Source organism: Vicugna pacos, unplaced genomic scaffold (genome assembly GCF_048564905.1).
Source record: "Vicugna pacos unplaced genomic scaffold, VicPac4 scaffold_19, whole genome shotgun sequence".
Classification (NCBI taxonomy): domain Eukaryota; kingdom Metazoa; phylum Chordata; class Mammalia; order Artiodactyla; family Camelidae; genus Vicugna; species Vicugna pacos.
Window position 1 is genome coordinate 73,502,330 of NW_027328740.1, and position 576,716 is coordinate 74,079,045.

Genomic DNA, 576,716 nt, shown 5'->3' on the forward strand with positions numbered 1-576,716 from the left:
ATAAACTCATCTCTACTCCTTGGAAAACAACTCAAGAAAAACTCGGTTGGTTTTCCACCAGCCATGGGCAGGGGTGAGGTAAACCGTGTTATTATTTCATAAAATAATAGCAATAATAGTAATAGTCATAGTAGTAGTACTTGTAGTAATAGTAATAATAATAATAATAATAATAATAATATTAATAGAAGTCTTAAAACAGGACAGAGCACATTGGAGAGAGTCAAAAAATGCTTTCTGGCTTAAATCAAAAGTGATGACTAGTGATTCCATGGCTGCTGTATTTGCTAAGCTAATTACTCCTTTGCTCCATTACACATTTCTTTTATCTGAAAAAGAAATACAAGGAAATGGTTTAAAAAAAACTCAGAGAACAAAAATACACAAGTGAAAGAAGTTTTCCCTCATCCTCTGTTCTTTCAGCCCTCTCTGGAGATGCCTCTGTTTACTATCCTTTGGGTGCTTTTCCAGATATGCTTTGCACATTCCCACCTATGTATGTAAATTCCTTTAAAATTTTAGTTATTTTTAACTTAAAGGGGTTTAAATCCTCAAGTGGCATCTGGCCGGGTAATATAACAGAACAAATCTGACTCCATATTAGATTTGTTCCTTTGAATTTAACCCTATGCTCTGTCACCTAGGCTTCACCTTGCTTGTAAAACAATGTTGCCTAGAGCCTGAAATAAACAGGAGACCCTATTCTGAAGGCTCTGACCTTTAAGGATATTTAACACTTTTTCATTCATTAAAAGATAGCAAATTGCAGAATAGAAAATAATGTTTCTTTTGTTGGAGGTTTACAGGGATCTGACCCACGCAGATAGCTGCAAGAAGAAAGGATTCTAACAAGAAGGAATTCCTACACTAAGAAGTTTGCACTAACCAAGCACATAGGAAAGGAGCCTGAATTGTGACTTGGGGAGATGGTTTTCCAGGACATTAGTTTGCCATCTAGGTCTACAGAAACTTGCTATTCCATGCCCCAACATCTGGTCTCCCAACTTATTGGCCTGTCCTGCACTGAGGAGAATTAATTTCGACTTGGTAACACTCCTATCTACCTAGAAAGCTGGGCACTGGAGCTGAGTGTTATGGAAACAGGCCAGCCAAGACAAAAGCACCAATCGGAGTGTTGGAGTACTCAGAATTATTATGCCGGTGGGCTCAGAGGGGCTTCGGCTCCGAAGTTTTGAGTACCTCCAAGATGTGCACATGAGGTTTTAAAGGCTTAGTTACAAGTAAGGGGGGATTAGCCAATAAGGCTCAAAGAACAAAAAGCAAGGAATAAGTACACTGGAGCTTATCAATTTGTAACAGATCACATTACTGACACTTGTTGAGCTTGGAATTACGAGTTAGGTTGTTAGGCCAATAAACTGACACTAAACTTCATATTTACGAGATAGCCCAGCATAATTTAGATCAGTAAACCGACACTTATCACACTTAGATTTGTGACTTAGCTTGTTAGCCCAGCTGGACTTTTCCTTCACATGAGGACAGCTCTCCCACACCCAGGGAACTACTGTGAGCCCTTGATGTTTCCACTAGGGTGGGGTATGGTTTACCCAGGAGGGATGGGGACTATGCACCAACACTCAGGCAGTCTGCTCTGTCTGGGGCTCTGATCTTGTACCATCCCGCTCCCCGCCAGCCCAACACCTGGGACAGTGGAGCTAAGGCAGAGATCCTGCCTGCCTGTTTCCCAGCGTGTAAAAGGGGAATATGTGCTCTTCCCAAGGTAGTTCTGAGCGACAACACCTGCGGGTGCTTGGTTCTCAGAGCAACAGAAAACCCAGCTCCGCGTGGGGGCAACGGGTGTGATCTCCCTAGGGTTTCTGCAGAAGCATCGGACGGAGGGTTGGATCACGGTGGTAAAATTGAGCTGCGGGGCTTGAAGGGTAACAGAAGGGTACAGAGGCAGGTCTGGCGCCTAGGGGTGCCCCAGAGGTAAAGCTTTTTTTCTCCAACTCCTCTAAGACCCTCCCTTCTCCAGATCCCTTCCTTCTCTCTGCTCATCCTGTCCATCTGTATCCCTCCAATTTTCCCGTCCTCTCCACCCGCTCCCATCTTCTCCCTCCCTCGCTGTCCCACCTTCTCTCACAGAACCCAGAGAGGATCGCTGGCCCTCCTGCGCATGCGCAGTCAGTGCCAAGTGGTCCGCTGGTTGGGAGCTCCATATCCGAGCCGGGGATCGGGCCCAAAGGCTTCTCAACTACGTCGCCCGGTAGGCCTTTGGTTCCTGCCTGGGGTCGGGGCCTCTGACTGTGGAAGTGCAAGGTGGGGGGCTCCTGGGAAAGGGGTCAGGCGGCTGCGGGAGGGCGGTCCGCCTGTCACAGACCCCAAGGGCGCTAGTCAGCCCGTGTTCAGATGAATTGCTCAGGCCAGACCCCTCTGCCAGCGCCACCTGCCCCGGCGTCCCGGCCACAGTGTCCAGGGCCTGGTGTGCACCTGCCATCTCTCACCCAGCCGGGATCCCCTCAGTCCGCGGCTGGCGTCCCCTTCCCCTCTCCCTCCCGCTAGTCCTCTCCTCCCGGGCTTCCTCTTCTCGTCCGGCGGCCCGTCCCCGCCCCTGGGCGGGCTGTGTCCCGGGCGGGCGGGGTCTGCGGACCCGGACGGGGGCGGGCGCCTGGGACTGTGGCTGGGGCTGTCCTCCGAGCGAGGCTGCAGCCCGCGTCCCCCTCCCCGCTTTCCCTGCCCCGCGACCCCGGGGCTGCCCTGCTCTCCCTTTCCCGCTCCCTGAGGACCAGCTCTGTGGCGTGGGCGCTGCTACCTGGGCTGAAAGCTTCCGGCTCTAACGCCCAGCTTCTCCTGGTGGAGTCGGGAAAAGGGAGCGTCACTGCTAAGCGAGGTTCTGTCTCCCCCCTCCATGTTTCTGCCTCAGGTAAGTACCTTGAACACTTTCAGGTGTTATGATGGCGGTGCTTGTTGATGTCACGTGTTTTTATAGTGAGAGGGATTGCAGTGGTGAAAGCAGGGCTTGGTTCTGTTAAAAATGTGCTGAAGGCATGAGGCTGTGACATCCTCCTTCCTTCCCTCTCCCAGGGTGAAAGGAGTGATCCTCGATTTTCAAAAGATAGTTACAGTCCCTAACTAGCCCAGCCCAGCTATTGTGCGTTAACAGGAACAGCACCACCAGAGGCCTTGGAGACCCAGGGATATTGCAGTCCTAAAGTGCTCCTGGCAGAGTTTGGCTTGTTTAGGTTTTTTGTTTTTCTTAAATTGTGGGACAGACTAGTGTATAAACTGAAAAATAATTGTCAAGAAATAATTTTCATAGGACAGTTTTATTGTGATATAGTTCACAAACCATGAATTCCATCCATTAAAATGGTACAATTCAGCAGCTTTTTGCATATTCACAGTGGTGCATCCATTATTATTCCAGAACGTTTTCATCACTTCAGAAAGAGCAGTGGAAATGAATGACCTATCCACCCCTCCCAAGTGGTGGTTCTAAAGAAATTTCTTGGCTATTCCTGACCATAAATTAACTTGTTATATTCCAAGAAAAATCTGGTAGGAATTCTAACCAGAATTGAAATGAATCTGTCTATCAAAACAGGAAGAATTTATAACTTTATGGCATAAACTTCTTCTACCCATGAATATATCTGGGACCCTATCTTTTCATCTGACCAGAGCCTGGCCCATGTGAAGTCCTCACTACTTTTTGGGCTTGTGAATGATGAGATTCTATACATCGTTAGTTGCAACTGTAGCCTTTCACAGAAGAGAAAAGTAACCTCAGTGAAGCAAGTGACTCTCTGATGGTCAGAAAGAGTGACAGCCAGTGCTGGAGTGATCCAGTGGACTTGGTGTTTGCAGCTAGATTTCTCGACCACCTACAGTTAAGGGGATTAGAGAGTTCTTTTATTTTTTCTTAATGGCGTTGCATTTATTTTTACTTATTTTTTAAAATTATTTTTTATTTAAGTGTAGTCAATTTACAATGTTATTTTCAAGTGTGCAGCAGAGATTCAGTTATAAACATATGCATATGTATATATATATGTTTTAGATTGTTTTTAGTATAAATCACTACAAGAAATTGAATATAGTTCCCTGTGTTATATAGCAGGCCCTTGTCATTTATTTTATATTTACTAATTTGTATCTGTTAATCCCCCCTTTCCTGCCTGCTAAACACAGTTTGCATTCTATGTCCATGTGTCCATTACTAGGAGCACCGTTTTTCCTAGTAATATATGCTCTTTTGCTGCTTTCAGTTTCAGTAATTCCATTTTATCTGTGGGCGCTTTTCTTCTGGTGGCCTTAATGTGGTTTGCACACGTGGTAATAGAGATCTGTATTTGGGAGAACCCCAAGCCTCGTGTAGTCCCTGGTACAGAGTGCCCACTGAATTGATGCTTGAACTGGGAAAAAAGCACAGTAAATGTTGGAATTTCCACTATGGTTGAGAATTCTATAATCTCTTTTGACAAACTTAATATTGGCTGCACCCATTCTGGGTAATTTGGTGGAAATTCATGTTATGGTGGTGAAGAGACGGGGCCTTGTATGCTTCTTCTCTTTCTGTTTTCTAACACTCATTCTCCTGGGCCTTCCAGATCCTCCCCTAGAAGTGCCAGGTCTGGCTTGGTGCTGCACTGAGGCAATATTTGTTAATAAGGCCCTTTCCTCATCTCTTCTGAGCCTCCGGTTTTTTCTCTGCACAATGAGGGCTTAGACTAGATAACTACTTTTCAGTTTCTTTTAAAGCCATGTTTCCTTTGAGAAACAGAAAATGCAAATCTCTCCTCTCAAACCAACCCTTTAGATTTTGAAAAGTCCTCCAAGGAGTGACATAGCTCTTTGTGGAAAATGAATGTGATTGTGATTCCAGGTGACACAGAAAAGACTCTTCAGAGATTGATTGCAGGGAGAGGGCAGGAAAGGGGCAGTATGTCACACTTTCTAGTGTGAGCACTGGAGCAGGGGCTTGGATTTAAATACGGTGTCTGACGTGGCCTCTCTCTAATCTTGTAGAATGTGATAAACTTCTCTACCTCAGTTTCTTGATGTGTCAAGTTGGGGTGATAATATTTTAAGGCTTTTGTGAAACATTATGCACATAAGCCATTTGTGTATGGGTAGAAACAAGACCTGCTAGGGATTCAGGGATTTGTTTAAAAAAAAAAATCTTGTCCATAGCACTCTGTCTGTGTGTATTTAGTAGTTCCTGAAGGGTGAGGGTGAGTCTAAAGTCCATCGTGGGACAGGTGGCCCATGGTTCTCTGTGCCCATGAATGCCCCCTCCTCCCCAGTCCTCTTCCTCAGTCCAGGATGAAGTTCCCTAGTAGATTTACTCAGAGGTCTTGTGAAAATGGCTATTCATTTTATTGTTTCACCACGAAGGTCTGCCATCATGACCTCAGCCCTCCCCGGCCGCCACACCAACCCGGATCCCACCCCGGTCCATGTCCACTGGCCCCGCCAACGGCGCTGCCGTACGTTTACCGTCTGTGAGACGCCTCCCCAGAAAGGATGTCGGCCGCCGACTGACGCGGCCAGAACTAGTGGCCCGGCCAAGCAAGCCGCCATCCCCAGCAGCAAACACCGCCATGGTCCCGGGCAGCTGCACACTTCCGGAGCCCGCTGCCTGCCCCAGAAGCGCACGCCAGCCCGCGAGGAGCGCGGCGTCTTTATCCATGGCAACGCCGCGGGGCCCTCCCCTAGCGCTTGCGTCTGCGTCCTCCCGACGCTAGACGTGCAAGGGCAGAACTTTCGGAGCCAATGGGAGCAAGGGCGCGGCCAGGACGGGGGTGGGGGGAGGCTTATGGGGCAGCTGGGCGGGGCCGGGGCGGGCGGGGCTGCGCGGAGGTCCTCAGCTGCAGGTGGCACCGGCCGGAGGCTGGGGCAATGCTGCCAACAGTGGGCGCGGCGGCGGGGCAGCGGGGCGGGGGCACCCTCACCTGTCTGTGTGCGGGGCTCAGCCTGGGCTCCGCGGCCTCCGCTTGCACCGGAAGTGGACCCAGGCTACCTGTGGGCAAGATAGAGGACTGAGCCCAGGCAGGCACGTCTGGCCAGGTAGGGCACCTGAAGTGCAGATCCGCCAGGCCGGCTGCCGGCCTTGAATACGCGCTGCTAGGCAGTTTCCAAGAAGACGGGATCTGTCCCAAGAGGGGAGGTAGGGCAGGGTGCCAGATGCCTGGTTGGGTGCGGTCTTACAGGAGAGCCACGTTGAGAGGGTGCAGAGCAGCCCCTGTGTTGGCGGGGCTAGGAATTTGGGGTATAGGGTGGGGATGATGTGTGCCATTCCCTGTGGTCTCCCAAAGAACTCGCACCCCCAAGCAAAGGACCCTGCTCCCTCCACCCTTCACTGCATCCCCTGCCTTCCCCATCACCACCGCCCCTGCCCCCGGAGTGTCCCATGACCTCTCCCCACACCAGGCACCGTCCCTGTTACAGGTACTTATCTCCTGGTGGTTCCAGCCCAAGGGTGGGGGCTGTATCTAACCAGTTAGGATGCCTGGAGCCTTTGTATGAAGCCTCAGACTATAATGCAGGCGTGCACAGAGGCCCCTCAAACGGGATTCCCTGCATTCCCTCCCCACCACGCACCCACAGCGCAGCTGCCACACCAGGCCAAGCCTGCAGGAGGACCGCTGTTCCCTCTCCTCCTGTCCCTGATCAAGAGTGCACCGCCCACACTGCTGGGTATTTAGTGGGCCTTAGAAGAGCAGCTGGTATTTTCATGGACAAATATTTGCTCTTTTGGGAAGAGTTGAGTGCAAAGGGATGTAGGGTATGCCTTTTCTGTTGTCCTGGAACTGGTGACTAGGATGCAAACTTAAGTCAAAGCAGTTTTTAGAGAGAGCCGCAATATATCTTACCCAAAGATCACTGTTCCCCTACAAAGGCAACACCACCTGGCGGGTGGGGTCCTGGTCCCTCTTTCTGGAGGTTGGGCTTTGCACCCTCCAGCTGGGACAGAGCCCGAAACAGCTCTGAACACGCTCCAACAGGCTTTCCCAGCACAAACTGCCTTTATTTTGAATCTGGCTGAAGGAAGCAGCTGAGAAATCTGGGTAAATCTTCCTGGGTGTAACCATGCCTTTTGTGCTGAATGAAAGAGCGGCTCTCCACATGCTAACAGCTTAGAACTGAATGTGTGTCGAAGCCTTCATGCATGTAGCATGTTGGGAACAGCGTTTCATGGTGAGGGGAACTCTATAACTTACATGTGTATGGGGAAGCCCTCACTCCAACAGGGTTTTCCTGCACAAACTGCCTTTATTTCGAAATTGGCTCTTGCTGAGAAATCTTGGTAAGTGTTCTTAAGTGTAGCCATGCCCATTATGCAGGATGAAAGAGCGGCTCTACACTTTTTCACATCTCAGAAATGAATGTGTGTTGAAGCCGTCATTCATGTAGCGTGTTGGGAACACAGAATTTAGTGGTGAGAACTATGTAAATTACATGTCTATGATGAAGCACTCTCTCGAGCCGGGTATTCCAGTGCATACTGCCTTTATTTCGAAACTGGCTTCTCAGAAGCCTGTGGTCTCCACTGCAGGTCTGTCTCCAAACCCAGGGCCAGCATGGTAACTCTGCTCCCCCTGTCTATTCTGGAAGTTCTAGGTGTCCTCCATGGCCCTTCCACCATTATGTTTTTGGAAAACCCCGCAGATGGAATGGGCCTGAGAACAGGAGAGCTGGATGCCAGAAGCCACTGCCCAGTGTGAGGCTCCTGGGAGGGGCATCTCCTCTCCGTGGGCTCTGATCTAACCTCCCCTCTCCCCCACCCCCACCCCTCTCCTCCTGCATTTCCTGATTGATCCCTGGATAATGGTCCATACCAGGAATGACCTGGGAGAGGTTTTATGAGTCTTTAAGTGGAAAAAAAAAAGAAATCTTTAGACAAGTTACTGAAAGTAACTTCCAGCTTTACCGGGAAAGACCTCATTCCAATGTTTAAGGCTAGTTGACAGGGTGTCAAATTGCTTAACCACTCACATCTGAGCAAGTGCTACCTCTCTCTCCAGCTCCCCGCAGCATCCACCTGTGGCAACTTGGCCAAAAGAAGGCAAGAAAGCTCTTTCCCCTTGCCAGCACCAGCGTGGCTTTGGAGTCAGTGGAGGCTGAGAGAAAGAGCCCCGCCCTGAGGTTTGAGGGGCCTCCAGCCACAGCCAGAGGAGCGGGGGTTTTCAGAGTGGCCCAGCAGGGAAACCAGGCAAGGCCACCTGGCCCAAGTCTTCCCTGCCCAGAGAGCCCCATGAACTGCTTTGGGCCACACTCCCCGTTTGGGCCCCCTGCAAAAAGTTACCACGGGAGCCACACCTGAGAAGGCAGAAGGACAGCCCTTTAGCCTGGGGTCCCAGCAGGTGTGTCCTGTGAGACCTGTGGCCACATAAGTTACTTGTCTCTCCAGGTCACTGAAGGGACTGTGCTGGGCATCTTGGTGGTCAGGGACATGGGAACACCTCTAAACTCTGAAGAAGGACAGAGAGACTCTTCCTGGAAGCAAGGACTCCAGGGAGACACCTTGCCCAGAACTGGGGGACTGTGTCCTGAGTAGACCCCTGGGAGGCAATGTGGGGCTGTGGGGTCCTCTTCTGAGAAGGGAGCAGGTGAGTTTTCCGGGGGTGGGGTCCTGCTTTGTCCAGACATGTCCTTGTGTAAGACTCATTTACAAACACCTCCAAGTCCACCTAGGGGTGGCCCCAGAGGTGGGGGTAGAGGAGGAGAGTGAAGGGTGCAGACTTAGGGCCCCCTGAGCCACCCAGGGAGCCAAGGGTCAGTGGGAACATCTTGGGAGTCTAGTGCAGGGGTGGAGGACGAGAACTAAGAACATGCCAAGTCATGCAATAAAGTGACCCGTGACCACGAGACACAGGTGGCCGTACACCAAAAGAGGCAGATAGAAATTTAGACCCAGGATCTGAGAACCTTGAGAGGGGCTGGAGGGTCCCAGGAACCCTCAGGAACAGCTCTTCTAGGGGCACAGACATCCCAATACACACATTTCTCATGGAAGCTTTTTGGGGTGCAGAGTGAGTTACCAGGATCCTGAACTTAGTATGGAATCCCACCCCCTTGTTCATCACGGTACCTGGCAATAAATTGCTGTCATTTGTCCCTGGACATGCACAGGGGAGCTGACTGCTGTGGGGGTCACTGCAGGACTAGAATCTTCTGGTGTCTGCTCTGTGACCACAGAAACCCAGGGGGATTTCTCAACGGGAGAACCTGGAGACCATGCCTGCAAGGACCACCCTCATGGGATGGCCAAGGAGCTCGTGGTACCCAGGTCACCAAGTGACGAAGTTGTGAGGTTGCCTGGGGTATCCTGGGGGCATGTAGATTTCTGAGGTCAGCACGTGGGCCCAGCACTGCTGGATGGTCTGCACAAAGAGGGGCCTGCCCTCCTGATGATGGCTCTTAACACCTGCAGGGAAACTGCTCCCAGGGGTCCTGGAGGTCCATATTGAGAGTGTCCTGCCAGCCTTGTGGGGTCACCTTCCCCTGATGCAGAAGCAGACCTCTCTCCCTTGAGGCCCAGGGGACACCTGGCTCAGGTGCCACCTGTGTGCCCTGGACACGCAGAGCCCCAGAGCTCTGGCACAGCCTGGGGTGTGGTGGTGTCCGGGCAAGAAAGGCCCTGGGAAGGGGGTCATTCAAGGGCAGAGGCCACTCTGCAGGGATGCTGGACCTGGCAGCAATGCACTGCTTCAGTACTCCCTTGGGTTGGGTCTCCAACCTGTGGGATGGAAGGACCACTCCTTCCTGCGGTGCAGTCGGGGGAACTAGATCCATCGTCAAGGTCAGCCCTGAAAATGGAGGCTGCGCTACCTCCATTCCTGGAAAGAAAATCAGTCCCCTCCAGTCCAGGTGATTCAGAAAGTCATTCAGCAATGTTCGGGGCCTCCACTTTAGGCTTTGAATTAGAGCTGAGCGGCTTAGGAGGCCAGATCCCTGTCCGTGGCTCCAGGAGCAGGCTTTCTGCTGGGGGACAGGATCCTCACAAACACCTGTGTCTTTGTGGGACACTCCCCTCTGACAAGCTGGGAGGCAGGGTGCAGTTGTGGGAAATCGTGTTTACATGAGCAGAGGGCCACCATGTGGTGGGGGCACAGGAGACTGTGAGAATGAGTCCCACAGCCTTTCTGGAATCAAAAAACTGGCAAATGTGAAAAAGTGCATAATTTGTTTTATTGAACAGGCTGCTTATGTACGTTTGGAGGACCAGGTTCAAGGACTCAGCATCCCTCCAGGACAATAGCCTCAAGAGAAGAACAGACAGAGCAGGAGGAGATCTGGGGTTTCTCCCAGGAATGAGGTGGAACAGGGATTTCTGCAGATTTGCAAGGAGTCCCCGACCACTGAGCATGGGGTTACAGCCCCACGAGCCCCTGTCATGTTTGGCTTGGGCTCTGGTTCTGGCCTGCTCATGTATTCTTCCAGCAGAGTTCCAGAAACTCAGAGGGTGGACTTAGAGGGGCTGCGTTTGGAACCTAGTGAGGAGTTGGAGGGTCCTTTATATTGAGTCCCTTCATCCTAATCACCGTAGCTGAAGCCCAACACCCCCCAGGCCCCCATGGTTGCCGTGGAGGGAGAACAAGCCTGGCAGGCGACCTAGGGGTCCCACTACTGTGTCCTTCCCTTGTCTTCGTTCCCTTTCACCCCGGAAGGTGTGATTGTCTCGTGTCATGGTGGCCTCCACAATGTCCCTCCCAGTAATCTCTCTTCTCCATCAGGTGGGGTTCCCAACCCCGCTCAGCCTTCTCTGCATGGATGCTGAAGGACCAGGCCCACCTGAAGTTCTGAGCTCGAGCAGTAAGGTGGAAACAAAGAAACCAATGGAAAAAAGAAGCAAGTGATTGTGGCAAAGCTCCCCACCACAGAGAAGCTGCCCTGAGTGGAAGGGAGAGTGTGGGCATGCCCGTTTGTTTCCTATCTCCCAGTGCTCTTAGCTTTCTTATTGCCTACCTGCATGGTTACAACAAAATGATCTGCAAAACTGAAAATATTTACTCTCTCGCTTTTACAGAAAAGGCTGGCCAGCCTCTGGTCCGGTACCAGGCAAGAGATTGGAGTTCCTTTCCAGTTTGGAAACATCTTGGCAGGCCCAGGTTTGCAAAGGTCTTTAAGAGTAGTTACGGAGTTTTGCTTTTAAACTTTTTTACGGCTGTATATACTTGTGAGATGTGGTTGTGATGTATAATTCTGAGTCGGGATTTTCTCAAACTGTTTCTCACTTCTTATACCAGACATTCCTAAATTCCAAGTGGAACTGCATATTAAGGAAGCCATGGAATTTAGCAAAAGGATACAGATCTCATTTCCTTTTAAGCATCGATGTACCTCCATCATGGCAGTATTTGTTATGTGTTATTGATAGGGGAACTAAGTAGTAAACAGATTAATAGAAAATAGGGGATTTTAGGTACACAGGTTCATCTTTTCAACATTGTTTGTAATATTTGCAGTTTAAGATGACCATTCCTGAGAAACAGGCAGCCTCTTAGAATGAAATAGCATTTCCTCTGAACCATAATTAATTTTTATTTTGTAGACAGCAGGAAGGGTAATAACACGTCACACATTTGGGGACGTCAAAGAGAAAATGTAACTTTCTGGGAGCGCACTCCCCCGCCTCCCCCTGCCCTTTTTACTGTCCCATTCTCCCTGAAAGGCTCTTTCTTATCTTCTGCTCATGGCTCCAGTAACTCTTTCTTCCTCCTTGTTCCTCAGCTGGTAAGGTTAGTTTTCTACTTTGAACAAGCAAACAAGCCAACAGAAGAGAAATTTCACAAGCAACTCCCAGCACATCCGCTCGCCTTCTGATGTCTGTGACCTCACTCTCGGTGCCCCACCGCTTATTAAAAGTGGCATCGAAAGCCAGTTCCTCCAAAAGTCCCCGAGGCCCCATCCCTCCCATCTTCTCTGGGTTGTCACTCCCAAAACCATCCTCTCTTTCACTGCCTCATCTATTTTGTTCTCCTGCTAGTTGGCACCATCAGTATATAAACGTCCATCCTCTTAAACCAGCAGCACTCCTTGACCCTAATTCACCCCCACCAATTGCCACCCTGTGTCTTTGCAGCAAATCTTTAAGGAGTTGTTTAAACTCACTGTCTGCATCTTCTCTTGAGCCATCCCCTTTTACACCCATTCTGGCTTTTCGCCTGATCCCTCGCTCTATGGAAACTGCCCTGTCAAGGCCATCAGTGACCCCATGTTGCTAAATATAGTGGTCAATTTTGACTCCTCATCATGCTTGGCCCCTCGGCAGCATTTGACCCAGCTCTTCCATCCCTCCTACCCCGTGTTCCTGCTTCACTCAACCCCCAGCCCATCTCTCTGTCTGTTTCTGCTTTTGGCCTGCTGGCTGGTCCTTTGCCAATGTCTCCTGTTTTTTCCAAACATATACTGTGGGTGTTCCCCAGGGTGGGTTCCTGGGCCTCTCCTCTCTCTCTCTGCTATTCCTTTGGTGGAAGCAACCCAGCCTTGGAAATTGGCATGCCATCAATTTCTCGATTTCTCCAAAATTCCCTGATTTCCCCTTTCCATCTGAGCCTTTATCCCTGAGACTCACATCACATTCTTTTCCTTTCATTCATCTTGCTTTCACATTCATACATATGTTCTACTATGAAATTACTTTTCCAAATTTTGAATCAGTACATATATATCATGTAAAATGCTCAAATATGTATTATTTCCACTAAGATGCTAATTCTACCTTAGAACATTTCTGCACTTCTGTATTTATGTGAATAAAGTGAATAGTATTTCTACAAGCCTCATAGTTAAACACTGTTAGTTTGGGGCTATTATGTAACATGAAATTATGGTACATCAACATAGTCGTTTTTCATTTATTTTTATGTAACACCGAGATGAGGTTTTTGCCCTGAAGACTGGTTTTATTGAAATTTTACCTACGTTACGGACAGTCAGTTTATGTGAAAGCCCTCATTTCTCCCCTTTTTGATATATGCTCCATTTGGCTATATATAACATATAACTTGGCATGAAACAAAATTCCCAAATCATTCACATAATACAATTAATATGTTTAATTATATTTTTTAAATGTTAAAAAGAAAAAGAAAACAGATTCCTCTACCTATTAGGCACTTCTGTGGCAATATGTAACACACCCCTTAACCATGACATTGAAGAACTGAGCTGATACCAGCCCCTTTCCACCTGCTCAGCCCCACCTTTTCCCATCCCCTTTCCCATCCGGAGAGGACATCCCTCCCATTGTCCAGGCCCAGATGTTGGAACCATGTCCTTTCTCTCTCTTTCTTTTACACTCACAGACAGCAAATCCAGCTTGTTAGAAAATTCTGGATATTCTGTCTTAATTAAATACCTGCTCTCTGCTCCCCGCCCTCCTAAGAGCCACCTTCAGCCTTTCCTGGATACCAATAGCCTTCTGTTTCCATCTTTGCTTTCCTACAATCTCTCATCCACACAGAGTCAGAGGGAGCCTGTAAAAACATACATTGGGGGTGGTGGGTGTTGCTCAGTGGTAGGGCGCATGCTTAGCATGCTTGAGATCCTGGGTTCAATCACCAGCACATTCATTAAAATAAATAAATTACTTCCCCCCAAAAAACACAAACACAAAAGCATAAGTTGGACTACATCACCCCTCCCCTCAAAACTCACTAAACGGGTCACCATGTCATTAGGAGCCAAAGTCGTCACAAAGGCCTCAGGACCCGGCGTGCTCTGCCTCTCTGCCCACACTCTCCCCCTCACTCTGGGGGCCTCTGGCTCCGGCTCTTCCTTCTTCCTCCGGATCTATTCTGCTTCAAGTTCATTACTCCGTGAGATCTGCCAGGATTGCCTTATTCTCTCCTGCCTGCCTCCCACCCCACCGCCATCACCCGAGTTTGCTCATATCACTCTTTTTTAAAAATTTTTCCAAACTCTTGCTACCCCAACATGCTGCCTGTTTCCTCTGCTAAAATTCTGAGCCCCCAGTGATGGGGAGTCATGTCTATTTTGTTGACTGATAAAGCCCGAGAGCCTTGGGAACGGTCTAGTTAGGAGATTCCCGTATGTAGTAGGAGCTTATACACATTTGCTGAATGAATGTAGATGCCCTGGTCCAATCCGATGGAGCACTTCTGTGACGTGCTCAAAGAATAACTCTCCTTTCCACCTGAGAGGGGGTGACAACTTCCCTGCTGATTAAAGGCAAGAACTTTTTGCTTTATGCTGTTAACCTTAGGCGGGGAGACTGGGGGATCTTCATATATATTTTTAAATTTGGTTCACTCTGCAGTTGGTCTTTGGTCTCTGTATAATTTTGAGAAACTCTTTATAAGTGATCATTCTTTGATCAGATTGAACAGGTTCCAGGGGGAAGGACCAAGCCTGTCCCATCAGCCATCCTATGTGTCTTGTCCTGGGACCCAGTGGATGCTCAGCATGTAAGTGAACCGACAGGAGTGAGTGAAGAGATGGGAGCATCTCATTATTGTGGCGGATCTCTGTCCAATGCCTTGAGATTTGGGGAAGGGTTTACGAGTGCAGAAGGGAGAGGTCAGGTCCTCTGTGCTTTTCCTGAGTGCCCTGGCCTTACCCATTCCCCCAGCCCCCTCTGGGCAGCCAAGCCAAGGAGCTGGGCCACCAGGGGTTGTGCTGATCAATAATCCACCTTCACCCCAATTCCGGGGGTAGGTACACATGGTTGTAGACACTGGAGTCAGGTCCTTGGAGGAATTCCTCACCGAACTATGTTTTGGACCTTTTATTTTTCTCTAGAACCTCCAGCTGAAGAAGATTGTCTTAGACACATGAAAGTTGAGGACACCTTCTGTCCCCTCGCAACCCAGGTGGGCCTGGGAGTCTGCTTTTTCTATTGCCGATGGGCTCGTGTTGATTTGGGCATCCCTGTGCCTGAATTCCTGCAGTACACTCGGTGGTAAGGATGGGGGTGCCTGGCAGGGAGGGAAGCGGGTTGGGAGACTGTACAGCTGGGCTGATGTTAACCTGGGGTGAGCGGGAGCTTGCTGATGCATGGCATCTCGGGGCAGGGAACTCTCCACACTCAAGAGGGGTTCCCACTCCCGCAGGGTCCCTTTGATCAGGGTGCTGGGCTGTCAGGGGACCACAGGGGTCCCAGTGAGGATTAGGGTGCCTTCAGGCAATGGGAAGTGTGGGGTCCAGTGGCAATTGAATTAACTGTGCACCCAAACCTAGCCCCCACCTCTTTCAGCCTGTTTCCTAATCTGCAAAACTGGAATGTTATTAAACATCTCGCGGGGTCATTGATGGGCTGGGACAGACTACACAGTCAGGAGCTGGAATTCTTCTGTCCCCTGATTGTTTGCCTTCTTTCTGACTATTTGCTCTCACAAGCTCAGTCTCTCTGTCTCTCGCTCTTTCACTTCTAAGTTTCTCTCATGCTCTGGTTTCATTTGATTTCCAACCACCGCCCCTCCCCTCCGCCAAACTCCAGATGAGTGAACTTGATTTCTATGTGTCAGTTCCAAATTCCCAGGAAAGATGCTCTGTCACCCTCTGGATCTTCTGTCCAACCCATGAGTTGTGGCCAGATGAGCGAGTCCCTCTGGGACCAGCAGAGGGTCTCTGCCCAGCCCCCAGCCACCACTGTGGGAGCACATAGCTCTCCGTGGAGGAAGTACTGGCTGTGACCTTGTGTCACTAAGTGTGAATTTATGTCTTCTCTTGAACCACCTTCATCCTCCTAAACAAAGATGAAAATTAAACACTCCCGGGATTTGTGTCATGGAACACTCAGGGTGGGGGCTAATGGGGTTGGAATTTCTGCTGTATTTAAGGGGCTACAGTGAATCCCCAACGAGAGCCTGCAAAGGGAACAGCACCGGCCCCACCCGGCACTTAGGGCGCTGAGTCTGCGTGACGTTGAGCCAGGCTTCTGACCACAGCTCAGGGGTCTGGTCTGACCAGTTAGCCTTTGAAACCAACCAGCTTTGGATTCCTCAATCCCACCCTGAGGTTTTACCTGAACCATCAGCTTCTGTATCTCTGAAGACAGATGCTGAGGACCCTTCACGTAAGCCGTTCGCACAGCCCTGTTCAGGCCTTTGTGCTGCACGGTCTGCCCGGCGAGCTGACCGAGGTTGGTATTTTACTGATGTTAGAAGTAGTCTGGTTTCCCGATGTACTGTTTCACTGAACAAGCAACAGAAGCCACTTCTCGCTGATAAAAGCAGAAAAGGGACATAATGAAAAGATACTGGGAGGGTGTGTGGAGTGGCCAGGACCGGAGCCAACCCAGGAGCTGTAGGAGGTGTTAGGGAGCCCCAGGCACCAGGCTGGGAGGGGTGCTACCGGGCCCCCTGCCACCCCAGAAGGGACCCCCCTCCACCCGACCCTCCACCTCACTCACTGCAGGTTCATGTCCCGGCAGGGCCAGGTCACACTGAAGCCACCAGCACACACCTCAGTTGGGGAGCTGGCCCCGTCTGAGCTGCGGGCGTGCCTGGTGTGGGGAGAGGCCCAGTTAGAGGAAGGCAGTTCCCCTACTGTTCCGAGTTAAGGTGCAAGTCAGTGCCCATCACTCAGGAGAGCCAGGCTGGACGGACCTCATTGTGGTGACTAGGCTGTCTGAGTTCACTTATTACTTTCTACGTTTGAAGGCCCTGGAGGGAGAAAAAGTGAAGGTTCTAGTACTTATTTTGTGTTTCCCACGTACCAGGTGTGGTAAACAAGCCACTTCAGACAAGGCCCGGAGCAACCACGTAAATAGGCCACGGAGCAAGTCGTGCAGTCAGGCCTCTGTGGTCCCGAAACCCGTGTCCCCATCGGCTCCATAGTTACCAGTGGAAACTAGGGGGATTTATGGGACTGTGTGCTCCTGTGAGGGCTGGGATATGTGTGTTTAAGTCCACATCTTCAGAAACTCGGCTAGAACCACAGCCACTGATTGCACAGTGGCAGAGGAAGGGAGGATTCCAGCCTCTGGTCCAGCTCGTGTGGAGCTCAGAAGTTCTTCCTCCTGTCCTGAAAATAACACCAAATCTGAGGGAGCTGCAAACCCACTGCTCTTCTTAGATCCCAGAAGACTGAGGGGGAAAGCTGCTTCCAACCCAGAGAGGTTGCAAAGGGAACAGCGGGCAGGCTTGGAGAGTCACAGCTCCCAAGGCAGAACCTGCTTTTGAAAGAACCCTGGGGGCAGGCAGATTTAACAGGTCCCTGAGGCCAGCAGGAGGCTCAGTGTGGGGAAATCAGAGTGTGACAACTCCAGGGGGCCAGTCAGAGGGGCCCCATGCTCTTTTTCATGTATTTTACATCCAGGACCGTGTCCTGTTCTCAGAATGAAGGTCAGAGGATAACTCCTCATGCTTCCTGCCTGGAGAGGAGAAAATAACTGTATTGAAATACACCCAGAACATTCTGTTTCATTGGGGGAAGTTGTTTTTTGTTTGTTTTTTTAATGAGAAATTATTTTACCAGAGCCTAACCAACCTGGGAGAAGGGAAATCCCTTCTGTGTCACCCAAATTGGGGTGGGGGGAAAGAGACACACTTGTGGAGGTCACAGCTCAGGGCACAGGCTCAATGAGAACTAATCACAGGACTGCAGATGCCCTGCTCTGTCCCGCTCCCCCAACACCTTACCTCCATGTCAGTAGGGCCCGTGTGTAATAACAGGAATAATACTAACAGAAGTAAATGTCTCAGGAGTGTCTAGGGAAAACCCAAAGACAGCGGGGAGATGAAAACAAGGACACACAGGCTGTTTTAGCCTCTCACACCAATAGCTGTAGCAAACTACACACAGCCCAGCCCCAGTAGATAAACAGACAACCTCACAGAAGAAATTATTTATTTTGGTTCTCTTACCCAGTGCATTCCATGGTGCATCCTCGCCTAGAATTGAGTGGAAGCAAGTCCATCTCAGAAGGGACATAACTGAAGAGGGATGGCTTCCCAGACTCTGAGGGGCAGAGAGAGCACCAGCCTGGGTTAGAGAAAGGTGAGGGGTGGGGTAGGGTGTGGGCTGCCTTCTTCCCCATATAAGGAACCTTCCTGAGGCCAGCACAGTAGGAGGGAGGGCCATGGGGTGGAAGCAGCCAGACTTCATCCTGAGAACTGTTGGGATGCCTCAAAGGGACCATTCAGGTGCCCAAACTGGGCCCTGATTGAGGGAGCCAGTCGGTCTGACTCAGAGCCCAGGACTGAGGTGGGCTCACAGCAGGCCGGTATTACTTGGCCGGATCCATTTCACTTCTCCGAAGCCCTGTGTAAAACATGAAGCGTGGACGGCCTGGTGAGCACAGCTCTGCCCTCAAGACCGGTTTCAACTCCTCTCTTCCCAGAGAACAGCATCTCTGAACCCGTCCTGGGTGACCTCACAGAGATCACCCTAGTGGCCCAGGCTAGTGACCGGGAACATGTACCTTCCTGCAGGCAAACCCTGACGTCCACTGATGCATCATATACTGGCAAAGAGTGAGTCACTGTGCATTGGTCTAACAGCAGAGACTCTGCCAAAGGCCCAAGAGGTGGTGTGTGGGACATGCAGGGGTGCAGGAGTGTAAGCAGTGCAAAAGTGTAACTGGTGACAGGGGTGCAGGGGCTGTGGAGGGCGCAGGCATTTCAGGGGATGTGGGGGTGGAGGGATGCAGAATTGCAGAGAGTAGCAGGGGTGCAGAGGTGCAGGGAGTGTAGGGATGCAGGGAGGTGCTCAGAGACCTGGCCAGGATAAGAAGGCAAGTGCACATCCTTGCAGTCAGCCTGACCCCGGTAGGCTATTGCAATGCTTTTGGGCGGCGGCGGCGGCGGTGGCGGTTGGGAGGCTGCCCGGGCAAGCCGATCGATTTCTTCTCTTCCCTGCAGCCTGGCCTGGGGTGGGGCTTGGCCGCCGGAGATTCGCCAGATGTTGCACTCCAGGTAAGCTTGCTCCTGGTAGGTGGGGCGGTTAGGTCAGAAGGCAGTGGCAGCGGCAGAGGGGCGGAGCGGGTCTACCCCTGGTGAACGGGTGGAATAGCTGCCTTGTCCCGGCTGCTGGGCCTGGGAGCGGCCTCTTCTTCCCCAGGTCGCCGGACACTCCTGTCCCACTCAGCTTGCTGAGTGCGGAGTGGGGGCGGGGCCGTTAAGGTGCGGGACCCACGGGGGGAGGGAGGCTGCCGCGGGGGAGCCGATCAATTCGCTCCGCTCTCCCCAGAGGCGGAGCCAGGGGCGGCTTCTGCTGCCCTAGAGGCGGGACGCGGGTCTCCAGATGAACTTGCTCCTGGGAGGCGGCGGCGGAGGCGGCAGGGGCAGGGGATGTGTTCCAGGGAGTTGCTCCATTTCTTCTCTCCCCCACGGCCTGGCTTGGGGGCGACGTCTGCCGCCGGAGATTTGCCTCAGGTCCGACTCCAGGTGAGCTTGCTCCTGGGAGATGGGTGCGGTGCGGTCAGGGGGCTGGTAAGGTGGTGGCTGCAGGCATAGGGAGGCTGCCCCGGAGGAGACTGTGGATTAGCTCCATGTCTGCACCGCGTGGCCTGAAGGCGGCCTCTGCTGCTCCAGGTCCCGGGACACCCCTGTCCCACTTTGCCTGCTGGGGGCGGGAGGCAGGGTAGTCAGGGTGCAGGGGTGGCGGTGGTCGGGGGCCTGCAGCGGGGGAGCGGACCATTTGCTCCCATCTTCCCCGCGTCTTGTCCTGGGGGCGGTCGCTGTTGCCCTGTGTTATGAGACGCGTGTATCCTAGTCGGCCTGACCCCGGGAGTTGGACTTGGTACTTTGGGGGTGGTGGCAGCAGCGGCAGGTTTTCCCATGGAACTTGTCCATTTGCTCCCACTTCCCCCCATGGTTTGCCCTGGGGGCGGTCCCTGTTGTCCCAAGTTCGTCGGACGTCCATCTCCAGGTCAGCCTGCTCCCTAGAGGAGGCCACTGTGAGGTCATGGGCAAGAGTGGTGGCTGCTGCGGGGGTAGGGGCTGCCTTGGGGAGCTGGTGGATTGGCTCCCGTCTCCCCGATGGCCTGGTGTGGGAGTGGCCTCTCCTGCCCCAGGTCACCAGACGCACCTGTCCCACTCAGCCTGCTGGGGGAGGGGCGCCCTGGGCGGTGCCTTTAAGGTGCGGGGGTGGCGATGGCGGGGGTAGAAGACCTGCAGCGCGGAGCCTGTCAATTTGCTCTCCTCTTCCCCGTGACCAATCCTGGGGGCGTCCTCTGCTGCCCAAGAAGCCGGATGCCCGTCTCCAGGTCAGCTTGCTCCTGGGAGACGGGCCCGATGCGGTCAAGGGGCAGAGGCAGTTGCGACGGCCGGCTGCCCCGCCTAATGGGGCCACTTCTTCTCCTCTCCCCTGACCTGGCCTGGGGACGTCCTCTCTGGCGCAAGATTCGCCTGACACCCCACACCTGGTCTGATTGCTCCTGGAAGGTGGGCGCGGTGAGATCAGGAGGTGGAGAGGACAGGGGCTGCCCCTGGAGAGCTGGAGGATAAGCTCCAATCTCTCTGCAGGCCTGACGTGGGGGCGGCCTCTGCTGCCCCTCGTTCCCAGGTCACACTTCTTCGGGTCATATTTCCCCGGGGTTGCGGTAGGGTGCGGGGGCGTCGGGGTGTTGGCGGGGGTATGGAGCCTGTCACTCGGGAGCTGGGGGTTTAGCGCCCATCTTTTCCGCAGATTGGCCTGTGGGCAGCCTCTGTTGCTCCAGATCGCAAAGCAATTTCCCTGACAGCTTAGCCACCAGAGGTGGGCAGGATGGGCTGAGAGGGCTGAGGCAGCCGCCAAGGCAGCGACGGAGGGGGCTGTCCCTGGCCAGCTGGTCAATTTGTTCCCATCTCAACCTTTGCTGCCCCAGTTTCGCAGAACGCCCTTCTCCAGTTTATTCTTCTCCAGGGAGGTGGGCGCAGTGCATGCAGCCCGAGGTCTGGGCTCTCCCTTGGGAGGGGCAGAACTCTCTTGTTCTCCTTTGTCTTTATTCTTCAGCGAAGTGGTTACTGGACGCAATTCTTAATTCTGAGAAAGTGTAGCCTGTGTTATGGAAGAGCTGCTGGACAGTGAGGTTTCTGGGTGGATTTTCACATCAGCTGATGCCCCAGGCAGGCAGGAAAGCTATTACTCAGAGCTTCTTAGTCTGGGGTTGGGGATGGCCCCGCCATCCTTGCCATGCTTTTTAAAAATGTGTTACTCCCCTCTTTTTCCTAGGTGACATTTTAGGTTATTGGGTCTCAGATTGCTGGCACACTCATCCCTGTTCTCAGACATCTTTTAAACTTGGGTGAAGTGATAAGTAGGGGAAGATGATTTACTGAAAGGTAAGAATACTTAAATTCGCATTAAAGCTACATTCTGTCAATCTTTCTAAAATGATTTTCCTCTGATTCTAAATCCACGACCTAGTGAATGTTGTACTCCTGTGTAAAATCATTGATCTTCACATCACATTTGTTGAGAGGTCAACGAGATTTGTTAATTAGATTATTCCTGAAAGGAAAAGTTCAGGCTTTTCAGAATTCCTTGTCTGATGTCACCCAGGCAGTCACAGTAGAAGACAGAGCTGATATAAAAATCCCTCAGCTGCCTGAACTGCAAAGCTTCTGGGATTACTGATCCCTGAAATGCAGGTGACTCTTGATGATAATCTGGGGGATGGTTTAAATGATCAGATTCTTCCAGTCCTATAAATGGGTTCCGTGGCCCCAGCCCCGGGAGAACTGGACATAAGGGCCATATCGTGTGTGGTGGGATGGGAAGGCAAGGTGTAAGAGCTGGAATCACTGAGATTCCACACTCGCTAAACACAGACTCCAGAGCCTAATTGTTGTCAGGTTCTGTTCTGGATTTGAGAGTGTGTTCATACATGATTCTTGCCCTTCTGGAGTCACTGCCTGGGTGGAAGTAACCTTTACATAGATCTGTGGAGGATGACATTTAAGTAGATGGGCTGTTATGGTTCTCAATGTGCCCAGGCTTGCTCTTCCAGGCACTCGTGGGACTAACGCGAGTCATGTTATTCACTCATTCACTGATTTATTACCCTTGAATTGATCACTCGTCCCACAGTAAGTGAAACAAGGTAACAGGAAGCTGAGTTTTGTCCCCTCTCCTATCACTGATTGTTTTTCAGTCGGGCGCCCTGCGTATGCATTGTGAAACGGTGGTATTTCGTGCCCAATGGGGCAGCACTGTCAGTTCTGAGAATCAGGGGAGACACATGGGTAGGACAGCACCCTGACACACATGGCACCCCCCATCCCGTGAGACAGAATTGTCGATGCTCAGGTGACCCGATGTAGACTGCGGTGCTAAACCTGAGCATGTTTAGTTATCCTGGTGGCTATGAAAATACAGACTACCAGTCGCTACCTCTGGAGACTCTGAGGGTGTGCACCCCAGGATTCTGCATTTTAAGAAGCACTTTAACGAATCCTGATGAAGAGATCTGAGTGTCCCACGGAGAAACACTGGTGTGCGAGGCACCAATATTGAGGATTCTCAGGGAACGATGTCTTTTTAGGATGGTCCATGGGCCCTCACTTTAGACTTTTGCCTTGGGTTTAATTGTATGTGTTCAGAAGTGATGTCTTTCAATTCCAGTGCATGTCAGCATGCTCTGTGCAGGGATTTACTCTCAGTAGATGGCAAAAACTATGATTCTTCAGGTCACCGAGCTACACTGTGAACGATATTTTATTTTGGTTTTCTTTGTAGCAATGCAGAGTCTCCCGAGAAGAGATTTAGACTCAACAGCTTTGTGTCAGACTTTGGAAGACCGCTGCTGCCCAAGGTGTTCTCTGGCAGTGCAATGACGAATCTAGGTCCCTCTTTCACTGCTACATCAATGAAGTGGACCACTTGGACAAGGCCAAAGCTGGTATCCCTACCATAGCCCTTTACAGTGTTATTCGGCTCCAGGAAGCCATCAGATGCAGCAGGTGGCCAGAGGAGGAGCCGAACAGACTCATGAAATGTGACATCCCCAACTTTATCAACACGGACCAGAACTCTGCCTTTGTGGAAGATGATTTCCTGATTTTGTAACTACCGATTGTTCTAGAAAATAAGCCAGTTGCCCAGAACTCACACAAAGACTTGAATTGAGAAACGTGCTTTCTCAGGTATCTTTCTGAAGATGTGAAGTCTGTCTTTGTATGGAAGGAAGTCCCCTTTCACAAAACTGAATGTGTTTGTGTCTGAGAGAGGGAAATGGAGACAGAAAGACGAAGAAGCAGAAGAGAGCCCCCTCAGAAGAGATCTAGTTAAGGTGAGTTTTTGTGCCTTTAAAAAACATTTGGGGTTTTAGGGGGAACAAAGTATTTACACTGTCTTATTCTCCTCATTGGAAACCTTGGCCCCGTCGTCAGAGTCAGCGGCCTTGAACGGGGGTTGCACGCTGCGTTTCATCTGGCACTGCCACTTCCACGCTCTGCCTTTAGCACGTTGCTTTGCCTGTCAGGGTTGCCACCCTTTTAACTGTAAGGTGAGGAGTCTGGAGTAGATGATCCACCCCAGCTCTGCTGTTTTGCAAATTTCTGATTTCGTATTCGGATGAGTCTGGGATACACCCAGAGCAGTATAAACCAGGCCCTACCTCCTGCCTATTGCTGGGGCATCCCTCAGGTCTGTGCCTTCTACTCAACCCTTTACTGAGCCCAGCTTTTGTCAGGAGCCCAAGTGCCTACCGGGATGGCAGGGGACTTGTCTTTCGTGGTCACGGTGGCCAAGAATTCTATTGGTGTGCTGAAACAACTCTTCTGAGATCCTCCACCCACCCCTGCTCAAACCTAATGACAGCACTACGGTTCCTTTCCTAGGAGGAGGATCAATCCATGGTGCATTTTATGACAATCCTGTCCCCAGGGATGCACGGAAGTTTATCAGCTGAGTGAGGGGAGGTGCCTCTGTGTCCCTGTATCTCTGTCTGCTGACAGTTCGCTGCCACCGGCTACTGAACAAGAAAAGTGCTATTCACCATGTTGTGTGTTTTCCAAATGTGTAGGTGATGGTCTTGTGGCTCGTGCGTGGGCTTTGATTTGGGATGGTGAAGGGCTTATAAATACCTCATCAACATGTATTCGAGGTGGCCTGGTGCCACACAGATTTGATTCATGAAGGCATCAAGCCTGCACACTGGTTTGGAAACAACTTGGTTTTGATCATTCACACTGCGTGCATGACTCGCTGCTAATCTCTGGGTGGTTTTTTCATTTCAGATTTATTCACCCCATGTCTTGCTTAAGCTGAAAAATACATTTATTTCACCAGAATATTCTCTGATTCTTTGTTTACACACATCCAGTTTTTTTAATTCCTTTAAAAATGATTCTGTGTTTATAATGCCTCCTAATTTCTATCATCTCTATGTTGCCAGTGGCCTGAGACATGCACCAGATTTGATGCCGGAACAGTTCCACCAAAAGAAATCCCTTTGCCGTAATATCTTTTGAGGAAAATATTATTCTTTAAGGCTCTAACAGTAAATCGTAGAAGAAAGCATGGAACATTTCTTGTAGTTAATACATGTTCATGCGAAAAGAAATGATATTTTCATTAAACAATGTTGATTTTAATAACTTTTACAAATGTGAACATTATTATTCATAATTTAAGTAACCAGATAAAACCACAGTTATTTATTATGAAGATTGAAAACTATTGACATGGTCTCTTAATTAGAAGTAGCTTTATTAGAAGACTGAAGGGTATTTAAAAGATGGAAAAATACCCATGATGACACCATCATTTTTATTAACTAAATATCAAGAACTGTGCAGGGATAAGATTTAACCCTCTGCAAACTGCCAAGTTAGCATGAGGTAGTTTGTGGATGCTGCCAGAGGACAGGACACTCCCCCAGGATCAGAGACAAAGGACTCCCTGCCAGCACAGAAGGCAGCCTGTGGTTCAAGTTCATATTGGTTCCTGAGTTCCTTTCCTATTGCTGTTGTAACAAAGGACCACAGACTCAGTGGCTTAAAGCAATACACATTCATCTTCTCACTGTTCTAGGGTGCAGTAGTGCAAAGTCAATGTCAGTGGGCTAAAACCAAGGAGTGGCCAAGGCTAAGTTCCACACCTAGGCTCTTGGGAGGGATTCATCATCCTACCTTTCCCAGCTTGCAGAGGTGCTCACACTCCTTGGCCCAGGGCCCTGTGTCACTGTGACCTCTGCTGCCACTTTACATCTCTGTCTCTGACTATATAGATATAGAGGAAGAGTCTTCTACATCTGGTATGGACCCTTTTTCCTACATGGACATTGTATCCTTATTTATGTGCAGATGAAAACCCCTTCCCTCCAGGGTGCGGTGGCATCAGCTCACAAGATGACCACTCTGGGCTTTAAGTGTCCTCTTTGTATTGTCATCAGGGAACTTCTCTTTCCATAGTTAGCTCTGTGTTACTTTGTTGTTATATTTTACCCAGAATTACTGAAAGTTTTACTTAAAAGGGATCCTAATTAGCTCTGTTTACCTGTTTCCAGAGCTGAAAGCTTCAGTTCTAGAGTATCAGTTTGATTTTTCCTAAAAATACATTCCAGTGTATTTCTCTGGTGAAAGTCTCTACCCTGTTATCTATTCTCCCATCATTTCCTTATTTTCTTGAATATATTAAAAGTATTTTATAGCCTTTATTGGTAACTCTGATGCCTACATCACCTGGGGTTTGCATCCTTTGTCTAATGCTCCTTATTCTCATGTTATCTGTCATATAGTCTGGACATGTTGCATGTCTAGAAATTCTTTATTACATGGCAGACATTGCAAATGAAAAATCCATGTTATCTTCTGTGAGAGCTTTTCTACCTTCCCGTTAGGCAGACAGTGTGAGCGACTGATCATGTCACTCCAATCAGGCGCTGAGGTGGATCAGGACTAAAGTGCCTTTTTTCTTAAAACAGCTTTGAGGTATACTTGGCAAAATAATTTTCACACGTTTAAAGTGTACAGCTTAATATGTTTTGACGTAAGAATATCCCCAAGGAACCATGACCACACTCAAGACAGTGAACATACCCATCACCCACAAAGCTTCTCTCCTGACTTTTTTTGTCCCTCCCTCCCTCCCTGTCTCTTCCCCTGGGAACCATTGATCTGCTTTCTATCACAACATATTGGTTTGCATTTTCAAGATCCTTATATGAATGGATTCATGCAGTATCTACTCTATGTTGTCTGACTTCTTTCATTCAGTGTAATTATTTTGAGAATCATCTGTGTTGCTGTATTAATAGCTTATTTGTCTTATAGTAGAGTATTGTTTAGTGCTGAGTTTTTACTGAAGAGTTTATTGTGAGCAGTGTTTGTATAGACCATCATTTCTTTCTGCATTTACTTCTTGATGGATGCATGGGTTATTTACAACTTGTGCTATTATAAATAAAATAGCAGTGAATATTTGGTTATAAGTCTTTGTATGGACATATGCTTTTCCTTTCTAAAGCACCAGATGAGGAATGTCTGGATTATATGGTACATAGGTGTTTACCTTTTTAAAAGAATCTGTTAAAGACTTTTCCAAAATGGTTGTACTATTGTAAATTCCTCGTGGTGTGTATCAGTTCTGGTTGCTCTACTTCCTTGCCAGCACCTTGTAAGGTCAGTCTTTCTAACTGTATTCATTCTAGTATGTATGTGAACTAGTATCTCACTGTGGTTTTTAAAAGTATTTCTCTAATCATTAATGACACCTTTAATCAGCATCTTTTCATATGCTTATTATCCATCTGGATATCTTTACTGAAGTGTGTTTTCTGGCCTCATTCATTCAGGTGTTTGAATTATTATTGAATTTTGAGACCTCTTTATTCTGGATCAGATACAAAGAGAGACCATTATCAGATATATGATCTGCAAATAGCTTCTGTCTATGGCTTGTCTTTTCATTTGCTTAGCAGTGTTTAGAAGAGCATTGAAGAGTCTTCATGTTCATAAAGTTCACTCTATCAGTTTCTTTTTAAAATAGATGATACTTTTGGTGTCATAGCAAAGAAAAATTTGCCAAACCCAAGGCCATAAAGCTTAAGCCTATGCTTGTTCTCCTAGCTGTTTTATAGTTTTAGATTTCCTATTAAGATCTATGATCCATTTTGAGGTAAATTTTGTATATTTTGTGAGGTGTGAATCAAAGTTCATTTTTTTTTTTTGCGTATCACTATCTAATTGTTCCAGCACTACATGCTGAAAAGATCCTTTCTCCACAGCATCCTTTTTGAGAATCAATTGTCTGTATAAGTCTTGGTTTAGTTCTGAACATTCTATTGTGTTCCATTATTCTATTTTCCTGTTTTACACCAACACCCTAATTTCTGATTACTGTAGCTTTATAAAAAAAAAGTTTGAAAATCAGATAGTGCAAGTCTTCCAACATTGTTTTTCTTGTTCAAAGTTGTTTTGGATTTCTGGGATCCTTTGAATTTTTATATGAATTATAGAATAAGTTTTTAAATTCCTTACATCCTGTTCTGCCAAAATTCCACCCATGTCTTTGGCCGTCTCCAGAGCCACATTTTCTGAAGAAGTCTCTCTAGATCCCAGGTGAAAGGAATTTCCCTTTCGTCTGTGCTCAAATCACATTTGATATTATTTGATTCCATTTAATCATATTTGCCTGTATGTACTTGTCTGATCTTTCCAGCCATTTAGTAAATCTCAAAAGATTAGGACTCTTGACTTGGTTCCCTCTGTGTGCTGAGAAACTAGTTCTATGCTTTGCAGGAGTGAGCCCTGCAGTAAGAGGTATCTGCAGCACACATCTAGCTCATTGCTTGAATATTGTCAAGGAATTCTGCAGATTTAGAATTGTTTATTGATTGTTGTCTCCAAGACGGCTCAGTCTTTTTTATTTCTATTGCTACTGCTGCAGTTTCAAAGAACAATGGGCTAGTTATTTTGCAAATATCAAATCATACTCTAATTGTGTTGTCACGCAAATTATGTGCTGCTGTGTCTTAACAACCTGCTTAGTGTTCACAGGCTCCTTCACTCATGGAAAATTTGGGAGAATGTCATATCCTTAGAGATAGCAATGCTGTCTTTGGCGACCTGAGCAGCAGTATCTGAATTCACTCCTGCTATTTTTCCAGTGTCCCCTCTAGACCTCCTCCAGCCCTCCATGGGGGGCCCTGCAGTTCTGCCCTAGAAAAGCCTGTTGCTTCTCAGGAAGACTTCCCTATGAAACATAATCATGTCCTTCTTGTGGGGACATTCAGTCCAGAGACCTGAAAGCAGGGGAAAATGTTCAGCCTGCTTTTGGTAGAACCTAAATTCTTCCATACTTGTTAGAAGCAATTTCAATGAGGAAACTGTTTTGGCATCTAACAAATCAGCATAAATGACTGATGAGGAAGATCAGCTTCCCCATCCCACTCAGTCGTCATGTTGATGTGACACACACATTGGCAAACATTTTCCCCTGTGAGCAACGTAAAGTTCAAGACGTTATGAATGGCTTTTTATTTTTATTTCTTAGTCTTTCCACATTCACTGTGTCTCGTGAGATTATATGAATCCTGCTTATTTTCAGCCCAGCACTAAACTTTTTAAAAGGATCACGTGTTTAAAAGGCTAGTGGACAATTTTTTAGAAGACAGAAATCCTTAGATTTTGGTCCCAGAGTTGAATCTTGGTTAGTGGTGAATGAAAATTCCCGTTAAAATTTTAAATTCAGTGATATAAAGTCTTAAAAATAGTTAAATATTAGTCAATTTCATTAAACACTATAAGAGTTATTTACCTTTAAGCCTGTTTCTGGGGCAATTTTGCAATGATTCCCTCCCTTTATCGATTCCCTCTTTATCAGAATCCTTGAGAGGCCCCTGTCATCATTGTCAGTATCATCATCATCATCATGGAACTGATTCTTCTGGAAGATTCTAGGAAAATAAAGAGATGGACGGGATTATGTGTAGGTCAGTGTGTGCATGTACAATAAGAACAGCTGTCAGGCATTAGATGCAAGATACCCATTTCATTTAGGGGAGAATGTGGTCATGAAATCCTGATGTGGTGAATGAAGGAAGCGGTGGGAACAGGATAGTCAATGCAAAGGAGGAGGAAGTGAGTGAGTTGGAGAGCATAGATCCTTGGTTAGTTGATCAGCACATTGGTAAGAATGAGGGGAGTGTGATGGCAGAATCATGTCCCTCCCCGGCCACAGGGTAGCCACCTGTGACATGTTACTGTACATGGCAAAAGGGATGACAGATATTTTAGGATTAAAAATCTTAGAGGATTTCTGTCTCCTAAATTGTCTATTAGTTAGCCTTTAAACCCATGATACATTATTATAGATTAGTGCAGGGGCACAAATAAAAAGGATTCATATAATCTCACCAGACAAACTGAATGTAGAAAGGATAAGGAAGAAAAACAAAAAGTCACTTATAAGTGCCTTGAACCATAAATTGCTCATGAGGAAATGTTACACAAGGTGAATGTCACAGCCACATACATACTGCCTGAGTGGGATGGGACAAGGGGATCCTGAGATGAGACAATAGGGTGAGTAGTCTGGATTGTCCAGGTGGGCTGAATGTAATCACAGGGGTCCTTAAATTGGAGGATATTTCCCAGCTGAGTTTAAAATCAGAGGGCGGTGTAGCGATGGAGCAATGTTCAGAAAGGCTGCTGACCATGAAAATGGAGGAAGTTGAGGGGCACAAGCTAAGGAAGGTGGGTGACCTCTGTAAACTGGAAAAAAAAAAAGGAAACATTCTCTTCTAGACCCTCTAGAAGGAAGGAACCCTGCTGGTATCTTGAATTTATCCCAATGAGAACTGTGTTGGATCTCTGACATCCACAGCCATAAGCTGATAAGTCTGTGCTGGTTTAAGCTATTAAGCTTAATGGAATTTGTTACAGTGGTAATAGGAAAATAACATAGTGAGCGGTAGTGTAAGGGATTAAAGGTCTAGGATGGGGTGTGGAGAGAATTCTGACATTTACACCTAAAAAACAACCAGGTGAAGTGGGAAGGTGTTTTAAGGAAGTCCTACCTGGCAGGGCTGTCAAGCAGACTGGAGTGAGCGAATCCTTGGAGTTAGAGGAATCAATTAAACCTCTACAAGGAAAATAAGAAATAAAATGTAGCAGGGCTTCAGTGTTAGTAGATGTAGGAATGGAAATGGGCAGAGAGATATAAACATTATTTTGAAATTAGCTACAGGTTTGATGACTGCATGTTTGGGAGAGTTAGCCGATGTGTGGACTGAATGCATCCCCTCAAAATCCATATGTTGAAACCTCATCTCCCAGGTTGATGATATAAGGATGCGGGGCCTTTGGGAGGTGATTAGTAGGATAAAATGAGGTCATGAGAGTATTGCCCTCATGAATGGTATTAGTGTTCTTATACAGGGCCCCAAAGTGCTTGCTTCTCTCTCCTCTCTGGGCCATGAAGATAGTGGGAAGACAGCCATCTTCGAGCTGGCAATCCTCTCCCAGATACATTGACCTTGAAAGCCTCAGCCTCCAAACCATAAGGAATATGCTGGTTGTTTAAGCCACCCGACACACGGTAATTTGTTACAGAATCCCAGACTGACGAAGACAGTGGAGAATGCCACTGCGTTTGGCACTGATTGCCTGGAGAATGCTGAAACCCAGGGAAGTGGGCAGCACAGACGTTTACTCATTTAATCCTGCCAACACTGTAGGGGATAGAGTCTACATTTTCCTCGCTATTTAAAAGGTAAGGGAAAAGAGGCACAAATAATAACAATGACAATGACAACAACAACAACAACAGCAACAATAATTTGTCCAAGATTCACACAGAACTCCCTGGAGGGAGAGTGAGAATTAATACTTATGCAGGCTGGCCCCAGAGCCCCTGCTCATAACTACTAAGTCAGATCACCTTGCTTATTTAGATCAGTTTTTTTTCAACTGTGATATGAGTGTACTGTGTCCAGTAACTTATAATTTCAAAATACCTCACTGTAAGGGAAACATTAGTTGCAGGCATTACAACCCACAGAAAGCTAGACATACAAAAATAACTTGTTAGGGCAAGATAACCAAAAATGTTTTTAAATATTATACCTGCTGACCCTTTGCAATAAAGTGTTTATTTATAATTCTGTCTGGCTACAGAATAACATCATAATCCTGCATGTGGCTGGTGGCTCCCGTGTTGGACAGCAAGGGTCTAGAGAATTTAAATGACTTGCCCAGCCTTGCCCAGGAAGCTCGTGGTGGGATCAGAGCTATAGTCTGGGACTGTTCCTTCCTATCCAACAATTCCCTCATGGAAGTTTAGAAGCTTCTCCTTTGGTGCCCAGCTGTCTATCCGTACTTATGACATCTTGTCAGGTGCCACGGCCTGCTCCTGAACATCAGCCAGAACCCACTTCTGCTCTTTTTTGGCCAGGTAATACCTTCTAGCAACTTCCATTGCCTTCTTGGCATCAGTTTTTACATGGAAGGGTAGTGGCTAGAGAAGGAAATGTGTCCACATGACAGGTTTTTCATAAATAAAGTAGGAGTGGTCAAGAGAAGAAAACCTTCAGGAATACGAGTGGAAGCAGGTCATTTAATATACCAAATGCGTACTTTCAATGTATGTTTGTGTTTCCGAGTCCACGCTTGTTCTACTCGTGCATTATAGGCCAACACATCAGGAGACAAGGATTTGGGGCAAGAAATAGCGGCTTTAATTTGTAAAGCCAGCGGAGAAGATGGTAGACCAATGTCCTGGAGAACCATCATCCCAAGTCAGAATTCAGGCTCTTCTTATATTAAAAAGGGGAAGCGGGAATGCTTGGTTGTTGCAAACTTGGTGTATGAATTCTTTGTTGTTAGAATCCTTTGTTCTTGCAGCTCTTCACCTGGGTCAGATCCGTGTAAACCTCCAACAAGCAAATGTTATTTTCTATTCTGTATCTTGTTATCTTTATACGAATGGAAAAGTGATAATATCCTTCAAAGTCAGAGCCTTGAGAATAGGGTCTCCTGTATATTTCAGGATCTAGGCAACATTGTTTCACAAAAGGTGCAGAAACAGCAAGACTAAGCCTAGGAAACAGGGCACAGGTTTAAAGTCAAAGGAACAGATCTAATATGGAGTCAGATTTGTTCTTTCCTATTTCAGTAGTGCCATGGAGAAGGCACTGTGGGCAGCTTTCTGTAGGGTCCTGGAGGCTTTCTCTCTCAGCCTCTGTGCGCCTCTATTGAAAACCCGTCATCGCTATCTGGCCTGCTGGAAAACCAGTCCGCCTGTTTTGCCCTGAAGTTGTGTTCTGTTTATAACTCATCTCTACTCCTTGGAAAACAACTCAATAAAAACTCAGTTGGTTTCCCACCAGCCCTGAGCAGGGGTGAGGGATAGCATGTTATTATTTTATTAAAAAAATATATAAAAGAGTTTTAAAACAGCACTGGGCACATAGGAGAGAGACAATCAATGCTTCCTGGCTTAAATCGAAAATGATGACTCAGTGAGTCTATGGCTGCTGTATTTGCTGAGCTAGTTACTCCTTTGCTCCATTACACATTTATTTTAACTGAAAAAGAAATATATGCATATGGTTAAAAAAATTCAAACAGAGCAAAAAATACTCAAGTGAAAGAAGTTTTCCCTCATCCTCTGTTCTTACATGCCTCCCTGGAGATGCCAATGTTTACAATCCTTTGTGTGCTTTTCCAGATATGCTATGCAAGTTCCCACCAATGTATGTAAATTCCTTTAAAGTTTTACTTATTTTTAACTTTAAGGGATTTAAATCCTCAAGTGGCTTCTGCCACAGTAATAGAAAAGAAGAAATCTGACTCCATATTAGATCTGTTCCTTTGACTTTAACCCTGTGCTCTGTCTCCTAGGCTTCTTCTTGCTTGTAAAACAATGTTGCCTAGAGCCTAAAATATACAGGCGAGCCTATTCTGAAGGCTCTGACCTTTAAGGGTATTTAACACTTTTCCAATCATATAAAGATAACACGTTGCAGAATAGAAAATAACGTTTGTTTTGTTGGAGGTTTACAGGGATCTGACCCAGGGAGATAGCTGCAAGAACAAAGGATTCTAAAAACAAAGAATTCCTACACCAAGAAGTTTGCAAAAACCAAGCACATAGGAAAGCAGCCTGAATTCTGACTTGGGGAGATGGTTTTCCAGGACATTAGTTTGCCATCTAGGTCTACAGAAACTTGCTATTCCATGCCCCAACACTTGGTCTCCCAACTTACTGGCCTGTCCTGCACTGAGGAGAATGAATTTGGACTCAATAACACTTCTACCTACCTAGCAAGTTGGACACTGGGACTGAGGGCAGCTCTCCCACACACAGGGGCCTACGGTGAGCCCTTGATTATTCCCCGAGGTTGGGGTGTGGTTTACCCAGGAGGGATGGGGACTCTACACCAACACTCAGGCAGTCTGCTCCTTCTGGGGCTCTGACATTTTACCTCCCGCTCCCTGCCAGCCCAACATTTGGGACAGTGGAGCTAAGGCAGAGATCGTGCCTGCCTGTTTCCCAGCGTGTAAAAGGGGAATATGTACTCTTCCCAAGGTAGTTCTGAGAAACAACACCTGCGGGTGCTTGGTTCCCTGAGCAACAGTAAACCTAGCTCCTTGTGGGGGCAACGGGTATGATACCCGTAGGGTTTCTGCAGAGACCTTAGCTGGAGGGCTGGGCCAGGGACGTAAAATATGAGCTGTGGGCAATGACGGGTAAGAGAAGGGTGTATAGGCAGGACTGCTGCCTCCTTCGGGGTGCCACAAGAGGTAAAACGCTTTCTCCCCATCTCTGTTACTCCCCTCCCAATTCCAGATAACTGCCTTCCCTCTGCTCCTCCTGTCCATGTGTCTCCCTCCACTTTTCCCCGCCTCCCCTCCTCCTCCCCTATTCTCCCTCCCTCGGTTCCCCTTCTCTCTCAGGACCCAGAGCGGATCGCTGGCCCTCCTGCGCATGCGCAGTTGCTGCCAGCTGGACCGCGGGTTGGAAGCTCCAGCTCCGAGCCGGGGATCGGCCCCAATGGCTTCTCAGCTCTGTCGCCCTGTAGGCCTTTGGCTACTGCCTGGGGCCGGGGCCTCTGGCTGTGGAAGTGCAAGGTGAGGGGATATCGGGAAAGGGGTGAGGCGGCTGCGGGAGGGCGGTCGGCGTGTCACAGCCCCCCAGGGCGCCAGTCAGCGTGTGTTCAGCTGGATTGCTCGGGCCAGACCCCTCTGCCCGCGCCACCTGCCCCGGCGTCCCGGCCACAGCTGTCCAGGGCCAGGTGTGCCCCTGCGCCTCTTGGCCCAGCCGGGCTCCCCTCAGTCCGCGGCTGGCATCCGCTTCCCCTCTCCCGCCGGCGAGTCCTCCCCTCCCGGGCTTCCTCTCCTAGGCCGCCGACCCGTCCCCACCACTGGGCGGGCTGTGTCCCGGGCGGGCGGGGTCTGCACACCCGGACGGGGCGGGCGGCTTGGGCTGGGGCTGGGGCTGGCCTCCGAGCGGGGCTGCAGCCCGCACCCCCCCTTTCCCTCCCCCCTAGGGCTGCCCTCCTTTCCCTTTCACCCTCCCTCAGGACCAGCTCAGTGGCGTGTGTGCTGCTCCCCGGACTGAGCCTCTGGCTGTAGCGCCCAGCTTCACCTGGTGGAGTCGGGAAAAGGGAGCATCAGTGCTGAGCAAGCTTCTGTCTCCTCCCTCAGTGTTTCTGCCGCAGGTAAGTATCTTGAACACTTTCAGGTGTTATGATGGCGGTGCTTGTTGATGTCACGTGTTTTTATAGTGAGAGGGATTAACAGTGGTGAAAGCAGGGCTTGGTTCTGTTAAAAATGAGCTGAAGGCATGAAGCTGTGATATCCTCCTTCCTTCCCTCTCCAAGGGTGAAACGTGTGACAGTCAATTTTAAAAAGATAGTTACAGTCCCTAGCTAGCCCAGCCCAGCTAGTGTGTGTTAACAGGAACAGCATCACCAGAGGCCTTGGAGACCCAGGGATATTGCAGTCCTAAAGAACTCCTGGCACAGTTTGGTTTGTATTGGTTTTTTGTTTTTCTTAAATTGTGGGACAGACTAGTGGTATAAAAAGAAAAATATTTGTCAAGAAATATTTTTTCATATAACAGCGTTATTGTGATATAGTTCACACACCATGAATTCCATCCATTTAAATGGTAAAATTCAGCAGCTTTTAGCATATTCACAGTTGTGCAACCATTATTATTCCAGAACGTTTTTATCACTTCAGAAAGAGCCGTGGAAATTAATGACCTATCCACCCCTCCCCAGTGGTGGTTCTAAAGAAATTTCTTGGCTAATCTTGACCATAAATTCACTTGTTACATTCCAAGAAAAATCTGGTAGGAATTCTAATCAGAATTGCAATGAATCTGTCTATCAAAACAGGAAGAATTAACGTCTTTATGGCACAAACTTCTTCTACCCATGAATATATTCCGGACCCTATATTTTCCTCTGTCCAGAGCCTGGCCCATGGGAAGTCCTCACTACTTGTTGGGCTTGTGAATGATGAGATTCTATACATCGTTAGTTGCAGCTGTAGCCTTTCACAGAAGAGAAAAGAAACCTCAGTGAAGCAAGTGACTCTCTGATGGTCAGAAAGAGTGACAGCCATTGCTGGAGTGATCCAGTGGACTTGGTGTTTACAACCAGAATTCTCCACCACCTACAGCTAAGGGGATTAGAGTGTTCTTTTATTTTTTCTTAATGGCGTTGCTTTTATTTTTACTTATTTTTTAAATTATTTTTTATTTAAGTGTAGTCAATTTACAATGTTAGTTTCAGGTGTACAGCAGAGATTCAGTTATAAACATATGCATATGTATATACATATGTTTTAGATTGTTTTTAGTATAACTCATTACAAGAAATTGAATATAGTTCCCTGTGTTATATAGCAGGTCCTTGTCATTTATTTTATATTTACTAATTTGTATCTGTTAATCCCTCCTTTCCTGCCTGCTAAATACAGTTTGCTTTCTATGTCCATGAGTCCATTTATAGGAGCACCATTTTTCCTAGTAATATATGCTCTTTGGCTGCTTTCAGTTTCAGTAATTCCATCTTATCTGTGGGCGCTTTTCTTCTGGTTGCCTTTATGTGGTTTGCACACGTGGTAATAGAGATCTTTATTTGGGAGAACTCCAGGTCTCGTGTAGTCCCTGGTACAGAATGCCCACTGAATTGATGATTGAACTGGGAAAAAAGCACAGTAAATGCTGGAATTTCCACTATGGTTGAGAATTCCAGGTTTCAATAACCTGTTTAGACAACCTTACTATTGGCTGCACCCATACTGGGTAATTTGGTGGAAATTCATGGTATGGTGGTGTAGAGACGGGACCTTATATTCTTCTTCTCTTTCTATTTTCTAACACTCATTTTCCTGGGCCTTCCAGATCCTCCCCCAGAAGTGCCCAGGGCTGGCTTAGTGCTGCACTGAGGCAATATTTGTTAATAACGCCCTTTCCTCTTCTCCTCTGAGCCTCCGTTTCTTTCTGTGCACAATGAGCGCTTAGACTAGATAAATACTTTTCAGTTTCTTTTAAAGCCATGTTTCCTTTGAGAAACAGAAAATGCAAATATCTCCTCTCAACCCAACCCTTTAGATTTTGGTATGTCCTCCAAGGAGTGACATAGCTCTTTGTGAAAAATTGATGTGATTTTGATTGCAGGTGACACAGAAAAGACTCTTCAGAGATTTATTGCAGGGAGAGGGCAGGAAAGAGGCAGTATGTGACACTTTCTAGTGTGAGCAACGGAGCAGGGACTTGGATTTAAATACGGTGTCTGACGTGGCCTCTCTCTAATCTTGTAGAATGTGATAAACTTCTCTACCTCAGTTTCTTGATGTGTCAAGTTGGGGTGATAATATTTTAAGGCTTCTGTGAAACATTATACAAATAAGACATTTGTGTCTCGGTAGAAACAAGATCTGCTAGGGATTCAGGGATTTGTTTAAAAAAAATTCTTGTCCATAGCACTCTGTCTGTGTGTATTTAGAAGTTCCTGGAGGGTGAGGGTGAGTCTAAAGTCCATTGTGGGACAGGTGGCCCATATTTCTCCGTGTCCCAGTTTACCCCCTACTCCCCAGTCCTCTTCCTCAGTCCAGGATGAAGTTCCCTAGTAGATTTACACAGAGGTCTTGTGGAAATGGCTTTTCATTTTATTGTTTCACCAAGAAGGGCTGCCATCATGATCTCTGTGGTCAGGTTTTGAAGGGCTGCCATCATGATATCTGGTAAGAATTCTATGCAATTTGGAGTTCCAATTTAATGAAAAGAAAAAAATTACAAATAGAAAATTAGAACAAGGGTGGTGACAGGGGCTCTTTTAAGTGGACACCATTAGCTTTGTTAGCTTCAGGTGCTGTGGCCTGTTGCCACGAGGACCCATCCTCTTGCTCTGAAGTTGGAGGGACTAGTGGGCTCAGTGGGAATGTTAACTGAGTGTATCTCATGGGCTGGGCATTGTCCTATTTGTACTGTGTGTTCCTTATTTGAGACAGTGAGCTCACCTAACCTCGATAACCTCTTTAAAATATTAGACTTTTAATTTTGAGATGTAATGTAGATTCCCATGTGGCAGTAAGAGATTATATGGAGAGGGCCTATGGGCCCTTTGCCCAGTTTTCTTAATGGTTCCATCATGCAGTGTTGGGGTACAATTCATTACTGACTCACTAACAATTTGAGGTTTGTGTTATTGCCCTTATTTCTATTCACGATTAAACTGGGGCTTCGAGAAGCACGCAGGCCTGTCCAGGTCACCCACATTGTTAATGCAGAGTCGGGTGAACATGGGCTTGGGATTTCCAGGCAGTACCATTATGATGGTTTGTGGCAGGGAGCAGCATTCACTTTGCTTGTTTATTCATTCATTCAACAAACATTTATTGAGTAAACTCTGTGGGTCAGATGCTTTCATAGAGTTATCTGATTCTTCAGCAGTACTGAGAATCAGGTAATGTTTATATTTTTTAATCTGAGAAAATTAGCTCTGAGAGGTTATAACCTCCCCAAAGGAAGTATAACTCATAAAGGAGGGATAGAACATGTGTACAGTCACCTCCTTTTATGCAGGTGGTACCCTATGCATTTTACATTTTCAAACATCCGTAATCCAGATATATTCTTGTAAGGCAAGGCTTTTTTTTTAATTGAAGTATAGTCAAGTTTACAATGTTGTGTCAATTGCAAGGTGTTTTTTGACTTTTGAATTAAAAAATACTTTTTCAGGAGGGAAATTAGGTGTATTTATTTGTTTGATTTTTTAAAATGAGGTACTGGGGTTTGAACCCAGGACCTCGTACATGCTAAGCATGTGCTCCACCAATGAACAGTACCCTCTACCCCAAGGCAAGTTTTCTTATCCATTATTATGAAGCTTAGGAGTTCAAATAAATTGAATAGGAATCCAGATCTTTTGATCCTACTGTGGTCCTTCTCTTTATATTCTGCTGAAGGGGGTTGGGGAAGCATTTCCTTTGTTCATTTCTTTATTCAGCATTTTTGAGCAGTGACTTTGCATCAGGGCCTTGCTAGGTGCTTGGAAATAGAAAATAAGAAATGACCTTTCTCTGCAGAGGCAGGAAGCCTAGACCAAAAGCTGGGTAATGTGATCCGAGCTACAGTAGCCATATGCAGACTCTGAGGACAAACTGTACCCTTGGATTTGCTTTGGCTTCCCTTGTCTTCTGGCTGGTACACACCAGGTCACCGCAACCCAGATGGGCCCGTAGCACACAGCAGAGAATGTACCTCGATCTCCTCTCCCCTCTCGGCAGGGCCTGCAACATGAGCATCCCTGACTACGTGCAGTGTGCTGAGGACCACCAGACTCGTCCCGTTGTGGTCCAATCCATAGAGATCATCTCAGAGGAGAATTTCTTTTGCATCTATCAGCTACTCACCTCGGTTAGCCATATCAGCCCTTGTGGCTCCCAGTGGACACTCTGTATCCACTACAGGCACCGCTATGTGCCCGAGAATCGGTGGAGCGTCTTCCAGAAACACCCCAAGGTCGTGGGCCTTGTCACCATTACCGAATGTCTCTCTGCCAAGGCCTTCGAGAAGCTCCACATGCAGAGGAGCTGTATGGTGCATCGCTTAATGACTCTCAGCTTTTTGTCTTTGTGCAGCATGGGGAGGTAGCCGAGCAGACACGCACCGACGTTGCCTTCAATCTAAGAGTACTGCAGGGTGGTGGAGAAGAGGATCGAGGACTTCACTGAGTCACTCTTCATCTTGCTCAAGTCCAAGTGGCTGGATGGTGGCCCCAAGAATTCTGGGGACAAGATCCCCCTCCCCTGCATCCCGTTTGAGAAGGAGGACTTCATGGGACTGGACACAGACAGCAGGTAAGTTTACCTGGAAGCCAGTCCACCTTGGCTGTGTGCTGGATTGCTTCCCTACATCCAGAAAGGGATCAGCAAGGAAGAAGTCAATCTTGTAGCCAAGGGGGGAGGGAGGTGCAGCCCGCCGGTTTCCAGACATTTCAAAGTGAATCCGCCTTTATTTCAGAGAGATCCTTTTAGGGTTAGTGTGGACACTTACTCCCGCTTTACAGCCAGGAACATGGTGGGACCCCTGGAGTTGCTGTCCAATAAAGTAGCCAAAGCCACATGCTAGGAGCACTGGGGAGGAGGCTGGACTCAGCTGAGATGTACTGTAGGTCAAATGCACATCAGACGCTGAGGCTTGTCTAGTAAAAGTACATAAACTATCTCTCTACTTCCTATATTGATTACATGTCAAAATAATAGTATTTTACATACAGTAGATTAAGTAAGATCTGTTCTTAAAATCACATTCTAGTATTTGTTTTTTGTTTGTTGGTTTGTTTCTTTGTTTCAAATTTTAAACGTGGCAACTGGGAAACTTTCTTTACATGGCTCTCATTTCATTTCTGTTGGGCAGCCTGTCCTGGTACATGCTCATCCCTTTGCTTATAGATGAGATGCTGAGCCCCGAGAGGCAGAACGAGGCGCTGGTTGAGCTGCGGCTGGAGCCGCTGTCACCTGCCTCCCAGGCCCAGCACCTTTTCAGCTCAGGCCGTCTCTTCCTGCCCAACAGCCACCATGCCAAGTTAGGACATCAGAAACACCGCCAGGGACTTCCTAATGAACTCCTTATGCAGGGAAAGGCGTATCACGGTGTATGGGACAGAGCAGGGAAATGTTCATTCCCACTTTGTCCCTGTGATTAAGTCAATGGCCCCACTTTGCCTCGGAAGTACAGATGAGCTCTTCTGGGCTGCCTACCCCCCACCTTCTGCTCTGTTTCCCCGTATATCTATCATGTTTTCCCTCGGGCTGAAGAGGGTGAGATGCCTTTGCCGAGACGTGGTCCCCCTTTGCTGGGGTGAGTGAGGGAAGCTGTGTCCCCCCGGCCTACGGCCTCGGTCCTTGAGTCTGGAGAGGGCTCATGGTGGTCCCACAGGTGGCGGTCAGAAGACCTGGCATGTGCTACCGGGCCCGCTTTGGAGGTGGTGCTCTGTGATTCTTGAACTTACCTAAGATCAGATCCTACTTTCTGGTTGTTGGTAAGTTGGAGGAGAAGATGCTAGGGAATTAATAAAAAGAATGTCTAGACCAGCCCTGTGAGTGAGAAGCACAGGGGACACTAGTCCCACCTGCGAGAGCCCACCTAGCAGGCTCTGGATGAATTTTCTGTTCCTCCCCAGAAATACCTCTATGGCTTAAGGAAGAGGAGAGGCATGTCGTGGCCATGATCTGTACTTGTCCTCACAGGGCCCTGTGATCTACATGCCCGCACTCCCCATCTGCTTCTTGGAGATGAGCTGGCATGTTTAGGAGCCTGGGCACTGCTGAGGGCATAGCTCCCAGCACCGTGCTACACAGAGTCTCGCTCCGTTCACCTCATCTGTCAACTCCTGCTGAGGCCCCAGACATTAGTCAAGTAGGTGCATCAGCGAAACCTAAGCAGGGACCACCTTCTCCCCCTGGACAGACTGGTGAGTGAGCAGTGGAAGCCTGGAGCCCTGCCCCAGCCCCCACGCCAGTGCCACTTCTTTTGTCATAGGAGGCACTGGTGACATTTTTGCTCAACAAATGCTTGTCTCTGAGTCTGCAGACCCACCAGAGGATGCCAGCTTGTTTTTGCCTTTTGAAGTCTGCCCTTGGGACTTGGCGGAGTAGCCGGATGTGTACTTAGCCCACAGTGGTTCAGCGCATTAAACCTGCCTCCTTGTGGGTCTGTCTATTCTGGTACCATAAGGGCTCAGCCAGCATCTGAACGTCATTGAGATAACGCGGCCAGTGAGCTCGGGTCAAGCACATTCTCCTCCAGTCACTTTTACTCCATTGTTTCTTTTACTATTCCACAGTCATTAATTTTTTAAACAATGCTTTGGTGCAGGAGCAGAGCCTCATTCTCTCCTGCTACTCTTGGTGGAAGTGAGTAAAACGGTTCAGACTGAAATGCGACAATAATTTGTAGCTCAAAAGCTGCCTAGTCGCTTGTAGGTCGAATTTTGGTTAGGGGAGCTGAACACGTTGTGGTCCCCCGGCAGCGCCGCTCCCCTCAGGCCCCTGCTTTCCCTTGAGCAGGAGGTGAGGTTGGGCCTCACCATCCCCGCGTCCCTGGCCTCACACACTCACATAAATTCTTGTACATGCAGTCAAAATTATTTTTGTTCTTGTGTGATTCTAATTTTCTCTTGTTCCTCTTTTCCTTTTTCTTTACTCCTTTTTCACTTGTACTGCCCAGTGAGCATGTTGTTGCTTCTGAAAATGTGGGCTGTGCACACCCTGCATTGGAAATAGCCAGATTGCCCTCCGTACAGTCTCCATCGCTTTAAAAAGCAACAACTTAACAGCTGTTTTGATCCATCTATTATCTTAGTCATTTTTTATTTTCTAATTTTTTGGAATATTTGCTTTGTTAGCTCATCACCCACTGGTGTTTGATACCTGTTGAAATCCTTGCTTTTGAGGAACATGTTTGGTCCTCCTTTTATTTGATGACAAATGCGCCCTTATTAAATTTGTTTCATTGTTTTGAAGAAGTAAGATGTGAATTGATTTAGTCGGCTGCTCAGGGATTCTTTTCATGGAGTATTTAAACTTGTAAGGTCAAACTCTGCAGCATTTTGCTCGATTCCTGCTTTTACACAAACGTGCTCAGCACGCGGTTCCTGGCTGTCGCTGTGTGACGTGCGTGACGTCGCTTCCTGGCCGGCGGTCACTGGTGAGGATGTGGCCGCCACGGAGGTGACAGCTGCAGGGGACGCTGTTGGAGGAAGAGGTCACCGTTTGGTTCTTTAATTTTTTTTTTTTGCATTCAACTTCCCCGTGCCATTTACTTTACTTTGCCTTCATAAATGGGCAGAATTGGGTCTAAAATCCATGCCACTATTTTTTCCCTTTACGAGGCTGGTTTTTCTGAGTATCAGGACAACATGGCCTTCTCCTAAGTAGCTGGCTTACCTGGATCTGTTGGGCAAAGGGACTGCTAAAAGGGCCGTAGCTTCCTCTCTGCTCCAGCCAGTGGGCATTCAGAGCTGGGTCTGTGGTTTGCCTCAGCAGCCGTGCAGACCTTCCTGCCTCGGCCTTTACTTTTAACCCATGTTGGCAGTAAAGAGCTGAATCCGTTTCTGTTGCAGCTGACGCCCACCACGTGGGCCCCCTAACGTGTCGTTAGTTTGTGGTAGTCAGTCCCCAACACCCCAGTCAACAATGAAGGAAGATGATTTGTCCAACCCAGGACCTTGGATTCTCAACCCTACCCTGGTTCATCTCACCTGGTGGAATTGTTTGGCCACCACCATCATGCTGACCATGAGGCCTTGTTTCTCCTTTCATGCTCTGGTCCAAATGTGGACACTTCATTTTTCACTGAATTTGTCTCGCTTGAGACAGGCCAGAATATCTGAATGAGTCCATCACATTCTGGGTGGGGAACAGAACAGAAGTAAGTGTCGCAAGTAGATGGAGTCTAGGCTGTCCGGGTTGGCAAATGCAGGCTGGGATCTGTGATGGCTGGGCTGTACACTGGACACAGGCCTTTCCCATGGCTCCTGAGAGCCCATGAGTTGAAGTGATAACAGCCTTGCGTGGGTTCCCCCATCCTCATCTGCTCATTGGCAAGTGTGTCTGCTAATTAGGAGCTCCCCCAGACCTCGGGCCCTTCAAAGCTCAGACCATGGGAGAACCTTGAGTCCCTTCTCCTGGGCCTCCTGTGTGAGAATCCACTGCCTTCTGAGGTGACCAGCGGCAGGAGATGCCTCCCCATCCAGGGAGCACCCTACGGAGGACTGTTAGTGCACCATGCTGTGAGCTTGTGTGTTTCCGGCCATGGTCCCTACAGAACTACACTTGAGATGGGCTTATTGATGGAGATAACAGGACTGATTCCAGGGCAGGGCCTGGGGGAGGGAACAGTGGAAATTGAATGTGACCTCAGACACCTCGGTGGGTGCTGGGGCTGTTACTAAAATGGGGAGTCTGGGAGATACCTGACAGGAATGGAATTCCAGAGTAAATGGTGGACATGAGGCATTTTTAAGATGCCATTTGTCATCCAAATTAGGACTTCAAAGAGGCACTCGGGTCGATGAGCCTGGGGCTCAGGTGAAGGAGCCGGACTAGAGATACACGTTGGGAGTCGTCATTCTTAGCTGGTGTTCACAGCCTTGCATGTGAATTAGATCATCTCGAGAGCTGCAGACTGAGACTGAGGGGGGCAGGGCTGTGTCTTGGTTGGAGGAAAGCCCAGACCATACAGCTCTGGTGTGTCAGTCAGTGGCGTTTGCCATTTTCAAAGCAATGCCAGTTATCCTTAAGGGGCCAGGGGCTGGGCAGGGCCAGCCAGGAAGAAATCTGAAGGGAGGGTCGTGGCCACGTGTGCGTCTTGGGAAGGTGCAGAGGCTGCAGGGTACGGGAGGGTAGACTCCTCAGAAGCTAGAGTTGCAGTGAGGAGTGGGGAGAAGTTAGTCACAATCACCTGTGAGGGAGGGAGGGAGGCCTAGGGAGCCCCACCTTACCGGACTCGCTTTCCCATGAACAGAAGGCAGTCAGACAGAGGATCTGAGGTGAGAAGGGATGGGCACTGGGAGGGGAGCCAACCTGGAGAATGGTGCTTGCAAAATTCTGGAATAGTCTCCCTGAAAAATAGAGTTAAAAATACCCAGACTCTTAAGAACATTGTTAGTGACTTGGGAGGAGGCAGTTGTTTTTCTGGCCTCCTAAGGGTAAGGCATGTATCCAGGGATACACAGAAGATACGGGCAGTCTGTTCAGGGGGCTTGATCGTTACCGGGGGAACAGTGCAAGTTTAAAGGGGGAGAAGGGCAGCGGAGGGAAACTAGCCAGGCCCCGTGTCAGGTACCAGTCGGCCGCCCTACTTGCGTGTTTCATTCACATCCATGCCTCCCAGGTGGGCGGTGGCAGCCCCCTTTTGGGGATTGGGAAGCCTTCTCAGAGGGGTTAAAGAATTGGTCCATTTAGCGACTAGTAAATGCTGTAGCAGGATTCAAGCAGGGCCTTGTCAGAATTCAAGGGCATGTTCTCTCTACTGTTTCCAGTACTTCCCTGTTATACCTGGAATGGTGAAGTGGGTCAGTTTTGGAGCCTTTCAGAAAAAGTATGATTTAAGCGCCTCTGGACTGTTTCACAAAGCTCAGCATTCTTTGATGGTTCTGAAGCACGCAGTGATTTTCGTCCCAGAGAGGTAACGTCTAACTCCTTTGATGATGACGTGGTTGCAAATGGTGTACAGGTGCAAAACCAGACTTTGCAGCTTCTGAAGGGAAACTCTCCAGTTCTCCCTTGGTCGGCTTTCTTCCACGGGATGTAACTGTGCTGCAGCGTAGGCCTGAGCTTTCCATATGGAGTGAGAGTTTAATATCCGATGTTAGCATAAAACGGTCAGATGAAGAAAATCGAAGTTGACAATTTATTTTTGGGTTTCATTAGTCAAGATATACTATCAGTTAATGGCCCATATAGCAAATGAAATTGAGTACAGGACATTGCATTTCTTACTTTCTATTTAGAGTTCTCTTACAGAATAATGTTGCCTGCTTTGGAACATCAGCTCCACCACTCACGGCACCTATCAATGTGTTGGTGTGATTGCATTTACAGAGTGAATGTAATCTAGGCTTCCTCAGCCTCAAACACTTCAGTGCAGAATCACGGGCTGTAGCCGTCTGTTAGTCACGCAAATACTTCTAAAATTATATGATTCCAGAAAAGAAAGAAGAGAGAGAGAGAGATTGCCTTTATCAAATTTCCTTTCAGTTCTAAATGAAAACTGTTGTTGAGCAGCTCTGGTTTCCTTTGGATAAGAATATATACATTTCTTTGCATGTAACCTGGGTTTTGGGCTAGAACACCAAGTTCTTGCTGTCCACAAGCCACAAAAATAGTAGCCAAATGGCACACGTGTGAAATATTTTATACTTTTTTCTGAGAAAGTATCCTTGAATTTGGGACTTGGGCTGTGATTTCTGCTTTTTGATTCCCCCACCTATCTTGTAATCTCTCACTCCTTCCCACGTGGTTCCCAAGTGTTCGTGGTCTCAAAGGAGCGGGCAAACACCCAGTTGGTCACCATGTACTGCTGCTATAGATAGAGCCCAGACAAGACTTAAAGGACATTATCAGAGAGAACTTCCTGGAAGAAATGGGCTGTACATTCAGTTGTGAGGACAGAGTAAGAGTCAGCCAAGAGAAGGAGTCAAGAATGTGGCTCAGGTCGCAGGTGCAGCCCGGGCAGAGGCCTGGAGGCTTTTGGCGTGGGGACCCGGGGAGAGTGCCCTGTGTGGTCCAGGGTGGAGGGAGCCCCTGCTGGGGAGGACACTGGAGAGAGTCCGGGGTGTAGGGCTTTGGAAGAAGTTGAGTTTTACTAGAACTGACACAGTAGGCAGTGAAGGGTGTCAACAGAAGTGACCCTCAGGGAAGGTACTTCTGGTTTTGCTTCTGATATACTACAGACAAAAGGGTCGGGACGGGTGAGAGCAGGTATGTCTGTCCCTTTGAGATCCAACCCGTCATTCATTTATTCATAACACGTGCACTTCAGTGAGTCTAGGGGAGAGAGAGTGTAGCCACATAAATAAGCAAAATGTATTTGCTTCTTGAGAGCTTAGCGTTGTCAGTTAGCCTAGAATGTTCTAGGAAGAGAGGAACAAATTGTGGAGGTTGGAGGGAGGGAAGGCTTCCTTGGGAAACAGTCAAAATGAACCTGGAGGCAAGTGGGAAGTAGGAGCAGGTCAGGGGGCTCCTGAGGTCACTGGGGACCTATGTAATGAGATGAGGCTGGGCGAGCAGGGTCTGGGGTGGGGCTAGAACTCTACCAGGGAGCCTCTGAACTGTTTGAAGTGGGGTTGATGTAATCAAATTTGTGCTTTGGGAAGGCTGTCGTGGCTTTGTGTGTGTGTGTAGCGGGGAAGAGGTGGAGGGTGCCACCAACTGGGGGATCATTTGAAGGCCATTCACAGGCTGGGATATGGGCTTCGGGGCTACTTGGGGACGGCAGGGGCAGTGTGGATGCCGGCTTTTCTTATGGGGGACTTGTTAGCGGGGCTGCCCTAGAGGCACCTTGTGGCTGGAAGAAAACTGATGGAGGCTGCCAGGGGGACATTCCTCTTCTCTCTTTCCATGCCTAGTGTGATTATCTTAGCTCAGCCAACATTTGGAACAAAAGAGCTAATCTCCAGGGTTGCCCAGGCCTTTGTAGAGCTCCTTCGAGTGAGATCTGGTAGGATTTAGGTTTGTGTTCAGATCTGGATATTCACTTAGCTAGAAACGTCCTGTCATTTCGATTTCCATAGGGGTTTTTATTCCTGATAAAGATTGCTTTCTTGGTGAGAGGAAAATTATTACAGCTGTTGTCTTTTTCAAAAAAAATCATATGTTTTAAGAGCTTTAATATTCAAAAGAATAGGAATATATAAAATATTTAAGGAAGTCTTTGGTGTGGTTTCTTTGCTTTCTGAGCTAATGTGGACTTAGAGCCTTTGTATTACTTAATAGCACATCCTTGTCAGTATTTAAAGAGCTGTTAGTGAGCACCCCAGGCCCCACCTCTCAAAGAATCGTTAAAGTTTGCTCTGAAATAGTGAGGTCATAAACGTCTTGTTTTCAGAAATCAAAAGGTTTTAAATACGCACCATAGCTCCATTTATAAAATAATAATAAGTTCAAAATTAAGAAAATGGAGGATAATTGATTTTTTTTAAAGCCTAAACATAAACTTTCTTGTGCTAATTTTGCAACTGGAAATTTTGAAAAGAAAAATCCTACTGCAATATCATCTACGTGGTATATATATATGAGTTTCACGTTTGAAAAGTAACTGCGCAGTGGTTTTCAAAGTCAGGAGCATTCCAGCTCAAATACTGGCAGTGGTGGCTGCTGGTTTTCAATGGAAGAGCCTAAATTTGCCTTCTTAGCTTTTTTTTTTTTTTGTACTGAGAAGGTTGAGTAGTGCTTTGCCAGCAAGATTTTCGGGCAATTTGAGGGCAGCTGTCGTGTTCCAGCAGTGAGATATTTCCATGCATTTTATTTTCTGGACATCACCAGGGCACATGTGGGGTTTGTGCCTGCAGGCTGGAATGCTGCAGGACTCCCTAATCCATCACCATTATGTCCTGGTGCTGCTCCGGTCAGTGAATGATTTTCTGTGACTTGGAGGTAATGTGGTCTGATGGTGATGATCAGACGTGCAGTTAAATGCTATTAATTGAAATAAGAGTAACCTAGAAACATTGCTCTAACAATACAGGATGAGGGAGGAGGATTGGCTGAGCTGCTTGCAGTGGGATGTCTTCTCAGGTGACTCCCTCACCGTGATTCCTGCCAATATCCGCCCCAGCCCTGCACGGTAGTCCTGCCGAAGCAAGCAAGCACTTTGCTCAGAAACGCACTGAATTTCCTTGCGCCTCTGTTTGTTGGCTTTTTTTTGAAAACACATTTTGCCCTTTGCTTAAATGCCATCCATGCTAGTCACCCCTTACACTCATTCTTCTGGACCTCGTCCATACATAGCTGCTGAATGGATGAACAGAATGTAGTATCTCCATGTAGTGGAACATTATTCACACGTAAGAGTGAATAAAAAAGAAAAAAAAAAAGAGGAAAATGAAAAATGCCACCTGTTTTGGGAAGTCCACCCTGACTGTTCAACCCACACTTTTCCCTTTGAAACACAATCACTTATGCTCCACTCTACTCTTTTTGATAGTACTTACCACCTTCTAATAATCTTTAACGTTTCCAAAAAAAATAAAAAATAAAGAGATGCTGATGCCACTTCAAAATATACAAGCCTTGCTAACAGCATGTTAATTGAAAGGAAGCAGACACAAACGGCCAGATATTGTTGATTTCAGTGATCTGAAAAGCCCAGAAAAGGCACATGCAGAGGCAGAGAGCAGGTGATGGTTGGAAGGGGCTGGGTGGAGGGGGATTACGGAGTGAATGCTAGTGATAGGGGGATTCTTTTGGGCTGATGAAGTGTTCTGGAAATAGAAGGTGTTGAGGGCTGCACAACTGTGATTGTGCAGAAGACTGCTGAGCGCTGTGTCTGGGAGTGCCTGTTGTTGGGGCATCTTTATTTTGTTCACATCCTGCAATGTGAAGGGCCATCTTCTGCTGTGGTCATTCTACTCCTGTGAGTGGTGAGGGTCAGGACTTTGTAGAGTCCTGTTTCTTTTCTCCCTCTGGCTGAGTGTAGGCAAAAAAATTTAAGCCTGAGAAAGTGCTCCATCTACAGAAATGTCTTTCAGTTTTGCCTGGTGTAAAAATCTTGAGAGCTTTTAACCGTTGAGGCTAGTCTGTGGGGGTAAATAGCCTATGAAGCCTGGGTGAGCCCGGGAAGAGCCGCGCTTCCCTCCCAGACACGGGTGGGGATTTCACCCCCTTTCAGGCAGTGAAGGGCCCAGACCCGTGGGCAGACTTGACAATCGTGAATATTTACGTGTATCCGCTGCTTCATCTTGGATATTAATTTCAAGCTGAGTCAGTTTGTGACGGCAGCCTCATCCTACATCAGGAATTTATAGTATCTGCTCTTTGAGGTGAAGACCTGACAGACTTGATTATTTAACAGTCTGCTTTGAATTGATATCTCAGATTCCTTTGTCAAAAGCAAAACAGCAGAAATACAGACGTCCTTTAATTCCAATGTGGCCTGGAACGGGTTTAGTGTCTGTGCCTCAGTGGCCTTATCTGCGGGTGGGGAAGATGATAACAGTGCTTCCCTCAGAGGAGCTGGTGAGGGGAGAGTGAGAAGCACAAATGGAGGACTTACACGAGATGCTCATAAATGACCGAATTTAGTGCTCTCCGCCTGGTGAGGCCTTAGGGGTAGAGATGTCAGAACAGAGCAGTCCTAGCCGGAGCTCGATACGTGATGGTAGCTGTTATGATCAGTATCACCACTGTGGGTTATCAGGTAGTTTTAAGACTTGGTAATATGATTTCATGAATAATGTTAAAAGACTAGACATCTCAGATCCAGTTTACATAGTCCTCAAGATTTCTTCTGAGAATTGGATGGTTTCTTCCCTATCTTAAATCTGAGATGAGTCTCTAAAAATTTCCGTATTCCTCCATCCTTTTGCTTTAATTCTCTATTTCTTAAAAAACAAAGTTTTTAGATGGAGTTACTGGGGACTGAATTGAGGGCCTCATGCATGCTAAGCACATACTCTCCCAAATGAGGTATAATCTCTTCCCTGATTTTTTTTTTAAATTTACATCTTAATTTTCAGAGGTTAGAGGCCTCTAATTATTTTTCTGGAGACTTGTCCATGAACCTGTAAATCTACAATTAATGGACAAAATTTGGTTTATTAAAAAAAATTCTATAGAATATTCTACAGTCCACCCAAAAGGAAATACTCATGGACTTAAAATGTTTCTCCTTTAAGGTGATTTCTCCTGTTTGGTCGAGCTTAATTTGTTAACAGCCAACCTCATCATCATAATGACCAAACTCGCTGTGAGTGGACGCCTAACTGAGGCTAAAATGCTTTGCTCATATTTTACTTCATAGCAAGTGTTTGATTGTAGGTATCAGTGTCTCCTTTTTTGTAGCTGAGGGATTGAGAGATGGGTCAGCTTGCCCCAAATGACACGCAGCTGGCGGTGGCTAGCTCGATGCTGGAATCCAGGCTGCACAGGATGAATTCTCAATTGCTCCTCTAATCAGCTTCCCGTTGAGTGTTTTCCCGAACTCCTGTGAGCCCATAAATGACCGATTTTAGCTATCTCAGCCTGATGAGGTCTTCAAAGGAGAGACACCAGTGAGAATGAGAGGCAGAGTGGCATAAATTAAAATTGTACATTTTCACAAATGTTTTATTCTCAGGTAATGACTGTAAAGGAAATAGTTTTTTAATTTAGTGCTTTGTGAGAACTAAAAACAAAACATTTAAAATAACTATTGTGCAAGAGAGAAGTGGTCTTTGAAAGTCCAACTGTTGCTAATGATGTTACTTGTTTTTTCTAGTGGTGCTTATTTACTGAAAAATTTCCAAACACTGAATTTGTTTTATGTAGTCTTAGTATGAAAGAAAACTTTGTCAGTGAGTATTGTAAGTAAAATCCTTACTCTTTTCTTTCCTGATGATGAATATCTTAGTTGTTTACATGGCTTAAGTATATTTCGTCATTTGTGAAATTTGAGTAATATGGTTTACCTTGTCTGACTGTGAGAGCTGGACGCCTTGTATACAAAGCACCGTAGAGGTGCTTAATAAAAATGTGCTTTCACAGTGACTGATAGTTTAGAAGTATCAACTCTGAATACTAAAAAGGGTAGCTTATTTCTGATGCATATTCAATATGTGTATATATGATATACATTAATATGGCTTAAAGTAACTAGGATTGTTTTTTTTAAGTGCAGTATGAAGCTTTAATGAAATCTGTGTCATTCTAGTGAGACAGGGACTACTTAAATTGCCTTAAGCAGACGACCTTGAAGATTATTTACACAGAATGTAAGCTCAGAATTCATGTTGCCGTGTAACCATCCATCAGACATTTAATTTCTCGGGATTCTGACCAGAACCATTAAGTTTAGAAAAATCCACATTGATTATTATCAGGGAATAAGCTTCTCTCTTTTGTGACTAAAGAAAATTTTGATTTTTTTCTGCACTCTTTTCAGGTTTTAAAATTTCAAAATTTTGATTTGACATGTCACTTTTTTAATAGAGAGAATAAAGCTCATGCTGTTTTAATATGTAAATAAATGTTTTTGTATTTCAATACCCTTCTATGATTTCCTGGCTCTTTGAGAAGTATTTTGCAAGATACTTAGATTACCTACTGTTGGAAAAATACAGACGTGACTTTTATGAATATAGGCCTAGTACAGTTCTGTTGGTTTTTACTACAGTGCAAGACATGAGACCTAGGAGAGCTTTGCTGCTGATTGCCAGGAGGACAGATCTCAGGTCTCAGTCTCCCCTCGTGTAAAATGAAGTGGCTGGACTGGATTCTTTCCTCTTCTAAGATGAGCTTCCATGAGCCTATGTCTTTTGTTTATATTTAGGAGTATTAGCAATATCAGATTAAATACTGAATACCCCTCCATCCCCCCGAAGCAAAGTGCAGTATATGCTACATAAGCTTCTAGTTATCTGATTCTCGTTTCTCATCTTACAGTCAATTTTTGTGTTGCATGTTTCCCGGCAACCTGGAAGGTCTTTTTAGCCATAGGTGGCGCTGTTGCAACTTTTTACAGTCTTAATTTTTCTGTTTGTAAAATAAGGCTTAAACAATGTGATTTTATTTTGATTCCTTTGCTTAATGCTTCAGAATAGCACAACGTCCATTATGTCTTTCTACCTGGAAAATTTTTTCTGCTTATATCATAGTTTTATTCTTTTATCTCGCTGTGAACATTTCAGACTTGCTGTGCAAACAATGGCAAAATCGGGCTTTTCTTCTAGTGTTAGAAACCAGTGAGCCGGGATATTATAAAACAGCTAGAAGCTGCCTCTGGAGCACCATAAAGCTGAAAGGTGTGTTGAGTTCCCTGAGTATTGACCCCGCCGCTGTGTGTTAATTGGTGGGAGTTGATTTGGTACATATATGATGGGGTGTAGTTTCTTGACTTGGGTTTGCCTGCACGTGCTGACACTGAACCATGTGATCCTGAGTCAGCTCGTTCTGAGTTTTCCCCTCGTCTGTGAGAAGGGGACACTCATATCTGCTTTGTAGAATTGTGAGAATTAGTAATTATGTAACATGTTTACCACAGTGGGTATGTCAAGAGAGCTCATAAACTTTAGCTGCTGTTTTGTGTGCAGCCATCATTTTATAGTCTTTGGTAATTACAAAGAAACAAGAAAATAAGAAAAGCTGATTTTATGATGAAAGATATTTGAGGACGTTCCATAATTCCTACACCCATAATTTAGCATCAGCAGAGTCAGAACTGTTACACAGTCGCCCTGGACCAACGTTAAGCCACAGAAATTTTTGTTACTTCATATATGTTGGGGCCTAAGGGGAACCAATACTTATACACATGTTGTCTCCAGCAGCCAACTGAGAGATGACACAAAAGAGTAGGCAGGCGATAAATGTCTTCTTTGTTACTGATGAAGCCACGTTCTCCATGAACTTCAGGGCTGTGGATAAATGAGTGTCATGATACTGTGTCCCAGAAGTAGAGACTCACCCTGTCCCAGGTATCTCTGGGCCACAGCAAGCCTTCCCTTGAGAGAATGAGCCCCATCATGCACAGGGCTGTTCTGCAATGGAGCTGAGCATCCAGGGTGCTTCCCTAGGGTAGTCAACACTGGAGGGAAAGGAAGGGTTTCACATGCCCTGCTTGTCTCCCCGGAATCACAACTCAATCTGTTAATGTGAGGAGGGCTAGCTGTGGGCCAGGGGTCAGGGCTGTGAAGGGAGTAGCACTCTGCATGGCCCAGAGGAGTGGGGAGGAGGTATCCCTTCCATCAGTTTAAACAGGTGGTGGGATGGAACAGAAGGGTTCATCCCATGAGTTTATAAAAGGAGAAATAAGAATTTCCTTTGGGTATTAGTCTAGCCAGGAAACACAGAAGATGATTAGGAAGGAGACTTGTAAACCACTGTAATATTAATTTGACATTTGTTGAGCACCCAAAATGTGCTACATTCTTTTCTGAGCGTTTTACAGAAATGAATCCTTCAATCTTCTCAACAAGCGAGTAAGGAAGGTTTGATTGTTATCCCAGTTTCACAGTGTGGAAATTGAGGCACACAGAGGGTAAGTTGACCAAGGTCACAGAACTAGTAAGTGGCAGAGCAAGTATTTTAACCCTGGCTGTATGGTATTGTGGCTCCCAGAATGGGCTTTGGGTGTTTAGATGTATCTGCATCCCTCGATTTCTGTACGTCTGTGCATCAATTAGCCCAGAAAGGACAGGGAAAGGAGAGTTACACAGGTGCTCACAGTCGTGTCTCGGCAACTGTCCACGAAGAGTGCACCGTGATTAGAATTAATTGTTTTCCAGGCAGCAGATCTGTTGGTATAACAGAAATTTAGTCCATTGAATTCATCTAGAAATCCTTCCTGCTCTGCTTCTGTCCACACTTGCCATGTGACTGCCTGCCCGTGTTTGGGCCGTGGAGGAGAACATATACTCATGGTTGAACTCTGATATTGCAGTCTGGTTCATAGTTTCACATCTTCTGTTACATTAATAAGTTAAATTTCTGGTTTTCTTGCATCAGTGTCTCATGAGTTTGGTTAATGTGAAACCAGTCCATGGGAGCCCAGGGGTTATGATGGTATAAATTTTTAGCACGTTGTGGCACTTCTAGCCATGCAGACATGACTGGGGGATGTACGCCTTTCTCACTGATTTCTCCCAACAGCAGGGTCCTCTCACGGATGTGAGGCTGGGAGCTCTCTGAGTAGCTCAGTCAGAGGCCAAGTCCACCAATCCGAAAATGATGAAGTACCTGGAAGTGGGTTTAATAAAAGTAAAGGGCTTCCAGGTAGTCCGATGGGCTGTTCAAGAAATTTGGTGAAAAGCTGTCCACTGTCTGTGGTTTAGCTGCTTCTTTGCTATTGAAAAGTCTGGAGTAGATGAAGGGATTTTAAAAAGCAGAAAGGAGTGATTTCAGGTGGTACATCCACACCGGTGAGAAGTGATGGATGACCGCCTGTGTGAGGCACAGACAGAGTCTTACAAACTTCATAAAACAGCTTCAAATGCTCTGCCATCTGAGTGCGCTTCATATGGGGTCCAGTTCATCACTGGTCACGCTGTGAGGGCAAGTAACTGACGATGGCAGAAAGGACACGGAGGCATCAAAAAGGTCTCACTCATGTTCCCTGTTTAAAGAATGTGGCACAGTGTATTATATTTGAGCTGGTTTTTCACTGAACAGTTTTTAGTGTTTTCTGGGACTCCCCAGTGCCCCAAGGTTCCATGCAGCTGGGTGTCCCCTCATTGCAGCTCCGTCAGCGCTTGCCCTGGGCTGATGTGGTGTCACGGGAAGCAGGACGGTCAGCGTCCCCGGCTCCTCTGAGCTCCGTCTCCTCATCTGCAGAGCCTGGTTTCCCATCCGTGTCTACTTAGTAGGGTTGCTGAGAATCACACGTGATGGTTATCAGGTGTGATTTCTGGTTGTCTCTGCGATTGGCAAATAGCCAATAATTGATAGAAACTCTTGTTTTTTTTATTGTAATTGTGTCTCCTAGATTGCAGTGGTTTTTAGTCTGCATTTTTTTATAACTTTACTCATTTTTAAATATGCCCTTATTTTATTTATTTTTTTTTTGAGGTACTGGGGACTGAAGCCAGGACATTGTGCATGCTATGCAGGTGCTCTACAACTGAGTAATACCCACCCTCCTTTTCTGCACTTAAAAATAAATATTGCAATACACAAAATAGCTCTTAAACTCCATCATGGGACCTGGTCTCTGTATAGGCAAATGAACACGTATACTATTTCAATAAGAATAAATGCTGTTGAGACATAAGTTTCTGAATCTGTTAATGTGCTTAAAAACGATCATAGCTAGTGATAAACACGAGACTTAGATCAAGGACTTTTTAGGGTATGTTTTGCCATCATGGGAAATTACATTCTACCGAGAAGGCTAATTGGGTCTCTTTGATATTTGGATGGTTTAGCAGGTGATCAAGGCTTTCCAAAGCTGACAGTTTTGTATTTTAAACTAACTACAAAGTTATCTTCTAGAAGATGGAAATCCTAAGCTTGTGAATTTCCCAGTAATCCAGGGGGTATGTGTCTGTGTCTGTGTCTGTGTGAACGTTTGTGTGTGTGATTTCAGGAATGTAGAAATAAGTTCCATATAGACTTCTGATATCTTTCTCTTCCAGTTCAAGGTTTAAGCATATACTTACACAAATAAATTGATTTTCTTTTGTCATTTGGCATATTGGCGGGAATAAGAGGTTCTCATACTTGTTTCAGAAGGGTTGGGAAGCATGAGCTTAGAAAACGGGAGGAGAAAGAGGCAGAGAGACACTTCACACTTTGTGCAGTATATGAGAAACGGTAGCTTTTCTTTTCTCTTTTCTTCTAAAGCAAACTGGCTCTGAATTGTAACACACTATTACTCAGAATTGCTTTTCTAATCAGATACAAGTGCCTCAGATTTTTCAAGGCAACATGAATGATGAAATGTGTTTTAGCATTTATCTTTAAAAGTAGTTTTATTTCTCAAGTAAAAGACTATAGCCTGTTTCTTCCAGCGTCTCAAGAAATTCTCATTGATCTATGTACATGTTCTATGTGCTTATTTTCTTTTCTTTTTTTTTAAGTGCTTGTTTCATTGTGGTGTGAATCAATGTTTAAAATTTCTGGATTTTGATCTTTAGAAAATGCTGATATATCAGAACTGTTAAAAACCTGATTGTTCTTTGGTCCTTGTTTGGTGGGGCACCCTATTGATTACTCTTGTCTGTTAAAGAGAGAAATTCTTCCTCTAGCCTGCAGATCATTAAGTGTATGGTTTGCAGTATGCCTTTAAATTTCATTGAATGCATTGAACATGATTGTCCAGTGAATTTTGAGTTGACTCATAGTAATGACTTTGCTTTGATTCTGTGGCTTTTGCTCCTCTCCACAAGAGCTTGAATTCTCTGTTGCATTTTGTATACGTGTTCTTCACAGTGGAAGAAATTTTGCATTTTTTACAGAGGTGGTTTTTCCTAACACCTCTGAATGCCTTCTGTAATTGATACAACAAAAATCTGTTATTTCAATGCTTAATTATTTCATAAACTAGTTTTTGGCTTAATCAGAAACAATGACAGAGTGATAATAAAAAATAGGAAAACTTTCCTTCCTTTGAAGAATAGAAATCAGGTGGTCAGGCTCACCCATGCTTTGGGCCTGACACACTTAATCTCATGTCATTGTGTATCATGATTCGGAGATGGAGTTGCTTCAGGTTTATTGATTTTTGTTTTAACATTTGTGTTGAATTCTTTCTCCAGGCTTATGTATCCTGTTGGGTTTGTTGAAACTGTAGAAGGGAAACAAAAGCTTTTTTTGGTTTCCGGAGGCCTGAGTTGCTGATGATAAGGGTTGAGGGTGGGCTGAGGACCAGAGTGACACTCCCTCTGCTCCCAGCTGAAATTGATGAACAATGAAATCAATTAAGTGTATCGGTATTTGACCAATAGAAGTTAGCGAGCCCAAACTGGCTAGTTATGCCCAAAGAAAGTACTGAATTCACCTGCAGAATTAGGTGCTTTACCAAGAAGAAGCAGCTTAGAGCAATCAGAAAAATCAGTCCTATGATGAGATATAAAGTAAATATAATATCTTTTATTTCTGAAACTTTTCTACGTTAAGTTGTGTAGAGCTAAAATTAAGTTTCAAGCACCAGGAGTTAACAGTGTGGGTGGTTCTGTATGATCATTATTCAGGAATGTGCCTAGACTCTGCTAGAGTGGCTGAAGCTGGCAGGAAAAGACCCAGAGCCAGGATTTGTCACCTTAGGGTGTCCTCCATAATGGTTCCATGTGGGAGCCCATGATTGGGTTAACAAATTGTAACAGATCCCAGCCGCCTGTCAAATTTAAGAAGAAAACGTATGCTTAGTAACTGCTTTGCAAGCAAGTGCCTGTGCATCCTCACTCCTGTCTCCTTGCCTTAAAAAGCAGAGATAATGCTTTGCTTGCGTAGATGATGTTTTAGATAGCACTCTGCTCATCGCAAAGCAATGACCCAGGCCCACAGCTATAAAGGCTGGGCTTGTGTGCAGTTAGATACTCTATTATCCCCCAAGCAAGGACCTAGCTGGTCTGGTGGTCTGCTTTGTAATTCACATGTCTAAAGGATGTATCTTATTCCCCTCACCCCATGACTTACCTAAAGATACACTAAGCCTTTGTACTCATGGTGGATTCTACAATCTCTGTCTCATCCTTCTTTCCCCAAGTTCCTGCTTACTATCACACAACTGTTAATGACGTTTTCCTTTGATTATACACAATAAATATGGGATCATTTGAGAGGCTCGTGGAGTTGGGTCCCTACGCCCTCTCTCTTTCGTGACTTTTTCCACAGAGTCTTGAGTATTCATTCCCTGTACGTAAGACTTCTGCCAGCCAGAACCCACAGTTCCAGGTGAGAAGGATGCAGGCTTTATCTCTCCTACCCGAGGGAGAGAGAGTAGAAAATTGAGATCTGCTCTTCCGTGGTCCCTTCCTGCCCCAGGTCTGCTCCAGTTCACCTGCAGCCTTCTGGCCTCTGCTCACACTGCCTCTGTCCCAGGACTGACAGCAGCCTTTTCTTCCCTGGTAAACATTTCCTGTGCCTTTTAGAAGTTGGTCTCTTCTCTGCAATACAACCCTGGCAGATGTGATGGTGGTAAACGTGCTGGAGGGCAGTCACTTGGGGACTGCCAGGAGCCATGCTGATTCTCCTGAGTCTCTCATTCGGGGTTACAGAACTGTCGAGCAGCAGAGGAAGCCCTTTAACGTGAGGCCAGCTCAGCATTGCATCACTTTCATTTTATTTTTGAATTTTCAGTGGAGAAATTATTTGTAGCAAACTGTTCCAGATTTTTGGCTGCCTGCTTTCCTCACCACCATTTCCTTGTTGGCTCTGGTGCTTGTTGTAAGAACCAGGTTTCTTCTCTGGTTATTTCTAGCAGCTGGGCTTGCCGAATCCTTGATCTGCATTTGAAGCAGAATGCTTCTTCGTGATGTCAAGCTGATTTTCCTATTTCTGAATATTTCGTGTACACTCAACAACTCTTTCAAGTGAAATGCTCTTGTCCAATTCTGTTAACCCATATTTGCCGATCTCCTGCTTTCATGCTGAGGGCAGTTTCTTCTTCCTGTAATAAAAGTTAGCAATTTGCATTTACTATTTGAAGGTTCTGGCCCTAGGTGCTTTTGTCCTTAACAGTTTTAATACAATTCACCCATTAAAATGTGCAGCGGTTTTTACTCAAAGCCCAGAATTGTGCATCGCAGTCAATCTTAGAATATTTTCATCCCCCAACAGGAAGCCCTGTATGCACAAGCAGTCATTCCCATCTTCCTCATCCTCCCCCAGCCCCAGGCAGCCACTGTTCTCTCTCTATGGATTTGCCTGTGCTGGACATTTCATGTAAAACAAGTTATTTCATGTAAATGGAACTGTCTATTGTGACTGACTTCTTTCACACTGAGTAACTTTTTCAATGTATTTCCAGGTTGTGGCCTGGGTCAGTACTCTATGCTTTGCTATTGCTGAATTATATTCTACTGTATATCTGGGCCCTACTGTTTACCCATTCATCAGGTGATAGTCGTTTGTGTTGTGTCTGCTTTTTGTTTGTGAAGAGTAATGGCGCCGTGAATACTCCTGTAGGAATTTTTATGTGGACATTTGTTTTCAGTTCTCTTACTTGTGTGACCAGAGAGCAGAAATGCTGGGTCATTCATAAACCAAATGTTCAACTCTCTGAGGACCTGCCAGGCTGTTTTCTAAAGTGGCCACCCTGTGTTACATCCTCAAAAGCAAGGGCTGCGCGCTCCGCTTCCTCTGTGTCTTCATTAGTGCTTGTTACACATTTTTTTTTATTATAACCTATTGTAGTAAGTGTGAAGCGGTTTCTCCTAGTGGTTTTGACTTGATTTCTTTTACAGCTAATGATATTGAACATCGTTTGATTGTGCTTATTGGCCATTTGTATATTTTCTTTGAAAAATACATTTTCAGATACTTTATACACATTTTAATTGAGTTCTCTTTTTCTTGTTGAGTTGTAGGAGTTTTTTCTTTTATTTGAAGATACAAATACTTAATCAGATAAATAATTTGAAAAAATTTTCTCCTCTCAGATGTTTTTTCACCTTCTGGATGGTGTCCTTTGAAGCAAATTTTTAACATTTGATGAACTCCAATTTATCACTGTTTTCTTTGTTCCTTGAGCTTTTGGGGTAATATTTAAAATCTGAGGTATTTTATTTAAACTTTTATATAAAAAATAACTTAATTCTTAAGACTGTTCTAGGAGATGGGTGCTGTGGCTGTCCCCAGTCTATGGATAGGAGACTGAGGTGCAGAAAATTTCACTGAAATATCAGTGTCACAGCTACCCAGTGCTGTGGGATTTCAGACCCTCATGTTTGTCCCCAGCATTTGTGATCTTCACCACCATGCTCCACTACTGCCTGGAATCATTAATGAAAAAGTTTTCCTTTTTTGATTTCTTGATTGTTTGTTTTCTCATTGGGGAACTCACCTCTTCATTTTCCTTGCAGAGATCTGTGTAGGTTTATTTTAGATCTCATGTACTTATTTATTACACAGGCTCCAGCGATGATTGTGCCTAGTTGATCTAATCAATTCATACTCAAGTCTTTCCTGCTCATGACACTAAAAAGAGAGTCATGATTTACATAATGCTCAAAGAAGAATGTACTTGAGTGATTTTATTTTTCTAACCAATCAAACAAATCAAATAAAAACCCGGTGTTGGAACAGATTATAAGCCCTGCAGAATAGGGTCACTGTCTTCCTTGTGTTTCATTTGATTTGTCACAGTGTCTGGATAGTGCCTTGCTGTCCAGCAGTTTTGTGAGTATACGGTGCTCGTGAATCATTGTAAGGAAAGAATTTTGACAACAGACTGTGTTGTTCATTTCACAAGGGAAAAGATCATATAGAAATACTGCTCAGATTTATTTTAAAATTAAGCTTGGTGTTTTGAGAAGGGTTCAAGAAACCATACAAAAATCTTTTTCACTAATTTTAAATCTATCTTAGACACATTATGCATACATGGCAGAGTAACTTATCAACTAGTTTTGACAAGAGGAGTGTATTATTGATTATCTATTTTAGTTGAAATATTCTACCTGGGATAAAGTAATCAGTGCCCATAAATGAACAAATATGTTTGTATTTCTATGCAACATGGGGGCAGACTTCATATGTTTTTATATAATATATATGACTGTGTGTTTTAATCTGTCTGTCAGTGTTTTTATAGTTTTTCATCAATGTTGTAACTTTAGAATTCTTCTATGGAAATCACCCCCAATTCTAGTGCAGTTTGTACTGTGTATCCTGTCTTATGCATGGGATTCCACTGTCCCCTCACTGAGGAATTTCCTCTCCTATTGAGTTAGTAGCAGAGTTAAAGGAACTGTGATTTCTAGGCCTTTGCTCTCCATGTGTTTGCAGTTGGCTGTCAATCAAGATTTTCTCTTTCTTGAGTTTTCATTGTTCAATTAGAATTTTGGAAATAACAATTAATATGTTGCAACACTCTCCCTAGAAACTTGATGTGTTTGTGCTTTTCCGTTTCCAATTTACAAAAAATGTAAATGCACTCTTGTTTTTAAATAGTCCTTTTTCACTAGATATTTGTTTACTTCTTTATAGTCAAAATATTTTTTTCCCAATGAATGAATAGGTTTGCATGTTTTAAAAGATACCTTACTTTTTAAATTTCTTATTCTAACAGGTATATTCGTTGTACAGAATTTAGAAAATAAGGATAAACACAATTATAACTTAAAAATGGCCTCTAATCTCACCTGGAGATACAGTTGTAAGGTTTGAAATTGAGAATTACAAGTCCTCTCAAACTGTTCTTCTATTTCAAGTACGGTTTGGTTACTGAGATCCTCGAATTCCCATATGAATTGTAGCAGCAGATAGTCAGTTTCTGCAGAGGAACCCACTGGGATTGTGATCGAGTCCACGTTGAATATATGGATCGCTCTGGGGAGCACTGCCATCCCAAGAATGCTGTCATTTGATTCAGGAATGTGCGTGGTGTGTCTGTCCAGGTATTTAGGTATTCTTTAATTTTTTTCAGCATTGCATAGAGTTTACATTGGATTATTTTACTATATATTTTGCCTTTATACTGAGGACAAGTGTGCAAGGTACCGGGATCAGAAGTGTATTGGAGCTCCGCAGCTTGCTGCCACCATGGACGCTGTGCTCTTCGCCCACTGTACAATGTTGCACAAAATAGGACCTAAGTAACTCTCTCTTGAAAGAATGATTATATGATTGCTGGATGATGCTTGAGAGTCCTTGTGATGATGTCTTTTTCCCAGAATTTCCCCTCTTCTTTACTATGCCCTTTCCCTTCCTTTCCTCCAGCCTGTGTTTCAGCCTGCCTGTGGCATTGATTTTCCTTGTCTGTGGACTCTTCCTTTCACTAGTTCGTGATAATGTTACATGTGAGATGTGGAAACTTGCTAGATGTCAAGAAAGAGGAAATCCATTGCATTCTAGTTTTTTTAGAGTGTGCTATTGTATTATCGATTGAAATGAAATCAGGCTGACCCATTGAGCCATCCCCTGAGCTCTTTTTGCCTTCCTACAGGTGATACTGCTCTCGTTGCTGCATGTGCCCTTCCCCCAGACTTGGTTTTGGGGTTGAGTAAGTCACCGTCACTGGAGCCCTCTCTTTAAATGATGAAGAGAACATTTGCTCTTTCTCCCTGTTTGGGGACTTGGATGAGATGAGGCAACAGATAAAGAATGGAGCCCCACCTCATTCTGACCCCCGCTCTTTCCGTTCCTTTCTCCAGGGGAAGAGTACAATTCAAAAATATAAAGATTGTGAACTAATGAGATAGACAAGACAACCGATCATTTATTAAATACCCTTTCATGCCAGAAACAAATGTATTATACACACAAAAAGCACATAAAATACGGTAGTACTGTGGTTACAAACATGGGTCCGAGTTCGAGTCCTGGTCTGGAGTGACAAGTCCTGTGAGATGGAGAATTGGTAGGTCGGCTTAGCCTCTCTTGGACTTGTTTTCTGTCCTGCAGAGATGGGGCTCGCTAGGCGTCCCTCCCCCGTAGAGGTGCTGAGGGGTGTAAAAGACACGTGTAGGCAGACCGAGCACAGCTGCTCTTTCCTCGTAAGTGCAGGATAGCATCGCTTTTGCGGTGATGGCTTTATGACTGCACCGTGTAGACTCTCAGTGCTCCAAAGGGATGCCTTGCAGATTGGAGATGGGATTCTCACTTCTGTATATACCCAAGGATTGTGTTATTGGGCCTTGCTAATTTGACTCTATTCTTTAGAAAGTACATAATGTAGATATATTTTTCAAACATGCATGATTTTTTCTTTTATTATTTATAGTTCTACCCTCTCATCTCTTGGTGTGACTTTTCATGGAATCCAGGAAACAGTCCTAAGCAACCTGCCTCTTCACACTTCTCCGTGGTGGTTTCCTTCCCTGACTAGAAGAGGGTTTTGCATAGGTAATTTTGATTGCTCCCCTTCTCTTGGAGACTCTCTGTTTTTCTGCCCATCTCTCACCTGTCCATCTGTCCATTTCTCTACCCACTCATTCTTCTGACTTGTTTCAATAAGCATTTCAGGCAGCTTACAGAAGAACAGGTACCAAATAAACAGGTGAGAAAATGGGGCCAAGTTCATACAGTGAGGCTAGGAGTTGAGCCTGTGTGAGAGTTGCCAGCGTGAGACACACGCCTCTGCCTTGTGACTTATAAGATAGACAACATCAATGTGCCTGAAGCTCCCAGCAGACACAGGGAAACAGGGTTTGTGGGAGATGCTCATTGGCTGTGAAATAAATAAGTGGCTTAGTAGAAGCCCAGCCTTTCCAAGTACTAAGGCTTAGGAGAATATTTTAGTGTCTTCCAAAATCAGATTATTGCATCTTTTCTTTTTCAGAGTTTTATGTATAGTTGGTTTACATTCTATACCTGGAAATTTCTCCAAAACTTCTGCCCACGTGAGTCCCATGACTCGGGAATGGGGTGGTTCTGCTCATTGACGGGTGTTGGCCAGAAACGGAAAATGACAGCCTCAAAGGAGCCTGGGATTTATCAGTTATGTTTTGTCAGTGCTGTAGATTTCAGAAAATGCTTTCACCTTTTCTTTCCATCTGAGGCAGCAGCGCGCTCTCTTACCAGCATCAGGAGCTCAGGGCCACGGGATGGTGGGGGCTGACTGCACTGCCGTCAAGACAGCTGAGCTAGTCACTGCAGGTGTGGTTCTTTTACATACTGCAGTTCATGCTCTTTACTAGAATGTTTCAACAGGGAGTTAATTAACTGAGTTAATTAACATTTTATAAATATGATGCTTTGTTGAAAAGACAGTCATAGGCAGAATATAAGTTGTGATCACTTTAAAAATGGTTTCATTACTGAAATTTCAGTAGGAAAGATCCAGTTTATCTTATTTCCGCCTCTCTTTAAAAGTAACAAAGAAACAAGACAGAAAAAGCAGAGGATGATTTCTGTTCTTCCTCTCGGCTTGCAGGTGCCCTCACCTCCAGTGGCATCCATCCAGACACCAGCACTGACACTGGCCGTGCTCAGAACTGCCTCAGCCCTGAAGACACATCTGACAAATGGAAGGGGGACGCGCCCTGTTACAGCAGGTGCTCTCACTTTGTGGGTCCTTATGTAACTGCGCGGTGTTATTCAGGATCGCCCTTTCTACACTTTGTGACGCTGCTGCGGTGTCTCCTAGTTATTTGTTTCTGTAAGTACTCGTGTAATTTTCCAATGTGTGGTACTAGACATCTAAAAATGCATTTTTCAGATGAAAAATAGTGTGTATTTAATATAAATGTATGAAAAAAGGGTCAAATGGATCTATCCTGGTGCCAGTACTCAGAGATAATAATTAACACATTAACATCTATTTTCTGTTCTTTTCATCAGTGTGTATTACCTCTGTCATAAAAACCAGCGAGCAATGTGTGCCTGTATACTGTGTGGAGACCTCCATTTTCCATTCGGCTTATTACACATTTTTCTACAATATTCTATCTCCCCTGGCATGATTTTTAATGACTAGTATAGCATTCTGTCTTGTGGAGTCCTCGTCCATTTTACTTTGGACTTAAATAAACTTTTAAATTCCAAGTATACTTAACTGAAATTCTGAAAAGAGATCTGTTGTGGTACCGAAAGTCCCCTACATCCCTTCCCCTTTTTTCCTGAGAGTAAAAACTGCTGACAATGTGGAGTATATATTTCATGACCTTTATGCCTATGTCATATAAATAAACTCATACATACACGTATATGAGAAATCTATGTCTATGTGTGTGTATATATGCTTTATTGAAAAATAAGGCCATACTATATGTTTTCTGCAGCTCGGTTTATTCACTCAGGTATATATCACAGACGTCCTCTCTCTCCAGACTCACCCGGTCCTTTCAGATAGAGTAGAGGGTTTTCCTGATATGCAGGTTTGGTCTCTTGTGTAAGGACACCTTTCGTGGGAGCGTACTGTGGACAAGGCCTTGGACCACGCCGAAACACCGGAACTTTAGTGCCCACAGCTCACCGTGATTTACCGCATCATTGTCTTGATGGTGGACACTTAAGTTTTCTCCATTTTCCACTGTCAGAAAGGGTGTTTGACTGGCATACTTCTTATACAAACATTCCTGTGATCTTGTATGAGTATTATTTTCGTTAAGGTTTCTGGAAATTTAGTCCTTGGATGTGACAACTACATAAATCACAGGCTCCTTTCAAGTGAATCAAGAAATTCCTTCTCCTGTGGGGCATGAAAAGATGTAGAATAACTTATGTAACCAATTCTCTATCGCTGGATATGATTTCACTTCAGCTTTTCTTCTCACCATTGTAAACAGTGCTGTGTAAATGCTCTGATAAGTACATCTTTTTGAACTGAATTTTTCTAAATGAAACGATTCCAAAATGTGGAGTTCAGCCTGTGTGTACACACGTTTTTCAGAGTTTACATATCCATTGACATGTCATCCTCCAAAAGATCGCTCACAGTTTGTTCTCTCAAAGATGGACACTAGCTAGAATATCTTTTAAAAATATGTGCCAATATGATGAGCAAAAGTACTTTTTCATTGTTTTAATTTGCACTTGATGACCAGTGAGGTATTGAGCATTTTTCACTCATTAGCCATCTGACTTTTAAAAAGTGAATGATCTCTTTTGTCCTTTGCACACATTTAAGTGAGGCAGCTTCTTGTTGCTTTGTGACAGCTCTATGTATATTATGAACATTAACCCCTTGTCTTCATCAACATGTATCAGAGAGCTTTTCCTTGTCATATTTTGCCTTTCATTTTGTTCAGTAGGTTCATTTTTGTTGTGGCCCAAAATAATCTTAAGATTGTAAATGTCTTCTTTTTGGGTTTTATTCCTGATATTATTCTTAGAAATACTTTCTTATAATGGTATAAATTTCTTCTGTAGGTTTTTTTAATCTCTAAGATGGAGATGATGATGGTACTTGTTATAGTGAAGAGAAGTTGAATTAATATGAGCAAAGAATTATATTCGCTGTTATTAGTACTTTCTAATATTCACATCACATTCTGTAATTTTTCTTGCGGTCATTATGACTGGAATAGAATTTGTTTTTTCCAGGGGATTCTCTGATTGTCCCAAGACAATTATTGAATTCCTACTTTGCTTTTTAACTTGAAATCCCACCTGTAAAGAATACTTATGTACACTAGAGTCTCTTTTTGAGCTCATGGTTTATTTTTATCAATCTTACTTTCTTACACTAGCACTATATCTTACATATTGTAAACATTTATTTAATATCTGACAGTGCGATTTTTTGATTCTCTTTTCGATCCCAAATTTTCTTGGTTAGTATTATGACTTTATTATTCCTGAAGAATTCTAATATAATTTTTCAAGTTAAAAAAAAAAAGAAGTGCTCTCGTGGGATTTTTTAGTACTTTTGAATTATCTTTAGGAGAACGTACATTTTTACAAAACTGCTTTCCTGCATACAAAATGTTGATGTCTCTACTTTCACACCTCTTACTTTACCCCACAGTACAGTCCTGTACTTCCTCCATGTACAACATGGGCATTGTTTTTGAGTTTATTCCAGATTATTGTTGATGTTTTTGTTAATTATTTAAGTCAGAATTTTTTGCTATTGTATATTTTAACTGTTAAAACTGACACCTAGGAAGGCAGATTCGGTTTGTAAATACTCACTTTGTAACTTCTCATTTAAAATTGTAAGTATTAAGTACTTGTTACAGAATCCTTTCTTTTCTGTTTTTAAAAATTTGTTTCCAAGATTCTCAAAATGGTCATAGCAAAGTAGTATAGGTGGGGACAGAGATGGAGAGAGGTAGTGTGGCTCATGTACAAACTGTGAGCACTTTCATGGCTGTGTTTATGCTGGAAAAGCCGCTGAAGAGTCCAGGATAAAACAGGGGTGGCTTTGTATGCAGTTGAAAGCCAGCTTTCTTGCCTGGTGAAGCCTGGTGGGCGTGACAGGTAGATGATCAAGGTCGAATGGAGGTTATTGGCTGCACAGAGCGCTGTGTCTGAGAACTGGAGAATATCGCCATGGGAAATGCTTGGTGCCAGGAACAAAGCAGAGGAGCTGGGGACCCTGTGTGTTAAGGAATTTCCAGCCCTCGGAGTGGGAAGATCAGACTCTGCATTCAGATCTGAGTTTGAATTCATCCTCTTTAGTTTACTTGTCCTCTGACTTTGGTCAAGCTATATACCCTATTTCACTTCCTGTTTTCTTATCTCTCAAAATAGGAGAATTACAGCCTGCTGCCAGATTGTTTGATCAGGTTAAATATTTAGTGTCTATAAGATGCCACGTACAGTCACAAGCTCAGTGAGAAATGGGCTGTCACCTGTTCTTCTGCAACTCAGTGCTTGACAAGACATGTGGGAAAGCCAGTCCCTAATTTGTGTGTGATGCAAGTAGGAACAAAATTAATGTCTTGCCTTTCCCTAGCAGTATACTTACAGCTTTGCTTCATTTACTTCTTTCCTCCTTTCCTTTCCCCTTTCCCATCCTCCACCAAAAGATCCTGAGACTCTCTCAGAATAGTAGATTCAAATTACTTTAAAGGTTGGCTCATCCTCATGAAATGATAGTAACATAAAAAAAATCTGTGCACATCCCACAATACATTGTATTTGATTTACACACACACGTGTGCACACATACACACACACAATCAGGCTACCTTCCACTTGCAGAGGGATAAGGACCACTTTTTCTGAGTTTTCACTCACTGAGCTTGAGAACAATGTCTCTTACACAGACTTTCACCAGGCTTCGTGCATGGTGTTTTTAATTGAATTTCGGCTTTGTGGCCATAGATATAGTCTCCTAATAGAAGAGAGAAAGTGGAGACATAGACATTCCGCTGAGATATTGGTGTCATCATATTTTAGTTGGAAAGGACTTAAGACAGCATAGAGTCGTAATATTATATGGGTGAGAATCCATGATGTTGTAACTTGGACAAGAACATGGACCTTCTGCCGTCTTGTCCACAAAGGTGAAGAGGCAACTGGACAGGGGATGGTAGGGATCCTTCTTGCTTGAGTTCCATGTTCTTGCTAGTTTTCATTGCTCAGTTGCCTTTAGTTTATGTCCATGAGGCCTCTCATGGGAAGGTCACTCTGTCCTGATAGATTGAGTTTCTTATCAGCAAAAAGCTCTGGACCCACTCATATTTCCCAGAGTTTTCTGCTGACCTGCTGACACTTTATATAATTGAGACCTAAGAAACTACAGAATATAAAATCCTTATTGTTATTGTTTGCCCTCGAGTTCCATAGGAAGGGGTGCTGTCTCAGGCTGTCTAAAGCCAGATCTGAACAAAGATAGGGTGACAGGCTGTGCTGCTGGTCCTCCACAGTTGAAGGGGATTTCCAACTTAGCTTTATATTCAAGGCAGATGAGTTCAAACCTTGCCTTTACCAGTTATTATCTTTGTGAATTTGGGGAGAAACTGTACTTTTTTGTGTCCAAATTTGTTTATCTGTAAGTAAGTTCAGTATTTATTTTAAGGTTTCTGTTTTAGAATTGAATGAGCTAATACTCTCATTTATACCTAAACTAGTGATCTCATGGTTCTATGCTGGTGCCTTGGTAGTTGATTACTAAGGGACTCCGCAGTGAGATTGGGGGTGGGGGACCCTGGATAATAGAGCTTATATTCCAGGATATGCTTGTAAAAGACTGGATGTGCAGTGGATTTTTAGTAAATATCTACTCCTTTCCTAATCTGCATTGATTGTGTATATATCTTTATACTAATATATGAACAATTTTTATTGCAATTTAAATATCTTTGTAGTATTTACAATATCTAGTTATAAAAATACGTGAAATAAAAAGATTTGAATTTATTTTCTTTTCAATAAGCAAAACAAAATAAAATAGAAAAGAAAAAAGTTTTGAAGGAGTAGAAATAATTTTATTTCTGTGGAATCAATTCCTTGTAATAGGTTTTTTGTTCATGTTGTTAAAAAGCATATAAAATTGATAGGTGGTGAAATACTGGAAATGAGGAAACAGTGGAGACTTACTACCTCTAAGGCAGTCAATTTGTTACCAAGTCCAAACTCGTTCTGCTTGCTGCATGACAGGCCGATTAATCGGGAGATGAGATGTTGGAGTAAGGAAAAGAGACTTTATTTGTAAAGCTGGCAGACCCAGAAAATGGCATATTGTTATCCAGTAGAACTCTCTTCCCCAGGGCAGAATTCAGTCTCCTTTTATACTAAAAAGCGGCAGGGATGTGGCTGGTTGTTGCAAACTTCTTGCTGTATGAATTGTTTGTCCTTGAAATCCTTTGTTCCTGCAGCTGTCCATGTGGGTCAAATTATGGTGCCCCTGTAAAACCTCCAAAAAAAAAGAAAGGTTATTCACTATTTTACAACTTGCCATCTATACATAAGTGTAGAAGAGCAAATATCCTTAAAGATCAGAGCCCGGAGAATAGGCCCTCCTGGATATTTCAGGCTAAAGGCAACTTTCTTTTACAAAAGGTGCAGAGATAGCAAGTCTGAGCCTAGAAAACAAGGTACAGGATTAAAGCCAAATGAACACATCTAACATGGAGTGAAATTTGTTCTTTCTATTACAATTTCTTTTTCTCCCTCATAAATAATTTTAGTAAGAAACATGAGCAATTTTTTTATTTTTGCTTCTTAATAAAGGACTACAACTACAATTTAGTGAGCAGGGATGCTGTGCGTGCCTTGGTGTCACAGCAAACTCTTGTTGGTGGTGGTCGACCCTGCAACATGCCTGATGCCCCGTGAGTGTTGGTGAGGGTCCCCCTAACCAGGGGCTCTATTCAGGAACCACCATATGCGCGTTGACCTCTGGCACCTCTTTTTCAGCTGCAGGAAATTTTTTCAGATTCTATGATAGAAAAATCACTCCAGCTAGGGATAATCAGGGAGTAAAGGAAGAGGAAAAGGGCTTGAAGTAGAGTAGAAGAGAAAGACAGAAGCTCAGGGAGCCTGGGGGCTTGGCAGCGCTGCCTCGGGAGAGAGAGGAGCAGAGGTGTGGATGGGACCGGCTACAGAACCAGCTCCTGCAGCTTTCCCTGCACCCAAGCCACACAGCTTTTAATAGGGCCCAGGACTCTCTCCTGGCTGGATGTCACCCTGGGCAGAACCTTGAGAATCGAAGGTAAGGGGTGGGCAGCACTCACCTAGGGGGTCACTGAGGACTTTGGTCAAGTCCACATTGACTTTTCCAGTCATGTGCCTTCACCTGTTCTTTATCTCAGGATCTGAGAAGCAGGAGCAAGGAACTCAGGGAGAGATGCAGGAAGATATCTGACTGTGTTAAGAGACGACAGTCACAGTGACACTGGGAGCGAAGACACTTGCAGCAAAGTAAAATAACTTCACAACCATTGCATCAGAGCTGCATGTGTGAGAGAGCCTAAGTCTGTCTCAGAGTGCAGGGGACAAGCGGAATGGAATGGTAAAATTAACACTGACAATTGAAATTTTGTTAAATAGCCTGCTACTTTTAATTTTATCACTTCACTGTATGCAGGTGTATTTCTATGAGCATTTATAGGTTCACACAACCCCACCAGCCCCTCTTGCCCCCATGGGGGATGGGATTTCTCAAGCACAGTGCCCCTCCTGCTTGCTTGGGCCACGCTGCGGGTCCTCACCTGGGGCCGGACTGCTACAGTACACTGAGTCCCCGAGGCACGGCCTGGGATACATGACAGGAACAACTGTGCTCTTGGCTGAGGGCCTCCATTTCCCCCTGCAGTGTAAGAATGCTGGTGACTCAGTTAGAAGCATGCATCCAAGCCGTCCTTCCGTGTCATCACCATCTAGAAGCGGTGCCTGAATCTTCTGAATTTCTGCAGAATGTGGTTTACAATCACCTTGAACAAGTGAGTGTGTGTCCTCTTTCAATTGGAGGAGTTACTGCCATTTTCCTGGAACTTACTCACCACTAGTCCATCTGATTTTTCTGTGCTAGGATTCAGTATGGCCTGCTAATAACTCTGCAGTCAGATCTAGAAACCCTGATGAAGAGGATTATTTATTTTCTTTCTTTATATGATGGTATTTTACTTTCAAATTTCTGAGTTTTCAGTTCTTGGAGGAATGTTTTGGGGGTTGGAGAAACAATTTTGCTCTTACCATCTTTGTGACCTGTTGCTATATGCGTCTCACCTGTCTTCTGTCACTTGTGAGGCGGTTCTATTTTTGACCCTGTCCGGGTTGTTCATATTTTAAAACATAAAATCTGTAAAAGTACAGTCCCTTTTACTCTGAAGACATTCCACAAATACTCCTTTAATCTGGGTATGGTTTTAAGAAGACACAATAATTGGAATATATACTTGCAGGTTGCCAGTGCAAAATCCCCAAATTAATAGTCGAGCTCAACATCTAAAATCTTTCTAATCTACCATGGATTTGTATGGATAAGTGAAGTAGTTTGCTAAGAACTCAATCCTCCCAAGCTGATGCTCTGCCAGATGGTGGAGCCGAGGGACGAGGGTGTGTCCTGCCCTTACTGAGCTGACAGTTTCATGGCAAGGACCTTCACCAGGTGAAGAAATTGAAGTTTCTTCTAAGAACAGTGGGTCTGAAATGAGTCCAAAAGCGTGGGAGAGACACAATCACATTTGTCTCAAGTAGGGGAGAGTGGCTGTGGGGCCACCTGGGAGACTCATGAGTCCAGGTGGGCAGTGTTGTTGGCTTCCAATTGAGCGGTGGGACGGTCAGTGGGTAAAAGCGAACAGATTGAAGGCATGTTTAGATGGTAAAGAGGAAAGGATCAATGCTGTCTGTGAAGGTAGGATGGAGTAAGGCCCAGGTTTCTGGGTGGATTAATGAGTTAAATAATGGTCCTGCTGTGTTCTGAGGAGGGAAAGCAGCAGAGGGAGTTCTGGGGGAAAACTGATGAGTTCAGCTGTGGGTAAAGTGAAAGGCTGTTAGATGTGTGGTCTGGGAGCTCTGGTGAGAGCCAGTAGTGAGTAGGGGGCGGGGAGAGAGACTTTCAAATCATTTTGTCTTGTGAAAATACATACAAGAATGAGTAATGACACAACCCCTGTATATTCTGGATTTAAAACCCAGTAACATTTTGCTATATTGACTGCAGGGGTTCTTAATTTTTTAATAGAAATAAAATAAATAGAAACAAAATAGTGGAGTTAATGAATATCTTAGAGTTGATGTGTGTCCTTGTATGTATTTTCATACCTCATCTGTTTATAAACATAATCTACAAAAAGTTAACTTGCTTAGCATTAGAGTTAAACAGAGGGACGTGACACACTCTGTTGGTGGTTCAAGGTGATTTCTTGGGCAAATTATGTAGCCTCTCTGTGCCTTAGTTGCATCTTCTGTGACTGCCCCCATGCCCCTCATCACAGCTGATTTCCTAGACTTGAAGTTGGGAGGGAGGCTGCTGAAGGGAGTAAGAGGTGGCAACTGCTAGGGTCACTGAAGAGAGAGACAAAAACAGATTAAAGCCGAGAAACTGAGTGCTAATACCCTCAAAGGAGAAAGAATCCCTTAGTTTTTTGAGCCACTTAGCCTAAGAGAACGAAAATCATGTGGATCCAAAGCTCTTGAGCATATGAGTATTGTGGGTGGGAGGGTTTCATCAGAAAAGGGTTGAGAAAAGGCCTTTTGGTTTCCTTTTACGTTTCCAGTAAGGATGAGGCGCAGAAGAAAAACCACCCGTTTCACAGTAGAAGGTGCTGTTTTGTGCGAAACTGTCCGAAGGTTGGAAACCATTCATCAGTGGTGCTGGCAAAAGAAGAGACTTCTGGATTGGGTGGGGCACTTGCTGTGACTTCCAGGTGACCTGCTGGCTGGGGGCTGTGAGGCGGGCAGTAGGTTTGCAGTGTGACCTGGGTATAATCCCTGGCATTGAGGCTGCTGATCTGACTAGCAGAGCTGGGCAGACACCGTCCTAACGGGGCTGCTCGGGATGAGGCCTGGGACACCTGCCATGCTGAGGGCGAGAGGAGAGCTCCCCTGAGGTTGTGTCCCTGTGAAGATTAGAAACGTCCTCCTGCAGGGGAGGAAGAGCCTCTGAGCAGCGGGCCGGATGCACAGGCAAGACCAGCCTGAGCACGGAGATTTCAGGAAGCCGGAATTCATACAGGCCCGAACAGCCTTGTTCCTGAGAAACTGGAGGGAAAAGATGCTGCAAATGCAGGCTAAGTTCAGACACTATTGTGTGTCATGAGTGATAGGAAAAGACTGTTCAGGCAGCCACGAGAGAACCCTGTGGTTGTCCCAGTTGGGCGTCACACAGGAGGGAGGAGCAGAGTTATATACTTTGCCACTTATTAGCTGTGTGACTTTGAGCAATATCACCCCACTTCTCTCTATATATATCTACATCTGTAAAGAGACACAGTGACAAGCTCGTGTCATCAGAATGCTTTGTTTAGCTCTGATCCCCTTTGTCCAGTCCTGTCAGTGCTGCCCTGCAAGGTTCTGCAGCGGCTGCTCTTGCCCTGTGATGGGAGGGCATAAAAGGGCATTGTAGCACCCGAGGGCAGAAAGGGGTTGCTTTAAAAGCAGACATGTAGCGTCCTGCAGCTGCAGACCTGCAGGCAGTTTGGTTCATGGTCGTGGAGAGGACTTTGGAGGCCTTAGCGTCGTCTTAAGACTTGTTTTCCCTTGGGGACCTGATTTGCCTTTGCAGATTAATGTTGAAGATTTGGGCTTCTGGCAAAGCTGTTTTCAGAGATGGGTATATACGTAAAATATCATATAAAATAAAATGATTTATTTAACGTGTGCGACTTTGCAGCTGTTGGGAAGAGCTGTGTTGGCCTGGTCTCCACGGGGGACACCAAGGGTCAGCAGAGCGTGCGGGAGGGAAGGCAGCCTGCAGTGCTTCTGCGGGGTGTTCTCCCCAGCAGGGCGCTCTGCTGAGTTGTCTCTTCTCTGAGTTTGGTTGCCAGAGGAGCAGACAGCAAAGTAATGAGTTCTGGAGGGATTGTATAATGACAGGAAGAAATAGGAACCTGGAGATTTTCTGGACTAAAACACGCTTTTGGTTCCTGATTCAGTGTGTTCCATTACAGAATTGATGAGTTGTGTCTATTCTGGAACGTCATTGAAATAAACGTTCAGCCTAAATGTTAAGGGCTTTGATTTATTTGGCTGGAGGACTCGAGCCGGGATGACAGCCTCTCAGATCACTCTGAGGGACTGCTCCCAAGAGGTAGTGGAGGAGCTAGGATAAATAGAATCTTTACAACAAAGATCAGGTAATTGGAACAATAAAATATTGCTTGTTATCTAAAGAAAACCAGATATCTCAAGTTCAAGTATTTAGTGGTTTTCTATGTATGGTGGGAAGCAAACATTTGGGTCATTGAATTCATTCCTTTGGCAAGCACCTGGCTATCTAGGGCCAGTATCCTGTCCTTTCTTGCACTGAGTCTGCTCAGAGGGCACCACTGTGAGTGGCTGAGAGGCCGGGCTGTAGGCATGAACTCGCTGGGGGTTGGCAGCAGCCGCTGATGATTTGGATTCAGCATTCTTTGTTTACTGACATGGTTGCAGTATTTTCATGCACATTGTAGTATTTTCATTCACAGTGTTCCCCCTTGGTCCTAAATTCGACCAATATTTTGAGAGACATTTCATGACCAATTTTGTCCCACGGTGCTAGGATGGCTCATTCCTAGTTCAGGTGAAGAATCTTCTGAGTTGCCATTCAAGGTGTTAGTTTTTTTTATCAGGCCCTGTTGATACTAAAAGTTCTCTGGATCACCTGTCTTACTACTCTATTATGATCCAGGAAGTGTTTACCCATCTTTGCTCATTCCCATACCTAGAATCACACTATTATATTTATTTTATTCAGGGTTATAAATTTTATCTGTTTCTTCAAGATGTTTAGCCATCATCCATCTTGTGGGCCTAGTTACACATTGGGAAATGTAACAGACAACAATTTTATAAAATAGACAGGATATAAGTAATACAGCTAGTAACGTTAATAAAGTCACGAGTAAGAATTTAATAGTCGAGAAGTTGTATTTTTGGGTTAAAATTTTGCTTGTGTTTCTGAGTTTGATCCTATGAGAAAGTTCATATTTATGGTCAGGGTCAGGGCAGGTATTAATTGGCCAGTTGAAATCTCCCACCTTGTAAGATCAACAGTGGCCTAAACAGAACTATAAATTCTTTTTAGAATAACGTTTCTGAGGGCTATCTAGTTAGAGCCTTGGAGTAGGGAAACCCACCAAGGTAACACAGAAGTACTAGACATAGGTAATTTATCATAAACTTAACAATTGGAGTAGTTCATAATCAAAGGTTGGAGAAATTATCAAAGTAATTGGTATACAGTCCTGGTCCGGTGTCTTGGGTCAGCAGTCTAGCTCAGATGTCGTCTTCTTCTCATCCTGGTATGGAAGCTTTTTCTCCATTTGGGCATTGTTTTAAGGTGAGCAGTGCTCTATAGGCCAGTGCACTGCAGGGGCTGTTTCAGATAGGAAATGAATCCGAGACTCCGTTTCCTTCAGCTTTGGTGTGTATGGTCTAGTTAAGAGTATCTGAAAAAGGGTCTTTCCATTCAGGTTGGAGACAGTTCTTTAAGTCATGCCTGTTGCAGTATGTATAATCCCCTGGCTGCAGGTCATGGGGCATTGGAATTTTACCCAAGGATAGATTACTGAGCTTCAGAATCAAACCTAGAGTATTCTTTTCATAATTCAATTAAACTGTACAGCAGTGTGACATAACAGCAAGGAATGATCTGGGAAGTGTCTTAGTAAATATGGACCTCAATTAACAAAACTAGAATTTAATATCCACTAAAATATAATTTTTTTCTCTCTAAAGTTACCCTCAGTTTTCTCAAATATAGCCAAATCAAGATTAATTTCTTTACAAATTAAATCTGATTATTTGATCATATAGGCTTTTTAAATTGACTGTGTTGGAAGTTTTAATACGGAGTCTCAGGGTAGAATGTTAATAAGGTTTTCTAAGGCCAAGAAAGCCACGTCAAGGCTTTTCATGGATTTTTGCCTTACAGATTTAGGTAAATTCTTTTCTCTTTAAAATCCTTAAAATACCTTTATACTCCTATATCTCTTAGGAGATGATCTCCCTAATTTGTCTGATAGAGCCACTGGGGACCTAAGTATTTTTAGTCTTTTGAGGGATCAGATAGAGAGAAAAGATAACTGTTCCAAGTCTGTATACATAGTTATAATTTATCAAATTGCTGTGAACCATAACTAGCTTAAGGAGAAGAGATTCTTTATGTCTGGGAAACAGGTTAAAAGGCAGTAGTATTTCAAACAATATCAAAAATTATAACCATATTCAGCTGGTTAATCAGTCCCATGTAACTAATTCTTTTAATGAGAGTTTTCATTAGAACTTTAAAATGTCTTACCCAGTTTAGTTCAGTGCTGTAGTTTGAAATTTATTAGAAATCAGTAAATCTCCTTGAAGAGAAAGCATTTTGCAAAACCATCAGAAGAAAACAATTAACTGTCTATAAATGACAAAAGATTTAAAAGCATGGTTAAACACCGTTACACTATAATCAATAAAGAAACCTGTTCACTATACCCATAATTATCACTGGTAACATTTCAGATAAACCAGAATTTTAGGGAGTCCATATAATTTCTACAATACCTATATTAATAATATTTCTCATTCAATATAACCTTAGAAGTTTTATGATTCATTTGACAATTCCATGTTATTTAAAATGCCAAATGAAACTTTATAGTTAAAAATCTCTCTTTGGGATGTTTCAGGGGCCTTCTGTAGCATCCCAAACTTAACTGGAGATTAAAAGAATTTTAATTAATTAAATTAATTTTTATTTAATTAATTAGAATTTTATATTTGGGGAGCTTTGTGAAAGATTTCAGAACACTTGATCAGATAAACATATAGATCACTGTAATGTAGTACTAATTCATTAACAAGAAAATATGTCAAATGTAAAGGCAGAACAGATCAGCTAAGTGGTATAAGAAGTTTTACAATCTGTTACTGAAGGTGGATTAATATTTTAAGAAAATTTTTTCCTCTTAACAGAGAGAAAACCAAATCTAATCTTGTTCCAGCTAACTTCTAAGATTCATTTACGTTGCCCAATTTGATTCTAAACTTAGCCAATTCTGACCACGTACAAAACTTTCCTCAGGGTTCCTTTTCCACAAGCCTTCCACAGCTTTCTATACTTATATTAGTGTGTCCCTTATTTTGTCTTCCATTCAGAGGTAACCAGCTTCAGGAGAAAGTCACTATTTTTCATTAACAAAGTATTATTCCATTCTTACATCTTCCTTTACGCATTTATATTACTTTCCTAGGATACTGAGATCATTCCCTTACTAATAGAGACTATTTCTGTGTGACACCAACCATTTATTAATATTTCTAAACACCTTTAGTTTCACTGTAAGAGGAAGTTAAATGTTAAGTAATTCATATTTCAATCTTATTTTATCTGAAAATGGCATAGATATTTAATAAAATCTTGTCATTTAACTTAATTTAGCACAACTCTAGAATTTAAAGATATCAAACATTTAGAGATTATTTTAAGCATACATTTTAAAAATATATTTTAAATATTTACCCAAAGCTCTCATCTCATTTACATTTAATTTACTTAAAATTTTACCACAGCACATTACTGTTATTTTTTTTTTGACAAATCTGCAACAGATATAACAGGATCTTATTTGACTTTCATTAAACCTAGGTACAGTAAAGGTATTATAGTTAAGATGGATGATTTTAAAGATGTCTACATTTATTAGAACATACTTAAACTAAACAATATCAAATATTACCTTAATATTGAATATTTTCCAATTCACATGACACTGAAAGTCAATTTGTTAAGTTTTTATTTTAAAAATACTTAATTTTTAAGCTCTTATATTTTTACATCAATTAAGCAGAGCTCTTTGACTTCGAAATTTTTTTTTTTAGCAGTAGAAATATCTCACTTCTATAATCTGTATGCAGGCTTATAAACAGACAAAAGCTAGAGATCTCATAGCTTCACTTTAAAACTTACTTATATTTATAATAATAGTTGGAGTAAGCTGAATTTGCTTGCTCAAATCACTAAGGCTTACTATTTATGAAACAGATAATTAAGATTTCCTCACAAAGTCTGAAGGACCCGTCAGAGTTCTGAGTTCTAAAATGCCAAAAATTTCATGGCCTCAAGTTTTATTTCGTTGAGCTAATTAGGCTCAGTCCTAGGTCACTGTTTGTTGTATTTATATTTCTGATCTGCAAGACAAAGACACTCTCTTCCAGGTCCCCAGATAAATGCTCTGTCACCCAGACCCAATTTTATCTCCTTAATTGGCATTTTTGTATCAGTGAGAAGAGCTGTAAACAAAGAATTCCATGTTTTAAAACTAAGGTTTTCTTTATTTTGTCTTCCAAAGCTTGCATAAGACATTTATTAAGGTCTCTTTTCCTTGAGTTATAAGTTAAACCCAGGGTAAACCTATTTTTTTTTTTTAGCTACTCAAATTACTTTTTAGATTTACGTTATATTGGACGTCTCAAGTAACTATATTGGTTTCCTTTAATTTGTTCAATTAATATTTTCAGAGGGATAGACATGTGCCCAGCCTTATAATACCAAGAAGGGGAAGCGTTTTTCCACTGAAACATATCTATCCCACAACATAAGCAAAAGGTTTATATAAAGACCATCTAAATATACCAATTTCACAAACTTTTATCTCAATTTTATTAAATCTTATACCTTTAATTTTTATATTTATTAAGTTTAATCAGTAATTCTTATTTCTAGAAGGAGTGACAGAAACCTTTTTTTTGTGGGTGTACATTGTATATAATTTTATAGAAGTCTCTAGGATGCCCAAGTTTCAGCCAAAGAGCTTAGGCCCTTCTCGATTTTTAATTTCATTAATTGGTCTGTTGTCCCAATCCTTGATCAAGTATTTCAGTCTACATATAAATATATGTTAAACTGTGGTAAATAAAACGGACTTGTTTGAACTTTAATGTTGGGGGGGAGTAGGTGAACTCTTTGGCCCTTTTTTTTAACTTTACGTAGTGTAGTATCAAAACCCTGTATGTAAATCCAAAAGTGTCCATTTTATTTATCTCATTCAAAATAACCATATAAAAATATTTATCCTTTTGGGATAAGCCACTTATCTGTTTTTTTGACATTTTTACAATCCTTTTTCCAGTTATTCAACCTAATTAACATTAATTATACTAAGTTTTTATTAGCATCTCTAGAAACATTTATCAGAAAGGAAAAACAAAAATGTAGCTTTTCAAACCAGTTATATTTTTATATCTGAGTTCTTAGGTTAACCATTAGATATATTTTTCTGCATTTAAACTTTATTTTAATAGGTACCAATAAAACAGCCGTTTATAATGAGATCTCTTTAAACTTTCACCAATTAAAAAGTTTTTCCAAATTAAAAAATCCATCATATGGCCATCAATTTATATATATATAAATAAATATATATATATATATATATATATATATATATATATATATATATATATAGTGATTTTAAACCAATAAGATGAAGAGGCCCTTCCACATGAGAGTCAGGGTGTTGCCTAAATAAAATTCAAAGGTTTACTCTCCAAAAGCTTAAAGCCTTCGTGGTCCAGGCTGATGCAACAAAGTTTAAGATGGCAAAATATCTGAAAATTGGTACAATCAAAGAATTGCTTAGAATCCCAATTTATTTGCGTGGCCACCGTATGTACACAATACTTGAACTTTTGTATGGCAGAGTCCAAGGTTTCCTTTAAAAACTAAACTAAACATATATATACTTACATGCACACACTTAAAACATCCAGAGAAAGATAAAACGTTTACATTTCAAGGACACAGGAAGAGAAATCCAAGTTCCCACTAAAGGGGATTTTGTTTTTATAAGTTCAGAATGCCAAAAAATGTTTTTATCAGGCCTGGTTATTTCCAGAGTGAGTTTTTTTTTTTCTTATTCCCGATTAATGTTGTAAGTTTTGTATGTACATAAATCTGGCTGGGGTTTTACTTGGAGACTGGCAATCTGTCATTTCTTTTTCTTTTCTTTTCTGTTCTTTATTTTTTTTTTGAAAGTTCTATTCCCCATTGTAAGGTCGCCTTCTCAGAATAAATTTGCTAGTAAGATTTCCCACAGGGACAACTCTGTGGCATGAAGTCTTTGTGTCTACCACTCCTGGAAGATTCCCTGTCACCTGAGAATGCTGTTACCAGCCAGGAGGATGGTCCAAAATTTGGAGTTGAAAGTTTCCTCATAAGAGTTTTACTTTTATCCTGAAAAATTCAATGGAGGTAACCAAATTGAGGAAAACATTAGACCAGCCTCTTACCTAACCACTCAGTCCTGAACCCAGTGTCTTTCAACTTGGACCCACTCGGGATGTCTCCACTGGGTGGGTAATTCACCTCAGTTTCTTTCAACTGGAGGGCCACGTACCTGGATACACCGCCAGATAAAACTTAGGATCATCAACCAATATGTGAGATCTGAGAACCAGGAGAGACTCAGCCAAATTCATCTGGACCCCCCGAGGAGTCGGATGAGCACAAAGGGCCACTGCTGGTACCAAGGCTCTGGTTACTTGGAGAGTTCAGGTGGAGAGAAATCTGCTGTGGTGCTTCATGGTGTCCAAAACTGTTGACTGAAATAAACGTGCAGCCTAAAAGTTAAGAGTTATGTTTCATTTGGCGGGAGGACTCGAGCCAGGATGACCGTCTCTCAGAACTCTCTGAGGGACTGCTCCCAAGAGGTTGAGGCAGAGCTAGGATATATAGGAGCTTTACAACAAAGACCAGGTTGTTGGAACAATAAAAGATTACTTGTTATCTAAAGAAAGCCAGGTATCTCAAGTTCAAGAATTTAGTGATTTTGTATGAATGGGAGGAAGCAAATATTAGGACTCACTGAATTCATTTTTTAGACAAGCACCTAGCTATCTCGGGCCAGTAGCCCGTCCTTTCTTATTCTGAGTCTGCTCAGAGGGCACCATTGTGAGTTGCTGCAGTGGCTGGGCTGCAGGCCTGTCCTCGCCGGGGAGTGGCGGAAGCCTTTAATGACTTGGTATCAGTATTCTTTGTTTACTGACATGGTTGCAGTATTCTCATTCACATTGTAGTATTTTCGTTCACAGACCGAATATGGATCATCTGCAAACTTGGAAAGCAACCGAGATGGAATTACTGCAGATACCTTCTGCTTTAATAAGCCGTGTGCAAACATAAACACGGAGGAAGCATACACTTGGATTTGGAGGTGTAGGAAAGGGATCCTGCACATTGCAGGAGAACGCAATGCAGAATTCCTTAAGTCCAACTTTCTTTACTGTAGTGGTTTCTGAGAACAGTTTATGGTAATTAAACAACATTGACAAACGGTGGCACACATTGCTTTTAAGGGATGGCCGGCTGCAAACTTTTATATTGGACAGGTGGAATTCATAGGCAAGTGGTCAGGTGGATGGGAGAGAGATGGAGCCAAGGCCTGGGCCCAGATTCCGGTTTAAATTGCCATTTCTTCACCATAGGGCCTTGGAATAGAATGCATACTCTCAACCTGTTGGTGAATCTGTGAAATGGGCATGATAATATTCATTTCTTCCTGGGATTGTTGTAAGATCTAAAGAGTATTATAGCACACATGAAGCATTTAACACCCTGGCACTTAGCAGTGTTCACTGTGTGGGGCCGCCCCGCTTAGCGTGCGTCAGAGCCGTAAAGGCAGCATTTGTCTGTTGAGGATGCACTTGTAGCCCCTTGGCTAGGTTGTGAATTTGTTGATTTCCTTTAATACTTGTAACTCTGTGTGACATGGGCAGTTATTTTCATGGACAGATGAGGAATCTCAGGGTAAAGAAGACTGTGTAATTTGCCCAAGGTCAGACCATAATTTTGGGTGCAGGGGCCTCAGTTCAGCATGGGCCCCTGGGCCTTCTGCTCTCTCCGTTCAGCACCAGAGCCAGATATGGAGTTGGCTGTTTCCCTGCCCAGAATATCCGGCAGGACCCAAGACACACCTGGCCCTGTGCTGCTTGAGCAAAAACTCCGGAGGAGAGGGAGTTACAAAAGGGATAAACATAAAAACAGACGACAGCAAACTGTGATCAGCTCTGAGAAGGAAAGGAACACGTCTCGCCGTGCAGAGCTGGGAGCTTTCCCGTCTGGGCTGCTCTGGGGGTGTTCATCTCAGCTAAACAAGTTCTGCTGTTGCAGCAAGGCAGGAAGGCAGGGCGCATGTGGGCAGGTAGACAGGGCCTCATTGATCGTACTCATTCCCCATTAAGCGGCAGCTTTCACGGGCACTTACCTAGTAAACATTGGCCATAATCTTCACGCAATTTGCTTGGTAGTTTTATTGACCCCAGCTTTGAGATGAGGTCATTGAAGCTGGGGAGTTTGTTGCATGCCCGTGATTACCTTGCAAATACCCCCACTGGTCTTTCAACCTAGACTGGTGTGGCTGTCATGCCCCATCCCTGTGAATGGCATCGTGTAGCTTCTCCCAAGTGGCCCAAGTGACTGACATTGATATGCTTAATTCGTAGGAAATGGTATGTGGCAATAAGAGAAAAAGATAGTAAGAAATTGTTTGGAAAACAAGAAAAAAACCTATTCTTCCCCAGCTGGGGGAGCGTAACCTGTATCACCCACCCTAATCACTGCCTGTCACCTCCTCCCTGAGGATTCTGTGTTCAGAAGCCACTCTGAGCCTTGGGAGAACATTTTTCCTCATGACACTTTTGACTAGGACCCGCGACATCTCTGTCCCTGGTTAACACTCTCTTCAAAGCCGTTTAAATTTTTTGCAGGTTCCTCCACTCTGATGTAAGAATACCCTGTATAACTTCTTGATGCAGCTCCTTAATGAAGATCTTGTGATGGATACCTAGCCAAAACTGGGATGTATGCACATAGTGACTGCAACTTCAGCACATTGTGAGTTCATAATCAGAGGGGTGGGTGACTCAGGAAAGGCTTTTTTAAGGTAACAAGGGGAAAGTGAAAGGACGCTTGCTGTGTGAGAAAGAAACATCTCGGTCACAGCCAGCAAGACACCTGTGTTCATGATGGGGTGTGGCGAGTGCAGAGTTCTCACAAAGAAAGAAGTGATGTGATGGGAGGGAGGACAGTTGGGTAATTTATTGGGGAGGAAAAAAGTGGGCTGAACATTTCCTGGTTGAACAAGAGGATTGTGACATGACGTGCTTGTATTTTGGAGAGAAGGGTTTTGTGGGGACAGGCCTAGGAGTACGCTGTATGGCTGGGGAGTCAGCACAACAGAGAAACACAGAGAACCGGGCAGACCCCAAGGCCCAAGCTGGGGGAGAGGCTGCCCGCAAATTGGAACCCTGGAAGCTGGTTCTGTCCCTTAGCTGGGGCCTCAGACGTCACTTCACAGCCCAGTCCTGTTGATACAAGAATAAAAAACGTTGGGCATGAGAAGGGCTGTGTCCCAGGCTTTTGTTGAGCCCCTGGGATGTGCCCCACCAGATTTTGTTCTTTGACTTCATGCAGTAAAGAATTCAAGAGCAAGCCAGTGTTGAGTAAAGGTATATATATTCAGACAGATACATTGAAATGCAAGAGAAACGTCACGAGGTGTGGGGGTTTCATGCACAGATTAGAAGTAGGTACACACCCCACAGACAGAAGGTCTGTCTTCTCCAAAGAGGGACAGAGAGTGGTGACCGCGAGGTGGCGCTGTGTTGCTTGTTTTCTTGGGCTTGGTGGTTTCATATGCTAATAAGTAGAAGGACCAGCCTTAGGGCAAGGGGCTAGGATTCCCAGGGAGTTGGCCATTTCCCACCCTTTGACCTTTTGTGGCTATCATTGGGACTGCCATGGTGCCTGGGGCATGTTATTCACCAGGTTACTATTACAATGGATGTTTACTGAATCTCAAGATCTGCTAGAAGTTAAATCTCTTCATCCTGAGCCTCAAGGCCTATTGGGGGTTGAATCCTTCACCATTTTGATGTCAATTGCTGCGGCCTTCCTTGAATGGCTGTGCTCTTCCCCCTTCCATCCTGTATCACTGTGATGACACAAAGACAGCAAAGGCCGGGCCCTAACCGTGCTCCTGCATTTAACGGCAGGAGGTGTGGTGTGGGCTTATGATGACTCTGAGTGGTGAGAAGGATGTTTCAGATTTTCCCACGTGAGACATGGCGACTTACCAGCAGCCTCCCCAGATTTATCTCACGGGCATTATCGCTTGTGTTGTTATGGAAACAAAAGGCCAGCCAAGAAATAAGAATCACACAGAGGGTTGGAGTACTGAGATTTATTACGCTGGCGGGCTCAGAGGGGTTTCTTTTCCAAAGCTCTGAGCACCTCCAAGACGTGCACATGAGGTTTTATAGGGTTAATTACAAGTATGGGGCTAATACCCAATAAGGCTCAAACAACAAAAAGCAAGGAATCAGTACACTGAAGCTTATCAATTTGGAACAGATCACGTTACTGACAACTGTTGACCTTGGATTTTCGGGGTAGCTTATTAGCCCAGTACACTGACACTAAACTTCAGATTTACCAGGTAGCCCAGCAAAACTTAGATCAGGAAACCGACACTTATCACACTTTGATTTGTGACTTAGCTTGTTAGGCCAGCTGTGGTTTTCCTTCAGTGTCACTTATCTTTTGAATTTTTCTTTTTTTCTTTTTTTTAATATTTAATCCAAATTTAATATCAGGGTTCTTTGGGAAAGAAATTTCTCTTTTTCTTTTCTTTGGTGATCTTTTAGGGGGGCAGTTAATTAGATGTATTTACCTGTTAGTGGAAGCCCTGGGGCTTCAACCCAGGACCCCGTGCACGCTAAGCACACGCTCTACCACCCGCCCCATCATCTTTTCTTTTTGGTTTCGCTGCCAAGAATCCTACAGCTGAATTTCTAGTCAGCCTTAAGCCCTTCCCTGACTTCATGGAATCCATTTTTATGAGTTTACTTCCCCCTGGTTTCATTTAAGTATTGAATCTCCATTTTCTCTTCACTCTCCGTTTTGCCTTTTGTTGTTATGGTTGTTAAGCTGTGTTTAACAGAATTGTTTAAATTCTCTTTTAGCAAGAGGCTGAATGTAAATAAATATGTAAGCAAACAGCACAATTAAATGCTTTTATACATTCTGAGCTGTTTAGTAGTAACTTAAAAACCGAATTGAATATTAAAGTGATAGCATTTTAAAAATATTTTTTAATTTTTCATAAAAATATAGCTGATTTAAAATATGATATTAGTTTCAGGTGTACAATAGATGCTCCATTTATAGTTACTGTAAAACATTGTCTGTATTCCCTGTGTTGTAAGATACATCCCTCTAGCGTGTTTACATTACATGTTGCAGTTTGTATAAGAAAGTTGGGTAACGCAGAGTCTGGAACGTGGCTGTGTATGACTCAGGTTCACGCTCACCCTGCCTGTCAGAGCTCAGGCCTTCACTCCTTTCTGCAGGGGAGCGAGTGGAGGCAGCTCTCATCAGCGCTGTCACCACCCTCTGAGTGGCAGTGACAGCAGTGACTGTGTGTGGACGTGCAAATTGTTTTTCCAAGAGCTTTATATGCGTTTCTGCATTTAATAATTAAAGCCCTCCTGTGAGGAAGCGTTTTAAGTTTTTAATGCATAATACATTTTATTTTGATATTGATAGATTTCAAACCTCTGGAAAATTTACAGGAGTAGTACAATAAACGCTTAGATACAGTTCACTTTAAAGGGCACTATTTGGCTTTCTGTGTCTGGCTTATTTTAGCATAAAGTTTCAAGGTTCATCCATAATTGTAGCCTGAATCAGTACTTTATTCTTTTTGCTTGATAATATCCTTTTCCTTTGTTTTCGTTTTTGGTCTATTTAAAAATATTTTCATTGAAGTCTTGTTAGTTTATAATTTTGTGTTAGTTTCTTGTGTACAGCACAACACTTCAGCTAAATAGGAACCTACCTGTATTCATTTTCATCCTCTTTTTAAACATAAGTTACTATAAGATATTAAATATATTCTCCTGTGCTATACAGTATAAACTTGCTGTTTATTCTTTACATACTCAGTATCTGCAAATCTTGAACTCCCAGTTTATTCCTTCCCACACCCTCTCCCCACTGGTAACCATAGTTTGGTTTCTATGTCTCTGTGTCTGTTTCTGTTCTGTAGATAAGTTTATTTTTTTGTTTCTTTCTATTTTTTTTTTTTTAGAGTCCACATGTGAGCAATCTCATGTGGTATTTTCCTTTCTCTTTCTGGCTTACTTCACTTAGAATGACATTCTCCAGGTCCATTGATGTTGCTGCCAATGTCATTATTTTATTATTATTTTATGGCTGAATAGTAGTCTATTGGACAAATATGCTACAACCTCTTTATCCAGTCATCTCTCAGTGGACATTTCGGTTGCTTCCATGTCTTGATATTGTAAATAGTGCTGCTGTGTACATTGGGGTGTAGGTGTCTTTTTCAATTAGGGTTCCTTCTGGATATATGCCCAGGAGTGGGATTGCTGGGTCATCTGGGAGGTCAATTTTATGTCTTTAGAGGAACATCTATACACTTTTCCACAATGGCTCCACCAAACTGTATCCCCACCACAGTGCAGGTGTGTTCCCAATTCTCCGCAGACTTTCCAGTATTTATTGTCAGTGAACTTCTGAATGATGGCTATTCTGACTGGTGAGAGGTGATACTTGATTGCAGTTTTGATTTGCATTTCTCTGATAATGATAATGAATATTTTTTTATGTGGCTACTGGCCATTTGTACGTCTTCATTGGAGAAATGTTTCTTTAGGACTTCTGCCAATTTTTGAATTGAATTGTTTGTTTTTCTTTCTTATTAAGTGTAAAAGCTGTTTACATATTCTGGGAATTAAGCCCCTAGCAGTTTCATTTATTGTAAATATTTTCTCCCATTCCATAGGTTGGTTGTCTTTTTGTTTTGCTTACTGTTTCCATAGCTGTGCAAAAGCTTGTAAGTTTAATTAGATCCCTCTTGTATATTTTTGGTTGTTTTTCTATTGCTTGAGTAGACTGCTCTAGGAAAACATTGCTGAGATGTATGTCAGATGTTTTGCCTATGGTTGCTTCTAAGAGGTTTATAGTGTCTTGTCTACATGTTTAAGTCTTTAACACATTTTGTATTCATTTTTGTATATTCTGTGAGGGAGTAGTCTAACTTCAATGATTTACATGCAGCTGTTAAGTTTTCCCTACACCATTTGCTGAAGAGGCTGTCTTTACTCCATTGTATGTTCTCACCTCCTTTGTCAAAGTTTCAATGACCAAAAGTTTGTGGGCCTATTCTTGGTAAATGTGTTTATCCGTTCATTGATGGATGGATATTGTTAGTAACTTTTGGCTACTCTGAATGATACTGCTATGAATATTGATGTGAAATTTTTTATGAGAATATGTTTTCATTCTGTTGGCTGTACATTTGCCCCGCCATATCTGTAGTTTCCACTACATGAATCCAGATGGTTGATTGTAAAGGGACTCGAACATCCTTGGATTATGGTATCCAGGGTGTGGGGTTCCTGAAACCAACCCCCCAAGGATATTGAGAGATGACTCTATATGTAGGAGTGGAATTGCTGAGACATATAACTCTAAGCTTTTGAGGAAATACCAGACTTCTCCAAAGAAGCTGCAACATTGTTCCTTTCCCCTGGCCGCATATGAGGTTTCTCTGCCTCCTGAACGACATTTGTTATTGTCCATGTTTTGGTTATAACCATCCTAGTGGGTGTAAAATGAGATCTCATTTTGTTTTTGACTTCCCTAGTGATGCTGAGCATCTTTTCATATGATTATTGGCCATTTGTATATCTATTTAAATTCGTGGTAAATTTAAAAATTGGGTGTATTTTTTTGTATTGTTCAGTTGTAAGCATTCGTTATATATCCTGGATACTACTCTCTTATTAGATACATGCTTTGCAAAATTTTTCTTCTATTCTGCACATTGTCCTTTAACTATATTTTTTTAAACATTAAAACAATTTCTTTACAAGGGAGGTAGTTTGATGTAAAGATTTATTTTATTTTTTTGCAAAGCACGCACTCTCTGACTTGAGATACCCTTTTCCCCTGTCATTTCACTTTCTTGATGATGTCCTTTGTAAGAAAAAGGTTTTAGTTTTGATGAAGTCCAGTTTATCTGCTTTTTCCTTCTATCACTTGTGCTCTTGGTTTTGTATCTAGGAAACCAAAGCCTATCCTAGGCCCACAAAGATTTATACTGTGTCTTCTTTTAGAAAGTTTATAGGTTTAATTTTTACATTTCTGTCTGTGATCTATTTTCAATTAATTTTATTTGTTATATAAAATATGGGTGTTCAGATTCCAGATTGATTCTTTTGCCTGCAGATACCCAGCTGTCCCTGAACCATTAGTTGAATAGACTATTCTTTCAATGGAGTGTTTTTGGCCCCCTAGTGGAAAAGTGTCTGTAAATGTAAGTTTTTCCCCGTGGGTTTTTATTGTGTCTCTTAGACTTATTTATCCAAACTTATGCCAGTATCATACTGACTTAGTACTATAGCATTTTAGTACACTTTAAAGTGAGTCCTCCAACTTTACTCTTCTTTTTCAAGGTTGTTTTTGCTGTCCTGGGCCCCTTGCAGGTCCATGTGAATTTTGGGATCAGTTTTTCAATTTTGCATAGAAGTCAGCTGGAATTTTGATAGGGATTCCACTGAATATATAGTTCACTTTGAGGATTCTTAACATTTTTAATAATATTGTCAATCATTCCATGAAAATGGGATGTCTTCCATATATGTAGATCTTTTAAAATTTATTCTGGTGATACTTCAAAAAGTTCAATGTACAAATCTTGTAAATTTTTGTTAAATGTATCTCTCACTTTATTTTTAATGCTGTTGTAAATGGAAAGGCTGAATTTCTTATGGGTGGGACTATGTATCAATCTTCTTATTTGTAGAATTCCTTCACAACAAATACCCTTGGTATATATTTGCTACATAAATCTATCCACAACTATTCCCCGCCCCGTGTTATAAGAAACCAAGACCCAAGGTAAGCTACTTGAAAACACCTATGTGGAAGTGAGAAATGAGACCCTTGGGTGGGTCTTTGTGCAGATGATACTGAGAGCTTATTCTGAATGGCTTCTTCTTAATTACTTTTAAACAACCCTTTCAGTGTATTTAGTCAGATACATTAAGATTATGCCCTTTTGATGTGCGGAGTAGCTAAGACTATAATTTTCAAATAAATTCTAGTGAGAGTGTTGTACTTGAAACCTAATTTGCATCAATCTTTGAAGATTTATGTTTCAGGAGCTTTGACTAAAGAACAACTGTCTTTATTCTATAATGAGAACTAAATGCTCAAGCAACATGTAAGAGTTTGAGCAAACTGCCCCCGCCCCGTAGTGCTGGGTGGCTGCAGCTGTAACTGGAGTCAGCACTTACCTCTCCCAGTATGCTTGTGCTGATCTGCTCAAAGTGGTTCGTCCAACAGTTTGTCAGTAGTCTGTTGGACAAAGTCATAAAACATTGATTGAAGGTTGCTAGAATGCAATATATTCTTATTAATATTAAGTAAGCACATATTGAATGCTTACTGTATGATGGAATTGTCCCTCAGCCTCACATGAATATTATTTCTCTTGAAACCTCACATATTTCCTTGTTATTCTCACTTTACAGATAAGGAGACTGAGAATTAGGTCTTCTCTCTTTGGGGGGAGCTCATTATTAATGATGGGCAGTTGTAAGGAAAAAGATATTGATTCATCATGAGAAAACATTTTTGTGAGAGTCAGCAATGAAGAAGATGAACACTGAAGAAGGTGATCATTGTTCGAGTGAGACAAGCCCTGGGTTGTGCGGAGTCAGCATCCCTGTCCTAGACACGGCACGTGTAGAGCTGCGTGGTGGGTGAGGCGGCGCGGCCGTGCAGGGAAAGCGGATGCTGGGGCCTTAGGCTGTGCTCAGGCCTGGTTGGGCTTTCTCCTAAGGGGAGTGAACCATCATTGACAGATTTTAAGTAGGAGAGTGGGGTGCTCTCATAGTTCATATTTGTCTTCTAGAATGTTTGGAAACATTTAGAAGGCTTGGCAGGAGATGATGTGATGAGTCAGAGTAGGGTGGCTGCGAGGTGTAGCAGTGTCCAATTTTCAAGTGGTTTTCAGGCCCAGGCTTGTGGCTTAGTAGCCGTGTCAGTTTGAATGACGCACGCAAGGAAGTGAAACAATTTATCTAATCAATTGAAGCAGTGATGTACCCAATTCCCAGGACTATTGTGGAGATCCAGTGAGATACACTGTGCAGTGTGCAGCGTGGTCTCCAGCAGAGGGTCAGTGCTGAGTGAGTGCCAGTGAGTATCTGGTAGGTCAGTTGAGGGTAGTGGGACTCGGTGTCTGAGGATATCTGGTCCCTGAAGGAGGGGTCCATTCACATCTGTGAGTGATGGGCCTGAGTTGGGAGACGCAGGGAGACCTTACCCTCCGACCAGGGGCCCTGGTAAGGACGGCTATGGGAGGAACACCGTGAAGTCAGCTCTTTGCATGTGGAGTTGGAGCTGCCTTTGAGACAACTAACTGCAGTGTCACGAGCTTAAAGAGGAGATCTGGGCCCAGGTTGTGCATTTTCCTAAAATCTCAACTCCTAAGGACGCCGAAGTATTGATCACTGAACGTGAAGTCATACTTTAAAGGACAAACGAATAGTAGTATTATCTCTGTCATCAAAGCTCACGTCTATTTATTCATCACTCACTTTGCTAATTCGGTACTTACAGAGCTCACTTCACCGTCCTCCCGTGGGCTCAGGCTCCACAGAAAAGAGCTGGTGAGACTCCCTCTTTTCTAGAATAAGACACATTTAGCTTGTAGACTTCTGTACCTCGCCAGACTTAGGAAATTAGTTTGTTGGTTTAATTGTATTTTCTGTTGGCCATGTCCTGACAGGAGAGAAATTTTACCTCATGGTCATGTTTCAATTAGCTGTTACTGAGAATTGCTGATCTGATACATAGTGTATGTATTATATTAACTTTGTAGAGTAGTTATCATTTTTCTGTCTTTGCCCGTTAATTTGTTTGCCCCTTCAGTGTTCTATTCTTTTTGGGGCCTTATTTTTTTTTAATTAAAAAATGTCTGTTAGCAGTTAAGAAAAAAAAAGCACAGAAAAAATGCACATGAGAACTAAATTTAGAAAATGTCTAGTGTGTTTTCTGTCTCGGCAATGGAGGGTACTAGAAACTCCTGAAAACCTTCATTACACAAGTTCCTTAAAATGCTGATTGAGAAATAAAACCTTCCTTCCTCATCTTTCAAGCTGCACAACTCATTGTCAAGAAAGTGAGGGAAAATTCTCAGAAGCCAAGACAAACGAGAAAGCAGGGTTTCTGAGAGATACGTGAGCGTTAGATGCCGTGGTGTGCTGGTTGGCTCCTGAACTGATTTTCAGTTGCCTTGACAGGAGGGAGGGATGTGAGCCCCAGACCTCTCACACTAGGAGTTGGATGGGTGATCATATAATGGGCCAAGCCCATCCTGAGAATCTTGCTTTACTAAAGGGTGAAATAGGAAAAAAAAATTCCTCAAAACAAGAAAGTAAGAAAAGTCAATTTTGTTGGAAGAGGGGAAAAATAACAAATCCAAAGTAAGGATATAGTTTAAAGCTGTTCTGGCATGAGAGTGACCACAAACTCCTGGCAGAAAAGCACAGCTACTCCTTGATTGATAAGTTGTATTTTGAATGAATCAGTGAACAGCTATTCCGAAAAAGGCCTCCAGAGTCTTGTGGATCAAGATACTGGACAGCAAACACCTCTCTTCCAAGGTCTCATTCAAATAACCAGAAAGGTTTTAAAGGAAACTAACAATAATCTGAGTTGTATTTATTGACATTACTATATGCTAAGAATTCAGAGGTGACTATGGAGTTGTCTCCTATTTTATGGACCTTATTTTCTCTTTGGGGAGAAAAATGACATAGTTGGGTATCTTGGTGGAGGGAGGTGTTAGTCTGTTGCAATTAGCCAGGAGAGGAGATTAAGAAAACAGTGAAAGATCGGTGAACTTTTTAGCTGAGGACAGTCTTGTTCACTTGGCTTTTAATTGCAGGCTCAATGAGCTGTCACTGGGGGGAATAGATCTTACGGAGGATGGACTTAGCTCAGCCCTCTTTTGAATGGACAAGTGAACCTGGAAAAAGACAGTCAAATCTGTGCAGACATTAAAGTTCACTTGAACGTGCTGCATCCCTGAGCCAAAGATAGGACAAATATGCAGCAATTCTTGAGGACAGAAGAGTGGTTTTTAAGGTTCTCCAAGAATGAATCCCATGGAACCGAGATGGCCAGTTGTCAAACTGAGACTTTGTTCTTTGGACGGTGTACCCAGCAAGGGTATTGGCCTTTTATATGTTTCCATTTGTCTTTAATACATGTCTGTTGATGAGGACATGGGCACAAATGTTTGACACCTTGTCGAGGCGATTTTGGATACCTGCCTAGAAGCACGGGCACAGTTGTGGCTGCTTCATACATCTTGCAGCCCATCCCTTTCCCCGGCTCCGTGATCACGGCAGAGTGGTTCCTTGTTGACCTGTCCGTTTCCTCTGTGACATCATAACCCATGAAAAGACCGGAGCATATTAACTTGGCTTTGTTAAAGTCAAAGAAACAGATCAAATATGGAGTCAGATTTGTTCTTTCCTATTTCAGTAGTACCATGGAGATGGCAGTTTGGGCAGCTTTTTGTAGTGTCCTGGAGGCTTTCTCTCTCAGCTTCTGGGTGCCTCTATTGAAAACCCTTCATTGCTGTCTGGCCTGCTGGTAATGCACACTGCCTGTTTTGCCCTGAAGATGTGTTCTGTTTATAAACTCATCTCTACTCCTTGGAAAACAACTCAAGAAAAACTCAGTTGGTTTTCCACCAGCCATGGGCAGGGGTGAGGTAAACCGTGTTATTATTTCATAAAATAATAGTAATAATAGTAATAGTCATAGTAGTAGTACTTGTAGTAATAGTAATAGTAATAATAATAATAATAATAATAATAATAATAATAATAATATTAATAGAAGTCTTAAAACAGGACAGAGCACATTGGAGAGAGTCAAAAAATGCTTTCTGGCTTAAATCAAAAGTGATGACTAATGATTCCATGGCTGCTGTATTTGCTAAGCTAATTACTCCTTTGCTCCATTACACATTTCTTTTATCTGAAAAAGAAATACAAGGAAATGGTTTAAAAAAAACTCAGAGAACAAAAATACACAAGTGAAAGAAGTTTTCCCTCATCCTCTGTTCTTTCAGCCCTCTCTGGAGATGCCTCTGTTTACTATCCTTTGGGTGCTTTTCCAGATATGCTTTGCACATTCCCACCTATGTATGTAAATTCCTTTAAAATTTTAGTTATTTTTAACTTAAAGGGGTTTAAATCCTCAAGTGGCATCTGGCCGGGTAATATAACAGAACAAATCTGACTCCATATTAGATTTGTTCCTTTGAATTTAACCCTATGCTCTGTCACCTAGGCTTCATCTTGCTTGTAAAACAATGTTGCCTAGAGCCTGAAATAAACAGGAGACCCTATTCTGAAGGCTCTGACCTTTAAGGATATTTAACACTTTTTCATTCATTAAAAGATAGCAAATTGCAGAATAGAAAATAACGTTTCTTTTGTTGGAGGTTTACAGGGATCTGACCCACGCAGATAGCTGCAAGAAGAAAGGATTCTAACAAGAAGGAATTCCTACACTAAGAAGTTTGCACTAACCAAGCACATAGGAAAGGAGCCTGAATTGTGACTTGGGGAGATGGTTTTCCAGGACATTAGTTTGCCATCTAGGTCTACAGAAACTTGCTATTCCATGCCCCAACATCTGGTCTCCCAACTTATTGGCCTGTCCTGCACTGAGGAGAATTAATTTCGACTTGGTAACACTCCTATCTACCTAGAAAGCTGGGCACTGGAGCTGAGTGTTATGGAAACAGGCCAGCCAAGACAAAAGCACCAATCGGAGTGTTGGAGTACTCAGAATTATTATGCCGGTGGGCTCAGAGGGGCTTCGGCTCCGAAGTTTTGAGTACCTCCAAGACGTGCACATGAGGTTTTAAAGGCTTAGTTACAAGTAAGGGGGCATTAGCCAATAAGGCTCAAAGAACAAAAAGCAAGGAATAAGTACACTGGAGCTTATCAATTTGTAACAGATCACATTACTGACACTTGTTGAGCTTGGAATTACGAGTTAGGTTGTTAGGCCAATAAACTGACACTAAACTTCAGATTTACGAGATAGCCCAGCATAATTTAGATCAGTAAACTGACACTTATCACACTTAGATTTGTGACTTAGCTTGTTAGCCCAGCTGGACTTTTCCTTCACATGAGGACAGCTCTCCCACACCCAGGGAACTACTGTGAGCCCTTGATGTTTCCACTAGGGTGGGGTATGGTTTACCCAGGAGGGATGGGGACTATGCACCAACACTCAGGCAGTCTGCTCTGTCTGGGGCTCTGATCTTGTACCATCCCGCTCCCCGCCAGCCCAACACCTGGGACAGTGGAGCTAAGGCAGAGATCCTGCCTGCCTGTTTCCCAGCGTGTAAAAGGGGAATATGTGCTCTTCCCAAGGTAGTTCTGAGCGACAACACCTGCGGGTGCTTGGTTCTCAGAGCAACAGAAAACCCAGCTCCGCGTGGGGGCAACGTGTGATCTCCCTAGGGTTTCTGCAGAAGCATCGGACGGAGGGTTGGATCACGGTGGTAAAATTGAGCTGCGGGGCTTGAAGGGTAACAGAAGGGTACAGAGGCAGGTCTGCCGCCTAGGGGTGCCCCAGAGGTAAAGCTTTTATCTCCAACTCCTCTAAGACCCTCCCTTCTCCAGATCCCTTCCTTCTCTCTGCTCATCCTGTCCATCTGTATCCCTCCAATTTTCCCGTCCTCTCCACCCGCTCCCATCTTCTCCCTCCCTCGCTGTCCCACCTTCTCTCACAGAACCCAGAGAGGATCGCTGGCCCTCCTGCGCATGCGCAGTCAGTGCCAAGTGGTCCGCTGGTTGGGAGCTCCATATCCGAGCCGGGGATCGGGCCCAAAGGCTTCTCAACTACGTCGCCCGGTAGGCCTTTGGTTCCTGCCTGGGGTCGGGGCCTCTGACTGTGGAAGTGCAAGGTGGGGGGCTCCTGGGAAAGGGGTCAGGCGGCTGCGGGAGGGCGGTCCGCCTGTCACAGACCCCAAGGGCGCTAGTCAGCCCGTGTTCAGATGAATTGCTCAGGCCAGACCCCTCTGCCAGCGCCACCTGCCCCGGCGTCCCGGCCACAGTGTCCAGGGCCTGGTGTGCACCTGCCATCTCTCACCCAGCCGGGATCCCCTCAGTCCGCGGCTGGCGTCCCCTTCCCCTCTCCCTCCCGCTAGTCCTCTCCTCCCGGGCTTCCTCTTCTCGTCCGGCGGCCCGTCCCCGCCCCTGGGCGGGCTGTGTCCCGGGCGGGCGGGGTCTGCGGACCCGGACGGGGGCGGGCGCTTGGGACTGTGGCTGGGGCTGTCCTCCGAGCGAGGCTGCAGCCCGCGTCCCCCTCCCCGCTTTCCCTGCCCCGCGACCCCGGGGCTGCCCTGCTCTCCCTTTCCCGCTCCCTGAGGACCAGCTCTGTGGCGTGGGCGCTGCTACCTGGGCTGAAAGCCTCCGGCTCTAACGCCCAGCTTCTCCTGGTGGAGTCGGGAAAAGGGAGCGTCACTGCTAAGCGAGGTTCTGTCTCCCCCCTCCATGTTTCTGCCTCAGGTAAGTACCTTGAACACTTTCAGGTGTTATGATGGCGGTGCTTGTTGATGTCACGTGTTTTTATAGTGAGAGGGATTGCAGTGGTGAAAGCAGGGCTTGGTTCTGTTAAAAATGTGCTGAAGGCATGAGGCTGTGACATCCTCCTTCCTTCCCTCTCTCAGGGTGAAAGGAGTGATCCTCGATTTTCAAAAGATAGTTACAGTCCCTAACTAGCCCAGCCCAGCTATTGTGCGTTAACAGGAACAGCACCACCAGAGGCCTTGGAGACCCAGGGATATTGCAGTCCTAAAGTGCTCCTGGCAGAGTTTGGCTTGTTTAGGTTTTTTGTTTTTCTTAAATTGTGGGACAGACTAGTGTATAAACTGAAAAATAATTGTCAAGAAATAATTTTCATAGGACAGTTTTATTGTGATATAGTTCACAAACCATGAATTCCATCCATTTAAATGGTACAATTCAGCAGCTTTTTGCATATTCACAGTGGTGCATCCATTATTATTCCAGAACGTTTTCATCACTTCAGAAAGAGCAGTGGAAATGAATGACCTATCCACCCCTCCCAAGTGGTGGTTCTAAAGAAATTTCTTGGCTATTCCTGACCATAAATTAACTTGTTATATTCCAAGAAAAATCTGGTAGGAATTCTAACCAGAATTGAAATGAATCTGTCTATCAAAACAGGAAGAATTTATAACTTTATGGCATAAACTTCTTCTACCCATGAATATATCTGGGACCCTATCTTTTCATCTGACCAGAGCCTGGCCCATGTGAAGTTCTCACTACTTTTTGGGCTTGTGAATGATGAGATTCTATACATCGTTAGTTGCAACTGTAGCCTTTCACAGAAGAGAAAAGTAACCTCAGTGAAGCAAGTGACTCTCTGATGGTCAGAAAGAGTGACAGCCAGTGCTGGAGTGATCCAGTGGACTTGGTGTTTGCAGCTAGATTTCTCGACCACCTACAGTTAAGGGGATTAGAGAGTTCTTTTATTTTTTCTTAATGGCGTTGCATTTATTTTTACTTATTTTTTAAAATTATTTTTTATTTAAGTGTAGTCAATTTACAATGTTATTTTCAAGTGTGCAGCAGAGATTCAGTTATAAACATATGCATATGTATATATATATGTTTTAGATTGTTTTTAGTATAAATCACTACAAGAAATTGAATATAGTTCCCTGTGTTATATAGCAGGCCCTTGTCATTTATTTTATATTTACTAATTTGTATCTGTTAATCCCCCCTTTCCTGCCTGCTAAACACAGTTTGCATTCTATGTCCATGTGTCCATTACTAGGAGCACCGTTTTTCCTAGTAATATATGCTCTTTTGCTGCTTTCAGTTTCAGTAATTCCATCTTATCTGTGGGCGCTTTTCTTCTGGTGGCCTTAATGTGGTTTGCACACGTGGTAATAGAGATCTGTATTTGGGAGAACCCCAGGCCTCGTGTAGTCCCTGGTACAGAGTGCCCACTGAATTGATGCTTGAACTGGGAAAAAAGCACAGTAAATGTTGGAATTTCCACTATGGTTGAGAATTCTATAACCTCTTTTGACAAACTTAATATTGGCTGCACCCATTCTGGGTAATTTGGTGGAAATTCATGTTATGGTGGTGAAGAGACGGGGCCTTGTATGCTTCTTCTCTTTCTGTTTTCTAACACTCATTCTCCTGGGCCTTCCAGATCCTCCCCTAGAAGTGCCAGGTCTGGCTTGGTGCTGCACTGAGGCAATATTTGTTAATAAGGCCCTTTCCTCATCTCTTCTGAGCCTCCGGTTTTTTCTCTGCACAATGAGGGCTTAGACTAGATAACTACTTTTCAGTTTCTTTTAAAGCCATGTTTCCTTTGAGAAACAGAAAATGCAAATCTCTCCTCTCAAACCAACCCTTTAGATTTTGAAAAGTCCTCCAAGGAGTGACATAGCTCTTTGTGGAAAATGAATGTGATTGTGATTCCAGGTGACACAGAAAAGACTCTTCAGAGATTGATTGCAGGGAGAGGGCAGGAAAGGGGCAGTATGTCACACTTTCTAGTGTGAGCACTGGAGCAGGGGCTTGGATTTAAATACGGTGTCTGACGTGGCCTCTCTCTAATCTTGTAGAATGTGATAAACTTCTCTACCTCAGTTTCTTGATGTGTCAAGTTGGGGTGATAATATTTTAAGGCTTTTGTGAAACATTATGCACATAAGCCATTTGTGTATGGGTAGAAACAAGACCTGCTAGGGATTCAGGGATTTGTTTAAAAAAAAAAATCTTGTCCATAGCACTCTGTCTGTGTGTATTTAGTAGTTCCTGAAGGGTGAGGGTGAGTCTAAAGTCCATCGTGGGACAGGTGGCCCATGGTTCTCTGTGCCCCTGAATGCCCCCTCCTCCCCAGTCCTCTTCCTCAGTCCAGGATGAAGTTCCCTAGTAGATTTACTCAGAGGTCTTGTGAAAATGGCTATTCATTTTATTGTTTCACCAAGAAGGGCTGCCATCATGACCTCAGCCCTCCCCGGCCGCCACACCAACCCGGATCCCACCCCGGTCCATGTCCACTGGCCCCGCCAACGGCGCTGCCGTACGTTTACCGTCTGTGAGACGCCGCCCCAGAAAGGATGTCGGCCGCCGACTGACGCGGCCAGAACTAGTGGCCCGGCCAAGCAAGCCGCCATCCCCAGCAGCAAACACCGCCATGGCCCCGGGCAGCTGCACACTTCCGGAGCCCGCTGCCTGCCCCAGAAGCGCACGCCAGCCCGCGAGGAGCGCGGCGTCTTTATCCATGGCAACGCCGCGGGGCCCTCCCCTAGCGCTTGCGTCTGCGTCCTCCCGAGGCTAGACGTGCAAGGGCAGAACTTTCGGAGCCAATGGGAGCAAGGGCGCGGCCAGGACGGGGGTGGGGGGAGGCTTATGGGGCAGCTGGGCGGGGCCGGGGCGGGCGGGGCTGCGCGGAGGTCCTCAGCTGCAGGTGGCACCGGCCGGAGGCTGGGGCAATGCTGCCAACAGTGGGCGCGGCGGCGGGGCAGCGGGGCGGGGGCACCCTCACCTGTCTGTGTGCGGGGCTCAGCCTGGGCTCCGCGGCCTCCGCTTGCACCGGAAGTGGACCCAGGCTACCTGTGGGCAAGATAGAGGACTGAGCCCAGGCAGGCACGTCTGGCCAGGTAGGGCACCTGAAGTGCAGATCCGCCAGGCCGGCTGCCGGCCTTGAATACGCGCTGCTAGGCAGTTTCCAAGAAGACGGGATCTGTCCCAAGAGGGGAGGTAGGGCAGGGTGCCAGATGCCTGGTTGGGTGCGGTCTTACAGGAGAGCCACGTTGAGAGGGTGCAGAGCAGCCCCTGTGTTGGCGGGGCTAGGAATTTGGGGTATAGGGTGGGGATGATGTGTGCCATTCCCTGTGGTCTCCCAAAGAACTCGCACCCCCAAGCAAAGGACCCTGCTCCCTCCACCCTTCACTGCATCCCCTGCCTTCCCCAGCACCACCGCCCCTGCCCCCGGAGTGTCCCATGACCTCTCCCCACACCAGGCACCGTCCCTGTTACAGGTACTTATCTCCTGGTGGTTCCAGCCCAAGGGTGGGGGCTGTATCTAACCAGTTAGGATGCCTGGAGCCTTTGTATGAAACCTCAGACTATAATGCAGGCGTGCACAGAGGCCCCTCAAACAGGATTCCCTGCATTCCCTCCCCACCACGCACCCACAGCGCAGCTGCCACACCAGGCCAAGCCTGCAGGAGGACCGCTGTTCCCTCTCCTCCTGTCCCTGATCAAGAGTGCACCGCCCACACTGCTGGGTATTTAGTGGGCCTTAGAAGAGCAGCTGGTATTTTCATGGACAAATATTTGCTCTTTTGGGAAGAGTTGAGTGCAAAGGGATGTAGGGTATGCCTTTTCTGTTGTCCTGGAACTGGTGACTAGGATGCAAACTTAAGTCAAAGCAGTTTTTAGAGAGAGCCGCAATATATCTTACCCAAAGATCACTGTTCCCCTACAAAGGCAACACCACCTGGCGGGTGGGGTCCTGGTCCCTCTTTCTGGAGGTTGGGCTTTGCACCCTCCAGCTGGGACAGAGCCCGAAACAGCTCTGAACACGCTCCAACAGGCTTTCCCAGCACAAACTGCCTTTATTTTGAATCTGGCTGAAGGAAGCAGCTGAGAAATCTGGGTAAATCTTCCTGGGTGTAACCATGCCTTTTGTGCTGAATGAAAGAGCGGCTCTCCACATGCTAACAGCTTAGAACTGAATGTGTGTCGAAGCCTTCATGCATGTAGCATGTTGGGAACAGCGTTTCATGGTGAGGGGAACTCTATAACTTACATGTGTATGGGGAAGCCCTCACTCCAACAGGGTTTTCCTGCACAAACTGCCTTTATTTCGAAATTGGCTCTTGCTGAGAAATCTTGGTAAGTGTTCTTAAGTGTAGCCATGCCCATTATGCAGGATGAAAGAGCGGCTCTACACTTTTTCACATCTCAGAAATGAATGTGTGTTGAAGCCGTCATTCATGTAGCGTGTTGGGAACACAGAATTTAGTGGTGAGAACTATGTAAATTACATGTCTATGATGAAGCACTCTCTCGAGCCGGGTATTCCAGTGCATACTGCCTTTATTTCGAAACTGGCTTCTCAGAAGCCTGTGGTCTCCACTGCAGGTCTGTCTCCAAACCCAGGGCCAGCATGGTAACTCTGCTCCCCCTGTCTATTCTGGAAGTTCTAGGTGTCCTCCATGGCCCTTCCACCATTATGTTTTTGGAAAACCCCGCAGATGGAATGGGCCTGAGAACAGGAGAGCTGGATGCCAGAAGCCACTGCCCAGTGTGAGGCTCCTGGGAGGGGCATCTCCTCTCCGTGGGCTCTGATCTAACCTCCCCTCTCCCCCACCCCCACCCCTCTCCTCCTGCATTTCCTGATTGATCCCTGGATAATGGTCCATACCAGGAATGACCTGGGAGAGGTTTTATGAGTCTTTAAGTGGAAAAAAAAAAGAAATCTTTAGACAAGTTACTGAAAGTAACTTCCAGCTTTACCGGGAAAGACCTCATTCCAATGTTTAAGGCTAGTTGACAGGGTGTCAAATTGCTTAACCACTCACATCTGAGCAAGTGCTACCTCTCTCTCCAGCTCCCCGCAGCATCCACCTGTGGCAACTTGGCCAAAAGAAGGCAAGAAAGCTCTTTCCCCTCGCCAGCACCAGCGTGGCTTTGGAGTCAGTGGAGGCTGAGAGAAAGAGCCCCGCCCTGAGGTTTGAGGGGCCTCCAGCCACAGCCAGAGGAGCGGGGGTTTTCAGAGTGGCCCAGCAGGGAAACCAGGCAAGGCCACCTGGCCCAAGTCTTCCCTGCCCAGAGAGCCCCATGAACTGCTTTGGGCCACACTCCCCGTTTGGGCCCCCTGCAAAAAGTTACCACGGGAGCCACACCTGAGAAGGCAGAAGGACAGCCCTTTAGCCTGGGGTCCCAGCAGGTGTGTCCTGTGAGACCTGTGGCCACATAAGTTCCTTGTCTCTCCAGGTCACTGAAGGGACTGTGCTGGGCATCTTGGTGGTCAGGGACATGGGAACACCTCTAAACTCTGAAGAAGGACAGAGAGACTCTTCCTGGAAGCAAGGATTCCAGGGAGACACCTTGCCCAGAACTGGGGGACTGTGTCCTGAGCAGACCCCTGGGAGGCAATGTGGGGCTGTGGGGTCCTCTTCTGAGAAGGGAGCAGGTGAGTTTTCCGGGGGTGGGGTCCTGCTTTGTCCAGACATGTCCTTGTGTAAGACTCATTTACAAACACCTCCAAGTCCACCTAGGGGTGGCCCCAGAGGTGGGGGTAGAGGAGGAGAGTGAAGGGTGCAGACTTAGGGCCCCCTGAGCCACCCAGGGAGCCAAGGGTCAGTGGGAACATCTTGGGAGTCTAGTGCAGGGGTGGAGGACGAGCACTAAGAACATGCCAAGTCATGCAATAAAGTGACCCGTGACCACGAGACACAGGTGGCCGTACACCAAAAGAGGCAGATAGAAATTTAGACCCAGGATCTGAGAACCTTGAGAGGGGCTGGAGGGTCCCAGGAACCCTCAGGAACAGCTCTTCTAGGGGCACAGACATCCCAATACACACATTTCTCATGGAAGCTTTTTGGGGTGCAGAGTGAGTTACCAGGATCCTGAACTTAGTATGGAATCACGGTTCCTGGCAATAAATTGCTGTCATTTGTCCCTGGACATGCACAGGGGAGCTGACTGCTGTGGGGGTCACTGCAGGACTAGAATCTTCTGGTGTCTGCTCTGTGACCACAGAAACCCAGGGGGATTTCTCAACGGGAGAACCTGGAGACCATGCCTGCAAGGACCACCCTCATGGGATGGCCAAGGAGCTCGTGGTACCCAGGTCACCAAGTGACGAAGTTGTGAGGTTGCCTGGGGAATCGTGGGGGCATGTAGATTTCTGAGGTCAGCACGTGGGCCCAGCACTGCTGGATGGTCTGCACAAAGAGGGGCCTGCCCTCCTGATGATGGCTCTTAACACCTGCAGGGAAACTGCTCCCAGGGCTCCTGGAGGTCCATATTGAGAGTGTCCTGCCAGCCTTGTGGGGTCACCTTCCCCTGATGCAGAAGCAGACCTCTCTCCCTTGAGGCCCAGGGGACACCTGGCTCAGGTGCCACCTGTGTGCCCTGGACACGCAGAGCCCCAGAGCTCTGGCACAGCCTGGGGTGTGGTGGTGTCCGGGCAAGAAAGGCCCTGGGAAGGGGGTCATTCAAGGGCAGAGGCCACTCTGCAGGGATGCTGGACCTGGCAGCAATGCACTGCTTCAGTACTCCCTTGGGTTGGGTCTCCAACCTGTGGGATGGAAGGGCCACTCCTTCCTGTGTTGCAGTCGGGGGAACTAGATCCATCGTCAAGGTCAGCCCTGAAAATGGAGGCTGCGCTACCTCCATTCCTGGAAAGAAAATCAGTCCCCTCCAGTCCAGGTGATTCAGAAAGTCATTCAGCAATGTTCGGGGCCCCCACTTTAGGCTTTGAATTAGAGCTGAGCGGCTTAGGAGGCCAGATCCCTGACCGTGGCTCCAGGAGCAGGTTTTCTGCTGGGGGACAGGATCCTCACAAACACCTGTGTCTTTGTGGGACACTCCCCTCTGACAAGCTGGGAGGCAGGGTGCAGTTGTGGGAAATCGTGTTTACATGAGCAGAGGGCCACCATGTGGTGGGGGCACAGGAGACTGTGAGAATGAGTCCCACAGCCTTTCTGGAATCAAAAAACTGGCAAATGTGAAAAAGTGCATAATTTGTTTTATTGAACAGGCTGCTTATGTACGTTTGGAGGACCAGGTTCAATGACTCAGCATCCCTCCAGGACAATAGCCTCAAGAGAAGAACAGACAGAGCAGGAGGAGATCTGGGGTTTCTCCCAGGAATGAGGTGGAACAGGGATTTCTGCAGATTTGCAAGGAGTCCCCGACCACTGAGCATGGGGTTACAGCCCCACGAGACCCCTGTCATGTTTGGCTTGGGCTCTGGTTCTGGCCTGCTCATGTATTCTTCCAGCAGAGTTCCAGAAACTCAGAGGGTGGACTTAGAGGGGCTGCGTTTGGAACCTAGTGAGGAGTTGGAGGGTCCTTTATATTGAGTCCCTTCATCCTAATCACCGTAGCTGAAGCCCAACACCCCCCAGGCCCCCATGGTTGCCGTGGAGGGAGAACAAGCCTGGCAGGCGACCTAGGGGTCCCACTACTGTGTCCTTCCCTTGTCTTCGTTCCCTTTCACCCCGGAAGGTGTGATTGTCTCGTGTCATGGTGGCCTCCACAATGTCCCTCCCGGTAATCTCTCTTCTCCATCAGGTGGGGTTCCCAACCCCGCTCAGCCTTCTCTGCATGGATGCTGAAGGACCAGGCCCACCTGAAGTTCTGAGCTCGAGCAGTAAGGTGGAAACAAAGAAACCAATGGAAAAAAGAAGCAAGTGATTGTGGCAAAGCTCCCCACCACAGAGAAGCTGCCCTGAGTGGAAGGGAGAGTGTGGGCATGCCCGTTTGTTTCCTATCTCCCAGTGCTCTTAGCTTTCTTATTGCCTACCTGCATGGTTACAACAAAATGATCTGCAAAACTGAAAATATTTACTCTCTCGCTTTTACAGAAAAGGCTGGCCAGCCTCTGGTCCGGTACCAGGCAAGAGATTGGAGTTCCTTTCCAGTTTGGAAACATCTTGGCAGGCCCAGGTTTGCAAAGGTCTTTAAGAGTAGTTACGGAGTTTTGCTTTTAAACTTTTTTACGGCTGTATATACTTGTGAGATGTGGTTGTGATGTATAATTCTGAGCCGGGATTTTCTCAAACTGTTTCTCACTTCTTATACCAGACATTCCTAAATTCCAAGTGGAACTGCATATTAAGGAAGCCATGGAATTTAGCAAAAGGATACAGATCTCATTTCCTTTTAAGCATCGGTGTACCTCCATCATGGCAGTATTTGTTATGTGTTATTGATAGGGGAACTAAGTAGTAAACAGATTAATAGAAAATAGGGGATTTTAGGTACACAGGTTCATCTTTTCAACATTGTTTGTAATATTTGCAGTTTAAGATGACCATTCCTGAGAAACAGGCAGCCTCTTAGAATGAAATAGCATTTCCTCTGAACCATAATTAATTTTTATTTTGTAGACAGCAGGAAGGGTAATAACACGTCACACATTTGGGGACGTCAAAGAGAAAATGTAACTTTCTGGGAGCGCACTCCCCCGCCTCCCCCTGCCCTTTTTACTGTCCCATTCTCCCTGGAAGGCTCTTTCTTATCTTCTGCTCATGGCTCCAGTAACTCTTTCTTCCTCCTTGTTCCTCAGCTGGTAAGGTTAGTTTTCTACTTTGAACAAGCAAACAAGCCAACAGAAGAGAAATTTCACAAGCAACTCCCAGCACATCCGCTCGCCTTCTGATGTCTGTGACCTCACTCTCGGTGCCCCACCGCTTATTAAAAGTGGCATCGAAAGCCAGTTCCTCCAAAAGTCCCCGAGGCCCCATCCCTCCCATCTTCTCTGGGTTGTCACTCCCAAAACCATCCTCTCTTTCACTGCCTCATCTATTTTGTTCTCCTGCTAGTTGGCACCATCAGTATATAAACGTCCATCCTCTTAAACCAACAGCACTCCTTGACCCTAATTCACCCCCACCAATTGCCACCCTGTGTCTTTGCAGCAAATCTTTAAGGAGTTGTTTAAACTCACTGTCTGCATCTTCTCTTGAGCCATCCCCTTTTACACCCATTCTGGCTTTTCGCCTGATCCCTCGCTCTATGGAAACTGCCCTGTCAAGGCCATCAGTGACCCCATGTTGCTAAATATAGTGGTCAATTTTGACTCCTCATCATGCTTGGCCCCTCGGCAGCATTTGACCCAGCTCTTCCATCCCTCCTACCCCGTGTTCCTGCTTCACTCAACCCCCAGCCCATCTCTCTGTCTGTTTCTGCTTTTGGCCTGCTGGCTGGTCCTTTGCCAATGTCTCCTGTTTTTTCCAAACATATACTGTGGGTGTTCCCCAGGGTGGGTTCCTGGGCCTCTCCTCTCTCTCTCTGCTATTCCTTTGGTGGAAGCAACCCAGCCTTGGAAATTGGCATGCCATCAATTTCTCAATTTCTCCAAAATTCCCTGATTTCCCCTTTCCATCTGAGCCTTTATCCCTGAGACTCACATCACATTCTTTTCCTTTCATTCATCTTGCTTTCACATTCATACATATGTTCTACTATGAAATTACTTTTCCAAATTTTGAATCAGTACATATATATCATGTAAAATGCTCAAATATGTATTATTTCCACTAAGATGCTAATTCTACCTTAGAACATTTCTGCACTTCTGTATTTATGTGAATAAAGCGAATAGTATTTCTACAAGCCTCATAGTTAAACACTGTTAGTTTGGGGCTATTATGTAACATGAAATTATGGTACATCAACATAGTCGTTTTTCATTTATTTTTATGTAACACCGAGATGAGGTTTTTGCCCTGAAGACTGGTTTTATTGAAATTTTACCTACGTTACGGACAGTCAGTTTATGTGAAAGCCCTCATTTCTCCCCTTTTTGATATATGCTCCATTTGGCTATATATAACATATAACTTGGCATGAAACAAAATTCCCAAATCATTCACATAATACAATTAATATGTTTAATTATATTTTTTAAATGTTAAAAAGAAAAAGAAAACAGATTCCTCTACCTATTAGGCACTTCTGTGGCAATATGTAACACACCCCTTAACCATGACATTGAAGAACTGAGCTGATACCAGCCCCTTTCCACCTGCTCAGCCCCACCTTTTCCCATCCCCTTTCCCATCCGGAGAGGACATCCCTCCCATTGTCCAGGCCCAGATGTTGGAACCATGTCCTTTCTCTCTCTTTCTTTTACACTCACAGACAGCAAATCCAGCTTGTTAGAAAATTCTGGATATTCTGTCTTAATTAAATACCTGCTCTCTGCTCCCCGCCCTCCTAAGAGCCACCTTCAGCCTTTCCTGGATACCAATAGCCTTCTGTTTCCATCTTTGCTTTCCTACAATCTCTCATCCACACAGAGTCAGAGGGAGCCTGTAAAAACATACATTGGGGGTGGTGGGTGTTGCTCAGTGGTAGGGCGCATGCTTAGCATGCTTGAGATCCTGGGTTCAATCACCAGCACATTTCATTAAAATAAATAAATTACTTCCCCCCAAAAAACACAAACACAAAAGCATAAGTTGGACTACATCACCCCTCCCCTCAAAACTCACTAAACGGGTCACCATGTCATTAGGAGCCAAAGTCGTCACAAAGGCCTCAGGACCCGGCGTGCTCTGCCTCTCTGCCCACACTCTCCCCCTCACTCTGGGGGCCTCTGGCTCCGGCTCTTCCTTCTTCCTCCGGATCTATTCTGCTTCAAGTTCATTACTCCGTGAGATCTGCCAGGATTGCCTTATTCTCTCCTGCCTGCCTCCCACCCCACCGCCATCACCCGAGTTTGCTCATATCACTCTTTTTTAAAAATTTTTCCAAACTCTTGCTACCCCAACATGCTGCCTGTTTCCTCTGCTAAAATTCTGAGCCCCCAGTGATGGGGAGTCATGTCTATTTTGTTGACTGATAAAGCCCGAGAGCCTTGGGAACGGTCTAGTTAGGAGATTCCCGTATGTAGTAGGAGCTTATACACATTTGCTGAATGAATGTAGATGCCCTGGTCCAATCCGATGGAGCACTTCTGTGACGTGCTCAAAGAATAACTCTCCTTTCCACCTGAGAGGGGGTGACAACTTCCCTGGTGATTAAAGGCAAGAATTTTTTGCTTTATGCTGTTAACCTTAGGCGGGGAGACTGGGGGATCTTCATATATATTTTTAAATTTGGTTCACTCTGCACTTGGTCTTTGGTCTCTGTATAATTTTGAGAAACTCTTTATGAGTGATCATTCTTTGATCAGATTGAACAGGTTCCAGGGGGAAGGACCAAGCCTGTCCCATCAGCCATCCTATGTGTCTTGTCCTGGGACCCAGTGGATGCTCAGCATGTAAGTGAACCGACAGGAGTGAGTGAAGAGATGGGAGCATCTCATTATTGTGGCGGATCTCTGTCCAATGCCTTGAGATTTGGGGAAGGGTTTACGAGTGCAGAAGGGAGAGGTCAGGTCCTCTGTGCTTTTCCTGAGTGCCCTGGCCTTACCCATTCCCCCAGCCCCCTCTGGGCAGCCAAGCCAAGGAGCTGGGCCACCAGGGGTTGTGCTGATCAATAATCCACCTTCACCCCAATTCCGGGGGTAGGTACACATGGTTGTAGACACTGGAGTCAGGTCCTTGGAGGAATTCCTCACCGAACTATGTTTTGGACCTTTTATTTTTCTCTAGAACCTCCAGCTGAAGAAGATTGTCTTAGGCACATGAAAGTTGAGGACACCTTCTGTCCCCTCGCAACCCAGGTGGGCCTGGGAGTCTGCTTTTTCTATAGCCGATGGGCTCGTGTTGATTTGGGCATCCCTGTGCCTGAATTCCTGCAGTACACTCGGTGGTAAGGATGGGGGTGCCTGGCAGGGAGGGAAGCGGGTTGGGAGACTGTACAGCTGGGCTGATGTTAACCTGGGGTGAGCGGGAGCTTGCTGATGCATGGCATCTCGGGGCAGGGAACTCTCCACACTCAAGAGGGGTTCCCACTCCCGCAGGGTCCCTTTGATCAGGGTGCTGGGCTGTCAGGGGACCACAGGGGTCCCAGTGAGGATTAGGGTGCCTTCAGGCAATGGGAAGTGTGGGGTCCAGTGGCAATTGAATTAACTCTGCACCCAAACCCAGCCCCCACCTCTTTCAGCCTGTTTCCTAATCTGCAAAACTGGAATGTTATTAAACATCTCACGGGGTCATTGATGGGCTGGGACAGACTACACAGTCAGGAGCTGGAATTCTTCTGTCCCCTGATTGTTTGCCTTCTTTCTGACTATTTGCTCTCACAAGCTCAGTCTCTCTGTCTCTCGCTCTTTCACTTCTAAGTTTCTCTCATGCTCTGGTTTCATTTGATTTCCAACCACCGCCCCTCCCCTCCGCCAAACTCCAGATGAGTGAACTTGATTTCTATGTGTCAGTTCCAAATTCCCAGGAAAGATGCTCTGTCACCCTCTGGATCTGCTGTCCAACCCATGAGTTGTGGCCAGATGAGCGAGTCCCTCTGGGACCAGCAGAGGGTCTCTGCCCAGCCCCCAGCCACCACTGTGGGAGCACATAGCTCTCCATGGAGGAAGTACTGGCTGTGACCTTGTGTCACTAAGTGTGAATTTATGTCTTCTCTTGAACCACCTTCATCCTCCTAAACAAAGATGAAAATTAAACACTCCCGGGATTTGTGTCATGGAACACTCAGGGTGGGGGCTAATGGGGCTGGAATTTCTGCTGTATTTAAGGGGCTACAGTGAATCCCCAACGAGAGCCTGCAAAGGGAACAGCACCAGCCCCACCCGGCACTTAGGGCGCTGAGTCTGCGTGACGTTGAGCCAGGCTTCTGACCACAGCTCAGGGGTCTGGTCTGACCAGTTAGCCTTTGAAACCAACCAGCTTTGGATTCCTCAATCCCACCCTGAGGTTTTACCTGAACCATCAGCTTCTGTATCTCTGAAGACAGATGCTGAGGACCCTTCACGTAAGCCGTTCGCACAGCCCTGTTCAGGCCTTTGTGCTGCACGGTCTGCCCGGCGAGCTGACCGAGGTTGGTATTTTACTGATGTTAGAAGTAGTCTGGTTTCCCGATGTACTGTTTCACTGAACAAGCAACAGAAGCCACTTCTCGCTGATAAAAGCAGAAAAGGGACATAATGAAAAGATACTGGGAGGGTGTGTGGAGTGGCCAGGACCGGAGCCAACCCAGGAGCTGTAGGAGGTGTTAGGGAGCCCCAGGCACCAGGCTGGGAGGGGTGCTACCGGGCCCCCTGCCACCCCAGAAGGGACCCCCCTCCACCCGACCCTCCACCTCACTCACTGCAGGTTCATGTCCCGGCAGGGCCAGGTCACACTGAAGCCACCAGCACACACCTCAGTTGGGGAGCTGGCCCCGTCTGAGCTGCGGGCGTGCCTGGTGTGGGGAGAGGCCCAGTTAGAGGAAGGCAGTTCCCCTACTGTTCCGAGTTAAGGTGCAAGTCAGTGCCCATCACTCAGGAGAGCCAGGCTGGACGGACCTCATTGTGGTGACTAGGCTGTCTGAGTTCACTTATTACTTTCTACATTTGAAGGCCCTGGAGGGAGAAAAAGTGAAGGTTCTAGTACTTATTTTGTGTTTCCCACGTACCAGGTGTGGTAAACAAGCCACTTCAGACAAGGCCCGGAGCAACCACGTAAATAGGCCACGGAGCAAGTCGTGCAGTCAGGCCTCTGTGGTCCCGAAACCCGTGTCCCCATCGGCTCCATAGTTACCAGTGGAAACTAGGGGGATTTATGGGACTGTGTGCTCCTGTGAGGGCTGGGATATGTGTGTTTAAGTCCACATCTTCAGAAACTCGGCTAGAACCACAGCCACTGATTGCACGGTGGCAGAGGAAGGGAGGATTCCAGCCTCTGGTCCAGCTCGTGTGGAGCTCAGAAGTTCTTCCTCCTGTCCTGAAAATAACACCAAATCTGAGGGAGCTGCAAACCCACTGCTCTTCTTAGATCCCAGAAGACTGAGGGGGAAAGCTGCTTCCAACCCAGAGAGGTTGCAAAGGGAACAGCGGGCAGGCTTGGAGAGTCACAGCTCCCAAGGCAGAACCTGCTTTTGTAAGAACCCCGGGGGCAGGCAGATTTAACAGGTCCCTGAGGCCAGCAGGAGGCTCAGTGTGGGGAAATCAGAGTGTGACAACTCCAGGGGGCCAGTCAGAGGGGCCCCATGCTCTTTTTCATGTATTTTACATCCAGGACCGTGTCCTGTTCTCAGAATGAAGGTCAGAGGATAACTCCTCATGCTTCCTGCCTGGAGAGGAGAAAATAACTGTATTGAAATACACCCAGAACATTCTGTTTCATTGGGGGAAGTTGTTTTTTGTTTGTTTTTTTAATGAGAAATTATTTTACCAGAGCCTAACCAACCTGGGAGAAGGGAAATCCCTTCTGTGTCACCCAAATTGGGGTGGGGGGAAAGAGACACACTTGTGGAGGTCACAGCTCAGGGCACAGGCTCAATGAGAACTAATCACAGGACTGCAGATGCCCTGCTCTGTCCCGCTCCCCCAACACCTTACCTCCATGTCAGTAGGGCCCGTGTGTAATAACAGGAATAATACTAACAGAAGTAAATGTCTCAGGAGTGTCTAGGGAAAACCCAAAGACAGCGGGGAGATGAAAACAAGGACACACAGGCTGTTTTAGCCTCTCACACCAATAGCTGTAGCAAACTACACACAGCCCAGCCCCAGTAGATAAACAGACAACCTCACAGAAGAAATTATTTATTTTGGTTCTCTTACCCAGTGCATTCCATGGTGCATCCTCGCCTAGAATTGAGTGGAAGCAAGTCCATCTCAGAAGGGACATAACTGAAGAGGGATGGCTTCCCAGACTCTGAGGGGCAGAGAGAGCACCAGCCTGGGTTAGAGAAAGGTGAGGGGTGGGGTAGGGTGTGGGCTGCCTTCTTCCCCATATAAGGAACCTTCCTGAGGCCAGCACAGTAGGAGGGAGGGCCATGGGGTGGAAGCAGCCAGACTTCATCCTGAGAACTGTTGGGATGCCTCAAAGGGACCATTCAGGTGCCCAAACTGGGCCCTGATTGAGGGAGCCAGTCGGTCTGACTCAGAGCCCAGGACTGAGGTGGGCTCACAGCAGGCCGGTATTACTTGGCCGGATCCATTTCACTTCTCCGAAGCCCTGTGTAAAACATGAAGCGTGGACGGCCTGGTGAGCACAGCTCTGCCCTCAAGACCGGTTTCAACTCCTCTCTTCCCAGAGAACAGCATCTCTGAACCCGTCCTGGGTGACCTCACAGAGATCACCCTAGTGGCCCAGGCTAGTGACCGGGAACATGTACCTTCCTGCAGGCAAACCCTGACGTCCACTGATGCATCATATACTGGCAAAGAGTGAGTCACTGTGCATTGGTCTAACAGCAGAGACTCTGCCAAAGGCCCAAGAGGTGGTGTGTGGGACATGCAGGGGTGCAGGAGTGTAAGCAGTGCAAAAGTGTAACTGGTGACAGGGGTGCAGGGGCTGTGGAGGGCGCAGGCATTTCAGGGGATGTGGGGGTGGAGGGATGCAGAATTGCAGAGAGTAGCAGGGGTGCAGAGGTGCAGGGAGTGTAGGGATGCAGGGAGGTGCTCAGGGACCTGGCCAGGATAAGAAGGCAAGTGCACATCCTTGCAGTCAGCCTGACCCCGGTAGGCTATTGCAATGCTTTTGGGCGGCGGCGGCGGCGGTGGCGGTTGGGAGGCTGCCCTGGCAAGCCGATCGATTTCTTCTCTTCCCTGCAGCCTGGCCTGGGGTGGGGCTTGGCCGCCGGAGATTCGCCAGATGTTGCACTCCAGGTAAGCTTGCTCCTGGTAGGTGGGGCGGTTAGGTCAGAAGGCAGTGGCAGCGGCAGAGGGGCGGAGCGGGTCTACCCCTGGTGAACGGGTGGAATAGCTGCCTTGTCCCGGCTGCTGGGCCTGGGAGCGGCCTCTTCTTCCCCAGGTCGCCGGACACTCCTGTCCCACTCAGCTTGCTGAGTGCGGAGTGGGGGCGGGGCCGTTAAGGTGCGGGACCCACGGGGGGAGGGAGGCTGCCGCGGGGGAGCCGATCAATTCGCTCCGCTCTCCCCAGAGGCGGAGCCAGGGGCGGCTTCTGCTGCCCTAGAGGCGGGACGCGGGTCTCCAGATGAACTTGCTCCTGGGAGGCGGCGGCGGAGGCGGCAGGGGCAGGGGATGTGTTCCAGGGAGTTGCTCCATTTCTTCTCTCCCCCACGGCCTGGCTTGGGGGCGACGTCTGCCGCCGGAGATTTGCCTCAGGTCCGACTCCAGGTGAGCTTGCTCCTGGGAGATGGGTGCGGTGCGGTCAGGGGGCTGGTAAGGTGGTGGCTGCAGGCATAGGGAGGCTGCCCCGGAGGAGACTGTGGATTAGCTCCATGTCTGCACCGCGTGGCCTGAAGGCGGCCTCTGCTGCTCCAGGTCCCGGGACACCCCTGTCCCACTTTGCCTGCTGGGGGCGGGAGGCAGGGTAGTCAGGGTGCAGGGGTGGCGGTGGTCGGGGGCCTGCAGCGGGGGAGCGGACCATTTGCGCCCATCTTCCCCGCGTCTTGTCCTGGGGGCGGTCGCTGTTGCCCTGTGTTATGAGACGCGTGTATCCTAGTCGGCCTGACCCCGGGAGTTGGACTTGGTACTTTGGGGGTGGTGGCAGCAGCGGCAGGTTTTCCCATGGAACTTGTCCATTTGCTCCCACTTCCCCCCATGGTTTGCCCTGGGGGCGGTCCCTGTTGTCCCAAGTTCGTCGGACGTCCATCTCCAGGTCAGCCTGCTCCCTAGAGGAGGCCACTGTGAGGTCATGGGCAAGAGTGGTGGCTGCTGCGGGGGTAGGGGCTGCCTTGGGGAGCTGGTGGATTGGCTCCCGTCTCCCCGATGGCCTGGTGTGGGAGTGGCCTCTCCTGCCCCAGGTCACCAGACGCACCTGTCCCACTCAGCCTGCTGGGGGAGGGGCGCCCTGGGCGGTGCCTTTAAGGTGCGGGGGTGGCGATGGCGGGGGTAGAAGACCTGCAGCGCGGAGCCTGTCAATTTGCTCTCCTCTTCCCCGTGACCAATCCTGGGGGCGTCCTCTGCTGCCCAAGAAGCCGGATGCCCGTCTCCAGGTCAGCTTGCTCCTGGGAGACGGGCCCGATGTGGTCGAGGGGCAGAGGCAGTTGCGACGGCCGGCTGCCCCGCCTAATGGGGCCACTTCTTCTCCTCTCCCCTGACCTGGCCTGGGGACGTCCTCTCTGGCGCAAGATTCGCCTGACACCCCACACCTGGTCTGACTGCTCCTGGAAGGTGGGCGCGGTGAGATCAGGAGGTGGAGAGGACAGGGGCTGCCCCTGGAGAGCTGGAGGATAAGCTCCAATCTCTCTGCAGGCCTGACGTGGGGGCGGCCTCTGCTGCCCCTCGTTCCCAGGTCACACTTCTTCGGGTCATATTTCCCCGGGGTTGCGGTAGGGTGCGGGGGCGTCGGGGTGTTGGCGGGGGTATGGAGCCTGCCGCTCGGGAGCTGGGGGTTTAGCTCCCATCTTTTCCGCAGATTGGCCTGAGGGCAGCCTCTGTTGCTCCAGGTCGCAAAGCAATTTCTCTGACAGCTTAGCCACCGGAGGTGGGCAGGATGGGCTGAGAGGGCTGAGGCAGCCGCCAAGGCAGCGACGGAGGGGGCTGTCCCTGGCCAGCTGGTCAATTTGTTCCCATCTCAACCTTTGCTGCCGCAGTTTCGCAGAACGCCCTTCTCCAGTTTATTCTTCTCCAGGGAGGTGGGCGCAGTGCATGCAGCCCGAGGTCTGGGCTCTCCCTTGGGAGGGGCAGAACTCTCTTGTTCTCCTTTGTCTTTATTCTTCAGCGAAGTGGTTACTGGACGCAATTCTTAATTCTGAGAAAGTGTAGCCTGTGTTATGGAAGAGCTGCTGGACAGTGAGGTTTCTGGGTGGATTTTCACATCAGCTGATGCCCCAGGCAGGCAGGAAAGCTATTACTCAGAGCTTCTTAGTCTGGGGTTGGGGATGGCCCCGCCATCCTCACCATGCTTTTTAAAAATGTGTTACTCCCCTCTTTTTCCTAGGTGACATTTTAGGTTATTGGGTCTCAGATTGCTGACACACTCATCCCTGTTCTCAGACATCTTTTAAACTTGGGTGAAGTGATAAGTAGGGGAAGATGATTTACTGAAAGGTAAGAATACTTAAATTCGCATTAAAGCTACATTCTGTCAATCTTTCTAAAATGATTTTCCTCTGATTCTAAATCCACGACCTAGTGAATGTTGTACTCCTGTGTAAATTATTGATCTTCACATCACATTTGTTGAGTGGTCAACGAGATTTGTTAATTAGATTATTCCTGAAAGGAAAAGTTCAGGCTTTTCAGAATTCCTTGTCTGATGTCACCCAGGCAGTCACAGTAGAAGACAGAGCTGATATAAAAATCCCTCAGCTGCCTGAACTGCAAAGCTTCTGGGATTACTGATCCCTGAAATGCAGGTGACTCTTGATGATAATCTGGGGGATGGTTTAAATGATCAGATTCTTCCAGTCCTATAAATGGGTTCCGTGGCCCCAGCCCCGGGAGAACTGGACATAAGGGCCATATCGTGTGTGGTGGGATGGGAAGGCAAGGTGTAAGAGCTGGAATCACTGAGATTCCACACTCGCTAAACACAGACTCCAGAGCCTAATTGTTGTCAGGTTCTGTTCTGGATTTGAGAGTGTGTTCATACATGATTCTTGCCCTTCTGGAGTCACTGCCTGGGTGGAAGTAACCTTTACATAGATCTGTGTAGGATGACATTTAAGTAGATGGGCTGTTATGGTTCTCAATGTGCCCAGGCTTGTTCTTCCAGGCAATCGTGGGACTAACGCGAGTCATGTTATTCACTCATTCACTGATTTATTACCCTTGAATTGATCACTCGTCCCACAGTAAGTGAAACAAGGTAACAGGAAGCTGAGTTTTGTCCCCTCTCCTATCACTGATTGTTTTTCAGTCGGGCGCCCTGCGTATGCATTGTGAAACGGTGGTATTTCGTGCCCAATGGGGCAGCACTGTCAGTTCTGAGAATCAGGGGAGACACATGGGTAGGACAGCACCCTGACACACATGGCACCCCCCATCCCGTGAGACAGAATTGTCGATGCTCAGGTGACCCGATGTAGACTGCGGTGCTAAACCTGAGCATGTTTAGTTATCCTGGTGGCTATGAAAATACAGACTACCAGTCGCTACCTCTGGAGACTCTGAGGGTGTGCACCCCAGGATTCTGCATTTTAAGAAGCACTTTAACGAATCCTGATGAAGAGATCTGAGTGTCCCACGGAGAAACACTGGTGTGCGAGGCACCAATATTGAGGATTCTCAGGGAACGATGTCTTTTTAGGATGGTCCATGGGCCCTCACTTTAGACTTTTGCCTTGGGTTTAATTGTATGTGTTCAGAAGTGATGTCTTTCAATTCCAGTGCATGTCAGCATGCTCTGTGCAGGGATTTACTCTCAGTAGATGGCAAAAACTATGATTCTTCAGGTCACCGAGCTACACTGTGAACGATATTTTATTTTGGTTTTCTTTGTAGCAATGCAGAGTCTCCCGAGAAGAGATTTAGACTCAACAGCTTTGTGTCAGACTTTGGAAGACCGCTGCTGCCCAAGGTGTTCTCTGGCAGTGCAATGACGAATCTAGGTCCCTCTTTCACTGCTACATCAATGAAGTGGACCACTTGGACAAGGCCAAAGCTGGTATCCCTACCATAGCCCTTTACAGTGTTATTCGGCTCCAGGAAGCCATCAGATGCAGCAGGTGGCCAGAGGAGGAGCCGAACAGACTCATGAAATGTGACATCCCCAACTTTATCAACACGGACCAGAACTCTGCCTTTGTGGAAGATGATTTCCTGATTTTGTAACTACCGATTGTTCTAGAAAATAAGCCAGTTGCCCAGAACTCCCACAAAGACTTGAATTGAGAAACGTGCTTTCTCAGGTATCTTTCTGAAGATGTGAAGTCTGTCTTTGTATGGAAGGAAGTCCCCTTTCACAAAACTGAATGTGTTTGTGTCTGAGAGAGGGAAATGGAGACAGAAAGACGAAGAAGCAGAAGAGAGCCCCCTCAGAAGAGATCTAGTTAAGGTGAGTTTTTGTGCCTTTAAAAAACATTTGGGGTTTTAGGGGGAACAAAGTATTTACACTGTCTTATTCTCCTCATTGGAAACCTTGGCCCCGTCGTCAGAGTCAGCGGCCTTGAACGGGGGTTGCACGCTGCGTTTCATCTGGCACTGCCACTTCCACGCTCTGCCTTTAGCACGTTGCTTTGCCTGTCAGGGTTGCCACCCTTTTAACTGTAAGGTGAGGAGTCTGGAGTAGATGATCCACCCCAGCTCTGCTGTTTTGCAAATTTCTGATTTCGTATTCGGATGAGTCTGGGATACACCCAGAGCAGTATAAACCAGGCCCTACCTCCTGCCTATTGCTGGGGCATCCCTCAGGTCTGTGCCTTCTACTCAACCCTTTACTGAGCCCAGCTTTTGTCAGGAGCCCAAGTGCCTACCGGGATGGCAGGGGACTTGTCTTTCGTGGTCACGGTGGCCAAGAATTCTATTGGTGTGCTGAAACAACTCTTCTGAGATCCTCCACCCACCCCTGCTCAAACCTAATGACAGCACTACGGTTCCTTTCCTAGGAGGAGGATCAATCCATGGTGCATTTTATGACAATCCTGTCCCCAGGGATGCACGGAAGTTTATCAGCTGAGTGAGGGGAGGTGCCTCTGTGTCCCTGTATCTCTGTCTGCTGACAGTTCGCTGCCACCGGCTACTGAACAAGAAAAGTGCTATTCACCATGTTGTGTGTTTTCCAAATGTGTAGGTGATGGTCTTGTGGCTCGTGCGTGGGCTTTGATTTGGGATGGTGAAGGGCTTATAAATACCTCATCAACATGTATTCGAGGTGGCCTGGTGCCACACAGATTTGATTCATGAAGGCATCAAGCCTGCACACTGGTTTGGAAACAACTTGGTTTTGATCATTCACACTGCATGCATGACTCGCTGCTAATCTCTGGGTGGTTTTTTCATTTCAGATTTATTCACCCCATGTCTTGCTTAAGCTGAAAAATACATTTATTTCACCAGAATATTCTCTGATTCTTTGTTTACACACATCCAGTTTTTTTAATTCCTTTAAAAATGATTCTGTGTTTATAATGCCTCCTAATTTCTATCATCTCTATGTTGCCAGTGGCCTGAGACATGCACCAGATTTGATGCCGGAACAGTTCCACCAAAAGAAATCCCTTTGCCGTAATATCTTTTGAGGAAAATATTATTCTTTAAGGCTCTAACAGTAAATCGTAGAAGAAAGCATGGAACATTTCTTGTAGTTAATACATGTTCATGCGAAAAGAAATGATATTTTCATTAAACAATGTTGATTTTAATAACTTTTACAAATGTGAACATTATTATTCATAATTTAAGTAACCAGATAAAACCACAGTTATTTATTATGAAGATTGAAAACTATTGACATGGTCTCTTAATTAGAAGTAGCTTTATTAGAAGACTGAAGGGTATTTAAAAGATGGAAAAATACCCATGATGACACCATCATTTTTATTAACTAAATATCAAGAACTGTGCAGGGATAAGATTTAACCCTCTGCAAACTGCCAAGTTAGCATGAGGTAGTTTGTGGATGCTGCCAGAGGACAGGACACTCCCCCAGGATCAGAGACAAAGGACTCCCTGCCAGCACAGAAGGCAGCCTGTGGTTCAAGTTCATATTGGTTCCTGAGTTCCTTTCCTATTGCTGTTGTAACAAAGGACCACAGACTCAGTGGCTTAAAGCAATACACATTCATCTTCTCACTGTTCTAGGGTGCAGTAGTGCAAAGTCAATGTCAGTGGGCTAAAACCAAGGAGTGGCCAAGGCTAAGTTCCACACCTAGGCTCTTGGGAGGGATTCATCATCCTACCTTTCCCAGCTTGCAGAGGTGCTCACACTCCTTGGCCCAGGGCCCTGTGTCACTGTGACCTCTGCTGCCACTTTACATCTCTGTCTCTGACTATATAGATATAGAGGAAGAGTCTTCTACATCTGGTATGGACCCTTTTTCCTACATGGACATTGTATCCTTATTTATGTGCAGATGAAAACCCCTTCCCTCCAGGGTGCGGTGGCATCAGCTCACAAGATGACCACTCTGGGCTTTAAGTGTCCTCTTTGTATTGTCATCAGGGAACTTCTCTTTCCATAGTTAGCTCTGTGTTACTTTGTTGTTATATTTTACCCAGAATTACTGAAAGTTTTACTTAAAAGGGATCCTAATTAGCTCTGTTTACCTGTTTCCAGAGCTGAAAGCTTCAGTTCTAGAGTATCAGTTTGATTTTTCCTAAAAATACATTCCAGTATATTTCTCTGGTGAAAGTCTCTACCCTGTTATCTATTCTCCCATCATTTCCTTATTTTCTTGAATATATTAAAAGTATTTTATAGCCTTTATTGGTAACTCTGATGCCTACATCACCTGGGGTTTGCATCCTTTGTCTAATGCTCCTTATTCTCATGTTATCTGTCATATAGTCTGGACATGTTGCATGTCTAGAAATTCTTTATTACATGGCAGACATTGCAAATGAAAAATCCATGTTATCTTCTGTGAGAGCTTTTCTACCTTCCCGTTAGGCAGACAGTGTGAGCGACTGATCATGTCACTCCAATCAGGCGCTGAGGTGGATCAGGACTAAAGTGCCTTTTTTCTTAAAACAGCTTTGAGGTATACTTGGCAAAATAATTTTCACACGTTTAAAGTGTACAGCTTAATATGTTTTGACGTAAGAATATCCCCAAGGAACCATGACCACACTCAAGACAGTGAACATACCCATCACCCACAAAGCTTCTCTCCTGACTTTTTTTGTCCCTCCCTCCCTCCCTGTCTCTTCCCCTGGGAACCATTGATCTGCTTTCTATCACAACATATTGGTTTGCATTTTCAAGATCCTTATATGAATGGATTCATGCAGTATCTACTCTATGTTGTCTGACTTCTTTCATTCAGTGTAATTATTTTGAGAATCATCTGTGTTGCTGTATTAATAGCTTATTTGTCTTATAGTAGAGTATTGTTTAGTGCTGAGTTTTTACTGAAGAGTTTATTGTGAGCAGTGTTTGTATAGACCATCATTTCTTTCTGCATTTACTTCTTGATGGATGCATGGGTTATTTACAACTTGTGCTATTATAAATAAAATAGCAGTGAATATTTGGTTATAAGTCTTTGTATGGACATATGCTTTTCCTTTCTAAAGCACCAGATGAGGAATGTCTGGATTATATGGTACATAGGTGTTTACCTTTTTAAAAGAATCTGTTAAAGACTTTTCCAAAATGGTTGTACTATTGTAAATTCCTCGTGGTGTGTATCAGTTCTGGTTGCTCTACTTCCTTGCCAGCACCTTGTAAGGTCAGTCTTTCTAACTGTATTCATTCTAGTATGTATGTGAACTAGTATCTCACTGTGGTTTTTAAAAGTATTTCTCTAATCATTAATGACACCTTTAATCAGCATCTTTTCATATGCTTATTATCCATCTGGATATCTTTACTGAAGTGTGTTTTCTGGCCTCATTCATTCAGGTGTTTGAATTATTATTGAATTTTGAGACCTCTTTATTCTGGATCAGATACAAAGAGAGACCATTATCAGATATATGATCTGCAAATAGCTTCTGTCTATGGCTTGTCTTTTCATTTGCTTAGCAGTGTTTAGAAGAGCATTGAAGAGTCTTCATGTTCATAAAGTTCACTCTATCAGTTTCTTTTTAAAATAGATGATACTTTTGGTGTCATAGCAAAGAAAAATTTGCCAAACCCAAGGCCATAAAGCTTAAGCCTATGCTTGTTCTCCTAGCTGTTTTATAGTTTTAGATTTCCTATTAAGATCTATGATCCATTTTGAGGTAAATTTTGTATATTTTGTGAGGTGTGAATCAAAGTTCATTTTTTTTTTTTGCGTATCACTATCTAATTGTTCCAGCACTACATGCTGAAAAGATCCTTTCTCCACAGCATCCTTTTTGAGAATCAATTGTCTGTATAAGTCTTGGTTTAGTTCTGAACATTCTATTGTGTTCCATTATTCTATTTTCCTGTTTTACACCAACACCCTAATTTCTGATTACTGTAGCTTTATAAAAAAAAAGTTTGAAAATCAGATAGTGCAAGTCTTCCAACATTGTTTTTCTTGTTCAAAGTTGTTTTGGATTTCTGGGATCCTTTGAATTTTTATATGAATTATAGAATAAGTTTTTAAATTCCTTACATCCTGTTCTGCCAAAATTCCACCCATGTCTTTGGCCGTCTCCAGAGCCACATTTTCTGAAGAAGTCTCTCTAGATCCCAGGTGAAAGGAATTTCCCTTTCGTCTGTGCTCAAATCACATTTGATATTATTTGATTCCATTTAATCATATTTGCCTGTATGTACTTGTCTGATCTTTCCAGCCATTTAGTAAATCTCAAAAGATTAGGACTCTTGACTTGGTTCCCTCTGTGTGCTGAGAAACTAGTTCTATGCTTTGCAGGAGTGAGCCCTGCAGTAAGAGGTATCTGCAGCACACATCTAGCTCATTGCTTGAATATTGTCAAGGAATTCTGCAGATTTAGAATTGTTTATTGATTGTTGTCTCCAAGACGGCTCAGTCTTTTTTATTTCTATTGCTACTGCTGCAGTTTCAAAGAACAATGGGCTAGTTATTTTGCAAATATCAAATCATACTCTAATTGTGTTGTCACGCAAATTATGTGCTGCTGTGTCTTAACAACCTGCTTAGTGTTCACAGGCTCCTTCACTCATGGAAAATTTGGGAGAATGTCATATCCTTAGAGATAGCAATGCTGTCTTTGGCGACCTGAGCAGCAGTATCTGAATTCACTCCTGCTATTTTTCCAGTGTCCCCTCTAGACCTCCTCCAGCCCTCCATGGGGGGCCCTGCAGTTCTGCCCTAGAAAAGCCTGTTGCTTCTCAGGAAGACTTCCCTATGAAACATAATCATGTCCTTCTTGTGGGGACATTCAGTCCAGAGACCTGAAAGCAGGGGAAAATGTTCAGCCTGCTTTTGGTAGAACCTAAATTCTTCCATACTTGTTAGAAGCAATTTCAATGAGGAAACTGTTTTGGCATCTAACAAATCAGCATAAATGACTGATGAGGAAGATCAGCTTCCCCATCCCACTCAGTCGTCATGTTGATGTGACACACACATTGGCAAACATTTTCCCCTGTGAGCAACGTAAAGTTCAAGACGTTATGAATGGCTTTTTATTTTTATTTCTTAGTCTTTCCACATTCACTGTGTCTCGTGAGATTATATGAATCCTGCTTATTTTCAGCCCAGCACTAAACTTTTTAAAAGGATCACGTGTTTAAAAGGCTAGTGGACAATTTTTTAGAAGACAGAAATCCTTAGATTTTGGTCCCAGAGTTGAATCTTGGTTAGTGGTGAATGAAAATTCCCGTTAAAATTTTAAATTCAGTGATATAAAGTCTTAAAAATAGTTAAATATTAGTCAATTTCATTAAACACTATAAGAGTTATTTACCTTTAAGCCTGTTTCTGGGGCAATTTTGCAATGATTCCCTCCCTTTATCGATTCCCTCTTTATCAGAATCCTTGAGAGGCCCCTGTCATCATTGTCAGTATCATCATCATCATCATGGAACTGATTCTTCTGGAAGATTCTAGGAAAATAAAGAGATGGACGGGATTATGTGTAGGTCAGTGTGTGCATGTACAATAAGAACAGCTGTCAGGCATTAGATGCAAGATACCCATTTCATTTAGGGGAGAATGTGGTCATGAAATCCTGATGTGGTGAATGAAGGAAGCGGTGGGAACAGGATAGTCAATGCAAAGGAGGAGGAAGTGAGTGAGTTGGAGAGCATAGATCCTTGGTTAGTTGATCAGCACATTGGTAAGAATGAGGGGAGTGTGATGGCAGAATCATGTCCCTCCCCGGCCACAGGGTAGCCACCTGTGACATGTTACTGTACATGGCAAAAGGGATGACAGATATTTTAGGATTAAAAATCTTAGAGGATTTCTGTCTCCTAAATTGTCTATTAGTTAGCCTTTAAACCCATGATACATTATTATAGATTAGTGCAGGGGCACAAATAAAAAGGATTCATATAATCTCACCAGACAAACTGAATGTAGAAAGGATAAGGAAGAAAAACAAAAAGTCACTTATAAGTGCCTTGAACCATAAATTGCTCATGAGGAAATGTTACACAAGGTGAATGTCACAGCCACATACATACTGCCTGAGTGGGATGGGACAAGGGGATCCTGAGATGAGACAATAGGGTGAGTAGTCTGGATTGTCCAGGTGGGCTGAATGTAATCACAGGGGTCCTTAAATTGGAGGATATTTCCCAGCTGAGTTTAAAATCAGAGGGCGGTGTAGCGATGGAGCAATGTTCAGAAAGGCTGCTGACCATGAAAATGGAGGAAGTTGAGGGGCACAAGCTAAGGAAGGTGGGTGACCTCTGTAAACTGGAAAAAAAAAAAGGAAACATTCTCTTCTAGACCCTCTAGAAGGAAGGAACCCTGCTGGTATCTTGAATTTATCCCAATGAGAACTGTGTTGGATCTCTGACATCCACAGCCATAAGCTGATAAGTCTGTGCTGGTTTAAGCTATTAAGCTTAATGGAATTTGTTACAGTGGTAATAGGAAAATAACATAGTGAGCGGTAGTGTAAGGGATTAAAGGTCTAGGATGGGGTGTGGAGAGAATTCTGACATTTACACCTAAAAAACAACCAGGTGAAGTGGGAAGGTGTTTTAAGGAAGTCCTACCTGGCAGGGCTGTCAAGCAGACTGGAGTGAGCGAATCCTTGGAGTTAGAGGAATCAATTAAACCTCTACAAGGAAAATAAGAAATAAAATGTAGCAGGGCTTCAGTGTTAGTAGATGTAGGAATGGAAATGGGCAGAGAGATATAAACATTATTTTGAAATTAGCTACAGGTTTGATGACTGCATGTTTGGGAGAGTTAGCCGATGTGTGGACTGAATGCATCCCCTCAAAATCCATATGTCGAAACCTCATCTCCCAGGTTGATGATATAAGGATGCGGGGCCTTTGGGAGGTGATTAGTAGGATAAAATGAGGTCATGAGAGTATTGCCCTCATGAATGGTATTAGTGTTCTTATACAGGGCCCCAAAGTGCTTGCTTCTCTCTCCTCTCTGGGCCATGAAGATAGTGGGAAGACAGCCATCTTCGAGCTGGCAATCCTCTCCCAGATACATTGACCTTGAAAGCCTCAGCCTCCAAACCATAAGGAATATGCTGGTTGTTTAAGCCACCCGACACACGGTAATTTGTTACAGAATCCCAGACTGACGAAGACAGTGGAGAATGCCACTGCGTTTGGCACTGATTGCCTGGAGAATGCTGAAACCCAGGGAAGTGGGCAGCACAGACGTTTACTCATTTAATCCTGCCAACACTGTAGGGGATAGAGTCTACATTTTCCTCGCTATTTAAAAGGTAAGGGAAAAGAGGCACAAATAATAACAATGACAATGACAACAACAACAACAACAGCAACAATAATTTGTCCAAGATTCACACAGAACTCCCTGGAGGGAGAGTGAGAATTAATACTTATGCAGGCTGGCCCCAGAGCCCCTGCTCATAACTACTAAGTCAGATCACCTTGCTTATTTAGATCAGTTTTTTTTCAACTGTGATATGAGTGTACTGTGTCCAGTAACTTATAATTTCAAAATACCTCACTGTAAGGGAAACATTAGTTGCAGGCATTACAACCCACAGAAAGCTAGACATACAAAAATAACTTGTTAGGGCAAGATAACCAAAAATGTTTTTAAATATTATACCTGCTGACCCTTTGCAATAAAGTGTTTATTTATAATTCTGTCTGGCTACAGAATAACATCATAATCCTGCATGTGGCTGGTGGCTCCCGTGTTGGACAGCAAGGGTCTAGAGAATTTAAATGACTTGCCCAGCCTTGCCCAGGAAGCTCGTGGTGGGATCAGAGCTATAGTCTGGGACTGTTCCTTCCTATCCAACAATTCCCTCATGGAAGTTTAGAAGCTTCTCCTTTGGTGCCCAGCTGTCTATCCGTACTTATGACATCTTGTCAGGTGCCACGGCCTGCTCCTGAACATCAGCCAGAACCCACTTCTGCTCTTTTTTGGCCAGGTAATACCTTCTAGCAACTTCCATTGCCTTCTTGGCATCAGTTTTTACATGGAAGGGTAGTGGCTAGAGAAGGAAATGTGTCCACATGACAGGTTTTTCATAAATAAAGTAGGAGTGGTCAAGAGAAGAAAACCTTCAGGAATACGAGTGGAAGCAGGTCATTTAATATACCAAATGCGTACTTTCAATGTATGTTTGTGTTTCCGAGTCCACGCTTGTTCTACTCGTGCATTATAGGCCAACACATCAGGAGACAAGGATTTGGGGCAAGAAATAGCGGCTTTAATTTGTAAAGCCAGCGGAGAAGATGGTAGACCAATGTCCTGGAGAACCATCATCCCAAGTCAGAATTCAGGCTCTTCTTATATTAAAAAGGGGAAGCGGGAATGCTTGGTTGTTGCAAACTTGGTGTATGAATTCTTTGTTGTTAGAATCCTTTGTTCTTGCAGCTCTTCACCTGGGTCAGATCCGTGTAAACCTCCAACAAGCAAATGTTATTTTCTATTCTGTATCTTGTTATCTTTATACGAATGGAAAAGTGATAATATCCTTCAAAGTCAGAGCCTTGAGAATAGGGTCTCCTGTATATTTCAGGATCTAGGCAACATTGTTTCACAAAAGGTGCAGAAACAGCAAGACTAAGCCTAGGAAACAGGGCACAGGTTTAAAGTCAAAGGAACAGATCTAATATGGAGTCAGATTTGTTCTTTCCTATTTCAGTAGTGCCATGGAGAAGGCACTGTGGGCAGCTTTCTGTAGGGTCCTGGAGGCTTTCTCTCTCAGCCTCTGTGCGCCTCTATTGAAAACCCGTCATCGCTATCTGGCCTGCTGGAAAACCAGTCCGCCTGTTTTGCCCTGAAGTTGTGTTCTGTTTATAACTCATCTCTACTCCTTGGAAAACAACTCAATAAAAACTCAGTTGGTTTCCCACCAGCCCTGAGCAGGGGTGAGGGATAGCATGTTATTATTTTATTAAAAAAATATATAAAAGAGTTTTAAAACAGCACTGGGCACATAGGAGAGAGACAATCAATGCTTCCTGGCTTAAATCGAAAATGATGACTCAGTGAGTCTATGGCTGCTGTATTTGCTGAGCTAGTTACTCCTTTGCTCCATTACACATTTATTTTAACTGAAAAAGAAATATATGCATATGGTTAAAAAAATTCAAACAGAGCAAAAAATACTCAAGTGAAAGAAGTTTTCCCTCATCCTCTGTTCTTACATGCCTCCCTGGAGATGCCAATGTTTACAATCCTTTGTGTGCTTTTCCAGATATGCTATGCAAGTTCCCACCAATGTATGTAAATTCCTTTAAAGTTTTACTTATTTTTAACTTTAAGGGATTTAAATCCTCAAGTGGCTTCTGCCACAGTAATAGAAAAGAAGAAATCTGACTCCATATTAGATCTGTTCCTTTGACTTTAACCCTGTGCTCTGTCTCCTAGGCTTCTTCTTGCTTGTAAAACAATGTTGCCTAGAGCCTAAAATATACAGGCGAGCCTATTCTGAAGGCTCTGACCTTTAAGGGTATTTAACACTTTTCCAATCATATAAAGATAACACGTTGCAGAATAGAAAATAACGTTTGTTTTGTTGGAGGTTTACAGGGATCTGACCCAGGGAGATAGCTGCAAGAACAAAGGATTCTAACAAGAAGGAATTCCTACACCAAGAAGTTTGCAAAAACCAAGCACATAGGAAAGCAGCCTGAATTCTGACTTGGGGAGATGGTTTTCCAGGACATTAGTTTGCCATCTAGGTCTACAGAAACTTGCTATTCCATGCCCCAACACTTGGTCTCCCAACTTACTGGCCTGTCCTGCACTGAGGAGAATGAATTTGGACTCAATAACACTTCTACCTACCTAGCAAGTTGGACACTGGGACTGAGGGCAGCTCTCCCACACACAGGGGCCTACGGTGAGCCCTTGATTATTCCCCGAGGTTGGGGTGTGGTTTACCCAGGAGGGATGGGGACTCTACACCAACACTCAGGCAGTCTGCTCCTTCTGGGGCTCTGACATTTTACCTCCCGCTCCCTGCCAGCCCAACATTTGGGACAGTGGAGCTAAGGCAGAGATCGTGCCTGCCTGTTTCCCAGCGTGTAAAAGGGGAATATGTACTCTTCCCAAGGTAGTTCTGAGAAACAACACCTGCGGGTGCTTGGTTCCCTGAGCAACAGTAAACCTAGCTCCTTGTGGGGGCAACGGGTATGATACCCGTAGGGTTTCTGCAGAGACCTTAGCTGGAGGGCTGGGCCAGGGACGTAAAATATGAGCTGTGGGCAATGACGGGTAAGAGAAGGGTGTATAGGCAGGACTGCTGCCTCCTTCGGGGTGCCACAAGAGGTAAAACGCTTTCTCCCCATCTCTGTTACTCCCCTCCCAATTCCAGATAACTGCCTTCCCTCTGCTCCTCCTGTCCATGTGTCTCCCTCCACTTTTCCCCGCCTCCCCTCCTCCTCCCCTATTCTCCCTCCCTCGGTTCCCCTTCTCTCTCAGGACCCAGAGCGGATCGCTGGCCCTCCTGCGCATGCGCAGTTGCTGCCAGCTGGACCGCGGGTTGGAAGCTCCAGCTCCGAGCCGGGGATCGGCCCCAATGGCTTCTCAGCTCTGTCGCCCTGTAGGCCTTTGGCTACTGCCTGGGGCCGGGGCCTCTGGCTGTGGAAGTGCAAGGTGAGGGGATATCGGGAAAGGGGTGAGGCGGCTGCGGGAGGGCGGTCGGCGTGTCACAGCCCCCCAGGGCGCCAGTCAGCGTGTGTTCAGCTGGATTGCTCGGGCCAGACCCCTCTGCCCGCGCCACCTGCCCCGGCGTCCCGGCCACAGCTGTCCAGGGCCAGGTGTGCCCCTGCGCCTCTTGGCCCAGCCGGGCTCCCCTCAGTCCGCGGCTGGCGTCCGCTTCCCCTCTCCCGCCGGCGAGTCCTCCCCTCCCGGGCTTCCTCTCCTAGGCCGCCGACCCGTCCCCACCACTGGGCGGGCTGTGTCCCGGGCGGGCGGGGTCTGCACACCCGGACGGGGCGGGCGGCTTGGGCTGGGGCTGGGGCTGGCCTCCGAGCGGGGCTGCAGCCCGCACCCCCCCTTTCCCTCCCCCCTAGGGCTGCCCTCCTTTCCCTTTCACCCTCCCTCAGGACCAGCTCAGTGGCGTGTGTGCTGCTCCCCGGACTGAGAGCCTCTGGCTGTAGCGCCCAGCTTCACCTGGTGGAGTCGGGAAAAGGGAGCATCAGTGCTGAGCAAGCTTCTGTCTCCTCCCTCAGTGTTTCTGCCGCAGGTAAGTATCTTGAACACTTTCAGGTGTTATGATGGCGGTGCTTGTTGATGTCACGTGTTTTTATAGTGAGAGGGATTAACAGTGGTGAAAGCAGGGCTTGGTTCTGTTAAAAATGAGCTGAAGGCATGAAGCTGTGATATCCTCCTTCCTTCCCTCTCCAAGGGTGAAACGTGTGACAGTCAATTTTAAAAAGATAGTTACAGTCCCTAGCTAGCCCAGCCCAGCTAGTGTGTGTTAACAGGAACAGCATCACCAGAGGCCTTGGAGACCCAGGGATATTGCAGTCCTAAAGAACTCCTGGCACAGTTTGGTTTGTATTGGTTTTTTGTTTTTCTTAAATTGTGGGACAGACTAGTGGTATAAAAAGAAAAATATTTGTCAAGAAATATTTTTTCATATAACAGCGTTATTGTGATATAGTTCACACACCATGAATTCCATCCATTTAAATGGTAAAATTCAGCAGCTTTTAGCATATTCACAGTTGTGCAACCATTATTATTCCAGAACGTTTTTATCACTTCAGAAAGAGCCGTGGAAATTAATGACCTATCCACCCCTCCCCAGTGGTGGTTCTAAAGAAATTTCTTGGCTAATCTTGACCATAAATTCACTTGTTACATTCCAAGAAAAATCTGGTAGGAATTCTAATCAGAATTGCAATGAATCTGTCTATCAAAACAGGAAGAATTAACGTCTTTATGGCACAAACTTCTTCTACCCATGAATATATTCCGGACCCTATATTTTCCTCTGTCCAGAGCCTGGCCCATGGGAAGTCCTCACTACTTGTTGGGCTTGTGAATGATGAGATTCTATACATCGTTAGTTGCAGCTGTAGCCTTTCACAGAAGAGAAAAGAAACCTCAGTGAAGCAAGTGACTCTCTGATGGTCAGAAAGAGTGACAGCCATTGCTGGAGTGATCCAGTGGACTTGGTGTTTACAACCAGAATTCTCCACCACCTACAGCTAAGGGGATTAGAGTGTTCTTTTATTTTTTCTTAATGGCGTTGCTTTTATTTTTACTTATTTTTTAAATTATTTTTTATTTAAGTGTAGTCAATTTACAATGTTAGTTTCAGGTGTACAGCAGAGATTCAGTTATAAACATATGCATATGTATATACATATGTTTTAGATTGTTTTTAGTATAACTCATTACAAGAAATTGAATATAGTTCCCTGTGTTATATAGCAGGTCCTTGTCATTTATTTTATATTTACTAATTTGTATCTGTTAATCCCTCCTTTCCTGCCTGCTAAATACAGTTTGCTTTCTATGTCCATGAGTCCATTTATAGGAGCACCATTTTTCCTAGTAATATATGCTCTTTGGCTGCTTTCAGTTTCAGTAATTCCATCTTATCTGTGGGCGCTTTTCTTCTGGTTGCCTTTATGTGGTTTGCACACGTGGTAATAGAGATCTTTATTTGGGAGAACTCCAGGTCTCGTGTAGTCCCTGGTACAGAATGCCCACTGAATTGATGATTGAACTGGGAAAAAAGCACAGTAAATGCTGGAATTTCCACTATGGTTGAGAATTCCAGGTTTCAATAACCTGTTTAGACAACCTTACTATTGGCTGCACCCATACTGGGTAATTTGGTGGAAATTCATGGTATGGTGGTGTAGAGACGGGACCTTATATTCTTCTTCTCTTTCTATTTTCTAACACTCATTTTCCTGGGCCTTCCAGATCCTCCCCCAGAAGTGCCCAGGGCTGGCTTAGTGCTGCACTGAGGCAATATTTGTTAATAACGCCCTTTCCTCTTCTCCTCTGAGCCTCCGTTTCTTTCTGTGCACAATGAGCGCTTAGACTAGATAAATACTTTTCAGTTTCTTTTAAAGCCATGTTTCCTTTGAGAAACAGAAAATGCAAATATCTCCTCTCAACCCAACCCTTTAGATTTTGGTATGTCCTCCAAGGAGTGACAAAGCTCTTTGTGAAAAATTGATGTGATTTTGATTGCAGGTGACACAGAAAAGACTCTTCAGAGATTTATTGCAGGGAGAGGGCAGGAAAGAGGCAGTATGTGACACTTTCTAGTGTGAGCAACGGAGCAGGGACTTGGATTTAAATACGGTGTCTGACGTGGCCTCTCTCTAATCTTGTAGAATGTGATAAACTTCTCTACCTCAGTTTCTTGATGTGTCAAGTTGGGGTGATAATATTTTAAGGCTTCTGTGAAACATTATACAAATAAGACATTTGTGTCTCGGTAGAAACAAGATCTGCTAGGGATTCAGGGATTTGTTTAAAAAAAATTCTTGTCCATAGCACTCTGTCTGTGTGTATTTAGAAGTTCCTGGAGGGTGAGGGTGAGTCTAAAGTCCATTGTGGGACAGGTGGCCCATATTTCTCCGTGTCCCAGTTTACCCCCTACTCCCCAGTCCTCTTCCTCAGTCCAGGATGAAGTTCCCTAGTAGATTTACACAGAGGTCTTGTGGAAATGGCTTTTCATTTTATTGTTTCACCAAGAAGGGCTGCCATCATGATCTCTGTGGTCAGGTTTTGAAGGGCTGCCATCATGATATCTGGTAAGAATTCTATGCAATTTGGAGTTCCAATTTAATGAAAAGAAAAAAATTACAAATAGAAAATTAGAACAAGGGTGGTGACAGGGGCTCTTTTAAGTGGACACCATTAGCTTTGTTAGCTTCAGGTGCTGTGGCCTGTTGCCACGAGGACCCATCCTCTTGCTCTGAAGTTGGAGGGACTAGTGGGCTCAGTGGGAATGTTAACTGAGTGTATCTCATGGGCTGGGCATTGTCCTATTTGTACTGTGTGTTCCTTATTTGAGACAGTGAGCTCACCTAACCTCGATAACCTCTTTAAAATATTAGACTTTTAATTTTGAGATGTAATGTAGATTCCCATGTGGCAGTAAGAGATTATATGGAGAGGGCCTATGGGCCCTTTGCCCAGTTTTCTTAATGGTTCCATCATGCAGTGTTGGGGTACAATTCATTACTGACTCACTAACAATTTGAGGTTTGTGTTATTGCCCTTATTTCTATTCACGATTAAACTGGGGCTTCGAGAAGCACGCAGGCCTGTCCAGGTCACCCACATTGTTAATGCAGAGTCGGGTGAACATGGGCTTGGGATTTCCAGGCAGTACCATTATGATGGTTTGTGGCAGGGAGCAGCATTCACTTTGCTTGTTTATTCATTCATTCAACAAACATTTATTGAGTAAACTCTGTGGGTCAGATGCTTTCATAGAGTTATCTGATTCTTCAGCAGTACTGAGAATCAGGTAATGTTTATATTTTTTAATCTGAGAAAATTAGCTCTGAGAGGTTATAACCTCCCCAAAGGAAGTATAACTCATAAAGGAGGGATAGAACATGTGTACAGTCACCTCCTTTTATGCAGGTGGTACCCTATGCATTTTACATTTTCAAACATCCGTAATCCAGATATATTCTTGTAAGGCAAGGCTTTTTTTTTAATTGAAGTATAGTCAAGTTTACAATGTTGTGTCAATTGCAAGGTGTTTTTTGACTTTTGAATTAAAAAATACTTTTTCAGGAGGGAAATTAGGTGTATTTATTTGTTTGATTTTTTAAAATGAGGTACTGGGGTTTGAACCCAGGACCTCGTACATGCTAAGCATGTGCTCCACCAATGAACAGTACCCTCTACCCCAAGGCAAGTTTTCTTATCCATTATTATGAAGCTTAGGAGTTCAAATAAATTGAATAGGAATCCAGATCTTTTGATCCTACTGTGGTCCTTCTCTTTATATTCTGCTGAAGGGGGTTGGGGAAGCATTTCCTTTGTTCATTTCTTTATTCAGCATTTTTGAGCAGTGACTTTGCATCAGGGCCTTGCTAGGTGCTTGGAAATAGAAAATAAGAAATGACCTTTCTCTGCAGAGGCAGGAAGCCTAGACCAAAAGCTGGGTAATGTGATCCGAGCTACAGTAGCCATATGCAGACTCTGAGGACAAACTGTACCCTTGGATTTGCTTTGGCTTCCCTTGTCTTCTGGCTGGTACACACCAGGTCACCGCAACCCAGATGGGCCCGTAGCACACAGCAGAGAATGTACCTCGATCTCCTCTCCCCTCTCGGCAGGGCCTGCAACATGAGCATCCCTGACTACGTGCAGTGTGCTGAGGACCACCAGACTCGTCCCGTTGTGGTCCAATCCATAGAGATCATCTCAGAGGAGAATTTCTTTTGCATCTATCAGCTACTCACCTCGGTTAGCCATATCAGCCCTTGTGGCTCCCAGTGGACACTCTGTATCCACTACAGGCACCGCTATGTGCCCGAGAATCGGTGGAGCGTCTTCCAGAAACACCCCAAGGTCGTGGGCCTTGTCACCATTACCGAATGTCTCTCTGCCAAGGCCTTCGAGAAGCTCCACATGCAGAGGAGCTGTATGGTGCATCGCTTAATGACTCTCAGCTTTTTGTCTTTGTGCAGCATGGGGAGGTAGCCGAGCAGACACGCACCGACGTTGCCTTCAATCTAAGAGTACTGCAGGGTGGTGGAGAAGAGGATCGAGGACTTCACTGAGTCACTCTTCATCTTGCTCAAGTCCAAGTGGCTGGATGGTGGCCCCAAGAATTCTGGGGACAAGATCCCCCTCCCCTGCATCCCGTTTGAGAAGGAGGACTTCATGGGACTGGACACAGACAGCAGGTAAGTTTACCTGGAAGCCAGTCCACCTTGGCTGTGTGCTGGATTGCTTCCCTACATCCAGAAAGGGATCAGCAAGGAAGAAGTCAATCTTGTAGCCAAGGGGGGAGGGAGGTGCAGCCCGCCGGTTTCCAGACATTTCAAAGTGAATCCGCCTTTATTTCAGAGAGATCCTTTTAGGGTTAGTGTGGACACTTACTCCCGCTTTACAGCCAGGAACATGGTGGGACCCCTGGAGTTGCTGTCCAATAAAGTAGCCAAAGCCACATGCTAGGAGCACTGGGGAGGAGGCTGGACTCAGCTGAGATGTACTGTAGGTCAAATGCACATCAGACGCTGAGGCTTGTCTAGTAAAAGTACATAAACTATCTCTCTACTTCCTATATTGATTACATGTCAAAATAATAGTATTTTACATACAGTAGATTAAGTAAGATCTGTTCTTAAAATCACATTCTAGTATTTGTTTTTTGTTTGTTGGTTTGTTTCTTTGTTTCAAATTTTAAACGTGGCAACTGGGAAACTTTCTTTACATGGCTCTCATTTCATTTCTGTTGCGCAGCCTGTCCTGGTACATGCTCATCCCTTTGCTTATAGATGAGATGCTGAGCCCCGAGAGGCAGAACGAGGCGCTGGTTGAGCTGCGGCTGGAGCCGCTGTCACCTGCCTCCCAGGCCCAGCACCTTTTCAGCTCAGGCCGTCTCTTCCTGCCCAACAGCCACCATGCCAAGTTAGGACATCAGAAACACCGCCAGGGACTTCCTAATGAACTCCTTATGCAGGGAAAGGCGTATCACGGTGTATGGGACAGAGCAGGGAAATGTTCATTCCCACTTTGTCCCTGTGATTAAGTCAATGGCCCCACTTTGCCTCGGAAGTACAGATGAGCTCTTCTGGGCTGCCTACCCCCCACCTTCTGCTCTGTTTCCCCGTATATCTATCATGTTTTCCCTCGGGCTGAAGAGGGTGAGATGCCTTTGCCGAGACGTGGTCCCCCTTTGCTGGGGTGAGTGAGGGAAGCTGTGTCCCCCCGGCCTACGGCCTCGGTCCTTGAGTCTGGAGAGGGCTCATGGTGGTCCCACAGGTGGCGGTCAGAAGACCTGGCATGTGCTACCGGGCCCGCTTTGGAGGTGGTGCTCTGTGATTCTTGAACTTACCTAAGATCAGATCCTACTTTCTGGTTGTTGGTAAGTTGGAGGAGAAGATGCTAGGGAATTAATAAAAAGAATGTCGAGAGCAGCCCTGTGAGTGAGAAGCACAGGGGACACTAGTCCCACCTGCGAGAGCCCACCTAGCAGGCTCTGGATGAATTTTCTGTTCCTCCCCAGAAATACCTCTATGGCTTAAGGAAGAGGAGAGGCATGTCGTGGCCATGATCTGTACTTGTCCTCACAGGGCCCTGTGATCTACATGCCCGCACTCCCCATCTGCTTCTTGGAGATGAGCTGGCATGTTTAGGAGCCTGGGCACTGCTGAGGGCATAGCTCCCAGCACCGTGCTACACAGAGTCTCGCTCCGTTCACCTCATCTGTCAACTCCTGCTGAGGCCCCAGACATTAGTCAAGTAGGTGCATCAGCGAAACCTAAGCAGGGACCACCTTCTCCCCCTGGACAGACTGGTGAGTGAGCAGTGGAAGCCTGGAGCCCTGCCCCAGCCCCCACGCCAGTGCCACTTCTTTTGTCATAGGAGGCACTGGTGACATTTTTGCTCAACAAATGCTTGTCTCTGAGTCTGCAGACCCACCAGAGGATGCCAGCTTGTTTTTGCCTTTTGAAGTCTGCCCTTGGGACTTGGCGGAGTAGCCGGATGTGTACTTAGCCCACAGTGGTTCAGCGCATTAAACCTGCCTCCTTGTGGGTCTGTCTATTCTGGTACCATAAGGGCTCAGCCAGCATCTGAACGTCATTGAGATAACGCGGCCAGTGAGCTCGGGTCAAGCACATTCTCCTCCAGTCACTTTTACTCCATTGTTTCTTTTACTATTCCACAGTCATTAATTTTTTAAACAATGCTTTGGTGCAGGAGCAGAGCCTCATTCTCTCCTGCTACTCTTGGTGGAAGTGAGTAAAACGGTTCAGACTGAAATGCGACAATAATTTGTAGCTCAAAAGCTGCCTAGTCGCTTGTAGGTCGAATTTTGGTTAGGGGAGCTGAACACGTTGTGGTCCCCCGGCAGCGCCGCTCCCCTCAGGCCCCTGCTTTCCCTTGAGCAGGAGGTGAGGTTGGGCCTCACCATCCCCGCGTCCCTGGCCTCACACACTCACATAAATTCTTGTACATGCAGTCAAAATTATTTTTGTTCTTGTGTGATTCTAATTTTCTCTTGTTCCTCTTTTCCTTTTTCTTTACTCCTTTTTCACTTGTACTGCCCAGTGAGCATGTTGTTGCTTCTGAAAATGTGGGCTGTGCACACCCTGCATTGGAAATAGCCAGATTGCCCTCCGTACAGTCTCCATCGCTTTAAAAAGCAACAACTTAACAGCTGTTTTGATCCATCTATTATCTTAGTCATTTTTTATTTTCTAATTTTTTGGAATATTTGCTTTGTTAGCTCATCACCCACTGGTGTTTGATACCTGTTGAAATCCTTGCTTTTGAGGAACATGTTTGGTCCTCCTTTTATTTGATGACAAATGCGCCCTTATTAAATTTGTTTCATTGTTTTGAAGAAGTAAGATGTGAATTGATTTAGTCGGCTGCTCAGGGATTCTTTTCATGGAGTATTTAAACTTGTAAGGTCAAACTCTGCAGCATTTTGCTCGATTCCTGCTTTTACACAAACGTGCTCAGCACGCGGTTCCTGGCTGTCGCTGTGTGACGTGCGTGACGTCGCTTCCTGGCCGGCGGTCACTGGTGAGGATGTGGCCGCCACGGAGGTGACAGCTGCAGGGGACGCTGTTGGAGGAAGAGGTCACCGTTTGGTTCTTTAATTTTTTTTTTTTGCATTCAACTTCCCCGTGCCATTTACTTTACTTTGCCTTCATAAATGGGCAGAATTGGGTCTAAAATCCATGCCACTATTTTTTCCCTTTACGAGGCTGGTTTTTCTGAGTATCAGGACAACATGGCCTTCTCCTAAGTAGCTGGCTTACCTGGATCTGTTGGGCAAAGGGACTGCTAAAAGGGCCGTAGCTTCCTCTCTGCTCCAGCCAGTGGGCATTCAGAGCTGGGTCTGTGGTTTGCCTCAGCAGCCGTGCAGACCTTCCTGCCTCGGCCTTTACTTTTAACCCATGTTGGCAGTAAAGAGCTGAATCCGTTTCTGTTGCAGCTGACGCCCACCACGTGGGCCCCCTAACGTGTCGTTAGTTTGTGGTAGTCAGTCCCCAACACCCCAGTCAACAATGAAGGAAGATGATTTGTCCAACCCAGGACCTTGGATTCTCAACCCTACCCTGGTTCATCTCACCTGGTGGAATTGTTTGGCCACCACCATCATGCTGACCATGAGGCCTTGTTTCTCCTTTCATGCTCTGGTCCAAATGTGGACACTTCATTTTTCACTGAATTTGTCTCGCTTGAGACAGGCCAGAATATCTGAATGAGTCCATCACATTCTGGGTGGGGAACAGAACAGAAGTAAGTGTCGCAAGTAGATGGAGTCTAGGCTGTCCGGGTTGGCAAATGCAGGCTGGGATCTGTGATGGCTGGGCTGTACACTGGACACAGGCCTTTCCCATGGCTCCTGAGAGCCCATGAGTTGAAGTGATAACAGCCTTGCGTGGGTTCCCCCATCCTCATCTGCTCATTGGCAAGTGTGTCTGCTAATTAGGAGCTCCCCCAGACCTCGGGCCCTTCAAAGCTCAGACCATGGGAGAACCTTGAGTCCCTTCTCCTGGGCCTCCTGTGTGAGAATCCACTGCCTTCTGAGGTGACCAGCGGCAGGAGATGCCTCCCCATCCAGGGAGCACCCTACGGAGGACTGTTAGTGCACCATGCTGTGAGCTTGTGTGTTTCCGGCCATGGTCCCTACAGAACTACACTTGAGATGGGCTTATTGATGGAGATAACAGGACTGATTCCAGGGCAGGGCCTGGGGGAGGGAACAGTGGAAATTGAATGTGACCTCAGACACCTCGGTGGGTGCTGGGGCTGTTACTAAAATGGGGAGTCTGGGAGATACCTGACAGGAATGGAATTCCAGAGTAAATGGTGGACATGAGGCATTTTTAAGATGCCATTTGTCATCCAAATTAGGACTTCAAAGAGGCACTCGGGTCGATGAGCCTGGGGCTCAGGTGAAGGAGCCGGACTAGAGATACACGTTGGGAGTCGTCATTCTTAGCTGGTGTTCACAGCCTTGCATGTGAATTAGATCATCTCGAGAGCTGCAGACTGAGACTGAGGGGGGCAGGGCTGTGTCTTGGTTGGAGGAAAGCCCAGACCATACAGCTCTGGTGTGTCAGTCAGTGGCGTTTGCCATTTTCAAAGCAATGCCAGTTATCCTTAAGGGGCCAGGGGCTGGGCAGGGCCAGCCAGGAAGAAATCTGAAGGGAGGGTCGTGGCCACGTGTGCGTCTTGGGAAGGTGCAGAGGCTGCAGGGTACGGGAGGGTAGACTCCTCAGAAGCTAGAGTTGCAGTGAGGAGTGGGGAGAAGTTAGTCACAATCACCTGTGAGGGAGGGAGGGAGGCCTAGGGAGCCCCACCTTACCGGACTCGCTTTCCCATGAACAGAAGGCAGTCAGACAGAGGATCTGAGGTGAGAAGGGATGGGCACTGGGAGGGGAGCCAACCTGGAGAATGGTGCTTGCAAAATTCTGGAATAGTCTCCCTGAAAAATAGAGTTAAAAATACCCAGACTCTTAAGAACATTGTTAGTGACTTGGGAGGAGGCAGTTGTTTTTCTGGCCTCCTAAGGGTAAGGCATGTATCCAGGGATACACAGAAGATACGGGCAGTCTGTTCCGGGGGCTTGATCGTTACCGGGGGAACAGTGCAAGTTTAAAGGGGGAGAAGGGCAGCGGAGGGAAACTAGCCAGGCCCCGTGTCAGGTACCAGTCGGCCGCCCTACTTGCGTGTTGCATTCACATCCATGCCTCCCAGGTGGGCGGTGGCAGCCCCCTTTTGGGGATTGGGAAGCCTTCTCAGAGGGGTTAAAGAATTGGTCCATTTAGTGACTAGTAAATGCTGTAGCAGGATTCAAGCAGGGCCTTGTCAGAATTCAAGGGCATGTTCTCTCTACTGTTTCCAGTACTTCCCTGTTATACCTGGAATGGTGAAGTGGGTCAGTTTTGGAGCCTTTCAGAAAAAGTATGATTTAAGCGCCTCTGGACTGTTTCACAAAGCTCAGCATTCTTTGATGGTTCTGAAGCACGCAGTGATTTTCGTCCCAGAGAGGTAACGTCTAACTCCTTTGATGATGACGTGGTTGCAAATGGTGTACAGGTGCAAAACCAGACTTTGCAGCTTCTGAAGGGAAACTCTCCAGTTCTCCCTTGGTCGGCTTTCTTCCACGGGATGTAACTGTGCTGCAGCGTAGGCCTGAGCTTTCCATATGGAGTGAGAGTTTAATATCCGATGTTAGCATAAAACGGTCAGATGAAGAAAATCGAAGTTGACAATTTATTTTTGGGTTTCATTAGTCAAGATATACTATCAGTTAATGGCCCATATAGCAAATGAAATTGAGTACAGGACATTGCATTTCTTACTTTCTATTTAGAGTTCTCTTACAGAATAATGTTGCCTGCTTTGGAACATCAGCTCCACCACTCACGGCACCTATCAGTGTGTTGGTGTGATTGCATTTACAGAGTGAATGTAATCTAGGCTTCCTCAGCCTCAAACACTTCAGTGCAGAATCACGGGCTGTAGCCGTCTGTTAGTCACGCAAATACTTCTAAAATTATATGATTCCAGAAAAGAAAGAAGAGAGAGAGAGAGATTGCCTTTATCAAATTTCCTTTCAGTTCTAAATGAAAACTGTTGTTGAGCAGCTCTGGTTTCCTTTGGATAAGAATATATACATTTCTTTGCATGTAACCTGGGTTTTGGGCTAGAACACCAAGTTCTTGCTGTCCACAAGCCACAAAAATAGTAGCCAAATGGCACACGTGTGAAATATTTTATACTTTTTTCTGAGAAAGTATCCTTGAATTTGGGACTTGGGCTGTGATTTCTGCTTTTTGATTCCCCCACCTGTCTTGTAATCTCTCACTCCTTCCCACGTGGTTCCCAAGTGTTCGTGGTCTCAAAGGAGCGGGCAAACACCCAGTTGGTCACCATGTACTGCTGCTATAGATAGAGCCCAGACAAGACTTAAAGGACATTATCAGAGAGAACTTCCTGGAAGAAATGGGCTGTACATTCAGTTGTGAGGACAGAGTAAGAGTCAGCCAAGAGAAGGAGTCAAGAATGTGGCTCAGGTCGCAGGTGCAGCCCGGGCAGAGGCCTGGAGGCTTTTGGCGTGGGGACCCGGGGAGAGTGCCCTGTGTGGTCCAGGGTGGAGGGAGCCCCTGCTGGGGAGGACACTGGAGAGAGTCCGGGGTGTAGGGCTTTGGAAGAAGTTGAGTTTTACTAGAACTGACACAGTAGGCAGTGAAGGGTGTCAACAGAAGTGACCCTCAGGGAAGGTACTTCTGGTTTTGCTTCTGATATACTACAGACAAAAGGGTCGGGACGGGTGAGAGCAGGTATGTCTGTCCCTTTGAGATCCAACCCGTCATTCATTTATTCATAACACGTGCACTTCAGTGAGTCTAGGGGAGAGAGAGTGTAGCCACATAAATAAGCAAAATGTATTTGCTTCTTGAGAGCTTAGCGTTGTCAGTTAGCCTAGAATGTTCTAGGAAGAGAGGAACAAATTGTGGAGGTTGGAGGGAGGGAAGGCTTCCTTGGGAAACAGTCAAAATGAACCTGGAGGCAAGTGGGAAGTAGGAGCAGGTCAGGGGGCTCCTGAGGTCACTGGGGACCTATGTAATGAGATGAGGCTGGGCGAGCAGGGTCTGGGGTGGGGCTAGAACTCTACCAGGGAGCCTCTGAACTGTTTGAAGTGGGGTTGATGTAATCAAATTTGTGCTTTGGGAAGGCTGTCGTGGCTTTGTGTGTGTGTGTAGCGGGGAAGAGGTGGAGGGTGCCACCAACTGGGGGATCATTTGAAGGCCATTCACAGGCTGGGATATGGGCTTCGGGGCTACTTGGGGACGGCAGGGGCAGTGTGGATGCCGGCTTTTCTTATGGGGGACTTGTTAGCGGGGCTGCCCTAGAGGCACCTTGTGGCTGGAAGAAAACTGATGGAGGCTGCCAGGGGGACATTCCTCTTCTCTCTTTCCATGCCTAGTGTGATTATCTTAGCTCAGCCAACATTTGGAACAAAAGAGCTAATCTCCAGGGTTGCCCAGGCCTTTGTAGAGCTCCTTCGAGTGAGATCTGATAGGATTTAGGTTTGTGTTCAGATCTGGATGTTCACTTAGCTAGAAACGTCCTGTCATTTCGATTTCCATAGGGGTTTTTATTCCTGATAAAGATTGCTTTCTTGGTGAGAGGAAAATTATTACAGCTGTTGTCTTTTTCAAAAAAAATCATATGTTTTAAGAGCTTTAATATTCAAAAGAATAGGAATATATAAAATATTTAAGGAAGTCTTTGGTGTGGTTTCTTTGCTTTCTGAGCTAATGTGGACTTAGAGCCTTTGTATTACTTAATAGCACATCCTTGTCAGTATTTAAAGAGCTGTTAGTGAGCACCCCAGGCCCCACCTCTCAAAGAATCGTTAAAGTTTGCTCTGAAATAGTGAGGTCATAAACGTCTTGTTTTCAGAAATCAAAAGGTTTTAAATACGCACCATAGCTCCATTTATAAAATAATAATAAGTTCAAAATTAAGAAAATGGAGGATAATTGATTTTTTTTAAAGCCTAAACATAAACTTTCTTGTGCTAATTTTGCAACTGGAAATTTTGAAAAGAAAAATCCTACTGCAATATCATCTACGTGGTATATATATATGAGTTTCACGTTTGAAAAGTAACTGCGCAGTGGTTTTCAAAGTCAGGAGCATTCCAGCTCAAATACTGGCAGTGGTGGCTGCTGGTTTTCAATGGAAGAGCCTAAATTTGCCTTCTTAGCTTTTTTTTTTTTTTGTACTGAGAAGGTTGAGTAGTGCTTTGCCAGCAAGATTTTCGGGCAATTTGAGGGCAGCTGTCGTGTTCCAGCAGTGAGATATTTCCATGCATTTTATTTTCTGGACATCACCAGGGCACATGTGGGGTTTGTGCCTGCAGGCTGGAATGCTGCAGGACTCCCTAATCCATCACCATTATGTCCTGGTGCTGCTCCGGTCAGTGAATGATTTTCTGTGACTTGGAGGTAATGTGGTCTGATGGTGATGATCAGACGTGCAGTTAAATGCTATTAATTGAAATAAGAGTAACCTAGAAACATTGCTCTAACAATACAGGATGAGGGAGGAGGATTGGCTGAGCTGCTTGCAGTGGGATGTCTTCTCAGGTGACTCCCTCACCGTGATTCCTGCCAATATCCGCCCCAGCCCTGCACGGTAGTCCTGCCGAAGCAAGCAAGCACTTTGCTCAGAAACGCACTGAATTTCCTTGCGCCTCTGTTTGTTGGCTTTTTTTTGAAAACACATTTTGCCCTTTGCTTAAATGCCATCCATGCTAGTCACCCCTTACACTCATTCTTCTGGACCTCGTCCATACATAGCTGCTGAATGGATGAACAGAATGTAGTATCTCCATGTATTGGAACATTATTCACACGTAAGAGTGAATAAAAAAGAAAAAAAAAAAGAGGAAAATGAAAAATGCCACCTGTTTTGGGAAGTCCACCCTGACTGTTCAACCCACACTTTTCCCTTTGAAACACAATCACTTATGCTCCACTCTACTCTTTTTGATAGTACTTACCACCTTCTAATAATCTTTAACGTTTCCAAAAAAAATAAAAAATAAAGAGATGCTGATGCCACTTCAAAATATACAAGCCTTGCTAACAGCATGTTAATTGAAAGGAAGCAGACACAAACGGCCAGATATTGTTGATTTCAGTGATCTGAAAAGCCCAGAAAAGGCACATGCAGAGGCAGAGAGCAGGTGATGGTTGGAAGGGGCTGGGTGGAGGGGGATTACGGAGTGAATGCTAGTGATAGGGGGATTCTTTTGGGCTGATGAAGTGTTCTGGAAATAGAAGGTGTTGAGGGCTGCACAACTGTGATTGTGCAGAAGACTGCTGAGCGCTGTGTCTGGGAGTGCCTGTTGTTGGGGCATCTTTATTTTGTTCACATCCTGCAATGTGAAGGGCCATCTTCTGCTGTGGTCATTCTACTCCTGTGAGTGGTGAGGGTCAGGACTTTGTAGAGTCCTGTTTCTTTTCTCCCTCTGGCTGAGTGTAGGCAAAAAAATTTAAGCCTGAGAAAGTGCTCCATCTACAGAAATGTCTTTCAGTTTTGCCTGGTGTAAAAATCTTGAGAGCTTTTAACCGTTGAGGCTAGTCTGTGGGGGTAAATAGCCTATGAAGCCTGGGTGAGCCCGGGAAGAGCCGCGCTTCCCTCCCAGACACGGGTGGGGATTTCACCCCCTTTCAGGCAGTGAAGGGCCCAGACCCGTGGGCAGACTTGACAATCGTGAATATTTACGTGTATCCGCTGCTTCATCTTGGATATTAATTTCAAGCTGAGTCAGTTTGTGACGGCAGCCTCATCCTACATCAGGAATTTATAGTATCTGCTCTTTGAGGTGAAGACCTGACAGACTTGATTATTTAACAGTCTGCTTTGAATTGATATCTCAGATTCCTTTGTCAAAAGCAAAACAGCAGAAATACAGACGTCCTTTAATTCCAATGTGGCCTGGAACGGGTTTAGTGTCTGTGCCTCAGTGGCCTTATCTGCGGGTGGGGAAGATGATAACAGTGCTTCCCTCAGAGGAGCTGGTGAGGGGAGAGTGAGAAGCACAAATGGAGGACTTACACGAGATGCTCATAAATGACCGAATTTAGTGCTCTCCGCCTGGTGAGGCCTTAGGGGTAGAGATGTCAGAACAGAGCAGTCCTAGCCGGAGCTCGATACGTGATGGTAGCTGTTATGATCAGTATCACCACTGTGGGTTATCAGGTAGTTTTAAGACTTGGTAATATGATTTCATGAATAATGTTAAAAGACTAGACATCTCAGATCCAGTTTACATAGTCCTCAAGATTTCTTCTGAGAATTGGATGGTTTCTTCCCTATCTTAAATCTGAGATGAGTCTCTAAAAATTTCCGTATTCCTCCATCCTTTTGCTTTAATTCTCTATTTCTTAAAAAACAAAGTTTTTAGATGGAGTTACTGGGGACTGAATTGAGGGCCTCATGCATGCTAAGCACATACTCTCCCAAATGAGGTATAATCTCTTCCCTGATTTTTTTTTTTAAATTTACATCTTAATTTTCAGAGGTTAGAGGCCTCTAATTATTTTTCTGGAGACTTGTCCATGAACCTGTAAATCTACAATTAATGGACAAAATTTGGTTTATTAAAAAAAATTCTATAGAATATTCTACAGTCCACCCAAAAGGAAATACTCATGGACTTAAAATGTTTCTCCTTTAAGGTGATTTCTCCTGTTTGGTCGAGCTTAATTTGTTAACAGCCAACCTCATCATCATAATGACCAAACTCGCTGTGAGTGGACGCCTAACTGAGGCTAAAATGCTTTGCTCATATTTTACTTCATAGCAAGTGTTTGATTGTAGGTATCAGTGTCTCCTTTTTTGTAGCTGAGGGATTGAGAGATGGGTCAGCTTGCCCCAAATGACACGCAGCTGGCGGTGGCTAGCTCGATGCTGGAATCCAGGCTGCACAGGATGAATTCTCAATTGCTCCTCTAATCAGCTTCCTGTTGAGTGTTTTCCCGAACTCCTGTGAGCCCATAAATGACCGATTTTAGCTATCTCAGCCTGATGAGGTCTTCAAAGGAGAGACACCAGTGAGAATGAGAGGCAGAGTGGCATAAATTAAAATTGTACATTTTCACAAATGTTTTATTCTCAGGTAATGACTGTAAAGGAAATAGTTTTTTAATTTAGTGCTTTGTGAGAACTAAAAACAAAACATTTAAAATAACTATTGTGCAAGAGAGAAGTGGTCTTTGAAAGTCCAACTGTTGCTAATGATGTTACTTGTTTTTTCTAGTGGTGCTTATTTACTGAAAAATTTCCAAACACTGAATTTGTTTTATGTAGTCTTAGTATGAAAGAAAACTTTGTCAGTGAGTATTGTAAGTAAAATCCTTACTCTTTTCTTTCCTGATGATGAATATCTTAGTTGTTTACATGGCTTAAGTATATTTCGTCATTTGTGAAATTTGAGTAATATGGTTTACCTTGTCTGACTGTGAGAGCTGGACGCCTTGTATACAAAGCACCGTAGAGGTGCTTAATAAAAATGTGCTTTCACAGTGACTGATAGTTTAGAAGTATCAACTCTGAATACTAAAAAGGGTAGCTTATTTCTGATGCATATTCAATATGTGTATATATGATATACATTAATATGGCTTAAAGTAACTAGGATTGTTTTTTTTAAGTGCAGTATGAAGCTTTAATGAAATCTGTGTCATTCTAGTGAGACAGGGACTACTTAAATTGCCTTAAGCAGACGACCTTGAAGATTATTTACACAGAATGTAAGCTCAGAATTCATGTTGCCGTGTAACCATCCATCAGACATTTAATTTCTCGGGATTCTGACCAGAACCATTAAGTTTAGAAAAATCCACATTGATTATTATCAGGGAATAAGCTTCTCTCTTTTGTGACTAAAGAAAATTTTGATTTTTTTCTGCACTCTTTTCAGGTTTTAAAATTTCAAAATTTTGATTTGACATGTCACTTTTTTAATAGAGGTAATAAAGCTCATGCTGTTTTAATATGTAAATAAATGTTTTTGTATTTCAATACCCTTCTATGATTTCCTGGCTCTTTGAGAAGTATTTTGCAAGATACTTAGATTACCTACTGTTGGAAAAATACAGACGTGACTTTTATGAATATAGGCGTAGTACAGTTCTGTTGGTTTTTACTACAGTGCAAGACATGAGACCTAGGAGAGCTTTGCTGCTGATTGCCAGGAGGACAGATCTCAGGTCTCAGTCTCCCCTCGTGTAAAATGAAGTGGCTGGACTGGATTCTTTCCTCTTCTAAGATGAGCTTCCATGAGCCTATGTCTTTTGTTTATATTTAGGAGTATTAGCAATATCAGATTAAATACTGAATACCCCTCCATCCCCCCGAAGCAAAGTGCAGTATATGCTACATAAGCTTCTAGTTATCTGATTCTCGTTTCTCATCTTACAGTCAATTTTTGTGTTGCATGTTTCCCGGCAACCTGGAAGGTCTTTTTAGCCATAGGTGGCGCTGTTGCAACTTTTTACAGTCTTAATTTTTCTGTTTGTAAAATAAGGCTTAAACAATGTGATTTTATTTTGATTCCTTTGCTTAATGCTTCAGAATAGCACAACGTCCATTATGTCTTTCTACCTGGAAAATTTTTTCTGCTTATATCATAGTTTTATTCTTTTATCTCGCTGTGAACATTTCAGACTTGCTGTGCAAACAATGGCAAAATCGGGCTTTTCTTCTAGTGTTAGAAACCAGTGAGCCGGGATATTATAAAACAGCTAGAAGCTGCCTCTGGAGCACCATAAAGCTGAAAGGTGTGTTGAGTTCCCTGAGTATTGACCCCGCCGCTGTGTGTTAATTGGTGGGAGTTGATTTGGTACATATATGATGGGGTGTAGTTTCTTGACTTGGGTTTGCCTGCACGTGCTGACACTGAACCATGTGATCCTGAGTCAGCTCGTTCTGAGTTTTCCCCTCGTCTGTGAGAAGGGGACACTCATATCTGCTTTGTAGAATTGTGAGAATTAGTAATTATGTAACATGTTTACCACAGTGGGTATGTCAAGAGAGCTCATAAACTTTAGCTGCTGTTTTGTGTGCAGCCATCATTTTATAGTCTTTGGTAATTACAAAGAAACAAGAAAATAAGAAAAGCTGATTTTATGATGAAAGATATTTGAGGACGTTCCATAATTCCTACACCCATAATTTAGCATCAGCAGAGTCAGAACTGTTACACAGTCGCCCTGGACCAACGTTAAGCCACAGAAATTTTTGTTACTTCATATATGTTGGGGCCTAAGGGGAACCAATACTTATACACATGTTGTCTCCAGCAGCCAACTGAGAGATGACACAAAAGAGTAGGCAGGCGATAAATGTCTTCTTTGTTACTGATGAAGCCACGTTCTCCATGAACTTCAGGGCTGTGGATAAATGAGTGTCATGATACTGTGTCCCAGAAGTAGAGACTCACCCTGTCCCAGGTATCTCTGGGCCACAGCAAGCCTTCCCTTGAGAGAATGAGCCCCATCATGCACAGGGCTGTTCTGCAATGGAGCTGAGCATCCAGGGTGCTTCCCTAGGGTAGTCAACACTGGAGGGAAAGGAAGGGTTTCACATGCCCTGCTTGTCTCCCCGGAATCACAACTCAATCTGTTAATGTGAGGAGGGCTAGCTGTGGGCCAGGGGTCAGGGCTGTGAAGGGAGTAGCACTCTGCATGGCCCAGAGGAGTGGGGAGGAGGTATCCCTTCCATCAGTTTAAACAGGTGGTGGGATGGAACAGAAGGGTTCATCCCATGAGTTTATAAAAGGAGAAATAAGAATTTCCTTTGGGTATTAGTCTAGCCAGGAAACACAGAAGATGATTAGGAAGGAGACTTGTAAACCACTGTAATATTAATTTGACATTTGTTGAGCACCCAAAATGTGCTACATTCTTTTCTGAGCGTTTTACAGAAATGAATCCTTCAATCTTCTCAACAAGCGAGTAAGGAAGGTTTGATTGTTATCCCAGTTTCACAGTGTGGAAATTGAGGCACACAGAGGGTAAGTTGACCAAGGTCACAGAACTAGTAAGTGGCAGAGCAAGTATTTTAACCCTGGCTGTATGGTATTGTGGCTCCCAGAATGGGCTTTGGGTGTTTAGATGTATCTGCATCCCTCGATTTCTGTACGTCTGTGCATCAATTAGCCCAGAAAGGACAGGGAAAGGAGAGTTACACAGGTGCTCACAGTCGTGTCTCGGCAACTGTCCACGAAGAGTGCACCGTGATTAGAATTAATTGTTTTCCAGGCAGCAGATCTGTTGGTATAACAGAAATTTAGTCCATTGAATTCATCTAGAAATCCTTCCTGCTCTGCTTCTGTCCACACTTGCCATGTGACTGCCTGCCCGTGTTTGGGCCGTGGAGGAGAACATATACTCATGGTTGAACTCTGATATTGCAGTCTGGTTCATAGTTTCACATCTTCTGTTACATTAATAAGTTAAATTTCTGGTTTTCTTGCATCAGTGTCTCATGAGTTTGGTTAATGTGAAACCAGTCCATGGGAGCCCAGGGGTTATGATGGTATAAATTTTTAGCACGTTGTGGCACTTCTAGCCATGCAGACATGACTGGGGGATGTACGCCTTTCTCACTGATTTCTCCCAACAGCAGGGTCCTCTCACGGATGTGAGGCTGGGAGCTCTCTGAGTAGCTCAGTCAGAGGCCAAGTCCACCAATCCGAAAATGATGAAGTACCTGGAAGTGGGTTTAATAAAAGTAAAGGGCTTCCAGGTAGTCCGATGGGCTGTTCAAGAAATTTGGTGAAAAGCTGTCCACTGTCTGTGGTTTAGCTGCTTCTTTGCTATTGAAAAGTCTGGAGTAGATGAAGGGATTTTAAAAAGCAGAAAGGAGTGATTTCAGGTGGTACATCCACACCGGTGAGAAGTGATGGATGACCGCCTGTGTGAGGCACAGACAGAGTCTTACAAACTTCATAAAACAGCTTCAAATGCTCTGCCATCTGAGTGCGCTTCATATGGGGTCCAGTTCATCACTGGTCACGCTGTGAGGGCAAGTAACTGACGATGGCAGAAAGGACACGGAGGCATCAAAAAGGTCTCACTCATGTTCCCTGTTTAAAGAATGTGGCACAGTGTATTATATTTGAGCTGGTTTTTCACTGAACAGTTTTTAGTGTTTTCTGGGACTCCCCAGTGCCCCAAGGTTCCATGCAGCTGGGTGTCCCCTCATTGCAGCTCCGTCAGCGCTTGCCCTGGGCTGATGTGGTGTCACGGGAAGCAGGACGGTCAGCGTCCCCGGCTCCTCTGAGCTCCGTCTCCTCATCTGCAGAGCCTGGTTTCCCATCCGTGTCTACTTAGTAGGGTTGCTGAGAATCACACGTGATGGTTATCAGGTGTGATTTCTGGTTGTCTCTGCGATTGGCAAATAGCCAATAATTGATAGAAACTCTTGTTTTTTTTATTGTAATTGTGTCTCCTAGATTGCAGTGGTTTTTAGTCTGCATTTTTTTATAACTTTACTCATTTTTAAATATGCCCTTATTTTATTTATTTTTTTTTTTGAGGTACTGGGGACTGAAGCCAGGACATTGTGCATGCTATGCAGGTGCTCTACAACTGAGTAATACCCACCCTCCTTTTCTGCACTTAAAAATAAATATTGCAATACACAAAATAGCTCTTAAACTCCATCATGGGACCTGGTCTCTGTATAGGCAAATGAACACGTATACTATTTCAATAAGAATAAATGCTGTTGAGACATAAGTTTCTGAATCTGTTAATGTGCTTAAAAACGATCATAGCTAGTGATAAACACGAGACTTAGATCAAGGACTTTTTAGGGTATGTTTTGCCATCATGGGAAATTACATTCTACCGAGAAGGCTAATTGGGTCTCTTTGATATTTGGATGGTTTAGCAGGTGATCAAGGCTTTCCAAAGCTGACAGTTTTGTATTTTAAACTAACTACAAAGTTATCTTCTAGAAGATGGAAATCCTAAGCTTGTGAATTTCCCAGTAATCCAGGGGGTATGTGTCTGTGTCTGTGTCTGTGTGAACGTTTGTGTGTGTGATTTCAGGAATGTAGAAATAAGTTCCATATAGACTTCTGATATCTTTCTCTTCCAGTTCAAGGTTTAAGCATATACTTACACAAATAAATTGATTTTCTTTTGTCATTTGGCATATTGGCGGGAATAAGAGGTTCTCATACTTGTTTCAGAAGGGTTGGGAAGCATGAGCTTAGAAAACGGGAGGAGAAAGAGGCAGAGAGACACTTCACACTTTGTGCAGTATATGAGAAACGGTAGCTTTTCTTTTCTCTTTTCTTCTAAAGCAAACTGGCTCTGAATTGTAACACACTATTACTCAGAATTGCTTTTCTAATCAGATACAAGTGCCTCAGATTTTTCAAGGCAACATGAATGATGAAATGTGTTTTAGCATTTATCTTTAAAAGTAGTTTTATTTCTCAAGTAAAAGACTATAGCCTGTTTCTTCCAGCGTCTCAAGAAATTCTCATTGATCTATGTACATGTTCTATGTGCTTATTTTCTTTTCTTTTTTTTTAAGTGCTTGTTTCATTGTGGTGTGAATCAATGTTTAAAATTTCTGGATTTTGATCTTTAGAAAATGCTGATATATCAGAACTGTTAAAAACCTGATTGTTCTTTGGTCCTTGTTTGGTGGGGCACCCTATTGATTACTCTTGTCTGTTAAAGAGAGAAATTCTTCCTCTAGCCTGCAGATCATTAAGTGTATGGTTTGCAGTATGCCTTTAAATTTCATTGAATGCATTGAACATGATTGTCCAGTGAATTTTGAGTTGACTCATAGTAATGACTTTGCTTTGATTCTGTGGCTTTTGCTCCTCTCCACAAGAGCTTGAATTCTCTGTTGCATTTTGTATACGTGTTCTTCACAGTGGAAGAAATTTTGCATTTTTTACAGAGGTGGTTTTTCCTAACACCTCTGAATGCCTTCTGTAATTGATACAACAAAAATCTGTTATTTCAATGCTTAATTATTTCATAAACTAGTTTTTGGCTTAATCAGAAACAATGACAGAGTGATAATAAAAAATAGGAAAACTTTCCTTCCTTTGAAGAATAGAAATCAGGTGGTCAGGCTCACCCATGCTTTGGGCCTGACACACTTAATCTCATGTCATTGTGTATCATGATTCGGAGATGGAGTTGCTTCAGGTTTATTGATTTTTGTTTTAACATTTGTGTTGAATTCTTTCTCCAGGCTTATGTATCCTGTTGGGTTTGTTGAAACTGTAGAAGGGAAACAAAAGCTTTTTTTGGTTTCCGGAGGCCTGAGTTGCTGATGATAAGGGTTGAGGGTGGGCTGAGGACCAGAGTGACACTCCCTCTGCTCCCAGCTGAAATTGATGAACAATGAAATCAATTAAGTGTATCGGTATTTGACCAATAGAAGTTAGCGAGCCCAAACTGGCTAGTTATGCCCAAAGAAAGTACTGAATTCACCTGCAGAATTAGGTGCTTTACCAAGAAGAAGCAGCTTAGAGCAATCAGAAAAATCAGTCCTATGATGAGATATAAAGTAAATATAATATCTTTTATTTCTGAAACTTTTCTACGTTAAGTTGTGTAGAGCTAAAATTAAGTTTCAAGCACCAGGAGTTAACAGTGTGGGTGGTTCTGTATGATCATTATTCAGGAATGTGCCTAGACTCTGCTAGAGTGGCTGAAGCTGGCAGGAAAAGACCCAGAGCCAGGATTTGTCACCTTAGGGTGTCCTCCATAATGGTTCCATGTGGGAGCCCATGATTGGGTTAACAAATTGTAACAGATCCCAGCCGCCTGTCAAATTTAAGAAGAAAACGTATGCTTAGTAACTGCTTTGCAAGCAAGTGCCTGTGCATCCTCACTCCTGTCTCCTTGCCTTAAAAAGCAGAGATAATGCTTTGCTTGCGTAGATGATGTTTTAGATAGCACTCTGCTCATCGCAAAGCAATGACCCAGGCCCACAGCTATAAAGGCTGGGCTTGTGTGCAGTTAGATACTCTATTATCCCCCAAGCAAGGACCTAGCTGGTCTGGTGGTCTGCTTTGTAATTCACATGTCTAAAGGATGTATCTTATTCCCCTCACCCCATGACTTACCTAAAGATACACTAAGCCTTTGTACTCATGGTGGATTCTACAATCTCTGTCTCATCCTTCTTTCCCCAAGTTCCTGCTTACTATCACACAACTGTTAATGACGTTTTCCTTTGATTATACACAATAAATATGGGATCATTTGAGAGGCTCGTGGAGTTGGGTCCCTACGCCCTCTCTCTTTCGTGACTTTTTCCACAGAGTCTTGAGTATTCATTCCCTGTACGTAAGACTTCTGCCAGCCAGAACCCACAGTTCCAGGTGAGAAGGATGCAGGCTTTATCTCTCCTACCCGAGGGAGAGAGAGTAGAAAATTGAGATCTGCTCTTCCGTGGTCCCTTCCTGCCCCAGGTCTGCTCCAGTTCACCTGCAGCCTTCTGGCCTCTGCTCACACTGCCTCTGTCCCAGGACTGACAGCAGCCTTTTCTTCCCTGGTAAACATTTCCTGTGCCTTTTAGAAGTTGGTCTCTTCTCTGCAATACAACCCTGGCAGATGTGATGGTGGTAAACGTGCTGGAGGGCAGTCACTTGGGGACTGCCAGGAGCCATGCTGATTCTCCTGAGTCTCTCATTCGGGGTTACAGAACTGTCGAGCAGCAGAGGAAGCCCTTTAACGTGAGGCCAGCTCAGCATTGCATCACTTTCATTTTATTTTTGAATTTTCAGTGGAGAAATTATTTGTAGCAAACTGTTCCAGATTTTTGGCTGCCTGCTTTCCTCACCACCATTTCCTTGTTGGCTCTGGTGCTTGTTGTAAGAACCAGGTTTCTTCTCTGGTTATTTCTAGCAGCTGGGCTTGCCGAATCCTTGATCTGCATTTGAAGCAGAATGCTTCTTCGTGATGTCAAGCTGATTTTCCTATTTCTGAATATTTCGTGTACACTCAGCAACTCTTTCAAGTGAAATGCTCTTGTCCAATTCTGTTAACCCATATTTGCCGATCTCCTGCTTTCATGCTGAGGGCAGTTTCTTCTTCCTGTAATAAAAGTTAGCAATTTGCATTTACTATTTGAAGGTTCTGGCCCTAGGTGCTTTTGTCCTTAACAGTTTTAATACAATTCACCCATTAAAATGTGCAGCGGTTTTTACTCAAAGCCCAGAATTGTGCATCGCAGTCAATCTTAGAATATTTTCATCCCCCAACAGGAAGCCCTGTATGCACAAGCAGTCATTCCCATCTTCCTCATCCTCCCCCAGCCCCAGGCAGCCACTGTTCTCTCTCTATGGATTTGCCTGTGCTGGACATTTCATGTAAAACAAGTTATTTCATGTAAATGGAACTGTCTATTGTGACTGACTTCTTTCACACTGAGTAACTTTTTCAATGTATTTCCAGGTTGTGGCCTGGGTCAGTACTCTATGCTTTGCTATTGCTGAATTATATTCTACTGTATATCTGGGCCCTACTGTTTACCCATTCATCAGGTGATAGTCGTTTGTGTTGTGTCTGCTTTTTGTTTGTGAAGAGTAATGGCGCCGTGAATACTCCTGTAGGAATTTTTATGTGGACATTTGTTTTCAGTTCTCTTACTTGTGTGACCAGAGAGCAGAAATGCTGGGTCATTCATAAACCAAATGTTCAACTCTCTGAGGACCTGCCAGGCTGTTTTCTAAAGTGGCCACCCTGTGTTACATCCTCAAAAGCAAGGGCTGCGCGCTCCGCTTCCTCTGTGTCTTCATTAGTGCTTGTTACACATTTTTTTTTATTATAACCTATTGTAGTAAGTGTGAAGCGGTTTCTCCTAGTGGTTTTGACTTGATTTCTTTTACAGCTAATGATATTGAACATCGTTTGATTGTGCTTATTGGCCATTTGTATATTTTCTTTGAAAAATACATTTTCAGATACTTTATACACATTTTAATTGAGTTCTCTTTTTCTTGTTGAGTTGTAGGAGTTTTTTCTTTTATTTGAAGATACAAATACTTAATCAGATAAATAATTTGAAAAAATTTTCTCCTCTCAGATGTTTTTTCACCTTCTGGATGGTGTCCTTTGAAGCAAATTTTTAACATTTGATGAACTCCAATTTATCACTGTTTTCTTTGTTCCTTGAGCTTTTGGGGTAATATTTAAAATCTGAGGTATTTTATTTAAACTTTTATATAAAAAATAACTTAATTCTTAAGACTGTTCTAGGAGATGGGTGCTGTGGCTGTCCCCAGTCTATGGATAGGAGACTGAGGTGCAGAAAATTTCACTGAAATATCAGTGTCACAGCTACCCAGTGCTGTGGGATTTCAGACCCTCATGTTTGTCCCCAGCATTTGTGATCTTCACCACCACGCTCCACTACTGCCTGGAATCATTAATGAAAAAGTTTTCCTTTTTTGATTTCTTGATTGTTTGTTTTCTCATTGGGGAACTCACCTCTTCATTTTCCTTGCAGAGATCTGTGTAGGTTTATTTTAGATCTCATGTACTTATTTATTACACAGGCTCCAGCGATGATTGTGCCTAGTTGATCTAATCAATTCATACTCAAGTCTTTCCTGCTCATGACACTAAAAAGAGAGTCATGATTTACATAATGCTCAAAGAAGAATGTACTTGAGTGATTTTATTTTTCTAACCAATCAAACAAATCAAATAAAAACCCGGTGTTGGAACAGATTATAAGCCCTGCAGAATAGGGTCACTGTCTTCCTTGTGTTTCATTTGATTTGTCACAGTGTCTGGATAGTGCCTTGCTGTCCAGCAGTTTTGTGAGTATACGGTGCTCGTGAATCATTGTAAGGAAAGAATTTTGACAACAGACTGTGTTGTTCATTTCACAAGGGAAAAGATCATATAGAAATACTGCTCAGATTTATTTTAAAATTAAGCTTGGTGTTTTGAGAAGGGTTCAAGAAACCATACAAAAATCTTTTTCACTAATTTTAAATCTATCTTAGACACATTATGCATACATGGCAGAGTAACTTATCAACTAGTTTTGACAAGAGGAGTGTATTATTGATTATCTATTTTAGTTGAAATATTCTACCTGGGATAAAGTAATCAGTGCCCATAAATGAACAAATATGTTTGTATTTCTATGCAACATGGGGGCAGACTTCATATGTTTTTATATAATATATATGACTGTGTGTTTTAATCTGTCTGTCAGTGTTTTTATAGTTTTTCATCAATGTTGTAACTTTAGAATTCTTCTATGGAAATCACCCCCAATTCTAGTGCAGTTTGTACTGTGTATCCTGTCTTATGCATGGGATTCCACTGTCCCCTCACTGAGGAATTTCCTCTCCTATTGAGTTAGTAGCAGAGTTAAAGGAACTGTGATTTCTAGGCCTTTGCTCTCCATGTGTTTGCAGTTGGCTGTCAATCAAGATTTTCTCTTTCTTGAGTTTTCATTGTTCAATTAGAATTTTGGAAATAACAATTAATATGTTGCAACACTCTCCCTAGAAACTTGATGTGTTTGTGCTTTTCCGTTTCCAATTTACAAAAAATGTAAATGCACTCTTGTTTTTAAATAGTCCTTTTTCACTAGATATTTGTTTACTTCTTTATAGTCAAAATATTTTTTTCCCAATGAATGAATAGGTTTGCATGTTTTAAAAGATACCTTACTTTTTAAATTTCTTATTCTAACAGGTATATTCGTTGTACAGAATTTAGAAAATAAGGATAAACACAATTATAACTTAAAAATGGCCTCTAATCTCACCTGGAGATACAGTTGTAAGGTTTGAAATTGAGAATTACAAGTCCTCTCAAACTGTTCTTCTATTTCAAGTACGGTTTGGTTACTGAGATCCTCGAATTCCCATATGAATTGTAGCAGCAGATAGTCAGTTTCTGCAGAGGAACCCACTGGGATTGTGATCGAGTCCACGTTGAATATATGGACCGCTCTGGGGAGCACTGCCATCCCAAGAATGCTGTCATTTGATTCAGGAATGTGCGTGGTGTGTCTGTCCAGGTATTTAGGTATTCTTTAATTTTTTTCAGCATTGCATAGAGTTTACATTGGATTATTTTACTATATATTTTGCCTTTATACTGAGGACAAGTGTGCAAGGTACCGGGATCAGAAGTGTATTGGAGCTCCGCAGCTTGCTGCCACCATGGACGCTGTGCTCTTGCTTCGCCCACTGTACAATGTTGCACAAAATAGGACCTAAGTAACTCTCTCTTGAAAGAATGATTATATGATTGCTGGATGATGCTTGAGAGTCCTTGTGATGATGTCTTTTTCCCAGAATTTCCCCTCTTCTTTACTATGCCCTTTCCCTTCCTTTCCTCCAGCCTGTGTTTCAGCCTGCCTGTGGCATTGATTTTCCTTGTCTGTGGACTCTTCCTTTCACTAGTTCGTGATAATGTTACATGTGAGATGTGGAAACTTGCTAGATGTCAAGAAAGAGGAAATCCATTGCATTCTAGTTTTTTTAGAGTGTGCTATTGTATTATCGATTGAAATGAAATCAGGCTGACCCATTGAGCCATCCCCTGAGCTCTTTTTGCCTTCCTACAGGTGATACTGCTCTCGTTGCTGCATGTGCCCTTCCCCCAGACTTGGTTTTGGGGTTGAGTAAGTCACCGTCACTGGAGCCCTCTCTTTAAATGATGAAGAGAACATTTGCTCTTTCTCCCTGTTTGGGGACTTGGATGAGATGAGGCAACAGATAAAGAATGGAGCCCCACCTCATTCTGACCCCCGCTCTTTCCGTTCCTTTCTCCAGGGGAAGAGTACAATTCAAAAATATAAAGATTGTGAACTAATGAGATAGACAAGACAACCGATCATTTATTAAATACCCTTTCATGCCAGAAACAAATGTATTATACACACAAAAAGCACATAAAATACGGTAGTACTGTGGTTACAAACATGGGTCCGAGTTCGAGTCCTGGTCTGGAGTGACAAGTCCTGTGAGATGGAGAATTGGTAGGTCGGCTTAGCCTCTCTTGGACTTGTTTTCTGTCCTGCAGAGATGGGGCTCGCTAGGCGTCCCTCCCCCGTAGAGGTGCTGAGGGGTGTAAAAGACACGTGTAGGCAGACCGAGCACAGCTGCTCTTTCCTCGTAAGTGCAGGATAGCATCGCTTTTGCGGTGATGGCTTTATGACTGCACCGTGTAGACTCTCAGTGCTCCAAAGGGATGCCTTGCAGATTGGAGATGGGATTCTCACTTCTGTATATACCCAAGGATTGTGTTATTGGGCCTTGCTAATTTGACTCTATTCTTTAGAAAGTACATAATGTAGATATATTTTTCAAACATGCATGATTTTTTCTTTTATTATTTATAGTTCTACCCTCTCATCTCTTGGTGTGACTTTTCATGGAATCCAGGAAACAGTCCTAAGCAACCTGCCTCTTCACACTTCTCCGTGGTGGTTTCCTTCCCTGACTAGAAGAGGGTTTTGCATAGGTAATTTTGATTGCTCCCCTTCTCTTGGAGACTCTCTGTTTTTCTGCCCATCTCTCACCTGTCCATCTGTCCATTTCTCTACCCACTCATTCTTCTGACTTGTTTCAATAAGCATTTCAGGCAGCTTACAGAAGAACAGGTACCAAATAAACAGGTGAGAAAATGGGGCCAAGTTCATACAGTGAGGCTAGGAGTTGAGCCTGTGTGAGAGTTGCCAGCGTGAGACACACGCCTCTGCCTTGTGACTTATAAGATAGACAACATCAATGTGCCTGAAGCTCCCAGCAGACACAGGGAAACAGGGTTTGTGGGAGATGCTCATTGGCTGTGAAATAAATAAGTGGCTTAGTAGAAGCCCAGCCTTTCCAAGTACTAAGGCTTAGGAGAATATTTTAGTGTCTTCCAAAATCAGATTATTGCATCTTTTCTTTTTCAGAGTTTTATGTATAGTTGGTTTACATTCTATACCTGGAAATTTCTCCAAAACTTCTGCCCACGTGAGTCCCATGACTCGGGAATGGGGTGGTTCTGCTCATTGACGGGTGTTGGCCAGAAACGGAAAATGACAGCCTCAAAGGAGCCTGGGATTTATCAGTTATGTTTTGTCAGTGCTGTAGATTTCAGAAAATGCTTTCACCTTTTCTTTCCATCTGAGGCAGCAGCGCGCTCTCTTACCAGCATCAGGAGCTCAGGGCCACGGGATGGTGGGGGCTGACTGCACTGCCGTCAAGACAGCTGAGCTAGTCACTGCAGGTGTGGTTCTTTTACATACTGCAGTTCATGCTCTTTACTAGAATGTTTCAACAGGGAGTTAATTAACTGAGTTAATTAACATTTTATAAATATGATGCTTTGTTGAAAAGACAGTCATAGGCAGAATATAAGTTGTGATCACTTTAAAAATGGTTTCATTACTGAAATTTCAGTAGGAAAGATCCAGTTTATCTTATTTCCGCCTCTCTTTAAAAGTAACAAAGAAACAAGACAGAAAAAGCAGAGGATGATTTCTGTTCTTCCTCTCGGCTTGCAGGTGCCCTCACCTCCAGTGGCATCCATCCAGACACCAGCACTGACACTGGCCGTGCTCAGAACTGCCTCAGCCCTGAAGACACATCTGACAAATGGAAGGGGGACGCGCCCTGTTACAGCAGGTGCTCTCACTTTGTGGGTCCTTATGTAACTGCGCGGTGTTATTCAGGATCGCCCTTTCTACACTTTGTGACGCTGCTGCGGTGTCTCCTAGTTATTTGTTTCTGTAAGTACTCGTGTAATTTTCCAATGTGTGGTACTAGACATCTAAAAATGCATTTTTCAGATGAAAAATAGTGTGTATTTAATATAAATGTATGAAAAAAGGGTCAAATGGATCTATCCTGGTGCCAGTACTCAGAGATAATAATTAACACATTAACATCTATTTTCTGTTCTTTTCATCAGTGTGTATTACCTCTGTCATAAAAACCAGCGAGCAATGTGTGCCTGTATACTGTGTGGAGACCTCCATTTTCCATTCGGCTTATTACACATTTTTCTACAATATTCTATCTCCCCTGGCATGATTTTTAATGACTAGTATAGCATTCTGTCTTGTGGAGTCCTCGTCCATTTTACTTTGGACTTAAATAAACTTTTAAATTCCAAGTATACTTAACTGAAATTCTGAAAAGAGATCTGTTGTGGTACCGAAAGTCCCCTACATCCCTTCCCCTTTTTTCCTGAGAGTAAAAACTGCTGACAATGTGGAGTATATATTTCATGACCTTTATGCCTATGTCATATAAATAAACTCATACATACACGTATATGAGAAATCTATGTCTATGTGTGTGTATATATGCTTTATTGAAAAATAAGGCCATACTATATGTTTTCTGCAGCTCGGTTTATTCACTCAGGTATATATCACAGACGTCCTCTCTCTCCAGACTCACCCGGTCCTTTCAGATAGAGTAGAGGGTTTTCCTGATATGCAGGTTTGGTCTCTTGTGTAAGGACACCTTTCGTGGGAGCGTACTGTGGACAAGGCCTTGGACCACGCCGAAACACCGGAACTTTAGTGCCCACAGCTCACCGTGATTTACCGCATCATTGTCTTGATGGTGGACACTTAAGTTTTCTCCATTTTCCACTGTCAGAAAGGGTGTTTGACTGGCATACTTCTTATACAAACATTCCTGTGATCTTGTATGAGTATTATTTTCGTTAAGGTTTCTGGAAATTTAGTCCTTGGATGTGACAACTACATAAATCACAGGCTCCTTTCAAGTGAATCAAGAAATTCCTTCTCCTGTGGGGCATGAAAAGATGTAGAATAACTTATGTAACCAATTCTCTATCGCTGGATATGATTTCACTTCAGCTTTTCTTCTCACCATTGTAAACAGTGCTGTGTAAATGCTCTGATAAGTACATCTTTTTGAACTGAATTTTTCTAAATGAAACGATTCCAAAATGTGGAGTTCAGCCTGTGTGTACACACGTTTTTCAGAGTTTACATATCCATTGACATGTCATCCTCCAAAAGATCGCTCACAGTTTGTTCTCTCAAAGATGGACACTAGCTAGAATATCTTTTAAAAATATGTGCCAATATGATGAGCAAAAGTACTTTTTCATTGTTTTAATTTGCACTTGATGACCAGTGAGGTATTGAGCATTTTTCACTCATTAGCCATCTGACTTTTAAAAAGTGAATGATCTCTTTTGTCCTTTGCACACATTTAAGTGAGGCAGCTTCTTGTTGCTTTGTGACAGCTCTATGTATATTATGAACATTAACCCCTTGTCTTCATCAACATGTATCAGAGAGCTTTTCCTTGTCATATTTTGCCTTTCATTTTGTTCAGTAGGTTCATTTTTGTTGTGGCCCAAAATAATCTTAAGATTGTAAATGTCTTCTTTTTGGGTTTTATTCCTGATATTATTCTTAGAAATACTTTCTTATAATGGTATAAATTTCTTCTGTAGGTTTTTTTAATCTCTAAGATGGAGATGATGATGGTACTTGTTATAGTGAAGAGAAGTTGAATTAATATGAGCAAAGAATTATATTCGCTGTTATTAGTACTTTCTAATATTCACATCACATTCTGTAATTTTTCTTGCGGTCATTATGACTGGAATAGAATTTGTTTTTTCCAGGGGATTCTCTGATTGTCCCAAGACAATTATTGAATTCCTACTTTGCTTTTTAACTTGAAATCCCACCTGTAAAGAATACTTATGTACACTAGAGTCTCTTTTTGAGCTCATGGTTTATTTTTATCAATCTTACTTTCTTACACTAGCACTATATCTTACATATTGTAAACATTTATTTAATATCTGACAGTGCGATTTTTTGATTCTCTTTTCGATCCCAAATTTTCTTGGTTAGTATTATGACTTTATTATTCCTGAAGAATTCTAATATAATTTTTCAAGTTAAAAAAAAAAAGAAGTGCTCTCGTGGGATTTTTTAGTACTTTTGAATTATCTTTAGGAGAACGTACATTTTTACAAAACTGCTTTCCTGCATACAAAATGTTGATGTCTCTACTTTCACACCTCTTACTTTACCCCACAGTACAGTCCTGTACTTCCTCCATGTACAACATGGGCATTGTTTTTGAGTTTATTCCAGATTATTGTTGATGTTTTTGTTAATTATTTAAGTCAGAATTTTTTGCTATTGTATATTTTAACTGTTAAAACTGACACCTAGGAAGGCAGATTCGGTTTGTAAATACTCACTTTGTAACTTCTCATTTAAAATTGTAAGTATTAAGTACTTGTTACAGAATCCTTTCTTTTCTGTTTTTAAAAATTTGTTTCCAAGATTCTCAAAATGGTCATAGCAAAGTAGTATAGGTGGGGACAGAGATGGAGAGAGGTAGTGTGGCTCATGTACAAACTGTGAGCACTTTCATGGCTGTGTTTATGCTGGAAAAGCCGCTGAAGAGTCCAGGATAAAACAGGGGTGGCTTTGTATGCAGTTGAAAGCCAGCTTTCTTGCCTGGTGAAGCCTGGTGGGCGTGACAGGTAGATGATCAAGGTCGAATGGAGGTTATTGGCTGCACAGAGCGCTGTGTCTGAGAACTGGAGAATATCGCCATGGGAAATGCTTGGTGCCAGGAACAAAGCAGAGGAGCTGGGGACCCTGTGTGTTAAGGAATTTCCAGCCCTCGGAGTGGGAAGATCAGACTCTGCATTCAGATCTGAGTTTGAATTCATCCTCTTTAGTTTACTTGTCCTCTGACTTTGGTCAAGCTATATACCCTATTTCACTTCCTGTTTTCTTATCTCTCAAAATAGGAGAATTACAGCCTGCTGCCAGATTGTTTGATCAGGTTAAATATTTAGTGTCTATAAGATGCCACGTACAGTCACAAGCTCAGTGAGAAATGGGCTGTCACCTGTTCTTCTGCAACTCAGTGCTTGACAAGACATGTGGGAAAGCCAGTCCCTAATTTGTGTGTGATGCAAGTAGGAACAAAATTAATGTCTTGCCTTTCCCTAGCAGTATACTTACAGCTTTGCTTCATTTACTTCTTTCCTCCTTTCCTTTCCCCTTTCCCATCCTCCACCAAAAGATCCTGAGACTCTCTCAGAATAGTAGATTCAAATTACTTTAAAGGTTGGCTCATCCTCATGAAATGATAGTAACATAAAAAAAATCTGTGCACATCCCACAATACATTGTATTTGATTTACACACACACGTGTGCACACATACACACACACAATCAGGCTACCTTCCACTTGCAGAGGGATAAGGACCACTTTTTCTGAGTTTTCACTCACTGAGCTTGAGAACAATGTCTCTTACACAGACTTTCACCAGGCTTCGTGCATGGTGTTTTTAATTGAATTTCGGCTTTGTGGCCATAGATATAGTCTCCTAATAGAAGAGAGAAAGTGGAGACATAGACATTCCGCTGAGATATTGGTGTCATCATATTTTAGTTGGAAAGGACTTAAGACAGCATAGAGTCGTAATATTATATGGGTGAGAATCCATGATGTTGTAACTTGGACAAGAACATGGACCTTCTGCCGTCTTGTCCACAAAGGTGAAGAGGCAACTGGACAGGGGATGGTAGGGATCCTTCTTGCTTGAGTTCCATGTTCTTGCTAGTTTTCATTGCTCAGTTGCCTTTAGTTTATGTCCATGAGGCCTCTCATGGGAAGGTCACTCTGTCCTGATAGATTGAGTTTCTTATCAGCAAAAAGCTCTGGACCCACTCATATTTCCCAGAGTTTTCTGCTGACCTGCTGACACTTTATATAATTGAGACCTAAGAAACTACAGAATATAAAATCCTTATTGTTATTGTTTGCCCTCGAGTTCCATAGGAAGGGGTGCTGTCTCAGGCTGTCTAAAGCCAGATCTGAACAAAGATAGGGTGACAGGCTGTGCTGCTGGTCCTCCACAGTTGAAGGGGATTTCCAACTTAGCTTTATATTCAAGGCAGATGAGTTCAAATCTTGCCTTTACCAGTTATTATCTTTGTGAATTTGGGGAGAAACTGTACTTTTTTGTGTCCAAATTTGTTTATCTGTAAGTAAGTTCAGTATTTATTTTAAGGTTTCTGTTTTAGAATTGAATGAGCTAATACTCTCATTTATACCTAAACTAGTGATCTCATGGTTCTATGCTGGTGCCTTGGTAGTTGATTACTAAGGGACTCCGCAGTGAGATTGGGGGTGGGGGACCCTGGATAATAGAGCTTATATTCCAGGATATGCTTGTAAAAGACTGGATGTGCAGTGGATTTTTAGTAAATATCTACTCCTTTCCTAATCTGCATTGATTGTGTATATATCTTTATACTAATATATGAACAATTTTTATTGCAATTTAAATATCTTTGTAGTATTTACAATATCTAGTTATAAAAATACGTGAAATAAAAAGATTTGAATTTATTTTCTTTTCAATAAGCAAAACAAAATAAAATAGAAAAGAAAAAAGTTTTGAAGGAGTAGAAATAATTTTATTTCTGTGGAATCAATTCCTTGTAATAGGTTTTTTGTTCATGTTGTTAAAAAGCATATAAAATTGATAGGTGGTGAAATACTGGAAATGAGGAAACAGTGGAGACATACTACCTCTAAGGCAGTCAATTTGTTACCAAGTCCAAACTCGTTCTGCTTGCTGCATGACAGGCCGATTAATCGGGAGATGAGATGTTGGAGTAAGGAAAAGAGACTTTATTTGTAAAGCTGGCAGACCCAGAAAATGGCATATTGTTATCCAGTAGAACTCTCTTCCCCAGGGCAGAATTCAGTCTCCTTTTATACTAAAAAGCGGCAGGGATGTGGCTGGTTGTTGCAAACTTCTTGCTGTATGAATTGTTTGTCCTTGAAATCCTTTGTTCCTGCAGCTGTCCATGTGGGTCAAATTATGGTGCCCCTGTAAAACCTCCAAAAAAAAAGAAAGGTTATTCACTATTTTACAACTTGCCATCTATACATAAGTGTAGAAGAGCAAATATCCTTAAAGATCAGAGCCCGGAGAATAGGCCCTCCTGGATATTTCAGGCTAAAGGCAACTTTCTTTTACAAAAGGTGCAGAGATAGCAAGTCTGAGCCTAGAAAACAAGGTACAGGATTAAAGCCAAATGAACACATCTAACATGGAGTGAAATTTGTTCTTTCTATTACAATTTCTTTTTCTCCCTCATAAATAATTTTAGTAAGAAACATGAGCAATTTTTTTATTTTTGCTTCTTAATAAAGGACTACAACTACAATTTAGTGAGCAGGGATGCTGTGCGTGCCTTGGTGTCACAGCAAACTCTTGTTGGTGGTGGTCGACCCTGCAACATGCCTGATGCCCCGTGAGTGTTGGTGAGGGTCCCCCTAACCAGGGGCTCTATTCAGGAACCACCATATGCGCGTTGACCTCTGGCACCTCTTTTTCAGCTGCAGGAAATTTTTTCAGATTCTATGATAGAAAAATCACTCCAGCTAGGGATAATCAGGGAGTAAAGGAAGAGGAAAAGGGCTTGAAGTAGAGTAGAAGAGAAAGACAGAAGCTCAGGGAGCCTGGGGGCTTGGCAGCGCTGCCTCGGGAGAGAGAGGAGCAGAGGTGTGGATGGGACCGGCTACAGAACCAGCTCCTGCAGCTTTCCCTGCACCCAAGCCACACAGCTTTTAATAGGGCCCAGGACTCTCTCCTGGCTGGATGTCACCCTGGGCAGAACCTTGAGAATCGAAGGTAAGGGGTGGGCAGCACTCACCTAGGGGGTCACTGAGGACTTTGGTCAAGTCCACATTGACTTTTCCAGTCATGTGCCTTCACCTGTTCTTTATCTCAGGATCTGAGAAGCAGGAGCAAGGAACTCAGGGAGAGATGCAGGAAGATATCTGACTGTGTTAAGAGACGACAGTCACAGTGACACTGGGAGCGAAGACACTTGCAGCAAAGTAAAATAACTTCACAACCATTGCATCAGAGCTGCATGTGTGAGAGAGCCTAAGCCTGTCTCAGAGTGCAGGGGACAAGCGGAATGGAATGGTAAAATTAACACTGACAATTGAAATTTTGTTAAATAGCCTGCTACTTTTAATTTTATCACTTCACTGTATGCAGGTGTATTTCTATGAGCATTTATAGGTTCACACAACCCCACCAGCCCCTCTTGCCCCCATGGGGGATGGGATTTCTCAAGCACAGTGCCCCTCCTGCTTGCTTGGGCCACGCTGCGGGTCCTCACCTGGGGCCGGACTGCTACAGTACACTGAGTCCCCGAGGCACGGCCTGGGATACATGACAGGAACAACTGTGCTCTTGGCTGAGGGCCTCCATTTCCCCCTGCAGTGTAAGAATGCCGGTGACTCAGTTAGAAGCATGCATCCAAGCCGTCCTTCCGTGTCATCACCATCTAGAAGCGGTGCCTGAATCTTCTGAATTTCTGCAGAATGTGGTTTACAATCACCTTGAACAAGTGAGTGTGTGTCCTCTTTCAATTGGAGGAGTTACTGCCATTTTCCTGGAACTTACTCACCACTAGTCCATCTGATTTTTCTGTGCTAGGATTCAGTATGGCCTGCTAATAACTCTGCAGTCAGATCTAGAAACCCTGATGAAGAGGATTATTTATTTTCTTTCTTTATATGATGGTATTTTACTTTCAAATTTCTGAGTTTTCAGTTCTTGGAGGAATGTTTTGGGGGTTGGAGAAACAATTTTGCTCTTACCATCTTTGTGACCTGTTGCTATATGCGTCTCACCTGTCTTCTGTCACTTGTGAGGCGGTTCTATTTTTGACCCTGTCCGGGTTGTTCATATTTTAAAACATAAAATCTGTAAAAGTACAGTCCCTTTTACTCTGAAGACATTCCACAAATACTCCTTTAATCTGGGTATGGTTTTAAGAAGACACAATAATTGGAATATATACTTGCAGGTTGCCAGTGCAAAATCCCCAAATTAATAGTCGAGCTCAACATCTAAAATCTTTCTAATCTACCATGGATTTGTATGGATAAGTGAAGTAGTTTGCTAAGAACTCAATCCTCCCAAGCTGATGCTCTGCCAGATGGTGGAGCCGAGGGACGAGGGTGTGTCCTGCCCTTACTGAGCTGACAGTTTCATGGCAAGGACCTTCACCAGGTGAAGAAATTGAAGTTTCTTCTAAGAACAGTGGGTCTGAAATGAGTCCAAAAGCGTGGGAGAGACACAATCACATTTGTCTCAAGTAGGGGAGAGTGGCTGTGGGGCCACCTGGGAGACTCATGAGTCCAGGTGGGCAGTGTTGTTGGCTTCCAATTGAGCGGTGGGACGGTCAGTGGGTAAAAGCGAACAGATTGAAGGCATGTTTAGATGGTAAAGAGGAAAGGATCAATGCTGTCTGTGAAGGTAGGATGGAGTAAGGCCCAGGTTTCTGGGTGGATTAATGAGTTAAATAATGGTCCTGCTGTGTTCTGAGGAGGGAAAGCAGCAGAGGGAGTTCTGGGGGAAAACTGATGAGTTCAGCTGTGGGTAAAGTGAAAGGCTGTTAGATGTGTGGTCTGGGAGCTCTGGTGAGAGCCAGTAGTGAGTAGGGGGCGGGGAGAGAGACTTTCAAATCATTTTGTCTTGTGAAAATACATACAAGAATGAGTAATGACACAACCCCTGTATATTCTGGATTTAAAACCCAGTAACATTTTGCTATATTGACTGCAGGGGTTCTTAATTTTTTAATAGAAATAAAATAAATAGAAACAAAATAGTGGAGTTAATGAATATCTTAGAGTTGATGTGTGTCCTTGTATGTATTTTCATACCTCATCTGTTTATAAACATAATCTACAAAAAGTTAACTTGCTTAGCATTAGAGTTAAACAGAGGGACGTGACACACTCTGTTGGTGGTTCAAGGTGATTTCTTGGGCAAATTATGTAGCCTCTCTGTGCCTTAGTTGCATCTTCTGTGACTGCCCCCATGCCCCTCATCACAGCTGATTTCCTAGACTTGAAGTTGGGAGGGAGGCTGCTGAAGGGAGTAAGAGGTGGCAACTGCTAGGGTCACTGAAGAGAGAGACAAAAACAGATTAAAGCCGAGAAACTGAGTGCTAATACCCTCAAAGGAGAAAGAATCCCTTAGTTTTTTGAGCCACTTAGCCTAAGAGAACGAAAATCATGTGGATCCAAAGCTCTTGAGCATATGAGTATTGTGGGTGGGAGGGTTTCATCAGAAAAGGGTTGAGAAAAGGCCTTTTGGTTTCCTTTTACGTTTCCAGTAAGGATGAGGCGCAGAAGAAAAACCACCCGTTTCACAGTAGAAGGTGCTGTTTTGTGCGAAACTGTCCGAAGGTTGGAAACCATTCATCAGTGGTGCTGGCAAAAGAAGAGACTTCTGGATTGGGTGGGGCACTTGCTGTGACTTCCAGGTGACCTGCTGGCTGGGGGCTGTGAGGCGGGCAGTAGGTTTGCAGTGTGACCTGGGTATAATCCCTGGCATTGAGGCTGCTGATCTGACTAGCAGAGCTGGGCAGACACCGTCCTAACGGGGCTGCTCGGGATGAGGCCTGGGACACCTGCCATGCTGAGGGCGAGAGGAGAGCTCCCCTGAGGTTGTGTCCCTGTGAAGATTAGAAACGTCCTCCTGCAGGGGAGGAAGAGCCTCTGAGCAGCGGGCCGGATGCACAGGCAAGACCAGCCTGAGCACGGAGATTTCAGGAAGCCGGAATTCATACAGGCCCGAACAGCCTTGTTCCTGAGAAACTGGAGGGAAAAGATGCTGCAAATGCAGGCTAAGTTCAGACACTATTGTGTGTCATGAGTGATAGGAAAAGACTGTTCAGGCAGCCACGAGAGAACCCTGTGGTTGTCCCAGTTGGGCGTCACACAGGAGGGAGGAGCAGAGTTATATACTTTGCCACTTATTAGCTGTGTGACTTTGAGCAATATCACCCCACTTCTCTCTATATATATCTACATCTGTAAAGAGACACAGTGACAAGCTCGTGTCATCAGAATGCTTTGTTTAGCTCTGATCCCCTTTGTCCAGTCCTGTCAGTGCTGCCCTGCAAGGTTCTGCAGCGGCTGCTCTTGCCCTGTGATGGGAGGGCATAAAAGGGCATTGTAGCACCCGAGGGCAGAAAGGGGTTGCTTTAAAAGCAGACATGTAGCGTCCTGCAGCTGCAGACCTGCAGGCAGTTTGGTTCATGGTCGTGGAGAGGACTTTGGAGGCCTTAGCGTCGTCTTAAGACTTGTTTTCCCTTGGGGACCTGATTTGCCTTTGCAGATTAATGTTGAAGATTTGGGCTTCTGGCAAAGCTGTTTTCAGAGATGGGTATATACGTAAAATATCATATAAAATAAAATGATTTATTTAACGTGTGCGACTTTGCAGCTGTTGGGAAGAGCTGTGTTGGCCTGGTCTCCACGGGGGACACCAAGGGTCAGCAGAGCGTGCGGGAGGGAAGGCAGCCTGCAGTGCTTCTGCGGGGTGTTCTCCCCAGCAGGGCGCTCTGCTGAGTTGTCTCTTCTCTGAGTTTGGTTGCCAGAGGAGCAGACAGCAAAGTAATGAGTTCTGGAGGGATTGTATAATGACAGGAAGAAATAGGAACCTGGAGATTTTCTGGACTAAAACACGCTTTTGGTTCCTGATTCAGTGTGTTCCATTACAGAATTGATGAGTTGTGTCTATTCTGGAACGTCATTGAAATAAACGTTCAGCCTAAATGTTAAGGGCTTTGATTTATTTGGCTGGAGGACTCGAGCCGGGATGACAGCCTCTCAGATCACTCTGAGGGACTGCTCCCAAGAGGTAGTGGAGGAGCTAGGATAAATAGAATCTTTACAACAAAGATCAGGTAATTGGAACAATAAAATATTGCTTGTTATCTAAAGAAAACCAGATATCTCAAGTTCAAGTATTTAGTGGTTTTCTATGTATGGTGGGAAGCAAACATTTGGGTCATTGAATTCATTCCTTTGGCAAGCACCTGGCTATCTAGGGCCAGTATCCTGTCCTTTCTTGCACTGAGTCTGCTCAGAGGGCACCACTGTGAGTGGCTGAGAGGCCGGGCTGTAGGCATGAACTCGCTGGGGGTTGGCAGCAGCCGCTGATGATTTGGATTCAGCATTCTTTGTTTACTGACATGGTTGCAGTATTTTCATGCACATTGTAGTATTTTCATTCACAGTGTTCCCCCTTGGTCCTAAATTCGACCAATATTTTGAGAGACATTTCATGACCAATTTTGTCCCACGGTGCTAGGATGGCTCATTCCTAGTTCAGGTGAAGAATCTTCTGAGTTGCCATTCAAGGTGTTAGTTTTTTTTATCAGGCCCTGTTGATACTAAAAGTTCTCTGGATCACCTGTCTTACTACTCTATTATGATCCAGGAAGTGTTTACCCATCTTTGCTCATTCCCATACCTAGAATCACACTATTATATTTATTTTATTCAGGGTTATAAATTTTATCTGTTTCTTCAAGATGTTTAGCCATCATCCATCTTGTGGGCCTAGTTACACATTGGGAAATGTAACAGACAACAATTTTATAAAATAGACAGGATATAAGTAATACAGCTAGTAACGTAAATAAAGTCACGAGTAAGAATTTAATAGTCGAGAAGTTGTATTTTTGGGTTAAAATTTTGCTTGTGTTTCTGAGTTTGATCCTATGAGAAAGTTCATATTTATGGTCAGGGTCAGGGCAGGTATTAATTGGCCAGTTGAAATCTCCCACCTTGTAAGATCAACAGTGGCCTAAACAGAACTATAAATTCTTTTTAGAATAACGTTTCTGAGGGCTATCTAGTTAGAGCCTTGGAGTAGGGAAACCCACCAAGGTAACACAGAAGTACTAGACATAGGTAATTTATCATAAACTTAACAATTGGAGTAGTTCATAATCAAAGGTTGGAGAAATTATCAAAGTAATTGGTATACAGTCCTGGTCCGGTGTCTTGGGTCAGCAGTCTAGCTCAGATGTCGTCTTCTTCTCATCCTGGTATGGAAGCTTTTTCTCCATTTGGGCATTGTTTTAAGGTGAGCAGTGCTCTATAGGCCAGTGCACTGCAGGGGCTGTTTCAGATAGGAAATGAATCCGAGACTCCGTTTCCTTCAGCTTTGGTGTGTATGGTCTAGTTAAGAGTATCTGAAAAAGGGTCTTTCCATTCAGGTTGGAGACAGTTCTTTAAGTCATGCCTGTTGCAGTATGTATAATCCCCTGGCTGCAGGTCATGGGGCATTGGAATTTTACCCAAGGATAGATTACTGAGCTTCAGAATCAAACCTAGAGTATTCTTTTCATAATTCAATTAAACTGTACAGCAGTGTGACATAACAGCAAGGAATGATCTGGGAAGTGTCTTAGTAAATATGGACCTCAATTAACAAAACTAGAATTTAATATCCACTAAAATATAATTTTTTTCTCTCTAAAGTTACCCTCAGTTTTCTCAAATATAGCCAAATCAAGATTAATTTCTTTACAAATTAAATCTGATTATTTGATCATATAGGCTTTTTAAATTGACTGTGTTGGAAGTTTTAATACGGAGTCTCAGGGTAGAATGTTAATAAGGTTTTCTAAGGCCAAGAAAGCCACGTCAAGGCTTTTCATGGATTTTTGCCTTACAGATTTAGGTAAATTCTTTTCTCTTTAAAATCCTTAAAATACCTTTATACTCCTATATCTCTTAGGAGATGATCTCCCTAATTTGTCTGATAGAGCCACTGGGGACCTAAGTATTTTTAGTCTTTTGAGGGATCAGATAGAGAGAAAAGATAACTGTTCCAAGTCTGTATACATAGTTATAATTTATCAAATTGCTGTGAACCATAACTAGCTTAAGGAGAAGAGATTCTTTATGTCTGGGAAACAGGTTAAAAGGCAGTAGTATTTCAAACAATATCAAAAATTATAACCATATTCAGCTGGTTAATCAGTCCCATGTAACTAATTCTTTTAATGAGAGTTTTCATTAGAACTTTAAAATGTCTTACCCAGTTTAGTTCAGTGCTGTAGTTTGAAATTTATTAGAAATCAGTAAATCTCCTTGAAGAGAAAGCATTTTGCAAAACCATCAGAAGAAAACAATTAACTGTCTATAAATGACAAAAGATTTAAAAGCATGGTTAAACACCGTTACACTATAATCAATAAAGAAACCTGTTCACTATACCCATAATTATCACTGGTAACATTTCAGATAAACCAGAATTTTAGGGAGTCCATATAATTTCTACAATACCTATATTAATAATATTTCTCATTCAATATAACCTTAGAAGTTTTATGATTCATTTGACAATTCCATGTTATTTAAAATGCCAAATGAAACTTTATAGTTAAAAATCTCTCTTTGGGATGTTTCAGGGGCCTTCTGTAGCATCCCAAACTTAACTGGAGATTAAAAGAATTTTAATTAATTAAATTAATTTTTATTTAATTAATTAGAATTTTATATTTGGGGAGCTTTGTGAAAGATTTCAGAACACTTGATCAGATAAACATATAGATCACTGTAATGTAGTACTAATTCATTAACAAGAAAATATGTCAAATGTAAAGGCAGAACAGATCAGCTAAGTGGTATAAGAAGTTTTACAATCTGTTACTGAAGGTGGATTAATATTTTAAGAAAATTTTTTCCTCTTAACAGAGAGAAAACCAAATCTAATCTTGTTCCAGCTAACTTCTAAGATTCATTTACGTTGCCCAATTTGATTCTAAACTTAGCCAATTCTGACCACGTACAAAACTTTCCTCAGGGTTCCTTTTCCACAAGCCTTCCACAGCTTTCTATACTTATATTAGTGTGTCCCTTATTTTGTCTTCCATTCAGAGGTAACCAGCTTCAGGAGAAAGTCACTATTTTTCATTAACAAAGTATTATTCCATTCTTACATCTTCCTTTACGCATTTATATTACTTTCCTAGGATACTGAGATCATTCCCTTACTAATAGAGACTATTTCTGTGTGACACCAACCATTTATTAATATTTCTAAACACCTTTAGTTTCACTGTAAGAGGAAGTTAAATGTTAAGTAATTCATATTTCAATCTTATTTTATCTGAAAATGGCATAGATATTTAATAAAATCTTGTCATTTAACTTAATTTAGCACAACTCTAGAATTTAAAGATATCAAACATTTAGAGATTATTTTAAGCATACATTTTAAAAATATATTTTAAATATTTACCCAAAGCTCTCATCTCATTTACATTTAATTTACTTAAAATTTTACCACAGCACATTACTGTTATTTTTTTTTTGACAAATCTGCAACAGATATAACAGGATCTTATTTGACTTTCATTAAACCTAGGTACAGTAAAGGTATTATAGTTAAGATGGATGATTTTAAAGATGTCTACATTTATTAGAACATACTTAAACTAAACAATATCAAATATTACCTTAATATTGAATATTTTCCAATTCACATGACACTGAAAGTCAATTTGTTAAGTTTTTATTTTAAAAATACTTAATTTTTAAGCTCTTATATTTTTACATCAATTAAGCAGAGCTCTTTGACTTCGAAATTTTTTTTTTTAGCAGTAGAAATATCTCACTTCTATAATCTGTATGCAGGCTTATAAACAGACAAAAGCTAGAGATCTCATAGCTTCACTTTAAAACTTACTTATATTTATAATAATAGTTGGAGTAAGCTGAATTTGCTTGCTCAAATCACTAAGGCTTACTATTTATGAAACAGATAATTAAGATTTCCTCACAAAGTCTGAAGGACCCGTCAGAGTTCTGAGTTCTAAAATGCCAAAAATTTCATGGCCTCAAGTTTTATTTCGTTGAGCTAATTAGGCTCAGTCCTAGGTCACTGTTTGTTGTATTTATATTTCTGATCTGCAAGACAAAGACACTCTCTTCCAGGTCCCCAGATAAATGCTCTGTCACCCAGACCCAATTTTATCTCCTTAATTGGCATTTTTGTATCAGTGAGAAGAGCTGTAAACAAAGAATTCCATGTTTTAAAACTAAGGTTTTCTTTATTTTGTCTTCCAAAGCTTGCATAAGACATTTATTAAGGTCTCTTTTCCTTGAGTTATAAGTTAAACCCAGGGTAAACCTATTTTTTTTTTTTAGCTACTCAAATTACTTTTTAGATTTACGTTATATTGGACGTCTCAAGTAACTATATTGGTTTCCTTTAATTTGTTCAATTAATATTTTCAGAGGGATAGACATGTGCCCAGCCTTATAATACCAAGAAGGGGAAGCGTTTTTCCACTGAAACATATCTATCCCACAACATAAGCAAAAGGTTTATATAAAGACCATCTAAATATACCAATTTCACAAACTTTTATCTCAATTTTATTAAATCTTATACCTTTAATTTTTATATTTATTAAGTTTAATCAGTAATTCTTATTTCTAGAAGGAGTGACAGAAACCTTTTTTTTGTGGGTGTACATTGTATATAATTTTATAGAAGTCTCTAGGATGCCCAAGTTTCAGCCAAAGAGCTTAGGCCCTTCTCGATTTTTAATTTCATTAATTGGTCTGTTGTCCCAATCCTTGATCAAGTATTTCAGTCTACATATAAATATATGTTAAACTGTGGTAAATAAAACGGACTTGTTTGAACTTTAATGTTGGGGGGGAGTAGGTGAACTCTTTGGCCCTTTTTTTTTAACTTTACGTAGTGTAGTATCAAAACCCTGTATGTAAATCCAAAAGTGTCCATTTTATTTATCTCATTCAAAATAACCATATAAAAATATTTATCCTTTTGGGATAAGCCACTTATCTGTTTTTTTGACATTTTTACAATCCTTTTTCCAGTTATTCAACCTAATTAACATTAATTATACTAAGTTTTTATTAGCATCTCTAGAAACATTTATCAGAAAGGAAAAACAAAAATGTAGCTTTTCAAACCAGTTATATTTTTATATCTGAGTTCTTAGGTTAACCATTAGATATATTTTTCTGCATTTAAACTTTATTTTAATAGGTACCAATAAAACAGCCGTTTATAATGAGATCTCTTTAAACTTTCACCAATTAAAAAGTTTTTCCAAATTAAAAAATCCATCATATGGCCATCAATTTATATATATATAAATAAATATATATATATATATATATATATATATATAGTGATTTTAAACCAATAAGATGAAGAGGCCCTTCCACATGAGAGTCAGGGTGTTGCCTAAATAAAATTCAAAGGTTTACTCTCCAAAAGCTTAAAGCCTTCGTGGTCCAGGCTGATGCAACAAAGTTTAAGATGGCAAAATATCTGAAAATTGGTACAATCAAAGAATTGCTTAGAATCCCAATTTATTTGCGTGGCCACCGTATGTACACAATACTTGAACTTTTGTATGGCAGAGTCCAAGGTTTCCTTTAAAAACTAAACTAAACATATATATACTTACATGCACACACTTAAAACATCCAGAGAAAGATAAAACGTTTACATTTCAAGGACACAGGAAGAGAAATCCAAGTTCCCACTAAAGGGGATTTTGTTTTTATAAGTTCAGAATGCCAAAAAATGTTTTTATCAGGCCTGGTTATTTCCAGAGTGAGTTTTTTTTTTTCTTATTCCCGATTAATGTTGTAAGTTTTGTATGTACATAAATCTGGCTGGGGTTTTACTTGGAGACTGGCAATCTGTCATTTCTTTTTCTTTTCTTTTCTGTTCTTTATTTTTTTTTTGAAAGTTCTATTCCCCATTGTAAGGTCGCCTTCTCAGAATAAATTTGCTAGTAAGATTTCCCACAGGGACAACTCTGTGGCATGAAGTCTTTGTGTCTACCACTCCTGGAAGATTCCCTGTCACCTGAGAATGCTGTTACCAGCCAGGAGGATGGTCCAAAATTTGGAGTTGAAAGTTTCCTCATAAGAGTTTTACTTTTATCCTGAAAAATTCAATGGAGGTAACCAAATTGAGGAAAACATTAGACCAGCCTCTTACCTAACCACTCAGTCCTGAACCCAGTGTCTTTCAACTTGGACCCACTCGGGATGTCTCCACTGGGTGGGTAATTCACCTCAGTTTCTTTCAACTGGAGGGCCACGTACCTGGATACACCGCCAGATAAAACTTAGGATCATCAACCAATATGTGAGATCTGAGAACCAGGAGAGACTCAGCCAAATTCATCTGGACCCCCCGAGGAGTCGGATGAGCACAAAGGGCCACTGCTGGTACCAAGGCTCTGGTTACTTGGAGAGTTCAGGTGGAGAGAAATCTGCTGTGGTGCTTCATGGTGTCCAAAACTGTTGACTGAAATAAACGTGCAGCCTAAAAGTTAAGAGTTATGTTTCATTTGGCGGGAGGACTCGAGCCAGGATGACCGTCTCTCAGAACTCTCTGAGGGACTGCTCCCAAGAGGTTGAGGCAGAGCTAGGATATATAGGAGCTTTACAACAAAGACCAGGTTGTTGGAACAATAAAAGATTACTTGTTATCTAAAGAAAGCCAGGTATCTCAAGTTCAAGAATTTAGTGATTTTGTATGAATGGGAGGAAGCAAATATTAGGACTCACTGAATTCATTTTTTAGACAAGCACCTAGCTATCTCGGGCCAGTAGCCCGTCCTTTCTTATTCTGAGTCTGCTCAGAGGGCACCATTGTGAGTTGCTGCAGTGGCTGGGCTGCAGGCCTGTCCTCGCCGGGGAGTGGCGGAAGCCTTTAATGACTTGGTATCAGTATTCTTTGTTTACTGACATGGTTGCAGTATTCTCATTCACATTGTAGTATTTTCGTTCACAGACCGAATATGGATCATCTGCAAACTTGGAAAGCAACCGAGATGGAATTACTGCAGATACCTTCTGCTTTAATAAGCCGTGTGCAAACATAAACACGGAGGAAGCATACACTTGGATTTGGAGGTGTAGGAAAGGGATCCTGCACATTGCAGGAGAACGCAATGCAGAATTCCTTAAGTCCAACTTTCTTTACTGTAGTGGTTTCTGAGAACAGTTTATGGTAATTAAACAACATTGACAAACGGTGGCACACATTGCTTTTAAGGGATGGCCGGCTGCAAACTTTTATATTGGACAGGTGGAATTCATAGGCAAGTGGTCAGGTGGATGGGAGAGAGATGGAGCCAAGGCCTGGGCCCAGATTCCGGTTTAAATTGCCATTTCTTCACCATAGGGCCTTGGAATAGAATGCATACTCTCAACCTGTTGGTGAATCTGTGAAATGGGCATGATAATATTCATTTCTTCCTGGGATTGTTGTAAGATCTAAAGAGTATTATAGCACACATGAAGCATTTAACACCCTGGCACTTAGCAGTGTTCACTGTGTGGGGCCGCCCCGCTTAGCGTGCGTCAGAGCCGTAAAGGCAGCATTTGTCTGTTGAGGATGCACTTGTAGCCCCTTGGCTAGGTTGTGAATTTGTTGATTTCCTTTAATACTTGTAACTCTGTGTGACATGGGCAGTTATTTTCATGGACAGATGAGGAATCTCAGGGTAAAGAAGACTGTGTAATTTGCCCAAGGTCAGACCATAATTTTGGGTGCAGGGGCCTCAGTTCAGCATGGGCCCCTGGGCCTTCTGCTCTCTCCGTTCAGCACCAGAGCCAGATATGGAGTTGGCTGTTTCCCTGCCCAGAATATCCGGCAGGACCCAAGACACACCTGGCCCTGTGCTGCTTGAGCAAAAACTCCGGAGGAGAGGGAGTTACAAAAGGGATAAACATAAAAACAGACGACAGCAAACTGTGATCAGCTCTGAGAAGGAAAGGAACACGTCTCGCCGTGCAGAGCTGGGAGCTTTCCCGTCTGGGCTGCTCTGGGGGTGTTCATCTCAGCTAAACAAGTTCTGCTGTTGCAGCAAGGCAGGAAGGCAGGGCGCATGTGGGCAGGTAGACAGGGCCTCATTGATCGTACTCATTCCCCATTAAGCGGCAGCTTTCACGGGCACTTACCTAGTAAACATTGGCCATAATCTTCACGCAATTTGCTTGGTAGTTTTATTGACCCCAGCTTTGAGATGAGGTCATTGAAGCTGGGGAGTTTGTTGCATGCCCGTGATTACCTTGCAAATACCCCCACTGGTCTTTCAACCTAGACTGGTGTGGCTGTCATGCCCCATCCCTGTGAATGGCATCGTGTAGCTTCTCCCAAGTGGCCCAAGTGACTGACATTGATATGCTTAATTCGTAGGAAATGGTATGTGGCAATAAGAGAAAAAGATAGTAAGAAATTGTTTGGAAAACAAGAAAAAAACCTATTCTTCCCCAGCTGGGGGAGCGTAACCTGTATCACCCACCCTAATCACTGCCTGTCACCTCCTCCCTGAGGATTCTGTGTTCAGAAGCCACTCTGAGCCTTGGGAGAACATTTTTCCTCATGACACTTTTGACTAGGACCCGCGACATCTCTGTCCCTGGTTAACACTCTCTTCAAAGCCGTTTAAATTTTTTGCAGGTTCCTCCACTCTGATGTAAGAATACCCTGTATAACTTCTTGATGCAGCTCCTTAATGAAGATCTTGTGATGGATACCTAGCCAAAACTGGGATGTATGCACATAGTGACTGCAACTTCAGCACATTGTGAGTTCATAATCAGAGGGGTGGGTGACTCAGGAAAGGCTTTTTTAAGGTAACAAGGGGAAAGTGAAAGGACGCTTGCTGTGTGAGAAAGAAACATCTCGGTCACAGCCAGCAAGACACCTGTGTTCATGATGGGGTGTGGCGAGTGCAGAGTTCTCACAAAGAAAGAAGTGATGTGATGGGAGGGAGGACAGTTGGGTAATTTATTGGGGAGGAAAAAAGTGGGCTGAACATTTCCTGGTTGAACAAGAGGATTGTGACATGACGTGCTTGTATTTTGGAGAGAAGGGTTTTGTGGGGACAGGCCTAGGAGTACGCTGTATGGCTGGGGAGTCAGCACAACAGAGAAACACAGAGAACCGGGCAGACCCCAAGGCCCAAGCTGGGGGAGAGGCTGCCCGCAAATTGGAACCCTGGAAGCTGGTTCTGTCCCTTAGCTGGGGCCTCAGACGTCACTTCACAGCCCAGTCCTGTTGATACAAGAATAAAAAACGTTGGGCATGAGAAGGGCTGTGTCCCAGGCTTTTGTTGAGCCCCTGGGATGTGCCCCACCAGATTTTGTTCTTTGACTTCATGCAGTAAAGAATTCAAGAGCAAGCCAGTGTTGAGTAAAGGTATATATATTCAGACAGATACATTGAAATGCAAGAGAAACGTCACGAGGTGTGGGGGTTTCATGCACAGATTAGAAGTAGGTACACACCCCACAGACAGAAGGTCTGTCTTCTCCAAAGAGGGACAGAGAGTGGTGACCGCGAGGTGGCGCTGTGTTGCTTGTTTTCTTGGGCTTGGTGGTTTCATATGCTAATAAGTAGAAGGACCAGCCTTAGGGCAAGGGGCTAGGATTCCCAGGGAGTTGGCCATTTCCCACCCTTTGACCTTTTGTGGCTATCATTGGGACTGCCATGGTGCCTGGGGCATGTTATTCACCAGGTTACTATTACAATGGATGTTTACTGAATCTCAAGATCTGCTAGAAGTTAAATCTCTTCATCCTGAGCCTCAAGGCCTATTGGGGGTTGAATCCTTCACCATTTTGATGTCAATTGCTGCGGCCTTCCTTGAATGGCTGTGCTCTTCCCCCTTCCATCCTGTATCACTGTGATGACACAAAGACAGCAAAGGCCGGGCCCTAACCGTGCTCCTGCATTTAACGGCAGGAGGTGTGGTGTGGGCTTATGATGACTCTGAGTGGTGAGAAGGATGTTTCAGATTTTCCCACGTGAGACATGGCGACTTACCAGCAGCCTCCCCAGATTTATCTCACGGGCATTATCGCTTGTGTTGTTATGGAAACAAAAGGCCAGCCAAGAAATAAGAATCACACAGAGGGTTGGAGTACTGAGATTTATTACGCTGGCGGGCTCAGAGGGGTTTCTTTTCCAAAGCTCTGAGCACCTCCAAGACGTGCACATGAGGTTTTATAGGGTTAATTACAAGTATGGGGCTAATACCCAATAAGGCTCAAACAACAAAAAGCAAGGAATCAGTACACTGAAGCTTATCAATTTGGAACAGATCACGTTACTGACAACTGTTGACCTTGGATTTTCGGGTTAGCTTATTAGCCCAGTAAACTGACACTAAACTTCAGATTTACCAGGTAGCCCAGCAAAACTTAGATCAGGAAACCGACACTTATCACACTTTGATTTGTGACTTAGCTTGTTAGGCCAGCTGTGGTTTTCCTTCAGTGTCACTTATCTTTTGAATTTTTCTTTTTTTCTTTTTTTTAATATTTAATCCAAATTTAATATCAGGGTTCTTTGGGAAAGAAATTTCTCTTTTTCTTTTCTTTGGTGATCTTTTAGGGGGGCAGTTAATTAGATGTATTTACCTGTTAGTGGAAGCCCTGGGGCTTCAACCCAGGACCCCGTGCACGCTAAGCACACGCTCTACCACCCGCCCCATCATCTTTTCTTTTTGGTTTCGCTGCCAAGAATCCTACAGCTGAATTTCTAGTCAGCCTTAAGCCCTTCCCTGACTTCATGGAATCCATTTTTATGAGTTTACTTCCCCCTGGTTTCATTTAAGTATTGAATCTCCATTTTCTCTTCACTCTCCGTTTTGCCTTTTGTTGTTATGGTTGTTAAGCTGTGTTTAACAGAATTGTTTAAATTCTCTTTTAGCAAGAGGCTGAATGTAAATAAATATGTAAGCAAACAGCACAATTAAATGCTTTTATACATTCTGAGCTGTTTAGTAGTAACTTAAAAACCGAATTGAATATTAAAGTGATAGCATTTTAAAAATATTTTTTAATTTTTCATAAAAATATAGCTGATTTAAAATATGATATTAGTTTCAGGTGTACAATAGATGCTCCATTTATAGTTACTGTAAAACATTGTCTGTATTCCCTGTGTTGTAAGATACATCCCTCTAGCGTGTTTACATTACATGTTGCAGTTTGTATAAGAAAGTTGGGTAACGCAGAGTCTGGAACGTGGCTGTGTATGACTCAGGTTCACGCTCACCCTGCCTGTCAGAGCTCAGGCCTTCACTCCTTTCTGCAGGGGAGCGAGTGGAGGCAGCTCTCATCAGCGCTGTCACCACCCTCTGAGTGGCAGTGACAGCAGTGACTGTGTGTGGACGTGCAAATTGTTTTTCCAAGAGCTTTATATGCGTTTCTGCATTTAATAATTAAAGCCCTCCTGTGAGGAAGCGTTTTAAGTTTTTAATGCATAATACATTTTATTTTGATATTGATAGATTTCAAACCTCTGGAAAATTTACAGGAGTAGTACAATAAACGCTTAGATACAGTTCACTTTAAAGGGCACTATTTGGCTTTCTGTGTCTGGCTTATTTTAGCATAAAGTTTCAAGGTTCATCCATAATTGTAGCCTGAATCAGTACTTTATTCTTTTTGCTTGATAATATCCTTTTCCTTTGTTTTCGTTTTTGGTCTATTTAAAAATATTTTCATTGAAGTCTTGTTAGTTTATAATTTTGTGTTAGTTTCTTGTGTACAGCACAACACTTCAGCTAAATAGGAACCTACCTGTATTCATTTTCATCCTCTTTTTAAACATAAGTTACTATAAGATATTAAATATATTCTCCTGTGCTATACAGTATAAACTTGCTGTTTATTCTTTACATACTCAGTATCTGCAAATCTTGAACTCCCAGTTTATTCCTTCCCACACCCTCTCCCCACTGGTAACCATAGTTTGGTTTCTATGTCTCTGTGTCTGTTTCTGTTCTGTAGATAAGTTTATTTTTTTGTTTCTTTCTATTTTTTTTTTTTTAGAGTCCACATGTGAGCAATCTCATGTGGTATTTTCCTTTCTCTTTCTGGCTTACTTCACTTAGAATGACATTCTCCAGGTCCATTGATGTTGCTGCCAATGTCATTATTTTATTATTATTTTATGGCTGAATAGTAGTCTATTGGACAAATATGCTACAACCTCTTTATCCAGTCATCTCTCAGTGGACATTTCGGTTGCTTCCATGTCTTGATATTGTAAATAGTGCTGCTGCGTACATTGGGGTGTAGGTGTCTTTTTCAATTAGGGTTCCTTCTGGATATATGCCCAGGAGTGGGATTGCTGGGTCATCTGGGAGGTCAATTTTATGTCTTTAGAGGAACATCTATACACTTTTCCACAATGGCTCCACCAAACTGTATCCCCACCACAGTGCAGGTGTGTTCCCAATTCTCCGCAGACTTTCCAGTATTTATTGTCAGTGAACTTCTGAATGATGGCTATTCTGACTGGTGAGAGGTGATACTTGATTGCAGTTTTGATTTGCATTTCTCTGATAATGATATTGAATATTTTTTTATGTGGCTACTGGCCATTTGTACGTCTTCATTGGAGAAATGTTTCTTTAGGACTTCTGCCAATTTTTGAATTGAATTGTTTGTTTTTCTTTCTTATTAAGTGTAAAAGCTGTTTACATATTCTGGGAATTAAGCCCCTAGCAGTTTCATTTATTGTAAATATTTTCTCCCATTCCATAGGTTGGTTGTCTTTTTGTTTTGCTTACTGTTTCCATAGCTGTGCAAAAGCTTGTAAGTTTAATTAGATCCCTCTTGTATATTTTTGGTTGTTTTTCTATTGCTTGAGTAGACTGCTCTAGGAAAACATTGCTGAGATGTATGTCAGATGTTTTGCCTATGGTTGCTTCTAAGAGGTTTATAGTGTCTTGTCTACATGTTTAAGTCTTTAACACATTTTGTATTCATTTTTGTATATTCTGTGAGGGAGTAGTCTAACTTCAATGATTTACATGCAGCTGTTAAGTTTTCCCTACACCATTTGCTGAAGAGGCTGTCTTTACTCCATTGTATGTTCTCACCTCCTTTGTCAAAGTTTCAATGACCAAAAGTTTGTGGGCCTATTCTTGGTAAATGTGTTTATCCGTTCATTGATGGATGGATATTGTTAGTAACTTTTGGCTACTCTGAATGATACTGCTATGAATATTGATGTGAAATTTTTTATGAGAATATGTTTTCATTCTGTTGGCTGTACATTTGCCCCGCCATATCTGTAGTTTCCACTACATGAATCCAGATGGTTGATTGTAAAGGGACTCGAACATCCTTGGATTATGGTATCCAGGGTGTGGGGTTCCTGAAACCAACCCCCCAAGGATATTGAGAGATGACTCTATATGTAGGAGTGGAATTGCTGAGACATATAACTCTAAGCTTTTGAGGAAATACCAGACTTCTCCAAAGAAGCTGCAACATTGTTCCTTTCCCCTGGCCGCATATGAGGTTTCTCTGCCTCCTGAACGACATTTGTTATTGTCCATGTTTTGGTTATAACCATCCTAGTGGGTGTAAAATGAGATCTCATTTTGTTTTTGACTTCCCTAGTGATGCTGAGCATCTTTTCATATGATTATTGGCCATTTGTATATCTATTTAAATTCGTGGTAAATTTAAAAATTGGGTGTATTTTTTTGTATTGTTCAGTTGTAAGCATTCGTTATATATCCTGGATACTACTCTCTTATTAGATACATGCTTTGCAAAATTTTTCTTCTATTCTGCACATTGTCCTTTAACTATATTTTTTTAAACATTAAAACAATTTCTTTACAAGGGAGGTAGTTTGATGTAAAGATTTATTTTATTTTTTTGCAAAGCACGCACTCTCTGACTTGAGATACCCTTTTCCCCTGTCATTTCACTTTCTTGATGATGTCCTTTGTAAGAAAAAGGTTTTAGTTTTGATGAAGTCCAGTTTATCTGCTTTTTCCTTCTATCACTTGTGCTCTTGGTTTTGTATCTAGGAAACCAAAGCCTATCCTAGGCCCACAAAGATTTATACTGTGTCTTCTTTTAGAAAGTTTATAGGTTTAATTTTTACATTTCTGTCTGTGATCTATTTTCAATTAATTTTATTTGTTATATAAAATATGGGTGTTCAGATTCCAGATTGATTCTTTTGCCTGCAGATACCCAGCTGTCCCTGAACCATTAGTTGAATAGACTATTCTTTCAATGGAGTGTTTTTGGCCCCCTAGTGGAAAAGTGTCTGTAAATGTAAGTTTTTCCCCGTGGGTTTTTATTGTGTCTCTTAGACTTATTTATCCAAACTTATGCCAGTATCATACTGACTTAGTACTATAGCATTTTAGTACACTTTAAAGTGAGTCCTCCAACTTTACTCTTCTTTTTCAAGGTTGTTTTTGCTGTCCTGGGCCCCTTGCAGGTCCATGTGAATTTTGGGATCAGTTTTTCAATTTTGCATAGAAGTCAGCTGGAATTTTGATAGGGATTCCACTGAATATATAGTTCACTTTGAGGATTCTTAACATTTTTAATAATATTGTCAATCATTCCATGAAAATGGGATGTCTTCCATATATGTAGATCTTTTAAAATTTATTCTGGTGATACTTCAAAAAGTTCAATGTACAAATCTTGTAAATTTTTGTTAAATGTATCTCTCACTTTATTTTTAATGCTGTTGTAAATGGAAAGGCTGAATTTCTTATGGGTGGGACTATGTATCAATCTTCTTATTTGTAGAATTCCTTCACAACAAATACCCTTGGTATATATTTGCTACATAAATCTATCCACAACTATTCCCCGCCCCGTGTTATAAGAAACCAAGACCCAAGGTAAGCTACTTGAAAACACCTATGTGGAAGTGAGAAATGAGACCCTTGGGTGGGTCTTTGTGCAGATGATACTGAGAGCTTATTCTGAATGGCTTCTTCTTAATTACTTTTAAACAACCCTTTCAGTGTATTTAGTCAGATACATTAAGATTATGCCCTTTTGATGTGCGGAGTAGCTAAGACTATAATTTTCAAATAAATTCTAGTGAGAGTGTTGTACTTGAAACCTAATTTGCATCAATCTTTGAAGATTTATGTTTCAGGAGCTTTGACTAAAGAACAACTGTCTTTATTCTATAATGAGAACTAAATGCTCAAGCAACATGTAAGAGTTTGAGCAAACTGCCCCCGCCCCGTAGTGCTGGGTGGCTGCAGCTGTAACTGGAGTCAGCACTTACCTCTCCCAGTATGCTTGTGCTGATCTGCTCAAAGTGGTTCGTCCAACAGTTTGTCAGTAGTCTGTTGGACAAAGTCATAAAACATTGATTGAAGGTTGCTAGAATGCAATATATTCTTATTAATATTAAGTAAGCACATATTGAATGCTTACTGTATGATGGAATTGTCCCTCAGCCTCACATGAATATTATTTCTCTTGAAACCTCACATATTTCCTTGTTATTCTCACTTTACAGATAAGGAGACTGAGAATTAGGTCTTCTCTCTTTGGGGGGAGCTCATTATTAATGATGGGCAGTTGTAAGGAAAAAGATATTGATTCATCATGAGAAAACATTTTTGTGAGAGTCAGCAATGAAGAAGATGAACACTGAAGAAGGTGATCATTGTTCGAGTGAGACAAGCCCTGGGTTGTGCGGAGTCAGCATCCCTGTCCTAGACACGGCACGTGTAGAGCTGCGTGGTGGGTGAGGCGGCGCGGCCGTGCAGGGAAAGCGGATGCTGGGGCCTTAGGCTGTGCTCAGGCCTGGTTGGGCTTTCTCCTAAGGGGAGTGAACCATCATTGACAGATTTTAAGTAGGAGAGTGGGGTGCTCTCATAGTTCATATTTGTCTTCTAGAATGTTTGGAAACATTTAGAAGGCTTGGCAGGAGATGATGTGATGAGTCAGAGTAGGGTGGCTGCGAGGTGTAGCAGTGTCCAATTTTCAAGTGGTTTTCAGGCCCAGGCTTGTGGCTTAGTAGCCGTGTCAGTTTGAATGACGCACGCAAGGAAGTGAAACAATTTATCTAATCAATTGAAGCAGTGATGTACCCAATTCCCAGGACTATTGTGGAGATCCAGTGAGATACACTGTGCAGTGTGCAGCGTGGTCTCCAGCAGAGGGTCAGTGCTGAGTGAGTGCCAGTGAGTATCTGGTAGGTCAGTTGAGGGTAGTGGGACTCGGTGTCTGAGGATATCTGGTCCCTGAAGGAGGGGTCCATTCACATCTGTGAGTGATGGGCCTGAGTTGGGAGACGCAGGGAGACCTTACCCTCCGACCAGGGGCCCTGGTAAGGACGGCTATGGGAGGAACACCGTGAAGTCAGCTCTTTGCATGTGGAGTTGGAGCTGCCTTTGAGACAACTAACTGCAGTGTCACGAGCTTAAAGAGGAGATCTGGGCCCAGGTTGTGCATTTTCCTAAAATCTCAACTCCTAAGGACGCCGAAGTATTGATCACTGAACGTGAAGTCATACTTTAAAGGACAAACGAATAGTAGTATTATCTCTGTCATCAAAGCTCACGTCTATTTATTCATCACTCACTTTGCTAATTCGGTACTTACAGAGCTCACTTCACCGTCCTCCCGTGGGCTCAGGCTCCACAGAAAAGAGCTGGTGAGACTCCCTCTTTTCTAGAATAAGACACATTTAGCTTGTAGACTTCTGTACCTCGCCAGACTTAGGAAATTAGTTTGTTGGTTTAATTGTATTTTCTGTTGGCCATGTCCTGACAGGAGAGAAATTTTACCTCATGGTCATGTTTCAATTAGCTGTTACTGAGAATTGCTGATCTGATACATAGTGTATGTATTACATTAACTTTGTAGAGTAGTTATCATTTTTCTGTCTTTGCCCTTTAATTTTGTTTGCCCCTTCAGTGTTCTATTCTTTTTGGGGCCTTATTTTTTTTTAATTAAAAAATGTCTGTTAGCAGTTAAGAAAAAAAAAGCACAGAAAAAATGCACATGAGAACTAAATTTAGAAAATGTCTAGTGTGTTTTCTGTCTCGGCAATGGAGGGTACTAGAAACTCCTGAAAACCTTCATTACACAAGTTCCTTAAAATGCTGATTGAGAAATAAAACCTTCCTTCCTCATCTTTCAAGCTGCACAACTCATTGTCAAGAAAGTGAGGGAAAATTCTCAGAAGCCAAGACAAACGAGAAAGCAGGGTTTCTGAGAGATACGTGAGCGTTAGAAGCCGTGGTGTGCTGGTTGGCTCCTGAACTGATTTTCAGTTGCCTTGACAGGAGGGAGGGATGTGAGCCCCAGACCTCTCACACTAGGAGTTGGATGGGTGATCATATAATGGGCCAAGCCCATCCTGAGAATCTTGCTTTACTAAAGGGTGAAATAGGAAAAAAAAATTCCTCAAAACAAGAAAGTAAGAAAAGTCAATTTTGTTGGAAGAGGGGAAAAATAACAAATCCAAAGTAAGGATATAGTTTAAAGCTGTTCTGGCATGAGAGTGACCACAAACTCCTGGCAGAAAAGCACAGCTACTCCTTGATTGATAAGTTGTATTTTGAATGAATCAGTGAACAGCTATTCCGAAAAAGGCCTCCAGAGTCTTGTGGATCAAGATACTGGACAGCAAACACCTCTCTTCCAAGGTCTCATTCAAATAACCAGAAAGGTTTTAAAGGAAACTAACAATAATCTGAGTTGTATTTATTGACATTACTATATGCTAAGAATTCAGAGGTGACTATGGAGTTGTCTCCTATTTTATGGACCTTATTTTCTCTTTGGGGAGAAAAATGACATAGTTGGGTATCTTGGTGGAGGGAGGTGTTAGTCTGTTGCAATTAGCCAGGAGAGGAGATTAAGAAAACAGTGAAAGATCGGTGAACTTTTTAGCTGAGGACAGTCTTGTTCACTTGGCTTTTAATTGCAGGCTCAATGAGCTGTCACTGGGGGGAATAGATCTTACGGAGGATGGACTTAGCTCAGCCCTCTTTTGAATGGACAAGTGAACCTGGAAAAAGACAGTCAAATCTGTGCAGACATTAAAGTTCACTTGAACGTGCTGCATCCCTGAGCCAAAGATAGGACAAATATGCAGCAATTCTTGAGGACAGAAGAGTGGTTTTTAAGGTTCTCCAAGAATGAATCCCATGGAACCGAGATGGCCAGTTGTCAAACTGAGACTTTGTTCTTTGGACGGTGTACCCAGCAAGGGTATTGGCCTTTTATATGTTTCCATTTGTCTTTAATACATGTCTGTTGATGAGGACATGGGCACAAATGTTTGACACCTTGTCGAGGCGATTTTGGATACCTGCCTAGAAGCACGGGCACAGTTGTGGCTGCTTCATACATCTTGCAGCCCATCCCTTTCCCCGGCTCCGTGATCACGGCAGAGTGGTTCCTTGTTGACCTGTCCGTTTCCTCTGTGACATCATAACCCATGAAAAGACCGGAGCATATTAACTTGGCTTTGTTAAAGTCAAAGAAACAGATCAAATATGGAGTCAGATTTGTTCTTTCCTATTTCAGTAGTACCATGGAGATGGCAGTTTGGGCAGCTTTTTGTAGTGTCCTGGAGGCTTTCTCTCTCAGCTTCTGGGTGCCTCTATTGAAAACCCTTCATTGCTGTCTGGCCTGCTGGTAATGCACACTGCCTGTTTTGCCCTGAAGATGTGTTCTGTTTATAAACTCATCTCTACTCCTTGGAAAACAACTCAAGAAAAACTCAGTTGGTTTTCCACCAGCCATGGGCAGGGGTGAGGTAAACCGTGTTATTATTTCATAAAATAATAGTAATAATAGTAATAGTCATAGTAGTAGTACTTGTAGTAATAGTAATAGTAATAATAATAATAATAATAATAATAATAATAATAATAATATTAATAGAAGTCTTAAAACAGGACAGAGCACATTGGAGAGAGTCAAAAAATGCTTTCTGGCTTAAATCAAAAGTGATGACTAATGATTCCATGGCTGCTGTATTTGCTAAGCTAATTACTCCTTTGCTCCATTACACATTTCTTTTATCTGAAAAAGAAATACAAGGAAATGGTTTAAAAAAAACTCAGAGAACAAAAATACACAAGTGAAAGAAGTTTTCCCTCATCCTCTGTTCTTTCAGCCCTCTCTGGAGATGCCTCTGTTTACTATCCTTTGGGTGCTTTTCCAGATATGCTTTGCACATTCCCACCTATGTATGTAAATTCCTTTAAAATTTTAGTTATTTTTAACTTAAAGGGGTTTAAATCCTCAAGTGGCATCTGGCCGGGTAATATAACAGAACAAATCTGACTCCATATTAGATTTGTTCCTTTGAATTTAACCCTATGCTCTGTCACCTAGGCTTCATCTTGCTTGTAAAACAATGTTGCCTAGAGCCTGAAATAAACAGGAGACCCTATTCTGAAGGCTCTGACCTTTAAGGATATTTAACACTTTTTCATTCATTAAAAGATAGCAAATTGCAGAATAGAAAATAACGTTTCTTTTGTTGGAGGTTTACAGGGATCTGACCCACGCAGATAGCTGCAAGAAGAAAGGATTCTAACAAGAAGGAATTCCTACACTAAGAAGTTTGCACTAACCAAGCACATAGGAAAGGAGCCTGAATTGTGACTTGGGGAGATGGTTTTCCAGGACATTAGTTTGCCATCTAGGTCTACAGAAACTTGCTATTCCATGCCCCAACATCTGGTCTCCCAACTTATTGGCCTGTCCTGCACTGAGGAGAATTAATTTCGACTTGGTAACACTCCTATCTACCTAGAAAGCTGGGCACTGGAGCTGAGTGTTATGGAAACAGGCCAGCCAAGACAAAAGCACCAATCGGAGTGTTGGAGTACTCAGAATTATTATGCCGGTGGGCTCAGAGGGGCTTCGGCTCCGAAGTTTTGAGTACCTCCAAGACGTGCACATGAGGTTTTAAAGGCTTAGTTACAAGTAAGGGGGCATTAGCCAATAAGGCTCAAAGAACAAAAAGCAAGGAATAAGTACACTGGAGCTTATCAATTTGTAACAGATCACATTACTGACACTTGTTGAGCTTGGAATTACGAGTTAGGTTGTTAGGCCAATAAACTGACACTAAACTTCAGATTTACGAGATAGCCCAGCATAATTTAGATCAGTAAACTGACACTTATCACACTTAGATTTGTGACTTAGCTTGTTAGCCCAGCTGGACTTTTCCTTCACATGAGGACAGCTCTCCCACACCCAGGGAACTACTGTGAGCCCTTGATGTTTCCACTAGGGTGGGGTATGGTTTACCCAGGAGGGATGGGGACTATGCACCAACACTCAGGCAGTCTGCTCTGTCTGGGGCTCTGATCTTGTACCATCCCGCTCCCCGCCAGCCCAACACCTGGGACAGTGGAGCTAAGGCAGAGATCCTGCCTGCCTGTTTCCCAGCGTGTAAAAGGGGAATATGTGCTCTTCCCAAGGTAGTTCTGAGCGACAACACCTGCGGGTGCTTGGTTCTCAGAGCAACAGAAAACCCAGCTCCGCGTGGGGGCAACGTGTGATCTCCCTAGGGTTTCTGCAGAAGCATCGGACGGAGGGTTGGATCACGGTGGTAAAATTGAGCTGCGGGGCTTGAAGGGTAACAGAAGGGTACAGAGGCAGGTCTGCCGCCTAGGGGTGCCCCAGAGGTAAAGCTTTTATCTCCAACTCCTCTAAGACCCTCCCTTCTCCAGATCCCTTCCTTCTCTCTGCTCATCCTGTCCATCTGTATCCCTCCAATTTTCCCGTCCTCTCCACCCGCTCCCATCTTCTCCCTCCCTCGCTGTCCCACCTTCTCTCACAGAACCCAGAGAGGATCGCTGGCCCTCCTGCGCATGCGCAGTCAGTGCCAAGTGGTCCGCTGGTTGGGAGCTCCATATCCGAGCCGGGGATCGGGCCCAAAGGCTTCTCAACTACGTCGCCCGGTAGGCCTTTGGTTCCTGCCTGGGGTCGGGGCCTCTGACTGTGGAAGTGCAAGGTGGGGGGCTCCTGGGAAAGGGGTCAGGCGGCTGCGGGAGGGCGGTCCGCCTGTCACAGACCCCAAGGGCGCTAGTCAGCCCGTGTTCAGATGAATTGCTCAGGCCAGACCCCTCTGCCAGCGCCACCTGCCCCGGCGTCCCGGCCACAGTGTCCAGGGCCTGGTGTGCACCTGCCATCTCTCACCCAGCCGGGATCCCCTCAGTCCGCGGCTGGCGTCCCCTTCCCCTCTCCCTCCCGCTAGTCCTCTCCTCCCGGGCTTCCTCTTCTCGTCCGGCGGCCCGTCCCCGCCCCTGGGCGGGCTGTGTCCCGGGCGGGCGGGGTCTGCGGACCCGGACGGGGGCGGGCGCTTGGGACTGTGGCTGGGGCTGTCCTCCGAGCGAGGCTGCAGCCCGCGTCCCCCTCCCCGCTTTCCCTGCCCCGCGACCCCGGGGCTGCCCTGCTCTCCCTTTCCCGCTCCCTGAGGACCAGCTCTGTGGCGTGGGCGCTGCTACCTGGGCTGAAAGCCTCCGGCTCTAACGCCCAGCTTCTCCTGGTGGAGTCGGGAAAAGGGAGCGTCACTGCTAAGCGAGGTTCTGTCTCCCCCCTCCATGTTTCTGCCTCAGGTAAGTACCTTGAACACTTTCAGGTGTTATGATGGCGGTGCTTGTTGATGTCACGTGTTTTTATAGTGAGAGGGATTGCAGTGGTGAAAGCAGGGCTTGGTTCTGTTAAAAATGTGCTGAAGGCATGAGGCTGTGACATCCTCCTTCCTTCCCTCTCTCAGGGTGAAAGGAGTGATCCTCGATTTTCAAAAGATAGTTACAGTCCCTAACTAGCCCAGCCCAGCTATTGTGCGTTAACAGGAACAGCACCACCAGAGGCCTTGGAGACCCAGGGATATTGCAGTCCTAAAGTGCTCCTGGCAGAGTTTGGCTTGTTTAGGTTTTTTGTTTTTCTTAAATTGTGGGACAGACTAGTGTATAAACTGAAAAATAATTGTCAAGAAATAATTTTCATAGGACAGTTTTATTGTGATATAGTTCACAAACCATGAATTCCATCCATTTAAATGGTACAATTCAGCAGCTTTTTGCATATTCACAGTGGTGCATCCATTATTATTCCAGAACGTTTTCATCACTTCAGAAAGAGCAGTGGAAATGAATGACCTATCCACCCCTCCCAAGTGGTGGTTCTAAAGAAATTTCTTGGCTATTCCTGACCATAAATTAACTTGTTATATTCCAAGAAAAATCTGGTAGGAATTCTAACCAGAATTGAAATGAATCTGTCTATCAAAACAGGAAGAATTTATAACTTTATGGCATAAACTTCTTCTACCCATGAATATATCTGGGACCCTATCTTTTCATCTGACCAGAGCCTGGCCCATGTGAAGTTCTCACTACTTTTTGGGCTTGTGAATGATGAGATTCTATACATCGTTAGTTGCAACTGTAGCCTTTCACAGAAGAGAAAAGTAACCTCAGTGAAGCAAGTGACTCTCTGATGGTCAGAAAGAGTGACAGCCAGTGCTGGAGTGATCCAGTGGACTTGGTGTTTGCAGCTAGATTTCTCGACCACCTACAGTTAAGGGGATTAGAGAGTTCTTTTATTTTTTCTTAATGGCGTTGCATTTATTTTTACTTATTTTTTAAAATTATTTTTTATTTAAGTGTAGTCAATTTACAATGTTATTTTCAAGTGTGCAGCAGAGATTCAGTTATAAACATATGCATATGTATATATATATGTTTTAGATTGTTTTTAGTATAAATCACTACAAGAAATTGAATATAGTTCCCTGTGTTATATAGCAGGCCCTTGTCATTTATTTTATATTTACTAATTTGTATCTGTTAATCCCCCCTTTCCTGCCTGCTAAACACAGTTTGCATTCTATGTCCATGTGTCCATTACTAGGAGCACCGTTTTTCCTAGTAATATATGCTCTTTTGCTGCTTTCAGTTTCAGTAATTCCATCTTATCTGTGGGCGCTTTTCTTCTGGTGGCCTTAATGTGGTTTGCACACGTGGTAATAGAGATCTGTATTTGGGAGAACCCCAGGCCTCGTGTAGTCCCTGGTACAGAGTGCCCACTGAATTGATGCTTGAACTGGGAAAAAAGCACAGTAAATGTTGGAATTTCCACTATGGTTGAGAATTCTATAACCTCTTTTGACAAACTTAATATTGGCTGCACCCATTCTGGGTAATTTGGTGGAAATTCATGTTATGGTGGTGAAGAGACGGGGCCTTGTATGCTTCTTCTCTTTCTGTTTTCTAACACTCATTCTCCTGGGCCTTCCAGATCCTCCCCTAGAAGTGCCAGGTCTGGCTTGGTGCTGCACTGAGGCAATATTTGTTAATAAGGCCCTTTCCTCATCTCTTCTGAGCCTCCGGTTTTTTCTCTGCACAATGAGGGCTTAGACTAGATAACTACTTTTCAGTTTCTTTTAAAGCCATGTTTCCTTTGAGAAACAGAAAATGCAAATCTCTCCTCTCAAACCAACCCTTTAGATTTTGAAAAGTCCTCCAAGGAGTGACATAGCTCTTTGTGGAAAATGAATGTGATTGTGATTCCAGGTGACACAGAAAAGACTCTTCAGAGATTGATTGCAGGGAGAGGGCAGGAAAGGGGCAGTATGTCACACTTTCTAGTGTGAGCACTGGAGCAGGGGCTTGGATTTAAATATGGTGTCTGACGTGGCCTCTCTCTAATCTTGTAGAATGTGATAAACTTCTCTACCTCAGTTTCTTGATGTGTCAAGTTGGGGTGATAATATTTTAAGGCTTTTGTGAAACATTATGCACATAAGCCATTTGTGTATGGGTAGAAACAAGACCTGCTAGGGATTCAGGGATTTGTTTAAAAAAAAAAATCTTGTCCATAGCACTCTGTCTGTGTGTATTTAGTAGTTCCTGAAGGGTGAGGGTGAGTCTAAAGTCCATCGTGGGACAGGTGGCCCATGGTTCTCTGTGCCCCTGAATGCCCCCTCCTCCCCAGTCCTCTTCCTCAGTCCAGGATGAAGTTCCCTAGTAGATTTACTCAGAGGTCTTGTGAAAATGGCTATTCATTTTATTGTTTCACCAAGAAGGGCTGCCATCATGACCTCAGCCCTCCCCGGCCGCCACACCAACCCGGATCCCACCCCGGTCCATGTCCACTGGCCCCGCCAACGGCGCTGCCGTACGTTTACCGTCTGTGAGACGCCGCCCCAGAAAGGATGTCGGCCGCCGACTGACGCGGCCAGAACTAGTGGCCCGGCCAAGCAAGCCGCCATCCCCAGCAGCAAACACCGCCATGGCCCCGGGCAGCTGCACACTTCCGGAGCCCGCTGCCTGCCCCAGAAGCGCACGCCAGCCCGCGAGGAGCGCGGCGTCTTTATCCATGGCAACGCCGCGGGGCCCTCCCCTAGCGCTTGCGTCTGCGTCCTCCCGAGGCTAGACGTGCAAGGGCAGAACTTTCGGAGCCAATGGGAGCAAGGGCGCGGCCAGGACGGGGGTGGGGGGAGGCTTATGGGGCAGCTGGGCGGGGCCGGGGCGGGCGGGGCTGCGCGGAGGTCCTCAGCTGCAGGTGGCACCGGCCGGAGGCTGGGGCAATGCTGCCAACAGTGGGCGCGGCGGCGGGGCAGCGGGGCGGGGGCACCCTCACCTGTCTGTGTGCGGGGCTCAGCCTGGGCTCCGCGGCCTCCGCTTGCACCGGAAGTGGACCCAGGCTACCTGTGGGCAAGATAGAGGACTGAGCCCAGGCAGGCACGTCTGGCCAGGTAGGGCACCTGAAGTGCAGATCCGCCAGGCCGGCTGCCGGCCTTGAATACGCGCTGCTAGGCAGTTTCCAAGAAGACGGGATCTGTCCCAAGAGGGGAGGTAGGGCAGGGTGCCAGATGCCTGGTTGGGTGCGGTCTTACAGGAGAGCCACGTTGAGAGGGTGCAGAGCAGCCCCTGTGTTGGCGGGGCTAGGAATTTGGGGTATAGGGTGGGGATGATGTGTGCCATTCCCTGTGGTCTCCCAAAGAACTCGCACCCCCAAGCAAAGGACCCTGCTCCCTCCACCCTTCACTGCATCCCCTGCCTTCCCCAGCACCACCGCCCCTGCCCCCGGAGTGTCCCATGACCTCTCCCCACACCAGGCACCGTCCCTGTTACAGGTACTTATCTCCTGGTGGTTCCAGCCCAAGGGTGGGGGCTGTATCTAACCAGTTAGGATGCCTGGAGCCTTTGTATGAAACCTCAGACTATAATGCAGGCGTGCACAGAGGCCCCTCAAACAGGATTCCCTGCATTCCCTCCCCACCACGCACCCACAGCGCAGCTGCCACACCAGGCCAAGCCTGCAGGAGGACCGCTGTTCCCTCTCCTCCTGTCCCTGATCAAGAGTGCACCGCCCACACTGCTGGGTATTTAGTGGGCCTTAGAAGAGCAGCTGGTATTTTCATGGACAAATATTTGCTCTTTTGGGAAGAGTTGAGTGCAAAGGGATGTAGGGTATGCCTTTTCTGTTGTCCTGGAACTGGTGACTAGGATGCAAACTTAAGTCAAAGCAGTTTTTAGAGAGAGCCGCAATATATCTTACCCAAAGATCACTGTTCCCCTACAAAGGCAACACCACCTGGCGGGTGGGGTCCTGGTCCCTCTTTCTGGAGGTTGGGCTTTGCACCCTCCAGCTGGGACAGAGCCCGAAACAGCTCTGAACACGCTCCAACAGGCTTTCCCAGCACAAACTGCCTTTATTTTGAATCTGGCTGAAGGAAGCAGCTGAGAAATCTGGGTAAATCTTCCTGGGTGTAACCATGCCTTTTGTGCTGAATGAAAGAGCGGCTCTCCACATGCTAACAGCTTAGAACTGAATGTGTGTCGAAGCCTTCATGCATGTAGCATGTTGGGAACAGCGTTTCATGGTGAGGGGAACTCTATAACTTACATGTGTATGGGGAAGCCCTCACTCCAACAGGGTTTTCCTGCACAAACTGCCTTTATTTCGAAATTGGCTCTTGCTGAGAAATCTTGGTAAGTGTTCTTAAGTGTAGCCATGCCCATTATGCAGGATGAAAGAGCGGCTCTACACTTTTTCACATCTCAGAAATGAATGTGTGTTGAAGCCGTCATTCATGTAGCGTGTTGGGAACACAGAATTTAGTGGTGAGAACTATGTAAATTACATGTCTATGATGAAGCACTCTCTCGAGCCGGGTATTCCAGTGCATACTGCCTTTATTTCGAAACTGGCTTCTCAGAAGCCTGTGGTCTCCACTGCAGGTCTGTCTCCAAACCCAGGGCCAGCATGGTAACTCTGCTCCCCCTGTCTATTCTGGAAGTTCTAGGTGTCCTCCATGGCCCTTCCACCATTATGTTTTTGGAAAACCCCGCAGATGGAATGGGCCTGAGAACAGGAGAGCTGGATGCCAGAAGCCACTGCCCAGTGTGAGGCTCCTGGGAGGGGCATCTCCTCTCCGTGGGCTCTGATCTAACCTCCCCTCTCCCCCACCCCCACCCCTCTCCTCCTGCATTTCCTGATTGATCCCTGGATAATGGTCCATACCAGGAATGACCTGGGAGAGGTTTTATGAGTCTTTAAGTGGAAAAAAAAAAGAAATCTTTAGACAAGTTACTGAAAGTAACTTCCAGCTTTACCGGGAAAGACCTCATTCCAATGTTTAAGGCTAGTTGACAGGGTGTCAAATTGCTTAACCACTCACATCTGAGCAAGTGCTACCTCTCTCTCCAGCTCCCCGCAGCATCCACCTGTGGCAACTTGGCCAAAAGAAGGCAAGAAAGCTCTTTCCCCTCGCCAGCACCAGCGTGGCTTTGGAGTCAGTGGAGGCTGAGAGAAAGAGCCCCGCCCTGAGGTTTGAGGGGCCTCCAGCCACAGCCAGAGGAGCGGGGGTTTTCAGAGTGGCCCAGCAGGGAAACCAGGCAAGGCCACCTGGCCCAAGTCTTCCCTGCCCAGAGAGCCCCATGAACTGCTTTGGGCCACACTCCCCGTTTGGGCCCCCTGCAAAAAGTTACCACGGGAGCCACACCTGAGAAGGCAGAAGGACAGCCCTTTAGCCTGGGGTCCCAGCAGGTGTGTCCTGTGAGACCTGTGGCCACATAAGTTCCTTGTCTCTCCAGGTCACTGAAGGGACTGTGCTGGGCATCTTGGTGGTCAGGGACATGGGAACACCTCTAAACTCTGAAGAAGGACAGAGAGACTCTTCCTGGAAGCAAGGATTCCAGGGAGACACCTTGCCCAGAACTGGGGGACTGTGTCCTGAGCAGACCCCTGGGAGGCAATGTGGGGCTGTGGGGTCCTCTTCTGAGAAGGGAGCAGGTGAGTTTTCCGGGGGTGGGGTCCTGCTTTGTCCAGACATGTCCTTGTGTAAGACTCATTTACAAACACCTCCAAGTCCACCTAGGGGTGGCCCCAGAGGTGGGGGTAGAGGAGGAGAGTGAAGGGTGCAGACTTAGGGCCCCCTGAGCCACCCAGGGAGCCAAGGGTCAGTGGGAACATCTTGGGAGTCTAGTGCAGGGGTGGAGGACGAGCACTAAGAACATGCCAAGTCATGCAATAAAGTGACCCGTGACCACGAGACACAGGTGGCCGTACACCAAAAGAGGCAGATAGAAATTTAGACCCAGGATCTGAGAACCTTGAGAGGGGCTGGAGGGTCCCAGGAACCCTCAGGAACAGCTCTTCTAGGGGCACAGACATCCCAATACACACATTTCTCATGGAAGCTTTTTGGGGTGCAGAGTGAGTTACCAGGATCCTGAACTTAGTATGGAATCACGGTTCCTGGCAATAAATTGCTGTCATTTGTCCCTGGACATGCACAGGGGAGCTGACTGCTGTGGGGGTCACTGCAGGACTAGAATCTTCTGGTGTCTGCTCTGTGACCACAGAAACCCAGGGGGATTTCTCAACGGGAGAACCTGGAGACCATGCCTGCAAGGACCACCCTCATGGGATGGCCAAGGAGCTCGTGGTACCCAGGTCACCAAGTGACGAAGTTGTGAGGTTGCCTGGGGAATCGTGGGGGCATGTAGATTTCTGAGGTCAGCACGTGGGCCCAGCACTGCTGGATGGTCTGCACAAAGAGGGGCCTGCCCTCCTGATGATGGCTCTTAACACCTGCAGGGAAACTGCTCCCAGGGCTCCTGGAGGTCCATATTGAGAGTGTCCTGCCAGCCTTGTGGGGTCACCTTCCCCTGATGCAGAAGCAGACCTCTCTCCCTTGAGGCCCAGGGGACACCTGGCTCAGGTGCCACCTGTGTGCCCTGGACACGCAGAGCCCCAGAGCTCTGGCACAGCCTGGGGTGTGGTGGTGTCCGGGCAAGAAAGGCCCTGGGAAGGGGGTCATTCAAGGGCAGAGGCCACTCTGCAGGGATGCTGGACCTGGCAGCAATGCACTGCTTCAGTACTCCCTTGGGTTGGGTCTCCAACCTGTGGGATGGAAGGGCCACTCCTTCCTGTGTTGCAGTCGGGGGAACTAGATCCATCGTCAAGGTCAGCCCTGAAAATGGAGGCTGCGCTACCTCCATTCCTGGAAAGAAAATCAGTCCCCTCCAGTCCAGGTGATTCAGAAAGTCATTCAGCAATGTTCGGGGCCCCCACTTTAGGCTTTGAATTAGAGCTGAGCGGCTTAGGAGGCCAGATCCCTGACCGTGGCTCCAGGAGCAGGTTTTCTGCTGGGGGACAGGATCCTCACAAACACCTGTGTCTTTGTGGGACACTCCCCTCTGACAAGCTGGGAGGCAGGGTGCAGTTGTGGGAAATCGTGTTTACATGAGCAGAGGGCCACCATGTGGTGGGGGCACAGGAGACTGTGAGAATGAGTCCCACAGCCTTTCTGGAATCAAAAAACTGGCAAATGTGAAAAAGTGCATAATTTGTTTTATTGAACAGGCTGCTTATGTACGTTTGGAGGACCAGGTTCAATGACTCAGCATCCCTCCAGGACAATAGCCTCAAGAGAAGAACAGACAGAGCAGGAGGAGATCTGGGGTTTCTCCCAGGAATGAGGTGGAACAGGGATTTCTGCAGATTTGCAAGGAGTCCCCGACCACTGAGCATGGGGTTACAGCCCCACGAGACCCCTGTCATGTTTGGCTTGGGCTCTGGTTCTGGCCTGCTCATGTATTCTTCCAGCAGAGTTCCAGAAACTCAGAGGGTGGACTTAGAGGGGCTGCGTTTGGAACCTAGTGAGGAGTTGGAGGGTCCTTTATATTGAGTCCCTTCATCCTAATCACCGTAGCTGAAGCCCAACACCCCCCAGGCCCCCATGGTTGCCGTGGAGGGAGAACAAGCCTGGCAGGCGACCTAGGGGTCCCACTACTGTGTCCTTCCCTTGTCTTCGTTCCCTTTCACCCCGGAAGGTGTGATTGTCTCGTGTCATGGTGGCCTCCACAATGTCCCTCCCGGTAATCTCTCTTCTCCATCAGGTGGGGTTCCCAACCCCGCTCAGCCTTCTCTGCATGGATGCTGAAGGACCAGGCCCACCTGAAGTTCTGAGCTCGAGCAGTAAGGTGGAAACAAAGAAACCAATGGAAAAAAGAAGCAAGTGATTGTGGCAAAGCTCCCCACCACAGAGAAGCTGCCCTGAGTGGAAGGGAGAGTGTGGGCATGCCCGTTTGTTTCCTATCTCCCAGTGCTCTTAGCTTTCTTATTGCCTACCTGCATGGTTACAACAAAATGATCTGCAAAACTGAAAATATTTACTCTCTCGCTTTTACAGAAAAGGCTGGCCAGCCTCTGGTCCGGTACCAGGCAAGAGATTGGAGTTCCTTTCCAGTTTGGAAACATCTTGGCAGGCCCAGGTTTGCAAAGGTCTTTAAGAGTAGTTACGGAGTTTTGCTTTTAAACTTTTTTACGGCTGTATATACTTGTGAGATGTGGTTGTGATGTATAATTCTGAGCCGGGATTTTCTCAAACTGTTTCTCACTTCTTATACCAGACATTCCTAAATTCCAAGTGGAACTGCATATTAAGGAAGCCATGGAATTTAGCAAAAGGATACAGATCTCATTTCCTTTTAAGCATCGGTGTACCTCCATCATGGCAGTATTTGTTATGTGTTATTGATAGGGGAACTAAGTAGTAAACAGATTAATAGAAAATAGGGGATTTTAGGTACACAGGTTCATCTTTTCAACATTGTTTGTAATATTTGCAGTTTAAGATGACCATTCCTGAGAAACAGGCAGCCTCTTAGAATGAAATAGCATTTCCTCTGAACCATAATTAATTTTTATTTTGTAGACAGCAGGAAGGGTAATAACACGTCACACATTTGGGGACGTCAAAGAGAAAATGTAACTTTCTGGGAGCGCACTCCCCCGCCTCCCCCTGCCCTTTTTACTGTCCCATTCTCCCTGGAAGGCTCTTTCTTATCTTCTGCTCATGGCTCCAGTAACTCTTTCTTCCTCCTTGTTCCTCAGCTGGTAAGGTTAGTTTTCTACTTTGAACAAGCAAACAAGCCAACAGAAGAGAAATTTCACAAGCAACTCCCAGCACATCCGCTCGCCTTCTGATGTCTGTGACCTCACTCTCGGTGCCCCACCGCTTATTAAAAGTGGCATCGAAAGCCAGTTCCTCCAAAAGTCCCCGAGGCCCCATCCCTCCCATCTTCTCTGGGTTGTCACTCCCAAAACCATCCTCTCTTTCACTGCCTCATCTATTTTGTTCTCCTGCTAGTTGGCACCATCAGTATATAAACGTCCATCCTCTTAAACCAACAGCACTCCTTGACCCTAATTCACCCCCACCAATTGCCACCCTGTGTCTTTGCAGCAAATCTTTAAGGAGTTGTTTAAACTCACTGTCTGCATCTTCTCTTGAGCCATCCCCTTTTACACCCATTCTGGCTTTTCGCCTGATCCCTCGCTCTATGGAAACTGCCCTGTCAAGGCCATCAGTGACCCCATGTTGCTAAATATAGTGGTCAATTTTGACTCCTCATCATGCTTGGCCCCTCGGCAGCATTTGACCCAGCTCTTCCATCCCTCCTACCCCGTGTTCCTGCTTCACTCAACCCCCAGCCCATCTCTCTGTCTGTTTCTGCTTTTGGCCTGCTGGCTGGTCCTTTGCCAATGTCTCCTGTTTTTTCCAAACATATACTGTGGGTGTTCCCCAGGGTGGGTTCCTGGGCCTCTCCTCTCTCTCTCTGCTATTCCTTTGGTGGAAGCAACCCAGCCTTGGAAATTGGCATGCCATCAATTTCTCGATTTCTCCAAAATTCCCTGATTTCCCCTTTCCATCTGAGCCTTTATCCCTGAGACTCACATCACATTCTTTTCCTTTCATTCATCTTGCTTTCACATTCATACATATGTTCTACTATGAAATTACTTTTCCAAATTTTGAATCAGTACATATATATCATGTAAAATGCTCAAATATGTATTATTTCCACTAAGATGCTAATTCTACCTTAGAACATTTCTGCACTTCTGTATTTATGTGAATAAAGCGAATAGTATTTCTACAAGCCTCATAGTTAAACACTGTTAGTTTGGGGCTATTATGTAACATGAAATTATGGTACATCAACATAGTCGTTTTTCATTTATTTTTATGTAACACCGAGATGAGGTTTTTGCCCTGAAGACTGGTTTTATTGAAATTTTACCTACGTTACGGACAGTCAGTTTATGTGAAAGCCCTCATTTCTCCCCTTTTTGATATATGCTCCATTTGGCTATATATAACATATAACTTGGCATGAAACAAAATTCCCAAATCATTCACATAATACAATTAATATGTTTAATTATATTTTTTAAATGTTAAAAAGAAAAAGAAAACAGATTCCTCTACCTATTAGGCACTTCTGTGGCAATATGTAACACACCCCTTAACCATGACATTGAAGAACTGAGCTGATACCAGCCCCTTTCCACCTGCTCAGCCCCACCTTTTCCCATCCCCTTTCCCATCCGGAGAGGACATCCCTCCCATTGTCCAGGCCCAGATGTTGGAACCATGTCCTTTCTCTCTCTTTCTTTTACACTCACAGACAGCAAATCCAGCTTGTTAGAAAATTCTGGATATTCTGTCTTAATTAAATACCTGCTCTCTGCTCCCCGCCCTCCTAAGAGCCACCTTCAGCCTTTCCTGGATACCAATAGCCTTCTGTTTCCATCTTTGCTTTCCTACAATCTCTCATCCACACAGAGTCAGAGGGAGCCTGTAAAAACATACATTGGGGGTGGTGGGTGTTGCTCAGTGGTAGGGCGCATGCTTAGCATGCTTGAGATCCTGGGTTCAATCACCAGCACATTTCATTAAAATAAATAAATTACTTCCCCCCAAAAAACACAAACACAAAAGCATAAGTTGGACTACATCACCCCTCCCCTCAAAACTCACTAAACGGGTCACCATGTCATTAGGAGCCAAAGTCGTCACAAAGGCCTCAGGACCCGGCGTGCTCTGCCTCTCTGCCCACACTCTCCCCCTCACTCTGGGGGCCTCTGGCTCCGGCTCTTCCTTCTTCCTCCGGGTCTATTCTGCTTCAAGTTCATTACTCCGTGAGATCTGCCAGGATTGCCTTATTCTCTCCTGCCTGCCTCCCACCCCACCGCCATCACCCGAGTTTGCTCATATCACTCTTTTTTAAAAATTTTTCCAAACTCTTGCTACCCCAACATGCTGCCTGTTTCCTCTGCTAAAATTCTGAGCCCCCAGTGATGGGGAGTCATGTCTATTTTGTTGACTGATAAAGCCCGAGAGCCTTGGGAACGGTCTAGTTAGGAGATTCCCGTATGTAGTAGGAGCTTATACACATTTGCTGAATGAATGTAGATGCCCTGGTCCAATCCGATGGAGCACTTCTGTGACGTGCTCAAAGAATAACTCTCCTTTCCACCTGAGAGGGGGTGACAACTTCCCTGGTGATTAAAGGCAAGAATTTTTTGCTTTATGCTGTTAACCTTAGGCGGGGAGACTGGGGGATCTTCATATATATTTTTAAATTTGGTTCACTCTGCACTTGGTCTTTGGTCTCTGTATAATTTTGAGAAACTCTTTATGAGTGATCATTCTTTGATCAGATTGAACAGGTTCCAGGGGGAAGGACCAAGCCTGTCCCATCAGCCATCCTATGTGTCTTGTCCTGGGACCCAGTGGATGCTCAGCATGTAAGTGAACCGACAGGAGTGAGTGAAGAGATGGGAGCATCTCATTATTGTGGCGGATCTCTGTCCAATGCCTTGAGATTTGGGGAAGGGTTTACGAGTGCAGAAGGGAGAGGTCAGGTCCTCTGTGCTTTTCCTGAGTGCCCTGGCCTTACCCATTCCCCCAGCCCCCTCTGGGCAGCCAAGCCAAGGAGCTGGGCCACCAGGGGTTGTGCTGATCAATAATCCACCTTCACCCCAATTCCGGGGGTAGGTACACATGGTTGTAGACACTGGAGTCAGGTCCTTGGAGGAATTCCTCACCGAACTATGTTTTGGACCTTTTATTTTTCTCTAGAACCTCCAGCTGAAGAAGATTGTCTTAGACACATGAAAGTTGAGGACACCTTCTGTCCCCTCGCAACCCAGGTGGGCCTGGGAGTCTGCTTTTTCTATAGCCGATGGGCTCGTGTTGATTTGGGCATCCCTGTGCCTGAATTCCTGCAGTACACTCGGTGGTAAGGATGGGGGTGCCTGGCAGGGAGGGAAGCGGGTTGGGAGACTGTACAGCTGGGCTGATGTTAACCTGGGGTGAGCGGGAGCTTGCTGATGCATGGCATCTCGGGGCAGGGAACTCTCCACACTCAAGAGGGGTTCCCACTCCCGCAGGGTCCCTTTGATCAGGGTGCTGGGCTGTCAGGGGACCACAGGGGTCCCAGTGAGGATTAGGGTGCCTTCAGGCAATGGGAAGTGTGGGGTCCAGTGGCAATTGAATTAACTCTGCACCCAAACCCAGCCCCCACCTCTTTCAGCCTGTTTCCTAATCTGCAAAACTGGAATGTTATTAAACATCTCACGGGGTCATTGATGGGCTGGGACAGACTACACAGTCAGGAGCTGGAATTCTTCTGTCCCCTGATTGTTTGCCTTCTTTCTGACTATTTGCTCTCACAAGCTCAGTCTCTCTGTCTCTCGCTCTTTCACTTCTAAGTTTCTCTCATGCTCTGGTTTCATTTGATTTCCAACCACCGCCCCTCCCCTCCGCCAAACTCCAGATGAGTGAACTTGATTTCTATGTGTCAGTTCCAAATTCCCAGGAAAGATGCTCTGTCACCCTCTGGATCTGCTGTCCAACCCATGAGTTGTGGCCAGATGAGCGAGTCCCTCTGGGACCAGCAGAGGGTCTCTGCCCAGCCCCCAGCCACCACTGTGGGAGCACATAGCTCTCCATGGAGGAAGTACTGGCTGTGACCTTGTGTCACTAAGTGTGAATTTATGTCTTCTCTTGAACCACCTTCATCCTCCTAAACAAAGATGAAAATTAAACACTCCCGGGATTTGTGTCATGGAACACTCAGGGTGGGGGCTAATGGGGCTGGAATTTCTGCTGTATTTAAGGGGCTACAGTGAATCCCCAACGAGAGCCTGCAAAGGGAACAGCACCAGCCCCACCCGGCACTTAGGGCGCTGAGTCTGCGTGACGTTGAGCCAGGCTTCTGACCACAGCTCAGGGGTCTGGTCTGACCAGTTAGCCTTTGAAACCAACCAGCTTTGGATTCCTCAATCCCACCCTGAGGTTTTACCTGAACCATCAGCTTCTGTATCTCTGAAGACAGATGCTGAGGACCCTTCACGTAAGCCGTTCGCACAGCCCTGTTCAGGCCTTTGTGCTGCACGGTCTGCCCGGCGAGCTGACCGAGGTTGGTATTTTACTGATGTTAGAAGTAGTCTGGTTTCCCGATGTACTGTTTCACTGAACAAGCAACAGAAGCCACTTCTCGCTGATAAAAGCAGAAAAGGGACATAATGAAAAGATACTGGGAGGGTGTGTGGAGTGGCCAGGACCGGAGCCAACCCAGGAGCTGTAGGAGGTGTTAGGGAGCCCCAGGCACCAGGCTGGGAGGGGTGCTACCGGGCCCCCTGCCACCCCAGAAGGGACCCCCCTCCACCCGACCCTCCACCTCACTCACTGCAGGTTCATGTCCCGGCAGGGCCAGGTCACACTGAAGCCACCAGCACACACCTCAGTTGGGGAGCTGGCCCCGTCTGAGCTGCGGGCGTGCCTGGTGTGGGGAGAGGCCCAGTTAGAGGAAGGCAGTTCCCCTACTGTTCCGAGTTAAGGTGCAAGTCAGTGCCCATCACTCAGGAGAGCCAGGCTGGACGGACCTCATTGTGGTGACTAGGCTGTCTGAGTTCACTTATTACTTTCTACATTTGAAGGCCCTGGAGGGAGAAAAAGTGAAGGTTCTAGTACTTATTTTGTGTTTCCCACGTACCAGGTGTGGTAAACAAGCCACTTCAGACAAGGCCCGGAGCAACCACGTAAATAGGCCACGGAGCAAGTCGTGCAGTCAGGCCTCTGTGGTCCCGAAACCCGTGTCCCCATCGGCTCCATAGTTACCAGTGGAAACTAGGGGGATTTATGGGACTGTGTGCTCCTGTGAGGGCTGGGATATGTGTGTTTAAGTCCACATCTTCAGAAACTCGGCTAGAACCACAGCCACTGATTGCACGGTGGCAGAGGAAGGGAGGATTCCAGCCTCTGGTCCAGCTCGTGTGGAGCTCAGAAGTTCTTCCTCCTGTCCTGAAAATAACACCAAATCTGAGGGAGCTGCAAACCCACTGCTCTTCTTAGATCCCAGAAGACTGAGGGGGAAAGCTGCTTCCAACCCAGAGAGGTTGCAAAGGGAACAGCGGGCAGGCTTGGAGAGTCACAGCTCCCAAGGCAGAACCTGCTTTTGTAAGAACCCCGGGGGCAGGCAGATTTAACAGGTCCCTGAGGCCAGCAGGAGGCTCAGTGTGGGGAAATCAGAGTGTGACAACTCCAGGGGGCCAGTCAGAGGGGCCCCATGCTCTTTTTCATGTATTTTACATCCAGGACCGTGTCCTGTTCTCAGAATGAAGGTCAGAGGATAACTCCTCATGCTTCCTGCCTGGAGAGGAGAAAATAACTGTATTGAAATACACCCAGAACATTCTGTTTCATTGGGGGAAGTTGTTTTTTGTTTGTTTTATTAATGAGAAATTATTTTACCAGAGCCTAACCAACCTGGGAGAAGGGAAATCCCTTCTGTGTCACCCAAATTGGGGTGGGGGGAAAGAGACACACTTGTGGAGGTCACAGCTCAGGGCACAGGCTCAATGAGAACTAATCACAGGACTGCAGATGCCCTGCTCTGTCCCGCTCCCCCAACACCTTACCTCCATGTCAGTAGGGCCCGTGTGTAATAACAGGAATAATACTAACAGAAGTAAATGTCTCAGGAGTGTCTAGGGAAAACCCAAAGACAGCGGGGAGATGAAAACAAGGACACACAGGCTGTTTTAGCCTCTCACACCAATAGCTGTAGCAAACTACACACAGCCCAGCCCCAGTAGATAAACAGACAACCTCACAGAAGAAATTATTTATTTTGGTTCTCTTACCCAGTGCATTCCATGGTGCATCCTCGCCTAGAATTGAGTGGAAGCAAGTCCATCTCAGAAGGGACATAACTGAAGAGGGATGGCTTCCCAGACTCTGAGGGGCAGAGAGAGCACCAGCCTGGGTTAGAGAAAGGTGAGGGGTGGGGTAGGGTGTGGGCTGCCTTCTTCCCCATATAAGGAACCTTCCTGAGGCCAGCACAGTAGGAGGGAGGGCCATGGGGTGGAAGCAGCCAGACTTCATCCTGAGAACTGTTGGGATGCCTCAAAGGGACCATTCAGGTGCCCAAACTGGGCCCTGATTGAGGGAGCCAGTCGGTCTGACTCAGAGCCCAGGACTGAGGTGGGCTCACAGCAGGCCGGTATTACTTGGCCGGATCCATTTCACTTCTCCGAAGCCCTGTGTAAAACATGAAGCGTGGACGGCCTGGTGAGCACAGCTCTGCCCTCAAGACCGGTTTCAACTCCTCTCTTCCCAGAGAACAGCATCTCTGAACCCGTCCTGGGTGACCTCACAGAGATCACCCTAGTGGCCCAGGCTAGTGACCGGGAACATGTACCTTCCTGCAGGCAACCCCTGACGTCCACTGATGCATCATATACTGGCAAAGAGTGAGTCACTGTGCATTGGTCTAACAGCAGAGACTCTGCCAAAGGCCCAAGAGGTGGTGTGTGGGACATGCAGGGGTGCAGGAGTGTAAGCAGTGCAAAAGTGTAACTGGTGACAGGGGTGCAGGGGCTGTGGAGGGCGCAGGCATTTCAGGGGATGTGGGGGTGGAGGGATGCAGAATTGCAGAGAGTAGCAGGGGTGCAGAGGTGCAGGGAGTGTAGGGATGCAGGGAGGTGCTCAGGGACCTGGCCAGGATAAGAAGGCAAGTGCACATCCTTGCAGTCAGCCTGACCCCGGTAGGCTATTGCAATGCTTTTGGGCGGCGGCGGCGGCGGTGGCGGTTGGGAGGCTGCCCGGGCAAGCCGATCGATTTCTTCTCTTCCCTGCAGCCTGGCCTGGGGTGGGGCTTGGCCGCCGGAGATTCGCCAGATGTTGCACTCCAGGTAAGCTTGCTCCTGGGAGGTGGGGCGGTTAGGTCAGAAGGCAGTGGCAGCGGCAGAGGGGCGGAGCGGGTCTACCCCTGGTGAACGGGTGGAATAGCTGCCTTGTCCCGGCTGCTGGGCCTGGGAGCGGCCTCTTCTTCCCCAGGTCGCCGGACACTCCTGTCCCACTCAGCTTGCTGAGTGCGGAGTGGGGGCGGGGCCGTTAAGGTGCGGGACCCACGGGGGGAGGGAGGCTGCCGCGGGGGAGCCGATCAATTCGCTCCGCTCTCCCCAGAGGCGGAGCCAGGGGCGGCTTCTGCTGCCCTAGAGGCGGGACGCGGGTCTCCAGATGAACTTGCTCCTGGGAGGCGGCGGCGGAGGCGGCAGGGGCAGGGGATGTGTTCCAGGGAGTTGCTCCATTTCTTCTCTCCCCCACGGCCTGGCTTGGGGGCGACGTCTGCCGCCGGAGATTTGCCTCAGGTCCGACTCCAGGTGAGCTTGCTCCTGGGAGATGGGTGCGGTGCGGTCAGGGGGCTGGTAAGGTGGTGGCTGCAGGCATAGGGAGGCTGCCCCGGAGGAGACTGTGGATTAGCTCCATGTCTGCACCGCGTGGCCTGAAGGCGGCCTCTGCTGCTCCAGGTCCCGGGACACCCCTGTCCCACTTTGCCTGCTGGGGGCGGGAAGCAGGGTAGTCAGGGTGCAGGGGTGGCGGTGGTCGGGGGCCTGCAGCGGGGGAGCGGACCATTTGCTCCCATCTTCCCCGCGTCTTGTCCTGGGGGCGGTCGCTGTTGCCCTGTGTTATGAGACGCGTGTATCCTAGTCGGCCTGACCCCGGGAGTTGGACTTGGTACTTTGGGGGTGGTGGCAGCAGCGGCAGGTTTTCCCATGGAACTTGTCCATTTGCTCCCACTTCCCCCCATGGTTTGCCCTGGGGGCGGTCCCTGTTGTCCCAAGTTCGTCGGACGTCCATCTCCAGGTCAGCCTGCTCCCTAGAGGAGGCCACTGTGAGGTCATGGGCAAGAGTGGTGGCTGCTGCGGGGGTAGGGGCTGCCTTGGGGAGCTGGTGGATTGGCTCCCGTCTCCCCGATGGCCTGGTGTGGGAGTGGCCTCTCCTGCCCCAGGTCACCAGACGCACCTGTCCCACTCAGCCTGCTGGGGGAGGGGCGCCCTGGGCGGTGCCTTTAAGGTGCGGGGGTGGCGATGGCGGGGGTAGAAGACCTGCAGCGCGGAGCCTGTCAATTTGCTCTCCTCTTCCCCGTGACCAATCCTGGGGGCGTCCTCTGCTGCCCAAGAAGCCGGATGCCCGTCTCCAGGTCAGCTTGCTCCTGGGAGACGGGCCCGATGCGGTCAAGGGGCAGAGGCAGTTGCGACGGCCGGCTGCCCCGCCTAATGGGGCCACTTCTTCTCCTCTCCCCTGACCTGGCCTGGGGACGTCCTCTCTGGCGCAAGATTCGCCTGACACCCCACACCTGGTCTGATTGCTCCTGGAAGGTGGGCGCGGTGAGATCAGGAGGTGGAGAGGACAGGGGCTGCCCCTGGAGAGCTGGAGGATAAGCTCCAATCTCTCTGCAGGCCTGACGTGGGGGCGGCCTCTGCTGCCCCTCGTTCCCAGGTCACACTTCTTCGGGTCATATTTCCCCGGGGTTGCGGTAGGGTGCGGGGGCGTCGGGGTGTTGGCGGGGGTATGGAGCCTGTCACTCGGGAGCTGGGGGTTTAGCGCCCATCTTTTCCGCAGATTGGCCTGTGGGCAGCCTCTGTTGCTCCAGATCGCAAAGCAATTTCCCTGACAGCTTAGCCACCAGAGGTGGGCAGGATGGGCTGAGAGGGCTGAGGCAGCCGCCAAGGCAGCGACGGAGGGGGCTGTCCCTGGCCAGCTGGTCAATTTGTTCCCATCTCAACCTTTGCTGCCCCAGTTTCGCAGAACGCCCTTCTCCAGTTTATTCTTCTCCAGGGAGGTGGGCGCAGTGCATGCAGCCCGAGGTCTGGGCTCTCCCTTGGGAGGGGCAGAACTCTCTTGTTCTCCTTTGTCTTTATTCTTCAGCGAAGTGGTTACTGGACGCAATTCTTAATTCTGAGAAAGTGTAGCCTGTGTTATGGAAGAGCTGCTGGACAGTGAGGTTTCTGGGTGGATTTTCACATCAGCTGATGCCCCAGGCAGGCAGGAAAGCTATTACTCAGAGCTTCTTAGTCTGGGGTTGGGGATGGCCCCGCCATCCTTGCCATGCTTTTTAAAAATGTGTTACTCCCCTCTTTTTCCTAGGTGACATTTTAGGTTATTGGGTCTCAGATTGCTGGCACACTCATCCCTGTTCTCAGACATCTTTTAAACTTGGGTGAAGTGATAAGTAGGGGAAGATGATTTACTGAAAGGTAAGAATACTTAAATTCGCATTAAAGCTACATTCTGTCAATCTTTCTAAAATGATTTTCCTCTGATTCTAAATCCACGACCTAGTGAATGTTGTACTCCTGTGTAAAATCATTGATCTTCACATCACATTTGTTGAGAGGTCAACGAGATTTGTTAATTAGATTATTCCTGAAAGGAAAAGTTCAGGCTTTTCAGAATTCCTTGTCTGATGTCACCCAGGCAGTCACAGTAGAAGACAGAGCTGATATAAAAATCCCTCAGCTGCCTGAACTGCAAAGCTTCTGGGATTACTGATCCCTGAAATGCAGGTGACTCTTGATGATAATCTGGGGGATGGTTTAAATGATCAGATTCTTCCAGTCCTATAAATGGGTTCCGTGGCCCCAGCCCCGGGAGAACTGGACATAAGGGCCATATCGTGTGTGGTGGGATGGGAAGGCAAGGTGTAAGAGCTGGAATCACTGAGATTCCACACTCGCTAAACACAGACTCCAGAGCCTAATTGTTGTCAGGTTCTGTTCTGGATTTGAGAGTGTGTTCATACATGATTCTTGCCCTTCTGGAGTCACTGCCTGGGTGGAAGTAACCTTTACATAGATCTGTGGAGGATGACATTTAAGTAGATGGGCTGTTATGGTTCTCAATGTGCCCAGGCTTGCTCTTCCAGGCACTCGTGGGACTAACGCGAGTCATGTTATTCACTCATTCACTGATTTATTACCCTTGAATTGATCACTCGTCCCACAGTAAGTGAAACAAGGTAACAGGAAGCTGAGTTTTGTCCCCTCTCCTATCACTGATTGTTTTTCAGTCGGGCGCCCTGCGTATGCATTGTGAAACGGTGGTATTTCGTGCCCAATGGGGCAGCACTGTCAGTTCTGAGAATCAGGGGAGACACATGGGTAGGACAGCACCCTGACACACATGGCACCCCCCATCCCGTGAGACAGAATTGTCGATGCTCAGGTGACCCGATGTAGACTGCGGTGCTAAACCTGAGCATGTTTAGTTATCCTGGTGGCTATGAAAATACAGACTACCAGTCGCTACCTCTGGAGACTCTGAGGGTGTGCACCCCAGGATTCTGCATTTTAAGAAGCACTTTAACGAATCCTGATGAAGAGATCTGAGTGTCCCACGGAGAAACACTGGTGTGCGAGGCACCAATATTGAGGATTCTCAGGGAACGATGTCTTTTTAGGATGGTCCATGGGCCCTCACTTTAGACTTTTGCCTTGAGTTTAATTTTATGTGTTCAGAAGTGATGTCTTTCAATTCCAGTGCATGTCAGCATGCTCTGTGCAGGGATTTACTCTCAGTAGATGGCAAAAACTATGATTCTTCAGGTCACCGAGCTACACTGTGAACGATATTTTATTTTGGTTTTCTTTGTAGCAATGCAGAGTCTCCCGAGAAGAGATTTAGACTCAACAGCTTTGTGTCAGACTTTGGAAGACCGCTGCTGCCCAAGGTGTTCTCTGGCAGTGCAATGACGAATCTAGGTCCCTCTTTCACTGCTACATCAATGAAGTGGACCACTTGGACAAGGCCAAAGCTGGTATCCCTACCATAGCCCTTTACAGTGTTATTCGGCTCCAGGAAGCCATCAGATGCAGCAGGTGGCCAGAGGAGGAGCCGAACAGACTCATGAAATGTGACATCCCCAACTTTATCAACACGGACCAGAACTCTGCCTTTGTGGAAGATGATTTCCTGATTTTGTAACTACCGATTGTTCTAGAAAATAAGCCAGTTGCCCAGAACTCACACAAAGACTTGAATTGAGAAACGTGCTTTCTCAGGTATCTTTCTGAAGATGTGAAGTCTGTCTTTGTATGGAAGGAAGTCCCCTTTCACAAAACTGAATGTGTTTGTGTCTGAGAGAGGGAAATGGAGACAGAAAGACGAAGAAGCAGAAGAGAGCCCCCTCAGAAGAGATCTAGTTAAGGTGAGTTTTTGTGCCTTTAAAAAACATTTGGGGTTTTAGGGGGAACAAAGTATTTACACTGTCTTATTCTCCTCATTGGAAACCTTGGCCCCGTCGTCAGAGTCAGCGGCCTTGAACGGGGGTTGCACGCTGCGTTTCATCTGGCACTGCCACTTCCACGCTCTGCCTTTAGCACGTTGCTTTGCCTGTCAGGGTTGCCACCCTTTTAACTGTAAGGTGAGGAGTCTGGAGTAGATGATCCACCCCAGCTCTGCTGTTTTGCAAATTTCTGATTTCGTATTCGGATGAGTCTGGGATACACCCAGAGCAGTATAAACCAGGCCCTACCTCCTGCCTATTGCTGGGGCATCCCTCAGGTCTGTGCCTTCTACTCAACCCTTTACTGAGCCCAGCTTTTGTCAGGAGCCCAAGTGCCTACCGGGATGGCAGGGGACTTGTCTTTCGTGGTCACGGTGGCCAAGAATTCTATTGGTGTGCTGAAACAACTCTTCTGAGATCCTCCACCCACCCCTGCTCAAACCTAATGACAGCACTACGGTTCCTTTCCTAGGAGGAGGATCAATCCATGGTGCATTTTATGACAATCCTGTCCCCAGGGATGCACGGAAGTTTATCAGCTGAGTGAGGGGAGGTGCCTCTGTGTCCCTGTATCTCTGTCTGCTGACAGTTCGCTGCCACCGGCTACTGAACAAGAAAAGTGCTATTCACCATGTTGTGTGTTTTCCAAATGTGTAGGTGATGGTCTTGTGGCTCGTGCGTGGGCTTTGATTTGGGATGGTGAAGGGCTTATAAATACCTCATCAACATGTATTCGAGGTGGCCTGGTGCCACACAGATTTGATTCATGAAGGCATCAAGCCTGCACACTGGTTTGGAAACAACTTGGTTTTGATCATTCACACTGCATGCATGACTCGCTGCTAATCTCTGGGTGGTTTTTTCATTTCAGATTTATTCACCCCATGTCTTGCTTAAGCTGAAAAATACATTTATTTCACCAGAATATTCTCTGATTCTTTGTTTACACACATCCAGTTTTTTTAATTCCTTTAAAAATGATTCTGTGTTTATAATGCCTCCTAATTTCTATCATCTCTATGTTGCCAGTGGCCTGAGACATGCACCAGATTTGATGCCGGAACAGTTCCACCAAAAGAAATCCCTTTGCCGTAATATCTTTTGAGGAAAATATTATTCTTTAAGGCTCTAACAGTAAATCGTAGAAGAAAGCATGGAACATTTCTTGTAGTTAATACATGTTCATGCGAAAAGAAATGATATTTTCATTAAACAATGTTGATTTTAATAACTTTTACAAATGTGAACATTATTATTCATAATTTAAGTAACCAGATAAAACCACAGTTATTTATTATGAAGATTGAAAACTATTGACATGGTCTCTTAATTAGAAGTAGCTTTATTAGAAGACTGAAGGGTATTTAAAAGATGGAAAAATACCCATGATGACACCATCATTTTTATTAACTAAATATCAAGAACTGTGCAGGGATAAGATTTAACCCTCTGCAAACTGCCAAGTTAGCATGAGGTAGTTTGTGGATGCTGCCAGAGGACAGGACACTCCCCCAGGATCAGAGACAAAGGACTCCCTGCCAGCACAGAAGGCAGCCTGTGGTTCAAGTTCATATTGGTTCCTGAGTTCCTTTCCTATTGCTGTTGTAACAAAGGACCACAGACTCAGTGGCTTAAAGCAATACACATTCATCTTCTCACTGTTCTAGGGTGCAGTAGTGCAAAGTCAATGTCAGTGGGCTAAAACCAAGGAGTGGCCAAGGCTAAGTTCCACACCTAGGCTCTTGGGAGGGATTCATCATCCTACCTTTCCCAGCTTGCAGAGGTGCTCACACTCCTTGGCCCAGGGCCCTGTGTCACTGTGACCTCTGCTGCCACTTTACATCTCTGTCTCTGACTATATAGATATAGAGGAAGAGTCTTCTACATCTGGTATGGACCCTTTTTCCTACATGGACATTGTATCCTTATTTATGTGCAGATGAAAACCCCTTCCCTCCAGGGTGCGGTGGCATCAGCTCACAAGATGACCACTCTGGGCTTTAAGTGTCCTCTTTGTATTGTCATCAGGGAACTTCTCTTTCCATAGTTAGCTCTGTGTTACTTTGTTGTTATATTTTACCCAGAATTACTGAAAGTTTTACTTAAAAGGGATCCTAATTAGCTCTGTTTACCTGTTTCCAGAGCTGAAAGCTTCAGTTCTAGAGTATCAGTTTGATTTTTCCTAAAAATACATTCCAGTATATTTCTCTGGTGAAAGTCTCTACCCTGTTATCTATTCTCCCATCATTTCCTTATTTTCTTGAATATATTAAAAGTATTTTATAGCCTTTATTGGTAACTCTGATGCCTACATCACCTGGGGTTTGCATCCTTTGTCTAATGCTCCTTATTCTCATGTTATCTGTCATATAGTCTGGACATGTTGCATGTCTAGAAATTCTTTATTACATGGCAGACATTGCAAATGAAAAATCCATGTTATCTTCTGTGAGAGCTTTTCTACCTTCCCGTTAGGCAGACAGTGTGAGCGACTGATCATGTCACTCCAATCAGGCGCTGAGGTGGATCAGGACTAAAGTGCCTTTTTTCTTAAAACAGCTTTGAGGTATACTTGGCAAAATAATTTTCACACGTTTAAAGTGTACAGCTTAATATGTTTTGACGTAAGAATATCCCCAAGGAACCATGACCACACTCAAGACAGTGAACATACCCATCACCCACAAAGCTTCTCTCCTGACTTTTTTTGTCCCTCCCTCCCTCCCTGTCTCTTCCCCTGGGAACCATTGATCTGCTTTCTATCACAACATATTGGTTTGCATTTTCAAGATCCTTATATGAATGGATTCATGCAGTATCTACTCTATGTTGTCTGACTTCTTTCATTCAGTGTAATTATTTTGAGAATCATCTGTGTTGCTGTATTAATAGCTTATTTGTCTTATAGTAGAGTATTGTTTAGTGCTGAGTTTTTACTGAAGAGTTTATTGTGAGCAGTGTTTGTATAGACCATCATTTCTTTCTGCATTTACTTCTTGATGGATGCATGGGTTATTTACAACTTGTGCTATTATAAATAAAATAGCAGTGAATATTTGGTTATAAGTCTTTGTATGGACATATGCTTTTCCTTTCTAAAGCACCAGATGAGGAATGTCTGGATTATATGGTACATAGGTGTTTACCTTTTTAAAAGAATCTGTTAAAGACTTTTCCAAAATGGTTGTACTATTGTAAATTCCTCGTGGTGTGTATCAGTTCTGGTTGCTCTACTTCCTTGCCAGCACCTTGTAAGGTCAGTCTTTCTAACTGTATTCATTCTAGTATGTATGTGAACTAGTATCTCACTGTGGTTTTTAAAAGTATTTCTCTAATCATTAATGACACCTTTAATCAGCATCTTTTCATATGCTTATTATCCATCTGGATATCTTTACTGAAGTGTGTTTTCTGGCCTCATTCATTCAGGTGTTTGAATTATTATTGAATTTTGAGACCTCTTTATTCTGGATCAGATACAAAGAGAGACCATTATCAGATATATGATCTGCAAATAGCTTCTGTCTATGGCTTGTCTTTTCATTTGCTTAGCAGTGTTTAGAAGAGCATTGAAGAGTCTTCATGTTCATAAAGTTCACTCTATCAGTTTCTTTTTAAAATAGATGATACTTTTGGTGTCATAGCAAAGAAAAATTTGCCAAACCCAAGGCCATAAAGCTTAAGCCTATGCTTGTTCTCCTAGCTGTTTTATAGTTTTAGATTTCCTATTAAGATCTATGATCCATTTTGAGGTAAATTTTGTATATTTTGTGAGGTGTGAATCAAAGTTCATTTTTTTTTTTTGCGTATCACTATCTAATTGTTCCAGCACTACATGCTGAAAAGATCCTTTCTCCACAGCATCCTTTTTGAGAATCAATTGTCTGTATAAGTCTTGGTTTAGTTCTGAACATTCTATTGTGTTCCATTATTCTATTTTCCTGTTTTACACCAACACCCTAATTTCTGATTACTGTAGCTTTATAAAAAAAAAGTTTGAAAATCAGATAGTGCAAGTCTTCCAACATTGTTTTTCTTGTTCAAAGTTGTTTTGGATTTCTGGGATCCTTTGAATTTTTATATGAATTATAGAATAAGTTTTTAAATTCCTTACATCCTGTTCTGCCAAAATTCCACCCATGTCTTTGGCCGTCTCCAGAGCCACATTTTCTGAAGAAGTCTCTCTAGATCCCAGGTGAAAGGAATTTCCCTTTCGTCTGTGCTCAAATCACATTTGATATTATTTGATTCCATTTAATCATATTTGCCTGTATGTACTTGTCTGATCTTTCCAGCCATTTAGTAAATCTCAAAAGATTAGGACTCTTGACTTGGTTCCCTCTGTGTGCTGAGAAACTAGTTCTATGCTTTGCAGGAGTGAGCCCTGCAGTAAGAGGTATCTGCAGCACACATCTAGCTCATTGCTTGAATATTGTCAAGGAATTCTGCAGATTTAGAATTGTTTATTGATTGTTGTCTCCAAGACGGCTCAGTCTTTTTTATTTCTATTGCTACTGCTGCAGTTTCAAAGAACAATGGGCTAGTTATTTTGCAAATATCAAATCATACTCTAATTGTGTTGTCACGCAAATTATGTGCTGCTGTGTCTTAACAACCTGCTTAGTGTTCACAGGCTCCTTCACTCATGGAAAATTTGGGAGAATGTCATATCCTTAGAGATAGCAATGCTGTCTTTGGCGACCTGAGCAGCAGTATCTGAATTCACTCCTGCTATTTTTCCAGTGTCCCCTCTAGACCTCCTCCAGCCCTCCATGGGGGGCCCTGCAGTTCTGCCCTAGAAAAGCCTGTTGCTTCTCAGGAAGACTTCCCTATGAAACATAATCATGTCCTTCTTGTGGGGACATTCAGTCCAGAGACCTGAAAGCAGGGGAAAATGTTCAGCCTGCTTTTGGTAGAACCTAAATTCTTCCATACTTGTTAGAAGCAATTTCAATGAGGAAACTGTTTTGGCATCTAACAAATCAGCATAAATGACTGATGAGGAAGATCAGCTTCCCCATCCCACTCAGTCGTCATGTTGATGTGACACACACATTGGCAAACATTTTCCCCTGTGAGCAACGTAAAGTTCAAGACGTTATGAATGGCTTTTTATTTTTATTTCTTAGTCTTTCCACATTCACTGTGTCTCGTGAGATTATATGAATCCTGCTTATTTTCAGCCCAGCACTAAACTTTTTAAAAGGATCACGTGTTTAAAAGGCTAGTGGACAATTTTTTAGAAGACAGAAATCCTTAGATTTTGGTCCCAGAGTTGAATCTTGGTTAGTGGTGAATGAAAATTCCCGTTAAAATTTTAAATTCAGTGATATAAAGTCTTAAAAATAGTTAAATATTAGTCAATTTCATTAAACACTATAAGAGTTATTTACCTTTAAGCCTGTTTCTGGGGCAATTTTGCAATGATTCCCTCCCTTTATCGATTCCCTCTTTATCAGAATCCTTGAGAGGCCCCTGTCATCATTGTCAGTATCATCATTATCATCATGGAACTGATTCTTCTGGAAGATTCTAGGAAAATAAAGAGATGGACGGGATTATGTGTAGGTCAGTGTGTGCATGTACAATAAGAACAGCTGTCAGGCATTAGATGCAAGATACCCATTTCATTTAGGGGAGAATGTGGTCATGAAATCCTGATGTGGTGAATGAAGGAAGCGGTGGGAACAGGATAGTCAATGCAAAGGAGGAGGAAGTGAGTGAGTTGGAGAGCATAGATCCTTGGTTAGTTGATCAGCACATTGGTAAGAATGAGGGGAGTGTGATGGCAGAATCATGTCCCTCCCCGGCCACAGGGTAGCCACCTGTGACATGTTACTGTACATGGCAAAAGGGATGACAGATATTTTAGGATTAAAAATCTTAGAGGATTTCTGTCTCCTAAATTGTCTATTAGTTAGCCTTTAAACCCATGATACATTATTATAGATTAGTGCAGGGGCACAAATAAAAAGGATTCATATAATCTCAACAGACAAACTGAATGTAGAAAGGATAAGGAAGAAAAACAAAAAGTCACTTATAAGTGCCTTGAACCATAAATTGCTCATGAGGAAATGTTACACAAGGTGAATGTCACAGCCACATACATACTGCCTGAGTGGGATGGGACAAGGGGATCCTGAGATGAGACAATAGGGTGAGTAGTCTGGATTGTCCAGGTGGGCTGAATGTAATCACAGGGGTCCTTAAATTGGAGGATATTTCCCAGCTGAGTTTAAAATCAGAGGGAGGTGTAGCGATGGAGCAATGTTCAGAAAGGCTGCTGACCATGAAAATGGAGGAAGTTGAGGGGCACAAGCTAAGGAAGGTGGGTGACCTCTGTAAACTGGAAAAAAAAAAAGGAAACATTCTCTTCTAGACCCTCTAGAAGGAAGGAACCCTGCTGGTATCTTGAATTTATCCCAATGAGAACTGTGTTGGATCTCTGACATCCACAGCCATAAGCTGATAAGTCTGTGCTGGTTTAAGCTATTAAGCTTAATGGAATTTGTTACAGTGGTAATAGGAAAATAACATAGTGAGCGGTAGTGTAAGGGATTAAAGGTCTAGGATGGGGTGTGGAGAGAATTCTGACATTTACACCTAAAAAACAACCAGGTGAAGTGGGAAGGTGTTTTAAGGAAGTCCTACCTGGCAGGGCTGTCAAGCAGACTGGAGTGAGCGAATCCTTGGAGTTAGAGGAATCAATTAAACCTCTACAAGGAAAATAAGAAATAAAATGTAGCAGGGCTTCAGTGTTAGTAGATGTAGGAATGGAAATGGGCAGAGAGATATAAACATTATTTTGAAATTAGCTACAGGTTTGATGACTGCATGTTTGGGAGAGTTAGCCGATGTGTGGACTGAATGCATCCCCTCAAAATCCATATGTCGAAACCTCATCTCCCAGGTTGATGATATAAGGATGCGGGGCCTTTGGGAGGTGATTAGTAGGATAAAATGAGGTCATGAGAGTATTGCCCTCATGAATGGTATTAGTGTTCTTATACAGGGCCCCAAAGTGCTTGCTTCTCTCTCCTCTCTGGGCCATGAAGATAGTGGGAAGACAGCCATCTTCGAGCTGGCAATCCTCTCCCAGATACATTGACCTTGAAAGCCTCAGCCTCCAAACCATAAGGAATATGCTGGTTGTTTAAGCCACCCGACACACGGTAATTTGTTACAGAATCCCAGACTGACGAAGACAGTGGAGAATGCCACTGCGTTTGGCACTGATTGCCTGGAGAATGCTGAAACCCAGGGAAGTGGGCAGCACAGACGTTTACTCATTTAATCCTGCCAACACTGTAGGGGATAGAGTCTACATTTTCCTCGCTATTTAAAAGGTAAGGGAAAAGAGGCACAAATAATAACAATGACAATGACAACAACAACAACAACAGCAACAATAATTTGTCCAAGATTCACACAGAACTCCCTGGAGGGAGAGTGAGAATTAATACTTATGCAGGCTGGCCCCAGAGCCCCTGCTCATAACTACTAAGTCAGATCACCTTGCTTATTTAGATCAGTTTTTTTTCAACTGTGATATGAGTGTACTGTGTCCAGTAACTTATAATTTCAAAATACCTCACTGTAAGGGAAACATTAGTTGCAGGCATTACAACCCACAGAAAGCTAGACATACAAAAATAACTTGTTAGGGCAAGATAACCAATAATGTTTTTAAATATTATACCTGCTGACCCTTTGCAATAAAGTGTTTATTTATAATTCTGTCTGGCTACAGAATAACATCATAATCCTGCATGTGGCTGGTGGCTCCCGTGTTGGACAGCACGGGTCTAGAGAATTTAAATGACTTGCCCAGCCTTGCCCAGGAAGCTCGTGGTGGGATCAGAGCTATAGTCTGGGACTGTTCCTTCCTATCCAACAATTCCCTCATGGAAGTTTAGAAGCTTCTCCTTTGGTGCCCAGCTGTCTATCCGTACTTATGACATCTTGTCAGGTGCCCCGGCCTGCTCCTGAACATCAGCCAGAACCCACTTCTGCTCTTTTTTGGCCAGGTAATACCTTCTAGCAACTTCCATTGCCTTCTTGGCATCAGTTTTTACATGGAAGGGTAGTGGCTAGAGAAGGAAATGTGTCCACATGACAGGTTTTTCATAAATATAGTAGGAGTGGTCAAGAGAAGAAAACCTCAGGAATACGAGTGGAAGCAGGTCATTTAATATACCAAATGCGTACTTTCAATGTATGTTTGTGTTTCCGAGTCCACGCTTGTTCTACTCGTGCATTATAGGCCAACACATCAGGAGACAAGGATTTGGGGCAAGAAATAGCGGCTTTAATTTGTAAAGCCAGCGGAGAAGATGGTAGACCAATGTCCTGGAGAACCATCATCCCAAGTCAGAATTCAGGCTCTTCTTATATTAAAAAGGGGAAGCGGGAATGCTTGGTTGTTGCAAACTTGGTGTATGAATTCTTTGTTGTTAGAATCCTTTGTTCTTGCAGCTCTTCACCTGGGTCAGATCCGTGTAAACCTCCAACAAGCAAATGTTATTTTCTATTCTGTATCTTGTTATCTTTATACGAATGGAAAAGTGATAATATCCTTCAAAGTCAGAGCCTTGAGAATAGGGTCTCCTGTATATTTCAGGATCTAGGCAACATTGTTTCACAAAAGGTGCAGAAACAGCAAGACTAAGCCTAGGAAACAGGGCACAGGTTTAAAGTCAAAGGAACAGATCTAATATGGAGTCAGATTTGTTCTTTCCTATTTCAGTAGTGCCATGGAGAAGGCACTGTGGGCAGCTTTCTGTAGGGTCCTGGAGGCTTTCTCTCTCAGCCTCTGTGCGCCTCTATTGAAAACCCGTCATCGCTATCTGGCCTGCTGGAAAACCAGTCCGCCTGTTTTGCCCTGAAGTTGTGTTCTGTTTATAACTCATCTCTACTCCTTGGAAAACAACTCAATAAAAACTCAGTTGGTTTCCCACCAGCCCTGAGCAGGGGTGAGGGATAGCATGTTATTATTTTATTAAAAAAATATATAAAAGAGTTTTAAAACAGCACTGGGCACATAGGAGAGAGACAATCAATGCTTCCTGGCTTAAATCGAAAATGATGACTCAGTGAGTCTATGGCTGCTGTATTTGCTGAGCTAGTTACTCCTTTGCTCCATTACACATTTATTTTAACTGAAAAAGAAATATATGCATATGGTTAAAAAAATTCAAACAGAGCAAAAAATACTCAAGTGAAAGAAGTTTTCCCTCATCCTCTGTTCTTACATGCCTCCCTGGAGATGCCAATGTTTACAATCCTTTGTGTGCTTTTCCAGATATGCTATGCAAGTTCCCACCAATGTATGTAAATTCCTTTAAAGTTTTACTTATTTTTAACTTTAAGGGATTTAAATCCTCAAGTGGCTTCTGCCACAGTAATAGAAAAGAAGAAATCTGACTCCATATTAGATCTGTTCCTTTGACTTTAACCCTGTGCTCTGTCTCCTAGGCTTCTTCTTGCTTGTAAAACAATGTTGCCTAGAGCCTAAAATATACAGGCGAGCCTATTCTGAAGGCTCTGACCTTTAAGGGTATTTAACACTTTTCCAATCATATAAAGATAACACGTTGCAGAATAGAAAATAACGTTTGTTTTGTTGGAGGTTTACAGGGATCTGACCCAGGGAGATAGCTGCAAGAACAAAGGATTCTAAAAACAAAGAATTCCTACACCAAGAAGTTTGCAAAAACCAAGCACATAGGAAAGCAGCCTGAATTCTGACTTGGGGAGATGGTTTTCCAGGACATTAGTTTGCCATCTAGGTCTACAGAAACTTGCTATTCCATGCCCCAACACTTGGTCTCCCAACTTACTGGCCTGTCCTGCACTGAGGAGAATGAATTTGGACTCAATAACACTTCTACCTACCTAGCAAGTTGGACACTGGGACTGAGGGCAGCTCTCCCACACACAGGGGCCTACGGTGAGCCCTTGATTATTCCCCGAGGTTGGGGTGTGGTTTACCCAGGAGGGATGGGGACTCTACACCAACACTCAGGCAGTCTGCTCCTTCTGGGGCTCTGACATTTTACCTCCCGCTCCCTGCCAGCCCAACATTTGGGACAGTGGAGCTAAGGCAGAGATCGTGCCTGCCTGTTTCCCAGCGTGTAAAAGGGGAATATGTACTCTTCCCAAGGTAGTTCTGAGAAACAACACCTGCGGGTGCTTGGTTCCCTGAGCAACAGTAAACCTAGCTCCTTGTGGGGGCAACGGGTATGATACCCGTAGGGTTTCTGCAGAGACCTTAGCTGGAGGGCTGGGCCAGGGACGTAAAATATGAGCTGTGGGCAATGACGGGTAAGAGAAGGGTGTATAGGCAGGACTGCTGCCTCCTTCGGGGTGCCACAAGAGGTAAAACGCTTTCTCCCCATCTCTGTTACTCCCCTCCCAATTCCAGATAACTGCCTTCCCTCTGCTCCTCCTGTCCATGTGTCTCCCTCCACTTTTCCCCGCCTCCCCTCCTCCTCCCCTATTCTCCCTCCCTCGGTTCCCCTTCTCTCTCAGGACCCAGAGCGGATCGCTGGCCCTCCTGCGCATGCGCAGTTGCTGCCAGCTGGACCGCGGGTTGGAAGCTCCAGCTCCGAGCCGGGGATCGGCCCCAATGGCTTCTCAGCTCTGTCGCCCTGTAGGCCTTTGGCTACTGCCTGGGGCCGGGGCCTCTGGCTGTGGAAGTGCAAGGTGAGGGGATATCGGGAAAGGGGTGAGGCGGCTGCGGGAGGGCGGTCGGCGTGTCACAGCCCCCCAGGGCGCCAGTCAGCGTGTGTTCAGCTGGATTGCTCGGGCCAGACCCCTCTGCCCGCGCCACCTGCCCCGGCGTCCCGGCCACAGCTGTCCAGGGCCAGGTGTGCCCCTGCGCCTCTTGGCCCAGCCGGGCTCCCCTCAGTCCGCGGCTGGCGTCCGCTTCCCCTCTCCCGCCGGCGAGTCCTCCCCTCCCGGGCTTCCTCTCCTAGGCCGCCGACCCGTCCCCACCACTGGGCGGGCTGTGTCCCGGGCGGGCGGGGTCTGCACACCCGGACGGGGCGGGCGGCTTGGGCTGGGGCTGGGGCTGGCCTCCGAGCGGGGCTGCAGCCCGCACCCCCCCTTTCCCTCCCCCCTAGGGCTGCCCTCCTTTCCCTTTCACCCTCCCTCAGGACCAGCTCAGTGGCGTGTGTGCTGCTCCCCGGACTGAGAGCCTCTGGCTGTAGCGCCCAGCTTCACCTGGTGGAGTCGGGAAAAGGGAGCATCAGTGCTGAGCAAGCTTCTGTCTCCTCCCTCAGTGTTTCTGCCGCAGGTAAGTATCTTGAACACTTTCAGGTGTTATGATGGCGGTGCTTGTTGATGTCACGTGTTTTTATAGTGAGAGGGATTAACAGTGGTGAAAGCAGGGCTTGGTTCTGTTAAAAATGAGCTGAAGGCATGAAGCTGTGATATCCTCCTTCCTTCCCTCTCCAAGGGTGAAACGTGTGACAGTCAATTTTAAAAAGATAGTTACAGTCCCTAGCTAGCCCAGCCCAGCTAGTGTGTGTTAACAGGAACAGCATCACCAGAGGCCTTGGAGACCCAGGGATATTGCAGTCCTAAAGAACTCCTGGCACAGTTTGGTTTGTATTGGTTTTTTGTTTTTCTTAAATTGTGGGACAGACTAGTGGTATAAAAAGAAAAATATTTGTCAAGAAATATTTTTTCATATAACAGCGTTATTGTGATATAGTTCACACACCATGAAGTACATCCATTTAAATGGTAAAATTCAGCAGCTTTTAGCATATTCACAGTTGTGCAACCATTATTATTCCAGAACGTTTTTATCACTTCAGAAAGAGCAGTGGAAATTAATGACCTATCCACCCCTCCCCAGTGGTGGTTCTAAAGAAATTTCTTGGCTAATCTTGACCATAAATTCACTTGTTACATTCCAAGAAAAATCTGGTAGGAATTCTAATCAGAATTGCAATGAATCTGTCTATCAAAACAGGAAGAATTAACGTCTTTATGGCACAAACTTCTTCTACCCATGAATATATTTCGGACCCTATATTTTCCTCTGTCCAGAGCCTGGCCCATGGGAAGTCCTCACTACTTGTTGGGCTTGTGAATGATGAGATTCTATACATCGTTAGTTGCAGCTGTAGCCTTTCACAGAAGAGAAAAGAAACCTCAGTGAAGCAAGTGACTCTCTGATGGTCAGAAAGAGTGACAGCCATTGCTGGAGTGATCCAGTGGACTTGGTGTTTACAACCAGAATTCTCCACCACCTACAGCTAAGGGGATTAGAGTGTTCTTTTATTTTTTCTTAATGGCGTTGCTTTTATTTTTACTTATTTTTTAAATTATTTTTTATTTAAGTGTAGTCAATTTACAATGTTAGTTTCAGGTGTACAGCAGAGATTCAGTTATAAACATATGCATATGTATATACATATGTTTTAGATTGTTTTTAGTATAACTCATTACAAGAAATTGAATATAGTTCCCTGTGTTATATAGCAGGTCCTTGTCATTTATTTTATATTTACTAATTTGTATCTGTTAATCCCTCCTTTCCTGCCTGCTAAATACAGTTTGCTTTCTATGTCCATGAGTCCATTTATAGGAGCACCATTTTTCCTAGTAATATATGCTCTTTGGCTGCTTTCAGTTTCAGTAATTCCATCTTATCTGTGGGCGCTTTTCTTCTGGTTGCCTTTATGTGGTTTGCACACGTGGTAATAGAGATCTTTATTTGGGAGAACTCCAGGTCTCGTGTAGTCCCTGGTACAGAATGCCCACTGAATTGATGATTGAACTGGGAAAAAAGCACAGTAAATGCTGGAATTTCCACTATGGTTGAGAATTCCAGGTTTCAATAACCTGTTTAGACAACCTTACTATTGGCTGCACCCATACTGGGTAATTTGGTGGAAATTCATGGTATGGTGGTGTAGAGACGGGACCTTATATTCTTCTTCTCTTTCTATTTTCTAACACTCATTTTCCTGGGCCTTCCAGATCCTCCCCCAGAAGTGCCCAGGGCTGGCTTAGTGCTGCACTGAGGCAATATTTGTTAATAACGCCCTTTCCTCTTCTCCTCTGAGCCTCCGTTTCTTTCTGTGCACAATGAGCGCTTAGACTAGATAAATACTTTTCAGTTTCTTTTAAAGCCATGTTTCCTTTGAGAAACAGAAAATGCAAATATCTCCTCTCAACCCAACCCTTTAGATTTTGGTATGTCCTCCAAGGAGTGACATAGCTCTTTGTGAAAAATTGATGTGATTTTGATTGCAGGTGACACAGAAAAGACTCTTCAGAGATTTATTGCAGGGAGAGGGCAGGAAAGAGGCAGTATGTGACACTTTCTAGTGTGAGCAACGGAGCAGGGACTTGGATTTAAATACGGTGTCTGACGTGGCCTCTCTCTAATCTTGTAGAATGTGATAAACTTCTCTACCTCAGTTTCTTGATGTGTCAAGTTGGGGTGATAATATTTTAAGGCTTCTGTGAAACATTATACAAATAAGACATTTGTGTCTCGGTAGAAACAAGATCTGCTAGGGATTCAGGGATTTGTTTAAAAAAAATTCTTGTCCATAGCACTCTGTCTGTGTGTATTTAGAAGTTCCTGGAGGGTGAGGGTGAGTCTAAAGTCCATTGTGGGACAGGTGGCCCATATTTCTCCGTGTCCCAGTTTACCCCCTACTCCCCAGTCCTCTTCCTCAGTCCAGGATGAAGTTCCCTAGTAGATTTACACAGAGGTCTTGTGGAAATGGCTTTTCATTTTATTGTTTCACCAAGAAGGGCTGCCATCATGATCTCTGTGGTCAGGTTTTGAAGGGCTGCCATCATGATATCTGGTAAGAATTCTATGCAATTTGGAGTTCCAATTTAATGAAAAGAAAAAAATTACAAATAGAAAATTAGAACAAGGGTGGTGACAGGGGCTCTTTTAAGTGGACACCATTAGCTTTGTTAGCTTCAGGTGCTGTGGCCTGTTGCCACGAGGACCCATCCTCTTGCTCTGAAGTTGGAGGGACTAGTGGGCTCAGTGGGAATGTTAACTGAGTGTATCTCATGGGCTGGGCATTGTCCTATTTGTACTGTGTGTTCCTTATTTGAGACAGTGAGCTCACCTAACCTCGATAACCTCTTTAAAATATTAGACTTTTAATTTTGAGATGTAATGTAGATTCCCATGTGGCAGTAAGAGATTATATGGAGAGGGCCTATGGGCCCTTTGCCCAGTTTTCTTAATGGTTCCATCATGCAGTGTTGGGGTACAATTCATTACTGACTCACTAACAATTTGAGGTTTGTGTTATTGCCCTTATTTCTATTCACGATTAAACTGGGGCTTCGAGAAGCACGCAGGCCTGTCCAGGTCACCCACATTGTTAATGCAGAGTCGGGTGAACATGGGCTTGGGATTTCCAGGCAGTACCATTATGATGGTTTGTGGCAGGGAGCAGCATTCACTTTGCTTGTTTATTCATTCATTCAACAAACATTTATTGAGTAAACTCTGTGGGTCAGATGCTTTCATAGAGTTATCTGATTCTTCAGCAGTACTGAGAATCAGGTAATGTTTATATTTTTTAATCTGAGAAAATTAGCTCTGAGAGGTTATAACCTCCCCAAAGGAAGTATAACTCATAAAGGAGGGATAGAACATGTGTACAGTCACCTCCTTTTATGCAGGTGGTACCCTATGCATTTTACATTTTCAAACATCCGTAATCCAGATATATTCTTGTAAGGCAAGGCTTTTTTTTTAATTGAAGTATAGTCAAGTTTACAATGTTGTGTCAATTGCAAGGTGTTTTTTGACTTTTGAATTAAAAAATACTTTTTCAGGAGGGAAATTAGGTGTATTTATTTGTTTGATTTTTTAAAATGAGGTACTGGGGTTTGAACCCAGGACCTCGTACATGCTAAGCATGTGCTCCACCAATGAACAGTACCCTCTACCCCAAGGCAAGTTTTCTTATCCATTATTATGAAGCTTAGGAGTTCAAATAAATTGAATAGGAATCCAGATCTTTTGATCCTACTGTGGTCCTTCTCTTTATATTCTGCTGAAGGGGGTTGGGGAAGCATTTCCTTTGTTCATTTCTTTATTCAGCATTTTTGAGCAGTGACTTTGCATCAGGGCCTTGCTAGGTGCTTGGAAATAGAAAATAAGAAATGACCTTTCTCTGCAGAGGCAGGAAGCCTAGACCAAAAGCTGGGTAATGTGATCCGAGCTACAGTAGCCATATGCAGACTCTGAGGACAAACTGTACCCTTGGATTTGCTTTGGCTTCCCTTGTCTTCTGGCTGGTACACACCAGGTCACCGCAACCCAGATGGGCCCGTAGCACACAGCAGAGAATGTACCTCGATCTCCTCTCCCCTCTCGGCAGGGCCTGCAACATGAGCATCCCTGACTACGTGCAGTGTGCTGAGGACCACCAGACTCGTCCCGTTGTGGTCCAATCCATAGAGATCATCTCAGAGGAGAATTTCTTTTGCATCTATCAGCTACTCACCTCGGTTAGCCATATCAGCCCTTGTGGCTCCCAGTGGACACTCTGTATCCACTACAGGCACCGCTATGTGCCCGAGAATCGGTGGAGCGTCTTCCAGAAACACCCCAAGGTCGTGGGCCTTGTCACCATTACCGAATGTCTCTCTGCCAAGGCCTTCGAGAAGCTCCACATGCAGAGGAGCTGTATGGTGCATCGCTTAATGACTCTCAGCTTTTTGTCTTTGTGCAGCATGGGGAGGTAGCCGAGCAGACACGCACCGACGTTGCCTTCAATCTAAGAGTACTGCAGGGTGGTGGAGAAGAGGATCGAGGACTTCACTGAGTCACTCTTCATCTTGCTCAAGTCCAAGTGGCTGGATGGTGGCCCCAAGAATTCTGGGGACAAGATCCCCCTCCCCTGCATCCCGTTTGAGAAGGAGGACTTCATGGGACTGGACACAGACAGCAGGTAAGTTTACCTGGAAGCCAGTCCACCTTGGCTGTGTGCTGGATTGCTTCCCTACATCCAGAAAGGGATCAGCAAGGAAGAAGTCAATCTTGTAGCCAAGGGGGGAGGGAGGTGCAGCCCGCCGGTTTCCAGACATTTCAAAGTGAATCCGCCTTTATTTCAGAGAGATCCTTTTAGGGTTAGTGTGGACACTTACTCCCGCTTTACAGCCAGGAACATGGTGGGACCCCTGGAGTTGCTGTCCAATAAAGTAGCCAAAGCCACATGCTAGGAGCACTGGGGAGGAGGCTGGACTCAGCTGAGATGTACTGTAGGTCAAATGCACATCAGACGCTGAGGCTTGTCTAGTAAAAGTACATAAACTATCTCTCTACTTCCTATATTGATTACATGTCAAAATAATAGTATTTTACATACAGTAGATTAAGTAAGATCTGTTCTTAAAATCACATTCTAGTATTTGTTTTTTGTTTGTTGGTTTGTTTCTTTGTTTCAAATTTTAAACGTGGCAACTGGGAAACTTTCTTTACATGGCTCTCATTTCATTTCTGTTGCGCAGCCTGTCCTGGTACATGCTCATCCCTTTGCTTATAGATGAGATGCTGAGCCCCGAGAGGCAGAATGAGGCGCTGGTTGAGCTGCGGCTGGAGCCGCTGTCACCTGCCTCCCAGGCCCAGCACCTTTTCAGCTCAGGCCGTCTCTTCCTGCCCAACAGCCACCATGCCAAGTTAGGACATCAGAAACACCGCCAGGGACTTCCTAATGAACTCCTTATGCAGGGAAAGGCGTATCACGGTGTATGGGACAGAGCAGGGAAATGTTCATTCCCACTTTGTCCCTGTGATTAAGTCAATGGCCCCACTTTGCCTCGGAAGTACAGATGAGCTCTTCTGGGCTGCCTACCCCCCACCTTCTGCTCTGTTTCCCCGTATATCTATCATGTTTTCCCTCGGGCTGAAGAGGGTGAGATGCCTTTGCCGAGACGTGGTCCCCCTTTGCTGGGGTGAGTGAGGGAAGCTGTGTCCCCCCGGCCTACGGCCTCGGTCCTTGAGTCTGGAGAGGGCTCATGGTGGTCCCACAGGTGGCGGTCAGAAGACCTGGCATGTGCTACCGGGCCCGCTTTGGAGGTGGTGCTCTGTGATTCTTGAACTTACCTAAGATCAGATCCTACTTTCTGGTTGTTGGTAAGTTGGAGGAGAAGATGCTAGGGAATTAATAAAAAGAATGTCTAGACCAGCCCTGTGAGTGAGAAGCACAGGGGACACTAGTCCCACCTGCGAGAGCCCACCTAGCAGGCTCTGGATGAATTTTCTGTTCCTCCCCAGAAATACCTCTATGGCTTAAGGAAGAGGAGAGGCATGTCGTGGCCATGATCTGTACTTGTCCTCACAGGGCCCTGTGATCTACATGCCCGCACTCCCCATCTGCTTCTTGGAGATGAGCTGGCATGTTTAGGAGCCTGGGCACTGCTGAGGGCATAGCTCCCAGCACCGTGCTACACAGAGTCTCGCTCCGTTCACCTCATCTGTCAACTCCTGCTGAGGCCCCAGACATTAGTCAAGTAGGTGCATCAGCGAAACCTAAGCAGGGACCACCTTCTCCCCCTGGACAAACTGGTGAGTGAGCAGTGGAAGCCTGGAGCCCTGCCCCAGCCCCCACGCCAGTGCCACTTCTTTTGTCATAGGAGGCACTGGTGACATTTTTGCTCAACAAATGCTTGTCTCTGAGTCTGCAGACCCACCAGAGGATGCCAGCTTGTTTTTGCCTTTTGAAGTCTGCCCTTGGGACTTGGCGGAGTAGCCGGATGTGTACTTAGCCCACAGTGGTTCAGCGCATTAAACCTGCCTCCTTGTGGGTCTGTCTATTCTGGTACCATAAGGGCTCAGCCAGCATCTGAACGTCATTGAGATAACGCGGCCAGTGAGCTCGGGTCAAGCACATTCTCCTCCAGTCACTTTTACTCCATTGTTTCCTTTACTATTCCACAGTCATTAATTTTTTAAACAATGCTTTGGTGCAGGAGCAGAGCCTCATTCTCTCCTGCTACTCTTGGTGGAAGTGAGTAAAACGGTTCAGACTGAAATGCGACAATAATTTGTAGCTCAAAAGCTGCCTAGTCGCTTGTAGGTCGAATTTTGGTTAGGGGAGCTGAACACGTTGTGGTCCCCCGGCAGCGCCGCTCCCCTCAGGCCCCTGCTTTCCCTTGAGCAGGAGGTGAGGTTGGGCCTCACCATCCCCGCGTCCCTGGCCTCACACACTCACATAAATTCTTGTACATGCAGTCAAAATTATTTTTGTTCTTGTGTGATTCTAATTTTCTCTTGTTCCTCTTTTCCTTTTTCTTTACTCCTTTTTCACTTGTACTGCCCAGTGAGCATGTTGTTGCTTCTGAAAATGTGGGCTGTGCACACCCTGCATTGGAAATAGCCAGATTGCCCTCTGTACAGTCTCCATCGCTTTAAAAAGCAACAACTTAACAGCTGTTTTGATCCATCTATTATCTTAGTCATTTTTTATTTTCTAATTTTTTGGAATATTTGCTTTGTTAGCTCATCACCCACTGGTGTTTGATACCTGTTGAAATCCTTGCTTTTGAGGAACATGTTTGGTCCTCCTTTTATTTGATGACAAATGCGCCCTTATTAAATTTGTTTCATTGTTTTGAAGAAGTAAGATGTGAATTGATTTAGTCGGCTGCTCAGGGATTCTTTTCATGGAGTATTTAAACTTGTAAGGTCAAACTCTGCAGCATTTTGCTCGATTCCTGCTTTTACACAAACGTGCTCAGCACGCGGTTCCTGGCTGTCGCTGTGTGACGTGCGTGACGTCGCTTCCTGGCCGGCGGTCACTGGTGAGGATGTGGCCGCCACGGAGGTGACAGCTGCAGGGGACGCTGTTGGAGGAAGAGGTCACCGTTTGGTTCTTTAATTTTTTTTTTTTGCATTCAACTTCCCCGTGCCATTTACTTTACTTTGCCTTCATAAATGGGCAGAATTGGGTCTAAAATCCATGCCACTATTTTTTCCCTTTACGAGGCTGGTTTTTCTGAGTATCAGGACAACATGGCCTTCTCCTAAGTAGCTGGCTTACCTGGATCTGTTGGGCAAAGGGACTGCTAAAAGGGCCGTAGCTTCCTCTCTGCTCCAGCCAGTGGGCATTCAGAGCTGGGTCTGTGGTTTGCCTCAGCAGCCGTGCAGACCTTCCTGCCTCGGCCTTTACTTTTAACCCATGTTGGCAGTAAAGAGCTGAATCCGTTTCTGTTGCAGCTGACGCCCACCACGTGGGCCCCCTAACGTGTCGTTAGTTTGTGGTAGTCAGTCCCCAACACCCCAGTCAACAATGAAGGAAGATGATTTGTCCAACCCAGGACCTTGGATTCTCAACCCTACCCTGGTTCATCTCACCTGGTGGAATTGTTTGGCCACCACCATCATGCTGACCATGAGGCCTTGTTTCTCCTTTCATGCTCTGGTCCAAATGTGGACACTTCATTTTTCACTGAATTTGTCTCGCTTGAGACAGGCCAGAATATCTGAATGAGTCCATCACATTCTGGGTGGGGAACAGAACAGAAGTAAGTGTCGCAAGTAGATGGAGTCTAGGCTGTCCGGGTTGGCAAATGCAGGCTGGGATCTGTGATGGCTGGGCTGTACACTGGACACAGGCCTTTCCCATGGCTCCTGAGAGCCCATGAGTTGAAGTGATAACAGCCTTGCGTGGGTTCCCCCATCCTCATCTGCTCATTGGCAAGTGTGTCTGCTAATTAGGAGCTCCCCCAGACCTCGGGCCCTTCAAAGCTCAGACCATGGGAGAACCTTGAGTCCCTTCTCCTGGGCCTCCTGTGTGAGAATCCACTGCCTTCTGAGGTGACCAGCGGCAGGAGATGCCTCCCCATCCAGGGAGCACCCTACGGAGGACTGTTAGTGCACCATGCTGTGAGCTTGTGTGTTTCCGGCCATGGTCCCTACAGAACTACACTTGAGATGGGCTTATTGATGGAGATAACAGGACTGATTCCAGGGCAGGGCCTGGGGGAGGGAACAGTGGAAATTGAATGTGACCTCAGACACCTCGGTGGGTGCTGGGGCTGTTACTAAAATGGGGAGTCTGGGAGATACCTGACAGGAATGGAATTCCAGAGTAAATGGTGGACATGAGGCATTTTTAAGATGCCATTTGTCATCCAAATTAGGACTTCAAAGAGGCACTCGGGTCGATGAGCCTGGGGCTCAGGTGAAGGAGCCGGACTAGAGATACACGTTGGGAGTCGTCATTCTTAGCTGGTGTTCACAGCCTTGCATGTGAATTAGATCATCTCGAGAGCTGCAGACTGAGACTGAGGGGGGCAGGGCTGTGTCTTGGTTGGAGGAAAGCCCAGACCATACAGCTCTGGTGTGTCAGTCAGTGGCGTTTGCCATTTTCAAAGCAATGCCAGTTATCCTTAAGGGGCCAGGGGCTGGGCAGGGCCAGCCAGGAAGAAATCTGAAGGGAGGGTCGTGGCCACGTGTGCGTCTTGGGAAGGTGCAGAGGCTGCAGGGTACGGGAGGGTAGACTCCTCAGAAGCTAGAGTTGCAGTGAGGAGTGGGGAGAAGTTAGTCACAATCACCTGTGAGGGAGGGAGGGAGGCCTAGGGAGCCCCACCTTACCGGACTCGCTTTCCCATGAACAGAAGGCAGTCAGACAGAGGATCTGAGGTGAGAAGGGATGGGCACTGGGAGGGGAGCCAACCTGGAGAATGGTGCTTGCAAAATTCTGGAATAGTCTCCCTGAAAAATAGAGTTAAAAATACCCAGACTCTTAAGAACATTGTTAGTGACTTGGGAGGAGGCAGTTGTTTTTCTGGCCTCCTAAGGGTAAGGCATGTATCCAGGGATACACAGAAGATACGGGCAGTCTGTTCCGGGGGCTTGATCGTTACCGGGGGAACAGTGCAAGTTTAAAGGGGGAGAAGGGCAGTGGAGGGAAACTAGCCAGGCCCCGTGTCAGGTACCAGTCGGCCGCCCTACTTGCGTGTTTCATTCACATCCATGCCTCCCAGGTGGGCGGCGGCAGCCCCCTTTTGGGGATTGAGAAGCCTTCTCAGAGGGGTTAAAGAATTGGTCCATTTAGCGACTAGTAAATGCTGTAGCAGGATTCAAGCAGGGCCTTGTCAGAATTCAAGGGCATGTTCTCTCTACTGTTTCCAGTACTTCCCTGTTATACCTGGAATGGTGAAGTGGGTCAGTTTTGGAGCCTTTCAGAAAAAGTATGATTTAAGCGCCTCTGGACTGTTTCACAAAGCTCAGCATTCTTTGATGGTTCTGAAGCACGCAGTGATTTTCGTCCCAGAGAGGTAACGTCTAACTCCTTTGATGATGACGTGGTTGCAAATGGTGTACAGGTGCAAAACCAGACTTTGCAGCTTCTGAAGGGAAACTCTCCAGTTCTCCCTTGGTCGGCTTTCTTCCACGGGATGTAACTGTGCTGCAGCGTAGGCCTGAGCTTTCCATATGGAGTGAGAGTTTAATATCCGATGTTAGCATAAAACGGTCAGATGAAGAAAATCGAAGTTGACAATTTATTTTTGGGTTTCATTAGTCAAGATATACTATCAGTTAATGGCCCATATAGCAAATGAAATTGAGTACAGGACATTGCATTTCTTACTTTCTATTTAGAGTTCTCTTACAGAATAATGTTGCCTGCTTTGGAACATCAGCTCCACCACTCACGGCACCTATCAGTGTGTTGGTGTGATTGCATTTACAGAGTGAATGTAATCTGGGCTTCCTCAGCCCCAAACACTTCAGTGCAGAATCACGGGCTGTAGACGTCTGTTAGTCACGCAAATACTTCTAAAATTATATGATTCCAGAAAAGAAAGAAGAGAGAGAGAGAGATTGCCTTTATCAAATTTCCTTTCAGTTCTAAATGAAAACTGTTGTTGAGCAGCTCTGGTTTCCTTTGGATAAGAATATATACATTTCTTTGCTTGTAACCTGGGTTTTGGGCTAGAACACCAAGTTCTTGCTGTCCACAAGCCACAAAAATAGTAGCCAAATGGCACACGTGTGAAATATTTTATACTTTTTTCTGAGAAAGTATCCTTGAATTTGGGACTTGGGCTGTGATTTCTGCTTTTTGATTCCCCCACCTGTCTTGTAATCTCTCACTCCTTCCCACGTGGTTCCCAAGTGTTCGTGGTCTCAAAGGAGTGGGCAAACACCCAGTTGGTCACCATGTACTGCTGCTATAGATAGAGCCCAGACAAGACTTAAAGGACATTATCAGAGAGAACTTCCTGGAAGAAATGGGCTGTACATTCAGTTGTGAGGACAGAGTAAGAGTCAGCCAAGAGAAGGAGTCAAGAATGTGGCTCAGGTCGCAGGTGCAGCCCGGGCAGAGGCCTGGAGGCTTTTGGCGTGGGGACCCGGGGAGAGTGCCCTGTGCGGTCCAGGGTGGAGGGAGCCCCTGCTGGGGAGGACACTGGAGAGAGTCCGGGGTGTAGGGCTTTGGAAGAAGTTGAGTTTTACTAGAACTGACACAGTAGGCAGTGAAGGGTGTCAACAGAAGTGACCCTCAGGGAAGGTACTTCTGGTTTTGCTTCTGATATACTACAGACAAAAGGGTCGGGACGGGTGAGAGCAGGTATGTCTGTCCCTTTGAGATCCAACCCGTCATTCATTTATTCATAACACGTGCACTTCAGTGAGTCTAGGGGAGAGAGAGTGTAGCCACATAAATAAGCAAAATGTATTTGCTTCTTGAGAGCTTAGCGTTGTCAGTTAGCCTAGAATGTTCTAGGAAGAGAGGAACAAATTGTGGAGGTTGGAGGGAGGGAAGGCTTCCTTGGGAAACAGTCAAAATGAACCTGGAGGCAAGTGGGAAGTAGGAGCAGGTCAGGGGGCTCCTGAGGTCACTGGGGACCTATGTACTGAGATGAGGCTGGGCGAGCAGGGTCTGGGGTGGGGCTAGAACTCTACCAGGGAGCCTCTGAACTGTTTGAAGTGGGGTTGATGTAATCAAATTTGTGCTTTGGGAAGGCTGTCGTGGCTTTGTGTGTGTGTGTAGCGGGGAAGAGGTGGAGGGTGCCACCAACTGGGGGATCATTTGAAGGCCATTCACAGGCTGGGATATGGGCTTCGGGGCTACTTGGGGACGGCAGGGGCAGTGTGGATGCCGGCTTTTCTTATGGGGGACTTGTTAGCGGGGCTGCCCTAGAGGCACCTTGTGGCTGGAAGAAAACTGATGGAGGCTGCCAGGGGGACATTCCTCTTCTCTCTTTCCATGCCTAGTGTGATTATCTTAGCTCAGCCAACATTTGGAACAAAAGAGCTAATCTCCAGGGTTGCCCAGGCCTTTGTAGAGCTCCTTCGAGTGAGATCTGGTAGGATTTAGGTTTGTGTTCAGATCTGGATATTCACTTAGCTAGAAACGTCCTGTCATTTCGATTTCCATAGGGGTTTTTATTCCTGATAAAGATTGCTTTCTTGGTGAGAGGAAAATTATTACAGCTGTTGTCTTTTTCAAAAAAAATCATATGTTTTAAGAGCTTTAATATTCAAAAGAATAGGAATATATAAAATATTTAAGGAAGTCTTTGGTGTGGTTTCTTTGCTTTCTGAGCTAATGTGGACTTAGAGCCTTTGTATTACTTAATAGCACATCCTTGTCAGTATTTAAAGAGCTGTTAGTGAGCACCCCAGGCCCCACCTCTCAAAGAATCGTTAAAGTTTGCTCTGAAATAGTGAGGTCATAAACGTCTTGTTTTCAGAAATCAAAAGGTTTTAAATACGCACCATAGCTCCATTTATAAAATAATAATAAGTTCAAAATTAAGAAAATGGAGGATAATTGATTTTTTTTAAAGCCTAAACATAAACTTTCTTGTGCTAATTTTGCAACTGGAAATTTTGAAAAGAAAAATCCTACTGCAATATCATCTACGTGGTATATATATATGAGTTTCACGTTTGAAATGTAACTGCGCAGTGGTTTTCAAAGTCAGGAGCATTCCAGCTCAAATACTGGCAGTGGTGGCTGCTGGTTTTCAATGGAAGAGCCTAAATTTGCCTTCTTAGCTTTTTTTTTTTTTGTACTGAGAAGGTTGAGTAGTGCTTTGCCAGCATGATTTTCGGGCAATTTGAGGGCAGCTGTCGTGTTCCAGCAGTGAGATATTTCCATGCATTTTATTTTCTGGACATCACCAGGGCACATGTGGGGTTTGTGCCTGCAGGCTGGAATGCTGCAGGACTCCCTAATCCATCACCATTATGTCCTGGTGCTGCTCCGGTCAGTGAATGATTTTCTGTGACTTGGAGGTAATGTGGTCTGATGGTGATGATCAGACGTGCAGTTAAATGCTATTAATTGAAATAAGAGTAACCTAGAAACATTGCTCTAACAATACAGGATGAGGGAGGAGGATTGGCTGAGCTGCTTGCAGTGGGATGTCTTCTCAGGTGACTCCCTCACCGTGATTCCTGCCAATATCCGCCCCAGCCCTGCACGGTAGTCCTGCCGAAGCAAGCAAGCACTTTGCTCAGAAACGCACTGAATTTCCTTGCGCCTCTGTTTGTTGGCTTTTTTTTGAAAACACATTTTGCCCTTTGCTTAAATGCCATCCATGCTAGTCACCCCTTACACTCATTCTTCTGGACCTCGTCCATACATAGCTGCTGAATGGATGAACAGAATGTAGTATCTCCATGTAGTGGAACATTATTCACACGTAAGAGTGAATAAAAAAGAAAAAAAAAGAGGAAAATGAAAAATGCCACCTGTTTTGGGAAGTCCACCCTGACTGTTCAACCCACACTTTTCCCTTTGAAACACAATCACTTATGCTCCACTCTACTCTTTTTGATAGTACTTACCACCTTCTAATAATCTTTAACGTTTCCAAAAAAAATAAAAAATAAAGAGATGCTGATGCCACTTCAAAATATACAAGCCTTGCTAACAGCATGTTAATTGAAAGGAAGCAGACACAAACGGCCAGATATTGTTGATTTCAGTGATCTGAAAAGCCCAGAAAAGGCACATGCAGAGGCAGAGAGCAGGTGATGGTTGGAAGGGGCTGGGTGGAGGGGGATTACGGAGTGAATGCTAGTGATAGGGGGATTCTTTTGGGCTGATGAAGTGTTCTGGAAATAGAAGGTGTTGAGGGCTGCACAACTGTGATTGTGCAGAAGACTGCTGAGCGCTGTGTCTGGGAGTGCCTGTTGTTGGGGCATCTTTATTTTGTTCACATCCTGCAATGTGAAGGGCCATCTTCTGCTGTGGTCATTCTACTCCTGTGAGTGGTGAGGGTCAGGACTTTGTAGAGTCCTGTTTCTTTTCTCCCTCTGGCTGAGTGTAGGCAAAAAAATTTAAGCCTGAGAAAGTGCTCCATCTACAGAAATGTCTTTCAGTTTTGCCTGGTGTAAAAATCTTGAGAGCTTTTAACCGTTGAGGCTAGTCTGTGGGGGTAAATAGCCTATGAAGCCTGGGTGAGCCCGGGAAGAGCCGCGCTTCCCTCCCAGACACGGGTGGGGATTTCACCCCCTTTCAGGCAGTGAAGGGCCCAGACCCGTGGGCAGACTTGACAATCGTGAATATTTACGTGTATCCGCTGCTTCATCTTGGATATTAATTTCAAGCTGAGTCAGTTTGTGACGGCAGCCTCATCCTACATCAGGAATTTATAGTATCTGCTCTTTGAGGTGAAGACCTGACAGACTTGATTATTTAACAGTCTGCTTTGAATTGATATCTCAGATTCCTTTGTCAAAAGCAAAACAGCAGAAATACAGACGTCCTTTAATTCCAATGTGGCCTGGAACGGGTTTAGTGTCTGTGCCTCAGTGGCCTTATCTGCGGGTGGGGAAGATGATAACAGTGCTTCCCTCAGAGGAGCTGGTGAGGGGAGAGTGAGAAGCACAAATGGAGGACTTACACGAGATGCTCATAAATGACCGAATTTAGTGCTCTCCGCCTGGTGAGGCCTTAGGGGTAGAGATGTCAGAACAGAGCAGTCCTAGCCGGAGCTCGATACGTGATGGTAGCTGTTATGATCAGTATCACCACTGTGGGTTATCAGGTAGTTTTAAGACTTGGTAATATGATTTCATGAATAATGTTAAAAGACTAGACATCTCAGATCCAGTTTACATAGTCCTCAAGATTTCTTCTGAGAATTGGATGGTTTCTTCCCTATCTTAAATCTGAGATGAGTCTCTAAAAATTTCCGTATTCCTCCATCCTTTTGCTTTAATTCTCTATTTCTTAAAAAACAAAGTTTTTAGATGGAGTTACTGGGGACTGAATTGAGGGCCTCATGCATGCTAAGCACATACTCTCCCAAATGAGGTATAATCTCTTCCCTGATTTTTTTTTAAATTTACATCTTAATTTTCAGAGGTTAGAGGCCTCTAATTATTTTTCTGGAGACTTGTCCATGGACCTGTAAATCTACAATTAATGGACAAAATTTGGTTTATTAAAAAAAATTCTATAGAATATTCTACAGTCCACCCAAAAGGAAATACTCATGGACTTAAAATGTTTCTCCTTTAAGGTGATTTCTCCTGTTTGGTCGAGCTTAATTTGTTAACAGCCATCCTCATCATCATAATGACCAAACTCGCTGTGAGTGGACGCCTAACTGAGGCTAAAATGCTTTGCTCATATTTTACTTCATAGCAAGTGTTTGATTGTAGGTATCAGTGTCTCCTTTTTTGTAGCTGAGGGATTGAGAGATGGGTCAGCTTGCCCCAAATGACACGCAGCTGGCGGTGGCTAGCTCGATGCTGGAATCCAGGCTGCACAGGATGAATTCTCAATTGCTCCTCTAATCAGCTTCCCGTTGAGTGTTTTCCCGAACTCCTGTGAGCCCATAAATGACCGATTTTAGCTATCTCAGCCTGATGAGGTCTTCAAAGGAGAGACACCAGTGAGAATGAGAGGCAGAGTGGCATAAATTAAAATTGTACATTTTCACAAATGTTTTATTCTCAGGTAATGACTGTAAAGGAAATAGTTTTTTAATTTAGTGCTTTGTGAGAACTAAAAACAAAACATTTAAAATAACTATTGTGCAAGAGAGAAGTGGTCTTTGAAAGTCCAACTGTTGCTAATGATGTTACTTGTTTTTTCTAGTGGTGCTTATTTACTGAAAAATTTCCAAACACTGAATTTGTTTTATGTAGTCTTAGTATGAAAGAAAACTTTGTCAGTGAGTATTGTAAGTAAAATCCTTACTCTTTTCTTTCCTGATGATGAATATCTTAGTTGTTTACATGGCTTAAGTATATTTCGTCATTTGTGAAATTTGAGTAATATGGTTTACCTTGTCTGACTGTGAGAGCTGGACGCCTTGTATACAAAGCACCGTAGAGGTGCTTAATAAAAATGTGCTTTCACAGTGACTGATAGTTTAGAAGTATCAACTCTGAATACTAAAAAGGGTAGCTTATTTCTGATGCATATTCAATATGTGTATATATGATATACATTAATATGGCTTAAAGTAACTAGGATTGTTTTTTTTAAGTGCAGTATGAAGCTTTAATGAAATCTGTGTCATTCTAGTGAGACAGGGACTACTTAAATTGCCTTAAGCAGACGACCTTGAAGATTATTTACACAGAATGTAAGCTCAGAATTCATGTTGCCGTGTAACCATCCATCAGACATTTAATTTCTCGGGATTCTGACCAGAACCATTAAGTTTAGAAAAATCCACATTGATTATTATCAGGGAATAAGCTTCTCTCTTTTGTGACTAAAGAAAATTTTGATTTTTTTCTGCACTCTTTTCAGGTTTTAAAATTTCAAAATTTTGATTTGACATGTCACTTTTTTAATAGAGAGAATAAAGCTCATGCTGTTTTAATATGTAAATAAATGTTTTTGTATTTCAATACCCTTCTATGATTTCCTGGCTCTTTGAGAAGTATTTTGCAAGATACTTAGATTACCTACTGTTGGAAAAATACAGACGTGACTTTTATGAATATAGGCCTAGTACAGTTCTGTTGGTTTTTACTACAGTGCAAGACATGAGACCTAGGAGAGCTTTGCTGCTGATTGCCAGGAGGACAGATCTCAGGTCTCAGTCTCCCCTCGTGTAAAATGAAGTGGCTGGACTGGATTCTTTCCTCTTCTAAGATGAGCTTCCATGAGCCTATGTCTTTTGTTTATATTTAGGAGTATTAGCAATATCAGATTAAATACTGAATACCCCTCCATCCCCCCGAAGCAAAGTGCAGTATATGCTACATAAGCTTCTAGTTATCTGATTCTCGTTTCTCATCTTACAGTCAATTTTTGTGTTGCATGTTTCCCGGCAACCTGGAAGGTCTTTTTAGCCATAGGTGGCGCTGTTGCAACTTTTTACAGTCTTAATTTTTCTGTTTGTAAAATAAGGCTTAAACAATGTGATTTTATTTTGATTCCTTTGCTTAATGCTTCAGAATAGCACAACGTCCGTTATGTCTTTCTACCTGGAAAATTTTTTCTGCTTATATCATAGTTTTATTCTTTTATCTCGCTGTGAACATTTCAGACTTGCTGTGCAAACAATGGCAAAATCGGGCTTTTCTTCTAGTGTTAGAAACCAGTGAGCCGGGATATTATAAAACAGCTAGAAGCTGCCTCTGGAGCACCATAAAGCTGAAAGGTGTGTTGAGTTCCCTGAGTATTGACCCCGCCGCTGTGTGTTAATTGGTGGGAGTTGATTTGGTACATATATGATGGGGTGTAGTTTCTTGACTTGGGTTTGCCTGCACGTGCTGACACTGAACCATGTGATCCTGAGTCAGCTCGTTCTGAGTTTTCCCCTCGTCTGTGAGAAGGGGACACTCATATCTGCTTTGTAGAATTGTGAGAATTAGTAATTATGTAACATGTTTACCACAGTGGGTATGTCAAGAGAGCTCATAAACTTTAGCTGCTGTTTTGTGTGCAGCCATCATTTTATAGTCTTTGGTAATTACAAAGAAACAAGAAAATAAGAAAAGCTGATTTTATGATGAAAGATATTTGAGGACGTTCCATAATTCCTACACCCATAATTTAGCATCAGCAGAGTCAGAACTGTTACACAGTCGCCCTGGACCAACGTTAAGCCACAGAAATTTTTGTTACTTCATATATGTTGGGGCCTAAGGGGAACCAATACTTATACACATGTTGTCTCCAGCAGCCAACTGAGAGATGACACAAAAGAGTAGGCAGGCGATAAATGTCTTCTTTGTTACTGATGAAGCCACGTTCTCCATGAACTTCAGGGCTGTGGATAAATGAGTGTCATGATACTGTGTCCCAGAAGTAGAGACTCACCCTGTCCCAGGTATCTCTGGGCCACAGCAAGCCTTCCCTTGAGAGAATGAGCCCCATCATGCACAGGGCTGTTCTGCAATGGAGCTGAGCATCCAGGGTGCTTCCCTAGGGTAGTCAACACTGGAGGGAAAGGAAGGGTTTCACATGCCCTGCTTGTCTCCCCGGAATCACAACTCAATCTGTTAATGTGAGGAGGGCTAGCTGTGGGCCAGGGGTCAGGGCTGTGAAGGGAGTAGCACTCTGCATGGCCCAGAGGAGTGGGGAGGAGGTATCCCTTCCATCAGTTTAAACAGGTGGTGGGATGGAACAGAAGGGTTCATCCCATGAGTTTATAAAAGGAGAAATAAGAATTTCCTTTGGGTATTAGTCTAGCCAGGAAACACAGAAGATGATTAGGAAGGAGACTTGTAAACCACTGTAATATTAATTTGACATTTGTTGAGCACCCAAAATGTGCTACATTCTTTTCTGAGCGTTTTACAGAAATGAATCCTTCAATCTTCTCAACAAGCGAGTAAGGAAGGTTTGATTGTTATCCCAGTTTCACAGTGTGGAAATTGAGGCACACAGAGGGTAAGTTGACCAAGGTCACAGAACTAGTAAGTGGCAGAGCAAGTATTTTAACCCTGGCTGTATGGTATTGTGGCTCCCAGAATGGGCTTTGGGTGTTTAGATGTATCTGCATCCCTCGATTTCTGTACGTCTGTGCATCAATTAGCCCAGAAAGGACAGGGAAAGGAGAGTTACACAGGTGCTCACAGTCGTGTCTCGGCAACTGTCCACGAAGAGTGCACCGTGATTAGAATTAATTGTTTTCCAGGCAGCAGATCTGTTGGTATAACAGAAATTTAGTCCATTGAATTCATCTAGAAATCCTTCCTGCTCTGCTTCTGTCCACACTTGCCATGTGACTGCCTGCCCGTGTTTGGGCCGTGGAGGAGAACATATACTCATGGTTGAACTCTGATATTGCAGTCTGGTTCATAGTTTCACATCTTCTGTTACATTAATAAGTTAAATTTCTGGTTTTCTTGCATCAGTGTCTCATGAGTTTGGTTAATGTGAAACCAGTCCATGGGAGCCCAGGGGTTATGATGGTATAAATTTTTAGCACGTTGTGGCACTTCTAGCCATGCAGACATGACTGGGGGATGTACGCCTTTCTCACTGATTTCTCCCAACAGCAGGGTCCTCTCACGGATGTGAGGCTGGGAGCTCTCTGAGTAGCTCAGTCAGAGGCCAAGTCCACCAATCCGAAAATGATGAAGTACCTGGAAGTGGGTTTAATAAAAGTAAAGGGCTTCCAGGTAGTCCGATGGGCTGTTCAAGAAATTTGGTGAAAAGCTGTCCACTGTCTGTGGTTTAGCTGCTTCTTTGCTATTGAAAAGTCTGGAGTAGATGAAGGGATTTTAAAAAGCAGAAAGGAGTGATTTCAGGTGGTACATCCACACCGGTGAGAAGTGATGGATGACCGCCTGTGTGAGGCACAGACAGAGTCTTACAAACTTCATAAAACAGCTTCAAATGCTCTGCCATCTGAGTGCGCTTCATATGGGGTCCAGTTCATCACTGGTCACGCTGTGAGGGCAAGTAACTGACGATGGCAGAAAGGACACGGAGGCATCAAAAAGGTCTCACTCATGTTCCCTGTTTAAAGAATGTGGCACAGTGTATTATATTTGAGCTGGTTTTTCACTGAACAGTTTTTAGTGTTTTCTGGGACTCCCCAGTGCCCCAAGGTTCCATGCAGCTGGGTGTCCCCTCATTGCAGCTCCGTCAGCGCTTGCCCTGGGCTGATGTGGTGTCACGGGAAGCAGGACGGTCAGCGTCCCCGGCTCCTCTGAGCTCCGTCTCCTCATCTGCAGAGCCTGGTTTCCCATCTGTGTCTACTTAGTAGGGTTGCTGAGAATCACACGTGATGGTTATCAGGTGTGATTTCTGGTTGTCTCTGCGATTGGCAAATAGCCAATAATTGATAGAAACTCTTGTTTTTTTTATTGTAATTGTGTCTCCTAGATTGCAGTGGTTTTTAGTCTGCATTTTTTTATAACTTTACTCATTTTTAAATATGCCCTTATTTTATTTATTTTTTTTTGAGGTACTGGGGACTGAAGCCAGGACATTGTGCATGCTATGCAGGTGCTCTACAACTGAGTAATACCCACCCTCCTTTTCTGCACTTAAAAATAAATATTGCAATACACAAAATAGCTCTTAAACTCCATCATGGGACCTGGTCTCTGTATAGGCAAATGAACACGTATACTATTTCAATAAGAACAAATGCTGTTGAGACATAAGTTTCTGAATCTGTTAATGTGCTTAAAAACGATCATAGCTAGTGATAAACACGAGACTTAGATCCAGGACTTTTTAGGGTATGTTTTGCCATCATGGGAAATTACATTCTACCGAGAAGGCTAATTGGGTCTCTTTGATATTTGGATGGTTTAGCAGGTGATCAAGGCTTTCCAAAGCTGACAGTTTTGTATTTTAAACTAACTGCAAAGTTATCTTCTAGAAGATGGAAATCCTAAGTTTGTGAATTTCCCAGTAATCCAGGGGGTATGTGTCTGTGTCTGTGTCTGTGTGAACGTTTGTGTGTGTGATTTCAGGAATGTAGAAATAAGTTCCATATAGACTTCTGATATCTTTCTCTTCCAGTTCAAGGTTTAAGCATATACTTACACAAATAAATTGATTTTCTTTTGTCATTTGGCATATTGGCGGGAATAAGAGGTTCTCATACTTGTTTCAGAAGGGTTGGGAAGCATGAGCTTAGAAAACGGGAGGAGAAAGAGGCAGGGAGACACTTCACACTTTGTGCAGTATATGAGAAACGGTAGCTTTTCTTTTCTCTTTTCTTCTAAAGCAAACTGGCTCTGAATTGTAACACACTATTACTCAGAATTGCTTTTCTAATCAGATACAAGTGCCTCAGATTTTTCAAGGCAACATGAATGATGAAATGTGTTTTAGCATTTATCTTTAAAAGTAGTTTTATTTCTCAAGTAAAAGACTATAGCCTGTTTCTTCCAGCGTCTCAAGAAATTCTCATTGATCTATGTACATGTTCTATGTGCTTATTTTCTTTTCTTTTTTTTTAAGTGCTTGTTTCATTGTGGTGTGAATCAATGTTTAAAATTTCTGGATTTTGATCTTTAGAAAATGCTGATATATCAGAACTGTTAAAAACCTGATTGTTCTTTGGTCCTTGTTTGGTGGGGCACCCTATTGATTACTCTTGTCTGTTAAAGAGAGAAATTCTTCCTCTAGCCTGCAGATCATTAAGTGTATGGTTTGCAGTATGCCTTTAAATTTCATTGAATGCATTGAACATGATTGTCCAGTGAATTTTGAGTTGACTCATAGTAATGACTTTGCTTTGATTCTGTGGCTTTTGCTCCTCTCCACAAGAGCTTGAATTCTCTGTTGCATTTTGTATACGTGTTCTTCACAGTGGAAGAAATTTTGCATTTTTTACAGAGGTGGTTTTTCCTAACACCTCTGAATGCCTTCTGTAATTGATACAACAAAAATCTGTTATTTCAATGCTTAATTATTTCATAAACTAGTTTTTGGCTTAATCAGAAACAATGACAGAGTGATAATAAAAAATAGGAAAACTTTCCTTCCTTTGAAGAATAGAAATCAGGTGGTCAGGCTCACCCATGCTTTGGGCCTGACACACTTAATCTCATGTCATTGTGTATCATGATTCGGAGATGGAGTTGCTTCAGGTTTATTGATTTTTGTTTTAACATTTGTGTTGAATTCTTTCTCCAGGCTTATGTATCCTGTTGGGTTTGTTGAAACTGTAGAAGGGAAACAAAAGCTTTTTTTGGTTTCCGGAGGCCTGAGTTGCTGATGATAAGGGTTGAGGGTGGGCTGAGGACCAGAGTGACACTCCCTCTGCTCCCAGCTGAAATTGATGAACAATGAAATCAATTAAGTGTATCGGTATTTGACCAATAGAAGTTAGCGAGCCCAAACTGGCTAGTTATGCCCAAAGAAAGTACTGAATTCACCTGCAGAATTAGGTGCTTTACCAAGAAGAAGCAGCTTAGAGCAATCAGAAAAATCAGTCCTATGATGAGATATAAAGTAAATATAATATCTTTTATTTCTGAAACTTTTCTACGTTAAGTTGTGTAGAGCTAAAATTAAGTTTCAAGCACCAGGAGTTAACAGTGTGGGTGGTTCTGTATGATCATTATTCAGGAATGTGCCTAGACTCTGCTAGAGTGGCTGAAGCTGGCAGGAAAAGACCCAGAGCCAGGATTTGTCACCTTAGGGTGTCCTCCATAATGGTTCCATGTGGGAGCCCATGATTGGGTTAACAAATTGTAACAGATCCCAGCCGCCTGTCAAATTTAAGAAGAAAACGTATGCTTAGTAACTGCTTTGCAAGCAAGTGCCTGTGCATCCTCACTCCTGTCTCCTTGCCTTAAAAAGCAGAGATAATGCTTTGCTTGCGTAGATGATGTTTTAGATAGCACTCTGCTCATCGCAAAGCAATGACCCAGGCCCACAGCTATAAAGGCTGGGCTTGTGTGCAGTTAGATACTCTATTATCCCCCAAGCAAGGACCTAGCTGGTCTGGTGGTCTGCTTTGTAATTCACATGTCTAAAGGATGTATCTTATTCCCCTCACCCCATGACTTACCTAAAGATACACTAAGCCTTTGTACTCATGGTGGATTCTACAATCTCTGTCTCATCCTTCTTTCCCCAAGTTCCTGCTTACTATCACACAACTGTTAATGACGTTTTCCTTTGATTATACACAATAAATATGGGATCATTTGAGAGGCTCGTGGAGTTGGGTCCCTACGCCCTCTCTCTTTCGTGACTTTTTCCACAGAGTCTTGAGTATTCATTCCCTGTACGTAAGACTTCTGCCAGCCAGAACCCACAGTTCCAGGTGAGAAGGATGCAGGCTTTATCTCTCCTACCCGAGGGAGAGAGAGTAGAAAATTGAGATCTGCTCTTCCGTGGTCCCTTCCTGCCCCAGGTCTGCTCCAGTTCACCTGCAGCCTTCTGGCCTCTGCTCACACTGCCTCTGTCCCAGGACTGACAGCAGCCTTTTCTTCCCTGGTAAACATTTCCTGTGCCTTTTAGAAGTTGGTCTCTTCTCTGCAATACAACCCTGGCAGATGTGATGGTGGTAAACGTGCTGGAGGGCAGTCACTTGGGGACTGCCAGGAGCCATGCTGATTCTCCTGAGTCTCTCATTCGGGGTTACAGAACTGTCGAGCAGCAGAGGAAGCCCTTTAACGTGAGGCCAGCTCAGCATTGCATCACTTTCATTTTATTTTTGAATTTTCAGTGGAGAAATTATTTGTAGCAAACTGTTCCAGATTTTTGGCTGCCTGCTTTCCTCACCACCATTTCCTTGTTGGCTCTGGTGCTTGTTGTAAGAACCAGGTTTCTTCTCTGGTTATTTCTAGCAGCTGGGCTTGCCGAATCCTTGATCTGCCTTTGAAGCAGAATGCTTCTTCGTGATGTCAAGCTGATTTTCCTATTTCTGAATATTTCGTGTACACTCAGCAACTCTTTCAAGTGAAATGCTCTTGTCCAATTCTGTTAACCCATATTTGCCGATCTCCTGCTTTCATGCTGAGGGCAGTTTCTTCTTCCTGTAATAAAAGTTAGCAATTTGCATTTACTATTTGAAGGTTCTGGCCCTAGGTGCTTTTGTCCTTAACAGTTTTAATACAATTCACCCATTAAAATGTGCAGCGGTTTTTACTCAAAGCCCAGAATTGTGCATCGCAGTCAATCTTAGAATATTTTCATCCCCCAACAGGAAGCCCTGTATGCACAAGCAGTCATTCCCATCTTCCTCATCCTCCCCCAGCCCCAGGCAGCCATTGTTCTCTCTCTATGGATTTGCCTGTGCTGGACATTTCATGTAAAACAAGTTATTTCATGTAAATGGAACTGTCTATTGTGACTGACTTCTTTCACACTGAGTAACTTTTTCAATGTATTTCCAGGTTGTGGCCTGGGTCAGTACTCTATGCTTTGCTATTGCTGAATTATATTCTACTGTATATCTGGGCCCTACTGTTTACCCATTCATCAGGTGATAGTCGTTTGTGTTGTGTCTGCTTTTTGTTTGTGAAGAGTAATGGCGCCGTGAATACTCCTGTAGGAATTTTTATGTGGACATTTGTTTTCAGTTCTCTTACTTGTGTGACCAGAGAGCAGAAATGCTGGGTCATTCATAAACCAAATGTTCAACTCTCTGAGGACCTGCCAGGCTGTTTTCTAAAGTGGCCACCCTGTGTTACATCCTCAAAAGCAAGGGCTGCGCGCTCCGCTTCCTCTGTGTCTTCATTAGTGCTTGTTACACATTTTTTTTTATTATAACCTATTGTAGTAAGTGTGAAGCGGTTTCTCCTAGTGGTTTTGACTTGATTTCTTTTACAGCTAATGATATTGAACATCGTTTGATTGTGCTTATTGGCCATTTGTATATTTTCTTTGAAAAATACATTTTCAGATACTTTATACACATTTTAATTGAGTTCTCTTTTTCTTGTTGAGTTGTAGGAGTTTTTTCTTTTATTTGAAGATACAAATACTTAATCAGATAAATAATTTGAAAAAATTTTCTCCTCTCAGATGTTTTTTCACCTTCTGGATGGTGTCCTTTGAAGCAAATTTTTAACATTTGATGAACTCCAATTTATCACTGTTTTCTTTGTTCCTTGAGCTTTTGGGGTAATATTTAAAATCTGAGGTATTTTATTTAAACTTTTATATAAAAAATAACTTAATTCTTAAGACTGTTCTAGGAGATGGGTGCTGTGGCTGTCCCCAGTCTATGGATAGGAGACTGAGGTGCAGAAAATTTCACTGAAATATCAGTGTCACAGCTACCCAGTGCTGTGGGATTTCAGACCCTCATGTTTGTCCCCAGCATTTGTGATCTTCACCACCATGCTCCACTACTGCCTGGAATCATTAATGAAAAAGTTTTCCTTTTTTGATTTCTTGATTGTTTGTTTTCTCATTGGGGAACTCACCTCTTCATTTTCCTTGCAGAGATCTGTGTAGGTTTATTTTAGATCTCATGTACTTATTTATTACACAGGCTCCAGCGATGATTGTGCCTAGTTGATCTAATCAATTCATACTCAAGTCTTTCCTGCTCATGACACTAAAAAGAGAGTCATGATTTACATAATGCTCAAAGAAGAATGTACTTGAGTGATTTTATTTTTCTAACCAATCAAACAAATCAAATAAAAACCCGGTGTTGGAACAGATTATAAGCCCTGCAGAATAGGGTCACTGTCTTCCTTGTGTTTCATTTGATTTGTCACAGTGTCTGGATAGTGCCTTGCTGTCCAGCAGTTTTGTGAGTATACGGTGCTCGTGAATCATTGTAAGGAAAGAATTTTGACAACAGACTGTGTTGTTCATTTCACAAGGGAAAAGATCATATAGAAATACTGCTCAGATTTATTTTAAAATTAAGCTTGGTGTTTTGAGAAGGGTTCAAGAAACCATACAAAAATCTTTTTCACTAATTTTAAATCTATCTTAGACACATTATGCATACATGGCAGAGTAACTTATCAACTAGTTTTGACAAGAGGAGTGTATTATTGATTATCTATTTTAGTTGAAATATTCTACCTGGGATAAAGTAATCAGTGCCCATAAATGAACAAATATGTTTGTATTTCTATGCAACATGGGGGCAGACTTCATATGTTTTTATATAATATATATGACTGTGTGTTTTAATCTGTCTGTCAGTGTTTTTATAGTTTTTCATCAATGTTGTAACTTTAGAATTCTTCTATGGAAATCACCCCCAATTCTAGTGCAGTTTGTACTGTGTATCCTGTCTTATGCATGGGATTCCACTGTCCCCTCACTGAGGAATTTCCTCTCCTATTGAGTTAGTAGCAGAGTTAAAGGAACTGTGATTTCTAGGCCTTTGCTCTCCATGTGTTTGCAGTTGGCTGTCAATCAAGATTTTCTCTTTCTTGAGTTTTCATTGTTCAATTAGAATTTTGGAAATAGCAATTAATATGTTGCAACACTCTCCCTAGAAACTTGATGTGTTTGTGCTTTTCCGTTTCCAATTTACAAAAAATGTAAATGCACTCTTGTTTTTAAATAGTCCTTTTTCACTAGATATTTGTTTACTTCTTTATAGTCAAAATATTTTTTTCCCAATGAATGAATAGGTTTGCATGTTTTAAAAGATACCTTACTTTTTAAATTTCTTATTCTAACAGGTATATTCGTTGTACAGAATTTAGAAAATAAGGATAAACACAATTATAACTTAAAAATGGCCTCTAATCTCACCTGGAGATACAGTTGTAAGGTTTGAAATTGAGAATTACAAGTCCTCTCAAACTGTTCTTCTATTTCAAGTACGGTTTGGTTACTGAGATCCTCGAATTCCCATATGAATTGTAGCAGCAGATAGTCAGTTTCTGCAGAGGAACCCACTGGGATTGTGATCGAGTCCACGTTGAATATATGGATCGCTCTGGGGAGCACTGCCATCCCAAGAATGCTGTCATTTGATTCAGGAATGTGCGTGGTGTGTCTGTCCAGGTATTTAGGTATTCTTTAATTTTTTTCAGCATTGCATAGAGTTTACATTGGATTATTTTACTATATATTTTGCCTTTATACTGAGGACAAGTGTGCAAGGTACCGGGATCAGAAGTGTACTGGAGCTCCGCAGCTTGCTGCCACCATGGACGCTGTGCTCTTGCTTCGCCCACTGTACAATGTTGCACAAAATAGGACCTAAGTAACTCTCTCTTGAAAGAATGATTATATGATTGCTGGATGATGCTTGAGAGTCCTTGTGATGATGTCTTTTTCCCAGAATTTCCCCTCTTCTTTACTATGCCCTTTCCCTTCCTTTCCTCCAGCCTGTGTTTCAGCCTGCCTGTGGCATTGATTTTCCTTGTCTGTGGACTCTTCCTTTCACTAGTTCGTGATAATGTTACATGTGAGATGTGGAAACTTGCTAGATGTCAAGAAAGAGGAAATCCATTGCATTCTAGTTTTTTTAGAGTGTGCTATTGTATTATCGATTGAAATGAAATCAGGCTGACCCATTGAGCCATCCCCTGAGCTCTTTTTGCCTTCCTACAGGTGATACTGCTCTCGTTGCTGCATGTGCCCTTCCCCCAGACTTGGTTTTGGGGTTGAGTAAGTCACCGTCACTGGAGCCCTCTCTTTAAATGATGAAGAGAACATTTGCTCTTTCTCCCTGTTTGGGGACTTGGATGAGATGAGGCAACAGATAAAGAATGGAGCCCCACCTCATTCTGACCCCCGCTCTTTCCGTTCCTTTCTCCAGGGGAAGAGTACAATTCAAAAATATAAAGATTGTGAACTAATGAGATAGACAAGACAACCGATCATTTATTAAATACCCTTTCATGCCAGAAACAAATGTATTATACACACAAAAAGCACATAAAATACGGTAGTACTGTGGTTACAAACATGGGTCCGAGTTCGAGTCCTGGTCTGGAGTGACAAGTCCTGTGAGATGGAGAATTGGTAGGTCGGCTTAGCCTCTCTTGGACTTGTTTTCTGTCCTGCAGAGATGGGGCTCGCTAGGCGTCCCTCCCCCGTAGAGGTGCTGAGGGGTGTAAAAGACACGTGTAGGCAGACCGAGCACAGCTGCTCTTTCCTCGTAAGTGCAGGATAGCATCGCTTTTGCGGTGATGGCTTTATGACTGCACCGTGTAGACTCTCAGTGCTCCAAAGGGATGCCTTGCAGATTGGAGATGGGATTCTCACTTCTGTATATACCCAAGGATTGTGTTATTGGGCCTTGCTAATTTGACTCTATTCTTTAGAAAGTACATAATGTAGATATATTTTTCAAACATGCATGATTTTTTCTTTTATTATTTATAGTTCTACCCTCTCATCTCTTGGTGTGACTTTTCATGGAATCCAGGAAACAGTCCTAAGCAACCTGCCTCTTCACACTTCTCCGTGGTGGTTTCCTTCCCTGACTAGAAGAGGGTTTTGCATAGGTAATTTTGATTGCTCCCCTTCTCTTGGAGACTCTCTGTTTTTCTGCCCATCTCTCACCTGTCCATCTGTCCATTTCTCTACCCACTCATTCTTCTGACTTGTTTCAATAAGCATTTCAGGCAGCTTACAGAAGAACAGGTACCAAATAAACAGGTGAGAAAATGGGGCCAAGTTCATACAGTGAGGCTAGGAGTTGAGCCTGTGTGAGAGTTGCCAGCGTGAGACACACGCCTCTGCCTTGTGACTTATAAGATAGACAACATCAATGTGCCTGAAGCTCCCAGCAGACACAGGGAAACAGGGTTTGTGGGAGATGCTCATTGGCTGTGAAATAAATAAGTGGCTTAGTAGAAGCCCAGCCTTTCCAAGTACTAAGGCTTAGGAGAATATTTTAGTGTCTTCCAAAATCAGATTATTGCATCTTTTCTTTTTCAGAGTTTTATGTATAGTTGGTTTACATTCTATACCTGGAAATTTCTCCAAAACTTCTGCCCACGTGAGTCCCATGACTCGGGAATGGGGTGGTTCTGCTCATTGACGGGTGTTGGCCAGAAACGGAAAATGACAGCCTCAAAGGAGCCTGGGATTTATCAGTTATGTTTTGTCAGTGCTGTAGATTTCAGAAAATGCTTTCACCTTTTCTTTCCATCTGAGGCAGCAGCGCGCTCTCTTACCAGCATCAGGAGCTCAGGGCCACGGGATGGTGGGGGCTGACTGCACTGCCGTCAAGACAGCTGAGCTAGTCACTGCAGGTGTGGTTCTTTTACATACTGCAGTTCATGCTCTTTACTAGAATGTTTCAACAGGGAGTTAATTAACTGAGTTAATTAACATTTTATAAATATGATGCTTTGTTGAAAAGACAGTCATAGGCAGAATATAAGTTGTGATCACTTTAAAAATGGTTTCATTACTGAAATTTCAGTAGGAAAGATCCAGTTTATCTTATTTCCGCCTCTCTTTAAAAGTAACAAAGAAACAAGACAGAAAAAGCAGAGGATGATTTCTGTTCTTCCTCTCGGCTTGCAGGTGCCCTCACCTCCAGTGGCATCCATCCAGACACCAGCACTGACACTGGCCGTGCTCAGAACTGCCTCAGCCCTGAAGACACATCTGACAAATGGAAGGGGGCCGCGCCCTGTTACAGCAGGTGCTCTCACTTTGTGGGTCCTTATGTAACTGCGCGGTGTTATTCAGGATCGCCCTTTCTACACTTTGTGACGCTGCTGCGGTGTCTCCTAGTTATTTGTTTCTGTAAGTACTCGTGTAATTTTCCAATGTGTGGTACTAGACATCTAAAAATGCATTTTTCAGATGAAAAATAGTGTGTATTTAATATAAATGTATGAAAAAAGGGTCAAATGGATCTATCCTGGTGCCAGTACTCAGAGATAATAATTAACACATTAACATCTATTTTCTGTTCTTTTCATCAGTGTGTATTACCTCTGTCATAAAAACCAGCGAGCAATGTGTGCCTGTATACTGTGTGGAGACCTCCATTTTCCATTCGGCTTATTACACATTTTTCTACAATATTCTATCTCCCCTGGCATGATTTTTAATGACTAGTATAGCATTCTGTCTTGTGGAGTCCTCGTCCATTTTACTTTGGACTTAAATAAACTTTTAAATTCCAAGTATACTTAACTGAAATTCTGAAAAGAGATCTGTTGTGGTACCGAAAGTCCCCTACATCCCTTCCCCTTTTTTCCTGAGAGTAAAAACTGCTGACAATGTGGAGTATATATTTCATGACCTTTATGCCTATGTCATATAAATAAACTCATACATACACGTATATGAGAAATCTATGTCTATGTGTGTGTATATATGCTTTATTGAAAAATAAGGCCATACTATATGTTTTCTGCAGCTCGGTTTATTCACTCAGGTATATATCACAGACGTCCTCTCTCTCCAGACTCACCCGGTCCTTTCAGATAGAGTAGAGGGTTTTCCTGATATGCAGGTTTGGTCTCTTGTGTAAGGACACCTTTCGTGGGAGCGTACTGTGGACAAGGCCTTGGACCACGCCGAAACACCGGAACTTTAGTGCCCACAGCTCACCGTGATTTACCGCATCATTGTCTTGATGGTGGACACTTAAGTTTTCTCCATTTTCCACTGTCAGAAAGGGTGTTTGACTGGCATACTTCTTATACAAACATTCCTGTGATCTTGTATGAGTATTATTTTCGTTAAGGTTTCTGGAAATTTAGTCCTTGGATGTGACAACTACATAAATCACAGGCTCCTTTCAAGTGAATCAAGAAATTCCTTCTCCTGTGGGGCATGAAAAGATGTAGAATAACTTATGTAACCAATTCTCTATCGCTGGATATGATTTCACTTCAGCTTTTCTTCTCACCATTGTAAACAGTGCTGTGTAAATGCTCTGATAAGTACATCTTTTTGAACTGAATTTTTCTAAATGAAACGATTCCAAAATGTGGAGTTCAGCCTGTGTGTACACACGTTTTTCAGAGTTTACATATCCATTGACATGTCATCCTCCAAAAGATCGCTCACAGTTTGTTCTCTCAAAGATGGACACTAGCTAGAATATCTTTTAAAAATATGTGCCAATATGATGAGCAAAAGTACTTTTTCATTGTTTTAATTTGCACTTGATGACCAGTGAGGTATTGAGCATTTTTCACTCATTAGCCATCTGACTTTTAAAAAGTGAATGATCTCTTTTGTCCTTTGCACACATTTAAGTGAGGCAGCTTCTTGTTGCTTTGTGACAGCTCTATGTATATTATGAACATTAACCCCTTGTCTTCATCAACATGTATCAGAGAGCTTTTCCTTGTCATATTTTGCCTTTCATTTTGTTCAGTAGGTTCATTTTTGTTGTGGCCCAAAATAATCTTAAGATTGTAAATGTCTTCTTTTTGGGTTTTATTCCTGATATTATTCTTAGAAATACTTTCTTATAATGGTATAAATTTCTTCTGTAGGTTTTTTTAATCTCTAAGATGGAGATGATGATGGTACTTGTTATAGTGAAGAGAAGTTGAATTAATATGAGCAAAGAATTATATTCGCTGTTATTAGTACTTTCTAATATTCACATCACATTCTGTAATTTTTCTTGCGGTCATTATGACTGGAATAGAATTTGTTTTTTCCAGGGGATTCTCTGATTGTCCCAAGACAATTATTGAATTCCTACTTTGCTTTTTAACTTGAAATCCCACCTGTAAAGAATACTTATGTACACTAGAGTCTCTTTTTGAGCTCATGGTTTATTTTTATCAATCTTACTTTCTTACACTAGCACTATATCTTACATATTGTAAACATTTATTTAATATCTGACAGTGCGATTTTTTGATTCTCTTTTCGATCCCAAATTTTCTTGGTTAGTATTATGACTTTATTATTCCTGAAGAATTCTAATATAATTTTTCAAGTTAAAAAAAAAAAGAAGTGCTCTCGTGGGATTTTTTAGTACTTTTGAATTATCTTTAGGAGAACGTGCATTTTTACAAAACTGCTTTCCTGCATACAAAATGTTGATGTCTCTACTTTCACACCTCTTACTTTACCCCACAGTACAGTCCTGTACTTCCTCCATGTACAACATGGGCATTGTTTTTGAGTTTATTCCAGATTATTGTTGATGTTTTTGTTAATTATTTAAGTCAGAATTTTTTGCTATTGTATATTTTAACTGTTAAAACTGACACCTAGGAAGGCAGATTCGGTTTGTAAATACTCACTTTGTAACTTCTCATTTAAAATTGTAAGTATTAAGTACTTGTTACAGAATCCTTTCTTTTCTGTTTTTAAAAATTTGTTTCCAAGATTCTCAAAATGGTCATAGCAAAGTAGTATAGGTGGGGACAGAGATGGAGAGAGGTAGTGTGGCTCATGTACAAACTGTGAGCACTTTCATGGCTGTGTTTACGCTGGAAAAGCCGCTGAAGAGTCCAGGATAAAACAGGGGTGGCTTTGTATGCAGTTGAAAGCCAGCTTTCTTGCCTGGTGAAGCCTGGTGGGCGTGACAGGTAGATGATCAAGGTCGAATGGAGGTTATTGGCTGCACAGAGCGCTGTGTCTGAGAACTGGAGAATATCGCCATGGGAAATGCTTGGTGCCAGGAACAAAGCAGAGGAGCTGGGGACCCTGTGTGTTAAGGAATTTCCAGCCCTCGGAGTGGGAAGATCAGACTCTGCATTCAGATCTGAGTTTGAATTCATCCTCTTTAGTTTACTTGTCCTCTGACTTTGGTCAAGCTATATACCCTATTTCACTTCCTGTTTTCTTATCTCTCAAAATAGGAGAATTACAGCCTGCTGCCAGATTGTTTGATCAGGTTAAATAATTAGTGTCTATAAGATGCCACGTACAGTCACAAGCTCAGTGAGAAATGGGCTGTCACCTGTTCTTCTGCAACTCAGTGCTTGACAAGACATGTGGGAAAGCCAGTCCCTAATTTGTGTGTGATGCAAGTAGGAACAAAATTAATGTCTTGCCTTTCCCTAGCAGTATACTTACAGCTTTGCTTCATTTACTTCTTTCCTCCTTTCCTTTCCCCTTTCCCATCCTCCACCAAAAGATCCTGAGACTCTCTCAGAATAGTAGATTCAAATTACTTTAAAGGTTGGCTCATCCTCATGAAATGATAGTAACATAAAAAAAATCTGTGCACATCCCACAATACATTGTATTTGATTTACACACACACGTGTGCACACATACACACACACAATCAGGCTACCTTCCACTTGCAGAGGGATAAGGACCACTTTTTCTGAGTTTTCACTCACTGAGCTTGAGAACAATGTCTCTTACACAGACTTTCACCAGGCTTCGTGCATGGTGTTTTTAATTGAATTTCGGCTTTGTGGCCATAGATATAGTCTCCTAATAGAAGAGAGAAAGTGGAGACATAGACATTCCGCTGAGATATTGGTGTCATCATATTTTAGTTGGAAAGGACTTAAGACAGCATAGAGTCGTAATATTATATGGGTGAGAATCCATGATGTTGTAACTTGGACAAGAACATGGACCTTCTGCCATCTTGTCCACAAAGGTGAAGAGGCAACTGGGCAGGGGATGGTAGGGATCCTTCTTGCTTGAGTTCCATGTTCTTGCTAGTTTTCATTGCTCAGTTGCCTTTAGTTTATGTCCATGAGGCCTCTCATGGGAAGGTCACTCTGTCCTGATAGATTGAGTTTCTTATCAGCAAAAAGCTCTGGACCCACTCATATTTCCCAGAGTTTTCTGCTGACCTGCTGACACTTTATATAATTGAGACCTAAGAAACTACAGAATATAAAATCCTTATTGTTATTGTTTGCCCTCGAGTTCCATAGGAAGGGGTGCTGTCTCAGGCTGTCTAAAGCCAGATCTGAACAAAGATAGGGTGACAGGCTGTGCTGCTGGTCCTCCACAGTTGAAGGGGATTTCCAACTTAGCTTTATATTCAAGGCAGATGAGTTCAAATCTTGCCTTTACCAGTTATTATCTTTGTGAATTTGGGGAGAAACTGTACTTTTTTGTGTCCAAATTTGTTTATCTGTAAGTAAGTTCAGTATTTATTTTAAGGTTTCTGTTTTAGAATTGAATGAGCTAATACTCTCATTTATACCTAAACTAGTGATCTCATGGTTCTATGCTGGTGCCTTGGTAGTTGATTACTAAGGGACTCCGCAGTGAGATTGGGGGTGGGGGACCCTGGATAATAGAGCTTATATTCCAGGATATGCTTGTAAAAGACTGGATGTGCAGTGGATTTTTAGTAAATATCTACTCCTTTCCTAATCTGCATTGATTGTGTATATATCTTTATACTAATATATGAACAATTTTTATTGCAATTTAAATATCTTTGTAGTATTTACAATATCTAGTTATAAAAATACGTGAAATAAAAAGATTTGAATTTATTTTCTTTTCAATAAGCAAAACAAAATAAAATAGAAAAGAAAAAAGTTTTGAAGGAGTAGAAATAATTTTATTTCTGTGGAATCAATTCCTTGTAATAGGTTTTTTGTTCATGTTGTTAAAAAGCATATAAAATTGATAGGTGGTGAAATACTGGAAATGAGGAAACAGTGGAGACATACTACCTCTAAGGCAGTCAATTTGTTACCAAGTCCAAACTCGTTCTGCTTGCTGCATGACAGGCCGATTAATCGGGAGATGAGATGTTGGAGTAAGGAAAAGAGACTTTATTTGTAAAGCTGGCAGACCCAGAAAATGGCATATTGTTATCCAGTAGAACTCTCTTCCCCAGGGCAGAATTCAGTCTCCTTTTATACTAAAAAGCGGCAGGGATGTGGCTGGTTGTTGCAAACTTCTTGCTGTATGAATTGTTTGTCCTTGAAATCCTTTGTTCCTGCAGCTGTCCATGTGGGTCAAATTATGGTGCCCCTGTAAAACCTCCAAAAAAAAAGAAAGGTTATTCACTATTTTACAACTTGCCATCTATACATAAGTGTAGAAGAGCAAATATCCTTAAAGATCAGAGCCCGGAGAATAGGCCCTCCTGGATATTTCAGGCTAAAGGCAACTTTCTTTTACAAAAGGTGCAGAGATAGCAAGTCTGAGCCTAGAAAACAAGGTACAGGATTAAAGCCAAATGAACACATCTAACATGGAGTGAAATTTGTTCTTTCTATTACAATTTCTTTTTCTCCCTCATAAATAATTTTAGTAAGAAACATGAGCAATTTTTTTATTTTTGCTTCTTAATAAAGGACTACAACTACAATTTAGTGAGCAGGGATGCTGTGCGTGCCTTGGTGTCACAGCAAACTCTTGTTGGTGGTGGTCGACCCTGCAACATGCCTGATGCCCCGTGAGTGTTGGTGAGGGTCCCCCTAACCAGGGGCTCTATTCAGGAACCACCATATGCGCGTTGACCTCTGGCACCTCTTTTTCAGCTGCAGGAAATTTTTTCAGATTCTATGATAGAAAAATCACTCCAGCTAGGGATAATCAGGGAGTAAAGGAAGAGGAAAAGGGCTTGAAGTAGAGTAGAAGAGAAAGACAGAAGCTCAGGGAGCCTGGGGGCTTGGCAGCGCTGCCTCGGGAGAGAGAGGAGCAGAGGTGTGGATGGGACCGGTTACAGAACCAGCTCCTGCAGCTTTCCCTGCACCCAAGCCACACAGCTTTTAATAGGGCCCAGGACTCTCTCCTGGCTGGATGTCACCCTGGGCAGAACCTTGAGAATCGAAGGTAAGGGGTGGGCAGCACTCACCTAGGGGGTCACTGAGGACTTTGGTCAAGTCCACATTGACTTTTCCAGTCATGTGCCTTCACCTGTTCTTTATCTCAGGATCTGAGAAGCAGGAGCAAGGAACTCAGGGAGAGATGCAGGAAGATATCTGACTGTGTTAAGAGACGACAGTCACAGTGACACTGGGAGCGAAGACACTTGCAGCAAAGTAAAATAACTTCACAACCATTGCATCAGAGCTGCATGTGTGAGAGAGCCTAAGCCTGTCTCAGAGTGCAGGGGACAAGCGGAATGGAATGGTAAAATTAACACTGACAATTGAAATTTTGTTAAATAGCCTGCTACTTTTAATTTTATCACTTCACTGTATGCAGGTGTATTTCTATGAGCATTTATAGGTTCACACAACCCCACCAGCCCCTCTTGCCCCCATGGGGGATGGGATTTCTCAAGCACAGTGCCCCTCCTGCTTGCTTGGGCCATGCTGCGGGTCCTCACCTGGGGCCGGACTGCTAAAGTACACTGAGTCCCCGAGGCACGGCCTGGGATACATGACAGGAACAACTGTGCTCTTGGCTGAGGGCCTCCATTTCCCCCTGCAGTGTAAGAATGCCGGTGACTCAGTTAGAAGCATGCATCCAAGCCGTCCTTCCGTGTCATCACCATCTAGAAGCGGTGCCTGAATCTTCTGAATTTCTGCAGAATGTGGTTTACAATCACCTTGAACAAGTGAGTGTGTGTCCTCTTTCAAGTGGAGGAGTTACTGCCATTTTCCTGGAACTTACTCACCACTAGTCCATCTGATTTTTCTGTGCTAGGATTCAGTATGGCCTGCTAATAACTCTGCAGTCAGGTCTAGAAACCCTGATGAAGAGGATTATTTATTTTCTTTCTTTATATGATAGTATTTTACTTTCAAATTTCTGAGTTTTCAGTTCTTGGAGGAATGTTTTGGGGGTTGGAGAAACAATTTTGCTCTTACCATCTTTGTGACCTGTTGCTATATGCGTCTCACCTGTCTTCTGTCACTTGTGAGGCGGTTCTATTTTTGACCCTGTCCGGGTTGTTCATATTTTAAAACATAAAATCTGTAAAAGTACAGTCCCTTTTACTCTGAAGACATTCCACAAATACTCCTTTAATCTGGGTATGGTTTTAAGAAGACACAATAATTGGAATATATACTTGCAGGTTGCCAGTGCAAAATCCCCAAATTAATAGTCGAGCTCAACATCTAAAATCTTTCTAATCTACCATGGATTTGTATGGATAAGTGAAGTAGTTTGCTAAGAACTCAATCCTCCCAAGCTGATGCTCTGCCAGATGGTGGAGCCGAGGGACGAGGGTGTGTCCTGCCCTTACTGAGCTGACAGTTTCATGGCAAGGACCTTCACCAGGTGAAGAAATTGAAGTTTCTTCTAAGAACAGTGGGTCTGAAATGAGTCCAAAAGCGTGGGAGAGACACAATCACATTTGTCTCAAGTAGGGGAGAGTGGCTGTGGGGCCACCTGGGAGACTCATGAGTCCAGGTGGGCAGTGTTGTTGGCTTCCAATTGAGCGGTGGGACGGTCAGTGGGTAAAAGCGAACAGATTGAAGGCATGTTTAGATGGTAAAGAGGAAAGGATCAATGCTGTCTGTGAAGGTAGGATGGAGTAAGGCCCAGGTTTCTGGGTGGATTAATGAGTTAAATAATGGTCCTGCTGTGTTCTGAGGAGGGAAAGCAGCAGAGGGAGTTCTGGGGGAAAACTGATGAGTTCAGCTGTGGGTAAAGTGAAAGGCTGTTAGATGTGTGGTCTGGGAGCTCTGGTGAGAGCCAGTAGTGAGTAGGGGGCGGGGAGAGAGACTTTCAAATCATTTTGTCTTGTGAAAATACATACAAGAATGAGTAATGACACAACCCCTGTATATTCTGGATTTAAAACCCAGTAACATTTTGCTATATTGACTGCAGGGGTTCTTAATTTTTTAATAGAAATAAAATAAATAGAAACAAAATAGTGGAGTTAATGAATATCTTAGAGTTGATGTGTGTCCTTTTATGTATTTTCATACCTCATCTGTTTATAAACATAATCTACAAAAAGTTAACTTGCTTAGCATTAGAGTTAAACAGAGGGACGTGACACACTCTGTTGGTGGTTCAAGGTGATTTCTTGGGCAAATTATGTAGCCTCTCTGTGCCTTAGTTGCATCTTCTGTGACTGCCCCCATGCCCCTCATCACAGCTGATTTCCTAGACTTGAAGTTGGGAGGGAGGCTGCTGAAGGGAGTAAGAGGTGGCAACTGCTAGGGTCACTGAAGAGAGAGACAAAAACAGATTAAAGCCGAGAAACTGAGTGCTAATACCCTCAAAGGAGAAAGAATCCCTTAGTTTTTTGAGCCACTTAGCCTAAGAGAACGAAAATCATGTGGATCCAAAGCTCTTGAGCATATGAGTATTGTGGGTGGGAGGGTTTCATCAGAAAAGGGTTGAGAAAAGGCCTTTTGGTTTCCTTTTACGTTTCCAGTAAGGATGAGGCGCAGAAGAAAAACCACCCGTTTCACAGTAGAAGGTGCTGTTTTGTGCGAAACTGTCCGAAGGTTGGAAACCATTCATCAGTGGTGCTGGCAAAAGAAGAGACTTCTGGATTGGGTGGGGCACTTGCTGTGACTTCCAGGTGACCTGCTGGCTGGGGGCTGTGAGGCGGGCAGTAGGTTTGCAGTGTGACCTGGGTATAATCCCTGGCATTGAGGCTGCTGATCTGACTAGCAGAGCTGGGCAGACACCGTCCTAACGGGGCTGCTCGGGATGAGGCCTGGGACACCTGCCATGCTGAGGGCGAGAGGAGAGCTCCCCTGAGGTTGTGTCCCTGTGAAGATTAGAAACGTCCTCCTGCAGGGGAGGAAGAGCCTCTGAGCAGCGGGCCGGATGCACAGGCAAGACCAGCCTGAGCACGGAGATTTCAGGAAGCCGGAATTCATACAGGCCCGAACAGCCTTGTTCCTGAGAAACTGGAGGGAAAAGATGCTGCAAATGCAGGCTAAGTTCAGACACTATTGTGTGTCATGAGTGATAGGAAAAGACTGTTCAGGCAGCCACGAGAGAACCCTGTGGTTGTCCCAGTTGGGCGTCACACAGGAGGGAGGAGCAGAGTTATATACTTTGCCACTTATTAGCTGTGTGACTTTGAGCAATATCACCCCACTTCTCTCTCTATATATCTACATCTGTAAAGAGACACAGTGACAAGCTCGTGTCATCAGAATGCTTTGTTTAACTCTGATCCCCTTTGTCCAGTCCTGTCAGTGCTGCCCTGCAAGGTTCTGCAGCGGCTGCTCTTGCCCTGTGATGGGAGGGCATAAAAGGGCATTGTAGCACCCGAGGGCAGAAAGGGGTTGCTTTAAAAGCAGACATGTAGCGTCCTGCAGCTGCAGACCTGCAGGCAGTTTGGTTCATGGTCGTGGAGAGGACTTTGGAGGCCTTAGCGTCGTCTTAAGACTTGTTTTCCCTTGGGGACCTGATTTGCCTTTGCAGATTAATGTTGAAGATTTGGGCTTCTGGCAAAGCTGTTTTCAGAGATGGGTATATACGTAAAATATCATATAAAATAAAATGATTTATTTAACGTGTGCGACTTTGCAGCTGTTGGGAAGAGCTGTGTTGGCCTGGTCTCCACGGGGGACACCAAGGGTCAGCAGAGCGTGCGGGAGGGAAGGCAGCCTGCAGTGCTTCTGCGGGGTGTTCTCCCCAGCAGGGCGCTCTGCTGAGTTGTCTCTTCTCTGAGTTTGGTTGCCAGAGGAGCAGACAGCAAAGTAATGAGTTCTGGAGGGATTGTATAATGACAGGAAGAAATAGGAACCTGGAGATTTTCTGGACTAAAACACGCTTTTGGTTCCTGATTCAGTGTGTTCCATTACAGAATTGATGAGTTGTGTCTATTCTGGAACGTCATTGAAATAAACGTTCAGCCTAAATGTTAAGGGCTTTGATTTATTTGGCTGGAGGACTCGAGCCGGGATGACAGCCTCTCAGATCACTCTGAGGGACTGCTCCCAAGAGGTAGTGGAGGAGCTAGGATAAATAGAATCTTTACAACAAAGATCAGGTAATTGGAACAATAAAATATTGCTTGTTATCTAAAGAAAACCAGATATCTCAGGTTCAAGTATTTAGTGGTTTTCTATGTATGGTGGGAAGCAAACATTTGGGTCATTGAATTCATTCCTTTGGCAAGCACCTGGCTATCTAGGGCCAGTATCCTGTCCTTTCTTGCACTGAGTCTGCTCAGAGGGCACCACTGTGAGTGGCTGAGAGGCCGGGCTGTAGGCATGGACTCGCTGGGGGTTGGCAGCAGCCGCTGATGATTTGGATTCAGCATTCTTTGTTTACTGACATGGTTGCAGTATTTTCATGCACATTGTAGTATTTTCATTCACAGTGTTCCCCCTTGGTCCTAAATTCGACCAATATTTTGAGAGACATTTCATGACCAATTTTGTCCCACGGTGCTAGGATGGCTCATTCCTAGTTCAGGTGAAGAATCTTCTGAGTTGCCATTCAAGGTGTTAGTTTTTTTTATCAGGCCCTGTTGATACTAAAAGTTCTCTGGATCACCTGTCTTACTACTCTATTATGATCCAGGAAGTGTTTACCCATCTTTGCTCATTCCCATACCTAGAATCACACTATTATATTTATTTTATTCAGGGTTATAAATTTTATCTGTTTCTTCAAGATGTTTAGCCATCATCCATCTTGTGGGCCTAGTTACACATTGGGAAATGTAACAGACAACAATTTTATAAAATAGACAGGATATAAGTAATACAGCTAGTAACGTTAATAAAGTCACGAGTAAGAATTTAATAGTCGAGAAGTTGTATTTTTAGGTTAAAATTTTGCTTGTGTTTCTGAGTTTGATCCTATGAGAAAGTTCATATTTATGGTCAGGGTCAGAGCAGGTATTAATTGGCCAGTTGAAATCTCCCACCTTGTAAGATCAACAGTGGCCTAAACAGAACTATAAATTCTTTTTAGAATAACGTTTCTGAGGGCTATCTAGTTAGAGCCTTGTATTAGGGAAACCCACCAAGGTAACACAGAAGTACTAGACATAGGTAATTTATCATAAACTTAACAATTGGAGTAGTTCATAATCAAAGGTTGGAGAAATTATCAAAGTAATTGGTATACAGTCCTGGTCCGGTGTCTTGGGTCAGCAGTCTAGCTCAGATGTCGTCTTCTTCTCATCCTGGTATGGAAGCTTTTTCTCCATTTGGGCATTGTTTTAAGGTGAGCAGCGCTCTATAGGCCAGTGCACTGCAGGGGCTGTTTCAGATAGGAAATGAATCCGAGACTCCGTTTCCTTCAGCTTTGGTGTGTATGGTCTAGTTAAGAGTATCTGAAAAAGGGTCTTTCCATTCAGGTTGGAGACAGTTCTTTAAGTCATGCCTGTTGCAGTATGTATAATCCCCTGGCTGCAGGTCATGGGGCATTGGAATTTTACCCAAGGATAGATTACTGAGCTTCAGAATCAAACCTAGAGTATTCTTTTCATAATTCAATTAAACTGTACAGCAGTGTGACATAACAGCAAGGAATGATCTGGGAAGTGTCTTAGTAAATATGGACCTCAATTAACAAAACTAGAATTTAATATCGACTAAAATATAATTTTTTTCTCTCTAAAGTTACCCTCAGTTTTCTCAAATATAGCCAAATCAAGATTAATTTCTTTACAAATTAAATCTGATTATTTGATCATATAGGCTTTTTAAATTGACTGTGTTGGAAGTTTTAATACGGAGTCTCAGGGTAGAATGTTAATAAGGTTTTCTAAGGCCAAGAAAGCCACGTCAAGGCTTTTCATGGATTTTTGCCTTACAGATTTAGGTAAATTCTTTTCTCTTTAAAATCCTTAAAATACCTTTATACTCCTATATCTCTTAGGAGATGATCTCCCTAATTTGTCTGATAGAGCCACTGGGGACCTAAGTATTTTTAGTCTTTTGAGGGATCAGATAGAGAGAAAAGATAACTGTTCCAAGTCTGTATACATAGTTATAATTTATCAAATTGCTGTGAACCATAACTAGCTTAAGGAGAAGAGATTCTTTATGTCTGGGAAACAGGTTAAAAGGCAGTAGTATTTCAAACAATATCAAAAATTATAACCATATTCAGCTGGTTAATCAGTCCCATGTAACTAATTCTTTTAATGAGAGTTTTCATTAGAACTTTAAAATGTCTTACCCAGTTTAGTTCAGTGCTGTAGTTTGAAATTTATTAGAAATCAGTAAATCTCCTTGAAGAGAAAGCATTTTGCAAAACCATCAGAAGAAAACAATTAACTGTCTATAAATGACAAAAGATTTAAAAGCATGGTTAAACACCGTTACACTATAATCAATAAAGAAACCTGTTCACTATACCCATAATTATCACTGGTAACATTTCAGATAAACCAGAATTTTAGGGAGTCCATATAATTTCTACAATACCTATATTAATAATATTTCTCATTCAATATAACCTTAGAAGTTTTATGATTCATTTGACAATTCCATGTTATTTAAAATGCCAAATGAAACTTTATAGTTAAAAATCTCTCTTTGGGATGTTTCAGGGGCCTTCTGTAGCATCCCAAACTTAACTGGAGATTAAAAGAATTTTAATTAATTAAATTAATTTTTATTTAATTAATTAGAATTTTATATTTGGGGAGCTTTTTGAAAGATTTCAGAACACTTGATCAGATAAACATATAGATCACTGTAATGTAGTACTAATTCATTAACAAGAAAATATGTCAAATGTAAAGGCAGAACAGATCAGCTAAGTGGTATAAGAAGTTTTACAATCTGTTACTGAAGGTGGATTAATATTTTAAGAAAATTTTTTCCTCTTAACAGAGAGAAAACCAAATCTAATCTTGTTCCAGCTAACTTCTAAGATTCATTTACGTTGCCCAATTTGATTCTAAACTTAGCCAATTCTGACCACGTACAAAACTTTCCTCAGGGTTCCTTTTCCACAAGCCTTCCACAGCTTTCTATACTTATATTAGTGTGTCCCTTATTTTGTCTTCCATTCAGAGGTAACCAGCTTCAGGAGAAAGTCACTATTTTTCATTAACAAAGTATTATTCCATTCTTACATCTTCCTTTACGCATTTATATTACTTTCCTAGGATACTGAGATCATTCCCTTACTAATAGAGACTATTTCTGTGTGACACCAACCATTTATTAATATTTCTAAACACCTTTAGTTTCACTGTAAGAGGAAGTTAAATGTTAAGTAATTCATATTTCAATCTTATTTTATCTGAAAATGGCATAGATATTTAATAAAATCTTGTCATTTAACTTAATTTAGCACAACTCTAGAATTTAAAGATATCAAACATTTAGAGATTATTTTAAGCATACATTTTAAAAATATATTTTAAATATTTACCCAAAGCTCTCATCTCATTTACATTTAATTTACTTAAAATTTTACCACAGCACATTACTGTTATTTTTTTTTTGACAAATCTGCAACAGATATAACAGGATCTTATTTGACTTTCATTAAACCTAGGTACAGTAAAGGTATTATAGTTAAGATGGATGATTTTAAAGATGTCTACATTTATTAGAACATACTTAAACTAAACAATATCAAATATTACCTTAATATTGAATATTTTCCAATTCACATGACACTGAAAGTCAATTTGTTAAGTTTTTATTTTAAAAATACTTAATTTTTAAGCTCTTATATTTTTACATCAATTAAGCAGAGCTCTTTGACTTCGAAATTTTTTTTTTTAGCAGTAGAAATATCTCACTTCTATAATCTGTATGCAGGCTTATAAACAGACAAAAGCTAGAGATCTCATAGCTTCACTTTAAAACTTACTTATATTTATAATAATAGTTGGAGTAAGCTGAATTTGCTTGCTCAAATCACTAAGGCTTACTATTTATGAAACAGATAATTAAGATTTCCTCACAAAGTCTGAAGGACCCGTCAGAGTTCTGAGTTCTAAAATGCCAAAAATTTCATGGCCTCAAGTTTTATTTCGTTGAGCTAATTAGGCTCAGTCCTAGGTCACTGTTTGTTGTATTTATATTTCTGATCTGCAAGACAAAGACACTCTCTTCCAGGTCCCCAGATAAATGCTCTGTCACCCAGACCCAATTTTATCTCCTTAATTGGCATTTTTGTATCAGTGAGAAGAGCTGTAAACAAAGAATTCCATGTTTTAAAACTAAGGTTTTCTTTATTTTGTCTTCCAAAGCTTGCATAAGACATTTATTAAGGTCTCTTTTCCTTGAGTTATAAGTTAAACCCAGGGTAAACCTATTTTTTTTTTTTAGCTACTCAAATTACTTTTTAGATTTACATTATATTGGACGTCTCAAGTAACTATATTGGTTTCCTTTAATTTGTTCAATTAATATTTTCAGAGGGATAGACATGTGCCCAGCCTTATAATACCAAGAAGGGGAAGCGTTTTTCCACTGAAACATATCTATCCCACAACATAAGCAAAAGGTTTATATAAAGACCATCTAAATATACCAATTTCACAAACTTTTATCTCAATTTTATTAAATCTTATACCTTTAATTTTTATATTTATTAAGTTTAATCAATAATTCTTATTTCTAGAAGGAGTGACAGAAACCTTTTTTTTGTGGGTGTACATTGTATATAATTTTATAGAAGTCTCTAGGATGCCCAAGTTTCAGCCAAAGAGCTTAGGCACTTCTCGATTTTTAATTTCATTAATTGGTCTGTTGTCCCAATCCTTGATCAAGTATTTCAGTCTACATATAAATATATGTTAAACTGTGGTAAATAAAACGGACTTGTTTGAACTTTAATGTTGGGGGGGAGTAGGTGAACTCTTTGGCCCTTTTTTTTTAACTTTACGTAGTGTAGTATCAAAACCCTGTATGTAAATCCAAAAATGTCCATTTTATTTATCTCATTCAAAATAACCATATAAAAATATTTATCCTTTTGGGATAAGCCACTTATCTGTTTTTTTGACATTTTTACAATCCTTTTTCCAGTTATTCAACCTAATTAACATTAATTATACTAAGTTTTTATTAGTATCTCTAGAAACATTTATCAGAAAGGAAAAACAAAAATGTAGCTTTTCAAACCAGTTATATTTTTATATCTGAGTTCTTAGGTTAACCATTAGATATATTTTTCTGCATTTAAACTTTATTTTAATAGGTACCAATAAAACAGCCGTTTATAATGAGATCTCTTTAAACTTTCACCAATTAAAAAGTTTTTCCAAATTAAAAAATCCATCATATGGCCATCAATTTATATATATATAAATATATATATATATATATATATATATATATATATATATATATATATATATATATATATAGTGATTTTAAACCAATAAGATGAAGAGGCCCTTCCACATGAGAGTCGGGGTGTTGCCTAAATAAAATTCAAAGGTTTACTCTCCAAAAGCTTAAAGCCTTCGTGGTCCAGGCTGATGCAACAAAGTTTAAGATGGCAAAATATCTGAAAATTGGTACAATCAAAGAATTGCTTAGAATCCCAATTTATTTGCGTGGCCACCATATGTACACAATACTTGAACTTTTGTATGGCAGAGTCCAAGGTTTCCTTTAAAAACTAAACTAAACATATATATACTTACATGCACACACTTAAAACATCCAGAGAAAGATAAAACGTTTACATTTCAAGGACACAGGAAGAGAAATCCAAGTTCCCACTAAAGGGGATTTTGTTTTTACAAGTTCAGAATGCCAAAAAATGTTTTTATCAGGCCTGGTTATTTCCAGAGTGAGGTTTTTTTTTTCTTATTCCCGATTAATGTTGTAAGTTTTGTATGTACATAAATCTGGCTGGGGTTTTACTTGGAGACTGGCAATCTGTCATTTCTTTTTCTTTTCTTTTCTGTTCTTTATTTTTTTTTTTGAAAGTTCTATTCCCCATTGTAAGGTCGGGTTCTCAGAATAAATTTGCTAGTAAGATTTCCCAGAGGGACAACTCTGTGGCATGAAGTCTTTGTGTCTACCACTCCTGGAAGATTCCCTGTCACCCGAGAATGCTGTTACCAGCCAGGAGGATGGTCCAAAATTTGGAGTTGAAAGTTTCCTCATAAGAGTTTTACTTTTATCCTGAAAAATTCAATGGAGGTAACCAAATTGAGGAAAACATTAGACCAGCCTCTTACCTAACCACTCAGTCCTGAACCCAGTGTCTTTCAACTTGGACCCACTCGGGATGTCTCCACTGGGTGGGTAATTCACCTCAGTTTCTTTCAACTGGAGGGCCACGTACCTGGATACACCGCCAGATAAAACTTAGGATCATCAACCAATATGTGAGATCTGAGAACCAGGAGAGACTCAGCCAAATTCATCTGGACCCCCCGAGGAGTCGGATGAGCACAAAGGGCCACTGCTGGTACCAAGGCTCCGGTTACTTGGAGAGTTCAGGTGGAGAGAAATCTGCTGTGGTGCTTCATGGTGTCCAAAACTGTTGACTGAAATAAACGTGCAGCCTAAAAGTTAAGAGTTATGTTTCATTTGGCGGGAGGACTCGAGCCAGGATGACCGTCTCTCAGAACTCTCTGAGGGACTGCTCCCAAGAGGTTGAGGAAGAGCTAGGATATATAGGAGCTTTACAACAAAGACCAGGTTGTTGGAACAATAAAAGATTACTTGTTATCTAAAGAAAGCCAGGTATCTCAAGTTCAAGAATTTAGTGATTTTGTATGAATGGGAGGAAGCAAATATTAGGACTCACTGAATTCATTTTTTAGACAAGCACCTAGCTATCTCGGGCCAGTAGCCCGTCCTTTCTTATTCTGAGTCTGCTCAGAGGGCACCATTGTGAGTTGCTGCAGTGGCTGGGCTGCAAGCCTGTCCTCGCCGGGGAGTGGCGGAAGCCTTTAATGACTTGGTATCAGTATTCTTTGTTTACTGACATGGTTGCAGTATTCTCATTCACATTGTAGTATTTTCGTTCACAGACCGAATATGGATAATCTGCAAACTTGGAAAGCAACCGAGATGGAATTACTGCAGATACCTTCTGCTTTAATAAGCCGTGTGCAAACATAAACACGGAGGAAGCATACACTTGGATTTGGAGGTGTAGGAAAGGGATCCTGCACATTGCAGGAGAAAGCAATGCAGAATTCCTTAAGTCCAACTTTCTTTACTGTAGTGGTTTCTGAGAACAGTTTATGGTAATTAAACAACATTGACAAACGGTGGCACACATTGCTTTTAAGGGATGGCCGGCTGCAAACTTTTATATTGGACAGGTGGAATTCATAGGCAAGTGGTCAGGTGGATGGGAGAGAGATGGAGCCAAGGCCTGGGCCCAGATTCCGGTTTAAATTGCCATTTCTTCACCATAGGGCCTTGGAATAGAATGCATACTCTCAACCTGTTGGTGAATCTGTGAAATGGGCATGATAATATTCATTTCTTCCTGGGATTGTTGTAAGATCTAAAGAGTATTATAGCACACATGAAGCATTTAACACCCTGGCACTTAGCAGTGTTCACTGTGTGGGGCCGCCCCGCTTAGCGTGCGTCAGAGCCGTAAAGGCAGCATTTGTCTGTTGAGGATGCACTTGTAGCCCCTTGGCTAGGTTGTGAATTTGTTGATTTCCTTTAATACTTGTAACTCTGTGTGACATGGGCAGTTATTTTCATGGACAGATGAGGAATCTCAGGGTAAAGAAGACTGTGTAATTTGCCCAAGGTCAGACCATAATTTTGGGTGCAGGGGCCTCAGTTCAGCATGGGCCCCTGGGCCTTCTGCTCTCTCCGTTCAGCACCAGAGCCAGATATGGAGTTGGCTGTTTCCCTGCCCAGAATATCCGGCAGGACCCAAGACACACCTGGCCCTGTGCTGCTTGAGCAAAAACTCCGGAGGAGAGGGAGTTACAAAAGGGATAAACATAAAAACAGACGACAGCAAACTGTGATCAGCTCTGAGAAGGAAAGGAACACGTCTCGCCGTGCAGAGCTGGGAGCTTTCCCGTCTGGGCTGCTCTGGGGGTGTTCATCTCAGCTAAACAAGTTCTGCTGTTGCAGCAAGGCAGGAAGGCAGGGCGCATGTGGGCAGGTAGACAGGGCCTCATTGATCGTACTCATTCCCCATTAAGCGGCAGCTTTCACGGGCACTTACCTAGTAAACATTGGCCATAATCTTCACGCAATTTGCTTGGTAGTTTTATTGACCCCAGCTTTGAGATGAGGTCATTGAAGCTGGGGAGTTTGTTGCATGCCCGTGATTACCTTGCAAATACCCCCACTGGTCTTTCAACCTAGACTGGTGTGGCTGTCATGCCCCATCCCTGTGAATGGCATCGTGTAGCTTCTCCCAAGTGGCCCAAGTGACTGACATTGATATGCTTAATTCGTAGGAAATGGTATGTGGCAATAAGAGAAAAAGATAGTAAGAAATTGTTTGGAAAACAAGAAAAAAACCTATTCTTCCCCAGCTGGGGGAGCGTAACCTGTATCACCCACCCTAATCACTGCCTGTCACCTCCTCCCTGAGGATTCTGTGTTCAGAAGCCACTCTGAGCCTTGGGAGAACATTTTTCCTCATGACACTTTTGACTAGGACCCGCGACATCTCTGTCCCTGGTTAACACTCTCTTCAAAGCCGTTTAAATTTTTTGCAGGTTCCTCCACTCTGATGTAAGAATACCCTGTATAACTTCTTGATGCAGCTCCTTAATGAAGATCTTGTGATGGATACCTAGCCAAAACTGGGATGTATGCACATAGTTACTGCAACTTCAGCACATTGTGAGTTCATAATCAGAGGGGTGGGTGACTCAGGAAAGGCTTTTTTAAGGTAACAAGGGGAAAGTGAAAGGACGCTTGCTGTGTGAGAAAGAAACATCTCGGTCACAGCCAGCAAGACACCTGTGTTCATGATGGGGTGTGGCGAGTGCAGAGTTCTCACAAAGAAAGAAGTGATGTGATGGGAGGGAGGACAGTTGGGTAATTTATTGGGGAGGAAAAAAGTGGGCTGAACATTTCCTGGTTGAACAAGAGGATTGTGACATGACGTGCTTGTATTTTGGAGAGAAGGGTTTTGTGGGGACAGGCCTAGGAGTACGCTGTATGGCTGGGGAGTCAGCACAACAGAGAAACACAGAGAACCGGGCAGACCCCAAGGCCCAAGCTGGGGGAGAGGCTGCCCGCAAATTGGAACCCTGGAAGCTGGTTCTGTCCCTTAGCTGGGGCCTCAGACGTCACTTCACAGCCCAGTCCTGTTGATACAAGAATAAAAAACGTTGGGCATGAGAAGGGCTGTGTCCCAGGCTTTCGTTGAGCCCCTGGGATGTGCCCCACCAGATTTTGTTCTTTGACTTCATGCAGTAAAGAATTCAAGAGCAAGCCAGTGTTGAGTAAAGGTATATATATTCAGACAGATACATTGAAATGCAAGAGAAACGTCACGAGGTGTGGGGGTTTCATGCACAGATTAGAAGTAGGTACACACCCCACAGACAGAAGGTCTGTCTTCTCCAAAGAGGGACAGAGAGTGGTGACCGCGAGGTGGCGCTGTGTTGCTTGTTTTCTTGGGCTTGGTGGTTTCATATGCTAATAAGTAGAAGGACCAGCCTTAGGGCAAGGGGCTAGGATTCCCAGGGAGTTGGCCATTTCCCACCCTTTGACCTTTTGTGGCTATCATTGGGACTGCCATGGTGCCTGGGGCATGTTATTCACCAGGTTACTATTACAATGGATGTTTACTGAATCTCAAGATCTGCTAGAAGTTAAATCTCTTCATCCTGAGCCTCAAGGCCTATTGGGGGTTGAATCCTTCACCATTTTGATGTCAATTGCTGCGGCCTTCCTTGAATGGCTGTGCTCTTCCCCCTTCCATCCTGTATCACTGTGATGACACAAAGACAGCAAAGGCCGGGCCCTAACCGTGCTCCTGCATTTAACGGCAGGAGGTGTGGTGTGGGCTTATGATGACTCTGAGTGGTGAGAAGGATGTTTCAGATTTTCCCACGTGAGACATGGCGACTTACCAGCAGCCTCCCCAGATTTATCTCACGGGCATTATCGCTTGTGTTGTTATGGAAACAAAAGGCCAGCCAAGAAATAAGAATCACACAGAGGGTTGGAGTACTGAGATTTATTACGCTGGCGGGCTCAGAGGGGTTTCTTTTCCAAAGCTCTGAGCACCTCCAAGACGTGCACATGAGGTTTTATAGGGTTAATTACAAGTATGGGGCTAATACCCAATAAGGCTCAAACAACAAAAAGCAAGGAATCAGTACACTGAAGCTTATCAATTTGGAACAGATCACGTTACTGACAACTGTTGACCTTGGATTTTCGGGGTAGCTTATTAGCCCAGTAAACTGACACTAAACTTCAGATTTACCAGGTAGCCCAGCAAAACTTAGATCAGGAAACCGACACTTATCACACTTTGATTTGTGACTTAGCTTGTTAGGCCAGCTGTGGTTTTCCTTCAGTGTCACTTATCTTTTGAATTTTTCTTTTTTTCTTTTTTTTAATATTTAATCCAAATTTAATATCAGGGTTCTTTGGGAAAGAAATTTCTCTTTTTCTTTTCTTTGGTGATCTTTTAGGGGGGCAGTTAATTAGATGTATTTACCTGTTAGTGGAAGCCCTGGGGCTTCAACCCAGGACCCCGTGCACGCTAAGCACACGCTCTACCACCCGCCCCATCATCTTTTCTTTTTGGTTTCGCTGCCAAGAATCCTACAGCTGAATTTCTAGTCAGCCTTAACACTTGCCCTGACTTCATGGAATCCATTTTTATGAGTTTACTTCCCCCTGGTTTCATTTAAGTATTGAATCTCCATTTTCTCTTCACTCTCCGTTTTGCCTTTTGTTGTTATGGTTGTTAAGCTGTGTTTAACAGAATTGTTTAAATTCTCTTTTAGCAAGAGGCTGAATGTAAATAAATATGTAAGCAAACAGCACAATTAAATGCTTTTATACATTCTGAGCTGTTTAGTAGTAACTTAAAAACCGAATTGAATATTAAAGTGATAGCATTTTAAAAATATTTTTTAATTTTTCATAAAAATATAGCTGATTTAAAATATGATATTAGTTTCAGGTGTACAATAGATGCTCCATTTATAGTTACTGTAAAACATTGTCTGTATTCCCTGTGTTGTAAGATACATCCCTCTAGCGTGTTTACATTACATGTTGCAGTTTGTATAAGAAAGTTGGGTAACGCAGAGTCTGGAACGTGGCTGTGTATGACTCAGGTTCACGCTCACCCTGCCTGTCAGAGCTCAGGCCTTCACTCCTTTCTGCAGGGGAGCGAGTGGAGGCAGCTCTCATCAGCGCTGTCACCACCCTCTGAGTGGCAGTGACAGCAGTGACTGTGTGTGGACGTGCAAATTGTTTTTCCAAGAGCTTTATATGCGTTTCTGCATTTAATAATTAAAGCCCTCCTGTGAGGAAGCGTTTTAAGTTTTTAATGCATAATACATTTTATTTTGATATTGATAGATTTCAAACCTCTGGAAAATTTACAGGAGTAGTACAATAAACGCTTAGATACAGTTCACTTTAAAGGGCACTATTTGGCTTTCTGTGTCTGGCTTATTTTAGCATAAAGTTTCAAGGTTCATCCATAATTGTAGCCTGAATCAGTACTTTATTCTTTTTGCTTGATAATATCCTTTTCCTTTGTTTTCGTTTTTGGTCTATTTAAAAATATTTTCATTGAAGTCTTGTTAGTTTATAATTTTGTGTTAGTTTCTTGTGTACAGCACAACACTTCAGCTAAATAGGAACCTACCTGTATTCATTTTCATCCTCTTTTTAAACATAAGTTACTATAAGATATTAAATATATTCTCCTGTGCTATACAGTATAAACTTGCTGTTTATTCTTTACATACTCAGTATCTGCAAATCTTGAACTCCCAGTTTATTCCTTCCCACACCCTCTCCCCACTGGTAACCATAGTTTGGTTTCTATGTCTCTGTGTCTGTTTCTGTTCTGTAGATAAGTTTATTTTTTTGTTTCTTTCTATTTTTTTTTTTTTAGAGTCCACATGTGAGCAATCTCATGTGGTATTTTCCTTTCTCTTTCTGGCTTACTTCACTTAGAATGACATTCTCCAGGTCCATTGATGTTGCTGCCAATGTCATTATTTTATTATTATTTTATGGCTGAATAGTAGTCTATTGGACAAATATGCTACAACCTCTTTATCCAGTCATCTCTCAGTGGACATTTCGGTTGCTTCCATGTCTTGATATTGTAAATAGTGCTGCTGCGTACATTGGGGTGTAGGTGTCTTTTTCAATTAGGGTTCCTTCTGGATATATGCCCAGGAGTGGGATTGCTGGGTCATCTGGGAGGTCAATTTTATGTCTTTAGAGGAACATCTATACACTTTTCCACAATGGCTCCACCAAACTGTATCCCCACCACAGTGCAGGTGTGTTCCCAATTCTCCGCAGACTTTCCAGTATTTATTGTCAGTGAACTTCTGAATGATGGCTATTCTGACTGGTGAGAGGTGATACTTGATTGCAGTTTTGATTTGCATTTCTCTGATAATGATATTGAATATTTTTTTATGTGGCTACTGGCCATTTGTACGTCTTCATTGGAGAAATGTTTCTTTAGGACTTCTGCCAATTTTTGAATTGAATTGTTTGTTTTTCTTTCTTATTAAGTGTAAAAGCTGTTTACATATTCTGGGAATTAAGCCCCTAGCAGTTTCATTTATTGTAAATATTTTCTCCCATTCCATAGGTTGGTTGTCTTTTTGTTTTGCTTACTGTTTCCATAGCTGTGCAAAAGCTTGTAAGTTTAATTAGATCCCTCTTGTATATTTTTGGTTGTTTTTCTATTGCTTGAGTAGACTGCTCTAGGAAAACATTGCTGAGATGTATGTCAGATGTTTTGCCTATGGTTGCTTCTAAGAGGTTTATAGTGTCTTGTCTACATGTTTAAGTCTTTAACACATTTTGTATTCATTTTTGTATATTCTGTGAGGGAGTAGTCTAACTTCAATGATTTACATGCAGCTGTTAAGTTTTCCCTACACCATTTGCTGAAGAGGCTGTCTTTACTCCATTGTATGTTCTCACCTCCTTTGTCAAAGTTTCAATGACCAAAAGTTTGTGGGCCTATTCTTGGTAAATGTGTTTATCCGTTCATTGATGGATGGATATTGTTAGTAACTTTTGGCTACTCTGAATGATACTGCTATGAATATTGATGTGAAATTTTTTATGAGAATATGTTTTCATTCTGTTGGCTGTACATTTGCCCCGCCATATCTGTAGTTTCCACTACATGAATCCAGATGGTTGATTGTAAAGGGACTCGAACATCCTTGGATTATGGTATCCAGGGTGTGGGGTTCCTGAAACCAACCCCCCAAGGATATTGAGAGATGACTCTATATGTAGGAGTGGAATTGCTGAGACATATAACTCTAAGCTTTTGAGGAAATACCAGACTTCTCCAAAGAAGCTGCAACATTGTTCCTTTCCCCTGGCCGCATATGAGGTTTCTCTGCCTCCTGAACGACATTTGTTATTGTCCATGTTTTGGTTATAACCATCCTAGTGGGTGTAAAATGAGATCTCATTTTGTTTTTGACTTCCCTAGTGATGCTGAGCATCTTTTCATATGATTATTGGCCATTTGTATATCTATTTAAATTCGTGGTAAATTTAAAAATTGGGTGTATTTTTTTGTATTGTTCAGTTGTAAGCATTCGTTATATATCCTGGATACTACTCTCTTATTAGATACATGCTTTGCAAAATTTTTCTTCTATTCTGCACATTGTCCTTTAACTATATTTTTTTAAACATTAAAACAATTTCTTTACAAGGGAGGTAGTTTGATGTAAAGATTTATTTTATTTTTTTGCAAAGCACGCACTCTCTGACTTGAGATACCCTTTTCCCCTGTCATTTCACTTTCTTGATGATGTCCTTTGTAAGAAAAAGGTTTTAGTTTTGATGAAGTCCAGTTTATCTGCTTTTTCCTTCTATCACTTGTGCTCTTGGTTTTGTATCTAGGAAACCAAAGCCTATCCTAGGCCCACAAAGATTTATACTGTGTCTTCTTTTAGAAAGTTTATAGGTTTAATTTTTACATTTCTGTCTGTGATCTATTTTCAATTAATTTTATTTGTTATATAAAATATGGGTGTTCAGATTCCAGATTGATTCTTTTGCCTGCAGATACCCAGCTGTCCCTGAACCATTAGTTGAATAGACTATTCTTTCAATGGAGTGTTTTTGGCCCCCTAGTGGAAAAGTGTCTGTAAATGTAAGTTTTTCCCCGTGGGTTTTTATTGTGTCTCTTAGACTTATTTATCCAAACTTATGCCAGTATCATACTGACTTAGTACTATAGCATTTTAGTACACTTTAAAGTGAGTCCTCCAACTTTACTCTTCTTTTTCAAGGTTGTTTTTGCTGTCCTGGGCCCCTTGCAGGTCCATGTGAATTTTGGGATCAGTTTTTCAATTTTGCATAGAAGTCAGCTGGAATTTTGATAGGGATTCCACTGAATATATAGTTCACTTTGAGGATTCTTAACATTTTTAATAATATTGTCAATCATTCCATGAAAATGGGATGTCTTCCATATATGTAGATCTTTTAAAATTTATTCTGGTGATACTTCAAAAAGTTCAATGTACAAATCTTGTAAATTTTTGTTAAATGTATCTCTCACTTTATTTTTAATGCTGTTGTAAATGGAAAGGCTGAATTTCTTATGGGTGGGACTATGTATCAATCTTCTTATTTGTAGAATTCCTTCACAACAAATACCCTTGGTATATATTTGCTACATAAATCTATCCACAACTATTCCCCGCCCCGTGTTATAAGAAACCAAGACCCAAGGTAAGCTACTTGAAAACACCTATGTGGAAGTGAGAAATGAGACCCTTGGGTGGGTCTTTGTGCAGATGATACTGAGAGCTTATTCTGAATGGCTTCTTCTTAATTACTTTTAAACAACCCTTTCAGTGTATTTAGTCAGATACATTAAGATTATGCCCTTTTGATGTGCGGAGTAGCTAAGACTATAATTTTCAAATAAATTCTAGTGAGAGTGTTGTACTTGAAACCTAATTTGCATCAATCTTTGAAGATTTATGTTTCAGGAGCTTTGACTAAAGAACAACTGTCTTTATTCTATAATGAGAACTAAATGCTCAAGCAACATGTAAGAGTTTGAGCAAACTGCCCCTGCCCCGTAGTGCTGGGTGGCTGCAGCTGTAACTGGAGTCAGCACTTACCTCTCCCAGTATGCTTGTGCTGATCTGCTCAAAGTGGTTCGTCCAACAGTTTGTCAGTAGTCTGTTGGACAAAGTCATAAAACATTGATTGAAGGTTGCTAGAATGCAATATATTCTTATTAATATTAAGTAAGCACATATTGAATGCTTACTGTATGATGGAATTGTCCCTCAGCCTCACATGAATATTATTTCTCTTGAAACCTCACATATTTCCTTGTTATTCTCACTTTACAGATAAGGAGACTGAGAATTAGGTCTTCTCTCTTTGGGGGGAGCTCATTATTAATGATGGGCAGTTGTAAGGAAAAAGATATTGATTCATCATGAGAAAACATTTTTGTGAGAGTCAGCAATGAAGAAGATGAACACTGAAGAAGGTGATCATTGTTCGAGTGAGACAAGCCCTGGGTTGTGCGGAGTCAGCATCCCTGTCCTAGACACGGCACGTGTAGAGCTGCGTGGTGGGTGAGGCGGCGCGGCCGTGCAGGGAAAGCGGATGCTGGGGCCTTAGGCTGTGCTCAGGCCTGGTTGGGCTTTCTCCTAAGGGGAGTGAACCATCATTGACAGATTTTAAGTAGGAGAGTGGGGTGCTCTCATAGTTCATATTTGTCTTCTAGAATGTTTGGAAACATTTAGAAGGCTTGGCAGGAGATGATGTGATGAGTCAGAGTAGGGTGGCTGCGAGGTGTAGCAGTGTCCAATTTTCAAGTGGTTTTCAGGCCCAGGCTTGTGGCTTAGTAGCCGTGTCAGTTTGAATGACGCACGCAAGGAAGTGAAACAATTTATCTAATCAATTGAAGCAGTGATGTACCCAATTCCCAGGACTATTGTGGAGATCCAGTGAGATACACTTTGCAGTGTGCAGCGTGGTCTCCAGCAGAGGGTCAGTGCTGAGTGAGTGCCAGTGAGTATCTGGTAGGTCAGTTGAGGGTAGTGGGACTCGGTGTCTGAGGATATCTGGTCCCTGAAGGAGGGGTCCATTCACATCTGTGAGTGATGGGCCTGAGTTGGGAGACGCAGGGAGACCTTACCCTCCGACCAGGGGCCCTGGTAAGGACGGCTATGGGAGGAACACCGTGAAGTCAGCTCTTTGCATGTGGAGTTGGAGCTGCCTTTGAGACAACTAACTGCAGTGTCACGAGCTTAAAGAGGAGATCTGGGCCCAGGTTGTGCATTTTCCTAAAATCTCAACTCCTAAGGACGCCGAAGTATTGATCACTGAACGTGAAGTCATACTTTAAAGGACAAACGAATAGTAGTATTATCTCTGTCATCAAAGCTCACGTCTATTTATTCATCACTCACTTTGCTAATTGGGTACTTACAGAGCTCACTTCACCGTCCTCCCGTGGGCTCAGGCTCCACAGAAAAGAGCTGGTGAGACTCCCTCTTTTCTAGAATAAGACACATTTAGCTTGTAGACTTCTGTACCTCGCCAGACTTAGGAAATTAGTTTGTTGGTTTAATTGTATTTTCTGTTGGCCATGTCCTGACAGGAGAGAAATTTTACCTCATGGTCATGTTTCAATTAGCTGTTACTGAGAATTGCTGATCTGATACATAGTGTATGTATTACATTAACTTTGTAGAGTAGTTATCATTTTTCTGTCTTTGCCCTTTAATTTTGTTTGCCCCTTCAGTGTTCTATTCTTTTTGGGGCCTTATTTTTTTTTAATTAAAAAATGTCTGTTAGCAGTTAAGAAAAAAAAAGCACAGAAAAAATGCACATGAGAACTAAATTTAGAAAATGTCTAGTGTGTTTTCTGTCTCGGCAATGGAGGGTACTAGAAACTCCTGAAAACCTTCATTACACAAGTTCCTTAAAATGCTGATTGAGAAATAAAACCTTCCTTCCTCATCTTTCAAGCTGCACAACTCATTGTCAAGAAAGTGAGGGAAAATTCTCAGAAGCCAAGACAAACGAGAAAGCAGGGTTTCTGAGAGATACGTGAGCGTTAGAAGCCGTGGTGTGCTGGTTGGCTCCTGAACTGATTTTCAGTTGCCTTGACAGGAGGGAGGGATGTGAGCCCCAGGCCTCTCACACTAGGAGTTGGATGGGTGATCATATAATGGGCCAAGCCCATCCTGAGAATCTTGCTTTACTAAAGGGTGGAATAGGAAAAAAAAAATTCCTCAAGACAAGAAAGTAAGAAAAGTCAATTTTGTTGGAAGAGGGGAAAAATAACAAATCCAAAGTAAGGATATAGTTTAAAGCTGTTCTGGCATGAGAGTGACCACAAACTCCTGGCAGAAAAGCACAGCTACTCCTTGATTGATAAGTTGTGTTTTGAATGAATCAGTGAACAGCTATTCCGAAAAAGGCCTCCAGAGTCTTGTGGATCAAGATACTGGACAGCAAACACCTCTCTTCCAAAGTCTCATTCAAATAACCAGAAAGATTTTAAAGGAAAGTAACAATAATCTGAGTTGTATTTATTGACATTACTATATGCTAAGAATTCAGAGGTGACTATGGAGTTGTCTCCTCTTTTATGGACCTTATTTTCTCTTTGGGGAGAAAAATGACATAGTTGGGTATCTTGGTGGAGGGAGGTGTTAGTCTGTTGCAATTAGCCAGGAGAGGAGATTAAGAAAACAGTGAAAGATGGGTGAACTTTTTAGCTGAGGACAGTCTTGTTCACTTGGCTTTTAATTGCAGGCTCAATGAGCTGTCACTGGAGGGACTAGATCTTACGGAGGATGGACTTAGCTCAGGCCTCTTTTGAATGGACAAGTGAACCTGGAAAAAGACAGTCAAATCTGTGCAGACATTAAAGTTCACTTGAACGTGCTGCATCCCTGAGCCAAAGATAGGACAAATATGCAGCAATTCTTGAGGACAAAAGAGTGGTTTTTAAGGTTCTCCAAGAATGAATCCCATGGAACCGAGATGGCCAGTTGTCAAACTGAGACTTTGTTCTTTGGACGGTGTACCCAGCAAGGGTATTGGCCTTTTATATGTTTCCATTTGTCTTTAATACATGTCTGTTGATGAGGGCATGGGCACAAATGTTTGACACCTTGTCGAGGCGATTTTGGATACCTGCCTAGAAGCACGGGCACAGTTGCGGCTGCTTCATACATCTTGCAGCCCATCCCTTTCCCCGGCTCCGGGATCACGGCAGAGTGATTCCTTGTTGACCTGTCCGTTTCCTCTGTGACATCATAACCCATGAAAAGACCGGAGGATATTAACTTGGCTTTGTTAAATTCAAAGAAACAGATCAAATATGAAGTCAGATTTGTTCTTTCCTATTTCAGTAGTACCATGGAGACGGCAGTTTGGGCAGCTTTTTGTAGTGTCCTGGAGGCTTTCTCTCTCAGCTTCTGGGCGCCTCTGTTGAAAACACTTCATAGCTCTCTGGCCTGCTGGAAAAGCACTCTGCCTGTTTTACCCTGAAGATGTGTTCTGTTTATAAACTCATCTCTACTCCTTGGAAAACAACTCAAGAAAAACTCGGTTGGTTTTCCACCAGCCATGGGCAGGGGTGAGGTAAACCGTGTTATTATTTCATAAAATAATAGTAATAATAGTAATAGTAATATTAGTAGTAGTTGTAGTAATAGTAATAATAATAATAATAATAATAATAATAATAATATTAATAGAAGTCTTAAAACAGGACAGAGCACATTGGAGAGAGTCAAAAAATGCTTTCTGGCTTAAATCAAAAGTGATGACTAGTGATTCCATGGCTGCTGTATTTGCTAAGCTAATTACTCCTTTGCTCCATTACACATTTCTTTTATCTGAAAAAGAAATACAAGGAAATGGTTTAAAAAAAACTCAGAGAACAAAAATACACAAGTGAAAGATGTTTTCCCTCATCCTCTGTTCTTTCAGCCCTCTCTGGAGATGCCTCTGTTTACTATCCTTTCGGTGCTTTTCCAGATATGCTTTGCACATTCCCACCTATGTATGTAAATTCCTTTAAAATTTTAGTTATTTTTAACTTAAAGGGGTTTAAATCCTCAAGTGGCATCTGGCCGGGTAATATAACAGAACAAATCTGACTCCATATTAGATTTGTTCCTTTGAATTTAACCCTATGCTCTGTCACCTAGGCTTCATCTTGCTTGTAAAACAATGTTGCCTAGAGCCTGAAATAAACAGGAGACCCTATTCTGAAGGCTCTGACCTTTAAGGATATTTAACACTTTTTCATTCATTAAAAGATAGCAAATTGCAGAATAGAAAATAACGTTTCTTTTGTTGGAGGTTTACAGGGATCTGACCCACGCAGATAGCTGCAAGAAGAAAGGATTCTAACAAGAAGGAATTCCTACACTAAGAAGTTTGCACTAACCAAGCACATAGGAAAGGAGCCTGAATTGTGACTTGGGGAGATGGTTTTCCAGGACATTAGTTTGCCATCTAGGTCTACAGAAACTTGCTATTCCATGCCCCAACATCTGTTCTCCCAACTTATTGGCGTGTCCTGCACTGAGGAGAATGAATTTGGACTTGGTAACACTCCTATCTACCTAGAAAGCTGGGCACTGGAGCTGAGTGTTATGGAAACAGGCCAGCCAAGACAAAAGCACCAATCGGAGTGTTGGAGTACTCAGAATTATTATGCCGGTGGGCTCAGAGGGGCTTCGGCTCCGAAGTTTTGAGTACCTCCAAGACGTGCACATGAGGTTTTAAAGGCTTAGTTACAAGTAAGGGGGGATTAGCCAATAAGGCTCAAAGAACAAAAAGCAAGGAATAAGTACACTGGAGCTTATCAATTTGTAACAGATCACATTACTGACACTTGTTGAGCTTGGAATTACGAGTTAGGTTGTTAGGCCAATAAACTGACACTAAACTTCAGATTTACGAGATAGCCCAGCATAATTTAGATCAGTAAACTGACACTTATCACACTTAGATTTGTGACTTAGCTTGTTAGCCCAGCTGGACTTTTCCTTCACATGAGGACAGCTTTCCCACACCCAGGAAACCACTGTGAGCCCTTGATGTTTCCACTAGGGTGGGGTATGGTTTACCCAGGAGGGATGGGGACTATGCACCAACACTCAGGCAGTCTGCTCTGTCTGGGGCTCTGATCTTGTACCATCCCGCTCCCCGCCAGCCCAACACCTGGGACAGTGGAGCTAAGGCAGAGATCCTGCCTGCCTGTTTCCCAGCGTGTAAAAGGGGAATATGTGCTCTTCCCAAGGTAGTTCTGAGCGACAACACCTGCGGGTGCTTGGTTCTCAGAGCAACAGAAAACCCAGCTCCGCGTGGGGGCAACGGGTGTGATCTCCCTAGGGTTTCTGCAGAAGCATCGGACGGAGGGTTGGATCACGGTGGTAAAATTGAGCTGCGGGGCTTGAAGGGTAACAGAAGGGTACAGAGGCAGGTCTGCCGCCTAGGGGTGCCCCAGAGGTAAAGCTTTTTTTCTCCAACTCCTCTAAGACCCTCCCTTCTCCAGATCCCTTCCTTCTCTCTGCTCATCCTGTCCATCTGTATCCCTCCAATTTTCCCGTCCTCTCCACCCGCTCCCATCTTCTCCCTCCCTCGCTGTCCCACCTTCTCTCACAGAACCCAGAGAGGATCGCTGGCCCTCCTGCGCATGCGCAGTCAGTGCCAAGTGGTCCGCTGGTTGGGAGCTCCATATCCGAGCCGGGGATCGGGCCCAAAGGCTTCTCAACTACGTCGCCCGGTAGGCCTTTGGTTCCTGCCTGGGGTCGGGGCCTCTGACTGTGGAAGTGCAAGGTGGGGGGCTCCTGGGAAAGGGGTCAGGCGGCTGCGGGAGGGCGGTCCGCCTGTCACAGACCCCAAGGGCGCTAGTCAGCCCGTGTTCAGATGAATTGCTCAGGCCAGACCCCTCTGCCAGCGCCACCTGCCCCGGCGTCCCGGCCACAGTGTCCAGGGCCTGGTGTGCACCTGCCATCTCTCACCCAGCCGGGATCCCCTCAGTCCGCGGCTGGCGTCCCCTTCCCCTCTCCCTCCCGCTAGTCCTCTCCTCCCGGGCTTCCTCTTCTCGTCCGGCGGCCCGTCCCCGCCCCTGGGCGGGCTGTGTCCCGGGCGGGCGGGGTCTGCGGACCCGGACGGGGGCGGGCGCTTGGGACTGTGGCTGGGGCTGTCCTCCGAGCGAGGCTGCAGCCCGCGTCCCCCTCCCCGCTTTCCCTGCCCCGCGACCCCGGGGCTGCCCTGCTCTCCCTTTCCCGCTCCCTGAGGACCAGCTCTGTGGCGTGGGCGCTGCTACCTGGGCTGAAAGCCTCCGGCTCTAACGCCCAGCTTCTCCTGGTGGAGTCGGGAAAAGGGAGCGTCACTGCTAAGCGAGGTTCTGTCTCCCCCCTCCATGTTTCTGCCTCAGGTAAGTACCTTGAACACTTTCAGGTGTTATGATGGCGGTGCTTGTTGATGTCACGTGTTTTTATAGTGAGAGGGATTGCAGTGGTGAAAGCAGGGCTTGGTTCTGTTAAAAATGTGCTGAAGGCATGAGGCTGTGACATCCTCCTTCCTTCCCTCTCTCAGGGTGAAAGGAGTGATCCTCGATTTTCAAAAGATAGTTACAGTCCCTAACTAGCCCAGCCCAGCTATTGTGCGTTAACAGGAACAGCACCACCAGAGGCCTTGGAGACCCAGGGATATTGCAGTCCTAAAGTGCTCCTGGCAGAGTTTGGCTTGTTTAGGTTTTTTGTTTTTCTTAAATTGTGGGACAGACTAGTGTATAAACTGAAAAATAATTGTCAAGAAATAATTTTCATAGGACAGTTTTATTGTGATATAGTTCACAAACCATGAATTCCATCCATTTAAATGGTACAATTCAGCAGCTTTTTGCATATTCACAGTGGTGCATCCATTATTATTCCAGAACGTTTTCATCACTTCAGAAAGAGCAGTGGAAATGAATGACCTATCCACCCCTCCCAAGTGGTGGTTCTAAAGAAATTTCTTGGCTATTCCTGACCATAAATTAACTTGTTATATTCCAAGAAAAATCTGGTAGGAATTCTAACCAGAATTGAAATGAATCTGTCTATCAAAACAGGAAGAATTTATAACTTTATGGCATAAACTTCTTCTACCCATGAATATATCTGGGACCCTATCTTTTCATCTGACCAGAGCCTGGCCCATGTGAAGTTCTCACTACTTTTTGGGCTTGTGAATGATGAGATTCTATACATCGTTAGTTGCAACTGTAGCCTTTCACAGAAGAGAAAAGTAACCTCAGTGAAGCAAGTGACTCTCTGATGGTCAGAAAGAGTGACAGCCAGTGCTGGAGTGATCCAGTGGACTTGGTGTTTGCAGCTAGATTTCTCGACCACCTACAGTTAAGGGGATTAGAGAGTTCTTTTATTTTTTCTTAATGGCGTTGCATTTATTTTTACTTATTTTTTAAAATTATTTTTTATTTAAGTGTAGTCAATTTACAATGTTATTTTCAAGTGTGCAGCAGAGATTCAGTTATAAACATATGCATATGTATATATATATGTTTTAGATTGTTTTTAGTATAAATCACTACAAGAAATTGAATATAGTTCCCTGTGTTATATAGCAGGCCCTTGTCATTTATTTTATATTTACTAATTTGTATCTGTTAATCCCCCCTTTCCTGCCTGCTAAACACAGTTTGCATTCTATGTCCATGTGTCCATTACTAGGAGCACCGTTTTTCCTAGTAATATATGCTCTTTTGCTGCTTTCAGTTTCAGTAATTCCATCTTATCTGTGGGCGCTTTTCTTCTGGTGGCCTTAATGTGGTTTGCACACGTGGTAATAGAGATCTGTATTTGGGAGAACCCCAGGCCTCGTGTAGTCCCTGGTACAGAGTGCCCACTGAATTGATGCTTGAACTGGGAAAAAAGCACAGTAAATGTTGGAATTTCCACTATGGTTGAGAATTCTATAACCTCTTTTGACAAACTTAATATTGGCTGCACCCATTCTGGGTAATTTGGTGGAAATTCATGTTATGGTGGTGAAGAGATGGGGCCTTGTATGCTTCTTCTCTTTCTGTTTTCTAACACTCATTCTCCTGGGCCTTCCAGATCCTCCCCTAGAAGTGCCAGGTCTGGCTTGGTGCTGCACTGAGGCAATATTTGTTAATAAGGCCCTTTCCTCATCTCTTCTGAGCCTCCGGTTTTTTCTCTGCACAATGAGGGCTTAGACTAGATAACTACTTTTCAGTTTCTTTTAAAGCCATGTTTCCTTTGAGAAACAGAAAATGCAAATCTCTCCTCTCAAACCAACCCTTTAGATTTTGAAAAGTCCTCCAAGGAGTGACATAGCTCTTTGTGGAAAATGAATGTGATTGTGATTCCAGGTGACACAGAAAAGACTCTTCAGAGATTGATTGCAGGGAGAGGGCAGGAAAGGGGCAGTATGTCACACTTTCTAGTGTGAGCACTGGAGCAGGGGCTTGGATTTAAATACGGTGTCTGACGTGGCCTCTCTCTAATCTTGTAGAATGTGATAAACTTCTCTACCTCAGTTTCTTGATGTGTCAAGTTGGGGTGATAATATTTTAAGGCTTTTGTGAAACATTATGCACATAAGCCATTTGTGTATGGGTAGAAACAAGACCTGCTAGGGATTCAGGGATTTGTTTAAAAAAAAAATCTTGTCCATAGCACTCTGTCTGTGTGTATTTAGTAGTTCCTGAAGGGTGAGGGTGAGTCTAAAGTCCATCGTGGGACAGGTGGCCCATGGTTCTCTGTGCCCCTGAATGCCCCCTCCTCCCCAGTCCTCTTCCTCAGTCCAGGATGAAGTTCCCTAGTAGATTTACTCAGAGGTCTTGTGAAAATGGCTATTCATTTTATTGTTTCACCAAGAAGGGCTGCCATCATGATCTCTGTGGTCAGGTTTTGAAGGGCTGCCATCATGATATCTGGTAAGAATTCTATGGAATTGGGTGTTTCTATTTAATGAAAAGAAAAAAATTACAAATAGAAAATTAGAACAAGGATGGTCACATGGGCTCTTGGAAGTGGACACCATTAGAAGTTGGAGGGACTAGTGGGCTCAGTGGGAATGTTAACTGAGTGTATCTCATGGGCTGGGCATTGTCCTATTTGTACTGTGTGTTCCTTATTTGAGACAGTGAGCTCACCTAACCTCGAAAACCTCTTTAAAAAATTAGACTTTTTATTTTGAGATGTAATGTAGATTCCCATGTGGTAGTAAGAGATAATATGGAGAGAGCCTATGGACTCTTTGCCCAGTTTTCCTTAATGGTTCCATCTTGCAATATTGGGGTACAATTCATTACTGACTCACTAACAATTTGAGGTTTGTGTTATTGCCCTCATTTCTATCCATGATTAAATTGGGGCTTAGAGAAGCACACAGGCCTGCCCAGGTCACCCACATTGTTAGTGCAGAGTCTGGTGAACGTGGGCTTGGGATTCCCAGGAAGTATCATTATGATGGTCTTTGGCAGGGAGCAGCATTCACTTTGCTTGTTTATTCATTCATTCAAGAAACATTTATTGAGTAAATTCTGTGGGTCAGATGCTTTCTTAGGGTTATCTGATTCTTCAGCAGTACTGAGAACCAGGAAATATTTATATTTTTTAAACTGAGAAAATTAGCTCTGAGAGGTTATAACTCCCCCAAAGGAAGAATAGCTCATAAAGGGGGGATAGTACAATTGTACAGTCACCACTTTTTATGCAGGTGGTACCCTATGCATTTTACATTTGCAAACATCCGTAATCCAGATATATTCTTGCAAGGCATGGATTTTTTTTAATTGATGTATAGTCAAGTTTACAATGTTGTGTCAATTGCAAGGTGTTTTTTGACTTTTGAATTAAAAAATACTTTTTCAGGAGGGAAATTAGGTGTATTTATTTGTTTGATTTTTTAAAATGAGGTACTGGGGTTTGAACCCAGGACCTCGTACATGCTAAGCATGTGCTCCACCAATGAACAGTACCCTCTACCCCAAGGCAAGTTTTCTTATCCATTACTATGAAGCTAAGGGGTTCAAATAAATTGAATAGGAATCCAGATCTTTTGATCCTACTGTGGTCCTTCTCTTTATATTCTGCTGAAGGGGGTTGGGGAAGCATTTCCTTTGTTCATTTCTTTATTCAGCATTTTTGAGCAGTGACTTTGCATCAGGGCCTTGCTAGGTGCTTGGAAATAGAAAATAAGAAATGACCTTTCTCTGCAGAGGCAGGAAGCCTAGACCAAAAGCTGGGTAATGTGATCCGAGCTACAGTAGCCATGTGCAGACTCTGAGGACAAACTGTACCCTTGGATTTGCTTTGGCTTCCCTTGCCTTCTGTCTGGTACACACCAGGTCACCGCAACCCAGATGGGCCCATAGCACACAGCAGAGTATGTACCTCGATCTCCTCTCCTGTCTCGGCAGGGCCTGCAACATGAGCATCCCTGACTACGTGCAGTGTGCTGAGGACCACCAGACTCTTCCCGTTGTAGTCCAAACCATGGAGATCATCTCAGAGGAGAATTTCTTTTGCATCTATCAGCTACTCACCTCGGTGAGCCATATCAGCCCATGTGGCTCCCAGTGGACACTCTGTATCCACTACAGGCACCGCTATGTGCCCGAGAATGGGTGGAGCGTCTTCCAGAAACACTGCAAGGTCGTGGGCCTTGTCACCATTACCGACTGTCTCTCTGCCAAGGCCTTGGAGAAGCTCCACGTGCAGAGGAGCTGTATGGCACCTCGATAATGACTCTCAGCTCTTTGTCTTTGTACTGCATGTGGAGGAAGTCGAGCAGCCGCGCACCGACGTTGCCTTCAAATTTAGAGGACTGCAGGGTGGTGGAGAAGAGGATCGAGGACTTCACTGAGTCACTCTTCATCTTGCTCAATTCCAAGTGGCTGGATGGTGGCCCCAAGAATTCTGGGGACAAGATCCCCCTCCCCTGCATCCCGTTTGAGAAGGAGGACTTCATGGGACTGGACACAGACAGCAGGTAAGTTTACCTGGAGGCCAGTCCACCCTGGCTTTGTGCCGGATTGCTTCCCTACATCCAGAAAGGGATCAGCAAGGAAGAAGTCTGTCTTGTAGCCAAGGGGGGATGGAGATGCAGCCCGCCGGTTTCCAGACATTTCAAAGTGAATCCGCCTTTGTTTCAGAGAGATCCTTTTAGGGTTAGTGTGGACACTTACTCCCGCTTTACAGCCATGACCATGGTGGGACCCCTGGGGTTGCTGTCCAATAAAGTAGCCAAAGCCACTGATGCTAGGAGCACTGGGGAGGAGGCTGGACTGAGCTGAGATGTGCTCTAGGTCAAATGCACATCAGACACTGAGGCTTGTCTAGTAAAAGTATATAAACTATCTCTTTACTTCCTATATTGATTACATGTCAAAATGATAGTATTTTACATACAGTAGATTAAGTAAGATCTGTTCTTAAAATCAGTTTCTAGTATTTGTTTTTTGTTTGTCGGTTTGTTTCTTTGTTTACCATTTTAAACGTGGCAAATGGGAAACGTTATTTACATGGCTCTCATTTCATTTCTGTTGGGCAGCCTGTCCTGGGACAGTCTCATCCCTTTGCTTATAGATGAGATGCTGAACCCCGAGAGGCGGAACGAGGAGCTGGTTGAGCTGGGGCTGGAGCCGGTGTCTCCTGCCTCCCAGGCCCAGCACCTATTCTGCTCAGGCCCTCTCTTCTTGCCTGACAGCCTCCATGCCAAGTTAGGACATCAGAAACACCGCCGGGGACTTCCGAATGAACTCCTTATGCAGGGAAAGGCGTATCACGGTGTATGGGACAGAGCAGGGAAATGTTCATTCTCACTTTTTCCCTGTGATTAAGTCAACGGCCCCACATTGCCTCGGAAGTACAGACGAGCTCTTCTGGGCTGCCTACCCCCCCAACTTCAGCTCTGTTTCCCGGTGTATCTGTTGTGCTGTCCCTCAGGCAGAAGAGGGTGAGATGCCTTTTCCGAGACGTGGAAACCTTTGCTGGGGAGAGTGAGGGAAGCTGTGTTCCCCCGGCCTACGGCCTCTGTCCTTGAGTCTGGAGAGGGCTCATGGTGGTCCCACAGGTGACGGTCGGAGAACCTGGCACATGTTTCTGGGCCCGCTGTGAAGGAAGTGCTCTGTGACTCTTGAACTTAGCTAAGATCAGATCCTACTCTCTGGTTGTTGGTAAGTTGGAGGAGAAGATGCTAGAGAATTGATAAAAAGAATGTCTAGACCAGCCCTGTGAGTGAGAAGCACAGGGGACACGAGTCCCACCTGCGAGAGATAATGTAGCGGGCTCTGGATGAATTTTCTGTTCCTCCCAGACATACCTCTATGACTTAAGGAAGGGGAGAGGCATGCTGTAGCCATGATCTGTACTTGTCCTCTCAGGGCCCTGTGATCTACATGCCCGCACTCCCCATCTGCTTCTTAAGATGAGCTGGCATGTATAGGATCCTGGGCACTGCTGAGGGCATAGCTGCCAGCACCGTGCTACACCAAGTCTGGCTCCGTTCACCTCTCCTGTCAACACCTGCTGAGGCCCCAGGCATTAGTCAAGGTAGGTGCATCAGTGCAACATAAGCAGGGACCACTTCTCCCCCTGGACAGACTGGTGAGTGAGCAGTGGAAGCCTGGAGCCCTGCCCCAGCCCCCACGCCAGTGCCTCCTCTTTTGTCATAGGAGGCACTGGTGATATTTTTGCTCAACAAATGCTTGTCTCTGAGTCTGCAGCCCCACCAGAGAATGCCAGCTTGTTTTTGTCTTTTGAAGTCTGCCCTTGGGACTTGGCGGAGTATCCGGATGTGTAATTAGCCCACAGTGGTTGACACTGTCCCCATTGTTTACCCAGAACCTCGTGTACCAGGCATGGCTCCCAGTATCGAAATACAGCAGCGCATTAAACCTCCCTCCTTTTGGGTCTGTCTGTTCTGGTACCATAAGGGCTCAGCCAGCTTCTGAACGTCAGTGAGATAACGCGGCCAGTGAGCTCGGGTCAAGCACATTCTCCTCCAGTCACTTTTACCCCATTGTTGCTTTTAGTATTCCACAGTCATTAATTATTTAAACAATTCTTTGGTACAGGAGCAGAGCCTAATTCTCTCCTGCTACTCTTGGTGGAAGTGAGTAAAACGGTCCAGACTGAAATGCGACCACAATTTGTAGCTCAAAAGCTGCCTTGAAGCTTGTAGGTGGAATTTTGGTTAGGGGCGCTGACCACGTTGGGGTCCCCCGGCAGCGCCGCTCCCCTTAGGTCCCTGCTTTCCCTGGAGCAGGGGGTGAGGGTGGGTCTCACCATCCCCTCGTCCCTGGCCTCACACACTCACGTAAATTCTTGTACATGCTGTCAAAATCATTTTTGTTCTTGTGTGTTTCTAATTTTCTCTTGTTCCTCTTTTCCTTTTTCTTTATTCCTTTTTCATTTGTACTGCCCAGTGAGCATGTTGTTGCATCTGAAAATGTGGGCTGTGCACACCCTGCATTGGAAATAGCCAGATTGCCCTCCATACTGTCTCCATCGCTTTAAAAAGCAAAATCTTAATATCTGTCTTGATCCATGTATTATCCTAGTCATTTTGTATTTTCTAATGTTTTGGAATATTTGCTTTGTTAGCACATTACCCACTGGTGTTAGATACCTGTTAAAATCCTTGCTTTGAGGGACCTGTTTGGTCCTCCTTTTATTTGGTGACAAATGCGCCCTTATTAAATTTGTTTGATTGTTTTGAAGAAGTAAGATGCGACTTGATTTAGTCGGCTGCTCAGGGATTCTTTTCATGGAGTATTTAAACTTGTAAGCTCAAACTCTGCAGCATTTTGCTCGATTCCTGCTTTTACACAAACGTGCTCAGCACGCGGTTCTTGGCTGTCGCTGTGTGACGTGCGTGACGGCGCTTCCTGGCCAGCGGTCACTGGTGAGGAAGTGGCCGGCTCGGGGGTGACAGCTGCAGGGGACGCTGTTGGAGGAAGCGGTCACCGTTTGGTTCTTTAATTTTTTTTTTTGCATTCAACTTCCCCGTGCCATTTACTTTACTTTGCCTTCATAAAGGGGCAGAATTGGGTCTAAAATCCATGACACTATTTGTTCCCTTTACGAGGCTGGTTTTTCTGGGTATCAGGACAACATGACCTTCTCCTAAGTAGCTGGCTCACCTGGATCTGTTGGACACAGGGACAGCTAAAAGGGCCGTAGCTTCCTCTCTGCTCCAGCCAGTGGGCATTCAGAGCTGGGTCTGTGGTTTGCCTCAGCAGCCGTGCAGACCTCCCTGCCCCGGCCTTTACTTTTAACCCATGTTGGCAGTAAAGAGTTGAATCCGTTTCTGTTGCAGCTGACATCCACCACTGACAGCCGTGTCGTTAGTTTGTGGTAGTCAGTCTCCAACACCCCAGACAACCGTGAAGGAAGATGATTTGGCCGACCTAGGACCCTGGATTCTCACCCTCACCATGGTTCATCTCACCCGGTGGAAGGGTGTGGCCACCACCATCATGCTGACCATGAGGCCTTGTTTCTCCTTTCATGCTCTGGTCCAAATGTGGACACTTCATTTTTCACTGAATCTGTCTCGCTTGAGACAGGCCAGAATATCTGAATGAGTCCATCACATTCTGGGTGGGGAACAGAACAGAAGTAAGTGTCGCAAGTAGATGGAGTCTAGGCTGTCCGGGTTGGCAAATGCAGGCTGGGATCTGTGATGGCTGGGCTGTACACTGGACACAGGTCTTTCCCGTGGCTCCCGAGAGCCCAGGAGTTGGAGTGATAACAGCCTTGCGTGGGTTCCCCCATCCTCATCTGCTCACTGGCAAGTGTGTCTGCTAATTAGGAGCTCCCCCAGACCTCGGGCCCTTCAAAGCTCAGACCACGGGAAAATCTTGAGTCCCTTCTCCTGGGCCTCCTGTGTGAGAATCCAGTGCCTTCTGAGGTGACCAGCGGCAGGAGATGCCTCCCCCTCCAGGGAGCACCCTACGGTGGACTGTTAGTGAACCATGCTGTGAGCTTGTGTGTTTCCGGCCATGGTCCCTGCAAAACCACACTTGAGATCAGCTTATTGGCGAAAATAAAAGGACTGATTCCAGGGCAGGGCCGGGGGGAGGGAACAGTGGAAATTGAATGTGAGCTGAGACAACTAGGTGGGTGCTGGGGCTGTTACTAAAATGGGAAGTCTGGGAGGTACCTGCCAGGAATCGAATTCCAGAGTAAATGGTGGACATGAGGCATTTTTAAGATGCCATTTTTCATCCAAGTTAGGACTTCAAAGAGGCACTCGGCTCTATGAGACGGGCTCAGGTGAAGGAGCTGGACTAGAGATACAAGTTGGGAGTCGTCATTCTTAGCTGGTGTTCACAGCCTTGCATGTGAATTAGATCATCTCGAGAGCTGCAGACTGAGGCTGAGGGAGGGGAGGGCTGTGCCTCTGTTGGAGGTAAGCCCAGACCACGCAGCTTTGGTGTGTCAGCCAGCGGCGTTTATCATTTTCAGAGCAATCCCATTTATCCTTAAGGGGCCTGGGGGTCAGCAGGGCCAGCCAGAAAGAAATCCAAAGGGAGAGTCTTGGCCACGTGTGCATCTTAGGAAGGTGCAGAGGCTGCAGGATACGGAAGGTTAGAATCCTCAGAAGCTGGAGTTGGAGTGGGGAGAAGGTATTCACAGTCACCTGTGAGGGAGGGAGGGAGGCCTAGGGAGTCCCCACCCTACCGGACTCGCTTTCCCATGAACAGGAGGCAGTCAGACAGAGGATCTGAGGTAAGAAGGATGGGCACTGGGAGGGGAGCCAACCTGGAGAATGGTGCTTGGAAAGTTCTGGAATAGTCTCCCTGAAAAATAGAGTTAAAAATACCCAGACTCTTAAGAATATTGTTAGTGACTTGGGAGGAGGCAGTTGTTTTTCTGGCCTCCTAAGTGTAAGTCATGTATCCAGGGATACACAGAAGATACGGGCAGTCTGTTCCGGGGACTTGATCCTTACCAGGGGGATCAGTGCAAGTTTAAAGGGGCAGAAGGGCAGCGGAGCGAAACTAGCCAGGCCCCGTGTCAGGTAGCAGTCGGCCGCCCTACTTGCGTGTTTCATTCACATCCATGACTCCCAGGTGGGCGCTGACAGCCCCCTTTTGGGGATTGGGAAGCCTTCTCAGAGGGGTTAAGGAATTGGTTTGTTTAGCGGTTGATAAATGCTGTAGCAGGATTCAAGCAGAGCCTTGTCAGACTTCAAGGGCATGTTCTCTCTACTGTTTCCAGTACTTCCCTGTTATACCTGGAATGGTGAAGTGGGTCAGATTTGGAGCCTTTCAGAAAAAGTATGATTTAAGTGCCTCAGGACTGTTTCACAAAGCTCAGCGTTCTTTGATGGTTCTGAAGCATGCAGTGCTTTTCGCCCCACAGAGGTAACGTCTAACTCCATTGTCGATGATGTGGTTGCAAATGATATACAGGTGTAAAACCACACTTCGCAGTTTCTAAAGGGAAACTCTCCAATTCTCCCTTGGTCGGCTTTCTTCCACGGGGTGTAACTGTGCTGCAGCATAGGCCTGAGCTTCCGTATGGAGTGAGGATTTAATATCCGAAGTTAGCATAAAATGGTCAGATGAAGAAAACCGACATTGACAATTTATTTTTGGGTTTCATTAGTCAAGATATACTATCAGTTAATGGCCCATATAGCAAATGAAATTCAGTATAGGACATTGCATTTCTTCCTTTCTATTCAGAGTTCTCTTACCGAATAAGGTTGCCTGCTTTGGAACATCAGTTTCACCACATGGCACCTATCAGTGTGTTAGTGTGATTGCATTTACAGAGTGAATGTAATCTGGGCTTCCTCAGCCCCAAACACTTCAGTGCAGAATCACGGGCTGTAGACGTCTGTTAGTCACGCAAATACTTCTAAAATTATATGATGCCAGAAAAGAAAGAAGAGAGAGAGAGAGAGATTGCCTTTATCAAAGTTCCTTTCAGTTCTAACTGCAAACTGTTGTTGAGCAGCTCTTGTTTCCTTTGGATATGAATATATACATTTCTTTGCATGTAACCTAGGTTTTGGACTAGAACACCAAGTTCTTGCTGTCCCCAAGCCACAAAAATAGTAGCCAAATTGCACACGTGTGAAATAGTTTATACTTTTTTCTGAGAAAGTATCCTTGAATTTGGGACTTGGACTGTGATTTCTGCTTTTTGCTTCCCTCAACCGTCTTGTAATCTCTCACTCCTTCCCACGTGGTTCCCAAGTGTTCGTGGTCTCAAAGGAGCGGGCAAACACCCAGTTGGTCACCATGTACTGCTGCTATAGATAGAGACCAGACAAGACCTAAAGGACATTATCGGAGAGGAATTCCTGGAAGAAATGGGCTCTACATTCAGTTGTGAGGACAGAGTAAGAGTCAGCCAGGAGAAGGAGTCAAGAATGTGTCTCAGATCGCAGGTGCAGCCCGGGCAGAGGCCTGGAGGCTTTTGGCGTGGGCACCCGGGGAGAGTGCCCTGTGCAGTCCAGGGTGGAGGGAGCCCCTGCTGGGGAGGACACTGGAGAGAGTCCGGGATGTAGGGCTTTGGAAGAAGTTGAGTTTTACTAGAACTGACACAGTAGGCAGTGAAGGGTGTCAACAGAAGTGACCCTCAGGAAAGGTACTTCTGGTTTTGCTTCTGATATTCTACAGACCGAAGGATCGGGACGGGCGAGAGCAGGTATGTCTGTCCCTTTGAGACCCAACCGGTCATTCATTTATACATTACACGTGCACTTCTGTGAGTCTAGGGGAGAGAGCGTGTAGCCACTTTAGTAAGCAAAATGTATTTGATTCTTGAGAGCTTAGCATTGTCAGAAGTTGACTTAGCCTAGAATGTTCTAGGAAGAGAGGAACAAATTGTGGAGGTTGGAGGGAGGGAAGGCTTCCTTGGGAAACAGTCAAAATGAGACTGGAGCAAGTGGGAAGTAGGAGCAGGTCAGGGGCCCCTGTGGTCACTGGGGACCTGTGTACTTAGGTGAGGATGGGCGAGCAGGGTCTGGGGTGGGGCTAGAACTCTAACAGGGAGCCTCTAAAGGGTTTGAAGTGGGGGTTGATGTAATCAAATTTGTGATTTGGGAAGGCTGCCGTGGCTCTCTGTGTTTGTATAGCGGGGAAGAGGGGGTGGGTGCCACCAACTGGGGGATCATTAGAAGACCATTCACAGGCTGGGATATGGGCATCGGGGCTACTTGGGGATGGCAGGGGCAGTGTGGATGCCGGCTTTCCTTATTGGGGGACTTGTTAGCGGGCCGACCTAGAGGCATTTTGTGGCTGGAAGAAAACTGATGGAGGCCGCCAGGTGGATTTTCCTCTTCTCTCCTTCCCTGCCTAGTGTGATGATCTTAGCTCAGCCAACATTTGGAACAAAAGAGCTAATTTCCAGGGTTGCCCAGGACTTTGTAGAGCTCCTTCGAGTGAGATCTGATCGGATTTAGGTTTGTGTTCAGATGTGGATGTTCACTTAGCTAGAAACGTCCTGTCATTTCGATTTCCATAGGGGTTTTTTACTTCATAAAGATTGCTTTCTTGGTGAGGGGAAATTTAATACAGCTGTTGTCTTTTTCAAAAAAATCATATCATTTAAGAACTTTAATATTCAAAAGAATAGAAATATATAAAATATTTAAGGAAGTCTTTGGTGTAGTTTCTTTGCTTTCTGAGCTAATGTGGAGTTAGAGCCTTTGCATTACTTCATAGCACATCCTTGTCAGTATTTAAAGAGCTGATAGTGGGCGCCCCAGGCCCCACCTCTCAAAGAATCGTTAAAGTTTTCTCTGAAATAGTGAGGTCATAAAGGTCTTGTTTTCAGAAATCAAACGGTTTATAATACGCAGCATAGCCACATTTATAAAATAATAATTAGTTCAAAATTAAGAAAGTGGAGGATAATTGATTTTTTTAAAGCCTATACATAAACTTTCTTGTGCTAATGTTGCAAGTGGAAATTTTGAAAAGAAAAATCCTACTGCAATATCATCTACATGGAATACATATATGAGTTTTACGCTTGAAAAGTAACTGCGCAGTGGTTTTCAAAGTCAGGAGCATTCCAGCTCAGATACTGGCAGTTATGGTTGCTGGTTTTCAATGAAAGAGCCTAAATTTGCCTTCTTAGCTTTTTTATTTTTGTATTGAGAGGGTTGATTAGTGCTTTGCGAGCATGATTTTGGGGCAAATTGAGGGCAGATGTCGTGTAAAAACAGTGAGATATTTCCATGCATTTTATTTTCTGGACATCACCAGGGCACATGTGGGGTTTGTGCCTGCAGGCTGGAATGCTGCAGGACTCCCTAATCCATCACCATTATGTCCTGGAGCTGCTCAGGTCATTGAATGCTTTTCTGTTGCTTGGAGGAAAGGTGGTCTGATGGAGATGATCAGATGTGCAGTTAAAGTGCTATTACTTGAAATAAGAGTAACCTAGAAACATTGCTCTAACAATACAGGATGAGGGAGGAGAATTGTCTGAGCTACTTGCAGTGGGGAGTCTTCTCATGTTTCTCCCACACCGTGACTCCTGCCAATATCCGCCACAGTCCTGCACGGTAGTCCTGCCGAAGCAAGCAAGCACTTTGCTCAGAAACGCACTGAATTTCCTTGCGCCTCTGTTTGTTGGCTTTTTTTTGAAAGCACATTTTGCCCTTTGCTTAAATGCCATCCATGCTAGTCAACTCTTACACTCAGTTTTCTGGAACTCGTCCATAAATAGCTGCTGAATGGATGAACAGAATGTAGTATCTCCATGTAGTGGAAGATTATTCACACGTAAGAGTGAATAAAAAAGAAAAAAAAAAGAGGAAAATGAAAAAGGCCACCTGTTTTTGGAAGTCCACCCTGACTGTTCAACCCACACTTTTCCCTTTGAAACCCAATCACTTATGCTCCACTCTACTCTTTTTGATAGTGCTTACCACCTTCTAATAATCTTTAACGTTTTCAAAAAAAAAAAAAGAAAGAGATGCTGATACCACTTCAAAATATACAAGCCTTGATAACAGCTTGTTAATTGAAAGGAAGCAGACACAAACGGTCAAATATTGTTGATTTCAGTGATCTGAAATGCCCAGAAAAGGCACATGCAGAGGCAGAGAGCAGGTGATGGCTGGAAGGGGCTGGTTGGAGGGGGATTAGGGAGTGACTGCTAGTGATAGGCGGATTCTTTAGGGGTGATGAAGTGTTCTGGAAATAGAAGGTGATGGGTGCTACACAACCGTGAGTTTGCAGAAGACTGCTGAGCGCTGTGTCTGGGAGTGCCTGTTGTTGGGGCATCTTTATTTTGTTCTCATCCTGCAATGTGAAGAGCCATCTTCTGCTGTGGCTGTTCTACTCCTGTGAGTGGTGAGGGTCAGAGACTTTGCAGAGTCATGTTTCTTTTTTCCCCCTGGGTGAGTGTAGGCAAAAAAAGATTTAAGCCTAAGAAAGTGCTCCATCTGCAGAAATGTCTTTTTGTTTTGCATGGTGTAAAAACCTTGAGAGCTTTTAATCGTTGAGGCCAGTCTGTGGGAGGAAATAGCCCGTGAAGCCTGTTTGAGCCTGGGAAGCACCGTGCATCTCTCCCAGACACGGGTGGGGATTTCACCCCCGTTCAGGCAGTGAAGGGCCCAGACCCGTGAGCAGACTTGACAATCGTGAATATTTACGTGTATCCGCTGCTTCATCTTGGATATTAATTTCAAGCTGAGTCAGTTTGTGGCGGCAGCCTCATCCTACATTAGGAATTTATACTATCTGCTCTTTGAGGTGAAGACCTGACAGACTTGATTATTTAACAGTCTGCCTTGAATTGATATCTCAGATTCCTTTGTCAAAAGCAAACAGCAGAAATACAGAATTCCTTTAATGCCAATGTGACCTGGAACGAGTTTAGTCTCTGTGCCTCAGTGGCCTTATCTGTGAGTGGGAAAGATGATAACAGTGCTTCCCTCAGAGGAGCTGGTGAGGGGAGAGTCAGAAGCACAAATGGAGGACTTACAAAAGATGCTCTTGAATGACCGAATTTAGTGCTCTCAGCCTGGTGAGGCCTGAGGGGCAGAGATGTCAGAACAGAGCAGTCCTAGCCGGAGCTCGATCTGTGATGGAAGCTGTTATGATCAGTATCACCACTGTGCGTTATCAGGTAATTTTAAGACTTGGTAATATGAATTCTTGAATAATGTTAAAGGACTAGACATCTCAGATCCAGTTTACATAGTCCTCAAGATTTCTTCTGAGAAATGGATGGTTTCTTCCCCATCTTAAATCTGAGATGAGTCTCTAAAAAATTCTGTATTCCTCCATCTTTTTGCTTTAATTTTCCATTTCCTAAAAAACCATGTTTTTAAATGGAGTTAATGGGGACTGAACTGAGTGCCTCATGCATGTTAAGCACTTACTCTCCCAAATGAGGTATAATCTCCTCCGTGATTTTTGTTAAAATTTACTTTCTTAGTTTACAGAGGTAAGAGGCCTCTAATTCTTTTTCTGGAGACTTGTCCATGAACCTGTAAATCTATAATTAATGGACAAAATTTGGTTTATTAAAAAATCATTAGAATATTCTGCAATTCATCCAAAAAGAAATGCTCATTGACTTAAAATGTTTCTCCTTTAAGGGGATTTCTCCTGTTTGGTCTAGCTTAATTTGTTAACAGCCATCCTCATCATCATAATGACCAAACTCACTGTGAGTGGACACCTACCTAAGGCTAAAATGTTTTCCTCATGTTTTAATTCATAGCAGGTGTTTGATTGTAGGTATCAGTGTCTCCTTTTTTGCAGCTGAGGGATTGAGAGATGGAGCAGCTTGTCCCAATTACACGCAGCAGGCTGTGGCTAGCTCGGTGCTGGAACCCAGGCTGCACAGAATGCATTCTTAATTGCTCCTCTTATCAGCCTCCCGTTAAGTGGTTACCCGAACACCTGTGACTCCATAAACGGCCGAGTTTAGTGACCTCAGACTGATGAGGCCTTGAAAGGAGAGACACCATTGAGAAGTTGAGACAGAGTGGCAGAAATTAAAATTGTTCATTTTCACAAATTTTTAATTCTCAGGTAATTACATAAAAAGTTATTTTTTTTATTTTAGTGCTCTGTAAGCACTAAAAACAAAACATTAAAAATAATTATAGTGCAAAAGAGAAGTGAGCTCTTAAAGTCCAACCACTGCTAATGATGTTGCTTGTTTTTCTCTTGTGGCCCTTTTTGACAGAAACACTTACAAAGACTGAATTGGTTTTATGTAGTTTTAATATGGAAGAAAAGATTGTCAGTGAATATTGTAAGAAAAGTCTTTACTCTTTTCTTTCCTGTTGATGAATATGTACTTTATTTTCATGGCTTATGTACATTTCCTCATTTGTGAAATTTGAGTAATATCGTTTAATTTGTCTGACTGTGAGAGGTAGATGCCTTGTATACAAAGAACCCAAGAGGTGCTTAATAAAAGTGTGCTGTCACAATGACAGATATTTTAGAAGGATCAACTCTGAATACTAAAGAGTGTCGCTTATTTCTGATACATATTCAATATGTATTTGTATGATATATTTGAATATGGTTTAAAGTAACAAGGATTCATTTTTTTTTTTGGTGTAGTATGAAGTTTTAATGAAATCTGTATCATTCTAGTGAGACAGGGACTAGTTAAATTGCCTTAATCAGATGACCTTGAAGATTATTTACACAGAATATGTATTGTTACAAATCAGAATTTATGTTGCCGTGTAACCATCCACTCAGACATTTAAATTCGTGGGATTCTGACCAGATCCGTTAAGTTTAGTAAAATCCATATTGATCATTTTCAGGGAATAAACTCCTCTATTTTGTGATTAAAGAAAATTTTGATTTTTTTCTACATTCTTAACAGGTTTAAAATATCAAAACATTGATTTGACATGTCACTTTTTTAATAGAGAGAATAAAGCTCATGCTGTTTTATTATGTAAATAAATGTTTTTGTATGGCAACAAAATTGTATGATATCCTGGCTCTTTTAGTATTTTGCAAGATACTTAGATAACCTACTGTTGGAAAAATACAAACGTGAATTTTATGAATATAGGCCTAGTACAGATCTGTTGGTTTTTGCTACAGTGCAAGACATGAGGCATAGGAGAACTTTGCTGCTGATTGCCAGGAGGACAGATCCCATGTCTCAGTTTCCCCTCCTGTAAAATGAAGTGGCTGAACTGGATTCTTTCCTCTTCTAAGATGAGTTTCCATGAGCCTATATCTTCTGTTTATATTCAGGAGTATTAGCAATATCAGATTAAATACTGAATATCCCTCCTTTCCCCCGAATCAAAGTGCAGCATGTGCTATATAAGTTTTATTTATCTGATTCTCGTTACTGATCCTACAGGCAATTTTTGTGTTGCATCTTTCCTGGTAACCTGGAAGGTCATTTTACCCATAGGTGGCACTGTTGCACCTACTTACAGTCTTAACTTTCCTGTTTGTAAAAGGAGGCTTAAACAACGTTATTTTATTTTGATTACTTTACTTAATGCTTCAGAATAGCCCAATGTCCATTATGTCTGTCTAACTGGAAAAGTTATTCTGCTTATATCTTAGATTTATTCTGTCATCTCACTGTGAACATTTCAGACTTGCTGTGCAAACAATAGCAAAATCGGGCTTTTCTTCTAGTGTTAGAAACCAGTGAGCCGGGATTTTATAAAACAGCTAGAAGCGGCATCTGGAGGACCTTAAAGGTGAAAAGTGTATTGAGTTCCCTGAGTTTTGACCCCGCCGCTGTGTGTTAATTGGTGGTAGGAGATTTGGTACATATACGAAGGGGTGTAGTTTTTGATATGGTTTGCCTGCACGCGCTGCCACTGAGCCACTTGAGCCTGAGTCAGTTCGTTTTGAGTTTTTCCCTCGTCTGTGAGATGGGGACATTCGTATCTGATTTGTAGAATTGTGAGAATTAGAAATTATGTGCAGTGTTTACCACAGTGTGTATGTCAAGAGGGCTCTTAAACTTTAGCTGCTGTTTTGTGTGAAGCCATCATTTGAGAGTCTTTGGCAATTACTAAGAAACAGGAAAATAAGAAGAGATGGTTTTATGATGAAAGATATTTGAGGAGGTTCCATAGTTCCTATACCCATAATTTAGCATCAGCAGAGTCAGAACTGTTACACAGTCGCCCTAAACCAACGTTAAGCCACAGAATTATTTGTTACTTCATATATTTTGGGGTTTAAGGAGATCCAATACTTATACATATGTTGTCTCCAGCAGCCTACTGAGAGATGACACAAAAGAGTAGACAGGCAATAAATGTCTTCTTTGTTACTGATGAAGCCACGTTCTCCATGAACTTCAAGGCTGTGGGAAAATGCGTGTCATGATACTGTGTCCCAGAAATACAGACTCACCCTGTCCCATGTAGCTCTGGGCCACAGCGAGCCTTCCCTTGAGAAGACCTGCCCTTTCATGCACAGGGCTTTCCTGACATGGAGCTGAGCATCCCGCGTGCTTCCCAATGGTGACCAACACTGGAGTGAAAGGAAGGGTTTCACATGCCCTGCTTGTCTCCCCGGACTCACACCTCACTCTGTTAGTGTAATGAGTGCTAGCTGTGGGCCAGGGGCCAGGGGTGTGAAGGGAGAAGCACCCTCCATGGCCCAGAGGAGTGGTTAGGAGACATCCACTCCCTCAGTTTAAACAGGTGGTTGGATGGAACATAAGGGTGCTCCCCAAGAGTGTGTAAAAGGAGAAATAAGGATTTTATTTGGGACTTAGGCTAGCCAGGAAACACATAAGATGATTAGAGGGGACACTTGTAAAACAATTTGATATTAAGTTGACATTTGTTGAACACCCAAAATGTGCTACATTCTTTTCTGAGCATTTTACAGAAATGAATCCTTCAATCTTCTCAACAAGCGAGTAAGGAAGGTTTGATTGTTATCCCAGTTTTACAGTGTGGAAATTGAGGCACACAGAGGGTAATTAAGTTGGCAAAATCACAGAACTAGTAATTGGCAGAGCTGGTATTTAAACCCTGGCTGTCTGGTTTTGAGGTTCCCAGAGATGGGCTTTGGGTGTTTAGCATTATCGACATCCCTGAATCTTTATACCTCTGTGCATCAGTTAGCCTAGAAAGGACAGGGAAAGGAGTGTTACACAGGAGCTCATAGTCATTTCTTGGCCGCTGTCCACGGAGAGTGCACCGTGATTGGCGTTAATTGACTTCTGGGCAGTAGATCTGTTCGTATAATAGAAATATAGTCCATTGAATTAATCTAGAAACCCTTCCTGCTCCGTTTCTGTCCATGCTTGCCATGTGACTGCCTGCCCGTGATTGGGCCGTGGAGGAGAAAATGTACTCATGGTTGAACTCTGATATTTCAGTCTGGTTCATAGATTCACGTCTTCTGTTACATTAAAAATTTAAGTTTCTGGTTTCCTTGCATCAGTGTCTCATGAGCTTGGTTAATGTGAAACCAGTCCATGGGAGCCCAGGGATGATGACGGTATAATTTCTGAGCACGTTGAGGCACTTCTACCCGTGCAGACGTGGCTGGAGGATGTCCAGCTTCCTCACTGATTTCCCCCAACAGCATGGTCCTCTCCCACCCCTGGATGTGAGGTTGGGAGCTCTCTGAGTAGGCCAGTCAGAGGCCGAGTCCACCAATCAGAAAATGATGAAGTACCTGGAAGTGGGCTTAATAGAAGACAAGGGCTTCCAGGTTGTCAGATGGGCTGTTCGAGTCCATTTGGTGAAAAGCTGTCCACTGTCTGTGGTTGAGCTACTTCTTTGCTGTTGAAAAGTCTGGAGTAGATGAAGGGATTTTAAAAAGCAGAAAGGAGTGATTTCAGGTGGTACGTCCACACCGGTGAGAAGTGATGAATGACCGCCTTTGTGAGTCATAGACAGTCTTACAAACTTCATAAACCAGCTTTAAAAGCTCTTCCATCTGAGTGCACTTCATATGGGGTCCAGATCATCACTGGTCGCACTGTGAGGGCAAGTAACTGATAATGGCAGAAAGGACACGGAGGCATCAAAAAGGTCTCAGTCACTTTCCCTGTTTAAAGGATGCAGCACAGTGTAATATATTTTAGCTGGTTTTTCACTGAAAAGTTTTTAGTGTTTTCTGGGACTCCCCAGTGCCCCAAGGTTCCATGCAGCTGGGTGTCCCCTCAGTGCAGCTCTGTCAGCGCTTGCCCTGGGCTGACGCGGTGTCACGGGGAGCAGGACAGTCAGCGTCCCCGGCTCCTCCGAGCTCCGTCTCCTCATCCGCAGAGCCGGGTTTCTCATCCGTGTCTACTTAGTAGGGTTGCTGAGAATCACACGTGATGCTTCAGGTGTGACTTTTGGTTGTCTCTGTGATTGGCATATAGTTAATATTTGATAGAAACACTTGTTTTTTTTAGTATAATTGTAGCACCTAGATTGCAGTGGTTTTTAGTCTGCATTTTTTATAACTTTATTCTTATTTTTAAATATGCACTTATTTTTATTTATTTTTTTTGGAGGTACTGGGGACTGAAGCCAGGACATTGTGCATGCTAAGCAGGTGCTCTACAACTGAGTAATACACACCCTCCTTTTCTGCACTTGAAGGTAAATATTGCTATACACAAAATAGCTCTTAAACACCATCATGGGACCTAGTCACTGTATAGACAATTGAACACGTATACTATTTCAATAGGAATAAATGTTTTTGAGACATACATTTCTGAATCTGTTAATGTGCTTAAAAACGATCATAGGTAGTGATAAACACGAATCTTTGATCCAGTACTTCTTAGAGACTGTTTTGCCATCAAGGGAAATTACATTCTACAGAGAAGGCTAATTGGGTCTCTTTGATATTTAGATGGTTTAGCAGATGATGAAGGCTTTCAAAAGCTGACAGTTTTGTATTTTAAAGTAACTACAAAGTTACCTTCTACAAGTTGTAAGTACTAAGCTTGTGAAGTGCCCAGTAATCCAGGGGGTATGTGTCTGTGTCTGTGTCTGTGTCTGTGTGAACGTTGGTGTGTGTGATTTCAGGAAGGTAGAAAGAAATTCCATATAGACTTCTGATACCTTTCTCCTCCATTTCAAGGTGTTGGCATATATTTACACTAATAAATTGATATTCAGTTGTCATTTGGCATATTGGGAATAAGACTTTCTCATACTTGTTTCAGAAGGATTAGGGAGCATGAGCTTAGGAAATGGGAGGAGATAGAGGCAGGGAGGTTCTTTAAACTTTGTGCAGAATTAGAAACAGTAACTTTTCTCTTTTCTTCTAAAGCAAACTGGCACTGAATTGTAACATACTATTACTCAGAATTGCTTTTCTGATCAGATACATGTACCTCAGATTTTTAAATGCAACATGAATGATGAAATGTGTTTTAGCAGTTATTTTTAAAAGTAGTCTCTTTTCAAGTAAAAGGCTATAGCCTGTTCTTTCTTCTAGCGGTACAAGAAATTCTCATTGTTCTGTTGCAATGATCTATGTGCTTACTTTCTTTTTTTTTTTTTTCTTTAAGTGCTTTTTTCATTGTGGTTTGAATGAATGTTTAAAATTTCTGGATTTTGATCTTTAGAACATGCTGATTTCTCAGAACTGTTAAAAACCTGATTGTTCACTGCTCTTTGTTTGGTGGGGCACCCTATTGATTTCTGTTGTCTGTTAAAGAGTGAAATTCTTCCTCTAGCCTGCAGATCATTAAGTGAATGGTTTGCAGTGTGCCTTTAAAATTATTTGTATGCATTGAGCATGTTTGTCCAGTGAATTTTAAATTGACTCATTGTAATGACTTTGATTTGATTCTGTGTCTTTTGCTCCTCTCCACAAGAATTTGAATTGTCTGTTGCATTTTGTATACGTGTTCTTTACAGGGGAAGAAATTTTGCATTTTTTACAGAGGTGGGTTTTCCTATCCCCTCTGAATGCCTTCTAAAATTGATACAATAAAAATCAGTTATTGCAGTGCATAAATATTTCATAAATTATTTTTTGGCATAATCAGAAACAATGACCAAGAATGATAATAAAAAATACGAAAACCTTCCTTCCTTTGAAGAATAGAAATCAGGTAGTCAGGCTCCCTCATGCTTTGTGCCTGACACACTTAATCTCATGTCATTGTGTATCATGATTCGGAGATGGTATTGTTTCAGGTTTATAGATTTTTGTTTTAACATTTGTGTTGAATTCTTTCTCCAGGCTGATGTTTCCTGTTGGGTTTGTGGAAAGAGTAGAAGGGAAAAAAATACTTTGTTTTGTTTTCAGGAGGCCTGAGTTGATGGGAAAAGAGTTGAGGGTGGGCTGAGGAAAAGAGTGACACTCCCTCTCCTCCTGGTTGAAATTGATAAACAAAGAAATCAATTAAGTATATCGATATTTGACCAAAAGAAGTTAGCGAGCCCAAACTGGCTAGAAATGCACAATGGAAATTACTGAATTCAGCTTCAGAATGAGGTGCTTTACCAAGTAGAAGCAGCTTAGAGCAATCAGAAAATCAGTAATATGATGAGATATAAATGGAATATTATATCTTTTATTGCTGAAACTTTTCTACGTTAAGTTGTGTAGAGCTAAAATTAAGTTTCAATCACCAGGAGTTAAGAGAGTGAGTGGTACTGTAGGATCGTTATTCACGGATGTGCCTAGACCCTGATAGAGTGGCTGAAGATGGCAGGAAGAGACCCACATCCAGGATTTTCATCCTAGGGTGTCCTCCATAATGGTTCCATGTGGAAGCAGATGATTGGGTTAACAAATTGTAACACACCCCAGTCGCCTCTGAATTTTAAGAAGAAAAAATATGCTTTGATACTGCTTTACAAGCAAGTTCCTGTGCATCCTCACTCCAGACGCCTTGCCTTAAAAAGCAGAGACAATGCTTTACTTGTGTAGTTGAGGTTTTAGATAGCACTCTGCTGGTTGTAAAGCAAGGACCGAGACCCTCAGCTATAAACGCTGGGCTTGTGTGTTGTTAGATAATGTATTATCCCCAAAACAAGGACCTGGCTGGTCTGGTGGTCTGCTTTTTAATGAACATATCTAAAAATGTATCTTGTTCCCCTCACCCCATGACTTCCCTAAAGATACACTAATCCTTTGTACTCATTGTGTATTCTACAATCTCTGCCTCATCCTGTCTTTCCCGAATTTCCTCCTTACTATCTCACAACTGTTAACGAAGTTTTCCTTTGATTATACCCTATAAATATGGGAGCATTTGAGAGGCTTATGGAGATGGCTCCCTAATCCCTCTCGATTTCTTGACTTTTTCCACAGAGTCTTGAATAATCATTCCTTGTCAGTAAGACTTCTTCCAGCCAGAACCCACAGTTCCAGGTGAGAAGGATGCAGGCTTTATCTCTCCTACCGGAGGCAGAGACAGAAGAGAATTGAGATATGCTCCCCCGTGATCCCTTCCTGCCCCAGGTCTACTGCAGTTCACCTGCAGCCTTCTGGCCTCTGCTCAGAGGGCCTCTGTCCCAGGACTGACCTCAGCGTTTTCTTCCCTTGTCAATATTTCCTGTGCCTTTCAGAACTTGGTCTCTTCTCTGCAATTCAAACCTGGCAGATGTGATGGTGGTCAGCGTGCTGGTGGGCAGTCCTTTGGGGACCCCCAGGAGCCATGCTGATTCTCCTTAGTCTCTCAATCGGGGTTACAGAACAGTCGAGCACAGAAGGAAGCCCATTCTCGAGATGTCAACAGAGCATTTCATCACTTTCATTTTATTTTTCAATTTTTGGTGGAGAAATTATTTGTAGTGAACTGTTCCAGATATTTGCCGCCTGCTTTCCTCATCACCATTCCTTGTTGTCTCTGGTGCTAGTTTTATAAACCAGGTTTCTTCTCTGGTCATTTCTGGCAGCTGGGCTTGCCGAATCCTTGATCTGTATTTGAAACAGAATGCTTCCTCGTGATGTCAAGGTGATTTTCCTATTTCTGAATATTTCGTGTACACTCAGCAACTGTTTCAAGTGAAATGCTCTTGTCCAATTTCGGTTAACTCACATTTGCTGATCTCCTGCTTTCATGCTGAGAGCAGTTTCTTTTTCCTCTAATAAAAGTTAGCAATTTGCATTTACTATGGAAGATACTGGCCCAAGGTCCTTTTGTTCTTAAGAGTTTTAATACAATTCACCCATTAAAATGTACATCGGTTTTTACTCTATGCCCAGAATTGTGCGTCCCATTCAATCTTAGAATATTTTCATCCCCCCAACAGGAAGCCCTGTATGCATAAACAGACATTCCCATCTTCCCCATCCTCCCCCAGCCCCAAGGAGCCACTTTTCTCTCTGTGGATTTGCCTGTGCTGGACATTTCATGTAAATCGAGTCACTTCATATAAGTGGAAACGTCTATTGTGACTGACTTCTTTCACACTGAGTAACGTTTTCAATATTTGCTCATGTTGTGGCCTTAGTCACTATTCTATGCTATGCTATTGCTGAATAACATTCCACTCTATGGCTGGGCCCCACTGTTTACCCATTCATCAGGTGATACGCATTTGGGTTGTTTCTGTTTTTGGCTGTGATGAGTAATGTCGCCGTGAACACTCATGTGGTATTATTTATGTGGATATTTGTTTTCAGTTCTCTTACGTGTGTGCCCAGAGAGCAGAATTGCTGGGTAAGTCAGAAACGAAATATTCAACTCTCTGAGGCCCTGCCAGGCTGTTTTCCAAAGTGGCCACGCTGTGTTACATCCTCATCAGCAAGGGCTGCGTGCTCCGCTTCCTCTGTGTCCTCTTTAGTGCTTGTTACGCTTTTTTTTTATTATACCCTATTGTAGTGAGTGTGAAGCGGTTTCTCCTAGTGGTTTTGACTTGATTTCCCTTACAGCTAATGCTATTGAACATCATTACATTGTGTTTTATGGACATTTGTATATTTTCCTTGAAAAATACCTTTTCAGATACTTTATTAACCTTTTAATTGAGTTGCCCTTTTATTGTTGAGTTGTAGGGGTTTTTTTTCTTCATTTTGAGATACAAATTCCTTACCAGATAAGTGATTTGAAAAAATTTTCTCCTCTGTGTTGTTGTTTCACTTTCTGGATGGTGCCCTTTGAAGCAAAGTTTTAAATTTTGATGAACTGCAATTTGTCTCTGTTTTCTTTGTTTCTTGTGCTTTTGGGGTATTATTTAAACTCTGAGGTATTTTATTTAAGCTTTTATATATAAAATAACTTAATTCTTAGGACCGTTATAGGAGATGGGTGCAGTTGTTGTCCCCAGTCTATGGATAGGAGACTGAGATGCAGAAAATTTCACTGAAATATCAGTGTCACATCTACCTAGTGCTGTGGGATTTCAGACCCTCATGTTTGTCCCCAGCATTTGTGATCTTCACCACCATGCTCCACTACTGCCTGGAATCGTTAATGAAAATGACTTTCATTTTTTGATTTCTTGTTAGTTTGTTTTCTCATTGGGGACCTCATCTCCTTATTTTCCTTTCGGATATCAGTGTAGATTTATTTTAGGTCTCATGTAGGCAGAAGCATTGCTATCAGTTAACTTCTTTATTACTCACTCTCCAGTGATGATTGTTGCTAGTTGACCTAACCAAGTCATGCTTAAGTCTTTCCTGCTAATGACACTAAAAACAGTCATGACTTATAGAATGCTCAAAGAAAGTACTTGATTGATTTTATTTTGCTACCCAATCAAACCAATCAAGTAAAAACCCCAGTGTTGACACAGACTATAAGCCCTCCAGAATAGGATCACTGTCTTCCTTCTGTTTCATTTATTTGGTCACAGTGTCTGGATAGTGACTTGCTGTCCAGCAGTTTTGTGAGGATATGGTGCTCGTGAATCATTGTAAGGACAGAATTTTGACAACAGACTGTGTTGTTCATTTCACAAGGGAAAAGATAATATAGAAATACTGCTCAGATCTATTTTAAAATTAAGCTTGGAATTTTGAGAAGAATTCAAGAAACCATACAAAGCTCTTTTTCACTAATTTTAGATCTATCTTAGACACATATGGTTACATAGCAGAGTAAGTTATCAAGTACATTTGACAATAGGAGTGTAATATTGATTATTTGTTTTAGTTGAAATATTCTACCTGGGATAAAGTAATCAGTGCCCATAAATGAACAAATATGTTTGTATTTCTATGCAACATGGGAGCAGAGTTCATGTTTCTATATAATATGTATGACTGTGTGTTTTAATCTGTCTGTCAGTGTTTTTATAGTTTTTCAGCAATGTTGTAACTTCAGAATTCTTCTAACATATTCACTCCCGATACTACTGCAGTTTGTACTGTGTATCCTATCTTATGCATGGGATTCCACTGTCCCCTCAGTGAGGAATTTCCTCTCCTATTGAGCTAGTAGCAGAGTTAAAGGAACAGTGATTTCAAGGCCTTTGCTCTCCACGTGTTCGCAGTTTCCTGTCAATCACGATTTTCTCTTTCTTGTGTTTTCATTGTGCAATTAGAATTTTTGAAAATAATTATTAATATGTTTCACCAGTCTTCCTAGAAATTTGATGTGTTTGTGCTTTTCAGTTTTCAATTTATGAAAATTGTAAATGCAGACTTGTTTTTAAGTGGTCCTTTTTCACTAGATATTTGTTTACCTCTTTATAGTTAAAATAATTTTCCCCAATGAATGAATCGGTGTGCATGTTTTAAAAGATACTTTAGTTTTTATTTTTCTTATTCTAACAGGTATATTCGTTGTACAGAATTTAGAAAATAAGGATAAACACAATAATACCTTAAAAATGGCCTCTAATCTCACTTGTAGATACAGTTGTAATGTTTGAAATTGAGAATTACAAGTCCTTTCACTTTGTTCTACTCTTTCAGGTACGTTTTGGTTACTGAGACCCTCGAATTCCCATATGAATTGTAGCAGAAGCTAGTCAGTTATTGCTGAGGAGCCCGCTGGGATTGTGATCAAGACCACGTTGTATGTGTGCTTCACTCTGGGGAGCACTGCCATCCCAAGAATATTGTCATGTGATCCAGGAATTTGTGTGGTTTGTCTTTCCAGGTATTTAGGTCTTCTTTAATTTATTTCAGCAATGTGTATGGTTTACATAGTATTATTTTACTTTAATTTTTGCCTTTATACTGAGGACAATTGTGCAAGGTACCAAGATTAGAATTGTATTATAGCCCCTCAACTTGCTGCCACCATGGACGCTGTGGTCTCTCTTTGCCCTTTGTAAAATCTCGCACAAAATAGGACCTAAGTAACTCTCTCTTGAAAGAATGATTATATGATTGCTGGATGACGCTTGAGAGTCCTTGTGATGATGTCTTTTTCCCAGACTTTCCCCTCTTCTTAAATATGCCCTTTCTCTTCCTTTCCTCCAGCCTGGGTTTCAGCCTGCCTGTGGCATTGATTTTCCTTGTCTGTGGACTCTTCTTTTCACTAGTTCATGATAATGTTACATGTCGGCTGTGGAAACTTGCTAGATGTCAAGAAAGAGCAAATCCATTGCATGCTAGTATTTTTAGAGTGTGTTATTGAATTATCAATTGAAATTAAATCAGGCTGACCCATTGAGCCATCCCCTGAGCTCTTTTTGCCTTCCTACAGGTGATACTGCTCTCGTTGCTGCATGTGCCCTTCCCCCAGACTTAGTTTTGGAGTTGAGTAAATCACCATCACTGGAGCCCTCTCTTTAAAAGATGAAGAGAACATTTGCTCCTTCTCCCTGCTTGGGGACTTGGATGAGATGAGGTAACAGATAAAGAATGAAGCCCCACCTCATTCTGACCACTGCTCTTTCCGTTCATTTCTCCAGGGGAAGAGTACAATTCAAAAATATAAAGATTGTGAGCTAATGAAGTATACAAGACAACCGATCATTTATTAAATACACTTTCATGCCAGAAACAAATGTATTATACACACAAAAAGCACATAAATTACGGTAGTACTGTGGTTACAAACGTGGGCCGAGTTCGAGTCCTGCTCTGGAGTGACAAGTCCTGTGAAATGGAGAACTTGTAGGTCGGCTTAGCCTCTCCCGGACTTTTTTCTTTCCTGCAGAGACAGGGCTCGCTAGTCATCCCTCCCCCGTAGAGGTGCTGTGGGTTGTAAACGACGCGCGTGGGCAGGCCAAGCACAGGTGCTCGTTCCTCGTAAGTGCAGGATAGCACAGCTTTTGCGGTTACGGCTTTATGATCGCACCGTGTAGACCCTCAGTGCTCCGAAGGGATGTCTTGCGGATTGGAGATGGGATTCTCACTTCTGTAAATACCCAAAGTTTGTGTTATTGAGCCTTGCTGATATAAATCTATTCTTTAGAAAGTACATAATGTAGATATATTTTTCAAACATGCATGCTTTTTTTCTTTTATTATTTATACTTCTACCCTCTCATCACGTGGTGTGACTTTTGATGGAATCCAGGAAACAGTCCTAAGCCACCTGCCTCTTCACACTTCTTCGTGATGGTTTTCTTCCTTGACTAGAAGAGGGTTTTGCATAGGAAATTTTGTTTGCTCCCCTTCTCTTGGAGTCTCCCTGTTTGTCTGCCCATCTCTCACCTGTCCATCTGTCCATTTCTCTACCCACTCATTCTTCTGACTTGTTCCAAGAAGCACTTCAGGCAGCTTACAGAAGAACAGATACCAAATAAACAGGTGAGAAAATGGGGCCAAGTTCACAAATTGAGGCTCGGAGTTGAGCCTGTGTGAGAGTTGCAGGCGTGAGACACACGCCTCTGCCTTGTGACTTATAAGATAGACAGCATCAATGTTCCTGAGGCTCCCAGCACACACAGGGAAGCAGGGTTTGTGGGAGATGCTCACTGGCTGTGAAATAAATAAGTGGCTTAGGAGAAGCCCAGCCTTTCCAAATACTAAGACTTAGGAGAATATTTTGAGTGTCTTCCAAAATCTGAGTATTGCATCTTTTCTTTTTCAGAGTTTTATGTATAGTTGGTTAATATTCTATAACTGGAAATTTCTCCAAAACTGCTGCCCACGTGAGTCCCATGACTCGGGAATGGGGTGGTTCTGCTCATTGACGGGTGTTGGCCAGAAACGGAAAATGACAGCGTCCAAGGAGCCTGGGATTAAGCAGTTATGTTTTGTCAGTGCTGTAGATTTCAGAAAATGCTTTTACCGTTTCTCTCCATCTGAGGAAGCAGCGTGCTCTCTTCCCAGCATCAGGAGTTCAGGGTCTCGGGATGGTGGGGGCTGACTGCACTGCCGTAAAGACAGCTGAGCTAGTCACTGCATGTGTGGTGCTTTCACGTAGTGCATTTCATGTTTTTTAAAAGGTTTCAACATGTAGTTAATTAACTGAGTTAATTAACATTTAATAAATATGAGGCTTTTTTGAAAAGACAGTTATAGGCAGAATATAAGTTGTGAACACTTTAAAAATGGCTTCATTAGTGAAATTTCAGTAAGGAAGATTCAGTTTATCTTATTTACGCCTCTCTTTAAAAGTAACAAAGAAACAAGACAGAAAAAGCAGAGGATTACTTCTGTTCTTCCTCTCGGCTTGCAGGTGCCCTCACCTCCAGTGGCATCCATCCAGACACCAGCACTGACACTGGCCGTGCTCAGAAATGCCTCAGCCCTGAAGACACAACTGACAAATGGAAGGGAGCCGCGTCCTGTTACAGCGGGTGCTCTCACTTTGTGGGTCCTTATGTAACTGCGTGGTGTGATTCAGGATCGCCCTTTCTACACTGTGTGACGGTGCTGCGGTGTCTCCTAGTTATTTGTTTCTGTAACTACTCATGTATTTTTTCAATGTGTGGTACTAGACATCTAAAAATGCATTTTTCAGATGAAAAATAATGTGTATTTAATATAAAAGTCTGAAAAAAGAGTCAAAAGGGTCTATCCTGGTCCCAGTACTCAAAGATAATAATTAACACTTTAACATCTATTTTCTGTTCTTTTCATCAGTGTGTATCAGCTCTGTCATAAAAACCAGTGAGCACTGTGTGCCTGTTTACTGTGTGGAGACCTCCATTTTCCATTCGGCTTATTACACATTTTTCTACAATATTCTATCTCCCCTGACATGATTTTTAATGACCAGTATAGCATTCTGTTTTGTGGAGGCATCGTCCATTTTACTTTGTACTTAAGTAAACTTTTAAATTCCAAGTATACTTAATTGAAATTCTGAAAAGAGAACTGTGGTGGTACCGAAAGTCCCCTACTTCCCTTCCCTTTTTTTCCTGAGAGTAAAAGCTGCTGACAATGTGGAGTATATATTTCATGACCTTTATGCCTTTGTCATATATATATACACACATACATACACGTATATGAGAAATCTATGTATATGTGTGTGTATATATGCTTTATTGAAAAATAAGGCCATACTATATGTTTTCTGTAGCTCGGTTTATTCACTAACGTATATATCATAGACCTCCTCCCACTCCAGACTCACCCGGTCCTTTCAGATAGAGTAAAGGGGTCTCCTGATGTGCAGGTTTGGTCTCTTGTGTAACGACACCTTTCGTGGGAGAGTACTGTGGACAAGGCCTTGGACCACGCTGAAACGCTGCAACTTTAGTGCCCACAGCTCTCCGTGATTTACCGCATCATTGTCTTGATGGTGAACACTTAAGTTTTCTCCATTTTCCACTGTCAGAAAGGGTGTTTGACTGGCATCCTTCTTGTACAAACATTCCTGTGATCTTGTATGAGTATTCCTTTAGCTAAGGTTTCTGGAAATTTAGTCCTTGGATGTGACAACTTCATACATCACAGGATGCTTTCAAGTGAATCTTGAAATTCCTTCTCCTGTGGGGCATGAAAAGATGTAGAATAACTTATGTAACCAATTCTCTATCGCTGGATATGATTTCACTTCAGCATTTCTTCCCACCATTGTAAACAGTGCTGTGCAAATGTTCTGATGAGTACATCTTTTTGAACTGATTTTTTCTAAATGTAACGATTCCTAAAAGTGGAGTTCAGCCTGTGTGCACACACGTTTTTCAGAGTTTACATATCCATTGACATGTCATCCTCCAAAAGATCGCTCACAGTTTGTTGTCTCAAAGATGGACACTAGCTATAATATCTTTTAAACATATTTGCCAATATGATGAGCAAAATGATTTTCATTATTTTAGTTTGCACTTGATGACCAGTGAGGTTTTGAGCATTTTTCACTCATTAGCCATCTGACTTTTAAAAAGTGAATGATCCCTTTTGTCCTTTGCAAACATTTAAGTGGGGGAGCTTCTTGCTGCTTTGTGACAGCTCAATGTGTATTATGAACATTAACCCCTTGTCTTCATCAACATGTATCAGAGAGCTTTTACTTGTCATTTCTTGCCTTTCATTTTGTTCAGTAGGTTCATTATTGTTGTGGCCCAAAATAATCTTAAGATAGTAAATGTCTTCTTTTTGGGTTTTATTCTTAGAAATGCTTTCTTATAATGGTATAAATTTCTTCTGTAGGTTTTTTTAATCTCTAAGATGGAGATGATAATGGTACTTGTTACAGTGAGGAGAAGCTGAATTGATATGAGCAAAGAGTTGTATTTGCTCTTATTAGTACTTTCTAATATTTACATCATTTTCTGTAATTTTTCTTGTGGTCATTTTGACGGGAATAGAATTTGTTTTTTCCAGGTATTCTCTGATTGTAACAAGACAATTATTAAATTCATACTTTGCTTTTTAATTTGAAATCCCACCTGTAAAAAATACTTATGTATACTAGAGTCTCTTTTTGAGCTCATGATCTATTTCTGTCAATCTTACTTTCTTACTCTAGCACTATATCTTACATATTGTAAAAATTTATTTAATATATTACAGTGTGAATTTTTTGATTCTTTTTTCGATCCCTAAATTTCTTGGCTTGTATTATGACTTTATTATTCCTGAAGAATTCTAATATAATTTTTTCAAGTTAAAAAAAAAGATAAGTGTTGTCATGGGATTTTTTAGTAATTTTGAATTATCTTTAGGAGAACGTACATCTTTAAAACTGCTTTCCTCCATACAAAAGGTTGATGTCTCTACTTTCACACTTTTACTTTACCCCTCAGTACAGTCCTGTACTTTCTCCATGTACAACATGGGCATTGTTTTTGAGTTTATTCCAGATTATTGTTGATGTTTTTGTTAATTTTTTAAGTGAGAAATTTTTGCTATTATATTTTTTAACTGTTAAAACTGACACCTAGGAAGGCAGATTCGGTTTGTAAATACTCACTTTGTAACTTCTCATTTAAAATTGTAAGTATTAAGTACTTGTTACAGAATCCTTTCTTTTCTGTTTTTAAAAATTTGTTTCCAAGATTCTCAAAATGGTCATAGCTAAGTAGTATAGGTGGGGAGACAGATGGAGAGAGGTAGTGTGGCTCATGTACAAACTGTGAGCACTTTCATGGCTGCCTTTATGCTGGAAAAGCTGATAAACAGTCCAGCTTAAACCAGGGTGGCTTTGTATGCACTTGAAATCCAGCTTTCCTGCCTGTATGGTGAAGCCTGGTAGGCGTGGCAGGTAGATGATCAAGGTCGAATGGAGGTTATTGGCTGCACAGAGCACTGTGTCTGAGAATTGGAGACCATCGCCATGGGAAATGCTTGGTGCCAGGAACAATGCAGAGGAGCTGGGGAACCTTGTGTTAAGGATTTTCCAGCCCTGGGAGTGGGAATATCAGACTCTGCATTCAGATCTGAGTTTGAATTCATCCTCTTTAGTTTACTTGTCCTCTGACTTTTGTCAAGCTATATACCGTCTTTCACTTCCTGTTTTCTTGTCTCTCAAATTAGGAGAATTACATCCTGCTGCTAGAGTGTTTGATCAGGTTAAATAATTTGTGTCTATAAGATGTCACATACAGTCACAAGCTCAGTGAGAAATGGGCTGTCGCCTGTTCTTCTGCAGCTCTGTGCTTGACAAGACATGTGGGAAAGCCAGTCCCTAATTTGTGTGTGATGCAAGTAGGAACAAAATTAATGTCTTGCCTTTCCCTAGCAGTATTCTTACAGCTTTGCTTCATTTACTTCTTTCCTCCTTTCCTTTCCCCTTTCCCATCCTCCACCAAAAGAGCCTCTCAGAAAAATAGATTCAAATTACTTTAAAGGTTGGCTCATCCTCATGAAATGATAGTATCATAAAAAAAACTGTGCAAATCCCAGAATATATTTTATATGATTTACACACACACATGTGCGTGCAAACACACACACACACAAAATCAGTCTACCTCCCACTTACAGAGGGAGAAGGTCCACTTTTTCTGAGTTTTCATTCACAGAGAGTGAGAACAATGTCTCTTACACAGACTTTCACCAGGCTTCGTGCATGGTGTTTTTAATTGAATTTCTGTTTGTGGCCATAGATATAGTCTCCTAATAGAAGAGAGAAAGTGGAGACATAGACATTCCGCTGAGATATTGGTGTCATCATATTTTAGTTGTAAAGGACTTAAGACAGCATAGAGTCGCAACATTTTATGGGTGAGAATCCATGATGTTGTAACTTAGACAAGAACCTGGGTCTTCTGCCATCTTGTCCACGCGGGTGAAGAGGCAACTGGGCAGGGGATAGTAGGGATCCTTCCTGCTTCTCTTCCATGTTCTTGCTAGTTTTCATTTCAGCTGCCTTTAGTTTATGTCCATGAGGCCACTCATGGGAAGGTCACTCTGTCCTGATAGATTGAGTTTCTTATCAGCGAAAAGCTCTGGACCCACTCATATTTCCCAGAGTTTTCTGCTGACCTGCTGACACTTTATATAATTGAGACCTAAGAAACTACTGAATATAAAATCCTTATTGTTATCGTTTCCCCTCGAGTTCCATAGGAATGGGGTGCTGTCTCAGGCTGTCTAAAGCCAGATCTGAACAAAGATAGGGTGATGGGCTGTGCTGCTGGACCTACACAGTCGAAGGGGATTTCCACCTTAGCTTTATAATCAGGCAGATTAGTTCAAATCTTGCCTTTACCAATTATTATCTTTGTGTCTTGGGGGAGAAACTGTACTTTTTTGTGTCCAAATTTGTTTATCTGTAAATAAGTTCAGTATTTATTTTAAGGTTTCTGTTTTAGAATTGAATGAGCTAATTCATTCATTTATACCTAAAATAGCTATCGCATGGTTCTATGCTGGTGCCTTGGTAGTTGATTACTAAGGGAATCGGCAGTGAGAATGGGGGTGGGGGACCCCTGGATAATAGAGCTTATATTCCAGGATATGCTTGTAAAAGACTGGATGTGCAGTAGATTTTTAGTAAATATCTACTCCTTTCCTAATCTGCATTGATTGTTTATATATCTTTATACAAATATATTAACAGGTTTTATTGCAATTTAAATATTTTTGTAGTATTTACATTATGTAGCTATAAAAATACATGAAATAAAATGATTTGACTTTTATTTTCTTTTCAATAAGCAAAACAAAATAAAATAGAAAAGAAAAAAGTCTTGAGGGAGTAGAAATAATTTTATTTCTGTGGAATCAATTCCGTATAATAGGTCTTTGTCATGTTGTTAAACAGCATATAAAATTGATAGGTTGTGACATACTGGAAATGAGGAAACAGTGGAGACATACTACCTCTAATGCAGTCATTTTGTTACCAAGTCCAAACTCGTTCTGCTTGCTGCATGACAGGCCAATAAATGGGGAGATGAGATGTTGGAGTAAGGAATAGTGACTTCATTTGAAAATCTGGCAGACCCAGAAAATGGCATATTGATATCCAGTAGAACTCTCTTCCCGAAAGCAGAATTCAGTCTCCTTTTATACTAAAAAGCGGCGGGGATGTGGTTGGTTGTTGCAAACTTCTCGCTGTACGAATTGTTTGTCCTTGGAATCCTTTGTTCCTTCAGCTGTCCATGGTGGGTCAAATTAAGGTGCCCCCGTAAAACCTCCAAATGAAAGAAAGGTTATTATCTATTTTGCAACTTGCCATCTGTACATAAGTGTAGAAGAGCTAATATCCTTAAAGATCAGAGCCCGGAGAATAGGCTGTCCTGGATATTTCAGGCTAAAGGCAACTTTTTTTTACAAAAGGTGCAGAGATAGCAAGTCGGAGCCTAGAAAACAAGGTACAGGTTTAAAGCCAAACGAACACATCTAACATGGAGTCAAATTTGTTCTTTTCTTTTACAATTTCTTTTTCTAACTCATAAATAATTTTAGTAAGAAACATGAGAAATTTTTTTTTATTTTTGCTTCTTAATACGGATTACAACTACACTTTAGTGAGCAGGGATGCTGTGCGTGCCTTGGGGTCACAGCAAACTCTTGTTGGGGGTGGTCGACCCTGTAACATACCGGATGTCCCGTGAGTGTTGGTGAGGGTCCCCCTAACCAGGGGCTCTCTTCGGGAACCACCATATGGGCATTGACCTCTGGAGACCTCTTTTTCAGCTGCAGGAAATTTTTTCAGATTTTGTGATGGAAAAATCTCTCCAGCTGCAGATAATCAGGGAATAAAGGAAGAGGAAAAGGGCTTGAATTAGAGTAGAAGAGAAGGACAGAATATCAGGGAACGTGGGGGCTTGGCAGCGGGGCCTCGGGAGAGAGAGGAGCAGAGGTGTGGAGGGTCCCGGCTACGGAACTAGCTCCTGCACCTTTCCCCGCACCCAAGCCACACAGCTTTTAATTGGGCCCAGGACTCCCTCCTGTCTGGATGTCACCCTGGGCAGAACTTTGAGAATCGAAGCTAAGGGGTGGTCAACACTCACCTAGGGGGTCACTGAGGACTTTGCTCAAGTCCACATTGACTTTTCCAGTCATGTGCCTTCACCTGTTCTTTATCTCAGGATCTGAGAAGCAGGAGCAAGGAACTCATGGAGAGATCCAGGAAGATATCTGACTGTGTTAAGAGACGACAGTCACAGTGACACGTGGAGCGAAGACACTTGCAGTAAAGTAAAATAACTTCACAACTATTGCATCAGAGCTGCAAGTGTGAGAGAACCTAAGCCTGTCTCAGAGTGCAGGGGACAAGAGAAAAGGAATGGTAAAATTACCACTGACATTTGAAATTTTGTTAAAAAGAATGCTACTGTTAATTGTATCACTTGAATGTATGCAGGTGTTTTTCTATGAGCATTCATAGGTTCACAAAACCCCACCAGCCACTCTTGCTCCCATCTGGTGTGGGCTTTCTCAAGCACAGTGCCCTTCCTGCTTGGGTGGGCCACGCTGCTGGTCCTCGCCTGGGGCCGGACTGCTACAGGACACTGAGTCCCCGAGGCACGACCTGGGATACATGACAGGAACATCTCTGCTCTTGGCTGAGGGCCTCCGTTTCCCCCTGCAGTGTAAGAATGCCGGTGACTCAGTTAGAAGCATGCATCCAAGCCATCCTTCCGTGTCATCACCATCTAGAAGCGGTGCCTGAATATTCTGAATTTCTGCAGAATGTTGTTTGCAATCACCTTGAACAAGTGAGTGTGTGTCCTCTTTCAAGTGGAGGAATTACTGCCGTTTTCCTGGAACTTACTCACCACTAGTCCATCTGAATTTTCTGTGCTAGGATTCAGTATAGCCTGCTAATAACTCTGCAGTCAGATCTTGAACCCCTGATGAAGAGGATTATTTATTTTCTTTCCTTATATGATAGTATTTTACTTTCAAAATTCTGAGTTTTCTGTTCTTGGAGGAATTTTTTTGGGGTTTGGAGAAACAACTTTGCTCTTACCATCTTTGTGACCTGTTGCTATATGCATCTCACCTGTCTTCTGTCACTTGTGAGGCGGTTCCATTTGTGACCCTCTCCGGGTTATTCATGTTATAAAACATAAAATCTGTAAAAGTACAGAACCCTTTTACTCCGAAGACATTCCACAAATACTCCTTTAATCTGGGTGTGGTTTTAACAAGACACAAACATTAGAACATATACTTGCAGGTTGCCAGTGCAAAATCCCCAAATGAATAGTCTAGCTCAACATCTAAAATCTTTCTTATCTACCTTGGATATGTATGGATAAGTGAAGCAGTTTGCTAAGAACCCAAGACCAGGTTTAGGATACAGGCTGATGTAGCTCAGCAGGTCCTCCCAAGCTGATGCTCTGCCAGAGAGTGGGGTTGAGGGGAGAGGGCGTGCCCTGCCCTCCATGAGCTGACAGTTTCATGGCAAACACCTTCACAAGGTGAAGAAATTGGGGTTTCTTCTATGAACAGTGGGTCTGAAAAGAGCCCAAAAAGCATGGGAGTGACACAATCCCATTTGTCTCAAGTAGGGGAGAGTGGCTGTGGGGCCACTTGGGAGACTCGTGAGTCCAGGTGGGCTGTGTTGGTGGCTTCCACTTGAGCGGTAGGATAGTGGGTAAAAGCGAACAGATTGAAGGCATGTTTAGATGGTAAAAAGAAAGATTTAAAGCTGTCTGTGAAGGTAGGATGGAGTAAGGCCCAGGTTTCTGGGTGGATTAATGAGTTAAATGATGGTCCTGCTGTGCTCTGAGGAGGGAAAGCTGCAGAGGGATTTCTGGGGGAAAACTGATGAGTTCAGCTGTGGGTAAAGTGAAAGGCTGTTAGATGTGTGGTCTGGGATCTCAGGTGAGAGCCAGTAGTGAGTAGGGAGAGGGGAGAGAGACTTTCAAATAATTTTATCTTGTGAACATACATATAAGGATGAGTAATGACACACTTAACCCCTCTATATTCTGTATTTAAAACCCAGTAACATTTTGTTATATTGGTTGCAGGGGTTCTTAATTTTTTAATACAAATAAAATAAATAGAAACAAAATAGTGGAGTTAATGAATATCTTAGAGTTGATGTGTGTCCTTGTATGTATTTTGATTTCTCATCTTTATAAACATAATCTACAAAAAGTTAACTTGCTTAGAATAAGAGTTAAACACAGGGACATGACACACTCTGTTGGGGGTTGAAGGTGATATCTTTGGCAAATTATATAGCCTCTTTTTGCCTTTGTTGCATCTTCTGTGAATGCCCCCGTGCCCCTCATCACAGCTGATTTCCTAGACTAGAAGTTGGGAGGGAGGCTGCTGAAGGGAGTAAGAGGTGGCAACTGCTAGGAACAAAGAAGGCAAAGACAAAAACAGATTAAAGCCGAGAAACTGAGTCCTAATACCCTCAAAGGAAAAATAATCCCGCAGTGTTTTGAGCCACTTATCGTAAGGGAAACAAAATCACGTGGATCCAAATCTCTTGAGCATATGTATATTGTGGGTGGGAGGGTATCATCAGAAAAGGGTTGAGAAGAGGCTTTTTGGTTTCCCTTAACGTTTTCAGTAAGAATGGGGTGCAGAAGCAAAAACCACCCGCTACACAGTAGAAGGTGTTGTTTTGTGCGAAACTGACCAAAGTTTGGAAACCAGTCATCAGTGGTGCTGGGAAATGAAGAGGCTTCTGGATTGGGTGGGGCACTTGCTGTGACTTCCAGGTGACCTGCTGGCTGGGGTCTGTGAGGCGGGCAGTAGGTTTGCAGTGTGACCTGGGCATAATCCCTGGCTCTGAGGCTGCTGGTCTGACTAGCAGACCTGGGCAGATGCAGTCCTATTGGGGCATCTCGCGATGTGGCCTGGGACACCTGCCATGCTGAGGGCGAGAGGAGGGATCCCCTAAGGGGGTGTCCCTGTGAAGAGTAGAAACGTCCTCCTGCAGGGGAGGAAGAGCCTCTGAGCAGCGGGCCGGATGCACAGGCAAGAGCAGCCTGAGCACGGAGATTTCGGGGACCTGGAAGTCATAAAGTGGCCCGAACAGCCTTGTTCCTGAGAAACTGGAGGGAAAAGATGCTGCAAATGCAGGCTAATTTCAGACCCTGTGGTGGGTCATGAGTGATAGGAAAGAACTGGTCAGGCAGGCACGAAAGAACCCTGTGGTTCTCCCAGTTGGGGCGTCACACCAGAGGGAGGAGCAGAGTTATAGACTTTGTCACTTTTTATCTGTGTGACTTTGAACAATAACACCCCACCTCTCTCTATATATATCTTCATCTGTAAAGTGACAGAGTGACAACTCGTGTCATCAGAAGGCTTAGTTTAGCTCTGATCCTCATTGTCCAGTCCTGTCAGTGCTGCCCTGCAAGGTTCTGCAGTGGGTGCTCTTACCCTGAGATGGGAGGGCGTAGAAGGGCATTGTAGCACCCGAGGGCAGGAAGGGGTTGCTTTAAAAGCAGACATGTAGCCTCCTGCAGCTGCAGACCTACAGGCAGTTTGGTTTATGGTCGTGGAGAGGACTTTGGAGGTCTTAGCATCGTCTTAAGACTTGTTTTCCCTTGGGGACCTGATTTGCCTTTGCAGATTAATGTTGAAGATTTGGGCTTCTGGCAAAGCTGTTTTCAGAGATGGGTATATATGTAACATATAGTATAAAATGAAAGGTTTTATTTAATATTTGGGACTTTGTAGCTGTAGGGAACAGCTCTGTTGGCCTGGTTTCCACGGAGGACACTAGCAGTCGTCAGAGCGTGCGGGAGGGCAGGCAGCCTGCAGTGCTGCTGCAGGGGTTCTCCCCAGCAGGACGCTCTGCTGAGTTGACTCTTCTCTGAGTTTGGTTGCCAGAGGAGCAGACAGCAAAGTAATGAGTTCTGGTGGGATTGTATAATGACAGGAAGAAAGAGGGAGCCGTAGTTCTTAGGGACTACTACACTCTTTTGGTTCCTGATCCAGTGTGTCCCATTACACAATTGATGAGTTGTGTCTATTCTGGGAGTTGATTGAAATAAACGTGCAGCCTGAATATTAAGAGTTATGTTTTATTTGTCAGAAGGACTCGAGCCAGGATGACCGCCTCTCAGAACACTCTGAGGGACTGCTCGCAAGAGTAGGGGAGAAGCTAGGATTATATAGGAGCTTTACAACAAAGACCAGGTAGTCAGAACAATAAAACATTGCTTGTTATCTAAAGAAAGCCAGGTATCTCAAGTTCATGAATTTAATGCTTTTCAATATATGGGAGGAAGCCAACATTTGGGCTGACTGAATATATACTTTAGACAAGCACCTAGCTATCTAGGGCCAGTAATCTGTCCTTTCTTATTCTGAGTCTGCTCAGAGGGCACCGTTGTGAATGGCTGCAGGCCTGTCTTCACTGGGGGGTGGTGGCAGCCGCTGATGACTTGTTTTCAGCATTCTTTGTTTAGTGACATGGTTGCAATATTTTCATTCAATTTGTAGTGTTTTCATTCACAGAAAATTATGGTATTACCCTGATTATGGATAATCTGGAAGCTTGGAATGGAACCGAGATGGAATTACTGCAGGTAACTTCTACTTTAATAAGCCATGTGTAAACATGAACACGGAGGAAGCATACAAAAGGATTCGGTGGTGAATGGGAAGGGTTTCTGCACGTTACAGGAGAAGGCAAGGCAGAATTCTTCTTCTTTGTGGGCAGTTATGTGAGTCCAACTTTCCTTTCTGAAGTGCTTTCTGAGAACTGTTTATGGTAATGAACCAACATTGACAAACGGTGACACACATTGCATTTAAGAGCTGGCTGGCTTCAACTTGGGTATTGGACAGGTGGAATTCATAGGCAGTGGTCAGGTGGATGGGACAGAGATGGAGCCCAGGCCTGGGCCCATATTCAGGTTGAAATCGCCATTTACTCACCATAGCGCCTTGGACTTGAATGTAACCTCTCTTAAACTGATGGTGAGTCTGTGAAATGGGCATGATAATATTCGTTACTTCCTGGGCTTGTTGTAAGTTCTGAAGATTATTATAGCACACATGAAGCACTTAACACACTGACACTTAGCAGTGTACACTTTGTTCGACCACCACGCTTGGTGTGTGTCAGAGCCTTAAAGGCAGCATGTGTCTGTTTAGGATGCACTGGTAGCCCCTTGGCTACTTTGTGAATTTGGTGATTTCCTTTAATACTTGTAACTCTGTGTGCCATGGGCAGTTATTTTTATGGACAGATGAGGAATCTCAGGGTAAAAAAGACTGTGTAATTTGCCCAAAGTCAGACCATAATTTTGTGTGCAGGGGCCTCGGTTCAGCATGGGCTCCTGGGCCTTCTGCTCTCTCCGTTCAGCACCAGAGCCAGATGTGGGCTCGGCTGTTTCCCAGCCCAGAATATCCGGCAGGCCACAAGACACACCTGGTCCTGTGCTGCTTGAGCAAAATCTCCGGAGGAGAGGCAGTTACAAAAGGGATAAACATAAAAACAGACGACAGCAAATTGTGATCAGCTCTGAGAAGGAAAGGAACACGTCTGGCCGTGCAGAGCTGGGAGCTTTCCCATCGGGGCTGCTCTGGGGGCGCTCATCTCAGCTAAACAAGCTGTGCTGCTGCACCAAGGCGGGAAGGCAGGGCGCGTGTGGCCAGGTAGACAGGGCCTCGTTGATCGTACTCATTCCCTATTAAGTGGCAGGTGTCACAGGCACTTAACTAATAAACAGATGTTGGCCAGAATCATCACGCATTTTGCTTGGTAGTTTTATTGGCGCCAACTTTGAGAGGAGGTCATTGAAGCTGGGGAGTTTGCTGCATGCCCGTGATTACCATGGAAATACCCCCACTGGTCTTTCAACCTAGACTGGTGTGGCTGTCATGTCCCAGCCCTGTGAATGGCATCGTGCAGCTTCTCCCAAGTGGCCCAAATGACTGACATTGATATGCTTAATTCGTAGGAAATGGTATGTGGCAATAAGAGAAAAAGGTAGTAAGAAATTGGAAAACTAGAAAATAACCAATTCTTCCCCTGCTGGGGGACCGTACCCTGTGTCTCTCACCCCACTCACTGCCTGTCACCTCCTCCCTGCCGACTCCGTGTTCAGAAGCCACTCTGAGCCTTTGAAGAACATTTTGCCTCATGACACTGTTGACTAGGACCTGCGACCTCTCTGTCCCTGGTTTACTCTCTCTTCAAAGCCATTTAAATTTCTTGCAGGCTCCTCCACTCAAATGTAAGAATAGCCCCTTTAAACTTCTTGATGCAGCTCCTTAATGAAGATCTTGGGAAGGAAACCTAGCCAAAACCTGGGAGGTATTCACAGAGTGAATGTAACCTGAGCATTTTTTGACGTTCAGAATCAGAGCGGTGGGAGACACAGGAAGGCCTTTTTAAGTTAGCAAGTGGAAAGAGAAAGGACTCAGGATGTTTGAGACTGAAACATCTCGGTCCCAGCCAGCAAGGCACCTGCGTTCAGGATGGTGTGTGGGGAGTGAAGAGTTCTCAAAAAGAAAGAAGTGGTGGGATGGCAGGGAGGACATTTAGGTACTTAACTGGGGAAGGAAAAAGTTGGCTGAACAATTCATGGTTGAACAAGAGGATTGTGACATGATGTGCTTGTATTTTGGAGAGAAGGGTTTTGTGGAGCCAGGCCTAAGGAGAAATCTCTCTGACTGGGGAGTCAGCACAACAAAAAAACACACAGAACCAGGCAGACCCCATGGCCCCTGATGGGGGAGAGGCTGCCCACCAATTGGAGACCTGGAGGCTGCTTCTGTCCCTTAGCTGGGGCCTCAGACCTCACTTCACATCCCAGTCCTGTTGATACAAGAAAAAATATGTGGGGCATGAGAAGGGCTGTGTCCCAGGCTTCCGTTGAGCCCCTGGGATGTGCCCCACCAGATTTTGTTCCTTGGCTTCATGCAGTAAAGAATTCAAGAACAAGCCAGTGTTGAGTAAAGGTAGATTTATTCAGAGAGATACATTGACAGGCATGAGAAACGTCACGAAGTATGGGGGTTTGATGCTCAGATTAAAAGTAGGCACACACTCCACAGAAATAGTGTGGGCCTTCTCCGAAGAGGTAGAGAGAGGGGTTCCTGGGATGTGGCTCTGTGTTGCTCCTTTTCTTGGGCTTCGTGGTTTCATATGCTAATAAGTAGAAGGACCAGCCTTAGGGCAAGGGGCTGGGATTCCAGGGAGTTGGCCATTTTCCACCCTTTGACCTTTTGTGGCTAGCCTTGTGACGGCCATGGTGCCTGGGGCCGTGTTATTCACCATGTTACTATTACAATGGGTGTATAATGAAGCTCAGGATCTACTAGAAGTTAAATCTCTTCATCCTGAGCCTCAAGACCTATTGGGGGTTGAATTCTCCACCATTTTGATGTTAATTGCTGTGGTCTTTCTTGAATGGCTTGCTCTGCCCCCTTCCATCCTGTCTCACTGTGATGACACAGAGAGAGCAAAGGCCGGGCCCTGCGTGTGTTCCTGCATTTAACAGCGGGAGATGTGGGGTGGGCTGAGGATGACTCTGAGTGGTGAGAAATATGTTTCAGATTTTCCCACATGAGACATGGGGACCTGCTAGCAGCCATTGCAGATTTATCTCACGGGCATTATCGCTTGTGTTGTTACGGAAACAACAGGCCAGCCAAGAAATAAGCAGCACTCAGAGGGTGGGAGTACTGAGATTTATTATGCCAGCGGGCTCAGAGGGGCTTCTGTTCCCAAGCCCTGAGCACATCCAAGACGTGCACATGAGGTTTTATAGGGTTAATTACAAGTATGGGGCTTTTAGCCAATAAGGCTCGAACAACAAAAAGCAAGGAATCAGTACACTGAAGCTTACCAATTTGGAACAGATCACGTTACTGACAATTGTTGACCTTGGATTTACGAGTTAGCTTGTTAGCCCAGTAAACTGACACTGAACTTCAGATTTACGAGTTAGCCCAGCAAAACTTAGATCAGTAAACCGACACTTATCACACTTAGATTTGTGACTTAGCTTGTTAGCCCAGCTGGGGTTTTTGTTCACAGTGTCACTCATCTTTTCTATTTTCCTTTTATTTTTAAAGTATTTAATCCAAATTTAATATCAGGATTTTTTGGAAAGAAATTTCTCTTTTTCTTTTCTTTGGGGCTCTTTTGGGGGGTAGGTAATTAGGTATATTTATCTGTTAGTGGAGGCCCTGGGGCTTGAACCCAGGACCCTGTTCACACTAAGCACACGCTCTACCACCTGCCCCATCATCTTTTTCTTTTTGCTTTAGCTGCCAAGAATCTTACAGCTGAATTTCTAGTCGGCCTTTAACACTTGCCCTGACTTCATGGAATCCATTTTTATGAGTTTACCTCCCCCTGGTTTCATTTAAGTATTGAATCTCCATTTTCTCTTCACTCTCAGTTTTGCCTTTTTGTTGTTATGGTTGTTAAGCTGTGTTTAAAAAATTGTTTAATTTCTCTTTTAGCAGGAGGCTGAAGTAAATAAATATGTAAACAAACATCACACTTAAATGCTTTTATATATTCTAAGCTGTTTAGTAGTTAATTAAAAACCAAATTGAATATTAAAGGGATAACATTTTTAAATTATTTTTTAATTTTTTATAAAGACATAGCTGATTTAAAATATATGTTTCAGGTGTACAATAGATGCTCCATTTATAGTTACTGTAAAACATTGTCTGTATTCCCTGTGTTGTAAGATACATCCCTCTAGATTGTTTACATTACATGTTGCAGTTTGTATAAGAAAGTTGGGTAACGCAGAGTCTGGAACGTGGCTGTGTATGACTCAGGTTCACGCTCACCCTGCCTGTCAGAGCTCAGGCCTTCACTCCTTTCTGCAGGGGAGCGAGTGGAGGCAGCTCTCATCAGCGCTGGCACCACACTCTGAGTGGCAGTGACAGCAGTGACTGTGTGTGGACGTGAAAATTGTTGTTCCAAGAGTTTTACATGCTTTTCTGCATTTAATAATTAAAGCCCTCCTGTGAGGAAGGGTTTTAAGTTTTTAATGAATAATACATTTTATTTTGATATTGATAGACTTCAAAACTCCGGAAAATTTACAGGAGTAGTACAATAAATGCTTAGATACAGTTCACCTTAAAGGGCACTATTTGCCCTTTTGTGACGGGCTTATTTTAGCATAAATTTTCAAAGTTCATTCATATTGTAGCCTGAATCAGTACATTATTCTTTTTGTTTGATAATATCCTTTTCCTTTTTTTTCGTTTTTGGTCTATTTAAAAATATTTTCATTGAAGTCTAGTCAGTTTATAGTGTTGCATCAGTTTCTTGTGTACAGCACAAAACTTCAGTTAAATAGGAACATACCTGCATTCATTTTCATATTCTTTTTAAACATAAGTTACTATAAGTTATTAAATATATTCTCCTGTGCTATACAGTATATACTTGCTGTTTATTGTATACATACTCAGCATCTGCAAATCTTGAACTCCCAATTTATTCATTCCACACCCTCTCCCCTCTGGTAACCATAGTTTGGTTTCTATGTCTCTGTGTCTGTTTCTGTTCTGTAGATAAGTTTATCTTTTTGTTCCTTTGTTTTTGTTTTTTTTTTTGTTTTAGATTCCACATGTGAGCGATCTCATATGGTATTTTTCTTTCTCTTTCTGGCTTATTTCACTTAGAATGTCATTCTCCTGGTCCATTCATATTGCTGCAAATGGCATTATTTTATTATTATTTTATTGCTGAATAGTAGTCTATTGGACATATATACTACAACCTCTTTATCCAGTCGTCTGTCAGTGGACATTTAGGTTGTTTCCATGTCTTGATATTGTAAATAATGCTGCTGTGAACATTGGGGTGAAACTGTCTTTTTGAATTACGTTTCCTTTCGGATATATGCCCTGGAGTGGGATTGCTGTGTCATCTGGGCCCCCAAGGTTTTGTCTTTTGAGGAACCTCTATACAGTTTTCCACAATGGCTCCACCAAACTGCATTCCCACCACAGTGTAGGAGTGTTCCCAATTCTCCACAGCCTCTCCAGCATTTAGTGTCTATGAACTTCTGAATGATGGCTATTCTGACTGGTGAAAGGTGATACTTGTTTGCAGTTTTGATTTGCATTTCTCTGATAATGATATTGAGCATTTTTTCATGTGCCTATTGGCCATTTGTATGTCTTCATTGGAGAAATGTTTCTTTAGGTCTTCTGCCCATTTTTGGATTGAATTGTTTGTTTTTCTTTTTTATCAAGTGTAAAAGCTGTTTACATATTCTGGGAATTAAGCCCTTGTCACTTTCATTTAATGCAACTATTTTCTCCCACTCCATAGGTTGTCTTTTTGCTTTAATTTTTGTTTTCTTTTCTGTGCAAAAGCTTGTAAGTTTAATTAGAACCCACTTGTATATTTTTGCTTGTATTTCTATTGCTATAGTAGACTGCTCTTGGAAAATATTGTTGAGATATATGTCAGATGTTTTGCCTATGTCTTCTTCTAAGAGGTTTATAGTGTCTTGTCTACAATTTTTAGTCTTTAAGCCATTTTGAATTCATTTTTTTGTATGTTGTGAGGGGGTAGTCTAACTTCATTGATTTACATGCAGCTGTGCAGTTTTCCCTGCACCATTTGCTGAAGAGGCTGTCTTTGCTCAATTGTATGTTCTCACCTCCTTTGTCAAAGATTCAATTACCAAAAGTTTGTGGGACTATTCTTGGTAATTTTGTTTATCCATTCATTGATGGATGGATATTTTTAGTGACTTTTAGCTACTCTGAATGATACTGCTATGAATATTGATGTGCAAGTTTTTGTGAGAATACATTTCCATTCTGTTGGCTATACAGTTGGCCCACCATATCTGTAGTTTCCACTTCATGGATCCAGATGGCTGATTGCAAAGGGACTTGATCATCCTTGGATTATGGTATCCAGGGTGGGGGTTCCTGAAACCAACCCCCCGAGGACACTGAAGGATGACTCCACATGTAGGAGTGGAATTGCTCAGCCACATAACTCTAACCTTTTGAGGAAACATCGGGCTCTTCCAAAGAAGCTGCACCATTGCCCCTTTCCAACGGCTGCATATTGAGGGTATCCATTTCTCTGCCTCCTGATTGACACTTGTTATTGTCCATGTTTTGATTATAACCATCCTAGTGAGTTTAAAATGAGATCTCATTTTGATTTTGATTTCGCTAGTGATGCTGACCATCTTTTCAGATGCTTATTGGCCAATTGTGTATCTATTTAAATCCTTGGCAAATTAAAAAATTGGGTCGATTTTCTTTGTATTGTTCAGTTGTAAGCATTTGTTTTATATCCTGGATACTAGTCTCTTATTAGATATATGCTTTGCAAGATTTTTCTCCTATTCTGCAGATTGTCATTTCACTTTAATTTTTTTAAACATTAAAACAATTTCTTTATAGGGGAGGTAATTAGATTTATTCATTTTGTTTTTCTTCCTTAGCACGCACTCTATCATTTGAGCTACCCCTTTCCCCTTTCATTTCACACTCTTGATGTTGTCCTTTGTAACAAATGATTTTAATTTGATGAAGTCCATTTTATCTATTTTGTTTTATCACTTGTGCTCTTGGTATTGTATCTAGGAAGCCATAGCCTATCCTATGACCACAAAGATTCATACTATGTCTTCTTTTAGAAAGTTCATATATTTAGTTTTTATGTTTCTGTCTGTGATCCATTTTGAATTAATATTTGTTATATAAAATACGGGGTCCAGATTCCAGATTCATTCTTTTGCCTTCAGATACCCAGGTGTCTCTGCTCCATTTGTTGGATAGACTATACTTTCAATGGAGTGTTGTTGGCACATTTCTGGAAAACTGACTGTAAATGTAAGTTTCCCCCCAGGATTTTTTATTGTGTCTCATAGATTTCTGCATCCAAACTTATGACAGAAGCATAATGACTTGAGTGCTATAGATTTGCTGTAACCTTTGAGTGAGTCCTCCAAATTTGCTCTTCTTTTTCAAGATTGTTTTGGCTGACCTGGGTCCCTTGCTTTCAATATGAATTTTGGGATCAGTTTTTCAATTTTTGCAAAGAAGTCAGCTGGAATTTTGATAGGGATTCCATTAAATATGTAGATTACTTTGGGAAGTCTTAACATTTTTAACAATATTTTCTACCATTGCATGATCATGGGATGCCTTCCATATATGAAGATATTTTAAAATTTTTTTGGTGATACTTCAAAATATTCAATGTACAAATCTTGTAAACTTTTGTTAAATGTATCTCTCATTTTATTTTTTATGCAGTTGTAAATGGAACGGCTTAGCTTCATAAGGGTGGGACTATATATATCAATTTATTTATTTCTAGGATTCCTACATAGCAAATACACTAGGTTTATATTTGCTACATTGATCTATCCACAATTCTTCCCACCCCCGTGTCATAAGAAACCAAGACCCAGCTTAAGCCATCTGAACACCTATGTGGAAGTGAGAAATGAGACCTTTGGGTGGGGTTTGTGTAGATGATACTGAGATCTTATTCAGGATGGCTTCATCTTAATTTCTTTTAAACAATCCTTTCAGAGTACATAGTCAGATACATTAGGAAAATGCTGTTTTGATGTGCGGAGGAGCTAAGACTATAATTTTCAAGTAATTTCTAGTGAGAGTGTTGTACTTGAAACATAATTTGCATCAATCTTTGAAGATTTATGTTTCAGGAGCTTTGAGTAAATAATACCTGTCTTTATTCAATAACTACAACTAAATGCTCAAGCAACATGTAAGAGTTTGAGCAAACTGCTCCCGCCCCGTAGTGCTGGTTGGTTGCAGCTGTAACTGGAGTCAGCGCTTACCTCGCCCAGTACACTTGTGCTGATCTGCTCAAAACAGTTCGTCCAACAGTTTGTCGGTAGTCTTTTAGACAAAGCCATAAAGCATTGATTTAAGGTTGCTGGAATGTAATCTATTCTTATTAATTTTAAGTAAGCACATATTGAGTACTTACTGTATGTTGGGAATTGTCCCTCAGCCTCACATGAATATTACTTCTAATAAAACCTCTCATATTTCCCTGTTATTTGCACTTTACAGATAAGGAGACTGAGGATTAGGTCTTCTCTCTTTTGGGGGGAGCTCATTATCAATGATGGGAAGTTGTAAGGAAAAAGATATTGATTCATCCAGAGAAAATATTTTTCTGAGATTCAGTATTGAAGAAGGTAACCACTGAAGAGGGTGATCATTGTTTGAGTGAGACGAGCCCCGGGTTGTACGGAGTCAGCATCCCTGTCCTGGACGCTGCACGTGTAGAGCTGCGTGGTGGGTGAGGCGGCGCGGCCGCGCAGGGAAAGCAGATGCCGGGCCGTTGGGCTGTGCTCAGGCCCGGTGGGGCTTTCTCCTAAGAGCAGTGGACCGTCATTGACAGATTTTAAGTAGGCTAGTGCGATGCTCTCGTAGATCACTTTTGTCTTGTAGAATGCTTAGAAACATTTAGAAGGCTCGGCAGGAGGTGATGTGATGAGTCAGAGTAGGGTGGCTGCGAGGTGTAGCAGTGTTCAATTTTCAAGTGATTTTCAGTCCCAGGTTTGTGGCTCAGTAGCCGTGTCACTTTGGATGACACACCCAAGGAAGTGAAACAATTTATCTAATCAATAGAAGCAGTGATGTACCGAACTCCCAGGACTGCTGTGTAGATCCAGTGAGATAACGTGTGCACAGTGTGCAGCATGGTCCCCAGCACAGAGTCAGTGCTGAGGGAGTGCCAGTGAGTACCTGGTAGGACAGGTGTGGGTGGTGGATCTCGTTGACTGAGGAAATTTGCCCCTGAAGGAGGGGTCTTGTCACATCTGTGAGTGATTGGCCTGAGCTGGGAGAGGCAGGGAGACCTTGCCCCCGACCAAGGGCCCTGGGCAGGATGGCTATGGGAGGAACACCGTGAAGTTAGCTCTTTGCAGGTGGAGTTGGAGGTGCCCTTGAGACATCTAAGTGCAGTGTCACAATCACAGAAGTGGTCTGGTCCCGGGCTGTGCATTTTCCTGCTGAGATATTGATCTCTGAACGCGAAGACATACTTTACAGGACAAGTGAATAGTAGTATCATCTCTCATCAAAGCTCACATCTCTTTATTCATCACTCACTTTGCTAATTGGGTACTTACAGAACACACTTCACTGTCCTCCCCTGGGCTCAGGCTCCACAGAAAAGAGCTGGTGAGTCTCCCTCTTTTCCAGAAGAAGACACACTTAGCTGGTAGACTTCTATACCTCGCCAGACTTAGAATTTTAGGTTGTTGATTTAATTCTATTTTCTGTTGGTCATCTCCTGACAGGAGAGACGTTTTACCTCATGGTCAGGTTTCAATTAGCTGTTACTGAGAATTGCTGGTCTGATCCATAGTGTATTTATTCTATTAACTTTGTAGAGTACTTATCATTTTTCTGTCTTTGCTCTTTAATTTTGTTTGCCCCTTCAATTTTCTATCTTATTTGGGACCTTATTTTATTTTTTAATTAAAAAATGTCTATTAGCAGTTAACAAAACAAAAGCAAAGAAAAAATGCACATGATAGCTAAATTTAGAAAATATCTTGTGTGTTTTCTGTCTCAGCAATGGAGGGTTCTAGAAACTCGTGAAAAGCTTCATTACATAAGTTCCTTTAAATTCTGATTAAGAAATAAAACCTTCCTTCCTCATCTTTCAAGCTGCACAGCTAATTGTCAAGAAAGTGAGGGGAAATTCTCAGAAGCCAAGACAAACCAGAAAGCAGGGATTCTGGGAGATACGTGAGCCTTAGAAGCCCTGGGGTGCCGGTTGGCTCCTGAACTGAGTTTCAGTTGCCCTGGCAGGAGGGCAGGAGGTGAGCCTGTGGCCTCTCACACTGGGAGTTGGATGGCTGTTCTTATATAAGGCCAAACACATCCTGAGAATCCTGCTTTATAAAAGGTTGAATTAGAAAGAAAAGAATAAAAGCATTCCTCAAGGCAAGGAAGTAAGGAAAGTAAAATTTTTTGGAAGCGGGAAAAATAACATATCCAAAGTAAGGATTTAGTTTAAAGCTGTTCTGGCATGAGAGTGACCACAAACCCATGGCAGAAAATCACAGCTCCTCCCGGAAAGAGAAGGTGTGTTTTGAATGAATCAGTGGACAGCCATTCTGAAAAAGGCCTCCAGAGTCTTCTGGATCAAGATACTGGACTCAAACACCTCCCTTCCATGGTCTCATTTAAATAACCAGAAAGGTTTTAAAGGAAAGAAGCCATAATCATAGTTCTATTTATTGACATTACTTTATGCTAGGAATTCAAAGGTGACTATGGAGTTGTCTCCTCTTTTATGGACCTTACTTTCTATTTGACATAGTTGGGGAACTTGGTGGAGGGTGGTGTTAGTATGTTGCAATTAACCAGGAGAGGAGTTTAAGAAAGCAGTGAAGGGTTGGTGACATTTTTCGCTGAGGACAGTCCTGTTCAGTTGGCTTGTAATTACAGGCTCGTTGAGTTGTCACTGGAGGGAATTAATCTTAAGGAATTTGGACTTAGCTCAGGCCTCTTCAGAATGGACAAGTGAACCTGGAGAAAGACAGTCAAATCTGTGCAGACATTGAAGTTCACTTCAACATGTGGTATCCATGAGCCAAAGATAGGACTAGTAGGCAGCACTTCTTGAGGACAGAGGAGTGGTTTTTAAGGTTCTTCAAGAATGAATCCCAAGGTACCGGGATGGCCAGTTGTCAAACTGTGACTTTGCTCTTTGGACGGTGTATCCACCAAGGGTATTGGCCGTTTATAAGTTTCCATTTCTCCTTAATACATGTCAGGTTATGAGGACGTGGGCATAAACGTTTCACACCTTGTCAAGGTGACTTTGGGTACCTGCCTAGAATCATGGGCACAGTTGCGGCTGCGTCATACATCTTGCCGCACATCCCGCTCCCCGGCTCCGTGATCACGGCAGAGTGGTTCCTTATTGAGCTGTCCATCTCCTCTGTGACATCGTAACCAAACAAAAGATTGGAGAGTATTAGCTTGGCTTTTTTCTTTTCTAACATTCCCTTCAAATTATGATGACTGATAGTGGACCCAGTTACGTTTGCAGATGATTTACAAGTAGGGCTGTCAGTACAAACCTTGTAATCCCCGCTGTGTGATCTAGAGAAGAAAGTTACACTCTTTCCAAATTGTTTTGATGCACTTATGTGGGAAAATGATGTATGTTTGAATATGTATTTCCTCTCTTACTCATCATGGCTAGAGATGAATATTTGTAGACATGGAATGAGTACTCTGTATTTGAACTGTATGGTCCCCTAAATTCTCCCCAGCTTTTTAAAGTCATCACTGGAGTGCTACCTCCAGAGTGCCGCAAAGCATCCAACACTGCCTGCTCTTCGGACACTGTAAGTTTCCAAGTTGGAGAAGGCTGCTGGCTGGTGAGGCATTCTCTCGCACATCTCTGGTTGGGTGATGTGAGCTGAGAACACAAGAATTGGCAGACAGTAACTAACCACGATCACGTCCATTTCTGGAACACTCATGGAGGATTTTACACCTATGCTAGTGGAATACGTTATTTCATTTAGTTTTCCCAAAAATCATAATTAGATTTTATCACCTGTATTAAAAAGGAAACTGTCAAAGCGAGTGACGTGCAGACTTTGGACTGGAACACGGGTCTTTCTGATCCCTGTCTCTGTTCCCTCCCCGGCCTATCCTTGCAAATGACCAGGAGACTCTTCCTCTGTCTTGAGTTTCCCTCTGATGTTACCGCTCTCTTTGTTTCTAAGAGAGGAAAACAAGTCTAAACTTACTTTCCAGTTGGAAATGGAATGGAGAGTTAACGTTGGAAGCCGGGAGAATCTGTCCTGTGATGAAGTGGTCTCCGAGCCACTTCCACTGGGATGTCACATCACTGTCTGGGCCCCTTGCTCAGCCTGTGCACAGGTGACAGCGCAGTTGTGCCGAGCAGTCCTCCCGGACAGGGCAGTGGGTTGGAAATGAGTTTGGGGATTTGGTTTCATTACACAAGTTCCTGAGGGCCTTGACCTGGCACTTCGAGTGGGAGCATTCCCTGTCCCACAGACTGTGCTCTGGGCCCGTGCAGACCTGACGTGGCCTCAGCCTGAGTCTCAGGGCCCGTGGTGATGAGGAGCATTTTAGCCCAGGGTCTGCCGGAGGCTCTGAGACTACTGGGCTGTGGGACTTTGTCCAGGATGATAATAATTCCTCCCCGAGTTTCAGATTTCCTTGCCTGTGAGCCGGGGTAGTAGTTGTTTCTGAGATGATTGTAATGATTCAGTAATGGGCGCAGCGTGTGCTGACAGGTAGCTGGGTGCTTTAGGAGCAGAAGTCGCAATCACTCTGTCAGCCTCTCCCTGTGCGCTCTGTGCTTTGAGAAGTTGTGTGTTTGGTGAAAGTCCCGCCCAGACCCTAGGGTCTAGATGAACTGTTGTTCCTTTACTTTCCCTTCCTTTTCCTCTTTCCCTTCTCTGTGTCCCATGTTTAGGTAGCAGATTCCTCTATTTCAGGGAATACGGGCTTTTCTAGTAAAGGGACAGGTGGAATGCGGAGAGGTGGGGCCCAGAGGGGGTCTGGAGTGTCTGCACAGTGCTGCTTCCCTGCGTTTCTGCATCCGGTCCCATCAGTGCACTAAGTCAGCCTTCCTCTTCCTTCCTGTGTCATCGGGTCTCTGTTTTAAGGGAAAACCATTTTTATGGGTCTTTTTTCACTTACGTGTTTCATTCAGATGCTTGTTGCTTTTCTCCCTGTGCTTCAGCGTTCCGAGGAGAAAATTCAGCCGTGCAGCATCCTCTCCGAGCTCTACGAGTTGATCGGCTTCCACTGCAAGTCCACCTTCTTCAAGCGGGTGGCCCCCGTGCGGCACGCGGCCCCCGGCATCCCGGAGCCTGGCGGGAAGGCTTGCTCCCGACTCCTCCTGCAGACGCTTCCTGGCTACAGTCTGTCACTGGACTTGCAGGACTTCAGCAAATGTGTTGGAACTAAAACATTGCTTCAGCCCCATTAACCATGCCTGGTTTGGGCCCTGCTGTCCTGCCTCATCAGGGTGAATCTTGATTCATTTAGAACAGGGCTCAGCAGACTTTTCCTTTCAAGGGCTTGGGGGTAAATATTTCAGGGTCTGAAAACCTCCTGATCTCTGGTGCAGCTGCTCAGCTCTACTGTTTAGATGCCAGAACAGCCAGATAGTCCACACACCCATAGAGCTTTATTAACAGCGGTGGCTGGGGCTGGATTGGGTGTATGAACTGCAGTTTGCCCCCAAAGCCTCCTCAATATTGACACCTGCACCAGAGTGTACATTTGTGACAATGGGTGAACCTACACTGACATGTCATCATCACCCATAGCCCATAGTTGACACTAGGATTTACACATTGTGTTGTGCACTCTGTGGGTTTGGACAGATGTACAATGACATGTATCCACCATCACAGCATCATACAGAGTCGTGTGTCTTAGTGACCTTAAAATGCTCCGTGCTGCACCTCATTCATTGCTCTTTCCCCTCTAGCCTCTGGCAGCCACTGATCTTTCAGTCTCTGTGTTTTTCCCTTTCCCAGAACACCATACAGTTGGAATCAGACAGTTGCTGAAACTTCCCAGATTGGCTTCTTTCACTTGGTAATATGCATTTAAGGTTCCTCCATGTCTTTTCATTCCTTGATAACTCATTTCATTTTAGCACCAAATAATAGTCCATTTTCTGGCGGGACCACAGTTTATTTATCCATTCACCTACTAAAGAAGAGCTTAGTTGCTTCTGAATCCTGTTGAGTATGAATAAAGCTGCTATTAACATCTGTATGCAGATTTGTGTGTGAACATAAGTTTCCATTTCATCGAGTAAACACCAAGGAGCACAGTTGCCGGATCATATGTTAGAATTACGTCTAGCTCTGTAAAAAATTGCCAGACCGTCTTCCAAAGTACCTGGGCCATTTTTCATTCCCACCAACAATGCATTATAATTTCTGGTGCTCCACATCCTCACCAGCATTCGGTGCTGTCAGTGTTCTGCATTTTGGCAGTTCTGACAGGTGTGCAGTGGTATCTCGCTGTTTCAGTCTGCATCCCCTTGATGACAGGTGCTGTGGAGCATCTTTCCAAAGGCTTCTTTGGCATCCAGATTTCTTCTTTGATGAGGTGTGTGTTCAGGCATTTTGCTCATTTTTTAATCAGGTTATTCATCCTTCTTGTTGAGTGTAAAGAAATTTTGGTATATTCTGGATTTCAGCCCTTTATCAGTGTGTCCCTGCCCTTCACCTTCAGTGCCAGAGTTGTCCTTTGGGTCTCAGTGGAGTGTCAGATCTTCAAAGAGATTCCCTGTCTTCCCTCAGCCTAAATACTGTCCTTGTATTTTTCACTATCAGTGACTCATTTTGTTCTTTTTAAATAGCATTTCCCATAATTTGTAAGTATATTAAAGACAAAAGGGCAATGATTGAACACCGCCTGCCCCACCAGGCTGTGTGCCCTGTGAGAGCAGAGGCCCTGTCCCCACTCACCGTTTCCCATGACAGCACATGGCACATGTCCATGTAAAAGTGTGTAACGTGGGGCCAAACCTGATGAGCAGCTATGACGACATGTGTTGTCTACCATTTATTGAGTAGACTTTGTTTCTGATCTTAATTATTAAATCATATGAATGAAACTTGGTTGTTTTGAAAAATAAAACAACAAAGCACACCTCAATGTGATTGGTAATTTCTACTTAGATTTCTGACCCAGGAGGGGATGTTCACCATCATTTTGTGGAGGAGGTTGGGAAGGTAAAGTAAGAGAGTGAGATCAAATAAAGTAAAAATGATAACAGTCAGTTGGCTTTATTTTCACTGAAATAAAAGTTATTTTAAACCCTATCTCAGCTGTTGTCCTGTTGTTTTAAACATTTCTCATAGAATTAAATGGAAGCTCACTAAACCCTGAAAGGGAAACTGTGTGCTCAGGTCCTGAAAATTGTTTATGTCTATATCTTGAGATACAAATTTCCCTGCTGGTTACAGAAATACGAGGTGGGAACACAACAGTGCACTGCATGTGTCTGCCGGCTTCACGGGCTGCTCAGTGTCAATTTCATTTTCTTGGGTTGCAGTTTAGGACGGATTTCCATGAGAAATATTGCTCAGATCTTCCTGAATGAAGGATTGAATTTTCCACAGGAAATATTATGAAACAGAGTGACAAGGCACAAGGATTTCCCATAAAGAAATAGTTGATATAATAAACTCTCACTATGGTGAATAGTTTTAATAAAAGCAAGTTGAAAATTTTATCACTAGGTCAAATGGCACAAATCCGTCTGAAGAAAAAAGATTCAAATTTTATAGAAGAAGTGGTTAAAATCAAGTAGAAATTATGATTTCTACACTATTTGTTGTAAGAACATATACTCAGTCTTATCATAATTGCCGGTGGTAGGAAGTGGATCATTATTTATTTATTAAAAAAAATTCACAAGGTGCTATTTGCCCCATTCTTGATGCGGCAGTCCTGTGGTTAGTTAAGTTGGGACATTTAGGAAACTTAGCTAGGTTTTCGGGACATTGATTTCAGCCACTTTATATTAACTACAATCTCTTCTTTTGTGTCGGCATATGGTCCATACATAAATATGGGGAGGAACAACCTTCAACTCGGTTTTACAGTGCAAACCGCAGGAAATTGAAACCGGCACTAGGAAACAGACTGAGAAACCAGAGTAAGGGTTTCTCCTGCAACCCGTTGCCTTTGTGCTGGATGAACGAAGGTCTCTCCACATACTCAGGTCTGAGAGATAAATGAGTGTGTAGGCCGACTTACACCTAGCTTGAAGGGAACACAAAGTTTCTTTTCAGTTGCAAACCCCACTCCATACATATATATGGGGAGGTACAAGCTCCAACTCGGTTTTACAGTGAAAACGGCAGGCACTTCAAACCGGCACTAGGAAACCGACTGAGAAACCAGAGTAAGGGTTTCTCCTGCAACCCGTTCCCTTTGTGCTGGATGAACGAACGTCTCTCCACATGCTCAGTTCTGAGAGATAAGTGTGTGTGAAAGACGTCCTTCACCTAGCTTGAAGGGAACACAAAGTTTCTTTTCAGTTGCCAACTCCACTCCATACATATATATGGGGAGGTACAAGCTCCAACTCGGTTTTACAGTGAAAACGGCAGGCACTTCAAACCGGCACTAGGAAACAGACTGAGAAACCAGAGTAAGGGTTTCTCCTGCAACCCGTTCCCTTTGTGCTGGATGAACGAACGTCTCTCCACATGCTCAGTTCTGAGAGATAAGTGTGTGTGAAAGCCGTCCTTCACCTAGCTTGAAAGGAACACAAAGTTTCTTTTCAGTTGCCAACTCCACTCCATACATATATATGGGGAGGTACAAGCTCCAACTCGGTTTTACAGTGAAAACGGCAGGCACTTCAAACCGGCACTAGGAAACCGACTGAGAAACCAGAGTAAGGGTTTCTCCTGCAACCCGTTCCCTTTGTGCTGGATGAACGAACGTCTCTCCACATGCTCAGTTCTGAGAGATAAGTGTGTGTGAAAGCCGTCCTTCACCTAGCTTGAAGGGAACACAAAGTTTCTTTTCAGTTGCCAACTCCACTCCATACATATATATGGGGAGGTACAAGCTCCAACTCGGTTTTACAGTGAAAACGGCAGGCACTTCAAACCGGCACTAGGAAACAGACTGAGAAACCAGAGTAAGGGTTTCTCCTGCAACCCGTTCCCTTTGTGCTGGATGAACGAACGTCTCTCCACATGCTCAGTTCTGAGAGATAAGTGTGTGTGAAAGCCGTCCTTCACCAAGCTTGAAGGGAACACAAAGTTTCTTTTCAGTTGCCAACTCCACTCCATACATATATATGGGGAGGTACAAGCTCCAACTCGGTTTTACAGTGAAAACGGCAGGCACTTCTAACCGGCACTAGGAAACCGACTGAGAAACCAGAGTAAGGGTTTCTCCTGCAACCCGTTCCCTTTGTGCTGGATGAACGAACGTCTCTCCACATGCTCAGTTCTGAGAGATAAGTGTGTGTGAAAGCCGTCCTTCACCTAGCTTGAAGGGAACACAAAGTTTCTTTTCAGTTGCCAACTCCACTCCATACATATATATGGGGAGGTACAAGCTCCAACTCGGTTTTACACTGAAAACGGCAGACACTTCAAACCGGCACTAGGAAACAGACTGAGAAACCAGAGTAAGGGTTTCTCCTGCAACCCGTTCCCTTTGTGCTGGATGAACGAACGTCTCTCCACATGCTCAGTTCTGAGAGATAAGTGTGTGTGAAAGCCGTCCTTCACCTAGCTTGAAGAGAACACAAAGTTTCTTTTCAGTTGCCAACTCCACTCCATACATATATATTGGGAGGTACAAGCTCCAACTCGGTTTTACAGTGAAAACGGCAGGCACTTCAAACCGGCACTAGGAAACCGACTGAGAATCCAGAGTAAGGGTTTCCCCTGCAACCCGTTCCCTTTGTGCTGGATGAACGAAAGTCTCTCCACATGCTCAGTTCTGAGAGATAAGTGTGTGTGAAAGCCGTCCTTCACCTAGCTTGAAGGGAACACAAAGTTTCTTTTCAGTTGCCAACTCCACTCCATACTTATATATGGGGAGGTACAAGCTCCAACTCGGTTTTACAGTGAAAACGGCAGGCACTTCAAACCGGCACTAGGAAACAGACTGAGAAACCAGAGTAAGGGTTTCTCCTACAACCCGTTCCCTTTGTGCTGGATGAACGAACGTCTCTCCACATGCTCAGTTCTGAGAGATAAGTGTGTGTGAAAGCCGTCCTTCACCTAGCTTGAAGGGAACACAAAGTTTCTTTTCAGTTGCCAACTCCACTCCATACTTATATATGGGGAAGTACAAGCTCCAACTCGGTTTTACAGTGAAAACGGCAGGCACTTCAAACCGGCACTAGGAAACAGACTGAGAAACCAGAGTAAGGGTTTCTCCTGCAACCCGTTCCCTTTGTGCTGGATGAACGAACGTCTCTCCACATGCTCAGTTCTGAGAGATAAGTGTGTGTGAAAGCCGTCCTTCACCTAGCTTGAAGGGAACACAAAGTTTCTTTTCAGTTGCCAACTCCACTCCATACTTATATATGGGGAGGTACAAGCTCCAACTCGGTTTTACAGTGAAAACGGCAGGCACTTCAAACCGGCACTAGGAAACAGACTGAGAAACCAGAGTAAGGGTTTCTCCTGCAACCCGTTCCCTTTGTGCTGGATGAACGAACGGCTCTCCACATGCTCAGTTCTGAGAGATAAGTGTGTGTGAAAGCCGTCCTTCACCTAGCTTGAAGGGAACACAAAGTTTCTTTTCAGTTGCCAACTCCACTCCATACATATATATGGGGAGGTACAAGCTCCAACTCGGTTTTACAGTGAAAACGGCAGGCACTTCAAACCGGCACTAGGAAACAGACTGAGAAACCAGAGTAAGGGTTTCTCCTGCAACCCGTTCCCTTTGTGCTGAATGAACGAACGGCTCTCCACATGCTCAGTTCTGAGAGATAAGTGTGTGTGAAAGCCGTCCTTCACCTAGCTTGAAGGGAACACAAAGTTTCTTTTCAGTTGCCAACTCCACTCCATACATATATATGGGGAGGTACAAGCTCCAACTCGGTTTTACAGTGAAAACGGCAGGCACTTCAAACCGGCACTAGGAAACCGACTGAGAAACCAGAGTAAGGGTTTCTCCTGCAACCCATTCCCTTTGTGCTGGATGAACGAACGTCTCTCCACATGCTCAGTTCTGAGAGATAAGTGTGTGTGAAAGCCGTCCTTCACCTAGCTTGAAGGGAACACAAAGTTTCTTTTCAGTTGCCAACTCCACTCCATACTTATATATGGGGAGCTACAAGCTCCAACTCGGTTTTACAGTGAAAACGGCAGGCACTTCAAACCGGCACTAGGAAACAGACTGAGAAACCAGAGTAAGGGTTTCTCCTGCAACCCGTTCCCTTTGTGCTGGATGAACGAACGTCTCTCCACATGCTCAGTTCTGAGAGATAAGTGTGTGTGAAAGCCGTCCTTCACCTAGCTTGAAGGGAACACAAAGTTTCTTTTCAGTTGCCAACTCCACTCCATACATATATATGGGGAGGTACAAGCTCCACCTCGGTTTTACACTGAAAACGGCAGGCACTTCAAACCGGCACTAGGAAACAGACTGAGAATCCAGAGTAAGGGTTTCCCCTGCAACCCGTTCCCTTTGTGCTGGATGAACGAACGTCTCTCCACATGCTCAGTTCTGAGAGATAAGTGTGTGTGAAAGCCGTCCTTCACCTAGCTTGAAGGGAACACAAAGTTTCTTTTCAGTTGCCAACTCCACTCCATACTTATATATGGGGAGGTACAAGCCCCAACTCGGTTTTACAGTGAAAACGGCAGGCACTTCAAACCGGCACTAGGAAACAGACTGAGAAACCAGAGTAAGGGTTTCTCCTGCAACCCGTTCCCTTTGTGCTGGATGAACGAACGTCTCTCCACATGCTCAGTTCTGAGAGATAAGTGTGTGTGAAAGCCGTCCTTCACCTAGCTTGAAGGGAACACAAAGTTTCTTTTCAGTTGCCAACTCCACTCCATACTTATATATAGGGAAGTACAAGCTCCAACTCGGTTTTACAGTGAAAACGGCAGGCACTTCAAACCGGCACTAGGAAACAGACTGAGAAACCAGAGTAAGGGTTTCTCCTGCAACCCGTTCCCTTTGTGCTGGATGAACGAACGTCTCTCCACATGCTCAGTTCTGAGAGATAAGTGTGTGTGAAAGCCGTCCTTCACCTAGCTTGAAGGGAACACAAAGTTTCTTTTCAGTTGCCAACTCCACTCCATACTTATATATGGGGAGGTACAAGCTCCAACTCGGTTTTACAGTGAAAACGGCAGGCACTTCAAACCGGCACTAGGAAACAGACTGAGAAACCAGAGTAAGGGTTTCTCCTGCAACCCGTTCCCTTTGTGCTGGATGAACGAACGTCTCTCCACATGCTCAGTTCTGAGAGATAAGTGTGTGTGAAAGCCGTCCTTCACCTAGCTTGAAGGGAACACAAAGTTTCTTTTCAGTGGCCAACTCCACTCCATACATATATATGGGGAGGTACAAGCTCCAACTCGGTTTTACAGTGAAAACGGCAGGCACTTCAAACCGGCACTAGGAAACAGACTGAGAAACCAGAGTAAGGGTTTCTCCTGCAACCCGTTCCCTTTGTGCTGAATGAACGAACGGCTCTCCACATGCTCAGTTCTGAGAGATAAGTGTGTGTGAAAGCCGTCCTTCACCTAGCTTGAAGGGAACACAAAGTTTCTTTTCAGTTGCCAACTCCACTCCATACATATATATGGGGAGGTACAAGCTCCAACTCGGTTTTACAGTGAAAACGGCAGGCACTTCAAACCGGCACTAGGAAACCGACTTAGAACCAGAGTAAGGGTTTCTCCTGCAACCCGTTCCCTTTGTGCTGGATGAACGAACGTCTCTCCACATGCTCAGTTCTGAGAGATAAGTGTGTGTGAAAGCCGTCCTTCACCTAGCTTGAAGGGAACACAAAGTTTCTTTTCAGTTGCCAACACCACTCCATACATATATATGGGGAGGTACAAGCTCCAACTCGGTTTTACAGTGAAAACGGCAGGCACTTCAAACCGGCACTAGAAAAACAGACTGAGAAACCACAGTAAGGGTTTCCCCTGCAACCAGTTCCATTTGTGTTGGATGAACGAACGTCTCTCCACATGCTCAGTTCTGAGAGATAAGTGTGTGTGAAAGCTGTCCTTCACCTAGCTTGAAGGGAACACAAAGTTTCTTTTCAGTTGCCAACTCCACTCCATACATATATATGGGGAGGTACAAGCTCCAACTCGGTTTTACAGTGAAAACGGCAGGCACTTCAAACCGGCACTAGGAAACAGACTGAGAAACCAGAGTAAGGGTTTCTCCTGCAACCCGTTCCCTTTGTGCTGGATGAACGAAAGTCTCTCCACATGCTCAGTTCTGAGAGATAAGTGTGTGTGAAAGCCGTCCTTCACCTAGCTTGAAGGGAACACAAAGTTTCTTTTCAGTGGCAAAATCCACTCCATACGTATATATGGGGAGGTACAAGCTCCAACTCGGTTTTACAGTGAAAACGGCAGGCACTTCAAACCGGCACTAGGAAACAGACTGAGAAACCAGAGTAAGGGTTTCTCCTGCAACCCTTCCCTTTGTGCTGGATGAACGAACGTCTCTCCACATGCTCAGGTCTGAGAGATAAGTGTGTGTGAAAGCCGTCCTTCACCTAGCTTGAAGGGAACACAAAGTTTCTTTTCAGTTGCCAACTCCACTCCATACATATATATGGGGAGGTACAAGCTCCAACTCGGTTTTACAGTGAAAACGGCAGGCACTTCAAACCGGCACTAGGAAACCGACTGAGAAACCAGAGTAAGGGTTTCTCCTGCAACCCGTTCCCTTTGTGCTGGATGAACGAACGTCTCTCAACATGCTCATGTCTGAGAGATAAGTGTCTGTGAAAGCCGTCCTTCACCTAGCTTGAAGGGAACACAAAATTTCTTTTCAGTTGCCAACTCCACTCCATACATATATATGGGGAGGTACAAGCTCCAACTCGGTTTTACAGTGAAAACGGCAGGCACTTCAAACCGGCGCTAGGAAACAGACTGAGAAACCAGAGTAAGGGTTTCTCCTGCAACCCGTTGCCTTTGTGCTGGATGAACGAAGGTCTCTCCACATACTCAGGTCTGAGAGATAAATGAGTGTGAAAGCCGACCTTCACCTAGCTTGAAGGGAACACAAAATTTCTTTTCAGTTGCAAACCCCACTCCATATATATATATGGGGAGGTACAAGCTGCAACTCGGTTTTACAGTGAAAACGGCAGGCACTTCAAACCGGCACTAGGAAACAGACTGAGAAACCAGAGTAAGGGTTTCTCCTGCAACCCGTTCCCTTTGTGCTGGATGAACGAACGTCTCTCCACATGCTCAGTTCTGAGAGATAAGTGTGTGTGAAAGCTGTCCTTCACCTAGCTTGAAGGGAACACAAAGTTTCTTTTCAGTTGCCAACTCCACTCCATACTTATATATGGGGAGGTACAAGCTCCATCTCGGTTTTACAGTGAAAACGGCAGGCACTTCAAACCGGCACTAGGAAACAGACTGAGAAACCAGAGTAAGGGTTTCTCCTGCAACCCGTTCCCTTTGTGCTGGATGAACGAACGTCTCTCCACATGCTCAGTTCTGAGAGATAAGTGTGTGTGAAAGCCGTCCTTCACCTAGCTTGAAGGGAACACAAAGTTTCTTTTCAGTTGCCAACTCCACTCCATACTTATATATGGGGAAGTACAAGCTCCAACTCGGTTTTACAGTGAAAACGGCAGGCACTTCAAACCGGCACTAGGAAACAGACTGAGAAACCAGAGTAAGGGTTTCTCCTGCAACCCGTTCCCTTTGTGCTGGATGAACGAACGTCTCTCCACATGCTCAGTTCTGAGAGATAAGTGTGTGTGAAAGCCGTACTTCACCTAGCTTGAAGGGAACACAAAGTTTCTTTTCAGTTGCCAACTCCACTCCATACATATATATGGGGAGGTACAAGCTCCAACTCGGTTTTACAGTGAAAACGGCAGGCACTTCAAACCGGCACTAGGAAACAGACTGAGAAACCAGAGTAAGGGTTTCTCCTGCAACCCGTTCCCTTTGTGCTGGATGAACGAACGTCTCTCCACATGCTCAGTTCTGAGAGATAAGTGTGTGAAAGCCGTCCTTCACCTAGCTTGAAGGGAACACAAAGTTTCTTTTCAGTTGCCAACTCCACTCCATACTTATATATGGGGAGGTACAAGCTCCAACTCGGTTTTACAGTGAAAACGGCAGGCACTTCAAACCGGCACTAGGAAACAGACTGAGAAACCAGAGTAAGGGTTTCTCCTGCAACCCGTTCCCTTTGTGCTGGATGAACGAACGTCTCTCCACATGCTCAGTTCTGAGAGATAAGTGTGTGTGAAAGCCGTCCTTCACCTAGCTTGAAGGGAACACAAAGTTTCTTTTCAGTTGCCAACTCCACTCCATACATATATATGGGGAGGTACAAGCTCCAACTCGGTTTTACAGTGAAAACGGCAGGCACTTCAAACCGGCACTAGGAAACAGACTGAGAAAACAGAGTAAGGGTTTCTCCTGCAACCCGTTCCCTTTGTGCTGGATGAACGAACGGCTCTCCACATGCTCAGTTCTGAGAGATAAGTGTGTGTGAAAGCCGTCCTTCACCTAGCTTGAAGGGAACACAAAGTTTCTTTTCAGTTGCCAACTCCACTCCATACATATATATGGGGAGGTACAAGCTCCAACTCGGTTTTACAGTGAAAACGGCAGGCACTTCAAACCGGCACTAGGAAACCGACTGAGAATCCAGAGTAAGGGTTTCTCCTGCAACCCGTTCCCTTTGTGCTGGATGAACGAACGTCTCTCCACATGCTCAGTTCTGAGAGATAAGTGTGTGTGAAAGCCGTCCTTCACCTAGCTTGAAGGGAACACAAAGTTTCTTTTCAGTTGCCAACTCCACTCCATACATATATATGGGGAGGTACAAGCTCCAACTCGGTTTTACAGTGAAAACGGCAGGCACTTCAAACCGGCACTAGGAAACAGACTGAGAAACCAGAGTAAGGGTTTCTCCTGCAACCCGTTCCCTTTGTGCTGGATGAACGAACGTCTCTCCACATGCTCAGGTCTGAGAGATAAGTGTGTGTGAAAGCCGTCCTTCACCTAGCTTGAAGGGAACACAAAGTTTCTTTTCAGTTGCCAACTCCACTCCATACATATATATGGGGAGGTACAAGCTCCAACTCGGTTTTACAGTGAAAACGGCAGGCACTTCAAACCGGCACTAGGAAACCGACTGAGAAACCAGAGTAAGGGTTTCTCCTGCAACCCGTTCCCTTTGTGCTGGATGAACGAACGTCTCTCAACATGCTCATGTCTGAGAGATAAGTGTGTGTGAAAGCCGTCCTTCACCTAGCTTGAAGGGAACACAAAATTTCTTTTCAGTTGCCAACTCCACTCCATACATATATATGGGGAGGTACAAGCTCCAACTCGGTTTTACAGTGAAAACGGCAGGCACTTCAAACCGGCGCTAGGAAACAGACTGAGAAACCAGAGTAAGGGTTTCTCCTGCAACCCGTTGCCTTTGTGCTGGATGAACGAAGGTCTCTCCACATACTCAGGTCTGAGAGATAAGTGTGTGTGAAAGCCGTCCTTCACCTAGCTTGAAGGGAACACAAAGTTTCTTTTTAGTGGCCAAATCCACTCCATACATATATATGGGGAGGTACAAGCTCCACCTCGGTTTTACACAGAAAACGGCAGGCACTTCAAACCGGCACTAGGAAACAGACTGAGAAACCAGAGTAAGGGTTTCTCCTGCAACCCGTTCCCTTTGTGCTGGATGAACGAACGTCTCTCCACATGCTCAGTTCTGAGAGATAAGTGTGTGTGAAAGCCGTCCTTCACCAAGCTTGAAGGGAACACAAAGTTTCTTTTCAGTTGCCAACTCCAATCCATACATATATATGGGGAGGTACAAGCTCCAACTCGGTTTTACAGTGAAAACGGCAGGCACTTCTAACCGGCACTAGGAAACCGACTGAGAAACCAGAGTAAGGGTTTCTCCTGCAACCCGTTCCCTTTGTGCTGGATGAACGAACGTCTCTCCACATGCTCAGTTCTGAGAGATAAGTGTGTGTGAAAGCCGTCCTTCACCTAGCTTGAAGGGAACACAAAGTTTCTTTTCAGTTGCCAACTCCACTCCATACTTATATATGGGGAGGTACAAGCTCCAACTCGGTTTTACAGTGAAAACGGCAGGCACTTCAAACCGGCACTAGGAAACAGACTGAGAAACCAGAGTAAGGGTTTCTCCTGCAACCCGTTCCCTTTGTGCTGGATGAACGAACGTCTCTCCACATGCTCAGTTCTGAGAGATAAGTGTGTGTGAAAGCCGTCCTTCACCTAGCTTGAAGGGAACACAAAGTTTCTTTTCAGTGGCCAACTCCACTCCATACATATATATGGGGAGGTACAAGCTCCAACTCGGTTTTACAGTGAAAACGGCAGGCACTTCAAACCGGCACTAGGAAACCGACTTAGAATCCAGAGTAAGGGTTTCTCCTGCAACCCGTTCCCTTTGTGCTGGATGAACGAACGTCTCTCCACATGCTCAGTTCTGAGAGATAAGTGTGTGTGAAAGCCGTCCTTCACCTAGCTTGAAGGGAACACAAAGTTTCTTTTCAGTTGCCAACTCCACTCCATACATATATATGGGGAGGTACAAGCTCCAACTCGGTTTTACAGTGAAAACGGCAGGCACTTCAAACCGGCACTAGAAAAACAAACTGAGAAACCACAGTAAGGGTTTCCCCTGCAACCAGTTCCATTTGTGTTGGATGAACGAACGTCTCTCCACATGCTCAGTTCTGAGAGATAAGTGTGTGTGAAAGCCGTCCTTCACCTAGCTTGAAGGGAACACAAAGTTTCTTTTCAGTTGCCAACTCCACTCCATACATATATATGGGGAGGTACAAGCTCCAACTCGGTTTTACAGTGAAAACGGCAGGCACTTCAAACCGGCACTAGGAAACAGACTGAGAAACCAGAGTAAGGGTTTCTCCTGCAACCCGTTCCCTTTGTGCTGGATGAACGAACGTCTCTCCACATGCTCAGTTCTGAGAGATAAGTGTGTGTGAAAGCCGTCCTTCACCTAGCTTGAAGGGAACACAAAGTTTCTTTTCAGTTGCCAACTCCACTCCATACATATATATGGGGAGGTACAAGCTCCTACTCGGTTTTACAGTGAAAACGGCAGGCACTTCAAACCGGCACTAGGAAACCGACTGAGAAACCAGAGTAAGGGTTTCTCATGCAACCCGTTCCCTTTGTGCTGGATGAACGAACGTCTCTCCACATGCTCAGTTCTGAGAGATAAGTGTGTGTGAAAGCCGTCCTTCACCTAGCTTGAAGGGAACACAAAGTTTCTTTTCAGTTGCCAACTCCACTCCATACATATATATGGGGAGGTACAAGCTCCAACTCGGTTTTACAGTGAAAACGGCAGGCACTTCAAACCGGCACTAGAAAACAGACTGAGAAACCAGAGTAAGGGTTTCTCCTGCAACCCGTTCCCTTTGTGCTGGATGAACGAACGTCTCTCCACATGCTCAGTTCTGAGAGATAAGTGTGTGTGAAAGCCGTCCTTCACCTAGATTGAAGGGAACACAAAGTTTCTTTTCAGTTGACAACTCCACTCCATACATATATATGGGGAGGTACAAGCTCCAACTCGGTTTTACAGTTAAAACGGCAGGCACTTCAAATCGGCACTAGGAAACAGACTGAGAATCCAGAGTAAGTGTTTCTCCTGCAACCCGTTCCCTTTGTGCTGGATGAACGAACGTCTCTCCACATGCTCAGTTCTGAGAGATAAGTGTGTGTGAAAGCCGTCCTTCACCTAGCTTGAAGGGAACACAAAGTTTCTTTTTAGTGGCCAAATCCACTCCATACATATATATGGGGAGGTACAAGCTCCACCTCGGTTTTACACAGAAAACGGCAGGCACTTCAAACCGGCACTAGGAAACAGACTGAGAAACCAGAGTAAGGGTTTCTCCTGCAACCCGTTCCCTTTGTGCTGGATGAACGAACGTCTCTCCACATGCTCAGTTCTGAGAGATAAGTGTGTGTGAAAGCCGTCCTTCACCAAGCTTGAAGGGAACACAAAGTTTCTTTTCAGTTGCCAACTCCACTCCATACATATATATGGGGAGGTACAAGCTCCAACTCGGTTTTACAGTGAAAACGGCAGGCACTTCTAACCGGCACTAGGAAACCGACTGAGAAACCAGAGTAAGGGTTTCTCCTGCAACCCGTTCCCTTTGTGCTGGATGAACGAACGTCTCTCCACATGCTCAGTTCTGAGAGATAAGTGTGTGTGAAAGCCGTCCTTCACCTAGCTTGAAGGGAACACAAAGTTTCTTTTCAGTTGCCAACTCCACTCCATACATATATATGGGGAGGTACAAGCTCCACCTCGGTTTTACACTGAAAACGGCAGACACTTCAAACCGGCACTAGGAAACAGACTGAGAAACCAGAGTAAGGGTTTCTCCTGCAACCCGTTCCCTTTCTACTGGATGAACGAACGTCTCTCCACATGCTCAGTTCTGAGAGATAAGTGTGTGTGAAAGCCGTCCTTCACCTAGCTTGAAGAGAACACAAAGTTTCTTTTCAGTTGCCAACTCCACTCCATACATATATATTGGGAGGTACAAGCTCCAACTCGGTTTTACAGTGAAAACGGCAGGCACTTCAAACCGGCACTAGGAAACCGACTGAGAATCCAGAGTAAGGGTTTCCCCTGCAACCCGTTCCCTTTGTGCTGGATGAACGAACGTCTCTCCACATGCTCAGTTCTGAGAGATAAGTGTGTGTGAAAGCCGTCCTTCACCTAGCTTGAAGGGAACACAAAGTTTCTTTTCAGTTGCCAACTCCACTCCATACTTATATATGGGGAGGTACAAGCTCCAACTCGGTTTTACAGTGAAAACGGCAGGCACTTCAAACCGGCACTAGGAAACCGACTGAGAAACCAGAGTAAGGGTTTCTCCTGCAACCCGTTCCCTTTGTGCTGGATGAACGAACGTCTCTCCACATGCTCAGTTCTGAGAGATAAGTGTGTGTGAAAGCCGTCCTTCACCTAGCTTGAAGGGAACACAAAGTTTCTTTTCAGTTGCCAACTCCACTCCATACTTATATATGGGGAGGTACAAGCTCCAACTCGGTTTTACAGTGAAAACGGCAGGCACTTCAAACCGGCACTAGGAAACAGACTGAGAAACCAGAGTAAGGGTTTCTCCTGCAACCCGTTCCCTTTGTGCTGGATGAACGAACGTCTCTCCACATGCTCAGTTCTGAGAGATAAGTGTGTGTGAAAGCCGTCCTTCACCTAGCTTGAAGGGAACACAAAGTTTCTTTTCAGTTGCCAACTCCACTCCATACATATATATGGGGAGGTACAAGCTCCAACTCGGTTTTACAGTGTAAACGGCAGGCACTTCAAACCGGCACTAGGAAACAGACTGAGAAACCAGAGTAAGGGTTTCTCCTGCAACCCGTTCCCTTTGTGCTGGATGAACGAACGTCTCTCCACATGCTCAGTTCTGAGAGATAAGTGTGTGTGAAAGCCGTCCTTCACCTAGCTTGAAGGGAACACAAAGTTTCTTTTCAGTTGCCAACTCCACTCCATACATATATATGGGGAGGTACAAGCTCCAACTCGGTTTTACAGTGAAAACGGCAGGCACTTCAAACCGGCACTAGGAAACAGACTGAGAAACCAGAGTAAGGGTTTCTCCTGCAACCCGTTCCCTTTGTGCTGGATGAACGAACGTCTCTCCACATGCTCAGTTCTGAGAGATAAGTGTGTGTGAAAGCCGTCCTTCACCTAGCTTGAAGGGAACACAAAGTTTCTTTTCAGTTGCCAACTCCACTCCATACATATATATGGGGAGGTACAAGCTCCAACTCGGTTTTACAGTGAAAACGGCAGGCACTTCAAACCGGCACTAGGAAACCGACTGAGAATCCAGAGTAAGGGTTTCTCCTGCAACCCGTTCCCTTTGTGCTGGATGAACGAACGTCTCTCCACATGCTCAGTTCTGAGAGATAAGTGTGTGTGAAAGCCGTCCTTCACCTAGCTTGAAGGGAACACAAAGATTCTTTTCAGTTGCCAACTCCACTCCATACATATATATGGGGAGGTACAAGCTCCAACTCGGTTTTACAGTGAAAACGGCAGGCACTTCAAACCGGCACTAGGAAACAGACTGAGAAACCAGAGTAAGGGTTTCTCCTGCAACCCGTTCCCTTTGTGCTGGATGAACGAACGTCTCTCCACATGCTCAGGTCTGAGAGATAAGTGTGTGTGAAAGCCGTCCTTCACCTAGCTTGAAGGGAACACAAAGTTTCTTTTCAGTTGCCAACTCCACTCCATACATATATATGGGGAGGTACAAGCTCCAACTCGGTTTTACAGTGAAAACGGCAGGCACTTCAAACCGGCACTAGGAAACCGACTGAGAAACAAGAGTAAGGGTTTCTCCTGCAACCCGTTCCCTTTGTGCTGGATGAACGAACGTCTCTCAACATGCTCATGTCTGATAGATAAGTGTCTGTGAAAGCCGTCCTTCACCTAGCTTGAAGGGAACACAAAATTTCTTTTCAGTTGCCAACTCCACTCCATACATATATATGGGGAGGTACAAGCTCCAACTCGGTTTTACAGTGAAAACGGCAGGCACTTCAAACCGGCACTAGGAAACCGACTGAGAATCCAGAGTAAGGGTTTCTCCTGCAACCCGTTCCCTTTGTGCTGGATGAACGAACGTCTCTCCACATGCTCAGTTCTGAGAGATAAGTGTGTGTGAAAGCCGTCCTTCACCTAGCTTGAAGGGAACACAAAGTTTCTTTTCAGTTGCCAACTCCACTCCATACTTATATATGGGGAGGTACAAGCTCCAACTCGGTTTTACAGTGAAAACGGCAGGCACTTCAAACCGGCACTAGGAAACAGACTGAGAAACCAGAGTAAGGGTTTCTCCTGCAACCCGTTCCCTTTGTGCTGGATGAACGAACGTCTCTCCACATGCTCAGTTCTGAGAGATAAGTGTGTGTGAAAGCCGTCCTTCACCTAGCTTGAAGGGAACACAAAGTTTCTTTTCAGTTGCCTACTCCACTCCATACTTATATATAGGGAAGTACAATCTCCAACTCGGTTTTACAGTGAAAACGGCAGGCACTTCAAACCGGCACTAGGAAACAGACTGAGAAACCAGAGTAAGGGTTTCTCCTGCAACCCGTTCCCTTTGTGCTGGATGAACGAACGTCTCTCCACATGCTCAGTTCTGAGAGATAAGTGTGTGTGAAAGCCGTCCTTCACCTAGCTTGAAGGGAACACAAAGTTTCTTTTCAGTTGCCAACTCCACTCCATACTTATATATGGGGAGGTACAAGCTCCAACTCGGTTTTACAGTGAAAACGGCAGGCACTTCAAACCGGCACTAGGAAACAGACTGAGAAACCAGAGTAAGGGTTTCTCCTGCAACCCGTTCCCTTTGTGCTGGATGAACGAACGTCTCTCCACATGCTCAGTTCTGAGAGATAAGTGTGTGTGAAAGCCGTCCTTCACCTAGCTTGAAGGGAACACAAAGTTTCTTTTCAGTGGCCAACTCCACTCCATACATATATATGGGGAGGTACAAGCTCCAACTCGGTTTTACAGTGAAAACGGCAGGCACTTCAAACCGGCACTAGGAAACCGACTGAGAAACCAGAGTAAGGGTTTCTCCTGCAACCCGTTCCCTTTGTGCTGGATGAACGAACGTCTCTCCACATGCTCAGTTCTGAGAGATAAGTGTGTGTGAAAGCCGTCCTTCACCTAGCTTGAAGGGAACACAAAGTTTCTTTTCAGTTGCCAACTCCACTCCATACTTATATATGGGGAGGTACAAGCTCCAACTCGGTTTTACAGTGAAAACGGCAGGCACTTCAAACCGGCACTAGGAAACAGACTGAGAAACCAGAGTAAGGGTTTCTCCTGCAACCCGTTCCCTTTGTGCTGGATGAACGAACGTCTCTCCACATGCTCAGTTCTGAGAGATAAGTGTGTGTGAAAGCCGTCCTTCACCTAGCTTGAAGGGAACACAAAGTTTCTTTTCAGTTGCCAACTCCACTCCATACATATATATGGGGAGGTACAAGCTCCAACTCGGTTTTACAGTGTAAACGGCAGGCACTTCAAACCGGCACTAGGAAACAGACTGAGAAACCAGAGTAAGGGTTTCTCCTGCAACCCGTTCCCTTTGTGCTGGATGAACGAACGTCTCTCCACATGCTCAGTTCTGAGAGATAAGTGTGTGTGAAAGCCGTCCTTCACCTAGCTTGAAGGGAACACAAAGTTTCTTTTCAGTTGCCAACTCCACTCCATACATATATATGGGGAGGTACAAGCTCCAACTCGGTTTTACAGTGAAAACGGCAGGCACTTCAAACCGGCACTAGGAAACAGACTGAGAAACCAGAGTAAGGGTTTCTCCTGCAACCCGTTCCCTTTGTGCTGGATGAACGAACGTCTCTCCACATGCTCAGTTCTGAGAGATAAGTGTGTGTGAAAGCCGTCCTTCACCTAGCTTGAAGGGAACACAAAGTTTCTTTTCAGTTGCCAACTCCACTCCATACATATATATGGGGAGGTACAAGCTCCAACTCGGTTTTACAGTGAAAACGGCAGGCACTTCAAACCGGCACTAGGAAACCGACTGAGAATCCAGAGTAAGGGTTTCTCCTGCAACCCGTTCCCTTTGTGCTGGATGAACGAACGTCTCTCCACATGCTCAGTTCTGAGAGATAAGTGTGTGTGAAAGCCGTCCTTCACCTAGCTTGAAGGGAACACAAAGATTCTTTTCAGTTGCCAACTCCACTCCATACATATATATGGGGAGGTACAAGCTCCAACTCGGTTTTACAGTGAAAACGGCAGGCACTTCAAACCGGCACTAGGAAACAGACTGAGAAACCAGAGTAAGGGTTTCTCCTGCAACCCGTTCCCTTTGTGCTGGATGAACGAACGTCTCTCCACATGCTCAGGTCTGAGAGATAAGTGTGTGTGAAAGCCGTCCTTCACCTAGCTTGAAGGGAACACAAAGTTTCTTTTCAGTTGCCAACTCCACTCCATACATATATATGGGGAGGTACAAGCTCCAACTCGGTTTTACAGTGAAAACGGCAGGCACTTCAAACCGGCACTAGGAAACCGACTGAGAAACAAGAGTAAGGGTTTCTCCTGCAACCCGTTCCCTTTGTGCTGGATGAACGAACGTCTCTCAACATGCTCATGTCTGATAGATAAGTGTCTGTGAAAGCCGTCCTTCACCTAGCTTGAAGGGAACACAAAATTTCTTTTCAGTTGCCAACTCCACTCCATACATATATATGGGGAGGTACAAGCTCCAACTCGGTTTTACAGTGAAAACGGCAGGCACTTCAAACCGGCACTAGGAAACCGACTGAGAATCCAGAGTAAGGGTTTCTCCTGCAACCCGTTCCCTTTGTGCTGGATGAACGAACGTCTCTCCACATGCTCAGTTCTGAGAGATAAGTGTGTGTGAAAGCCGTCCTTCACCTAGCTTGAAGGGAACACAAAGTTTCTTTTCAGTTGCCAACTCCACTCCATACTTATATATGGGGAGGTACAAGCTCCAACTCGGTTTTACAGTGAAAACGGCAGGCACTTCAAACCGGCACTAGGAAACAGACTGAGAAACCAGAGTAAGGGTTTCTCCTGCAACCCGTTCCCTTTGTGCTGGATGAACGAACGTCTCTCCACATGCTCAGTTCTGAGAGATAAGTGTGTGTGAAAGCCGTCCTTCACCTAGCTTGAAGGGAACACAAAGTTTCTTTTCAGTTGCCTACTCCACTCCATACTTATATATAGGGAAGTACAATCTCCAACTCGGTTTTACAGTGAAAACGGCAGGCACTTCAAACCGGCACTAGGAAACAGACTGAGAAACCAGAGTAAGGGTTTCTCCTGCAACCCGTTCCCTTTGTGCTGGATGAACGAACGTCTCTCCACATGCTCAGTTCTGAGAGATAAGTGTGTGTGAAAGCCGTCCTTCACCTAGCTTGAAGGGAACACAAAGTTTCTTTTCAGTTGCCAACTCCACTCCATACTTATATATGGGGAGGTACAAGCTCCAACTCGGTTTTACAGTGAAAACGGCAGGCACTTCAAACCGGCACTAGGAAACAGACTGAGAAACCAGAGTAAGGGTTTCTCCTGCAACCCGTTCCCTTTGTGCTGGATGAACGAACGTCTCTCCACATGCTCAGTTCTGAGAGATAAGTGTGTGTGAAAGCCGTCCTTCACCTAGCTTGAAGGGAACACAAAGTTTCTTTTCAGTGGCCAACTCCACTCCATACATATATATGGGGAGGTACAAGCTCCAACTCGGTTTTACAGTGAAAACGGCAGGCACTTCAAACCGGCACTAGGAAACAGACTGAGAAACCAGAGTAAGGGTTTCTCCTGCAACCCGTTCCCTTTGTGCTGAATGAACGAACGGCTCTCCACATGCTCAGTTCTGAGAGATAAGTGTGTGTGAAAGCCGTCCTTCACCTAGCTTGAAGGGAACACAAAGTTTCTTTTCAGTTGCCAACTCCACTCCATACATATATATGGGGAGGTACAAGCTCCAACTCGGTTTTACAGTGAAAACGGCAGGCACTTCAAACCGGCACTAGGAAACCGACTTAGAATCCAGAGTAAGGGTTTCTCCTGCAACCCGTTCCCTTTGTGCTGGATGAACGAACGTCTCTCCACATGCTCAGTTCTGAGAGATAAGTGTGTGTGAAAGCCGTCCTTCACCTAGCTTGAAGGGAACACAAAGTTTCTTTTCAGTTGCCAACTCCACTCCATACATATATATGGGGAGGTACAAGCTCCAACTCGGTTTTACAGTGAAAACGGCAGGCACTTCAAACCGGCACTAGGAAACAGACTGAGAAACCAGAGTAAGGGTTTCTCCTGCAACCCGTTCCCTTTGTGCTGGATGAACGAACGTCTCTCCACATGCTCAGTTCTGAGAGATAAGTGTGTGTGAAAGCCGTCCTTCACCTAGCTTGAAGGGAACACAAAGTTTCTTTTCAGTTGCCAACTCCACTCCATACATATATATGGGGAGGTACAAGCTCCAACTCGGTTTTACAGTGAAAACGGCAGGCACTTCAAACCGGCACTAGGAAACCGACTGAGAATCCAGAGTAAGGGTTTCTCCTGCAACCCGTTCCCTTTGTGCTGGATGAACGAACGTCTCTCCACATGCTCAGTTCTGAGAGATAAGTGTGTGTGAAAGCCGTCCTTCACCTAGCTTGAAGGGAACACAAAGATTCTTTTCAGTTGCCAACTCCACTCCATACATATATATGGGGAGGTACAAGCTCCAACTCGGTTTTACAGTGAAAACGGCAGGCACTTCAAACCGGCACTAGGAAACAGACTGAGAAACCAGAGTAAGGGTTTCTCCTGCAACCCGTTCCCTTTGTGCTGGATGAACGAACGTCTCTCCACATGCTCAGGTCTGAGAGATAAGTGTGTGTGAAAGCCGTCCTTCACCTAGCTTGAAGGGAACACAAAGTTTCTTTTCAGTTGCCAACTCCACTCCATACATATATATGGGGAGGTACAAGCTCCAACTCGGTTTTACAGTGAAAACGGCAGGCACTTCAAACCGGCACTAGGAAACCGACTGAGAAACAAGAGTAAGGGTTTCTCCTGCAACCCGTTCCCTTTGTGCTGGATGAACGAACGTCTCTCAACATGCTCATGTCTGATAGATAAGTGTCTGTGAAAGCCGTCCTTCACCTAGCTTGAAGGGAACACAAAATTTCTTTTCAGTTGCCAACTCCACTCCATACATATATATGGGGAGGTACAAGCTCCAACTCGGTTTTACAGTGAAAACGGCAGGCACTTCAAACCGGCACTAGGAAACCGACTGAGAATCCAGAGTAAGGGTTTCTCCTGCAACCCGTTCCCTTTGTGCTGGATGAACGAACGTCTCTCCACATGCTCAGTTCTGAGAGATAAGTGTGTGTGAAAGCCGTCCTTCACCTAGCTTGAAGGGAACACAAAGTTTCTTTTCAGTTGCCAACTCCACTCCATACTTATATATGGGGAGGTACAAGCTCCAACTCGGTTTTACAGTGAAAACGGCAGGCACTTCAAACCGGCACTAGGAAACAGACTGAGAAACCAGAGTAAGGGTTTCTCCTGCAACCCGTTCCCTTTGTGCTGGATGAACGAACGTCTCTCCACATGCTCAGTTCTGAGAGATAAGTGTGTGTGAAAGCCGTCCTTCACCTAGCTTGAAGGGAACACAAAGTTTCTTTTCAGTTGCCTACTCCACTCCATACTTATATATAGGGAAGTACAATCTCCAACTCGGTTTTACAGTGAAAACGGCAGGCACTTCAAACCGGCACTAGGAAACAGACTGAGAAACCAGAGTAAGGGTTTCTCCTGCAACCCGTTCCCTTTGTGCTGGATGAACGAACGTCTCTCCACATGCTCAGTTCTGAGAGATAAGTGTGTGTGAAAGCCGTCCTTCACCTAGCTTGAAGGGAACACAAAGTTTCTTTTCAGTTGCCAACTCCACTCCATACTTATATATGGGGAGGTACAAGCTCCAACTCGGTTTTACAGTGAAAACGGCAGGCACTTCAAACCGGCACTAGGAAACAGACTGAGAAACCAGAGTAAGGGTTTCTCCTGCAACCCGTTCCCTTTGTGCTGGATGAACGAACGTCTCTCCACATGCTCAGTTCTGAGAGATAAGTGTGTGTGAAAGCCGTCCTTCACCTAGCTTGAAGGGAACACAAAGTTTCTTTTCAGTGGCCAACTCCACTCCATACATATATATGGGGAGGTACAAGCTCCAACTCGGTTTTACAGTGAAAACGGCAGGCACTTCAAACCGGCACTAGGAAACAGACTGAGAAACCAGAGTAAGGGTTTCTCCTGCAACCCGTTCCCTTTGTGCTGAATGAACGAACGGCTCTCCACATGCTCAGTTCTGAGAGATAAGTGTGTGTGAAAGCCGTCCTTCACCTAGCTTGAAGGGAACACAAAGTTTCTTTTCAGTTGCCAACTCCACTCCATACATATATATGGGGAGGTACAAGCTCCAACTCGGTTTTACAGTGAAAACGGCAGGCACTTCAAACCGGCACTAGGAAACCGACTTAGAATCCAGAGTAAGGGTTTCTCCTGCAACCCGTTCCCTTTGTGCTGGATGAACGAACGTCTCTCCACATGCTCAGTTCTGAGAGATAAGTGTGTGTGAAAGCCGTCCTTCACCTAGCTTGAAGGGAACACAAAGTTTCTTTTCAGTTGCCAACTCCACTCCATACATATATATGGGGAGGTACAAGCTCCAACTCGGTTTTACAGTGAAAACGGCAGGCACTTCCAACCGGCACTAGAAAAACAGACTGAGAAACCACAGTAAGGGTTTCCCCTGCAACCAGTTCCATTTGTGTTGGATGAACGAACGTCTCTCCACATGCTCAGTTCTGAGAGATAAGTGTGTGTGAAAGCCGTCCTTCACCTAGCTTGAAGGGAACACAAAGTTTCTTTTCAGTTGCCAACTCCACTCCATACATATATATGGGGAGGTACAAGCTCCAACTCGGTTTTACAGTGAAAACGGCAGGCACTTCAAACCGGCACTAGGAAACAGACTGAGAAACCAGAGTAAGGGTTTCTCCTGCAACCCGTTCCCTTTGTGCTGGATGAACGAAAGTCTCTCCACATGCTCAGTTCTGAGAGATAAGTGTGTGTGAAAGCCGTCCTTCACCTAGCTTGAAGGGAACACAAAGTTTCTTTTCAGTGGCCAAATCCACTCCATACATATATATGGGGAGGTACAAGCTCCAACTCTGTTTTACAGTGAAAACGGCAGGCACTTCAAACCGGCACTAGGAAACAGACTGAGAAACCAGAGTAAGGGTTTCTCCTGCAACCCTTCCCTTTGTGCTGGATGAACGAACGTCTCTCCACATGCTCAGGTCTGAGAGATAAGTGTGTGTGAAAGCCGTCCTTCACCTAGCTTGAAGGGAACACAAAGTTTCTTTTCAGTTGCCAACTCCACTCCATACATATATATGGGGAGGTACAAGCTCCAACTCGGTTTTACAGTGAAAACGGCAGGCACTTCAAACCGGCACTAGGAAACCGACTGAGAAACCAGAGTAAGGGTTTCTCCTGCAACCCGTTCCCTTTGTGCTGGATGAACGAACGTCTCTCAACATGCTCATGTATGAGAGATAAGTGTCTGTGAAAGCCGTCCTTCACCTAGCTTGAAGGGAACACAAAATTTCTTTTCAATTGCCAACTCCACTCCATACATATATATGGGGAGGTACAAGCTCCAACTCGGTTTTACAGTGAAAACGGCAGGCACTTCAAACCGGCGCTAGGAAACAGACTGAGAAACCAGAGTAAGGGTTTCTCCTGCAACCCGTTGCCTTTGTGCTGGATGAACGAAGGTCTCTCCACATACTCAGGTCTGAGAGATAAATGAGTGTGAAAGCCGACCTTCACCTAGCTTGAAGGGAACACAAAATTTCTTTTCAGTTGCAAACCCCACTCCATATATATATATGGGGAGGTACAAGCTGCAACTCGGTTTTACAGTGAAAACGGCAGGCACTTCAAACCGGCACTAGGAAACAGACTGAGAAACCAGAGTAAGGGTTTCTCCTGCAACCCGTTCCCTTTGTGCTGGATGAACGAACGTCTCTCCACATGCTCAGTTCTGAGAGATAAGTGTGTGTGAAAGCTGTCCTTCACCTAGCTTGAAGGGAACACAAAGTTTCTTTTCAGTTGCCAACTCCACTCCATACTTATATATGGGGAGGTACAAGCTCCATCTCGGTTTTACAGTGAAAACGGCAGGCACTTCAAACCGGCACTAGGAAACAGACTGAGAAACCAGAGTAAGGGTTTCTCCTGCAACCCGTTCCCTTTGTGCTGGATGAACGAACGTCTCTCCACATGCTCAGTTCTGAGAGATAAGTGTGTGTGAAAGCCGTCCTTCACCTAGCTTGAAGGGAACACAAAGTTTTTTTTCAGTTGCCAACTCCACTCCATACTTATATATGGGGAAGTACAAGCTCCAACTCGGTTTTACAGTGAAAACGGCAGGCACTTCAAACCGGCACTAGGAAACAGACTGAGAAACCAGAGTAAGGGTTTCTCCTGCAACCCGTTCCCTTTGTGCTGGATGAACGAACGTCTCTCCACATGCTCAGTTCTGAGAGATAAGTGTGTGTGAAAGCCGTCCTTCACCTAGCTTGAAGGGAACACAAAGTTTCTTTTCAGTTGCCAACTCCACTCCATACATATATATGGGGAGGTACAAGCTCCAACTCGGTTTTACAGTGAAAACGGCAGGCACTTCAAACCGGCACTAGGAAACAGACAGAGAAACCAGAGTAAGGGTTTCTCCTGCAACCCGTTCCCTTTGTGCTGGATGAACGAACGTCTCTCCACATGCTCAGTTCTGAGAGATAAGTGTGTGTGAAAGCCGTCCTTCACCTAGCTTGAAGGGAACACAAAGTTTCTTTTCAGTTGCCAACTCCACTCCATACATATATATGGGGAGGTACAAGCTCCAACTCGGTTTTACAGTGAAAACGGCAGGCACTTCAAACCGGCACTAGGAAACAGACAGAGAAACCAGAGTAAGGGTTTCTCCTGCAACCCGTTCCCATTGTGCTGGATGAACGAACGTCTCTCCACATGCTCAGTTCTGAGAGATAAGTGTGTGTGAAAGCCGTCCTTCACCTAGCTTGAAGGGAACACAAAGTTTCTTTTCAGTTGCCAACTCCACTCCATACTTATATATGGGGAGGTACAAGCTCCAACTCGGTTTTACAGTGAAAACGGCAGGCACTTCAAACCGGCACTAGGAAACAGACTGAGAAACCAGAGTAAGGGTTTCTCCTGCAACCCGTTCCCTTTGTGCTGGATGAACGAACGGCTCTCCACATGCTCAGTTCTGAGAGATAAGTGTGTGTGAAAGCCGTCCTTCACCTAGCTTGAAGGGAACACAAAGTTTCTTTTCAGTTGCCAACTCCACTCCATACATATATATGGGGAGGTACAAACTCCAACTCGGTTTTACAGTGAAAACGGCAGGCACTTCAAACCGGCACTAGGAAACAGACTGAGAAACCAGAGTAAGGGTTTCTCCTGCAACCCGTTCCCTTTGTGCTGAATGAACGAACGGCTCTCCACATGCTCAGTTCTGAGAGATAAGTGTGTGTGAAAGCCGTCCTTCACCTAGCTTGAAGGGAACACAAAGTTTCTTTTCAGTTGCCAACTCCACTCCATACATATATATGGGGAGGTACAAGCTCCAACTCGGTTTTACAGTGAAAACGGCAGGCACTTCAAACCGGCACTAGGAAACCGACTGAGAAACCAGAGTAAGGGTTTCTCCTGCAACCCGTTCCCTTTGTGCTGGATGAACGAACGTCTCTCCACATGCTCAGTTCTGAGAGATAAGTGTGTGTGAAAGCCGTCCTTCACCTAGCTTGAAGGGAACACAAAGTTTCTTTTCAGTTGCCAACTCCACTCCATACATATATATGGGGAGGTACAAACTCCAACTCGGTTTTACAGTGAAAACGGCAGGCACTTCAAACCGGCACTAGGAAACAGACTGAGAAACCAGAGTAAGGGTTTCTCCTGCAACCCGTTCCCTTTGTGCTGAATGAACGAACGGCTCTCCACATGCTCAGTTCTGAGAGATAAGTGTGTGTGAAAGCCGTCCTTCACCTAGCTTGAAGGGAACACAAAGTTTCTTTTCAGTTGCCAACTCCACTCCATACATATATATGGGGAGGTACAAGCTCCAACTCGGTTTTACAGTGTAAAAGGCAGGCACTTCAAACCGGCACTAGGAAACAGACTGAGAAACCAGAGTAAGGGTTTCTCCTGCAACCCGTTCCCTTTGTGCTGGATGAACGAACGTCTCTCCACATGCTCAGTTCTGAGAGATAAGTGTGTGTGAAAGCCGTCCTTCACCTAGCTTGAAGGGAACACAAAGTTTCTTTTCAGTTGCCAACTCCACTCCATACATATATATGGGGAGGTACAAGCTCCAACTCGGTTTTACAGTGAAAACGGCAGGCACTTCAAACCGGCACTAGGAAACAGACTGAGAAACCAGAGTAAGGGTTTCTCCTGCAACCCGTTCCCTTTGTGCTGGATGAACGAACGTCTCTCCACATGCTCAGTTCTGAGAGATAAGTGTGTGTGAAAGCCGTCCTTCACCTAGCTTGAAGGGAACACAAAGTTTCTTTTCAGTTGCCAACTCCACTCCATACATATATATGGGGAGGTACAAGCTCCAACTCGGTTTTACAGTGAAAACGGCAGGCACTTCAAACCGGCACTAGGAAACCGACTGAGAATCCAGAGTAAGGGTTTCTCCTGCAACCCGTTCCCTTTGTGCTGGATGAACGAACGTCTCTCCACATGCTCAGTTCTGAGAGATAAGTGTGTGTGAAAGCCGTCCTTCACCTAGCTTGAAGGGAACACAAAGATTCTTTTCAGTTGCCAACTCCACTCCATACATATATATGGGGAGGTACAAGCTCCAACTCGGTTTTACAGTGAAAACGGCAGGCACTTCAAACCGGCACTAGGAAACAGACTGAGAAACCAGAGTAAGGGTTTCTCCTGCAACCCGTTCCCTTTGTGCTGGATGAACGAACGTCTCTCCACATGCTCAGGTCTGAGAGATAAGTGTGTGTGAAAGCCGTCCTTCACCTAGCTTGAAGGGAACACAAAGTTTCTTTTCAGTTGCCAACTCCACTCCATACATATATATGGGGAGGTACAAGCTCCAACTCGGTTTTACAGTGAAAACGGCAGGCACTTCAAACCGGCACTAGGAAACCGACTGAGAAACAAGAGTAAGGGTTTCTCCTGCAACCCGTTCCCTTTGTGCTGGATGAACGAACGTCTCTCAACATGCTCATGTCTGAGAGATAAGTGTCTGTGAAAGCCGTCCTTCACCTAGCTTGAAGGGAACACAAAATTTCTTTTCAGTTGCCAACTCCACTCCATACATATATATGGGGAGGTACAAGCTCCAACTCGGTTTTACAGTGAAAACGGCAGGCACTTCAAACCGGCACTAGGAAACCGACTGAGAATCCAGAGTAAGGGTTTCTCCTGCAACCCGTTCCCTTTGTGCTGGATGAACGAACGTCTCTCCACATGCTCAGTTCTGAGAGATAAGTGTGTGTGAAAGCCGTCCTTCACCTAGCTTGAAGGGAACACAAAGTTTCTTTTCAGTTGCCAACTCCACTCCATACTTATATATGGGGAGGTACAAGCTCCAACTCGGTTTTACAGTGAAAACGGCAGGCACTTCAAACCGGCACTAGGAAACAGACTGAGAAACCAGAGTAAGGGTTTCTCCTGCAACCCGTTCCCTTTGTGCTGGATGAACGAACGTCTCTCCACATGCTCAGTTCTGAGAGATAAGTGTGTGTGAAAGCCGTCCTTCACCTAGCTTGAAGGGAACACAAAGTTTCTTTTCAGTTGCCTACTCCACTCCATACTTATATATAGGGAAGTACAATCTCCAACTCGGTTTTACAGTGAAAACGGCAGGAACTTCAAACCGGCACTAGGAAACAGACTGAGAAACCAGAGTAAGGGTTTCTCCTGCAACCCGTTCCCTTTGTGCTGGATGAACGAACGTCTCTCCACATGCTCAGTTCTGAGAGATAAGTGTGTGTGAAAGCCGTCCTTCACCTAGCTTGAAGGGAACACAAAGTTTCTTTTCAGTTGCCAACTCCACTCCATACTTATATATGGGGAGGTACAAGCTCCAACTCGGTTTTACAGTGAAAACGGCAGGCACTTCAAACCGGCACTAGGAAACAGACTGAGAAACCAGAGTAAGGGTTTCTCCTGCAACCCGTTCCCTTTGTGCTGGATGAACGAACGTCTCTCCACATGCTCAGTTCTGAGAGATAAGTGTGTGTGAAAGCCGTCCTTCACCTAGCTTGAAGGGAACACAAAGTTTCTTTTCAGTGGCCAACTCCACTCCATACATATATATGGGGAGGTACAAGCTCCAACTCGGTTTTACAGTGAAAACGGCAGGCACTTCAAACCGGCACTAGGAAACAGACTGAGAAACCAGAGTAAGGGTTTCTCCTGCAACCCGTTCCCTTTGTGCTGAATGAACGAACGGCTCTCCACATGCTCAGTTCTGAGAGATAAGTGTGTGTGAAAGCCGTCCTTCACCTAGCTTGAAGGGAACACAAAGTTTCTTTTCAGTTGCCAACTCCACTCCATACATATATATGGGGAGGTACAAGCTCCAACTCGGTTTTACAGTGAAAACGGCAGGCACTTCAAACCGGCACTAGGAAACCGACTTAGAATCCAGAGTAAGGGTTTCTCCTGCAACCCGTTCCCTTTGTGCTGGATGAACGAACGTGTCTCCACATGCTCAGTTCTGAGAGATAAGTGTGTGTGAAAGCCGTCCTTCACCTAGCTTGAAGGGAACACAAAGTTTCTTTTCAGTTGCCAACTCCACTCCATACATATATATGGGGAGGTACAAGCTCCAACTCGGTTTTACAGTGAAAACGGCAGGCACTTCCAACCGGCACTAGAAAAACAGACTGAGAAAACACAGTAAGGGTTTCCCCTGCAACCAGTTCCATTTGTGTTGGATGAACGAACGTCTCTCCACATGCTCAGTTCTGAGAGATAAGTGTGTGTGAAAGCCGTCCTTCACCTAGCTTGAAGGGAACACAAAGTTTCTTTTCAGTTGCCAACTCCACTCCATACATATATATGGGGAGGTACAAGCTCCAACTCGGTTTTACAGTGAAAACGGCAGGCACTTCAAACCGGCACTAGGAAACAGACTGAGAAACCAGAGTAAGGGTTTCTCCTGCAACCCGTTCCCTTTGTGCTGGATGAACGAAAGTCTCTCCACATGCTCAGTTCTGAGAGATAAGTGTGTGTGAAAGCCGTCCTTCACCTAGCTTGAAGGGAACACAAAGTTTCTTTTCAGTGGCCAAATCCACTCCATACATATATATGGGGAGGTACAAGCTCCAACTCGGTTTTACAGTGAAAACGGCAGGCACTTCAAACCGGCACTAGGAAACAGACTGAGAAACCAGAGTAAGGGTTTCTCCTGCAACCCTTCCCTTTGTGCTGGATGAACGAACGTCTCTCCACATGCTCAGGTCTGAGAGATAAGTGTGTGTGAAAGCCGTCCTTCACCTAGCTTGAAGGGAACACAAAGTTTCTTTTCAGTTGCCAACTCCACTCCATACATATATATGGGGAGGTACAAGCTCCAACTCGGTTTTACAGTGAAAACGGCAGGCACTTCAAACCGGCACTAGGAAACCGACTGAGAAACCAGAGTAAGGGTTTCTCCTGCAACCCGTTCCCTTTGTGCTGGATGAACGAACGTCTCTCAACATGCTCATGTCTGAGAGATAAGTGTCTGTGAAAGCCGTCCTTCACCTAGCTTGAAGGGAACACAAAATTTCTTTTCAATTGCCAACTCCACTCCATACATATATATGGGGAGGTACAAGCTCCAACTCGGTTTTACAGTGAAAACGGCAGGCACTTCAAACCGGCGCTAGGAAACAGACTGAGAAACCAGAGTAAGGGTTTCTCCTGCAACCCGTTGCCTTTGTGCTGGATGAACGAAGGTCTCTCCACATACTCAGGTCTGAGAGATAAATGAGTGTGAAAGCCGACCTTCACCTAGCTTGAAGGGAACACAAAATTTCTTTTCAGTTGCAAACCCCACTCCATATATATATATGGGGAGGTACAAGCTGCAACTCGGTTTTACAGTGAAAACGGCAGGCACTTCAAACCGGCACTAGGAAACAGACTGAGAAACCAGAGTAAGGGTTTCTCCTGCAACCCGTTCCCTTTGTGCTGGATGAACGAACGTCTCTCCACATGCTCAGTTCTGAGAGATAAGTGTGTGTGAAAGCTGTCCTTCACCTAGCTTGAAGGGAACACAAAGTTTCTTTTCAGTTGCCAACTCCACTCCATACTTATATATGGGGAGGTACAAGCTCCATCTCGGTTTTACAGTGAAAACGGCAGGCACTTCAAACCGGCACTAGGAAACAGACTGAGAAACCAGAGTAAGGGTTTCTCCTGCAACCCGTTCCCTTTGTGCTGGATGAACGAACGTCTCTCCACATGCTCAGTTCTGAGAGATAAGTGTGTGTGAAAGCCGTCCTTCACCTAGCTTGAAGGGAACACAAAGTTTCTTTTCAGTGGCCAACTCCACTCCATACATATATATGGGGAGGTACAAGCTCCAACTCGGTTTTACAGTGAAAACGGCAGGCACTTCAAACCGGCACTAGGAAACAGACTGAGAAACCAGAGTAAGGGTTTCTCCTGCAACCCGTTCCCTTTGTGCTGAATGAACGAACGGCTCTCCACATGCTCAGTTCTGAGAGATAAGTGTGTGTGAAAGCCGTCCTTCACCTAGCTTGAAGGGAACACAAAGTTTCTTTTCAGTTGCCAACTCCACTCCATACATATATATGGGGAGGTACAAGCTCCAACTCGGTTTTACAGTGAAAACGGCAGGCACTTCAAACCGGCACTAGGAAACCGACTTAGAATCCAGAGTAAGGGTTTCTCCTGCAACCCGTTCCCTTTGTGCTGGATGAACGAACGTGTCTCCACATGCTCAGTTCTGAGAGATAAGTGTGTGTGAAAGCCGTCCTTCACCTAGCTTGAAGGGAACACAAAGTTTCTTTTCAGTTGCCAACTCCACTCCATACATATATATGGGGAGGTACAAGCTCCAACTCGGTTTTACAGTGAAAACGGCAGGCACTTCCAACCGGCACTAGAAAAACAGACTGAGAAAACACAGTAAGGGTTTCCCCTGCAACCAGTTCCATTTGTGTTGGATGAACGAACGTCTCTCCACATGCTCAGTTCTGAGAGATAAGTGTGTGTGAAAGCCGTCCTTCACCTAGCTTGAAGGGAACACAAAGTTTCTTTTCAGTTGCCAACTCCACTCCATACATATATATGGGGAGGTACAAGCTCCAACTCGGTTTTACAGTGAAAACGGCAGGCACTTCAAACCGGCACTAGGAAACAGACTGAGAAACCAGAGTAAGGGTTTCTCCTGCAACCCGTTCCCTTTGTGCTGGATGAACGAAAGTCTCTCCACATGCTCAGTTCTGAGAGATAAGTGTGTGTGAAAGCCGTCCTTCACCTAGCTTGAAGGGAACACAAAGTTTCTTTTCAGTGGCCAAATCCACTCCATACATATATATGGGGAGGTACAAGCTCCAACTCGGTTTTACAGTGAAAACGGCAGGCACTTCAAACCGGCACTAGGAAACAGACTGAGAAACCAGAGTAAGGGTTTCTCCTGCAACCCTTCCCTTTGTGCTGGATGAACGAACGTCTCTCCACATGCTCAGGTCTGAGAGATAAGTGTGTGTGAAAGCCGTCCTTCACCTAGCTTGAAGGGAACACAAAGTTTCTTTTCAGTTGCCAACTCCACTCCATACATATATATGGGGAGGTACAAGCTCCAACTCGGTTTTACAGTGAAAACGGCAGGCACTTCAAACCGGCACTAGGAAACCGACTGAGAAACCAGAGTAAGGGTTTCTCCTGCAACCCGTTCCCTTTGTGCTGGATGAACGAACGTCTCTCAACATGCTCATGTCTGAGAGATAAGTGTCTGTGAAAGCCGTCCTTCACCTAGCTTGAAGGGAACACAAAATTTCTTTTCAATTGCCAACTCCACTCCATACATATATATGGGGAGGTACAAGCTCCAACTCGGTTTTACAGTGAAAACGGCAGGCACTTCAAACCGGCGCTAGGAAACAGACTGAGAAACCAGAGTAAGGGTTTCTCCTGCAACCCGTTGCCTTTGTGCTGGATGAACGAAGGTCTCTCCACATACTCAGGTCTGAGAGATAAATGAGTGTGAAAGCCGAACTTCACCTAGCTTGAAGGGAACACAAAATTTCTTTTCAGTTGCAAACCCCACTCCATATATATATATGGGGAGGTACAAGCTGCAACTCGGTTTTACAGTGAAAACGGCAGGCACTTCAAACCGGCACTAGGAAACAGACTGAGAAACCAGAGTAAGGGTTTCTCCTGCAACCCGTTCCCTTTGTGCTGGATGAACGAACGTCTCTCCACATGCTCAGTTCTGAGAGATAAGTGTGTGTGAAAGCTGTCCTTCACCTAGCTTGAAGGGAACACAAAGTTTCTTTTCAGTTGCCAACTCCACTCCATACTTATATATGGGGAGGTACAAGCTCCATCTCGGTTTTACAGTGAAAACGGCAGGCACTTCAAACCGGCACTAGGAAACAGACTGAGAAACCAGAGTAAGGGTTTCTCCTGCAACCCGTTCCCTTTGTGCTGGATGAACGAACGTCTCTCCACATGCTCAGTTCTGAGAGATAAGTGTGTGTGAAAGCCGTCCTTCACCTAGCTTGAAGGGAACACAAAGTTTTTTTTCAGTTGCCAACTCCACTCCATACTTATATATGGGGAAGTACAAGCTCCAACTCGGTTTTACAGTGAAAACGGCAGGCACTTCAAACCGGCACTAGGAAACAGACTGAGAAACCAGAGTAAGGGTTTCTCCTGCAACCCGTTCCCTTTGTGCTGGATGAACGAACGTCTCTCCACATGCTCAGTTCTGAGAGATAAGTGTGTGTGAAAGCCGTCCTTCACCTAGCTTGAAGGGAACACAAAGTTTCTTTTCAGTTGCCAACTCCACTCCATACATATATATGGGGAGGTACAAGCTCCAACTCGGTTTTACAGTGAAAACGGCAGGCACTTCAAACCGGCACTAGGAAACAGACAGAGAAACCAGAGTAAGGGTTTCTCCTGCAACCCGTTCCCTTTGTGCTGGATGAACGAACGTCTCTCCACATGCTCAGTTCTGAGAGATAAGTGTGTGTGAAAGCCGTCCTTCACCTAGCTTGAAGGGAACACAAAGTTTCTTTTCAGTTGCCAACTCCACTCCATACATATATATGGGGAGGTACAAGCTCCAACTCGGTTTTACAGTGAAAACGGCAGGCACTTCAAACCGGCACTAGAAAAACAGACTGAGAAACCAGAGAAAGGGTTTCTCCTGCAACCCGTTCCCTTTGTGCTGGATGAACGAACGGCTCTCCACATGCTCAGTTCTGAGAGATAAGTGTGTGTGAAAGCCGTCCTTCACCTAGCTTGAAGGGAACACAAAGTTTCTTTTCAGTTGCCAACTCCACTCCATACATATATATGGGGAGGTACAAGCTCCAACTCGGTTTTACAGTGAAAACGGCAGGCACTTCAAACCGGCACTAGGAAACCGACTGAGAATCCAAAGTAAGGGTTTCCCCTGCAACCCGTTCCCTTTGTGCTGGATGAACGAACGTCTCTCCACATGCTCAGTTCTGAGAGATAAGTGTGTGTGAAAGCCGTCCTTCACCTAGCTTGAAGGGAACACAAAGTTTCTTTTCAGTTGCCAACTCCACTCCATACATATATATGGGGAGGTACAAGCTCCAACTCGGTTTTACAGTGAAAACGGCAGGCACTTCAAACCGGCACTAGGAAACAGACTGAGAAACCAGAGTAAGGGTTTCTCCTGCAACCCTTCCCTTTGTGCTTGATGAACGAACGTCTCTCCACATGCTCAGGTCTGAGAGATAAGTGTGTGTGAAAGCCGTCCTTCACCTAGCTTGAAGGGAACACAAAGTTTCTTTTCAGTTGCCAACTCCACTCCATACATATATATGGGGAGGTACAAGCTCCAACTCGGTTTTACAGTGAAAACGGCAGGCACTTCAAACCGGCACTAGGAAACCGACTGAGAAACCAGAGTAAGGGTTTCTCCTGCAACCCGTTCCCTTTGTGCTGGATGAACGAACGTCTCTCAACATGCTCATGTCTGAGAGATAAGTGTCTGTGAAAGCCGTCCTTCACCTAGCTTGAAGGGAACACAAAATTTCTTTTCAGTTGCCAACTCCACTCCATACATATATATGGGGAGGTACAAGCTCCAACTCGGTTTTACAGTGAAAACGGCAGGCACTTCAAACCGGCGCTAGGAAACAGACTGAGAAACCAGAGTAAGTGTTTCTCCTGCAACCCGTTGCCTTTGTGCTGGATGAACGAAGGTCTCTCCACATACTCAGGTCTGAGAGATAAATGAGTGTGAAAGCCGACCTTCACCTAGCTTGAAGGGAACACAAAATTTCTTTTCAGTTGCAAACCCCACTCCATATATATATATGGGGAGGTACAAGCTCCAACTCGGTTTTACAGTGAAAACGGCAGGCACTTCAAACCGGCACTAGGAAACAGACTGAGAAACCAGAGTAAGGGTTTCTCCTGCAACCCGTTCCCTTTGTGCTGGATGAACGAACGTCTCTCCACATGCTCATTTCTGAGAGATAAGTGTGTGTGAAAGCCGTCCTTCACCTAGCTTGAAGGGAACACAAAGTTTCTTTTCAGTTGCCAACTCCACTCCATACATATATATGGGGAGGTACAAGCTCCAACTCGGTTTTACAGTGAAAACGGCAGGCACTTCAAACCGGCACTAGGAAACAGACTGAGAAACCAGAGTAAGGGTTTCTCCTGCAACCCGTTCCCTTTGTGCTGGATGAACGAACGTCTCTCCACATGCTCAGTTCTGAGAGATAAGTGTGTGTGAAAGCCGTCCTTCACCTAGCTTGAAGGGAACACAAAGTTTCTTTTCAGTTGCCAACTCCACTCCATACTTATATATGGGGAGGTACAAGCTCCAACTCGGTTTTACAGTGAAAACGGCAGGCACTTCAAACCGGCACTAGGAAACAGACTGAGAAACCAGAGTAAGGGTTTCTCCTGCAACCCGTTCCCTTTGTGCTGGATGAACGAACGACTCTCCACATGCTCAGTTCTGAGAGATAAGTGTGTGTGAAAGCCGTCCTTCACCTAGCTTGAAGGGAACACAAAGTTTCTTTTCAGTTGCCAACTCCACTCCATACATATATATGGGGAGGTACAAGCTCCAACTCGGTTTTACAGTGAAAACGGCAGGCACTTCAAACCGGCACTAGGAAACAGACTGAGAAAACAGAGTAAGGGTTTCTCCTGCAACCCGTTCCCTTTGTGCTGGATGAACGAACGTCTCTCCACATGCTCAGTTCTGAGAGATAAGTGTGTGTGAAAGCCGTCCTTCACCTAGCTTGAAGGGAACACAAAGTTTCTTTTCAGTTGCCAACTCCACTCCATACATATATATGGGGAGGTACAAGCTCCAACTCGGTTTTACAGTGAAAACGGCAGGCACTTCAAACCGGCACTAGGAAACAGACTGAGAAACCACAGTAAGGGTTTCTCCTGGAACCCGTTCCCTTTGTGCTGGATGAACGAACGTCTCTCCACATGCTCAGTTCTGAGAGATAAGTGTGTGTGAAAGCCGTCCTTCACCTAGATTGAAGGGAACACAAAGTTTCTTTTCAGTGGCCAAATCCACTCCATACATATATATGGGGAGGTACAAGCTCCAACTCGGTTTTACAGTGAAAACGGCAGGCACTTCAAACCGGCACTAGGAAACAGACTGAGAAACCAGAGTAAGGGTTTCTCCTGCAACCCGTTCCCTTTGTGCTGGATGAACGAACGTCTCTCCACATGCTCAGTTCTGAGAGATAAGTGTGTGTGAAAGCTGTCCTTCACCTAGCTTGAAGGGAACACAAAGTTTCTTTTCAGTTGCCAACTCCACTCCATACTTATATATGGGGAGGTACAAGCTCCAACTCGGTTTTACAGTGAAAACGGCAGGCACTTCAAACCGGCACTAGGAAACAGACTGAGAAACCAGAGTAAGGGTTTCTCCTGCAACCCGTTCCCTTTGTGCTGGATGAACGAACGTCTCTCCACATGCTCAGTTCTGAGAGATAAGTGTGTGTGAAAGCCGTCCTTCACCTAGCTTGAAGGGAACACAAAGTTTCTTTTCAGTTGCCAACTCCACTCCATACTTATATATGGGGAAGTACAAGCTCCAACTCGGTTTTACAGTGAAAACGGCAGGCACTTCAAACCGGCACTAGGAAACAGACTGAGAAACCAGAGTAAGGGTTTCTCCTGCAACCCGTTCCCTTTGTGCTGGATGAACGAACGTCTCTCCACATGCTCAGTTCTGAGAGATAAGTGTGTGTGAAAGCCGTCCTTCACCTAGCTTGAAGGGAACACAAAGTTTCTTTTCAGTTGCCAACTCCACTCCATACATATATATGGGGAGGTACAAGCTCCAACTCGGTTTTACAGTGAAAACGGCAGGCACTTCAAACCGGCACTAGAAAAACAGACTGAGAAACCAGAGTAAGGGTTTCTCCTGCAACCCGTTCCCTTTGTGCTGGATGAACGAACGTCTCTCCACATGCTCAGTTCTGAGAGATAAGTGTGTGTGAAAGCCGTCCTTCACCTAGCTTGAAGGGAACACAAAGTTTCTTTTCAGTTGCCAACTCCACTCCATACATATATATGGGGAGGTACAAGCTCCAACTCGGTTTTACAGTGAAAACGGCAGGCACTTCAAACCGGCACTAGGAAACAGACTGAGAAACCAGAGTAAGGGTTTCTCCTGCAACCCGTTCCCTTTGTGCTGGATGAACGAACGTCTCTCCACATGCTCAGTTCTGAGAGATAAGTGTGTGTGAAAGCCGTCCTTCACCTAGCTTGAAGGGAACACAAAGTTTCTTTTCAGTTGCCAACTCCACTCCATACTTATATATGGGGAGGTACAAGCTCCAACTCGGTTTTACAGTGAAAACGGCAGGCACTTCAAACCGGCACTAGGAAACAGACTGAGAAACCAGAGTAAGGGTTTCTCCTGCAACCCGTTCCCTTTGTGCTGGATGAACGAACGTCTCTCCACATGCTCAGTTCTGAGAGATAAGTGTGTGTGAAAGCCGTCCTTCACCTAGCTTGAAGGGAACACAAAGTTTCTTTTCAGTTGCCAACTCCACTCCATACTTATATATGGGGAGGTACAAGCTCCAACTCGGTTTTACAGTGAAAACGGCAGGCACTTCAAACCGGCACTAGGAAACAGACTGAGAAACCAGAGTAAGGGTTTCTCCTGCAACCCGTTCCCTTTGTGCTGGATGAACGAACGTCTCTCCACATGCTCAGTTCTGAGAGATAAGTGTGTGTGAAAGCCGTCCTTCACCTAGCTTGAAGGGAACACAAAGTTTCTTTTCAGTTGCCAACTCCACTCCATACATATATATGGGGAGGTACAAGCTCCAACTCGGTTTTACAGTGAAAACGGCAGGCACTTCAAACCGGCACTAGGAAACAGACTGAGAAAACAGAGTAAGGGTTTCTCCTGCAACCCGTTCCCTTTGTGCTGGATGAACGAACGGCTCTCCACATGCTCAGTTCTGAGAGATAAGTGTGTGTGAAAGCCGTCCTTCACCTAGCTTGAAGGGAACACAAAGTTTCTTTTCAGTTGCCAACTCCACTCCATACATATATATGGGGAGGTACAAGCTCCAACTCGGTTTTACAGTGAAAACGGCAGGCACTTCAAACCGGCACTAGGAAACAGACTGAGAAACCACAGTAAGGGTTTCTCCTGCAACCCGTTCCCTTTGTGCTGGATGAACGAACGTCTCTCCACATGCTCAGTTCTGAGAGATAAGTGTGTGTGAAAGCCGTCCTTCACCTAGATTGAAGGGAACACAAAGTTTCTTTTCAGTGGCCAAATCCACTCCATACATATATATGGGGAGGTACAAGCTCCAACTCGGTTTTACAGTGAAAACGGCAGGCACTTCAAACCGGCACTAGGAAACAGACTGAGAAACCAGAGTAAGGGTTTCTCCTGCAACCCGTTCCCTTTGTGCTGGATGAACGAACGTCTCTCCACATGCTCAGGTCTGAGAGATAAGTGTGTGTGAAAGCCGTCCTTCACCTAGCTTGAAGGGAACACAAAGTTTCTTTTCAGCTGCCAACTCCACTCCATACATATATATGGGGAGGTACAAGCTCCAACTCGGTTTTACAGTGAAAACGGCAGGCACTTCAAACCGGCACTAGAAAAACAGACTGAGAAACCAGAGTAAGGGTTTCTCCTGCAACCCGTTCCCTTTGTGCTGGATGAACGAACGTCTCTCCACATGCTCAGTTCTGAGAGATAAGTGTGTGTGAAAGCCGTCCTTCACCTAGCTTGAAGGGAACACAAAGTTTCTTTTCAGTTGCCAACTCCACTCCATACATATATATGGGGAGGTACAAGCTCCAACTCGGTTTTACAGTGAAAACGGCAGGCACTTCAAACCGGCACTAGGAAACAGACTGAGAAACCAGAGTAAGGGTTTCTCCTGCAACCCGTTCCCTTTGTGCTGGATGAACGAACGTCTCTCCACATGCTCAGTTCTGAGAGATAAGTGTGTGTGAAAGCCGTCCTTCACCTAGCTTGAAGGGAACACAAAGTTTCTTTTCAGTGGCCAAATTCCACTCCATACATATATATGGGGAGGTACAAGCTCCAACTCGGTTTTACAGTGAAAACGGCAGGCACTTCAAACCGGCGCTAGGAAACAGACTGAGAAACCAAAGTAAGGGTTTCTCCTGCAACCCGTTCCCTTTGTGATGGATGAATGAATGTCTCTCCACATGCTCAGGTCTGAGAGATAAGTGTGTGTGAAAGCCGTCCTTCACCTAGCTTGAAGGGAACACAAAGTTTCTTTTCAGTTGCCAACTCCACTCCATACATATATATGGGGAGGTACAAGCTCCAACTCGGTTTTACAGTGAAAACGGCAGGCACTTCAAACCGGCACTAGGAAACAGACTGAGAAACCAGAGTCAGGGTTTCTCCTGCAACCCGTTCCCTTTGTGCTGGATGAACGAACGTCTCTCCACATGCTCAGTTCTGAGAGATAAGTGTGTGTGAAAGCCGTCCTTCACCTAGCTTGAAGGGAACACAAAGTTTCTTTTCAGTTACAAATTCCACTCCATACATATATATGGGGAGGTACAAGCTCCAACTCGGTTTTACAGTGAAAACGGCAGGCACTTCAAACCGACGCTAGGAAACAGACTGAGAAACCACAGTAAGGGTTTCTCCTGCAAGCTGTTAACTTTGTGCTGGATGAACGAACGTCTCTCCACATACTCAGGTCTGAGAGATAAATGAGTGTGAAAGCCGACCTTCACCTAGCTTGAAGGGAACACAAAATTTCTTTTCAGTTGCAAACCCCACTCCATATATATATATGGGGAGGTACAAGCTGCAACACGGTTTTACAGTGAAAACGGCAGGCACTTCAAACCGGCACTAGGAAACAGACTGAGAAACCAGAGTAAGGGTTTCTCCTGCAACCCGTTCCCTTTGTGCTGGATGAACGAACGTCTCTCCACATGCTCAGTTCTGAGAGATAAGTGTGTGTGAAAGCCGTCCTTCACCTAGCTTGAAGGGAACACAAAGTTTCTTTTCAGTTGCCAACTCCACTCCATACATATATATGGGGAGGTACAAGCTCCAACTCGGTTTTACAGTGAAAACGGCAGGCACTTCAAACCGGCACTAGGAAACAGACTGAGAAAACAGAGTAAGGGTTTCTCCTGCAACCCGTTCCCTTTGTGCTGGATGAACGAACGGCTCTCCACATGCTCAGTTCTGAGAGATAAGTGTGTGTGAAAGCCGTCCTTCACCTAGCTTGAAGGGAACACAAAGTTTCTTTTCAGTTGCCAACTCCACTCCATACATATATATGGGGAGGTACAAGCTCCAACTCGGTTTTACAGTGAAAACGGCAGGCACTTCAAACCGGCACTAGGAAACAGACTGAGAAACCACAGTAAGGGTTTCTCCTGCAACCCGTTCCCTTTGTGCTGGATGAACGAACGTCTCTCCACATGCTCAGTTCTGAGAGATAAGTGTGTGTGAAAGCCGTCCTTCACCTAGATTGAAGGGAACACAAAGTTTCTTTTCAGTGGCCAAATCCACTCCATACATATATATGGGGAGGTACAAGCTCCAACTCGGTTTTACAGTGAAAACGGCAGGCACTTCAAACCGGCACTAGGAAACAGACTGAGAAACCAGAGTAAGGGTTTCTCCTGCAACCCGTTCCCTTTGTGCTGGATGAACGAACGTCTCTCCACATGCTCAGGTCTGAGAGATAAGTGTGTGTGAAAGCCGTCCTTCACCTAGCTTGAAGGGAACACAAAGTTTCTTTTCAGCTGCCAACTCCACTCCATACATATATATGGGGAGGTACAAGCTCCAACTCGGTTTTACAGTGAAAACGGCAGGCACTTCAAACCGGCACTAGAAAAACAGACTGAGAAACCACAGTAAGGGTTTCTCCTGCAACCCGTTCCCTTTGTGCTGGATGAACGAACGTCTCTCCACATGCTCAGTTCTGAGAGATAAGTGTGTGTGAAAGCCGTCCTTCACCTAGCTTGAAGGGAACACAAAGTTTCTTTTCAGTGGCCAAATTCCACTCCATACATATATATGGGGAGGTACAAGCTCCAACTCGGTTTTACAGTGAAAACGGCAGGCACTTCAAACCGGCGCTAGGAAACAGACTGAGAAACCAAAGTAAGGGTTTCTCCTGCAACCCGTTCCCTTTGTGCTGGATGAATGAATGTCTCTCCACATGCTCAGGTCTGAGAGATAAGTGTGTGTGAAAGCCGTCCTTCACCTAGCTTGAAGGGAACACAAAGTTTCTTTTCAGTTGCCAACTCCACTCCATACATAAATATGGGGAGGTACAAGCTCCAACTCGGTTTTACAGTGAAAACGGCAGGCACTTCAAACCGGTACTAGGAAACAGACTGAGAAACCAGAGTCAGGGTTTCTCCTGCAACCCGTTCCCTTTGTGCTGGATGAACGAACGTCTCTCCACATGCTCAGTTCTGAGAGATAAGTGTGTGTGAAAGCCGTCCTTCACCTAGCTTGAAGGGAACACATAGTTTCTTTTCAGTTGCAAATTCCACTCCATACATATATATGGGGAGGTACAAGCTCCAACTCGGTTTTACAGTGAAAACGGCAGGCACTTCAAACCGACGCTAGGAAACAGACTGAGAAACCACAGTAAGGGTTTCTCCTGCAAGCTGTTAACTATGTGCTGGATGAACGAACGTCTCTCCACATACTCAGGTCTGAGAGATAAGTGTGTGTGAAAGCCGTCCTTCACCTAGCTTGAAGGGAACACAAAGTTTCTTTTCAGTGGCCAACTCCACTCCATACATATATATGGGGAGGTACAAGCTCCAACTCGGTTTTACAGTGAAAACGGCAGGCACTTCAAACCGGCGCTAGGAAACAGACTGAGAAACCAGAGTAAGGGTTTCTCCTGCAACCCGTTGCCTTTGTGCTGGATGAACGAACGTCTCTCCACATACTCAGGTCTGAGAGATAAATGAGTGTGAAAGCCGACCTTCACCTAGCTTGAAGGGAACACAAAATTTCTTTTCAGTTGCAAACCCCACTCCATATATATATATGGGGAGGTACAAGCTGCAACACGGTTTTACAGTGAAAACGGCAGGCACTTCAAACCGGCACTAGGAAACAGACTGAGAAACCAGAGTAAGGGTTTCTCCTGCAACCCGTTCCCTTTGTGCTGGATGAACGAACGTCTCTCCACATGCTCAGTTCTGAGAGATAAGTGTGTGTGAAAGCTGTCCTTCACCTAGCTTGAAGGGAACACAAAGTTTCTTTTCAGTTGCCAACTCCACTCCATACTTATATATGGGGAAGTACAAGCTCCAACTCGGTTTTACAGTGAAAACGGCAGGCACTTCAAACCGGCACTAGGAAACAGACTGAGAAACCAGAGTAAGGGTTTCTCCTGCAACCCGTTCCCTTTGTGATGGATGAACGAACGTCTCTCCACATGCTCAGTTCTGAGAGATAAGTGTGTGTGAAAGCCGTCCTTCACCTAGCTTGAAGGGAACACAAAGTTTCTTTTCAGTTGCCAACTCCACTCCATACTTATATATGGGGAAGTACAAGCTCCAACTCGGTTTTACAGTGAAAACGGCAGGCACTTCAAACCGGCACTAGGAAACAGACTGAGAAAACAGAGTAAGGGTTTCTCCTGCAACCCGTTCCCTTTGTGATGGATGAACGAACGTCTCTCCACATGCTCAGTTCTGAGAGATAAGTGTGTGTGAAAGCCGTCCTTCACCTAGCTTGAAGGGAACACAAAGTTTCTTTTCAGTTGCCAACTCCACTCCATATATATATATGGGGAGGTACAAGCTCCAACTCTGTGTTACAGTGAAAACGGCAGGCACTTCAAACCGGCACTAGAAAAACAGACTGAGAAACCACAGTAAGGGTTTCTCCTGCAACCCGTTCCCTTTGTGCTGGATGAACGAACGTCTCTCCACATGCTCAGTTCTGAGAGATAAGTGTGTGTGAAAGCCGTCCTTCACCTAGCTTGAAGGGAACACAAAGTTTCTTTTCAGTTGCCAACTCCACTCCATACATATATATGGGGAGGTACAAGCTCCAACTCGGTTTTACAGTGAAAACGGCAGGCACTTCAAACCGGCACTAGGAAACAGACTGAGAAACCAGAGTAAGGGTTTCTCCTGCAACCCGTTCCCTTTGTGCTGGATGAACAAACGTCTCTCCACATGCTCAGTTCTGAGAGATAAGTGTGTGTGAAAGCCGTCCTTCACCTAGCTTGAAGGGAACACAAAGTTTCTTTTCAGTTGCCAACTCCACTCCATACTTATATATGGGGAGGTACAAGCTCCAACTCGGTTTTACAGTGAAAACGGCAGGCACTTCAAACCGGCACTAGGAAACAGACTGAGAAACCACAGTAAGGGTTTCTCCTGCAACCCGTTCCCTTTGTGCTGGATGAACGAACGTCTCTCCACATGCTCAGTTCTGAGAGATAAGTGTGTGTGAAAGCCGTCCTTCACCTAGCTTGAAGGGAACACAAAGTTTCTTTTCAGTTGCCAACTCCACTCCATACATATATATGGGGAGGTACAAGCTCCAACTCGGTTTTACAGTGAAAACGGCAGGCACTTCAAACCGGCACTAGGAAACCGACTGAGAAACCAGAGTAAGGGTTTCTCCTGCAACCCGTTCCCTTTGTGCTGGATGAACGAACGTCTCTCAACATGCTCATGTCTGATAGATAAGTGTCTGTGAAAGCCGTCCTTCACCTAGCTTGAAGGGAACACAAAGTTTCTTTTCAGTTGCCAACTCCACTCCATACATATATATGGGGAGGTACAAGCTCCAACTCGGTTTTACAGTGAAAACGGCAGGCACTTCAAACCGGCACTAGGAAACAGACTGAGAAACCAGAGTAAGGGTTTCTCCTGCAACCCGTTCCCTTTGTGCTGGATGAACGAACGTCTCTCCACATGCTCAGTTCTGAGAGATAAGTGTGTGTGAAAGCCGTCCTTCACCTAGCTTGAAGGGAACACAAAGTTTCTTTTCAGTTGCCAACTCCACTCCATATATATATATGGGGAGGTACAAGCTCCAACTCTGTGTTACAGTGAAAACGGCAGGCACTTCAAACCGGCACTAGAAAAACAGACTGAGAAACCACAGTAAGGGTTTCTCCTGCAACCCGTTCCCTTTGTGCTGGATGAACGAACGTCTCTCCACATGCTCAGTTCTGAGAGATAAGTGTGTGTGAAAGCCGTCCTTCACCTAGCTTGAAGGGAACACAAAGTTTCTTTTCAGTTGCCAACTCCACTCCATACATATATATGGGGAGGTACAAGCTCCAACTCGGTTTTACAGTGAAAACGGCAGGCACTTCAAACCGGCACTAGGAAACAGACTGAGAAACCAGAGTAAGGGTTTCTCCTGCAACCCGTTCCCTTTGTGCTGGATGAACGAACGTCTCTCCACATGCTCAGTTCTGAGAGATAAGTGTGTGTGAAAGCCGTCCTTCACCTAGCTTGAAGGGAACACAAAGTTTCTTTTCAGTTGCCAACTCCACTCCATACTTATATATGGGGAGGTACAAGCTCCAACTCGGTTTTACAGTGAAAACGGCAGGCACTTCAAACCGGCACTAGGAAACAGACTGAGAAACCACAGTAAGGGTTTCTCCTGCAACCCGTTCCCTTTGTGCTGGATGAACGAACGTCTCTCCACATGCTCAGTTCTGAGAGATAAGTGTGTGTGAAAGCCGTCCTTCACCTAGCTTGAAGGGAACACAAAGTTTCTTTTCAGTTGCCAACTCCAATCCATACATATATATGGGGAGGTACAAGCTCCAACTCGGTTTTACAGTGAAAACGGCAGGCACTTCAAACCGGCACTAGGAAACCGACTGAGAAACCAGAGTAAGGGTTTCTCCTGCAACCCGTTCCCTTTGTGCTGGATGAACGAACGTCTCTCAACATGCTCATGTCTGATAGATAAGTGTCTGTGAAAGCAGTCCTTCACCTAGCTTGAAGGGAACACAAAGTTTCTTTTCAGTTGCCAACTCCACTCCATACATATATATGGGGAGGTACAAGCTCCAACTCGGTTTTACAGTGAAAACGGCAGGCACTTCAAACCGGCACTAGGAAACAGACTGAGAAACCAGAGTAAGGGTTTCTCCTGCAACCCGTTGCCTTTGTGCTGGATGAACGAAGGTCTCTCCACATACTCAGGTCTGAGAGATAAATGAGTGTGAAAGCCGACCTTCACCTAGCTTGAAGGGAACACAAAATTTCTTTTCAGTGGCAAACCCCACTCCATATATATATATGGGGAGGTACAAGCTGCAACTCGGTGTTACAGTGAAAACGGCAGGCACTTCAAACCGGCACTAGGAAACAGACTGAGAAACCAGAGTAAGGGTTTCTCCTGCAACCCGTTCCCTTTGTGCTGGATGAACGAACGTCTCTCCACATGCTCAGTTCTGAGAGATAAGTGTGTGTGAAAGCTGTCCTTCACCTAGCTTGAAGGGAACACAAAGTTTCTTTTCAGTTGCCAACTCCACTCCATACTTATATATGGGGAGGTACAAGCTCCAACTCGGTTTTACAGTGAAAACGGCAGGCACTTCAAACCGGCAGTAGGAAACAGACTGAGAAACCAGAGTAAGGGTTTCTCCTGCAACCCGTTCCCTTTGTGCTGGATGAACGAACGTCTCTCCACATGCTCAGTTCTGAGAGATAAGTGTGTGTGAAAGCCGTCCTTCACCTAGCTTGAAGGGAACACAAAGTTTCTTTTCAGTTGCCAACTCCACTCCATACTTATATATGGGGAAGTACAAGCTCCAACTCGGTTTTACAGTGAAAACGGCAGGCACTTCAAACCGGCACTAGGAAACAGACTGAGAAACCAGAGTAAGGGTTTCTCCTGCAACCCGTTCCCTTTGTGCTGGATGAACGAACGTCTCTCCACATGCTCAGTTCTGAGAGATAAGTGTGTGTGAAAGCCGTCCTTCACCTAGCTTGAAGGGAACACAAAGTTTCTTTTCAGTTGCCAACTCCACTCCATACTTATATATGGGGAGGTACAAGCTCCAACTCGGTTTTACAGTGAAAACGGCAGGCACTTCAAACCGGCACTAGGAAACAGACTGAGAAACCAGAGTAAGGGTTTCTCCTGCAACCCGTTCCCTTTGTGCTGGATGAACGAACGTCTCTCCACATGCTCAGTTCTGAGAGATAAGTGTGTGTGAAAGCCGTCTTTCACCTAGCTTGAAGGGAACACAAAGTTTCTTTTCAGTTGCCAACTCCACTCCATACATATATATGGGGAGGTACAAGCTCCAACTCTGTTTTACAGTGAAAACGGCAGGCACTTCAAACCGGCACTAGGAAACAGACTGAGAAACCAGAGTAAGGGTTTCTCCTGCAACCCGTTCCCTTTGTGCTGGATGAACGAACGTCTCTCCACATGCTCATGTCTGAGAGATAAGTGTGTGTGAAAGCCGTCCTTCACCTAGCTTGAAGGGAACACAAAGTTTCTTTTCAGTTGCCAACTCCACTCCATACATATATATGGGGAGGTACAAGCTCCAACTCGGTTTTACAGTGAAAACGGCAGGCACTTCAAACCGGCACTAGGAAACCGACTGAGAATCCAGAGTAAGGGTTTCTCCTGCAACCCGTTCCCTTTGTGCTGGATGAACGAACGTCTCTCCACATGCTCAGTTCTGAGAGATAAGTGTGTGTGAAAGCCGTCCTTCACCTAGCTTGAAGGGAACACAAAGTTTCTTTTCAGTTGCCAACTCCACTCCATACATATATATGGGGAGGTACAAGCTCCAACTCGGTTTTACAGTGAAAACGGCAGGCACTTCAAACCGGCACTAGGAAACCGACTGAGAAACCAGAGTAAGGGTTTCTCCTGCAACCCGTTCCCTTTGTGCTAGATGAACGAACGTCTCTCCACATGCTCAGTTCTGAGAGATAAGTGTGTGTGAAAGCCGTCCTTCACCTAGCTTGAAGGGCACACAAAGTTTCTTTTCTGTGGCCAACTCCACTCCATACATATATATGGTGAGGTACAAGCTCCAACTCGGTTTTACAGTGAAAACGGCAGGCACTTCAAACCGGCACTAGGAAACAGACTGAGAAACCAGAGTAAGGGTTTCTCCTGCAACCCGTTCCCTTTGTGCTGGATGAACGAACGTCTCTCCACATGCTCAGTTCTGAGAGATAAGTGTGTGTGAAAGCCGTCCTTCACCTAGCTTGAAGGGAACACAAAGTTTCTTTTCAGTTGCCAACTCCACTCCATACTTATATATGGGGAGGTACAAGCTCCAACTCGGTTTTACAGTGAAAACGGCAGGCACTTCAAACCGGCACTAGGAAACAGACTGAGAAACCAGAGTAAGGGTTTCTCCTGCAACCCGTTCCCTTTGTGCTGGATGAACGAACGTCTCTCCACATGCTCAGTTCTGAGAGATAAGTGTGTGTGAAAGCCGTCCTTCACCTAGCTTGAAGGGAACACAAAGTTTCTTTTCAGTTGCCAACTCCACTCCATACATATATATGGGGAGGTACAAGCTCCAACTCGGTTTTACAGTGAAAACGGCAGGCACTTCATACCGGCACTAGGAAACCGACTGAGAATCCAGAGTAAGGGTTTCTCCTGCAACCCGTTCCCTTTGTGCTGGATGAACGAACGTCTCTCCACATGCTCAGTTCTGAGAGATAAGTGTGTGTGAAAGCCGTCCTTCACCTAGCTTGAAGGGAACACAAAGTTTCTTTTCAGTTGCCAACTCCACTCCATACATATATATGGGGAGGTACAAGCTCCAACTCGGTTTTACAGTGAAAACGGCAGGCACATCAAACCGGCACTAGAAAAACAGACTGAGAAACCACAAAAGGGTTTCTCCTGCAACCAGTTCCCTTTGTGCTGGATGAACGAAAGTCTCTCCACATGCTCAGTTCTGAGAGATAAGTGTGTGTGAAAGCCGTCCTTCACCTAGCTTGAAGGGAACACAAAGTTTCTTTTCAGTTGCCAACTCCACTCCATACATATATATGGGGAGGTACAAGCTCCAACTCGGTTTTACTGTGAAAACGGCAGGCAATTCAAACCGGCACTAGGAAACAGACTGAGAAACCAGAGTAAGGGTTTCTCCTGCAACCCGTTCCCTTTGTGCTGGATGAACGAACGTCTCTCCACATGCTCAGTTCTGAGAGATAAGTGTGTGTGAAAGCCGTCCTTCACCTAGCTTGAAGGGAACACAAAGTTTCTTTTCAGCTGCCAACTCCACTCCATACATATATATGGGGAGGTACAAGCTCCAACTCGGTTTTACAGTGAAAACGGCAGGCACTTCAAACCGGCACTAGAAAAACAGACTGAGAAACCACAGTAAGGGTTTCTCCTGCAACCCGTTCCCTTTGTGCTGGATGAACGAACGTCTCTCCACATGCTCAGTTCTGAGAGATAAGTGTGTGTGAAAGCCGTCCTTCACCTAGCTTGAAGGGAACACAAAGTTTCTTTTCAGTTGCCAACTCCACTCCATACATATATATGGGGAGGTACAAGCTCCAACTCGGTTTTACAGTGAAAACGGCAGGCACTTCAAACCGGCACTAGGAAACAGACTGAGAAACCAGAGTAAGGGTTTCTCCTGCAACCCGTTCCCTTTGTGCTGGATGAACGAACGTCTCTCCACATGCTCATGTCTGAGAGATAAGTGTGTGTGAAAGCCGTCCTTCACCTAGCTTGAAGGGAACACAAAGTTTCTTTTCAGTTGCCAACTCCACTCCATACATATATATGGGGAGGTACAAGCTCCAACTCGGTTTTACAGTGAAAACGGCAGGCACTTCAAACCGGCGCTAGGAAACAGACTGAGAAACCAGAGTAAGGGTTTCTCCTGCAACCCGTTGCCTTTGTGCTGGATGAACGACGGTCTCTCCACATACTCAGGTCTGAGAGATAAATGAGTGTGAAAGCCGAACTTCACCTAGCTTGAAGGGAACACAAAATTTCTTTTCAGTTACAAACACCACTCCATATATATATATGGGGAGGTACAAGCTCCAACTCGGTTTTACAGTGAAAACGGCAGGCACTTCAAACCGGCACTAGGAAACAGACTGAGAAACCAGAGTAAGGGTTTCTCCTGCAACCCGTTCCCTTTGTGCTGGATGAACGAACGTCTCTCCACATGCTCAGTTCTGAGAGATAAGTGTGTGTGAAAGCTGTCCTTCACCTAGCTTGAAGGGAACACAAAGTTTCTTTTCAGTTGCCAACTCCACTCCATACTTTTATATGGGGAGGTACAAGCCCCAACTCGGTTTTACAGTGAAAACGGCAGGCACTTCAAACCGGCACTAGGAAACAGACTGAGAAACCAGAGTAAGGGTTTCTCCTGCAACCCGTTCCCTTTGTGCTGGATGAACGAACGTCTCTCCACATGCTCAGTTCTGAGAGATAAGTGTGTGTGAAAGCCGTCCTTCACCTAGCTTGAAGGGAACACAAAGTTTCTTTTCAGTTGCCAACTCCACTCCATACTTATATATGGGGAGGTACAAGCTCCAACTCGGTTTTACAGTGAAAACGGCAGGCACTTCAAACCGGCACTAGGAAACAGACTGAGAAACCAGAGTAAGGGTTTCTCCTGCAATCCGTTCCCTTTGTGCTGGATGAACGAACGTCTCTCCACATGCTCATGTCTGAGAGATAAGTGTGTGTGAAAGCCGTCCTTCACCTAGCTTGAAGGGAACACAAAGTTTCTTTTCAGTTGCCAACTCCACTCCATACATATATATGGGGAGGTACAAGCTCCAACTCGGTTTTACAGTGAAAACGGCAGGCACTTCAAACCGGCGCTAGGAAACAGACTGAGAAACCAGAGTAAGGGTTTCTCCTGCAACCCGTTGCCTTTGTGCTGGATGAACGACGGTCTCTCCACATACTCAGGTCTGAGAGATAAATGAGTGTGAAAGCCGAACTTCACCTAGCTTGAAGGGAACACAAAATTTCTTTTCACTTACAAACACCACTCCATATATATATATGGGGAGGTACAAGCTCCAACTCGGTTTTACAGTGAAAACGGCAGGCACTTCAAACCGGCACTAGGAAACAGACTGAGAAACCAGAGTAAGGGTTTCTCCTGCAACCCGTTCCCTTTGTGCTGGATGAACGAACGTCTCTCCACATGCTCAGTTCTGAGAGATAAGTGTGTGTGAAAGCTGTCCTTCACCTAGCTTGAAGGGAACACAAAGTTTCTTTTCAGTTGCCAACTCCACTCCATACTTATATATGGGGAGGTACAAGCTCCAACTCGGTTTTACAGTGAAAACGGCAGGCACTTCAAACCGGCACTAGGAAACAGACTGAGAAACCAGAGTAAGGGTTTCTCCTGCAACCCGTTCCCTTTGTGCTGGATGAACGAACGTCTCTCCACATGCTCAGTTCTGAGAGATAAGTGTGTGTGAAAGCCGTCCTTCACCTAGCTTGAAGGGAACACAAAGTTTCTTTTCAGTTGCCAACTCCACTCCATACTTATATATGGGGAGGTACAAGCTCCAACTCGGTTTTACAGTGAAAACGGCAGGCACTTCAAACCGGCACTAGGAAACAGACTGAGAAACCAGAGTAAGGGTTTCTCCTGCAACCCGTTCTCTTTGTGCTGGATGAACGAACGTCTCTCCACATGCTCAGTTCTGAGAGATAAGTGTGTGTGAAAGCCGTCCTTCACCTAGCTTGAAGGGAACACAAAGTTTCTTTTCAGTTGCCAACTCCACTCCATACATATATATGGGGAGGTACAAGCTCCAACTCGGTTTTACAGTGAAAACGGCAGGCACTTCAAACCGGCACTAGGAAACAGACTGAGAAACCAGAGTAAGGGTTTCTCCTGCAACCCGTTCCCTTTGTGCTGGATGAACGAACGTCTCTCCACATGCTCAGTTCTGAGAGATAAGTGTGTGTGAAAGCCGTCCTTCACCTAGCTTGAAGGGAACACAAAGTTTCTTTTCAGTTGCCAACTCCACTCCATACTTATATATGGGGAGGTACAAGCTCCAACTCGGTTTTACAGTGAAAACGGCAGGCACTTCAAACCGGCACTAGGAAACAGACTGAGAAACCAGAGTAAGGGTTTCTCCTGCAACCCGTTCCCTTTGTGCTGGATGAACGAACGTCTCTCCACATGCTCAGTTCTGAGAGATAAGTGTGTGTGAAAGCCGTCCTTCACCTAGCTTGAAGGGAACACAAAGTTTCTTTTCAGTTGCCAACTCCACTCCATACATATATATGGGGAGGTACAAGCTCCAACTCGGTTTTACAGTGAAAACGGCAGGCACTTCAAACCGGCACTAGGAAACAGACTGAGAAAACAGAGTAAGGGTTTCTCCTGCAACCCGTTCCCTTTGTGCTGGATGAACGAACGTCTCTCCACATGCTCAGTTCTGAGAGATAAGTGTGTGTGAAAGCCGTCCTTCACCTAGCTTGAAGGGAACACAAAGTTTCTTTTCAGTTGCCAACTCCACTCCATACTTATATATGGGGAGGTACAAGCTCCAACTCGGTTTTACAGTGAAAACGGCAGGCACTTCAAACCGGCACTAGGAAACAGACTGAGAAACCAGAGTAAGGGTTTCTCCTGCAACCCGTTCCCTTTGTGCTGGATGAAAGAACGTCTCTCCACATGCTCAGTTCTGAGAGATAAGTGTGTGTGAAAGCCGTCCTTCACCTAGCTTGAAGGGAACACAAAGTTTCTTTTCAGTTGCCAACTCCACTCCATACATATATATGGGGAGGTACAAGCTCCAACTCGGTTTTACAGTGAAAACGGCAGGCACTTCAAACCGGCACTAGAAAAACAGACTGAGAAACCACAGTAAGGGTTTCTCCTGCAACCAGTTCCATTTGTGCTGGATGAACGAAAGTCTCTCCACATGCTCAGTTCTGAGAGATAAGTGTGTGTGAAAGCCGTCCTTCACCTAGCTTGAAGGGAACACAAAGTTTCTTTTCAGTTGCCAACTCCACTCCATACATATATATGGGGAGGTACAAGCTCCAACTCGGTTTTACTGTGAAAACGGCAGGCACTTCAAACCGGCACTAGGAAACAGACTGAGAAACCAGAGTAAGGGTTTCTCCTGCAACCCGTTCCCTTTGTGCTGGATGAACGAACGTCTCTCCACATGCTCAGTTCTGAGAGATAAGTGTGTGTGAAAGCCGTCCTTCACCTAGCTTGAAGGGAACACAAAGTTTCTTTTCAGCTGCCAACTCCACTCCATACATATATATGGGGAGGTACAAGCTCCAACTCGGTTTTACTGTGAAAACGGCAGGCACTTCAAACCGGCGCTAGGAAACAGACTGAGAAACCAGAGTAAGGGTTTCTCCTGCAACCCGTTGCCTTTGTGCTGGATGACCGACGGTCTCTCCACATACTCAGGTCTGAGAGATAAATGAGTGTGAAAGCCGACCTTCACCTAGCTTGAAGGGAACACAAAATTTCTTTTCAGTTACAAACACCACTCCATATATATATATGGGGAGGTACAAGCTCCAACTCGGTTTTACAGTGAAAACGGCAGGCACTTCAAACCGGCACTAGGAAACAGACTGAGAAACCAGAGTAAGGGTTTCTCCTGCAACCCGTTCCCTTTGTGCTGGATGAACGAACGTCTCTCCACATGCTCAGTTCTGAGAGATAAGTGTGTGTGAAAGCCGTCCTTCACCTAGCTTGAAGGGAACACAAAGTTTCTTTTCAGTTGCCAACTCCACTCCATACTTATATATGGGGAGGTACAAGCTCCAACTCGGTTTTACAGTGAAAACGGCAGGCACTTCAAACCGGCACTAGGAAACAGACTGAGAAACCAGAGTAAGGGTTTCTCCTGCAACCCGTTCCCTTTGTGCTGGATGAACGAACGTCTCTCCACATGCTCAGTTCTGAGAGATAAGTGTGTGTGAAAGCCGTCCTTCACCTAGCTTGAAGGGAACACAAAGTTTCTTTTCAGTTGCCAACTCCACTCCATACATATATATGGGGAGGTACAAGCTCCAACTCGGTTTTACAGTGAAAACGGCAGGCACTTCAAACCGGCACTAGAAAAACAGACTGAGAAACCACAGTAAGGGTTTCTCCTGCAACCAGTTCCATTTGTGCTGGATGAACGAAAGTCTCTCCACATGCTCAGTTCTGAGAGATAAGTGTATGTGAAAGCCGTCCTTCACCTAGCTTGAAGGGAACACAAAGTTTCTTTTCAGTTGCCAACTCCACTCCATACATATATATGGGGAGGTACAAGCTCCAACTCGGTTGTACTGTGAAAACGGCAGGCACTTCAAACCGGCACTAGGAAACAGACTGAGAAACCAGAGTAAGGGTTTCTCCTGCAACCCGTTCCCTTTGTGCTGGATGAACGAACGTCTCTCCACATGCTCAGTTCTGAGAGATAAGTGTGTGTGAAAGCCGTCCTTCACCTAGCTTGAAGGGAACACAAAGTTTCTTTTCAGCTGCCAACTCCACTCCATACATATATATGGGGAGGTACAAGCTCCAACTCGGTTTTACAGTGAAAACGGCAGGCACTTCAAACCGGCACTAGGAAACAGACTGAGAAACCAGAGTAAGGGTTTCTCCTGCAACCCGTTCCCTTTGTGCTGGATGAACGAACGTCTCTCCACATGCTCAGTTCTGAGAGATAAGTGTGTGTGAAAGCCGTCCTTCACCTAGCTTGAAGGGAACACAAAGTTTCTTTTCAGTTGCCAACTCCACTCCATACATATATATGGGGAGGTACAAGCTCCAACTCGGTTTTACAGTGAAAACGGCAGGCACTTCAAACCGGCACTAGGAAACAGACTGAGAAAACAGAGTAAGGGTTTCTCCTGCAACCCGTTCCCTTTGTGCTGGATGAACGAACGTCTCTCCACATGCTCAGTTCTGAGAGATAAGTGTGTGTGAAAGCCGTCCTTCACCTAGCTTGAAGGGAACACAAAGTTTCTTTTCAGTTGCCAACTCCACTCCATACTTATATATGGGGAGGTACAAGCTCCAACTCGGTTTTACAGTGAAAACGGCAGGCACTTCAAACCGGCACTAGGAAACAGACTGAGAAACCAGAGTAAGGGTTTCTCCTGCAACCCGTTCCCTTTGTGCTGTATGAACGAAAGTCTCTCCACATGCTCAGTTCTGAGAGATAAGTGTATGTGAAAGCCGTCCTTCACCTAGCTTGAAGGGAACACAAAGTTTCTTTTCAGTTGCCAACTCCACTCCATACATATATATGGGGAGGTACAAGCTCCAACTCGGTTGTACTGTGAAAACGGCAGGCACTTCAAACCGGCACTAGGAAACAGACTGAGAAACCAGAGTAAGGGTTTCTCCTGCAACCCGTTCCCTTTGTGCTGGATGAACGAACGTCTCTCCACATGCTCAGTTCTGAGAGATAAGTGTGTGTGAAAGCCGTCCTTCACCTAGCTTGAAGGGAACACAAAGTTTCTTTTCAGCTGCCAACTCCACTCAATACATATATATGGGGAGGTACAAGCTCCAACTCGGTTTTACAGTGAAACCGGCAGGCACTTCAAACCGGCACTAGGAAACAGACTGAGAAACCAGAGTAAGGGTTTCTCCTGCAACCCGTTCCCTTTGTGCTGGATGAACGAACGTCTCTCCACATGCTCAGTTCTGAGAGATAAGTGTGTGTGAAAGCCGTCCTTCACCTAGCTTGAAGGGAACACAAAGTTTCTTTTCAGTTGCCAACTCCACTCCATACATATATATGGGGAGGTACAAGCTCCAACTCGGTTTTACAGTGAAAACGGCAGGCACTTCAAACCGGCACTAGGAAACAGACTGAGAAAACAGAGTAAGGGTTTCTCCTGCAACCCGTTCCCTTTGTGCTGGATGAACGAACGTCTCTCCACATGCTCAGTTCTGAGAGATAAGTGTGTGTGAAAGCCGTCCTTCACCTAGCTTGAAGGGAACACAAAGTTTCTTTTCAGTTGCCAACTCCACTCCATACATATATATGGGGAGGTACAAGCTCCAACTCGGTTTTACAGTGAAAACGGCAGGCACTTCAAACCGGCACTAGAAAAACAGACTGAGAAACCACAGTAAGGGTTTCTCCTGCAACCAGTTCCATTTGTGCTGGATGAACGAAAGTCTCTCCACATGCTCAGTTCTGAGAGATAAGTGTGTGTGAAAGCCGTCCTTCACCTAGCTTGAAGGGAACACAAAGTTTCTTTTCAGTTGCCAACTCCACTCCATACATATATATGGGGAGGTACAAGCTCCAACTCGGTTTTACTGTGAAAACGGCAGGCACTTCAAACCGGCACTAGGAAACAGACTGAGAAACCAGAGTAAGGGTTTCTCCTGCAACCCGTTCCCTTTGTGCTGGATGAACGAACGTCTCTCCACATGCTCAGTTCTGAGAGATAAGTGTGTGTGAAAGCCGTCCTTCACCTAGCTTGAAGGGAACACAAAGTTTCTTTTCAGCTGCCAACTCCACTCCATACATATATATGGGGAGGTACAAGCTCCAACTCGGTTTTACTGTGAAAACGGCAGGCACTTCAAACCGGCGCTAGGAAACAGACTGAGAAACCAGAGTAAGGGTTTCTCCTGCAACCCGTTGCCTTTGTGCTGGATGAACGACGGTCTCTCCACATACTCAGGTCTGAGAGATAAATGAGTGTGAAAGCCGACCTTCACCTAGCTTGAAGGGAACACAAAATTTCTTTTCAGTTACAAACACCACTCCATATATATATATGGGGAGGTACAAGCTCCAACTCGGTTTTACTGTGAAAACGGCAGGCACTTCAAACCGGCACTAGGAAACAGACTGAGAAACCAGAGTAAGGGTTTCTCCTGCAACCCGTTCCCTTTGTGCTGGATGAACGAACGTCTCTCCACATGCTCAGTTCTGAGAGATAAGTGTGTGTGAAAGCCGTCCTTCACCTAGCTTGAAGGGAACACAAAGTTTCTTTTCAGTTGCCAACTCCACTCCATACTTATATATGGGGAGGTACAAGCTCCAACTCGGTTTTACAGTGAAAACGGCAGGCACTTCAAACCGGCACTAGGAAACAGACTGAGAAACCAGAGTAAGGGTTTCTCCTGCAACCCGTTCCCTTTGTGCTGGATGAACGAACGTCTCTCCACATGCTCAGTTCTGAGAGATAAGTGTGTGTGAAAGCCGTCCTTCACCTAGCTTGAAGGGAACACAAAGTTTCTTTTCAGTTGCCAACTCCACTCCATACATATATATGGGGAGGTACAAGCTCCAACTCGGTTTTACAGTGAAAACGGCAGGCACTTCAAACCGGCACTAGAAAAACAGACTGAGAAACCACAGTAAGGGTTTCTCCTGCAACCCGTTCCCTTTGTGCTGGATGAACGAACGTCTCTCCACATGCTCAGTTCTGAGAGATAAGTGTATGTGAAAGCCGTCCTTCACCTAGCTTGAAGGGAACACAAAGTTTCTTTTCAGTTGCCAACTCCACTCCATACATATATATGGGGAGGTACAAGCTCCAACTCGGTTGTACTGTGAAAACGGCAGGCACTTCAAACCGGCACTAGGAAACAGACTGAGAAACCAGAGTAAGGGTTTCTCCTGCAACCCGTTCCCTTTGTGCTGGATGAACGAACGTCTCTCCACATGCTCAGTTCTGAGAGATAAGTGTGTGTGAAAGCCGTCCTTCACCTAGCTTGAAGGGAACACAAAGTTTCTTTTCAGTTGCCAACTCCACTCCATACATATATATGGGGAGGTACAAGCTCCAACTCGGTTTTACTGTGAAAACGGCAGGCACTTCAAACCGGCACTAGGAAACAGACTGAGAAACCAGAGTAAGGGTTTCTCCTGCAACCCGTTCCCTTTGTGCTGGATGAACGAACGTCTCTCCACATGCTCAGTTCTGAGAGATAAGTGTGTGTGAAAGCCGTCCTTCACCTAGCTTGAAGGGAACACAAAGTTTCTTTTCAGCTGCCAACTCCACTCCATACATATATATGGGGAGGTACAAGCTCCAACTCGGTTTTACTGTGAAAACGGCAGGCACTTCAAACCGGCGCTAGGAAACAGACTGAGAAACCAGAGTAAGGGTTTCTCCTGCAACCCGTTGCCTTTGTGCTGGATGAACGACGGTCTCTCCACATACTCAGGTCTGAGAGATAAATGAGTGTGAAAGCCGACCTTCACCTAGCTTGAAGGGAACACAAAATTTCTTTTCAGTTACAAACACCACTCCATATATATATATGGGGAGGTACAAGCTCCAACTCGGTTTTACTGTGAAAACGGCAGGCACTTCAAACCGGCACTAGGAAACAGACTGAGAAACCAGAGTAAGGGTTTCTCCTGCAACCCGTTCCCTTTGTGCTGGATGAACGAACGTCTCTCCACATGCTCAGTTCTGAGAGATAAGTGTGTGTGAAAGCCGTCCTTCACCTAGCTTGAAGGGAACACAAAGTTTCTTTTCAGTTGCCAACTCCACTCCATACTTATATATGGGGAGGTACAAGCTCCAACTCGGTTTTACAGTGAAAACGGCAGGCACTTCAAACCGGCACTAGGAAACAGACTGAGAAACCAGAGTAAGGGTTTCTCCTGCAACCCGTTCCCTTTGTGCTGGATGAACGAACGTCTCTCCACATGCTCAGTTCTGAGAGATAAGTGTGTGTGAAAGCCGTCCTTCACCTAGCTTGAAGGGAACACAAAGTTTCTTTTCAGTTGCCAACTCCACTCCATACATATATATGGGGAGGTACAAGCTCCAACTCGGTTTTACAGTGAAAACGGCAGGCACTTCAAACCGGCACTAGAAAAACAGACTGAGAAACCACAGTAAGGGTTTCTCCTGCAACCCGTTCCCTTTGTGCTGGATGAACGAACGTCTCTCCACATGCTCAGTTCTGAGAGATAAGTGTATGTGAAAGCCGTCCTTCACCTAGCTTGAAGGGAACACAAAGTTTCTTTTCAGTTGCCAACTCCACTCCATACATATATATGGGGAGGTACAAGCTCCAACTCGGTTGTACTGTGAAAACGGCAGGCACTTCAAACCGGCACTAGGAAACAGACTGAGAAACCAGAGTAAGGGTTTCTCCTGCAACCCGTTCCCTTTGTGCTGGATGAACGAACGTCTCTCCACATGCTCAGTTCTGAGAGATAAGTGTGTGTGAAAGCCGTCCTTCACCTAGCTTGAAGGGAACACAAAGTTTCTTTTCAGCTGCCAACTCCACTCCATACATATATATTGGGAGGTACAAGCTCCAACTCGGTTTTACAGTGAAAACGGCAGGCACTTCAAACCGGCACTAGAAAAACAGACTGAGAAACCACAGTAAGGGTTTCTCCTGCAACCCGTTCCCTTTGTGCTGGATGAACGAACGTCTCTCCACATGCTCAGTTCTGAGAGATAAGTGTGTGTGAAAGCCGTCCTTCACCTAGCTTGAAGGGAACACAAAGTTTCTTTTCAGTTGCCAACTCCACTCCATACATATATATGGGGAGGTACAAGCTCCAACTCGGTTTTACAGTGAAAACGGCAGGCACTTCAAACCGGCACTAGGAAACAGACTGAGAAACCAGAGTAAGGGTTTCTCCTGCAACCCGTTCCCTTTGTGCTGGATGAACGAACGTCTCTCCACATGCTCATGTCTGAGAGATAAGTGTGTGTGAAAGCCGTCCTTCACCTAGCTTGAAGGGAACACAAAGTTTCTTTTCAGTTGCCAACTCCACTCCATACATATATATGGGGAGGTACAAGCTCCAACTCGGTTTTACAGTGAAAACGGCAGGCAGTTCAAACCGGCGCTAGGAAACAGACTGAGAAACCAGAGTAAGGGTTTCTCCTGCAACCCGTTGCCTTTGTGCTGGATGAACGACGGTCTCTCCACATACTCAGGTCTGAGAGATAAATGAGTGTGAAAGCCGACCTTCACCTAGCTTGAAGGGAACACAAAATTTCTTTTCAGTTACAAACACCACTCCATATATATATATGGGGAGGTACAAGCTCCAACTCGGTTTTACAGTGAAAACGGCAGGCACTTCAAACCGGCACTAGGAAACAGACTGAGAAACCAGAGTAAGGGTTTCTCCTGCAACCCGTTCCCTTTGTGCTGGATGAACGAACGTCTCTCCACATGCTCAGTTCTGAGAGATAAGTGTGTGTGAATGCTGTCCTTCACCTAGCTTGAAGGGAACACAAAGTTTCTTTTCAGTTGCCAACTCCACTCCATACTTATATATGGGGAGGTACAAGCTCCAACTCGGTTTTACAGTGAAAACGGCAGGCACTTCAAACCGGCACTAGGAAACAGACTGAGAAACCAGAGTAAGGGTTTCTCCTGCAACCCGTTCCCTTTGTGCTGGATGAACGAACGTCTCTCCACATGCTCAGTTCTGAGAGATAAGTGTGTGTGAAAGCCGTCCTTCACCTAGCTTGAAGGGAACACAAAGTTTCTTTTCAGTTGCCAACTCCACTCCATACATATATATGGGGAGGTACAAGCTCCAACTCGGTTTTACAGTGAAAACGGCAGGCACTTCAAACCGGCACTAGGAAACAGACTGAGAAACCAGAGTAAGGGTTTCTCCTGCAACCCGTTCCCTTTGTGCTGGATGAACGAACGTCTCTCCACATGCTCAGTTCTGAGAGATAAGTGTGTGTGAAAGCCGTCCTTCACCTAGCTTGAAGGGAACACAAAGTTTCTTTTCAGTTGCCAACTCCACTCCATACATATATATGGGGAGGTACAAGCTCCAACTCTGTTTTACAGTGAAAACGGCAGGCACTTCAAACCGGCACTAGGAAACAGACTGAGAAACCAGAGTAAGGGTATCTCCTGCAACCCGTTCCCTTTGTGCTGGATGAACGAAAGTCTCTCCACATGCTCAGTTCTGAGAGATAAGTGTGTGTGAAAGCCGTCCTTCACCTAGCTTGAAGGGAACACAAAGTTTCTTTTCAGTTGCCAACTCCACTCCATACATATATATGGGGAGGTACAAGCTCCAACTCGGTTTTACAGTGAAAACGGCAGGCACTTCAAACCGGCACTAGGAAACAGACTGAGAAACCAGAGTAAGGGTTTCTCCTGCAACCCTTCCCTTTGTGCTGGATGAACGAACGTCTCTCCACATGCTCACATCTGAGAGATAAGTGTGTGTGAAAGCCGTCCTTCACCTAGCTTGAAGGGAACACAAAGTTTCTTTTCAGTTGCAAACTCCACTCCATACATATATATGGGGAGGTACAAGCTCCAACTCGATTTTACAGTGAAAACGGCAGGCACTTCAAACCGGCACTAGGAAACCGACTGCGAAACCAGAGTAAGGGTTTCTCCTGCAACCCGTTCCTTTTGTGCTGGATGAACGAACGTCTCTCAACATGCTCATGTCTGAGAGATAAGTGTCTGTGAAAGCCGTCCTTCACCTAGCTTGAAGGGAACACAAAATTTCTTTTCAGTTGCCAACTCAACTCCATACATATATATGGGGAGGTACAAGCTCCAACTCGGTTTTACAGTGAAAACGGCAGGCACTTCAAACCGGCGCTAGGAAACAGACTGAGAAACCAGAGTAAGGGTTACTCCTGCAACCCGTTGCCTTTGTGCTGGATGAACGAAGGTCTCTCCACATACTCAGGTCTGAGAGATAAATGAGTGTGAAAGCCGACCTTCACCTAGCTTGAAGGGAACACAAAATTTCTTTTCAGTTGCAAACCCCACTCCATATATATATATGGGGAGGTACAAGCTGCAACTCGGTTTTACAGTGAAAACGGCAGGCACTTCAAACCGGCACTAGGAAACAGACTGAGAAACCAGAGTAAGGGTTTCTCCTGCAACCCGTTCCCTTTGTGCTGGATGAACGAACGTCTCTCCACATGCTCAGTTCTGAGAGATAAGTGTGTGTGAAAGCTGTCCTTCACCTAGCTTGAAGGGAACACAAAGTTTCTTTTCAGTTGCCAACTCCACTCCATACTTATATATGGGGAGGTACAAGCTCCAACTCGGTTTTACAGTGAAAAGGGCAGGCACTTCAAACCGGCACTAGGAAACAGACTGAGAAACCAGAGTAAGGGTTTCTCCTGCAACCCGTTCCCTTTGTGCTGGATGAACGAACGTCTCTCCACATGCTCAGTTCTGAGAGATAAGTGTGTGTGAAAGCCGTCCTTCACCTAGCTTGAAGGGAACACAAAGTTTCTTTTCAGTTGCCAACTCCACTCCATACTTATATATGGGGAAGTACAAGCTCCAACTCGGTTTTACAGTGAAAACGGCAGGCACTTCAAACCGGCACTAGGAAACAGACTGAGAAACCAGAGTAAGGGTTTCTCCTGCAACCCTTCCCTTTGTGCTGGATGAACGAACGTCTCTCCACATGCTCAGGTCTGAGAGATGAGTGTGTGTGAAAGCCGTCCTTCACCTAGCTTGAAGGGAACACAAAGTTTCTTTTCAGTTGCCAACTCCACTCCATACATATATATGGGGAGGTACAAGCTCCAACTCGGTTTTACAGTGAAAACGGCAGGCACTTCAAACCGGCACTAGGAAACCGACTGAGAAACCAGAGTAAGGGTTTCTCCTGCAACCCGTTCCTTTTGTGCTGGATGAACGAACGTCTCTCAACATGCTCATGTCTGAGAGATAAGTGTTTGTGAAAGCCGTCCTTCACCTAGCTTGAAGGGAACACAAAGTTTCTTTTCAGTTGCCAACTCCACTCCATACATATATATGGGGAGGTACAAGCTCCAACTCGCTTTTACAGTGAAAACGGCAGGCACTTCAAACCGGCGCTAGGAAACAGACTGAGAAACCAGAGTAATGGTTTCTCCTGCAACCCGTTGCCTTTGTGCTGGATGAACGAAAGTCTCTCCACATACTCAGGTCTGAGAGATAAATGAGTGTGAAAGCCGTCCTTCACCTAGCTTGAAGGGAACACAAAATTTCTTTTCAGTTGCAAACCCCACTCCATATATATATATGGGGAGGTACAAGCTGCAACTCGGTTTTACAGTGAAAACGGCAGGCACTTCAAACCGGCACTAAGAAACAGACTGAGAAACCAGAGTAAGGGTTTCTCCTGCAACCCGTTCCCTTTGTGCTGGATGAACGAACGTCTCTCCACATGCTCAGTTCTGAGGGATAAGTGTGTGTGAAAGCTGTCCTTCACCTAGCTTGAAGGGAACACAAAGTTTCTTTTCAGTTGCCAACTCCACTCCATACTTATATATGGGGAGGTACAAGCTCCAACTCGGTTTTACAGTGAAAACGGCAGGCACTTCAAACCGGCACTAGGAAACAGACTGAGAAACCAGAGTAAGGGTTTCTCCTGCAACCCGTTCCCTTTGTGCTGGATGAACGAACGTCTCTCCACCTGCTCAGTTCTGAGAGATAAGTGTGTGTGAAAGCCGTCCTTCACCTAGCTTGAAGGGAACACAAAGTTTCTTTTCAGTTGCCAACTCCACTCCATACTTATATATGGGGAGGTACAAGCTCCAACTCGGTTTTACAGTGAAAACGGCAGGCACTTCAAACCGGCACTAGGAAACAGACTGAGAAACCAGAGTAAGGGTTTCTCCTGCAACCCGTTCCCTTTGTGCTGGATGAACGAACGTCTCTCCACATGCTCAGTTCTGAGAGATAAGTGTGTGTGAAAGCCGTCCTTCAACTAGCTTGAAGGGAACACAAAGTTTCTTTTCAGTTGCCAACTCCACTCCATACATATATATGGGGAGGTACAAGCTCCAACTCGGTTTTACAGTGAAAACGGCAGGCACTTCAAACCGGCACTAGGAAACAGACTGAGAAAACAGAGTAAGGGTTTCTCCTGCAACCCGTTCCCTTTGTGCTGGATGAACGAACGTCTCTCCACATGCTCAGTTCTGAGAGATAAGTGTGTGTGAAAGCCGTCCTTCACCTAGCTTGAAGGGAACACAAAGTTTCTTTTCAGTTGCCAACTCCACTCCATACTTATATATGGGGAGGTACAAGCTCCAACTCGGTTTTACAGTGAAAACGGCAGGCACTTCAAACCGGCACTAGGAAACAGACTGAGAAACCAGAGTAAGGGTTTCTCCTGCAACCCGTTCCCTTTGTGCTGGATGAACGAACGTCTCTCCACATGCTCAGTTCTGAGAGATAAGTGTGTGTGAAAGCCGTCCTTCACCTAGCTTGAAGGGAACACAAAGTTTCTTTTCAGTTGCCAACTCCACTCCATACATATATATGGGGAGGTACAAGCTCCAACTCGGTTTTACAGTGAAAACGGCAGGCACTTCAAACCGGCACTAGGAAACAGACTGAGAAACCAGAGTAAGGGTTTCTCCTGCAACCCGTTCCCTTTGTGCTGGATGAACGAACGTCTCTCCACATGCTCAGTTCTGAGAGATAAGTGTGTGTGAAAGCCGTCCTTCACCTAGCTTGAAGGGAACACAAAGTTTCTTTTCAGTTGCCAACTCCACTCCATACTTATATATGTGGAGGTTCAAGCTCCAACTCGGTTTTACAGTGAAAACGGCAGGCACTTCAAACCGGCACTAGGAAACAGACTGAGAAACCAGAGTAAGGGTTTCTCCTGCAACCCGTTCCCTTTGTGCTGGATGAACGAACGTCTCTCCACATGCTCAGTTCTGAGAGATAAGTGTGTGTGAAAGCCGTCCTTCACCTAGCTTGAAGGGAACACAAAGTTTCTTTTCAGTTGCCAACTCCACTCCATACATATATATGGGGAGGTACAAGCTGCAACTCGGTTTTACAGTGAAAAACGGCAGGCACTTCAAACCGGCACTAGGAAACAGACTGAGAAACCAGAGTAAGGGTTTCTCCTGCAACCCGTTGCCTTTGTGCTGGATGAACGACGGTCTCTCCACATACTCAGGTCTGAGAGATAAATGAGTGTGAAAGCCGACCTTCACCTAGCTTGAAGGGAACACAAAATTTCTTTTCAGTTACAAACACCACTCCATATATATATATGGGGAGGTACAAGCTCCAACTCGGTTTTACAGTGAAAACGGCAGGCACTTCAAACCGGCACTAGGAAACAGACTGAGAAACCAGAGTAAGGGTTTCTCCTGCAACCCGTTCCCTTTGTGCTGGATGAACGAACGTCTCTCCACATGCTCAGTTCTGAGAGATAAGTGTGTGTGAAAGCTGTCCTTCACCTAGCTTGAAGGGAACACAAAGTTTCTTTTCAGTTGCCAACTCCACTCCATACTTATATATGGGGAGGTACAAGCTCCAACTCGGTTTTACAGTGAAAACGGCAGGCACTTCAAACCGGCACTAGGAAACAGACTGAGAAACCAGAGTAAGGGTTTCTCCTGCAACCCGTTCCCTTTGTGCTGGATGAACGAACGTCTCTCCACATGCTCAGTTCTGAGAGATAAGTGTGTGTGAAAGCCGTCCTTCACCTAGCTTGAAGGGAACACAAAGTTTCTTTTCAGTTGCCAACTCCACTCCATACTTATATATGGGGAGGTACAAGCTCCAACTCGGTTTTACAGTGAAAACGGCAGGCACTTCAAACCGGCACTAGGAAACAGACTGAGAAACCAGAGTAAGGGTTTCTCCTGCAACCCGTTCCCTTTGTGCTGGATGAACGAACGTCTCTCCACATGCTCAGTTCTGAGAGATAAGTGTGTGTGAAAGCCGTCCTTCACCTAGCTTGAAGGGAACACAAAGTTTCTTTTCAGTTGCCAACTCCACTCCATACATATATATGGGGAGGTACAAGCTCCAACTCTGTTTTACAGTGAAAACGGCAGGCACTTCAAACCGGCACTAGGAAACAGACTGAGAAACCAGAGTAAGGGTTTCTCCTGCAACCCGTTCCCTTTGTGCTGGATGAACGAACGTCTCTCCACATGCTCAGTTCTGAGAGATAAGTGTGTGTGAAAGCCGTCCTTCACCTAGCTTGAAGGGAACACAAAGTTTCTTTTCAGTTGCCAACTCCACTCCATACATATATATGGGGAGGTACAAGCTCCAACTCGGTTTTACAGTGAAAACGGCAGGCACTTCAAACCGGCACTAGAAAAACAGACTGAGAAACCACAGTAAGGGTTTCCCCTGCAACCAGTTCCATTTGTGCTGGATGAACGAACGTCTCTCCACATGCTCAGTTCTGAGAGATAAGTGTGTGTGAAAGCCGTCCTTCACCTAGCTTGAAGGGAACACAAAGTTTCTTTTCAGTTGCCAACTCCACTCCATACATATATATGGGGAGGTACAAGCTCCAACTCGGTTTTACAGTGAAAACGGCAGGCACTTCAAACCGGCACTAGGAAACAGACTGAGAAACCAGAGTAAGGGTTTCTCCTGCAACCCGTTCCCTTTGTGCTGGATGAACGAAAGTCTCTCCACATGCTCAGTTCTGAGAGATAAGTGTGTGTGAAAGCTGTCCTTCACCTAGCTTGAAGGGAACACAAAGTTTCTTTTCAGTGGCCAAATCCACTCCATACATATATATGGGGAGGTACAAGCTCCAACTCGGCTTTACAGTGAAAACGGCAGGCACTTCAAACCGGCACTGGGAAACAGACTGAGAAACCAGAGTAAGGGTTTCTCCTGCAACCCTTCCCTTTGTGCTGGATGAACGAACGTCTCTCCACATGCTCAGGTCTGAGAGATAAGTGTGTGTGAAAGCCGTCCTTCACCTAGCTTGAAGGGAACACAAAGTTTCTTTTCAGTTGCCAACTCCACTCCATACTTATATATGGGGAGGTACAAGCTCCAACTCGGTTTTACAGTGAAAACGGCAGGCACTTCAAACCGGCACTAGGAAACCGACTGAGAAACCAGAGTAAGGGTTTCTCCTGCAACCCGTTCCTTTTGTGCTGGATGAACGAACGTCTCTCAACATGCTCATGTCTGAGAGATAAGTGTCTGTGAAAGCCGTCCTTCACCTAGCTTGAAGGGAACACAAAATTTCTTTTCAGTTGCCAACTCCACTCCATACATATATATGTTGAGGTACAAGCTCCAACTCGGTTTTACAGTGAAAACGGCAGGCACTTCAAACCGGCGCTAGGAAACAGACTGAGAAACCAGAGTAAGGGTTTCTCCTGCAACCCGTTGCCTTTGTGCTGGATGAACGAAGGTCTCTCCACATACTCAGGTCTGAGAGATAAATGAGTGTGAAAGCCGACCTTCACCTAGCTTGAAGGGAACACAAAATTTCTTTTCAGTTGCAAACCCCACTCCATATATATATATGGGGAGGTACAAGCTGCAACTCGGTTTTACAGTGAAAACGGCAGGCACTTCAAACCTGCACTAGGAAACAGACTGAGAAACCAGAGTAAGGGTTTCTCCTGCAACCCGTTCCCTTTGTGCTGGATGAACGAACGTCTCTCCACATGCTCAGTTCTGAGAGATAAGTGTGTGTGAAAGCTGTCCTTCACCTAGCTTGAAGGGAACACAAAGTTTCTTTTCAGTTGCCAACTCCACTCCACACTTATATATGGGGAGGTACAAGCTCCAACTCGGTTTTACAGTGAAAACGGCAGGCACTTCAAACCGGCACTAGGAAACAGACTGAGAAACCAGAGTAAGGGTTTCTCCTGCAACCCGTTCCCTTTGTGCTGGATGAACGAACGTCTCTCCACATGCTCAGTTCTGAGAGATAAGTGTGTGTGAAAGCCGTCCTTCACCTAGCTTGAAGGGAACACAAAGTTTCTTTTCAGTTGCCAACTCCACTCCATACTTATATATGGGGAAGTACAAGCTCCAACTCGGTTTTACAGTGAAAACGGCAGGCACTTCAAACCGGCACTAGGAAACAGACTGAGAAACCAGAGTAAGGGTTTCTCCTGCAACCCGTTCCCTTTGTGCTGGATGAACGAACGTCTCTCCACATGCTCAGTTCTGAGAGATAAGTGTGTGTGAAAGCCGTCCTTCACCTAGCTTGAAGGGAAAACAAAGTTTCTTTTCAGTTGCCAACTCCACTCCATACTTATATATGGGGAGGTACAAGCTCCAACTCGGTTTTACAGTGAAAACGGCAGGCACTTCAAACCGGCACTAGGAAACCGACTGAGAAACCAGAGTAAGGGTTTCTCCTGCAACCCGTTCCCTTTGTGCTGGATGAACGAACGTCTCTCCACATGCTCAGTTCTGAGAGATAAGTGTGTGTGAAAGCCGTCCTTCACCTAGCTTGAAGGGAACACAAAGTTTCTTTTCAGTTGCCAACTCCACTCCATACATATATATGGGGAGGTACAAGCTCCAACTCGGTTTTACAGTGAAAACGGCAGGCACTTCAAACCGGCACTAGAAAAACAGACTGAGAAACCACAGTAAGGGTTTCTCCTGCAACCCGTTCCCTTTGTGCTGGATGAACGAACGTCTCTCCACATGCTCAGTTCTGAGAGATAAGTGTGTGTGAAAGCCGTCCTTCACCTAGCTTGAAGGGAACACAAAGTTTCTTTTCAGTTGCCAACTCCACTCCATACATATATATGGGGAGGTACAAGCTCCAACTCGGTTTTACAGTGAAAACGGCAGGCACTTCAAACCGGCACTAGGAAACAGACTGAGAAACCAGAGTAAGGGTTTCTCCTGCAACCCGTTCCCTTTGTGCTGGATGAACGAACGTCTCTCCACATGCTCAGTTCTGAGAGATAAGTGTGTGTGAAAGCCGTCCTTCACCTAGCTTGAAGGGAAAACAAAGTTTCTTTTCAGTTGCCAACTCCACTCCATACTTATATATGGGGAGGTACAAGCTCCAACTCGGTTTTACAGTGAAAACGGCAGGCACTTCAAACCGGCACTAGGAAACAGACTGAGAAACCAGAGTAAGGGTTTCTCCTGCAACCCGTTCCCTTTGTGCTGGATGAACGAACGTCTCTCCACATGCTCAGTTCTGAGAGATAAGTGTGTGTGAAAGCCGTCCTTCACCTAGCTTGAAGGGAACACAAAGTTTCTTTTCAGTTGCCAACTCCACACCATACATATATATGGGGAGGTACAAGCTCCAACTCGGTTTTACAGTGAAAACGGCAGGCACTTCAAACCGGCACTAGAAAAACAGACTGAGAAACCACAGTAAGGGTTTCTCCTGCAACCCGTTCCCTTTGTGCTGGATGAACGAACGTCTCTCCACATGCTCAGTTCTGAGAGATAAGTGTGTGTGAAAGCCGTCCTTCACCTAGCTTGAAGGGAACACAAAGTTTCTTTTCAGTTGCCAACTCCACTCCATACATATATATGGGGAGGTACAAGCTCCAACTCGGTTTTACAGTGAAAACGGCAGGCACTTCAAACCGGCACTAGGAAACAGACTGAGAAACCAGAGTAAGGGTTTCTCCTGCAACCCGTTCCCTTTGTGCTGGATGAACGAACGTCTCTCCACATGCTCAGTTCTGAGAGATAAGTGTGTGTGAAAGCCGTCCTTCACCTAGCTTGAAGGGAACACAAAGTTTCTTTTCAGTTGCCAACTCCACTCCATACATATATATGGGGAGGTACAAGCTCCAACTCGGTTTTACAGTGAAAACGGCAGGCACTTCAAACCGGCACTAGGAAACAGACTGAGAAACCAGAGTAAGGGTTTCTCCTGCAACCCGTTCCCTTTGTGCTGGATGAACGAACGTCTCTCCACATGCTCAGTTCTGAGAGATAAGTGTGTGTGAAAGCCGTCCTTCACCTAGCTTGAAGGGAACACAAAGTTTCTTTTCAGTTGCCAACTCCACTCCATACATATATATGGGGAGGTACAAGCTCCAACTCGGTTTTACAGTGAAAACGGCAGGCACTTCAAACCGGCACTAGGAAACCGACTGAGAATCCAGAGTAAGGGTTTCTCCTGCAACCCGTTCCCTTTGTGCTGGATGAACGAACGTCTCTCCACATGCTCAGTTCTGAGAGATAAGTGTGTGTGAAAGCCGTCCTTCACCTAGCTTGAAGGGAACACAAAGTTTCTTTTCAGTTGCCAACTCCACTCCATACATATATATGGGGAGGTACAAGCTCCAACTCGGTTTTACAGTGAAAACGGCAGGCACTTCAAACCGGCACTAGGAAACAGACTGAGAAACCAGAGTAAGGGTTTCTCCTGCAACCCGTTCCCTTTGTGCTAGATGAACGAACGTCTCTCCACATGCTCAGTTCTGAGAGATAAGTGTGTGTGAAAGCCGTCCTTCACCTAGCTTGAAGGGCACACAAAGGTTCTTTTCTGTGGCCAACTCCACTCCATACATATATATGGTGAGGTACAAGCTCCAACTCGGTTTTACAGTGAAAACGGCAGGCACTTCAAACCGGCACTAGGAAACAGACTGAGAAACCAGAGTAAGGGTTTCTCCTGCAACCCGTTCCCTTTGTGCTGGATGAACGAACGTCTCTCCACATGCTCAGTTCTGAGAGATAAGTGTGTGTGAAAGCCGTCCTTCACCTAGCTTGAAGGGAACACAAAGTTTCTTTTCAGTTGCCAACTCCACTCCATACATATATATGGGGAGGTACAAGCTCCAACTCGGTTTTACAGTGAAAACGGCAGGCACTTCAAACCGGCACTAGGAAACAGACTGAGAAATCAGAGTAAGGGTTTCTCCTGCAACCCGTTCCCTTTGTGCTGGATGAACGAACGTCTCTCCACATGCTCAGTTCTGAGAGATAAGTGTGTGTGAAAGCCGTCCTTCAACTAGCTTGAAGGGAACACAAAGTTTCTTTTCAGTTGCCAACTCCACTCCATACTTATATATGGGGAGGTACAAGCTCCAACTCGGTTTTACAGTGAAAACGGCAGGCACTTCAAACCGGCACTAGGAAACAGACTGAGAAACCAGAGTAAGGGTTTCTCCTGCAACCCGTTCCCTTTGTGCTGGATGAACGAACGTCTCTCCACATGCTCAGTTCTGAGAGATAAGTGTGTGTGAAAGCCGTCCTTCACCTAGCTTGAAGGGAACACAAAGTTTCTTTTCAGTTGCCAACTCCACTCCATACTTATATATGGGGAAGTACAAGCTCCAACTCGGTTTTACAGTGAAAACGGCAGGCACTTCAAACCGGCACTAGGAAACAGACTGAGAAACCAGAGTAAGGGTTTCTCCTGCAACCCGTTCCCTTTGTGCTGGATGAACGAACGTCTCTCCACATGCTCAGTTCTGAGAGATAAGTGTGTGTGAAAGCCGTCCTTCACCTAGCTTGAAGGGAAAACAAAGTTTCTTTTCAGTTGCCAACTCCACTCCATACTTATATATGGGGAGGTACAAGCTCCAACTCGGTTTTACAGTGAAAACGGCAGGCACTTCAAACCGGCACTAGGAAACAGACTGAGAAACCAGAGTAAGGGTTTCTCCTGCAACCCGTTCCCTTTGTGCTGGATGAACGAACGTCTCTCCACATGCTCAGTTCTGAGAGATAAGTGTGTGTGAAAGCCGTCCTTCACCTAGCTTGAAGGGAACACAAAGTTTCTTTTCAGTTGCCAACTCCACTCCATACATATATATGGGGAGGTACAAGCTCCAACTCGGTTTTACAGTGAAAACGGCAGGCACTTCAAACCGGCACTAGAAAAACAGACTGAGAAACCACAGTAAGGGTTTCTCCTGCAACCCATTCCCTTTGTGCTGGATGAACGAACGTCTCTCCACATGCTCAGTTCTGAGAGATAAGTGTGTGTGAAAGCCGTCCTTCACCTAGCTTGAAGGGAACACAAAGTTTCTTTTCAGTTGCCAACTCCACTCCATACATATATATGGGGAGGTACAAGCTCCAACTCGGTTTTACAGTGAAAACGGCAGGCACTTCAAACCGGCACTAGGAAACAGACTGAGAAACCAGAGTAAGGGTTTCTCCTGCAACCCGTTCCCTTTGTGCTGGATGAACGAACGTCTCTCCACATGCTCAGTTCTGAGAGATAAGTGTGTGTGAAAGCCGTCCTTCACCTAGCTTGAAGGGAAAACAAAGTTTCTTTTCAGTTGCCAACTCCACTCCATACTTATATATGGGGAGGTACAAGCTCCAACTCGGTTTTACAGTGAAAACGGCAGGCACTTCAAACCGGCACTAGGAAACAGACTGAGAAACCAGAGTAAGGGTTTCTCCTGCAACCCGTTCCCTTTGTGCTGGATGAACGAACGTCTCTCCACATGCTCAGTTCTGAGAGATAAGTGTGTGTGAAAGCCGTCCTTCACCTAGCTTGAAGGGAACACAAAGTTTCTTTTCAGTTGCCAACTCCACTCCATACATATATATGGGGAGGTACAAGCTCCAACTCGGTTTTACAGTGAAAACGGCAGGCACTTCAAACCGGCACTAGGAAACAGACTGAGAAACCAGAGTAAGGGTTTCTCCTGCAACCCGTTCCCTTTGTGCTGGATGAACGAACGTCTCTCCACATGCTCAGTTCTGAGAGATAAGTGTGTGTGAAAGCCGTCCTTCACCTAGCTTGAAGGGAACACAAAGTTTCTTTTCAGTTGCCAACTCCACTCCATACATATATATGGGGAGGTACAAGCTCCAACTCGGTTTTACAGTGAAAACGGCAGGCACTTCAAACCGGCACTAGGAAACCGACTGAGAATCCAGAGTAAGGGTTTCTCCTGCAACCCGTTCCCTTTGTGCTGGATGAACGAACGTCTCTCCACATGCTCAGTTCTGAGAGATAAGTGTGTGTGAAAGCCGTCCTTCACCTAGCTTGAAGGGAACACAAAGTTTCTTTTCAGTTGCCAACTCCACTCCATACATATATATGGGGAGGTACAAGCTCCAACTCGGTTTTACAGTGAAAACGGCAGGCACTTCAAACCGGCACTAGGAAACAGACTGAGAAACCAGAGTAAGGGTTTCTCCTGCAACCCGTTCCCTTTGTGCTAGATGAACGAACGTCTCTCCACATGCTCAGTTCTGAGAGATAAGTGTGTGTGAAAGCCGTCCTTCACCTAGCTTGAAGGGAACACAAAGTTTCTTTTCTGTGGCCAACTCCACTCCATACATATATATGGTGAGGTACAAGCTCCAACTCGGTTTTACAGTGAAAACGGCAGGCACTTCAAACCGGCACTAGGAAACAGACTGAGAAACCAGAGTAAGGGTTTCTCCTGCAACCCGTTCCCTTTGTGCTGGATGAACGAACGTCTCTCCACATGCTCAGTTCTGAGAGATAAGTGTGTGTGAAAGCCGTCCTTCACCTAGCTTGAAGGGAACACAAAGTTTCTTTTCAGTGGCCAACTCCACTCCATACATATATATGGGGAGGTACAAGCTCCAACTCGGTTTTACAGTGAAAACGGCAGGCACTTCAAACCGGCACTAGGAAACCGACTGAGAAACCAGAGTAAGGGTTTCCCCTGCAACCCGTTCCCTTTGTGCTGGATGAACGAACGTCTCTCCACATGCTCAGTTCTGAGAGATAAGTGTGTGTGAAAGCCGTCCTTCACCTAGCTTGAAGGGAACACAAAGTTTCTTTTCAGTTGCCAACTCCACTCCATACATATATATGGGGAGGTACAAGCTCCAACTCGGTTTTACAGTGAAAACGGCAGGCACTTCAAACCGGCACTAGGAAACAGACTGAGAAACCAGAGTAAGGGTTTCTCCTGCAACCCGTTCCCTTTGTGCTGGATGAACGAACGTCTCTCCACATGCTCAGTTCTGAGAGATAAGTTTGTGTGAAAGCCGTCCTTCAACTAGCTTGAAGGGAACACAAAGTTTCTTTTCAGTTGCCAACTCCACTCCATACTTATATATGGGGAGGTACAAGCTCCAACTCGGTTTTACAGTGAAAACGGCAGGCACTTCAAACCGGCACTAGGAAACAGACTGAGAAACCAGAGTAAGGGTTTCTCCTGCAACCCGTTCCCTTTGTGCTGGATGAACGAACGTCTCTCCACATGCTCAGTTCTGAGAGATAAGTGTGTGTGAAAGCCGTCCTTCACCTAGCTTGAAGGGAACACAAAGTTTCTTTTCAGTTGCCAACTCCACTCCATACATATATATGGGGAGGTACAAGCTCCAACTCGGTTTTACAGTGAAAACGGCAGGCACTTCAAACCGGCGCTAGGAAACAGACTGAGAAACCAGAGTAAGGGTTTCTCCTGCAACCCGTTGCCTTTGTGCTGGATGAACGAAGGTCTCTCCACATACTCAGGTCTGAGAGATACATGAGTGTGAAAGCCGACCTTCACCTAGCTTGAAGGGAACACAAAATTTCTTTTCAGTTGCAAACCCCACTCCATATATATATATGGGGAGGTACAAGCTGCAACTCGGTTTTACAGTGAAAACGGCAGGCACTTCAAACCGGCACTAGGAAACAGACTGAGAAACCAGAGTAAGGGTTTCTCCTGCAACCCGTTCCCTTTGTGCTGGATGAACGAACGTCTCTCCACATGCTCAGTTCTGAGAGATAAGTGTGTGTGAAAGCTGTCCTTCACCTAGCTTGAAGGGAACACAAAGTTTCTTTTCAGTTGCCAACTCCACTCCATACTTATATATGGGGAGGTACAAGCTCCAACTCGGTTTTACAGTGAAAACGGCAGGCACTTCAAACCGGCACTAGGAAACAGACTGAGAAACCAGAGTAAGGGTTTCTCCTGCAACCCGTTCCCTTTGTGCTGGATGAACGAACGTCTCTCCACATGCTCAGTTCTGAGAGATAAGTGTGTGTGAAAGCCGTCCTTCACCTAGCTTGAAGGGAACACAAAGTTTCTTTTCAGTTGCCAACTCCACTCCATACTTATATATGGGGAAGTACAAGCTCCAACTCGGTTTTACAGTGAAAACGGCAGGCACTTCAAACCGGCACTAGGAAACAGACTGAGAAACCAGAGTAAGGGTTTCTCCTGCAACCCTTCCCTTTGTGCTGGATGAACGAACGTCTCTCCACATGCTCAGGTCTGAGAGATAAGTGTGTGTGAAAGCCGTCCTTCACCTAGCTTGAAGGGAACACAAAGTTTCTTTTCAGTTGCCAACTCCACTCCATACATATATATGGGGAGGTACAAGCTCCAACTCGGTTTTACAGTGAAAACGGCAGGCACTTCAAACCGGCACTAGGAAACAGACTGAGAAACCAGAGTAAGGGTTTCTCCTGCAACCCGTTCCCTTTGTGCTGGATGAACGAACGTCTCTCCACATGCTCAGTTCTGAGAGATAAGTGTGTGTGAAAGCCGTCCTTCACCTAGCTTGAAGGGAACACAAAGTTTCTTTTCAGTTGCCAACTCCACTCCATACATATATATGGGGAGGTACAAGCTCCAACTCGGTTTTACAGTGAAAACGGCAGGCACTTCAAACCGGCACTAGAAAAACAGACTGAGAAACCACAGTAAGGGTTTCTCCTGCAACCCGTTCCCTTTGTGCTGGATGAACGAACGTCTCTCCACATGCTCAGTTCTGAGAGATAAGTGTGTGTGAAAGCCGTCCTTCACCTAGCTTGAAGGGAACACAAAGTTTCTTTTCAGTTGCCAACTCCACTCCATACATATATATGGGGAGGTACAAGCTCCAACTCGGTTTTACAGTGAAAACGGCAGGCACTTCAAACCGGCACTAGGAAACAGACTGAGAAACCAGAGTAAGGGTTTCTCCTGCAACCCGTTCCCTTTGTGCTGGATGAACGAACGTCTCTCCACATGCTCAGTTCTGAGAGATAAGTGTGTGTGAAAGCCGTCCTTCACCTAGCTTGAAGGGAACACAAAGTTTCTTTTCAGTTGCCAACTCCACTCCATACATATATATGGGGAGGTACAAGCTCCAACTCGGTTTTACAGTGAAAACGGCAGGCACTTCAAACCGGCACTAGAAAAACAGACTGAGAAACCACAGTAAGGGTTTCTCCTGCAACCCGTTCCCTTTGTGCTGGATGAACGAACGTCTCTCCACATGCTCAGTTCTGAGAGATAAGTGTGTGTGAAAGCCGTCCTTCACCTAGCTTGAAGGGAACACAAAGTTTCTTTTCAGTTGCCAACTCCACTCCATACATATATATGGGGAGGTACAAGCTCCAACTCGGTTTTACAGTGAAAACGGCAGGCACTTCAAACCGGCACTAGGAAACAGACTGAGAAACCAGAGTAAGGGTTTCTCCTGCAACCCGTTCCCTTTGTGCTGGATGAACGAACGTCTCTCCACATGCTCAGTTCTGAGAGATAAGTGTGTGTGAAAGCCGTCCTTCACCTAGCTTGAAGGGAACACAAAGTTTCTTTTCAGTTGCCAACTCCACTCCATACATATATATGGGGAGGTACAAGCTCCAACTCGGTTTTACAGTGAAAACGGCAGGCACTTCAAACCGGCACTAGGAAACAGACTGAGAAACCAGAGTAAGGGTTTCTCCTGCAACCCGTTCCCTTTGTGCTGGATGAACGAACGTCTCTCCACATGCTCAGTTCTGAGAGATAAGTGTGTGTGAAAGCCGTCCTTCACCTAGCTTGAAGGGAACACAAAGTTTCTTTTCAGTTGCCAACTCCACTCCATACATATATATGGGGAGGTACAAGCTCCAACTCGGTTTTACAGTGAAAACGGCAGGCACTTCAAACCGGCACTAGGAAACCGACTGAGAATCCAGAGTAAGGGTTTCTCCTGCAACCCGTTCCCTTTGTGCTGGATGAACGAACGTCTCTCCACATGCTCAGTTCTGAGAGATAAGTGTGTGTGAAAGCCGTCCTTCACCTAGCTTGAAGGGAACACAAAGTTTCTTTTCAGTTGCCAACTCCACTCCATACATATATATGGGGAGGTACAAGCTCCAACTCGGTTTTACAGTGAAAACGGCAGGCACTTCAAACCGGCACTAGGAAACAGACTGAGAAACCAGAGTAAGGGTTTCTCCTGCAACCCGTTCCCTTTGTGCTAGATGAACGAACGTCTCTCCACATGCTCAGTTCTGAGAGATAAGTGTGTGTGAAAGCCGTCCTTCACCTAGCTTGAAGGGCACACAAAGTTTCTTTTCTGTGGCCAACCCCACTCCATACATATATATGGTGAGGTACAAGCTCCAACTCGGTTTTACAGTGAAAACGGCAGGCACTTCAAACCGGCACTAGGAAACAGACTGAGAAACCAGAGTAAGGGTTTCTCCTGCAACCCGTTCCCTTTGTGCTGGATGAACGAACGTCTCTCCACATGCTCAGTTCTGAGAGATAAGTGTGTGTGAAAGCCGTCCTTCACCTAGCTTGAAGGGAACACAAAGTTTCTTTTCAGTTGCCAACTCCACTCCATACATATATATGGGGAGGTACAAGCTCCAACTCGGTTTTACAGTGAAAACGGCAGGCACTTCAAACCGGCACTAGGAAACAGACTGAGAAACCAGAGTAAGGGTTTCTCCTGCAACCCGTTCCCTTTGTGCTGGATGAACGAACGTCTCTCCACATGCTCAGTTCTGAGAGATAAGTGTGTGTGAAAGCCGTCCTTCACCTAGCTTGAAGGGAACACAAAGTTTCTTTTCAGTTGCCAACTCCACTCCATACATATATATGGGGAGGTACAAGCTCCAACTCGGTTTTACAGTGAAAACGGCAGGCACTTCAAACCGGCACTAGGAAACCGACTGAGAATCCAGAGTAAGGGTTTCTCCTGCAACCCGTTCCCTTTGTGCTGGATGAACGAACGTCTCTCCACATGCTCAGTTCTGAGAGATAAGTGTGTGTGAAAGCCGTCCTTCACCTAGCTTGAAGGGAACACAAAGTTTCTTTTCAGTTGCCAACTCCACTCCATACATATATATGGGGAGGTACAAGCTCCAACTCGGTTTTACAGTGAAAAACGCAGGCACTTCAAACCGGCACTAGGAAACAGACTGAGAAACCAGAGTAAGGGTTTCTCCTGCAACCCGTTCCCTTTGTGCTGGATGAACGAACGTCTCTCCACATGCTCAGTTCTGAGAGATAAGTGTGTGTGAAAGCCGTCCTTCACCTAGCTTGAAGGGAACACAAAGTTTCTTTTCAGTTGCCAACTCCACTCCATACATATATATGGGGAGGTACAAGCTCCAACTCGGTTTTACAGTGAAAACGGCAGGCACTTCAAACCGGCACTAGGAAACCGACTGAGAATCCAGAGTAAGGGTTTCTCCTGCAACCCGTTCCCTTTGTGCTGGATGAACGAACGTCTCTCCACATGCTCAGTTCTGAGAGATAAGTGTGTGTGAAAGCCGTCCTTCACCTAGCTTGAAGGGAACACAAAGTTTCTTTTCAGTTGCCAACTCCACTCCATACATATATATGGGGAGGTACAAGCTCCAACTCGGTTTTACAGTGAAAACGGCAGGCACTTCAAACCGGCACTAGGAAACAGACTGAGAAACCAGAGTAAGGGTTTCTCCTGCAACCCGTTCCCTTTGTGCTAGATGAACGAACGTCTCTCCACATGCTCAGTTCTGAGAGATAAGTGTGTGTGAAAGCCGTCCTTCACCTAGCTTGAAGGGCACACAAAGTTTCTTTTCTGTGGCCAACTCCACTCCATACATATATATGGTGAGGTACAAGCTCCAACTCGGTTTTACAGTGAAAACGGCAGGCACTTCAAACCGGCTCTAGGAAACAGACTGAGAAACCAGAGTAAGGGTTTCTCCTGCAACCCGTTCCCTTTGTGCTGGATGAACGAACGTCTCTCCACATGCTCAGTTCTGAGAGATAAGTGTGTGTGAAAGCCGTCCTTCACCTAGCTTGAAGGGAACACAAAGTTTCTTTTCAGTTGCCAACTCCACTCCATACATATATATGGGGAGGTACAAGCTCCAACTCGGTTTTACAGTGAAAACGGCAGGCACTTCAAACCGGCACTAGGAAACAGACTGAGAAACCAGAGTAAGGGTTTCCCCTGCAACCCGTTCCCTTTGTGCTGGATGAACGAACGTCTCTCCACATGCTCAGTTCTGAGAGATAAGTGTGTGTGAAAGCCGTCCTTCAACTAGCTTGAAGGGAACACAAAGTTTCTTTTCAGTTGCCAACTCCACTCCATACTTATATATGGGGAGGTACAAGCTCCAACTCGGTTTTACAGTGAAAACGGCAGGCACTTCAAACCGGCACTAGGAAACAGACTGAGAAACCAGAGTAAGGGTTTCTCCTGCAACCCGTTCCCTTTGTGCTGGATGAACGAACGTCTCTCCACATGCTCAGTTCTGAGAGATAAGTGTGTGTGAAAGCCGTCCTTCACCTAGCTTGAAGGGAACACAAAGTTTCTTTTCAGTTGCCAACTCCACTCCATACATATAAATGGGGAGGTAAAAGCTCCAACTCGGTTTTACAGTGAAAACGGCAGGCATTTCAAACCGGCGCTAGGAAACAGACTGAGAAACCAGAGTAAGGGTTTCTCCTGCAACCCGTTGCCTTTGTGCTGGATGAACGAATGTCTCTCCACATACTCAGGTCTGAGAGATAAATGAGTGTGAAAGCCGACCTTCACCTAGCTTGAAGGGAACACAAAATTTCTTTTCAGTTGCAAACCCCACTCCATATATATATATGGGGAGGTACAAGCTGCAACTCGGTTTTACAGTGAAAACGGCAGGCACTTCAAACCGGCACTAGGAAACAGACTGAGAAACCAGAGTAAGGGTTTCTCCTGCAACCCGTTCCCTTTGTGCTGGATGAACGAACGTCTCTCCACATGCTCAGTTCTGAGAGATAAGTGTGTGTGAAAGCCGTCCTTCACCTAGCTTGAAGGGAACACAAAGTTTCTTTTCAGTTGCCAACTCCACTCCATACATATATATGGGGAGGTACAAGCTCCAACTCGGTTTTACAGTGAAAACGGCAGGCACTTCAAACCGGCACTAGGAAACAGACTGAGAAACCAGAGTAAGGGTTTCTCCTGCAACCCGTTCCCTTTGTGCTGGATGAACGAACGTCTCTCCACATGCTCAGTTCTGAGAGATAAGTGTGTGTGAAAGCCGTCCTTCACCTAGCTTGAAGGGAACACAAAGTTTCTTTTCAGTTGCCAACTCCACTCCATACATATAAATGGGGAGGTACAAGCTCCAACTCGGTTTTACAGTGAAAACGGCAGGCACTTCAAACCGGCGCTAGGAAACAGACTGAGAAACCAGAGTAAGGGTTTCTCCTGCAACCCGTTGCCTTTGTGCTGGATGAACGAAGGTCTCTCCACATACTCAGGTCTGAGAGATAAATGAGTGTGAAAGCCGACCTTCACCTAGCTTGAAGGGAACACAAAATTTCTTTTCAGTTGCAAACCCCACTCCATATATATATATGGGGAGGTACAAGCTGCAACTCGGTTTTACAGTGAAAACGGCAGGCACTTCAAACCGGCACTAGGAAACAGACTGAGAAACCAGAGTAAGGGTTTCTCCTGCAACCCGTTCCCTTTGTGCTGGATGAACGAACGTCTCTCCACATGCTCAGTTCTGAGAGATAAGTGTGTGTGAAAGCCGTCCTTCACCTAGCTTGAAGGGCACACAAAGTTTCTTTTCTGTGGCCAACTCCACTCCATACATATATATGGTGAGGTACAAGCTCCAACTCGCTTTTACAGTGAAAACGGCAGGCACTTCAAACCGGCACTAGGAAACAGACTGAGAAACCAGAGTAAGGGTTTCTCCTGCAACCCGTTCCCTTTGTGCTGGATGAACGAACGTCTCTCCACATGCTCAGTTCTGAGAGATAAGTGTGTGTGAAAGCCGTCCTTCACCTAGCTTGAAGGGAACACAAAGTTTCTTTTCAGTTGCCAACTCCACTCCATACATATATATGGGGAGGTACAAGCTCCAACTCGGTTTTACAGTGAAAACGGCAGGCACTTCAAACCGGCACTAGGAAACAGACTGAGAAACCAGAGTAAGGGTTTCTCCTGCAACCCGTTCCCTTTGTGCTGGATGAACGAACGTCTCTCCACATGCTCAGTTCTGAGAGATAAGTGTGTGTGAAAGCCGTCCTTCACCTAGCTTGAAGGGAACACAAAGTTTCTTTTCAGTTGCCAACTCCACTCCATACATATATATGGGGAGGTACAAGCTCCAACTCGGTTTTACAGTGAAAACGGCAGGCACTTCAAACCGGCACTAGGAAACAGACTGAGAAACCAGAGTAAGGGTTTCTCCTGCAACCCGTTCCCTTTGTGCTGGATGAACGAACGTCTCTCCACATGCTCAGTTCTGAGAGATAAGTGTGTGTGAAAGCCGTCCTTCACCTAGCTTGAAGGGAACACAAAGTTTCTTTTCAGTTGCCAACTCCACTCCATACATATATATGGGGAGGTACAAGCTCCAACTCGGTTTTACAGTGAAAACGGCAGGCACTTCAAACCGGCACTAGGAAACCGACTGAGAATCCAGAGTAAGGGTTTCTCCTGCAACCCGTTCCCTTTGTGCTGGATGAACGAACGTCTCTCCACATGCTCAGTTCTGAGAGATAAGTGTGTGTGAAAGCCGTCCTTCACCTAGCTTGAAGGGAACACAAAGTTTCTTTTCAGTTGCCAACTCCAATCCATACATATATATGGGGAGGTACAAGCTCCAACTCGGTTTTACAGTGAAAACGGCAGGCACTTCAAACCGGCACTAGGAAACAGACTGAGAAACCAGAGTAAGGGTTTCTCCTGCAACCCGTTCCCTTTGTGCTAGATGAACGAACGTCTCTCCACATGCTCAGTTCTGAGAGATAAGTGTGTGTGAAAGCCGTCCTTCACCTAGCTTGAAGGGCACACAAAGTTTCTTTTCTGTGGCCAACTCCACTCCATACATATATATGGTGAGGTACAAGCTCCAACTCGGTTTTACAGTGAAAACGGCAGGCACTTCAAACCGGCTCTAGGAAACAGACTGAGAAACCAGAGTAAGGGTTTCTCCTGCAACCCGTTCCCTTTGTGCTGGATGAACGAACGTCTCTCCACATGCTCAGTTCTGAGAGATAAGTGTGTGTGAAAGCCGTCCTTCACCTAGCTTGAAGGGAACACAAAGTTTCTTTTCAGTTGCCAACTCCACTCCATACATATATATGGGGAGGTACAAGCTCCAACTCGGTTTTACAGTGAAAACGGCAGGCACTTCAAACCGACACTAGGAAACAGACTGAGAAACCAGAGTAAGGGTTTCTCCTGCAACCCGTTCCCTTTGTGCTGGATGAACGAACGTCTCTCCACATGCTCAGTTCTGAGAGATAAGTGTGTGTGAAAGCCGTCCTTCAACTAGCTTGAAGGGAACACAAAGTTTCTTTTCAGTTGCCAACTCCACTCCATACTTATATATGGGGAGGTACAAGCTCCAACTCGGTTTTACAGTGAAAACGGCAGGCACTTCAAACCGGCACTAGGAAACAGACTGAGAAACCAGAGTAAGGGTTTCTCCTGGAACCCGTTCCCTTTGTGCTGGATGAACGAACGTCTCTCCACATGCTCAGTTCTGAGAGATAAGTGTGTGTGAAAGCCGTCCTTCACCTAGCTTGAAGGGAACACAAAGTTTCTTTTCAGTTGCCAACTCCACTCCATACATATAAATGGGGAGGTACAAGCTCCAACTCGGTTTTACAGTGAAAACGGCAGGCACTTCAAACCGGCGCTAGGAAACAGACTGAGAAACCAGAGTAAGGGTTTCTCCTGCAACCCGTTGCCTTTGTGCTGGATGAACGAAGGTCTCTCCACATACTCAGGTCTGAGAGATAAATGAGTGTGAAAGCCGACCTTCACCTAGCTTGAAGGGAACACAAAATTTCTTTTCAGTTGCAAACCCCACTCCATATATATATATGGGGAGGTACAAGCTGCAACTCGGTTTTACAGTGAAAACGGCAGGCACTTCAAACCGGCACTAGGAAACAGACTGAGAAACCAGAGTAAGGGTTTCTCCTGCAACCCGTTCCCTTTGTGCTGGATGAACGAACGTCTCTCCACATGCTCAGTTCTGAGAGATAAGTGTGTGTGAAAGCCGTCCTTCACCTAGCTTGAAGGGCACACAAAGTTTCTTTTCTGTGGCCAACTCCACTCCATACATATATATGGTGAGGTACAAGCTCCAACTCGGTTTTACAGTGAAAACGGCAGGCACTTCAAACCGGCACTAGGAAACAGACTGAGAAACCAGAGTAAGGGTTTCTCCTGCAACCCGTTCCCTTTGTGCTGGATGAACGAACGTCTCTCCACATGCTCAGTTCTGAGAGATAAGTGTGTGTGAAAGCCGTCCTTCACCTAGCTTGAAGGGAACACAAAGTTTCTTTTCAGTTGCCAACTCCACTCCATACATATATATGGGGAGGTACAAGCTCCAACTCGGTTTTACAGTGAAAACGGCAGGCACTTCAAACCGGCACTAGGAAACAGACTGAGAAACCAGAGTAAGGGTTTCTCCTGCAACCCGTTCCCTTTGTGCTGGATGAACGAACGTCTCTCCACATGCTCAGTTCTGAGAGATAAGTGTGTGTGAAAGCCGTCCTTCACCTAGCTTGAAGGGAACACAAAGTTTCTTTTCAGTTGCCAACTCCACTCCATACATATAAATGGGGAGGTACAAGCTCCAACTCGGTTTTACAGTGAAAACGGCAGGCACTTCAAACCGGCGCTAGGAAACAGACTGAGAAACCAGAGTAAGGGTTTCTCCTGCAACCCGTTGCCTTTGTGCTGGATGAACGAAGGTCTCTCCACATACTCAGGTCTGAGAGATAAATGAGTGTGAAAGCCGACCTTCACCTAGCTTGAAGGGAACACAAAATTTCTTTTCAGTTGCAAACCCCACTCCATATATATATATGGGGAGGTACAAGCTGCAACTCGGTTTTACAGTGAAAACGGCAGGCACTTCAAACCGGCACTAGGAAACAGACTGAGAAACCAGAGTAAGGGTTTCTCCTGCAACCCGTTCCCTTTGTGCTGGATGAACGATCGTCTCTCCACATGCTCAGTTCTGAGAGATAAGTGTGTGTGAAAGCCGTCCTTCACCTAGCTTGAAGGGCACACAAAGTTTCTTTTCTGTGGCCAACTCCACTCCATACATATATATGGTGAGGTACAAGCTCCAACTCGGTTTTACAGTGAAAACGGCAGGCACTTCAAACCGGCACTAGGAAACAGACTGAGAAACCAGAGTAAGGGTTTCTCCTGCAACCCGTTCCCTTTGTGCTGGATGAACGAACGTCTCTCCACATGCTCAGTTCTGAGAGATAAGTGTGTGTGAAAGCCGTCCTTCACCTAGCTTGAAGGGAACACAAAGTTTCTTTTCAGTTGCCAACTCCACTCCATACATATATATGGGGAGGTACAAGCTCCAACTCGGTTTTACAGTGAAAACGGCAGGCACTTCAAACCGGCACTAGGAAACAGACTGAGAAACCAGAGTAAGGGTTTCTCCTGCAACCCGTTCCCTTTGTGCTGGATGAACGAACGTCTCTCCACATGCTCAGTTCTGAGAGATAAGTGTGTGTGAAAGCCGTCCTTCACCTAGCTTGAAGGGAACACAAAGTTTCTTTTCAGTTGCCAACTCCACTCCATACATATATATGGGGAGGTACAAGCTCCAACTCGGTTTTACAGTGAAAACGGCAGGCACTTCAAACCGGCACTAGGAAACCGACTGAGAATCCAGAGTAAGGGTTTCTCCTGCAACCCGTTCCCTTTGTGCTGGATGAACGAACGTCTCTCCACATGCTCAGTTCTGAGAGATAAGTGTGTGTGAAAGCCGTCCTTCACCTAGCTTGAAGGGAACACAAAGTTTCTTTTCAGTTGCCAACTCCACTCCATACATATATATGGGGAGGTACAAGCTCCAACTCGGTTTTACAGTGAAAACCGCAGGCACTTCAAACCGGCACTAGGAAACAGACTGAGAAACCAGAGTAAGGGTTTCTCCTGCAACCCGTTCCCTTTGTGCTGGATGAACGAACGTCTCTCCACATGCTCAGTTCTGAGAGATAAGTGTGTGTGAAAGCCGTCCTTCACCTAGCTTGAAGGGAACACAAAGTTTCTTTTCAGTTGCCAACTCCACTCCATACATATATATGGGGAGGTACAAGCTCCAACTCGGTTTTACAGTGAAAACGGCAGGCACTTCAAACCGGCACTAGGAAACCGACTGAGAATCCAGAGTAAGGGTTTCTCCTGCAACCCGTTCCCTTTGTGCTGGATGAACGAACGTCTCTCCACATGCTCAGTTCTGAGAGATAAGTGTGTGTGAAAGCCGTCCTTCACCTAGCTTGAAGGGAACACAAAGTTTCTTTTCAGTTGCCAACTCCACTCCATACATATATATGGGGAGGTACAAGCTCCAACTCGGTTTTACAGTGAAAACGGCAGGCACTTCAAACCGGCACTAGGAAACAGACTGAGAAACCAGAGTAAGGGTTTCTCCTGCAACCCGTTCCCTTTGTGCTAGATGAACGAACGTCTCTCCACATGCTCAGTTCTGAGAGATAAGTGTGTGTGAAAGCCGTCCTTCACCTAGCTTGAAGGGCACACAAAGTTTCTTTTCTGTGGCCAACTCCACTCCATACATATATATGGTGAGGTACAAGCTCCAACTCGGTTTTACAGTGAAAACGGCAGGCACTTCAAACCGGCTCTAGGAAACAGACTGAGAAACCAGAGTAAGGGTTTCTCCTGCAACCCGTTCCCTTTGTGCTGGATGAACGAACGTCTCTCCACATGCTCAGTTCTGAGAGATAAGTGTGTGTGAAAGCCGTCCTTCACCTAGCTTGAAGGGAACACAAAGTTTCTTTTCAGTGGCCAACTCCACTCCATACATATATATGGGGAGGTACAAGCTCCAACTCGGTTTTACAGTGAAAACGGCAGGCACTTCAAACCGGCACTAGGAAACAGACTGAGAAACCAGAGTAAGGGTTTCTCCTGCAACCCGTTCCCTTTGTGCTGGATGAACGAACGTCTCTCCACATGCTCAGTTCTGAGAGATAAGTGTGTGTGAAAGCCGTCCTTCAACTAGCTTGAAGGGAACACAAAGTTTCTTTTCAGTTGCCAACTCCACTCCATACTTATATATGGGGAGGTACAAGCTCCAACTCGGTTTTACAGTGAAAACGGCAGGCACTTCAAACCGGCACTAGGAAACAGACTGAGAAACCAGAGTAAGGGTTTCTCCTGCAACCCGTTCCCTTTGTGCTGGATGAACGAACGTCTCTCCACATGCTCAGTTCTGAGAGATAAGTGTGTGTGAAAGCCGTCCTTCACCTAGCTTGAAGGGAACACAAAGTTTCTTTTCAGTTGCCAACTCCACTCCATACATATATATGGGGAGGTACAAGCTCCAACTCGGTTTTACAGTGAAAACGGCAGGCACTTCAAACCGGCACTAGGAAACCGACTGAGAATCCAGAGTAAGGGTTTCTCCTGCAACCCGTTCCCTTTGTGCTGGATGAACGAACGTCTCTCCACATGCTCAGTTCTGAGAGATAAGTGTGTGTGAAAGCCGTCCTTCACCTAGCTTGAAGGGAACACAAAGTTTCTTTTCAGTTGCCAACTCCACTCCATACATATATATGGGGAGGTACAAGCTCCAACTCGGTTTTACAGTGAAAACGGCAGGCACTTCAAACCGGCACTAGGAAACAGACTGAGAAACCAGAGTAAGGGTTTCTCCTGCAACCCGTTCCCTTTGTGCTAGATGAACGAACGTCTCTCCAAATGCTCAGTTCTGAGAGATAAGTGTGTGTGAAAGCCGTCCTTCACCTAGCTTGAAGGGCACACAAAGTTTCTTTTCTGTGGCCAACTCCACTCCATACATATATATGGTGAGGTACAAGCTCCAACTCGGTTTTACAGTGAAAACGGCAGGCACTTCAAACCGGCTCTAGGAAACAGACTGAGAAACCAGAGTAAGGGTTTCTCCTGCAACCCGTTCCCTTTGTGCTGGATGAACGAACGTCTCTCCACATGCTCAGTTCTGAGAGATAAGTGTGTGTGAAAGCCGTCCTTCACCTAGCTTGAAGGGAACACAAAGTTTCTTTTCAGTGGCCAACTCCACTCCATACATATATATGGGGAGGTACAAGCTCCAACTCGGTTTTACAGTGAAAACGGCAGGCACTTCAAACCGGCACTAGGAAACAGACTGAGAAACCAGAGTAAGGGTTTCTCCTGCAACCCGTTCCCTTTGTGCTGGATGAACGAACGTCTCTCCACATGCTCAGTTCTGAGAGATAAGTGTGTGTGAAAGCCGTCCTTCAACTAGCTTGAAGGGAACACAAAGTTTCTTTTCAGTTGCCAACTCCACTCCATACTTATATATGGGGAGGTACAAGCTCCAACTCGGTTTTACAGTGAAAACGGCAGGCACTTCAAACCGGCACTAGGAAACAGACTGAGAAACCAGAGTAAGGGTTTCTCCTGCAACCCGTTCCCTTTGTGCTGGATGAACGAACGTCTCTCCACATGCTCAGTTCTGAGAGATAAGTGTGTGTGAAAGCCGTCCTTCACCTAGCTTGAAGGGAACACAAAGTTTCTTTTCAGTTGCCAACTCCACTCCATACATATATATGGGGAGGTACAAGCTCCAACTCGGTTTTACAGTGAAAACGGCAGGCACTTCAAACCGGCGCTAGGAAACAGACTGAGAAACCAGAGTAAGGGTTTCTCCTGCAACCCGTTGCCTTTGTGCTGGATGAACGAAGGTCTCTCCACATACTCAGGTCTGAGAGATAAATGAGTGTGAAAGCCGACCTTCACCTAGCTTGAAGGGAACACAAAATTTCTTTTCAGTTGCAAACCCCACTCCATATATATATATGGAGAGGTACAAGCTGCAACTCGGTTTTACAGTGAAAACGGCAGGCACTTCAAACCGGCACTAGGAAACAGACTGAGAAACCAGAGTAAGGGTTTCTCCTGCAACCCGTTCCCTTTGTGCTGGATGAACGAACGTCTCTCCACATGCTCAGTTCTGAGAGATAAGTGTGTGTGAAAGCTGTCCTTCACCTAGCTTGAAGGGAACACAAAGTTTCTTTTCAGTTGCCAACTCCACTCCATACTTATATATGGGGAGGTACAAGCTCCAACTCGGTTTTACAGTGAAAACGGCAGGCACTTCAAACCGGCACTAGGAAACAGACTGAGAAACCAGAGTAAGGGTTTCTCCTGCAACCCGTTCCCTTTGTGCTGGATGAACGAACGTCTCTCCACATGCTCAGTTCTGAGAGATAAGTGTGTGTGAAAGCCGTCCTTCACCTAGCTTGAAGGGAACACAAAGTTTCTTTTCAGTTGCCAACTCCACTCCATACTTATATATGGGGAAGTACAAGCTCCAACTCGGTTTTACAGTGAAAACGGCAGGCACTTCAAACCGGCACTAGGAAACAGACTGAGAAACCAGAGTAAGGGTTTCTCCTGCAACCCTTCCCTTTGTGCTGGATGAACGAACGTCTCTCCACATGCTCAGGTCTGAGAGATAAGTGTGTGTGAAAGCCGTCCTTCACCTAGCTTGAAGGGAACACAAAGTTTCTTTTCAGTTGTCAACTCCACTCCATACATATATATGGGGAGGTACAAGCTCCAACTCGGTTTTACAGTGAAAACGGCAGGCACTTCAAACCGGCACTAGGAAACAGACTGAGAAACCAGAGTAAGGGTTTCTCCTGCAACCCGTTCCCTTTGTGCTGGATGAACGAACGTCTCTCCACATGCTCAGTTCTGAGAGATAAGTGTGTGTGAAAGCCGTCCTTCACCTAGCTTGAAGGGAACACAAAGTTTCTTTTCAGTTGCCAACTCCACTCCATACATATATATGGGGAGGTACAAGCTCCAACTCGGTTTTACAGTGAAAACGGCAGGCACTTCAAACCGGCACTAGAAAAACAGACTGAGAAACCACAGTAAGGGTTTCTCCTGCAACCCGTTCCCTTTGTGCTGGATGAACGAACGTCTCTCCACATGCTCAGTTCTGAGAGATAAGTGTGTGTGAAAGCCGTCCTTCACCTAGCTTGAAGGGAACACAAAGTTTCTTTTCAGTTGCCAACTCCACTCCATACATATATATGGGGAGGTACAAGCTCCAACTCGGTTTTACAGTGAAAACGGCAGGCACTTCAAACCGGCACTAGGAAACAGACTGAGAAACCAGAGTAAGGGTTTCTCCTGCAACCCGTTCCCTTTGTGCTGGATGAACGAACGTCTCTCCACATGCTCAGTTCTGAGAGATAAGTGTGTGTGAAAGCCGTCCTTCACCTAGCTTGAAGGGAACACAAAGTTTCTTTTCAGTTGCCAACTCCACTCCATACATATATATGGGGAGGTACAAGCTCCAACTCGGTTTTACAGTGAAAACGGCAGGCACTTCAAACCGGCACTAGAAAAACAGACTGAGAAACCACAGTAAGGGTTTCTCCTGCAACCCGTTCCCTTTGTGCTGGATGAACGAAGGTCTCTCCACATGCTCAGTTCTGAGAGATAAGTGTGTGTGAAAGCCGTCCTTCACCTAGCTTGAAGGGAACACAAAGTTTCTTTTCAGTTGCCAACTCCACTCCATACATATATATGGGGAGGTACAAGCTCCAACTCGGTTTTACAGTGAAAACGGCAGGCACTTCAAACCGGCACTAGGAAACAGACTGAGAAACCAGAGTAAGGGTTTCTCCTGCAACCCGTTCCCTTTGAGCTGGATGAACGAACGTCTCTCCACATGCTCAGTTCTGAGAGATAAGTGTGTGTGAAAGCCGTCCTTCACCTAGCTTGAAGGGAACACAAAGTTTCTTTTCAGTTGCCAACTCCACTCCATACATATATATGGGGAGGTACAAGCTCCAACTCGGTTTTACAGTGAAAACGGCAGGCACTTCAAACCGGCACTAGGAAACAGACTGAGAAACCAGAGTAAGGGTTTCTCCTGCAACCCGTTCCCTTTGTGCTGGATGAACGAACGTCTCTCCACATGCTCAGTTCTGAGAGATAAGTGTGTGTGAAAGCCGTCCTTCACCTAGCTTGAAGGGAACACAAAGTTTCTTTTCAGTTGCCAACTCCACTCCATACATATATATGGGGAGGTACAAGCTCCAACTCGGTTTTACAGTGAAAACGGCAGGCACTTCAAACCGGCACTAGGAAACCGACTGAGAATCCAGAGTAAGGGTTTCTCCTGCAACCCGTTCCCTTTGTGCTGGATGAACGAACGTCTCTCCACATGCTCAGTTCTGAGAGATAAGTGTGTGTGAAAGCCGTCCTTCACCTAGCTTGAAGGGAACACAAAGTTTCTTTTCAGTTGCCAACTCCACTCCATACATATATATGGGGAGGTACAAGCTCCAACTCGGTTTTACAGTGAAAACGGCAGGCACTTCAAACCGGCACTAGGAAACAGACTGAGAAACCAGAGTAAGGGTTTCTCCTGCAACCCGTTCCCTTTGTGCTAGATGAACGAACGTCTCTCCACATGCTCAGTTCTGAGAGATAAGTGTGTGTGAAAGCCGTCCTTCACCTAGCTTGAAGGGCACACAAAGTTTCTTTTCTGTGGCCAACTGCACTCCATACATATATATGGTGAGGTACAAGCTCCAACTCGGTTTTACAGTAAAAACGGCAGGCACTTCAAACCGGCACTAGGAAACAGACTGAGAAACCAGAGTAAGGGTTTCTCCTGCAACCCGTTCCCTTTGTGCTGGATGAACGAACGTCTCTCCACATGCTCAGTTCTGAGAGATAAGTGTGTGTGAAAGCCGTCCTTCACCTAGCTTGAAGGGAACACAAAGTTTCTTTTCAGTTGCCAACTCCACTCCATACATATATATGGGGAGGTACAAGCTCCAACTCGGTTTTACAGTGAAAACGGCAGGCACTTCAAACCGGCACTAGGAAACAGACTGAGAAACCAGAGTAAGGGTTTCTCCTGCAACCCGTTCCCTTTGTGCTGGATGAACGAACGTCTCTCCACATGCTCAGTTCTGAGAGATAAGTGTGTGTGAAAGCCGTCCTTCACCTAGCTTGAAGGGAACACAAAGTTTCTTTTCAGTTGCCAACTCCACTCCATACATATATATGGGGAGGTACAAGCTCCAACTCGGTTTTACAGTGAAAACGGCAGGCACTTCAAACCGGCACTAGGAAACCGACTGAGAATCCAGAGTAAGGGTTTCTCCTGCAACCCGTTCCCTTTGTGCTGGATGAACGAACGTCTCTCCACATGCTCAGTTCTGAGAGATAAGTGTGTGTGAAAGCCGTCCTTCACCTAGCTTGAAGGGAACACAAAGTTTCTTTTCAGTTGCCAACTCCACTCCATACATATATATGGGGAGGTACAAGCTCCAACTCGGTTTTACAGTGAAAACGGCAGGCACTTCAAACCGGCACTAGGAAACAGACTGAGAAACCAGAGTAAGGGTTTCTCCTGCAACCCGTTCCCTTTGTGCTGGATGAACGAACGTCTCTCCACATGCTCAGTTCTGAGAGATAAGTGTGTGTGAAAGCCGTCCTTCACCTAGCTTGAAGGGAACACAAAGTTTCTTTTCAGTTGCCAACTCCACTCCATACATATATATGGGGAGGTACAAGCTCCAACTCGGTTTTACAGTGAAAACGGCAGGCACTTCAAACCGGCACTAGAAAAACAGACTGAGAAACCACAGTAAGGGTTTCTCCTGCAACCCGTTCCCTTTGTGCTGGATGAACGAAGGTCTCTCCACATGCTCAGTTCTGAGAGATAAGTGTGTGTGAAAGCCGTCCTTCACCTAGCTTGAAGGGAACACAAAGTTTCTTTTCAGTTGCCAACTCCACTCCATACATATATATGGGGAGGTACAAGCTCCAACTCGGTTTTACAGTGAAAACGGCAGGCACTTCAAACCGGCACTAGGAAACAGACTGAGAAACCAGAGTAAGGGTTTCTCCTGCAACCCGTTCCCTTTGAGCTGGATGAACGAACGTCTCTCCACATGCTCAGTTCTGAGAGATAAGTGTGTGTGAAAGCCGTCCTTCACCTAGCTTGAAGGGAACACAAAGTTTCTTTTCAGTTGCCAACTCCACTCCATACATATATATGGGGAGGTACAAGCTCCAACTCGGTTTTACAGTGAAAACGGCAGGCACTTCAAACCGGCACTAGGAAACAGACTGAGAAACCAGAGTAAGGGTTTCTCCTGCAACCCGTTCCCTTTGTGCTGGATGAACGAACGTCTCTCCACATGCTCAGTTCTGAGAGATAAGTGTGTGTGAAAGCCGTCCTTCACCTAGCTTGAAGGGAACACAAAGTTTCTTTTCAGTTGCCAACTCCACTCCATACATATATATGGGGAGGTACAAGCTCCAACTCGGTTTTACAGTGAAAACGGCAGGCACTTCAAACCGGCACTAGGAAACCGACTGAGAATCCAGAGTAAGGGTTTCTCCTGCAACCCGTTCCCTTTGTGCTGGATGAACGAACGTCTCTCCACATGCTCAGTTCTGAGAGATAAGTGTGTGTGAAAGCCGTCCTTCACCTAGCTTGAAGGGAACACAAAGTTTCTTTTCAGTTGCCAACTCCACTCCATACATATATATGGGGAGGTACAAGCTCCAACTCGGTTTTACAGTGAAAACGGCAGGCACTTCAAACCGGCACTAGGAAACAGACTGAGAAACCAGAGTAAGGGTTTCTCCTGCAACCCGTTCCCTTTGTGCTAGATGAACGAACGTCTCTCCACATGCTCAGTTCTGAGAGATAAGTGTGTGTGAAAGCCGTCCTTCACCTAGCTTGAAGGGCACACAAAGTTTCTTTTCTGTGGCCAACTGCACTCCATACATATATATGGTGAGGTACAAGCTCCAACTCGGTTTTACAGTAAAAACGGCAGGCACTTCAAACCGGCACTAGGAAACAGACTGAGAAACCAGAGTAAGGGTTTCTCCTGCAACCCGTTCCCTTTGTGCTGGATGAACGAACGTCTCTCCACATGCTCAGTTCTGAGAGATAAGTGTGTGTGAAAGCCGTCCTTCACCTAGCTTGAAGGGAACACAAAGTTTCTTTTCAGTTGCCAACTCCACTCCATACATATATATGGGGAGGTACAAGCTCCAACTCGGTTTTACAGTGAAAACGGCAGGCACTTCAAACCGGCACTAGGAAACAGACTGAGAAACCAGAGTAAGGGTTTCTCCTGCAACCCGTTCCCTTTGTGCTGGATGAACGAACGTCTCTCCACATGCTCAGTTCTGAGAGATAAGTGTGTGTGAAAGCCGTCCTTCACCTAGCTTGAAGGGAACACAAAGTTTCTTTTCAGTTGCCAACTCCACTCCATACATATATATGGGGAGGTACAAGCTCCAACTCGGTTTTACAGTGAAAACGGCAGGCACTTCAAACCGGCACTAGGAAACCGACTGAGAATCCAGAGTAAGGGTTTCTCCTGCAACCCGTTCCCTTTGTGCTGGATGAACGAACGTCTCTCCACATGCTCAGTTCTGAGAGATAAGTGTGTGTGAAAGCCGTCCTTCACCTAGCTTGAAGGGAACACAAAGTTTCTTTTCAGTTGCCAACTCCACTCCATACATATATATGGGGAGGTACAAGCTCCAACTCGGTTTTACAGTGAAAACGGCAGGCACTTCAAACCGGCGCTAGGAAACAGACTGAGAAACCAGAGTAAGGGTTTCTCCTGCAACCCGTTGCCTTTGTGCTGGATGAACGAAGGTCTCTCCACATACTCAGGTCTGAGAGATAAATGAGTGTGAAAGCCGACCTTCACCTAGCTTGAAGGGAACACAAAATTTCTTTTCAGTTGCAAACCCCACTCCATATATATATATGGGGAGGTACAAGCTGCAACTCGGTTTTACAGTGAAAACGGCAGGCACTTCAAACCGGCACTAGGAAACAGACTGAGAAACCAGAGTAAGGGTTTCTCCTGCAACCCGTTCCCTTTGTGCTGGATGAACGAACGTCTCTCCACATGCTCAGTTCTGAGAGATAAGTGTGTGTGAAAGCTGTCCTTCACCTAGCTTGAAGGGAACACAAAGTTTCTTTTCAGTTGCCAACTCCACTCCATACTTATATATGGGGAGGTACAAGCTCCAACTCGGTTTTACAGTGAAAACGGCAGGCACTTCAAACCGGCACTAGGAAACAGACTGAGAAACCAGAGTAAGGGTTTCTCCTGCAACCCGTTCCCTTTGTGCTGGATGAACGAACGTCTCTCCACATGCTCAGTTCTGAGAGATAAGTGTGTGTGAAAGCCGTCCTTCACCTAGCTTGAAGGGAACACAAAGTTTCTTTTCAGTTGCCAACTCCACTCCATACTTATATATGGGGAAGTACAAGCTCCAACTCGGTTTTACAGTGAAAACGGCAGGCACTTCAAACCGGCACTAGGAAACAGACTGAGAAACCAGAGTAAGGGTTTCTCCTGCAACCCGTTCCCTTTGTGCTGGATGAACGAACGTCTCTCCACATGCTCAGTTCTGAGAGATAAGTGTGTGTGAAAGCCGTCCTTCACCTAGCTTGAAGGGAAAACAAAGTTTCTTTTCAGTTGCCAACTCCACTCCATACTTATATATGGGGAGGTACAAGCTCCAACTCGGTTTTACAGTGAAAACGGCAGGCACTTCAAACCGGCACTAGGAAACAGACTGAGAAACCAGAGTAAGGGTTTCCCCTGCAACCCGTTCCCTTTGTGCTGGATGAACGAACGTCTCTCCACATGCTCAGTTCTGAGAGATAAGTGTGTGTGAAAGCCGTCCTTCACCTAGCTTGAAGGGAACACAAAGTTTCTTTTCAGTTGCCAACTCCACTCCATACATATATATGGGGAGGTACAAGCCCCAACTCGGTTTTACAGTGAAAACGGCAGGCACTTCAAACCGGCACTAGAAAAACAGACTGAGAAACCACAGTAAGGGTTTCTCCTGCAACCCATTCCCTTTGTGCTGGATGAACGAACGTCTCTCCACATGCTCAGTTCTGAGAGATAAGTGTGTGTGAAAGCCGTCCTTCACCTAGCTTGAAGGGAACACAAAGTTTCTTTTCAGTTGCCAACTCCACTCCATACTTATATATGGGGAGGTACCAGCTCCAACTCGGTTTTACAGTGAAAACGGCAGGCACTTCAAACCGGCACTAGGAAACAGACTGAGAAACCAGAGTAAGGGTTTCTCCTGCAACCCGTTCCCTTTGTGCTGGATGAACGAACGTCTCTCCACATGCTCAGTTCTGAGAGATAAGTGTGTGTGAAAGCCGTCCTTCACCTAGCTTGAAGGGAACACAAAGTTTCTTTTCAGTTGCCAACTCCACACCATACATATATATGGGGAGGTACAAGCTCCAACTCGGTTTTACAGTGAAAACGGCAGGCACTTCAAACCGGCACTAGAAAAACAGACTGAGAAACCACAGTAAGGGTTTCTCCTGCAACCCGTTCCCTTTGTGCTGGATGAACGAACGTCTCTCCACATGCTCAGTTCTGAGAGATAAGTGTGTGTGAAAGCCGTCCTTCACCTAGCTTGAAGGGAACACAAAGTTTCTTTTCAGTTGCCAACTCCACTCCATACATATATATGGGGAGGTAGAAGCTCCAACTCGGTTTTACAGTGAAAACGGCAGGCACTTCAAACCGGCACTAGGAAACAGACTGAGAAACCAGAGTAATGGTTTCTCCTGCAACCCGTTCCCTTTGTGCTGGATGAACGAATGTCTCTCCATATGCTCAGTTCTGAGAGATAAGTGTGTGTGAAAGCCGTCCTTCACCTAGCTTGAAGGGAACACAAAGTTTCTTTTCAGTTGCCAACTCCACTCCATACATATATATGGGGAGGTACAAGCTCCAACTCGGTTTTACAGTGAAAACGGCAGGCACTTCAAACCGGCACTAAGAAACAGACTGAGAAACCAGAGTAAGGGTTTCTCCTGCAACCCGTTCCCTTTGTGCTGGATGAACGAACGTCTCTCCACATGCTCAGTTCTGAGAGATAAGTGTGTGTGAAAGCCGTCCTTCACCTAGCTTGAAGGGAACACAAAGTTTCTTTTCAGTTGCCAACTCCACTCCATACATATATATGGGGAGGTACAAGCTCCAACTCGGTTTTACAGTGAAAACGGCAGGCACTTCAAACCGGCACTAGGAAACAGACTGAGAAACCAGAGTAAGGGTTTCTCCTGCAACCCGTTCCCTTTGTGCTGGATGAACGAACGTCTCTCCACATGCTCAGTTCTGAGAGATAAGTGTGTGTGAAAGCCGTCCATCACCTAGCTTGAAGGGAACACAAAGTTTCTTTTCAGTTGCAAACTCCACTCCATACATATATATGGGGAGGTACAAGCTCCAACTCGGTTTTACAGTGAAAACGGCAGGCACTTCAAACCGGCACTAGGAAACCGACTGAGAATCCAGAGTAAGGGTTTCTCCTGCAACCCGTTCCCTTTGTGCTGGATGAACGAACGTCTCTCCACATGCTCAGTTCTGAGAGATAAGTGTGTGTGAAAGCCGTCCTTCACCTAGCTTGAAGGGAACACAAAGTTTCTTTTCAGTTGCCAACTCCACTCCATACATATATATGGGGAGGTACAAGCTCCCACTCGGTTTTACAGTGAAAACGGCAGGCACTTCAAACCGGCACTAGGAAACAGACTGAGAAACCAGAGTAAGGGTTTCTCCTGCAACCCGTTCCCTTTGTGCTGGATGAACGAACGTCTCTCCACATGCTCAGTTCTGAGAGATAAGTGTGTGTGAAAGCCGTCCTTCAACTAGCTTGAAGGGAACACAAAGTTTCTTTTCAGTTGCCAACTCCACTCCATACTTATATATGGGGAGGTACAAGCTCCAACTCGGTTTTACAGTTAAAACGGCAGGCACTTCAAACCGGCACTAGGAAACAGACTGAGAAACCAGAGTAAGGGTTTCTCCTGCAACCCGTTCCCTTTGTGCTGGATGAACGAACGTCTCTCCACATGCTCAGTTCTGAGAGATAAGTGTGTGTGAAAGCCGTCCTTCACCTAGCTTGAAGGGAACACAAAGTTTCTTTTCAGTTGCCAACTCCACTCCATACATATATATGGGGAGGTACAAGCTCCAACTCGGTTTTACAGTGAAAACGGCAGGCACTTCAAACCGGCACTAGGAAACAGACTGAGAAAACAGAGTAAGGGTTTCTCCTGCAACCCGTTCCCTTTGTGCTGGATGAACGAACGTCTCTCCACATGCTCAGTTCTGAGAGATAAGTGTGTGTGAAAGCCGTCCTTCACCTAGCTTGAAGGGAACACAAAGTTTCTTTTCAGTTGCCAACTCCACACCATACATATATATGGGGAGGTACAAGCTCCAACTCGGTTTTACAGTGAAAACGGCAGGCACTTCAAACCGGCACTAGAAAAACAGACTGAGAAACCACAGTAAGGGTTTCTCCTGCAACCCGTTCCCTTTGTGCTGGATGAACGAACGTCTCTCCACATGCTCAGTTCTGAGAGATAAGTGTGTGTGAAAGCCGTCCTTCACCTAGCTTGAAGGGAACACAAAGTTTCTTTTCAGTTGCCAACTCCACTCCATACATATATATGGGGAGGTAGAAGCTCCAACTCGGTTTTACAGTGAAAACGGCAGGCACTTCAAACCGGCACTAGGAAACAGACTGAGAAACCAGAGTAATGGTTTCTCCTGCAACCCGTTCCCTTTGTGCTGGATGAACGAACGTCTCTCCATATGCTCAGTTCTGAGAGATAAGTGTGTGTGAAAGCCGTCCTTCACCTAGCTTGAAGGGAACACAAAGTTTCTTTTCAGTTGCCAACTCCACTCCATACATATATATGGGGAGGTACAAGCTCCAACTCGGTTTTACAGTGAAAACGGCAGGCACTTCAAACCGGCACTAGGAAACAGACTGAGAAACCAGAGTAAGGGTTTCTCCTGCAACCCGTTCCCTTTGTGCTGGATGAACGAACGTCTCTCCACATGCTCAGTTCTGAGAGATAAGTGTGTGTGAAAGCCGTCCTTCACCTAGCTTGAAGGGAACACAAAGTTTCTTTTCAGTTGCCAACTCCACTCCATAAATATATATGGGGAGGTACAAGCTCCAACTCGGTTTTACAGTGAAAACGGCAGGCACTTCAAACCGGCACTAGGAAACAGACTGAGAAACCAGAGTAAGGGTTTCTCCTGCAACCCGTTCCCTTTGTGCTGGATGAACGAACGTCTCTCCACATGCTCAGTTCTGAGAGATAAGTGTGTGTGAAAGCCGTCCTTCACCTAGCTTGAAGGGAACACAAAGTTTCTTTTCAGTTGCAAACTCCACTCCATACATATATATGGGGAGGTACAAGCTCCAACTCGGTTTTACAGTGAAAACGGCAGGCACTTCAAACCGGCACTAGGAAACCGACTGAGAATCCAGAGTAAGGGTTTCTCCTGCAACCCGTTCCCTTTGTGCTGGATGAACGAACGTCTCTCCACATGCTCAGTTCTGAGAGATAAGTGTGTGTGAAAGCCGTCCTTCACCTAGCTTGAAGGGAACACAAAGTTTCTTTTCAGTTGCCAACTCCACTCCATACATATATATGGGGAGGTACAAGCTCCAACTCGGTTTTACAGTGAAAACGGCAGGCACTTCAAACCGGCACTAGGAAACAGACTGAGAAACCAGAGTAAGGGTTTCTCCTGCAACCCGTTCCCTTTGTGCTGGATGAACGAACGTCTCTCCACATGCTCAGTTCTGAGAGATAAGTGTGTGTGAAAGCCGTCCTTCAACTAGCTTGAAGGGAACACAAAGTTTCTTTTCAGTTGCCAACTCCACTCCATACTTATATATGGGGAGGTACAAGCTCCAACTCGGTTTTACAGTTAAAACGGCAGGCACTTCAAACCGGCACTAGGAAACAGACTGAGAAACCAGAGTAAGGGTTTCTCCTGCAACCCGTTCCCTTTGTGCTGGATGAACGAACGTCTCTCCACATGCTCAGTTCTGAGAGATAAGTGTGTGTGAAAGCCGTCCTTCACCTAGCTTGAAGGGAACACAAAGTTTCTTTTCAGTTGCCAACTCCACTCCATACATATATATGGGGAGGTACAAGCTCCAACTCGGTTTTACAGTGAAAACGGCAGGCACTTCAAACCGGCACTAGGAAACAGACTGAGAAAACAGAGTAAGGGTTTCTCCTGCAACCCGTTCCCTTTGTGCTGGATGAACGAACGTCTCTCCACATGCTCAGTTCTGAGAGATAAGTGTGTGTGAAAGCCGTCCTTCACCTAGCTTGAAGGGAACACAAAGTTTCTTTTCAGTTGCCAACTCCACTCCATACATATATATGGGGAGGTACAAGCTCCAACTCGGTTTTACAGTGAAAACGGCAGGCACTTCAAACCGGCACTAGGAAACCGACTGAGAATCCAGAGTAAGGGTTTCTCCTGCAACCCGTTCCCTTTGTGCTGGATGAACGAACGTCTCTCCACATGCTCAGTTCTGAGAGATAAGTGTGTGTGAAAGCCGTCCTTCACCTAGCTTGAAGGGAACACAAAGTTTCTTTTCAGTTGCCAACTCCACTCCATACATATATATGGGGAGGTACAAGCTCCAACTCGGTTTTACAGTGAAAACGGCAGGCACTTCAAACCGGCACTAGAAAAACAGACTGAGAAACCACAGTAAGGGTTTCTCCTGCAACCAGTTCCATTTGTGCTGGATGAACGAAAGTCTCTCCACATGCTCAGTTCTGAGAGATAAGTGTGTGTGAAAGCCGTCCTTCACCTAGCTTGAAGGGAACACAAAGTTTCTTTTCAGTTGCCAACTCCACTCCATACATATATATGGGGAGGTACAAGCTCCAACTCGGTTTTACTGTGAAAACGGCAGGCACTTCAAACCGGCACTAGGAAACAGACTGAGAAACCAGAGTAAGGGTTTCTCCTGCAACCCGTTCCCTTTGTGCTGGATGAACGAACGTCTCTCCACATGCTCAGTTCTGAGAGATAAGTGTGTGTGAAAGCCGTCCTTCACCTAGCTTGAAGGGAACACAAAGTTTCTTTTCAGTTGCCAACTCCACTCCATACTTATATATGGGGAGGTACAAGCTCCAACTCGGTTTTACAGTTAAAACGGCAGGCACTTCAAACCGGCACTAGGAAACAGACTGAGAAACCAGAGTAAGGGTTTCTCCTGCAACCCGTTCCCTTTGTGCTGGATGAACGAACGTCTCTCCACATGCTCAGTTCTGAGAGATAAGTGTGTGTGAAAGCCGTCCTTCACCTAGCTTGAAGGGAACACAAAGTTTCTTTTCAGTTGCCAACTCCACTCCATACATATATATGGGGAGGTACAAGCTCCAACTCGGTTTTACAGTGAAAACGGCAGGCACTTCAAACCGGCACTAGGAAACAGACTGAGAAAACAGAGTAAGGGTTTCTCCTGCAACCCGTTCCCTTTGTGCTGGATGAACGAACGTCTCTCCACATGCTCAGTTCTGAGAGATAAGTGTGTGTGAAAGCCGTCCTTCACCTAGCTTGAAGGGAACACAAAGTTTCTTTTCAGTTGCCAACTCCACACCATACATATATATGGGGAGGTACAAGCTCCAACTCGGTTTTACAGTGAAAACGGCAGGCACTTCAAACCGGCACTAGAAAAACAGACTGAGAAACCACAGTAAGGGTTTCTCCTGCAACCCGTTCCCTTTGTGCTGGATGAACGAACGTCTCTCCACATGCTCAGTTCTGAGAGATAAGTGTGTGTGAAAGCCGTCCTTCACCTAGCTTGAAGGGAACACAAAGTTTCTTTTCAGTTGCCAACTCCACTCCATACATATATATGGGGAGGTAGAAGCTCCAACTCGGTTTTACAGTGAAAACGGCAGGCACTTCAAACCGGCACTAGGAAACAGACTGAGAAACCAGAGTAATGGTTTCTCCTGCAACCCGTTCCCTTTGTGCTGGATGAACGAACGTCTCTCCATATGCTCAGTTCTGAGAGATAAGTGTGTGTGAAAGCCGTCCTTCACCTAGCTTGAAGGGAACACAAAGTTTCTTTTCAGTTGCCAACTCCACTCCATACATATATATGGGGAGGTACAAGCTCCAACTCGGTTTTACAGTGAAAACGGCAGGCACTTCAAACCGGCACTAGGAAACAGACTGAGAAACCAGAGTAAGGGTTTCTCCTGCAACCCGTTCCCTTTGTGCTGGATGAACGAACGTCTCTCCACATGCTCAGTTCTGAGAGATAAGTGTGTGTGAAAGCCGTCCTTCACCTAGCTTGAAGGGAACACAAAGTTTCTTTTCAGTTGCCAACTCCACTCCATAAATATATATGGGGAGGTACAAGCTCCAACTCGGTTTTACAGTGAAAACGGCAGGCACTTCAAACCGGCACTAGGAAACAGACTGAGAAACCAGAGTAAGGGTTTCTCCTGCAACCCGTTCCCTTTGTGCTGGATGAACGAACGTCTCTCCACATGCTCAGTTCTGAGAGATAAGTGTGTGTGAAAGCCGTCCTTCACCTAGCTTGAAGGGAACACAAAGTTTCTTTTCAGTTTCAAACTCCACTCCATACATATATATGGGGAGGTACAAGCTCCAACTCGGTTTTACAGTGAAAACGGCAGGCACTTCAAACCGGCACTAGGAAACCGACTGAGAATCCAGAGTAAGGGTTTCTCCTGCAACCCGTTCCCTTTGTGCTGGATGAACGAACGTCTCTCCACATGCTCAGTTCTGAGAGATAAGTGTGTGTGAAAGCCGTCCTTCACCTAGCTTGAAGGGAACACAAAGTTTCTTTTCAGTTGCCAACTCCACTCCATACATATATATGGGGAGGTACAAGCTCCAACTCGGTTTTACAGTGAAAACGGCAGGCACTTCAAACCGGCACTAGGAAACAGACTGAGAAACCAGAGTAAGGGTTTCTCCTGCAACCCGTTCCCTTTGTGCTGGATGAACGAACGTCTCTCCACATGCTCAGTTCTGAGAGATAAGTGTGTGTGAAAGCCGTCCTTCAACTAGCTTGAAGGGAACACAAAGTTTCTTTTCAGTTGCCAACTCCACTCCATACTTATATATGGGGAGGTACAAGCTCCAACTCGGTTTTACAGTTAAAACGGCAGGCACTTCAAACCGGCACTAGGAAACAGACTGAGAAACCAGAGTAAGGGTTTCTCCTGCAACCCGTTCCCTTTGTGCTGGATGAACGAACGTCTCTCCACATGCTCAGTTCTGAGAGATAAGTGTGTGTGAAAGCCGTCCTTCACCTAGCTTGAAGGGAACACAAAGTTTCTTTTCAGTTGCCAACTCCACTCCATACATATATATGGGGAGGTACAAGCTCCAACTCGGTTTTACAGTGAAAACGGCAGGCACTTCAAACCGGCACTAGGAAACAGACTGAGAAAACAGAGTAAGGGTTTCTCCTGCAACCCGTTCCCTTTGTGCTGGATGAACGAACGTCTCTCCACATGCTCAGTTCTGAGAGATAAGTGTGTGTGAAAGCCGTCCTTCACCTAGCTTGAAGGGAACACAAAGTTTCTTTTCAGTTGCCAACTCCACTCCATACATATATATGGGGAGGTACAAGCTCCAACTCGGTTTTACAGTGAAAACGGCAGGCACTTCAAACCGGCACTAGGAAACCGACTGAGAATCCAGAGTAAGGGTTTCTCCTGCAACCCGTTCCCTTTGTGCTGGATGAACGAACGTCTCTCCACATGCTCAGTTCTGAGAGATAAGTGTGTGTGAAAGCCGTCCTTCACCTAGCTTGAAGGGAACACAAAGTTTCTTTTCAGTTGCCAACTCCACTCCATACATATATATGGGGAGGTACAAGCTCCAACTCGGTTTTACAGTGAAAACGGCAGGCACTTCAAACCGGCACTAGAAAAACAGACTGAGAAACCACAGTAAGGGTTTCTCCTGCAACCAGTTCCATTTGTGCTGGATGAACGAAAGTCTCTCCACATGCTCAGTTCTGAGAGATAAGTGTGTGTGAAAGCCGTCCTTCACCTAGCTTGAAGGGAACACAAAGTTTCTTTTCAGTTGCCAACTCCACTCCATACATATATATGGGGAGGTACAAGCTCCAACTCGGTTTTACTGTGAAAACGGCAGGCACTTCAAACCGGCACTAGGAAACAGACTGAGAAACCAGAGTAAGGGTTTCTCCTGCAACCCGTTCCCTTTGTGCTGGATGAACGAACGTCTCTCCACATGCTCAGTTCTGAGAGATAAGTGTGTGTGAAAGCCGTCCTTCACCTAGCTTGAAGGGAACACAAAGTTTCTTTTCAGCTGCCAACTCCACACCATACATATATATGGGGAGGTACAAGCTCCAACTCGGTTTTACAGTGAAAACGGCAGGCACTTCAAACCGGCACTAGGAAACAGACTGAGAAACCAGAGTAAGGGTTTCTCCTGCAACCCGTTCCCTTTGTGCTGGATGAACGAACGTCTCTCCACATGCTCAGTTCTGAGAGATAAGTGTGTGTGAAAGCCGTCCTTCACCTAGCTTGAAGGGAACACAAAGTTTCTTTTCAGTTGCCAACTCCACTCCATACATATATATGGGGAGGTACAAGCTCCAACTCGGTTTTACAGTGAAAACGGCAGGCACTTCAAACCGGCACTAGGAAACAGACTGAGAATCCAGAGTAAGGGTTTCTCCTGCAACCCGTTCCCTTTGTGCTGGATGAACGAACGTCTCTCCACATGCTCAGTTCTGAGAGATAAGTGTGTGTGAAAGCCGTCCTTCACCTAGCTTGAAGGGAACACAAAGTTTCTTTTCAGTTGCCAACTCCACTCCATACATATATATGGGGAGGTACAAGCTCCAACTCGGTTTTACAGTGAAAACGGCAGGCACTTCAAACCGGCACTAGGAAACAGACTGAGAAACCAGAGTAAGGGTTTCTCCTGCAACCCGTTCCCTTTGTGCTGGATGAACGAACGTCTCTCCACATGCTCAGTTCTGAGAGATAAGTGTGTGTGAAAGCCGTCCTTCAACTAGCTTGAAGGGAACACAAAGTTTCTTTTCAGTTGCCAACTCCACTCCATACTTATATATGGGGAGGTACAAGCTCCAACTCGGTTTTACAGTTAAAACGGCAGGCACTTCAAACCGGCACTAGGAAACAGACTGAGAAACCAGAGTAAGGGTTTCTCCTGCAACCCGTTCCCTTTGTGCTGGATGAACGAACGTCTCTCCACATGCTCAGTTCTGAGAGATAAGTGTGTGTGAAAGCCGTCCTTCACCTAGCTTGAAGGGAACACAAAGTTTCTTTTCAGTTGCCAACTCCACTCCATACATATATATGGGGAGGTACAAGCTCCAACTCGGTTTTACAGTGAAAACGGCAGGCACTTCAAACCGGCACTAGAAAAACAGACTGAGAAAACAGAGTAAGGGTTTCTCCTGCAACCCGTTCCCTTTGTGCTGGATGAACGAACGTCTCTCCACATGCTCAGTTCTGAGAGATAAGTGTGTGTGAAAGCCGTCCTTCACCTAGCTTGAAGGGAACACAAAGTTTCTTTTCAGTTGCCAACTCCACTCCATACATATATATGGGGAGGTACAAGCTCCAACTCGGTTTTACAGTGAAAACGGCAGGCACTTCAAACCGGCACTAGGAAACCGACTGAGAATCCAGAGTAAGGGTTTCTCCTGCAACCCGTTCCCTTTGTGCTGGATGAACGAACGTCTCTCCACATGCTCAGTTCTGAGAGATAAGTGTGTGTGAAAGCCGTCCTTCACCTAGCTTGAAGGGAACACAAAGTTTCTTTTCAGTTGCCAACTCCACTCCATACATATATATGGGGAGGTACAAGCTCCAACTCGGTTTTACAGTGAAAACGGCAGGCACTTCAAACCGGCACTAGAAAAACAGACTGAGAAACCACAGTAAGGGTTTCTCCTGCAACCAGTTCCATTTGTGCTGGATGAACGAAAGTCTCTCCACATGCTCAGTTCTGAGAGATAAGTGTGTGTGAAAGCCGTCCTTCACCTAGCTTGAAGGGAACACAAAGTTTCTTTTCAGTTGCCAACTCCACTCCATACATATATATGGGGATGTACAAGCTCCAACTCGGTTTTACTGTGAAAACGGCAGGCACTTCAAACCGGCACTAGGAAACAGACTGAGAAACCAGAGTAAGGGTTTCTCCTGCAACCCGTTCCCTTTGTGCTGGATGAACGAACGTCTCTCCACATGCTCAGTTCTGAGAGATAAGTGTGTGTGAAAGCCGTCCTTCACCTAGCTTGAAGGGAACACAAAGTTTCTTTTCAGCTGCCAACTCCACTCCATACATATATATGGGGAGGTACAAGCTCCAACTCGGTTTTACAGTGAAAACGGCAGGCACTTCAAACCGGCACTAGGAAACAGACTGAGAAACCAGAGTAAGGGTTTCTCCTGCAACCCGTTCCCTTTGTGCTGGATGAACGAACGTCTCTCCACATGCTCATGTCTGAGAGATAAGTGTGTGTGAAAGCCGTCCTTCACCTAGCTTGAAGGGAACACAAAGTTTCTTTTCAGTTGCCAACTCCACTCCATACATATATATGGGGAGGTACAAGCTCCAACTCGGTTTTACAGTGAAAACGGCAGGCACTTCAAACCGGCGCTAGGAAACAGACTGAGAAACCAGAGTAAGGGTTTCTCCTGCAACCCGTTGCCTTTGTGCTGGATGAACGACGGTCTCTCCACATACTCAGGTCTGAGAGGTAAATGAGTGTGAAAGCCGACCTTCACCTAGCTTGAAGGGAACACAAAATTTCTTTTCAGTTACAAACACCACTCCATATATATATATGGGGAGGTACAAGCTCCAACTCGGTTTTACAGTGAAAACGGCAGGCACTTCAAACCGGCACTAGGAAACAGACTGAGAAACCAGAGTAAGGGTTTCTCCTGCAACCCGTTCCCTTTGTGCTGGATGAACGAACGTCTCTCCACGTGCTCAGTTCTGAGAGATAAGTGTGTGTGAAAGCTGTCCTTCACCTAGCTTGAAGGGAACACAAAGTTTCTTTTCAGTTGCCAACTCCACTCCATACATATATATGGGGAGGTACAAGCTCCAACTCGGTTTTACAGTGAAAACGGCAGGCAATTCAAACCGGCACTAGGAAACAGACTGAGAAACCAGAGTAAGGGTTTCTCCTGCAACCCGTTCCCTTTGTGCTGGATGAACGAACGTCTCTCCACATGCTCAGTTCTGAGAGATAAGTGTGTGTGAAAGCCGTCCTTCACCTAGCTTGAAGGGAACACAAAGTTTCTTTTCAGTTGCCAACTCCACTCCATACTTATATATGGGGAGGTACAAGCTCCAACTCGGTTTTACAGTGAAAACGGCAGGCACTTCAAACCGGCACTAGGAAACAGACTGAGAAACCAGAGTAAGGGTTTCTCCTGCAACCCGTTCCCTTTGTGCTGGATGAACGAACGTCTCTCCACATGCTCAGTTCTGAGAGATAAGTGTGTGTGAAAGCCGTCCTTCACCTAGCTTGAAGGGAACACAAAGTTTCTTTTCAGTTGCCAACTCCACTCCATACATATATATGGGGAGGTACAAGCTCCAACTCGGTTTTACAGTGAAAACGGCAGGCACTTCAAACCGGCACTAGGAAACAGACTGAGAAACCAGAGTAAGGGTTTCTCCTGCAACCCGTTCCCTTTGTGCTGGATGAACGAACGTCTCTCCACATGCTCAGTTCTGAGAGATAAGTGTGTGTGAAAGCCGTCCTTCACCTAGCTTGAAGGGAACACAAAGTTTCTTTTCAGTTGCCAACTCCACTCCATACATATATATGGGGAGGTACAAGCTCCAACTCGGTTTTACAGTGAAAACGGCAGGCACTTCAAACCGGCACTAGAAAAACAGACTGAGAAACCACAGTAAGGGTTTCTCCTGCAACCCGTTCCCTTTGTGCTGGATGAACGAACGTCTCTCCACATGCTCAGTTCTGAGAGATAAGTGTGTGTGAAAGCCGTCCTTCACCTAGCTTGAAGGGAACACAAAGTTTCTTTTCAGTTGCCAACTCCACTCCATACATATATATGGGGAGGTACAAGCTCCAACTCGGTTTTACAGTGAAAACGGCAGGCACTTCAAACCGGCACTAGAAAAACAGACTGAGAAACCAGAGTAAGGGTTTCTCCTGCAACCCGTTCCCTTTGTGCTGGATGAACGAACGTCTCTCCACATGCTCAGTTCTGAGAGATAAGTGTGTGTGAAAGCCGTCCTTCACCTAGCTTGAAGGGAACACAAAGTTTCTTTTCAGTTGCCAACTCCACTCCATACATATATATGGGGAGGTACAAGCTCCAACTCAGTTTTACAGTGAAAACGGCAGGCACTTCAAACCGGCACTAGGAAACAGACTGAGAAACCAGAGTAAGGGTTTCTCCTGCAACCCGTTCCCTTTGTGCTGGATGAACGAACGTCTCTCCACATGCTCAGTTCTGAGAGATAAGTGTGTGTGAAAGCCGTCCTTCACCTAGCTTGAAGGGAACACAAAGTTTCTTTTCAGTTGCCAACTCCACTCCATACATATATATGGGGAGGTACAAGCTCCAACTCGGTTTTACAGTGAAAACGGCAGGCACTTCAAACCGGCACTAGGAAACAGACTGAGAAACCAGAGTAAGGGTTTCTCCTGCAACCCGTTCCCTTTGTGCTGGATGAACGAACGTCTCTCCACATGCTCAGTTCTGAGAGATAAGTGTGTGTGAAAGCCGTCCTTCACCTAGCTTGAAGGGAACACAAAGTTTCTTTTCAGTTGCCAACTCCACTCCATACATATATATGGGGAGGTACAAGCTCCAACTCGGTTTTACAGTGAAAACGGCAGGCACTTCAAACCGGCACTAGGAAACCGACTGAGAATCCAGAGTAAGGGTTTCTCCTGCAACCCGTTCCCTTTGTGCTGGATGAACGAACGTCTCTCCACATGCTCAGTTCTGAGAGATAAGTGTGTGTGAAAGCCGTCCTTCACCTAGCTTGAAGGGAACACAAAGTTTCTTTTCAGTTGCCAACTCCACTCCATACATATATATGGGGAGGTACAAGCTCCAACTCGGTTTTACAGTGAAAACGGCAGGCACTTCAAACCGGCACTAGGAAACAGACTGAGAAACCAGAGTAAGGGTTTCTCCTGCAACCCGTTCCCTTTGTGCTAGATGAACGAACGTCTCTCCACATGCTCAGTTCTGAGAGATAAGTGTGTGTGAAAGCCGTCCTTCACCTAGCTTGAAGGGAACACAAAGTTTCTTTTCAGTTGCCAACTCCACTCCATACATATATATGGGGAGGTACAAGCTCCAACTCGGTTTTACAGTGAAAACGGCAGGCACTTCAAACCGGCACTAGAAAAACAGACTGAGAAACCACAGTAAGGGTTTCTCCTGCAACCCGTTCCCTTTGTGCTGGATGAACGAACGTCTCTCCACATGCTCAGTTCTGAGAGATAAGTGTGTGTGAAAGCCGTCCTTCACCTAGCTTGAAGGGAACACAAAGTTTCTTTTCAGTTGCCAACTCCACTCCATACATATATATGGGGAGGTACAAGCTCCAACTCGGTTTTACAGTGAAAACGGCAGGCACTTCAAACCGGCACTAGAAAAACAGACTGAGAAACCAGAGTAAGGGTTTCTCCTGCAACCCGTTCCCTTTGTGCTGGATGAACGAACGTCTCTCCACATGCTCAGTTCTGAGAGATAAGTGTGTGTGAAAGCCGTCCTTCACCTAGCTTGAAGGGAACACAAAGTTTCTTTTCAGTTGCCAACTCCACTCCATACATATATATGGGGAGGTACAAGCTCCAACTCAGTTTTACAGTGAAAACGGCAGGCACTTCAAACCGGCACTAGGAAACAGACTGAGAAACCAGAGTAAGGGTTTCTCCTGCAACCCGTTCCCTTTGTGCTGGATGAACGAACGTCTCTCCACATGCTCAGTTCTGAGAGATAAGTGTGTGTGAAAGCCGTCCTTCACCTAGCTTGAAGGGAACACAAAGTTTCTTTTCAGTTGCCAACTCCACTCCATACATATATATGGGGAGGTACAAGCTCCAACTCGGTTTTACAGTGAAAACGGCAGGCACTTCAAACCGGCACTAGGAAACAGACTGAGAAACCAGAGTAAGGGTTTCTCCTGCAACCCGTTCCCTTTGTGCTGGATGAACGAACGTCTCTCCACATGCTCAGTTCTGAGAGATAAGTGTGTGTGAAAGCCGTCCTTCACCTAGCTTGAAGGGAACACAAAGTTTCTTTTCAGTTGCCAACTCCACTCCATACATATATATGGGGAGGTACAAGCTCCAACTCGGTTTTACAGTGAAAACGGCAGGCACTTCAAACCGGCACTAGGAAACCGACTGAGAATCCAGAGTAAGGGTTTCTCCTGCAACCCGTTCCCTTTGTGCTGGATGAACGAACGTCTCTCCACATGCTCAGTTCTGAGAGATAAGTGTGTGTGAAAGCCGTCCTTCACCTAGCTTGAAGGGAACACAAAGTTTCTTTTCAGTTGCCAACTCCACTCCATACATATATATGGGGAGGTACAAGCTCCAACTCGGTTTTACAGTGAAAACGGCAGGCACTTCAAACCGGCACTAGGAAACAGACTGAGAAACCAGAGTAAGGGTTTCTCCTGCAACCCGTTCCCTTTGTGCTAGATGAACGAACGTCTCTCCACATGCTCAGTTCTGAGAGATAAGTGTGTGTGAAAGCCGTCCTTCACCTAGCTTGAAGGGCACACAAAGTTTCTTTTCTGTGGCCAACTCCACTCCATACATATATATGGTGAGGTACAAGCTCCAACTCGGTTTTACAGTGAAAACGGCAGGCACTTCAAACCGGCACTAGGAAACAGACTGAGAAACCAGAGTAAGGGTTTCTCCTGCAACTCGTTCCCTTTGTGCTGGATGAACGAACGTCTCTCCACATGCTCAGTTCTGAGAGATAAGTGTGTGTGAAAGCCGTCCTTCACCTAGCTTGAAGGGAACACAAAGTTTCTTTTCAGTTGCCAACTCCACTCCATACATATATATGGGGAGGTACAAGCTCCAACTCGGTTTTACAGTGAAAACGGCAGGCACTTCAAACCGGCACTAGAAAAACAGACTGAGAAACCACAGTAAGGGTTTCTCCTGCAACCCGTTCCCTTTGTGCTGGATGAACGAACGTCTCTCCACATGCTCAGTTCTGAGAGATAAGTGTGTGTGAAAGCCGTCCTTCACCTAGCTTGAAGGGAACACAAAGTTTCTTTTCAGTTGCCAACTCCACTCCATACATATATATGGGGAGGTACAAGCTCCAACTCGGTTTTACAGTGAAAACGGCAGGCACTTCAAACCGGCACTAGAAAAACAGACTGAGAAACCAGAGTAAGGGTTTCTCCTGCAACCCGTTCCCTTTGTGCTGGATGAACGAACGTCTCTCCACATGCTCAGTTCTGAGAGATAAGTGTGTGTGAAAGCCGTCCTTCACCTAGCTTGAAGGGAACACAAAGTTTCTTTTCAGTTGCCAACTCCACTCCATACATATATATGGGGAGGTACAAGCTCCAACTCGGTTTTACAGTGAAAACGGCAGGCACTTCAAACCGGCACTAGGAAACAGACTGAGAAACCAGAGTAAGGGTTTCTCCTGCAACCCGTTCCCTTTGTGCTGGATGAACGAACGTCTCTCCACATGCTCAGTTCTGAGAGATAAGTGTGTGTGAAAGCCGTCCTTCACCTAGCTTGAAGGGAACACAAAGTTTCTTTTCAGTTGCCAACTCCACTCCATACATATATATGGGGAGGTACAAGCTCCAACTCGGTTTTACAGTGAAAACGGCAGGCACTTCAAACCGGCACTAGGAAACCGACTGAGAATCCAGAGTAAGGGTTTCTCCTGCAACCCGTTCCCTTTGTGCTGGATGAACGAACGTCTCTCCACATGCTCAGTTCTGAGAGATAAGTGTGTGTGAAAGCCGTCCTTCACCTAGCTTGAAGGGAACACAAAGTTTGTTTTCAGTTGCCAACTCCACTCCATACATATATATGGGGAGGTACAAGCTCCAACTCGGTTTTACAGTGAAAACGGCAGGCACTTCAAACCGGCACTAGAAAAACAGACTGAGAAACCACAGTAAGGGTTTCTCCTGCAACCCGTTCCCTTTGTGCTGGATGAACGAACGTCTCTCCACATGCTCAGTTCTGAGAGATAAGTGTGTGTGAAAGCCGTCCTTCACCTAGCTTGAAGGGAACACAAAGTTTCTTTTCAGTTGCCAACTCCACTCCATACATATATATGGGGAGGTACAAGCTCCAACTCGGTTTTACAGTGAAAACGGCAGGCACTTCAAACCGGCACTAGAAAAACAGACTGAGAAACCAGAGTAAGGGTTTCTCCTGCAACCCGTTCCCTTTGTGCTGGATGAACGAACGTCTCTCCACATGCTCAGTTCTGAGAGATAAGTGTGTGTGAAAGCCGTCCTTCACCTAGCTTGAAGGGAACACAAAGTTTCTTTTCAGTTGCCAACTCCACTCCATACATATATATGGGGAGGTACAAGCTCCAACTCAGTTTTACAGTGAAAACGGCAGGCACTTCAAACCGGCACTAGGAAACAGACTGAGAAACCAGAGTAAGGGTTTCTCCTGCAACCCGTTCCCTTTGTGCTGGATGAACGAACGTCTCTCCACATGCTCAGTTCTGAGAGATAAGTGTGTGTGAAAGCCGTCCTTCACCTAGCTTGAAGGGAACACAAAGTTTCTTTTCAGTTGCCAACTCCACTCCATACATATATATGGGGAGGTACAAGCTCCAACTCGGTTTTACAGTGAAAACGGCAGGCACTTCAAACCGGCACTAGGAAACAGACTGAGAAACCAGAGTAAGGGTTTCTCCTGCAACCCGTTCCCTTTGTGCTGGATGAACGAACGTCTCTCCACATGCTCAGTTCTGAGAGATAAGTGTGTGTGAAAGCCGTCCTTCACCTAGCTTGAAGGGAACACAAAGTTTCTTTTCAGTTGCCAACTCCACTCCATACATATATATGGGGAGGTACAAGCTCCAACTCGGTTTTACAGTGAAAACGGCAGGCACTTCAAACCGGCACTAGGAAACCGACTGAGAATCCAGAGTAAGGGTTTCTCCTGCAACCCGTTCCCTTTGTGCTGGATGAACGAACGTCTCTCCACATGCTCAGTTCTGAGAGATAAGTGTGTGTGAAAGCCGTCCTTCACCTAGCTTGAAGGGAACACAAAGTTTCTTTTCAGTTGCCAACTCCACTCCGTACATATATATGGGGAGGTACAAGCTCCAACTCGGTTTTACAGTGAAAACGGCAGGCACTTCAAACCGGCACTAGAAAAACAGACTGAGAAACCACAGTAAGGGTTTCTCCTGCAACCCGTTCCCTTTGTGCTGGATGAACGAACGTCTCTCCACATGCTCAGTTCTGAGAGATAAGTGTGTGTGAAAGCCGTCCTTCACCTAGCTTGAAGGGAACACAAAGTTTCTTTTCAGTTGCCAACTCCACTCCATACATATATATGGGGAGGTACAAGCTCCAACTCGGTTTTACAGTGAAAACGGCAGGCACTTCAAACCGGCACTAGAAAAACAGACTGAGAAACCAGAGTAAGGGTTTCTCCTGCAACCCGTTCCCTTTGTGCTGGATGAACGAACGTCTCTCCACATGCTCAGTTCTGAGAGATAAGTGTGTGTGAAAGCCGTCCTTCACCTAGCTTGAAGGGAACACAAAGTTTCTTTTCAGTTGCCAACTCCACTCCATACATATATATGGGGAGGTACAAGCTCCAACTCAGTTTTACAGTGAAAACGGCAGGCACTTCAAACCGGCACTAGGAAACAGACTGAGAAACCAGAGTAAGGGTTTCTCCTGCAACCCGTTCCCTTTGTGCTGGATGAACGAACGTCTCTCCACATGCTCAGTTCTGAGAGATAAGTGTGTGTGAAAGCCGTCCTTCACCTAGCTTGAAGGGAACACAAAGTTTCTTTTCAGTTGCCAACTCCACTCCATACATATATATGGGGAGGTACAAGCTCCAACTCGGTTTTACAGTGAAAACGGCAGGCACTTCAAACCGGCACTAGGAAACAGACTGAGAAACCAGAGTAAGGGTTTCTCCTGCAACCCGTTCCCTTTGTGCTGGATGAACGAACGTCTCTCCACATGCTCAGTTCTGAGAGATAAGTGTGTGTGAAAGCCGTCCTTCACCTAGCTTGAAGGGAACACAAAGTTTCTTTTCAGTTGCCAACTCCACTCCATACATATATATGGGGAGGTACAAGCTCCAACTCGGTTTTACAGTGAAAACGGCAGACACTTCAAACCGGCACTAGGAAACCGACTGAGAATCCAGAGTAAGGGTTTCTCCTGCAACCCGTTCCCTTTGTGCTGGATGAACGAACGTCTCTCCACATGCTCAGTTCTGAGAGATAAGTGTGTGTGAAAGCCGTCCTTCACCTAGCTTGAAGGGAACACAAAGTTTCTTTTCAGTTGCCAACTCCACTCCATACATATATATGGGGAGGTACAAGCTCCAACTCGGTTTTACAGTGAAAACGGCAGGCACTTCAAACCGGCACTAGGAAACAGACTGAGAAACCAGAGTAAGGGTTTCTCCTGCAACCCGTTCCCTTTGTGCTAGATGAACGAACGTCTCTCCACATGCTCAGTTCTGAGAGATAAGTGTGTGTGAAAGCCGTCCTTCACCTAGCTTGAAGGGCACACAAAGTTTCTTTTCTGTGGCCAACTCCACTCCATACATATATATGGTGAGGTACAAGCTCCAACTCGGTTTTACAGTGAAAACGGCAGGCACTTCAAACCGGCACTAGGAAACAGACTGAGAAACCAGAGTAAGGGTTTCTCCTGCAACTCGTTCCCTTTGTGCTGGATGAACGAACGTCTCTCCACATGCTCAGTTCTGAGAGATAAGTGTGTGTGAAAGCCGTCCTTCACCTAGCTTGAAGGGAACACAAAGTTTCTTTTCAGTTGCCAACTCCACTCCATACATATATATGGGGAGGTACAAGCTCCAACTCGGTTTTACAGTGAAAACGGCAGGCACTTCAAACCGGCACTAGGAAACAGACTGAGAAACCAGAGTAAGGGTTTCTCCTGCAACCCGTTCCCTTTGTGCTGGATGAACGAACGTCTCTCCACATGCTCAGTTCTGAGAGATAAGTGTGTGTGAAAGCCGTCCTTCACCTAGCTTGAAGGGAACACAAAGTTTCTTTTCAGTTGCCAACTCCACTCCATACATATATATGGGGAGGTACAAGCTCCATCTCGGTTTTACAGTGAAAACGGCAGGCACTTCAAACCGGCACTAGGAAACCGACTGAGAATCCAGAGTAAGGGTTTCTCCTGCAACCCGTTCCCTTTGTGCTGGATGAACGAACGTCTCTCCACATGCTCAGTTCTGAGAGATAAGTGTGTGTGAAAGCCGTCCTTCACCTAGCTTGAAGGGAACACAAAGTTTCTTTTCAGTTGCCAACTCCACTCCATACATATATATGGGGAGGTACAAGCTCCAACTCGGTTTTACAGTGAAAACGGCAGGCACTTCAAACCGGCACTAGGAAACAGACTGAGAAACCAGAGTAAGGGTTTCTCCTGCAACCCGTTCCCTTTGTGCTAGATGAACGAACGTCTCTCCACATGCTCAGTTCTGAGAGATAAGTGTTTGTGAAAGCCGTCCTTCACCTAGCTTGAAGGGCACACAAAGTTTCTTTTCTGTGGCCAACTCCACTCCATACATATATATGGTGAGGTACAAGCTCCAACTCGGTTTTACAGTGAAAACGGCAGGCACTTCAAACCGGCACTAGGAAACAGACTGAGAAACCAGAGTAAGGGTTTCTCCTGCAACCCGTTCCCTTTGTGCTGGATGAACGAACGTCTCTCCACATGCTCAGTTCTGAGAGATAAGTGTGTGTGAAAGCCGTCCTTCACCTAGCTTGAAGGGAACACAAAGTTTCTTTTCAGTTGCCAACTCCACTCCATACATATATATGGGGAGGTACAAGCTCCAACTCGGTTTTACAGTGAAAACGGCAGGCACTTCAAACCGGCACTAGAAAAACAGACTGAGAAACCACAGTAATGGTTTCTCCTGCAACCCGTTCCCTTTGTGCTGGATGAACGAACGTCTCTCCACATGCTCAGTTCTGAGAGATAAGTGTGTGTGAAAGCCGTCCTTCACCTAGCTTGAAGGGAACACAAAGTTTCTTTTCAGTTGCCAACTCCACTCCATACATATATATGGGGAGGTACAAGCTCCAACTCGGTTTTACAGTGAAAACGGCAGGCACTTCAAACCGGCACTAGGAAACAGACTGAGAAACCAGAGTAAGGGTTTCTCCTGCAACCCGTTCCCTTTGTGCTGGATGAACGAACGTCTCTCCACATGCTCAGTTCTGAGAGATAAGTGTGTGTGAAAGCCGTCCTTCACCTAGCTTGAAGGGAACACAAAGTTTCTTTTCAGTTGCCAACTCCACTCCATACATATATATGGGGAGGTACAAGCTCCAACTCGGTTTTACAGTGAAAACGGCAGGCACTTCAAACCGGCACTAGGAAACAGACTGAGAAACCAGAGTAAGGGTTTCTCCTGCAACCCGTTCCCTTTGTGCTGGATGAACGAACGTCTCTCCACATGCTCAGTTCTGAGAGATAAGTGTGTGTGAAAGCCGTCCTTCACCTAGCTTGAAGGGAACACAAAGTTTCTTTTCAGTTGCCAACTCCACTCCATACATATATATGGGGAGGTACAAGCTCCAACTCGGTTTTACAGTGAAAACGGCAGGCACTTCAAACCGGCACTAGGAAACCGACTGAGAATCCAGAGTAAGGGTTTCTCCTGCAACCCGTTCCCTTTGTGCTGGATGAACGAACGGCTCTCCACATGCTCAGTTCTGAGAGATAAGTGTGTGTGAAAGCCGTCCTTCACCTAGCTTGAAGGGAACACAAAGTTTCTTTTCAGTTGCCAACTCCACTCCATACATATATATGGGGAGGTACAAGCTCCAACTCGGTTTTACAGTGAAAACGGCAGGCACTTCAAACCGGCACTAGGAAACAGACTGAGAAACCAGAGTAAGGGTTTCTCCTGCAACCCGTTCCCTTTGTGCTAGATGAACGAACGTCTCTCCACATGCTCAGTTCTGAGAGATAAGTGTGTGTGAAAGCCGTCCTTCACCTAGCTTGAAGGGCACACAAAGTTTCTTTTCTGTGGCCAACTCCACTCCATACATATATATGGTGAGGTACAAGCTCCAACTCGGTTTTACAGTGAAAACGGCAGGCACTTCAAACCGGCACTAGGAAACAGACTGAGAAACCAGAGTAAGGGTTTCTCCTGCAACCCGTTCCCTTTGTGCTGGATGAACGAACGTCTCTCCACATGCTCAGTTCTGAGAGATAAGTGTGTGTGAAAGCCGTCCTTCACCTAGCTTGAAGGGAACACAAAGTTTCTTTTCAGTGGCCAACTCCACTCCATACATATATATGGGGAGGTACAAGCTCCAACTCGGTTTTACAGTGAAAACGGCAGGCACTTCAAACCGGCACTAGGAAACAGACTGAGAAACCAGAGTAAGGGTTTCTCCTGCAACCCGTTCCCTTTGTGCTGGATGAACGAACGTCTCTCCACATGCTCAGTTCTGAGAGATAAGTGTGTGTGAAAGCCGTCCTTCACCTAGCTTGAAGGGAACACAAAGTTTCTTTTCAGTTGCCAACTCCACTCCATACTTATATATGGGGAGGTACAAGCTCCAACTCGGTTTTACAGTGAAAACGGCAGGCACTTCAAACCGGCACTAGGGAACAGACTGAGAAACCAGAGTAAGGGTTTCTCCTGCAACCCGTTCCCTTTGTGCTGGATGAACGAACGTCTCTCCACATGCTCAGTTCTGAGAGATAAGTGTGTGTGAAAGCCGTCCTTCACCTAGCTTGAAGGGAACACAAAGTTTCTTTTCAGTTGCAAACTCCACTCCATACATATATATGGGGAGGTACAAGCTCCAACTCGGTTTTACAGTGAAAACGGCAGGCACTTCAAACCGGCACTAGAAAAACAGACTGAGAAACCACAGTAAGGGTTTCTCCTGCAACCCGTTCCCTTTGTGCTGGATGAACGAACGTCTCTCCACATGCTCAGTTCTGAGAGATAAGTGTGTGTGAAAGCCGTCCTTCACCTAGCTTGAAGGGAACACAAAGTTTCTTTTCAGTTGCCAACTCCACTCCATACATATATATGGGGAGGTACAAGCTCCAACTCGGTTTTACAGTGAAAACGGCAGGCACTTCAAACCGGCACTAGAAAAGCAGACTGAGAAACCACAGTAAGGGTTTCTCCTGCAACCAGTTCCATTTGTGCTGGATGAACGAAAGTCTCTCCACATACTCAGTTCTGAGAGATAAGTGTGTGTGAAAGCCGTCCTTCACCTAGCTTGAAGGGAACACAAAGTTTCTTTTCAGTTGCCAACTCCACTCCATACATATATATGGGGAGGTACAAGCTCCAACTCGGTTTTACTGTGAAAACGGCAGGCACTTCAAACCGGCACTAGGAAACAGACTGAGAAACCAGAGTAAGGGTTTCTCCTGCAACCCGTTCCCTTTGTGCTGGATGAACGAACGTCTCTCCACATGCTCAGTTCTGAGAGATAAGTGTGTGTGAAAGCCGTCCTTCACCTAGCTTGAAGGGAACACAAAGTTTCTTTTCAGCTGCCAACTCCACTCCATACATATATATGGGGAGGTACAAGCTCCAACTCGGTTTTACAGTGAAAACGGCAGGCACTTCAAACCGGCACTTGAAAAACAGACTGAGAAACCACAGTAAGGGTTTCTCCTGCAACCCGTTCCCTTTGTGCTGGATGAACGAACGTCTCTCCACATGCTCAGTTCTGAGAGATAAGTGTGTGTGAAAGCCGTCCTTCACCTAGCTTGAAGGGAACACAAAGTTTCTTTTCAGTTGCCAACTCCACTCCATACATATATATGGGGAGGTACAAGCTCCAACTCGGTTTTACAGTGAAAACGGCAGGCACTTCAAACCGGCACTAGGAAACAGACTGAGAAACCAGAGTAAGGGTTTCTCCTGCAACCCGTTCCCTTTGTGCTGGATGAACGAACGTCTCTCCACATGCTCATGTCTGAGAGATAAGTGTGTGTGAAAGCCGTCCTTCACCTAGCTTGAAGGGAACACAAAGTTTCTTTTCAGTTGCCAACTCCACTCCATACATATATATGGGGAGGTACAAGCTCCAACTCGGTTTTACAGTGAAAACGTCAGGCACTTCAAACCGGCGCTAGGAAACAAACTGAGAAACCAGAGTAAGGGTTTCTCCTGCAACCCGTTGCCTTTGTGCTGGATGAACGACGGTCTCTGCACATACTCAGGTCTGAGAGATAAATGAGTGTGAAAGCCGACCTTCACCTAGCTTGAAGGGAACACAAAATTTCTTTTCAGTTACAAACACCACTCCATATATATATATGGGGAGGTACAAGCTCCAACTCGGTTTTACAGTGAAAACGGCAGGCACTTCAAACCGGCACTAGGAAACAGACTGAGAAACCAGAGTAAGGGTTTCTCCTGCAACCCGTTCCCTTTGTGCTGGATGAACGAACGTCTCTCCACATGCTCAGTTCTGAGAGATAAGTGTGTGTGAAAGCTGTCCTTCACCTAGCTTGAAGGGAACACAAAGTTTCTTTTCAGTTGCCAACTCCACTCCATACTTATATATGGGGTGGTACAAGCTCCAACTCGGTTTTAAAGTGAAAACGGCAGGCACTTCAAACCGGCACTAGGAAACAGACTGAGAAACCAGAGTAAGGGTTTCTCCTGCAACCCGTTCCCTTTGTGCTGGATGAACGAACGTCTCTCCACATGCTCAGTTCTGAGAGATAAGTGTGTGTGAAAGCCGTCCTTCACCTAGCTTGAAGGGAACACAAAGTTTCTTTTCAGTTGCCAACTCCACTCCATACATATATATGGGGAGGTACAAGCTCCAACTCGGTTTTACAGTGAAAACGGCAGGCACTTCAAACCGGCACTAGGAAACAGACTGAGAAACCAGAGTAAGGGTTTCTCCTGCAACCCGTTCCCTTTGTGCTGGATGAACGAACGTCTCTCCACATGCTCAGTTCTGAGAGATAAGTGTGTGTGAAAGCCGTCCTTCACCTAGCTTGAAGGGAACACAAAGTTTCTTTTCAGTTGCCAACTCCACTCCATACATATATATGGGGAGGTACAAGCTCCAACTCGGTTTTACAGTGAAAACGGCAGGCACTTCAAACCGGCACTAGGAAACAGACTGAGAAACTAGAGTAAGGGTTTCTCCTGCAACCCTTCCCTTTGTGCTGGATGAACGAACGTCTCTCCACATGCTCAGGTCTGAGAGATAAGTGTGTGTGAATGCCGTCCTTCACCTAGCTTGAAGGGAACACAAAGTTTCTTTTCAGTTGCCAACTCCACTCCATACATATATATGGGGAGGTACAAGCTCCAACTCGGTTTTACAGTGAAAACGGCAGGCACTTCAAACCGGCACTAGGAAACCGACTGAGAAACCAGAGTAAGGGTTTCTCCTGCAACCCGTTCCTTTTGTGCTGGATGAACGAACGTCTCTCAACATGCTCATGTCTGAGAGATAAGTGTCTGTGAAAGCCGTCCTTCACCTAACTTGAAGGGAACACAAAATTTCTTTTCAGTTGCCAACTCCACTCCATACATATATATGGGGAGGTACAAGCTCCAACTCGGTTTTACAGTGAAAACGGCAGGCACTTCAAATCGGCACTAGGAAACAGACTGAGAAACCAGAGTAAGGGTTTCTCCTGCAACCCGTTCCCTTTGTGCTGGATGAACGAACGTCTCTCCACATGCTCAGTTCTGAGAGATAAGTGTGTGTGAAAGCCGTCCTTCACCTAGCTTGAAGGGAACACAAAGTTTCTTTTCAGTTGCCAACTCCACTCCATACTTATATATGGGGAGGTACAAGCTCCAACTCGGTTTTACAATGAAAACGTCAGGCACTTCAAACCGGCACTAGGAAACAGACTGAGAAACCAGAGTAAGGGTTTCTCCTGCAACCCGTTCCCTTTGTGCTGGATGAACGAACGTCTCTCCACATGCTCAGTTCTGAGAGATAAGTGTGTGTGAAAGCCGTCCTTCACCTAGCTTGAAGGGAACACAAAGTTTCTTTTCAGTTGCCAACTCCACTCCATACATATATATGGGGAGGTACAAGCTCCAACTCGGTTTTACAGTGAAAACGGCAGGCACTTCAAACCGGCACTAGGAAACCGACTGAGAATCCAGAGTAAGGGTTTCTCCTGCAACCCGTTCCCTTTGTGCTGGATGAACGAACGTCTCTCCACATGCTCAGTTCTGAGAGATAAGTGTGTGTGAAAGCCGTCCTTCACCTAGCTTGAAGGGAACACAAAGTTTCTTTTCAGTTGCCAACTCCACTCCATACATATATATGGGGAGGTACAAGCTCCAACTCGGTTTTACAGTGAAAACGGCAGGCACTTCAAACCGGCACTAGGAAACAGACTGAGAAACCAGAGTAAGGGTTTCTCCTGCAACCCGTTCCCTTTGTGCTGGATGAACGAACGTCTCTCCACATGCTCAGTTCTGAGAGATAAGTGTGTGTGAAAGCCGTCCTTCACCTAGCTTGAAGGGAACACGAAGTTTCTTTTCAGTGGCCAACCCCACTCCATACATATATATGGGGAGGTACAAGCTCCAACTCGGTTTTACAGTGAAAACGGCAGGCACTTCAAACCGGCACTAGGAAACAGACTGAGAAACCAGAGTAAGGGTTTCTCCTGCAACCCGTTCCCTTTGTGCTGGATGAACGAACGTCTCTCCACATGCTCAGTTCTGAGAGATAAGTGTGTGTGAAAGCCGTCCTTCACCTAGCTTGAAGGGAACACAAAGTTTCTTTTCAGTTGCCAACTCCACTCCATACATATATATGGGGAGGTACAAGCTCCAACTCGGTTTTACAGTGAAAACGGCAGGCACTTCAAACCGGCACTAGAAAAACAGACTGAGAAACCACAGTAAGGGTTTCTCCTGCAACCCGTTCCCTTTGTGCTGGATGAACGAACGTCTCTCCACATGCTCAGTTCTGAGAGATAAGTGTGTGTGAAAGCCGTCCTTCACCTAGCTTGAAGGGAACACAAAGTTTCTTTTCAGTTGCCAACTCCACTCCATACATATATATGGGGAGGTACAAGCTCCAACTCGGTTTTACAGTGAAAACGGCAGGCACTTCAAACCGGCACTAGGAAACAGACTGAGAAACCAGAGTAAGGGTTTCTCCTGCAACCCGTTCCCTTTGTGCTGGATGAACGAACGTCTCTCCACATGCTCAGTTCTGAGAGATAAGTGTGTGTGAAAGCCGTCCTTCACCTAGCTTGAAGGGAACACAAAGTTTCTTTTCAGTTGCCAACTCCACTCCATACATATATATGGGGAGGTACAAGCTCCAACTCGGTTTTACAGTGAAAACGGCAGGCACTTCAAACCGGCACTAGGAAACAGACTGAGAAACCAGAGTAAGGGTTTCTCCTGCAACCCGTTCCCTTTGTGCTGGATGAACGAACGTCTCTCCACATGCTCAGTTCTGAGAGATAAGTGTGTGTGAAAGCCGTCCTTCACCTAGCTTGAAGGGAACACAAAGTTTCTTTTCAGTGACCAACTCCACTCCATACATATATATGGGGAGGTACAAGCTCCAACTCGGTTTTACAGTGAAAACGGCAGGCACTTCAAACCGGCACTAGGAAACAGACTGAGAAACCAGAGTAAGGGTTTCTCCTGCAACCCGTTCCCTTTGTGCTGGATGAACGAACGTCTCTCCACATGCTCAGTTCTGAGAGATAAGTGTGTGTGAAAGCCGTCCTTCACCTAGCTTGAAGGGAACACAAAGTTTCTTTTCAGTTGCCAACTCCACTCCATACTTATATATGGGGAGGTACAAGCTCCAACTCGGTTTTACAGTGAAAACGGCAGGCACTTCAAACCGGCACTAGGAAACAGACTGAGAAACCAGAGTAAGGGTTTCTCCTGCAACCCGTTCCCTTTGTGCTGGATGAACGAACGTCTCTCCACATGCTCAGTTCTGAGAGATAAGTGTGTGTGAAAGCCGTCCTTCACCTAGCTTGAAGGGAACACAAAGTTTCTTTTCAGTTGCCAACTCCACTCCATACATATATATGGGGAGGTACAAGCTGCAACTCGGTTTTACAGTGAAAACGGCAGGCACTTCAAACCGGCACTAGGAAACAGACTGAGAAAACAGAGTAAGGGTTTCTCCTGCAACCCGTTCCCTTTGTGCTGGATGAACGAACGTCTCTCCACATGCTCAGTTCTGAGAGATAAGTGTGTGTGAAAGCCGTCCTTCACCTAGCTTGAAGGGAACACAAAGTTTCTTTTCAGTTGCAAACTCCACTCCATACATATATATGGGGAGGTACAAGCTCCAACTCGGTTTTACAGTGAAAACGGCAGGCACTTCAAACCGGCACTAGGAAACCGACTGAGAATCCAGAGTAAGGGTTTCTCCTGCAACCCGTTCCCTTTGTGCTGGATGAACGAACGTCTCTCCACATGCTCAGTTCTGAGAGATAAGTGTGTGTGAAAGCCGTCCTTCACCTAGCTTGAAGGGAACACAAAGTTTCTTTTCAGCTGCCAACTCCACTCCATACATATATATGGGGAGGTACAAGCTCCAACTCGGTTTTACAGTGAAAACGGCAGGCACTTCAAACCGGCACTTGAAAAACAGACTGAGAAACCACAGTAAGGGTTTCTCCTGCAACCCGTTCCCTTTGTGCTGGATGAACGAACGTCTCTCCACATGCTCAGTTCTGAGAGATAAGTGTGTGTGAAAGCCGTCCTTCACCTAGCTTGAAGGGAACACAAAGTTTCTTTTCAGTTGCCAACTCCACTCCATACATATATATGGGGAGGTACAAGCTCCAACTCGGTTTTACAGTGAAAACGGCAGGCACTTCAAACCGGCACTAGGAAACAGACTGAGAAACCAGAGTAAGGGTTTCTCCTGCAACCCGTTCCCTTTGTGCTGGATGAACGAACGTCTCTCCACATGCTCATGTCTGAGAGATAAGTGTGTGTGAAAGCCGTCCTTCACCTAGCTTGAAGGGAACACAAAGTTTCTTTTCAGTTGCCAACTCCACTCCATACATATATATGGGGAGGTACAAGCTCCAACTCGGTTTTACAGTGAAAACGGCAGGCACTTCAAACCGGCGCTAGGAAACAAACTGAGAAACCAGAGTAAGGGTTTCTCCTGCAACCCGTTGCATTTGTGCTGGATGAACGACGGTCTCTGCACATACTCAGGTCTGAGAGATAAATGAGTGTGAAAGCCGACCTTCACCTAGCTTGAAGGGAACACAAAATTTCTTTTCAGTTACAAACACCACTCCATATATATATATGGGGAGGTACAAGCTCCAACTCGGTTTTACAGTGAAAACGGCAGGCACTTCAAACCGGCACTAGGAAACAGACTGAGAAACCAGAGTAAGGGTTTCTCCTGCAACCCGTTCCCTTTGTGCTGGATGAACGAACGTCTCTCCACATGCTCAGTTCTGAGAGATAAGTGTGTGTGAAAGCTGTCCTTCACCTAGCTTGAAGGGAACACAAAGTTTCTTTTCAGTTGCCAACTCCACTCCATACTTATATATGGGGAGGTACAAGCTCCAACTCGGTTTTAAAGTGAAAACGGCAGGCACTTCAAACCGGCACTAGGAAACAGACTGAGAAACCAGAGTAAGGGTTTCTCCTGCAACCCGTTCCCTTTGTGCTGGATGAACGAACGTCTCTCCACATGCTCAGTTCTGAGAGATAAGTGTGTGTGAAAGCCGTCCTTCACCTAGCTTGAAGGGAACACAAAGTTTCTTTTCAGTTGCCAACTCCACTCCATACATATATATGGGGAGGTACAAGCTCCAACTCGGTTTTACAGTGAAAACGGCAGGCACTTCAAACCGGCACTAGGAAACAGACTGAGAAACCAGAGTAAGGGTTTCTCCTGCAACCCGTTCCCTTTGTGCTGGATGAACGAACGTCTCTCCACATGCTCAGTTCTGAGAGATAAGTGTGTGTGAAAGCCGTCCTTCACTTAGCTTGAAGGGAACACAAAGTTTCTTTTCAGTTGCCAACTCCACTCCATACATATATATGGGGAGGTACAAGCTCCAACTCGGTTTTACAGTGAAAACGGCAGGCACTTCAAACCGGCACTAGGAAACAGACTGAGAAACCAGAGTAAGGGTTTCTCCTGCAACCCTTCCCTTTGTGCTGGATGAACGAACGTCTCTCCACATGCTCAGGTCTGAGAGATAAGTGTGTGTGAATGCCGTCCTTCACCTAGCTTGAAGGGAACACAAAGTTTCTTTTCAGTTGCCAACTCCACTCCATACATATATATGGGGAGGTACAAGCTCCAACTCGGTTTTACAGTGAAAACGGCAGGCACTTCAAACCGGCACTAGGAAACAGACTGAGAAACCAGAGTAAGGGTTTCTCCTGCAACCCGTTCCCTTTGTGCTGGATGAACGAACGTCTCTCAACATGCTCATGTCTGAGAGATAAGTGTCTGTGAAAGCCGTCCTTCACCTAACTTGAAGGGAACACAAAATTTCTTTTCAGTTGCCAACTCCACTCCATACATATATATGGGGAGGTACAAGCTCCAACTCGGTTTTACAGTGAAAACGGCAGGCACTTCAAATCGGCACTAGGAAACAGACTGAGAAACCAGAGTAAGGGTTTCTCCTGCAACCCGTTCCCTTTGTGCTGGATGAACGAACGTCTCTCCACATGCTCAGTTCTGAGAGATAAGTGTGTGTGAAAGCCGTCCTTCACCTAGCTTGAAGGGAACACAAAGTTTCTTTTCAGTTGCCAACTCCACTCCATACTTATATATGGGGAGGTACAAGCTCCAACTCGGTTTTACAATGAAAACGTCAGGCACTTCAAACCGGCACTAGGAAACAGACTGAGAAACCAGAGTAAGGGTTTCTCCTGCAACCCGTTCCCTTTGTGCTGGATGAACGAACGTCTCTCCACATGCTCAGTTCTGAGAGATAAGTGTGTGTGAAAGCCGTCCTTCACCTAGCTTGAAGGGAACACAAAGTTTCTTTTCAGTGGCCAACTCCACTCCATACATATATATGGGGAGGTACAAGCTCCAACTCGGTTTTACAGTGAAAACGGCAGGCACTTCAAACCGGCACTAGGAAACCGACTGAGAATCCAGAGTAAGGGTTTCTCCTGCAACCCGTTCCCTTTGTGCTGGATGAACGAACGTCTCTCCACATGCTCAGTTCTGAGAGATAAGTGTGTGTGAAAGCCGTCCTTCACCTAGCTTGAAGGGAACACAAAGTTTCTTTTCAGTTGCCAACTCCACTCCATACATATATATGGGGAGGTACAAGCTCCAACTCGGTTTTACAGTGAAAACGGCAGGCACTTCAAACCGGCACTAGGAAACAGACTGAGAAACCAGAGTAAGGGTTTCTCCTGCAACCCGTTCCCTTTGTGCTGGATGAACGAACGTCTCTCCACATGCTCAGTTCTGAGAGATAAGTGTGTGTGAAAGCCGTCCTTCACCTAGCTTGAAGGGAACACGAAGTTTCTTTTCAGTGGCCAACCCCACTCCATACATATATATGGGGAGGTACAAGCTCCAACTCGGTTTTACAGTGAAAACGGCAGGCACTTCAAACCGGCACTAGGAAACAGACTGAGAAACCAGAGTAAGGGTTTCTCCTGCAACCCGTTCCCTTTGTGCTGGATGAACGAACGTCTCTCCACATGCTCAGTTCTGAGAGATAAGTGTGTGAGAAAGCCGTCCTTCACCTAGCTTGAAGGGAACACAAAGTTTCTTTTCAGTTGCCAACTCCACTCCATACATATATATGGGGAGGTACAAGCTCCAACTCGGTTTTACAGTGAAAACGGCAGGCACTTCAAACCGGCACTAGGAAACAGACTGAGAAACCAGAGTAAGGGTTTCTCCTGCAACCCGTTCCCTTTGTGCTGGATGAACGAACGTCTCTCCACATGCTCAGTTCTGAGAGATAAGTGTGTGTGAAAGCCGTCCTTCAACTAGCTTGAAGGGAACACAAAGTTTCTTTTCAGTTGCCAACTCCACTCCATACTTATATATGGGGAGGTACAAGCTCCAACTCGGTTTTACAGTGAAAACGGCAGGCACTTCAAACCGGCACTAGGAAACAGACTGAGAAACCAGAGTAAGGGTTTCTCCTGCAACCCGTTCCCTTTGTGCTGGATGAACGAACGTCTCTCCACATGCTCAGTTCTGAGAGATAAGTGTGTGTGAAAGCCGTCCTTCACCTAGCTTGAAGGGAACACAAAGTTTCTTTTCAGTTGCCAACTCCACTCCATACATATATATGGGGAGGTACAAGCTCCAACTCGGTTTTACAGTGAAAACGGCAGGCACTTCAAACCGGCACTAGGAAACAGACTGAGAAAACAGAGTAAGGGTTTCTCCTGCAACCCGTTCCCTTTGTGCTGGATGAACGAACGTCTCTCCACATGCTCAGTTCTGAGAGATAAGTGTGTGTGAAAGCCGTCCTTCACCTAGCTTGAAGGGAACACAAAGTTTCTTTTCAGTTGCCAACTCCACTCCATACATATATATGGGGAGGTACAAGCTCCAACTCGGTTTTACAGTGAAAACGGCAGGCACTTCAAACCGGCGCTAGGAAACAGACTGAGAAACCAGAGTTAGGGTTTCTCCTGCAACCCGTTGCCTTTGTGCTGGATGAACGAAGGTCTCTCCACATACTCAGGTCTGAGAGATAAATGAGTGTGAAAGCCGACCTTCACCTAGCTTGAAGGGAACACAAAATTTCTTTTCAGTTGCAAACCCCACTCCATATATATATATGGGGAGGTACAAGCTGCAACTCGGTTTTACAGTGAAAACGGCAGGCACTTCAAACCGGCACTAGGAAACAGACTGAGAAACCAGAGTAAGGGTTTCTCCTGCAACCCGTTCCCTTTGTGCTGGATGAACGAACGTCTCTCCACATGCTCAGTTCTGAGAGATAAGTGTGTGTGAAAGCTGTCCTTCACCTAGCTTGAAGGGAACACAATGTTTCTTTTCAGTTGCCAACACCACTCCATACTTATATATGGGGCGGTACAAGCTCCAACTCGGTTTTACAGTGAAAACGGCAGGCACTTCAAACCGGCACTAGGAAACAGACTGAGAAACCAGAGTAAGGGTTTCTCCTGCAACCCGTTCCCTTTGTGCTGCATGAACGAACGTCTCTCCACATGCTCAGTTCTGAGAGATAAGTGTGTGTGAAAGCCGTCCTTCACCTAGCTTGAAGGGAACACAAAGTTTCTTTTCAGTTGCCAACTCCACTCCATACTTATATATGGGGAAGTACAAGCTCCAACTCGGTTTTACAGTGAAAACGGCAGGCACTTCAAACCGGCACTAGGAAACAGACTGAGAAACCAGAGTAAGGGTTTCTCCTGCAACCCTTCCCTTTGTGCTGGATGAACGAACGTCTCTCCACATGCTCAGGTCTGAGAGATAAGTGTGTGTGAAAGCCGTCCTTCACCTAGCTTGAAGGGAACACAAAGTTTCTTTTCAGTTGCCAACTCCACTCCATACATATATATGGGGAGGTACAAGCTCCAACTCGGTTTTACAGTGAAAACGGCAGGCACTTCAAACCGGCACTAGGAAACCGACTGAGAAACCAGAGTAAGGGTTTCTCCTGCCACCCGTTCCTTTTGTGCTGGATGAACGAACGTCTCTCAACATGCTCATGTCTGAGAGATAAGTGTCTGTGAAAGCCGTCCTTCACCTAGCTTGAAGGGAACACAAAATTTCTTTTCAGTTGCCAACTCCACTCCATACATATATATGGGGAGGTACAAGCTCCAACTCGGTTTTACAGTGAAAACGGCAGGCACTTCAAACCGGCGCTAGGAAACAGACTGAGAAACCAGAGTAAGGGTTTCTCCTGCAACCCGTTGCCTTTGTGCTGGATGAACGAAGGTCTCTCCACATACTCAGGTCTGAGAGATAAATGAGTGTGAAAGCCGAACTTCACCTAGCTTGAAGGGAACACAAAATTTCTTTTCAGTTGCAAACCCCACTCCATATATATATATGGGGAGGTACAAGCTGCAACTCGGTTTTACAGTGAAAACGGCAGGCACTTCAAACCGGCACTAGGAAACAGACTGAGAAACCAGAGTAAGGGTTTCTCCTGCAACCCGTTCCCTTTGTGCTGCATGAACGAACGTCTCTCCACATGCTCAGTTCTGAGAGATAAGTGTGTGTGAAAGCTGTCCTTCACCTAGCTTGAAGGGAACACAAAGTTTCTTTTCAGTTGCCAACTCCACTCCATACTTATATATGGGGAGGTACAAGCTCCAACTCGGTTTTACAGTGAAAACGGCAGGCACTTCAAACCGGCACTAGGAAACAGACTGAGAAACCAGAGTAAGGGTTTCTCCTGCAACCCGTTCCCTTTGTGCTGGATGAACGAAAGTCTCTCCACATGCTCAGTTCTGAGAGATAAGTGTGTGTGAAAGCCGTCCTTCACCTAGCTTGAAGGGAACACAAAGTTTCTTTTCAGTTGCCAACTCCACTCCATACTTATATATGGGGAAGTACAAGCTCCAACTCGGTTTTACAGTGAAAACGGCAGGCACTTCAAACCGGCACTAGGAAACAGACTGAGAAACCAGAGTAAGGGTTTCTCCTGCAACCCGTTCCCTTTGTGCTGGATGAACGAACGTCTCTCCACATGCTCAGTTCTGAGAGATAAGTGTGTGTGAAAGCCGTCCTTCACCTAGCTTGAAGGGAACACAAAGTTTCTTTTCAGTTGCCAACTCCACTCCATACATATATATGGGGAGGTACAAGCTCCAACTCGGTTTTACAGTGAAAACGGCAGGCACTTCAAACCGGCACTAGGAAACAGACTGAGAAACCAGAGTAAGGGTTTCTCCTGCAACCCGTTCCCTTTGTGCTGGATGAACGAACGGCTCTCCACATGCTCAGTTCTGAGAGATAAGTGTGTGTGAAAGCCGTCCTTCACCTAGCTTGAAGGGAACACAAAGTTTCTTTTCCGCTGCCAACTCCACTCCATACATATATATGGGGAGGTACAAGCTCCAACTCGGTTTTACAGTGAAAACGGTAGGCACTTCAAACCGGCACTAGAAAAACAGACTGAGAAACCACTGTAAGGGTTTCTCCTGCAACCCGTTCCCTTTGTGCTGGATGAACGAACGTCTCTCCACATGCTCAGTTCTGAGAGATAAGTGTGTGTGAAAGCCGTCCTTCACCTAGCTTGAAGGGAACACAAAGTTTCTTTTCAGTTGCCAACTCCACTCCATACATATATATGGGGAGGTACAAGCTCCAACTCGGTTTTACAGTGAAAACGGCAGGCACTTCAAACCGGCACTAGGAAACAGACTGAGAAACCAGAGTAAGGGTTTCTCCTGCAACCCGTTCCCTTTGTGCTGGATGAACGAACGTCTCTCCACATGCTCAGTTCTGAGAGATAAGTGTGTGTGAAAGCCGTCCTTCACCTAGCTTGAAGGGAACACAAAGTTTCTTTTCAGTTGCCAACTCCACTCCATACATATATATGGGGAGGTACAAGCTCCAACTCGGTTTTACAGTGAAAACGGCAGGCACTTCAAACCGGCACTAGGAAACAGACTGAGAAACCAGAGTAAGGGTTTCTCCTGCAACCCGTTCCCTTTGTGCTGGATGAACGAACGTCTCTCCACATGCTCAGTTCTGAGAGATAAGTGTGTGTGAAAGCCGTCCTTCACCTAGCTTGAAGGGAACACAAAGTTTCTTTTCAGTTGCCAACTCCACTCCATACATATATATGGGGAGGTACAAGCTCCAACTCGGTTTTACAGTGAAAACGGCAGGCACTTCAAACTGGCGCTAGGAAACAGACTGAGAAACCAGAGTAAGGGTTTCTCCTGCAACCCGTTGCCTTTGTGCTGGATGAACGAATGTCTCTCCACATACTCAGGTCTGAGAGATAAATGAGTGTGAAAGCCGAACTTCACCTAGCTTGAAGGGAACACAAAATTTCTTTTCAGTTGCAAACCCCACTCCATATATATATATGGGGAGGTACAAGCTGCAACTCGGTTTTACAGTGAAAACGGCAGGCACTTCAAACCGGCACTAGGAAACAGACTGAGAAACCAGAGTAAGGGTTTCTCCTGCAACCCGTTCCCTTTGTGCTGCATGAACGAACGTCTCTCCACATGCTCAGTTCTGAGAGATAAGTGTGTGTGAAAGCTGTCCTTCACCTAGCTTGAAGGGAACACAAAGTTTCTTTTCAGTTGCCAACTCCACTCCATACTTATATATGGGGAGGTACAAGCTCCAACTCGGTTTTACAGTGAAAACGGCAGGCACTTCAAACCGGCACTAGGAAACAGACTGAGAAACCAGAGTAAGGGTTTCTCCTGCAACCCGTTCCCTTTGTGCTGGATGAACGAAAGTCTCTCCACATGCTCAGTTCTGAGAGATAAGTGTGTGTGAAAGCCGTCCTTCACCTAGCTTGAAGGGAACACAAAGTTTCTTTTCAGTTGCCAACTCCACTCCATACTTATATATGGGGAAGTACAAGCTCCAACTCGGTTTTACAGTGAAAACGGCAGGCACTTCAAACCGGCACTAGGAAACAGACTGAGAAACCAGAGTAAGGGTTTCTCCTGCAACCCGTTCCCTTTGTGCTGGATGAACGAACGTCTCTCCACATGCTCAGTTCTGAGAGATAAGTGTGTGTGAAAGCCGTCCTTCACCTAGCTTGAAGGGAACACAAAGTTTCTTTTCAGTTGCCAACTCCACTCCATACATATATATGGGGAGGTACAAGCTCCAACTCGGTTTTACAGTGAAAACGGCAGGCACTTCAAACCGGCACTAGGAAACAGACTGAGAAACCAGAGTAAGGGTTTCTCCTGCAACCCGTTCCCTTTGTGCTGGATGAACGAACGGCTCTCCACATGCTCAGTTCTGAGAGATAAGTGTGTGTGAAAGCCGTCCTTCACCTAGCTTGAAGGGAACACAAAGTTTCTTTTCAGCTGCCAACTCCACTCCATACATATATATGGGGAGGTACAAGCTCCAACTCGGTTTTACAGTGAAAACGGTAGGCACTTCAAACCGGCACTAGAAAAACAGACTGAGAAACCAGAGTAAGGGTTTCTCCTGCAACCCGTTCCCTTTGTGCTGGATGAACGAACGTCTCTCCACATGCTCAGTTCTGAGAGATAAGTGTGTGTGAAAGCCGTCCTTCACCTAGCTTGAAGGGAACACAAAGTTTCTTTTCAGTTGCCAACTCCACTCCATACATATATATGGGGAGGTACAAGCTCCAACTCGGTTTTACAGTGAAAACGGCAGGCACTTCAAACCGGCACTAGGAAACAGACTGAGAAACCAGAGTAAGGGTTTCTCCTGCAACCCGTTCCCTTTGTGCTGGATGAACGAACGTCTCTCCACATGCTCAGTTCTGAGAGATAAGTGTGTGTGAAAGCCGTCCTTCACCTAGCTTGAAGGGAACACAAAGTTTCTTTTCAGTTGCCAACTCCACTCCATACATATATATGGGGAGGTACAAGCTCCAACTCGGTTTTACAGTGAAAACGGCAGGCACTTCAAACCGGCACTAGGAAACAGACTGAGAAACCAGAGTAAGGGTTTCTCCTGCAACCCGTTCCCTTTGTGCTGGATGAACGAACGTCTCTCCACATGCTCAGTTCTGAGAGATAAGTGTGTGTGAAAGCCGTCCTTCACCTAGCTTGAAGGGAACACAAAGTTTCTTTTCAGTTGCCAACTCCACTCCATACATATATATGGGGAGGTACAAGCTCCAACTCGCTTTTACAGTGAAAACGGCAGGCACTTCAAACCGGCGCCAGGAAACAGACTGAGAAACCAGAGTAAGGGTTTCTCCTGCAACCCGTTGCCTTTGTGCTGGATGAACGAAAGTCTCTCCACATACTCAGGTCTGAGAGATAAATGAGTGTGAAAGCCGACCTTCACCTAGCTTGAAGGGAACACAAAATTTCTTTTCAGTTGCAAACCCCACTCCATATATATATATGGGGAGGTACAAGCTGCAACTCGGTTTTACAGTGAAAACGGCAGGCACTTCAAACCGGCACTAGGAAACAGACTGAGAAACCAGAGTAAGGGTTTCTCCTGCAACCCGTTCCCTTTGTGCTGGATGAACGAACGTCTCTCCACATGCTCAGTTCTGAGAGATAAGTGTGTGTGAAAGCCGTCCTTCACCTAGCTTGAAGGGAACACAAAGTTTCTTTTCAGTTGCCAACTCCACTCCATACATATATATGGGGAGGTACAAGCTCCAACTCGGTTTTACAGTGAAAACGGCAGGCACTTCAAACCGGCACTAGGAAACAGACTGAGAAACCAGAGTAAGGGTTTCTCCTGCAACCCGTTCCCTTTGTGCTGGATGAACGAACGTCTCTCCACATGCTCAGTTCTGAGAGATAAGTGTGTGTGAAAGCCGTCCTTCACCTAGCTTGAAGGGAACACAAAGTTTCTTTTCAGTTGCCAACTCCACTCCATACATATATATGGGGAGGTACAAGCTCCAACTCGGTTTTACAGTGAAAACGGCAGGCACTTCAAACTGGCGCTAGGAAACAGACTGAGAAACCAGAGTAAGGGTTTCTCCTGCAACCCGTTGCCTTTGTGCTGGATGAACGAATGTCTCTCCACATACTCAGGTCTGAGAGATAAATGAGTGTGAAAGCCGAACTTCACCTAGCTTGAAGGGAACACAAAATTTCTTTTCAGTTGCAAACCCCACTCCATATATATATATGGGGAGGTACAAGCTGCAACTCGGTTTTACAGTGAAAACGGCAGGCACTTCAAACCGGCACTAGGAAACAGACTGAGAAACCAGAGTAAGGGTTTCTCCTGCAACCCGTTCCCTTTGTGCTGCATGAACGAACGTCTCTCCACATGCTCAGTTCTGAGAGATAAGTGTGTGTGAAAGCTGTCCTTCACCTAGCTTGAAGGGAACACAAAGTTTCTTTTCAGTTGCCAACTCCACTCCATACTTATATATGGGGAGGTACAAGCTCCAACTCGGTTTTACAGTGAAAACGGCAGGCACTTCAAACCGGCACTAGGAAACAGACTGAGAAACCAGAGTAAGGGTTTCTCCTGCAACCCGTTCCCTTTGTGCTGGATGAACGAAAGTCTCTCCACATGCTCAGTTCTGAGAGATAAGTGTGTGTGAAAGCCGTCCTTCACCTAGCTTGAAGGGAACACAAAGTTTCTTTTCAGTTGCCAACTCCACTCCATACTTATATATGGGGAAGTACAAGCTCCAACTCGGTTTTACAGTGAAAACGGCAGGCACTTCAAACCGGCACTAGGAAACAGACTGAGAAACCAGAGTAAGGGTTTCTCCTGCAACCCGTTCCCTTTGTGCTGGATGAACGAACGTCTCTCCACATGCTCAGTTCTGAGAGATAAGTGTGTGTGAAAGCCGTCCTTCACCTAGCTTGAAGGGAACACAAAGTTTCTTTTCAGTTGCCAACTCCACTCCATACATATATATGGGGAGGTACAAGCTCCAACTCGGTTTTACAGTGAAAACGGCAGGCACTTCAAACCGGCACTAGGAAACAGACTGAGAAACCAGAGTAAGGGTTTCTCCTGCAACCCGTTCCCTTTGTGCTGGATGAACGAACGGCTCTCCACATGCTCAGTTCTGAGAGATAAGTGTGTGTGAAAGCCGTCCTTCACCTAGCTTGAAGGGAACACAAAGTTTCTTTTCAGCTGCCAACTCCACTCCATACATATATATGGGGAGGTACAAGCTCCAACTCGGTTTTACAGTGAAAACGGTAGGCACTTCAAACCGGCACTAGAAAAACAGACTGAGAAACCAGAGTAAGGGTTTCTCCTGCAACCCGTTCCCTTTGTGCTGGATGAACGAACGTCTCTCCACATGCTCAGTTCTGAGAGATAAGTGTGTGTGAAAGCCGTCCTTCACCTAGCTTGAAGGGAACACAAAGTTTCTTTTCAGTTGCCAACTCCACTCCATACATATATATGGGGAGGTACAAGCTCCAACTCGGTTTTACAGTGAAAACGGCAGGCACTTCAAACCGGCACTAGGAAACAGACTGAGAAACCAGAGTAAGGGTTTCTCCTGCAACCCGTTCCCTTTGTGCTGGATGAACGAACGTCTCTCCACATGCTCAGTTCTGAGAGATAAGTGTGTGTGAAAGCCGTCCTTCACCTAGCTTGAAGGGAACACAAAGTTTCTTTTCAGTTGCCAACTCCACTCCATACATATATATGGGGAGGTACAAGCTCCAACTCGGTTTTACAGTGAAAACGGCAGGCACTTCAAACCGGCACTAGGAAACAGACTGAGAAACCAGAGTAAGGGTTTCTCCTGCAACCCGTTCCCTTTGTGCTGGATGAACGAACGTCTCTCCACATGCTCAGTTCTGAGAGATAAGTGTGTGTGAAAGCCGTCCTTCACCTAGCTTGAAGGGAACACAAAGTTTCTTTTCAGTTGCCAACTCCACTCCATACATATATATGGGGAGGTACAAGCTCCAACTCGCTTTTACAGTGAAAACGGCAGGCACTTCAAACCGGCGCCAGGAAACAGACTGAGAAACCAGAGTAAGGGTTTCTCCTGCAACCCGTTGCCTTTGTGCTGGATGAACGAAAGTCTCTCCACATACTCAGGTCTGAGAGATAAATGAGTGTGAAAGCCGACCTTCACCTAGCTTGAAGGGAACACAAAATTTCTTTTCAGTTGCAAACCCCACTCCATATATATATATGGGGAGGTACAAGCTGCAACTCGGTTTTACAGTGAAAACGGCAGGCACTTCAAACCGGCACTAGGAAACAGACTGAGAAACCAGAGTAAGGGTTTCTCCTGCAACCCGTTCCCTTTGTGCTGGATGAACGAACGTCTCTCCACATGCTCAGTTCTGAGAGATAAGTGTGTGTGAAAGCTGTCCTTCACCTAGCTTGAAGGGAACACAAAGTTTCTTTTCAGTTGCCAACTCCACTCCATACTTATATATGGGGAGGTACAAGCTCCAACTCGGTTTTACAGTGAAAACGGCAGGCACTTCAAACCGGCACTAGGAAACAGACTGAGAAACCAGAGTAAGGGTTTCTCCTGCAACCCGTTCCCTTTGTGCTGGATGAACGAACGTCTCTCCACCTGCTCAGTTCTGAGAGATAAGTGTGTGTGAAAGCCGTCCTTCACCTAGCTTGAAGGGAACACAAAGTTTCTTTTCAGTTGCCAACTCCACTCCATACTTATATATGGGGAGGTACAAGCTCCAACTCGGTTTTACAGTGAAAACGGCAGGCACTTCAAACCGGCACTAGGAAACAGACTGAGAAACCAGAGTAAGGGTTTCTCCTGCAACCCGTTCCCTTTGTGCTGGATGAACGAACGTCTCTCCACATGCTCAGTTCTGAGAGATAAGTGTGTGTGAAAGCCGTCCTTCACCTAGCTTGAAGGGAACACAAAGTTTCTTTTCAGTTGCCAACTCCACTCCATACATATATATGGGGAGGTACAAGCTCCAACTCGGTTTTACAGTGAAAACGGCAGGCACTTCAAACCGGCACTAGGAAACAGACTGAGAAACCAGAGTAAGGGTTTCTCCTGCAACCCGTTCCCTTTGTGCTGGATGAACGAACGTCTCTCCACATGCTCAGTTCTGAGAGATAAGTGTGTGTGAAAGCCGTCCTTCACCTAGCTTGAAGGGAACACAAAGTTTCTTTTCAGTTGCAAACTCCACTCCATACATATATATGGGGAGGTACAAGCTCCAACTCGGTTTTACAGTGAAAACGGCAGGCACTTCAAACCGGCGCTAGGAAACAGACTGAGAAACCAGAGTAAGGGTTTCTCCTGCAACCCGTTCCCTTTGTGCTGGATGAACGAAGGTCTCTCCACATACTCAGGTCTGAGAGATAAATGAGTGTGAAATCCGAACTTCACCTAGCTTGAAGGGAACACAAAATTTCTTTTCAGTTGCAAACCCCACTCCATATATATATATGGGGAGGTACAAGCTGCAACTCGGTTTTACAGTGAAAACGGCAGGCACTTCAAACCGGCACTAGGAAACAGACTGAGAAACCAGAGTAAGGGTTTCTCCTGCAACCCGTTCCCTTTGTGCTGGATGAACGAACGTCTCTCCACATGCTCAGTTCTGAGAGATAAGTGTGTGTGAAAGCTGTCCTTCACCTAGCTTGAAGGGAACACAAAGTTTCTTTTCAGTTGCCAACTCCACTCCATACTTATATATGGGGAGGTACAAGCTCCAACTCGGTTTTACAGTGAAAACGGCAGGCACTTCAAACCGGCACTAGGAAACAGACTGAGAAACCAGAGTAAGGGTTTCTCCTGCAACCCGTTCCCTTTGTGCTGGATGAACGAACGTCTCTCCACATGCTCAGTTCTGAGAGATAAGTGTGTGTGAAAGCCGTCCTTCACCTAGCTTGAAGGGAACACAAAGTTTCTTTTCAGTTGCAAACTCCACTCCATACATATATATGGGGAGGTACAAGCTCCAACTCGGTTTTACAGTGAAAACGGCAGGCACTTCAAACCGGCGCTAGGAAACAGACTGAGAAACCAGAGTAAGGGTTTCTCCTGCAACCCGTTCCCTTTGTGCTGGATGAACGAAGGTCTCTCCACATACTCAGGTCTGAGAGATAAATGAGTGTGAAAGCCGAACTTCACCTAGCTTGAAGGGAACACAAAATTTCTTTTCAGTTGCAAACCCCACTCCATATATATATATGGGGAGGTACAAGCTGCAACTCGGTTTTACAGTGAAAACGGCAGGCACTTCAAACCGGCACTAGGAAACAGACTGAGAAACCAGAGTAAGGGTTTCTCCTGCAACCCGTTCCCTTTGTGCTGGATGAACGAACGTCTCTCCACATGCTCAGTTCTGAGAGATAAGTGTGTGTGAAAGCTGTCCTTCACCTAGCTTGAAGGGAACACAAAGTTTCTTTTCAGTTGCCAACTCCACTCCATACTTATATATGGGGAGGTACAAGCTCCAACTCGGTTTTACAGTGAAAACGGCAGGCACTTCAAACCGGCACTAGGAAACAGACTGAGAAACCAGAGTAAGGGTTTCTCCTGCAACCCGTTCCCTTTGTGCTGGATGAACGAACGTCTCTCCACATGCTCAGTTCTGAGAGATAAGTGTGTGTGAAAGCCGTCCTTCACCTAGCTTGAAGGGAACACAAAGTTTCTTTTCAGTTGCCAACTCCACTCCATACATATATATGGGGAGGTACAAGCTCCAACTCGGTTTTACAGTGAAAACGGCAGGCACTTCAAACCGGCACTAGGAAACAGACTGAGAAACCAGAGTAAGGGTTTCTCCTGCAACCCGTTCCCTTTGTGCTGGATGAACGAACGTCTCTCCACATGCTCAGTTCTGAGAGATAAGTGTGTGTGAAAGCCGTCCTTCACCTAGCTTGAAGGGAACACAAAGTTTCTTTTCAGTTGCCAACTCCACTCCATACTTATATATGGGGAGGTACAAGCTCCAACTCGGTTTTACAGTGAAAACGGCAGGCACTTCAAACCGGCACTAGGAAACAGACTGAGAAACCAGAGTAAGGGTTTCTCCTGCAACCCGTTCCCTTTGTGCTGGATGAACGAACGTCTCTCCACATGCTCAGTTCTGAGAGATAAGTGTGTGTGAAAGCCGTCCTTCACCTAGCTTGAAGGGAACACAAAGTTTCTTTTCAGTTGCCAACTCCACTCCATACATATATATGGGGAGGTACAAGCTCCAACTCGGTTTTACAATGAAAATGGCAGGCACTTCAAACCGGCACTAGGAAACAGACTGAGAAACCAGAGTAAGGGTTTCTCCTGCAACCCGTTCCCTTTGTGCTGGATGAACGAACGTCTCTCCACATGCTCAGTTCTGAGAGATAAGTGTGTGTGAAAGCCGTCCTTCACCTAGCTTGAAGGGAACACAAAGTTTCTTTTCAGTTGCCAACTCCACTCCATACATATATATGGGGAGGTACAAGCTCCAACTCGGTTTTACAGTGAAAACGGCAGGCACTTCAAACCGGCGCTAGGAAACAGACTGAGAAACCAGAGTAAGGGTTTCTCCTGCAACCCGTTGCCTTTGTGCTGGATGAACGACGGTCTCTCCACATACTCAGGTCTGAGAGATAAATGAGTGTGAAAGCCGAACTTCACCTAGCTTGAAGGGAACACAAAATTTCTTTTCAGTTACAAACACCACTCCATATATATATATGGGGAGGTACAAGCTCCAACTCGGTTTTACAGTGAAAACGGCAGGCACTTCAAACCGGCACTAGGAAACAGACTGAGAAACCAGAGGAAGGGTTTCTCCTGCAACCCGTTCCCTTTGTGCTGGATGAACGAACGTCTCTCCACATGCTCAGTTCTGAGAGATAAGTGTGTGTGAAAGCCGTCCTTCACCTAGCTTGAAGGGAACACAAAGTTTCTTTTCAGTTGCCAACTCCACTCCATACTTATATATGGGGAGGTACAAGCTCCAACTCGGTTTTACAGTGAAAACGGCAGGCACTTCAAACCGGCACTAGGAAACAGACTGAGAAACCAGAGTAAGGGTTTCTCCTGCAACCCGTTCCCTTTGTGCTGGATGAACGAACGTCTCTCCACATGCTCAGTTCTGAGAGATAAGTGTGTGTGAAAGCCGTCCTTCACCTAGCTTGAAGGGAACACAAAGTTTCTTTTCAGTTGCCAACTCCACTCCATACATATATATGGGGAGGTACAAGCTCCAACTCGGTTTTACAGTGAAAACGGCAGGCACTTCAAACCGGCACTAGGAAACAGACTGAGAAACCAGAGTAAGGGTTTCTCCTGCAACCCGTTCCCTTTGTGCTGGATGAACGAACGTCTCTCCACATGCTCAGTTCTGAGAGATAAGTGTGTGTGAAAGCCGTCCTTCACCTAGCTTGAAGGGAACACAAAGTTTCTTTTCAGTTGCCAACTCCACTCCATACTTATATATGGGGAGGTCCAAGCTCCAACTCGGTTTTACAGTGAAAACGGCAGGCACTTCAAACCGGCACTAGGAAACAGACTGAGAAACCAGAGTAAGGGTTTCTCCTGCAACCCGTTCCCTTTGTGCTGGATGAACGAACGTCTCTCCACATGCTCAGTTCTGAGAGATAAGTGTGTGTGAAAGCCGTCCTTCACCTAGCTTGAAGGGAACACAAAGTTTCTTTTCAGTTGCCAACTCCACTCCATACATATATATGGGGAGGTACAAGCTCCAACTCGGTTTTACAGTGAAAACGGCAGGCACTTCAAACCGGCACTAGGAAACAGACTGAGAAAACAGAGTAAGGGTTTCTCCTGCAACCCGTTCCCTTTGTGCTGGATGAACGAACGTCTCTCCACATGCTCAGTTCTGAGAGATAAGTGTGTGTGAAAGCCGTCCTTCACCTAGCTTGAAGGGAACACAAAGTTTCTTTTCAGTTGCCAACTCCACTCCATACTTATATATGGGGAGGTACAAGCTCCAACTCGGTTTTACAGTGAAAACGGCAGGCACTTCAAACCGGCACTAGGAAACAGACTGAGAAACCAGAGTAAGGGTTTCTCCTGCAACCCGTTCCCATTGTGCTGGATGAACGAACGTCTCTCCACATGCTCAGTTCTGAGAGATAAGTGTGTGTGAAAGCCGTCCTTCACCTAGCTTGAAGGGAACACAAAGTTTCTTTTCAGTTGCCAACTCCACTCCATACATATATATGGGGAGGTACAAGCTCCAACTCGGTTTTACAGTGAAAACGGCAGGCACTTCAAACCGGCACTAGAAAAACAGACTGAGAAACCACAGTAAGGGTTTCTCCTGCAACCAGTTCCATTTGTGCTGGATGAACGAAAGTCTCTCCACATGCTCAGTTCTGAGAGATAAGTGTGTGTGAAAGCCGTCCTTCACCTAGCTTGAAGGGAACACAAAGTTTCTTTTCAGTTGCCAACTCCACTCCATACATATATATGGGGAGGTACAAGCTCCAACTCGGTTTTACTGTGAAAACGGCAGGCACTTCAAACCGGCACTAGGAAACAGACTGAGAAACCAGAGTAAGGGTTTCTCCTGCAACCCGTTCCCTTTGTGCTGGATGAACGAACGTCTCTCCACATGCTCAGTTCTGAGAGATAAGTGTGTGTGAAAGCCGTCCTTCACCTAGCTTGAAGGGAACACAAAGTTTCTTTTCAGCTGCCAACTCCACTCCATACATATATATGGGGAGGTACAAGCTCCAACTCGGTTTTACAGTGAAAACGGCAGGCACTTCAAACCGGCACTAGAAAGACTGAGAAACCACAGTAAGGGTTTCTCCTGCAACCCGTTCCCTTTGTGCTGGATGAACGAACGTCTCTCCACATGCTCAGTTCTGAGAGATAAGTGTGTGTGAAAGCCGTCCTTCACCTAGCTTGAAGGGAACACAAAGTTTCTTTTCAGTTGCCAACTCCACTCCATACTTATATATGGGGAGGTACAAGCTCCAACTCGGTTTTACAGTGAAAACGGCAGGCACTTCAAACCGGCACTAGGAAACAGACTGAGAAACCAGAGTAAGGGTTTCTCCTGCAACCCGTTGCCTTTGTGCTGGATGAACGACGGTCTCTCCACATACTCAGGTCTGAGAGATAAATGAGTGTGAAAGCCGACCTTCACCTAGCTTGAAGGGAACACAAAATTTCTTTTCAGTTACAAACACCACTCCATATATATATATGGGGAGGTACAAGCTCCAACTCGGTTTTACAGTGAAAACGGCAGGCACTTCAAACCGGCACTAGGAAACAGACTGAGAAACCAGAGTAAGGGTTTCTCCTGCAACCCGTTCCCTTTGTGCTGGATGAACGAACGTCTCTCCACATGCTCAGCTCTGAGAGATAAGTGTGTGTGAAAGCTGTCCTTCACCTAGCTTGAAGGGAACACAAAGTTTCTTTTCAGTTGCCAACTCCACTCCATACTTATATATGGGGAGGTACAAGCTCCAACTCGGTTTTACAGTGAAAACGGCAGGCACTTCAAACCGGCACTAGGAAACAGACTGAGAAACCAGAGTAAGGGTTTCTCCTGCAACCCGTTCCCTTTGTGCTGGATGAACGAACGTCTCTCCACATGCTCAGTTCTGAGAGATAAGTGTGTGTGAAAGCCGTCCTTCACCTAGCTTGAAGGGAACACAAAGTTTCTTTTCAGTTGCCAACTCCACTCCATACTTATATATGGGGAGGTACAAGCTCCAACTCGGTTTTACAGTGAAAACGGCAGGCACTTCAAACCGGCACTAGGAAACAGACTGAGAAACCAGATTAAGGGTTTCTCCTGCAACCCGTTCCCTTTGTGCTGGATGAACGAACGTCTCTCCACATGCTCAGTTCTGAGAGATAAGTGTGTGTGAAAGCCGTCCTTCACCTAGCTTGAAGGGAACACAAAGTTTCTTTTCAGTTGCCAACTCCACTCCATACATATATATGGGGAGGTACAAGCTCCAACTCGGTTTTACAGTGAAAACGGCAGGCACTTCAAACCGGCACTAGAAAAACAGACTGAGAAACCACAGTAAGGGTTTCTCCTGCAACCAGTTCCATTTGTGCTGGATGAACGAAAGTCTCTCCACATGCTCAGTTCTGAGAGATAAGTGTGTGTGAAAGCCGTCCTTCACCTAGCTTGAAGGGAACACAAAGTTTCTTTTCAGTTGCCAACTCCACTCCATACATATATATGGGGAGGTACAAGCTCCAACTCGGTTGTACTGTGAAAACGGCAGGCACTTCAAACCGGCACTAGGAAACAGACTGAGAAACCAGAGTAAGGGTTTCTCCTGCAACCCGTTCCCTTTGTGCTGGATGAACGAACGTCTCTCCACATGCTCAGTTCTGAGAGATAAGTGTGTGTGAAAGCCGTCCTTCACCTAGCTTGAAGGGAACACAAAGTTTCTTTTCAGCTGCCAACTCCACTCCATACATATATATGGGGAGGTACAAGCTCCAACTCGGTTTTACAGTGAAAACGGCAGGCACTTCAAACCGGCACTAGAAAAACAGACTGAGAAACCACAGTAAGGGTTTCTCCTGCAACCCGTTCCCTTTGTGCTGGATGAACGAACGTCTCTCCACATGCTCAGTTCTGAGAGATAAGTGTGTGTGAAAGCCGTCCTTCACCTAGCTTGAAGGGAACACAAAGTTTCTTTTCAGTTGCCAACTCCACTCCATACATATATATGGGGAGGTACAAGCTCTAACTCGGTTTTACAGTGAAAACGGCAGGCAGTTCAAGCCAGCGCTAGGAAACAGACTGAGAAACCAGAGTAAGGGTTTCTCCTGCAACCCGTTGCCTTTGTGCTGGATGAACGACGGTCTCTCCACATACTCAGGTCTGAGAGATAAATGAGTGTGAAAGCCGACCTTCACCTAGCTTGAAGGGAACACAAAATTTCTTTTCAGTTACAAACACCACTCCATATATATATATGGGGAGGTACAAGCTCCAACTCGGTTTTACAGTGAAAACGGCAGGCACTTCAAACCGGCACTAGGAAACAGACTGAGAAACCAGAGTAAGGGTTTCTCCTGCAACCCGTTCCCTTTGTGCTGGATGAACGAACGTCTCTCCACATGCTCAGTTCTGAGAGATAAGTGTGTGTGAAAGCTGTCCTTCACCTAGCTTGAAGGGAACACAAAGTTTCTTTTCAGTTGTCAACTCCACTCCATACTTATATATGGGGAGGTACAAGCTCCAACTCGGTTTTACAGTGAAAACGGCAGGCACTTCAAACCGGCACTAGGAAACAGACTGAGAAACCAGAGTAAGGGTTTCTCCTGCAACCCGTTCCCTTTGTGCTGGATGAACGAACGTCTCTCCACATGCTCAGTTCTGAGAGATAAGTGTGTGTGAAAGCCGTCCTTCACCTAGCTTGAAGGGAACACAAAGTTTCTTTTCAGTTGCCAACTCCACTCCATACATATATATGGGGAGGTACAAGCTCCAACTCGGTTTTACAGTGAAAACGGCAGGCACTTCAAACCGGCACTAGGAAACAGACTGAGAAACCAGAGTAAGGGTTTCTCCTGCAACCCTTCCCTTTGTGCTGGATGAACGAACGTCTCTCCACATGCTCAGGTCTGAGAGATAAGTGTGTGTGAAAGCCGTCCTTCACCTAGCTTGAAGGGAACACAAAGTTTCTTTTCAGTTGCCAACTCCACTCCATACATATATATGGGGAGGTACAAGCTCCAACTCGGTTTTACAGTGAAAACGGCAGGCACTTCAAACCGGCACTAGGAAACCGACTGAGAAACCAGAGTAAGGGTTTCTCCTGCAACCCGTTCCTTTTGTACTGGATGAACGAACGTCTCTCAACATGCTCATGTCTGAGAGATAAGTGTCTGTGAAAGCCGTCCTTCACCTAGCTTGAAGGGAACACAAAATTTCTTTTCAGTTGCCAACTCCACTCCATACATATATATGGGGAGGTACAAGCTCCAACTCGCTTTTACAGTGAAAACGGCAGGCACTTCAAACCGGCGCTAGGAAACAGACTGAGAAACCAGAGTAAGGGTTTCTCCTGCAACCCGTTGCCTTTGTGCTGGATGAACGAAGGTCTCTCCACATACTCAGGTCTGAGAGATAAATGAGTGTGAAAGCCGACCTTCACCTAGCTTGAAGGGAACACAAAATTTCTTTTCAGTTGCAAACCCCACTCCATATATATATATGGGGAGGTACAAGCTGCAACTCGGTTTTACAGTGAAAACGGCAGGCACTTCAAACCGGCACTAGGAAACCGACTGAGAATCCAGAGTAAGGGTTTCTCCTGCAACCCGTTCCCTTTGTGCTGGATGAACGAAAGTCTCTCCACATGTTCAGTTCGGAGAGATAAGTGTGTGTGAAAGCTGTCCTTCACCTAGCTTGAAGGGAACACAAAGTTTCTTTTCAGTTGCCAACTCCACTCCATACTTATATATGGGGAGGTACAAGCTCCAACTCGGTTTTACAGTGAAAACGGCAGGCACTTCAAACCGGCACTAGGAAACAGACTGAGAAACCAGAGTAAGGGTTTCTCCTGCAACCCGTTCCCTTTGTGCTGGATGAACGAACGTCTCTCCACCTGCTCAGTTCTGAGAGATAAGTGTGTGTGAAAGCCGTCCTTCACCTAGCTTGAAGGGAACACAAAGTTTCTTTTCAGTTGCCAACTCCACTCCATACTTATATAAGGGGAGGTACAAGTTCCAACTCAGTTTTACAGTGAAAACGGCAGGCACTTCAAACCGGCACTAGGAAACAGACTGAGAAACCAGAGTAAGGGTTTCTCCTGCAACCCGTTCCCTTTGTGCTGGATGAACGAACGTCTCTCCACATGCTCAGTTCTGAGAGATAAGTGTGTGTGAAAGCCGTCCTTCACCTAGCTTGAAGGGAACACAAAGTTTCTTTTCAGTTGCCAACTCCACTCCATAAATATATATGGGGAGGTACAAGCTCCAACTCGGTTTTACAGTGAAAACGGCAGGCACTTCAAACCGGCACTAGGAAACAGACTGAGAAACCAGAGTAAGGGTTTCTCCTGCAACCCGTTCCCTTTGTGCTGGATGAACGAACGTCTCTCCACATGCTCAGTTCTGAGAGATAAGTGTGTGTGAAAGCCGTCCTTCACCTAGCTTGAAGGGAACACAAAGTTTCTTTTCAGTTGCCAACTCCACTCCATACTTATATATGGGGAGGTACAAGCTCCAACTCGGTTTTACAGTGAAAACGGCAGGCACTTCAAACCGGCACTAGGAAACAGACTGAGAAACCAGAGTAAGGGTTTCTCCTGCAACCCGTTCCCTTTGTGCTGGATGAACGAACGTCTCTCCACATGCTCAGTTCTGAGAGATAAGTGTGTGTGAAAGCCGTCCTTCACCTAGCTTGAAGGGAACACAAAGTTTCTTTTCAGTTGCCAACTCCACTCCATACATATATATGGGGAGGTACAAGCTCCAACTCGGTTTTACAGTGAAAACGGCAGGCACTTCAAACCGGCACTAGGAAACAGACTGAGAAAACAGAGTAAGGGTTTCTCCTGCAACCCGTTCCCTTTGTGCTGGATGAACGAACGTCTCTCCACATGCTCAGTTCTGAGAGATAAGTGTGTGTGAAAGCCGTCCTTCACCTAGCTTGAAGGGAACACAAAGTTTCTTTTCAGTTGCCAACTCCACTCCATACATATATATGGGGAGGTACAAGCTCCAACTCGGTTTTACAGTGAAAACGGCAGGCACTTCAAACAGGCACTAGGAAACCGACTGAGAATCCAGAGTAAGGGTTTCTCCTGCAACCCGTTCCCTTTGTGCTGGATGAACGAACGTCTCTCCACATGCTCAGTTCTGAGAGATAAGTGTGTGTGAAAGCCGTCCTTCACCTAGCTTGAAGGGAACACAAAGTTTCTTTTCAGTTGCCAACTCCACTCCATACATATATATGGGGAGGTACAAGCTCCAACTCGGTTTTACAGTGAAAACGGCAGGCACTTCAAACCGGCACTAGAAAAACAGACTGAGAAACCAGAGTAAGGGTTTCTCCTGCAACCCGTTCCCTTTGTGCTGGATGAACGAACGTCTCTCCACATGCTCAGTTCTGAGAGATAAGTGTGTGTGAAAGCCGTCCTTCACCTAGCTTGAAGGGAACACAAAGTTTCTTTTCAGCTGCCAACTCCACTCCATACATATATATGGGGAGGTACAAGCTCCAACTCGGTTTTACAGTGAAAACGGCAGGCACTTCAAACCGGCACTAGAAAAACAGACTGAGAAACCACAGTAAGGGTTTCTCCTGCAACCCGTTCCCTTTGTGCTGGATGAACGAACGTCTCTCCACATGCTCAGTTCTGAGAGATAAGTGTGTGTGAAAGCCGTCCTTCACCTAGCTTGAAGGGAACACAAAGTTTCTTTTCAGTTGCCAACTCCACTCCATACATATATATGGGGAGGTACAAGCTCCAACTCGGTTTTACAGTGAAAACGGCAGGCACTTCAAACCGGCACTAGGAAACAGACTGAGAAACCAGAGTAAGGGTTTCTCCTGCAACCCGTTCCCTTTGTGCTGGATGAACGAACGTCTCTCCATATGCTCAGTTCTGAGAGATAAGTGTGTGTGAAAGCCGTCCTTCACCTAGCTTGAAGGGAACACAAAGTTTCTTTTCAGTTGCCAACTCCACTCCATACATATATATGGGGAGGTACAAGCTCCAACTCGGTTTTACAGTGAAAACGGCAGGCAGTTCAAACCGGCGCTAGGAAACAGACTGAGAAACCAGAGTAAGGGTTTCTCCTGCAACCCGTTGCCTTTGTGCTGGATGAACGACGGTCTCTCCACATACTCAGGTCTGAGAGATAAATGAGTGTGAAAGCCGACCTTCACCTAGCTTGAAGGGAACACAAAATTTCTTTTCAGTTACAAACACCACTCCATATATATATATGGGGAGGTACAAGCTCCAACTCGGTTTTACAGTGAAAACGGCAGGCACTTCAAACCGGCACTAGGAAACAGACTGAGAAACCAGAGTAAGGGTTTCTCCTGCAACCCGTTCCCTTTGTGCTGGATGAACGAACGTCTCTCCACATGCTCAGTTCTGAGAGATAAGTGTGTGTGAAAGCTGTCCTTCACCTAGCTTGAAGGGAACACAAAGTTTCTTTTCAGTTGCCAACTCCACTCCATACTTATATATGGGGAGGTACAAGCTCCAACTCGGTTTTACAGTGAAAACGGCAGGCACTTCAAACCGGCACTAGGAAACAGACTGAGAAACCAGAGTAAGGGTTTCTCCTGCAACCCGTTCCCTTTGTGCTGGATGAACGAACGGCTCTCCACATGCTCAGTTCTGAGAGATAAGTGTGTGTGAAAGCCGTCCTTCACCTAGCTTGAAGGGAACACAAAGTTTCTTTTCAGTTGCCAACTCCACTCCATACATATATATGGGGAGGTACAAGCTCCAACTCGGTTTTACAGTGAAAACGGCAGGCACTTCAAACCGGCACTAGAAAAACAGACTGAGAAACCACAGTAAGGGTTTCCCCTGCAACCAGTTCCATTTGTGCTGGATGAACGAACGTCTCTCCACATGCTCAGTTCTGAGAGATAAGTGTGTGTGAAAGCCGTCCTTCACCTAGCTTGAAGGGAACACAAAGTTTCTTTTCAGTTGCCAACTCCACTCCATACATATATATGGGGAGGTACAAGCTCCAACTCGGTTTTACAGTGAAAACGGCAGGCACTTCAAACCGGCACTAGGAAACAGACTGAGAAACCAGAGTAAGGGTTTCTCCTGCAACCCGTTCCCTTTGTGCTGGATGAACGAAAGTCTCTCCACATGCTCAGTTCTGAGAGATAAGTGTGTGTGAAAGCCGTCCTTCACCTAGCTTGAAGGAAACACAAAGTTTCTTTTCAGTGGCCAAATCCACTCCATACATATATATGGGGAGGTACAAGCTCCAACTCGGTTTTACAGTGAAAACGGCAGGCACTTCAAACCGGCACTGGGAAACAGACTGAGAAACCAGAGTAAGGGTTTCTCCTGCAACCCTTCCCTTTGTGCTGGATGAACGAACGTCTCTCCACATGCTCAGTTCTGAGAGATAAGTGTGTGTGAAAGCCGTCCTTCACCTAGCTTGAAGGGAACACAAAGTTTCTTTTCAGTTGCCAACTCCACTCCATACATATATATGGGGAGGTACAAGCTCCAACTCGGTTTTACAGTGAAAACGGCAGGCACTTCAAACCGGCACTAGGAAACCGACTGAGAAACCAGAGTAAGGGTTTCTCCTGCAACCCGTTCCTTTTGTGCTGGATGAACGAACGTCTCTCAACATGCTCATGTCTGAGAGATAAGTGTCTGTGAAAGCCGTCCTTCACCTAGCTTGAAGGGAACACAAAATTTCTTTTCAGTTGCCAACTCCACTCCATACATATATATGGGGAGGTACAAGCTCCAACTCGGTTTTACAGTGAAAACTGCAGGCACTTCAAACCGGCGCTAGGAAACAGACTGAGAAACCAGAGTAAGGGTTTCTCCTCCAACCCGTTGCCTTTGTGCTGGATGAACGAAGGTCTCTCCACATACTCAGGTCTGAGAGATAAATGAGTGTGAAAGCCGACCTTCACCTAGCTTGAAGGGAACACAAAATTTCTTTTCAGTTGCAAACCCCACTCCATATATATATATGGGGAGGTACAAGCTGCAACTCGGTTTTACAGTGAAAACGGCAGGCACTTCAAACCGGCACTAGGAAACAGACTGAGAAACCAGAGTAAGGGTTTCTCCTGCAACCCGTTCCCTTTGTGCTGGATGAACGAACGTCTCTCCACATGCTCAGTTCTGAGAGATAAGTGTGTGTGAAAGCTGTCCTTCACCTAGCTTGAAGGGAACACAAAGTTTCTTTTCAGTTGCCAACTCCACTCCATACTTATATATGGGGAGGTACAAGCTCCAACTCGGTTTTACAGTGAAAACGGCAGGCACTTCAAACCGGCACTAGGAAACAGACTGAGAAACCAGAGTAAGGGTTTCTCCTGCAACCCGTTCCCTTTGTGCTGGATGAACGAACGTCTCTCCACATGCTCATGTCTGAGAGATAAGTGTGTGTGAAAGCCGTCCTTCACCTAGCTTGAAGGGAACACAAAGTTTCTTTTCAGTTGCCAACTCCACTCCATACATATATATGGGGAGGTACAAGCTCCAACTCGGTTTTACAGTGAAAACGGCAGGCAGTTCAAACCGGCGCTAGGAAACAGACTGAGAAACCAGAGTAAGGGTTTCTCCTGCAACCCGTTGCCTTTGTGCTGGATGAACGACGGTCTCTCCACATACTCAGGTCTGAGAGATAAATGAGTGTGAAAGCCGACCTTCACCTAGCTTGAAGGGAACACAAAATTTCTTTTCAGTTACAAACACCACTCCATATATATATATGGGGAGGTACAAGCTCCAACTCGGTTTTACAGTGAAAACGGCAGGCACTTCAAACCGGCACTAGGAAACAGACTGAGAAACCAGAGTAAGGGTTTCTCCTGCAACCCGTTCCCTTTGTGCTGGATGAACGAACGTCTCTCCACATGCTCAGTTCTGAGAGATAAGTGTGTGTGAAAGCTGTCCTTCACCTAGCTTGAAGGGAACACAAAGTTTCTTTTCAGTTGCCAACTCCACTCCATACTTATATATGGGGAGGTACAAGCTCCAACTCGGTTTTACAGTGAAAACGGCAGGCACTTCAAACCGGCACTAGGAAACAGACTGAGAAACCAGAGTAAGGGTTTCTCCTGCAACCCGTTCCCTTTGTGCTGGATGAGCGAACGTCTCTCCACATGCTCAGTTCTGAGAGATAAGTGTGTGTGAAAGCCGTCCTTCACCTAGCTTGAAGGGAACACAAAGTTTCTTTTCAGTTGCCAACTCCACTCCATACTTATATATGGGGAGGTACAAGCTCCAACTCGGTTTTACAGTGAAAACGGCAGGCACTTCAAACCGGCACTAGGAAACAGACTGAGAAACCAGAGTAAGGGTTTCTCCTGCAACCCGTTCCCTTTGTGCTGGATGAACGAACGTCTCTCCACATGCTCAGTTCTGAGAGATAAGTGTGTGTGAAAGCCGTCCTTCACCTAGCTTGAAGGGAACACAAAGTTTCTTTTCAGTTGCCAACTCCACTCCATACATATATATGGGGAGGTACAAGCTCCAACTCTGTTTTACAGTGAAAACGGCAGGCACTTCAAACCGGCACTAGGAAACAGACTGAGAAACCAGAGTAAGGGTTTCTCCTGCAACCCGTTCCCTTTGTGCTGGATGAACGAACGGCTCTCCACATGCTCAGTTCTGAGAGATAAGTGTGTGTGAAAGCCGTCCTTCACCTAGCTTGAAGGGAACACAAAGTTTCTTTTCAGTTGCCAACTCCACTCCATACATATATATGGGGAGGTACAAGCTCCAACTCGGTTTTACAGTGAAAACGGCAGGCACTTCAAACCGGCACTAGAAAAACAGACTGAGAAACCACAGTAAGGGTTTCCCCTGCAACCAGTTCCATTTGTGCTGGATGAACGAACGTCTCTCCACATGCTCAGTTCTGAGAGATAAGTGTGTGTGAAAGCCGTCCTTCACCTAGCTTGAAGGGAACACAAAGTTTCTTTTCAGTTGCCAACTCCACTCCATACATATATATGGGGAGGTACAAGCTCCAACTCGGTTTTACAGTGAAAACGGCAGGCACTTCAAACCGGCACTAGGAAACAGACTGAGAAACCAGAGTAAGGGTTTCTCCTGCAACCCGTTCCCTTTGTGCTGGATGAACGAAAGTCTCTCCACATGCTCAGTTCTGAGAGATAAGTGTGTGTGAAAGCCGTCCTTCACCTAGCTTGAAGGAAACACAAAGTTTCTTTTCAGTGGCCAAATCCACTCCATACATATATATGGGGAGGTACAAGCTCCAACTCGGTTTTACAGTGAAAACGGCAGGCACTTCAAACCGGCACTGGGAAACAGACTGAGAAACCAGAGTAAGGGTTTCTCCTGCAACCCTTCCCTTTGTGCTGGATGAACGAACGTCTCTCCACATGCTCAGTTCTGAGAGATAAGTGTGTGTGAAAGCCGTCCTTCAACTAGCTTGAAGGGAACACAAAGTTTCTTTTCAGTTGCCAACTCCACTCCATACATATATATGGGGAGGTACAAGCTCCAACTCGGTTTTACAGTGAAAACGGCAGGCACTTCAAACCGGCACTAGGAAACCGACTGAGAAACCAGAGTAAGGGTTTCTCCTGCAACCCGTTCCTTTTGTGCTGGATGAACGAACGTCTCTCAACATGCTCATGTCTGAGAGATAAGTGTCTGTGAAAGCCGTCCTTCACCTAGCTTGAAGGGAACACAAAATTTCTTTTCAGTTGCCAACTCCACTCCATACATATATATGGGGAGGTACAAGCTCCAACTCGGTTTTACAGTGAAAACTGCAGGCACTTCAAACCGGCGCTAGGAAACAGACTGAGAAACCAGAGTAAGGGTTTCTCCTCCAACCCGTTGCCTTTGTGCTGGATGAACGAAGGTCTCTCCACATACTCAGGTCTGAGAGATAAATGAGTGTGAAAGCCGACCTTCACCTAGCTTGAAGGGAACACAAAATTTCTTTTCAGTTGCAAACCCCACTCCATATATATATATGGGGAGGTACAAGCTGCAACTCGGTTTTACAGTGAAAACGGCAGGCACTTCAAACCGGCACTAGGAAACAGACTGAGAAACCAGAGTAAGGGTTTCTCCTGCAACCCGTTCCCTTTGTGCTGGATGAACGAACGTCTCTCCACATGCTCAGTTCTGAGAGATAAGTGTGTGTGAAAGCTGTCCTTCACCTAGCTTGAAGGGAACACAAAGTTTCTTTTCAGTTGCCAACTCCACTCCATACTTATATATGGGGAGGTACAAGCTCCAACTCGGTTTTACAGTGAAAACGGCAGGCACTTCAAACCGGCACTAGGAAACAGACTGAGAAACCAGAGTAAGGGTTTCTCCTGCAACCCTTCCCTTTGTGCTGGATGAACGAACGTCTCTCCACATGCTCAGGTCTGAGAGATAAGTGTGTGTGAAAGCCGTCCTTCACCTAGCTTGAAGGGAACACAAAGTTTCTTTTCAGTTGCCAACTCCACTCCATACATATATATGGGGAGGTACAAGCTCCAACTCGGTTTTACAGTGAAAACGGCAGGCACTTCAAACCGGCACTAGGAAACCGACTGAGAAACCAGAGTAAGGGTTTCTCCTGCAACCCGTTCCTTTTGTGCTGGATGAACGAACGTCTCTCAACATCCTCATGTCTGAGAGATAAGTGTCTGTGAAAGCCGTCCTTCACCTAGCTTGAAGGGAACACAAAATTTCTTTTCAGTTGCCAACTCCACTCCATACTTATATATGGGGAGGTACAAGCTCCAACTCGGTTTTACAGTGAAAACGGCAGGCACTTCAAACCGGCACTAGGAAACAGACTGAGAAACCAGAGTAAGGGTTTCTCCTGCAACCCTTCCCTTTGTGCTGGATGAACGAACGTCTCTCCACATGCTCAGGTCTGAGAGATAAGTGTGTGTGAAAGCCGTCCTTCACCTAGCTTGAAGGGAACACAAAGTTTCTTTTCAGTTGCCAACTCCACTCCATACATATATATGGGGAGGTACAAGCTCCAACTCGGTTTTACAGTGAAAACGGCAGGCACTTCAAACCGGCACTAGGAAACCGACTGAGAAACCAGAGTAAGGGTTTCTCCTGCAACCCGTTCCTTTTGTGCTGGATGAACGAACGTCTCTCAACATGCTCATGTCTGAGAGATAAGTGTCTGTGAAAGCCGTCCTTCACCTAGCTTGAAGGGAACACAAAATTTCTTTTCAGTTGCCAACTCCACTCCATACATATATATGGGGAGGTACAAGCTCCAACTCGGTTTTACAGTGAAAACGGCAGGCACTTCAAACCGGCGCTAGGAAACAGACTGAGAAACCAGAGTAAGGGTTTCTCCTGCAACCCGTTGCCTTTGTGCTGGATGAACGAAGGTCTCTCCATATACTCAGGTCTGAGAGATAAATGAGTGTGAAAGCCGACCTTCACCTAGCTTGAAGGGAACACAAAATTTCTTTTCAGTTGCAAACCCCACTCCATATATATATATGGGGAGGTACAAGCTGCAACTCGGTTTTACAGTGAAAACGGCAGGCACTTCAAACCGGCACTAGGAAACAGACTGAGAAACCAGAGTAAGGGTTTCTCCTGCAACCCGTTCCCTTTGTGCTGGATGAACGAACGTCTCTCCACATGCTCAGTTCTGAGAGATAAGTGTGTGTGAAAGCCGTCCTTCACCTAGCTTGAAGGGAACACAAAGTTTCTTTTCAGTTGCCAACTCCACTCCATACTTATATATGGGGAGGTACAAGCTCCAACTCGGTTTTACAGTGAAAACGGCAGGCACTTCAAACCGGCACTAGGAAACAGACTGAGAAACCAGAGTAAGGGTTTCTCCTGCAACCCGTTCCCTTTGTGCTGGATGAACGAACGTCTCTCCACATGCTCAGTTCTGAGAGATAAGTGTGTGTGAAAGCCGTCCTTCACCTAGCTTGAAGGGAAAACAAAGTTTCTTTTCAGTTGCCAACTCCACTCCATACTTATATATGGGGAGGTACAAGCTCCAACTCGGTTTTACAGTGAAAACGGCAGGCACTTCAAACCGGCACTAGGAAACAGACTGAGAAACCAGAGTAAGGGTTTCTCCTGCAACCCGTTCCCTTTGTGCTGGATGAACGAACGTCTCTCCACATGCTCAGTTCTGAGAGATAAGTGTGTGTGAAAGCCGTCCTTCACCTAGCTTGAAGGGAACACAAAGTTTCTTTTCAGTTGCCAACTCCACTCCATACATATATATGGGGAGGTACAAGCTCCAACTCGGTTTTACAGTGAAAACGGCAGGCACTTCAAACCGGCACTAGAAAAACAGACTGAGAAACCACAGTAAGGGTTTCTCCTGCAACCCGTTCCCTTTGTGCTGGATGAACGAACGTCTCTCCACATGCTCAGTTCTGAGAGATAAGTGTGTGTGAAAGCCGCCCTTCACCTAGCTTGAAGGGAACACAAAGTTTCTTTTCAGTTGCCAACTCCACTCCATACATATATATGGGGAGGTACAAGCTCCAACTCGGTTTTACAGTGAAAACGGCAGGCACTTCAAACAGGCACTAGGAAACAGACTGAGAAACCAGAGTAAGGGTTTCTCCTGCAACCCGTTCCCTTTGTGCTGGATGAATGAACGTCTCTCCACATGCTCAGTTCTGAGAGATAAGTGTGTGTGAAAGCCGTCCTTCACCTAGCTTGAAGGGAAAACAAAGTTTCTTTTCAGTTGCCAACTCCACTCCATACTTATATATGGGGAGGTACAAGCTCCAACTCGGTTTTACAGTGAAAACGGCAGGCACTTCAAACCGGCACAAGGAAACAGACTGAGAAACCACAGTAAGGGTTTCTCCTGCAACCCGTTCCCTTTGTGCTGGATGAACGAACGTCTCTCCACATGCTCAGTTCTGAGAGATAAGTGTGTGTGAAAGCCGTCCTTCACCTAGCTTGAAGGGAACACAAAGTTTCTTTTCAGTTGCCAACTCCACTCCATACATATATATGGGGAGGTACAAGCTCCAACTCGGTTTTACAGTGAAAACGGCAGGCACTTCAAACCGGCACTAGAAAAACAGACTGAGAAACCAGAGTAAGGGTTTCTCCTGCAACCCGTTCCCTTTGTGCTGGATGAACGAACGTCTCTCCACATGCTCAGTTCTGAGAGATAAGTGTGTGTGAAAGCCGTCCTTCACCTAGCTTGAAGGGAACACAAAGTTTCTTTTCAGTTGCCAACTCCACTCCATACATATATATGGGGAGGTACAAGCTCCAACTCGGTTTTACAGTGAAAACGGCAGGCACTTCAAACCGGCACTAGGAAACCGACTGAGAATCCAGAGTAAGGGTTTCTCCTGCAACCCGTTCCCTTTGTGCTGGATGAACGAACGTCTCTCCACATGCTCAGTTCTGAGAGATAAGTGTGTGTGAAAGCCGTCCTTCACCTAGCTTGAAGGGAACACAAAGTTTCTTTTCAGTTGCCAACTCCACTCCATACATATATATGGGGAGGTACAAGCTCCAACTCGGTTTTACAGTGAAAACGGCAGGCACTTCAAACCGGCACTAGGAAACAGACTGAGAAACCAGAGTAAGGGTTTCTCCTGCAACCCGTTCCCTTTGTGCTAGATGAACGAACGTCTCTCCACATGCTCAGTTCTGAGAGATAAGTGTGTGTGAAAGCCGTCCTTCACCTAGCTTGAAGGGCACACAAAGTTTCTTTTCTGTGGCCAACTCCACTCCATACATATATATGGTGAGGTACAAGCTCCAACTCGGTTTTACAGTGAAAACGGCAGGCACTTCAAACCGGCACTAGGAAACAGACTGAGAAACCAGAGTAAGGGTTTCTCCTGCAACCCGTTCCCTTTGTGCTGGATGAACGAACGTCTCTCCACATGCTCAGTTCTGAGAGATAAGTGTGTGTGAAAGCCGTCCTTCACCTAGCTTGAAGGGAACACAAAGTTTCTTTTCAGTGGCCAACTCCACTCCATACATATATATGGGGAGGTACAAGCTCCAACTCGGTTTTACAGTGAAAACGGCAGGCACTTCAAACCGGCACTAGGAAACCGACTGAGAAACCAGAGTAAGGGTTTCTCCTGCAACCCGTTCCCTTTGTGCTGGATGAACGAACGTCTCTCCACATGCTCAGTTCTGAGAGATAAGTGTGTGTGAAAGCCGTCCTTCACCTAGCTTGAAGGGAACACAAAGTTTCTTTTCAGTTGCCAACTCCACTCCATACATATATATGGGGAGGTACAAGCTCCAACTCGGTTTTACAGTGAAAACGGCAGGCACTTCAAACCGGCACTAGGAAACAGACTGAGAAACCAGAGTAAGGGTTTCTCCTGCAACCCGTTCCCTTTGTGCTGGATGAACGAACGTCTCTCCACATGCTCAGTTCTGAGAGATAAGTGTGTGTGAATGCCGTCCTTCAACTAGCTTGAAGGGAACACAAAGTTTCTTTTCAGTTGCCAACTCCACTCCATACTTATATATGGGGAGGTACAAGCTCCAACTCGGTTTTACAGTGAAAACGGCAGGCACTTCAAACCGGCACTAGGAAACAGACTGAGAAACCAGAGTAAGGGTTTCTCCTGCAACCCGTTCCCTTTGTGCTGGATGAACGAACGTCTCTCCACATGCTCAGTTCTGAGAGATAAGTGTGTGTGAAAGCCGTCCTTCACCTAGCTTGAAGGGAACACAAAGTTTCTTTTCAGTTGCCAACTCCACTCCATACATATATATGGGGAGGTACAAGCTCCAACTCGGTTTTACAGTGAAAACGGCAGGCACTTCAAACCGGCGCTAGGAAACAGACTGAGAAACCAGAGTAAGGGTTTCTCCTGCAACCCGTTGCCTTTGTGCTGGATGAACGAAGGTCTCTCCACATACTCAGGTCTGAGAGATAAATGAGTGTGAAAGCCGACCTTCACCTAGCTTGAAGGGAACACAAAATTTCTTTTCAGTTGCAAACCCCACTCCATATATATATATGGGGAGGTACAAGCTGCAACTCGGTTTTACAGTGAAAACGGCAGGCACTTCAAACCGGCACTAGGAAACAGACTGAGAAACCAGAGTAAGGGTTTCTCCTGCAACCCGTTCCCTTTGTGCTGGATGAACGAACGTCTCTCCACATGCTCAGTTCTGAGAGATAAGTGTGTGTGAAAGCTGTCCTTCACCTAGCTTGAAGGGAACACAAAGTTTCTTTTCAGTTGCCAACTCCACTCCATACTTATATATGGGGAGGTACAAGCTCCAACTCGGTTTTACAGTGAAAACGGCAGGCACTTCAAATCGGCACTAGGAAACAGACTGAGAAACCAGAGTAAGGGTTTCTCCTGCAACCCGTTCCCTTTGTGCTGGATGAACGAACGTCTCTCCACATGCTCAGTTCTGAGAGATAAGTGTGTGTGAAAGCCGTCCTTCACCTAGCTTGAAGGGAACACAAAGTTTCTTTTCAGTTGCCAACTCCACTCCATACTTATATATGGGGAAGTACAAGCTCCAACTCGGTTTTACAGTGAAAACGGCAGGCACTTCAAACCGGCACTAGGAAACAGACTGAGAAACCAGAGTAAGGGTTTCTCCTGCAACCCTTCCCTTTGTGCTGGATGAACGAACTTCTCTCCACATGCTCAGGTCTGAGAGATAAGTGTGTGTGAAAGCCGTCCTTCACCTAGCTTGAAGGGAACACAAAGTTTCTTTTCAGTTGCCAACTCCACTCCATACATATATATGGGGAGGTACAAGCTCCAACTCGGTTTTACAGTGAAAACGGCAGGCACTTCAAACCGGCACTAGGAAACAGACTGAGAAACCAGAGTAAGGGTTTCTCCTGCAACCCGTTCCCTTTGTGCTGGATGAACGAACGTCTCTCCACATGCTCAGTTCTGAGAGATAAGTGTGTGTGAAAGCCGTCCTTCACCTAGCTTGAAGGGAACACAAAGTTTCTTTTCAGTTGCCAACTCCACTCCATACATATATATGGGGAGGTACAAGCTCCAACTCGGTTTTACAGTGAAAACGGCAGGCACTTCAAACCGGCACTAGAAAAACAGACTGAGAAACCAGAGTAAGGGTTTCTCCTGCAACCCGTTCCCTTTGTGCTGGATGAACGAACGTCTCTCCACATGCTCAGTTCTGAGAGATAAGTGTGTGTGAAAGCCGTCCTTCACCTAGCTTGAAGGGAACACAAAGTTTCTTTTCAGTTGCCAACTCCACTCCATACATATATATGGGGAGGTACAAGCTCCAACTCGGTTTTACAGTGAAAACGGCAGGCACTTCAAACCGGCACTAGGAAACAGACTGAGAAACCAGAGTAAGGGTTTCTCCTGCAACCCGTTCCCTTTGTGCTGGATGAACGAACGTCTCTCCACATGCTCAGTTCTGAGAGATAAGTGTGTGTGAAAGCCGTCCTTCACCTAGCTTGAAGGGAACACAAAGTTTCTTTTCAGTTGCCAACTCCACTCCATACATATATATGGGGAGGTACAAGCTCCAACTCGGTTTTACAGTGAAAACGGCAGGCACTTCAAACCGGCACTAGAAAAACAGACTGAGAAACCACAGTAAGGGTTTCTCCTGCAACCCGTTCCCTTTGTGCTGGATGAACGAACGTCTCTCCACATGCTCAGTTCTGAGAGATAAGTGTGTGTGAAAGCCGTCCTTCACCTAGCTTGAAGGGAACACGAAGTTTCTTTTCAGTGGCCAACTCCACTCCATACATATATATGGGGAGGTACAAGCTCCAACTCGGTTTTACAGTGAAAACGGCAGGCACTTCAAACCGGCACTAGGAAACAGACTGAGAAACCAGAGTAAGGGTTTCTCCTGCAACCCGTTCCCTTTGTGCTGGATGAACGAACGTCTCTCCACATGCTCAGTTCTGAGAGATAAGTGTGTGTGAAAGCCGTCCTTCACCTAGCTTGAAGGGAACACAAAGTTTCTTTTCAGGTGCCAACTCCACTCCATACATATATATGGGGAGGTACAAGCTCCAACTCGGTTTTACAGTGAAAACGGCAGGCACTTCAAACCGGCACTAGGAAACAGACTGAGAAACCAGAGTAAGGGTTTCTCCTGCAACCCGTTCCCTTTGTGCTGGATGAACGAACGTCTCTCCACATGCTCAGTTCTGAGAGATAAGTGTGTGTGAAAGCCGTCCTTCACCTAGCTTGAAGGGAACACAAAGTTTCTTTTCAGTTGCCAACTCCACTCCATACATATATATGGGGAGGTACAAGCTCCAACTCGGTTTTACAGTGAAAACGGCAGGCACTTCAAACCGGCACTAGGAAACCGACTGAGAATCCAGAGTAAGGGTTTCTCCTGCAACCCGTTCCCTTTGTGCTGGATGAACGAACGTCTCTCCACATGCTCAGTTCTGAGAGATAAGTGTGTGTGAAAGCCGTCCTTCACCTAGCTTGAAGGGAACACAAAGTTTCTTTTCAGTTGCCAACTCCACTCCATACATATATATGGGGAGGTACAAGCTCCAACTCGGTTTTACAGTGAAAACGGCAGGCACTTCAAACCGGCACTAGGAAACAGACTGAGAAAACAGAGTAAGGGTTTCTCCTGCAACCCGTTCCCTTTGTGCTAGATGAACGAACGTCTCTCCACATGCTCAGTTCTGAGAGATAAGTGTGTGTGAAAGCCGTCCTTCACCTAGCTTGAAGGGCACACAAAGTTTCTTTTCTGTGGCCAACTCCACTCCATACATATATATGGTGAGGTACAAGCTCCAACTCGGTTTTACAGTGAAAACGGCAGGCACTTCAAACCGGCACTAGGAAACAGACTGAGAAACCAGAGTAAGGGTTTCTCCTGCAACCCGTTCCCTTTGTGCTGGATGAACGAACGTCTCTCCACATGCTCAGTTCTGAGAGATAAGTGTGTGTGAAAGCCGTCCTTCACCTAGCTTGAAGGGAACACAAAGTTTCTTTTCAGTGGCCAACTCCATTCCATACATATATATGGGGAGGTACAAGCTCCAACTCGGTTTTACAGTGAAAACGGCAGGCACTTCAAACCGGCACTAGGAAACCGACTGAGAAACCAGAGTAAGGGTTTCTCCTGCAACCCGTTCCCTTTGTGCTGGATGAACGAACGTCTCTCCACATGCTCAGTTCTGAGAGATAAGTGTGTGTGAAAGCCGTCCTTCACCTAGCTTGAAGGGAACACAAAGTTTCTTTTCAGTTGCCAACTCCACTCCATACATATATATGGGGAGGTACAAGCTCCAACTCGGTTTTACAGTGAAAACGGCAGGCACTTCAAACCGGCACTAGGAAACAGACTGAGAAACCAGAGTAAGGGTTTCTCCTGCAACCCGTTCCCTTTGTGCTGGATGAACGAACGTCTCTCCACATGCTCAGTTCTGAGAGATAAGTGTGTGTGAAAGCCGTCCTTCAACTAGCTTGAAGGGAACACAAAGTTTCTTTTCAGTTGCCAACTCCACTCCATACTTATATATGGGGAGGTACAAGCTCCAACTCGGTTTTACAGTGAAAACGGCAGGCACTTCAAACCGGCACTAGGAAACAGACTGAGAAACCAGAGTAAGGGTTTCTCCTGCAACCCGTTCCCTTTGTGCTGGATGAACGAACGTCTCTCCACATGCTGAGTTCTGAGAGATAAGTGTGTGTGAAAGCCGTCCTTCACCTAGCTTGAAGGGAACACAAAGTTTCTTTTCAGTTGCCAACTCCACTCCATACATATATATGGGGAGGTACAAGCTCCAACTCGGTTTTACAGTGAAAACGGCAGGCACTTCAAACCGGCGCTAGGAAACACACTGAGAAACCAGAGTAAGGGTTTCTCCTGCAACCCGTTGCCTTTGTGCTGGATGAACGAAGGTCTCTCCACATACTCAGGTCTGAGAGATAAATGAGTGTGAAAGCCGACCTTCACCTAGCTTGAAGGGAACACAAAATTTCTTTTCAGTTGCAAACCCCACTCCATATATATATATGGGGAAGTACAAGCTGCAACTCGGTTTTATAGTGAAAACGGCAGGCACTTCAAACCGGCACTAGGAAACAGACTGAGAAACCAGAGTAAGGGTTTCTCCTGCAACCCGTTCCCTTTGTGCTGGATGAACGAACGTCTCTCCACATGCTCAGTTCTGAGAGATAAGTGTGTGTGAAAGCTGTCCTTCACCTAGCTTGAAGGGAACACAAAGTTTCTTTTCAGTTGCCAACTCCACTCCATACTTATATATGGGGAGGTACAAGCTCCAACTCGGTTTTACAGTGAAAACGGCAGGCACTTCAAACCGGCACTAGGAAACAGACTGAGAAACCAGAGTAAGGGTTTCTCCTGCAACCCGTTCCCTTTGTGCTGGATGAACGAACGTCTCTCCACATGCTCAGTTCTGAGAGATAAGTGTGTGTGAAAGCCGTCCTTCACCTAGCTTGAAGGGAACACAAAGTTTCTTTTCAGTTGCCAACTCCACTCCATACTTATATATGGGGAAGTACAAGCTCCAACTCGGTTTTACAGTGAAAACGGCAGGCACTTCAAACCGGCACTAGGAAACAGACTGAGAAACCAGAGTAAGGGTTTCTCCTGCAACCCTTCCCTTTGTGCTGGATGAACGAACGTCTCTCCACATGCTCAGGTCTGAGAGATAAGTGTGTGTGAAAGCCGTCCTTCACCTAGCTTGAAGGGAACACAAAGTTTCTTTTCAGTTGCCAACTCCGCTCCATACATATATATGGGGAGGTACAAGCTCCAACTCGGTTTTACAGTGAAAACGGCAGGCACTTCAAACCGGCACTAGGAAACAGACTGAGAAACCAGAGTAAGGGTTTCTCCTGCAACCCGTTCCCTTTGTGCTGGATGAACGAACGTCTCTCCACATGCTCAGTTCTGAGAGATAAGTGTGTGTGAAAGCCGTCCTTCACCTAGCTTGAAGGGAACACAAAGTTTCTTTTCAGTTGCCAACTCCACTCCATACTTATATATGGGGAGGTACAAGCTCCAACTCGGTTTTACAGTGAAAACGGCAGGCACTTCAAACCGGCACTAGGAAACAGACTGAGAAACCAGAGTAAGGGTTTCTCCTGCAACCCGTTCCCTTTGTGCTGGATGAACGAACGTCTCTCCACATGCTCAGTTCTGAGAGATAAGTGTGTGTGAAAGCCGTCCTTCACCTAGCTTGAAGGGAACACAAAGTTTCTTTTCAGTTGCCAACTCCACTCCATACATATATATGGGGAGGTACAAGCTCCAACTCGGTTTTACAGTGAAAACGGCAGGCACTTCAAACCGGCACTAGGAAACCGACTGAGAATCCAGAGTAAGGGTTTCTCCTGCAACCCGTTCCCTTTGTGCTGGATGAACGAACGTCTCTCCACATGCTCAGTTCTGAGAGATAAGTGTGTGTGAAAGCCGTCCTTCACCTAGCTTGAAGGGAACACAAAGTTTCTTTTCAGTTGCCAACTCCACTCCATACATATATATGGGGAGGTACAAGCTCCAACTCGGTTTTACAGTGAAAACGGCAGGCACTTAAAACCGGCACTAGGAAACAGACTGAGAAACCAGAGTAAGGGTTTCTCCTGCAACCCGTTCCCTTTGTGCTAGATGAACGAACGTCTCTCCACATGCTCAGTTCTGAGAGATAAGTGTGTGTGAAAGCCGTCCTTCACCTAGCTTGAAGGGCACACAAAGTTTCTTTTCTGTGGCCAACTCCACTCCATACATATATATGGTGAGGTACAAGCTCCAACTCGGTTTTACAGTGAAAACGGCAGGCACTTCAAACCGGCACTAGGAAACAGACTGAGAAACCAGAGTAAGGGTTTCTCCTGCAACCCGTTCCCTTTGTGCTGGATGAACGAACGTCTCTCCACATGCTCAGTTCTGAGAGATAAGTGTGTGTGAAAGCCGTCCTTCACCTAGCTTGAAGGGAACACAAAGTTTCTTTTCAGTGGCCAACTCCACTCCATACATATATATGGGGAGGTACAAGCTCCAACTCGGTTTTACAGTGAAAACGGCAGGCACTTCAAACCGGCACTAGGAAACAGACTGAGAAACCAGAGTAAGGGTTTCTCCTGCAACCCGTTCCCTTTGTGCTGGATGAACGAACGTCTCTCCACATGCTCAGTTCTGAGAGATAAGTGTGTGTGAAAGCCGTCCTTCAACTAGCTTGAAGGGAACACAAAGTTTCTTTTCAGTTGCCAACTCCACTCCATACTTATATATGGGGAGGTACAAGCTCCAACTCGGTTTTACAGTGAAAACGGCAGGCACTTCAAACCGGCACTAGGAAACAGACTGAGAAACCAGAGTAAGGGTTTCTCCTGCAACCCGTTCCCTTTGTGCTGGATGAACGAACGTCTCTCCACATGCTCAGTTCTGAGAGATAAGTGTGTGTGAAAGCCGTCCTTCACCTAGCTTGAAGGGAACACAAAGTTTCTTTTCAGTTGCCAACTCCACTCCATACATATATATGGGGAGGTACAAGCTCCAACTCGGTTTTACAGTGAAAACGGCAGGCACTTCAAAGCGGCACTAGGAAACAGACTGAGAAAACAGAGTAAGGGTTTCTCCTGCAACCCGTTCCCTTTGTGCTGGATGAACGAACGTCTCTCAACATGCTCATGTCTGAGAGATAAGTGTCTGTGAAAGCCGTCCTTCACCTAGCTTGAAGGGAACACAAAATTTCTTTTCAGTTGCCAACTCCACTCCATACATATATATGGGGAGGTACAAGCTCCAACTCGGTTTTACAGTGAAAACGGCAGGCACTTCAAACCGGCGCTAGGAAACAGACTGAGAAACCAGAGTAAGGGTTTCTCCTGCAACCCGTTGCCTTTGTGCTGGATGAACGAAGGTCTCTCCACATACTCAGGTCTGAGAGATAAATGAGTGTGAAAGCCGAACTTCACCTAGCTTGAAGGGAACACAAAATTTCTTTTCAGTTGCAAACCCCACTCCATATATATATATGGGGAGGTACAAGCTGCAACTCGGTTTTACAGTGAAAACGGCAGGCACTTCAAACCGGCACTAGGAAACAGACTGAGAAACCAGAGTAAGGGTTTCTCCTGCAACCCGTTCCCTTTGTGCTGGATGAACGAACGTCTCTCCACATGCTCAGTTCTGAGAGATAAGTGTGTGTGAAAGCTGTCCTTCACCTAGCTTGAAGGGAACACAAAGTTTCTTTTCAGTTGCCAACTCCACTCCATACTTATATATGGGGAGGTACAAGCTCCAACTCGGTTTTACAGTGAAAACGGCAGGCACTTCAAACCGGCACTAGGAAACAGACTGAGAAACCAGAGTAAGGGTTTCTCCTGCAACCCGTTCCCTTTGTGCTGGATGAACGAACGTCTCTCCACATGCTCAGTTCTGAGAGATAAGTGTGTGTGAAAGCCGTCCTTCACCTAGCTTGAAGGGAACACAAAGTTTCTTTTCAGTTGCCAACTCCACTCCATACTTATATATGGGGAAGTACAAGCTCCAACTCGGTTTTACAGTGAAAACGGCAGGCACTTCAAACCGGCACTAGGAAACAGACTGAGAAACCAGAGTAAGGGTTTCTCCTGCAACCCGTTCCCTTTGTGCTGGATGAACGAACGTCTCTCCACATGCTCAGTTCTGAGAGATAAGTGTGTGTGAAAGCCGTCCTTCACCTAGCTTGAAGGGAACACAAAGTTTCTTTTCAGTTGCCAACTCCACTCCATACTTATATATGGGGAGGTACAAGCTCCAACTCGGTTTTACAGTGAAAACGGCAGGCACTTCAAACCGGCACTAGGAAACAGACTGAGAAACCAGAGTAAGGGTTTCTCCTGCAACCCGTTCCCTTTGTGCTGGATGAACGAACGTCTCTCCACATGCTCAGTTCTGAGAGATAAGTGTGTGTGAAAGCCGTCCTTCACCTAGCTTGAAGGGAACACAAAGTTTCTTTTCAGCTGCCAACTCCACTCCATACATATATATGGGGAGGTACAAGCTCCAACTCGGTTTTACAGTGAAAACGGCAGGCACTTCAAACCGGCACTAGAAAAACAGACTGAGAAACCACAGTAAGGGTTTCTCCTGCAACCCGTTCCCTTTGTGCTGGATGAACGAACGTCTCTCCACATGCTCAGTTCTGAGAGATAAGTGTGTGTGAAAGCCGTCCTTCACCTAGCTTGAAGGGAACACAAAGTTTCTTTTCAGTTGCCAACTCCACTCCATACATATATATGGGGAGGTACAAGCTCCAACTCGGTTTTACAGTGAAAACGGCAGGCACTTCAAACCGGCACTAGGAAACAGACTGAGAAACCAGAGTAAGGGTTTCTCCTGCAACCCGTTCCCTTTGTGCTGGATGAACGAACGTCTCTCCACATGCTCAGTTCTGAGAGATAAGTGTGTGTGAAAGCCGTCCTTCACCTAGCTTGAAGGGAACACAAAGTTTCTTTTCAGTTGCCAACTCCACTCCATACATATATATGGGGAGGTACAAGCTCCAACTCGGTTTTACAGTGAAAACGGCAGGCACTTCAAACCGGCACTAGGAAACAGACTGAGAAACCAGAGTAAGGGTTTCTCCTGCAACCCGTTCCCTTTGTGCTGGATGAACGAACGTCTCTCCACATGCTCAGTTCTGAGAGATAAGTGTGTGTGAAAGCCGTCCTTCACCTAGCTTGAAGGGAACACAAAGTTTCTTTTCAGTTGCCAACTCCACTCCATACATATAAATGGGGAGGTACAAGCTCCAACTCGGTTTTACAGTGAAAACGGCAGGCACTTCAAACCGGCACTAGGAAACCGACTGAGAATCCAGAGTAAGGGTTTCTCCTGCAACCCGTTCCCTTTGTGCTGGATGAACGAACGTCTCTCCACATGCTCAGTTCTGAGAGATAAGTGTGTGTGAAAGCCGTCCTTCACTTAGCTTGAAGGGAACACAAAGTTTCTTTTCAGTTGCCAACTCCACTCCATACATATATATGGGGAGGTACAAGCTCCAACTCGGTTTTACAGTGAAAACGGCAGGCACTTCAAACCGGCACTAGGAAACAGACTGAGAAACCAGAGTAAGGGTTTCTCCTGCAACCCGTTCCCTTTGTGCTGGATGAACGAACGTCTCTCCACATGCTCAGTTCTGAGAGATAAGTGTGTGTGAAAGCCGTCCTTCACCTAGCTTGAAGGGAACACAAAGTTTCTTTTCAGTTGCCAACTCCACTCCATACATATATATGGGGAGGTACAAGCTCCAACTCGGTTTTACAGTGAAAACGGCAGGCACTTCAAACCGGCACTAGGAAACCGACTGAGAAACCAGAGTAAGGGTTTCTCCTGCAACCCGTTCCTTTTGTGCTGGATGAACGAACGTCTCTCAACATGCTCATGTCTGAGAGATAAGTGTCTGTGAAAGCCGTCCTTCACCTAACTTGAAGGGAACACAAAATTTCTTTTCAGTTGCCAACTCCACTCCATACATATATATGGGGAGGTACAAGCTCCAACTCGGTTTTACAGTGAAAACGGCAGGCACTTCAAATCGGCACTAGGAAACAGACTGAGAAACCAGAGTAAGGGTTTCTCCTGCAACCCGTTCCCTTTGTGCTGGATGAACGAACGTCTCTCCACATGCTCAGTTCTGAGAGATAAGTGTGTGTGAAAGCCGTCCTTCACCTAGCTTGAAGGGAACACAAAGTTTCTTTTCAGTTGCCAACTCCACTCCATACATATATATGGGGAGGTACAAGCTCCAACTCGGTTTTACAATGAAAACGTCAGGCACTTCAAACCGGCACTAGGAAACAGACTGAGAAACCAGAGTAAGGGTTTCTCCTGCAACCCGATCCCTTTGTGCTGGATGAACGAACGTCTCTCCACATGCTCAGTTCTGAGAGATAAGTGTGTGTGAAAGCCGTCCTTCACCTAGCTTGAAGGGAACACAAAGTTTCTTTTCAGTTGCCAACTCCACTCCATACATATATATGGGGAGGTACAAGCTCCAACTCGGTTTTACAGTGAAAACGGCAGGCACTTCAAACCGGCACTAGAAAAACAGACTGAGAAACCAGAGTAAGGGTTTCTCCTGCAACCCGTTCCCTTTGTGCTGGATGAACGAACGTCTCTCCACATGCTCAGTTCTGAGAGATAAGTGTGTGTGAAAGCCGTCCTTCACCTAGCTTGAAGGGAACACAATGTTTCTTTTCAGTTGCCAACTCCGCTCCATACATATATATGGGGAGGTACAAGCTCCAACTCGGTTTTACAGTGAAAACGGCAGGCACTTCAAACCGGCACTAGGAAACAGACTGAGAAACCAGAGTAAGGGTTTCTCCTGCAACCCGTTCCCTTTGTGCTGGATGAACGAACGTCTCTCCACATGCTCAGTTCTGAGAGATAAGTGTGTGTGAAAGCCGTCCTTCACCTAGCTTGAAGGGAACACAAAGTTTCTTTTCAGTTGCCAACTCCACTCCATACATATATATGGGGAGGTACAAGCTCCAACTCGGTTTTACAGTGAAAACGGCAGGCACTTCAAACCGGCACTAGGAAACAGACTGAGAAACCAGAGTAAGGGTTTCTCCTGCAACCCGTTCCCTTTGTGCTGGATGAACGAACGTCTCTCCACATGCTCAGTTCTGAGAGATAAGTGTGTGTGAAAGCCGTCCTTCACCTAGCTTGAAGGGAACACAAAGTTTCTTTTCAGTTGCCAACTCCACTCCATACATATATATGGGGAGGTACAAGCTCCAACTCGGTTTTACAGTGAAAACGGCAGGCACTTCAAACCGGCACTAGGAAACAGACTGAGAAACCAGAGTAAGGGTTTCTCCTGCAACCCGTTCCCTTTGTGCTGGATGAACGAACGTCTCTCCACATGCTCAGTTCTGAGAGATAAGTGTGTGTGAAAGCCGTCCTTCACCTAGCTTGAAGGGAACACAAAGTTTCTTTTCAGTTGCCAACTCCACTCCATACATATATATGGGGAGGTACAAGCTCCAACTCGGTTTTACAGTGAAAACGGCAGGCACTTCAAACCGGCACTAGGAAACCGACCGAGAATCCAGAGTAAGGGTTTCTCCTGCAACCCGTTCCCTTTGTGCTGGATGAACGAACGTCTCTCCACATGCTCAGTTCTGAGAGATAAGTGTGTGTGAAAGCCGTCCTTCACCTAGCTTGAAGGGAACACAAAGTTTCTTTTCAGTTGCCAACTCCACTCCATACATATATATGGGGAGGTACAAGCTCCAACTCGGTTTTACAGTGAAAACGGCAGGCACTTCAAACCGGCACTAGGAAACAGACTGAGAAACCAGAGTAAGGGTTTCTCCTGCAACCCTTCCCTTTGTGCTGGATGAACGAACTTCTCTCCACATGCTCAGGTCTGAGAGATAAGTGTGTGTGAAAGCCGTCCTTCACCTAGCTTGAAGGGAACACAAAGTTTCTTTTCAGTTGCCAACTCCACTCCATACATATATATGGGGAGGTACAAGCTCCAACTCGGTTTTACAGTGAAAACGGCAGGCACTTCAAACCGGCACTAGGAAACAGACTGAGAAACCAGAGTAAGGGTTTCTCCTGCAACCCGTTCCCTTTGTGCTGGATGAACGAACGTCTCTCCACATGCTCAGTTCTGAGAGATAAGTGTGTGTGAAAGCCGTCCTTCACCTAGCTTGAAGGGAACACAAAGTTTCTTTTCAGTTGCCAACTCCACTCCATACATATATATGGGGAGGTACAAGCTCCAACTCGGTTTTACAGTGAAAACGGCAGGCACTTCAAACCGGCACTAGAAAAACAGACTGAGAAACCAGAGTAAGGGTTTCTCCTGCAACCCGTTCCCTTTGTGCTGGATGAACGAACGTCTCTCCACATGCTCAGTTCTGAGAGATAAGTGTGTGTGAAAGCCGTCCTTCACCTAGCTTGAAGGGAACACAAAGTTTCTTTTCAGTTGCCAACTCCACTCCATACATATATATGGGGAGGTACAAGCTCCAACTCGGTTTTACAGTGAAAACGGCAGGCACTTCAAACCGGCACTAGGAAACAGACTGAGAAACCAGAGTAAGGGTTTCTCCTGCAACCCGTTCCCTTTGTGCTGGATGAACGAACGTCTCTCCACATGCTCAGTTCTGAGAGATAAGTGTGTGTGAAAGCCGTCCTTCACCTAGCTTGAAGGGAACACAAAGTTTCTTTTCAGTTGCCAACTCCACTCCATACATATATATGGGGAGGTACAAGCTCCAACTCGGTTTTACAGTGAAAACGGCAGGCACTTCAAACCGGCACTAGAAAAACAGACTGAGAAACCACAGTAAGGGTTTCTCCTGCAACCCGTTCCCTTTGTGCTGGATGAACGAACGTCTCTCCACATGCTCAGTTCTGAGAGATAAGTGTGTGTGAAAGCCGTCCTTCACCTAGCTTGAAGGGAACACGAAGTTTCTTTTCAGTGGCCAACTCCACTCCATACATATATATGGGGAGGTACAAGCTCCAACTCCGTTTTACAGTGAAAACGGCAGGCACTTCAAACCGGCACTAGGAAACAGACTGAGAAACCAGAGTAAGGGTTTCTCCTGCAACCCGTTCCCTTTGTGCTGGATGAACGAACGTCTCTCCACATGCTCAGTTCTGAGAGATAAGTGTGTGTGAAAGCCGTCCTTCACCTAGCTTGAAGGGAACACAAAGTTTCTTTTCAGGTGCCAACTCCACTCCATACATATATATGGGGAGGTACAAGCTCCAACTCGGTTTTACAGTGAAAACGGCAGGCACTTCAAACCGGCACTAGGAAACAGACTGAGAAACCAGAGTAAGGGTTTCTCCTGCAACCCGTTCCCTTTGTGCTGGATGAACGAACGTCTCTCCACATGCTCAGTTCTGAGAGATAAGTGTGTGTGAAAGCCGTCCTTCACCTAGCTTGAAGGGAACACAAAGTTTCTTTTCAGTTGCCAACTCCACTCCATACATATATATGGGGAGGTACAAGCTCCAACTCGGTTTTACAGTGAAAACGGCAGGCACTTCAAACCGGCACTAGGAAACCGACTGAGAATCCAGAGTAAGGGTTTCTCCTGCAACCCGTTCCCTTTGTGCTGGATGAACGAACGTCTCTCCACATGCTCAGTTCTGAGAGATAAGTGTGTGTGAAAGCCGTCCTTCACCTAGCTTGAAGGGAACACAAAGTTTCTTTTCAGTTGCCAACTCCACTCCATACATATATATGGGGAGGTACAAGCTCCAACTCGGTTTTACAGTGAAAACGGCAGGCACTTCAAACCGGCACTAGGAAACAGACTGAGAAAACAGAGTAAGGGTTTCTCCTGCAACCCGTTCCCTTTGTGCTAGATGAACGAACGTCTCTCCACATGCTCAGTTCTGAGAGATAAGTGTGTGTGAAAGCCGTCCTTCACCTAGCTTGAAGGGCACACAAAGTTTCTTTTCTGTGGCCAACTCCACTCCATACATATATATGGTGAGGTACAAGCTCCAACTCGGTTTTACAGTGAAAACGGCAGGCACTTCAAACCGGCACTAGGAAACAGACTGAGAAACCAGAGTAAGGGTTTCTCCTGCAACCCGTTCCCTTTGTGCTGGATGAACGAACGTCTCTCCACATGCTCAGTTCTGAGAGATAAGTGTGTGTGAAAGCCGTCCTTCACCTAGCTTGAAGGGAACACAAAGTTTCTTTTCAGTGGCCAACTCCATTCCATACATATATATGGGGAGGTACAAGCTCCAACTCGGTTTTACAGTGAAAACGGCAGGCACTTCAAACCGGCACTAGGAAACCGACTGAGAAACCAGAGTAAGGGTTTCTCCTGCAACCCGTTCCCTTTGTGCTGGATGAACGAACGTCTCTCCACATGCTCAGTTCTGAGAGATAAGTGTGTGTGAAAGCCGTCCTTCACCTAGCTTGAAGGGAACACAAAGTTTCTTTTCAGTTGCCAACTCCACTCCATACATATATATGGGGAGGTACAAGCTCCAACTCGGTTTTACAGTGAAAACGGCAGGCACTTCAAACCGGCACTAGGAAACAGACTGAGAAACCAGAGTAAGGGTTTCTCCTGCAACCCGTTCCCTTTGTGCTGGATGAACGAACGTCTCTCCACATGCTCAGTTCTGAGAGATAAGTGTGTGTGAAAGCCGTCCTTCAACTAGCTTGAAGGGAACACAAAGTTTCTTTTCAGTTGCCAACTCCACTCCATACTTATATATGGGGAGGTACAAGCTCCAACTCGGTTTTACAGTGAAAACGGCAGGCACTTCAAACCGGCACTAGGAAACAGACTGAGAAACCAGAGTAAGGGTTTCTCCTGCAACCCGTTCCCTTTGTGCTGGATGAACGAACGTCTCTCCACATGCTGAGTTCTGAGAGATAAGTGTGTGTGAAAGCCGTCCTTCACCTAGCTTGAAGGGAACACAAAGTTTCTTTTCAGTTGCCAACTCCACTCCATACATATATATGGGGAGGTACAAGCTCCAACTCGGTTTTACAGTGAAAACGGCAGGCACTTCAAACCGGCGCTAGGAAACACACTGAGAAACCAGAGTAAGGGTTTCTCCTGCAACCCGTTGCCTTTGTGCTGGATGAACGAAGGTCTCTCCACATACTCAGGTCTGAGAGATAAATGAGTGTGAAAGCCGACCTTCACCTAGCTTGAAGGGAACACAAAATTTCTTTTCAGTTGCAAACCCCACTCCATATATATATATGGGGAAGTACAAGCTGCAACTCGGTTTTATAGTGAAAACGGCAGGCACTTCAAACCGGCACTAGGAAACAGACTGAGAAACCAGAGTAAGGGTTTCTCCTGCAACCCGTTCCCTTTGTGCTGGATGAACGAACGTCTCTCCACATGCTCAGTTCTGAGAGATAAGTGTGTGTGAAAGCTGTCCTTCACCTAGCTTGAAGGGAACACAAAGTTTCTTTTCAGTTGCCAACTCCACTCCATACTTATATATGGGGAGGTACAAGCTCCAACTCGGTTTTACAGTGAAAACGGCAGGCACTTCAAACCGGCACTAGGAAACAGACTGAGAAACCAGAGTAAGGGTTTCTCCTGCAACCCGTTCCCTTTGTGCTGGATGAACGAACGTCTCTCCACATGCTCAGTTCTGAGAGATAAGTGTGTGTGAAAGCCGTCCTTCACCTAGCTTGAAGGGAACACAAAGTTTCTTTTCAGTTGCCAACTCCACTCCATACTTATATATGGGGAAGTACAAGCTCCAACTCGGTTTTACAGTGAAAACGGCAGGCACTTCAAACCGGCACTAGGAAACAGACTGAGAAACCAGAGTAAGGGTTTCTCCTGCAACCCTTCCCTTTGTGCTGGATGAACGAACGTCTCTCCACATGCTCAGGTCTGAGAGATAAGTGTGTGTGAAAGCCGTCCTTCACCTAGCTTGAAGGGAACACAAAGTTTCTTTTCAGTTGCCAACTCCGCTCCATACATATATATGGGGAGGTACAAGCTCCAACTCGGTTTTACAGTGAAAACGGCAGGCACTTCAAACCGGCACTAGGAAACAGACTGAGAAACCAGAGTAAGGGTTTCTCCTGCAACCCGTTCCCTTTGTGCTGGATGAACGAACGTCTCTCCACATGCTCAGTTCTGAGAGATAAGTGTGTGTGAAAGCCGTCCTTCACCTAGCTTGAAGGGAACACAAAGTTTCTTTTCAGTTGCCAACTCCACTCCATACTTATATATGGGGAGGTACAAGCTCCAACTCGGTTTTACAGTGAAAACGGCAGGCACTTCAAACCGGCACTAGGAAACAGACTGAGAAACCAGAGTAAGGGTTTCTCCTGCAACCCGTTCCCTTTGTGCTGGATGAACGAACGTCTCTCCACATGCTCAGTTCTGAGAGATAAGTGTGTGTGAAAGCCGTCCTTCACCTAGCTTGAAGGGAACACAAAGTTTCTTTTCAGTTGCCAACTCCACTCCATACATATATATGGGGAGGTACAAGCTCCAACTCGGTTTTACAGTGAAAACGGCAGGCACTTCAAACCGGCACTATGAAACCGACTGAGAATCCAGAGTAAGGGTTTCTCCTGCAACCCGTTCCCTTTGTGCTGGATGAACGAACGTCTCTCCACATGCTCAGTTCTGAGAGATAAGTGTGTGTGAAAGCCGTCCTTCACCTAGCTTGAAGGGAACACAAAGTTTCTTTTCAGTTGCCAACTCCACTCCATACATATATATGGGGAGGTACAAGCTCCAACTCGGTTTTACAGTGAAAACGGCAGGCACTTAAAACCGGCACTAGGAAACAGACTGAGAAACCAGAGTAAGGGTTTCTCCTGCAACCCGTTCCCTTTGTGCTAGATGAACGAACGTCTCTCCACATGCTCAGTTCTGAGAGATAAGTGTGTGTGAAAGCCGTCCTTCACCTAGCTTGAAGGGCACACAAAGTTTCTTTTCTGTGGCCAACTCCACTCCATACATATATATGGTGAGGTACAAGCTCCAACTCGGTTTTACAGTGAAAACGGCAGGCACTTCAAACCGGCACTAGGAAACAGACTGAGAAACCAGAGTAAGGGTTTCTCCTGCAACCCGTTCCCTTTGTGCTGGATGAACGAACGTCTCTCCACATGCTCAGTTCTGAGAGATAAGTGTGTGTGAAAGCCGTCCTTCACCTAGCTTGAAGGGAACACAAAGTTTCTTTTCAGTGGCCAACTCCACTCCATACATATATATGGGGAGGTACAAGCTCCAACTCGGTTTTACAGTGAAAACGGCAGGCACTTCAAACCGGCACTAGGAAACAGACTGAGAAACCAGAGTAAGGGTTTCTCCTGCAACCCGTTCCCTTTGTGCTGGATGAACGAACGTCTCTCCACATGCTCAGTTCTGAGAGATAAGTGTGTGTGAAAGCCGTCCTTCAACTAGCTTGAAGGGAACACAAAGTTTCTTTTCAGTTGCCAACTCCACTCCATACTTATATATGGGGAGGTACAAGCTCCAACTCGGTTTTACAGTGAAAACGGCAGGCACTTCAAACCGGCACTAGGAAACAGACTGAGAAACCAGAGTAAGGGTTTCTCCTGCAACCCGTTCCCTTTGTGCTGGATGAACGAACGTCTCTCCACATGCTCAGTTCTGAGAGATAAGTGTGTGTGAAAGCCGTCCTTCACCTAGCTTGAAGGGAACACAAAGTTTCTTTTCAGTTGCCAACTCCACTCCATACATATATATGGGGAGGTACAAGCTCCAACTCGGTTTTACAGTGAAAACGGCAGGCACTTCAAAGCGGCACTAGGAAACAGACTGAGAAAACAGAGTAAGGGTTTCTCCTGCAACCCGTTCCCTTTGTGCTGGATGAACGAACGTCTCTCAACATGCTCATGTCTGAGAGATAAGTGTCTGTGAAAGCCGTCCTTCACCTAGCTTGAAGGGAACACAAAATTTCTTTTCAGTTGCCAACTCCACTCCATACATATATATGGGGAGGTACAAGCTCCAACTCGGTTTTACAGTGAAAACGGCAGGCACTTCAAACCGGCGCTAGGAAACAGACTGAGAAACCAGAGTAAGGGTTTCTCCTGCAACCCGTTGCCTTTGTGCTGGATGAACGAAGGTCTCTCCACATACTCAGGTCTGAGAGATAAATGAGTGTGAAAGCCGAACTTCACCTAGCTTGAAGGGAACACAAAATTTCTTTTCAGTTGCAAACCCCACTCCATATATATATATGGGGAGGTACAAGCTGCAACTCGGTTTTACAGTGAAAACGGCAGGCACTTCAAACCGGCACTAGGAAACAGACTGAGAAACCAGAGTAAGGGTTTCTCCTGCAACCCGTTCCCTTTGTGCTGGATGAACGAACGTCTCTCCACATGCTCAGTTCTGAGAGATAAGTGTGTGTGAAAGCTGTCCTTCACCTAGCTTGAAGGGAACACAAAGTTTCTTTTCAGTTGCCAACTCCACTCCATACTTATATATGGGGAGGTACAAGCTCCAACTCGGTTTTACAGTGAAAACGGCAGGCACTTCAAACCGGCACTAGGAAACAGACTGAGAAACCAGAGTAAGGGTTTCTCCTGCAACCCGTTCCCTTTGTGCTGGATGAACGAACGTCTCTCCACATGCTCAGTTCTGAGAGATAAGTGTGTGTGAAAGCCGTCCTTCACCTAGCTTGAAGGGAACACAAAGTTTCTTTTCAGTTGCCAACTCCACTCCATACTTATATATGGGGAAGTACAAGCTCCAACTCGGTTTTACAGTGAAAACGGCAGGCACTTCAAACCGGCACTAGGAAACAGACTGAGAAACCAGAGTAAGGGTTTCTCCTGCAACCCGTTCCCTTTGTGCTGGATGAACGAACGTCTCTCCACATGCTCAGTTCTGAGAGATAAGTGTGTGTGAAAGCCGTCCTTCACCTAGCTTGAAGGGAACACAAAGTTTCTTTTCAGTTGCCAACTCCACTCCATACTTATATATGGGGAGGTACAAGCTCCAACTCGGTTTTACAGTGAAAACGGCAGGCACTTCAAACCGGCACTAGGAAACAGACTGAGAAACCAGAGTAAGGGTTTCTCCTGCAACCCGTTCCCTTTGTGCTGGATGAACGAACGTCTCTCCACATGCTCAGTTCTGAGAGATAAGTGTGTGTGAAAGCCGTCCTTCACCTAGCTTGAAGGGAACACAAAGTTTCTTTTCAGCTGCCAACTCCACTCCATACATATATATGGGGAGGTACAAGCTCCAACTCGGTTTTACAGTGAAAACGGCAGGCACTTCAAACCGGCACTAGAAAAACAGACTGAGAAACCACAGTAAGGGTTTCTCCTGCAACCCGTTCCCTTTGTGCTGGATGAACGAACGTCTCTCCACATGCTCAGTTCTGAGAGATAAGTGTGTGTGAAAGCCGTCCTTCACCTAGCTTGAAGGGAACACAAAGTTTCTTTTCAGTTGCCAACTCCACTCCATACATATATATGGGGAGGTACAAGCTCCAACTCGGTTTTACAGTGAAAACGGCAGGCACTTCAAACCGGCACTAGGAAACAGACTGAGAAACCAGAGTAAGGGTTTCTCCTGCAACCCGTTCCCTTTGTGCTGGATGAACGAACGTCTCTCCACATGCTCAGTTCTGAGAGATAAGTGTGTGTGAAAGCCGTCCTTCACCTAGCTTGAAGGGAACACAAAGTTTCTTTTCAGTTGCCAACTCCACTCCATACATATATATGGGGAGGTACAAGCTCCAACTCGGTTTTACAGTGAAAACGGCAGGCACTTCAAACCGGCACTAGGAAACAGACTGAGAAACCAGAGTAAGGGTTTCTCCTGCAACCCGTTCCCTTTGTGCTGGATGAACGAACGTCTCTCCACATGCTCAGTTCTGAGAGATAAGTGTGTGTGAAAGCCGTCCTTCACCTAGCTTGAAGGGAACACAAAGTTTCTTTTCAGTTGCCAACTCCACTCCATACATATAAATGGGGAGGTACAAGCTCCAACTCGGTTTTACAGTGAAAACGGCAGGCACTTCAAACCGGCACTAGGAAACCGACTGAGAATCCAGAGTAAGGGTTTCTCCTGCAACCCGTTCCCTTTGTGCTGGATGAACGAACGTCTCTCCACATGCTCAGTTCTGAGAGATAAGTGTGTGTGAAAGCCGTCCTTCACTTAGCTTGAAGGGAACACAAAGTTTCTTTTCAGTTGCCAACTCCACTCCATACATATATATGGGGAGGTACAAGCTCCAACTCGGTTTTACAGTGAAAACGGCAGGCACTTCAAACCGGCACTAGGAAACAGACTGAGAAACCAGAGTAAGGGTTTCTCCTGCAACCCGTTCCCTTTGTGCTGGATGAACGAACGTCTCTCCACATGCTCAGTTCTGAGAGATAAGTGTGTGTGAAAGCCGTCCTTCACCTAGCTTGAAGGGAACACAAAGTTTCTTTTCAGTTGCCAACTCCACTCCATACATATATATGGGGAGGTACAAGCTCCAACTCGGTTTTACAGTGAAAACGGCAGGCACTTCAAACCGGCACTAGGAAACCGACTGAGAAACCAGAGTAAGGGTTTCTCCTGCAACCCGTTCCTTTTGTGCTGGATGAACGAACGTCTCTCAACATGCTCATGTCTGAGAGATAAGTGTCTGTGAAAGCCGTCCTTCACCTAACTTGAAGGGAACACAAAATTTCTTTTCAGTTGCCAACTCCACTCCATACATATATATGGGGAGGTACAAGCTCCAACTCGGTTTTACAGTGAAAACGGCAGGCACTTCAAATCGGCACTAGGAAACAGACTGAGAAACCAGAGTAAGGGTTTCTCCTGCAACCCGTTCCCTTTGTGCTGGATGAACGAACGTCTCTCCACATGCTCAGTTCTGAGAGATAAGTGTGTGTGAAAGCCGTCCTTCACCTAGCTTGAAGGGAACACAAAGTTTCTTTTCAGTTGCCAACTCCACTCCATACATATATATGGGGAGGTACAAGCTCCAACTCGGTTTTACAATGAAAACGTCAGGCACTTCAAACCGGCACTAGGAAACAGACTGAGAAACCAGAGTAAGGGTTTCTCCTGCAACCCGATCCCTTTGTGCTGGATGAACGAACGTCTCTCCACATGCTCAGTTCTGAGAGATAAGTGTGTGTGAAAGCCGTCCTTCACCTAGCTTGAAGGGAACACAAAGTTTCTTTTCAGTTGCCAACTCCACTCCATACATATATATGGGGAGGTACAAGCTCCAACTCGGTTTTACAGTGAAAACGGCAGGCACTTCAAACCGGCACTAGAAAAACAGACTGAGAAACCAGAGTAAGGGTTTCTCCTGCAACCCGTTCCCTTTGTGCTGGATGAACGAACGTCTCTCCACATGCTCAGTTCTGAGAGATAAGTGTGTGTGAAAGCCGTCCTTCACCTAGCTTGAAGGGAACACAATGTTTCTTTTCAGTTGCCAACTCCGCTCCATACATATATATGGGGAGGTACAAGCTCCAACTCGGTTTTACAGTGAAAACGGCAGGCACTTCAAACCGGCACTAGGAAACAGACTGAGAAACCAGAGTAAGGGTTTCTCCTGCAACCCGTTCCCTTTGTGCTGGATGAACGAACGTCTCTCCACATGCTCAGTTCTGAGAGATAAGTGTGTGTGAAAGCCGTCCTTCACCTAGCTTGAAGGGAACACAAAGTTTCTTTTCAGTTGCCAACTCCACTCCATACATATATATGGGGAGGTACAAGCTCCAACTCGGTTTTACAGTGAAAACGGCAGGCACTTCAAACCGGCACTAGGAAACAGACTGAGAAACCAGAGTAAGGGTTTCTCCTGCAACCCGTTCCCTTTGTGCTGGATGAACGAACGTCTCTCCACATGCTCAGTTCTGAGAGATAAGTGTGTGTGAAAGCCGTCCTTCACCTAGCTTGAAGGGAACACAAAGTTTCTTTTCAGTTGCCAACTCCACTCCATACATATATATGGGGAGGTACAAGCTCCAACTCGGTTTTACAGTGAAAACGGCAGGCACTTCAAACCGGCACTAGGAAACCGACCGAGAATCCAGAGTAAGGGTTTCTCCTGCAACCCGTTCCCTTTGTGCTGGATGAACGAACGTCTCTCCACATGCTCAGTTCTGAGAGATAAGTGTGTGTGAAAGCCGTCCTTCACCTAGCTTGAAGGGAACACAAAGTTTCTTTTCAGTTGCCAACTCCACTCCATACATATATATGGGGAGGTACAAGCTCCAACTCGGTTTTACAGTGAAAACGGCAGGCACTTCAAACCGGCACTAGGAAACAGACTGAGAAACCAGAGTAAGGGTTTCTCCTGCAACCCGTTCCCTTTGTGCTAGATGAACGAACGTCTCTCCACATGCTCAGTTCTGAGAGATAAGTGTGTGTGAAAGCCGTCCTTCACCTAGCTTGAAGGGCACACAAAGTTTCTTTTCTGTGGCCAACTCCACTCCATACATATATATGGTGAGGTACAAGCTCCAACTCGGTTTTACAGTGAAAACGGCAGGCACTTCAAACCGGCACTAGGAAACAGACTGAGAAACCAGAGTAAGGGTTTCTCCTGCAACCCGTTCCCTTTGTGCTGGATGAACGAACGTCTCTCCACATGCTCAGTTCTGAGAGATAAGTGTGTGTGAAAGCCGTCCTTCACCTAGCTTGAAGGGAACACGAAGTTTCTTTTCAGTGGCCAACTCCACTCCATACATATATATGGGGAGGTACAAGCTCCAACTCGGTTTTACAGTGAAAACGGCAGGCACTTCAAACCGGCACTAGGAAACCGACTGAGAAACCAGAGTAAGGGTTTCTCCTGCAACCCTTTCCCTTTGTGCTGGATGAACGAACGTCTCTCCACATGCTCAGTTCTGAGAGATAAGTGTGTGTGAAAGCCGTCCTTCACCTAGCTTGAAGGGAACACAAAGTTTCTTTTCAGTTGCCAACTCCACTCCATACATATATATGGGGAGGTACAAGCTCCAACTCGGTTTTACAGTGAAAACGGCAGGCACTTCAAACCGGCACTAGGAAACAGACTGAGAAACCAGAGTAAGGGTTTCTCCTGCAACCCGTTCCCTTTGTGCTGGATGAACGAACGTCTCTCCACATGCTCAGTTCTGAGAGATAAGTGTGTGTGAAAGCCGTCCTTCAACTAGCTTGAAGGGAACACAAAGTTTCTTTTCAGTTGCCAACTCCACTCCATACTTATATATGGGGAGGTACAAGCTCCAACTCGGTTTTACAGTGAAAACGGCAGGCACTTCAAACCGGCACTAGGAAACAGACTGAGAAACCAGAGTAAGGGTTTCTCCTGCAACCCGTTCCCTTTGTGCTGGATGAACGAACGTCTCTCCACATGCTCAGTTCTGAGAGATAAGTGTGTGTGAAAGCCGTCCTTCACCTAGCTTGAAGGGAACACAAAGTTTCTTTTCAGTTGCCAACTCCACTCCATACATATATATGGGGAGGTACAAGCTCCAACTCGGTTTTACAGTGAAAACGGCAGGCACTTCAAACCGGCACTAGGAAACAGACTGAGAAAACAGAGTAAGGGTTTCTCCTGCAACCCGTTCCCTTTGTGCTGGATGAACGAACGTCTCTCCACATGCTCAGTTCTGAGAGATAAGTGTGTGTGAAAGCCGTCCTTCACCTAGCTTGAAGGGAACACAAAGTTTCTTTTCAGTTGCCAACTCCACTCCATACATATATATGGGGAGGTACAAGCTCCAACTCGGTTTTACAGTGAAAACGGCAGGCACTTCAAACCGGCGCTAGGAAACAGACTGAGAAACCAGAGTAAGGGTTTCTCCTGCAACCCGTTGCCTTTGTGCTGGATGAACGAAGGTCTCTCCACATACTCAGGTCTGAGAGAAAAATGAGTGTGAAAGCCGACCTTCATCTAGCTTGAAGGGAACACAAAATTTCTTTTCAGTTGCAAACCCCACTCCATATATATACATGGGGAGGTACAAGCTGCAACTCGGTTTTACAGTGAAAACGGCAGGCACTTCAAACCGGCACTAGGAAACAGACTGAGAAACCAGAGTAAGGGTTTCTCCTGCAACCCGTTCCCTTTGTGCTGGATGAACGAACGTCTCTCCACATGCTCAGTTCTGAGAGATAAGTGTGTGTGAAAGCTGTCCTTCACCTAGCTTGAAGGGAACACAAAGTTTCTTTTCAGTTGCCAACACCACTCCATACTTATATATGGGGAGGTACAAGCTCCAACTCGGTTTTACAGTGAAAACGGCAGGCACTTCAAACCGGCACTAGGAAACAGACTGAGAAACCAGAGTAAGGGTTTCTCCTGCAACCCGTTCCCTTTGTGCTGGATGAACGAACGTCTCTCCACATGCTCAGTTCTGAGAGATAAGTGTGTGTGAAAGCCGTCCTTCACCTAGCTTGAAGGGAACACAAAGTTTCTTTTCAGTTGCCAACTCCACTCCATACATATATATGGGGAGGTACAAGCTCCAACTCGGTTTTACAGTGAAAACGGCAGGCACTTCAAATCGGCACTAGGAAACAGACTGAGAAACCAGAGTAAGGGTTTCTCCTGCAACCCGTTCCCTTTGTGCTGGATGAACGAACGTCTCTCCACATGCTCAGTTCTGAGAGATAAGTGTGTGTGAAAGCCGTCCTTCACCTAGCTTGAAGGGAACACAAAGTTTCTTTTCAGTTGCCAACTCCACTCCATACATATATATGGGGAGGTACAAGCTCCAACTCGGTTTTACAATGAAAACGTCAGGCACTTCAAACCGGCACTAGGAAACAGACTGAGAAACCAGAGTAAGGGTTTCTCCTGCAACCCGATCCCTTTGTGCTGGATGAACGAACGTCTCTCCACATGCTCAGTTCTGAGAGATAAGTGTGTGTGAAAGCCGTCCTTCACCTAGCTTGAAGGGAACACAAAGTTTCTTTTCAGTTGCCAACTCCACTCCATACATATATATGGGGAGGTACAAGCTCCAACTCGGTTTTACAGTGAAAACGGCAGGCACTTCAAACCGGCACTAGAAAAACAGACTGAGAAACCAGAGTAAGGGTTTCTCCTGCAACCCGTTCCCTTTGTGCTGGATGAACGAACGTCTCTCCACATGCTCAGTTCTGAGAGATAAGTGTGTGTGAAAGCCGTCCTTCACCTAGCTTGAAGGGAACACAATGTTTCTTTTCAGTTGCCAACTCCGCTCCATACATATATATGGGGAGGTACAAGCTCCAACTCGGTTTTACAGTGAAAACGGCAGGCACTTCAAACCGGCACTAGGAAACAGACTGAGAAACCAGAGTAAGGGTTTCTCCTGCAACCCGTTCCCTTTGTGCTGGATGAACGAACGTCTCTCCACATGCTCAGTTCTGAGAGATAAGTGTGTGTGAAAGCCGTCCTTCACCTAGCTTGAAGGGAACACAAAGTTTCTTTTCAGTTGCCAACTCCACTCCATACATATATATGGGGAGGTACAAGCTCCAACTCGGTTTTACAGTGAAAACGGCAGGCACTTCAAACCGGCACTAGGAAACAGACTGAGAAACCAGAGTAAGGGTTTCTCCTGCAACCCGTTCCCTTTGTGCTGGATGAACGAACGTCTCTCCACATGCTCAGTTCTGAGAGATAAGTGTGTGTGAAAGCCGTCCTTCACCTAGCTTGAAGGGAACACAAAGTTTCTTTTCAGTTGCCAACTCCACTCCATACATATATATGGGGAGGTACAAGCTCCAACTCGGTTTTACAGTGAAAACGGCAGGCACTTCAAACCGGCACTAGGAAACCGACCGAGAATCCAGAGTAAGGGTTTCTCCTGCAACCCGTTCCCTTTGTGCTGGATGAACGAACGTCTCTCCACATGCTCAGTTCTGAGAGATAAGTGTGTGTGAAAGCCGTCCTTCACCTAGCTTGAAGGGAACACAAAGTTTCTTTTCAGTTGCCAACTCCACTCCATACATATATATGGGGAGGTACAAGCTCCAACTCGGTTTTACAGTGAAAACGGCAGGCACTTCAAACCGGCACTAGGAAACAGACTGAGAAACCAGAGTAAGGGTTTCTCCTGCAACCCGTTCCCTTTGTGCTAGATGAACGAACGTCTCTCCACATGCTCAGTTCTGAGAGATAAGTGTGTGTGAAAGCCGTCCTTCACCTAGCTTGAAGGGCACACAAAGTTTCTTTTCTGTGGCCAACTCCACTCCATACATATATATGGTGAGGTACAAGCTCCAACTCGGTTTTACAGTGAAAACGGCAGGCACTTCAAACCGGCACTAGGAAACAGACTGAGAAACCAGAGTAAGGGTTTCTCCTGCAACCCGTTCCCTTTGTGCTGGATGAACGAACGTCTCTCCACATGCTCAGTTCTGAGAGATAAGTGTGTGTGAAAGCCGTCCTTCACCTAGCTTGAAGGGAACACGAAGTTTCTTTTCAGTGGCCAACTCCACTCCATACATATATATGGGGAGGTACAAGCTCCAACTCGGTTTTACAGTGAAAACGGCAGGCACTTCAAACCGGCACTAGGAAACCGACTGAGAAACCAGAGTAAGGGTTTCTCCTGCAACCCGTTCCCTTTGTGCTGGATGAACGAACGTCTCTCCACATGCTCAGTTCTGAGAGATAAGTGTGTGTGAAAGCCGTCCTTCACCTAGCTTGAAGGGAACACAAAGTTTCTTTTCAGTTGCCAACTCCACTCCATACATATATATGGGGAGGTACAAGCTCCAACTCGGTTTTACAGTGAAAACGGCAGGCACTTCAAACCGGCACTAGGAAACAGACTGAGAAACCAGAGTAAGGGTTTCTCCTGCAACCCGTTCCCTTTGTGCTGGATGAACGAACGTCTCTCCACATGCTCAGTTCTGAGAGATAAGTGTGTGTGAAAGCCGTCCTTCAACTAGCTTGAAGGGAACACAAAGTTTCTTTTCAGTTGCCAACTCCACTCCATACTTATATATGGGGAGGTACAAGCTCCAACTCGGTTTTACAGTGAAAACGGCAGGCACTTCAAACCGGCACTAGGAAACAGACTGAGAAACCAGAGTAAGGGTTTCTCCTGCAACCCGTTCCCTTTGTGCTGGATGAACGAACGTCTCTCCACATGCTCAGTTCTGAGAGATAAGTGTGTGTGAAAGCCGTCCTTCAACTAGCTTGAAGGGAACACAAAGTTTCTTTTCAGTTGCCAACTCCACTCCATACTTATATATGGGGAGGTACAAGCTCCAACTCGGTTTTACAGTGAAAACGGCAGGCACTTCAAACCGGCACTAGGAAACAGACTGAGAAACCAGAGTAAGGGTTTCTCCTGCAACCCGTTCCCTTTGTGCTGGATGAACGAACGTCTCTCCACATGCTCAGTTCTGAGAGATAAGTGTGTGTGAAAGCCGTCCTTCACCTAGCTTGAAGGGAACACAAAGTTTCTTTTCAGTTGCCAACTCCACTCCATACATATATATGGGGAGGTACAAGCTCCAACTCGGTTTTACAGTGAAAACGGCAGGCACTTCAAACCGGCACTAGGAAACAGACTGAGAAAACAGAGTAAGGGTTTCTCCTGCAACCCGTTCCCTTTGTGCTGGATGAACGAACGTCTCTCCACATGCTCAGTTCTGAGAGATAAGTGTGTGTGAAAGCCGTCCTTCACCTAGCTTGAAGGGAACACAAAGTTTCTTTTCAGTGGCCAACTCCACTCCATACATATATATGGGGAGGTACAAGCTCCAACTCGGTTTTACAGTGAAAACGGCAGGCACTTCAAACCGGCACTAGGAAACAGACTGAGAAACCAGAGTAAGGGTTTCTCCTGCAACCCGTTCCCTTTGTGCTGGATGAACGAACGTCTCTCCACATGCTCAGTTCTGAGAGATAAGTGTGTGTGAAAGCCGTCCTTCAACTAGCTTGAAGGGAACACAAAGTTTCTTTTCAGTTGCCAACTCCACTCCATACTTATATATGGGGAGGTACAAGCTCCAACTCGGTTTTACAGTGAAAACGGCAGGCACTTCAAACCGGCACTAGGAAACAGACTGAGAAACCAGAGTAAGGGTTTCTCCTGCAACCCGTTCCCTTTGTGCTGGATGAACGAACGTCTCTCCACATGCTCAGTTCTGAGAGATAAGTGTGTGTGAAAGCCGTCCTTCACCTAGCTTGAAGGGAACACAAAGTTTCTTTTCAGTTGCCAACTCCACTCCATACATATATATGGGGAGGTACAAGCTCCAACTCGGTTTTACAGTGAAAACGGCAGGCACTTCAAAGCGGCACTAGGAAACAGACTGAGAAAACAGAGTAAGGGTTTCTCCTGCAACCCGTTCCCTTTGTGCTGGATGAACGAACGTCTCTCAACATGCTCATGTCTGAGAGATAAGTGTCTGTGAAAGCCGTCCTTCACCTAGCTTGAAGGGAACACAAAATTTCTTTTCAGTTGCCAACTCCACTCCATACATATATATGGGGAGGTACAAGCTCCAACTCGGTTTTACAGTGAAAACGGCAGGCACTTCAAACCGGCGCTAGGAAACAGACTGAGAAACCAGAGTAAGGGTTTCTCCTGCAACCCGTTGCCTTTGTGCTGGATGAACGAAGGTCTCTCCACATACTCAGGTCTGAGAGATAAATGAGTGTGAAAGCCGAACTTCACCTAGCTTGAAGGGAACACAAAATTTCTTTTCAGTTGCAAACCCCACTCCATATATATATATGGGGAGGTACAAGCTGCAACTCGGTTTTACAGTGAAAACGGCAGGCACTTCAAACCGGCACTAGGAAACAGACTGAGAAACCAGAGTAAGGGTTTCTCCTGCAACCCGTTCCCTTTGTGCTGGATGAACGAACGTCTCTCCACATGCTCAGTTCTGAGAGATAAGTGTGTGTGAAAGCTGTCCTTCACCTAGCTTGAAGGGAACACAAAGTTTCTTTTCAGTTGCCAACTCCACTCCATACTTATATATGGGGAGGTACAAGCTCCAACTCGGTTTTACAGTGAAAACGGCAGGCACTTCAAACCGGCACTAGGAAACAGACTGAGAAACCAGAGTAAGGGTTTCTCCTGCAACCCGTTCCCTTTGTGCTGGATGAACGAACGTCTCTCCACATGCTCAGTTCTGAGAGATAAGTGTGTGTGAAAGCCGTCCTTCACCTAGCTTGAAGGGAACACAAAGTTTCTTTTCAGTTGCCAACTCCACTCCATACTTATATATGGGGAAGTACAAGCTCCAACTCGGTTTTACAGTGAAAACGGCAGGCACTTCAAACCGGCACTAGGAAACAGACTGAGAAACCAGAGTAAGGGTTTCTCCTGCAACCCGTTCCCTTTGTGCTGGATGAACGAACGTCTCTCCACATGCTCAGTTCTGAGAGATAAGTGTGTGTGAAAGCCGTCCTTCACCTAGCTTGAAGGGAACACAAAGTTTCTTTTCAGTTGCCAACTCCACTCCATACTTATATATGGGGAGGTACAAGCTCCAACTCGGTTTTACAGTGAAAACGGCAGGCACTTCAAACCGGCACTAGGAAACAGACTGAGAAACCAGAGTAAGGGTTTCTCCTGCAACCCGTTCCCTTTGTGCTGGATGAACGAACGTCTCTCCACATGCTCAGTTCTGAGAGATAAGTGTGTGTGAAAGCCGTCCTTCACCTAGCTTGAAGGGAACACAAAGTTTCTTTTCAGCTGCCAACTCCACTCCATACATATATATGGGGAGGTACAAGCTCCAACTCGGTTTTACAGTGAAAACGGCAGGCACTTCAAACCGGCACTAGAAAAACAGACTGAGAAACCACAGTAAGGGTTTCTCCTGCAACCCGTTCCCTTTGTGCTGGATGAACGAACGTCTCTCCACATGCTCAGTTCTGAGAGATAAGTGTGTGTGAAAGCCGTCCTTCACCTAGCTTGAAGGGAACACAAAGTTTCTTTTCAGTTGCCAACTCCACTCCATACATATATATGGGGAGGTACAAGCTCCAACTCGGTTTTACAGTGAAAACGGCAGGCACTTCAAACCGGCACTAGGAAACAGACTGAGAAACCAGAGTAAGGGTTTCTCCTGCAACCCGTTCCCTTTGTGCTGGATGAACGAACGTCTCTCCACATGCTCAGTTCTGAGAGATAAGTGTGTGTGAAAGCCGTCCTTCACCTAGCTTGAAGGGAACACAAAGTTTCTTTTCAGTTGCCAACTCCACTCCATACATATATATGGGGAGGTACAAGCTCCAACTCGGTTTTACAGTGAAAACGGCAGGCACTTCAAACCGGCACTAGGAAACAGACTGAGAAACCAGAGTAAGGGTTTCTCCTGCAACCCGTTCCCTTTGTGCTGGATGAACGAACGTCTCTCCACATGCTCAGTTCTGAGAGATAAGTGTGTGTGAAAGCCGTCCTTCACCTAGCTTGAAGGGAACACAAAGTTTCTTTTCAGTTGCCAACTCCACTCCATACATATAAATGGGGAGGTACAAGCTCCAACTCGGTTTTACAGTGAAAACGGCAGGCACTTCAAACCGGCACTAGGAAACCGACTGAGAATCCAGAGTAAGGGTTTCTCCTGCAACCCGTTCCCTTTGTGCTGGATGAACGAACGTCTCTCCACATGCTCAGTTCTGAGAGATAAGTGTGTGTGAAAGCCGTCCTTCACTTAGCTTGAAGGGAACACAAAGTTTCTTTTCAGTTGCCAACTCCACTCCATACATATATATGGGGAGGTACAAGCTCCAACTCGGTTTTACAGTGAAAACGGCAGGCACTTCAAACCGGCACTAGGAAACAGACTGAGAAACCAGAGTAAGGGTTTCTCCTGCAACCCGTTCCCTTTGTGCTGGATGAACGAACGTCTCTCCACATGCTCAGTTCTGAGAGATAAGTGTGTGTGAAAGCCGTCCTTCACCTAGCTTGAAGGGAACACAAAGTTTCTTTTCAGTTGCCAACTCCACTCCATACATATATATGGGGAGGTACAAGCTCCAACTCGGTTTTACAGTGAAAACGGCAGGCACTTCAAACCGGCACTAGGAAACCGACTGAGAAACCAGAGTAAGGGTTTCTCCTGCAACCCGTTCCTTTTGTGCTGGATGAACGAACGTCTCTCAACATGCTCATGTCTGAGAGATAAGTGTCTGTGAAAGCCGTCCTTCACCTAACTTGAAGGGAACACAAAATTTCTTTTCAGTTGCCAACTCCACTCCATACATATATATGGGGAGGTACAAGCTCCAACTCGGTTTTACAGTGAAAACGGCAGGCACTTCAAATCGGCACTAGGAAACAGACTGAGAAACCAGAGTAAGGGTTTCTCCTGCAACCCGTTCCCTTTGTGCTGGATGAACGAACGTCTCTCCACATGCTCAGTTCTGAGAGATAAGTGTGTGTGAAAGCCGTCCTTCACCTAGCTTGAAGGGAACACAAAGTTTCTTTTCAGTTGCCAACTCCACTCCATACATATATATGGGGAGGTACAAGCTCCAACTCGGTTTTACAATGAAAACGTCAGGCACTTCAAACCGGCACTAGGAAACAGACTGAGAAACCAGAGTAAGGGTTTCTCCTGCAACCCGATCCCTTTGTGCTGGATGAACGAACGTCTCTCCACATGCTCAGTTCTGAGAGATAAGTGTGTGTGAAAGCCGTCCTTCACCTAGCTTGAAGGGAACACAAAGTTTCTTTTCAGTTGCCAACTCCACTCCATACATATATATGGGGAGGTACAAGCTCCAACTCGGTTTTACAGTGAAAACGGCAGGCACTTCAAACCGGCACTAGAAAAACAGACTGAGAAACCAGAGTAAGGGTTTCTCCTGCAACCCGTTCCCTTTGTGCTGGATGAACGAACGTCTCTCCACATGCTCAGTTCTGAGAGATAAGTGTGTGTGAAAGCCGTCCTTCACCTAGCTTGAAGGGAACACAATGTTTCTTTTCAGTTGCCAACTCCGCTCCATACATATATATGGGGAGGTACAAGCTCCAACTCGGTTTTACAGTGAAAACGGCAGGCACTTCAAACCGGCACTAGGAAACAGACTGAGAAACCAGAGTAAGGGTTTCTCCTGCAACCCGTTCCCTTTGTGCTGGATGAACGAACGTCTCTCCACATGCTCAGTTCTGAGAGATAAGTGTGTGTGAAAGCCGTCCTTCACCTAGCTTGAAGGGAACACAAAGTTTCTTTTCAGTTGCCAACTCCACTCCATACATATATATGGGGAGGTACAAGCTCCAACTCGGTTTTACAGTGAAAACGGCAGGCACTTCAAACCGGCACTAGGAAACAGACTGAGAAACCAGAGTAAGGGTTTCTCCTGCAACCCGTTCCCTTTGTGCTGGATGAACGAACGTCTCTCCACATGCTCAGTTCTGAGAGATAAGTGTGTGTGAAAGCCGTCCTTCACCTAGCTTGAAGGGAACACAAAGTTTCTTTTCAGTTGCCAACTCCACTCCATACATATATATGGGGAGGTACAAGCTCCAACTCGGTTTTACAGTGAAAACGGCAGGCACTTCAAACCGGCACTAGGAAACCGACCGAGAATCCAGAGTAAGGGTTTCTCCTGCAACCCGTTCCCTTTGTGCTGGATGAACGAACGTCTCTCCACATGCTCAGTTCTGAGAGATAAGTGTGTGTGAAAGCCGTCCTTCACCTAGCTTGAAGGGAACACAAAGTTTCTTTTCAGTTGCCAACTCCACTCCATACATATATATGGGGAGGTACAAGCTCCAACTCGGTTTTACAGTGAAAACGGCAGGCACTTCAAACCGGCACTAGGAAACAGACTGAGAAACCAGAGTAAGGGTTTCTCCTGCAACCCGTTCCCTTTGTGCTAGATGAACGAACGTCTCTCCACATGCTCAGTTCTGAGAGATAAGTGTGTGTGAAAGCCGTCCTTCACCTAGCTTGAAGGGCACACAAAGTTTCTTTTCTGTGGCCAACTCCACTCCATACATATATATGGTGAGGTACAAGCTCCAACTCGGTTTTACAGTGAAAACGGCAGGCACTTCAAACCGGCACTAGGAAACAGACTGAGAAACCAGAGTAAGGGTTTCTCCTGCAACCCGTTCCCTTTGTGCTGGATGAACGAACGTCTCTCCACATGCTCAGTTCTGAGAGATAAGTGTGTGTGAAAGCCGTCCTTCACCTAGCTTGAAGGGAACACGAAGTTTCTTTTCAGTGGCCAACTCCACTCCATACATATATATGGGGAGGTACAAGCTCCAACTCGGTTTTACAGTGAAAACGGCAGGCACTTCAAACCGGCACTAGGAAACCGACTGAGAAACCAGAGTAAGGGTTTCTCCTGCAACCCGTTCCCTTTGTGCTGGATGAACGAACGTCTCTCCACATGCTCAGTTCTGAGAGATAAGTGTGTGTGAAAGCCGTCCTTCACCTAGCTTGAAGGGAACACAAAGTTTCTTTTCAGTTGCCAACTCCACTCCATACATATATATGGGGAGGTACAAGCTCCAACTCGGTTTTACAGTGAAAACGGCAGGCACTTCAAACCGGCACTAGGAAACAGACTGAGAAACCAGAGTAAGGGTTTCTCCTGCAACCCGTTCCCTTTGTGCTGGATGAACGAACGTCTCTCCACATGCTCAGTTCTGAGAGATAAGTGTGTGTGAAAGCCGTCCTTCAACTAGCTTGAAGGGAACACAAAGTTTCTTTTCAGTTGCCAACTCCACTCCATACTTATATATGGGGAGGTACAAGCTCCAACTCGGTTTTACAGTGAAAACGGCAGGCACTTCAAACCGGCACTAGGAAACAGACTGAGAAACCAGAGTAAGGGTTTCTCCTGCAACCCGTTCCCTTTGTGCTGGATGAACGAACGTCTCTCCACATGCTCAGTTCTGAGAGATAAGTGTGTGTGAAAGCCGTCCTTCACCTAGCTTGAAGGGAACACAAAGTTTCTTTTCAGTTGCCAACTCCACTCCATACATATATATGGGGAGGTACAAGCTCCAACTCGGTTTTACAGTGAAAACGGCAGGCACTTCAAACCGGCACTAGGAAACAGACTGAGAAAACAGAGTAAGGGTTTCTCCTGCAACCCGTTCCCTTTGTGCTGGATGAACGAACGTCTCTCCACATGCTCAGTTCTGAGAGATAAGTGTGTGTGAAAGCCGTCCTTCACCTAGCTTGAAGGGAACACAAAGTTTCTTTTCAGTTGCCAACTCCACTCCATACATATATATGGGGAGGTACAAGCTCCAACTCGGTTTTACAGTGAAAACGGCAGGCACTTCAAACCGGCGCTAGGAAACAGACTGAGAAACCAGAGTAAGGGTTTCTCCTGCAACCCGTTGCCTTTGTGCTGGATGAACGAAGGTCTCTCCACATACTCAGGTCTGAGAGAAAAATGAGTGTGAAAGCCGACCTTCATCTAGCTTGAAGGGAACACAAAATTTCTTTTCAGTTGCAAACCCCACTCCATATATATACATGGGGAGGTACAAGCTGCAACTCGGTTTTACAGTGAAAACGGCAGGCACTTCAAACCGGCACTAGGAAACAGACTGAGAAACCAGAGTAAGGGTTTCTCCTGCAACCCGTTCCCTTTGTGCTGGATGAACGAACGTCTCTCCACATGCTCAGTTCTGAGAGATAAGTGTGTGTGAAAGCTGTCCTTCACCTAGCTTGAAGGGAACACAAAGTTTCTTTTCAGTTGCCAACACCACTCCATACTTATATATGGGGAGGTACAAGCTCCAACTCGGTTTTACAGTGAAAACGGCAGGCACTTCAAACCGGCACTAGGAAACAGACTGAGAAACCAGAGTAAGGGTTTCTCCTGCAACCCGTTCCCTTTGTGCTGGATGAACGAACGTCTCTCCACATGCTCAGTTCTGAGAGATAAGTGTGTGTGAAAGCCGTCCTTCACCTAGCTTGAAGGGAACACAAAGTTTCTTTTCAGTTGCCAACTCCACTCCATACATATATATGGGGAGGTACAAGCTCCAACTCGGTTTTACAGTGAAAACGGCAGGCACTTCAAATCGGCACTAGGAAACAGACTGAGAAACCAGAGTAAGGGTTTCTCCTGCAACCCGTTCCCTTTGTGCTGGATGAACGAACGTCTCTCCACATGCTCAGTTCTGAGAGATAAGTGTGTGTGAAAGCCGTCCTTCACCTAGCTTGAAGGGAACACAAAGTTTCTTTTCAGTTGCCAACTCCACTCCATACATATATATGGGGAGGTACAAACTCCAACTCGGTTTTACAATGAAAACGTCAGGCACTTCAAACCGGCACTAGGAAACAGACTGAGAAACCAGAGTAAGGGTTTCTCCTGCAACCCGATCCCTTTGTGCTGGATGAACGAACGTCTCTCTACATGCTCAGTTCTGAGAGATAAGTGTGTGTGAAAGCCGTCCTTCACCTAGCTTGAAGGGAACACAAAGTTTCTTTTCAGTTGCCAACTCCACTCCATACATATATATGGGGAGGTACAAGCTCCAACTCGGTTTTACAGTGAAAACGGCAGGCACTTCAAACCGGCACTAGAAAAACAGACTGAGAAACCAGAGTAAGGGTTTCTCCTGCAACCCGTTCCCTTTGTGCTGGATGAACGAACGTCTCTCCACATGCTCAGTTCTGAGAGATAAGTGTGTGTGAAAGCCGTCCTTCACCTAGCTTGAAGGGAACACAATGTTTCTTTTCAGTTGCCAACTCCGCTCCATACATATATATGGGGAGGTACAAGCTCCAACTCGGTTTTACAGTGAAAACGGCAGGCACTTCAAACCGGCACTAGGAAACAGACTGAGAAACCAGAGTAAGGGTTTCTCCTGCAACCCGTTCCCTTTGTGCTGGATGAACGAACGTCTCTCCACATGCTCAGTTCTGAGAGATAAGTGTGTGTGAAAGCCGTCCTTCACCTAGCTTGAAGGGAACACAAAGTTTCTTTTCAGTTGCCAACTCCACTCCATACATATATATGGGGAGGTACAAGCTCCAACTCGGTTTTACAGTGAAAACGGCAGGCACTTCAAACCGGCACTAGGAAACAGACTGAGAAACCAGAGTAAGGGTTTCTCCTGCAACCCGTTCCCTTTGTGCTGGATGAACGAACGTCTCTCCACATGCTCAGTTCTGAGAGATAAGTGTGTGTGAAAGCCGTCCTTCACCTAGCTTGAAGGGAACACAAAGTTTCTTTTCAGTTGCCAACTCCACTCCATACATATATATGGGGAGGTACAAGCTCCAACTCGGTTTTACAGTGAAAACGGCAGGCACTTCAAACCGGCACTAGGAAACCGACCGAGAATCCAGAGTAAGGGTTTCTCCTGCAACCCGTTCCCTTTGTGCTGGATGAACGAACGTCTCTCCACATGCTCAGTTCTGAGAGATAAGTGTGTGTGAAAGCCGTCCTTCACCTAGCTTGAAGGGAACACAAAGTTTCTTTTCAGTTGCCAACTCCACTCCATACATATATATGGGGAGGTACAAGCTCCAACTCGGTTTTACAGTGAAAACGGCAGGCACTTCAAACCGGCACTAGGAAACAGACTGAGAAACCAGAGTAAGGGTTTCTCCTGCAACCCGTTCCCTTTGTGCTAGATGAACGAACGTCTCTCCACATGCTCAGTTCTGAGAGATAAGTGTGTGTGAAAGCCGTCCTTCACCTAGCTTGAAGGGCACACAAAGTTTCTTTTCTGTGGCCAACTCCACTCCATACATATATATGGTGAGGTACAAGCTCCAACTCGGTTTTACAGTGAAAACGGCAGGCACTTCAAACCGGCACTAGGAAACAGACTGAGAAACCAGAGTAAGGGTTTCTCCTGCAACCCGTTCCCTTTGTGCTGGATGAACGAACGTCTCTCCACATGCTCAGTTCTGAGAGATAAGTGTGTGTGAAAGCCGTCCTTCACCTAGCTTGAAGGGAACACGAAGTTTCTTTTCAGTGGCCAACTCCACTCCATACATATATATGGGGAGGTACAAGCTCCAACTCGGTTTTACAGTGAAAACGGCAGGCACTTCAAACCGGCACTAGGAAACCGACTGAGAAACCAGAGTAAGGGTTTCTCCTGCAACCCGTTCCCTTTGTGCTGGATGAACGAACGTCTCTCCACATGCTCAGTTCTGAGAGATAAGTGTGTGTGAAAGCCGTCCTTCACCTAGCTTGAAGGGAACACAAAGTTTCTTTTCAGTTGCCAACTCCACTCCATACATATATATGGGGAGGTACAAGCTCCAACTCGGTTTTACAGTGAAAACGGCAGGCACTTCAAACCGGCACTAGGAAACAGACTGAGAAACCAGAGTAAGGGTTTCTCCTGCAACCCGTTCCCTTTGTGCTGGATGAACGAACGTCTCTCCACATGCTCAGTTCTGAGAGATAAGTGTGTGTGAAAGCCGTCCTTCAACTAGCTTGAAGGGAACACAAAGTTTCTTTTCAGTTGCCAACTCCACTCCATACTTATATATGGGGAGGTACAAGCTCCAACTCGGTTTTACAGTGAAAACGGCAGGCACTTCAAACCGGCACTAGGAAACAGACTGAGAAACCAGAGTAAGGGTTTCTCCTGCAACCCGTTCCCTTTGTGCTGGATGAACGAACGTCTCTCCACATGCTCAGTTCTGAGAGATAAGTGTGTGTGAAAGCCGTCCTTCACCTAGCTTGAAGGGAACACAAAGTTTCTTTTCAGTTGCCAACTCCACTCCATACATATATATGGGGAGGTACAAGCTCCAACTCGGTTTTACAGTGAAAACGGCAGGCACTTCAAACCGGCACTAGGAAACAGACTGAGAAAACAGAGTAAGGGTTTCTCCTGCAACCCGTTCCCTTTGTGCTGGATGAACGAACGTCTCTCCACATGCTCAGTTCTGAGAGATAAGTGTGTGTGAAAGCCGTCCTTCACCTAGCTTGAAGGGAACACAAAGTTTCTTTTCAGTTGCCAACTCCACTCCATACATATATATGGGGAGGTACAAGCTCCAACTCGGTTTTACAGTGAAAACGGCAGGCACTTCAAACCGGCGCTAGGAAACAGACTGAGAAACCAGAGTAAGGGTTTCTCCTGCAACCCGTTGCCTTTGTGCTGGATGAACGAAGGTCTCTCCACATACTCAGGTCTGAGAGAAAAATGAGTGTGAAAGCCGACCTTCATCTAGCTTGAAGGGAACACAAAATTTCTTTTCAGTTGCAAACCCCACTCCATATATATACATGGGGAGGTACAAGCTGCAACTCGGTTTTACAGTGAAAACGGCAGGCACTTCAAACCGGCACTAGGAAACAGACTGAGAAACCAGAGTAAGGGTTTCTCCTGCAACCCGTTCCCTTTGTGCTGGATGAACGAACGTCTCTCCACATGCTCAGTTCTGAGAGATAAGTGTGTGTGAAAGCTGTCCTTCACCTAGCTTGAAGGGAACACAAAGTTTCTTTTCAGTTGCCAACACCACTCCATACTTATATATGGGGAGGTACAAGCTCCAACTCGGTTTTACAGTGAAAACGGCAGGCACTTCAAACCGGCACTAGGAAACAGACTGAGAAACCAGAGTAAGGGTTTCTCCTGCAACCCGTTCCCTTTGTGCTGGATGAACGAACGTCTCTCCACATGCTCAGTTCTGAGAGATAAGTGTGTGTGAAAGCCGTCCTTCACCTAGCTTGAAGGGAACACAAAGTTTCTTTTCAGTTGCCAACTCCACTCCATACTTATATATGGGGAAGTACAAGCTCCAACTCGGTTTTACAGTGAAAACGGCAGGCACTTCAAACCGGCACTAGGAAACAGACTGAGAAACCAGAGTAAGGGTTTCTCCTGCAACCCTTCCCTTTGTGCTGGATGAACGAACGTCTCTCCACATGCTCAGGTCTGAGAGATAAGTGTGTGTGAAAGCCGTCCTTCACCTAGCTTGAAGGGAACACAAAGTTTCTTTTCAGTTGCCAACTCCACTCCATACATATATATGGGGAGGTACAAGCTCCAACTCGGTTTTACAGTGAAAACGGCAGGCACTTCAAACCGGCGCTAGGAAACAGACTGAGAAACCAGAGTAAGGGTTTCTCCTGCAACCCGTTGCCTTTGTGCTGGATGAACGAAGGTCTCTCCACATACTCAGGTCTGAGAGATAAATGAGTGTGAAAGCCGAACTTCACCTAGCTTGAAGGGAACACAAAATTTCTTTTCAGTTGCAAACCCCACTCCATATATATATATGGGGAGGTACAAGCTGCAACTCGGTTTTACAGTGAAAACGGCAGGCACTTCAAACCGGCACTAGGAAACAGACTGAGAAACCAGAGTAAGGGTTTCTCCTGCAACCCGTTCCCTTTGTGCTGGATGAACGAACGTCTCTCCACATGCTCAGTTCTGAGAGATAAGTGTGTGTGAAAGCTGTCCTTCACCTAGCTTGAAGGGAACACAAAGTTTCTCTTCAGTTGCCAACTCCACTACATACATATATATGGGGAGGTACAAGCTCCAACTCGGTTTTACAGTGAAAACGGCAGGCACTTCAAACCGGCACTAGGAAACAGACTGAGAAACCAGAGTAAGGGTTTCTCCTGCAACCCGTTCCCTTTGTGCTGGATGAACGAACGTCTCTCCACATGCTCAGTTCTGAGAGATAAGTGTGTGTGAAAGCCGTCCTTCACCTAGCTTGAAGGGAACACAAAGTTTCTTTTCAGTTGCCAACTCCACTCCATACTTATATATGGGGAAGTACAAGCTCCAACTCGGTTTTACAGTGAAAACGGCAGGCACTTCAAACCGGCACTAGGAAACAGACTGAGAAACCAGAGTAAGGGTTTCTCCTGCAACCCGTTCCCTTTGTGCTGGATGAACGAACGTCTCTCCACATGCTCAGTTCTGAGAGATAAGTGTGTGTGAAAGCCGTCCTTCACCTAGCTTGAAGGGAACACAAAGTTTCTTTTCAGTTGCCAACTCCACTCCATACTTATATATGGGGAGGTACAAGCTCCAACTCGGTTTTACAGTGAAAACGGCAGGCACTTCAAACCGGCACTAGGAAACAGACTGAGAAACCAGAGTAAGGGTTTCTCCTGCAACCCGTTCCCTTTGTGCTGGATGAACGAACGTCTCTCCACATGCTCAGTTCTGAGAGATAAGTGTGTGTGAAAGCCGTCCTTCACCTAGCTTGAAGGGAACACAAAGTTTCTTTTCAGCTGCCAACTCCACTCCATACATATATATGGGGAGGTACAAGCTCCAACTCGGTTTTACAGTGAAAACGGCAGGCACTTCAAACCGGCGCTAGGAAACAGACTGAGAAACCAGAGTAAGGGTTTCTCCTGCAACCCGTTGCCTTTGTGCTGGATGAACGAAGGTCTCTCCACATACTCAGGTCTGAGAGATAAATGAGTGTGAAAGCCGAACTTCACCTAGCTTGAAGGGAACACAAAATTTCTTTTCAGTTGCAAACCCCACTCCATATATATATATGGGGAGGTACAAGCTGCAACTCGGTTTTACAGTGAAAACGGCAGGCACTTCAAACCGGCACTAGGAAACAGACTGAGAAACCAGAGTAAGGGTTTCTCCTGCAACCCGTTCCCTTTGTGCTGGATGAACGAACGTCTCTCCACATGCTCAGTTCTGAGAGATAAGTGTGTGTGAAAGCTGTCCTTCACCTAGCTTGAAGGGAACACAAAGTTTCTCTTCAGTTGCCAACTCCACTAAATACATATATATGGGGAGGTACAAGCTCCAACTCGGTTTTACAGTGAAAACGGCAGGCACTTCAAACCGGCACTAGGAAACAGACTGAGAAACCAGAGTAAGGGTTTCTCCTGCAACCCGTTCCCTTTGTGCTGGATGAACGAACGTCTCTCCACATGCTCAGTTCTGAGAGATAAGTGTGTGTGAAAGCCGTCCTTCACCTAGCTTGAAGGGAACACAAAGTTTCTTTTCAGTTGCCAACTCCACTCCATACTTATATATGGGGAAGTACAAGCTCCAACTCGGTTTTACAGTGAAAACGGCAGGCACTTCAAACCGGCACTAGGAAACAGACTGAGAAACCAGAGTAAGGGTTTCTCCTGCAACCCGTTCCCTTTGTGCTGGATGAACGAACGTCTCTCCACATGCTCAGTTCTGAGAGATAAGTGTGTGTGAAAGCCGTCCTTCACCTAGCTTGAAGGGAACACAAAGTTTCTTTTCAGTTGCCAACTCCACTCCATACTTATATATGGGGAGGTACAAGCTCCAACTCGGTTTTACAGTGAAAACGGCAGGCACTTCAAACCGGCACTAGGAAACAGACTGAGACACCAGAGTAAGGGTTTCTCCTGCAACCCGTTCCCTTTGTGCTGGATGAACGAACGTCTCTCCACATGCTCAGTTCTGAGAGATAAGTGTGTGTGAAAGCCGTCCTTCACCTAGCTTGAAGGGAACACAAAGTTTCTTTTCAGCTGCCAACTCCACTCCATACATATATATGGGGAGGTACAAGCTCCAACTCGGTTTTACAGTGAAAACGGCAGGCACTTCAAACCGGCACTAGAAAAACAGACTGAGAAACCACAGTAAGGGTTTCTCCTGCAACCCGTTCCCTTTGTGCTGGATGAACGAACGTCTCTCCACATGCTCAGTTCTGAGAGATAAGTGTGTGTGAAAGCCGTCCTTCACCTAGCTTGAAGGGAACACAAAGTTTCTTTTCAGTTGCCAACTCCACTCCATACATATATATGGGGAGGTACAAGCTCCAACTCGGTTTTACAGTGAAAACGGCAGGCACTTCAAACCGGCACTAGGAAACAGACTGAGAAACCAGAGTAAGGGTTTCTCCTGCAACCCGTTCCCTTTGTGCTGGATGAACGAACGTCTCTCCACATGCTCAGTTCTGAGAGATAACTGTGTGTGAAAGCCGTCCTTCACCTAGCTTGAAGGGAACACAAAGTTTCTTTTCAGTTGCCAACTCCACTCCATACATATATATGGGGAGGTACAAGCTCCAACTCGGTTTTACAGTGAAAACGGCAGGCACTTCAAACCGGCACTAGGAAACAGACTGAGAAACCAGAGTAAGGGTTTCTCCTGCAACCCGTTCCCTTTGTGCTGGATGAACGAACGTCTCTCCACATGCTCAGTTCTGAGAGATAAGTGTGTGTGAAAGCTGTCCTTCACCTAGCTTGAAGGGAACACAAAGTTTCTTTTCAGTTGCCACCACCACTCCATACTTATATATGGGGAGGTACAAGCTCCAACTCGGTTTTACAGTGAAAACGGCAGGCACTTCAAACCGGCACTAGGAAACAGACTGAGAAACCAGAGTAAGGGTTTCTCCTGCAACCCGTTCCCTTTGTGCTGGATGAACGAACGTCTCTCCACATGCTCAGTTCTGAGAGATAAGTGTGTGTGAAAGCCGTCCTTCACCTAGCTTGAAGGGAACACAAAGTTTCTTTTCAGTTGCCAACTCCACTCCATACTTATATATGGGGAAGTACAAGCTCCAACTCAGTTTTACAGTGAAAACGGCAGGCACTTCAAACCGGCACTAGGAAACAGACTGAGAAACCAGAGTAAGGGTTTCTCCTGCAACCCTTCCCTTTGTGCTGGATGAACGAACGTCTCTCCACATGCTCAGGTCTGAGAGATAAGTGTGTGTGAAAGCCGTCCTTCACCTAGCTTGAAGGGAACACAAAGTTTCTTTTCAGTTGCCAACTCCACTCCATACATATATATGGGGAGGTACAAGCTCCAACTCGGTTTTACAGTGAAAACGGCAGGCACTTCAAACCGGCACTAGGAAACCGACTGAGAAACCAGAGTAAGGGTTTCTCCTGCAACCCGTTCCTTTTGTGCTGGATGAACGAACGTCTCTCAACATGCTCATGTCTGAGAGATAAGTGTCTGTGAAAGCCGTCCTTCACCTAGCTTGAAGGGAACACAAAATTTCTTTTCAGTTGCCAACTCCACTCCATACATATATATGGGGAGGTACAAGCTCCAACTCGGTTTTACAGTGAAAACGGCAGGCACTTCAAACCGGCGCTAGGAAACAGACTGAGAAACCAGAGTAAGGGTTTCTCCTGCAACCCGTTGCCTTTGTGCTGGATGAACGAAGGTCTCTCCACATACTCAGGTCTGAGAGATAAATGAGTGTGAAAGCCGAACTTCACCTAGCTTGAAGGGAACACAAAATTTCTTTTCAGTTGCAAACCCCACTCCATATATATATATGGGGAGGTACAAGCTGCAACTCGGTTTTACAGTGAAAACGGCAGGCACTTCAAACCGGCACTAGGAAACAGACTGAGAAACCAGAGTAAGGGTTTCTCCTGCAACCCGTTCCCTTTGTGCTGGATGAACGAACGTCTCTCCACATGCTCAGTTCTGAGAGATAATTGTGTGTGAAAGCTGTCCTTCACCTAGCTTGAAGGGAACACAAAGTTTCTTTTCAGTTGCCAACTCCACTCCATACTTATATATGGGGAGGTACAAGCTCCAACTCGGTTTTACAGTGAAAACGGCAGGCACTTCAAACCGGCACTAGGAAACAGACTGAGAATCCAGAGTAAGGGTTTCTCCTGCAACCCGTTCCCTTTGTGCTGGATGAACGAACGTCTCTCCACATGCTCAGTTCTGAGAGATAAGTGTGTGTGAAAGCCGTCCTTCACCTAGCTTGAAGGGAACACAAAGTTTCTTTTCAGTTGCCAACTCCACTCCATACTTATATATGGGGAAGTACAAGCTCCAACTCGGTTTTACAGTGAAAACGGCAGGCACTTCAAACCGGCACTAGGAAACAGACTGAGAAACCAGAGTAAGGGTTTCTCCTGCAACCCGTTCCCTTTGTGCTGGATGAACGAACGTCTCTCCACATGCTCAGTTCTGAGAGATAAGTGTGTGTGAAAGCCGTCCTTCACCTAGCTTGAAGGGAACACAAAGTTTCTTTTCAGTTGCCAACTCCACTCCATACTTATATATGGGGAGGTACAAGCTCCAACTCGGTTTTACAGTGAAAACGGCAGGCACTTCAAACCGGCACTAGGAAACAGACTGAGAAACCAGAGTAAGGGTTTCTCCTGCAACCCGTTCCCTTTGTGCTGGATGAACGAACGTCTCTCCACATGCTCAGTTCTGAGAGATAAGTGTGTGTGAAAGCCGTCCTTCACCTAGCTTGAAGGGAACACAAAGTTTCTTTTCAGCTGCCAACTCCACTCCATACATATATATGGGGAGGTACAAGCTCCAACTCGGTTTTACAGTGAAAACGGCAGGCACTTCAAACCGGCACTAGAAAAACAGACTGAGAAACCACAGTAAGGGTTTCTCCTGCAACCCGTTCCCTTTGTGCTGGATGAACGAACGTCTCTCCACATGCTCAGTTCTGAGAGATAAGTGTGTGTGAAAGCCGTCCTTCACCTAGCTTGAAGGGAACACAAAGTTTCTTTTCAGTTGCCAACTCCACTCCATACATATATATGGGGAGGTACAAGCTCCAACTCGGTTTTACAGTGAAAACGGCAGGCACTTCAAACCGGCACTAGGAAACAGACTGAGAAACCAGAGTAAGGGTTTCTCCTGCAACCCGTTCCCTTTGTGCTGGATGAACGAACGTCTCTCCACATGCTCAGTTCTGAGAGATAAGTGTGTGTGAAAGCCGTCCTTCACCTAGCTTGAAGGGAACACAAAGTTTCTTTTCAGTTGCCAACTCCACTCCATACTTATATATGGGGAAGTACAAGCTCCAACTCGGTTTTACAGTGAAAACGGCAGGCACTTCAAACCGGCACTAGGAAACAGACTGAGAAACCAGAGTAAGGGTTTCTCCTGCAACCCGTTCCCTTTGTGCTGGATGAACGAACGTCTCTCCACATGCTCAGTTCTGAGAGATAAGTGTGTGTGAAAGCCGTCCTTCACCTAGCTTGAAGGGAACACAAAGTTTCTTTTCAGTTGCCAACTCCACTCCATACTTATATATGGGGAGGTACAAGCTCCAACTCGGTTTTACAGTGAAAACGGCAGGCACTTCAAACCGGCACTAGGAAACAGACTGAGAAACCAGAGTAAGGGTTTCTCCTGCAACCCGTTCCCTTTGTGCTGGATGAACGAACGTCTCTCCACATGCTCAGTTCTGAGAGATAAGTGTGTGTGAAAGCCGTCCTTCACCTAGCTTGAAGGGAACACAAAGTTTCTTTTCAGCTGCCAACTCCACTCCATACATATATATGGGGAGGTACAAGCTCCAACTCGGTTTTACAGTGAAAACGGCAGGCACTTCAAACCGGCACTAGAAAAACAGACTGAGAAACCACAGTAAGGGTTTCTCCTGCAACCCGTTCCCTTTGTGCTGGATGAACGAACGTCTCTCCACATGCTCAGTTCTGAGAGATAAGTGTGTGTGAAAGCCGTCCTTCACCTAGCTTGAAGGGAACACAAAGTTTCTTTTCAGTTGCCAACTCCACTCCATACATATATATGGGGAGGTACAAGCTCCAACTCGGTTTTACAGTGAAAACGGCAGGCACTTCAAACCGGCACTAGGAAACAGACTGAGAAACCAGAGTAAGGGTTTCTCCTGCAACCCGTTCCCTTTGTGCTGGATGAACGAACGTCTCTCCACATGCTCAGTTCTGAGAGATAAGTGTGTGTGAAAGCCGTCCTTCACCTAGCTTGAAGGGAACACAAAGTTTCTTTTCAGTTGCCAACTCCACTCCATACATATATATGGGGAGGTACAAGCTCCAACTCGGTTTTACAGTGAAAACGGCAGGCACTTCAAACCGGCACTAGGAAACAGACTGAGAAACCAGAGTAAGGGTTTCTCCTGCAACCCGTTCCCTTTGTGCTGGATGAACGAACGTCTCTCCACATGCTCAGTTCTGAGAGATAAGTGTGTGTGAAAGCCGTCCTTCACCTAGCTTGAAGGGAACACAAAGTTTCTTTTCAGTTGCCAACTCCACTCCATACATATATATGGGGAGGTACAAGCTCCAACTCGGTTTTACAGTGAAAACGGCAGGAACTTCAAACCGGCACTAGGAAACAGATTGAGAAAACAGAGTAAGGGTTTCTCCTGCAACCCGTTCCCTTTGTGCTGGATGAACGAACGTCTCTCCACATGCTCAGTTCTGAGAGATAAGTGTGTGTGAAAGCCGTCCTTCACCTAGCTTGAAGGGAACACAAAGTTTCTTTTCAGTTGCCAACTCCACTCCATACATATATATGGGGAGGTACAAGCTCCAACTCGGTTTTACAGTGAAAACGGCAGGCACTTCAAACCGGCACTAGGAAACAGACTGAGAAACCAGAGTAAGGGTTTCTCCTGCAACCCGTTCCCTTTGTGCTGGATGAACGAACGTCTCTCCACATGCTCAGTTCTGAGAGATAAGTGTGTGTGAAAGCCGTCCTTCAACTAGCTTGAAGGGAACACAAAGTTTCTTTTCAGTTGCCAACTCCACTCCATACTTATATATGGGGAGGTACAAGCTCCAACTCGGTTTTACAGTTAAAACGGCAGGCACTTCAAACCGGCACTAGGAAACAGACTGAGAAACCAGAGTAAGGGTTTCTCCTGCAACCCGTTCCCTTTGTGCTGGATGAACGAACGTCTCTCCACATGCTCAGTTCTGAGAGATAAGTGTGTGTGAAAGCCGTCCTTCACCTAGCTTGAAGGGAACACAAAGTTTCTTTTCAGTTGCCAACTCCACTCCATACATATATATGGGGAGGTACAAGCTCCAACTCGGTTTTACAGTGAAAACGGCAGGCACTTCAAACCGGCACTAGGAAACCGACAAAGAATCCAGAGTAAGGGTTTCTCCTGCAACCCGTTCCCTTTGTGCTGGATGAACGAACGTCTCTCCACATGCTCAGTTCTGAGAGATAAGTGTGTGTGAAAGCCGTCCTTCACCTAGCTTGAAGGGAACACAAAGTTTCTTTTCAGTTGCCAACTCCACTCCATACATATATATGGGGAGGTACAAGCTCCAACTCGGTTTTACAGTGAAAACGGCAGGCACTTCAAACCGGCACTAGGAAACAGACTGAGAAACCAGAGTAAGGGTTTCTCCTGCAACCCGTTCCCTTTGTGCTGGATGAACGAACGTCTTTCCACATGCTCAGTTCTGAGAGATAAGTGTGTGTGAAAGCCGTCCTTCAACTAGCTTGAAGGGAACACAAAGTTTCTTTTCAGTTGCCAACTCCACTCCATACTTATATATGGGGAGGTACAAGCTCCAACTCGGTTTTACAGTTAAAACGGCAGGCACTTCAAACCGGCACTAGGAAACAGACTGAGAAACCAGAGTAAGGGTTTCTCCTGCAACCCGTTCCCTTTGTGCTGGATGAACGAACGTCTCTCCACATGCTCAGTTCTGAGAGATAAGTGTGTGTGAAAGCCGTCCTTCACCTAGCTTGAAGGGAACACAAAGTTTCTTTTCAGTTGCCAACTCCACTCCATACATATATATGGGGAGGTACAAGCTCCAACTCGGTTTTACAGTGAAAACGGCAGGCACTTCAAACCGGCACTAGGAAACCGACAAAGAATCCAGAGTAAGGGTTTCTCCTGCAACCCGTTCCCTTTGTGCTGGATGAACGAACGTCTCTCCACATGCTCAGTTCTGAGAGATAAGTGTGTGTGAAAGCCGTCCTTCACCTAGCTTGAAGGGAACACAAAGTTTCTTTTCAGTTGCCAACTCCACTCCATACATATATATGGGGAGGTACAAGCTCCAACTCGGTTTTACAGTGAAAACGGCAGGCACTTCAAACCGGCACTAGAAAAACAGACTGAGAAACCACAGTAAGGGTTTCTCCTGCAACCAGTTCCATTTGTGCTGGATGAACGAAAGTCTCTCCACATGCTCAGTTCTGAGAGATAAGTGTGTGTGAAAGCCGTCCTTCACCTAGCTTGAAGGGAACACAAAGTTTCTTTTCAGTTGCCAACTCCACTCCATACATATATATGGGGAGGTACAAGCTCCAACTCGGTTTTACTGTGAAAACGGCAGGCACTTCAAACCGGCACTAGGAAACAGACTGAGAAACCAGAGTAAGGGTTTCTCCTGCAACCCGTTCCCTTTGTGCTGGATGAACGAACGTCTCTCCACATGCTCAGTTCTGAGAGATAAGTGTGTGTGAAAGCCGTCCTTCACCTAGCTTGAAGGGAACACAAAGTTTCTTTTCAGTTGCCAACTCCACTCCATACATATGTATGGGGAGGTACAAGCTCCAACTCGGTTTTACAGTGAAAACGGCAGGCACTTCAAACCGGCACTAGGAAACAGACTGAGAAACCAGAGTAAGGGTTTCTCCTGCAACCCGTTCCCTTTGTGCTGGATGAACGAACGTCTCTCCACATGCTCAGTTCTGAGAGATAAGTGTGTGTGAAAGCTGTCCTTCAACTAGCTTGAAGGGAACACAAAGTTTCTTTTCAGTTGCCAACACCACTCCATACTTATATATGGGGAGGTACAAGCTCCAACTCGGTTTTACAGTGAAAACGGCAGGCACTTCAAACCGGCACTAGGAAACAGACTGAGAAACCAGAGTAAGGGTTTCTCCTGCAACCCGTTCCCTTTGTGCTGGATGAACGAACGTCTCTCCACATGCTCAGTTCTGAGAGATAAGTGTGTGTGAAAGCCGTCCTTCACCTAGCTTGAAGGGAACACAAAGTTTCTTTTCAGTTGCCAACTCCACTCCATACTTATATATGGGGAAGTACAAGCTCCAACTCGGTTTTACAGTGAAAACGGCAGGCACTTCAAACCGGCACTAGGAAACAGACTGAGAAACCAGAGTAAGGGTTTCTCCTGCAACCCTTCCCTTTGTGCTGGATGAACGAACGTCTCTCCACATGCTCAGGTCTGAGAGATAAGTGTGTGTGAAAGCCGTCCTTCACCTAGCTTGAAGGGAACACAAAGTTTCTTTTCAGTTGCCAACTCCACTCCATACATATATATGGGGAGGTACAAGCTCCAACTCGGTTTTACAGTGAAAACGGCAGGCACTTCAAACCGGCACTAGGAAACCGACTGAGAAACCAGAGTAAGGGTTTCTCCTGCAACCCGTTCCTTTTGTGCTGGATGAACGAACGTCTCTCAACATGCTCATGTCTGAGAGATAAGTGTCTGTGAAAGCCGTCCTTCACCTAGCTTGAAGGGAACACAAAATTTCTTTTCAGTTGCCAACTCCACTCCATACATATATATGGGGAGGTACAAGCTCCAACTCGGTTTTACAGTGAAAACGGCAGGCACTTCAAACCGGCGCTAGGAAACAGACTGAGAAACCAGAGTAAGGGTTTCTCCTGCAACCCGTTGCCTTTGTGCTGGATGAACGAAGGTCTCTCCACATACTCAGGTCTGAGAGATAAATGAGTGTGAAAGCCGAACTTCACCTAGCTTGAAGGGAACACAAAATTTCTTTTCAGTTGCAAACCCCACTCCATATATATATATGGGGAGGTACAAGCTGCAACTCGGTTTTACAGTGAAAACGGCAGGCACTTCAAACCGGCACTAGGAAACAGACTGAGAAACCAGAGTAAGGGTTTCTCCTGCAACCCGTTCCCTTTGTGCTGGATGAACGAACGTCTCTCCACATGCTCAGTTCTGAGAGATAAGTGTGTGTGAAAGCTGTCCTTCACCTAGCTTGAAGGGAACACAAAGTTTCTTTTCAGTTGCCAACTCCACTCCATACTTATATATGGGGAGGTACAAGCTCCAACTCGGTTTTACAGTGAAAACGGCAGGCACTTCAAACCGGCACTAGGAAACAGACTGAGAAACCAGAGTAAGGGTTTCTCCTGCAAACCGTTCCCTTTGTGCTGGATGAACGAACGTCTCTCCACATGCTCAGTTCTGAGAGATAAGTGTGTGTGAAAGCCGTCCTTCACCTAGCTTGAAGGGAACACAAAGTTTCTTTTCAGTTGCCAACTCCACTCCATACTTATATATGGGGAAGTACAAGCTCCAACTCGGTTTTACAGTGAAAACGGCAGGCACTTCAAACCGGCACTAGGAAACAGACTGAGAAACCAGAGTAAGGGTTTCTCCTGCAACCCGTTCCCTTTGTGCTGGATGAACGAACGTCTCTCCACATGCTCAGTTCTGAGAGATAAGTGTGTGTGAAAGCCGTCCTTCACCTAGCTTGAAGGGAACACAAAGTTTCTTTTCAGTTGCCAACTCCACTCCATACTTATATATGGGGAGGTACAAGCTCCAACTCGGTTTTACAGTGAAAACGGCAGGCACTTCAAACCGGCGCTAGGAAACAGACTGAGAAACCAGAGTAAGGGTTTCTCCTGCAACCCGTTGCCTTTGTGCTGGATGAACGACGGTCTCTACACATACTCAGGTCTGAGAGATAAATGAGTGTGAAAGCCGACCTTCACCTAGCTTGAAGGGAACACAAAATTTCTTTTCAGTTACAAACACCACTCCATATATATATATGGGGAGGTACAAGCTCCAACTCGGTTTTACAGTGAAAACGGCAGGCACTTCAAACCGGCACTAGGAAACAGACTGAGAAACCAGAGTAAGGGTTTCTCCTGCAACCCGTTCCCTTTGTGCTGGATGAACGAACGTCTCTCCACATGCTCAGTTCTGAGAGATAAGTGTGTGTGAAAGCTGTCCTTCACCTAGCTTGAAGGGAACACAAAGTTTCTTTTCAGTTGCCAACTCCACTCCATACATATATATGGGGAGGTACAAGCTCCAACTCGGTTTTACAGTGAAAACGGCAGGCACTTCAAACCGGCACTAGGAAACAGACTGAGAAACCAGAGTAAGGGTTTCTCCTGCAACCCGTTCCCTTTGTGCTGGATGAACGAACGTCTCTCCACATGCTCAGTTCTGAGAGATAAGTGTGTGTGAAAGCCGTCCGTCACCTAGCTTGAAGGGAACACAAAGTTTCTTTTCAGTTGCCAACTCCACTCCATACTTATATATGGGGAGGTACAACCTCCAACTCGGTTTTACACTGAAAACGGCAGGCACTTCAAACCGGCACTAGGAAACAGACTGAGAAACCAGAGTAAGGGTTTCTCCTGCAACCCGTTCCCTTTGTGCTGGATGAACGAACGTCTCTCCACATGCTCAGTTCTGAGAGATAAGTGTGTGTGAAAGCCGTCCTTCACCTAGCTTGAAGGGAACACAAAGTTTCTTTTCAGTTGCCAACTCCACTCCATACATATATATGGGGAGGTACAAGCTCCAACTCGGTTTTACAGTGAAAACGGCAGGCACTTCAAACCGGCACTAGGAAACAGACTGAGAAACCAGAGTAAGGGTTTCTCCTGCAACCCGTTCCCTTTGTGCTGGATGAACGAACGTCTCTCCACATGCTCAGTTCTGAGAGATAAGTGTGTGTGAAAGCCGTCCTTCACCTAGCTTGAAGGGAACACAAAGTTTCTTTTCAGTTGCCAACTCCACTCCATACATATATATGGGGAGGTACAAGCTCCAACTCGGTTTTACAGTGAAAACGGCAGGCACTTCAAACCGGCACTAGAAAAACAGACTGAGAAACCACAGTAAGGGTTTCTCCTGCAACCCGTTCCCTTTGTGCTGGATGAACGAACGTCTCTCCACATGCTCAGTTCTGAGAGATAAGTGTGTGTGAAAGCCGTCCTTCACCTAGCTTGAAGGGAACACAAAGTTTCTTTTCAGTTGCCAACTCCACTCCATACATATATATGGGGAGGTACAAGCTCCAACTCGGTTTTACAGTGAAAACGGCAGGCACTTCAAACCGGCACTAGGAAACAGACTGAGAAACCAGAGTAAGGGTTTCTCCTGCAACCCGTTCCCTTTGTGCTGGATGAACGAACGTCTCTCCACATGCTCAGTTCTGAGAGATAAGTGTGTGTGAAAGCCGTCCTTCACCTAGCTTGAAGGGAACACAAAGTTTCTTTTCAGTTGCCAACTCCACTCCATACATATATATGGGGAGGTACAAGCTCCAACTCGGTTTTACAGTGAAAACGGCAGGCACTTCAAACCGGCACTAGGAAACAGACTGAGAAACCAGAGTAAGGGTTTCTCCTGAAACCCGTTCCCTTTGTGCTGGATGAACGAACGTCTCTCCACATGCTCAGTTCTGAGAGATAAGTGTGTGTGAAAGCCGTCCTTCACCTAGCTTGAAGGGAACACAAAGTTTCTTTTCAGTTGCCAACTCCACTCCATACATATATATGGGGAGGTACAAGCTCCAACTCGGTTTTACAGTGAAAACGGCAGGCACTTCAAACCGGCACTAGGAAACCGACTGAGAATCCAGAGTAAGGGTTTCTCCTGCAACCCGTTCCCTTTGTGCTGGATGAACGAACGTCTCTCCACATGCTCAGTTCTGAGAGATAAGTGTGTGTGAAAGCCGTCCTTCACCTAGCTTGAAGGGAACACAAAGTTTCTTTTCAGTTGCCAACTCCACTCCATACATATATATGGGGAGGTACAAGCTCCAACTCGGTTTTACAGTGAAAACGGCAGGCACTTCAAACCGGCACTAGGAAACAGACTGAGAAACCAGAGTAAGGGTTTCTCCTGCAACCCGTTCCCTTTGTGCTAGATGAACGAACGTCTCTCCACATGCTCAGTTCTGAGAGATAAGTGTGTGTGAAAGCCGTCCTTCACCTAGCTTGAAGGGCACACAAAGTTTCTTTTCTGTGGCCAACTCCACTCCATACATATATATGGTGAGGTACAAGCTCCAACTCGGTTTTACAGTGAAAACGGCAGGCACTTCAAACCGGCACTAGGAAACAGACTGAGAAACCAGAGTAAGGGTTTCTCCTGCAACCCGTTCCCTTTGTGCTGGATGAACGAACGTCTCTCCACATGCTCAGTTCTGAGAGATAAGTGTGTGTGAAAGCCGTCCTTCACGTAGCTTGAAGGGAACACAAAGTTTCTTTTCAGTTGCCAACTCCACTCCATACATATATATGGGGAGGTACAAGCTCCAACTCGGTTTTACAGTGAAAACGGCAGGCACTTCAAACCGGCACTAGGAAACCGACTGAGAATCCAGAGTAAGGGTTTCTCCTGCAACCCGTTCCCTTTGTGCTGGATGAACGAACGTCTCTCCACATGCTCAGTTCTGAGAGATAAGTGTGTGTGAAAGCCGTCCTTCACCTAGCTTGAAGGGAACACAAAGTTTCTTTTCAGTTGCCAACTCCACTCCATACATATATATGGGGAGGTACAAGCTCCAACTCGGTTTTACAGTGAAAACGGCAGGCACTTCAAACCGGCACTAGAAAAACAGACTGAGAAACCACAGTAAGGGTTTCTCCTGCAACCAGTTCCATTTGTGCTGGATGAACGAAAGTCTCTCCACATACTCAGTTCTGAGAGATAAGTGTGTGTGAAAGCCGTCCTTCACCTAGCTTGAAGGGAACACAAAGTTTCTTTTCAGTTGCCAACTCCACTCCATACATATATATGGGGAGGTACAAGCTCCAACTCGGTTTTACTGTGAAAACGGCAGGCACTTCAAACCGGCACTAGGAAACAGACTGAGAAACCAGAGTAAGGGTTTCTCCTGCAACCCGTTCCCTTTGTGCTGGATGAACGAACGTCTCTCCACATGCTCAGTTCTGAGAGATAAGTGTGTGTGAAAGCCGTCCTTCACCTAGCTTGAAGGGAACACAAAGTTTCTTTTCAGCTGCCAACTCCACTCCATACATATATATGGGGAGGTACAAGCTCCAACTCGGTTTTACAGTGAAAACGGCAGGCACTTCAAACCGGCACTAGAAAAACAGACTGAGAAACCACAGTAAGGGTTTCTCCTGCAACCCGTTCCCTTTGTGCTGGATGAACGAACGTCTCTCCACATGCTCAGTTCTGAGAGATAAGTGTGTGTGAAAGCCGTCCTTCACCTAGCTTGAAGGGAACACAAAGTTTCTTTTCAGTTGCCAACTCCACTCCATACATATATATGGGGAGGTACAAGCTCCAACTCGGTTTTACAGTGAAAACGGCAGGCACTTCAAACCGGCACTAGGAAACAGACTGAGAAACCAGAGTAAGGGTTTCTCCTGCAACCCGTTCCCTTTGTGCTGGATGAACGAACGTCTCTCCACATGCTCATGTCTGAGAGATAAGTGTGTGTGAAAGCCGTCCTTCACCTAGCTTGAAGGGAACACAAAGTTTCTTTTCAGTTGCCAACTCCACTCCATACATATATATGGGGAGGTACAAGCTCCAACTCGGTTTTACAGTGAAAACGGCAGGCACTTCAAACCGGCGCTAGGAAACAAACTGAGAAACCAGAGTAAGGGTTTCTCCTGCAACCCGTTGCCTTTGTGCTGGATGAACGACGGTCTCTGCACATACTCAGGTCTGAGAGATAAATGAGTGTGAAAGCCGACCTTCACCTAGCTTGAAGGGAACACAAAATTTCTTTTCAGTTACAAACACCACTCCATATATATATATGGGGAGGTACAAGCTGCAACTCGGTTTTACAGTGAAAACGGCAGGCACTTCAAACCGGCACTAGGAAACAGACTGAGAAACCAGAGTAAGGGTTTCTCCTGCAACCCGTTCCCTTTGTGCTGGATGAACGAACGTCTCTCCACATGCTCAGTTCTGAGAGATAAGTGTGTGTGAAAGCTGTCCTTCACCTAGCTTGAAGGGAACACAAAGTTTCTTTTCAGTTGCCAACTCCACTCCATACTTATATAGGGGGAAGTACAAGCTCCAACTCGGTTTTAAAGTGAAAACGGCATGCACTTCAAACCGGCACTAGGAAACAGACTGAGAAACCAGAGTAAGGGTTTCTCCTGCAACCCGTTCCCTTTGTGCTGGATGAACGAACGTCTCTCCACATGCTCAGTTCTGAGAGATAAGTGTGTGTGAAAGCCGTCCTTCACCTAGCTTGAAGGGAACACAAAGTTTCTTTTCAGTTGCCAACTCCACTCCATACATATATATGGGGAGGTACAAGCTCCAACTCGGTTTTACAGTGAAAACGGCAGGCACTTCAAACCGGCACTAGGAAACAGACTGAGAAACCAGAGTAAGGGTTTCTCCTGCAACCCGTTCCCTTTGTGCTGGATGAACGAACGTCTCTCCACATGCTCAGTTCTGAGAGATAAGTGTGTGTGAAAGCCGTCCTTCACCTAGCTTGAAGGGAACACAAAGTTTCTTTTCAGTTGCCAACCCCACTCCATACATATATATGGGGAGGTACAAGCTCCAACTCGGTTTTACAGTGAAAACGGCAGGCACTTCAAACCGGCACTAGGAAACAGACTGAGAAACCAGAGTAAGGGTTTCTCCTGCAACCCGTTCCCTTTGTGCTGGATGAAAGAACGGCTCTCCACATGCTCAGTTCTGAGAGATAAGTGTGTGTGAAAGCCGTCCTTCACCTAGCTTGAAGGGAACACAAAGTTTCTTTTCAGTTGCCAACTCCACTCCATACATATATATGGGGAGGTACAAGCTCCAACTCGGTTTTACAGTGAAAACGGCAGGCACTTCAAACCGGCACTAGGAAACAGACTGAGAAACCAGAGTAGGGGTTTCTCCTGCAACCCGTTCCTTTTGTGCTGGATGAACGAACGTCTCTCAACATGCTCATGTCTGAGAGATAAGTGTCTGTGAAAGCCGTCCTTCACCTAACTTGAAGGGAACACAAAATTTCTTTTCAGTTGCCAACTCCACTCCATACATATATATGGGGAGGTACAAGCTCCAACTCGGTTTTACAGTGAAAACGGCAGGCACTTCAAATCGGCACTAGGAAACAGACTGAGAAACCAGAGTAAGGGTTTCTCCTGCAACCCGTTCCCTTTGTGCTGGATGAACGAACGTCTCTCCACATGCTCAGTTCTGAGAGATAAGTGTGTGTGAAAGCCGTCCTTCACCTAGCTTGAAGGGAACACAAAGTTTCTTTTCAGTTGCCAACTCCACTCCATACATATATATGGGGAGGTACAAGCTCCAACTCGGTTTTACAATGAAAACGTCAGGCACTTCAAACCGGCACTAGGAAACAGACTGAGAAACCAGAGTAAGGGTTTCTCCTGCAACCCGTTCCCTTTGTGCTGGATGAACGAACGTCTCTCCACATGCTCAGTTCTGAGAGATAAGTGTGTGTGAAAGCCGTCCTTCACCTAGCTTGAAGGGAACACAAAGTTTCTTTTCAGTTGCCAACTCCACTCCATACATATATATGGGGAGGTACAAGCTCCAACTCGGTTTTACAGTGAAAACGGCAGGCACTTCAAACCGGCACTAGAAAAACAGACTGAGAAACCACAGTAAGGGTTTCTCCTGCAACCCGTTCCCTTTGTGCTGGATGAACGAACGTCTCTCCACATGCTCAGTTCTGAGAGATAAGTGTGTGTGAAAGCCGTCCTTCACCTAGCTTGAAGGGAACACAAAGTTTCTTTTCAGTTGCCAACTCCGCTCCATACATATATATGGGGAGGTACAAGCTCCAACTCGGTTTTACAGTGAAAACGGCAGGCACTTCAAACCGGCACTAGGAAACAGACTGAGAAACCAGAGTAAGGGTTTCTCCTGCAACCCGTTCCCTTTGTGCTGGATGAACGAACGTCTCTCCACATGCTCAGTTCTGAGAGATAAGTGTGTGTGAAAGCCGTCCTTCACCTAGCTTGAAGGGAACACAAAGTTTCTTTTCAGTTGCCAACTCCACTCCATACATATATATGGGGAGGTACAAGCTCCAACTCGGTTTTACAGTGAAAACGGCAGGCACTTCAAACCGGCACTAGGAAACAGACTGAGAAACCAGAGTAAGGGTTTCTCCTGCAACCCGTTCCCTTTGTGCTGGATGAACGAACGTCTCTCCACATGCTCAGTTCTGAGAGATAAGTGTGTGTGAAAGCCGTCCTTCACCTAGCTTGAAGGGAACACAAAGTTTCTTTTCAGTTGCCAACTCCACTCCATACATATATATGGGGAGGTACAAGCTCCAACTCGGTTTTACAGTGAAAACGGCAGGCACTTCAAACCGGCACTAGGAAACAGACTGAGAAACCAGAGTAAGGGTTTCTCCTGCAACACGTTCCCTTTGTGCTAGATGAACGAACGTCTCTCCACATGCTCAGTTCTGAGAGATAAGTGTGTGTGAAAGCCGTCCTTCACCTAGCTTGAAGGGCACACAAAGTTTCTTTTCTGTGGCCAACTCCACTCCATCCATATATATGGTGAGGTACAAGCTCCAACTCGGTTTTACAGTGAAAACGGCAGGCACTTCAAACCGGCACTAGGAAACAGACTGAGAAACCAGAGTAAGGGTTTCTCCTGCAACCCGTTCCCTTTGTGCTGGATGAACGAACGTCTCTCCACATGCTCAGTTCTGAGAGATAAGTGTGTGTGAAAGCCGTCCTTCACCTAGCTTGAAGGGAACACGAAGTTTCTTTTCAGTGGCCAACTCCACTCCATACATATATATGGGGAGGTACAAGCTCCAACTCGGTTTTACAGTGAAAACGGCAGGCACTTCAAACCGGCACTAGGAAACAGACTGAGAAACCAGAGTAAGGGTTTCTCCTGCAACCCGTTCCCTTTGTGCTGGATGAACGAACGTCTCTCCACATGCTCAGTTCTGAGAGATAAGTGTGTGTGAAAGCCGTCCTTCACCTAGCTTGAAGGGAACACAAAGTTTCTTTTCAGTTGCCAACTCCACTCCATACATATATATGGGGAGGTACAAGCTCCAACTCGGTTTTACAGTGAAAACGGCAGGAACTTCAAACCGGCACTAGGAAACAGACTGAGAAAACAGAGTAAGGGTTTCTCCTGCAAACCGTTCCCTTTGTGCTGGATGAACGAACGTCTCTCCACATGCTCAGTTCTGAGAGATAAGTGTGTGTGAAAGCCGTCCTTCACCTAGCTTGAAGGGAACACAAAGTTTCTTTTCAGTTGCCAACTCCACTCCATACATATATATGGGGAGGTACAAGCTCCAACTCGGTTTTACAGTGAAAACGTCAGGCACTTCAAACCGGCGCTAGGAAACAGACTGAGAAACCAGAGTAAGGGTTTCTCCTGCAACCCGTTGCCGTTGTGCTGGATGAACGAAGGTCTCTCCACATACTCAGGTCTGAGAGATAAATGAGTGTGAAAGCCGACCTTCACCTAGCTTGAAGGGAACACAAAATTTCTTTTCAGTTGCAAACCCCACTCCATATATATATAAGGGGAGGTACAAGCTGCAACTCGGTTTTACAGTGAAAACGGCAGGCACTTCAAACCGGCACTAGGAAACAGACTGAGAATCCAGAGTAAGGGTTTCTCCTGCAACCCGTTCCCTTTGTGCTGGATGAACGAACGTCTCTCCACATGCTCAGTTCTGAGAGATAAGTGTGTGTGAAAGCCGTCCTTCACCTAGCTTGAAGGGAACACAAAGTTTCTTTTCAGTTGCCAACTCCACTCCATACTTATATATGGGGAAGTACAAGCTCCAACTCGGTTTTACAGTGAAAACGGCAGGCACTTCAAACCGGCACTAGGAAACAGACTGAGAAACCAGAGTAAGGGTTTCTCCTGCAACCCGTTCCCTTTGTGCTGGATGAACGAACGTCTCTCCACATGCTCAGTTCTGAGAGATAACTGTGTGTGAAAGCCGTCCTTCACCTAGCTTGAAGGGAACACAAAGTTTCTTTTCAGTTGCCAACTCCACTCCATACATATATATGGGGAGGTACAAGCTCCAACTCGGTTTTACAGTGAAAACGGCAGGCACTTCAAACCGGCACTAGGAAACAGACTGAGAAACCAGAGTAAGGGTTTCTCCTGCAACCCGTTCCCTTTGTGCTGGATGAACGAACGTCTCTCCACATGCTCAGTTCTGAGAGATAAGTGTGTGTGAAAGCTGTCCTTCACCTAGCTTGAAGGGAACACAAAGTTTCTTTTCAGTTGCCAACACCACTCCATACTTATATATGGGGAGGTACAAGCTCCAACTCGGTTTTACAGTGAAAACGGCAGGCACTTCAAACCGGCACTAGGAAACAGACTGAGAAACCAGAGTAAGGGTTTCTCCTGCAACCCGTTCCCTTTGTGCTGGATGAACGAACGTCTCTCCACATGCTCAGTTCTGAGAGATAAGTGTGTGTGAAAGCCGTCCTTCACCTAGCTTGAAGGGAACACAAAGTTTCTTTTCAGTTGCCAACTCCACTCCATACTTATATATGGGGAAGTACAAGCTCCAACTCAGTTTTACAGTGAAAACGGCAGGCACTTCAAACCGGCACTAGGAAACAGACTGAGAAACCAGAGTAAGGGTTTCTCCTGCAACCCTTCCCTTTGTGCTGGATGAACGAACGTCTCTCCACATGCTCAGGTCTGAGAGATAAGTGTGTGTGAAAGCCGTCCTTCACCTAGCTTGAAGGGAACACAAAGTTTCTTTTCAGTTGCCAACTCCACTCCATACATATATATGGGGAGGTACAAGCTCCAACTCGGTTTTACAGTGAAAACGGCAGGCACTTCAAACCGGCACTAGGAAACCGACTGAGAAACCAGAGTAAGGGTTTCTCCTGCAACCCGTTCCTTTTGTGCTGGATGAACGAACGTCTCTCAACATGCTCATGTCTGAGAGATAAGTGTCTGTGAAAGCCGTCCTTCACCTAGCTTGAAGGGAACACAAAATTTCTTTTCAGTTGCCAACTCCACTCCATACATATATATGGGGAGGTACAAGCTCCAACTCGGTTTTACAGTGAAAACGGCAGGCACTTCAAACCGGCGCTAGGAAACAGACTGAGAAACCAGAGTAAGGGTTTCTCCTGCAACCCGTTGCCTTTGTGCTGGATGAACGAAGGTCTCTCCACATACTCAGGTCTGAGAGGTAAATGAGTGTGAAAGCCGAACTTCACCTAGCTTGAAGGGAACACAAAATTTCTTTTCAGTTGCAAACCCCACTCCATATATATATATGGGGAGGTACAAGCTGCAACTCGGTTTTACAGTGAAAACGGCAGGCACTTCAAACCGGCACTAGGAAACAGACTGAGAAACCAGAGTAAGGGTTTCTCCTGCAACCCGTTCCCTTTGTGCTGGATGAACGAACGTCTCTCCACATGCTCAGTTCTGAGAGATAAGTGTGTGTGAAAGCTGTCCTTCACCTAGCTTGAAGGGAACACAAAGTTTCTTTTCAGTTGCCAACTCCACTCCATACTTATATATGGGGAGGTACAAGCTCCAACTCGGTTTTACAGTGAAAACGGCAGGCACTTCAAACCGGCACTAGGAAACAGACTGAGAATCCAGAGTAAGGGTTTCTCCTGCAACCCGTTCCCTTTGTGCTGGATGAACGAACGTCTCTCCACATGCTCAGTTCTGAGAGATAAGTGTGTGTGAAAGCCGTCCTTCACCTAGCTTGAAGGGAACACAAAGTTTCTTTTCAGTTGCCAACTCCACTCCATACTTATATATGGGGAAGTACAAGCTCCAACTCGGTTTTACAGTGAAAACGGCAGGCACTTCAAACCGGCACTAGGAAACAGACTGAGAAACCAGAGTAAGGGTTTCTCCTGCAACCCGTTCCCTTTGTGCTGGATGAACGAACGTCTCTCCACATGCTCAGTTCTGAGAGATAAGTGTGTGTGAAAGCCGTCCTTCACCTAGCTTGAAGGGAACACAAAGTTTCTTTTCAGTTGCCAACTCCACTCCATACTTATATATGGGGAGGTACAAGCTCCAACTCGGTTTTACAGTGAAAACGGCAGGCACTTCAAACCGGCACTAGGAAACAGACTGAGAAACCAGAGTAAGGGTTTCTCCTGCAACCCGTTCCCTTTGTGCTGGATGAACGAACGTCTCTCCACATGCTCAGTTCTGAGAGATAAGTGTGTGTGAAAGCCGTCCTTCACCTAGCTTGAAGGGAACACAAAGTTTCTTTTCAGCTGCCAACTCCACTCCATACATATATATGGGGAGGTACAAGCTCCAACTCGGTTTTACAGTGAAAACGGCAGGCACTTCAAACCGGCACTAGAAAAACAGACTGAGAAACCACAGTAAGGGTTTCTCCTGCAACCCGTTCCCTTTGTGCTGGATGAACGAACGTCTCTCCACATGCTCAGTTCTGAGAGATAAGTGTGTGTGAAAGCCGTCCTTCACCTAGCTTGAAGGGAACACAAAGTTTCTTTTCAGTTGCCAACTCCACTCCATACATATATATGGGGAGGTACAAGCTCCAACTCGGTTTTACAGTGAAAACGGCAGGCACTTCAAACCGGCACTAGGAAACAGACTGAGAAACCAGAGTAAGGGTTTCTCCTGCAACCCGTTCCCTTTGTGCTGGATGAACGAACGTCTCTCCACATGCTCAGTTCTGAGAGATAAGTGTGTGTGAAAGCCGTCCTTCACCTAGCTTGAAGGGAACACAAAGTTTCTTTTCAGTTGCCAACTCCACTCCATACTTATATATGGGGAAGTACAAGCTCCAACTCGGTTTTACAGTGAAAACGGCAGGCACTTCAAACCGGCACTAGGAAACAGACTGAGAAACCAGAGTAAGGGTTTCTCCTGCAACCCGTTCCCTTTGTGCTGGATGAACGAACGTCTCTCCACATGCTCAGTTCTGAGAGATAAGTGTGTGTGAAAGCCGTCCTTCACCTAGCTTGAAGGGAACACAAAGTTTCTTTTCAGTTGCCAACTCCACTCCATACTTATATATGGGGAGGTACAAGCTCCAACTCGGTTTTACAGTGAAAACGGCAGGCACTTCAAACCGGCACTAGGAAACAGACTGAGAAACCAGAGTAAGGGTTTCTCCTGCAACCCGTTCCCTTTGTGCTGGATGAACGAACGTCTCTCCACATGCTCAGTTCTGAGAGATAAGTGTGTGTGAAAGCCGTCCTTCACCTAGCTTGAAGGGAACACAAAGTTTCTTTTCAGTTGCCAACTCCACTCCATACATATATATGGGGAGGTACAAGCTCCAACTCGGTTTTACAGTGAAAACGGCAGGCACTTCAAACCGGCACTAGGAAACAGACTGAGAAACCAGAGTAAGGGTTTCTCCTGCAACCCGTTCCCTTTGTGCTGGATGAACGAACGTCTCTCCACATGCTCAGTTCTGAGAGATAAGTGTGTGTGAAAGCCGTCCTTCACCTAGCTTGAAGGGAACACAAAGTTTCTTTTCAGTTGCCAACTCCACTCCATACATATATATGGGGAGGTACAAGCTCCAACTCGGTTTTACAGTGAAAACGGCAGGAACTTCAAACCGGCACTAGGAAACAGATTGAGAAAACAGAGTAAGGGTTTCTCCTGCAACCCGTTCCCTTTGTGCTGGATGAACGAACGTCTCTCCACATGCTCAGTTCTGGGAGATAAGTGTGTGTGAAAGCCGTCCTTCACCTAGCTTGAAGGGAACACAAAGTTTCTTTTCAGTTGCCAACTCCACTCCATACATATATATGGGGAGGTACAAGCTCCAACTCGGTTTTACAGTGAAAACGGCAGGCACTTCAAACCGGCACTAGGAAACAGACTGAGAAACCAGAGTAAGGCTTTCTCCTGCAACCCGTTCCCTTTGTGCTGGATGAACGAACGTCTCTCCACATGCTCAGTTCTGAGAGATAAGTGTGTGTGAAAGCCGTCCTTCAACTAGCTTGAAGGGAACACAAAGTTTCTTTTCAGTTGCCAACTCCACTCCATACTTATATATGGGGAGGTACAAGCTCCAACTCGGTTTTACAGTTAAAACGGCAGGCACTTCAAACCGGCACTAGGAAACAGACTGAGAAACCAGAGTAAGGGTTTCTCCTGCAACCCGTTCCCTTTGTGCTGGATGAACGAACGTCTCTCCACATGCTCAGTTCTGAGAGATAAGTGTGTGTGAAAGCCGTCCTTCACCTAGCTTGAAGGGAACACAAAGTTTCTTTTCAGTTGCCAACTCCACTCCATACATATATATGGGGAGGTACAAGCTCCAACTCGGTTTTACAGTGAAAACGGCAGGCACTTCAAACCGGCACTAGGAAACCGACAAAGAATCCAGAGTAAGGGTTTCTCCTGCAACCCGTTCCCTTTGTGCTGGATGAACGAACGTCTCTCCACATGCTCAGTTCTGAGAGATAAGTGTGTGTGAAAGCCGTCCTTCACCTAGCTTGAAGGGAACACAAAGTTTCTTTTCAGTTGCCAACTCCACTCCATACATATATATGGGGAGGTACAAGCTCCAACTCGGTTTTACAGTGAAAACGGCAGGCACTTCAAACCGGCACTAGGAAACAGACTGAGAAACCAGAGTAAGGGTTTCTCCTGCAACCCGTTCCCTTTGTGCTGGATGAACGAACGTCTCTCCACATGCTCAGTTCTGAGAGATAAGTGTGTGTGAAAGCCGTCCTTCAACTAGCTTGAAGGGAACACAAAGTTTCTTTTCAGTTGCCAACTCCACTCCATACTTATATATGGGGAGGTACAAGCTCCAACTCGGTTTTACAGTTAAAACGGCAGGCACTTCAAACCGGCACTAGGAAACAGACTGAGAAACCAGAGTAAGGGTTTCTCCTGCAACCCGTTCCCTTTGTGCTGGATGAACGAACGTCTCTCCACATGCTCAGTTCTGAGAGATAAGTGTGTGTGAAAGCCGTCCTTCACCTAGCTTGAAGGGAACACAAAGTTTCTTTTCAGTTGCCAACTCCACTCCATACATATATATGGGGAGGTACAAGCTCCAACTCGGTTTTACAGTGAAAACGGCAGGCACTTCAAACCGGCACTAGGAAACCGACAAAGAATCCAGAGTAAGGGTTTCTCCTGCAACCCGTTCCCTTTGTGCTGGATGAACGAACGTCTCTCCACATGCTCAGTTCTGAGAGATAAGTGTGTGTGAAAGCCGTCCTTCACCTAGCTTGAAGGGAACACAAAGTTTCTTTTCAGTTGCCAACTCCACTCCATACATATATATGGGGAGGTACAAGCTCCAACTCGGTTTTACAGTGAAAACGGCAGGCACTTCAAACCGGCACTAGAAAAACAGACTGAGAAACCACAGTAAGGGTTTCTCCTGCAACCAGTTCCATTTGTGCTGGATGAACGAAAGTCTCTCCACATGCTCAGTTCTGAGAGATAAGTGTGTGTGAAAGCCGTCCTTCACCTAGCTTGAAGGGAACACAAAGTTTCTTTTCAGTTGCCAACTCCACTCCATACATATATATGGGGAGGTACAAGCTCCAACTCGGTTTTACTGTGAAAACGGCAGGCACTTCAAACCGGCACTAGGAAACAGACTGAGAAACCAGAGTAAGGGTTTCTCCTGCAACCCGTTCCCTTTGTGCTGGATGAACGAACGTCTCTCCACATGCTCAGTTCTGAGAGATAAGTGTGTGTGAAAGCCGTCCTTCACCTAGCTTGAAGGGAACACAAAGTTTCTTTTCAGTTGCCAACTCCACTCCATACATATGTATGGGGAGGTACAAGCTCCAACTCGGTTTTACAGTGAAAACGGCAGGCACTTCAAACCGGCACTAGGAAACAGACTGAGAAACCAGAGTAAGGGTTTCTCCTGCAACCCGTTCCCTTTGTGCTGGATGAACGAACGTCTCTCCACATGCTCAGTTCTGAGAGATAAGTGTGTGTGAAAGCTGTCCTTCAACTAGCTTGAAGGGAACACAAAGTTTCTTTTCAGTTGCCAACACCACTCCATACTTATATATGGGGAGGTACAAGCTCCAACTCGGTTTTACAGTGAAAACGGCAGGCACTTCAAACCGGCACTAGGAAACAGACTGAGAAACCAGAGTAAGGGTTTCTCCTGCAACCCGTTCCCTTTGTGCTGGATGAACGAACGTCTCTCCACATGCTCAGTTCTGAGAGATAAGTGTGTGTGAAAGCCGTCCTTCACCTAGCTTGAAGGGAACACAAAGTTTCTTTTCAGTTGCCAACTCCACTCCATACTTATATATGGGGAAGTACAAGCTCCAACTCGGTTTTACAGTGAAAACGGCAGGCACTTCAAACCGGCACTAGGAAACAGACTGAGAAACCAGAGTAAGGGTTTCTCCTGCAACCCTTCCCTTTGTGCTGGATGAACGAACGTCTCTCCACATGCTCAGGTCTGAGAGATAAGTGTGTGTGAAAGCCGTCCTTCACCTAGCTTGAAGGGAACACAAAGTTTCTTTTCAGTTGCCAACTCCACTCCATACATATATATGGGGAGGTACAAGCTCCAACTCGGTTTTACAGTGAAAACGGCAGGCACTTCAAACCGGCACTAGGAAACCGACTGAGAAACCAGAGTAAGGGTTTCTCCTGCAACCCGTTCCTTTTGTGCTGGATGAACGAACGTCTCTCAACATGCTCATGTCTGAGAGATAAGTGTCTGTGAAAGCCGTCCTTCACCTAGCTTGAAGGGAACACAAAATTTCTTTTCAGTTGCCAACTCCACTCCATACATATATATGGGGAGGTACAAGCTCCAACTCGGTTTTACAGTGAAAACGGCAGGCACTTCAAACCGGCGCTAGGAAACAGACTGAGAAACCAGAGTAAGGGTTTCTCCTGCAACCCGTTGCCTTTGTGCTGGATGAACGAAGGTCTCTCCACATACTCAGGTCTGAGAGATAAATGAGTGTGAAAGCCGAACTTCACCTAGCTTGAAGGGAACACAAAATTTCTTTTCAGTTGCAAACCCCACTCCATATATATATATGGGGAGGTACAAGCTGCAACTCGGTTTTACAGTGAAAACGGCAGGCACTTCAAACCGGCACTAGGAAACAGACTGAGAAACCAGAGTAAGGGTTTCTCCTGCAACCCGTTCCCTTTGTGCTGGATGAACGAACGTCTCTCCACATGCTCAGTTCTGAGAGATAAGTGTGTGTGAAAGCTGTCCTTCACCTAGCTTGAAGGGAACACAAAGTTTCTTTTCAGTTGCCAACTCCACTCCATACTTATATATGGGGAGGTACAAGCTCCAACTCGGTTTTACAGTGAAAACGGCAGGCACTTCAAACCGGCACTAGGAAACAGACTGAGAAACCAGAGTAAGGGTTTCTCCTGCAAACCGTTCCCTTTGTGCTGGATGAACGAACGTCTCTCCACATGCTCAGTTCTGAGAGATAAGTGTGTGTGAAAGCCGTCCTTCACCTAGCTTGAAGGGAACACAAAGTTTCTTTTCAGTTGCCAACTCCACTCCATACTTATATATGGGGAAGTACAAGCTCCAACTCGGTTTTACAGTGAAAACGGCAGGCACTTCAAACCGGCACTAGGAAACAGACTGAGAAACCAGAGTAAGGGTTTCTCCTGCAACCCGTTCCCTTTGTGCTGGATGAACGAACGTCTCTCCACATGCTCAGTTCTGAGAGATAAGTGTGTGTGAAAGCCGTCCTTCACCTAGCTTGAAGGGAACACAGTTTCTTTTCAGTTGCCAACTCCACTCCATACTTATATATGGGGAGGTACAAGCTCCAACTCGGTTTTACAGTGAAAACGGCAGGCACTTCAAACCGGCGCTAGGAAACAGACTGAGAAACCAGAGTAAGGGTTTCTCCTGCAACCCGTTGCCTTTGTGCTGGATGAACGACGGTCTCTACACATACTCAGGTCTGAGAGATAAATGAGTGTGAAAGCCGACCTTCACCTAGCTTGAAGGGAACACAAAATTTCTTTTCAGTTACAAACACCACTCCATATATATATATGGGGAGGTACAAGCTCCAACTCGGTTTTACAGTGAAAACGGCAGGCACTTCAAACCGGCACTAGGAAACAGACTGAGAAACCAGAGTAAGGGTTTCTCCTGCAACCCGTTCCCTTTGTGCTGGATGAACGAACGTCTCTCCACATGCTCAGTTCTGAGAGATAAGTGTGTGTGAAAGCTGTCCTTCACCTAGCTTGAAGGGAACACAAAGTTTCTTTTCAGTTGCCAACTCCACTCCATACATATATATGGGGAGGTACAAGCTCCAACTCGGTTTTACAGTGAAAACGGCAGGCACTTCAAACCGGCACTAGGAAACAGACTGAGAAACCAGAGTAAGGGTTTCTCCTGCAACCCGTTCCCTTTGTGCTGGATGAACGAACGTCTCTCCACATGCTCAGTTCTGAGAGATAAGTGTGTGTGAAAGCCGTCCGTCACCTAGCTTGAAGGGAACACAAAGTTTCTTTTCAGTTGCCAACTCCACTCCATACTTATATATGGGGAGGTACAACCTCCAACTCGGTTTTACAGTGAAAACGGCAGGCACTTCAAACCGGCACTAGGAAACAGACTGAGAAACCAGAGTAAGGGTTTCTCCTGCAACCCGTTCCCTTTGTGCTGGATGAACGAACGTCTCTCCACATGCTCAGTTCTGAGAGATAAGTGTGTGTGAAAGCCGTCCTTCACCTAGCTTGAAGGGAACACAAAGTTTCTTTTCAGTTGCCAACTCCACTCCATACATATATATGGGGAGGTACAAGCTCCAACTCGGTTTTACAGTGAAAACGGCAGGCACTTCAAACCGGCACTAGGAAACAGACTGAGAAACCAGAGTAAGGGTTTCTCCTGCAACCCGTTCCCTTTGTGCTGGATGAACGAACGTCTCTCCACATGCTCAGTTCTGAGAGATAAGTGTGTGTGAAAGCCGTCCTTCACCTAGCTTGAAGGGAACACAAAGTTTCTTTTCAGTTGCCAACTCCACTCCATACATATATATGGGGAGGTACAAGCTCCAACTCGGTTTTACAGTGAAAACGGCAGGCACTTCAAACCGGCACTAGAAAAACAGACTGAGAAACCACAGTAAGGGTTTCTCCTGCAACCCGTTCCCTTTGTGCTGGATGAACGAACGTCTCTCCACATGCTCAGTTCTGAGAGATAAGTGTGTGTGAAAGCCGTCCTTCACCTAGCTTGAAGGGAACACAAAGTTTCTTTTCAGTTGCCAACTCCACTCCATACATATATATGGGGAGGTACAAGCTCCAACTCGGTTTTACAGTGAAAACGGCAGGCACTTCAAACCGGCACTAGGAAACAGACTGAGAAACCAGAGTAAGGGTTTCTCCTGCAACCCGTTCCCTTTGTGCTGGATGAACGAACGTCTCTCCACATGCTCAGTTCTGAGAGATAAGTGTGTGTGAAAGCCGTCCTTCACCTAGCTTGAAGGGAACACAAAGTTTCTTTTCAGTTGCCAACTCCACTCCATACATATATATGGGGAGGTACAAGCTCCAACTCGGTTTTACAGTGAAAACGGCAGGCACTTCAAACCGGCACTAGGAAACAGACTGAGAAACCAGAGTAAGGGTTTCTCCTGAAACCCGTTCCCTTTGTGCTGGATGAACGAACGTCTCTCCACATGCTCAGTTCTGAGAGATAAGTGTGTGTGAAAGCCGTCCTTCACCTAGCTTGAAGGGAACACAAAGTTTCTTTTCAGTTGCCAACTCCACTCCATACATATATATGGGGAGGTACAAGCTCCAACTCGGTTTTACAGTGAAAACGGCAGGCACTTCAAACCGGCACTAGGAAACCGACTGAGAATCCAGAGTAAGGGTTTCTCCTGCAACCCGTTCCCTTTGTGCTGGATGAACGAACGTCTCTCCACATGCTCAGTTCTGAGAGATAAGTGTGTGTGAAAGCCGTCCTTCACCTAGCTTGAAGGGAACACAAAGTTTCTTTTCAGTTGCCAACTCCACTCCATACATATATATGGGGAGGTACAAGCTCCAACTCGGTTTTACAGTGAAAACGGCAGGCACTTCAAACCGGCACTAGGAAACAGACTGAGAAACCAGAGTAAGGGTTTCTCCTGCAACCCGTTCCCTTTGTGCTAGATGAACGAACGTCTCTCCACATGCTCAGTTCTGAGAGATAAGTGTGTGTGAAAGCCGTCCTTCACCTAGCTTGAAGGGCACACAAAGTTTCTTTTCTGTGGCCAACTCCACTCCATACATATATATGGTGAGGTACAAGCTCCAACTCGGTTTTACAGTGAAAACGGCAGGCACTTCAAACCGGCACTAGGAAACAGACTGAGAAACCAGAGTAAGGGTTTCTCCTGCAACCCGTTCCCTTTGTGCTGGATGAACGAACGTCTCTCCACATGCTCAGTTCTGAGAGATAAGTGTGTGTGAAAGCCGTCCTTCACGTAGCTTGAAGGGAACACAAAGTTTCTTTTCAGTTGCCAACTCCACTCCATACATATATATGGGGAGGTACAAGCTCCAACTCGGTTTTACAGTGAAAACGGCAGGCACTTCAAACCGGCACTAGGAAACCGACTGAGAATCCAGAGTAAGGGTTTCTCCTGCAACCCGTTCCCTTTGTGCTGGATGAACGAACGTCTCTCCACATGCTCAGTTCTGAGAGATAAGTGTGTGTGAAAGCCGTCCTTCACCTAGCTTGAAGGGAACACAAAGTTTCTTTTCAGTTGCCAACTCCACTCCATACATATATATGGGGAGGTACAAGCTCCAACTCGGTTTTACAGTGAAAACGGCAGGCACTTCAAACCGGCACTAGAAAAACAGACTGAGAAACCACAGTAAGGGTTTCTCCTGCAACCAGTTCCATTTGTGCTGGATGAACGAAAGTCTCTCCACATACTCAGTTCTGAGAGATAAGTGTGTGTGAAAGCCGTCCTTCACCTAGCTTGAAGGGAACACAAAGTTTCTTTTCAGTTGCCAACTCCACTCCATACATATATATGGGGAGGTACAAGCTCCAACTCGGTTTTACTGTGAAAACGGCAGGCACTTCAAACCGGCACTAGGAAACAGACTGAGAAACCAGAGTAAGGGTTTCTCCTGCAACCCGTTCCCTTTGTGCTGGATGAACGAACGTCTCTCCACATGCTCAGTTCTGAGAGATAAGTGTGTGTGAAAGCCGTCCTTCACCTAGCTTGAAGGGAACACAAAGTTTCTTTTCAGCTGCCAACTCCACTCCATACATATATATGGGGAGGTACAAGCTCCAACTCGGTTTTACAGTGAAAACGGCAGGCACTTCAAACCGGCACTAGAAAAACAGACTGAGAAACCACAGTAAGGGTTTCTCCTGCAACCCGTTCCCTTTGTGCTGGATGAACGAACGTCTCTCCACATGCTCAGTTCTGAGAGATAAGTGTGTGTGAAAGCCGTCCTTCACCTAGCTTGAAGGGAACACAAAGTTTCTTTTCAGTTGCCAACTCCACTCCATACATATATATGGGGAGGTACAAGCTCCAACTCGGTTTTACAGTGAAAACGGCAGGCACTTCAAACCGGCACTAGGAAACAGACTGAGAAACCAGAGTAAGGGTTTCTCCTGCAACCCGTTCCCTTTGTGCTGGATGAACGAACGTCTCTCCACATGCTCAGTTCTGAGAGATAAGTGTGTGTGAAAGCCGTCCTTCACCTAGCTTGAAGGGAACACAAAGTTTCTTTTCAGTTGCCAACTCCACTCCATACATATATATGGGGAGGTACAAGCTCCAACTCGGTTTTACAGTGAAAACGGCAGGCACTTCAAACCGGCGCTAGGAAACAAACTGAGAAACCAGAGTAAGGGTTTCTCCTGCAACCCGTTGCCTTTGTGCTGGATGAACGACGGTCTCTGCACATACTCAGGTCTGAGTGATAAATGAGTGTGAAAGCCGACCTTCACCTAGCTTGAAGGGAACACAAAATTTCTTTTCAGTTACAAACACCACTCCATATATATATATGGGGAGGTACAAGCTGCAACTCGGTTTTACAGTGAAAACGGCAGGCACTTCAAACCGGCACTAGGAAACAGACTGAGAAACCAGAGTAAGGGTTTCTCCTGCAACCCGTTCCCTTTGTGCTGGATGAACGAACGTCTCTCCACATGCTCAGTTCTGAGAGATAAGTGTGTGTGAAAGCTGTCCTTCACCTAGCTTGAAGGGAACACAAAGTTTCTTTTCAGTTGCCAACTCCACTCCATACTTATATAGGGGGAAGTACAAGCTCCAACTCGGTTTTAAAGTGAAAACGGCATGCACTTCAAACCGGCACTAGGAAACAGACTGAGAAACCAGAGTAAGGGTTTCTCCTGCAACCCGTTCCCTTTGTGCTGGATGAACGAACGTCTCTCCACATGCTCAGTTCTGAGAGATAAGTGTGTGTGAAAGCCGTCCTTCACCTAGCTTGAAGGGAACACAAAGTTTCTTTTCAGTTGCCAACTCCACTCCATACATATATATGGGGAGGTACAAGCTCCAACTCGGTTTTACAGTGAAAACGGCAGGCACTTCAAACCGGCACTAGGAAACAGACTGAGAAACCAGAGTAAGGGTTTCTCCTGCAACCCGTTCCCTTTGTGCTGGATGAACGAACGTCTCTCCACATGCTCAGTTCTGAGAGATAAGTGTGTGTGAAAGCCGTCCTTCACCTAGCTTGAAGGGAACACAAAGTTTCTTTTCAGTTGCCAACCCCACTCCATACATATATATGGGGAGGTACAAGCTCCAACTCGGTTTTACAGTGAAAACGGCAGGCACTTCAAACCGGCACTAGGAAACAGACTGAGAAACCAGAGTAAGGGTTTCTCCTGCAACCCGTTCCCTTTGTGCTGGATGAAAGAACGGCTCTCCACATGCTCAGTTCTGAGAGATAAGTGTGTGTGAAAGCCGTCCTTCACCTAGCTTGAAGGGAACACAAAGTTTCTTTTCAGTTGCCAACTCCACTCCATACATATATATGGGGAGGTACAAGCTCCAACTCGGTTTTACAGTGAAAACGGCAGGCACTTCAAACCGGCACTAGGAAACAGACTGAGAAACCAGAGTAGGGGTTTCTCCTGCAACCCGTTCCTTTTGTGCTGGATGAACGAACGTCTCTCAACATGCTCATGTCTGAGAGATAAGTGTCTGTGAAAGCCGTCCTTCACCTAACTTGAAGGGAACACAAAATTTCTTTTCAGTTGCCAACTCCACTCCATACATATATATGGGGAGGTACAAGCTCCAACTCGGTTTTACAGTGAAAACGGCAGGCACTTCAAATCGGCACTAGGAAACAGACTGAGAAACCAGAGTAAGGGTTTCTCCTGCAACCCGTTCCCTTTGTGCTGGATGAACGAACGTCTCTCCACATGCTCAGTTCTGAGAGATAAGTGTGTGTGAAAGCCGTCCTTCACCTAGCTTGAAGGGAACACAAAGTTTCTTTTCAGTTGCCAACTCCACTCCATACATATATATGGGGAGGTACAAGCTCCAACTCGGTTTTACAATGAAAACGTCAGGCACTTCAAACCGGCACTAGGAAACAGACTGAGAAACCAGAGTAAGGGTTTCTCCTGCAACCCGTTCCCTTTGTGCTGGATGAACGAACGTCTCTCCACATGCTCAGTTCTGAGAGATAAGTGTGTGTGAAAGCCGTCCTTCACCTAGCTTGAAGGGAACACAAAGTTTCTTTTCAGTTGCCAACTCCACTCCATACATATATATGGGGAGGTACAAGCTCCAACTCGGTTTTACAGTGAAAACGGCAGGCACTTCAAACCGGCACTAGAAAAACAGACTGAGAAACCACAGTAAGGGTTTCTCCTGCAACCCGTTCCCTTTGTGCTGGATGAACGAACGTCTCTCCACATGCTCAGTTCTGAGAGATAAGTGTGTGTGAAAGCCGTCCTTCACCTAGCTTGAAGGGAACACAAAGTTTCTTTTCAGTTGCCAACTCCGCTCCATACATATATATGGGGAGGTACAAGCTCCAACTCGGTTTTACAGTGAAAACGGCAGGCACTTCAAACCGGCACTAGGAAACAGACTGAGAAACCAGAGTAAGGGTTTCTCCTGCAACCCGTTCCCTTTGTGCTGGATGAACGAACGTCTCTCCACATGCTCAGTTCTGAGAGATAAGTGTGTGTGAAAGCCGTCCTTCACCTAGCTTGAAGGGAACACAAAGTTTCTTTTCAGTTGCCAACTCCACTCCATACATATATATGGGGAGGTACAAGCTCCAACTCGGTTTTACAGTGAAAACGGCAGGCACTTCAAACCGGCACTAGGAAACAGACTGAGAAACCAGAGTAAGGGTTTCTCCTGCAACCCGTTCCCTTTGTGCTGGATGAACGAACGTCTCTCCACATGCTCAGTTCTGAGAGATAAGTGTGTGTGAAAGCCGTCCTTCACCTAGCTTGAAGGGAACACAAAGTTTCTTTTCAGTTGCCAACTCCACTCCATACATATATATGGGGAGGTACAAGCTCCAACTCGGTTTTACAGTGAAAACGGCAGGCACTTCAAACCGGCACTAGGAAACAGACTGAGAAACCAGAGTAAGGGTTTCTCCTGCAACACGTTCCCTTTGTGCTAGATGAACGAACGTCTCTCCACATGCTCAGTTCTGAGAGATAAGTGTGTGTGAAAGCCGTCCTTCACCTAGCTTGAAGGGCACACAAAGTTTCTTTTCTGTGGCCAACTCCACTCCATCCATATATATGGTGAGGTACAAGCTCCAACTCGGTTTTACAGTGAAAACGGCAGGCACTTCAAACCGGCACTAGGAAACAGACTGAGAAACCAGAGTAAGGGTTTCTCCTGCAACCCGTTCCCTTTGTGCTGGATGAACGAACGTCTCTCCACATGCTCAGTTCTGAGAGATAAGTGTGTGTGAAAGCCGTCCTTCACCTAGCTTGAAGGGAACACGAAGTTTCTTTTCAGTGGCCAACTCCACTCCATACATATATATGGGGAGGTACAAGCTCCAACTCGGTTTTACAGTGAAAACGGCAGGCACTTCAAACCGGCACTAGGAAACAGACTGAGAAACCAGAGTAAGGGTTTCTCCTGCAACCCGTTCCCTTTGTGCTGGATGAACGAACGTCTCTCCACATGCTCAGTTCTGAGAGATAAGTGTGTGTGAAAGCCGTCCTTCACCTAGCTTGAAGGGAACACAAAGTTTCTTTTCAGTTGCCAACTCCACTCCATACATATATATGGGGAGGTACAAGCTCCAACTCGGTTTTACAGTGAAAACGGCAGGAACTTCAAACCGGCACTAGGAAACAGACTGAGAAAACAGAGTAAGGGTTTCTCCTGCAACCCGTTCCCTTTGTGCTGGATGAACGAACGTCTCTCCACATGCTCAGTTCTGAGAGATAAGTGTGTGTGAAAGCCGTCCTTCACCTAGCTTGAAGGGAACACAAAGTTTCTTTTCAGTTGCCAACTCCACTCCATACATATATATGGGGAGGTACAAGCTCCAACTCGGTTTTACAGTGAAAACGTCAGGCACTTCAAACCGGCGCTAGGAAACAGACTGAGAAACCAGAGTAAGGGTTTCTCCTGCAACCCGTTGCCGTTGTGCTGGATGAACGAAGGTCTCTCCACATACTCAGGTCTGAGAGATAAATGAGTGTGAAAGCCGACCTTCACCTAGCTTGAAGGGAACACAAAATTTCTTTTCAGTTGCAAACCCCACTCCATATATATATAAGGGGAGGTACAAGCTGCAACTCGGTTTTACAGTGAAAACGGCAGGCACTTCAAACCGGCACTAGGAAACAGACTGAGAAACCAGAGTAAGGGTTTCTCCTGCAACCCGTTCCCTTTGTGCTGGATGAACGAACGTCTCTCCACATGCTCAGTTCTGAGAGATAAGTGTGTGTGAAAGCCGTCCTTCACCTAGCTTGAAGGGAACACAAAGTTTCTTTTCAGTTGCCAACTCCACTCCATACATATATATGGGGAGGTACAAGCTCCAACTCGGTTTTACAGTGAAAACGGCAGGCACTTCAAACCGGCGCTAGGAAACAAACTGAGAAACCAGAGTAAGGGTTTCTCCTGCAACCCGTTGCCTTTGTGCTGGATGAACGACGGTCTCTGCACATACTCAGGTCTGAGAGATAAATGAGTGTGAAAGCCGACCTTCACCTAGCTTGAAGGGAACACAAAATTTCTTTTCAGTTACAAACACCACTCCATATATATATATGGGGAGGTACAAGCTGCAACTCGGTTTTACAGTGAAAACGGCAGGCACTTCAAACCGGCACTAGGAAACAGACTGAGAAACCAGAGTAAGGGTTTCTCCTGCAACCCGTTCCCTTTGTGCTGGATGAACGAACGTCTCTCCACATGCTCAGTTCTGAGAGATAAGTGTGTGTGAAAGCTGTCCTTCACCTAGCTTGAAGGGAACACAAAGTTTCTTTTCAGTTGCCAACTCCACTCCATACTTATATAGGGGGAAGTACAAGCTCCAACTCGGTTTTAAAGTGAAAACGGCATGCACTTCAAACCGGCACTAGGAAACAGACTGAGAAACCAGAGTAAGGGTTTCTCCTGCAACCCGTTCCCTTTGTGCTGGATGAACGAACGTCTCTCCACATGCTCAGTTCTGAGAGATAAGTGTGTGTGAAAGCCGTCCTTCACCTAGCTTGAAGGGAACACAAAGTTTCTTTTCAGTTGCCAACTCCACTCCATACATATATATGGGGAGGTACAAGCTCCAACTCGGTTTTACAGTGAAAACGGCAGGCACTTCAAACCGGCACTAGGAAACAGACTGAGAAACCAGAGTAAGGGTTTCTCCTGCAACCCGTTCCCTTTGTGCTGGATGAACGAACGTCTCTCCACATGCTCAGTTCTGAGAGATAAGTGTGTGTGAAAGCCGTCCTTCACCTAGCTTGAAGGGAACACAAAGTTTCTTTTCAGTTGCCAACCCCACTCCATACATATATATGGGGAGGTACAAGCTCCAACTCGGTTTTACAGTGAAAACGGCAGGCACTTCAAACCGGCACTAGGAAACAGACTGAGAAACCAGAGTAAGGGTTTCTCCTGCAACCCGTTCCCTTTGTGCTGGATGAAAGAACGGCTCTCCACATGCTCAGTTCTGAGAGATAAGTGTGTGTGAAAGCCGTCCTTCACCTAGCTTGAAGGGAACACAAAGTTTCTTTTCAGTTGCCAACTCCACTCCATACATATATATGGGGAGGTACAAGCTCCAACTCGGTTTTACAGTGAAAACGGCAGGCACTTCAAACCGGCACTAGGAAACAGACTGAGAAACCAGAGTAGGGGTTTCTCCTGCAACCCGTTCCTTTTGTGCTGGATGAACGAACGTCTCTCAACATGCTCATGTCTGAGAGATAAGTGTCTGTGAAAGCCGTCCTTCACCTAACTTGAAGGGAACACAAAATTTCTTTTCAGTTGCCAACTCCACTCCATACATATATATGGGGAGGTACAAGCTCCAACTCGGTTTTACAGTGAAAACGGCAGGCACTTCAAATCGGCACTAGGAAACAGACTGAGAAACCAGAGTAAGGGTTTCTCCTGCAACCCGTTCCCTTTGTGCTGGATGAACGAACGTCTCTCCACATGCTCAGTTCTGAGAGATAAGTGTGTGTGAAAGCCGTCCTTCACCTAGCTTGAAGGGAACACAAAGTTTCTTTTCAGTTGCCAACTCCACTCCATACATATATATGGGGAGGTACAAGCTCCAACTCGGTTTTACAATGAAAACGTCAGGCACTTCAAACCGGCACTAGGAAACAGACTGAGAAACCAGAGTAAGGGTTTCTCCTGCAACCCGTTCCCTTTGTGCTGGATGAACGAACGTCTCTCCACATGCTCAGTTCTGAGAGATAAGTGTGTGTGAAAGCCGTCCTTCACCTAGCTTGAAGGGAACACAAAGTTTCTTTTCAGTTGCCAACTCCACTCCATACATATATATGGGGAGGTACAAGCTCCAACTCGGTTTTACAGTGAAAACGGCAGGCACTTCAAACCGGCACTAGAAAAACAGACTGAGAAACCACAGTAAGGGTTTCTCCTGCAACCCGTTCCCTTTGTGCTGGATGAACGAACGTCTCTCCACATGCTCAGTTCTGAGAGATAAGTGTGTGTGAAAGCCGTCCTTCACCTAGCTTGAAGGGAACACAAAGTTTCTTTTCAGTTGCCAACTCCGCTCCATACATATATATGGGGAGGTACAAGCTCCAACTCGGTTTTACAGTGAAAACGGCAGGCACTTCAAACCGGCACTAGGAAACAGACTGAGAAACCAGAGTAAGGGTTTCTCCTGCAACCCGTTCCCTTTGTGCTGGATGAACGAACGTCTCTCCACATGCTCAGTTCTGAGAGATAAGTGTGTGTGAAAGCCGTCCTTCACCTAGCTTGAAGGGAACACAAAGTTTCTTTTCAGTTGCCAACTCCACTCCATACATATATATGGGGAGGTACAAGCTCCAACTCGGTTTTACAGTGAAAACGGCAGGCACTTCAAACCGGCACTAGGAAACAGACTGAGAAACCAGAGTAAGGGTTTCTCCTGCAACCCGTTCCCTTTGTGCTGGATGAACGAACGTCTCTCCACATGCTCAGTTCTGAGAGATAAGTGTGTGTGAAAGCCGTCCTTCACCTAGCTTGAAGGGAACACAAAGTTTCTTTTCAGTTGCCAACTCCACTCCATACATATATATGGGGAGGTACAAGCTCCAACTCGGTTTTACAGTGAAAACGGCAGGCACTTCAAACCGGCACTAGGAAACAGACTGAGAAACCAGAGTAAGGGTTTCTCCTGCAACACGTTCCCTTTGTGCTAGATGAACGAACGTCTCTCCACATGCTCAGTTCTGAGAGATAAGTGTGTGTGAAAGCCGTCCTTCACCTAGCTTGAAGGGCACACAAAGTTTCTTTTCTGTGGCCAACTCCACTCCATCCATATATATGGTGAGGTACAAGCTCCAACTCGGTTTTACAGTGAAAACGGCAGGCACTTCAAACCGGCACTAGGAAACAGACTGAGAAACCAGAGTAAGGGTTTCTCCTGCAACCCGTTCCCTTTGTGCTGGATGAACGAACGTCTCTCCACATGCTCAGTTCTGAGAGATAAGTGTGTGTGAAAGCCGTCCTTCACCTAGCTTGAAGGGAACACGAAGTTTCTTTTCAGTGGCCAACTCCACTCCATACATATATATGGGGAGGTACAAGCTCCAACTCGGTTTTACAGTGAAAACGGCAGGCACTTCAAACCGGCACTAGGAAACAGACTGAGAAACCAGAGTAAGGGTTTCTCCTGCAACCCGTTCCCTTTGTGCTGGATGAACGAACGTCTCTCCACATGCTCAGTTCTGAGAGATAAGTGTGTGTGAAAGCCGTCCTTCACCTAGCTTGAAGGGAACACAAAGTTTCTTTTCAGTTGCCAACTCCACTCCATACATATATATGGGGAGGTACAAGCTCCAACTCGGTTTTACAGTGAAAACGGCAGGAACTTCAAACCGGCACTAGGAAACAGACTGAGAAAACAGAGTAAGGGTTTCTCCTGCAACCCGTTCCCTTTGTGCTGGATGAACGAACGTCTCTCCACATGCTCAGTTCTGAGAGATAAGTGTGTGTGAAAGCCGTCCTTCACCTAGCTTGAAGGGAACACAAAGTTTCTTTTCAGTTGCCAACTCCACTCCATACATATATATGGGGAGGTACAAGCTCCAACTCGGTTTTACAGTGAAAACGTCAGGCACTTCAAACCGGCGCTAGGAAACAGACTGAGAAACCAGAGTAAGGGTTTCTCCTGCAACCCGTTGCCGTTGTGCTGGATGAACGAAGGTCTCTCCACATACTCAGGTCTGAGAGATAAATGAGTGTGAAAGCCGACCTTCACCTAGCTTGAAGGGAACACAAAATTTCTTTTCAGTTGCAAACCCCACTCCATATATATATAAGGGGAGGTACAAGCTGCAACTCGGTTTTACAGTGAAAACGGCAGGCACTTCAAACCGGCACTAGGAAACAGACTGAGAAACCAGAGTAAGGGTTTCTCCTGCAACCCGTTCCCTTTGTGCTGGATGAACGAACGTCTCTCCACATGCTCAGTTCTGAGAGATAAGTGTGTGTGAAAGCTGTCCTTCATCTAGCTTGAAGGGAACACAAAGTTTCTTTTCAGTTGCCAACACCACTCCATACTTATATATGGGGAGGTACAAGCTCCAACTCGGTTTTACAGTGAAAACGGCAGGCACTTCAAACCGGCACTAGGAAACAGACTGAGAAACCAGAGTAAGGGTTTCTCCTGCAACCCGTTCCCTTTGTGCTGGATGAACGAACGTCTCTCCACATGCTCAGTTCTGAGAGATAAGTGTGTGTGAAAGCCGTCCTTCACCTAGCTTGAAGGGAACACAAAGTTTCTTTTCAGTTGCCAACTCCACTCCATACTTATATATGGGGAAGTACAAGCTCCAACTCGGTTTTACAGTGAAAACGGCAGGCACTTCAAACCGGCACTAGGAAACAGACTGAGAAACCAGAGTAAGGGTTTCTCCTGCAACCCTTCCCTTTGTGCTGGATGAACGAACGTCTCTCCACATGCTCAGGTCTGAGAGATAAGTGTGTGTGAAAGCCGTCCTTCACCTAGCTTGAAGGGAACACAAAGTTTCTTTTCAGTTGCCAACTCCACTCCATACATATATATGGGGAGGTACAAGCTCCAACTCGGTTTTACAGTGAAAACGGCAGGCACTTCAAACCGGCACTAGGAAACCGACTGAGAAACCAGAGTAAGGGTTTCTCCTGCAACCCGTTCCTTTTGTGCTGGATGAACGAACGTCTCTCAACATGCTCATGTCTGAGAGATAATTGTCTGTGAAAGCCGTCCTTCACCTAGCTTGAAGGGAACACAAAATTTCTTTTCAGTTGCCAACTCCACTCCATACATATATATGGGGAGGTACAAGCTCCAACTCGGTTTTACAGTGAAAACGGCAGGCACTTCAAACCGGCGCTAGGAAACAGACTGAGAAACCAGAGTAAGGGTTTCTCCTGCAACCCTTCCCTTTGTGCTGGATGAACGAACGTCTCTCCACATGCTCAGGTCTGAGAGATAAGTGTGTGTGAAATCCGTCCTTCACCTAGCTTGAAGGGAACACAAAGTTTCTTTTCAGTTGCCAACTCCACTCCATACATATATATGGGGAGGTACAAGCTCCAACTCGGTTTTACAGTGAAAACGGCAGGCACTTCAAACCGGCACTAGGAAACCGACTGAGAAACCAGAGTAAGGGTTTCTCCTGCAACCCGTTCCTTTTGTGCTGGATGAACGAACGTCTCTCAACATGCTCATGTCTGAGAGATAAGTGTCTGTGAAAGCCGTCCTTCACCTAGCTTGAAGGGAACACAAAGTTTCTTTTCAGTTGCCAACTCCACTCCATACATATATATGGGGAGGTACAAGCTCCAACTCGGTTTTACAGTGAAAACTGCAGGCACTTCAAACCGGCGCTAGGAAACAGACTGAGAAACCAGAGTAAGGGTTTCTCCTGCAACCCGTTGCCTTTGTGCTGGATGAACGAAGGTCTCTCCACATACTCAGGTCTGAGAGATAAATGAGTGTGAAAGCCGAACTTCACCTAGCTTGAAGGGAACACAAAATTTCTTTTCAGTTGCAAACCCCACTCCATATATATATATGGGGAGGTACAAGCTGCAACTCGGTTTTACAGTGAAAACGGCAGGCACTTCAAACCGGCACTAGGAAACAGACTGAGAAACCAGAGTAAGGGTTTCTCCTGCAACCCGTTCCCTTTGTGCTGGATGAACAAACGTCTCTCCACATGCTCAGTTCTGAGAGATAAGTGTGTGTGAAAGCTGTCCTTCACCTAGCTTGAAGGGAACACAAAGTTTCTCTTCAGTTGCCAACTCCACTCCATACTTATATATGGGGAGGTACAAGCTCCAACTCGGTTTTACAGTGAAAACGGCAGGCACTTCAAACCGGCACTAGGAAACAGACTGAGAAACCAGAGTAAGGGTTTCTCCTGCAACCCGTTCCCTTTGTGCTGGATGAACGAACGTCTCTCCACATGCTCAGTTCTGAGAGATAAGTGTGTGTGAAAGCCGTCCTTCACCTAGCTTGAAGGGAACACAAAGTTTCTTTTCAGTTGCCAACTCCACTCCATACTTATATATGGGGAAGTACAAGCTCCAACTCGGTTTTACAGTGAAAACGGCAGGCACTTCAAACCGGCACTAGGAAACAGACTGAGAAACCAGAGTAAGGGTTTCTCCTGCAACCCGTTCCCTTTGTGCTGGATGAACGAACGTCTCTCCACATGCTCAGTTCTGAGAGATAAGTGTGTGTGAAAGCCGTCCTTCACCTAGCTTGAAGGGAACACAAAGTTTCTTTTCAGTTGCCAACTCCACTCCATACTTATATATGGGGAGGTACAAGCTCCAACTCGGTTTTACAGTGAAAACGGCAGGCACTTCAAACCGGCACTAGGAAACAGACTGAGAAACCAGAGTAAGGGTTTCTCCTGCAACCCGTTCCCTTTGTGCTGGATGAACGAACGTCTCTCCACATGCTCAGTTCTGAGAGATAAGTGTGTGTGAAAGACGTCCTTCACCTAGCTTGAAGGGAACACAAAGTTTCTTTTCAGCTGCCAACTCCACTCCATACATATATATGGGGAGGTACAAGCTCCAACTCGGTTTTACAGTGAAAACGGCAGGCACTTCAAACCGGCACTAGAAAAACAGACTGAGAAACCACAGTAAGGGTTTCTCCTGCAACCCGTTCCCTTTGTGCTGGATGAACGAACGTCTCTCCACATGCTCAGTTCTGAGAGATAAGTGTGTGTGAAAGCCGTCCTTCACCTAGCTTGAAGGGAACACAAAGTTTCTTTTCAGTTGCCAACTCCACTCCATACATATATATGGGGAGGTACAAGCTCCAACTCGGTTTTACAGTGAAAACGGCAGGCACTTCAAACCGGCACTAGGAAACAGACTGAGAAACCAGAGTAAGGGTTTCTCCTGCAACCCGTTCCCTTTGTGCTGGATGAACGAACGTCTCTCCACATGCTCAGTTCTGAGAGATAAGTGTGTGTGAAAGCCGTCCTTCACCTAGCTTGAAGGGAACACAAAGTTTCTTTTCAGTTGCCAACTCCACTCCATACTTATATATGGGGAAGTACAAGCTCCAACTCGGTTTTACAGTGAAAACGGCAGGCACTTCAAACCGGCACTAGGAAACAGACTGAGAAACCAGAGTAAGGGTTTCTCCTGCAACCCTTCCCTTTGTGCTGGATGAACGAACGTCTCTCCACATGCTCAGGTCTGAGAGATAAGTGTGTGTGAAAGCCGTCCTTCACCTAGCTTGAAGGGAACACAAAGTTTCTTTTCAGTTGCCAACTCCACTCCATACATATATATGGGGAGGTACAAGCTCCAACTCGGTTTTACAGTGAAAACGGCAGGCACTTCAAACCGGCACTAGGAAACCGACTGAGAAACCAGAGTAAGGGTTTCTCCTGCAACCCGTTCCTTTTGTGCTGGATGAACGAACGTCTCTCAACATGCTCATGTCTGAGAGATAAGTGTCTGTGAAAGCCGTACTTCACCTAGCTTGAAGGGAACACAAAATTTCTTTTCAGTTGCCAACTCCACTCCATACATATATATGGGGAGGTACAAGCTCCAACTCGGTTTTACAGTGAAAACGGCAGGCACTTCAAACCGGCGATAGGAAACAGACTGAGAAACCAGAGTAAGGGTTTCTCCTGCAACCCGTTGCCTTTGTGCTGGATGAACGAAGGTCTCTCCACATACTCAGGTCTGAGAGATAAATGAGTGTGAAAGCCGAACTTCACCTAGCTTGAAGGGAACACAAAATTTCTTTTCAGTTGCAAACCCCACTCCATATATATATATGGGGAGGTACAAGCTGCAACTCGGTTTTACAGTGAAAACGGCAGGCACTTCAAACCGGCACTAGGAAACAGACTGAGAAACCAGAGTAAGGGTTTCTCCTGCAACCCGTTCCCTTTGTGCTGGATGAACGAACGTCTCTCCACATGCTCAGTTCTGAGAGATAAGTGTGTGTGAAAGCCGTCCTTCACCTAGCTAGAAGGGAACACAAAGTTTCTTTTCAGTTGCCAACTCCACTCCATACATATATATGGGGAGGTACAAGCTGCAACTCGGTTTTACAGTGAAAACGGCAGGCACTTCAAACCGGCACTAGGAAACAGACTGAGAAACCAGAGTAAGGGTTTCTCCTGCAACCCGTTCCCTTTGTGCTGGATTAACGAACGTCTCTCCACATGCTCAGTTCTGAGAGATAAGTGTGTGTGAAAGCCGTCCTTCACCTAGCTTGAAGGGAACACAAAGTTTCTTTTCAGTTGCCAACTCCACTCCATACTTATATATGGGGAAGTACAAGCTCCAACTCGGTTTTACAGTGAAAACGGCAGGCACTTCAAACCGGCACTAGGAAACAGACTGAGAAACCAGAGTAAGGGTTTCTCCTGCAACCCGTTCCCTTTGTGCTGGATGAACGAACGTCTCTCCACATGCTCAGTTCTGAGAGATAAGTGTGTGTGAAAGCCGTCCTTCACCTAGCTTGAAGGGAACACAAAGTTTCTTTTCAGTTGCCAACTCCACTCCATACTTATATATGGGGAGGTACAAGCTCCAACTCGGTTTTACAGTGAAAACGGCAGGCACTTCAAACCGGCACTAGGAAACAGACTGAGAAACCAGAGTAAGGGTTTCTCCTGCAAACCGTTCCCTTTGTGCTGGATGAACGAACGTCTCTCCACATGCTCAGTTCTGAGAGATAAGTGTGTGTGAAAGCCGTCCTTCACCAAGCTTGAAGGGAACACAAAGTTTCTTTTCAGCTGCCAACTCCACTCCATACATATATATGGGGAGGTACAAGCTCCAACTCGGTTTTACAGTGAAAACGGCAGGCACTTCAAACCGGCACTAGAAAAACAGACTGAGAAACCACAGTAAGGGTTTCTCCTGCAACCCGTTCCCTTTGTGCTGGATGAACGAACGTCTCTCCACATGCTCAGTTCTGAGAGATAAGTGTGTGTGAAAGCCGTCCTTCACCTAGCTTGAAGGGAACACAAAGTTTCTTTTCAGTTGCCAACTCCACTCCATACATATATATGGGGAGGTACAAGCTCCAACTCGGTTTTACAGTGAAAACGGCAGGCACTTCAAACCGGCACTAGGAAACAGACTGAGAAACCAGAGTAAGGGTTTCTCCTGCAACCCGTTCCCTTTGTGCTGGATGAACGAACGTCTCTCCACATGCTCAGTTCTGAGAGATAAGTGTGTGTGAAAGCCGTCCTTCACCTAGCTTGAAGGGAACACAAAGTTTCTTTTCAGTTGCCAACTCCACTCCATACATATATATGGGGAGGTACAAGCTCCAACTCGGTTTTACAGTGAAAACGGCAGGCACTTCAAACCGGCACTAGGAAACAGACTGAGAAACCAGAGTAAGGGTTTCTCCTGCAACCCGTTCCCTTTGTGCTGGATGAACGAACGTCTCTCCACATGCTCAGTTCTGAGAGATAAGTGTGTGTGAAAGCCGTCCTTCACCTAGCTTGAAGGGAACACAAAGTTTCTTTTCAGTTGCCAACTCCACTCCATACATATATATGGGGAGGTACAAGCTCCAACTCGGTTTTACAGTGAAAACGGCAGGCACTTCAAACCGGCACTAGGAAACAGACTGAGAAACCAGAGTAAGGGTTTCTCCTGTAACCCGTTCCCTTTGTGCTGGATGAACGAACGTCTCTCCACATGCTCAGTTCTGAGAGATAAGTGTGTGTGAAAGCCGTCCTTCACCTAGCTTGAAGGGAACACAAAGTTTCTTTTCAGTTGCCAACTCCACTCCATACATATATATGGGGAGGTACAAGCTCCAACTCGGTTTTACAGTGAAAACTGCAGGCACTTCAAACCGGCACTAGGAAACAGACTGAGAAACCAGAGTAAGGGTTTCTCCTGCAACCCGTTCCCTTTGTGCTGGATGAACGAACGTCTCTCCACATGCTCAGTTCTGAGAGATAAGTGTGTGTGAAAGCCGTCCTTCAACTAGCTTGAAGGGAACACAAAGTTTCTTTTCAGTTGCCAACTCCACTCCATACTTATATATGGGGAGGTACAAGCTCCAACTCGGTTTTACAGTTAAAACGGCAGGCACTTCAAACCGGCACTAGGAAACAGACTGAGAAACCAGAGTAAGGGTTTCTCCTGCAACCCGTTCCCTTTGTGCTGGATGAACGAACGTCTCTCCACATGCTCAGTTCTGAGAGATAAGTGTGTGTGAAAGCCGTCCTTCACCTAGCTTGAAGGGAACACAAAGTTTCTTTTCAGTTGCCAACTCCACTCCATAGTTATATATGGGGAGGTACAAGCTCCAACTCGGTTTTACAGTGAAAACGGCAGGCACTTCAAACCGGCACTAGGAAACAGACTGAGAAACCAGAGTAAGGGTTTCTCCTGCAACCCGTTCCCTTTGTGCTGGATGAACGAACGTCTCTCCACATGCTCAGTTCTGAGAGATAAGTGTGTGTGAAAGCCGTCCTTCACCTAGCTTGAAGGGAACACAAAGTTTCTTTTCAGCTGCCAACTCCACTCCATACATATATATGGGGAGGTACAAGCTCCAACTCGGTTTTACAATGAAAACGTCAGGCACTTCAAACCGGCACTAGGAAACAGACTGAGAAACCAGAGTAAGGGTTTCTCCTGCAACCCGTTCCCTTTGTGCTGGATGAACGAACGTCTCTCCACATGCTCAGTTCTGAGAGATAAGTGTGTGTGAAAGCCGTCCTTCACCTAGCTTGAAGGGAACACAAAGTTTCTTTTCAGTTGCCAACTCCACTCCATACATATATATGGGGAGGTACAAGCTCCAACTCGGTTTTACAGTGAAAACGGCAGGCACTTCAAACCGGCACTAGAAAAACAGACTGAGAAACCACAGTAAGGGTTTCTCCTGCAACCCGTTCCCTTTGTGCTGGATGAACGAACGTCTCTCCACATGCTCAGTTCTGAGAGATAAGTGTGTGTGAAAGCCGTCCTTCACCTAGCTTGAAGGGAACACAAAGTTTCTTTTCAGTTGCCAACTCCGCTCCATACATATATATGGGGAGGTACAAGCTCCAACTCGGTTTTACAGTGAAAACGGCAGGCACTTCAAACCGGCACTAGGAAACAGACTGAGAAACCAGAGTAAGGGTTTCTCCTGCAACCCGTTCCCTTTGTGCTGGATGAACGAACGTCTCTCCACATGCTCAGTTCTGAGAGATAAGTGTGTGTGAAAGCCGTCCTTCACCTAGCTTGAAGGGAACACAAAGTTTCTTTTCAGTTGCCAACTCCACTCCATACATATATATGGGGAGGTACAAGCTCCAACTCGGTTTTACAGTGAAAACGGCAGGCACTTCAAACCGGCACTAGGAAACAGACTGAGAAACCAGAGTAAGGGTTTCTCCTGCAACCCGTTCCCTTTGTGCTGGATGAACGAACGTCTCTCCACATGCTCAGTTCTGAGAGATAAGTGTGTGTGAAAGCCGTCCTTCACCTAGCTTGAAGGGAACACAAAGTTTCTTTTCAGTTGCAAACTCCACTCCATACATATATATGGGGAGGTACAAGCTCCAACTCGGTTTTACAGTGAAAACGGCAGGCACTTCAAACCGGCACTAGGAAACCGACTGAGAATCCAGAGTAAGGGTTTCTCCTGCAACCCGTTCCCTTTGTGCTGGATGAACGAACGTCTCTCCACATGCTCAGTTCTGAGAGATAAGTGTGTGTGAAAGCCGTCCTTCACCTAGCTTGAAGGGAACACAAAGTTTCTTTTCAGTTGCCAACTCCACTCCATACATATATATGGGGAGGTACAAGCTCCAACTCGGTTTTACAGTGAAAACGGCAGGAACTTCAAACCGGCACTAGGAAACAGACTGAGAAAACAGAGTAAGGGTTTCTCCTGCAACCCGTTCCCTTTGTGCTGGATGAACGAACGTCTCTCCACATGCTCAGTTCTGAGAGATAAGTGTGTGTGAAAGCCGTCCTTCACCTAGCTTGAAGGGAACACAAAGTTTCTTTTCAGTTGCCAACTCCACTCCATACATATATATGGGGAGGTACAAGCTCCAACTCGGTTTTACAGTGAAAACGGCAGGCACTTCAAACCGGCGCTAGGAAACAGACTGAGAAACCAGAGTAAGGGTTTCTCCTGCAACCCGTTGCCGTTGTGCTGGATGAACGAAGGTCTCTCCACATACTCAGGTCTGAGAGATAAATGAGTGTGAAAGCCGACCTTCACCTAGCTTGAAGGGAACACAAAATTTCTTTTCAGTTGCAAACCCCACTCCATATATATATAAGGGGAGGTACAAGCTGCAACTCGGTTTTACAGTGAAAACGGCAGGCACTTCAAACCGGCACTAGGAAACAGACTGAGAAACCAGAGTAAGGGTTTCTCCTGCAACCCGTTCCCTTTGTGCTGGATGAACGAACGTCTCTCCACATGCTCAGTTCTGAGAGATAAGTGTGTGTGAAAGCTGTCCTTCATCTAGCTTGAAGGGAACACAAAGTTTCTTTTCAGTTGCCAACACCACTCCATACTTATATATGGGGAGGTACAAGCTCCAACTCGGTTTTACAGTGAAAACGGCAGGCACTTCAAACCGGCACTAGGAAACAGACTGAGAAACCAGAGTAAGGGTTTCTCCTGCAACCCGTTCCCTTTGTGCTGGATGAACGAACGTCTCTCCACATGCTCAGTTCTGAGAGATAAGTGTGTGTGAAAGCCGTCCTTCACCTAGCTTGAAGGGAACACAAAGTTTCTTTTCAGTTGCCAACACCACTCCATACTTATATATGGGGAAGTACAAGCTCCAACTCGGTTTTACAGTGAAAACGGCAGGCACTTCAAACCGGCACTAGGAAACAGACTGAGAAACCAGAGTAAGGGTTTCTCCTGCAACCCTTCCCTTTGTGCTGGATGAACGAACGTCTCTCCACATGCTCAGGTCTGAGAGATAAGTGTGTGTGAAAGCCGTCCTTCACCTAGCTTGAAGGGAACACAAAGTTTCTTTTCAGTTGCCAACTCCACTCCATACATATATATGGGGAGGTACAAGCTCCAACTCGGTTTTACAGTGAAAACGGCAGGCACTTCAAACCGGCACTAGGAAACCGACTGAGAAACCAGAGTAAGGGTTTCTCCTGCAACCCGTTCCTTTTGTGCTGGATGAACGAACGTCTCTCAACATGCTCATGTCTGAGAGATAAGTGTCTGTGAAAGCCGTCCTTCACCTAGCTTGAAGGGAACACAAAATTTCTTTTCAGTTGCCAACTCCACTCCATACATATATATGGGGAGGTACAAGCTCCAACTCGGTTTTACAGTGAAAACGGCAGGCACTTCAAACCGGCGCTAGGAAACAGACTGAGAAACCAGAGTAAGGGTTTCTCCTGCAACCCTTCCCTTTGTGCTGGATGAACGAACGTCTCTCCACATGCTCAGGTCTGAGAGATAAGTGTGTGTGAAAGCCGTCCTTCACCTAGCTTGAAGGGAACACAAAGTTTCTTTTCAGTTGCCAACTCCACTCCATACATATATATGGGGAGGTACAAGCTCCAACTCGGTTTTACAGTGAAAACGGCAGGCACTTCAAACCGGCACTAGGAAACTGACTGAGAAACCAGAGTAAGGGTTTCTCCTGCAACCCGTTCCTTTTGTGCTGGATGAACGAACGTCTCTCAACATGCTCATGTCTGAGAGATAAGTGTCTGTGAAAGCCGTCCTTCACCTAGCTTGAAGGGAACACAAAATTTCTTTTCAGTTGCCAACTCCACTCCATACATATATATGGGGAGGTACAAGCTCCAACTCGGTTTTACAGTGAAAACGGCAGGCACTTCAAACCGGCGCTAGGAAACAGACTGAGAAACCAGAGTAAGGGTTTCTCCTGCAACCCGTTGCCTTTGTGCTGGATGAACGAAGGTCTCTCCACATACTCAGGTCTGAGAG

The 576,716-nt window shown here is 45.3% G+C and overlaps 4 protein-coding genes and 1 long non-coding RNA gene across 7 annotated transcripts; all 5 read left to right on the forward strand.

Moving 5' to 3' along the window:
• Positions 1-22,875: 22,875 nt before the first annotated feature.
• Positions 22,876-61,062, forward strand: LOC140693522 (uncharacterized). Its single transcript, XM_072957342.1, has 8 exons — positions 22,876-23,149; positions 30,417-30,576; positions 30,981-31,257; positions 33,655-33,935; positions 34,355-34,525; positions 38,964-39,182; positions 44,369-44,514; positions 60,893-61,062. The coding sequence occupies exons 3-6, from the start codon at positions 31,185-31,187 to the stop codon at positions 39,054-39,056; spliced, it is 618 nt and encodes a 205-aa protein (XP_072813443.1). The 5' UTR covers positions 22,876-23,149; positions 30,417-30,576; positions 30,981-31,184; the 3' UTR covers positions 39,057-39,182; positions 44,369-44,514; positions 60,893-61,062.
• LOC140693518 (uncharacterized) lies at positions 40,575-108,490 on the forward strand. 3 transcript variants are annotated; one of them, XM_072957338.1, is made up of 15 exons: positions 40,575-40,798; positions 62,404-62,525; positions 63,556-63,780; positions 82,410-82,536; positions 94,568-94,688; positions 95,267-95,345; positions 100,450-100,637; positions 100,836-101,034; positions 101,607-101,697; positions 102,610-102,726; positions 103,146-103,320; positions 103,439-103,520; positions 106,756-106,842; positions 107,177-107,336; positions 108,217-108,490. In XM_072957338.1, exons 4-11 carry the CDS (start codon positions 82,502-82,504, stop codon positions 103,213-103,215), a joined length of 900 nt encoding a protein of 299 aa, XP_072813439.1. In that variant the 5' UTR covers positions 40,575-40,798; positions 62,404-62,525; positions 63,556-63,780; positions 82,410-82,501; the 3' UTR covers positions 103,216-103,320; positions 103,439-103,520; positions 106,756-106,842; positions 107,177-107,336; positions 108,217-108,490. The 3 variants fall into 3 exon arrangements, 1 of the variants encoding a protein (XP_072813439.1); XR_012069279.1 differs by lacking the exons at positions 40,575-40,798; positions 62,404-62,525; positions 94,568-94,688; ... (8 more) ...; positions 107,177-107,336; positions 108,217-108,490 and adding an exon at positions 63,017-63,278 and having other exon boundaries at positions 63,556-63,676; positions 82,410-82,476; XR_012069278.1 differs by lacking the exons at positions 40,575-40,798; positions 62,404-62,525; positions 82,410-82,536; ... (9 more) ...; positions 107,177-107,336; positions 108,217-108,490 and adding exons at positions 63,017-63,278; positions 63,963-64,327.
• Positions 108,491-115,314: 6,824 nt separating this feature from the next.
• LOC140693531 (uncharacterized) lies at positions 115,315-123,696 on the forward strand. Its single transcript, XR_012069294.1, has 3 exons — positions 115,315-115,591; positions 122,859-123,018; positions 123,423-123,696. It is a non-coding gene; the product is annotated as an uncharacterized lncRNA (long non-coding RNA).
• A 2,480-nt stretch (positions 123,697-126,176) lies between these two features.
• LOC140693517 (uncharacterized) lies at positions 126,177-207,748 on the forward strand. The gene is made up of 28 exons (XM_072957337.1): positions 126,177-126,377; positions 126,830-126,969; positions 131,408-131,626; positions 133,019-133,242; positions 154,854-154,975; positions 155,412-155,472; positions 155,631-155,728; positions 156,006-156,230; positions 162,277-162,476; positions 162,780-162,906; positions 174,843-174,969; positions 187,002-187,122; positions 187,701-187,779; positions 192,884-193,071; positions 193,270-193,468; positions 194,041-194,131; positions 195,044-195,160; positions 195,580-195,754; positions 195,873-195,954; positions 199,190-199,276; positions 199,611-199,770; positions 200,865-200,952; positions 202,683-202,811; positions 203,155-203,287; positions 203,675-203,728; positions 204,003-204,199; positions 205,968-206,077; positions 207,474-207,748. The coding sequence occupies exons 11-18, from the start codon at positions 174,935-174,937 to the stop codon at positions 195,647-195,649; spliced, it is 900 nt and encodes a 299-aa protein (XP_072813438.1). The 5' UTR covers positions 126,177-126,377; positions 126,830-126,969; positions 131,408-131,626; positions 133,019-133,242; positions 154,854-154,975; positions 155,412-155,472; positions 155,631-155,728; positions 156,006-156,230; positions 162,277-162,476; positions 162,780-162,906; positions 174,843-174,934; the 3' UTR covers positions 195,650-195,754; positions 195,873-195,954; positions 199,190-199,276; positions 199,611-199,770; positions 200,865-200,952; positions 202,683-202,811; positions 203,155-203,287; positions 203,675-203,728; positions 204,003-204,199; positions 205,968-206,077; positions 207,474-207,748.
• Position 207,749: 1 nt separating this feature from the next.
• On the forward strand, positions 207,750-306,689 carry LOC140693513 (uncharacterized). The gene is made up of 9 exons (XM_072957333.1): positions 207,750-208,026; positions 215,294-215,453; positions 218,638-218,811; positions 219,264-219,403; positions 223,842-224,060; positions 248,433-248,553; positions 284,241-284,812; positions 300,280-300,367; positions 306,600-306,689. Exons 3-7 carry the CDS (start codon positions 218,669-218,671, stop codon positions 284,563-284,565), a joined length of 948 nt encoding a protein of 315 aa, XP_072813434.1. The 5' UTR covers positions 207,750-208,026; positions 215,294-215,453; positions 218,638-218,668; the 3' UTR covers positions 284,566-284,812; positions 300,280-300,367; positions 306,600-306,689.
• The last annotated feature ends 270,027 nt before the right edge of the window (positions 306,690-576,716 follow it).

Excerpts from the sequence above, each read along its gene's own strand:
- LOC140693517 (XM_072957337.1), top strand. The coding sequence starts at position 174,935 with ATGTATGCACATAGTGACTGCAACTTCAGCACATT. Across the intron at positions 193,072-193,269 it reads TGGCCCAGCAGGGAAACCAG|GTCACTGAAGGGACTGTGCT; the intron begins GCAAGGCCACCT and ends TTGTCTCTCCAG. Across the intron at positions 193,469-194,040 it reads CTCTTCTGAGAAGGGAGCAG|AAACCCAGGGGGATTTCTCA; the intron begins GTGAGTTTTCCG and ends CTGTGACCACAG.
- LOC140693518 (XM_072957338.1), top strand. The coding sequence starts at position 82,502 with ATGTATGCACATAGTGACTGCAACTTCAGCACATT. Across the intron at positions 94,689-95,266 it reads CTTCTCAACTACGTCGCCCG|CTTCTCCTGGTGGAGTCGGG; the intron begins GTAGGCCTTTGG and ends TCTAACGCCCAG. Across the intron at positions 95,346-100,449 it reads CCTCCATGTTTCTGCCTCAG|CTCCCCGCAGCATCCACCTG; the intron begins GTAAGTACCTTG and ends CTCTCTCTCCAG.
- LOC140693522 (XM_072957342.1), top strand. The coding sequence starts at position 31,185 with ATGACATCTTGTCAGGTGCCACGGCCTGCTCCTGAACATCAGCCAGAA. Across the intron at positions 31,258-33,654 it reads TTCTGCTCTTTTTTGGCCAG|ATAACTGCCTTCCCTCTGCT; the intron begins GTAATACCTTCT and ends TCCCAATTCCAG. Across the intron at positions 34,526-38,963 it reads CCTCAGTGTTTCTGCCGCAG|CATGGGGAGGTAGCCGAGCA; the intron begins GTAAGTATCTTG and ends GTCTTTGTGCAG.
- LOC140693513 (XM_072957333.1), top strand. The coding sequence starts at position 218,669 with ATGCGCAGTTGCTGCCAGCTGGACCGCGGGTTGGAAGCTCCAGCTCCG. Across the intron at positions 218,812-219,263 it reads TCTGGCTGTGGAAGTGCAAG|GACCAGCTCAGTGGCGTGTG; the intron begins GTGAGGGGATAT and ends ACCCTCCCTCAG. Across the intron at positions 248,554-284,240 it reads GCCGCGCCCTGTTACAGCAG|GGCCTGCAACATGAGCATCC; the intron begins GTGCTCTCACTT and ends CTGTCTCGGCAG.